Below are 576,716 nucleotides of genomic sequence, written 5' to 3'. Positions count from 1 at the left end.
TGAGCACAAGATTGATAATGGAGAGATGTTTTTGTTATGGCTGAGCAGGGCTCACACAGAGCCAAAACCTTTTCTGCTTTTTGCACTGCCACAATGGCAAGGAATTTGGGGGTGCATGGGAGGTTGGGAGGAGACACAGCCAGGACAGGTGACCCCAACTGACCCAAGGGATATTCCAGACCACATGGCATCCTGCCCACCATACAAAGTAGGGGAAAGAAGCAGGAAAGGGTGGGGGACACTTGTGGTGTTGTCATTTGTCTTCCTAAGTCATTGTTGTACATGATGCTCTCCTGGAGATTGCTGAACACCAACCTGCCCATTGGAAGGGGTGAGTTCATTTCTTGTTTTCATTTTCTTGCATATGTGGCTTTTCCTATATCTATTAAACTGCCTTTATCTCAACCCAAGAGTTTTCTGCCTTTTACCCTTCTGATTCTGTCCCTGATCCTACTGGTCTGGAAGTGTGCAAGTGGTTGTATGGGGCTTGGTTGCTGGCTGGGGTTAAACCATGACACATCTGCACTTCAATGACTGCACTAGGAGCCTTTGCACTAATTTTATATTTTCCTGCCATTTTAAAGTTTAATTTTCATGAGGTAGCCATACTTATGCCAGATGTTAAAAAATAGAGGTGCGTGATATATATCTTTTTATGAATAAACTGAGCAGATCTTGGGAAACTTTTGGGTATGTAATGAACTGAAAAAGAACATACTGATAATTTTTTTTGATTATGATTATTTTTATTATTATTATTATGATTGTTTTATGATTAGTAAGCTTCTGAGCAGCGAAAGGCATCTACAGATGCCATTGCATCTAGACATGCAATTTTTTGTGCCAAAATCAACCTGGCAAATCACAGAATCATAGAGAATTATAGAATGTCCTGGACTGGAAGGCACCTTAAAGGTCATTTAGTTCCAATCCCCCTGCTACGGAACACTTTTCACTAGACCATGTTGATCAGAGCCCCATCCAATCTGACCCTGAACACTTTGAGGAAAGGGGTATCCACAGCTTCAACCTCTTCCAGTGCCTCTCCATCCTCACAGTAAAGATTTTCTTCCTAATATTTACTGACCTTAATCACTAGAAGTCCACTAAGCACTCCTCCCATCATAATTTTCTGTAGCACTATATTTCTGCACCACAGTTGGAACACAGCTCTTTGACAGGACCAGGAATAATTTCATTGCACACTGTGTTTGTTGTTTTGAACTTTACTCCATAGCAGGAGTAACACATGGAATAAATTGAAGTCAGAAGATGCTGTTCACATCAGAGGTCTTCTTCTGTTTAAATTGTTACTTGAACCGGGCCTGGGCACCTCCTGCCCCATCCAGATTACTTCTCTAGAGCTACCCTGCATATATATGTGATTCTAATAGAATGGCTTAAAGTCTGACTAGTCTATTTAAAGCAGTCTATTTTTAACTGCATTCCTAGGTAATTTTTTTGAGCTTTTCTGACTCTGTTGCTGCCACTCAAATTTAACCTTGGACAACAGGATTTTTCAACTATACCAGTACTTGACTCCCACTGCTGAAGTTGTCTAATAACTATTCATGCAGTTGAAACCCTGAAAGTGTTAGCAGAGCTTTTTGCTTTCAGACCATTGGCAGATAGATGAAAAATATCCAGAACTATGTGAAAGTTGAGACTTTATTCTGTATTGATAAAGGCAAAAAAATCACAGTAAGCAAGGTGCTCTAAGCTGTAAATTAAAAAATGTCTAAAAAGCAAGTATAATTCCCTTTTTGCCTCCTTCTCTTCTGTTCTCATGGCTTAGATAGAGCTTAGTGGCTGCCAGGCCAGCCTTCCTACACTGGTGCTGGCAGAGCTGAAAACCTTTTAAACTCTTTTCAGTCAGTAGGCTGATGCTACTGCCAAACTTCAAATTCATAATTTGTATTGTGACTCGCAAGTCACTTTACAAACATGCATAGTGAGTTTGCTAGATACTTCCTGTATGCAGGGGACCAAAGATTTTAAGACTATTTCCAGTTAATGGAATTCTGTTTTTAAGATTCTGTTCTAGTTCTCATATGCAACATATAAGGGGTTGGTTTATACATCACTATCTTTGATTCATTTAATTTAATTTGGTTCATTGCACTTATTTATCTTACAATTTATACAATTTTTGTAAACCATTCTTCTTAACCAGTTGTGGAGGCCAGTGGGCCAATTAATAAAGAATGCACACATCTCCCTGGAGGGAGTCACCACCAGCACCAAATTTTATGTAGCCCATTGGTCCTTCACCTTTTGCTCCACCCCTCAACCCCCAGTTGATTGATCCTGATGTTCTGTCCTGCCCCCTGTTTTTCCTATATAAACCCCTGTTTCCCTCTGAACACCGGGAGTCTTTTGTCCCTGACCCCTTTGTGGTAGCTGGAGTTCTCCATGTCCCTGGATTGAGAATAAAGGCTCTTTGTGGAAAACCACAAGAGGCTCCTGTCCCTCCTTCCATGTCAGCCAGATGTCACCCGAAGAGCTGCACTCACTCAAGAGCCCTTTTCAGGGCTCAGAGCTGAGATCACTCTCGGCAGGGCAGGTAGTGCCTGTGTGCCCAAGAGTGTCCTTCCAGGGATGCTTCTCTGGGAAGGTTGTGGCACCCAGACCACCACCCAGCCCGTGACAATCTCACGATGTGACATGTCTCAATATTGTCTCAATGTGACAATATTTCAGATAAATTCTCTTTTTTAAACTAGACCGTCTTCACACAGAAATAGTCATAGTGACATGTTATTTTGTCTTTTGGACAGCTCATTACACAAGTCTTCTCTTGCACACAAATGTCTGCAATGGAAACAGCAAAAGCCCCATGTAGTGTAGCTAATACTATGTAATGCAAGAAGGCAGACAACAGGTGCTAACGTCTCAGAACTGTTCTAATATTATACCTATTCCCTACTTTCCTCAGACTCGTGTTTAATGCTTAAAGTGGGCTGGCAGTGACTGTGCTGTAATTATATTTTTAGTTCCCACTGTAGGTTCTTCAAGACACTGTCTTACAAGTTCTGTGTGTGCACAGCATTATTAAGACCTGTTTTCATTACACGTGACAGGTAGGATCCTGAAATGTTAAAGGCAATGTGCACACATGGAATAAACTTTCATGTTCTGGGATCCAGAGAAGCACCCAAAAGCTGTAGCTATGTGACTTAAGAAGACTCCAGGATGTGTTGCCAGGAAAGGGTATTCTTCCTCTGTTTCCATTTCCCACTCCTTCCTCAGGATCAAACTTTTTGCTGTGTGCCATGGCTAACATCGTGTGACTTTGTGGCCAGATTGATCAGTGACCTGAAGTGGCAGAAGTTATCATTTTAGAAAGGAGACAAGACAAAGTAATTGATCTGCCCTGATACTGAGCCTAATGAATCCTAGGGCTGATATTAGAGAGAAGAAAAGGATGTGTGGGCCAAAACAGTGGGAAAGGTAATAAACAGTAATCAGGAGAAGCTCATGAAAAATGATACTCTGATATGTGCTCTTCTCACTTTTGCAGACTAGATATCCTGGGCTGCTGTACAGGACAATTTCTGGGTTAGTAATTCCATTCACTTGTTACTGTTGTCTTGCCATAAAACTGACACGAAGTCAAACTGAGACAAGAAGCATCACCAAAGAAGCAATTAAGCCAAGGAGTAAAGACCACCTCCCAGACTCTCAGGGAGATTTCTCATGCAGTGTTTTTTCCAGGCATTACTATAGCAACTGATAGGAATATTGATTACAGCAAAATTCCCTTTCTTCTTCTAAATGCTGGAGGCAGATGATTTCTATTTTGGTTTGCGGGGTCTTTTCTCCTCTCTTGAGGGCAGTGCTATGTCACAAATAATGCTGCAGATTTATGTTAAGAGAAGCTGTTAACATTGTGCTCCTCTTCTGACTGTGAGTGCTAGTCCATTTAGGACATGCAGGAAATATGAAAACGAGACTGGTTTTCATTTGCTTTGTGATCAGCCAAAGTAAAGGAAAGATTATGTTAGTCAAGTAAAATATTTAGAAAACATAATACATAGAAATTTTGTGATAGTGATGGTAAACCACTGCGTGTTCTTAAGTATGCATGTTCTATGGATGCAACATGGCTATTTTGCCAAGGAAAAGCTTATTTTTGTGAAGAAATAAAGAGAAGTTTGTGGCAAGTTTATGGGTATGATGCAGTGAAATATTATGATCTATAAGCTTTTGTCTTTCTGATTTTTTCAGGTGTGCATTTAATACAGGTATGATCATGTCTTCATGGATTATTGATTTTGGTGTTCAGCATTTGTTGGTACTTGACCATGATTTAAAAAGTGGTGGAAATTTTGGAAGCTGTACTTGATAAATGTCAGACAGATAGTTTCTTTATCTGTGTAGCTTTATGTCTTTTGATATATGTGCCTTTTCCTGAGTATCTGATTTAACTTCACATTTGAAGGACATTCATTAACTCTAAGTTATATACCTTTTTAATGCTCTCTCCTGCCAAATCTTTCCTGAATCCTTGGCTTTAGTGGCTTTAACAGTAACAGGAAGACCAACATTACCAATCTTCTTCCCTGTTACCAGGGAAGCTGACATTGAAAGAGCTGATTTGAAATAGGAATATTGCCCCATAGATTTTCCCTACCTTTTCCTTTCTGGACATGATTAACACTGTTTTCCCTTGCTGGCATTGACACACTCCTGTGGTTATCACCTTGTTGTTTTGATTGTTTCCTGAGTGTTCTGGATGCTGGGGGTGATGTGTTTGAGAAAAAAAATTAAAATTCTGGCCGTAATTAGGAGCACTCTTGGATGTGGCTGCCTTGGAAATACGGGCACTGTGCCTCCTTTATGTTTTGAAAAAAAACCTGTCATAAATCTTGAATGAGACTAAGTGCTTTATGAATTAACAGGTACTTTTGCATCAGGAGGATATTTCTGTTTGAGCAGTGTTGTAGCAAAAAGGACAATGGACAGGAGGGAAATATCACTTTAAAAATATATGAAACTATTTCAGAAGGGTTTAGATAAGGACTCTAATATTTGATAACTAGGGAAAAAAACAAACAAATACCTTCTACTATCATCATTGAAATTGGTCTATCTATTGTCTGGGGTTAAAAAAAGGCTGATAGGATAAATAAAGAACAGAAAACTAATATTTTTGATAGGGGAAAAAAAAGTATAGGGTGTAGATTCAGGATTGTGCAAAGTTACTTTTTCTCATTTATATGCTGGTAGAACTTCAAACCAAACCCAAAGGGCATAAAAAAATATTTGTTCTTACTTTTTTGTTCTTACGGGAGCTTGTGTGGAAGTTAAAATTTTCCTTATGTTTTCCTGCTTTGCAATGGGATACATTTTTCCTCTCTCCATTCTATTATAAATTTTTTCACCAAGATATTTAACAACTTGATCCTTACCTTCAGTAAAGCCCTAAACTACTGCTATGTTTTAGATGTTTCTGATTTTTCCCTCAACAATCCCACTGCTACTCTGCTGAAGTAGCTTGATCTCATACAATAGAAGATTAGTATGGAGTGGAAAATGTGAAATACATACAGGTGGAATTAAAACTGAAAGGAAAAGCTGGAAGCTTGTGGCTTATTTATATCATAGGATCACTGTTGTAAGTAGCAAACGCTCTGCAACTGTTTTCATACAGAAGCAACCACAGTAATATGTGAGTAACCAGGCAATAGAAGGCACTTTCTGATTGTTTGATAAGTATACCAGAAAGAGCTCAGTAGAACAAGTTTTTAGGCAGTGATTCTTTTTCCCCCTTCCCCCTGCCCCAAGAGGGCCAATGTTATCTCTTGCTTTCAGTCTATCAGTCTATCAGTGTGTCTCAGTCTCTCTCTAATTATCTTTACAAGCTTAACAAGTATGAGATGAAACTTGCCAAGAAGATTAAAACAGAATATCAAGTTACAAAATTTACAGGTAATTTTCTTTGGTTTACATTAATCTATCTTGAAACTAGTACAAGTATTGCAATCAGTAGATGGGCTACTAGCAATCAGATGATGACCTTGTATAATTTCAGTCTCTTCTTGTGGAACTTCTTTGTTTGAAACAGAAGAAGTTCTTAACATTTTACAAATATATTTCAGGTGAAGCTACCATATATTTTACATCAGTGATTGGGGTTTTTTCCCCAAGAGAACTGATTTAATAAATAATTTGTTTAAATAGTGAAAATTATAATCACGCTTGGCATATAAGAAATGTACGGATTTAACAATTGCATGTTAATTGTTAATTGTGTAAATGACTCCTTCAAATTTTAAATAAATTATGTTCTGTGTTGTTCAATTTGGTTTATAAAAGGCAACATTTAATGACATTCAAATAAATAGTAAAGTGCTATTACAGTATGAACACTTGAATGTATACACTGCATATGACCACAGATACCTGCTCACTTGTACAACTGCTAAGTTGCTTCTGGTGACCAAATTTTAAATCTGATGTGCCTCCAACAGGTGTAAATAAAGGAAACTCAAATGAAAATCTAAGCCCAGACAAGTAAATAAAATTTTCCTATTGATTTTTAGTGGGGCAAGGACTAACTCTTAAGAATTTAGTGCAGATAAATGAAAACTGCATTTGACCTAAAAGGATTATGTAAGTATGTCAAGTGGTGTGAAAATCCCTAGGGAAAGGAATCATGACAGTGACATTAAAAGAATGTTGAACTTCGAAAAACTAGAATTCTTTCTACCATCCTTCTCTCATGTTTGTAAGAGATTTGCTTAAAGAATAAAGATCTAATTTTTAAAAAATTGAGATTGATTTATGTTCTTTAATAGCTAGCTAAACTTGTGATCTCATCTCCTAATCAGACATATCTTTGAAAATCTGGAAGATGCAGTTAAGTTTGTAAAATCTGTATGAACTAGAGGCTACTAGGAGGTGTCTAAATCTGCAGCTGTGCTGACTGATAATTAACTCTTCTGCATTTTATGTATTACCACTGCATTGTACGTTAGAACCCACTGTCAAAGCCTAGCTTTGTTTCAGATGCAAACATCTCTTCAACGTCGTGTGCCCTTTTTGTCTTGGGTATTAGCATGCCTACATGATTATTCAAAATTGTGTGAGTTTTGCTACTTAATACACTAAAATGAAGCATAAACATTGTAGAGCAATTAAGTTGTGTAAAAATTCTCCTACTATTTCCTGGATTTAATGAATCATATTGACATACTGTTAAATATTATTGACATGTGCCCATGTGAGTGGGCAGTGGGAGCTCTGTGGAAGCTCCTCTTGCATTCTCAAAATGTGCAGAAAAATGGTAGATAAATAGCAATCTCAAAGTAGTTGCTCTGTAGATATGTGACTTCAGCAGGTTCACAACAGTTAAATCTGTAATCCATGGAGCAAAACTACAACTAGTCTCTAGAAATTACTCCTCTAGCATACAGTATGGATGTCAGGCTACTAGCAATTTTTCTCTGAAATCCATTTCTGTTGGGTCTTATTGCTTCTCACTGTGGTTTAATCTCAAGTCATTTTTCTTTTCTGGGAAATATAAAGAACTTAAACACAACTTTGTTTTCTTGTTTTTCTAGAGGGGTGGCTTGTGTTTGGAAGTAGAGCTTGTGCTATTCATCTGCTTCTGACTTTGGCAGGAAACTAGACTCCTAGAATCATTGAATCATTGGGTAGGAAGGGACCTTAATAACAATGTAGTTCCACCCTGCCTGTCATGGTCAGGGACACCTTCTACAGGACCAGGCTGCTCAGAGCCACATCCAACCTGGCCTTGAACACTCTCAGGGACAGGGCATCCATAGCTTCTGTGGGCAGAGTTCCAGTGCCTCACCACCCTCACAGTAAAAAAAAAAAAAAATCTTCTTAATAGCTGATTTAAACCTACTCTTTGTCCAATTAAATATATTACCCTTTGTCCTGTCACTTCATGCTGTGATAAATAGCCCCTCCTTATCTCTCCTGTAGTCCCCCTATGAGCACTGGAAAGCTGCTCTGAGGTGTTCCTGGAGTCTTCTCTCCTGCATACTGAACAACCCCAACTCTCACAGCCTGTTCTCAATTGGGAGATGCTCTGATCTTATTCTTGACTCTGCTCTGGACCCACTAGAGCAGGTGGGTACATATTTTTTGTGCTGGAGACCCCAGAGCTGGACACAGTGGTCCAGGTGGATTCTCACCAGAGCCCTGCTGGCCACACTGTTTTGGATGCACCCCAGGACATGGTTTGCCTTCTGAGCTGTGAGAGCACATTACCACTCATTTTTGAATACACCAGTTATCTCAAATTCTTCTCCTCACAGCTGCTCTCAATTCATTCTCTGGCTAGCCTGTATCTGTGATAGGGGTTGCCCTGACCCAGGTGCAGGAGGACCTTGTGCTGACCTGGCTTAATGTCATGAGTTTCACACAGGCCCACCTCCCCAGCCCATCCAGGTCCTTCTGGATAGCATCCCGCCTCCCCAGCATGTCAGCTGTGCCATACAGCTTGGTGTCATCAGCAGACTTGCTGAGGGGGCCCTCGATCCCCTGTCCATGTCAATGGGAATGATATTAAATAATTTTGGTCTCAATGCAGGCCTCTGAGGGACAGCAGTTATCACATGTCTCCACCTGGACACAGAGCTATTAACCACACCTCTGTGAGTCAGATCAACCAGCCAATTCCTTATCCACTGAGTGGTCTACCTGTCAAATCCATGTTGAGACAATGATGTCATAAAGGACTGTGTGAAACGCTTTGCACAGTTCAAGGCTGATGACATCCATCACGCTTCCCTCATCCACAAATGCTCTAACCCCACTGTAGAAGGCCACCAAATTTGTCAGGCACATTTCCCCCTTAGTGGAGCCATGTTGGCTGTTAGCAATGACAAAATCTCACCAGGGCATGATCACTGCAGCCCAGGCTACCTACAGTCGTGACCTTTCATCTGCATAAGTGAGCAACAGCAATCACTGTTCTTTGGCTGGGGTCTCCATCACCCATTCTAGAAAGCTATCCTCAATGGAGCTGTTTCCTGGATTACTTGCAGTTTGTCGGGCCACTTTACCAGATGTTGTAGTTGGCTTAAGTCCCCTACCAGGCTCAGGGCCTGCAAGCAGGAGGATTCCCAAGGCTGACAAAGGGACTCCTCATCTGCTTCCTCTTTTGACCAGACGGTGTGTGGTAGACACTAACAACAAAATTTCCTTTGTTGACTTGTTCTCTAATTTTCACCCATGAGCTCTCAATCCTGAAGTTCAAAGAGCCCCATGTGATCAAACTCATTATTGACACAGCAGGCAACTTTCTCACTTCTCCTTCCTTAGATTCTTTCTCATGAGGAAGATATACAGTGATTTCTTTTGAAGTGTAGAAGCTAATAGTAAAGGAGACCTAGGCAAGGTGGTTGCTATTTTTAACCCACTTCGCAATCCTACATTCCCTCTTATTCCACAAGTTGCTGTTTCTCCTAAAGCTGTAGTATTACTCTGCCTACTCTTTTTAACTTAGTCTGATGGGACAAGAATGGACTTCAGACTCCACCAATGAGATGTTATCACTTTTGTAACATCAGATCTTGCACTGACTGTCCTGTTTTTATTAAGCTTAAAAAAAAGGGCAAAATATATTCCTGATTTTAAAAATCTGTAATTTGTTTGTTTAGTCAATGAGTAGTGTAATATGCTTGTTTTCTACAGCCTCACTGATAAGACAATCTATACTACCCTGCTCATGCCTTTCAACCAATCAACTGTATAAGGGGAGGAGAAATATGAAAAACAGAGATTTAAATGTATGAATAAGAAAATAATTTGCTAGTTAGCCCTTCATTAGACTTCATAGAACATTCTTCCACGAGGAATATTTTTATGTACTTCCTTTTTCCTAAGGAAGAAAGCCTATGGTCTTTACTGTTTTACACCTGGTTTTATGATATACCTTTCCCTATCCCAAATTAACCATACTTATGGTCTCTAGGGAGTTTATAAGCAAGTTCACATCATACTTTCATGTCATGCTATTACAGCAGTAGTTTATCTTTGTGAAGAAACCCTAGAATAATGTAATCAAGACAGCCTTTATGGCTAACAGCAGCAACTGCAACAAAGGAAGACTGGCTAAATAACCTGTTGCCATTCTGTGAAAAAGCACATGCTTGTAGTTGCAGTCAAAGGATATAACAGCAGACTAAAATAAGAATCACAAGGGTGTAAACACAGATTATTGAAAACTGAGGGTCATTTTCCTTTTTTTACTTTTTCCTCCTTTAAGCTGTATGATATGTGTGAACATACATTAAATATATATATAAATTATCACAGGGGAAAAGAATGTTAAACCTTTGAAAGCTGTATTTCTAATGGAGCCAGGAGTATCCATTAGAAGAGGATATTAAACATTATCAGAGAATAGCTGAAGGTATCTGAAACAGGTGGTAAGGTTATTTTATCATTATTCAACTTACTCTTCATTGCGATTTGCTCCATTTTATTGAAAAAATGCTTGCAATGGTAAATGCAGTTTAAAAAACTTTCTACAGTGACTGGTATGAAATTATAGTAGTTAACAAGACTCAAACTACCTATGTGAAGTCATCGGGAGGATATTCTTCTGACAAAATTGCTGGCCCTGAATAATGCTACTTGTACAATTTTCTTTTTCCCCACTTTCTAATAATGTGACATGGATGGACATAATTATACATTCATCCATCTGGGTTATTTTCTGCATAAGAAGTAATTTGTCTAGCAGTCATAAATTAGGTTCTTTCTGGTAGCTAAATTATATTTCCTTTCTCTCTTTTACCTAATAAACACTCCTTTAATGAAATGAGCCCACTAGTTTTGTTCCTGTTAGAACCTGTCCCTTTATTTTTTGTGCTTCTAGGATTATGATAAAGCTAAAAGCGCTGAAGCAGCTTTTTAGTAATATGTTTCCAGTCTTCAAGTGCAAAAAAATAGCCCAGTTTGGCTGATTGCCTTAACAAAAGGCTCATTTCAAATCTCTGAGCAGTTGTAGGGATTTTTTCTCTATCCCATTCTTCCCCAAATCAAAAGCTATTTAATAAGTGAGGTATTTTTGTCCCATTTCAGTCTGAGTGCTTTGAAAAATTGTGCACTGGCAGGAGCAATGAATCCATCAAGTTTTTTTCTCAGTATTTTGCATTGTTCATCACTGTGAATCCATATTGGTATTTCTAGCCTTGGGGTCTAAGAATCAATTCTCTTGTACTTCAGAAGTTTCCTAAGAAGGTATACTTGTTCTTTTCTCTTTTCTCAGTCTACTCACCTGCACTGAGATATGTTACTCCCTACCTTTCTCTTAAAAGGCACTTTTCCTGAATATACATTGCTAAAAGGACTGCTAGTCAATACCTTGCTGGTTATTTACCACAATAGATATTAATCAAACAATCCAACAGGAATCAGCTTTTATAATGATATGGCTGCAATATGTTACTTAAGAGTTGTAGTTCCCTCTTGTCATGTAACAGTTATTTGATTGCTGTTCATACACAACTGTTATTATATTAAGTGTTCATACATAGCTACCTTATCTATACGGATGCCTTCTTCATTCTGTACATTTCTGCAAATGTCTTCTAAGTCATACAGGCTAACGTACAGTCATTACAGGTAATGTAAGCCCTCATTGCATCTGCCGAGACCCAAAGTATGTGCAAAAAAGCCTATGGGACGAGGTGACATATGAGCAAGCTGCAGGCTGTGTTGATTATTGTGGGTGTAGATTTTAGGCTGGAGGCCAGATATTCTTGACTTGGTTGCAGAGAAATGTCAACTCAATTTCTTCCTGTAAATGCAGAGGACAAGAATTTCTAAGACTCTTCCATAAAGCTGTGACTGTTCAGCCTGGAGACGAGGAAGCTTGTGGCAGGGGTTTGTATATAAATCTCAGGAGGGAGGGTGAGAAGAAGATGCAGCCAAACACTTTCCAGCGCTGCCCAATGACAAGATCACAAGTGGGCTGATAGGCAAGAGGTTTTATATGAGCACTTTTTGTTGTCAGGGTTACTAAGCACTAGCACAGTTTGCCAGAGAGGTGTTGAAATCTGCATCCTTGAAGACACCCAGAAAGCTGACTAGACACAGTCCTAGGTAACCTGCTCTAGGTGCTCCTGCTTTAGCAGGAGCTGGTTCTCCGAAGACCTCTTTTAGCCTCAATCGTTTTGTGAGTTTTTGATTTCACTTTACAGTCCATGAAGCAGTAGGAAAATCCTCTTTTGTGAGCTATTCAACTTACACAATTATCTTTAAGTAATAACAGAGACAGTAATCAGGTTAGCTTATTATGATTGTCTTTTAACATGTGAATTATTAAGGCACCAAAATTATCTCTGATATTTCATGACAGCTGATCTCCCAAGTACTTCTGGAATACCAGCAAACAAGCTGGTAGACATATGTACCAATGAAGTGCTTACAGTGGTCACAAAGATTCTTTTGGGCTTTGAATGCAAGCCTTAGGATTGAATAAAAACCATGGCTGTGGTAAGTCTGCCTTCAGTGTTCCTTAGGATGTTACAGGGATGTGTTGAGTGAAAGAATGGAAAGAGCTGTGTCACAGATCTTCACTCTGTTTAACTGAGAGACTACCTGGGGCTGTTTACTCCACACCAATTTAAAACCCAAACAGTTTATGATGGGATGAATAATCATTGGTATTACTCTGAGAATTTTCAGAGTAAATTTATCGTTCCCCCATCCTTAACTTTGGTGACTATATAATCATGTCTCTTTAATATCTATGGAGTTGAACTCATGAAAATCATGAAAACCAGAGGTGACAGATGCTCTTAGAAGTTTCCAAACAAAAAGAACCAGAGTCAGGAGTAGTAAGGTAAAGCATTTATTGCTAGAAGTTGAATATATTCAAGACAATGAATAAATACCACATGCATTTGATTATAATTCTAGGTGAAAGATTTGATACAAATCCAGCATAAAAATGCACAGCAGGTGCAGCTATTTAATTTTGCCAGATCATTCACTACTTTGTCTCATGCTAAATGCTTTGCAAAAACATATAACACTAATTCTATTGTGATAGACCCTGAAATGTGCAGTTGTTAAAACAAATTCATCTAATTGGAGAAAGTATCAGTGCAAAGAATAAATAAATAAATTTGTTTTCTGTCTTGAAACTGTCAGCCTCTTTCTGCTGGTCAAGTCAGTTGATATAAATGTTGTTCTGACAGGTTGACTTTGATTGCTTGTACCGAATCTCCTGATCTTATTTTCAGGAAATCTTACTTGCAGGAAAGTACAAGGCTAAAAGGAATTAAAAATGAATACACTTTAGGCATAACATGCAACATTTGACGTTTAGGGTAGTACAGCTTAATTCTTTTTATTCCATGCTACTGGGATGCTAAGATGGGAAATGACATCACCAACAGCATGAAGAGTATTACCACTAAGAAGTTGTTCCAGGTCGGAGGATGGCCTTAGCAAGCTGAGCAGTGTGAACGTATTGGGCATTATATTGTTACATTATGCATTATTGGTACGTAATACATTGTCCCTCTTCTGAAGGGAGAAAAAAAGGTAAACATTCTCTTCCCTCAGTGGCATGTGACTATCCATTTCCTGAGGTCCACTTTGGAGAACTAGCTCCAAAAGGCACGCTTATTTTTGACTCACGCTGCAATGTGATTGATCCTTTGAGTATTGTTGTTAGTGGAGTTTGCTCCTATGCAGGTCTTTTTGGCATCTGAAACCTGTGGGGATTTGGAGAGGTGCCTAGCAACTGGAGAAGGGGTGTTTTTTCTCAAGTATCCAGCCATTTCTGCAGCTAACATTAGCCTAGTTGGGGCTTTCTCCTGTTACATTTCTGTGTAGTTGGCAGGAATAAACAACACTGTGTCTTTGAGACAGGAGTTGGAAATGGTTTACCTAATCCTTTTCAATACGTAACTTTTTTAAAAAAACCCTTTCCATGCCAATTTTAAAATACACTATTGCTTTAATCTAATCTCATCAAAGCAAACCTGCCTTCACAGTTGGAGCCTGACACCAGATCTTCCCTAAACCATACTTCCTTAAACCGCTTTCTGTAGTTTTTGTGAAGTTACAAAACCAACCATCTATAGTTCAAAGGTGGCAGGAAACACAAGAAATGCAGAGCTCTCAGACTTGACAGGAGGCAAGAAAAGTTAAATGATACAGGCTGGTCTCCTCTAATAGCCAGAGTAAATTGACAAGTGTTTCTGAATAAGAAGCTGCTGGTCACTTGGTTCAGCTCTGGCATGGGGCGGTATGACCTGACATAGGATTGCTCTGGCTGCTCTGTGCCAGGACCCCACTGCCAGGGGCTGACACTGCTCCTTGAGTGCATTTCTCTTTTCTTTGAAATGGTTTCTAAATCTAGAGAAACAATATTTTCTGAGGAAGGGAAGGTGCGAGAAGGTGCGGGAAGGTGCGGGAAGGTGTGGGAAGGTGCGGGAAGGGAAGGTGCGGGAAGGGAAGGTGCGGGAAGGGAAGGTGCGGGAAGGGAAGGTGCGGGAAGGGAAGGGAAGGGAAGGTGCGGGAAGGGAAGGGAAGGTGCGGGAAGGGAAGGTGCGGGAAGGGAAGGGAAGGTGCGGGAAGGGAAGGGAAGGGAAGGGAAGGGAAGGGAAGGGAAGGGAAGGGAAGGGAAGGGAAGGGAAGGGAAGGGAAGGGAAGGGAAGGGAAGGGAAGGGAAGGGAAGGGAAGGGAAGGGAAGGGAAGGGAAGGGAAGGGAAGGGAAGGGAAGGGAAGGTGCGGGAAGGGAAGGTGCGGGAAGGGAAGGGAAGGGAAGGGAAGGGAAGGGAAGGGAAGGGAAGGGAAGGGAAGGGAAGGGAAGGGAAGGGAAGGGAAGGGAAGGGAAGGGAAGGGAAGGGAAGGGAAGGGAAGGGAAGGTGCGGGAAGGGAAGGTGCGGGAAGGGAAGGTGCGGGAAGGGAAGGTGCGGGAAGGTGCGGGAAGGGAAGGTGCGGGAAGGGAAGGTGCGGGAAGGGAAGGTGCGGGAAGGGAAGGGAAGGGAAGGTGCGGGAAGGGAAGGTGCGGGAAGGGAAGGTGCGGGAAGGGAAGGTGCGGGAAGGGAAGGTGCGGGAAGGGAAGGTGCGGGAAGGGAAGGTGCGGGAAGGTGCGGGAAGGTGCGGGAAGGGAAGGTGCGGGAAGGGAAGGTGCGGGAAGGGAAGGTGCGGGAAGGTGCGGGAAGGTGCGGGAAGGTGCGGGAAGGTGCGAGAAGGGAAGGGAAGGGAAGGGAAGGGAAGGGAAGGGAAGGGAAGGGAAGGGAAGGGAAGGGAAGGGAAGGGAAGGGAAGGGAAGGGAAGGGAAGGGAAGGGAAGGGAAGGGAAGGGAAGGGAAGGGAAGGGAAGGGAAGGGAAGGGAAGGGAAGGGAAGGGAAGGGAAGGGAAGGGAAGGGAAGGGAAGGTGCGGGAAGGGAAGGGAAGGTGCGGGAAGGGAAGGTGCGGGAAGGTGCGGGAAGGGAAGGTGCGGGAAGGTGCGGGAAGGGAAGGTGCGGGAAGGGAAGGTGCGGGAAGGGAAGGTGCGGGAAGGGAAGGTGCGGGAAGGGAAGGTGCGGGAAGGTGCGGGAAGGTGCGGGAAGGGAAGGGAAGGGAAGGTGCGGGAAGGGAAGGGAAGGTGCGGGAAGGGAAGGGAAGGGAAGGGAAGGGAAGGGAAGGGAAGGGAAGGGAAGGGAAGGGAAGGGAAGGGAAGGGAAGGGAAGGGAAGGGAAGGGAAGGGAAGGGAAGGGAAGGGAAGGGAAGGGAAGGGAAGGGAAGGGAAGGGAAGGGAAGGGAAGGGAAGGGAAGGGAAGGGAAGGGAAAGGAAGGGAAGGTGCGGGAAGGGAAGGGAAGGTGCGGGAAGGGAAGGTGCGGGAAGGTGCGGGAAGGTGCGGGAAGGTGCGGGAAGGTGCGGGAAGGGAAGGGAAGGGAAGGGAAGGGAAGGGAAGGGAAGGGAAGGGAAGGGAAGGGAAGGGAAGGGAAGGGAAGGGAAGGGAAGGGAAGGGAAGGGAAGGGAAGGGAAGGGAAGGGAAGGTGCGGGAAGGGAAGGGAAGGGAAGGGAAGGGAAGGTGCGGGAAGGTGCGGGAAGGGAAGGGAAGGGAAGGGAAGGGAAGGGAAGGGAAGGGAAGGGAAGGGAAGGGAAGGGAAGGGAAGGGAAGGGAAGGGAAGGGAAGGGAAGGGAAGGGAAGGGAAGGGAAGGGAAGGGAAGGGAAGGGAAGGGAAGGGAAGGGAAGGGAAGGGAAGGGAAGGGAAGGGAAGGGAAGGTGCGGGAAGGGAAGGGAAGGGAAGGTGCGGGAAGGGAAGGTGCGGGAAGGGAAGGGAAGGGAAGGTGCGGGAAGGTGCGGGAAGGGAAGGGAAGGTGCGGGAAGGGAAGGTGCGGGAAGGGAAGGGAAGGGAAGGGAAGGGAAGGGAAGGGAAGGGAAGGGAAGGGAAGGGAAGGGAAGGGAAGGGAAGGGAAGGGAAGGGAAGGGAAGGGAAGGGAAGGGAAGGGAAGGGAAGGGAAGGGAAGGGAAGGGAAGGGAAGGGAAGGGAAGGGAAGGGAAGGGAAGGGAAGGGAAGGTGCGGGAAGGGAAGGTGCGGGAAGGTGCGGGAAGGGAAGGTGCGGGAAGGGAAGGTGCGGGAAGGGAAGGTGCGGGAAGGGAAGGTGCGGGAAGGGAAGGTGCGGGAAGGGAAGGTGCGGGAAGGGAAGGTGCGGGAAGGGAAGGGAAGGGAAGGGAAGGGAAGGGAAGGGAAGGGAAGGGAAGGGAAGGGAAGGGAAGGGAAGGGAAGGGAAGGGAAGGGAAGGGAAGGGAAGGGAAGGGAAGGGAAGGGAAGGTGCGGGAAGGGAAGGTGCGGGAAGGGAAGGTGCGGGAAGGGAAGGTGCGGGAAGGGAAGGTGCGGGAAGGGAAGGTGCGGGAAGGTGCGGGAAGGTGCGGGAAGGGAAGGGAAGGGAAGGGAAGGGAAGGGAAGGGAAGGGAAGGGAAGGGAAGGGAAGGGAAGGGAAGGGAAGGGAAGGGAAGGGAAGGGAAGGGAAGGGAAGGGAAGGGAAGGGAAGGGAAGGGAAGGGAAGGGAAGGGAAGGGAAGGGAAGGGAAGGGAAGGGAAGGTGCGGGAAGGGAAGGGAAGGGAAGGGAAGGTGCGGGAAGGTGCGGGAAGGGAAGGGAAGGGAAGGGAAGGGAAGGGAAGGGAAGGGAAGGGAAGGTGCGGGAAGGGAAGGGAAGGGAAGGGAAGGGAAGGGAAGGGAAGGGAAGGGAAGGGAAGGGAAGGGAAGGGAAGGGAAGGGAAGGGAAGGGAAGGGAAGGGAAGGGAAGGGAAGGGAAGGGAAGGGAAGGGAAGGGAAGGGAAGGGAAGGGAAGGGAAGGGAAGGGAAGGGAAGGGAAGGGAAGGTGCGGGAAGGGAAGGGAAGGGAAGGGAAGGGAAGGGAAGGGAAGGGAAGGGAAGGGAAGGGAAGGGAAGGGAAGGGAAGGGAAGGGAAGGGAAGGGAAGGGAAGGGAAGGGAAGGGAAGGGAAGGGAAGGGAAGGGAAGGGAAGGGAAGGTGCGGGAAGGGAAGGGAAGGGAAGGTGCGGGAAGGGAAGGGAAGGGAAGGTGCGGGAAGGGAAGGGAAGGGAAGGTGCGGGAAGGGAAGGTGCGGGAAGGGAAGGGAAGGTGCGGGAAGGTGCGGGAAGGTGCGGGAAGGGAAGGTGCGGGAAGGGAAGGTGCGGGAAGGGAAGGGAAGGTGCGGGAAGGGAAGGTGCGGGAAGGGAAGGGAAGGGAAGGGAAGGGAAGGGAAGGGAAGGGAAGGGAAGGGAAGGGAAGGGAAGGGAAGGAAGGGAAGGGAAGGGAAGGGAAGGGAAGGGAAGGGAAGGGAAGGGAAGGGAAGGGAAGGGAAGGGAAGGGAAGGGAAGGGAAGGGAAAGGAAGGGAAGGTGCGGGAAGGGAAGGGAAGGTGCGGGAAGGGAAGGTGCGGGAAGGTGCGGGAAGGTGCGGGAAGGGAAGGTGCGGGAAGGTGCGGGAAGGTGCGGGAAGGTGCGGGAAGGGAAGGGAAGGGAAGGTGCGGGAAGGGAAGGTGCGGGAAGGGAAGGGAAGGGAAGGGAAGGGAAGGGAAGGGAAGGGAAGGGAAGGGAAGGGAAGGGAAGGGAAGGGAAGGGAAGGGAAGGGAAGGGAAGGGAAGGGAAGGGAAGGGAAGGGAAGGAAGGGAAGGGAAGGGAAGGTGCGGGAAGGTGCGGGAAGGGAAGGGAAGGGAAGGGAAGGGAAGGGAAGGGAAGGGAAGGGAAGGAAGGGAAGGGAAGGGAAGGGAAGGGAAGGGAAGGGAAGGGAAGGGAAGGGAAGGGAAGGGAAGGGAAGGGAAGGGAAGGGAAGGGAAGGGAAGGGAAGGGAAGGGAAGGTGCGGGAAGGGAAGGTGCGGGAAGGGAAGGTGCGGGAAGGGAAGGTGCGGGAAGGTGCGGGAAGGGAAGGTGCGGGAAGGGAAGGTGCGGGAAGGGAAGGTGCGGGAAGGGAAGGGAAGGGAAGGTGCGGGAAGGGAAGGTGCGGGAAGGGAAGGTGCGGGAAGGGAAGGTGCGGGAAGGGAAGGTGCGGGAAGGGAAGGTGCGGGAAGGGAAGGTGCGGGAAGGTGCGGGAAGGTGCGGGAAGGGAAGGTGCGGGAAGGGAAGGTGCGGGAAGGGAAGGTGCGGGAAGGTGCGGGAAGGTGCGGGAAGGTGCGGGAAGGTGCGAGAAGGGAAGGGAAGGGAAGGGAAGGGAAGGGAAGGGAAGGGAAGGGAAGGGAAGGAAGGGAAGGGAAGGGAAGGGAAGGGAAGGGAAGGGAAGGGAAGGGAAGGGAAGGGAAGGGAAGGGAAGGGAAGGGAAGGGAAGGGAAGGGAAGGGAAGGGAAGGGAAGGGAAGGGAAGGTGCGGGAAGGGAAGGGAAGGTGCGGGAAGGGAAGGTGCGGGAAGGTGCGGGAAGGGAAGGTGCGGGAAGGTGCGGGAAGGGAAGGTGCGGGAAGGGAAGGTGCGGGAAGGGAAGGTGCGGGAAGGGAAGGTGCGGGAAGGTGCGGGAAGGTGCGGGAAGGGAAGGGAAGGGAAGGTGCGGGAAGGAAGGGGGAAGAGGGAAGGTGCGGGAAGGGAAGGGAAGGGAAGGGAAGGGAAGGGAAGGGAAGGGAAGGGAAGGGAAGGGAAGGGAAGGGAAGGGAAGGGAAGGGAAGGGAAGGGAAGGGAAGGGAAGGGAAGGGAAGGGAAGGGAAGGGAAGGGAAGGGAAGGGAAGGGAAGGGAAGGGAAGGGAAAGGAAGGGAAGGTGCGGGAAGGGAAGGGAAGGTGCGGGAAGGGAAGGTGCGGGAAGGTGCGGGAAGGGAAGGGAAGGGAAGGGAAGGGAAGGGAAGGGAAGGGAAGGGAAGGGAAGGGAAGGGAAGGGAAGGGAAGGGAAGGGAAGGGAAGGGAAGGGAAGGGAAGGGAAGGGAAGGGAAGGGAAGGGAAGGGAAGGGAAGGGAAGGAAGGGAAGGGAAGGTGCGGGAAGGGAAGGGAAGGGAAGGGAAGGTGCGGGAAGGTGCGGGAAGGGAAGGGAAGGGAAGGGAAGGGAAGGGAAGGGAAGGGAAGGGAAGGGAAGGGAAGGGAAGGGAAGGGAAGGGAAGGGAAGGGAAGGGAAGGGAAGGGAAGGGAAGGGAAGGGAAGGGAAGGGAAGGGAAGGGAAGGGAAGGGAAGGGAAGGGAAGGTGCGGGAAGGGAAGGGAAGGGAAGGTGCGGGAAGGGAAGGTGCGGGAAGGGAAGGGAAGGGAAGGTGCGGGAAGGTGCGGGAAGGGAAGGGAAGGTGCGGGAAGGGAAGGTGCGGGAAGGGAAGGGAAGGGAAGGGAAGGGAAGGGAAGGGAAGGGAAGGGAAGGGAAGGGAAGGGAAGGGAAGGGAAGGGAAGGGAAGGGAAGGGAAGGGAAGGGAAGGGAAGGGAAGGGAAGGAAGGGAAGGGAAGGGAAGGGAAGGGAAGGGAAGGGAAGGGAAGGGAAGGTGCGGGAAGGGAAGGTGCGGGAAGGTGCGGGAAGGGAAGGTGCGGGAAGGGAAGGTGCGGGAAGGGAAGGTGCGGGAAGGTGCGGGAAGGGAAGGTGCGGGAAGGGAAGGTGCGGGAAGGGAAGGTGCGGGAAGGGAAGGTGCGGGAAGGGAAGGGAAGGGAAGGGAAGGGAAGGGAAGGGAAGGGAAGGGAAGGGAAGGGAAGGGAAGGGAAGGGAAGGGAAGGGAAGGGAAGGGAAGGGAAGGGAAGGGAAGGGAAGGGAAGGTGCGGGAAGGGAAGGTGCGGGAAGGGAAGGTGCGGGAAGGGAAGGTGCGGGAAGGGAAGGTGCGGGAAGGTGCGGGAAGGGAAGGGAAGGGAAGGGAAGGGAAGGGAAGGGAAGGGAAGGGAAGGGAAGGGAAGGGAAGGGAAGGGAAGGGAAGGGAAGGGAAGGGAAGGGAAGGGAAGGAAGGGAAGGGAAGGGAAGGGAAGGGAAGGGAAGGGAAGGAAGGGAAGGGAAGGGAAGGGAAGGGAAGGGAAGGGAAGGTGCGGGAAGGGAAGGGAAGGGAAGGGAAGGTGCGGGAAGGTGCGGGAAGGGAAGGGAAGGGAAGGGAAGGGAAGGGAAGGGAAGGGAAGGGAAGGGAAGGGAAGGTGCGGGAAGGGAAGGGAAGGGAAGGGAAGGGAAGGGAAGGGAAGGGAAGGGAAGGGAAGGGAAGGGAAGGGAAGGGAAGGGAAGGGAAGGGAAGGGAAGGGAAGGGAAGGGAAGGGAAGGGAAGGGAAGGGAAGGGAAGGGAAGGGAAGGGAAGGGAAGGGAAGGTGCGGGAAGGGAAGGGAAGGGAAGGGAAGGGAAGGAAGGGAAGGGAAGGGAAGGGAAGGGAAGGGAAGGGAAGGGAAGGGAAGGAAGGGAAGGGAAGGGAAGGGAAGGGAAGGGAAGGGAAGGGAAGGGAAGGGAAGGGAAGGGAAGGTGCGGGAAGGGAAGGGAAGGGAAGGTGCGGGAAGGGAAGGGAAGGGAAGGTGCGGGAAGGGAAGGGAAGGGAAGGTGCGGGAAGGGAAGGTGCGGGAAGGGAAGGGAAGGTGCGGGAAGGTGCGGGAAGGTGCGGGAAGGGAAGGTGCGGGAAGGGAAGGTGCGGGAAGGGAAGGGAAGGTGCGGGAAGGGAAGGGAAGGGAAGGGAAGGGAAGGGAAGGGAAGGGAAGGAAGGGAAGGGAAGGGAAGGGAAGGGAAGGGAAGGGAAGGGAAGGGAAGGGAAGGGAAGGAAGGGAAGGGAAGGGAAGGGAAGGGAAGGGAAGGGAAGGGAAGGGAAGGGAAGGGAAGGGAAGGGAAGGGAAGGGAAGGGAAGGGAAGGGAAGGGAAGGGAAGGGAAGGGAAGGGAAAGGAAGGGAAGGTGCGGGAAGGGAAGGGAAGGTGCGGGAAGGGAAGGTGCGGGAAGGTGCGGGAAGGTGCGGGAAGGGAAGGTGCGGGAAGGTGCGGGAAGGTGCGGGAAGGTGCGGGAAGGGAAGGGAAGGGAAGGTGCGGGAAGGGAAGGTGCGGGAAGGGAAGGGAAGGGAAGGGAAGGGAAGGGAAGGGAAGGGAAGGGAAGGGAAGGGAAGGGAAGGGAAGGGAAGGGAAGGGAAGGGAAGGGAAGGGAAGGGAAGGGAAGGGAAGGGAAGGGAAGGGAAGGGAAGGGAAGGGAAGGTGCGGGAAGGTGCGGGAAGGTGCGGGAAGGTGCGGGAAGGTGCGGGAAGGGAAGGGAAGGGAAGGGAAGGGAAGGGAAGGGAAGGGAAGGGAAGGGAAGGGAAGGGAAGGGAAGGGAAGGGAAGGGAAGGGAAGGAAGGGAAGGGAAGGGAAGGGAAGGGAAGGAAGGGAAGGGAAGGGAAGGGAAGGGAAGGGAAGGGAAGGGAAGGAGGGGCGGGAAGGGAAGGGAAGGGGCGGGAAGGGAAGGGAAGGTGCGGGAAGGTGCGGGAAGGGAAGGTGCGGGAAGGGAAGGTGCGGGAAGGTGCGGGAAGGTGCGGGAAGGGAAGGGAAGGGAAGGGAAGGGAAGGAAGGGAAGGGAAGGGAAGGGAAGGGAAGGGAAGGGAAGGGAAGGGAAGGGAAGGGAAGGGAAGGGAAGGGAAGGGAAGGGAAGGGAAGGGAAGGGAAGGGAAGGGAAGGGAAGGTGCGGGAAGGGAAGGTGCGGGAAGGGAAGGTGCGGGAAGGTGCGGGAAGGTGCGGGAAGGGAAGGGAAGGTGCGGGAAGGGAAGGTGCGGGAAGGGAAGGGAAGGTGCGGGAAGGGAAGGGAAGGGAAGGTGCGGGAAGGGAAGGTGCGGGAAGGTGCGGGAAGGGAAGGTGCGGGAAGGGAAGGTGCGGGAAGGTGCGGGAAGGGAAGGTGCGGGAAGGGAAGGGAAGGGAAGGGAAGGGAAGGGAAGGGAAGGGAAGGGAAGGGAAGGGAAGGGAAGGGAAGGGAAGGGAAGGGAAGGGAAGGGAAGGGAAGGGAAGGGAAGGGAAGGGAAGGGAAGGTGCGGGAAGGGAAGGGAAGGGAAGGGAAGGGAAGGGAAGGGAAGGGAAGGGAAGGGAAGGGAAGGGAAGGGAAGGTGTGGGAAGGTGTGGGAAGGTGTGGGAAGGTGTGGGAAGGTGTGGGAAGGTGTGGGAAGGTGTGGGAAGGTGTGGGAAGGTGTGGGAAGGGAAGGGAAGGGAAGGGAAGGGAAGGGAAGGGAAGGGAAGGGAAGGGAAGGGAAGGGAAGGGAAGGGAAGGGAAGAAGGGAAGGGAAGGGAAAGGGAAGGGAAGGGAAGGGAAGGGAAGGGAAGGGAAGGGAAAGGGAAGGGAGTAGTAAATTTTCCAGTTCTCTGGTAGATGTGCCTGTGGTTATACATTGGTGCATCAGACAGAAAAATTGCAATGCTCCACCTTCTGTCTCTTTAAATAGAAAAAGCAAGTAAATGAGAAATAAGCCTAAAAAACCCCTTGTAACCTAATACTCCATCCACACACACTGCAAATTAATGAATGCATGGCTTCACAAGTTCAGCAGTTTGTATCTGACCGGATATGGGTGTGTGTTGAAAATAGTACTTCTTTCTGAATCTCTGTGCTTAAACTACAAATGTTGCAAGATGAGTGGTTTTCTTTTTCTGCAAGATACATATTTGTTCAATTGATGCAGTGAGACAGATAGAAGCAAGAGAAGATATGCAGCAACTTCTCTGCTATACCTGGCCTTTTGAATTTGTGGTACTGTGGTTTACAGAGCTAGTAATGGGAAACATGGACAAATGAATTTTAAACAATTTAGTGAAAAAAGTCATATGTGCATTAGAACTGTAAGGTTAATTTCCATATGCTTGCAGAGCTGCAAAGGAAAGTTAATACCTGTATCTATCTCTATCTTTATCTCACATGTGCTATAAAAAATGTCCCTAGCATTTTCTTGGCTTATCACTGCTGTTACTAAGCAGCTTTTTCTTTTCTGTTTGGCAGTATTTTCAAATGGGTTCATCATAAGACTGTTCAAATCAGATCCAGAGTCCTATCACAGGAATGCATTTTTGATACTACGAAAGTAATCCTAAACAACAGAAATAGTTCTGTTCCACTTCATATTCAAAATAACTCTACTGTTTAAAGCCATGCATAGATTCTGCACTGTCCTAGGACTAAAAAAATTGTTATAAGATATGAATTTAAAGCAATTCAAAACAGTCAAAGTGTTGAAATATTTACAGGGGTGGACAACCAGGATGAGAAGTCCTGAGTGCAAGACTTATGGGGAGTGGCTGAAGCCATTCGTTTTGTTTAGCTTGACAAAGAGAAAACTGAGAGATAACCCCATGGCAGCTTACAGCTTCCTAAGGGGAAAGGATGGAGGGGATAGCAGGGGAGGAGGAAATATTTATCTCCTCTCTGTGGTGACCAAAGGTAGAACACAAGGAAATAGAATAAAACTGCATCAGGGGAAGTTCAAAATTTATTTTAGGAAAGGTTCAGTGAGAGGGCTGTTGGTCCATGGATCAAGTTCCCCAGGGAAGTTGTTACGGCACCATAACAACTCAAAATGTCTTCAAGGAACATCTGGATGATGTTCTTAGCCACATAACTTAGTCTGAGGTAGTTCTACAAGGAGCATGGTGTCAGACTTGATCCTTATTGGTTCATTCCAGTTATAGATACTCTATGATTCTATGGTTCTATTTGTGGCAACTTCCACAGCTTATTTTGGAAGGGGAAACACCAGACCACACCAAGTGCTTTGTTATATCCCTGGTTCCCATTCACTCTCTCTTCTGTTCTGATTAAAATATGCACTCCTTCTAATGCTGACTATTCCTACTTATAATCAAGTTATTCACCTACACTTACTTGATAGATGTTATATTTTTCTGTTATTTCCTTTTCAGGCTGTATATAGGTAGACAACCAAGGTATGTGTGGTGTACATATGGCATTAGCCAGCCCTAGAAGAATGACTTGTACTGTGATTTTCATGCAGCCCCTGCCAACTATGCTGTTTCTACAGGGCATCTGGGCTTGGGCAGATACAAAACACACCTCTTTGTCTAGATGTAACCTGATATATTATGTTTAACATCATGATTGAAATGTAAGACTGTGGTTTAAGAAAGGTAAGTCCTAATGTAGTGCTCCCACCAGCACTCACTTCCACTCCCCATAACAGGAAGTTCTAAAGTCAAAGGTCACAGGAACAATTTATTGGAAACGCAATAAGAAAAGAAAATAACAGCAACAATATTAGTAACAACTTGTACAAAGAGAGGGTGATTTACATGTAAAGTGCTCACCAAGCCTGTGGCAATGAAAAACAATGGTGGCCAGGTTTCATTACCTTGCCAAACTTTTCTTTTGACTACAAGCTATGCACTTTAAGGGCTTTAAATCTATTTAAGACTTCTTCTTCACTCTTTGACTAATTTTTAATGACCCCTCCGATTTTTCTCCAGTTTTTCAGTATATCTTTGTTTTTTTTTTAAAAAAAGGCACCAAAATTCCCTGTGGGACTCCAAGCCTGACATCTTAATATCATATAAAGAAGTAAAAAGCCTTCTGCTACTTCCATTTCCTGTACCTATTAATATATCAAGGAACTTTGGCTTTTTTAGTCAAAACATTGCAAAAGAATCTTTTATTTTGTGAGATTCCCTTCCTTATTCTGAATTAATTTTATATTGTACCTCTAACCTTACACTTTGTCATACTATGAAACTTTTAATTTCAAATAGACCACCTTGAAAAAAGAAGTCGTATTGCTCTGTCTTCATGTCCACGTAACCATGTGTACAAGAATGCAAATATTCGTTGTGCCGGACCATCCCCTTTCTTACATCCTAATTACTGGCATGCCCCAAACACTTTTCTGTTACTAGAGATATTATTTTCAATGGTCCTATTGATCAGAATATTTTAGACAAAATTTGCAAAATGCACTTTTTTCCCCCCACTAGCATGTTAACAGAGAAAAACAGTTGTACAAAGCCTGAATGCTTCTCAGCATTTTTAATTCTCTCAACCTTCATTGGACAGTAAGTCAAAGCTTATATGCCTTCTTTGAGTGCTGCAAATGTTTAACTTTTTGTTGGAAAGTGAAACCACCCAGAACATAACATGAAACACAGCAACACAGTTGTAAGCTTTAGAGGGACTTAAAGACTTCCAGACTTAAATGCAAGTTTACACTTAGTGAACAATCTAGTATATTATTTTTTCACTAAGTTGATGTGCTACAGAAGGCAGTAGCAAATGTATTCCGCGTCATGCCAGGTCTCTATACCCCTTGTGAAAGCTCATGTTACTCCAGTGTCAAAAAACAATAACATTTACATTCATTGCTATCTGAGTTTTTCCTTCTATAACTTTATGAGTTTTATCTCAAGAATACCACTCCTTATGGACAGATTTCGAATTCTTATTCTCCTGGACATATTTCCAACGATCTGTTTTCATTAAAGTATTATGTTAGTCATATAATGAATGATTTTTATCATTTGAACAGGCTGATTTTCCTTGGTTGTAATTATTTTTCATTCTTAATTGACTGTTTCAGACAGTGTCTACTGTCAAGTTCACTGGCTTTGCTTTTATATAGGAGGACAGAGAGGAAGAGGATGAGTTAGCATACAGCTTTCCTTGACCATGGATGCTCACTCTACTGTGGAATTTATTATATAGACACAGCACAGTTATCTTCCTCCAGAAAAGCATTATATGTAAGTGATGAAACATTGTGTAAAAATCCCAGTTTCGTAGAATACTCTAATTCTCCTTCCAAAGAGTAACATAAATATTCATGATTCTTTTTAATCAAATCCTATGGCATCTTTTATAGATTAGCTGAAGGCAATTTGTGTATAGCCAGTTTGCACATCCCCTACAGCTTTGTGCTGAAAAAGTTTAAGTTAAGCTTAATTTTAGGAGACCGTGTTCAGTTGTGGTCAGTTATAAATTTTTCATTTCGTCTTTTGGTATTTAGAAGCCTTAGTTAATAATGTTAAACTGTGTTTATTTTATAGTTTTCTGTGACCCTACCACACTAAGCACAAGTTAATGGTTTTAAAGAAATAGAAAACTACTTAACCAAAGCCACATTTATTAAAGATACTAACAAGTTTACTTCTGAATTTTTTCTGGGTTGAAGCAAAAATCTCCACCAAAGTATGGGGGAAAACAAATAAGGAAGCTGAAAACACAGTGTTCTTAGCTAAATATTCCATAGGAATATTGATCTACTACAGAAGTCTTTAAACAAATATACTGTCAAAGTAGTGCCCAATATCTTGCGTGCCCAATAACCAGCTATGTATAGATTTAATTGAAAAACATCTCAGTGCCACAGCAGATTCTTGGTTTGAGGTCAGCACATTGAAGAGATTCAAAATGTTCTGGAAAAGTTCAATAAGACCCCATCACCTGATCTCCCCATGAACAATTAATGAACAGTCATCTGAGTAAGCCAAAACTGCTACACGGAGCATAGCTAACCAAGGACAGGTTGCTGGACAGATGAATGTGGATGATGAGCAAATCTTTCAAGGGTTATCAAAATAGATTATCTAAGTATTTTATTAAAATCTGCCCTAGCCTGCACTTCTTTGCTACTGGAATTTGCCTTGTAATGTTCCTCAGGAGGTAGGCTCTCAATGGATACTCTTTTTACTTATAGTCACAATATAATTAAGCTTTCATGTTTCTTTTGGGTTTTCATATACTTTATATGTAAGTAGTTACATATTAAATAAGCATTCTCAAACTTGGAATTATTTCTATTCTCTTCATGTAGGCTCTGTAGTTTTTCCTCTGAGATTCCATCTGAAAGAGATGACCAGATCATTTCTTTCTGCTTCTGTTTATTTCTGGTGAAAAAAACTCCAGTGATGGACTGATGGAACAATGGACTTTCTGTTCCTCATGAAGTGACACTGTGCCTTTTCAACTCAGTCGTGGAATTAAAATATAAGACTGTGGTGTAGATTCTTTATGATGGTCTGAGTTCAAGGGAGTGAAAGGAGTCAACACCCTCCAACAACCCCTGTTTCCAGAATTTCAAGTATGTTGAAGCTCAGAGAACAGCTGAATTATGATATAACAGGTTTCATCTGACTTAAGGTTTGTATAATTTAGTACTTCCAAGGGTAGGAAATCACATTTATTCACTTACAAGGGAAAGGTGAATTAGTTTTCATGTCTACCAGATTTTCCATGTGAATTGGCTTTAAAAATACACATGCATTTGATATCAAAAAACCACAGGCCAACATACTCTGTTTTCATCTACTGTAATCTAATACATGGATTGGATCAAAGCAATACTTAGTATTTACCAGAAACTCAGCTAAAGTAACGGGAGTCAATGTCTTGTCAATTTGCTCTGAAGAGCAAAAGGATCTTTTCAATGCTGTTGGAACAGTCCTAATACAGTTCATTTTTTCCCTACTTCCCATCGAAGGTGATGCTGAAACACAGACCAGAAATGCTTAGCACAGCCATTGCATCCTGTACCACAAGCTTGACTAACTTGCTAGCACACTATTTGACTAATCCCCTACAAACATATCCTCTGTGCACCTTCCCTTGTTTCATGAGAGAGCAATACTTTTCCCAGTGAAATGTTATACTTTGGAGGACGGTCCTAATCCCCAGGCATTATTTCTTGGCTGACTTTTCCCATGCAATATGAACCACCACTGCTGTACTCCCTCTCAGACACTCTCAGGCAGCTTTTTAAAGAAGACATTTCAAACAAACATGCTTATGTGGCCTAGCACAATTCCAGCTGCACATGAAAGCAGGGGCTATTCAACCTGACTAGTGTAAACTAGCTTTTGCCAGCTGAGAATCTATCCCATCACACATAAAATCCTTCTGTATCTTCCAACAAGCAGAAGGACCTTTTTTATCAAATTGAAAGTTTTTCTGCTGCACCACTAATAAAACCAAAAGAAGTGACACAATTTTGAGGAAGGAGCATCTATGAAAAGCATGATAGATGGGGGAATCAATGGGACATTAACATACAAATACAGAATTGTATGTTTACTTGATAAGTCATTATCTTCCATTTTTTGGGGAAAAACCCACAAACCAAACCATTTATTTATATTTTATTATTAGATTAAAATAATCTATGATAGTGCTCAGAATTTTCAGATTCCAGGTGAGCTCCATGTAATCTCTCCATGCATGCATGTACATTCCTAAGAACTATATATTTATATGATGAAACCAAAGTCTTTGGATTTGAATCTAGCAAAGAAAAATGGTCTGTTTGATGATTTTATACCCTCTGCTTACTATCAAACTTCCTGACTGGAACTGTTTTGACAACAGATTAACAACCTGAAGAACACAAGGAGGAGGCAGCAAAAAATCTTATTAATATTATAATTTTCAGATTACAGTTAGGTAATCGGTGTTAAAATAAATCCTGACATAAGGCACAGAATGCACAGCAATTTATCAAGTTATTAAAAAGAAAATACTAGATACTCATCTCCTAAATGAAAAATTAATCTCACGTCACTTAGATCAAGTACTACTTTCAGTATTTTTAAAGAGATAAAAAATAAAGTTAAGAGAAATCAAGAATACATGGGTCATTTACTAACTACACATAAAGCTAGGACACAGAACATGAAGGAATAGGTTAAATGAAAGCATCAGTCTGAAGGATTTCATTTCTATTTTTTATTTGTATCATACTCTTAATTGGTGTATTTTGCTTATCTTTTGTTAGATGGTTGTTGTGGTGGGATTTTCTCTATCTGTCATTCGTTTGTTATATAAAATATCTAGCATATTTCACTAGAAGAGATACTTTTGGAAAGGCAAAATAGCTGAGTAATTGCAGCTTCTTCAATTGCCTACCAGGGTGTAGCTGAAGCCTGGAAGGTTTCTTTAAAGTCTTTGTAGTGGGAATGTTGTTGAACACCCCCTTGAAGTAAAGAAATAATGATGGCTTGTTCTGTTTCTGTTCCAATATCAATGTCTTTTTTATAACAGACTATATTTTTATTATTTTTGTTATGACTTCATCATCATTAATAATGTAACATCTCAGAAAATCAAACAATATTTTAATTAAGAAAAAAATAAATACAATTTTCACAGATCCACAAAGAACACAACGCTTCCAATTTTTTGGGCAGGGGACAGTGAAAGTCTGATCTCACAGGAACAAAAAGACTGCAGAAACATATCTATAGTAGGTTTAGGTTGGAACATGGAAAAAAGTGTTTTTTTACATTGTATCATGCCTCCATGAATAGGACTGACACTAATGGCATTTAATAGTGACAACAGAGAAACAGGGAGTATAGCTTTTGTAGGAGCTATCTTAAATTTGCAGAGAATTTTCACAAAAATTTAGTTTCTTACAATGTACAGAGAAGGGAAGGGCAGTAAAAGTCTTCAAGCAGTTTGTTTTATGAAAATGACCTACTGGTACCAAACATTAATATTAACAAAGAAAAGTAACCCTTGGTACTGAATTCTGTTCACTTAAACAGCATTTAATTTTTTTTTTTTTTTTAAAGTGAGTGGAATTATTTCCATTTCACAAATCCAAGAAAAGAGACAAAACCTAAGCAACTGATTTGACCAAAATGCGTGAAGTCTACAGAACTTCAGAAAGGCACTGGCACATTCAAGGACTAGTGCCTTGAATATGGCTTTTGGGAGAGAGACAAGTTAAAATTTTGCCTCCAGGTATTGGATCCCTAGGACATATTCAAAAACAGGGCTTTTTTTCAAAAAAATATAATAATATCCATTCTTTTGAAACTTCTTCTCATTAGTAATATTTAACTTGTACTGAAACCATCTAGCTGAGTTGATAAGAACTGTCCAGATGGAAGGAGAAAGGAAACATAAATCTCCAGGTGAGAACAGAGAGTAAAGAACCCCCTCTTGGAGGTTCTTCTGCAAGGACCATGCCAAAACTGGTTATCTGCCTGCTAAAACAGCACACTCCTGGAACAGCTGGCAGCCCTCGGCTTGGACAGGAGCACTCTGTGCTGGCTTCAGAACTGGCTGGATGGCCGGGCCCAGAGAGTGGTGGTGAACGGTGCTGCATCCAGCTGGGGGCTGGGCACCAGTGGTTTCCCTCAGGGGTCTGTGCTGGGGCCAGTTCTGTTCAATATTTTTATTGATGATGTGGATGAGGGAATTGAATCTTTCATTAGTAAATTTGCAGAGGGCACTAAGTTGGGAGTGTGTGTTGATCTGTTGGAAGGGAGGAGGGCTCTGTAGAGAGACCTGGATAAGTTGGATGGATGGGCAGAGTCCAACAAGATGAAGTTTAATAAGTCCAAGTGCCAGGTCCTACATTTTGGCCACAATAACCCCCTGCAGCGTTACAGGCTGGGGACAGTGTGGCTGGACAGTGCCCAGGCAGAAAGGGACCTGGGGGTACTGGGGACAGCCAGCTGGACATGAGCCAGCAGTGTGTCCTGGTGGCCAAGGAGGCCAATGGCATCCTGGCCTGTACCAGGACTGGTGTGGCCAGCAGGAGCAGGGAGGTCATTCTCCCCCTGAACTCGGCACTGGTGAGGCTGTGTGGTGAGAACCTCGAGTGCTGTGTCCAGTTCTGGGCCCTCAGTTCAGGAGGGACGTTGAGACGCTTGAGCGCGTCCAGAGGAGGCAACGAGGCTGGTGAGGGGCTTGGAACACAAACCCTGTGGGGGATGGCTGAGGGAGCTGGGGTTGTTTAGCCTGGAGAAAATGAGACTCAGAGGTGACCTCATCACTCTCTACAACTTCCTGAAAGGTGGATGTGGTCAGGTGGGGTCTCTTTCTCCAGGCAGCAACTGACAGAACAAGAGGACACAGTCTCAAGCTGTGCCTGGGGAAATACAGGCTGGATATTAGGAAAAAGTTTTTTACAGAAGGAGTGACAAAGTACTGGAATGGTTTGCCCGGGGAGGTGGTGGAGTCACCATCCCTGGATGTGTTTAAAAACAGACTGGATGTGGCACTCGGTGCCATGATCTAGTTGACGTGTTAGGGCATGGGTTGGACTTGATGAAGGTCTTTCCAACCTAGTCATTCTGTGAATTCTGTGAGTTCTGTGAAAACCAGATCAGCAGCAGGCTAAATGTCTCACTGTTTTATGGGTTCTCTTTTATAGAGCTGTTGTTTCAGAAAGGATGGCATAACCTCTGAAAGTTTCCTGGTCATTGATTAACCCTTTCTTTGCCTCAAATAAATGCACAAAATGAACACGACACAAGCTTTGACAGAAAATATTTTTAGATGCTGGCTAGCAACCTCTAAAGGAAGTAATTATAAGACATGCAGAGAACAGTTAATTTGTGGGAGAGAGAGACACATGGTTTTAACTTCTAAACATGCAGTAATACCTCTTTTCTGTAACCTGAAGTGGCTGAACTGGAACCCAGGGCCTGGAATAATGAGTGTCTGCCCTCCCAGCAGGCATTAAGGATGGTAAGTCAAGGGCAAGCAGGTGCCAGTGCTCCTTTGCCCTTTTAAGTTTCAGTCCTGCCACTGAGCTCAGCTGAGGTCCCACCTCATGTCTTCCCCTTGAAATCACCTTTCAGAAAATTTGTTCATGCACACTTTCCCTGCCAGACAAAGTTAAAATTTTTACTTCATTGATCCACACAGAAAACACATTCTTTTTCAATTAAAAACTCTTCCTAACCAACATGGTTTCAATTCCAAACTAACAGCCTGTAGCATTCCCAGTAGCATTGGATTACTTTCAGCATTTGGAAGTGAAATCCACCTGGGAGGTCTAAGGGAGGTCTAAGGGAGTCTCTGAGATCTGATACCCAGACTTCAAGCTTTAGAAATTTTGATTGCCATTACCTCAGTAGTTAAGGACCAGATTATTGTAAGTGACTACTGGATTTGTAGCTTTCAGTCCTCAGTGAGTAAATTATGAATTTCTACACTTGGCAGGATGTTTTGGAATATTTCCATTTACTTTCATCAATTCTAAAATACCAATTTAAAATAATGTCTAAAAAGATGATTGCATTGCCTTCTTAAATATAGCCAGGTGTTAGCCTCCACAAAACATTTAACTTCAAATGGTGCTAAAAACCGAATTGACCTAGAAGGATATATTAGGACTTCTAAAGAAATATATTCTAAATTACTTCAGGGAACTGAATTTGTAGCTCAGCTCAAACAGTAATTTTCTCTATTGGCATTGGCATAAAGAGACATCCGCTTCTTTTATAACATATGCTCTTCTGGATGACCTTTGGCAAGTTTCACTGGATCATGTGAGTGCTGCAAAAGACAGTGACAGCCATAAATAAGCCAATAAATCCCTGAAGGGATTTTATTTTAAAATTGTCTTTCTGCAGATTAATAGAGTTGGAGATACTGATACACACATTGAATATTCCTTGAATAGTACATCAGTGCCATGATTATTTACATGCAGGAATCTATCAGAATTTCAATTAGTTCATTGTGAATGAAGAAAGCAAATACACCAATTATTTCTTGCTCAACCTGTGAGATATTTTTGGTGATCACTTCGTTTTCCAAAGAAGCAATTTCACAAGCTGGTCTGCTTTAGGGTTTGTATGGCTTCCAGACTATAGCAAAATATCAGCCTGCAGTTTTGCTGAACATTTATTGATATTTCTTGATCATCTGTAATGGTTCCAAATGCAGAAGCAGCTAACAATCTGAATGACAGGTACTGGTGGAAACCTCGAGAGCTATTTTGACCTTGCAATGATTTTTACTTTAATAAGTGAAAAATACCATTCTAACTAATGCTATGTTTTAAAAATGATGTTATATTTTTATTTTAAAATCTGCTTGCATGAGCTAAAAATAAATTGAAGCAAAATCATGCTCAATTTTGACTGAATTTAGCAACTTCTGTTCTGGAGCAGATGAGGTTATTTTAAATGACACTTCACAAAATCCCATGTCAAACTCTTACCATTTATAACTCTTTAGGTACAAATTTGCCTTATAATTCTGTTACAGAAAGACATCTACAGCGGGTTTGCAGATGTTTGCAAATTGTATTATGACAGATGGTACTGATGTTTATTTGGATTAGAGATTCACCTGGAGAATACAGAAATTCGTAGTTCCTTTGGAAGACTAGAACAGGCTCAATATTGCACAGAATTGCTACTGGGCTGAGAAACCCTGAGCAAACCTCATCCTTGTCCATTTACCCCTTGTAAGCAACAGAGCAGGATTTCTCTGTAGCTTTTGAAAGGATATAGTGACAGGACACAAGATAATGGCTTTAAAGTGGAAAAGGATGGATTATATATTAGGGAGAAATTAATTGCTGTGAGGGTGCTGAGGCACTGTAACAGGTTGTCTGGAGAAGTCGTGGATGTCCCATCACTGGAAGTGTTCAAGGACAGGCTGGACAGGGTTTTGAGTAACCTTGTCTAGTGGAAAGTGTCCCTGCCCAAGGCAGGGAAGTTGGGATGCAGTGCTCTTTAAGAGTCCTTCCAACCCAGGCCATTCTAGGATTCTAGAATTTATGCTAATAACCGTCTGAAGTTGTAGATTTGCAGCTGAGGAGATACAATACTAGGCTTCAGCTACATAGCAGGTGTGCTACATTCATAGCCAACACACTGGTGCTTGCTCCCGTCCTTCCCTAAATGTCTTCTGTATGAGAAAATTTTTATCTGCACAGTAGTATATTGATAACTTTCACCTGATCACAGTAAGTTCCAAAGTAAATAACAAAGCCATTTCAAATCTACCGTGCCCTCTCTGATCTCTCTCTCTCACAAGTAGTTTTCATCTCAAATTATATCAACAAAAAGTCTTTTTCTGCAAAGAAAACATATGTGTTCCCATTGTGGCGTTTTTAACTCAATTGATTTTTTTTAGATATAAATTAGAGGAACATTACAAAGCTTCCTAACATGATTTAAATACCTAGGAGAGAAGTAAATATTAGAAGGTGTAATGGTCAATCCTATGTTAAAAATCAATGCTGTGATTCCAAGGAGTACTTACTTGTAAAACCTTTCTAAGTGTAATAAACCATTCTAGGTCCCAAACTTCTAAAAGGAGTTAACTTTCAGATTACTATGATTTGTGCTTCCTATTCCCATCATTACCAGGGAGCAGAAGAAAAGCCTAAGAAAGGAGAATGCTGTAGTGGAATATCAGGCAATGTTTTCTGTGTTGTACAGCTTGGTTGTGAATTTCAAGCAAATCCATAAAGTGATTTATTTCATAATTTCATTGTAGCACAAAGGGTAAACATGCATTTTATTTGGGATGCAAGTGAACTAATAGATCCCTTTCACTCCTAATATCTATAGCCAACATTATATTCTGGTCTTCAGAGTGTATATGTATCACATAAAATTGTGGGTCACCCTCCACATCATGTACACTGGGCAAAGATCTTCTTGTAAAGACCCCCCAGAAGAGGTTTCAGATCAGATGCTAGTGAGGAGACCAAGAAAAGCAGTTTCTTTTTTAATAACTCAAGAAAATGAACACATTAGTGATGCAGGACCCCAAGTGACATCACTTTGCTAATTAACCCCAAATCTTCCCCAGCCACACAGTTTGGTGCAGGGACATCAAAGGCCAGAGCAATGGAGATTTGTGCCTGTTTTTCAACCCTTGGCTTGCACAAGGAAATTCTTGATAGGTAGATAGGTAGAATATCCCAAATACCTTATTTCTCCTTATAAAGGTCTGTCATTTGGAAGTCTAATTGTGCTGTGATTTGCAAAAATATAAGAACTTTGAGCTAATGTCCACATATTCAATTTTTTCAATTGTGTGAAGCACAGAATCAGCGCTCATTGAAAAAGAGTAGTAGCTGTCCCAAATCAGTTTAGGTTTTCTTGACATGTAAAGTCAAAGGTTGTATGTTTTGTTGCTGTTCTTTTAAATTTTAGCTGCTGAACAATCTTTTTTGATTTAGTGCACATGGAAAAATGTTTTTTTCCAGTAATTTTCCAGTAATTTTTCCAGTAATTTTGAATTATTGAATTACCTAATTCCGTTTTATTGCAACATTGTGTGAGAGACTAAAATAGGAAAAACAATGCTGTGTTTGCAAGACGGGATGAAATTTTTAAGATACATTAAAAGAATATCATCTTTATGCTTGAAAAAACTATATAAACCACACATTAAATTTGCAGCATATTTTGTTTTCTGAACATGTTATGGACATTTTAGCATACTTTAATTTGAGAGTCTTCAGCTACCTCTGAAACATCCTTTATAGCTAGAATCCTTGTGAAAGGCTCTTATTTACATAGCCAGAACCATATGAATATCCATATGTTCTGCCACAGAAGAGAAACAGTGAATCTAATACTAGCAAAAGTCAGTGAAAAGGATCTTTTTTGACTTCTGACTTGCAGTTTGTAAATCCATATTAAGAAGCTTATGAGGAGAAAGTAAAAAGCAACCATGGGTTGTGGCAGGATGTTTCCCCCCACCACTCAACCACAGAAAGCTCATCTGCTATGTCTATCAGCTGGTGCATATGGCCGAGATAACCCTGGCCAGACAGATGCCTGGAGTTATCTCTGACACCAAGAGGGCGAGATCCCCAGCTGAGAGATAAACATCTTTGCTTTGAGACCAAGATATAGAGAGAGACAAGTTAGGAATTATTGACTGAAAAACACTACTTTTACACTATAAAAGTGACACAAATTTTCATGGAGGCAGAGGTCTCCTACATAACCCCTGGAAACATGTAGGTTTCCCCTCCAACAATTGGATGCATCTTTGTGGTAACTTTTGCCGAAAAGTAGAGTCACCATGCCTAGAGGTGTTTAAAAAAAGACTGGATGTGGCACTCCATGCCATGGTTTAGTTGAGGTGTTAGGGCTGGGTTGGACTCGATGATCTTGAAGATCTCTTCCAACCTAGTGATTCTGTGATTCTGTGAAATTCAGAGCACAGGATTTTTTATGTATGCTCCACCAGAATTTGGATGATAAGATACATGGAATCCTAATCTATACTATTCCTTCACTAGCTGTAATATAAATACCTTATTACAATGCACTGAATTATTTATCTAATAGTAGTATTTCTTTTGTTTATCCTATGCAATATATAATCTTTTAAATTCTTAAATTAGTCTGTTAAATTTGTGTCTATTAAATAAATAATTCATTTTGTATTAGACCTAACTGGCCACTATTAAGAACTTTCAAACAAGAGTGGGTTTTGGGGTGCTAGCCACCTCAGTAAATTACTGTCTATTGTCAGAGGCCTGGGCAGAGGCAAAACTTGTTTAAGCTCCCATCTACATTCCGAACAAGGTTCGGAGATATTTTTCTTATAGGGTTTGTAAGTAGACTTTAGTTCTTGATAAATTTACATCATGATACATTTAAAATTTCAAATTTATTTTGTTACACATAGCCATGGAGTTAAGGGACATTCTTTTTGAGACATGAAGAGTAAGAGTAATGCCTTGTGGAATTGCAGATTTGATAAAAAAAAAACAAACAACAGGTTCCTTTTTGAAATAATTTCCTTGGTTTTAAGTTGGGTTTTTCTTTCCTATATCTATACATCAATATTCCTGCTAAATAAAGGAGCCTATGTCTGTAATATTCTGTGTTTTCCTCAATTCCAGCTATCTTGGAAAACATTGGGGCACTTTTCACTTGCTAAAAGATATGCATACAGAAATAAACTAAGGAAGGAAATCAGAGTTAACATAGATTTCATACATGGCAGCCAAAAAATACACGATGATCAAACATGTTCAGGAAAATTATGAGTGGGAGGAATGGAGGGAGACAGGGCATGAAATACTTCAGTTTTCATATGCTGCTACAAAAGGTAAACAAGCAAGCAAATGTGCTCTTCTGTCTGTAGAGGGATGTGTTACAGCTGGAGCACTCATCATCAGAATGCTTGTATGCTGAATGGTTTTGCCTCTGTGCATGTGAAATGTCATTATGCAGTGGAGGTACTGAGGATCTGGGATATTAATTCAGGCATCCAGAGAGAGAAAAAAACCACATTATAAATTCTATTAACTGACTAATGACTTTAATTTTGATTTTGAAGGGAAATAATGGTGACTGACAAACACTGTTAAGAAAAGCTGTACTGAGCCCTGATCCTACACAGGGAAAAACAGACAACATATTTCTGAAACACAGACAATTTGAAACTCCTGACCCACTTTTGTCCCTAAGGAAGGTCATGGAGAGCAGAACCAAATTTTATCTCGCTTACTTGCTACCCCACTCCAATTGCAATTTCCGCTTTTGTATTTCCTGATGGTCCTGCAGGATTAAGATGTATTTCAAGAAAAATAAGAGCTGTCTGTTCAAGTACTCATAGAGTGGCAAGGATCTCTGTAATCTTGACGAGAATGTTTGAACAGGGTAGATACATCTGTATTCATCTAGCCTGTAATTTTTTTTTTTTTTTTATTTTTTTTTCAATAAGATGACTAAGGAAGAGGGCAAGGACAGGTTGAACATACCAGAGTATTTCACACTGTCATCCATTGCTGTAAAGTTTGAGGTAGTCAGGGCAAGTCACTGGCTCTGCTTTGAGCTGAACTCAGCACATATGTTATACAAGACTCGAGCTGCCTAAGGGTCTGAGGAGCTCAGGCTGCTCCACACAAAACCAAATCTCAGGCACCACCCTGGTTACAGTGAAACAAGTAGACCACATGCTGATGTTCCCCAGAATCTTCCTGTCCAAAACTGACCTGCAAATTTACTTTACGATGCTTACAAGGACAGGCAATCTTTCACAGAAGTTGTTTGAAATGTCTTCTTGAACCTAAGAAATAAAAAGACATTACACTGACTTTGATAATCTATCTGCCTGCCTTAAAGAAAGACTGCAAATGTCACTCAGAAGTGCATTACCTATACTAATCTAATAAATTCAGAATTTAGAAAAGTGGGATTCAAGCTCTGTTTGTGTCCCCAGAACTTCCTGGTGAATGACTGCAATAGCTCCATACTGTTTGCAGTTCACCCTGAGCAACTCTGGACCCTTTTTGCCAGCTCTGTTATACACAGGGCTGAGATGCTGAATTCATCTCAGTACTAAAGAGTGCTGACCCTGGGCAGCCATCCCTAACCAGATAAATAATCACACTGGCAGGCAACATTTCTGAGATCTCTACTTACCAGCCAGCCTACCACCACATTCCAGTAGTGATTGCTTCCTCTAGCTACACTACATATTTGGGACACTCCAAAAACGTGAAGATGGGAATAAGTTGGACAGTTTGATAGCATACATACCTCATAGGAGTTCATTTTAAAGGGATGGGTGGGGGGGGGGGCATATGCCTTTCTCATCTTTTCAGGTTAAACTTGAGATAAAGAAACCCTGCGAAATACTTTCCACGTTCACCTCATAATCCAACCTTATCCCCCAGCTGAACAAGGCACCAGGCAGAGACAGGAGTCAGCTGTGGATTTTAAAGATCCTGCTTTGGTCCTCCCCCAAACCTTTTCATGATTTACTGTCCCAGATGGATCCTTATAACTTTGGGAGGCCTAGTGAGATTATTCCAAGGGTAAAGAGCTGGCTGATGTCATCATGAGTGTTTTTCCAGTGCATTTTCAAAGTTTTGGGGAGTCTAGTCCTAGTTTGGGGAGTGGGGTCCCAGGCAACCGCAAGTTGGCAAATGTGGTGATTTTCAAGACACACAAAAAGATGACCTTGGTAATGGCCGTGTCTTTAAATCACAGGAGTTCAGGAAAGTGGCCTAACTCAGGTCATAGTCCACATTCTAATATTCCATATCAGACATCTCCCTATTTACTGGCATGTAACTTTAGCAAACAATCATTACAAAATAAATTTTACATAAATTTACATTTCTACATCTTTTGAGCTTGTACTAAGTCCGCAGAATAAATTAATCTTTGACTATACTTGAAGAATCTCGATTTTGATCAAGTGAACACCATGGGAACTGAGGGACTTACCATTCTTTCGGAAATACATTTTTTTTGTTGTTTGGACTGCATGGAATTCATGCATTAAACTCTGGGATGCACCACCACTGGTGCTCTCAGCAACTCATTAGCTGTGGTATGGCATTAGAAATTAGGCAGAGGACCACTGACACAAAACAGGATTTAACAGTTTACTAACACCTTGATGAGGGCTTTAAGGATGTCAGTGGCATTTGAAACATGGCAGTGACAAATAGGAACATTTATCACTTACAAACTGTAGATCAGACACTTTGCTGGGTTGAGATGCAGATTAACACAGCAGAGAATGGGCAGAACAGGAAAGTCCATTAAAAAAATTAAAACTGATTTCTTTCAGAACATAGCTGACATTTACTGATCTTCAGAAGAGATTAGAGTGGGTTCTGGGCTGTTGTCATGGAGCTAGCCAGAGAGGGAGAGCTATGGTGCATAGTCCTTACCTACATTACCACAAATGTAAATCATGCCCTATATATGCAAGGTAAATTCTGTTTTCACCAAGAACATTAGGCGTTTAGGTGATAAACAGATATTTCAGACATTATATTGTTACTTTTTTTGCTGAGGATTACAGAGCTGCCAAGATGAGAGCAATCAAGAATCTGTCTACAGATGTTCAAATGTGAGTTAGGAATAGCTGTGTTTACCAAGGTCAAGGAAAGGACTGTGCTGAGGGACACTCAGTGCCTGATGTACCCAGGCTGCAGATACTCTTGCTATAAGAACACCACAGTACAGAAGCAAGTGGCTTAATAGATTTTGCTGAGTGTATCAAGGGGAAAATAACCAGTTGCCTGGATCACACATTTCTGGAACTCTAGTGCTTAGCTATTCAACTGAACAACAGAAACATGAAAATGGTGGTCTCCCTGGCAACAAACATAAGTGTGCTTTTGCCTGAAAAACCACCTCTAGGTTCAGGCATATCACTACTAATACTGAGCATTTCATTTTAATGTACCTGACATTCAGTGCTTTCTTTTAATAAGCAGCAGCCTCATAAATGATGAGATGACCGAGGCTCAGAATTCTGCAATAAACTTAAATAATAAGAGATCTAATGTAAAGTTCTAGGGACAGAATTGAAGTTTTAATAAGTATTTAAGGCCAGGTGATATGGGGCTATGATAGATTGGCATTTAAGAAACAAAGGGAAACACCTAAGGAAGTTAAGGCTGCTGGAGGCTGATGGGAGATTTATCTCCTGGCCAATAACTAACCATTTCTGAGAACTGACAGTGGTTTTGACCACTGAAAAGTGAGATCAACCTGTGAACACCACCTTAAGACCTAAGCCTGGGAATTTCTTGCTCTCTTTGGTTTCTGGCTTTTGAAGAGGTAACAGGGCTCCAGTTCAGCCTCCTCCCCCCGCCAGGCCGGACAAGGCCGCGGGGGGAAGCGGGGCTGGCCGGAGCTCTGGGGTTCCTGGGGAGGATGGAGACTGTGAAGTGTCAGGAGCCCCTTCTTGGAGGGCTCGCTGGGCCTTGTGCAGTGGGGCTGCTGGGCCAGGCCGGTTCCCTGGCTCAGCTGCAGGTTCTGCCGCTGCTGAGTTTCACCAGAGACTGCCGAGTAAAGAGAGAGAAAGCCACTGACCTGCAGCGGGCTGAGACAGTGACCACACTCCTCCAGAGCAGCCATGAAGAATCTTCCATCGCAGACAGCTCCAGCTGCTGCTCCGACTGAGATCACAGAACCAGCTACAAAGCCGGGGCAAGATTTTAACCCTTTCATTACCCAGATGAGACTTGCAGATTAATCCTTTTTTCCAGAGAGAGGGAAAGAGAGTGATCAGCATGTAGAGAGACAACATAAACTATCAAAGACAGTGAAGAAAGGAATTAAGCTTCAGGTGGGGAGAGAAATAAGGAGATGCCTTAATAAGCAGAAATATTCTTTTGTTAAAGCTATGGAGATGGACAATAAGTTCTGAAAAAACTAATTTAATTCATGAAAGAGTATTTTGAGGGGAATGGAGTATTTCAAAGTGTGGATCTGAGCAAAAGTAATTCATTGATAAAGCTGAGTAGAGGTGGAGTAGTTGTGATCTTATGAGATGCTGGAACAGAAACAGAGAAGTGAGAGTTGTTGAAGATTTGTGGCCCTTAAGAGGCAAAGAGAAAACTTCTGTTTCCAGAAATGATCACAGAGACAGAAGAAGAGGACTTTTGCCTTTGAATAATTCATCCTTAAAAATGACACCACTTGACTTGTGGCCTATAACACACCTCAGAGTGATGTGAAATGGGAGGAGAGAACTGATGGCAAAATTTTCTGGGCAGCTGGCATCAGAGAAATAGAAAGCCATGAGAAAATGGTTTTCTTGTGAAAAACTCCATAGACTGGCAGAAGAGAACTTCTTTTTCTCTACCAAGACTGATGAAAAGACTATATCAAAGTTGGGACTGTTGTAACCGCCAGGTTTTTTTTGTCTCTATGTTGTCATGTGAACAAGGGAATGGTTGGGTAGTGAGGAAAAAGGGTTTCTGGAGCTTTTATTCTGATTTCTTATTCTTGTAGTTTTGTTAATAAACTTTCTTTATTCCTTTTAAGTTTTAAGCCTGTTTTGCTCTTCTTCTAATCCGTATCTCACAACAAGAAATGAGTAAGTTTTCTAGTGATTTTTTTTAGCTAATGCTTTAAAACCACAACAGGAGCTCTGGTCCAGTGGAACAGGAGTTGCAATGAGATGAGCTTTAAGGTCCAGGCCATTCTATGATTCTATGAACATCTTCCTTCATTGATAAGAAATAAATACAGACACAATGACATCATTAACATCACCGGAAAACTCAGACCTTTACTCAAACACATTTAGTAACATTACATTTAGTTCTATTCATTGAAGATCTTTGTTCATGTTTCTAGGAGTTCTGTTTCTTTTCTTATCCAAAGGACATGATTGTCCTTCAGCTTCCTGTCTGAAGTTGAGTTTTTTGACTTTTGTGAATGTTACTGTGGTATAATGATAACTAAGAACAGTTGAAGCAACTGGTGTATTGTTAAATTACAATCTGTACTTCGCCTCCTATCCTAGCACAATCTATCCTATGACCTTTTTTAAACATCAAGCTTCAAGCAGCTACATTTTAAAAAATAGCAATGAAATTATGCTACATCTCATGAGTCTGGGTCTCAGTCTCACAGAAGACTCCTATTTTAATACATTCCAAATGCTGCTGCAAAAGCTTTCTTCCAGACACTGACACATGTACAAACTATCTGACAAGGTGTTGAGAGACATCCAACCACCACATTCAGGTGAATTAAGATGTTAATTTGCAACACCTCTTGTTGCTCTCCACAGTCTTGTTCTTCTAGTCTGGTCTGGAAATGACACTGCAGGCAGAAAGCTTTTGACAAATATTAGTAAGAGGTTGTCTTTGTTTTGCTCCCTCTGTATCTTCGGAGACTTCTCTGTTTCTTGCAACTGTTTTTTTCCCTAGTGCCCTGGCCATATGGCCATAGATGGCTGCACTGTATAAACAGTTTGAGGCACACAGCCAAAAGAAGGCATCCACATTTTAAAATGTCAAAAATGTTCCCATTGACAGTCTTCAGAGCGAGGTGTGCTGTACAGCAGTGTCCTTCCATTGGTGTAAACTGCAGTGAGTTTGCATAAACCGAGGTACAAAACCAAGAGTGGTGAACAAAACCAAACACAATCAAGTGTTTTCAGGCATTTGGGCTGACCCATTTGCAGAACAACAGAATATAAGCACACCATCAGACAGTCAGATTGTAAGACATTATATATTAATTGAAGGGCATTCAAGTCTACTTGGTTCCTGCATAACCTGTATACAATAAATGTATGATAGATGAAAGCTATTCAATAATTGCAATGCCATAATTACCTTCCCTGCAAACTGCCTGCTTGAGGAAAAATTTCCAAATCAGTTTGGCCTATTTAAGAAAAAAAAATATTTTTTTCCTATTTTTCTTAATTTTTTGTTTTCCATAGGAAAATGTCTTTCTACTTATCTATTTCCCTTTGAGTTTATTTGATAAGTTTGTCAATACAAGTGCACACAGCTGTAGTTGAAGAGCATCTGAGAGGCATGTCTGTGCCAATGCATGAAAAGGGGAATTAGATACATTCTGAAAAGGCAAAGTCATTGAAGCTGCCAAGGCTTTGACTGTACAAGCTTTGATTTTCAGCTCATAGTAGCAGACTAAGCTGACAGGATCACAGCGCTTCTCAAGTTTGCTTTTAGGGGGGAAAGCAGGGAGGAGAAGAGATCAAGCAATGTGGATTGGAGCTAAATGGCAATTTTCTTTAAGAATAAATGCGTATTTGCCACCAAACTATTTAAGTAATGGATTGTAAGTGCCTTTCAAATCATCTAGAATAGCAAAAGGTCTTCTAAAGGTTACATCATACTTAGAGCTGAAAACTTCTATTGTCACCTTCAATGCAAATTTCTTTCTAGTCGTGTGTGTAGTTCAGTGTGAACCACTCTCTCTTCCCTCTATGTATCCAGGATAAATTAAGAGGCACTGAACTGCAGAGATCTTAGATTTCCAAAACATATTTCCTCTGATGTAAAACTGAATTACAATACTTACCTGCCTACAAAAAGACAGCTTTGTGGAGTCTTCCAGGCGAGGTATGATGACTGTATGGCACTGCATGCAACACTGAACTGTTACATCTTGTCATAAAAAGTTCTTAGCTGGCACAGAGCATGAACTGAGTGTACTGAGTTATTTATAACCTTCCATCACCCTGAATAGTCATTTTTCATGTGAGACCATTCCCTCTCCAGTCAAACCCAGGCATCTGTCTATTTATTTAAGCTGCTTTCATGGGGATTGCATGCTGCAACTGGAAAAAGTCATTGCTGAAGGCTTTCACTGTTTCAGAGGGTTTCTTTCTGCCTAAGTTGAGGGTTGCAATTAGAAGAGAGAATAATTCTTAAACACCAAATAATTTTAAATGCACTCACAAAAGTGTCCACTGCACTAGAAACTGATGCCTTTCTGGTCTGTAATTTCCTTTCACATTGCTAGCATTGCTAGTGGAGTTATATGCTTATTAGTTATTGCATGAGCTTGCTTATCTGAAAGCAACTTAAAAATGTTCCAGCAGCTGAGCAAATTTGAAAGTTGACCTTTTAATGTTTTGCATATGGAATACAGCACTTTATTGTCATCCGCAACCTCAGGATCATGTCCAGGGAAGCCACAGGTTCTGAGGACCAGCATGAAACACCAACGAGACGGGCTTCTGTCCATGAAACCATTTATTCAGCATGGGAACAAACTCAGATCCAGAACAGAGAGCCCCAAACAGAAGCCAAGCAGGGGTTTTTGAGGGACAGAACTCTTGAGGGTCTCCACCTTTGAAGGTGGAGTTCAGGGTCAGGGACCCCTAGAAACACAGCAAGGGAGAAACCCCCAGGGACTCAAACCCAATCAGAACCCCTGGGCTGCCCTTCACAAGGGGTTTGGGCTGGGGTAACTTCATCCAGGGCTCACATACCCATCCCCCAACACAGGGGGTCAAAATTCACACACATGGCCTACAGCCATGCCTTTCCTTTCACAATGCTTATCTGAAACTAACTCTTGGACTCCCTGAGGCACCTGACAACACTTTATCAAGAACTTAGTAAATAGACAAGTACAAGAAGCCCCAAAAATGTGGTTATTACTCATTGTCGACCAGATCAAAGTTACAGAAATTATCCATTTACTGTTACTTGTCATATTCCATTGGCAGTACCAATAGGCCATAATGAGTATGACTGTCCGTTTAGGGGACTTTTAGATTTGGGTTCTTTTTCCCTTTGAACTGAAGATTGATGAGAGGGAGGCGGTTTTTTCTCTCGTTCGGTCTCAGTTGTTTATTTTTTCTTATCAGCATTACAAGGTACAAGGAGCTATGTGCACTATGATAGAAAAGGGGTAAAATGGCTAACAAAGATCCTCTTCAAGGTCTTTTATATGTCCATTTACCCAATTAACAGATGCCAACTAAATTATTTTTCTTAGTGACCCAATGACCCAACACCTGTGTGCTGCACTGTGACATTTTCTACCCAATCACCTACTACTACCCAAAAACCCCTAGGAGAAGAACATGAAGAAGGAAGAAGAAGGACAAGAGACAACACCCTAAATCCTCCATCTTGTCTCCTGTTCTCTAAACTACTTTTTCACCCAGTGATTTAAGAAACTTTCTAATCTACACATTTACACATTTCCTATCTAACTTTAACATTTGTTTTCATGTATCACCATGAAAACATGCACATGAATTTCATATTATATGAAATTCAGTGTTTCTTTGAATCTTGGAACTAAATATTAAAAGCAAGGGCACACAGTCTGTATCTCAGACTCCAACATATGACTATCAAAAAAAGTGGTGGTTAGAGAAAAATTGCTCATTTATTTGTTAAAATCACAACCCAGCACATGATTGAGATAATTGCTGTACTATCTCCTCCCAAATGTCAGGTTAAACCTAAGTTTTTTATTATTTCCCAAATACAAATTTGATCGCTCTTGCAATCCTAATACAAACCCTTTCCCTGTCAAATCTCCTGGAATAAAGGTTCAGAATTGTAAGTGCATTCAAGAATTTTAAGTGAATGATGTAATGCCTACAGTGTGGCCTAGAACTCTGCTATCGGTGCTACAGTCCATAAGTCTCTGTTTTTGCTACTCTGCATAAAAGAAGTCAGGTATCCAAGAGTACATATACTTGAGGCTGATCTCCCCCTGAATCTTTGCTGGACACCCTCCCTAAAGATTTCTACCCTTGACCAAACAGTCCTCTATCATCTGAACAACCAGAGCTAAGGAAGCTCCTAAAAAACCACTGACATATATAAATAGGTAGATAGGTAAGTAGCTATACAACAGAGACTTCAAAGCAATTGCTCAAATATTAACTGCATCTTCAGTTGGTGAAATAACTCCCCACCTCTTTTATCTTACAACAGTATTTGTAGGCACTACTTTCCTGCTATGACTAATACCTATAATGAAAAGTAGTTTGCAGACTAGAACTAGAACAGATCAGCTTAATTTTTTTTACCTTAACCCTATTGCTGAATTTGATAATATAATTTTGATTTATTTTACAGTGGGTTTTTTTCCTTTTTTTTTCTCTTTGTGGAGCTTCAGAGTTTTTAGTAATTGTTTAACCCGATTTTAGAGTATAAGATGTCCTAGTAATTTGTTGTCCTATAATTATGCTTTCAAAAACAATTTATACAAAAATAAAGTACTAAATAATCATAGTTGATCATAAGTCATTGTACCATAGACTTAAATTCTCGTGGTTTCTGGGTTTGAATTTTTTTTTTTTATACTGATTAAGATTCCTGGCTTAAATAAGGAGGTAGATTGTAAATACAGAGATCCCTAATTTAGTGTAAGGCATCTGGAAAGGTTTCCTGATATTGTCAATGTTGTTATTTCCTTTGTATATTCCTGTAGTTGCTAGTCAGACATGTTCTTACCTATCTATGCTTATTGCCTATATAATAATTCCAATCCTGCCTTGCATTTCCTATAAAATCCCATTCTCTTCTCTTTACCAAATGGGATTATCAAAATATCGCAGCCTTGGCATTGAACTCACATAATTTCAATCAGTTCAACTGATTGAAGGGGAAGTCCAAAAAGGTTTAATAGTTTAAAAAAATACCCTGTAAATCTTTACATTTGAATTCTGACAAAGATTTAGAGCTTACCAGACTCATTAAAGGCTGAAACATGGAGGATTCCTTTCACAGGCTACAAGGATCTGGCCTAAATATATGTCTGTAAATTTCCAGATAAATGAAATGTAATTTTTGTTGTGAAAATAAATAAACAAGTGAAAACAGGAAATGGGGTCTGGAGATCCACAGACAAACTGTTAAAGCTGTACTAAAACCTCTTAAGAATGGAAGAGTGATTTTATCTGCCCAATAAAAATTATGGCATTTATTTTAGCTGGCAATATAAAGAATTCTTTAAATAAAAATCTGCTGATTTTCTTTAGTAATATGTACTAATTCTGCATATATGACAATATTTTAAAAAAACAGTATTTTTAAACAATTTTCCAATTATTTTAGATTTTGGCAATTTTTTTCTTTTGTTCTTTTGAAATCAAATGCTATTTCTTAAATTCTTGCAGTTTAAAGTCACTCAGACATTTTCTCTTCAGTTTGATTGTGTTGCAAGCTTCCAACTGAATACCTTTCCATGAAGTTTGCTTTCAAAAATAATTTTTAAATGCATCAGTTGCCCATAAAGTGGCTTTGTAAACACTAGTAGATCAATAATCCTTAGAAGCAGGAAAATGTTCGGCATCCTAGATTAATTCAGGGAAGGTAGAAATGAGCAGTGTTTCTGTACCATGTTACATTCCCTCTTAGTGATGAATCATCTACTTTATATATCTATATAGATAGATCTATATATCTATATATCTGCTATGCACCTGCTCATGAAATACATAAGATATCCAGCACTTATCCCACCCACAAATTTAGATGCACACAGGTTATGCCTACATTATCTTCTGCTGCCAGAACTCACAGCTCTGTGATTGAAGTTATTGCAAGCCAAATTTTATTCTGGAAGTAGAACATAACCAAATTTCACAAGAGCTTGGCTCAAGATGAAGCTTTCAAACTTAACATCATCAAAAAATTTTTATGCCCAGATATTGCTAAAAAGTGATGCAGGAAAAAACCTGTTTCTGACTATTTTCTACACCTAATAAAAACTGATAGCTCTTGAAGCTCCTTTTTAACCCCATATAGAATTTGATGCCTTAAATTTTTTATTAGCAGGATTATTAACAAGATTATAAAAGACTTAGCTCCATGTGCATAATTGCAAAACATGTTAGTAACACTGTTTCTCACTACACTTTTTCCAAAAATAGCACTCTTTCAAGTGCTATGTAATTTTTTAAAATATTGCATTGCAGAATACTTTTCCTGAATGCAAGTTAATCTGAAAGATAATAAACACTTTCAAAATGTCAAAGTGGTTCCCCAATTATGAAACCTCATAATAAACTAATATAAGAAAAAGAGGAAATATTTTGTGCTATTTATCAGGCAGAAATTTTGTGAGGAATGTCTGATACCTTGCTAGATGTTCTGCTGGTAATTAGTAAGGGTAATTAGCAAAGCAGATCACAGCAGAGCAGATGTGCAGTCAAAAAAAAATCACTGTTCATTGGTGATTTGCTATTTGGACTAAATTCATCAGATACAGTGCTTCACTAGAATATTAAAAGAGCCAAAGATACTAGACTCGAAACTAGGAGCTCAAAAACAGAAATAAAGATGACAAGATACATTAAGTGCATCTCAAACTTCAAAACACATGACTACAGCCACAGTTAGAGAGGTAAGATATAGAAGGTGTTTCAGCTTTTGAAAGACCACGCTGCCATTTTGACTGTGTGCACCAACACATGAAGACTATTGGGAAGGGATAAAAAACAAGTGTGAGATTATCTTCTAAAAACAGGCTAAATGAAGTTGAAGATTTCAGTAAGAAAGGGGGGTTCAGACCTGAGTGCATGATACTGCAAGAAAGTTATTGGTGGTGCTATCCTAAAAAATTTGTGAAATTGTACTTTTCTATGTTACAGTACCGGTGAAAGTCTGACATCTGTACTTCTGAATAGTGGAAAATGGAGGGAGATGGTCTGTACCTACAGAGGTGAAGGGTTTTGTTTATTTGCTGTCTTTTTGCTTTTGCACACAAGAAGACAAGATTAGCCAAAATGAACATCTATCTTCAATGCTAAGCAGCAGCAAAATAATCTTCCTATATCCAGAACAAAGGTAGGTAAAAGCATCAGAGTTACAAACTCAATTAACACTTGAGTTCAAACCAATTTTTATAGTATTTGATAAACTCTTAAGGGAAGTAGAGAAAGTTCCTGAATTTTCACATAAACAAGCAGAGGAGAACATAAGCAAAAAGCCTGTGAATCATCAAGGGATATCAGAGATATTGCTAAAGATGAGCCTTATTAAAAGTCACTGGAACTCAGTATGTGACAAAAAGCATATGCCAACACTCTACAACCTGTTAAGAGTGGGTGGTCTCAACCAAGAGGAAATCTTGAGGGATATCAGCATGGCAATTCCTCAGCTTGACATGAAAGAAAGACTTTTTAATGCACACGAAAATCCTCTGAAATCCAAAAAATTAATACCAAAGTAAATTTTTCCCTAGGTTCAAATGAATAGAGGCACTGAAAATGCATACAACTGAAAATAAGCCAGGCAAGTAAAAAAGATGATATTCCCACCACTGTTAAAAATAGTCCTTGGAAGAGGAAACAGTTTACTGTTGCCAGAAAAAAACCAAACTCTTAACTTCCCTGAGACAGTCTTACCAAACATAAGTAAACAGGAGATTATGCTTATCAAGTGTTTAATTTTGAGATTAAGTATCTGTTATGAAATTACCTTGAAGACACATTTCATAACAAAATACAGGTGAAATCCTACTTCCCATTTTTGCCATGCAAAGTGTCTTAGTGGAAAATAATAAAATACCTGCTACCAAAATGATGGAGTCAGGCTTTGATACTTTTTCAGTTATGTCAAAAAGCAGAATACCAGTTGTGAAATACAGTTTACTACCACTGATGTTTTAATTTCTGCATTAGAAGTTTACAGCAGGGTATCTACTGACCTGCTGATATGTATTGACAAAGAAGGCAAAATATTATACTCAAAATATGAAGTTCCAGGAATTACCAATATTTTTTGAAAACCAGATTGTATCCACCTCTGTTGGGAAACCACTGCCACTAATAACAGAGGCAGGCAGTAGTCAAACATAAATGGGCACCTACAGCACCTAAGTGATGTCTGCAGATCCCAGCAGGCAGAGAATTTAGCTGTTGAGATGTTTGCTCAAGAAATCCTCATAGACACAATTATTACATTAGGCTGTAATAAAGAAGTCCCAGAACATACCACAGCTAAAAGTAATAGATTAAACAAAGCTGAACAGTGTGCTGAGATCCACAAAGCACGTCATGTAGAAGCACTTCAGGCTTGCTCACTGGCTATTTATCAAATTTTTTATATAGTGTTGATGTTTATTAGCTGTTTGTAACATTTGGCTGAGAAGAAGGTGACAAAGAGTGGTAATTTTTAAGAGCATGCAGCCTAAGCCATATTGATTAACAAAAACTCTTGATCAGCAAGATAGCTAATCATCCAAGTGTGCTTTGAATTTACAGATTTAGAGTGGCTTTTCATGCTGAGACAACCCTATTGTAAGGACATGACTTTCCCAAACTTTCTCTTTTCTTCCAGAAAAGTGCACAAATATCAGTGGGTTTGGTACCACTAGAGGAAAACCAGAAGGTCTGTCGATTCTCAACTTCACTGCTTTCGAAGTTTAATAAACTTTTGAAGGGATGGGGGAGAAGAATAAATAAAGTGGAGAAAGGTGTACCTCACTGTCTTTAGACCAATGCCAGTGCATGTTCATCAAAAGGCACATACTAAAAGATTCCTTGGTTGTAGTTAGACCATACTGTACAAAATACATATACAGGTCTCATGCCATATATGCCCTATTTATGTTTTGACACCAGGCTTCAGCCAGAGTCCTCTGAGAACAGGAATATTTAATTATCAGCCCACAACATAATGGTGAGTTTCATGGCTTTTCTTTAACACAGTAACACAAGACTTGTCAGACTCAGTGAAGCAGTTATGTTCCCATAACATAACTCTGCTCTATCTTCATGTTCTTGAAGTATGATTATTCTTCGTCTTTGCATGTTTCCTTGTCAAAGCCCTTCATTACTCTGACAGCAAGTTGCCTGTTCCAGAATAAGTGGGGACAACTGAAACCAAACTTAATTGTCATAACAGATTTCTCTCAGTGCTGCTTTCTACTGCATTTCACAAGCTCCACTATGGACAACAGAACATGGGCAGGACCCAGAATACCACAGCATTCAGGGTTTTCTGCAGGTGAGCCTAATTACTAATACATTTCCTGTCGGCATTAAAAAAAAAAAAAAAAAAAAGGATTGTGACCAATGAGCTTTCCATGTCTCTTCAGTAGCATTTCATACACCATGTCACACTATGTTTTTGCTTCCATTACTGGGAAATTAATAAAGCCTATGGCTTTATCTGAAGGGCTCTCACGAAAGTTATTGCACGGCACACTTTACCTTCCTGTCTTGTCTTTTACATGTTATTCTGTGTCATCTTAGAAACATTGTTGTACAAAGTTGTGATAAGGGTAAAGGGAATTGATTCAAGATGATTGATATTACATTGGACATGAGGAAAAATTTCTTCAACAAAAGAATTAACAAACATCAGAATAGCCGGGCTGACAAGGGATGCAGATGAGCCACCATCCCTGGAGGTATTTAAGAGACCTTCAGATATGGCGCTTCAGAACACCATAATGGTGGATGGATGAGTAATGGACTTGGAACTTAACCATGCTGGTAAGCTCTTGACCCTTCAGCAAACAACCATATTGATTTAATCTTCTACTGACCTTTTTTCCTGGAAAAACTTCCTTTCAAATCATTCCCATAGAATAATATGGTACAGGATCATGCATTTTGTATTTAGAACTGTAAGATGGTTGTGAGATATGGCAAGGAAGAAAAAATTCTGTTGTAGAATAATAATTTGAAGTATGATATTGACAAAAAAGCCCCTCATGCTCATGCACCATCTCTTTTAGTACCTTCAAGGTCTAAATCAGATGTCATCCTCTTGCTTTGCTTTTAGGTTCAGTGACTCAAGTGCATATTTGAGGAAGAAAAGAGGAAACTCTCACTCTACATTTTCTAGAGAATGCATTTTAGCTGCATAGGCTGCTGAAGTTCCCTCCCTCCCTGCTGTCCTCTCCTTCTCTCCCTGCTGTCCTCTCCTTCTCTCCCTGCTGTCCTCTCCTTCTCTCATTCTTCTTCATTCCCACAATGTAATGGGCTGTGTATTCTGAGGGCTGACAAAAGGAACATACTCTTTCTGAAGGGAAAGTAGAGCAGATCAAGCCGGAGTAAGAGACTACAGATCATGCCACCCTCGTCTGTCCAGGTTTTCACTTTCCTTAGATAATCTGCACCATGTTTGCTGTAGCTCACTTTGAAACTTCTCACTGTCCCACCCTTGAAACAGCTCAGTTTTCCAATGAAACAAACTCAGCTGTTATCTGTATGTCCTATTGAAAAATCTGTGGCCAAATAGATGATTAAGGCACATAAAGGTCTGAAGCAGCAAAGCCATCTGGGTATTTGTCAACAGAATAGGTATAGCAAGTATGCAGTAGAAAGTGTTCTCCCACTAAAATCAAAATTCACTCTGGAAGCACTTGGAAATCCAATTCATATTCTACACACAGTGTCAGACCTTAACGGTGCTGACGAGCCCCACTTTGGGCCATCTGTCCCAGGGCATGACCATTGTAAGCTCTAACTGGTTTTCTCTGGGTAGATGTTGAATTTATGCCATGGGATGCTGATCTTCAGATCCATCTCTTGGTGGACCCCTCAGATCCCCATCTCAGGGCCAACTCCTGCTTTGCCATTGCCTAACAAGACAGTGAATGCTGCAGACCCCAGCTCTGAGCCCTGCTAAGACCCATAAGTGTGGACATGACCCATGTGGACAGCCTCTGTCCCACTCCCTTAGGGGAGTGGGAGGTCATCTCGATGCTCTCTAATGCTGACTTTCCATGCCAGGATTCCTGGCATTAATACAGGGATTCAATTCTAATGATGGCTTGGGATTCATAGAAACATTAAAAATTTTACCCAGTACTCCAAATTTGGAATTATCATATGTCCAATGCCAATAATTAAACTATCTTTTTATAAATGCGTAATTAAAGTTCAGCCTCTAGGTGATTCTTCATTGCCTCAAGCCTTTTATGCCTTCCCTAACACAACAGTAGTTCCAGGAATATTTTCCTGGTTTATGACAATGAGATTATTATTAACATTGTAACACTTCTTTAAAATATCTTTTTAACTAAAAAATATATTAAGACATGTATTTCTTTACATCCTCACAGACATTAAGTGTTCCCTTTAATAATTTTGCTTACTTGTCTCAAAAATTGAGAGAATCTTTAGTAATAACCTTGAGTACTTTGATTGCTCAGCAAAAGATATATTTAGATCTAGTGAGCACTGTACATAGCCGACTCAGTCAGAAAAAAATGTTGGCAATACGAAATGGTTATCTCTTCCCTGTGGATGCATAAGTAATAAACACACAGTTGTAGTCAATGACAACACTGAGACTTCATTGGCAGGGGCACAGACACAGGAAAAGGAATGGCAATGAGACAATGTATTTATATTGAGAACTGTGATATCCCAAACCTGGATTCAGCAAATCAATAATGACATCATTAAATTCAAATAAATGTATTTACAGCAAAGAAATTTATGATCAAATGATCGCATGACTTTTCAGTCTCACCTAGGATTCCTAGTGACATGCAAGAAAGCCATTTTATGCGGCTCAACATTTTCAGGAAGTTTCTGCTTTCTTCCTATGGTTATACTTTTGCACCATTTACAAGTATTTCTCTTCCACAAATCTCTGTGTCTGCATAGATTCTGACTTAGTAAAGACAGTTCACCTATCTGAAATACTGACATGTATAAGAATTTTGGTTTTCCCTACAATTTATTTGTTTAGATTATATATTCTGACACATAGCAATTTTATACAACAAAGCCCCAGAGAGAATAATTATTATTAAAACATGAAAATAATGTATTTTCAACAAAACATTCTCATTTGACTTTACATTACATATCCAACACTGCTTTCTAGGTCGGGGAAAATGTTTCCTTATGAGCTATACAAATCCTGCCTTTCTTTCAAGAAGAGTACTGCTTTCTCTTTCTATGACTAAATCATCTTTTTATGTTTTGTGATTAAGTTCATTGCTCATATGAATAGCTCTGATAGAAGAGCATCACTACAGAGCAATTTTCTGAATAGGTACAGAATAAATGTTTGCTATCACATATTTGTACCCATGTTTCCCAAACAGAGTAATATTGTAGGACATCGAGTCCTTATGAGATAGTAAATAAATAGTGGCAATAGAAAATAGCTGTTAGCTATGTTATTCACTATTAAATAGCTTAGGATGGAGTTATACTTGTTGTCAAGTACCCAATGCCACCTTAATCCTCTGCTTAGCTGCAGGATGACAGTGGAAGGCGGACCTTGTCTGCAGAAATAACCCTGCTGACTTCTTCTGGCAAGCTGGCGTGACCAGCTGGAGAAAAGGCTGTGCAGAGCCAAACTGCCTGGAGAGTGGAGACCCAGTACTCAGACTCAGTACTTCTACACTGGATCCTGGTCAAGATGGGTCTGAGCCCAGCATCAGAACCTACAACAACACCAGCACCAGCCTACACCTCAACCCCCATGCAGACACCATGTACAAGACCAACCCAACCCTGTCCATTTTCTGGTGAGAAGTTGCTGCAATTCTTTAATCCGCTGCAGGAGCTCTTGCAGTTCCTAAGGGAAAAATGTCTTGAGCAGCAGGATGGATCAGCTCTGGTGCAGGCTGCAGTGTGGACCACAACCCTTTCCTCCTGGGCCAATGCATGCTGATCCAAAAGTAGCCTCAGTGCCAAAACCTGCTCTGTCCTTCCCCTCTCTGCATCCATGTAAATGCTGATATTGACTTAGTTGTTGTAACAAAGTTGCCTGTTTTCACAGCTAAGCTTATTTGCAGTCCTAGGCACTCTCCTGATAAAGTGTCATTTTGCGTAAGTCTGCATGTAACCGTGCACTATATAGTTTAGCAAATAATTTCTTTGAAAAGATATGAGTTTTCATGTTTCACATGAAATAGATCATGAATGGAAGGAAGAAAAAACAAAAATAAAAAAAATAGCTTTACAGTTACAGCATGCCTGTATGTGAATTATTCAACATGCTTTCAAGAAAACAACAACATTCTTCTTCTTCTGCACCACACCATCATGTTTTTTATTTCATGGTCAGCAATTACAATAATTTTTAGAAAACTGAGAGGTAAAACCATAAGCCATAAAGCTACTTTTGAAAAGGATAGCCTGAAAAACAAACTCTTCCAGATATTGCCCTCAGAGTTTATTACTGGGACACATATACCCAGGTATTCTTTGTGCAGTGGTAGTGACAGTTAATATTCTTCTTAGAAGAATGGGCTTTAATTCAAGGTAGATAATGATTTGGTAATTATTTACTTGCTCTGAAATTTGTGGAGATATTCTTCCAAAGAATCATATTGTTTCATGGGATGCATATGCTATTAGCAGTCTTAAACCATTCTAGTAAAAAGAATGTTTTCACAGGAAATACAGAAAACATACTCTCTGATCTGTTACTTTGAAACATGCCAGCTAAAGCCATTTTTATTTCTCGCATATTTCTTGTTTTAAACTTTTGTATCAATGCACAAAGAATAGGCACTCCCAAAGCTTGAGACTTTTACAGTTATCCATTAGCCAACATAATAGCTATAAAAGCTAAAAACTGACAGAGAAAAGATTTGACTATAGAATAGTCAATAATCAAATAGTGTTTATGCCATTTTGGACTGATTATCATAGTTCTGGTATGTGTATTCTTTATTCCCATGCTTAACTTTTCCACAACAATTCATCACTGATCATGTGTACCTTCCTTCAGCTGGTCCAACAACAGCCACATGTTTTGTTTGCAAAACCTAAGGGTTGAAATGCAATCAGTCCTGCAATCATAGCTGAAAAATTCTCAGGAGGAAATGAAATATCTTAGGATTTTTTCACTAAATCTTCTGACCAACAGTATATGCTACATTTGTTGAAGACAATGTTTTGAACTGCCTTATCGTTGACTGGGACACAGAAGAGAGAGAAGCTGTCATAGAACATAGAAAAGAACTGTGCTGGGGCTTTTCAGCTCCACAGAGGGGTGATCGTGGAGGTGGTGAATCAAGGATAAAAAGACCAGAGAATCAACATGAAGATGAACACCCATAGCAGAGCAATTCTTCAGAGTGTGCCTCCACTCCCTGACAGCACACAGGGCTTTTTGTAAACAGCACATACTGCAGAATCCCTCCTCCACACTATACAGACAAACTGTACAATTAATCCAAGCCAATCAGGACAAATGTTATTTTTTCCATTAATAGAATCCATATTCAAAAATCTTTCTGGATGAATTAATCTAATTTTGGAAAACTTGTTCCAGTCTAGCAAATGTTGCATCCCAGGAGCTGGTGGGAGATGCTGTTTGTGGGGTGCCCTGGGATGAGACCCCCATTTAAGGAATGTTCTCCCACAGTCCTTTGTTGTTTCATGTACCTCAGTTACATCATCCAAGTCACCTCAGCCCCATTATGCCATTCCTTGTCCCCACCCCAGAATTATGTCACCCCTCTTCTGTCCCAGCTCCAGAATGATCCCTGCAGTGTCTTCCCTATTGGTCCCCATTCCCTGTCACTCCACCCCTGGACCCTGGTTTGACCCCGTCTCTGCACCGCCCCTGTGCCTCAACCCATTGGCCCTCAGAGCCGATGCTCCGCCCTTCCCTGTTGGTATAAAACCCTGGGCCCTCCTTTGTTCTTTGTCCCTGGTTTCCATCTGTGTGAGCTCAGTAAACTCCACAGGAATAGCACACGTAGAGCCCCTCCTGTCACTCATCGACCCTGAGATACCACCACATTGTGTGAGTGTCTGGTGTGCAGAGCAACCCCTTTCCCTGGAGACAAAGCTCTCGGGAAGACGCTGGTTTCAGCAGCTGCTGCCATTCCACTGCAAACAAACATCTCTTTCATAAAGACCCTTTATAAGTCTTGGCTAAAATTATGCAATAATGAGTTTAGGTCCAGCAGCTAAGAGGACTAATTTTAACAATGAGGTCAGTAAGAGGGAGAAGATGATGACGTATGGCTTGGTGGCTCAAATCCAGTCCAAATAGTCAGTAAAGTAAAGTAAATACTTCTAGTCTGGCTTTGGTCTGCTCTTCCTTTGGTCTGCACTTGCTGAAAGACTTACTGGTGTACAGTATATGAAATTATTATGTCTGGTGTGCATTATTAACATGCTCAGCAGTCACAAGCAGTCATAAGATTATAACATTTTAATCTGTTTATTAAGAAATTAAGTATCTATTTTTCTTACAGGAGGTATTCAGGATGTTTCCATTCTGCAGGTTGCACATCAATACTTAACACTTGTGTGTTAAGTGTGTGATGTGCAGGTTGCCCATCAATGTCTTAAATAATAAAAACCTAACAGGATAGTCTCTAAATATTAGGACACAACTATGCAAAAAAAAAGGCAGCATTTACATGTATTGAACTATAGCCCTATTGTACTTTAAGTTCCTAAAGTGAGAAAGAGAGGTTAAAGAAAGAGAAATGAATGCTCCCACCGACTTTCACGTATCTTTATTGTAATAGTCAAATAGTTCAGTTGATGGTCCTTAAGAAAACTTAAGGAAGCTGCTGTTTTGAAGCAGTTTTTCCTGAAAATATAATAAACCCAAACAAATATACAGGTGGTATTAAAACTTCAAGTCTTATCTTTTAAGTACTTAGGAGAGAGAGCATTGCTATTTGCATTGAGTAGTTCCTTCAATTCAAAACTTTACTTTCCTAAACACAACGATTATACTGGCAGATAACATCATCAGGGCACCATGGAAGAAAAAGGACTTAATTACAAGTAGGGCTGAAATTCCAGAATAGGCAGACATAGTCAGAGATGATTTTGCATCCTAAAAATAAATTAGAAGAGGTGGTTTCCTTCTGAAATATCTCTTGGAACACTCCAATAAAGCTGTGGATGTATCTTTGACTATACCTAAATGTGCTCTGTCATGCAATGAAATAATGCAGAAATACTGCTCTTGCAGTGGTCTTGTACTGAAAAAAGAGCATTATCTTTTCCTGTGAAGCTCTTCTTCCACTAACATCATAATCTGGGTGCATCTTACCCACTATACAAAGTGATTGCAAGGTTGCAGAGGTAGGGAAGAACTTAAGTATTTCTCCAAGTCTACTGCAAATTGCAATTTTGCAAAGGAATGCTGAAAGATTGCCATCATTGTCTTTTCCACATGTTCTGATTGATGCTGCAGGACTACTGACTTTACATCACCAGACATTTGTTCTGAAGTGAGAAAGCGTGGAGAGTGGTCAAATACCTCTTTGAAATGTTTGGGGTTAAGTTTCATAAAGGCTGAAAAACTGATTTTTTAAGAAGCCAACAACGGTAAGGTTCTATTTGAAATTATTCTTGACATTTAAGGACTGTGGCACTTCCCACTAAATTCAGTGCTGGGAATCAGTTGCTGCCTGTGCATTTTTCTGATTAATGTCTCATAACTAATAAAATGGGCCTTGAGGGGCCACTGAAACTTTCAGCAACTAAGGTGACCTGGGTACTGGAGAAATGTCAAGGTATTTGCAATGCAATTCTCCATATCAATAACTGTATTACACATAAGGTTAGGCAGGAACTATTCTCTTAAAGAGTCTGTTATGAAGGAGAAAAACTCTTCAATAGATCTCAGTAAATCATTCCCTGTACTCTAGAACTGTAAATTTGATATATAGCAGAGTTGCTGGGCTGTTTCCCTCCACATTACAATGGACTAAAGACTGCATAATTCCTGTGTTAAAGGTGACCCATCTCTTTGTTTCCATGCTGTACCCAAGAGTTTGGCTAAGTTATATTTAGGTATTATGAAGCAGGGACCACCAGCTCACTCCTTAGTTACATAGTTATTGATAAGAAAATGCTCATCATGTCTTCAATCTCTAGCTCCAGACATGTTTATCTTGAATGTAATTTCCTAAGACATTGTCGTGAATTATCAATGCTTTTCAAGACTACTGGATTCCCTAAGGGAGCTGCTCTTTTATTCACTAAACGGCAGTTTTGTCCTTGTAATTTTTACATGCAAATGTAACTAAAGACCTCAGTTGTTCCAACATGAATTAAATTGAGCCATTATGTAATTCTCTATCTGACCAGACAAGAGAGAACAAGGAGAGAACAGTCGTTGATAGTTTATATTTAATCTTAAGATCTTTGGGTTCATCTCTTTCTATTCACTATTTGCTGCACTACCTAGCACCACAAACTTGGTCCAAACAAAGATTCCTAGGTATACTGAATGTTAGTATTGAATAGATCCTTTTTCCTAGTATTGTTTGGTTCTAATATCTTACTGAATAGGAAGCTTTAGAGGTAGCAATAAAACAGACAAACAAACAAAAATCTTCTGTCCAAGTTTTGTCGGGATTTGTAGTAAATTGCAAAATGAGGCACGTCTAAGTGGAATTGGCCTTTACGTTATTTTCTGTGGGTCATCCCTTTGTCATCTGAATAGCTTTTCAGGATCCAGAAAATGATTGGTCACAAAACTTTGCATGTTGTGAAATAAAGTACACTATTGGGACAATTGCAATAGGAAGATAAGGATGAAATTGGTTACACAGTGTTTACTCTCTAAATCAAACTGATCATCACAATGAGTTCTGAATCATACAGTTCTGATTCTGACAAACAAGACATGACACCAAACAATTTCTGTGATAGAAGAGCAGAACAAGCCCATTAAGTCATTTCACCACCAAGGTAAGTCAATCAAATGTTGAACAACAGACAAAGTCAGAAGATACAATGGACCTGCAGCCATGCAGCACTAGCAAATGTATCAGTCTTCTTTCTTTACACAGGAAGTTACATTCACATCTAATTCTTACAAGGAAATGCTCTATCAGCATCCAGAGACAAGCATCACCACTGTGGTGATACGGGTCTTTGTGATTGATTCACAAAGCTATCAATCTCCGAGTACAAAGATCATTAAAATGAACAGTCACTGCACTAAATCTCATTAGTTCACTAGACAAGAAATGAAAAACAGACCCTGCTGGACATCCCACAGAGTAAGTCTGATAAATTTAAAGCTATCTGATCTGGCAAGACATCTTAAAATAGCTTTTAAGCTTTGAATCCTCTTTCATTTGCACTAGGCTGAGCAAAATGGCTAGGAAGAATGAGTAGAGGAGGCCTCACACAGACATGGGTCCACAGGCCCCGAGGGTATTCAACTATCGTAATGTGTACTAGAAAAAGAATACAAGCAGTACATAAGCAATCCAGATGGTTCATGGAGGCATCAATGTCAGATTCCTGACTCATCTGTAAAGAAACCAACCATGACAGGTGCACAGCTGGATCTCATGTCCAAAACCAGAGAGGGTCTCTTTGGAAATGTGAGGGCTGAAGGCAGCCTTGCCTGCAGGGACATGGTGGGGTTCAGAACCAGGAGACAAGAGAAGGAACAGTACAAAAAGTAAGATCACACCCCTGAACTGCAGCAGGGCAGAATCTGACCTCTTTAAAAAAGTCCTTGGAAGAGTGCAACAGAGTGACACATCCTGGAGGGAATAGAAGTCCAGGAAATCTGGTCAATATTCAAGGATCCTTATGTCCAAGCTCACAAGTAAGCCCTCCCAAAGAGCAGGTATCCAGGCAGAAATGTCAGAAACCCTGTGTGAATGTACAGTATGCTCCATGTCCATGAAGGAAGAGAAGGTGATAAGGAGTAGATAGCATGGATTCACCAAGGAGGAATCTTGCTTAACCAACCCATGACCCTCTGTCTTGAGAGGAAAGCCTGGAGCAGTCAGGACTTGGGGAAATCTTATCAATGTTTTTATACATCCAAAGAGGATACAAAGAGGATGGAGCCAGACTTTACCCAGTGGTGCCCTGTGATAGGACAAGGGCAATGGGCACAAACTGAAAGACAAGAAGTTCTGTAGAGAAATTGAGAAACCTGTTTTTACTGAGAGGATGACTGAGCACTGACACAGGTTGCCCAGGGACATGACGGAGTCTTCTTTCTTGGAGATCTTCAAAAGCCAGGTGATCATGACCCTGTGTGAGCAATTCCAGGTCCATTTGGGTCAACACTCCTGCTCAGCTCAAGCAAGTTGGACCAGATGAGCTCCAAAATTCTCTTTCATTTTAGCCCTTCTAAGTTTGTGCACATATGTGGGTCTAAGAAATGGGCTTCTGTAGATGTAACAGTAAAGATAATAAGTAGGAATACAGTGGATTCTGATGAAATTACATTATTTTTTTGCAGGTCAGATGTTCCATAGGAGGGGGGGCCGATGTCCATTGATACTTTTTCGAAATATATTTTTCTAAGTATATCTCCACAGTCTTGTGTTCCTGCATATCAGTCCTCTATATGAGTTTTGCAGGCCATCCCCATGCTCAAGGGTGATTGTGTAGCAGTATGGGCTGAGCACAAAATAGATGTATAGAACATGTGAACATCAGGAAACCATTCTACTCTAAGCATGAAAAAAACACGGACACTTCCACGAGCAAGTAATACTTGATAATTATTGTATCCCTACAAAGTACTATTTTTTAATTTGGATTCTGTTTGCCTGTGGAGAAATGAAGACCACCAATAAAGCAAAGAGGTGGGCAAGAAAAAACAAGATGCAAAAAAAATCTTTTAAAGATTGATGTGACTGGAAGCAAAACCTAAAACCTTTCAGATGACAGCTCATAGCTGGGATGGAGAAAGCACAAGTCTCTTCTGTTTTCAGCATAATATATATTTATATATAATATATATTTGTAAGCAAAACAAAAGAAGTTTAGTTAGACTGTCTGATGATGTAGATTGACTGTCACGGAGTAGGCAGAGCATTCTTTTCATGACTTTTTGCTGTGCTAGTGAAAAATATCTTTACCTAAAGCTGGAAATTAAGCCGCCTCAACACAGAAAAAAGGTAGAAAACGGGAAAGGGACCTTTTGTCATTTGTCTGATATAGATTCTCATACATGACCTTACTTCCTGTGAATACTGGAAGTGCTGGTGCAGAATGACACCTAGTGCTCTGCAAGGTTGGCAGCAACAATGATTTGAAGTAGGAGATGGGCCTCTATAAACCATTCCAGCTTTCCTCACAATTCTGTTTCCATTACCTAGATAGCATTACAAACTGTAATGAATCTGTAGGAATGGTAATGCTTCATGGGTCTTTTTAAATTTAAGGATATGATGAATGATTTCAAAGCAAGACCTGACACCTGTGTGCTCTGAACAAATAAAAGATTCCAGCTCACTCAAGAATAGTAAATTCACCTAGAGAAGGCAGTATGAAAAATCAGCTTTGAGTAATAATGACTTTCTTGTTCACATTCGTCTAGCCTTCTCAATTTGCAATATGTTTTCAAAAATCCAACCAGGGGAAAAAATACTATAGTTATAAGTGATACAGTGTTTTATAAACTTGTACTACAGTAGAAAAACTATCTGCATATCAGTGTATTTTCCCTTACTTGTTAAACTGAGTAGGATACAAAAAAAAATATTTTCTACAAGAAGAAAATGCGGCATATTATACAATGAATGTAGAGCCCAAATAAAAGTTCTCTAAAATAAAAATTAAAATAAGTCATTTAAGTACCAAGGTGTTTGGTGTTATGGATAAAATTGTTGCACTTTCCAGGATGAAGATAAAGATTACTATGAAAAATACCTAATACTAAGGAAATATCTTCATCTGTTAGAAAGAACCTGTGCTTAGTGTTCCAGTCCCATTCTCCAATAAGTACATTTTTTCAATGTATGTACAATATTCTCATTTGTCTTTTAATTACCATTTTTGTCTCTTGCCTGTGCAGTAAGATGAAGTGACAAAGCTGTATTAATGAAGGATCCCTCTGGCATTCATTTAAAACAGGCATTTTTTGTTGTTTTTTTAAATGATAGAATTTTTGAAGGAAAGCTTGTTTTTTTCCCCTCTTTGTTCTGCAGAGAAGCATGCAAAATACACTGATGGAGTCCTCTTTTAGAGGTGCCATACACTGGTTTTAACCATTATCAGTTCTGCACTTGTGCAGAAAAGGACAGGAATACTTGGAAGAGCTAGCGCCATAATTATAGATACCACCATGCATAAACAGAAGGAGTATGAATGAAGACATACAGAGAGGGAGCAGGTCCTTTTGATTTAAGTCAACTTTAACTATTTCTTTGCCATCCTAGTTCTCAATTTGCAACAGGGAATGTTTAAATTTGGCCTCTGTTTAGATTGGGGTAAAGAGAAGGAAAACTGGAGACATAATTTTTGCACTTCTGTTCTTAAGTTCCTCAAAAAATTAATTTTAAATCCAACATTTGAAATAAGCTTACTATGGAGTTTTCTGAAGAGTTTTAGAAAAATGGATGGAAGCTCTGATCTTTGACCTAGAATGTGAATACTGAGTTTTATTTGGACTAGTTGAATTAAGTCTCTTATGCACATGTTCTCCACTTGCTATTAACAAAGGATCTTTTGCTGTCAAATAAGCTGTCTTCCATTCTCATTCAGAATACACCTTTTGGTTTGCATGTATTCATATTGTTTAGTTCACTAACCATTTCCAAAGTTCACCAATTAAAATCTGAGCTTATTCATTTAGTTTTTACCACTACATTGTCATCTCTAGAACAGGACACCTAACTAACATAATTAAATAAAATATCGTGCTTTGTTGCTTGGGAGTTTTATGAGGATGCTGTGGGATGTGTAATAATAAGGATACTCATCCTTAATGATACTCATCATTTTTTCTATCTTAATACTTTCCCATTATTACCCCTAGTAGGAACAAGAGCATATTACAGATGGCCAGACAGATAAGCTGTAATAAGAAGGCTGTTTCACCCATTTGTTAGTTCTACAACTGTAAACTTTCTGGCTGATATTTTCCATAAGTGTAACATTCCGAGCATCATTTTTATTGTTAAACTTACGAAGAGCAAATGCCACTTTTGTTATCGTTGAACAGTCTTTTCTTTGGGTTTAACAGCAGAGACATTAATGAATGTTTTGCTCATATTGGTGGCATGTATTTAGTTAGAGGCATTAATTATGTATAACTAAATGAAGAGCTATGTTAAGTCAGGTGAAACCTCATAAAATTTTAATGTTATGTTAAAAAGAAGTTCTAGACTTTGGATGGACCTCACTCCTTTCCTTTATTCTCATATTCATAAGTAGCTTTTGGAACTCCTTTGCTACAACTTTCAAAATAAAGTAATACTACATGCTATTAAGTGATTTATTTTTTCTTTTTTTTTTGTGTGTTTTTTTTTGTTTGGGTTTTTTTTTGGTTTGGTTTGGTTTGGTTTGGTTTGTTTTTTTTTTTTTGTAAAATAGTCTGCTTGGAGAAGTGACTTCCATTTCAATTTTTGGGTGTGCATGCTGTTCAAATTATACTGGGCTACCAAGACATCTAGATCCTAATTTAAAATAACCTGATTTAAGAATTTCTTCACCATTTCTTTGTAAGCTACACATCCAGTCCAGCTGAACCAGAGGCTTGAATGTGGAATAACAAATGCCTAGAAGAAACTTTACTGAGAAGTTTGCAAATGAAGATCCATCTATAGAATTCTTTTTCAGGAGATCGTTCTAATAATGACATGTATTATAAAAGTTAGAAACAATCCCCAGGAAAGCAGAAATAGAGGATGAATCTCATAGTAGAAGTTATTTACTTGAAATATGTGATACTCAGTAAGTGCAGTGTAAGTGCAGGAATAATATTAAAATCAAATATGTGTTCATCAGCCCTCACTGATACTTTATGTGCAGACTTGTTCCCCTAAGCAAGAACTGCACAGTGCTAGTTTGAAAACAACTGGCAAAATCTCTTCTATTCCGTTCCTTTTGAAGTACAGGACTTCCCTGGTAAATGTTTGGGGGAACAATTTGTGGAGCTTACAGTGTGAGTCTTTATAATTAGAATGATTTTGTGATACTGCTGACAGCATCATATCTGTTCTCTATCAAAGAGATTTCAGTAATCTCTGAAATAGATAGATTGAATAAAGTTGTTAGATACAAGTGTATGTCAGAGAAGTTATTCATCTGCCCTGAAATGCATGACTATATGTTCTAGTAATTTAGTTCTGTGGCCCCATTAATTTTATTGCAGGCAATTATATATTGTACCTTGTGGAGGTAGTTCCTTCAGATATCCCTTTATAACCATAATGGACTAAGTCTTCCCTGAGAGTTAATTTCTGGAATTATATTGATCCAGAAAAACAGTCATTTCTGGCTGTAATGGGAGTAGTCAGATTGTTCAGGCTGAAGCCTAAATTATGTAGGGATAGAAGAATTAAAGCTGTTTTGCTTGTTTTTTTTCAGAGAAATTATTTTTTTAAAATGTTATATATTTCTGACTTACTGACAAAATAACCAGGAAGTGATCTAGCAATCTAAAATGATTAATTTTATTTTTTTAAACAGATCTTCTTGATAACAGACAGAAATCTCCTTTAGTAGGTCACAGATTACTAAGAGTAGGGCTTAAAGATATTGACACCAATCTTATTGTGAAAGCTCTGAAGAACTGTGCACCTACAGGGGAAACTTTCATCCACATTTCTTTTCCATTCACCTGGGATAACTTAGCACTAAAAAAATGTCAGGAAAATTTATTAAATTATTTCCTGGGGGGCAGGTACAACAATAAAAATTTATGAATCATTCAACTCAGGTCATACCTATTATATTGAATTTAAGACTGCAGAGGTAATTAGCCTTTCTTGTGATCAATTCAGATTAATTCTTTTGTAACTTTTAACATAATTCTTACATATTTCAGTTCATATGTAAATGAAAGTTGGATGAATCAACAAGTCAAATGAATATGTCAAAGACTGAGTGACAGCAATTCTGGCAAATTTCTATCAGTTCTTCATTTCAGTCAAGAACTGATTGAAATCAAGAAGTCTCTCTGCCTTTGTCCTTTGTCATTGTGTTTGTTACTATATTTGGTTATTTCGATTTTTTTCTATTATGCTTTATAATATAACATTTAAATATTTTCTGTGACACAGTGTCATCACATTTTCTTTGGGAGATTTTATTCTACTCTTAATTGAATTTAAGTAGGTGTATTTGAGATAAGCAGTGGTATTTTTGGAGAGCTGCAGATGTAATGGCTTGGATCCAGCATCCTTTGAAGCAAATGGAAACACTTCAACTGATTTAATGGGCTCTGGATTTGATCCAAGGTGCACTTTGACTTAATTGGACTGTTCCTGGGAGTAAGTGCAGTATCCACTTGAGAACTCGTATACAATGAACATTTGTGAGATCTAATCCTTGTAAGTGAGTATCTGAGAGGCAAGAAGGATCGTTCTCATGATAAAAATAGTTTAAAAACAAAAGAAATAAGAACTGTGAAAATTTTGCAAAAGTGAAAATAACTTCATATAAATGTAGCAGAACAACACAGTAAGAATATACTTTTTCACAAATTAATACAAGCTAACTCCCAAGGGATTGAAAAAATAGATGCAGAACTGAGTCATATGATGTTGCTAATGACAGTAATTGATCTTATCATCAGGATATATAAAATATTGAAAATGTGCCTTCATATAATCTTAGTCATAATGTATTAGGCACTATTAATCTGAAGGTGTCTCTACAAAACTATGACACTGCTTTTCCCAATATCCTATCCACTGCAAATGTGAAATGGCCTCAAAGGGATACATTATGAGCCATCTGTCAACAGCTGACTGAACATGAGCCAGCAATGTGCCATGGTGGCCAAGAAGGCAAATGGCCCCTGGCCTGGATCAGGAGTGGTGTGGCCAGCAGGAGCAGGGAGGTCATTCTCCCCCTGAACTCGGCACTGGTGAGGCTGTGTGGTGAGAACCTCGAGTGCTGTGTCCAGTTCTGGGCCCTCAGTTCAGGAGGGACGTTGAGACGCTTGAGCGCGTCCAGAGGAGGCAACGAGGCTGGTGAGGGGCTTGGAACACAAACCCTGTGGGGAAGGGCTGAGGGAGCTGGGGTTGTTTAGCCTGGAGAAAATGAGACTCAGAGGTGACCTCATCACTCTCTACAACTTCCTGAAAGGTGGATGTGGTCAGGTGGGGTCTCTTTCTCCAGGCAGCAACTGACAGAACGAGATAACACAGTCTCAAGCTGCACCAAGGTTGGATATTAGGAAAAAGTTTTTTACAGAAAGGGTGATAAAGTATTGGTTTATTTAAAGTATTTTAGAAAGATAAAGTATTGGTTTAGAATGGTTTGCCCAGGGAGGTGGTGGACTTACCATCTCTGGTTGTGTTTAAAAACAGACTGGATGTGGCACTCGGTGCCATAGTCTAGTTGAGGTGTTAGGGTTGGGTTGGACTCGGTGATCTTGAAGGTCTCTTCTAACCTGATTCTGTGATTCTGTGATCTCCATTTGGTCTTGAAACAAAAGACTTTTAAAGAGTTTGGCAATCCCTGTACGAATTTCATTTATATATATGTATATACAATTTTTTTAGTTTTGAAACAATAGTGTTCTGCCCTCAAATATTAACTTGATTTCATAATAAACAAACAAAACCAAAACCCAACAAACCAACCAAAAACAAACAAACAAACCTACAATACAACAAAACCACAAAAATAACTGAAACCCAAAAAATCACCAAAGCAATCAACCAAAATCCCTCAACAAGATTGTAAGGTGTTCATAGTTAGTAGGATAATCAGTTTTCTATTTCCTTCTTTAAGGTATCACTTGTATTCATTGGTGTTTCTCAAAGATCTGAAAGTGCCACATTCTGTCCTGTGACAAAAAACAAGAAATTCAGTTCGCACCTACATTTGCTGAGAGCTAGTACTGAACTTTGATACCACTGCATTTCCAAACCATGAACCTGTTCTGCCTGAACCACGGTACACACTTCATTGCAATAGGAACTTTGCCTTTCTGAGAGCTGTGTCAGACAGCTCTGTTCCATGGTGTGACCCTCACATGCAGTCATGTGCTGTCCGACTGTGCTGCCGCCACTCTGCCCAGGTAACTCAGTCACTTCTGCTCAACGTTGTGCTGCTGCTAGCTCACCATGAGAGGGGCGGCTGTCACACACCAGCCATACAGATGTAGAAATTGTAGCAATCATGAACTCCCCAAAGGGCATCGCCTTCAAAAACCCACTGCATAACAAAACCTTACTGGATTGGGTTTGCATGGCAAGGTTTTGGTAGCAGGGGGGATGGGCTTCCAGTGGTGGCTTCTGTGGGAAGCTGCTAGGAACTTCCACCATGTCTGACATAGCCAATCCCTGTCAGCTCCAAGACAGACCCAAAGGCTGAGGCCATTTGCCATAGTGGTAGCACCTCTGGAATAACATATTCAAGAAGGAAAACAGTTATTGTATAGGAGTATTTGCTGCCAGGGAATAGAGGAGTGAGAACATGTGAAAGCAAGAGCCCTGCAAACACCAAGGGCAGTGAAGAAGGGGCAGGAGGAGCTCCAGGTGCTGGACCAGAGGTTCCCCTGCAGACTGTTGAGGACCATGGCTAGGCAGCTGTGCCCTTGCAGCCCATATAGGTGCACAGTGGAGCAGAGATCTATCTACAGCCCACAGAGTTCCGTATGCTGGAGAAGGTGGACGTCTGAAGGAGGTTTTGAGCCTGCAGTTTATGGTGAAGTAGGCTTCTGTCAGGATCTGTGAAGCTGTGGAGAGGATCTTGCACTGATGCAGGCTTAATGGCAGGACTTGTGACCTCACAGGGGGCACATGTTAGAACAGTCTGTTCCTGAAGGACTGTGTCCCATGAGATGGACCCACACTGGAGCAGTTCATGAAGCACTGCAGTCCAAGGGAAAAACACCTGTTGGAAAAATTTATGTAGGCCTGAACCCCTTGGGCAGGACTCCATGCTGGAGCAGAGGAAGGGTTGAGGAGTCCTGCCTCTGAGGAGTAAGGAGCAGCAGAGACAATGTGTGATAGCAGTCCCCATTCCCTATCCTGTCCTTATCGTGTCCTTGTCCTCAAACGTTTAATTTTATTTTCTCTCCCCTCTGCAGTCGAAGAGATGAGTAGCTTTGGTGGCCACCTGGCTTTTGGGCAGGGTCAGTTCACCAAATTTGTACATCCCAGAGGTTTCTAGAAACCCACCATTTAAAAGCCACTCTCCTCTGTGACAAACTCTTATAAGATGACTGTACCAGGCTGGTATGTAAAATCTGCTGCATGAGAGACAGAGACATCTGTTGGCTCCGGATATATTCAGCCAACTGTCCCGGCAAGTTACCATGAACACATGAATTGCAGCAAAACAGCAGAATTAGCAGTGCCAATGTGTGTGTTTTACTGGAAGGGTGGGGGGCTTGGGGGGGAAAGGAAGCTTCAAAAAGAGAAATTTTGAAATCTGTTTGAACTGCAAAGAAAAAAAATCAGTTCAGAGCAAAAGTACTCGTAAGATAAAGTTTAATTTTTTTCCATTTTCTTGTCTTCCCCTGCTTAATTCCTTTTTCTATATGGTCTGTCTTTCCTTCAGTCTTTTAAAATTTCCCAATTTGAGAGGATCTCCCAGTTCTCTTTACTATAAGTATTTTTCACAGTCTGTTTGTGGCTCTCCATTTATTTTACCTTGTCCGTTCTATCAGTTTGGACTTTGGAAAAAGCATGGTAAAATAAATCACTGAAGAGGCATGTTAAGTTGTTATTATCAATTAACTCAGCTCTGTGCAGCATTTAACCAAAGTAGTTAGGTCAGGAGAAATCTGCATGTGCTACCTATACAGCCAGTCATCCCTGCAGCACCCTCTGGCTCTAAGTCTTCTATACAAGCCAGCAGTATTTGGTATGTTTTAGGTACATTTCCTTCCATATATGCGAATTCAGAAGGAAAGCTTTTTTGACCAAAATCTAATATATAATATAACCTAGCAATGTTTTTCCATCCCTTTTCAACACATGCAGTGTTTTTTACAAGTGCTATAATTAAAAATTAATTGGTGTCCAGCTGTCCTCTGACAAAGATGCCAGTATTGTGTATTTCAAGGCAGTTAATATTTATATATTTTATCAAACAAAGGAATTAATGCTCATTGTCTCCACAGTTATCTTATTCTTATGTTAAATAATTGCCTCCCTTCTTAGGGTAATAAATGCACATGCCCAGTCTTTCTGTTTTCAGTTGGTGGATTTGTTGAGTCAGTGGTGTGATTCTGTGGTCATGGTCTCCCCTCCACAGAATTACATTTTACCCTGTGGGAGCTGATTTCAACACAGTTGCTGAGTTGGCTTTCCTTGTGGTGTGTAAATTCTGCATTCTTTTTTGTCTGTTATCAGTGATCCATTCTTCCCTCCAAATTTTTTAATCTCCCCCTAAGTCTGGGATAACACCTGGACAATAGTATTTGTTTTATCTCAGGTTCCAGTGTGGTGGCTTATTTTACAGCCCAAGTTCCAGCTATCCATGGAAGCATATTTGGGGGAGTAGGTGAGGGAGACAGTGGGCTTTGGTGGTCATTGGTGGTCACAGAGGGCATCTGTCCCATAAGTTAGGGTGATCTTTGACCAGTGGTATGTTTGTGTGTGAGCAGCTGCTCCTTTACACAGTTTGCCAAAGTGAGAATTTTTGTCTAGAAGAGTTACCCAGGAGGTACTAACCAGATCTTTACTCCACTAGGCCTGGAGGTAGCACCGTCCCTTCTGTGCTTATCTCATGGCAAAGTCCCTCTGTGGCCTTAGCAGTGTTCTGAGAGAAGCAGTTGTGCTCTTTATGTCCTTAAAAGGCCTTGACACACAAAATAGTAGGTAATATGACAAAGGTTAAATGTACAAAATTACAAAATCACCTAGCTCCTTAATACATGTCTTTTAATGCAATACAGTTATATGCATAACAGGCTGAGTGCTAGCACTCTTATCTCTATAGTTCTTTATGTAGCTAGAGAATACAGTATTTTGTTAGATGGTTGTATAGCAGCAACCAGACATTTAGGTTTTCTACCCATAGTTTATATGTTGACCTTGCATACATTAAGAATGCTGGTATTAACAAAAAATAACTTGGACAAGATTATTTAATGCCTCTGGAAACCTTGGTTTCTTCATTCTCATTCTTCATGTTATATTAAGAAGTACATGATATTGATGAAGTTTTAACTTTAGGAATGTGTAACACCCACAATCCCATCCTTGCTTTCAAAGTATCACATGAAAATACTACAGCTAAGACCATAAAGCATACAGACGAAAAGTCTGATGACACCATCAGGCTTGAGCTCCTGGATATATCAGCCAATAAACCAGACAGAGTACTTCAGTTATGCTACAGTGCTGTGCTGTAGCATGCCAAGCAGTATATGCATATCCATATACATATATATATACACATATACATATCTATATATATGTATATACATATGCATGTATATATCTCAAGTAATTTGGTGACTTAAAAACGCAAGTTGGAAGGAAATAACAGGCGATAGCAAGTGTCACAAATGCACAGCTGTGAAGGAACCTATTGGCAATGCCTATCCCCACAAGACCAGCAGCTGAGCTTCACTCAGAGCTCTAAAGGGAGCAAAACTCCTTAAGACCTCTGTCACTCTACATGGAAAGAAAGTCATTCCACATCTAGAGTACATCTACTAGCTTTACTCCAACAAGGCACACAGCCATGTAGTTAGAAAAGCAAGGTGCCTACAGTGTCACTAACTTCTTTTAGTTATGTAGCAGATGGACATCATAAATTTGCTATATGCAAATCTCTAGGTAAGAAACCTACAGAATTGATTTAAGTATCAAAATTTATTAAGAAAAACACATGCAAGTTCTACAGCTCTGGAGCAAAATTACTGCTTCTTTCTGGACCCTGATAAATATATTGCAGGCCCATGCACCACCTAAAATGAGAGTAATCTGGAGCATACTGAGGTTCACCACAAAGGCACAAGAGAACACAGGTATTATTTAATTCCACCATTGCCCAAGAGCCATTATTTCTCTATGAACATAGAGTAAACTAGCTCTTAAAATGCTAAATTGAGTGACTCAAAGGAATTGCAAGTCAATTCAAGTATCTTATCTTCTAATTAAACTCATCTAATTTCTCTGTTAAATTTGACTAAGCTGTAGGATTTTGAGTTGTCACATGAAAGAGGATGGAAATAACAAGTCTTTTCCATATCCAAGCATATTTGGTTGTAATAAACATTTGTACCAGCTTGTAATAAAATTCTGTAATTTGATACCATATCATCAGTGTCTAGTAATTGCTGATATTTAAGCTCTGATCTTGCAAATAGTTATGTCTATTAAGATAGTGCTGTAAATTTTAGAAACACCAAGCTTATTTAATTAAATTATACTATCCATATGACTGATTACAGAACTGGCATGTCAGCAACGGAAAGCCAATACAGCAAAACTGCATTAAGGAAAATTCATAATCCCTAAGTCCCTGTTAGAACAATCTGTCTTAACAAACAAGATTTTCCTTTTATGTTCTTTAGGGTTTATATGGGTAAGTTTAAGTAGATGATCACCTTATCTTCTGAAGTGCTATGTTGGCAGTGATACTTTTTCACATATATTTTTGTGATGAAAATAAAATCTTGAGTGAGCTAGGTGAACAATTAACTGTATTAGCTTGTAAAGATATGCAGCATTTTCCTTAAAGCTGTAAAATACTAATTTATGTGAAAAACATTTTCTATTCCAACAGTTGGACAGCCTGATTAAAGGCTCACTTGTACTTTGTTCTTGATATTAAAAAGTGCAATGTTTTATTTTTAAAAACTGAAAAAAGGTAAATTAATTCTTTCAGGCCAGATGGCTAATCACTCAAAACACTAGAAAAAAAAATGTCATTATCAGATAAGACTGGATAGTCTACTACTAAGGAAATGGTGCTTTCCTAAGAAAAATTAATTAAAAACATTCCAAAGACAATGTACTCCATTAATCTTGCATCCTGGGTTGCATCTAAAAAGGTGTGGACCCAGTAGTTCTAGGGAGGTGATTCTCCTCCTCTAGTCTGGATTCCACCTGGAACATTTCACACAGCTCTGGGGTCTTGGCACAAGAAAAGCTTGCACCTACTAGGGTGAGTCTGAAAGAGGCCACAAAGGCAATCCAAGGGCTGGAGCTCCTCCACTGTGATGGCAGGCTGAGACATTTCAGGTTTTTCAGCCTGGGGTATGAAGGCCCAAGGGAGACCTTAGCCCATCCCCAGGTATGAACAGGGCTTAGAGAAAAGAGCAAGAGCAAATTTTTTCATGAGAGCTGATGAGCCTGGGGGGAATATTTTAAACTAAAAGAGGAGAGGTTTAGATTAGATGTTAGAAAGAAATTCTTTCCTCATGGCATGGTGAGGCACTGGAACAGGTTGCCAGAGAAGTTGTGGATGCTCCAACCCTGGAAGTGTTCAAGTCCAGGTTGAATGGTGGTTCTGAGCAGCCTGGTCCACTGAGAGGTGTCCCTGGCATGAAAAGGGGCTGGAACTACGTGATCTTTAAAGCCCCTTCCAGCCCAAGGCTGAATTTTCAAGAAGGAAGCAATATCAGTACCTTAAAACATGCACAGAATTTAGTCTGAGCTAATACAGTCTGAAGTCAACACTGAACTCTGCAGCTCATTTTTTTCCATTTTGTTTCTTTTTTATTTCCTTTAGGTGGCAATTTGTATTCACTACACAAGGTTTTGTAAGAGCAGATCACTGTTAATAGTTTCTGCACTGGTCAAGAGATTCGCTGGTATAACACGTTTTCATTTCAGCTATTTCTTTATTACTTATAACTGTCCAGCTTTATTCGATAAAGAGAGTCTTCTTTTGGTTCTCCTGTGGGTAAAGACATAGCTTTCACACTAAACCTCTCAACTATTTTGAGAAAGCATTTAATTTGGCAATTTACACATCCATTTTCCCTTACCTTACCAAGCCAATCCACAATCTTATCACTTACTAGATACAGTAAAATCTGGCTTAAGTTTGTATAAATAAAGCGGTCACTGCTACATATACAGGTCAAATGTGTACTTAACTCTTTTCAGCCTTTTTACAATAGAAAGCTTATCTTTATCTAAAATCTAGCATTTTATTCTTGAGTTAAGAATACTTAAACCACTGAAACATGACAAGGGCTAATTTAATGCAATTCCTTAAGTGGAGTTCTAACCTTGATAGTATATTTCATTCTTTGTGCTTTAAATCCTTAGAGGTGAATTATATCACACTTACTGGAATAACTTGTTTTACCCTGCCATTCAGCTGCTGTCACTTTCAACAATGGACTTGAAATTTATCAAGTCTTATAAAGGCTACAGAGATTCAACATTCATTTAAAGACAAACAACCAACCAAGACTCCACAAAAGCCTACAACAGAAATCTCAAACCCCACAGCACCTTTGTTCCATACCATGGGCAGTAGTTGAATTTATTTCAGCAACACTTCTGCATTTACATTCCAGCATTTACTTTTACTAATTTTATTTTCTTTTTTTTTTTCTGGCAGGAAGCCATGATGTCACTGTTTTATATTTCTAGTCAATGCTAACTCAATCGTAAAATAAATTATTAGAGCTATTTTAGAAACACTGAAGCGGCAAAATGTTACAGTAGAAAATGTAGTAAAACGTCCCCTTTTTAATCATCCAAATCAGCCTTGCCAGAAAATGTAGCTGAAGCAAAATTACTGCTGCATATAAAAGCCATTTTCAGGAACAGAAGAGACAATATTTGGATTCTGAAGTGCTAAATAAGCTATAAAACTTTATTACTCTTTATTTAAACTTTTTATTCTCTCTAAGCAAACGTACTTGCTCTCTGAAAGAACGGAAAAACCTCTAAGAGGAAAAAGTTTCTGTAAGAGAAAGACAATTGCAGTTCACCAAAACTTTTCAGAACAAAAAAAGGTAATGTTCCTTTCTGTGCTCTCCTTTCCTACTCTCTGTTTCCAGGACAGAAAAAGACTGCCTCTGAAATAAACCAAGGAACTTCCCTGTAATAGATTTCAATTTTCAAACCTCCATTTTGCAATAAGGTTTTATAAGGTAACATACAGCCTGGTGTAGTGGAAAAATTGTTTTCTTTCTGGAGCTTCCAATCCACCTACATCATGCAGCAAGCCCTGTAAAAAGACAATAAGATAGAAAAGAGGTTTATTGTCATTGCCATGGTGAATTCAAAGCTATTACTTTTCAGCCATCTGAACCACATACCACAGGTAAAGTGAAATAGAAAAAAATAGCCAATGAAGTCACTACTTCATTCATTGTCACTGTGTGTATTTATTTTAAAGTTATATATGAGCAGAATTTACTCTGAAAGATAAACTCAGTAAACATAAAACTCAATAAAGATGGTGACAATTTCAAGAGTAATTCTAAAGTACCAAATTCACAGTAGTCATGTATATCACCTTACTAACATTCTGTGGAAAACTGACAGAATAAGAAAGCCTTTCTCCCCAGATGATGAAGAAAATTTTTATAGTGACCAAAAAAACGCCAGAAAACAAACAAATAAACAAAAAAGGTAGATATCCCATTTCATTCTTATTAACTGAAAATTTCACAACTTAAAAGAATCCACTTATGTATCCTCAGATTTTCTACTTGTTTAAACATTCCTTTTGTCCTGAAAAGAGTCTAAGCAAACATAACCCAACCAGCATTTTAACAGCTCTTTTTAAAATTTCCTATTACATTTCATAGGTTAATGATTTTGCTCCATCTTTATCAAAGGATGAAGTCAATTAAGTAAAGAACATTGGAAAACAAAAGACCAGATTTCTCATTCAACACAAAGGAATGCTTTGATCGTTGATTTGTAATCTAGCAGTGTGCATTAAGTATCTTACTGCACCACTGTTTACAAGAGATCAAGGCAAGCAGACATATTCTCCTTCTTTTCTAACTGCTAGAAAAAAAAAATCTGAGAAAATAAAGTAGTCTTTGATTTTGTGCCTGGCAACAGAACAACAGTAGGTATCTAACACTCCTTTTTGTAGGGAAGTTATTTAATTTCTCCTAGTTGCCAGCAAGAAACATATTACAGGTTGTACATATGCTGTTAGCTCTGGTTGTTTGTATATTCACTAGGATGAATGACACACCTGAATGTCCTCATGAGCAGATTCAGAGAGTTAGTGCCATTAGCCTGCAGGAATCATACTCCTGGATAGAAAAGAAATGTACAAAATCCACTGCACTGATAGGAGATCCTATGCTTCTATTCATGGTACACTCATCTGTATGCTGAGCAATTTATATTTCTGTAACTGGTATGACATTCCAGCTGTCACAAAAATCTGAATTTATTACTTCACTAGGCTACCAAGCTACAAGAACCAATAAATTAGAAACAATTTTCACTTGTTTAGCCATTTCATAAAAGACATCACTGCAAGATAAAAATTTATGCTCTAGGGAAAGCAGATAGAAACATAGCACTATTTTGAGTCAAAGTGCCTCAAGGTAATTTACAAAACACATCGCAATATTATGTTGAAGAAGCATAAAAATTCCACTGGGAGGCATTGTATAGTCTAATACACTTTTCACTGTAAGACAAAATATTACATAGAAACACCAGATTGGCAGGCCTAAGTAACTAGAAACAAAACTAATTCAGACACTGAAACAAAATTATATTTGCTTATAAGTCTTGTGAAAAGGAAAAGCAAAGGTGACGTTCTTCATACAGACTTCATACAGCTTTGAATAAGGGGTGAAGGACAGTTCTGCCTTTGTGTGATTTGTTCTTTGTTTTGAAATGACGATTACAATTTTTATATTGTAGTATCAACCTGCTGGATTGGAGAGGAAAAATTTCTCTTTAACATGGAGTAACCTAATTCTGAGGGTATGTTTGGTAAAACATACTGAAGGAGTAACTTAAGCTACCTTGGAGAGAACAGCATCCACACACGGAAAAACACAACAGAACACAAGAAAAACTCCGAGATGAAATTTCTGGTAAAGTACTTCTGGGGTTTCACATGGGAAATAAAATCTCAAGCCTAAATGAGGAACTTGCTTGGCCTGTCATGCTGCAGATCTCTTTGCAGGTTTCCAGCTCTGCCAGAACACTTGGCTCACTTGGGTGAGCTGTATTACCCTTTCAGACATAAGCAGTGTAGGCTGCTTAGTAACACTTCTTCCCACACTGGGAAGCTCTTGGGAACCAAGCCTACAATGCAGTTGATCAATAGTCTAGTTCTTTCAAAATGAGAAATGTCTGATAGCCTACTTTCAGATGCAGCTACGTCTTATCCTCAAAGCCATCTTTGAAGATCTAAAATTCTGGATTCCAGATTATTTATCTCTGTGAAGCAGAACAGAAACATAATCTCAGGATTTACCAGCAGCCCCTCCTGACTTCGAAGTAAACTTAGTTGTAACAATGTTTATACATTTCAGGCTCAGTTTTGCTGTCCTTTCCAATTAATATTTTATAATCATTTACTCACATTTACTGACTTGCTCTCCTACCACAAGATACTTCAATCATTATCATTATAGAGGATACACACAGCTGATACAGTTTCTGTCCAGAGGGAGGCATTTCTACAAACTGTCAAATCTACAGCTAGTATATTCTGTTGCTCTGAACCCTAACTCCATCATAAATTTTACTACTAATCGCAAACAGTCGGCTTAGATATACTACAAGACTTGTGTTGAAGCTTTGCTTAAACTAGCAGCTCCTTCAGAATATGGTTGTCCTGCAAATAACAGAAGATCCTAAACCAAAGGCATCAGCATCAGACCAAGCCATCTCTGTGGTCCAAGCCTTGTATTTATATACCAAAGACATACAAATAAGGGGATAATCTTTGTAGCATAATCTGTAAAAACACCCTTACTTAGGTTTAGTTAGAGTTTACTTTAGAGCCAGATTTAACCTGTCTCACTGACTCCTTACTAGACTACAGACAGGTCACTTACACCTGTGCCTCCTTTTTTAAATCTGGTATCAGCAGAAATACACTGTTGTAAATGAGTTGAGGTCCAGCTTGTTAACTGTGCAACTCATTTTCTGTAAGCACTGTGGAGTAAAAAGGAGCTTTAAAGAAAATACGGGAAAATAATTCCTATCATAGGATGCCTGGGTCTGTTGCATAAACAGTTAAAAAAAATGTAGCTATTTTTTATTTGGCTCTAATTAGGTGATGCAATGCTTAGAAGAAAGGAATATGAACTGAAATGCTCTTATGTTGCAGGAGTCTGGCCCCGACCCGGATAGTAAGGCTGGCTGCTACTATTGTCAGGATTTCCCACTCCTGGCGACTTTGATGAGAGAGACAAACCTGATCCAGTTACTCGAAATTGAACCTTTAATAAGCTAAAACCAACAAACCATACACGCAACAGGGGGTGAACTGGAAAAGGATCAAGGTCCAGGCTTGGGCACAGGCATTTATGCACTGGGGAACAGGGATCCAATAGGAACAAATGGTTAGGGATATTATAATTACTACAGCAAAATTTAACCAATGGGAACATGAAAAATAAGGAATCTTCTAGCAATAATCAACATATAACCAATGGAGGAGCTTTGGGGGTGGACTTAAAAGTTCTGTCATAGAAAAAGAGCTTTCCTATGGCTTAGAATCAAGCCCCTCTTTGGTTGTAACAAAGGGGGAGCTTCATGTACGACTTTCTCTTTTTGTCTAGATCTCTCCTTGGAATGTAAGCTACCCTCCTAAGGACCCAACTGCCCCAGCTGTGTAGGACCAGAAGCTTGTCTGTTGTACAGAAGGATTTGGATATGGCCACATTAAATGTCATACCTTCCACTTTTTGGCATGGTAAGATTTTGATTCCTTAATGCTAAGAGCTTAAAGATGAGCTGTGTTGTGCATAATGACAGACTATACCATGTAGAGCTGATAGGTCTGTAAGGAGACTAAGATGAAATATTCTGATGGTGGAGGACTGTGGTGGGTTGACCTTGGCTGGATTTCAGGTGCCCACCAAGCTGCTTTATCATTCCCCTGTCTCAGCTAGACAGGACAGAGAAAATAAGATGGAAAACAAATTGTAAGTGGAGATATTGCAATTTACTGAAGCAAAAGGTTACACATGCACAAGAAAAACGAAAAGAAATCACTCTTATCTTCATTATCATGCGATGTCCAGCCACTTCCTGGGAAGCAGGGCTTCAGCATGGGTAGTGGTTGCTCTAGAATGCCAGTGTTGGAACTAATGAATTCCACCCCTTATTTCTTCCTTTCTTAGCCTTTATATCCAAGTCAACATCATCTGCTATGGAGGACCCCTTTGTCAATTTGGATCAGCTGTCCTGGTTGTTTCTTCTCCCAAGGTCTTGCCCAACCCCAGATCACTGATTGGATTGAATGTTGGAGAAACAGCACTTTAGCTGTGCCAGCAGTTTTTAGCAGTAGTGAAAACACTGATGCATTATCAACACCCTTCTAGATACCAGTGCAAAGCACAGCACTGTGAGGATGGCCATGCAAAAAATTAACTCAATCCCAGCTAGACTCAGTACAATGACTACAGAAATATTTCCCTGTACTGAACTATAAAAGGGCATTTGTCAACAAAATGTGTTCATTCGTTTTGCTGGATTTCTGAGATAATTCAGAAGATGAAAATAGGACTGCAGTATCTCAGCAGCTGTTGCAGAAGTGTTACTGCTGGAATAGCAGTGAGGCAGCTCCTCTGGCATATGAACTACAGGCAGGAATTTTTCTGTACATCAGATCAAATCTGTATGTGTGCACTAGAAAATATCTCTCGAAGTTACACCTAGGCAACTCTTCTGACCTACTTATTCTAGACTCTGATCATCCAATGAGCCTACTCAAATATCTGGCCAGCAGTTGGCAAACATTGTCCAGTTGCTATACTTCACTGGGGTGCAATCAGGGGAACATTGGAAGGATGGTCTAACACCTTGACTGATGCCAGTTTTTCTGCACCTATCTTCAGTCTATTCTACATGTATTAGTTTGTATGCCTCCATGTAGCAGAGTGCCCAAGTTAATGAGAACTGTATAAAGCAATGTGACACAGAATCCCCAGGCAGGTGCAATGGAGAGCTGCTTTATTGCAAAAACCTGGCCTTTTTAAGCAGTTAGGCAGTTATCAGTTTTCATAGTTTAAAGGCACAACAAGCCCAAGTCAACCAACCACCTCACACCACGGTGTGGACATGTGGCAGTCACACACCATGTCTCTCACATCTCTCTACCCTTATTCCAGCTGAGTCACTCTACCATAGTTTCTTCTACTCAAACTAAGTATCAGGCCCGAGCCCTGATTTTACAAAGGTAAAAAGGCCCTTACTTTATAAGGCTTTACCTAGATGCAAAAGAGAACCATCCTTCTTCATATTATAACAAATAACAGTAAAAAAAACATTTATCAGGATGTAGTGGTATTTTGTACAAACCCAAATATCTGATCATTTTTTTGCGTCACTTGAGTTGACCATAGTGGAAGGCACCCTACTAAGTTCCAAAGAGTCCTCCAAATTTCAACAGGAGCTACGAGATTCTGGAAAAAGCAAAAGTTTTTTGGGAATGTTATGCATGTTGGATATGCATTCAAAGCCTTACATACAAAATGGTATATATTTGGAGGGATTTCAGAGATAATGATATAACAGCAAACTGGTAGACATTTTTTTAATCCATGATAAAGACAATAATGTAGGCTTTTTGGTAAACAACTGAGACGAATGTAGCTTATATTTTATCACCTGTGGAAATAGCCCTGGTTAATAGGCCTAATTATTTCTCTTTGTTTTCTTACAGTGTTATTCCACAGCCTTTTGAGTGCTATGTGGAAAAAGAACACAACACTATTTCTGGCATCCAGATAAAAGGTGAGGTACCAGGCTCTCCAGGATAGGAAAGCACAGCTAAAAATCCTTATCATTTAATTTCCCTATCCTTACAGAATCTTTCTTCCTCCCTTCCCCTGTCCTCCAAATCATCTCACTTCTCAGCAGTTTGGTTTCTGGAAGCTGTGGATACTTTGCTGATACCTGCTGCATCTGATAGTTTCTTCCTGACTTCTTCAATCAAAGTCAAAACTGAAAGCACAACAGCGTGTGCTCTCTTTGGGCATCCAATCAGTCTGAAATGGTACATTTGTGAAACAAGCAAAGCTCTTCAGCATGAGGCTTGGGAAGATAGGTACTGGGTGTCATCAATCAAGGAATTTTCCTGCAGGTCATTTGTCAGAGCATCCATTCTCCTGAAGGCAGTTCCAGAGTTTAAAAATTAAACCAAATGCATTCTGAAAGCAAGACTATGATGTCAATTATGTAAATTAGTCTCCCTTGTATGATATTAATATTTAAGATCTGCACCATTGTTTAAATAAAATAAATTGACTGAATATCTCTCTGTGAAGAGGGGAAAAGGCTACGCAGCTAAGCTATTCAAGGCCTCTTTTATTTCCAGAGTCCCACAACATGTATCAATGAAGAGAAAAGCTAGTATCATTGCTGCTTTTAAGAAGTCTTTTCCATTGTACACACAATTTGTCAAAGACCTGCTGCTTCTAGGAGATTCTCAGTTATGAATATAGTATGCAGAATATCCTGACCATTTAAGGGAGCCTCATCAGATCAGTTCTTGTTACTATTCATGTCTGCTTCAACTTACTTCAGGAGAAAACACATACAGATTGAAGGAAAGGCATTCAGCAGCGATCTGCACTGTCTGTCAGTCTCTAACTTTGAATCATTCCAGTGTGTGCATGTATGCCAGTAAGCGCATTTGTAGAGAGAAGCAATAAATTCTCTTATGGATCTCAAATTTTTTAGCAAAGTGTCACTGAGATCTGTTCAACCAAAAAGAAAATTAAGTATTCCTACTCTTTTACACGAAGGACCTACCACAAAGGTGGAAGGGAGAGCATTTTTTCTTATGAGACTTTCCTAACTCCTCTTTTTCTTTCTCTGGGTGAGAAGTGAAGTGCAGATTTTCCATCCTGGCTGCCTGTAGTGTTACTCTGAAGTAGAGTAACAACAAGAGAAGAGCAATTAGATCATGTCTACACAAAAAACTTTTAATTTAACTGAAACTGGGTCAAAAACAATAGCAGCACACTGCAGCAGTTCTCCTATTTCAAAGCTGAATTGGAAAATCGGGTTTTCTATGCATCTCATGCTGCAAAGTCAAATTTAAAAAAAAATAGCATGGGTTATGAGGTTAACCTGTGCACTGAAGAGACACTTTAGAGTGTGCACCATAGGTCAGCTGAGGAGAAGAAGATAATTTATTTTTTAATGTGTGTGTTTCTGAATTTCAAAATCAGAGGTAATGAGAAGGAAAGAGAAGTCTTTTTCATTGGGGAACTGCAGCATTTGGGGTTTGGCTTGGAACCTGGATACAGCACACAGACTTATTTTCAGATGCCTTGTTTTGCTTTAACCACCAGATGAAATTTGCTCTACTGAAGAAGTTTATAGGTTTAGTTTTGGCTCCTAATACATCTGATCAACAGCAATCTCTTTTTACAGCTTGGTGTGCTGACAGTGATAAGCCTGTTCAGGCTCTCACTGAGATATTCCCTCAGAATCCTAGCTCAGGCAACCCCACTCTGCTTTATTTATCACCAGAGGTTTCCTGCATCACTTTTGCTTGCAAGTTTAGTTAAATCTGTTTATTTTCTCCATTAAAACACATGGATCAATGCGGACAAACTTCTAGTGAAACACTTTAGATATGAAGGAATAAGCCCTGAGTGCAGGTCAGGTTTCTCTCTGTCACAACGGCAATTAGGAAAAGGCTTTATTAAGGGTTGATTAGGACCAAACCTTGATGCCAACTGAATTATTGTCCTTTTGTGAATATGAAACAAGAAGAAACTTTGGTTTTAGATCAAGTGAGAAAATGGCCTTCAGTGGGTTTTGAGCTGGGTGTATAGGGTTTGGTTTTTGGGGTCTGGGACAACCAGACAACCTGGTTGTCCTAAGGGAAAATCTTCTATTGTTGCTTACTCCTTGTAAAATGTTGAAGGTGTAGTAAGTCCTGCCAGCTTTAAAAATAAATTCTAACATGTAGAAGTGATTGAAATGTAAAACCGTTCTAAATTAGAGGCATTATGAAGTGATAAATGCAGTATTGCTCAAGTCTTTTATTATCTGTCACTTGCGTAAGCATCTAATTTTGGTCTTCTGCTCATTAATGACACAGTTGTCATGTCCGGCTCAGTTTCCTGCCCTCCATACAAAACCAGGGCAAGGAGGGGTCTTATTCTGAGCAATGACTTAGCACATCATGACAATTGGCTTCTCCACTGCTGTCCTTGAAGTACAGTTTCTCAGATAGCCAGCAAGAAAATAACAGCATTTCAGGCATGTGAAAGAAGATAAGAACTATGCTTTAATTAGGTGAGGTGTTTATGAATTTAACTTGTTCATGAATGACTCGCTACGCCTGATTCAATGCGGCTCTGATTCTTTAGTTGTTTCTCCGAGGCAAAAGATTTTCATAGCCACAAACCTTATCAGAGCTGGCTCTGAACAGACCATTGGGATGCTTGCCCTCTGTGTATGGATGCTCCATGCCAGGGCAGTACAAGTCACTTGCAGTATCAGGCACATGAAACTCTAGCTTTCTTCCACTAGTTATTGGAAGATGCTCCTTTTTTCACTGTTACCTAGTTTTTAAAGAGACCAGATCACTTCTACTTGTGGCAATATTGCCAAAACCAGAGTATCACATTCCTTCTGCTTACTTGTGGGTGTGGCTGGAAAATTCTTCCCACATAGCATTGCTGTCTCTGAAAAGAAACCTTCCTTCTAGCCCTCAGGATAGATCATTCCCTATTGCATCCCAGTGAGGGAAGTTAAATAATTTCATTTAGACATGGAAGAGAGCACAGTTTGGAAACACACCTTGCACTGCCATATCTACCATACACAGTGTGCTGAGGACTAGGGGCTGCCACAGGCCTGTCCATACAAAGGAAAAATATTAAAGAGGTCGATGGTTGTGTTCTTGACAGTGTAAAAACACCTTCTCATCTTAATACCAAAGACTCAGTGATCATACTGTAATGAAAATCAAAAAGAATGGTGTCTGAAAAACATGGGCTTTTTTCTCAAGCTCTTTCCTGCCATATCTAGTGGTATGGTTCAGAAAAATGCAGATAAACAGAAAAGCTACTGCAAACATTCCTTTACAGAATTCACCTCACCCATACACATGAAATAGGTGGCCCTTTTTCTGACCTAATTTATCATATGACATTGACTACTTTTTTTGGAATTTGTGGGTCCTGTGCTTTTGTGTTCTCCTCTCCTGAATATTGCCAGGTCAGGATAATTGGAGAACTATAAATCTCAGCCATCCACAGTATTATAGTGCTCTCTAGCAAAGAAAAGCAGAAACTAGTCAGTTAAGCCAAGTCCCATACAGACATTGAGATTTATTATAGCAAACCCCACCCACTGTGGTACCACACAGTTGAAGGTTGGAATACCCTTTTAAAAATGGATCTTATTCGGCACAACTGCTGATACTTTCAGGCCCATCAAATTCCAGTACAAGCTTACTTGCACACCATAGGAACCTGGATGACACAGTGTCCTTAGCATGAGAGGAATAGCTGGTTCAAGAACAATGCATCCTGGTGAGCAAGAAATCAAGCAAAGGGAGCAAGAGACCTGCATGGGTGAACAAAAAGCCTTGTCATTATTCTAGCATGAGCAGGAGATCCACAAGACAGCAAAGCAGGGTCAGGCCACTTGGGATGGATATAGAGAGGTTTTCAGAGTAAGTAGAAATGAGGCAAGGAGGGCCAAGGCCCATCTGCAATTAAATCTGTCCAAGGATGTCAAGGACAATGAAAAAGGTTTCTTTAAATATATTAATAACAAAAGGAAAACAAAAGATAATAAGGAACCATTAGTAAATGGAGGGGGAACCCTGATAACAGGATGCAGAGGAGGCAAAGTTCTGAATGCCTTCTTTGCACTGCCCTCAGGAATCTTTGACAGAGGAAACAAGTTAATAAAATGTTGGAAGGAAAAATTTCCCTTTCCCCAAGCCCAAGGAAGATTGGACTAGGGAACACCTAGGCAAACCTGATATCCCCAGGTCCATGGACCTTAATGAGATGCATTTCCAAGTGCTGAGAAAGCTCGTGAACACCATGGCAAGGTTGCCCTAATAATCCCTGAAAGGTCATGGCAATTCAGAGAGGTTCTTGAGGATTGGAAGAAAGAAAATGTCACTCCAGTCTTCAAGAAGGGCAAGAGGAACCCAGGGAACTACCAGCCATTCAGCCTTACCTCAATCCCTGGGAAGGATGGAGAGCCTCTGTCTAATGATGGAGGCCATTAATAACTACATGGATAACAAAAATGTGATCAGGAGCAGTCAGCACGGATTCACCAAAAGTAAATCTTGTTTTACCAACCCAGCTGGCTTCTAAATGAAAAAACTACCTGGGTGGACAAGGGGAGAGCAGTGGATATTGTCTACCTTGATTTCAGCAAGGCTTTCAACATGCTCTCACCAAACATCCTCATAGGCAAACTTGGGAAGCTTGGACTGGGTGAGGGGACAGTGAGGTGAATGAAAACCTGGCTGAACAGCTGTTCCCAGAGGGCTGTAGTCAGTAGCACAGGGTCAAGCTGAAGGCCTGTCACTAGTGATGTACCCCAAGGTTCCACACTGGGCCCAGTGTTGTTTAACTTGTACAAAGAGACAGGTGCCTCCTCAACAAGTGTCAGCAGTGCCCATGTAGCCAAGACAGCCAAAGGTATTCTGGGGTGCATTAGGAAGAGCTTTGCCAAGAGTTCAAGGGAGGTGATCCTGCCCTTCTACTCAGCCCTGGTGAGGCTACATCTGGACTGCTACATCTACGCTCCTCAGTGCAAGAAAGACGTGGAGTTTCTGGAGCAGGTCCAATTGAGAGCAACAAAGATGATGAGGAGATTCATGAGGAGATGTTGAGGGAGCTGGGCTTGTTCAGCTTTGAGAAGAGACAACTGAAAGGGGACCTCACCAATGTCTGTCAGTATCTGAAGGGAGGGTGTCAGAGGATGGAGCCAGGCTCTTCTCAATAGTGCCCAGCTACAGGACAAGAGATATTGGGCAGAAATTGATGCATAGGAAGTTCCACCTTAACATGCAGAAGAACTTCTTCACTGTGTGGGTTAGCAAACACTGGAACAGATTGCCCAAAGAAGGTGTGGAGTCTCTGTTACTGGAGATATTAAAGAACTATGCAGACACAGTCCTGCACTGTGTACTGTAGGATGGCCCTGCTTGAGCAGGGAGGTTGGACCGGATGACATGCTGTGGTACCTTACAACCTGACCCATTCTGTGATTCTGTGAAAACATGGCTTGGAGATAGCTAGAACAATGCTCTTGCATTGGTACTCCCAGAATACCAATCATTGTAACATCTAAGCACTGGTATTAAAAAGGCACAAAGAGATAAATCTCTTGTTTATCTGACATGTAATTTGTTACTCTGGTAGAGCAATAACTATATAGAAATTTATTGTAGCTTTTTTTTTTTTTAATAATCTTAACTCACCTGCCAAGCAGGTTTGGATTTTGACTGTAGTTTGTTTTATTAAAATAAAGTTAGATTGCTATGATTCAGTTTTTGCAGTACTTAAAAGACAGTTCCTAGGAAACAGTGAAAACAAAGTGCTGCATGTGATAGAAAAAACACCAGCAACATCTGAAAAAATTCTGGCTAGATAAGAAAGTAAATGTAGTGTAAATGAAACTGAAGTCTTTGTTCCTTAGTTAGAATTATCTCACAATTATCTCTAAATCCTACATGGCTTTAATTTGTAAAAGGAATTTTCTGTCCAGTTCAGAAGGAAAATAGTGAACATTTGGATGTTTCAAACTACAATCACTACACTCTTGGCTATATTGTTGAGTGCTGTAAGGTTGTATAGGACTCAAGAATATATCCAGGTGTAAAGTAGTTCCTCTCCTACAAAATATTTTTATTATTAATGCATTTAATGAATACATAGATGTATGAACCACTCTTACAGTACCAGGAATAATTGGCTTTGGAGATATTTTTTTAAAGACAGCATTCCAATGTTAACTTGCTGATTTCATTTAGTCAGTTTTGCAGTACAGACTTCTAACTTGGAGCATGCATTAACATCTGCAAATTTCTTCTGAACTCTAGCTGTGGGTTTACTTTTCATTTGCTTAATACTGATTGCCTTAAAAAGTCACTTCATTAATAAAATATGTTGCATCATTTTTAGCTGCAGAGATGTCAGGGTAGTGACAGTTACTGATTTTCTTAAGCAACACTGACTTGGTGATTCATTGAGTGACAGGAATAAATGAACAAGGTGAAAAAATGTGACACATAAGTTAGGAGGAATATTCCTGCATGCAAAACCAGAAATTTCAGTTTATAATTATGCTGGTTTATTTTACCAATTACTGGCACTTGAAAGCTCACCCATTTTAATGTGGTCTCCTTTTTTGAAGGATTTTTGAAGGGCACTGCAGTAGACACGGCATTTAATTTAAAATTTGTTTTCTGTATGTGACTCAAAAACTGCAGGGGATTCAGATGAATCTCTGAACAAAGATTGTTGCTGGATTTTATCATAATGATAATGACACTGACAGGAGGTAAATATTAGCTAGATAATGAAGAAATTGAGCTTATAAAAATTTATAGCTTGCCACCTGAGGAAGCATGCACGTTGCCTCTAAACAGATTCGTATCTGTCCATGGCTACACACTCTGTCCTGAAAAAAGAATGACCACAGAAATGGCCTTCAGCACTATGAAAAAAGTAAAGGGCTACTATTAGAACAAGAAATACAAAAGCAAAAATAAATTGAAAGGTAGCAAAGCAACAACAGAGAAAAAGAGCCTGGAAAAGGGGTGGAAATATAGATATAGACACACCACAAATAGTGATGTGACTTTGGGAAGAGGATACTGAGACACTGGGAAGTGAGCAGGTGTGAAAGCAAGAATTAAAATCAGGGTATGTGAGGAAACAAAGAATGGCAATAAGAAATATAAAGAGAAAAATGGAGAAAGTGATTAAAATGGGCCCAATAGTAAGCAATTCAATCCTAGAGACATACCAGTTATTCCATGGCAAGTACTTAATAATTTTGTAGTGATTTTATGTATCTATCAAAAGAGCATGAGCTACAGGTAGGTAAAGAAAAAAAGACTTGAAAGATCCGATTTAATATCAAACTTAAATTGATTACTGTCTCATATAAAATGCACCTGAAACTCAATGCAAGCACATCTCCTTGGAAACTTGAATCAGAAAGAACATCCTTCTACTCTCTAATATAATAATATATTTTATCACTATATTAGAATTGCATTAGTTTACACCCCAGAATCTTCGTAGAATATTTAGGTTTCATGAGTTCCTCTGAGTGGAGGTGGTCTATGCTTTTGAATTAGCAGATCTAGGAATGGAATGCAGACATCTTAGACTTCTATTTCTTCCATTTCCTAGGGGACAAAGGGATAAGACAGTTAACAATTCTTAAAAAATGCAGGCAAACAATCAACATCCAACAGACCAAGTTTAAAAAACCACAGCCTGGTACCCAGCTTTTTTCCTAGAATGAAACTAAATGCCATATTCATAAGATGATGCTTGGACCCTTCCAGCAAAGAGGTAGAATCTGGCCAGTAGTTTTCCTGTAGGACATTGACTGAATTACTTCAACTGGATTTATATTTTCATTCATATTCATTCATTCATTCATTCATTCATTCATTCATTCATTCATTTGTTCATTCAGTAAGTTATTTGTTAGAGTTGCTGTTTTCTGGTGACTGTCTTCTCTAAGACCTGTTTGTGTTTCCTCAACATTTCTTTATTATGACAGGAAAAGAATGACTTCTTTTTAAGTGCACTGCCCTGCCATATGGCTATAAAAAGTGTATGAAGAAAGCCATTGCAAACACAATGCTTTTGTACGTGACTCAAACTGGATTCTATTAGTCTCAAAAATGAGCAGTTTCCTAAAGAAAGTCAGAAGCTAATTATTTACCTTTTTGTATACTGAAGAACTGAGAAGAGCCAAAGGAGAAAGAATACTAGTTAATCGCTTTCATAATCCATAATAAGATCACAAGAGTGTAATAAAGGACTTACAATTGCTGTTAGTATTTGTAGGAATTTTATATAATCTTCTAAGTGAATAAAAAAATGCTCTTGATGACAAATACAGAAATAATTTTAAGTAACCAAAGTCCTACTAAATAAATTTTTAAAATCACCAATAAGCCCCATAAATTTCATTTGATACAGATTATTTTCAGAAGTGAGCTCTACTCCAGTGTGCCTCAAAATTTTGGGCACCAAAAATCAGACATTTTAAAGCATGTTATTCCTTTAAATATGGGTGTCAAACACACTTCTTGTGTAAGAAATAGAACTTTTAAAATCGTTCCAACTTCTTTGAAAATTATGGTCTCTGCAAAACTAAGTATTAGATATATCTAAAAATGTTAAATGTGTCCTCAGAAAAGAAATTCATGATGACACAGAAGGTAGGTTTCTGTGTTGATAAAGCGTGAAGGAAACAATAAAAGTAATTGGTTATTCCTAAACTAAGACTTGTGTCATCTGGAAATTATGAATCTGAGTAATAATCAAAAAGGGCTTTAATATGTTGGGAAACAAAGATTGAGGTGAAGAAGGCGCTTGTATCTACTTCACAGTAGTTCTGTCATCACATAAATCTACAGATAAAAAACACAAGGTGACATGTATGATCTACAAGATCCAGTTCACTTCTTTTAAAAAAAACTGGATTCTCTATAATTTCTATTTTTCTGATCCTGTTTACAAAAAGATGATAAGTGAACAGCCCAATTCTAGAATGGAAGGAAAACTTTATTATAAGCAGCTAAAACTTTTGAGAGACAATCGCACACAATCATTATGCCTGGGATTAAGTTATCACAATTTGATTGATTAACCATTGAATCAATTCCTTAGAATCAGCAATGCAAAAAATTCTTATCAATGAAGCATGGCTGTGTTCACAATCTGAAAAGCAGGAAGTCTAATAACTATTCTAGCTAGATCCAATCTTGATGCACAGTGTGACTCATTGCTGTCGTAGGGGTGCTCCAGCTGTTCAGCAGAGCTGCAAAACCTCATAACAGAAAGCCAGCATATACCTTCGTTCTCCAAAATATCTGTAATATTTATTGGCTGGGGGGGGGGGGGGGCTCAACAGAAAATTTTGTAGTACATGTGTGTCTCTGCATTCACGTGTATGAATAATTATTAAATATTTTATGAAGCAAAAATAGCATAGGCTCAAGGTTCATTTTCAAGATAAGAGAGGTATGAAATATTAGTTGTCATATGTGGGCAATTAAAAACTTCCTTTGCCTTACAAAAATCTTTGGAGATGCCTCCTCTACATATTTTATCATGTCACCCCATATTGGCATATATCCACCCCTGAGCATGGGAATAGCCAGAAATTCCCATGTAGAGGGCTATTATGCAGGGACAAAATAGCCCTGGAAAAAGCACAATACCCCACAATTCTTAATATTCAGGTTCATGGTTTAAATCACAACAGCAAGGAAGGCTGATGCAATTTGGCAGATCCCACATACCTGGAGAGCAATCGTTCTAGAACATTATTTTCCTCAGATGTTGTGCAGATCCACATTACGGCCATGAGTCCTTAAAAATCAAACAGTTCTGCCCCTGATGCAGTACACAAGTGTTTTCAAGGAGACTTAGATTGATAGGAGAGTTTTTAGAAAATTGAGATTTAATAAATTTGTTTCAGCCTTCCATCATGCCTTTGTAGCAAGATAAATACTACTTAGAAAAATTACCAATGAATACCTGTCTAATTTCATATGGAGCACCTGACCTAAAATGAAATAATGACATTTCATCAGAATCCATTACAGAGTATATTCCAACCTGTAATCTTTGTCTTAGTATCTACAGAACATCCTATCTATATCTTATAAGTCAAAGATTGGACTCGGTCATCTTGGACGTCTTTTCCAACATAAATGACTGTGATTCTGTGAACCTATTTCTTAAATTCACATGTTTGCATAAACTCAGAAGAGCTATGATTAAAGGACAATTTTGGAGCTCATCTGGTCCAACTTGCTTGAGCTAAGCAGGAGTGTTGAATCAGATGGACTCGCACAGGGTCATGATCACATGGCTTTTGAAGATCTCCAAGAAAGAAGACTCCGTCGTGTCCCTGGGCAACCTGTGTCAGTGCTCAGTCATCCTCTCAGTAAAAATGGTTTTCTCAATTTCTCTACAGAACTTCTTGTCTTTCAGTTTGTGCCCATTGCCCTTGTCCTGTCACAGGGCACCACTGGGTAGAGCCTGGCTCCATCCTCTTTGTATCCTCTTTGGATGTACAAAAACATTTATAAGCTTTCCCCAAGCCCTGACTGCTCCAGGCTTTAGTCGTAAAACAGAGGGTCATAGAAGGTTGTTGGGTTGGTAAAGCAAGATTCCTCTTTGGTGAATCCATGCTGACTGCTCCTTATCACCTTCTCTTCCTTCATGGACCTGGAAATGAGCACTCATCCAAGGACATTTCTGAAGAGGTCAAAATCTGCTCTGCTGCAGTACAGGAATGCGATCTTTTTGTAATGTTCCTTCTCTTGTCCCCGGTTCTGAACCCCACCATATCATGGTCCCTGTAGTCAAGGCTACCTTCAATCTTCACATTCCCAATGTGACCCTCACAGTTTCTGAATATGAGATCCAGCACTGCACCTGTCATTGCTGGCTTCTCTACAGGTGGTTCAGGAAATTGTCATGAATGCCTTCCATGGCAATCCTCTTCATTTGCTTATGTCCTCCTCATTTTTCTTTCTAGCACACATAAAGGTTGTTGAAGCCTCCAATGAGGATCAGATCCTGAGAATATGACTATTTTCTGTCTGTATAGTCTTCATCTTCTTTTTATTCCTCAGCAGGTGGCCTACAGCAGTGACACTGCATTGTCACTCTTACTTGCCTTCTCTTTGATTTTCATCCATAAATTCTTCAGACTCTCTTTTGAACTTCAGGCAATGTTCCATTCATCCCAGATGTCTTCTCACATAAAGGGCAACTTCCCCTCCTTATCGTGCTCATCTGTATTTCCTGGAAAGAGTGTAACCCTCCATTGAAACATTGCACTCAAAGAAGTCATCCCATCTCTGTGATCCCAGCAAGGTGTCCACAGATATGCAGCTCATTTGTTTATTACCCTTGCTCCATGCTTGTGTATACAGATACTTCAGAGAGGCACCCCAGCATACTGATATCCCAGAAATTTTTTGAGATTTCTCCATAATGGTATCTTGTAGGCACTTCCTTGCACACTAGCAAAGTGGTGGAGGCTACCCTGCTTAATTCCCATTGTTGATTTTGTGATTCTTTCCTATCATATCACTCTGTGATCCTTACTCATTAAGCCTGTCCATCATTACTTCTCCGGGTTGTTAGTAACTCTTTTGCACCACTATCATTCACAGTTTTAAGCCCTCCTTGCCAGCTCAGGAATTCTGCTGGAAAAAGTAATTCTGATCTTCTTAGTGAGGTGAAGTCCATTTCTCTTTATAAGGCAATGGTCTACATAAAGTGCCCAGTGCTTATAGAACCTAAAGCTTTGTCACCAGCCATAGATCCACAGTCAGTTATTGGCTTGTTATCAGTACGCTCCTCCTCACCACTTTATCCTCACTGTCAGGATTGAGGACAACCCACTTGGGCCCCACACCCTTAACTACCACCTCCAGCACTCTGAAATAACTTTTTGTACTGTCCAGGTTCTTCCTGGCAGCGTCAGTGGTATCCACACTGAAGAAAGAATGAGATAATATTTTGAGGGTCAGAAAATACTTGTCAGTCCCTCCAGAACATCTCAGATTTGGGCTCCCAGCAGGGAGAAAACCTGTAGATGATAGGTTAGTTTGGCAGATTGGTGGCTTTGTACTCTGCATCACAAAGTCAGCCATTTCAGCGACTTGCTAAGTTTTCATGATGGTCATGCATGGTTTAGTGTGAGGAAAGTCAGTTCATGGGCACATCTGGATCCTCTTCAATTCCAAAGGCAGTGAACCTATTTTGTAGCTGTAAGCCCTTAGGTAGGGCAGGAGCCTAGCCTGAAGTCACCAATGTTATCCCTCACCTTCTCCCACAGTCAGCACTTGTGCTAGAGATGGGCATTGCCTGTACCTCAACAGCAGTTATTCTTGTAAAAAATCTTTGTCTATCTCCCTTTCACCTACTGTGGTGCTGTGCAGACTGCCCACTGTCCCCTACAGCTCCTCCAGTTGGAGGCACTGTTCTGGCAAGATGGCACACCTCCCGCAGGTCAAGAGCCATCTTTTCTAGTGTCAGAGAGAGGCTCTAGGCACTCCCTGGGACGTGAGGCTCAAAGGAATGCTTCTGCCGTCTGAAGATCTGCCTGTTCCCAAGCCTCTGCCCTGACAGGCTCAGCCTCTCCAACATTTGCATGGAAAACTGCCCTGTAGCATGCAACCTCTGTACCCGACAGTTTACAGAGGTACAAATTTGGTTGAGGTTCCCTGCTTTATGCCTCTCTGCACAAACTGCTGTATCATTTGTCTGTCTGTCTTCATCTTCCATGCGCTAGGGCTGATTCCAATAGACTTCTCCTCAGCTTTGGCTAAAAGTTTCTGGACCCTCCCTAGTCAGGGGCTTTAGGGAACCTAGCTCAAAGGCAGCTGATTGCATTCAGTAAAGTCTGCTAGAACTGCTTCAGTCCCACACGTAACTGATGTGATTTTGGGGCACTAAATTAGGGGCCTGGTTAAAAGTGAGATTCCCATTAACTTCCCAGAGATCAAAAAATTTAAATCTTGATTATATTCTTCTTAGGGTCATGGGAAAGCGAGTACTGCATAATTTATCTTTTGTGGGAATTGATGCTCCTCAGGCACTTTGGTTTGAAGCAATGAATAGGGACGTAAATACTTGAGGAATGGCAAGACAATCCATGCTGTCTCTTTGCTAAGAATTCTCAGCATGTTTATCAGATTTCTTAACAAGGATTAAAAAAGTAAGAGGACATACTGAATTAAGGCACAGCTATATATTTTGAATGGTAATTTTTTTGTAGAATTATCTGAGAAATCAAGACCATTTAAGTCAATGGCAGAGATTGTGACAGTAGGAAGTACTGGGAGTGATTTCTAAATTTTCTAGCAGCAAAGCAAACCCAGACCCAGACTAAGACATACCAGTCACGGTTGCTTGGAGTTAATGGCAAATAAAGTGAAAATATGTCTAACTGTAGATCCTTAGGTCTATGGGCCACATATAAATACAAAAACTCCTGCTTGCAGAGGAGAAAATTTAATGGTAGGGAGAAACCTCTAATATGTGTTTGAAGAAATATCTTATCTCCATTCTGTAGAACTCTCTATTTAGCTGGTTCTGTATTTATTTATAACATCCAAACATAGGCAGTCCCAGGGAAAGGGCTGAATAAAAGTCTCTTTATATAAAAGTAGACACTTTGCCATTTATAGGGCAGCTGCAGAAATTCATCACACTAGTTATTCTATATAAAATACAGTGAAAATATTGACAGAAAAGTCTGTTCCATAAGGAGCATTAATAAAGCTAGAACATCCATAATAATTTCAGGCAGACTAGGGAATACTCAAATCCCATGAAGATCATCGATTTCCTTTTTTGCTGTGCATTCTTTCAGTTACAGATACACCAGCTTCTAGCTGATGTAAAAGAAAAGAAAGAAAACATTCTTTCTAGAAATCAAAAAATATGTAGCAAGTGAGATGTATTAAGAATAGGATACACAATTGGAGTACATGCAACATAGGAGCATATAAATACTATATATATATATATATAAATACATAGGATACAACATTGGAATATATAAATTTGAATGGTAACATCATGCAGAATTATATGCTGTGCTAATAGCCTTTAAATGGTGCAAATTATCATGTTACTATACAGAAAAAAAAAATTTTGATTAGCTTACAGAGTGTTCACTAATTTGGCCTGATTAGGAGGCTTTGCACTCTGCTGAATGAAAAGCAATTAGTAAAAACATTCCGTACACTGCTTGTTTTCTACAACCAACAAGAAAATTGATGTTATTAATCCTTTCAAATATAGCTGTATTTATCATAAACAAATTCTAGTTTTTAAAGGAATCTACTACATTTTCATATATACTCACCACATATCTTGTGATACTCTTGATACTACAATCCGTAGGATATATCTAGGCATTTTTGGCAGTTAATGTTTCTTGAACTGCAATTCTGTAATTCTGTGCTGTATGTCTTCATAGAGAAACTGTTAACAGAGCTACTCAAATATTAATTTTAGTTCATAAAAAAAGAAAAAATTCTATTTTTATCTTTGCTTAATTTCTTGTGTTCAAGTGGAAGAAGCACAAATGTAGTGAAAGCATCTGTATATTTTAAGGAGTAGATTCTTACAAGGGCTGTCCACCTCAAAAGTTTTAGTTAAGGCAGATCATTGCATTATAGAAGGAGCTCAATTGAAGACTTGTTTTGGCTGGTGTTTAATCTAAGACTGACTGTGAATGCTAGCATCAACACAGTCTTGTGCTATGCTAATTTTAAGTTTCATCAGCTTTTAAACAAGATGAAGAATTTTGTTTTTAAGATCGATATTTAATATTAATTCATATAACCCAAAATTGTTCTATGGCATGTATTATGTAAGATTTAGAATTAACTGATTTTGTTAAATATGCTAGAATTTCTTGAAAAATATCATTTTGATTCACATATGCAGTAAAGGAGAATGCAGATTAGCAGTAAAGCCATGAGGTAAGCACTGAAGCTCTAAAGTGCTGTAAAATGTGTGTAAATAACTGGATACTCACAGGTAAATAGCTGAGATTAAGCTAAGTGCTCATTTTAGACTTGCTATTTGAACCCCAGATTTCAAGGGTAAGCCTTTGTTCCCCAAAGGATTCTCTTCTTTTAAGTTCTCCTTCCGGGGAAACATTGCAATTACAATTTTTTTGCTGACTGCATTTAATTCTGGATTTTCTTTCTGAGAGGTGTGAAAAATCATTTAATTTCATGAGATCAAATTATCAAATTACGTAAATTTGTGCAATTCCCATCTTTGATTATAAAGAAAATAGGGTAATTTACACAACTCAAGAATCTTTTCTTTCCACTGAGCTGTAAGACTATCTCAAATGCTTTAATTCACCAGATGTCTGAAGCAGATCTTCAGTCATATACAATATATATTCCCAAGCCCCAAGTTTGCTAGTCTGCTAAATTAAGTTCAAAAACTCGTCTAAAATGTTTCACTAAATAATGTAAACAGCAAAGTTTTGGAATGTCAATGAAACCTTTAATGATATAACTGAAGAAGTTTTCATGTAAGAAGTAGAAACTTAGCTTGAAGTCATACTCAGATGTTCAAAATTGTTACCTGCTATTCAAGGAAAGAGTTAATTATGGTCTGTGTCTCCAAGCAGAGACTCTGGTTTGACACTGAATTTTTTTTATTCAGTTGTGGTGTTTAATTTTAATTGTGTTCACCTTACTCTTATTACTGCCCACTTGCTAAAACTTCACCACAAAATAATAAGAAAATATGGTCAGTTTATCTACAATATCTTCCCATTTCTTAGTCTTTCATTTTATCTCTAAAAAGTTACAGTTAGATTTTCTCCACCAGTTAAGCAGTTGACATCTGCAGTCAGAAGCAAACCTCACTGAATCAATATTCCCTCTCTGAGACAGGCACCATTTGATCTCCCATAGATGAATTTCTTCCCAGTCTTGTGAACTGAGAAGGTTGCTACAAGGTTGGTGATAGGAAAGGATTGTTAAGTGGAAGATGGAAGTTTACAACTCTATAATGCCAGTAGGATGATTTAGCAAAATCTAGTGACCTAGCCTCTGGAACAGAGAACAACTTCTCTGACAGAGAGAACTATAAACACACACAAAACACATATTTATTGGGAAGTCTGTCTTTCTGCCAACATGCATTTTGACACATGACAAAATTACCCGCTGATGGGGAAATAAGCACTTGTTCCACATACATTTTGAAAACTACATTTTGCTGCACGAAATATATTTTCAACATTATACACCACCTTTCTTTTGAGCATGAACTTACCTTTCAGTTCTTCAGTATGAGGAGGCTCTTTAAGATAAGGAAGTTTTGGGGATTTCAATATTTGACTTTCTTAAAATGATATGGATTTCTGCACTTGTTTTCTAGTATATTAGAGAAATTATCTCAAGTATTTTATATGACAGGAAAGCAATACACACCTATGTCATCCATGTTATTTATTGATCCTATTTGGTCAATAAATGTTGCAATATGAGATAATTATTCATGTGGATCCATACTAGCTGAAGTAGTTACGTTGTATGAATTTTTTTTTTTCACATATTTAGCAGTATAATACCTAATAATGCATCTGAAATAGAACATACTGGAAAATAAGGTGAAAAAATCCAAGAAATTGTGAAATTGTGAAATTTCTTAATGTTTCCATTGTTTTTATCATCTTTTTTTATTATCTTCCCCTTCAAAAAGAACTCGATTCCCACCATAAATATGTAAGAATTGCTTCTAAGCTGTCTATTATCACTGTGAATCAAAAAAATATCTGGACCTAGGGGGCTTTGAAAAGATCTACTTATTTCATTGTAGTAACCTAAGATGAATGGAAAGAACCGGGAGGAAAAGACTAGAGTGCCAAATAATTATAATACTGTACACTTTTCCCTTACACTTGCATTTTAAATTCTGCATGCGGATCTGACTATTTGGTGTCAACAGGATACAAGTACAATAAAATGAAAAGGTACAAAGTATTATTAGAGTTGTAGAAAAATTTCCATATAGCTAAACAGACAAAAGCTTCTTATCCTAGGAATATCCTTAGGAGTTGGGGAAGATTTTGACAGACTTGTACAAATTCCTGAAGGAAAGAAGAAACAATGATAGAAGTTCCTCTTCAGAAAGCACATATTGTAATCTTGTGAACTCACTGTTGCAAGATGCTTAAGATATCAAAATATAAGGAGGCTAATCATCAGTTAACTGATGATCAGACTGGATGGTAAAAAACCACAGAGATACTGAATTTTTAAGTGTTGTTCAAACTCACAGAGAGCTAAAAAACTGCTGGAAAGAAGAATTTAGCTCTAGAAATAAAGTGATGCCTCTCATTTTACACTTTTTTTTGTCTGTGGCCAATGAGAAGTATATCTTTCAGGTACTGATGCTCCTGTGGACTGACCTCACATGGTCTTAGTTTGGCTTTCTTAATGACAAACAACCAAACTCCTTTGATAAACCTGCTCCTCACAGTATGAAATCTGGACTGCTATGCCATGTGTTTATAATAAAAATAGAGGTTCATCTTGTTTAAAAGGGTAGTTTTATCCAGCAGTGCTTTAATCACTTTGTCAGTATTCTAAACCTTGATTTTTAATTTTTTTCATAGTGAAATCAAGGTAAGGCAAAAATTTAAATTACTGGAGTTTGATCAGTCTACATGAGGACAGAACACAGAAACATTCTTGAGTCTCAAACAGAGAAATATGATGTATATTCTGGTCAACAATTTAGAAAATTACTTAGAAAAGAAATATTGTCAGTTTATGCTAGTTGCTCAAAATTCAAAAATAAACAATTAAATTTGTAGAGAAGGTCCCTAATGTCTTCATAAGCAGTCAGAACCTGTTACAGGGTTCGATGGAAATCTCAAGTTACTTAGGAATTTCACAATGGTGAATGATACATCATTGTGTTAGACTCAGAAGCTTGTTTTTCAGGTCTCCCATGTAACTAGCAGTCTCACAAAAAGAAGAGGTTACAAAATGATATATCATAGAATAGAATCATAGAGTATCCTGAGTTGGACAGGACCCACTAGGATCATCAAGTCCAGCTCCTGGCCCTGCAAGAGTCACACCATGTGCCTGAGAGAGTTGTCTAAACATCCTGTTGGGCTTGCTGGGGAGCCTGTTCCAGTGGCCAGCCACTCTCTGGGCAAAGAACCTTTTTCTAATATCCAGCCCAAAGGTCCCCTCGCTGAGCTTCATGCCTTTTCCTTGAATCCTCCTCCAGACGGAAGAGACCAATAACCTCAGCCACTGCTAGTAACACTTCCTTACCAGACCCTTCACCATCCTTGTAGGCCTCCTTTGGACACTTACTAAGAACCTACGATCTATTTTATGTTGTGGTGCAAAACTGCACACATTACTCAAGCTGAGGCTGCACCAGCGCAGAGCAGAGCAGGACAATCACTTCCTTTGACCATCTGGTGATGCTATGAAATCATTTAGCTAGGAAACTGAAGGTTTTTATATTACCTCCTTGTTGAAACCAGCACTTAGAATTAAATTATTTCTTGTCTTATCATAGTTATGCAAAAGTGTAGAAAGAAGAAAACAGGAAGACTCTTGAATTTTGTTTTCCTCTGTAGGTAAGTTCTTCAGTGACAAATGACATGTCAGATGAGATTGGAAGAGATATCATTTTTGCAGTGATTGCTTCAATCCTCTGAGAGTCCAAACTTCTTATTAACGAACTGACTACATCCTGGAAATTAATAAGAGGTTGCAAAGCAGTTAGATAATTATAGCTATTTTAGCTCTATGACTCACAGGAAGATCAAGTAACAAACTGGCACTTCTTAAATTATTCCTTTACATAAGGGCAGGTAGTCTGGCTAATAAGCAATGTGCAGGAACCATAGACCTGTCCCTTATTTTCATGTCACTTGAAAATCAGAATGAGAAGTATGACATTAGAGAAGCTCTTTCTTTACAACTGAAAGTGAAAATAAAATTTTTAAAGACTGGCCAGCAGAAACAAAAAGAAACCCAAACAGAGAAAAAACCCTAAACAAACCCACAAAAAACCAACTAACCAACCAACCAACCAACCAACCAACCAACCAGCAACAACACCAAAAGATACAAAAAAAATAAACTGTAAGGCAGGCCTGTATGTTTACCTATGGAAAACTTTTGTAATTTGTTCTGCTTGGCTGCCCAACCTCAGCCTCTGTAGTCTTCTTATGTTATTTCAGATTCATCTTGACTATCATTCCTTTGTGTGTTATTTCTTGAAATCAAATCAAAATCTACAGTCTTTAGCTCTAATGCCTGTAAGCATCTCTGCAAAACTCCTACTCTACTTTGGCATTCTATAAATCAATACTTTTCCAACCAAAATAAACCAACCCAAAACCCAAAAATGCTTAGACCAGAGCAACAACTGTATTTATTGCAATGATCACAAATACCCAGCAACTGCAGAGCTTTTAATCTCATCTAATTGATTGGAAAGAAAGATAGTTACACTGCAATATGAGAAACCTCATAGATTTGGGCAATGTCTATGCCCAAGTGACAAAGAATTATTCAAGAGTATTTTTTAGAACTAAAGTTCTAAAACTATTTCTGTATCTAATATAAATCTATTTTTATAGCAACTAGGAGCTGGGACTATAACTCTCATATTCCACTTAATTTTTTTTTTTTGATTGCTACTAAAGATACAGCAATAAAAAGTCATTGAAAAGCTGGAGAAGCAAATCACTGAATGCTTTAACAACAAACTGATTATTACTGTGCTACATTTGGGAGTTGTCAATAAGAGGCTGATTTCTTTTGAAAAGCATACCTTTTTATTGCAGCTTTATAACTTCAGGGATTTTCAAAGATTATGCTTGTCAGCCGCTTTCCACACGTGAAGAATTGTACATCGAAAACAGGTTGTAATTAGTTTTGTATCAGAAGTGATTTTTGCAATATAGCTTTAAACTTGTGTATTAATTCCCTGTCTTACACCAAAGAGGGAGAAGTACCATTCCTAGAGGTCTTGAGTTTTGAGAGGGTTTGTGCTGCCTAGCAAGGTTCAGGTTCAGGAACAGCACGGTGGCCACGCTCAGGCCACTCGGTCCATCTGCGCACAAGCACCAATGTGATGGATGGCAGAAATGGTGTTTATTGCTGGAGAATCTGACACTTTATAACCTAGGTCCACTGTGTTACTCCCATCTGCTTTCATCACAGCCAGGTGCTATTGGCTAATTTTGGGGGTCATTACCATACACTGTAGAGGAGGGGGGGGTGACTATCTTTCTGTTACATCCCAATATCTTCCCAGCCACTGGGCCTTAGCTTCTACATTTCCCCCCTCTTTATGCTAGAAAAATTTGCTAGAATATAAGGTGCATTGGTCTTAAAAGTTCTAACGTTATTTTCTATATATCTATCTCTAAACATTTTATCTAACTTACCTATATTATGAAAAGTTTTAAAAGTAGATGTTATAAACTTGAATAAAATATAAGGTACACTATACTTAACTAAAAGGCTAAAGACATATAAAATAGATGCTGCAGTTTTTCATTAGTAAACATAAGGCACATATGGTGACCAAGTGTATTTTTAGAGCATCTGCTGTCTTTCTACAAACAGGATGTTGACTTTTTCTAGTTGGCTCTTAACAAAAGATACAAGCTTATTTAAAACACACAGTTTTTCAATTATCTGCAAGCCTTCATCAATTGTCATTTGTAGCTGAGACAGTCTCTGTTGTTGGGTCACAATGGCAGACACACCTGTGGCAGCACCAGTTGCTCCCAGGCTAAGCAGCATCGCTATGGTCACACCTGTCACCAGTTCTCTTTTCTGAAGCCGGGTGAGTCGCTCTGCTTGCAGCCTCAACTCTTCATCCAGGTGGTACAGGACCCTGGGAACAATCACAACTTGCACACAAAAATCATTAGAAACACTGAAGTTATAAACTGATAGGCATGTGGTAATCATTGTCCTGTCTGTGCTTATCAGCTGTTGCAGGCTGGAGCCTTGCAGTTTAGGGTTTATTGGTGAGTGGATCCTCTGTCTCCTCTGTCACCCATATTGGGAATGCTAGCACAGCTGAAGGGACCGAGCTGGCATATGCAGTTTTTATCTGTCCCCAGTCTGAGAGAGGAGTATCCTCTCTCAGTTCTTTTTTAATGTGGAGGGGGGTATTCTTGTTTATCTTTGTTGTTTCCTCGTCTAAGGACTCAGTCTCCGACCATTCATTTTCACTAGTATCTCAGTCAGAGTCGGAACTCGTCTGGCTAGTCATTTCCTGTTTCCCATGCCTTTTTTGTCAGGCTCCAGCCCCGCCTACCACCCCTGTGGGTGGGCTGTTCCCTCCCTCCTGGCTCTCCCCGCCCTTCACTCCGCCCTTCACTCCGCCCTTCACTCCGCCTTTCATTCCGCCCTTCACTCTGACCTTCACTCCGCCTTTCACTCTGCCCTTCACTCCGCCCTTCACTCTGTCCTCTGTTCCACCCTCGTCTCCTTTTCCCCACTCGGCTTCCTCTCTCTCCCCCCTCCCCCCCTCTCTTACATTCCTTTCCCCCTCTCTTACATTCTTTTCCTTCTCTCCTTGAACACCTCCTCTGCATCTTATCTCTTTCACTTCATTTTCTCTTTCTTCCTCACATACCTTATCTCTCCCATCCCCCCGACTATGTTCATCCATCAATGCCAGTGCTTGTTCTTTGATCTCACTAAGAACATTCCTTTCCCGCTCTGTGTCTTTTTGCTCAGCACCATCTTGGGGTACATGGGGCGGTGTTTCCCCCCGTGCTTTTTGTGCAGCACCCCTGGCTTCTTCTGTTAACTTTCTCTAAAAAACTTCTGCTCTCTGTTGTCCCTTTGAGAGCAGATCAGGATTCGGGGATTGAGGGGACATATCGCCCTCTTGGGCCCCTTTTGGCTCAGCCGAGCTACCATCGTTTGGGGGCCGTAATGTCTGGGTGGCCGCACCAACCCCCTGTTTCGGGGTGGCCAACAGAGAGTTTTTTGCCGCCCTCCAGGTCTCTTCGGCAAGGGTTTTAGTGCATCTGTCCCACACCTTAGGGTGGATAATGTTTACTAGCTGATTTATGACCCCAATATACAAAAGCCTTGCAATAGCAAGAGTAAAAGAATTAGATTTACAATCTCATTGAAATACAACCTTTATCAGTGCTTCCATCTTCCTTCTGGGCCCAGGAACATCTCTCATGCCAGGACTGGTCCAGCCATCCTGACCGCTGCTCCCGTTTTCCAGGCAATCCTCGCTTTCTGGATTTGAATCCTGCTTTTCGAATTTGATTCCCGGGTTTCGGCACCAAATGTTGCATTTAGCAAGGCAGACACCCTGGTTCAGGAACAGCACGGTGGCCGCGCTCAGGCCACTCAGTCCATTTGCACACACAAGCATCAATGTGATGGATGGCAGAAATGGCGTTTATTGCTGGAGAATTTGGCACTTTATGACCTAGGTTCACAGTGTTACTCCCATCTGCTTTCATCACAGCCAGGTGCTATTGGCTAATTACGGGGGTTATTACCATACACTGTAGAGGAGGGGGGTGACTATCTTTCTGTTACATCCCAATAACTTCCGAGCCACCGGACCTTAGCTTCTACAGGTTTGAACACTTAGACAGGGATAATGAAAAAATCTGTACTGTAATTCACGTGAAGGAGAGGAATCATGCTGTCTCTGGTGCAACGTCTAAAGTGTCTGTCTTTAGGAATGTTGCTGTTTCAGAGGGAAGAGATGGAAAAAGCTTTACTGGTGACTTACAGATGTTTTTGGGTGATAATTTTAAAGTCGTGTTAATAACTCTCTGACTTCTTCAGCAGTGTGGTTTCTAAATGTGCTCGGCCAAGAAAGCTATTTGATTGCTGTTTTCTTAATATTGAAAATCCTCTCAAGAGCTTATGGGAAGTTGTTATGAATTATTCTAGCATTCTATTTGAAGCCTCTATGACCTCCCTACAGAAGCTGTTAACCAAACTTTTGAATGTGAAAACATTGAACACCTCTGTGTCAGTAAGCCATTCCTTTCCAAGACTTGCACTTTTCTGGAAAGGAAAGGCCAGCCAGCCTGTTCACTCTACCCTCAGCAGAAAAAAGGTTTATTCCTTACTACATCACATTCCTTTTAGAGAAAGTGCATGCACAATTCACCATCCACTCCAAAGGTGCTGATATTATGCTTCAGTTGGGCATAACTAATTGATTTCTCTGCTGTGCTTCTCTGCCTGAATTATTTTTAGTCTCCCAAGCATTTATAATTTGTGATTTCACACTTTAAAAAAATGAGATCCTGGGACAGTTTAGATCTTATAATTTGGAATAAATGTCTTAATGTTCTAACATCTAGAGAAGTGAGACAGGACTTTTTGGGCAAAGACCAGCAGAGAAATTCACATAGTCCAATGGTACTGGCATCTGGTAGATAGATAACATATTTATATATCAGCTCTCCTACCCTAACTTGCCTAGGTCAGAGACAACACACCACACTCACTTGAAAAATAACGTCTTTCAGTAACTAGTCTTTCCCTAGTTACACGGGAGACCTGAAAAACAATATTTTCACTTGGTAAATCTTTCCTTGTTTTGGATGTAGCTATGACTATTCTTAGCCTTCAGAAGTGAAAAATACCTTGTATGATAAGAAAAATTAGGGGTAAGTAAGGGGAAGTTGCCTTCCAACAACTTAGTACTGTCAGATTCCTTAAGGATTTTGTGCTACCTAGACTTCATGGTAGGTGACTACTTAAATTATTGTAACAACTAACAGCAAAGAAATAATTTAGTGTGTCATATTCAATGAAGATTATTAGATAAAACGACCTAAGATTTTAAGTTTTCCAAAAATTTTCTAAACACCTTGAGGAAATCTACTTTGTCATGTGGCTTATCCAAGAAGTGTTGTCTTTTTGTATGCTTGTTTCATCTGAACATGTGAAATAATATGTACAAGATACAGTCTAACAGCCCCGCTTTGGGGCCATACTGGATTAATAATTAGTACGTGAAGATATACAGGTTGTGAGCTGACTAAGTTTTCTGAACATATTTCCACTTTGCCACCCTTTTAGTTTTGTTTGAGGCTAAAAACAGGCAAAAAATTAATCAGATTTGTTTTAGTTTTCTTTTATTTCTGGTTTGTTTTGTTCATTTGCTTGGTTTTCTGGTGGAAAGCAATTTTTGCTGACCTTTGCAGAGCAAAGTCAGCCAGGTTGCAATCACTTCCAATGGACTTGGACTTCTACAAGAATCTTAGAAAGGTTTATTCTTTCAACCCCTGGCTCTGCCTTCTCCTGCTGCTCAAATGCCACACAAAACAAGAAGTTTTAATTACTTCTTTTCAGTCTGGGATGTTAATTCATTTCTGACTGTATCACCACAGAACATTCTGTAAAAGCCTCTACATTATGTTTCAGCTCATTAAAATATGAGAGGCACAGATTAACTTTTTTTTTTTTTTTTTAATTTGGTCTAGTAGTTTAATTTATCAGTTTCATTATATTCACATTCCAGATAAAGAAATGATAGCAATCTCTGCAACTTGTGCTTTCCAACATTTACTGGTTTTTGTTGTGGTTCTTATTTTGTTACTGACAGTTTGTTTACATTAGTCTTGATACAGTTTGAGCATTCTGTATCATAGTTTTTTTAATTCAACTTAAGAGAGAATATTTCTCAAATGTACATAAGAGATGAAAACATTATTTTGAAAGTATTACACTTAGTTTTAAAAAGACATCCAAAAATATTTTAATATCTGGGTTATATAATCAAATGCAGGGGAAATTTTTATTCTGACCTCCAAACAAGCCTAACAGCTGACAAGCTCAGAGTAAGCATTACTTTTTTATATATGTTAATGAACAGACAATAAAAGTAATTTCTAGAGTGCTCACTGTTTCATTAATAGTCTATTCTTCATCTTATCTATTGCAATTCTTTTAGTTTTTTAAAATCACATTCAGATAGATGGATAGGAAGATTCCTATTGAAGCAAAGATCTTTAAATAAGCTGAGAAAGAGTTTAAAGCCCATCTATTTTAAGAATAAATTCAATAGTTGAATCAAGAAACACAAAATTTAGTTACTATTAGTAAAATGGCTGGAAAAACATAACATAAATCAGAAACTAACCAACCAAATCTATTACAGCTATTACAATTATCTCCAAGTGAATTGCAATCATTTGGAGATTTGATGTTTTTATGATTCATATAATTTGCACTGCCTGTTTTTCCAAGTACTTTGTCTGTAAAAATGACCACAGCAATGACCTCTCCCAGTAATTTAATGAGAAAAAGGAGGTTCTAATGCAAATTGCTACCACATATGTAAAATTATGAAGTCTCCTGGCTTGAGACATATGGTTGTCTGACTATCTGAAATAATAATGAGTCATCTGTTTATAATAATAAGCATCTGTTACTGCTTACATAGTATTGAGCTGTAATCAAAATTCTCCTATTGCTCTATCAATGTTAACTAATTAAATGCCAGGCTTCCTTCTGAGGAAGCACTACTCAATACACTGTGGTAGCAGGCCTGCTCAGAAAACAGTTTAAAGATACTAAACAAATACAGCTTCTGGTATGTGCAGAAAAAAGCCTCAGGTACATCCTGATTAGGCTGCACCCTTCAGCTAGGATAGCAGTTGGACCATTAGGACTTGATGAACATCACAAAAATGGATACAATGTCCCAGTAAAAACCAGATTGTTATAGTTATTTTGCTGAGTATAGGTTATCCCTTCTTACCTAGAAACCATGTTTTTTCAAGTGAAAGTAAAATCTTCTCTAATGTAGCAGGAGAATAAGAGCTTTGAGAAGGAAATGGAAAGAAACTGTAAGGACCAGAATTTCTAGGGTGGAGAACCTATTTGTTGTAAGAGAACCTGGGATCAGATCCCATGCATGAATACGAATAAATGCATGTTACGAATAAATATATTTATATATATTTATTACTGTAATGTTAATTGTTGACTTTATGATGTTTGTAGAGGAAACTAGAATGTTTCTTTGATGTCATATTCAGATAGCACTGACCCACGAAAGTGCAGATTAATTAGCTCTATGGAACTCCCACCTCAGCATTTGAAGGAGAAATCAATTTTGCATAAATGTGAAAGAGGGAGGTTAGATCAGGAACCTTTAAATGGGTATTACTAAGACCAAATTTAGGACTCTGAGAACGACTTCCCTCCTTTGTATGCAGTAGCAGCTCAGCAATGCAGTTCAGACTGAAAATGCAGAGGGGTTCATATCACAAAGAGATCAGTCCAACAAGGAGTGGTTATGTTTTTATATTTGATTTTTCAGGGTTCAGTTAAAATACCAATAAATATTCAAGTGATGAGAATTTTCAAACGTATGCATACAGGTACTAAAGCTACAATAAAACTAAATGTTAATTCCAACTGAGCCACTAGGCTGCTCTGCTGCAAATTAAACTTTATTAAATTTATGGAAAATTAATTTCTTTAATGTATTAGTTACAGTCTTTAAAATAGAATACAAATCTGGGGATAAAGCACTAAAAAGCCTACCCCCAGGACGTGGTCATGGCCCCAGGTCTCCCTGTGCTCAAGAAGCATCTGTACAGTGGATTTAGGTGTGAAGTCTAGCTTGTAGATTGCCTTGAATAGAGTCAGGAGTTGTAGTCAGTGATCCCCACAATTCCCTTCCATTTCAGGATATTCTGTGATTCTAAGTGGAAATTTTCTGCTTTTTAACATAAAGCACAACTGTTTATAATCAAGTTTTATTTTATATTAAAATATAAATAATTTCTTTCTCTCTCTGTGACTCCTAAATTTTATTAATTGCAAAAGATGATACTTCCTTGAATGTATCTTTTAAATTACTTTGTGAACTTTGGTTTAGCATCTTTATATAAATTTTAAAAATAAAGATGATTATAAGTAAAATACCATGATATTTAAAAGCAAACTATCCTAGAACACAGACTTGCCCAGTATTTCTCTGCACTTATTTCCCAGAAGTACTTCATATCAAAGTAAATATGAAATGTCTCTTTTGGTACCTTTTAATATATTTAATAAGAAAACAAGTTTTCACTAAATGCTGTAGTGAATTGATATTTATAGAAACAGAGATGTTATACCTTGGGAATATAGTTTCCTTGAATTTCTTTTGACATCAATAACAAGTAGTTATTTCTTTAGTCATCAGCAAGCACCTGACAAGTTTTAGAAAATCAGATGCTGACAACAGAAGAAGAAGCTGTAAGAATGCATCTCTCCTTTTATTGGAAAATTCCTATCTCAGTTAAGCTGCCTGTAAAGTAATTAAACAGTAAGGCATTCATCTAGAGGATAAATCATTCCTGCAAAATAGCAAGACGAGAGCAGAAGGAGAGAAAGGAGGGGGTGAATGCTAGATAAATTGTTTGAATTTTTTTTTTATTATGCATTAGGTGTTAAAAAGGATTATGGAAATGAGATGGAATAGAGATGAATGCTCTGTTGTGTTGAATGACTTTCAGGACAGGACTTTCAGCAGTTAATGGAGCTGTTTATCACATTGGAAGGTCACATGGAACATGGCTTTCAGAAGACTTCAGAATAAAGTGCACCATATAGGCTAAAAATAAAAACAGACTCCCACCTTCATTTATGTTTTTTTTAAAATTCTGTTCTCATTTAATGTCAAAGGAGAAATAATCATCATGATCATGGCAGCACTACTGAAATCAGAAAGTCATTTAATATCTGCTACATTTCTCTGCAACTTAATGAGATTTTTATATAAGATAGTCTTGGGGTAAAAATTAGATCAAGTGATTTTTGGAAGGGAGAAGAACGTACAGCAAAATAACAGTCTGTTTCAAGTAAATTTTCAAGATTATTTTTACACTATGACAACTAATACCAGTAGTATTTTTTCCAAAGCATTCGCCATAAGACTTCTACACACACAAAGATGGACTACTTGGTAACATGTGAGACAGATCAAAGTGGAATTCCTCTGTTTTTGCCATAAACAGGCACCACACACCTTTTGTAGCTTCTCTATACTGCACAACTACAATTTCCCTGCTGAGACAGATCTAAAGGTTAGGTTTTGTGCCCATTCTGATTTCAGTGTTGAAGCTTCCAACAGGGACAGCCCTGAAGCAGACAAGCTCTTACTGATAGGGTCACCTGGTCAGGAGTAACAGGGCAAAATCCATTTCACGCATCACCAAAAGTAACTTGGCACTGTGTGAATCACTCTGTGTAAATACAACAGAGCTAGAAACTTCATGGAGTACTCAAGAGAGATGATAGGGTCTTGCACCAAGTGCGTTGAGCTGATTACCAGCTCCCAAGATGGAAGGCTATCTCAGCATTTTTTAATGCTCTGGCGATACCTGCCAGTGCCAATTCCATGGCAAATATTCTGCAGGCAGGACATGCTGATTAAGTTGTGACACTTAAATTTTAGCAAAGAAAACACTAGGCCCTCCTTTGAGGCATAGAAGCATCTATCTCCTTATCCAAAAGGCCCTATACCCATATAGAAAAGCCAAAATAGATACAACATGTAGAATTTCTGCAAGGAAAGCACAAGAGATATCCACATTTTCATGAGATTTCCTGCTTTGAGGGGGCTGTTTCCCAGAGGAACAACTTCAGAAATTCTATACAAAGTTTAGGGTACATGAAGTATCATCTAACATTGAATGACTTGAACACTGCCAAGAAAATTTATTCATATATTTCAAAATGAAATTCATAGAGAGATAGAATTATTTGTGTTGAAAGGGACCTTCAAAATCTTATAGTTCCAATCCTCCCGTGATGGGCAGGGATGTGACCCATTAGATCATGTTGCTCAAAACCCCCTCCAACCTGGCCTTTAACCATTCCAGGAACATCCACAACTCCTCTGGGAAATGTCTCCCCATGTCTCACCACCTCACAGTAAAGAATTTCCTCCTAAGAGCTAATCTAAATCTCTCCTCTTTTAGTTTAAAATTGTCACTCTGCTGTTGTTGTGTCACTCCTCTTTTTTTAAAAAAGCGCCTTTTTGGTACTAGAAGGCCTCAGTGAGGTCTCCTTAGAGCTCTGTCTTCTCCAGGCTGAACAATCCCAATTCTCTCAACCTGTCTTTATAGGAGAGGTGCTCCAACCCTTGGGTCATCTTTGTGGGCCTCCTCTGTATTCATTCCAACAGTTACACATCTTTCTTATGTCAGAGACCCCAAAGTTGGATGCAGTACTAGAGAGGCAGAAATTACTCTGTCACCCTGCTAGTGACATTGATTTTGATGCAGATCAGGATCTGGTTGGTTTTGTGGTCTCTGAGCACAGACTGTTATTAAATTCCCACTACTTTTAAGAAAACAGTATTTCCTTCCTGTCACTCCTGTTACATATATTCCCCAGCTTATATTTCACACAATAAAATTTTAATTCCTTTTTCATCTTTAACTGCTACTATTGTGTGAAGAATTTCATGGGGAAATTATTTTCCTTTATTGTTTGGGCAATTAACTCTTAATCACAGAAAAGTTGTGGAAAATCAAAGGCAGAAACCCCAGAGGATTAAATTACACAAGAAATTATAGGTATGGTCATGCTGTACAGGCAAGTACTGTACATTCACTCAACACTTCTGGAAGACTTCCCAGTCCTTGTTGACCTCAGTTTGATTCCTGCCTTCTTCGATCTATAGCATAGCTGTCTCAGGGTGCAACTCTGACAGCTTTGTGTCTGACACTGAGCCAGCTGTGCTAGAAGCAGCCTCAGAGCCTCTCTCTTCTGAACCTGCCAAAACACCTTCAGCTTTTCCTCTCCATAGTGAAAAATCCAGGGTAGCTGCAGTGGCCTGATTTTGCAACCCCTGACTGAAATGAAAGCATAATAGGCTGAACTAGATAGGGAACAGTAAGTACTCAGTTTCTTTGTGCCTGTAGTAGTGCTGTATCAGGGCCATGATAGAATGGCTTTGCTAACAATGTTTCTTTGTAAATACCTAAAATTCATAAGTCTTTTTGACCTCAATAGAGCCCAATTCCTGTCAGAATTACAACTGTCTTATGAAAGCCTAACACCTTCATGCTATGATAGCTGGCTGAAAAGGATCTGTAGTAGTTTCCACATTTCTCAAAGAGAGGCTGGGCAGGGCCAGACTTCCATCTGAAACTTCATTATGTGCACAGTTTAATTTAACAAGTAGCAGTATTTCTGCTGCGTGTTTTCTGACCCTCACTGCTATGTTGTTTCCAGGCTGAATTGTTTTTATTGATTTTGTGTTGTTTTGTCTAATGAATTTTTTTGCACCCCACTGAATGTGACTTATCCCTTATTCCTCTGTCGTAAATTCAGTTGCAGGCTGCTTACTCTACCAATAGATCAATTATTTTAAACATTAGGTAAAAGGGTCTTCTCAGCAAATTTCTCCATCACACCTTAGAGGTGTCCTTCCTCTACCTTTTCTTCCTCCTGTCTCTGTCTATTCAACACCTTTATGTCTTGCTGTGCACACACTCCTCTTTGGAACATACTTTTTAGAAATGGACTTTGAGGATAAGATATCTGAGGGGACTCCACTAGGCTACTTCTACTTGCATTTACTGTGTAATTGACATAATTTACTTATATATAGCTCTCATAGTTACAAAAAACATCTGTGGATGGTTTAAGCCATTAAACTTCAGAAAGGGTTGTCAGTCTGGTTTGATTTACCCTCTACATACCTAGAAATAAAAGAACAATCAAAACACTGACAAAGTTATGGTTTGAGCTGTCATCTCCCTCATGAGCCCATTAAACTTAGGCTACAATGCAGTTTACATTGTTTCTGTCGTTTAAAACTACAGAGATTTTAAATCGTCTTGAAATCAGCAATCAAGTAATTCATCCCTTCATCTGCTCTTCCCAAGTTTTAGAGCTGAAATGTCAAAACAGTAATCTATGTTGAAGGCAAAAAGATTTTTGTTGCTTTAGTCCAGGGAAGCTCTCATCTGTGACTTTTGTGTTAAAAACTACAGCAAATAAAAGAATCCTGATGTTTCCTGGTAATGACATATGACTGCATAAGACAACAAACTTTATGGTACACTAAAATTTTATGACACACTAAAAATAATTTTGCCTCCCTTTTTTATTTTAGCAAGCCCTAAGAAGAAAATATAACATAAGGCAGAAAAAAACTGATAACTTATTGCTTTAGTTTAATCACCAACTCTAAGATGATTTTTGGTCTAAAACCTCTGCTAGGAATAAAATGTTGCATTTAAATCTACACAATAGAATTAACCAGGTATTTTCGTTATTCAGCTTCAAAGATTGTGTATTAAAAACTTACGATCAGTAAAAATATTAACCACAAGGTTTAATCAAGACTTATGTATTTTAATAGTATAGCTCATAGTGAAGGTTAAAGAGATTTTCAGAATGTATCAGAACAAAGACAGGTAAATCTTATTTCACATTTGTTTGATGAGGCAGGGGTGTTTAAGAACACTAGATAAAAAGTGTTGTGCTAAAATAGCCTGTCTTGACAAGACTTGCCTGCAATATGCTGCCTTTGTGACTGCCCATTTTCTGTAAACCTTTAACACTGACACTTGCCATGGTTTTCCACTGTTTATACCTGGGAAACAAATCAAGATAATGGACTCAGAAGCATGTAAGCAGTAATTTCCATGTAATTTGTAGAAGCAGGGCCTGGCGGCTCAGAAGATATCGGGATGTAACGGAAAGATAGTCACCCCCATTCTCTTTAGTGTATGGTAATGCCTCCTGCAATTAGCCAATAGCACCTGGCTGTGATGAAAGCAGATGGGAGTAACACTGCGAACCTAGGTTATAAAATGTCAAATTCTCCAGCAATAAACGCCATTTCTGCCATCCATCACATTGATGCTTGTGTGTGCAAATGGACCGAGTGGCCTGAGCGTGGCCACCGTGCTGTTCCTGAACCAGGGTGTCTGCCTTGCTAAAGGCAACATTTGGTGCCGAAACCTGGGAAGCCAAATTCGAAAAGCGGGATTCAAATCCAGAAAGTGAGGATTGCCTGGAAAATGGGAGCAGCGGCCAGGACGGCTGGAGTAGTCCTGGCAAGGGAGACGTCCCTGAGACCAGAAGGAAGATGGAAGCGCTGATAAAGGTCGGGTTGCAATTAGATTGTAAACCTAATTATTTTACTCTTGCTATTGCAAGGCTTTTGTATATTGGGGTCATAAATCAGCTAGTAAACATTATCCACCCTAAGGTGTGGGACAGATGTACTAAAACCCTTGCCAAAGAGACCTGGAGGGTGGCAAAAAACTGTCTGCTGGCCACCCCAAAATTTGGGGTCAGAGCGGCCACCCAGACATCAAAGCTCCCAGACGAGAGTGGCTCAGCTGAGCCAAAAGGGGCCCAAGAGGGCGATACGTCCCCTCAATCCCCAAATCCTGATCTGCTCTCAAAGGGACAACAGAGAGCAGAAGTTTACAGAAGAAGCCAGGGGTGCCATGGGAAAAGCCCAGGGGGAAACACCGCCCCAGGTGCCCCAAAATGGTGCTGAGCAAAAAGACATAAAGCAGGAAAGAAATGTCCTTAGTGAGAACAAAGAACAAGCACTGGCATTGATAGGTGAACATAGTCAGGGGGATGGAAAAGATAAGGAATGTGAGGAAGAAGTAGAAGCTGAAGCAAAAGAGATAAGATGCGGGGGAGGTGTACAGAGGGAGAGGGAAAGGAATGTAAGAGAGGGGGGAGAGAGGGGGAGCCAAGAGGGGAAAAGGAGAGGAGGGTGGAACAGAGGGTGGCGTGAAAGGCGGAGTGAAGGGCGGAATGAAAGGTGGAGTGGAGGGTGGACTGAAGGGTGGGGAGAGCCAGGAGGGAGGGAACAGCCCGCCCACAGGGGTGGTAGGCGGGGCTGGAGCCCGACACAAAGGCACGGGAAACAGGAAATGACTAGCCAGTCGAGTTCCGACTCTGACCGCGGTACTAGTGAAAATGAATGGTCGGAGACTGAGTCCTTAGACGAGGAAACAACAAAGATAAACAAGAATACCCCCCTCCACATTAAAAAAGAACTGAGAGAGGATACTCCTCTCACAGATTGGGGACAAATAAAAACTGCATATGCCAGCTGGGTCCCTTCAGCTGTGCTAGCATTCCCAGTCCGGGTGACAGAGGGGAGACAGAGGATCCACTCACCAATAAACCCTAAACTGCAAGGCTCCAGCCTGCAGTGGCTGATGGGCACAGACACGGCAATGATTACCACATGCCTATCAGTTTATAACTTCAGTGTTTCTAATGATTTTTGTGTGCAAGTTGTGATTGTTCCCAGGGTCCTGTACCACCTGGATGAAGAGTTGAGGCTGCAAGCAGAGCGACTCACCCGGCTTCAGAAAAGAGAACTGGTGACAGGTGTGACCATAGCGATGCTGCTTAGCCTGGGAGCAACTGGTGCTGCCACAGGTGTGTCTGCCATTGTGACCCAACAACAGAGACTGTCTCAGCTACAAATGACAATTTTAGAAGGCTTGCAGATAATTGAAAAACCGTGTGTTTTAAATAAGCTTGTATCTTTTGTTAAGAGCCAACTAGAAAAAGTCAACATCCTGTTTGTAGAAAGACAGCAGATGCTCTAAAAATACACTTGGTCACCATATGAGCCTTATGTTTGTTAATGAAAAACTGTGGTGTCCATTTTATAAGTTTTTAGCCTTTTAGTTAAGTATAGTGTACCTTATATTTTATTCAAGTTTATAATATCTACTTTTAAAACTTTTTATAATATAGATAAGTTAGACAAAATGTTTAGAGATAGATATATAGAAAATAACGTTAGAACTTTTAAGACCAATGCACCTTATATTCTAGCAAATTTAGTTAGGCATAAAAAGGGGGGGAAATGTAGAAGCAGGGCATGGTGGCTCAGAAGGTATCGGGATGTAACGGAAAGAAGTAACCCCCATTCTCTTTAGTGTATGGTAATGCCTCCTGCAATTAGCCAATAGCACCTGGCTGTGATGAAAGCAGATGGGAGTAACACTGCGAACCTAGGTTATAAAATGTCAAATTCTCCAGCAATAAACGCCATTTCTGCCATCCATCACATTGATGACTGTGTGTGCAAATGGACTGAGTGGCCTGAGCGCGGCCACCGTGCTGTTCCTGAACCAGGGTGTCTGCCTTGCATAGGGAACAGTAACTGCATCCAACTGACACAATTTCTGGTTGCAAAATTTATTTTGTCAGTCAGTTCTATATGCTGCATGGCACAAGTTCCAGAAGAAGATGTGGGCACAGTCATGAATTTGCTGTATTTCTTTGGCTTGGACATGGATGGATTTCTTGTCCTGTGTTCAATAACTTTGTTGCAAGTGGCTGGTGAAGAGTGCAGTGGCTGGAATGTGCCTACTTAGGTATCTTTCTTTCTGAAACAGGCACAACATAATGCTGCCCTTGGACTCCTTAGGAAGAACAACACGATAGACAACACCAAGGAGCCCACTGAACCTTAGCCTGATATGTCATTTTTAATTACATGAAAACTTTGCTTCCTGTTGCTTATAGAAGAATAAAGTATTTTGCTTGCATCTAGGTTTAAGCAGCTAATTAGTTCAGATACGTATTTTAGCTGTGTTGTCTGGTTCATGTTGGCAGACTCTGACAAGCTGAGGAACACACATACCATACAGTTCACTTTCATGGGAACATTTTTGCTACTCCTCATATTTCCTCAGGTCTTAACTCCAAAACAGTTATTTGATTTTGCTTTACTCTTTCTGCTGATAGATAACCTCACACACACAGATTCCACAAGGAAAAAAAAAGAAAAGTCAGCAGTTTAACTCCTGAGCAAACTCTATAAAGTGAATGATCCTTTCACAAGAAGTACCCGGTTGTTCACTACCTTCTCTGTGCAGTTGTATAGTATAGCTTCACACCCATCTTATCAAAAGGAAATTTTTGCTGATACAAAATGATTTCATGGGAGAATAGAGGAAGAAGAAATAAATATAAAAAAGTACATTCAAGATCCTGCATTCATTGCATTTAGGCAAAATATGGTTTTGATCAGTACATGATTTAATCCTAATCTCAGCAGTATTATATCAAACCATAGACTATAGAGAAAGGAATAAACTTCATAGACTGACAATGTAATCTGTGTTTACTGTGTCCTTAAGGAAAAGAGGGCTTAATGCTAATGTATAACTTAATTAAACCTAGTAAGTGTTAATAAAACTATATCTGTGTAATTTTACAGAATTATTTTAGGTCTTAAATAAAAAAGATTGGATAAATTTCTCATAATCTCCCTGAACTAATTGAAGAGTCTTATCTCTCATTCAAAATCCAAGTACAGAGGATGAATTTTGCTCATATCATGTTCCTTTCTGCAATCCTCAGCGATGATGGTTAAAAAAATACAACAGCATTGGTTGCATCACATGAGTAATATCTCTAGAAGGTTAATTATTTTTGAGTCATTTATTCATCATTTGGGTCAAACAAAGGTGTCTTCAAGAGTAGGGAAGCAAAGGGCTTTTCCCAACTATAATCTTTTGCATAATGTTTCTGCGTGCACAGCAGACAGAGGCATGTGCCTGGTTCTTTTGAAGAACTGATGCACCATTCTGTAAGATAGCTTCCCCTGGAAGCTGACCAGCTGCATCTCATAGAGTAGGCAAGAGTGTCTGTCTACTGGTGTCTGTCTTACTCCCACCTCACCTCACTATTTATATCAGGCTTCACCAAAAGATTATACAGAGCAATTTGACTGAGGAGGTGCTTGCATGTAGCAGAAGTGCACTAAACCTGTGTCCCCAGGAGAGCAAGTCCTACAAACACTACCACTATAGACTTCTGTAAAAGACATGTACCCAGAAAAGTGCATTAGCCTATCCCTCATTCTGGCCACACACTTGTGCCACCAGGCTCACACATTAGCTCTAGGAGAATACCACACAGCCATGCAGCCCTCACTGGAGGCATACTTCACATTTCTGGCAGGCTGCAGCCTGAGAATCACAGAAATTCCAGTGCTAAAATTTGGCATCTCACTTCACAGTGATGCAAGATATTAGAAAGTTATCCATCAATACCTGATCCATCAAGAAGATGCATAAACTGAGTAATCTTACGTGAGGTAAATCTTCAGCATGACAAGAGACTGATACAAGAAGCAAATACAAAAAAGAGACATGTTTTGAGAGCCAAGTACCCAAAATGATACAGTTGTGAAATCCCTGAGCGTTAAGTACTAAAAGAAAACCCTTTCTCTTCAGAGACTATGTCTTTCTAACCCACAGTAACACAAAAATAAATTACCACTACTAAGTTCATGTGTTTATAATAGAGGAATTATCACCTCACCTGCAACTACGACTCCCTACAGTATTCCAGTACAATGGTTATTACAGATTTGCTATGTGATACATCAGTTTAAAACATTAATCTGCTAATACCCTTGAAGCATCCCCATCTCTGCTGAGTATAGCATGACCAGTTCAGGAGAGACAGCATGCATCACTGCAAGATTACAAGCACTTTTAATTCAGTCATGCTGATTTTCCAACAGTGATCTTAAAAACAGCTGGAAAATGAACTTTCCAGTGACTAGATTGGTTGCAATTGAAATTTAATTGTCCCTGGTGTTTGTGTGACTAAGAACCTCACCTTGTCAATGCAATGATTTTCATAGCACCCATAAATAGAAAGATTTTTCAGCTTTGACAGTTACACCTGAGAGCAAGGATTGAAAATGAGCTAATTAAAGAATCAAATATATTATCTTCTGTTTTGAAAATGAGAAGTATTTGATATTTATTGCACGGGTGTATCTTCCAGGATGTGCAGTTTATTTGTTTCCAGTACTTTAAGGATATTGAAAATACGGTAACTAATTAATGAACCAAACTAGCATTAAATTTGCATTAAATGCTGCGGTGCCAACTCTCTTTTGCCTTGCCCCCTAAAAAACCAGTAACTGTTGGTGTACACTTTTCTGCACTGACAGACAGGGCGGGGAGGGGAGGGAAGGGGAGGTAAGACAACAGACACTGAATCAAAATTAATGAGAAAGCTGATGATCATGTCTGTTCATTAAGCAGTGTTATTTGGCAAAATTTTGCCTTATTGTGAATATTTCCCACTAACCTCCATATGTAGAACAATGCCCATTATCTATTATAGATATGATATGATATATGATATGATTTGATAATTATTACAAATAAGTAATATTTGATGCTAAATTTTATTTCTTACTGATGATATAAAAGAATTGTTATCTCCATACAGTCACCAGCTTGATCCAAATTTACATACTGTTTTCATTTATAATGACTATTATTTTTTCTTTCCTTCTTTCTTTTTTTCCTATTTTTTTTTCAATTTCAAGAGTTGTGATCCACTGCTCTGTAAAAATATTTTTTAAGTTTGCAAAATTGGATAGACATAATTTTCAACTTCAGAGCTTGGCCCTTGCTGCTGTTAATCACTTTAGAAACTGGCATTTTCATAATTATTTTTCTTAGGCCAAAGATAGGTGCTGTGTAAAAGACATGAAATATCAGAGTGAAGATTTCTTAAAAACATTGTTTCAGCATTACCTTTCTGTTAGACCTGAGAACTACAGCCTAATGATACATGGATTTACCTTCTTCATGTTTATCAAGACACCGTTGTAATACTATTTCAGTGTATTAATTTGAGGGATTTGTTCTCTGCCTGGTGCAATTACAAGTAAGTAGTGATACATTCAAGTCTGGATTACTTGTGCTTAAACTCCTTGCAGAGTGGAGCATGCCACTTCTACTTATGCCAAATGCACTCCTCTTGGATGACAGATTTATTTGTTGCTTCGTGACCGCAGGAACAAACAAGGCCAAAATGAAACAGAACAAATGTCCTTTGTGCCAGATGTCTCTCTCATGTCTTTTAAACTAAAAACTTGTAAAATAAAAACAGTTTTCTTTTTGTAATCCTGTTCTCTTCATTCTCTTTTGCATCTCTCTATTGAAATGGAGCTGCACTGCATCACTTGCTGGAAGACATCTTATCTGAAATAATGAACAACCTTTCCAGTAAGTGTCCCCTTCAACTGATTTAAGTGGGAAGTATCTCTCAGAAGCACAGCTCATAGCAGAGCATCGAATGTGTAGATGCATTCAGGTAAGCACTTCAACTTTAAATGAAGATGTTTAGAGTTAAGTCCTGAGCAGGTACCTTTAGGAAAAGCTAGCTTTATCAGAGATAACAACCAGACTTTGTCTAAAGGAAGTGATATTACTGGTCGCTAATCCTTGATGATGCAAGATGCTTGGTCCACCTTTCTCACAATGAACCACAAGTGCAAGAAAACCACATTATATGTGTTGAAAGAGAAAATTAAGCTTGTTCCTTGCTGTTCTCCCATATCACTGCAACTGAATGGTCAGATTTTGCCTGTGGAATGCAGAAAACACCCACAATACAATTTATTATATCTTCTAGCTGTCTGGAGCTAGCAATGTGATGATTCAGTATAATTCTGACACCTAATACTCTGTTTATCAAAGTAACAGATGTGCAGGCATACCAACAAGGATGTCATTGCTTATTCCATTTAAAAGTTTCCTTTTTGCAAATGGGGCCTTCTGATTGTATTCTGGCCTTCTGTTCTCTTGCTATTTCATTGGGAAAAGAACTGTTTGCACTGGAAAAATACACAGGATTGAAATTGGAAAGATACTCTAATTCTCCTTAAAATCAAAGGTGTCTTAACATTCAGGATATTCTATTGCTACTAAGCTGTTAGATTTAGGTCACTGTGCTATTCCTTTTGAGATTATATAACCGTTCTGACCTGGATTTTGATAATACAGGGATTTTCCAGAGCAGTTCCTGTAGCTGGCAAGCTGCAAGGTGTTAACATGAACATGCCTCAAAGCTTTGTTTTAGATATTAGATGGAGCTTGGGGAAGTTAGGAGGAAGTCATTCACAACATGCTTTCAGACAATATACTGTCATCCTCAACATACACAGCAGTTTACCCTAGATGCTTCCTGTAGGAATGGGAAGACAGAATGTCTCCAGCAATTAATTATTTGAGTCTCTTTTACTATATGCATATACAAATAAGAAGAAATTTAACATAGTAGTAAGGACAAAACCAATATTGTATTATTTTAGATTAGATGCTTAACTGGTGAAGACATCATTACTATAATACACAACAGCTATTCTTTGATTTCATGTAGACCCCAAACTGTTCAAGTTCTTTCTTAAACAGAACAAAATACTTGGTCGTGGGTTTTGACCAGCTCCACTGAGCCAGGAAAGAATCTGCTTTCCTATACTATGGTGTGGAAGCTTTTTGATACACAAAGATTTATGAGCCAAAAATGAGAATAAGAAGGAAAGGACAAAGTTATCAAGGTTATTTGCTAGATAAGGAAGACTGCATCTGTTTATGCATCTATGTTTACCAAATGTGAGCTGAATATTAGAGCAGGATCTTGCTCTAATAATACGTTTCTTATGGAACATTGAACACATGACTTAGGAAGAAGCAGAAGGAAAAATGGTGCAACACCCTGCGCTAAGGAGGACAGGAAAAGAAAAAAAACCCTTCACATGCGTTCACTTTTCTCATTTCACCAGGAGAAAATTTTACTGAAAACTGGTGTTACAGAAAAATATCTGACCCAGCATTAGAACGCAGGATTGTCAAACCCAGCATTTCATATATTTGTGGTTCTTTTTGTTGGCTGCAAACCTAAGCTCCTATTAATTCATTGACAAGACTCTCATCTTCATGAATCCATGAATGGCAGCTGGAGGAAGAAAACCCATCAAATGTCATGATGGCATTTGGCCCAGGCTGTCATTATCCTAGGAAGCTTAAAACAATTGCTGTAAGAATTTACATATGTTAAAAGTTGAATATTTCACTAGGAAGCCAGGCAGAGGTGATACACTGCATTTGTATGTATTTTACGTACATTTGGTAAAATTACAGAAGGGAACTGCTACTGTACTTGAGCACCTAAATATTTATGACACTGTACATAACTGTACAGTGTCATAATTATAAACATAATTATACATAATCTGTATAATTTTGTTGTCCAAATCAATTGTAAGATTAGATCTGAAGAATCTGTTCCATTTTGAAACCAAAGACATTTTTCACTGAAGAGAGATGGCATCTACCTGAAACTTTTTCACAGTTAAATTTTATTTATTCATATGTAACACTAACCACAGCACTTCAGGCAATTTTACTTTATTTCCAGCTTGATACATTACAATATCTCTGTTACCAGACTGTTAATACAGCCAAGTCTAACTTCAGGTATGGAAAATGACCTGGTTTCATGTGCGGAAAGCAATCTCTTTTTCAACTGTGTGAAACTGTGCTGCTCACACTAGATGCTAAGATTCTTGAGAGTGAGTGCACTGTCTGTCTGGGTATATTAGTGTCCTGTTGCTAAACCATGGCAACAGCAGGAGGAAAGCTGCTTGTTTCAGAGCGTTATTGCTAAACGGACACCAAACTGTTATATATGGGAGGCAACTCATCACAGGACAGAACGTGATATAAACTGGATTTCTAAAGGGTTCAAGACTCAAAAAATCTGTACTGAATGTATCCTTAGCACATCTTTTGTTTTCACTAGGCACTACCTTTAAAATGCTCAGGGTGTACTCATGTGGAATCTCTTGGTGCAGATGCCCCAGATACTTGGGGGGTGTAAAGGAGTAATATACATGTTAACTTAGTGTGACATTACTTTTCAGAGAAGAATGACAGTTGCCTGGGGACACAATTTTACTCTAAGTGGTATCCATATGCAATGCATGACTTTGCAGTAAAAAGAGTAACAGTGAAACAGAAATTGAGTGCTTTGTCAAAGAAATATTTTTTAAAATAATTTCAGAGTGTAAAGAATTTTGGTAGCAGTGTTTGGAGGCTTTATCTGTCCTTTATGTATAGCAACAGCTATTTATCATAAATTTGTTTTTCATTTCCCAGGACTGTTTGTTACAAAATAGGAATAAAATATCAAAATGTCAGAGGGTAAATCACAGAAATAGTGAACAGCAATTATTTTATTTATTTTCACTATATTCCTGCTCTAAGTTACTAAGAAGTTATATAGGATACTAAGTATCCTTCTTGATATAACACAGCCAATTCTGCACTTTAAAGAATTCTAAAAAATCATTCCCTATGTAGCTGCTGCATTTGAAGAGATATTTCACCATTTCCTTTGCAGAATAAACCCTTAGGTGTAGTATTAAGGACTCTAATGTGATCACACAGCTTCTTTTTTTTCTTTTTTTTTTTTTTTTTTCAGGTGATCAGGTCAGAAAAATTGTTCCTTTAATCACAGTTCTAAAATCTTCACTGCAGTGGATCATGTCTTCATTTGTTGTATGGCACTTAATCCATACAATTTTAATACAGATCTGTATTGCAGAGCATTGCAGGCATGGTATTATATTCAAAACACCAATAATTTCCATAGACATCATTAGCAGTCAAACATGCTTACAAAGATCCTTTTTTTAAAATTTATTTCCATGGTTTTACCCTGTGACTAACAAAATTATGCAAAATCCCAGTACATCAAAAGATGCAATTACCTTAAATGAAGTACTCTACCATAATACATAAAAAAACCAACCAGACAATGTTTCACATCAAAGGCACTTCAGAAATAAATGTGACATTTTGGGAAAGGAATTTGTAAACTAACAGCTTGGAAGCCACAGAGGAAAATGGCCTTCCCAAATAAAGATCCTTGAAATCTCATGGTTTTGGCATCAGCATTGTAAGAACATACTACAGTGTTAAAAAACGTTTTCCTCATATGCTCTTCATGATATATAATTTATATACTGGTTTATGTTTTGCTGTGCTTTCTAAATATATCATCTTTGCTTTTGTTTTGCAGAAAAGATGAGGTATTCACAGGTACAATTCTAGACCTTCACCTCATTTTTGAAAAAAATGAAGAGGGCAAGTAGGGCTCTCCCTCTAGACCTTTATTCTCATTAGAGAAGAAAATACAAGTTGATGATATGGCACCTTTCCTTCTCTTGACTGAGTAGATAATACTGAATTTCTCATTTCAGTATATGACATAAAATAGTTCTGGAGATATGGTGAGTAGAAATACATGAAATTTTTTTTGGCCTTGTGCTGCTGACAACCATGACTTTAAGGAAAAAGCCTGAAAGAATATGGGTTAATGGAGATTAACATCTCTAACACTTAGAAAATTACAAATACATCCAGACACTTGATAATTATCATAGCTGTCTTCCATTACTTTGCCTAATTGCTATTCCAAATGCTCTGTCCCTCCATAACCTGATAACTAAAGGTTTTGTCCTAGGCTTATTAGACCCATAGGTGTATATACACCACATCATTCTTCACTTAGTTTTGCTCTTCTTGTTTCACAGGAAAGTTCTGCACTCTCTTCATCCTTTTAACCAACTCTGTGACTGGTCCTAAGAGAACAGTTATAATGGACCCATGTGTTTTTCTTAAAGGTAACAAGAAACTAGAATACCTTATGAAGTGAAGATTAGTTTTTCTTTAGTGCATTTCTTTGCAGTTATGGATACTTATGAATGAGATTTGCCCTCTCATTTGCAGTCATGGAGCATAAACCAAATTTTCTTTAGCTCTTCCTGAGAGCCTTAAATGCAGCTATTTGGGTAATTTTGTACTATCACTAAAGAACTAGTGCAGAAGGTATCTAGTTGTGTTTCCCTAATCTCAAGTTTCTCTACAAATCTCAAGTTTCTAGTCAAAAGCCTAGACCCTGTTAGACACTGAATTTGATCAAAAAACCATATTTAATTGCAAGGGAATAAAAGGCCTGAAAATGATATCTCTGAGGAATTTGTAAATCTGTGTCTGTTCTGTTCCTACTTATGCTGAAATTATGGTGGTTTTGTCTCTTAATTCATATTTTCATTTCAAAGACATATCTTATGTCTTTTGTATCATACAACTTATTCTTACATTTTTTTATTTTCTTTAAAGCTTTATTCATAGTAAATTCCAGTTAGATACATAAATTTTGTAACCATTTGTTAACAAATATGTTTTGTATTTGTGTGGTTTGCTTTAGCTTCCAATCTTCTGGATGAAAAGAATTGATAGATGAAGGATTTTCATAAATCTGAAGGAACTTCTATAGAAGTCACTGGAAAAATCACTCCTTGTTTCATTTTTTTACTGCCTAGGCTTTTTTATGTCCTCTTTATTCATCAGCGAGTCATGGTATACTTTCCATTCCTGTAACAAAGAAGGACTGAGGAAAAATCAGAGACACAAGTTAAGTAAATCAGCAGTCGGCTGATGTTTCAGGTAAATCACTTAATACAAAGATACTGTTTCTGTTTCTATTAATGTCCTAATAATTTTTCTCCCTAATGTTGCAGATTTTCTGTAGAACAAAAAATTTTCATCATCACATGTTCAAGTGTTTTCATACCCCACCACTTTTCTTCTCCAATTTAAGGTGCATTATTGATGTAAGCAGCTTTGTCAGAAGCTAGAAGATATATAAACACCTCTATGTGCCTCTCACTTCCCGTGCTTAAATGGGTGATTGGAGCAGATGATCTCCAGAGGTTCCTTCCAACCTCAAACATTCTGTGATTCTGTAACATGTGTGTGTTTTAAGTGAAAAAACATAGATATAACAAACACATGTATTTATCAGATTTAGTTTCCTTTGACGGCTGTCAGGCAGGCACAGTTACCTCACTTAGGTTTTATTGAATGTCTTCTATACAGACATGAGAAAGATTAACTAATTTACATGAAGCAACTTACAGGACTTTCAAAGCATCCTTTGCAATAATGCAAATAAGTAAAATCCAAGAGTCTTGTCTAGACAAAATGAAAAACAAACCCATTTTTAATCTGTTTCACTGCTTTTTCAGTAACTGGGGAGCATTGTGTGGGAAGCTCTAACAGTTTATCTGAGAAATCACCATGGTCTCTCTGCAGTGCCTGCATATTAATGCAGGCAGAAGGAGGAAGAGCAGAAGTGACTGGAGATCTGTGTGCCACATCTGGGTTGCACTCTTGCTTGGATCACAGAAACACCATGGAAAACTCACATGGCTGGAGTGCTGCGATGGATGGACACAGGCCCTTTGCAAAGGACAGGCTGGCTCTGAGAGAAGAGGTTCTCATGAATGGGAAAGAGCAGCAGGAACACGCAGAGCTCCGCCTAGGACAGGTAGTCAACTGTCTGGAGTTTATGGGTCAGAATTAAAGGGCAAACCAATGTGGGCAGCACACTGGAGGATGTCTGCTACAAACCCTCTGATCAGTGAGAAGTGGATAAGGCTTCTTCAGCCAGCTGAGGAGGCCCTGGTCCTCATGGGGGGCTGGAAACACCCAGATGATCTACTGCAGGAACAACACAGCCGAACACAAGCAGTCATAGAGGTATCTGAAGTTAATGGACTTCCTAAAACAGGTGACTGAGGAGTGGATGATGAAGTAAGGTGCTCTGTTGGATCTGATTCTTACAAACAAGGACAACAGGGACATTGGGGCAGTATGGACTGAAGCAGCCAAGGGAGCCTGGAGTTCAGGAGCCTGAGAGGAGGAAACATTGTAAATACCAGGATCACAACCCCTTGCTACAAGAAAACAATCTTGGACCTGTTCAGGGACTGGCTTGGAGGAATCCCATGGAAGCTGGTCATAGAAAACACAGGGTTCAGAAGAAGTAGTCGACTTTCAAAGAGATTTTCCAGGCCCAAGAAATCAAGCAAGAGTGACAGGATGAATGAATTCCTGACTAGAATCAAACAAAACAAGGAAGCATACTGGAGCTAGAAGCAGGGATGTGATGCAGAAGATGTATCTAGACACTGTCCAAGGGTATAGGGATGGTGCCAGAAAAACTAACACTAAAGCCACTTGCATTGATCTTACTTTTAGCAGGGAGTTGGACTAAATGATCTCCAAAGATTCCTTCCAACTTCTACCACACCGTTGTTTCTATGATGGCTGTTTTCAAGCAGTCACTTTTAAATCATCATTTTCACTTCATTTAAGTATTTTGAATAAGAACAATGTCAAGAGCTGTTCTTCAAGTACAGCACATAAGGCAAGAAATTTTAATAAAGACAAAGACAATGCACATAGCAGCCCTTGACAGAAGAAGAAAACACATATGTCAGAATGCGTTTTAGTCCTATAACAAAAACTGAGCCACAGAACATGAATTTTCGCAATATTAAACATAATACCTGTCCTTAGTCCTGGGAGTCTGATGCTATTCCAGTTTCTGCTTTTTAGAGGTGTAAACACCACTGTCACTTCATGATTAAGACCATCATTTCATTGGTCCTGTTCATATTTTACACTATGTATGATTCTGTGACAGCAGCAGTTATTGTTGTTTTTACACTGTAAAATGTATTGACATAAGGCCAATACTGCTGAAGAGTAACTCTTCAGAAAATTCATGAAAAATATGCATTTACTGTTCTTTTGGGTAGATCACTATATTGGACTAAAGCAGATCACAACAACCAAGGCTTAAGTTATAATTTCATTCAAGCTGTGTCTTTTCATTTATTTTCTCATGCCTTAATGAATACTTGTCTTTGGGACCAACATTTCCTGTATTTGGTCTCTGTTTAAAACTTGAATGTATATAACAGTATAGCAAACATTGTTGCTTTCTGAGTATATAAAGGTGAAAATATTTCTTTGCTCATATATTCCAAACAGAAATGCCATGTTCAGACAAACCCATAACTCAAAATCTGGAAAATGCAGTGAAAACAAAAGTTATTTATTTCTTAGAGAGAACTTATTTCATAGAGACAATCAAGGATGTAGTATTTTCAGCATAACAGTTGTTCAAATTATCTGCTTCACCATTGACAAAGGTTTTCTGTGATTCAAGCCATTTTCAGGTCCAATGCTCACTGTTTGGGGAAGTAGGACATGATCAGCCTCATGCAGCTTAACAAACCTAACACAATATATCTGAAAATTCACAGTTTTATTGGAAGTGGAAAGTTGTAAGTCTTCCAAGGTCTGAGAGTCTCTAGCTTTTATAAATTCCTCCAGTAGAACTATGAAATCAATGAGCCATCAGCATACAGGTTTACTGAAAAAAAACTCCACAAATTAATTTCAAAACAAGGCATAGCAAAACAATTTCCTCACACACTGTTTTTATCCCTCTCCACTTAATTTTAAAAACTTCAGAAATGTGAAGCCCATGAAGAATTCAAGTATTACTAGTAATGTAATGTAAAGCAGTAGCTTTGACTACAGTTTTCAGGAAATTTGTATTGGAGAAGTAGAGTGATGAGGTGGGTAAAACAAATTACTGTGCAGTCAGGTATTTGGCTTCCAAAGCACTGTAGGGAAAGAAACACCTCCAAAACAATGGAATAATATTTAGGGAAGGAACAGTCAGACCAGTAACTTGTAGCTGATTGCTATAGCCTCAGAATTAAGTTGTGGGAGCCACAGAGGAGGGAGATTTGTAGATATCATTCTCTGAGCAGGATTAATCCAACACTTTGAAACTGGTTGAAGTACTAAATGGAAAGAGAAAGGTATTTTCTTCCTCTCTTGAGCTAGATGTGTTCAGCCAAGGCTTTCAGATGGACAAGGATTCCTCATTTAGAAAGTGCCTGGTGAATGTACAAGGATGTTCTGAAGAAGTGTCAAAATGGGATTTATGATTTTTAATGCTCCAACTTCCTTGCTTGGCCTGATTTTTAGTTTATTGTTATTAGCTTAGTTCATACCTCACAGGTATGTGAGATGTTCTCAGATATGCTTTCTGACACACATATGGGAAACCTGTGTAAATATCTGTCATGCAAAACTAGCAACCACAATCTGAAAGGTTAGATTTGTTTCTTAAGAGTTTGTTTACAACAAAATACCAATGTGACATCAAGGGAAGGAAATGATAGGCTACAAAGAAAAACAGGGCCAAACAATTGATTATCTGACTCACTGGGTCTTAGGGGACTCAGTGGAATTTCTGAAAAGGTTCTATTAGTAAAGAAAAAAATTGAAATGCCTTTTTTAACATTTTGAAAATGATTTTGATTAAAAGCAGACCGCATATTACTTGGCTCTGTGCACTAATAGTTTTTCAGCCAGCCTCTCTTTTTTGATGAGGACTGCAAAATCTGTCTTTTCAAAGGAAAAAGGGAAAAAAACCGCTTTGAAGAGCAATTTGAAGGAATAATTATGTCACTGCATCAATTAAATCTCACCTCTGCTATTTCCAGCAAATTTGACAAGCAGAGAAAGCAAGGCGAGCTGCACCAAATTTCCAATGAAAGCCTATGTTTACTTTTGGAGCAGGTATTTTCAGCACATTTGGTTTAACTCATTGTCACAGCCCCACAGAAAAACAGGCTGACAACAAGGAGAAGTGGACCAAAAGCTAACAAAAAAACAAGAAAAAAACCCCCAAACCCCTAAAAACAACAAAACCCAGGATGATTTAAGACATTTTTCAAAGCAGACATAAGTATTCAATTGTTATGCAGGGTTCAGTTTTGTGTTTTAAGTCTTCTGCCACATATGAGGGTGTAAAACCAAAACTCATTCAGGTTCTAATTTACAAATTTAAGAATATTGTAAGGTAATAATCTAAGCAGAGTCATGCTGAAATCAAATATGTTAGTGTGCAAACCTAAAGGCAATTTTCACAGCTAAAGCTGAGTCACTAAGGCAACTCAGCCATTCAGTGAAATTAAATATAATAAACTAAAGGTACATGTAATTGGCTGTCTGTATTTATCACTCTTTTGCTTTTCACTGCATCTGCATATGCTCAGGGTTGATTTAATAAAATCTCCTTTGTCAGAATTTCTCTCCTTCCTTTACTTTCCTGTAAAAAGGATCTTTGTAAACATAAAAAAACCCCCAGATTACGACTACTATTAAATGAAGTATAGACACAAAAGGGTTGTTTGGGGATTTTCAAGTCTCTGTACTATCTGTTTGCTTTATTCTACAGGGGTCTCAGAGGATAAGAAACTGATGATTATGACCTGAACTGAGTTTGTATATGCCTTCTCATTCATTTGAAGCACTAACTTTTTAATTTTTTTTACTGCCTTAGTAGAAGTCGGCAATGAAAACAAATATATACCATTTAAGGCTATCCTTCCTGTAAACAGGCATTTTTTTTATGTCAATAACCTGCTAAAATCTGCCATCAGTGCCATAATTACAATGGCATTAAAACTGCTCCTCTTCCATTACCTTCCATCTGACACATCTGTTACCAGTACAATCAATGCTCCCTTGCACTGCCCAGGCATCTCCTAAGTGGCGAGGTGAATCTTGGCATATTAACTGGTTGTTGTTGCAGCAAGAGTCCAGGGAAAAAAGGTACTGTTTTCATCATTAGAATTTTCACAACTGTGGGTGATCAAGTGCAACTACAGCCAGCCTGCCATCACAGGAATGGCTATGCCACAATGCTCCTCTCCTTCCACTCTTTCTCAGCCAACATCAACCATTTAGAAGTGAACTTGGACACAAACAAAGGTCCCCAAAACGACCAGTTCCAGAGATGCCCCCACCATCACTTGTGCTGTCCTGGCAGTGCTCTGTTGGTTTGACAAGTGGGGCAGACAAAGGACTGGCAATGCAGTATTAGTCTACTATGACATATTTACTGCAGGGAGGAAAGCTTCCTTTAGAATTCAGGTTTGCAAGGAGCTGTTTTGAGCTGCAGTGGACACCAGCTAACAGACCTGTGTGCAGTGAGGTGGTGCGGACTCCTTCCCTGCAGCTCAGCTCCTTCCTCAGTAGATGATCAGAGATGGCAAAGGGAAAGTACTCTAAGAGCATTTAATGTCATGATGTGCATGTCTCTGAAAGCAGACACAGCTGTAACAGGGTGGTGTAAATAAAAACAAACAACCAAACAAAACAACAAAACAAAACAAAAACCCACACCCAGCAAAATAAATAAATAAATAATCAGACAAATGAATGCCCTCCCACTCTTTTTTTTTTTTTGTACCCTGCATTCTCCCACATTTCAAGTTGTTCTGTGGTAACTCTTGAAGAAACTCAAAACACAAGGACTGAAAAACTGGTGTGTTTATTCCTATGCTGAGTAGCAGGCAGGTGGATGCTTCAGTTCCTTCAAGAAGAAGCATTTGTGAAACTCAAGAAAAAGTAATTCAGTGATATGTCCATAAAATCACGTGAGTCTGTCAACTGCAACATAGCCTGAGGGGGAATATATCCTGGACTTTATCACTCATCATTATAAGGACAAGGCAGGACATCAAAACTTTCACTACATGGAAGTTAAGGGACAACAGCACCATATCCTCATCCCTGAACATCCTTGGTTGTGGACAAGTACAGAGCCTTCTCTTTCTCACCAGTTTTTAGTAGGAATGCTAAAATACATTAGTCATTCCATATAACCCTGCTGGATGGCCCCAAAAGGCATAACCTCCCTGCTGCAGAGCTCAAGACTTTATATGGCCAGCTATGAATACAAAATCTACCATGCTCCTTCTTGCTAATGCTGCCTGGCACTGCAGCAGTTCTTTGCATTTCAAGGAGAAAAGAAGACCTCACCTCATTAACATTGGGCTAATTGCTCCAAGCAGCCTTAACACTCTTCACAAAGAAAGGAAGCTCTTGCAATTTATAAAATAGATAGATTGAGCTGATACCAAAGCAAATCAATCAACACTTAAGAAGCATGAAGAAAGTAAAAAGCACATATCTAACAGGTCTAAAAGTCCCTTTATAAACAGAAGAACCTTAATTATCTTCAACTTATTGGAATACCAAGTTTTACTAAAAACACAGTGTCTGACAGATTCAAAATATTTCTCCAGTATGTGTAGAAGTAGCTATTTCAAAAGCAATTAGCTACTATATATATATATATATATATATATATATATATATATAAATATGCAATTCAAAGCAAGTAAGACCCTATCTTTTTTTATATCAGGTGGGGAAAACAGGATAACTTCTTTTGCTTCCTATTCAAATTGAACTGCAGATGTGTCAAAAATTTCTGAGAACCATGGTAGGTTTCAGCAAAACTGAAACTTTTACAACAACAAAAAAAGCAAAATGAATTTTTAAAAAGGCAATAATATAATTTATATATCACAAATGTGTTGTTAGATTATTCGTAACCCTACAGTCCAGCAACGTCTTTAAAGTGGTCTGCTTGACATAAATTGGTCTAAACCACCTGGTGCAAGCCAGGTTAGGTGCTGAGGCTCTTGCTGAAAGTTAACTCAACCTAGCAACAATGGGTTCGCCCATGGGAAAATAAGGGAAACACTGCACAGAACCTCCTAAGAATCAGTGTGCCCACCTGTCCAAGTACTGGAATTGTAGACCTGGATATAAGTAATTAGTTTTCTGTTCAGAGCAGATGAACCCACCAAGTCGGGGAAACAGGCTTCTAGGACAGGAATAGGTAGCTCACTAACACTTTCAATCCAACTTTCTAAATATTTTGCTTCAACTTACTGTATTAATGTACAACTTTTCGCCTCTTTCTATTTTTGCACATGCAGATTTCTCCTGCCACCTGCTTCTTCTTTTTTAAGTAGAAAAAGTGAAAGAATATGCTTTAAGAATTACTGAAAATGCATGGGGAAATGTGGGGGGAAAAGTTGCATAACAGTGGCAGGAAGACAGCATTTCAAAGTAAGGCAGAATTGCTGAGTCAATTGTATTGCCAGCTTCAATTCTCATGGTTCATAATTTCCAAGAGACTGATTTAGCAGCCTTTCCAGTATTTGGAAATATAATGACGCAATATTACATTTCTTATGTTGCCCTTATTATTTCTTATGTTTCTGTTGCACAGAATGCAAAATGCTCCCTGGGCACCCCTGGCTGACCATCCGATTGGGGTCCTGCACAAATGTGCCATGATGTGTTTCTCTTGGAAGGATAACCATCTAGCTTCAGGCACCTGAGCTGCCAGAGAGATGGAAACCTTGAATTATCAATGACTTCCCTCTCTCTTTCTTTCTCCCCCCGGTCCTCTATTCTTCAGGAGCTGCTCAGTTGACCTGACAAGATATTTCCCTTAATTCTAAAGGAATGAGTATCTGTTTTATCTTCATATGAATCTGCCAGTCTCAATTCATCTGCTTACTATAGTACAAGCAAATTGGTGCACTTGCTTCGAAGAAAGATATTAAGCTCACTTAAGTAACACATTTCCCCAGAAGGGGACAAAAGAGAAGCAGAGAAAAAGCCCTCTCCCCTGTCATTCTCTCACAGAAGGCTTGACTGGAGACAGGGGAGATCGTGTTAGGTTTGAGGCAGGGGCTAGATCTGCATGAGCGATTTTCCAATTCACTTGATCCTGAGCTGGGCCAAAGCATTCAAGTCTCCTCTTCATGTGGGACCATGCCTAGACCTGAAGAGGATGGTTCCAGATCTACTCGCAGATCAAAGCTATCTCAACACACCAAAGTTATTGCAAAGTTACTGAAAAGAGTCACATCTCATAAACCAGCTGTTGTGACCTGTTGAAGTAAATATATTAAAGAAGTCTATTTAAGATTTCTGCCATCTTAACTGCCTCATTCAGGGGCAAAATGCAATAAATCTTGTCTGTATTTCAGACATTCTAGACTTGTATTTCAGATGTGGAATTTACATATATCATGATATAAATATAATGTATTTATACTTACTTTCAAGTATTTAGGGAGAGTATAGAAAGAAAATGTAGAAATTGGCGAGGAACACAGATTTGGGGAACTATGGACTGCAATGAGTATTATTTTAGGGAAAATCTTATACTAGAAAACCTTTAACAGTTTAAAACCTTTATCATCAATTGATGCATATACTATGAACCGTACAGTCAGTAATTTGAGGAAAATTATTCTGACAAAAATAACCATCATGCCTTTGAAATATGAACAGTTTTGAATAAGCCTACATCTGCTGTAATTAAAAGAAAAAAAGTGGGCTTAGCTGATGAATGAAAGAGAGTGAGTATTTGTAATGAACAAAGAGAAATATTTTTTTCTTTTTTTAATCTGGACACTCTCAGTATATACCTACGATAAATGGTTATTCTTTACTTCAGGAGATGATGATGATGGTGATGTCACCACACTTTCAGGATAATTTACCAAATGTTCATACTAAAAAAGTCAAACAGCCATGGAAATTGCATTTTAGGATATCAAAAGCAACTACTACAGCGTATGAAAGATAACATTTTGTCACTTGGTGCCAAGGACTGACCTGTGAATGTAAATAGTGAGGGATAATTTTGACACATGTTTTGTAACCCCACTTTGGTTTCACAGGCCCCAAAAGTACACTCATTGGGTTTGGTTTTTCATATGGACACAGTTTTTTGGGATGCCACCAGATTTCAGAAGTTGATATTTAAGAATCTTTCTCTCCAAGATCAAAAATGGTCCATCACATCAAGGAGGAAATTAAGCAAAGGTAGCAGGAGGTCTACATGGATGAGCAAAGAGCTTGTGATTGAACTTGGACATAAAAAATTGCACAATAGGTGGAAGCACCAACAGGAGGAGTATAAAGTTGCTGTCACATCTCGTAGAGATGAGGATAGGAAAGTCAAGGTCAGTGTAAAATGAGCATGGGATGAGAAGGGAAAGAAGAATGTTGTTCACAAGTACATGAACAGCAAAAGGAAGACTAGGGAAAACATGGACCTGCTGCTGAATGGGTCAGGGGAACTGGTGATAAAGAACAAAAAATAAGCTAGCATATTAATCTTCTCTGACTCGTGCCAGTAAGGAACCCTGATCTGACCATGTGAGTGTGGGGTGTGTGCAGAGGGTGTGCTTCAGTGCCAGCTCAGGTGGTGCAAGTGTGGAAGTGGCTCCTGGTTGGTTCAACAGGGAAGTTTCCTTAACACTGGTATTGGTGATCAAGGACTGGAATAAAGCAAATGTCACGCTCAGCTAAAAAAATATTAAATTTTATTCATTTATTTTATCCATTTGATATTTACTGTCAGCATCCCTTATGCCAACCAAACAAAATAAATCCGGGATCTTAAATCATTAAAAAAGGAAGTTCCAGTTTATTTATTCTCACATTATAACAAAAAAATTGAAATAAACTGTGATAAAAGATCAAATTACAGCAGGAACACATTTTTCTCCATAAAATGAATTAGACTTTGGATTTTCATTTCAACACCTACCATGTGTGTGTAGTGATAGTGAATAATGTCAAACACTGCCAGAATCTTCATGGAACATACAGAGGTGTTGCTTCAAGATAGACTGGCACACTTTCTGTGAATTTTATTTCTTGCCTTTCTAAAATGGAAGTGTTAATCCACTTGGGAGTTGTTGCAATATTGTTTTGTTTGTTTGTTTGGTTTATATGGATAATTTAGTGGCAGTAGCTCTAATTGTAACAATTAGCAAGGTCATATTTTTCCTCTTTGAAAAAATATTCCAGCTGAGAGTACAGAAAGACATTATAAAAGAAATTAAAATACTGAAGACTTCCCATCATAGTGTATTTCATTTATGTTATCACTGAACAGAGATCAGGATGACATTCATGTTTGAGCTTAGCATGCAATTTTGAGGGAAAAACCCCCATGACCACATGAAGGAAGCACATGGGTCACAAAGTATTCTTTCTTGCCTAGCAGATCATCTGTTGCACACCAGAACAAAACCTTGATTTTCCATTTCATGCTTGCCTTTGTCCTGATGTGCTGCTTATCCAGAGGCAGGTGAGTGACAACAGAAGCTTAAAGTTTAGGCAACTAAAAATCTCCTAACATCTGTGCTACACATTTTTCATCCTTTCTCTTCTTGTGCCCTTACTCTATATTGGTAAAGTAACTGGGAAAAGAAATAAAAAGTAATTTACATTTTAACAGAGTGTCCTGAATTTCTTCTAGGAATGTGTTACGTGCCCAGCCTATCCCAGTTTCACAAGGTAAATGACATCAACTGCTTCATCCTCTGAGGAGGCAGGTAATGACAGAGATCTATAGAGCCTTCTCTTGACCCGTCCTCCACCTCCATAAAACAAGCACTAGTAGCGATCTGTAAGGCGAGCCCGGATGGTGATAGTCTACCTCCTCTGCCTCAGTGAATTGCCATGGACAGGCCGTAAATCACTTCCACAAGAACGTCACTGGTCAGAGGCAGAGCACAATGGCATGGACATTAGCATGTTTCCTGCAAATCCATTTCAAAATATTACTGATCAATTACAGGAGCATTTTTCACTGATTCTAGGCATGCAACTGAAACTGAGTTGTGCCAGCTGTATCTGCTAAGGTAAAAGAGGAATATATTTTTAAAGGAAGGATTAAAGACACTAGTAATCTGGGTGGCTTTTAGAGGAATTGCTATGGTAGTCATGATACCATTCAGAGGCTCAGTATCAGATGTAATTAATATTTTAACCAGCTGCATATTTAAGCCACTTCTGTTGGACATACAGGCTGTACCTCTCTAGCAGTCTAAGTGCAATTTCTTCTTTTCAGCTAGCATGTAGCATATTTAATAGTCTATTATATATCCTGAGGTAGTCCAAAGTTATATACAGCATAATTTGTGAAATCCTGATTTGCAGCTCAGTATCTCATTCTGGCACATCACATATTCACTCAGGATGGCTGTTGACTGCATGTCTTTTGAGAAGAATAGTGCCAAAAGACAGAAATATGTAACTACTTGAGTTTACTGCATTAGAATGCAGCGAGTTTCACTACATTTGTACTTTTTCCCTTTATGCTCCAGCAAGTAGGACACAAAAAGTGAAATTAATTCTGGGTAGTTTTTCATGTACTTGTGGCAGTACTTTGTGGAAGGAAAGAAAGGAATAGTGAAGAAGTTAGGTCTCACTGTTACAAGTAGATAGAAATATTTTCTTTGCAATAAAACAGAAAGTCAGTGGCTGGAGGCCAAATCACTGTCTGGAGAAAAGACAAAAGGAGGAAGGAAAGATGGAAGGAAAGAAAGAAGCAATGAGAAATAGGAAATTGGTACACAATTGACAGAATTTGATCAGGAAAAAGAGCAAATAAAATACACCTCTTCAAAAAAAGTATAAATGAAGATAAGAAAAGTTTGAATATATATCTGCTTGATATCATCTCTGAGTATTTTATATTTTTCTCCCCCTTTAGAAAAGGCCAATTATCATCAGCCTTTCACGTGAGAAGGTGTAGATGTAAATTAAATCCCGTGATAAGCTAGAACGTAGAAAAACTTCTGCTGAAATTGAATTTTGGCTGTGAAATGCACACAGGATCAGGATGTGATTCAGTTAGCAGAATTTTTTTCTTAACCATTTGTTCCATGTCTTGAATTAATTTTAGAATCTTCCCTGAAGAGGGTTTTGGAGTCTTATATATTTCTGCTTCAAGAAAACAGCCAGAACATTGATCAGTTGGGACTGTCCCTGACCAACATGAGTGATGTCCAAAAACCACTGCTGGGATAGAAGCAGTAGAAGCACCCAACCATATGCCTAGGGAAGTAAAACAAGTTATTATTGTCTTCTGATACCACAGCAAAGGTAAAAAAGGAGCAGGGGAGCAGCGGGGGATAGAGAAACACATTCGTTTTAATGGCTTTTTCTAGCAAATAAGTTGTTGTTATTATTGTCATAGAAAAAATTTAACTAGATGACAAAATATAATTTATTCTTTTCAATTTTTATTATTATTATTTTTTTATTATTTTTATTTTGGATCTTTTCAAAGCAAATAATTTTAATCAAGATAACTTGGGTCAGAGTCTCCTTCTCTAGAGACATTCAAAACCCACCTGCTCACAATCCTGCTCACTCTGGCCTATGTGAACCTGCTTTGTCAGGGGGTTTGGATTAGATGGATCTCCACAGGTCCCTTCCAATCTCAATTATCCTGTGATTCTGTAAATCCATCTGAATTAAATTATCTAGCAACTGAGTTCAGTTTCCTTTATATATAATTATTGTAATTAAAGAGCAAAACATCTAATACATTTGTGCTATCTAAATATATCTTAATTCCAGTCAGGTCTGGATTATTATTATTTGCAATAATCAGGAAGGGGCACATCTAGGACCCAGAGGTTATGTCTCGGTTCTAGAAGACAGGTGTCTGCTAGGGAGAGCAGGAGCCTCCCTTGGGATGAAAGAATGTAGACCCCCTCCCTCCGAATTATTATAATTTTGAAATCTCTGGCTTTCAGGCAGAGATCTGGGGATAGGAATAACAGTTCTTTACTAGTATAACCAGGCAAACAAACAACAATAACTACAGCAATAACAAGAAAACAGAACCAGGGACCCCATGACAGCTTTCTCGGCTGAGACAGGAAGGGATGGAGGAGAGACTTTGTTTCACCCAGGAGCACTCGGGCGGGCAGTCCCGGTGCTCCTGCAGGGCTGAGGAACAGTCGGCTGGAAACAGCAGGGATGAGCTGAGATCCTGGGCTGGTGGATGAGGTGGATCAGCAGCTCCACGGTGGTGGCTGGCACTGCCACACGTCCCGGCAGGACAGGGGGTGCGAGGCCACCAGCAAAGAGGGAAGAAGGAGAAGAAGCAGCAGCTCCATCTGGGTGATGGCAAAAATTCCCTTCTCCCCACCGCAGCAGCTCCACGACCCAGCAAACGAATGTCTTTTCCTGAAGCCGAAGAAAGCCAGCCAAAAAACTGTCCCCACCCTCCTTTCCTACCCCCTTCCCCCCCTGAGCCCGGCCACTCTTTGTCCTTTATCAATCACTCACTAAATACTCACAGTTAGGTTGTCTCCGCAGCTAATGGGTAAAAATTCCACGGGCAGGCCAGAACAACAAAACAAAAAAAAAGGACACCTAACCCTCAGCAGGTTATTATATACCACCTCACCTCATTGCTGGGGGCAAGAGGAAAGGAATCTCTTCTGGAGAGAAGAGGGTCCTGCTCCTTGACTAAATGTGGTGGAGGGAGCATTTATTTGGGTGATGCTGGTTCTCAACAATCTTGTGTGATTTGTTCCCCTCTCTTGTGCTTTTATTATTAGTATTGCTGCTGTTACTGTTCACTTTCTTTTCTCATTGCTGTTTCCAGCAAATTACTCTTTTCTCAACCCATGATTTTCCCCTTTGGTGCCTCTCCAGCCACCTTCAGGGGCAGAAGGGAGGAGGATGGGGAGAGAGGGGAGTAAGCAAGTGGCACACAGTTTGGAGAGTCTCAGTGGGAGCACTAAACTAGGGAGTACCTTTTCTAAATCCAAGATACTAATACAAGTTCTTATTTTCATTAACGATTCCATGTCATACATTTAACTTGTAAAAGATCAGCCATTCATTTCTGTGCATAACATCCCCCAGAGAGCTCCTCTTTGCTATGACCTTCTCGTTACACTCCAAGAGGTCTCAGTCATTAGTTAAGCCCTGGCCACTGTATCCTGATAGAAACCATAGAAGCATAGCCTGGAGTATACCTCAGCTATGAATTTCAGTGTACAGAAACTCAGTGCCAACTTCAAGAATATTGAAGAGGTCCACAACCATTACCCCCTGTGGCAGTAACCAGGGGTTTTCCCTTCATTAGAGAAGAGATATTATACTAGTGAGGCCCACATGGTGACATTTCCCTCCCTCATGGGAGTTTCAGTCCGCCCTAAATTTTGTAAAGGTTCCTGGAGCTCTGAAGAATGATGTGAAGATAGACAGCTATGGCATCATTTTCTTCTGGAGGTTTTTCATCATATCTTGGCATTTTATTAAATGTTAGGTGAATGAATACTGTGAATACCTGACATATTTTCTTTTTACATTTAATGATCAACTATAACATCTTTCCTCTGCTTCACTTTATCTTAACAATGTGTTTGCCTCTGTAAGCTCATTCCTTTTATATTTAATTTTCTCAATTGTTTTTCAGGGTCATTCTTGCCTAGCAGAGAACATTAGGAACTGTTGATGGCTTAAAAGTTAGGCCTGTTAATGTTCACAGGATGCTGACTTCAGTTGGATTTTAGCTCTTTTGCAACCCAAGAGTCTTTAAGCTGCTAATGTTCACAAAATGAGACTACAGTGGTAATGAGGATGTGCTGGACTTAGGTACTGAACTGATGTGAAACCACCAATAGTTTGATTTAGATTTAGATTCGTCTTATTTCCATTTGTCGATATTGTACATTTGGATTTTGTTTCTAACACTTCTTAAAAGGTAGAATTGAAATTTTAACTAAGGACACTTAGGAAAGTTTGGGATTCATTGCATATCTTTCAGTTGGTCTAAGCTTTAATATTAGACTGATTTACCTTACTGTAGCCCTACAGGAGAGAATATTACAAGCAAAGAGTTCCTGGAGACCTAAGCCAAAATTTTGTTACAATATGAATCTCTTCCAGTAATTTTTATTCTCTCTCTTCCTTATTATTACACAGTAAATTAAACCAATAACGTGGAAATAATTAATTGACCTACAAATCATGTGACAGATCTCTGGAAAGAGCAGCTGAAAAACAACATAAAATGTATTCATCTCAGCTTGGAATCAATTTTGACAGATTTTGAGAGCTTGTGAATATAATATCATCAATCATAAGAATATTGTATTATCAGTGGTACTGACAAACAACCTCTTATGTGAACCCAGAAAAATACATGACTGAATTTGCTGAGATTCTATATTCAGGAGTATGGAATACTTCTCCTCCAGCATATGCTGCTCATCCTCATCGGCCTCTGATTTTAATAACTAGCCCTACAGAGCATTGGGGGCACAAAGGCTTAAGCCACTTGTGCTCCCAAGAAATATTCCTGAAGAGTAACTGGAAACACCACTTTGCAGAGATCTGTCAGATATCTTAATAATCTTTTCTAGCACACTTCTCACACTGAGGAGATAAAATAAAGGGATATTACAGAATTCTTACCATCCTAATTTGATGTGTATTCAGTGAATTTCGTAAGTTTGTCTTTATAAACCATTAGATTATTCAGTTCCCTTGCCATTGAACTGAATTATTTAAACTGAGGAAGAAAAATATTTTAAAGCATGACAAATTACAATTTAAAAAAAGTCACATGAAAAGTCACATACATGATCTTTTTCATTATTCGGAGGAAGTACAAGATCTTAACTAAGCCTCAGTTAGCTTAAATACTTTATTATGAAGATTCTCCTGGAATTCTGAATGAATGTTACTCTTCCTCCCCACACTCACAGTGGTCATTTCAGAGCTATTGAGCTACAGAAGACCTGATATGTGTCAACTTGCTTCAGCAGCAAGTGCTGACTGATGGAGTGCTTCATGGCAGTGAAATCTAGAGACTGCACAGCTTTATCTTACTGAACATTGTTTCTGACTGGGAATTTAGGGTATTGTAAGAGAATAATAAATATTTCAGGGTTTTCTTAACAAATGGACGGGACCGAAAAACATCCACATGATATTTTGGATTAAAAGGTCTCATGTATGATCCCATGCATAGCAGAGAATGATGGTTATTGAAAGGTCTAGAAAGTACTTCTGATATATAGAATTAGGCCTCTGAGGAAACAGTGTTATTATTTTTAACCTGCTCTTTTTACTTAAAAAGTGATATGTGGCGATTAATTCTTTAAGGGAAAGTATTAACAGGCTGTATTCAAAGGGCCTGACATTTGCTAGCATGCTAACTGATTTCCCATTAAAAAAAAGAAGTTTTTAATTTTTTTATTGTTGCAATATTCAAATCAAGATTCTTCTAGGAAAAGTGGTTAGGATGAATGGGTGACTTCTCTTTCAAAAACAATTAGCAGTTGCCCAGAAATACCATACTTTTTTTGCTTTCTGTGTAGTTAAAGTAGAGATGCTTTCCCTTCAATTATTTTAAAGACTCAAGCTGGTCTTTTACAAACACAAAGCTTTTAAACCTTGTCTGCAGACTTCACGAATGTTATTTATAAAGCAGTACACAGTTTAATCATGGGAAGTTATGCAATTTTTGAGGAGTGAAATTAACTGCAAATTACAATAAATGTCTCCTTTTAAATAATATACTGCTTTGGGATTATGATAGTGTTTCTTAACTGTAAAGACAGAGTCAGTAGCCAAGACATAGCCTTTACAAATGAGCTTATACTGGATAGAGAACTCAATCAAGAGATATAGTTTTAAAATAATTGTCATCACAATATTGTCATAATTTTATGTGGTACATCTTTTATCTGTGGCTTTAATTTGCTATATTTAATTTATTTTTTTTCCAAAACTTAACTTTAAAATAGTTGATACATGATACAGTGTATTCTAGTATTTACAAAGGAGTTTGACACTTTAAACAATGCCCATGATAACTACAAAGGAAAAACAGAGGAAGCATTGCTTCAGGTTGACCTTTCTTGTAAACTGTCTTCTTTTTCCCATTTCCATTTATCTTAATATCCTTTATTCTTAATAGCACAAGAAAATCTCCATGCAAGGAAAACCAATCTGTTCCATATCTTAAAGAAAACTCGGCAATCAGGCAACGCATTTCTGGGCAAATATAACAAGCCTGCAGTGGCAGTGAAAGGCAGGGGAGCATAAGACAAATGGCTCAGAAATGTGCTGCTGCAGACCCTCAGGAAAGGACTTTATACATACAAAGATAAGAAGCACTCAGACTTGCCTGTGAGCTCAGTAGATGTAATTATGAGATGAGCATCAGCCAATGCAAAAGCTTCATGCCTATCACACACCTCATGCCTATAACATATTTTACTGTATTTCCCTACGGAGAAGTAATTTTAAACTAAGCGATGTAAAGAATTGGAAGGACAGCAAAGACTTTTTCCACTAAAAAACATCAAAGAGTTTTGTCATGAGGGGAAGCACAGATTAGTGCCACCTTGGTGTTGGGACCCCAGCTACCCCCGGTGCTGAGAAATCTAGAGTATCCCATACTTCATCTGTGGCTGGTGAGAGTTTGTGTATGAAAATCCACCATGAATATTTACTCTTCAAATAAACTTCAAATAAGCTTCACAAACACAGGTTTTAGCATTCTTTTTTGTAATTTCTACACATTCAGGGAAATCAGGATCTGTTATTTGCCAAACAATAATCTTAGTAGTTTCCTACTTGAGACAGCGTATGGAAGTTACTTTACAGCATAAGTATGAAGGCATTTGGGCTTGCCCTTGTTTCCATTTGTATAATTGATGCAATGCTTGAGAGGGATCACAAACTTTTTTCTCAATGCAAAAGAATGAACATGCATTTCTCCTGTGTAATCTGAGTTCACTGCGAAAGCAATGGGTACTCATCTGTGGTTTCTACAGTCATGTCCAATTTTCCTGGAATTTGCAATAGAAGTAGTTTCAAACAATACAAACACATTTAGAAAGTCACTTCCTGTTTTTTTGTCACCTTTTAATGAGTCTACTGATGAATATTAGTGATAAAAGTAATTTAGGATCTTCTCAGCTGGTGATATAAGATGTAGTTACAGGATATTCTGATTGCAGATGATTTTTGCCATGAATTATCTTCATTTTCTGGTGGTGATTCAAAATAATTTCTTTCAGACTGTGGGAATTATATCAATTTTCATATATATGATTTCAGAGAAATTAAGATAATTAAATACAGCATCACACCGTGCTGTCATAATTCTTGCCCAGAAATTTTAAGTGTTTTGGGATAAACTTCTTTCTTGGGGAGATTTTCTGACCAGTTTCCCAACAAAACAGCCTTGATAAGAATCTGAACGTCAGAGCAACTCACATAAACTAGTAATCCTTTTGAGGTGTGTGGGAACCGAATTAGCTAGGGATGGATGATACCTTTGACTGGGTTCCTGACAAGGAGGGAATACAACTGAAGCTTTGGGAGGAGGTGTGCTGGGGGGATGCTGATGGAGTCATTCCATAATAGGTCGTGTCCCTGGCCCATGTTCATGATTGGACCTCTGCCCTCAAGGTACCCCTTTACATTGTGAAGTTCTCCACACCCCTGGGTCTTTGGAAGCAGCCCCTTGGACCGTGCAATCTCTGTGAATATTAAAATCCATCTTTGGGCACTACATTGTACACATCCAACTTTATTCTGCCACGCTCAACCCAGCAGAACCGGAAAAGAGAGGTCACAGAACCCCACCTCAACAGAGTTTCACTAATTCAAAATTCACTAATTTTTCTAAGTAATTCTTACATGTAATTTGACCAGGACTATCACTTATAAGGGCTGGGGTCCATTTGGCTTTTGGTGGTTTTTTGGGTTTTTTTTTGGTTTGATTTAGTTTGGTTTGTTTTGGCAGGTTTTTTGTTTTTGTTTTTTGTTTTTTTGGTTGTTGTTGTTGTTTAGTGGTGTTGTGGGGTTTTTTTTTTTGTTTTGTTTTTTTTATTTGATTGGTTGGTGGTTTTTTTGTTGTTTTGGTCTTTTTTTTTTGCTTTTGTCAATGGAATTGAAAATAAATATAACAAATATAGCAAATATAACTAATGTATCATGCTGATTTATCTAATTTTTGACCCTGTTTATTTTTCCCTAGAATTATTCAAGCGGTGGTTTCAAGTATTAAAAGAATGAGTATTAATTTTGACTCACATTATCTAGATACTTTAATGTCAGAAAAATTAGCCCAATGTTGTTCAGAAATGTGATCTCCATTTAATTCACTAAGATTGTACTGCATGTAGGCCAGAACAAAAGTAATTTTTGTTGTGTTTTATCTTCAGGAAATCTAGTATTCTGGCAGTGCAGTATAGCGAAAAGTGAGAGAACTGAGCCATGAACGTTATTGTAGTCACAAAAAGAAGTATCCTGATGAGTGGTTAAACCTCTTCAAGCTATTGTTCTTAAAAGGGAGAGTGTGGATCCTAGTAACATGGGCAACTCCGGAAGCACATGCTTCTGTCATCCTTTGTGCTCCTCACTTTAAGCTGTATGTTTTCACCCTTCGTGTGGAAATTCTGCATTTTTGCCAGACCCTCTTGTATGTGGTGGCTGTCTAGCGCATTGCTCCATGACAAAGCAGTTTCCCAGGTTTCCTAACTGCATTCCTGCCAAGGAAAAGGAGAGCAGAGATATATCAATCTGGTTTGCAAATGAATGCTCTTGACACATGCTGTTGTGTTCTTAAGTAGAAAATTGCATATGGAAAGGGTCTAATAAAACTACACTTGGATTTCTAAAATGGAAAAAAATAACTTTTAATTTGTCAGACTGTAAGAAGTTGTCAGGACTTCCTGAAATTCAAGAAGACAATTACATCTCTATTTTTTCCATAGTTTCCATTTCAAGGACTTCTGAACCCTCTCATCAAGCAGGTTAATCAGGGTGCCACACTGGAAATGCTACATGCCTACCTCTGTATGGAAATTTCTGTTCACTTTGTAAGCAAATTATGTTGCAGCACTACCACCTAGGACTAGGACCAGCACCAGCACAAATAAGTTCAGAATTAGCTACAAAGGGGTCACAAAGTATGCTGAAGGTTTCCCCTGCTCTCTTGCCCTTCCAGGGTCCTGTCTTGCAAGTATAGCTAATTCTATCAGGCACTACCAGCCAGCTGACACTGTGATGTTGTAACTACTTTTCTTTTCAAAACTCATTTCTTGTAGATACAGAGGCTGTCATATTGAAGGGGAATAGCCAAAGACTAAAAACATCAGCACTAACTACTATTGCAACTCTAAAAATTCTGATGTTAAAAATAAACACTTTTGTTTACATTTGCCCTTTTCTCTGAATGGAAAACAAAACAACATCACTTGTTACATCTAACTTATGGAGAGCATACTTTTACACATGTACTTTTTTTTCCATGGAAAACCTTTAAATCCAAATAGGAATGCAAAAAAATCTGACTGTCATTTGAAGTCTGTGAAAGGTTATAAATATGAAGTAAAAATATTGCAAATATAAGTTTTGTACATAGAACTGAACAATACAGTTTGGAAAGTAGATAGAAATTGCCTTCAACTCCAGCTTATCTCAGCAGTTTTTAAAGTGCTTAATTTACAAAATAGCAATTAGCAATGATCTATGTGGAGAAGTAAAATCTTGTAAAATATCACCCATTGAAACAATCAAAGGAAAGTCAATGGTGCACTTGAGAGGCACAGAACATGTTCTTTGATGGCTCAGAAATGAAAAATTGATTTTAAGACAGATTTATCAGGGGAAGCTGGAATAAAAATTTATAATAAAATCAAAGAACATACACTGAGATTCCCACCTTGCTATCAAGACTTCAGCTGAATCTAGCATGGTTTCAGCTAAAACCCTGGGTTATTTTAGTATGTAAGAGAGAATTTAAAAATAAAATTAAAGAAACTCACAGATTTCAATTTGTACAGACTTTTGAATAGCCTTTCCTACTGCTTTAAATTAGTGTGGAAATGAAGGCTGTAAAGCCTCAAGTCATGCAGGATAGAGCAGAGGACACCAGTAATGCTGCCAGCTCAGTGGAAAGGGCAGTCCTGCAGTGCTTGTTTTTTCTCACACATATAATGGCCTGAGCTGGTCACCACAAGGAACCCTCTAAGACTGACCCATGGCTCCCTCCAGTCATTGGTAGGTGAGGGTGGAAGGAGAATGACTGCATGCATAAATCTTGCTTGCACTGAGTTCTGGGAGAGGGCTTGAATGTCTTCCAAGAGCCTACAGATGCACCAAAGGCTTAGGGTGTAAGCTGTATGAGAATCAAATATAAAATAAATATTGATGACCACATGCTTCAATAGAAATTAGGTCTGGTTCACCTGGTTTAAATATCCGACTCAAGTCTCAAAACTATAGTTTTAGCTATGAGACATAATCCTCCCATAATTGAATGTGTCTTTAATAGGGTCAAAGTATACAAATCTCTCAACAGACAGAGGAAATAAATGAGTTACAAGAAAATAGTTTTCTCATTTTTATGTAATCAGGTACTGTTCAATGAACAGCTAAAATCAGTGCTGAAATGGTGAATTTTTGCCTTTATTCTGTTGGAAGTAGCAGCAATCAAAGCACCTACATTTTTACTGGCTTCAGAAGCCCCGGCAACAGCAGTGAGAAAGCTAGGGGGAAGCCACTGGTTCATGGGATGAAAGAAAGACACTGTATGCATCACTTTTCATAATGGAAACCCATCAGAGTTTGTGATCGCTTACTGGCTCAGAACTACAACACAACAATGATATGCTATGCTGCTTATAGATGCAGTCTCTCACTTCACAGCACATGGAAAATGTGTGGGAGGTAAGAGAAAGTTGGGACTTTAAGCAGAGCAGGGAGCTGTGCTCATTAACAGCCTTCCCTCTTTCACTTGGGCACTGTTGTCAGCTCATCTGAAATTATGCAAATGCTTTCAATATGTATTTCTGCATAAGCCTGTCATTAGTTTCACACTTGTTTCTTTCATGAGTGGCTCTTAATTACTGCAATTTTGTTCTGTGGTCTTTGATAAACACACACAAACTCTCTTTTCCACTCTTTCGTCCTACTGAATTGAAGGTGGTGATGACTCCAGCAGTTGCAAATGAAGTTAATGCAGGACAAAAATAACCCACCACAGAGATGATTAGGATGGTTAAATGATCATAGATCCCACTTTTAAAAAGTTATTTCAGGAGATAAGGGTTTGATATGAGTTAAAGAAAGGTAAACGTCCAGCATAAAATCACAGAATATGCTGAGCTAGAATGGACCCACAAGGATTATCAAGTACAAATCTTTGCCTTGTGTAGGACATATCAAGAATCAGTACATGTTGAGGGAAAGGAAAACAAAACAGACTTCACAGCATTTTATTTGGAGTGAGTTGTGGCTTCAGTCCAGTTTCCTGGACAGTTCTGTGCTGCCTGAGTGGGTTATCAGGTATCATCATGCAGGAATAGATGTAGCTTGTAACACAGAGATGGACAAGGGGTAATACATTTTGCTAATTTTCAATGGACAAAACCAAAATGCTGAACAGAGTTACAAACACAAATAATTGTTCTGAGGATAACTTCCATTTGACAGCTTCAGAACAAGTTCAAAGTCAGAGTGACCCTAACTAAAGATGATCCCCACAACACAACTGTATTTCCAGGGTTTTTTATTTTGTGGTTTTTTTGTTTGTGCTTTTGTTGTTGTTGTTGTTGTGTTTTGTTGGAATTTTTTTAACTGATACATGAAGATAAATTCCCTCTGCTGGTGTGGTATGTCTCACTTCTATTTCAGGCAGAAGTCATGAAAGTCAAAAGCATGCAAAAAAAGTCAAAAGCATGACCAAATTAATTGCACCCTTAAGCCTGTCACAGGGACACTTATAGTGTGAGATCTACACAGCGTTAGGGGTAAGCCTCTGTAAGTATACACAGAGAACTGTTTTCTGGAATTTATACATTTTGCTACTGAATTCTCAGCTGCAGACTCCTAGACCTAGAGCCATTTGATTGCACTTCAAATTGCAAGGGGACTGAGCTGCAGAGCTCATTGATCTTACATCCTTTCATTGCATGGTAGGAAAGGATATATTTCTCTACAAATGTATATATGCTTGTCCAGTCATTTCCCTTTTGTTTTTCTGTATTCCTACTTACTGAAGTATTTTTTTGTAAATTGAAACAATTGGAAATTTCTATAACAGAAATTTTGCTATTGTTCATATTTCTATTATTAAGGTTTCCATAACTTGCAAGAAATTGGGTGCTATCATACTATACAAAAAAGCTTTGTCTCTGCAAACCTGGCCTCCTGATATCCTGAATTAGTATTTAATTCTACTGAAGGGTAGACAAAAATCACACTAGGCTTTCTTTTTACTAGGGTTCATTGAAACCCACAAACAGATTTGGCAGCCCATTGTACATGGTGTTAACATAGGCTGAGAAGTAGAATGGGTCTCAGAGACCTATTACCCATGTGCCAACTAAGAGAAAGGAATAAAAGGAAGATTAAATAGGCAGCAATGGCAAGCAGAATCCATTCACAACTGTATAACATTCTTGTTTAAAAGTGTAACAATGGAGTTTCCCAGTAGTATCTTAGGTTGATGGTGGAAGAGGTGTGATGTGTATGGGGGTGAGGTGTGCTCCAGAAGAGCAGAGAAGCAGTATCACGTTAGGAAATAGAGAAAACTTTTGGCTAGCATGGTGCTGAGTTCCTAATTTTGTTTACTGAAAGTACATAATTAAAACAAAAACCCCACAAACTCTGCTTTAGATTTGCCTAGTTTTCTAATGGCTTTCTCAACAGTCTTCTACCATGGCTTTCACTGAATTCATTAAGCTTCTCAAGTCAAAAATAAGGACATTCCCAAATTCTACCTCACACTTTAGATATAATCACCTTTGTCAAAAATGTGCATTTCATGTGAGTTACAATCTCTGTGATAAAAGTATAGGAAACTGCATTATATGAAATGGAGCATGTGCTTCAATGAGTCAAAGATTACTCAAGACAGACAGGTACCTTCTATAAACTATTACTGTTAATTGAAAGTGACATTGCTGAAACTGGGAGGATTTCTGAAGGGTCAGTGAATGGTGATGGTGATGATGATATTTAATGGCATCCTGTTTCCAGGAAAGGCATCTTGATCTCATAGGTTTTAGCAGTTTGTCAAATTCCATTGCTTTGATTAAACTTTGAGTAGCAAATCAATTGTTCCCATGATCAAAAATATACTAGTTGACAAAGCAAGCCACGTTTGATTCCTTTGACGTTTGTTCAAAAACAAATCCTGTGACTGGAAACATTTTGCACCAGCTTCTGCCACTAAGGTGCTCTGAACAATTTTGACTCTTGACAGCATGGGTTTCCGCAAAAACAGTTCCCTAGCTTCAGTGATATTTTTATCCTCACCTTTTCTCATTAACAAATTGATAACCTATTTTCCAGGGTAAGTATTAAATTTCTTCCTGATTTTTAATACTTACCTGTCACCTGAAAACTCAGCTTCTGAGCTTGCTGACATGGTTTTCTAAAGACTTTCCCAGGACAGTAACTATAAACATAGATATGTGTACATTCTTTCTGTTACACGTCTTGTGATGGGCATCTCTCATGGCCAGTGCAGTGTGAAAGTGTTATCCTGACCATCCAATCCCTAGCCGTGGTAAGAAGCCTATAAATCCTGGGAAGAAAAATAAACTTTCTCTTTTTCTTTCACCACACCTCGACCTGTGTCCGTGTGATCTATTCATCTTCAGCGGCAACACTTACCTGCATAACCACAGCATGCAGCGGGACTGGGCATGGACCCCACAGAGATAGTCACCTGTGCACCCTCTCATTATGCTTCTCTACCCTATCTTTGTGTGACATTTGGCCATATCAAATAATCTTTTTCTTCTCTAGGTAAAGGAAGATGCCTAAAATCTTTACAGCAGTTATTTCTCTCTATCACCCTGTGTTTCTTCCAGATTGCCTCTATTTCTTGCTAGGCTTGGAAGCACCACTTGCCTATTTGCAAATGCAGCGCCATGGTTGCCTGTGGGGTATCAGCAGTGCAAGAAGTATCTGTTAGGTAATCTTCTGTGACCCACGTGCTGGCATAAATTAGAGGAGCTATAGGACAGCTGCCACATGTATTCACCAGCTGTGTGAGACTAGCATAGAAATTCTCTTGTCAGTGTCTCCATAGAGTTTTGCTAGCTCAGTGCCATTCAGAAGAAGTGAAAATATGTTCTAACAACCTCTCACAGCCCCACTGTGGCCTGGTAGGAGCCATTGTTCCTATTCTCTTGCTCTACAGGCACTGTTGAGGCAAGGCACTGTCAATCTTGCTGCCCTCTCTAAGCCTTTTAGATGCGGATAGTAGTCCCAGTAACAAAGCTTACCTAAGTGGATAGCTCACAGTTCTCCTCTTACAAAAGCTGCAGAAATTCTGCTGCCTGCAAACCTGTTCAGTTCAAGCAACCTGACAGCCTTCCCCTGAAGCTGGGAGCAGCCTTTTAAAACCTCAACAATCAGCACTCCCTTACCAGGGATGAAGTTTTATAAAGAGCTCATAAAATCATGTAAAAAAATTTGCTTTAAGATTTTTAAGTTTTCAATATAATTATGTCCAGTAAGCCAAATCCTTTGCATTCATAATCTCCTACATGATGATTTTTACACCACTTTTCCAAAAGTTAGTCTTACCTATTCCACAGCAGCAAAAACTTTTGAGAAAATTTAGGCATTTCAAATGGTCTCTAGTGTACCTTTAATTGTCCAAATAATGTAATCCAAATGACATTCATCCCTTACTCTATTCCACTTTCCTGCAGATTTCCATTTTAATAAAAAACCTCCCTACAGAAAATCTTAAAAATCCTCCATTTATAGCCTTCTGTAAAGATGAGTTCATCTATAAATGGCCCATGAAATAATAGAAATTCCTTTAGTCTTACTCTCAAAATGAGGGCAGATGAAGAGGCAACTGTGACTCACTTATATGTCTGAATGACATTGATACAGATTTCAAAAACTCTTTCTAAAAGTTAGGTTTTTGTTTTTCTTTTTATATTGTATCACAAAGGTAGGGTTTAGGTAGAGTATGGCCTAATGCAGTCTATTTTATCAGTCTGATTTATGAATCCTATCTTACAGCAATTAGCACTTTTTGAATCACTATATTTTGATAGAGACCTTCTTCAATATAGAAGTGAGCTTGTGTATCAAAATAACATAAACATATCCTGCTTTGAAGGACTTCTTTTCAGTTTCTCAGAAACTGATTGAAATTTAAGAAAGGCAATTTTCCACAATTTTCTCTTTGTGCCCAGTGAATCTCATCCATTCAAGGTGTGCAAGAAAGAACAGGAAACTCTGGTTCATATCAAATTTTGTTGGAGGACAAGATGGAAAATACTAAACAATCACACTAATATCGTGATACCCTTTAGGCTTTTATTTCATGTAGCAGAAATTTTATGCCACACTGATGCTGCACTTTGGTCAGGAATTGTATTAGCATTGTGCTGCTTCTTTAGTCCTGAAGTGCTCTCAAAGACTGGAAGTTAGGTTATGGCTTTATGTGGTCTGACTCATGTCAAAATTTGGCAAGTGAACACAGAAAGATGGTGTGAATATGCTACTGGTGGTGATATGGAAAATCTCTCTAATTCCAGGGACATGTAAAACACAATCTTAATTACTGATACTACTGTGTTAGCTCTGAAATTGCTACAGTAATCTGTATTGTAAAGCTTGTCATTATAAGATTGCTTGTTTTTTAGATATAAGAAACATTAGAGAATATTTTATACGGAGTTCTAAGAAATTCTTCAGTCTTATAGATATTCCTTAATAGCTTCATAAGACTGTTATTTTTTTCTCGTCCCAATTGTCAAATGCCACCAACAATAATTTAATTGGTCACTTGCTGCTTTCCAGAGTTTCTATCTTTACTGATCTGATTTGACAGCCTTATAATGACAAAAATTTGGCATATGTTTGTTGCCTCTACTATTGACCACCCTATTCAGCCAATTTAAGTTACCCATAGTAGAAAAAAAAGTAAGATTATATAGAGCAGAAACAGAAGGAGCCATTTGTTCCCTTTCATAGGGAAATGTCACTGCCTAAAAAAACACTCTCAAGAACTGACAAAACCCAGGTTCTCTTGTTTCTATCCTAATAGATATCAATACATACAGAACATTTTCTGTCAGAGTCAGTGAGATTTGCCTTAGTATATTTTCTTTAGTCATCAAGAAATTATAAATGTTCTTCGGTGCTTTAGAAAAGGTTTGCAGGAACTGAAGTTCATCCAAAGTTTTGTCTACAGTTACCTGATGTTTTTAAAAAAACACACGAAAAGGGAAAATAAATTCACTGTTCAATAGCAGTCTGATCACAATCTCAGGTTTTTAAATCCCAAATATACAATAGCTCAGTTTATCAATACAAGTATCCCAGCACCTAACAGAAAGCTCAGGGCACACTGGTGATTAACTCAGTTAACAGTCTCAGTTCAGTCCTCAGCACTAACTGGCTTCTTAACAACAGCAGCACAGCAGTTCATCTTAGGAATATCAATAAAAAGCTTCTCTGAGACGCTCCACTTCTGCCTGCCTGCTCATTGTTGAGTCTTGCCCCTGTGGCATATTTGTATCACTGAGTATCCTAGTGACTGCTGAAGGACAAGGCAGATCCTGGACAGAAGCTTTTTTTTAGCACCTTTATTTGCTCCACAGATGTTTTTTAATCCAGCAGAGGTTTTAGGCATACAAATTACATGTGAAAGCAAATTCACACTACTAAGGGAAAGAGAAATCAGTGGATTCTACCCATCTTTGAGCAGTGTTTGGGGAAGAAAATAATTGAAGAGCCAACTTGGCATCACTTCCTGCCTGACCAACCCACTGGCCTTCTACAATGGAGAGACTCCATACTGGACAAGGGAAGACCTATGGATATAATCTACCTGGACTTCTGTAAAGACTTTTACATGGTCCACTACAACATCCTTCGTTGTAAATTGGATTGGATGGGTGGACAGTTTTGTGGCTGAGAAATTGGTTATATGGTGCCATCCAGAGGATAGCGGTCAATGGCTCAGTGTCCTGAGGGAGATCAGCAACAAGTGGTGTCTCTCAGGGATCCATACTGGGACCAGTGCTATTTATTGTCTTCATTAATGACACAGATGGAGGGATCAAGTGCACCCTCAGCAAGTCTGCAGATGACACTAAGCTGAGTGGTGGTGTTAACACACCTGAAGAATGGGATTCCATCCAGAGGAACTGGGACAAGCTCAAGAAGTGGGCCCATGGGAATCTTCTGAGGTTTAACAAGACTGAGTGAAAGGCGCTGCAACTGAGTTGGGGAAAATCGCAGTACTAACACAGGCTGGGGATGAACAGGTCAAAAGCTGCCCTGTGAGAAGGCCCTGGGGCTGCTGGTGGGTGAGAGGCTGGACATGACCCAGCCATGGGCACCCCCAGCACAGAGAGCCAAATGTGTCCTGGGCTGCATCCAAAGCAGCGTGGGCAGCAGGGGAGGGAGGGGATTCTGCCCCTCTGCTCTGCTCTGGTGAGACCCCACCTGGAACCCTGAATCCAGCTCTGGGGGCTCAGCACAGGAAGAACATGGAACTGTTGGAGTGGGAGGTGGTCCAGAAATGTTCAGAGGGCTGGAGCACCTCCTCTATGAGGACAGCCTCTTTATGAGAGTTGGGGTTGTTCATCCTGCAGGAGAAGGCCCCAGCTCCATGAAGTATTTCAGTACCTCAAGGGGGACTAGAAGAAAGCCAGGGACAATTATTTTTGCCAGTTCTGTTGCAACAGAATAAGGGATAATGGTTATAAACAATTAGAAAGTTGACTTACATTAGACATAGGGATGAAGATTTTGTTCCAATGAAATTGGTAAATTACTGAAACTGGTAATTTCCTTGGTTGCCCAGGGAGGTGAGAGATGCCCCATCCCTGAGAACATTCAAGGTCAGGTTGAATGGGGTTCTGATCTAGTTCATGATGTCCCTGGTCATTGCAGAGAGTTGGACTAGATGACCTTTAAAGCTCACTTTCAAGATAGATTGTTCCATGATTCTATGATCTTCAGAGCTCCCTCTCCATCTCAGCCATTCTGTGTCTGTGCACGATTCCATAAAATGGAATGGCTATGGAGCTAAGTACCCTTCCGCTTCTTCAGTGTTTTCTCTCTCAGTTTCCAAGACTTTTGCCTTCTAGTGTCACTGAGCCCTTTAATATCTGCTGAATCAGTGAGTCCTGTATACTTCAGACCTAATTTTGGAGATGCATTTTAAATCTGGTAAGGTTTTGTGTTTCTGTTCCTGATAATAAACTCAAGATGTCATAAGAAGGGGCTGAGGGAAGTGGTAATAAAATTCAGGATTTAAAGAGAGTGACAGGCAAATGGCTTGCAGCAGAGCTGGGAACTAATGCAACAAAACAGTGTAGTCCAGCAATTTTACACATCAGCGATATCTTTACAGTGCCTAACTCTAATTCATATTTGTATGAATAAACTAGAAAGATTGTGAAAGGAGATAAATTTCCTTAGTTCTCTAAATTTGTCATCAATATTGTCGTGGTTTTAGAGCAGCAACTAAAAAATAACTAGAAAACTTAGTTATTTCTTGCTGTGAGATATGGATTAGAACAAGAGCAAAACAGGCTTAGAACTTAAAAGGAAATAAAGAAAATTTATTAACAAAACTACAAGAATAAGAACACCAGAATAAACTTCCAGAAAACTGTTGCCGCCTGTTTGCTCAAGTTTATTAAGTTCAAGTTGGTATATCCCAGTTACTCCCCAGTTGTCCCAAAAATGGTTTGTCCCCAGTTATCAGTCATTGTGAACCCCTCCCCTTTTTCCAGAGTATTCCCTATCCGTCACCCACATCCTGCCCCCTATCCCTGTCTATCTGAGTAAACCCAACCCTTTGCTCTAGATCCTTCCCTGCCCATCACCCCTTCCTCGACGCCCCATTGATTGTATAGCTGCCGTCCCTCCCCTGCGTCCTTACCATTGACCCTTAATATTGTAATCCACTCCCCCAACTCCTCCTTAGCAGCATTCCCATTGGTTCATGTTCTGACCGCCCCTTGACCTTAAAACCTGAGGCACAGAGGTGCTCGTGGAGTCTCGGCTCAGCTCTCTTCTCGTTGTCCCAGCCCTCACCCTTGTTCCAGTTCCCTTTATCCTACATTAAACTTGTTCCTGGGAAGTCGAAGAGACTGAGTCCTCTCTGATCCTTCCGTCACGACCTCTGACACCCTGAGATTCACAGAGCCTGGGTGCATGGAGCTCTGGAGGTTCCGTGCTGGGAGATACTGTCCCCACACGGTTCCCCACTCTTGGCACTGCCATCGGCCAAGAACCTAAGAGCTAGCCGGAACGCCAGTGGGCCGAAGAGCGGGCAGTGTCAGCTGGCGCCCAACATGGGGCCTCTCTCGCAAGGACTAGAGACCCCCGAAGTGGTCGTGTAAGCCTCTTGTGTGGATTTACAAAAGACTGTGGGCGGCAGCTACCCCGGTGCAGAGCAGACCCACTTTTGTCGGGTGGCGCTCCCGGGGAGCAAGGCGGCAGTCCTCGGCGTGCAGAGGATCACCTTGAGGGTCGCAAACATCCCCTGCAGCCAATGTCAGGACTGGGTAAGTGTTCCCCAGTGGAGGAGAGGGGGTGTGAGTGTCCCCCTGTGTGTGTATAGCTCCCCCAGGTGGGGGGAGAGTGTTGTGTGAGAGCCTGGTCCTGACCCTTATTTTTGGTTCTTTAAGTTTGCCTATTGCTGATAGGGGGTGGTAGGACTGTTGAGCCGGGGGTAGCAGAACGGGGGCACGCATGTCAGCTCAACAGATGAGAGTCTATTACCAAGTTGCGGGAATCCTTGAGGGGGGGATAAAAGGTTTTCAAAAGGGAGGGTTAAAAGATTAGTGAGATGGCTGTTCTTGCACTTTCCGAATGTAACCCCCGATAATGTAAATTTGATTGAATTTTGGAATTCTGTTGGAGTTAAATTGACCAAGCTAGTAAATGAGGGGGACAAATCAGCGTCTAAATTAGTTACACTTTTCATTTTAATTCGGTCCGCACTAATTGCAGAGAAGAAAGTGCAGGAGCAGCCGTCACAATCTTCCCCAGTTTCCCCATCCCCGTGTTCCTTTCCCCTGGTCCTAAGTTGGGGGAGACCTGTGGAGCAAGCCATGCTGCTCAGGGCTCCCAAAGTGGCAGTAGTCTCCCTGGCTCCCCACGTCTCCCTCAGAACCCTCGCCCTGGCAGCCCTGGCCAAGCTGTCAGAGCACCTACCCATTCCCCTGCTTCCCCAGTTGCAAACACCCAGTTAAGTGCTTCCCAGGTTCAACATCCCTCGTTAAATAATGCTGTAAATCCCCAGTCTCTGACCCCGGATCAGTGTTCCCCAGTTTCCCCTCATTCCCATTATTCTCCTATGTTCCCCTATCCTACCTATGATCCTCAAAATGGCCCCTGAAGGGCACAAGATAGCGGGAACCACATGGCTGGAACCTTCCCTTGTGCTCCTTCTTCCCATAATCCTTTCCGTTCCTCCAAGTACAACCCCTTCCTCCCTAGCTCCTCCCCTTCTCCTTACCCTGACTCCTCCCACTTCCCCTCAAGGGTTTCCTCCTCCTTAGGGGCATACCTCAACAATGCCACGCCCCAAAACCCCACCTTTTCCTGTTGCCGCTCCTCCCCCTCGCCTTCCTCCTCAGTTGATCCTCCAGTCCCGCCCCTTCCGGCTCCTGATTCCCACGCCTTGACATCCGGTTCCCACGCCTCAACATCCGGTTCCCACGCTTTGGGAATCGGGGGGGGCAGGCCTGGGAGCCAGAACCCGGAACTGGTAGAAATTCCCCTTGCCGCACCAGTCACTTTTCGTGGAAGGGGAGGGCAATCCCGGGAATGGGAAGCCTTCTCTTTCCAAACAAAGAGGGAGCTGTGCAAGGCACAGAAGGAGTTCAGGAGAAGTAGTGAGTATTTTAAAGGATTGTTAAAAGCAACCTTCTCCGCGAACGAAATGGTTCCCCATGATCTTAAAGAATTGTTTTCCTGCCTCCTTTCCTCAGCCGATTTTAGGCTGTGGAAACAGGGGTGGAAGAGATCATTAGAAACCATCCTTCCAGGGCTTCTGCACAGTAATGAAACTGGTTGACGCAGATGGAGTCCCTCTAACCTTAGAACACTTGTGCGGTGAAGGGGATTGGGATAAACCAGAAGAGCAGGCCAGGGTGTTGCCCCGGCCTGTGATAATAAAAATCATGGAGACCGCTGAGAAGGTATTTAATACCTTACCTGAGGAGGGACCCCAAGTCAACCTAATGAACATCTATCAGCTCCCAGATGAACCCTTTACTAAGTTTATAAATAGATTGCAGACGCAGGTTGAAAGATAAGTTGAAAAGGCAGAGCTCCAGGAACAACTGGTGCTGGAAGCCGCCAAAGCAAATGTAAATGAGCTCCGCAAACAAATCATCTTCAGCCTGCCACTCTACCCTACCCTGACGCTGGACACCCTGATCGAGGCATGCACTAAGAAGGCTCCGATGGCAGGGATGTCCAGGGCCGCAGCACCGCCGCCGTCGAGGAAGATGCCGACCGCAGCAGTGACGCAGCAACTGCCATCAACACCAGCGCGTCCACTGCATTGCTACCGCTGCGGACAACCAGGGCATGTGGCTAGGGATTGTCCAGCCACACACCCTAGTCAAGGGAGCAACTTGGGGGCGAGACCAAGAGAGGGTTTAATAAAAGAAAAAAAAAACTAGGGGAGCTGCACAAACCTGCCCCGCGCTATGCGATAAATGGGGCAGGTCTCGTGGGGGAGGGGGGCTCAAATTCACAGGCTTGGACAATTCACCGGACATGACATTTGATGACTGCAAAAGACATCCTCTTTCGGTCCCAGCACTGGACAGTGGTTGCTGTGGACCCACTGGAGGGAAACCGGATGGACGATAGACACGTATGTAAGTACGTTGCCATCGGGGACACAAAGCATACACCCCCAGAGATAGAGATCTCCCCAATCACCTTCCCGGGTGGTCTGGAAGATCTCATTCTTTTAGTGCGTTGCAATCACCCACCATTCTTTCTCCCCAAAGGCCATATCATCACACAGTACATCCCTGTCCCTGAGAATATCCCAGTAGACGACCATGCCCCCGGCGTCTACTGGGCAGAGGTGGTGGGGGAAAATAAACCAATCATAGATTGCAGTGTCAAGCAGGGGGTAGAATTAGTGAACATGAAGGGTCTGCTTGACACAGGGGCGGATGTGACAATCATCCCCGAAAGGAGATGGCCGTCACATTGGGAATTGCAACCCGTGGCTGGAAAAATACAGGGTATAGGGGGTACCCAATTGGCACAAATTTCAAAGAGCGTAGTGCAAATTATGAGGCCGGATGGGCAATTAGCAAATTTACGCCCATTCATTGCAGACTTTCAAGTTCCCTTGTTGGGGAGGGACCTAATGTCACAATGGGGGGTAAAAATAGAGATCCCGAAAACCCCTCGGGATTTTTGATAGTGGCCACTGTGGAGCGCCCTTTCCAAAAATTAGATTGGACCACTAATGAAGCGATTTGGATTGATCAGTGGCCACTTCGGAAAGATAAATTAAAGGCGCTCAATGAGCTTGTGGAGGAGCAACTAGCAAAGGGTAACATAGTCGAAACCACGAGCCCTTGGAATTCCCCGGTCTTTGTTATTCAAAAGCCGGGGAAAAACAAGTGGCGGCTCCTCCACGACCTTTGGGCTATCAATAAAGTCATTGTGGACATGGGGCCCCTTCAACCAGGGATGCCTACCCCGACTATGCTCCCCCGAAATTGGAATTTGGCTATCATTGATATCAAAGATTGTTTTTTCCAAATTCCTCTACACCCTGATGATGCCCCGTGATTTGCCTTCTCGGTTCCAACCCTTAACCGAGAAGCCCCAATGAGGAGGTTCCACTGGCGGGTATTGCCTCAGGGCATGAAAAACTCACCTACCATTTGCCAGTGGTACGTCTCCTCATTGCTGTCCCCTCTGCGCGCCGAACTGGGGGAGGTCATCATCCATCATTATATGGATGATGTCCTGGTGTGCGCCCCCCATGACAATCTACTTAAGCAATCTCTTGGCCGAGTGGTTAACGTTCTAACATCTGCAGGTTTTCAACTCCAGGAGGATAAGGTTCAGAGGATGCTGCCCTGGAAGTTTCTGGGTCTGCGGATTGCTGAGAGGACCGCTGTGCCTCAAAAATTGGCCATTAACAGCAATCTGAAGACTTTGGCGGACCTCCATTCGCTGTGTGGGACCTTGAACTGGGTCAGGCCTTGGCTGGGCCTCACTACTGAGGACCTAGCCCCCCTCTTTGTACTTTTGAAGGGGGAGAAGGAGCTAAGTTCTCCCAGGACCCTGACCCCAGAAGCAAGGAAAGCCCTGGAGAAAGTAGAAGATGCCCTGGTTGAGAGACAGACGCATCGGTATGAACCGACCCTACCATTTGAGTTTATTATGTTGGGAAAATTGCCACACTTGTGCGGGCTAATTTATCAATGGGACCAAGGCTCTAAAGATCCCCTCTTGATGATAGAGTGGGTATTCTTGAGCCACCAAAGGTCCAAAAGTGTCACCTGGCCACAGGAACTGATGGCTCAGCTTATCGGGAGAGCTCGAGCTAGGCTTAGGGAGATGGCCGGGTGTGATTTCGCATGCATTCGAGTGCCGGTCAGCTTGTCTCGGGACAAGGCGTCCCCGGATAAGCTGACAAAAGAGATGTTCAATCAACTGCTTCAGGAAAACGAGATCCTCCAAATTGCATTTGATAGTTATGAAGGACAAGTTTCAGTCCATGCCCCTGTGCACAAATTTTTCAACGCCAAATTTAATGTGATCCCTAAAGAGGTGCGGAGCAGGAAGCCCCTCAAAGTCTTAACTGTTTTCACTGACGCATCCGGGGCATCTCACAAGTCTGTGGTGACTTGGCGAGATCCCGAGACTCAGCAATGGGAGACAGACATTAAATATGTGGAAGGATCTCCACAAGTTGCTGAGTTGGATGCAGTCGTTAGGGCCTTTGAGAGGTTTTCTGAACCTTTCAATTTGGTAACAGATTCGGCATATGTAGCAGGGCTGGTTGCAAGGGCTGAGCATGCAGCCCTAAAGGAGGTCTTGAACCCGAAGCTGTTTGAGTTGCTTTCTGCATTAATCTACACTGTTTCCCACAGAAAGCAACCTTTCTTTGTGATGCATGTGAGGTCACACACGGACCTCCCTGGCCCGGTAGCCGAAGGAAATAGAATAGCTGATTCCCTCGCTACCCCTGTTTCAAGAGCTCAGCTCCCTGATCTGTTCCAACAAGCCAAGCTGAGCCACCAAATGTTCCATCAGAATGTACCTGGTCTAGTCCGCCAATTCCATCTGCAGCGAGATCAGGCCAGAGCCATTGTGGCCACATGCCCACATTGCCAGACCACCGCCATGCCCTCCCTGGGGTCGGGGGTTAACCCTCGGGGCCTGGGGAGCTGCAAGGTGTGGCAGATGGATGTGACGCACATCCCTGAGTTTGGGAGGTTTCGGTTTGTACATGTTTCCATCGACACTTTCTCAGGCACGGTCTTTGCTTCTGCCCACACAGGGGAGAAAGCCGAGCAGATCTGTAAACACCTCATGAAGGCTTTCTCTGTACTGGGGGTCACCAAAGAGCTCAAAATGAACAACGGCCCAGCATATAGCTCCAGGAAACTGGAGGAATTCCTGCAAGAGTGGGGAGTAGAACACAAAAGAGGCATCCTGCACTCCCCCACCGGCCAAGCGATTGTCAAGCGAGCCCACCAATCACTCAGGCGTGTCCTAGTCCATCAAAAAGGGACCATGAGGGGCTGCACACCTCAGGAGAAGTTGTGCAAGGCCTTGTTCACCATTAATTTTCTGAATTGCAGTGATGAAGATCCCAACCCTCCAGTAGTCCAGCACTTCCAGTCCACCAGCAACTATAGGCTCCAACATCACCCTCCAGTGCTGGTCCGAGACCCAGAGACCCAAAAGGTCCTGGGTCTGTTCGATTTGGTGACCTGGGGGTGAGGATACGCTTGTGTTTCCTCGCCCCAAGGACTAAGGTGGATCCCGCAGAAGTGGGTGAAGCCTTATGTCCCAAAACACCCTACCAGGCCGCCAGACAAACAAGAGGATAATGTCGTGTCCGTACAAGCCACCCTCATAACCCCTGAAAGAGAAGAGGAGGAGGAAAACCTTGAATCCCCTTTCCCTTTCGATGCATTATCCCCCTTGTTATGATGAGTAAGATATCTATTTATTTATTTCAGAGAGCCATCCAAAGATGATGACATCGAGCATCACCCTGGGCTTCACACTCCTGATCCTGCTGGTGACCCAAGTAGTCATGTGGATCGTGCCCCAACCCAAACAAAACGTTTGGGTAATGTTAGCGAGGTCTCTGCAGCAGATGAGTTATGTCTGTCCACCGGAGCAGCGGGAAACCCGATGACCACTTGCCTGGTGGGGATCCCATTGAAGCCAGAAGAGTACCCAGAATCCTTAATGGAATTAAAAAAGGAGGCCAACAAAGGTAGGCCAGCTCAGTGAGTAGTCCGCTCTATTCCATCTTATAAAGTAAAAAGGCCTGTCCAGAATTCCCTCCTCCTTTGGAGAGACTGGCAGGCCTACCTAGAGCGGGCAATTGCTGAACCTCAAGAATTTGATTTATTAAATTCCTCTCCGGCTCCCTTTTGTGTTCAGTTCTGTTACTACCCGGAAAACCCTGCCCTATATCTACAAATGATACAAGATAATAAGCAGTTTCAAGCAGCTGCATGGTGCAAAAACATCGCACACGTAAGGATGCCTTCCACCTTAGATTCTCGTCCCCTTAAATTACCAAAAGGCATGTTTTTAATTTGTGGAGACTGGGCATGGGCTGGCATCCCCTCCCGCCTTCTCGGAGGGCCGTGTACCTTAGGCCGGTTGTCCCTGTTTTCCCCCAATACGACCCAAATTGAGAACTGGACTCCAAAGAATGATTCCGTCATTAAGAAGTGCAGTCTAGAAGATCTAGATCCAGACTGTGATTCCGAAATTTTTCATTGGAGCAAACCAAAACGGGTGGCAGTGTCCATGTTTTTGCCATGGTTGGCCGCTGCTCAGGCCCTAGGTGAATTAGGCCAGTTTGAGTGCTGGGTGGTCAAACAGGCCAATTTGACGTCAACTGCGCTGAGTGACCTCCTCGAAGACGAGGAGATAACCAGGCGAGCCACTCTTCAAAACCGAGCGGCCATCGATTTCCTACTGCTCCTACATAACCATGACTGCGGAGACTTTGAGGGGCTCTGCTGCCTAAACCTTACTAGCAGGAGCCCTGACATCCGGAAGACCATCTCCGAGATGAAGGGCATGATCCACCAGATCCATCAAGAAACCGGCGACTGGGTCACCAAACTATTCTCAGGATGGGGTGTATCCGGATGGCTGTCCTCCATTATTCGAACTGTGTTATGGGTTATTTTTGTTATTTTTATAATTTTAGCCGCGTTCGCTATATTACGAAGATGTTCAGTCCGTTTTACACCTTATATCTCCCCCACCTCAAGTTAATTACGTTGATTCCCACCCTCCTCCTCCTCCACCCTCTCCCTCATTAGAATGGTTTTCTGTACACTTTCCTCCCCTAAACTCTACATCTCCCTCTTCTTGAAAAAGAAAGGGGGAGATGTTGCCGCCTGTTTGCTCAAGTTGGTATATCCCAGTTACTCCCCGGTTGTCCCGAAAATGGTTTGTCCCCAGTTATCAGTCATTGTGAACCCCTCCCCTTTTTCCAGAGTATTCCCTATCCGTCACCCACATCCTGCCCCCTATCCCTGTCTATCTGAGTAAACCCAACCCTTTGCTCTAGATCCTTCCCTGCCCATCACCCCTTCCTCGACGCCCCATTGATTGTATAGCTGCCGTCCCTCCCCTGCGTCCTTACCATTGGCCCTTAATATTGTAATCCACTCCCCCAACTCCTCCTTAGCAGCATTCCCATTGGTTCATGTTCTGACCGCCCCTTGACCTTAAAACCTGAGGCACAGAGGTGCTCATGGAGTCTCGGCTCAGCTCTCTTCTCGTTGTCCCAGCCCTCACCCTTGTTCCAGTTCCCTTTATCCTACATTAAACTTGTTCCTGGGAAGTCGAAGAGACTGAGTCCTCTCTGATCCTTCCGTCACGACCTCTGACACCCTGAGATTCACAGAGCCTGGGTGCATGGAGCTCTGGAGGTTCCATGCTGGGAGATACTGTCCCCACACGGTTCCCCACTCTTGGCACTGCCATCGGCCAAGAACCTAAGAGCTAGCCGGAACGCCAGTGGGCCGAAGAGCGGGCAGTGTCAGAAAACCCTTTTATCCCCCACTACCCAACAATTCCCTTGATCACATGACAACAGAGACAAAAAAACTTTGGAACGCTGGTGTTTAAAACAGTCTCAATTCCTGCTAGAGTCTTTTTCATCAGCCTTTGTAGAGAAACAGAAGTCTTCTTCTGCTAATGTATGGAGTTTCTCACGAGAAAACTATTTCTGTTATAGTTTCCTATTTCTCTGATGCTAGCTGCCCGGAAATCTGCCATCAGTTCACTCCTCCCATTTCACATCACTCTGAGGTGTGTATGGGCCAATGAGTCTAGGGATATCATTTTTTAAGGATGAGTTATTCAAAGGCAAAAGTCCTCTTCATCTGTCTCTTTGAGCTCCGCTGGAAAACAGTTTTCTCATTGCCCTCAAGGCCTCAAATCTTCGATTCACTCTTTTCCAGCACATCCCTGTATCACAATTACTCCACCTTTTGCTCAAAATCCACACATTGAACACTCCATTCCTCCCAATATACTCTGTCATGAATTAAAGGAGTTTTTCAAAACACTATTGTCCATCTCTATAGCTTTAACAAAAAAATATTTCAGCTTATAAAGCATCTCCTTATTCTCTCTTCCCCATCTAAAACTTAACTCTTTTCTTCACTGTCTTTGATGATGTCTTCACTGGTTTTATGATGTCTTCTTCATGTTGATTGTCTCTCTCTCTCTCTGTCTCTCTGGGAAAAAGGAGTAATCTGTATGTTTTATCCAAGTAGGAAAAAAATCAACGTCTTGGAAAAGCTGCAAGTGTTCATGGTGTCAGGTTTCAGTTCAGCAGCAGAAACTACAAACTCAACGAGGTTGGCTGGCTCTGTTTCTCCCCCCACCCTGCCCTCTGTGGCCTTGTCTGGCCTGGAGGGGGGCGGGGGGGAGGGAAGGTCAAGACAGAGTCTTGTTACCTTGTCAGAGGCTGGAAACCAAAAAGAGAGCAAGAGAACTCTGGCTTTACATCTTAAGGTGGTGTTCACAAGTTGATCTCACTTTTCAATGGTCAAAACTGCTGTCAATTCTTAGAAATGAATGATAATTGGTCAGGAGAAAAGACTCCCATCAGCCACCAGCAGCTTCAACTTCCTTAGCTCCCAAAGCTATCTTAAAGGTAAAGTCACCCTATGACAAATATGTAAGTACAGCAGAAGTTAGACATTGAAAGTGTGAGGGAACGAAAGATGGAGCAAGATTGCAGAAGTTCCTGCTGAATGCCAACTTTTTGTAATTGGAGGGCATTTTAACAACAAAAAGATTATATTCAGATGTGTGATAGCATTGGTACTGCCATTTTGTTTATTAAAGACATCCCCCATGTTTTTTACTGAATTCAAAACCACAAAATTTCAGTAACACAGTATATGACTAGATATTTACCACACAGGGTGGGGAAAAAACAAGAGGAAAACAAATGTAGGTATTTTGGGCTCTGATAAAAAGCAAACAAAAGAATATTTTAGTATTAGCTTGGCATTTGGTCCCACAGCTGCACCCAGGTAAAGCAGTGGGATACAGTGCTACAGAAATACTTTTCATAACATATATCCCTTGTTTCTTGAATGGCACTATGAATTATCCTGTATCTAGGGCATAAATTGCATCTATGCTAGCTCTTCAATTGCTTTTCATTAAATCTTTTTCAATTCTTCCTTTTTTCCTGCAGTTTCTTTCCTTCTATTTCTTGTGCTATTCTTTCACATATATTTTAATGTCTACAGTAATTAAATCTTATGTTTAGACATGTACTCTGTTTCCTGCACTTTATATACACTATACACTATAGTGTATCTTCTCCTTCTTTTCAAATCTATGTGCTTTAATTACTCCCTTTTGCCTCTACATATAAGGGCTAGTAAAATTGCTTACAAACACACTATGTTTCTTCTTCACATGAAAAAATAATTAATTTTCGTGATTCCTTATATGTTTTCCCACACACTTTCTTTCCCATCACCCACCAGTATCTGGTCCTGTCATATAAAGAACATTCATACTTCCTTTTTAGTGCTTCTTTTGCCTAGTGCCAAGATCAATCCAGGAACATGTGGTGGCTCCCTGATGAGCACAGCACCATGTCAAGCCTAAAAGAAAAGGAAGAAAGAGAATCTTCTCTTTGGTTTCTTGTATGCTCCCTTCTTTGTCCACATTCATGTTTCTTTCAGAGTGGACTCTCTTCTAAATGTGTTCTAGGTAAAATCTTGATCTCCCTGGTCACTTCCACACACGAGGGAATGATCAAGGGATCTGCCCTTGTGTCTGTCCCTTAAACATTGGTTGACTGTGGCAGAAATTATGACTGATCTATTTTTACAGGCATAAATCTTCTGTTACCAGCTGTTCTGAAGTGCAAAACAGTGTTTACCACTCAGTTTTACTGGAGACATTTCCATATAACCTTTTTAATTAAATACACCTGTTGTTTCTGGATGTCCTCCAGTAAAAGCACATGTTGGAGGAATGGCTCATTGCTTGCCCCCAGTTAAACAGATTGTCTCAACTTTGTCAATAAAACATTTAATTGTAACTCATATTCGATCTGAATTTTCTTCCAAACATAACCATTGTATGAAAACAACAAATAAATTACCATATGTGAATGTACTTTATTTCAGCCACACAGCTGAAAGGTTGCAAGGTTACAGCTGCTGAAAACTACTGTCCAGAAGCCTTTTTTTAAAGGAACTTCATAATTTAAAGCAGTGATGTGCCATGTAACAATGCAATATATGGAGATGCAATGGAAAAATAAAGCATCTTAGGCACAAAGCTGTCAAAGGTCCTACTTAGTTAAATAATAATAAAGCGTGTCATATCTAAAAAGAGTACAGGAGAAACTAAAAACTGCCAGCTCAGCTGTCACTTCAAAAAACGTGGGCTTGCTGTTCAGAACAAATCAGGTGTGGGAGGTATAGAGTTTTGATATTGCTCCAGACTGTCCCAGCACTGGTCTCTGCATGTTCAAGAGGAATGTACAAGGGGAAAATCTATCAGGAAGAAAGTAAAGCAGAGCTCTTCTTTAAAAGATGTTTTATCTTTCTTTATACACACCCCTCTGGATCTACATCCTTACTATCTATCCTGTCACCTGTGAAACATTTTTTACTGCATTCCTCACTTTTTTCTTCAAGTGCTGGTAGCACTGTATTCAGACTGCACAATGTCTGCTCCTAGCAATCACTCACTAAGCATTAAGGTCGATCTCCAGATACCATGCACAAACTCAAACTTCTACTTACGGTGAAATTTTCCTTACCTGGTAGCAGGTCTCAGTTTTGGTTTCAAAGTTGAACTACACCAAACAGTGTAGTTCACTCTGGTAACTCGTGGTTCGACCACCATCTTCAGAGCAGATAGTCAGTTTTTCTGTTCTTGAGCCAAAAGTGTATGAACAGATGTGAAAAATAAGCATCGTTTATTGCTCCATTTTACCTTAATTAAGAATGAGATCAAGTCATGAAGGCTTCCCAAATAACCAGTAGTAACAATGTTAATAATTTCAAGCGCAAGCATTTTTTAAATTTTTTTTTTTTACAGAAATCACCTAAAGGCAATTTACCTGCTCTAATGGCACCAACGTTAGCTAGAGTACGTGTTTTTTAGCAATATCTTCATTGAACCTACTACATTCCTGAGTCATCCTTTTTATAGGGGTGCTTACAGTGGGTGTGCCCAAATGTTGCAGCAGCAGATGTATTTAATGCACTTGTCTGACACCTGACTATGTCACCAGCCTCTGAATCTGAATATCAGTCTCTCACAGGTTTAGATAAATCCAGTAAATCTTGCCTGCTTTTTGAAGCTTTGCAGTCACTTAAAATCATTGCTAGACGTGGCTGATTTGTGAAGAATACTATCACACTGCAGGCATGTGATCCAGAGCTGGGGAGATTTTCCCTCCAGCCCTACAAAAGAAACAAAAACCAGCAGCCTACAGTATATAGTACATCTTTCAATCTCTGCCTACATGATTAAACTCTCTACTAAGACTAGGTAAACACTGAACTAGCAAGGATGCTTTTAATTGATTTATAATGTTTTTCATTTTAATTAAAATTTTTAAAATTTCTATAAATAGCAAACATCTGTTTAATAATAAGGTGACTAGAAAATATAGATGTAAAATGACAGTTTGTAGGGTGAAGCTAATATATGTGCTGCCTTACATCTTAATAACCATTTCTTTTATTGAAATTATAGAACTAGTAAGGTTCTGAAATTTGAGACAAAAGACCTGAAAGAAAAAAAATATCCTAGATGTAAGCATTACAAAGTTTTTGCACTTCCTTGCTTTGGTGTGATTCTGGTATGAAAGAGACCAGAGGAAGAAATGAAGTAATATTATTCAGAGCACTTTTAACTTACAGTGACAGGCAAATGGAAACAATTTGAAGTAGGCTGGAAACTCATTCACTAAAATATTCTAGTTCAGCAGTTTTGTATGGCAGTGAAATCATAAAAATGTAACAGAAATATCATGCTAGCTCAAAATGTTTCATTTCTGTAGTACTGGTTTCCCCTTTGTAGTCCATACTGCAAACGGGAAGACCCAAGAAAAAGAAAAATAGGAAATTGAGACTTAGTCATGACATGTAATCTTATTAATCAAGTGAATAAATGCTGATGGAAGAAACTAAAAATTATTCTAAGAAATTAATGAATTAAAAATGGATTACACATGTTACTTAAAGATGTACAACAGATGATAACCTTCACTGACATTCAGGTGTCACAAATAGTTAAAACTTAGTGAAACATCTTATTCTGATGCAGTTTAGGACCACAATTATCACTGCTACTAAACATCATGGTTTGTCTGTATCTTACTCAGCATTTTTTTTTTCTCCTGATTTGATCCTCTTTTAAAAATACAGCAGAAACATAAACCTTTCCCCCAGTCAGCGACTCGCCAATTTCTAGTCCCTGTTTATTTCTGTAAATTTTAACTGATTTCAAGTTGCAGGAAAATGAGATAGAGACTACACATGTAGGGTTTTTTTGCATCTTAAAGCTGGCATCATTCTTTGGAGCAAAATGTTTGATGTAGCAAACTACATCTTAAGAATTGTAGTGATTATTTAAGACATCAAAAGGAGTTTAAATTGTTTATTTGCCCGTTTAAAAAAATGGTTTTTTAACTCATGCTGTTTGCAAGTACCCACAGTTACTGAGGATGTGCAGTACACTCCTAGGAGTCATTTTACCATCACTGTAATTTTTTGCAAGAAATCTGAGGTACTATCAAAGCTCCAGAAGGCAGTTTTGTGCAGACCTGGTCTTTGGTGAGTGCAGATGGCGCCTCTCTTTTTACTGCTCTGTACTGCTTTTTAGGAAGACCATGTGGCACCTTTTCCCCTCTTTTCCCATGATACAGTAGGACCCAAGTACATGATGCAAGCCCACGAGCCCCATGGAATTTTTCCCCTTCCTTCAATGTCCTTTGAGAGCAAACAGGGAAGAGTTGTGGGACCAGGCTCTCTATTCCCCTGGGGCCAGTGAGAAATGTGATCTGAACAAGACAAGCTGCCACCCCACTCAATGAATCCTCAGTTTGGGACCCTCCTTTCATTGCTCCCCTGATTAAAATGGCCTTTTGGCTTCTCAAGAGCAGCTGGTGGCAGCAAGCACAGCTCCTCTGTGCTGGCTGGAGCTGCCAAATCATAAGCAGCAGGCAGCACAGAGGGCAATACAGGGATGAGAAGGTGCCAACTCCCGTGGCTGAGCCCCACATCTCCCCCTGGCCTTCTGCCTTTCTTCAGTTTGAGAACCTTGATGTTCGCTCATCAAATCTTAGAAAGCCCAACATGATGTTTTCCTTCATCCAGGAGATGCAAAAGCTCTGTTAAATTAAGCACTGTGACTGGAAAAACCAGCCATGATGCAGTGGTTTGGGGATTTCTGAGTCTTCTGAGTAGTGAATGATGAGATTTTTTTTTTTTTTTAAAGAATGGCTGTGTCTAAAAAGCCAAAGTGCAAGCTGTTCACAACCCACTTCCCAGCAATGAAGCCAGGAAAACTATTCCCAGGGGAAGGAGGTTTGGGGAAAAATTGGTATTTATGTTCTATTGTGAATTAATTTGTCACACATTTACAAAGGGACATGATACGCATAGAAATTTCTTTTTACAATAAAGATTATGATTCAGACAAAAGCAAACAGTTGATTAACACAGATATTCCCATCTTAATCTATACATACATAACATTAACACTTTTGTGCTTTTTTTTTTTTCCTTTTAATATGATCTCCTTAGAAGGCATATTATTCCTCAGACAAACTAACACAATTTCTCAAGTTATCTCAGGATAGTTATTTCAAAAGAAAATGCAATAGTTCATAATAAACATTTATAATCAGGTTTTTAACAAAGTAATTCATCATATAAACAAATGAATCAGTCAAGACACTAAATAAATATTTTACTGGTAAATACTAGCATTTTGCTTATATCATGTAGGACCTGATCCTGCAAGCCCTCTGTATACATCTTTATCCCCACTGAATGATTGGTTTCATTGCTTGTTCTAATCTACTATTTTACTTAGAGCTGAGCAAATACTTTCTGGTCACTAAGTGATTGAAATAACCACTGGAATAATCCCAGTAGACAATGATTTCCTTAGATGTCTTTGTAAGTCATTACGTTTTTTCTTGTTTACTAAATCATCACAACCATTTATCAACAGGCAATCAGCATTTGATATTTACAGTCATATTGGTTAATTGAGATTTTTTAAATATATCACATTCCTTGTTCTTGGCATTTTTAATGAACAAAGTGTTATTTTATCATTCAATTTGAAGAGCAATTTCCAAGAATTATATTATAAGTGATACTGAATTTTTCTTTTATCAGACATTTGAGCTAACAATACTGGGCTAGGAAGGCAGGAGCCTCCAGTAAAATAATAAGACAAGAGCTCTGCTTGAGGAGGGCTAATACAAACAGGAATTACACTCTCTGTTGTCATCTACCACAATTACTACCTTATCCACGGCAAGGGAATGGCCTTTTTTAAAGCACACAACAAACTATGGCCAGCCCTTTAATTCTGAGTTAACTCAATCCTTGTCAGGGTTTCCTTTTTCTTTGCATGGTAAGTCCAGAACAGAGAACCACAGATAAGAGACATTAACTGACCTACATATTCTCTTCATGACTTAGGAAATTATCTGGCTGTCCTCACACAAACAGATGTGCCAGTGAATTCCAATCTCTTAGTTGTTTTGGGGGGTTTTGGTTAGGTTTGTTTTTTGGATTTTTTTTTTAAGGAAACACAGAAGCTGTCAGTTACAGCTGAAAAACAAAACTTTTTCTTGCCCAGCTCTATTTGAAATATTATTTGAAATCAAGGGTACTGAGGTTGCTAGATGTACCCACTGAAATAAGTTTAGCTGAATTCTGATGGTTTCCTGAATGTCTCTAAGCTCTTACCACAGTATAACATGAAATGTTCCAAGCATGTGGCAAAAAATAATGACCATTGTAACAAATCACTGCCTGAACTGAAAAGTGGAATATACTTTGAAATTACTCTCTCTATATATCTATATATATATAGGGATATACACACACGCACACACACACACATATATATCCCTATATAAATGTTTTTTTCAAATACAGAAATTTATTTTATTATTTCTCCTGTTTGTATTACTTTAAATACTTCATGAATCCACAATATGACAGCTTCAGGCTGTTTGGAGAGATAAATCTGAACACAGTCTTATAACCTCCACTATAAATATATTGGCAAGGAACTTTGACCAGCAATAGTAAATTTTGAAACTTAAATAACTATTCTACAGTTACTTTAATTTTAACGACAAGCTGCTACCAAGTACCAATATTCATGAAAAATGTAAAACAAAAAATAAAGCTTTAACTTTTAACACTGAAGTGCAGCCTTATGAAAGGAATGTAAGAGAAAATTATGCATTAGAGACTCATTCTAAAAAGAGAAAGAGCAACTTATAATATGTGTTTCAAAGTAAGAACACTGTATGCTTGCACTTTACATTAAATGACCATGTTGAGTCATAGTTTCTTCTTGCCTGCAAATGAAGGATGTTGGCTCAAAAATCTTCAAAGTGTACATGAGCATTTGATTAAATCCTTTTTGTTGTGAAAATAAAGTTCATTTACACTTTGACTGAATAACAGTGAGGAGTTTGTTTTAATAAGACATTTAAGGACCTTGGTAGCCAGTACCAGTTGTATTTGCAAGGAGCTCCTCAGCTTTACTCTTATTTTAAAAAATAAAGGTACAATTATAGTTATTCATTTACTTTAAAAATTCTAAAGATGAAGAAAAGTAGCGTTTATACATATAAGTCGTCATATAAATTATAAAACTCAAGTTTATCTTAGAGAGTTCCATCCCCAGAAGAAGCATAAAGCACTTTTGTGGTACCTTCACCAGTAAATATTTGTATCACATCAAATCTGAGAAATGCAACAAAGATGATACTGAATCCAAAAGCTGAAAGACAACATTCTTCTAATACAGTCTCTTGTGATGAATATGCTCCATGGGCTTGTATGATTTCCATGACTAGACTGAATTTCAAATAAAGGAAGTATGAAGAAATTCACCTCACCAGTTCAGTAGGTATAAGAAACATCAGTGAACAGCAGAGTCCTCCCATTTGAGGTCAACAGTCTTTGGAAGACTACGAGGAGGGAGTTTAAAACTACAACAGCAAAATCAAATAATAGCAATGAGGTAAACTCCCCTAAAAAGGCCAAATAGGCTGAGTTGTCAGGAGAGAGTCCAATTGTATCTGACACCCAAATGTTTCTGTAGCCAGAGTCCAGCGAGCTGCATGGTAGAGGCAAATGTACTTGCTTTGGACCCTAAGCACATTTTATATTGTTTTGGATCTAAGTTGGGGTCACACTGAACAGGATGAAAAATATGGACAACTCCTACTTCCTGACTTCTGAAAGCCTTCAAGCCAGATGTTATCACTTTAGTAAAGAGATCTACATCCTCAAGTCCCCAGCCTTGAATCGAGGTATCAAATCCACCAGCAGTAAGTAGATCACTTTTGTAAATACAGGTAATTCCAAAGCCATACTCCCTCCAAAATCCAGTTCTTTTGGTGAAAACAAAACTGCTGTCAGGGGGAGGGTTGCCTCCATATATTACTTTTGGATCATACTGGCTGAATATGATAGGGTAGTAAACCTGTTCTCCCTGAATAGTGTTATCTCTGCATCGCTGGAGGAAGTCTGATGTGAACACCAGATCAACATCACAGAACAGCAGCAAAGTGTCATTGTCAAACTGAGACGAGGCCTTCTCAAGACCTAAACCTCTAGAAAACTTTCCTGACATTGGAATCAGGGTCATATCTGCCTTGGGATACTTAATGCTGTATTCTTTCATTAGTTCTATGTGTTTGCTAGAGTCTTGGCCTGATTCAGAACTGAAGAGAATTATTGCCAACTTTACATTCTGCTTGGGAATCAGACAAGTCTTCTCAAAATTATCCATGAATCTTGAGAAAGTATCAAATCTTCCCGTGATAGGGACAAGAATATGTATTTTCTTGTCACTGTGTCCCCCAATGTCTTTGGTGCCTTGGAATGATGAGGAAAAAATCTTTAAAGAATTTGAAAGGAAAGAGAAAGATTGAGTGTCAGTGTTGGCGTCCTCCAGCAAGCTTTTTACATCCAGCTCCTCTGCTTCTTTGAAGAAAGGTTTGCTAAACAATTGCTGAAGGTAAGCATGGCGTCTCACTGGAACTGTAACTTTCCTTCCTTTGTGCCTTTTGTACAAAAGCAGTAAATCCAGGATGTACTCTACTCCATGCAGAGGGTCTACCCTGCGGTACCCATACTGTATTTCCTTGAAATCAATGAGCCTTCCTCTAGATCTGGAGTTCTCATTTATCATTTCCATGACCTGCATCACAGTATCATCCAGCGCAGCCCGCAGGACGCTGCTCAGGCTCTGCCGGGGTGGCTGGTTGTCCACCATTGAGTAAAGAAACTTTCCTGTCAGGAACTCCCACTCGATGACTTCATCCCTTTCACGTGGCTGGAAATTATTGAAAGACGGCACCACTCCCAGTTGCTGATCTTCCTTATTTACTTCAGTGTTACTGAGCTTGCTCATCAGAACACTTTCTCGATGGAGCTGGATGGTCCGATGGCGCAGTTCGGAAATTTTGCGACTCAGTATGTAATTGTGCAGCCTGTATTGGTAGGCTGGTCTTTTGTTTGGATGAAGTGTTATGGCTGTGTGGATCTTGCTGTTGTGAAGATCTTGAATGTAACCCTTGCGATTGTGTTCATAGTTTTCATGGAATAATTGCTGCATCTAGAAAAAGAGAGAGAGAGAGGTATAGGGGGAAAGAGACATTAAGTTGAAATTCTTCTACACAAAAAAAAGGACGCACATTGTTACTTGTATAATTTCCAATTCTTATAGATCATGTTATTTTTAGGCATAGAATTTTAAGGCATTCAGTAGAAAATAGTTACATTTCTTTGGTCTGAGTTTCAGTAAAATACTGAACAGCAAATACTGTCCTCTGTCTAAAGAGAAAGTCAGCTATCTTGGGTTTATCTTCACTTCATCCAACTGCAGAACTAAGGGAAATGCTTAGGCATAGATCTGTGGGCAATATTTCTGATTTCGTAGGTGCTATTCATGACCTACTGACTTCACTTCAATCTAAACCCCAATTAGCACAGATCCTTAATGAAAAGTTAGCAAAATTCACATTTTTTTAAAAAGCACCCTGTATTTGTGTTTATGGAGCACAAAGCTGATTGTACTGATATATAAAAATAGCGCTGCTTGATATTCAAAAACTGAATGGCCTTAATAAAACTTTTCTTTTCATGTTGACAGAGGATTCCATAATTGAAAGGAAATAATTTGAATATACATTTTGAAAGGTACACATATAATAGAGTATGTCAATTAAGCAATTGATTGTGATAGTGATTTCTGGTTTATTTCAGTAGCAAGAAAAGACATTCTACTTCTGTCAAATTAGTAACTGTGATATAGTGACGTGGTACATTTTATGGCTGAAAGGTCTAGGATCCAAACTATCTGGCCTTTATACTTTCTGTGCTGACAGCTGAACTATAAGCAAATCATAAAACTATCTTTGACTCAATTTCCACCCTAGAAGACAACCCATTATTAATGAGATGCATATTTATTCTTAAATGGGAAATTATATGGAATAGCAAAATACTGACACCATAAATATATTTAAAACCTGCTGTTCTTTGCTAACACCTACTAACGCCAGAGAATTATTTCCCATGACTAGCAGATAAAGGAGAAAAGACTGGGCTTTTTTAATCTGCAGAGAGATTGGTCTGTAATTAATACATAAGGAAAATATGCTAATTAGATAAAAAATGTTGCTCAAGAATGTGCTGTAAACTTAAGCTGTAACCAGATCCTGAGATGGGTATTGAAGTTTGTCTTTTATACACTGAAGAAATCAAGTTCTGATTGCACAGTATATCAGACTCAAAACATTTAGCTCATTTTACTTCAATTCTTTCAAGAACAGAAGTTTTGCTACTGGAAGTAGCATTAAGAATAGGACAATAAATATAAAATAACACCTAACAAAGCTAAGAGTAATGAAAGCTATGTAAAATTCATTAGTATGTACATGTTCATTAGCATGTACAAGACTATTAACATATAACTCTATAACATTGTCGCATTTAGAAAAACAGAATTTTAATATAAAACTTTTAGAGTGCCCCTCCCATCTCATTCAGACTCTAAATGCCTCTGCTTGAGCAAATATGATTGCTGCTATTACTCAGATTAAAATGTTTGAGGTTAGTCACGTTTAGAAAAGCAACAGACCCATTCTGAGAAATACCTTAAACTATGTTAAATTATCCTCTAATAAAACAGGTACCTCTATTACATTAAAGTGAAGATGAATGTGAAAAAACATACAAGGTTACAACATGACTCATATACCCCTTATTCACAGAATTCCTTCCTACAGCTGTCTGAGAACATTTGTTCTGTCTTTAAATGTGGGTGTTTTGCTTGTTGCATGAGATGAGATGAACCAGGGATAAGAGGGTTTCAGTGATTTCTTTGTAATCACAGATAACAGGAACCAACATCATCAGGCCTCTTAGTATTTTAATTAGCAGTCCTGGGAAAACTGAAATATCGCTTTCTTGTGGACTAGATATGGTCGCTGGCAGGACAGATGGATTAGAGACTGAAAGGGAAAACAGTGTCTAGGAAAGAGCTGGGTGATATTTGCTCTTTGGAAAAACAGCTTTCTCTTCTCTCTCTACAATTTACATTTTGAATAATGGAAAAAGAACAGCTGATCTGGCTAGATTTCCAGCTCTCCACTTAAAAGTTACACTTCCTTCCTGGTTTGTTTTACTTAAAGTTGTATGCTGTGAACTTTGCAAGGTGACTATGCTTTTGTATTGTCCACCTTTTCTGCAAAAAGCTGAAGGCATGATTTTTACATCTAGAATTTCATAGTAAAGTCTCCTTAAAGGAAAATAAAATGTATAATGTTGAAAATTAAAGAAGAGGAGATGGTTTGGCTGGCTTTCTTTTCTAAGTTTTCTAATGAAGAATGCTATATGAGTATAAATTAAATTATGAGTATAAATGAAACAACCATTAATTTTATACATTTACAACCATTAATACCTTACACATTACATTTAAAGTACATGATTTTTCATAGTTAAGTACATAAAAGTTTTATGTAAAGTAGCAAAATGTGTTTTACTTAAAAGATTTGAAACAAATGACATATTATTGCTGCAAAGCTAAATGCTGTCCTCCAACTGTGCAAATTCTTCTGTAACCCTTGACTTATTAGAAAATAAGCTTTACAGAAGATTCATTAGCAGTACTTATTTAACAGAAATATTCTGTTGACATAAATACTGCATTTTTTGCACATTCCAATTTCAGATGCCTGGGTTTATTTGATATGCTCCACTGAAAACACTCCATTATAATAAGGATTTTGCTTTTGATAATCAACAACAGATTAAAAGTAGCAATGAAAAAAATTCAATCAACTCAGTAATGCAGTACTATCACATATATGCAAAACTCTACTTATCCATTTTCAGTTATGTTACTGAAAACTTTTAATAGATCCCAGTTTGGAGAAAACAGGACAAATGTGACACTGAAAGCATCAATAATTCCTGAAGATAGCCTGTTTTAATCTTGGTGCAGAAATTTGTTCTCAATGTTGCAAGAAAAAAAAAACTATTTTTACAATTCAGCTTATTAACATCTAAATGAAAGCAATTCAATTTGATCCTAAATATGCTTTGAAATTTCTCAGCAAGGTGGTCAAACCCAGGAGGCAAAGGGAAGGATGATTAAATTTCCTGGAAAATAGATTTGTGTGAGAGTCTAAATTGAAAAATGCAGTCATAAATTATCTTGCAAAGGAGGTGGGTTTGGGAAGTGGTAAGATTTATTGGCTATAAATTAAAATTATTCCGCATAGTAAGAGTAAACCTTCATACAAAAGTTTTCATGATTTTGAATGGCAAGGTAATAAAATGCCAGATTAAATTCTGTGTAGATAAATGCAAAGTACATGTAAGGAACACAATCCTAACCCTATCTGAAGAATGGCAGACTGTGCAAGTTATTTGGACTCTGGAAAGAGAACCTAGTGCACACAATATGCAATTCTGTGTAGGTGTCACATGGAGGTTCAGTAGTGATGAAAAGAAAAGCAAATAACATGAGGACAAGTCTAGAGAGAATCAGAAGCCTCATTACATGGTTGTGTCCATAGCACACGAGCATCTTGAAGACTGTGGCCAAGCACCTTGTCAGTATCCTCCCATCTGAAACTGATAACATAGAATTATAGAATGTTAAGAGTTGGTAGGGACCTTAAATATCTAGTTCCAACAACTCTGCCATGGGCAGGGATACCTTCCACTAGATCAAGTTGCTCAAAGTATTACCCAACCCCACCCTTAACAGTGTAAGGGCTAGGATAACCACAATCTCCCTGGACAACAAGTTCCAGTATTTCACCACCCTCACAGGAAAGAATTTCTTTGTAACACCTAGCCTAAGTGTTTCCTCTTTCAGTTTGTACTCATTACTTCTTGTTCTATCAATACAATCCCTGAGGAGTTCCTCTCTTGCTTCCCTGTAGGTCTCCAGATTGTGGAAGGCTGCTATGAGGTCTCCATGCAGCATTCCCTTCTCTAGAGTGAGTAGCCCCAACTTTCACAGCCTGTCTTTGTACCTCTTACCAACTTTGCGTCCTCCTCTGGACTTGCTCCAACAGTTCCATGTCCTTCCCATGTTGGGGGCACCAGAACTGGCACTCTAGATGGGATGTCACCAGAGTGGAGCACAGGGGCAGGATCCCCTCCCTGGCCCTGCTGGCCACACTGCTTTGGATGCAGCTCAGGTTCCCACTGGCTTTCTGGGCTGGGAGTACATGTGGCCAGGTCATGTTGTTTGTCATCAACCATCATGTGGTACAAAGGTACTAACCAAGGCTAGCCAATGATTATACATCTGGATCATTAAACAAACAGATAACCAGGGAAAAAGGGACTAATACAAAGATGGCCAACCCCAAGATCAGTGGAGTCAGAGTAAGTGAGCACCTAAGAAAAATTGATAGGAATGGTACCACTTCTCACATAAAGAACTATGACACTTACAAGGTTGCACTCAAGACACAGAAACAGAAATAATCACTTAGCTGAAGCACAGCTCTTACAATTACAGCAAGGTGCTGACGGTAAAATTTTGGATCACTCTAGACAGGGAGGCAACAGCTTAGTGGGAAACTTCAATTATTGCTAGCTAGAATTCCTGGAGCCGCAGAAGATATACCACAATATTTCCTTATTATCCTGTACCCCTGCCTCAGCTTCTCCTACTGATTACTGCAGAGAGAGATGATTTTGCCAAATGAACATTTAGTTTGACATGATACATCCGATTCACATTCACTGAAAGCAGTGAATGGGAGAATTTGTCTTCAGTATAATTCATGGAGGCCCAGCATTTTACCTTTTCATATTGCCTGACTTTGTGATTTTTCTGGGTAGTTTTCTGAATGATTCTTACAGCACAACTAATGTGAGAGTTGGCATGGACTTCTGCTTGCTTTTTCCATGCCAGCTGAAACTAGAAGTTGGCAAGAAATACTAATGACCTAATCATGCTCTGAGGAACTCTGAACTGCAAGCAGGAAATAAAAAAATTATAAGAAAGAGATCAGAATAAAGACAATGTTTTATTATTGTGGCAGAAAAATACAATAGCTAATACACAAGCACAAAGTAATTTGCATTGTAAGTCTGAAATCATTGTAATTGCTGTGATTAACTGATGTAATAAAATAGGAAAGTTCTTATTACATATACACAAAAGCCCAAACCAACCAACTTTATTATTGCAAGACTATCACATATTAAAAAAGTGAATGCCAATGATGCTTTTTAAATTAACACAGTTTTTCTTTGAGCATTAAGAACAGTTTTATCCATTTAACAGGGAAGACATAAAACTTAATCCTCCATCCAGTCAAGCTCTTCTTAAATCCACAGTAGTGCTAAACTGTTGACCATTTAATTTCAATTAGACTTTTAATAAATGTAGAAATAACATGAATAGAAAGTATTCCTGATCATTCTTCCATCTGCTCTTTAGAGTTTTGCTCTGCTAAAGATAAAGATTTATTTAGTACTTTCAGTGAGTTCAAGGGATATTTCATCCATATGAAGTACACATGTAAATCTGAAGTGTTTGAGATAATACTGTTTTGCTGACCAGCAGGAAGCTGAATGCTTAAAAACTATTTCAGATGACTATAGGCACATTAGGATGGTCTCAGTAATACATATTATAATAAAATACAGCATTAAGCTACAGGTCCTCTAAGTTTCTGGACAAAAAGTCAGATTTGAGCAAGTCAGTTTTGGCACTCTGAGAAATACTATCAGCCTGGAGAAGATAAATATTAAGTCTGAAATTATGAAATGCATATGAACTAGGTAACAGAGAAGCAACAACAAGCTATATACAGGTGGGGAATTAAAAGTTTGGAGGGAAGTTACTACAGAAGCTTCTAAGGAACAATATTGTACCTACTGATGCTGGCACAAAATCTTGGACACTGCTCATGACACACAGCCAAGGACATTATGACTAAATGAGAGGAGAAGACAACCCATAAGAGCCAGAGAACTTGGAAATTAAGAAGTTGCAGAAATTAGGTTGTTATAATAAAACAACACATGTAGTGCTATACTCATGGTTGTAAGAGGTAAGTGACTAAATATCTTAGGAAAGTTGACTTTTTAAACTGGAAGTAATTGACATACAAAGAAAACATAAGAATATTAGGAGACAGTAAGGTGACATAAAGAGATTATGAAAATTCAGTGTGAATCCTCTACAGAAAGGGAACACAAAACTTAGTGTTGCATCAGTCAGAATATTTCATAAAGATGCAGCAAACAATTTCAGACAATTCTGGACCTGGATTCTTATCAAATGCATGGGACCAAATCAGTGCAAAAGAAACTTGTCAGAACTTTTCTGATTTAGCTTGCAAATAGACAGATTAAACAGCATTGGTGCACAAGGACAGCAGGATGCATGGAAGGAAAGAGACAAATGTCTTAAATTACGCTGGGCATTATCTAAGTGAAACAATTGTGGAAAAGACTGCATTTTGGTAGTCAGCAGATTTAAGGAAGATAGGCTAACAGTCTTTTGGCTGTCTCAGGTTTGGATTGCCTGGTGTCACTAATCCCTTTTTTTGGAGCAAACCAGCCTTCAGAAGAGAAACACCAGAGTAATGTTGAATGGATGATAAGTTAAGAAACTGATAATAATATATAATATAACTGATAATAAGAGTTCCAGTTACAATGAACAACAGCCCCCTACACACTGCCAGTCTTTCCACTAGGATGTGAAATGGACATGGCTGACTCTGCAGTTCTGATGATGCCAAAGATGATGCATTTCCCATTCTGGCTGATAAAGGATGAGTGATCACAGAGAAGGTATAACTAATTTTCCTATCACAGCTTAAGCTGCATGTAAATCAGTGAGGGTCAGATTTGTGGTTGCTCCTATATACTCATTCACTGAGAGAGCTCAGCAGAGAAAAGCAGGTTCTCATTGTTAGGGAGTTACACAGTGAGACACCAGCGTGCACTGGGACCAGCTATATGTTTACACCTTGAGTCTTAGGAGCTGAACATGTCCTCTATGGCATTCAACTAGTACCCCTGCAGTCCAGCAGGTAGAGCCATCTGCAGTTTTGCCATTGTGTACCTCATTACAGAGGGTAATTTACCACAGTAGCATTGCCATTATCACATCCAGGTGACAACCTCAGCATGGACATACTCATATCCTTTTGAACATCTTGGTGGGGCATGTGTGCTTCCTTAGGTAAATGCTAAAAATGTTTCCAAGTGCTAAAATTGTTCTCTGGCTCCTACATGTCAAGCAAGGGAGCAATCCACCCTCCTTGAAGCCAAATCTCCCATGACCTCAGGGCCATGTCCCTTTCTCACTATGTGACACATTTTGCCATATAGAGGCAAAAATATCAAATCTGTCCAATACTAGCCTTCTATGTATACAAGAGAAAAAAAAATGGGAAAAATCTTTAATATTTTATATTTAAACAGAAATATCAAGTTCTACCCTCTAGGTTAAGGAAAAAAAAAAAGAGGAAAAAGTGATTTGACGACTAATCATAGCTTCTAAATTGTTTCTATGTGTTGTGACATAAAGTAGTGTATTTGTTTAATGATAAATTTTTCTAAAACATGGACTCATGCATTTATGTATCTGACCAAAGATTTGAATACTCTAATTATTCTCTGAAGTGCATAAACACCACAAATGCTGATTCCACATATAAAAATTATATAGAAACTGGAAATTTTGCTTTTTTTGGATACCTTGTGGGTAGTATCACAGTTGAACTACCAACACACCCCACTTTACAGGATTACCCTACAAGGAATTTACTGGGAAATTTCCCTTTTGTTACACCAACAAAGGTCATGTCCTTTTCACTCCTACTCAACAGTGTTCATATGTTTACATTTAGCTTATCCCCAAAACTTTCCCTCCTACAAAAAACCCCACACTTCTAAAGAAATATCCAAATACTGACAGCTAGTGTGCGGAACACTTTTTAGCATGGATATATATACTCAGCAGTCTTTACCGTGTTACAGAAGGGAGTAGTTTGGTTTATGATAGTATGAAGATGCCTGGGACAGTATCTTATTCACACTTGGCTAAAGCCATTCCTAAAAAAAGCCAGTTGGTAATGTATCCTTTCTGGTTTTGGCTTTTTGAGACCAATCTCCTTGTACATGTTTAAGAATCTTTGTCTATCCATACCCATTTCATGCTAACTAAGCAAAGTTAAAGCCACAGAATTAACACCCTGTAATGGCCTGAGGCTGTGCTGCCTGCTTCATGTGATGACTTCACTCCTATCATACCAGCTGATACCACCAGTTCAGATGCTCAGCACACCATCTGCACTCCTGTCATGTCACCTGACATGGGAAAGTAACCTGCTCCACTCAGATACCTGCCCTGTTCAATGCATGAAACCTCTTCTGCTGAATGAAGAATTGAGGAGACTTGTGCAGTGCAATATGAAAAAATTAAAGTTTCTTTAATTTCTTTAATTCTTAAAAGTCTTTATGCTTCAAGCACTCTGGGTGTGTAATCTTAAAACACTGGGAAAGGGCAATTTCACATAGAAAGACAAAGCAGCCCTCTGCATGCCCCTGCCCCAGTAACAACACTTGCTATAAAAAGTATGAGACTCCTGTCTCATGAAAAATCCTTATACAGTTGTAATATTTTACAAGGCATAATTCTTCCTACTGGAGCGTCCTGCAAACTACAACAGTCTGACACAAAGGGTTCCCTGGTATTTATTACTTCCCTTAGAAGAATCAATCTTCCTGAACAATATGCATGCCTGTGCCTTACTAAACCTGTTATCCACTACAGAAAACATATATCTTACTTTGTTCATCAGGAGCTTAAAAGGACTTTCTTGACTGAGTCCTAAGTATCCTTACATTTGAAGTAGCTCACCAATTCAAATGTTGAATAAAACTTTGAGAAAAAATAATTTTAATTCCTAATTCTTCTGAAAAAGCTATTAAAAAAAAAAATAAAATCAAGCTTCAGGGCTACAAATAAGTGCTGAGTTAAACTGCAATATTTCTCTACTTCACATTTTTCTCTAAATAAAAAATTCTACGTGAAAACAATAATTTGAGCTTACTATTCACAGTATATATATCATTATAATCTACAAAAAGGAAATGCTGTGAGCTACTATCCATCAGTGAAATCAATTATTGGGACACAAAAGGTTTCCCCATTGTTTCAGGAGTCTTTAATAGTACTACTGTTTGAGACTAAAATTTGGGGCTAAAATGAAAGCAATGAATATTTTTCTCAAGCTGTTTTTGTTGCTTTTTACCCTCAGTTTTACCTAAGTTTCCATAAAATCCCCTTTGATACAAGACAGCAAAACCAAACAGCCCTATCCTTCCAAAAGTCCACAGTTATTTGGAAACAGAACTTCACTTTCAATAAATAAATACTGAAAGAAATAATAGAATTGTCTTTATTGTAACTAGAGGATTTATCTACGTAAGCCATGTACCAAAAAAGTTCTCCCTTTAAGCTTATATCTCAAATATTTATAAAAAGCTACTTAATATAAACTACTTTTGCACAGTGTTAGGCATTCTACCATCTGTGTGTCATCCCCTGACACTCTTGCTTGCAAAAACATGAGGTTTTTGAACTGATTAACTGTCCTGGGTTGATTATGATGTTAAATTGTATCCCCATTCGTCCACCTAACCCAGACACAGGTTTTGTATTCTTAAAATTTCATCTAAGAGTAAAAGTGAGTAGAAAAGAAGCACCGAGCCTGTTATCAGAAGCTGTACTTGCTTCCCCCCCCCGCATCCGGAGTTTTGACTACAGCACAGACAGACAACAAGACACAGATCGCCTTGGCTTTCCAGCTAGCCGGAGCAGAGAGGTCTTCCTGGACTGTTTTCTTTCCCTTTTTCTGAAACGAATCGAACCTGCTCTGGGCTGGGGACTCGGGGGAGCACTGGGAGCTTGCACCCGTGGACTACCGGGAGCCCAGCCTGGGCAGCGGCATTTTCCAGCGCCAGAGGGACTGATAACAGAGCGAACACCCACAGGAAAGAGACTCTCTGAAGTTTGTCATCTTTTCTGAAGGGCGAGAAGTTTTGTAATTTGATATCATTCATTTTTGTGCTGAGTAGTGCTGTACCTGTGAAATAAACAAGTTTTTTCCACTTCTCTCAGAAAAATCTCTTCCCGAACCGGTTGGGGGGTGGGAGAAAAGGGCCACGTGAGTTTGCTTCCCGGGGGAAGCCCCACTGGAGGTCTTCTGCCAAATTTGCCCTAAACCAGGACAAATACATTCATTGGCACCCAACGTGGGGCACGAGAGAGTGGAAAAACCCTGTACTGATTGTACTGAAGTGGCAATTACTTTGTACTGAGATAAGATAAAGCAGTCCCTAGCCATCCAGCCATGCTGCTTGAATTAACCAAGACATTAACTAATGTTAATTCAGTGCAAACTAATGGAACTTTGATTTCCAGTCTTGAAACAGATCCTCCTTGAAGACCAAGGGACTGGACCAGATGATCTCTGTGACCTGTTTAACTTATATTACTTCACAGCCTTACAATTCCATATTAATTTGTAAGCTTATAATACAAAAAGTAATTTGATAGGGAACAAAATGGTAGCAATGTCTAGTGTAGAACCAATATTAGGGAATCTGTACCTAACTTCCTCCAAAAATTTTTCACAAAAATATAAACTTTGGGAGATTAGAAACACTGACAATTCAGCATATTTTTTAATTTGTAAAATATGATCTATATTATACAGCATGTGTGCAGAGGCAAATACATGGCATGATTCAAAATTATTTTTAGTAACTCAGCCTTAAAAAGATGCTACTTTCTCTGTCCGTTTAACCTCTTTTCCCATTATTTTACAGTTGCGTTTTTCACCTACCTCTTTTCTTGGGACTGTCTTACTCTTCTGCACATTTGTGCGAAGTACTTAGACAGAGTAAAAAAAAAAAAAAAAAATACATTCTTCTGGTTTTATTTGATACCCTTCCATTTATTCACATACCTTTTTTCCCCCCTTGTGTTCTATATATGCCCAAAATTATGCACTGGGAGCCCAACAACATGAGTACAACATACCTGAAGACGAAACACATGGTCTCAACAACTGTACTGTACACATCTGGTTAAACAAAATGACACCAGCAGCAGTTTCTTTAGCTGAACTTTCATGCAGTTAAAAAAGCTGACTGATTTGTTAGTATCACACAAGTAATGCCATAAACAGTGCAGTATAACATCTTGTGGAGAATATAGTATTTCTTTTTGGCTAAGAATGAATGCATACCTACCAGACAAATGGCAAATGAGATTACTCAATGCTTATTTCTTGGGCAAAGCAGAGGTGTTAAAGAACCACCTGAAGAGAAACATCAGTTTGCTAAATTAACATTGTCTGAAAAGCCCATGAAGGTGGAGAATAGAAGTTGGTAAGAAAGAGTAATTTCAAAAAGTCAAAATAGAAGGATGGGATGCCAGCCTATCCTGGTGAGTGATGAGGATCAATTAACTTATAGGACTGTGCAGAAGTAGGAAAGGTCAGATAAACTGGAAGGAACTTCTTGATCAGGAAATCTATCTTGCCACATATAGAAGAATGCAGTTCACCAGCAGATCTCTTCTTTAACAATAAAATAGTTCTGAACAGTAAGGACAATAAGGCAGGGTACTGCTGCATATAGGGCTTGCTTTGCCAGAAACTGTATTTATGCCAGCAAGTGAATAGTGATGGTGTGCTGTTACCACCACTGCGACTTAAGCCTTACCTACACCCACCTCCTCCCACTGGGAAATTAACAGATCAGGAATGTTCACATGGTTGGAATAGGGGTATTTAGCTACAGGGGACCATAATAAAAAGGCACTAGGTTAATAAAAATGGCAATTTTCTAGAACAGAACAGATCAGTGCAAAAGTGGACAAGGACCCCTAGCCAGCTCAACATCAATCCCAGGAAGAACTGCCAGGAGACTGAAGTCCCCTGCAGACTGGAACAAAATAGGAAGGAGTTTGGTGAGTTTCTCAATACAGAGTTTGTTCAGATCTCTCATCTGAACAAATCTGCAGAGCAGAAAAAACAGAATGTTGCACCTGCCTTCTCTGTCACTTGTCTGATATTTCTAGAGATATTTTCTCCTCAGTATAGGCAGCTCTGAAAGGAAGTCTTTTCATGTCTGAAATAACTGTAACTCCTATCAGTAAATCATATTACTAATAAAAATTACCTCAAGCATTGAAATGAGAAAAACTCTTTAAAATGTCAAGAAGTAGAGAAAAAGAAAGACTGGTTGAAAAAAAATACCAAAACTCATTATATATTTCAACACAACCCATAATTATGCATCAAAAAATAATTTCTTTTGAAGCACAGGCATGCAGATTATTTTCCTTTCTACTGTTTACCAGCTATAATTTTCTTTCTTCTTTTAATCTCAAGAAGTTACCATTCCACTGCAAATACACTTCAGAAAACTGCTGGGTTTACCCTTTAAAGAAGCTTTTGGATCCTTTAATTATTCAGAGAAAAAATCAATAAGTGCTTGCATAGCCAATTATGTACAGATTTATATTCCAGCACTATAGATAACACTGACATAATGTATAAAAAACGGCATCCATAACTTCCAGTAAGTAATACCATGAATTCTGTTTAAATACTTCATCAATCAAACAAATTAACTGTCTCCATAGTTTACAATTTCTTTTTTAATATTAATGCATAAGTATCAACAACAAAAACAGTGTAGGAAAACACCTGGTCTTGGATGCCTCTGTGTATTCATAATAAGCAATATTTCACTATTAGTTTATGTATTCCTTAATACATAATTCCATTCCTTAATCCCTTAATTCCATTGGCCTTACTTGGATAAATTTTTCCACACAAAATAAAGAAAGGATAGGCATAATCAAGAGATATACATGACTGGAAAACAAAGAAGCTTAGCATAGGAGTGATACTTGATTATACCTTTAAAGATGGAGAACAGGAATTCAAGCTGCAACATTCATTTTAAACTACATTCATCCAGGTAACCTCAGATAAAAACTCAGCACCACCATTTAGCAGTGCTGGTCTGAGGATGGAGCCAAGAATGTGAGACAGAGGTAATATATGTTTCTAAAACTACCAACAAAATGGACAATATAAACATGCTTATAGGTTAGAAACCTAAAGCTACCTGGAAGCCTTTTGGAGACCTTAAATAGCTGACTAGTCTGCTTGTTTCAAGCTGAGGCCAAGTTGTTTAATTTCCTGTTTTCTGATGATAAATCCAACATACTGACAAAATCTGAGGTATCAAAAGAGGTAAAGGGTAATGGAAATCAGCAGACAAAAAAGAGAAAAAGATCAGGACTAGTGCCTATCTAGGATTTACAAGGAAGAACATATTAAGATAAAAACTGGCAATCTCATAAGATAAACACTTGTAGCAGAGCACCAACTTCTTGTTTAGAACTCTAAGAGTCTTAAAGTTACCTGATTTGCTTTGAAGTCTGCATATTTATTCAAATGGTCATACAAATCTGTTTTTTTATAAAAGCTGTTGGGCAGATTAGGTGTTAAGATATGGATGTGTTGGAGCACAGAACTCCTGAAAGACAGCATCCAAGGGGGTGAAAAAAGTGTGATTTCATATTAGCTAGGATAGACAGACAAACTGGGTAGCAAGGCCGGTGAAGGAAGGGCCTGAAACACAAGTCCTGTGAGGAGTGGCTGAAGGAGCTGGGGGTGTTTATCCTGGAAAAAAGGAGGCTCAGGGTGAACCTTATCACTCTCTACAACTCTTTGAAAGGAGGGTATGACCAGGTGGGAGTCAGCCTTTTCTCCCAGGCAGCCAGAAAGAGGACAAGAGGACACAGACTTAAGATGTGCCATGGGAGGTTTAGGCTGGACATCAGGAAGAAGATCTTTGCAGAAAGGGTGATTGGAATGGGCTGCCCAGGGAAGTGGAGTCACTGTCTCTGGAAGTGTTTAAGGAAAAACTGGATGTGGCACTGGATGTGGCAACCATGGTCTGGTTGACAAGGTGTTGCTAGGCTACAAGTTGGACGTGATGATCTCAAAGATGTTTTCCAACCTGACTGATTCTGTGCAATTCTCTGAAATAGATTACATAAGCACACTGAAGTGTGTTTAAACCCTCAGCCATGACTTTATTTATTTATATTTATAAGGAAATTGTCTGGGAGACTTAGAGCTATGACAAGGGGCTGCCCACAGCAGGAAATACTGATGAGTGGTAATCTTAAATCATTAAAGCAATGATCCAGTGAGAAATTCCCCTCTCTGGGTGCCATATCTTTATAGGAGGTAAGAGGGAATTATAAAATTATAGAATAGGTTAAATTGCAACGGAGCTTTAAAGGCCATCTAGTCCAACTCCCATTGCAATGATCAGGGATATCTTCAAGTAGAACAGGTTGCACAGAGCGTCATCTTCACTGCCTTTGAATATTCACAGGGATTGAGAATCTCCCAACATCCTGGGCAATCGATGTTCCATCGTTCTCATTGTAAGAAATTTCTTTCTTATATCTAATCTAAATTGACCATCCTTCAGTTTCAAAGCCATTCCCCCTTCTCCTCACACTCCATGCCCTGGTACCTCTCCAGATTTCTCATAAGCTTCCTTCAGGTACTGGGAGGCTGCTCTAAAGTCTCTCCGGAGCCTTTTCTTTTCCAGGCTGAACAACCCTAACTTTCTCAGTCTTATTAGGACACATGCTCCATCACTTTGATCATCTTCATGGCTGTCCTCTGTTCTTGATCCAAAAGGTCCATGACATCTTTTTGGGACCTCCAGAGCTGGATGCAGGGTTCCAGGTGAGGTCTCACCAGAGCAGAGGAAAGGGACAGAATCCCCTCCTTCCCCTGCTGCTCACACTGCCTTGGATGCAGGCCAGGACACGTTTGGCTCTCTGTGCTGGGAGTGCCCATGGCTGGGTCATGTCCAGCCTCTCACCCACCAGCACCCCCAGGGCCTTCTCACAGGGCTGCTTTTGACCTGTTCAGCCCCAGCCTGTGCTGATACCGAGGGTTGCTCTGACCCAGGTGCAGCACCTTGCACTTGGTCTTGTTAAACCTCATGAGGTTTCCAAGGGCCTGTCTTGAGCTTGTCCAGCTCCCTCTGGATGGAATCCCATCTTTGGGTGTGTCAACCACACCACTCAGCTTGATGTTATCTGCAGACTTGCTGAGGGTTCACTTAATCCTGATGTCATTGATGAAGAAATTAAATGGCACAGGTCCCAACACAAACACCTGAAGGGCACCACTTGTTACAGACCTCCCTCCATCCTGAACTGTTGACTGAGACTCTTTGGATGTCACCACTCAGCCCATTCATTACTCATTGATCCATCTACCCATCTAATCCATCTCTCTCTGGAGAAATGGTATCTGACCGTTGTGACTTTTCAAAAATCATGAGGAGTAGCTTGGCAGCTGTATTAGCCAATTCCCTCTATGTTCCCCTCTTTGCTCACTCATACAGTGGTGAAGCTGTGTGTTCCTGCTATGCACAGGTCTTGCCCGCCTGGGTGGAGGGTCTATCCTTCCCAGACAGAAGTAGATGACCAAGTTGGATACTGGGAGAAAAGCCTCTAAGAATTGCCCCCAGTGAGGTTTTTTTAGTGCTAGGAATATTAACTTTATGGAGGAAACATACAGTCATGCAGTAACAATAAAACATGAATAATTTATAAATAATAATTAACATAAATCAGACATATACTTTTTACTAGGACAAAGAACTAGAAAGTAAGCAGACACAAAATGGAGAAACAGAAAATGTGTGTGAAAAAATACTTAAGGGAGATCAAAATTATTGAATTTTAAAATTATTGAAGATCAGATCTTAGCATGAAGATAAAAGGATTAAACACACAGATAATAAGAATATCCAAGATGATATTATAAGAAACAAGAGCAATGAGAATCCTTACTGATTCAGGGTAAAAGCAATTTGGTAGCTCATAATGGCCCACTGGAAGGTGTCAGCACAAGCTCACCACAAAGATCAAGCCTACGGAATGTAATAATTATAACTTCTCCAAGGGAAATAAATTTAGCAAAAAATGTATCACATGACGTATCACATCACATTAACATTCTTAAAACAGGATTTTCAACATCTTTGGACCACAAAACAATAAATATGGACTGGTGAAAAATGAACTATTCTCTTTTTTGGTAAACATATCTTGAGAACACTAAAATGCATTGCCAAGTCACATTTCAAGCACTCATATTAAGTAAGAAAGCAGAAGTGCCAGCAGATCTACCTAATACAGACCAAGGTTCTGTAATCTATCCCCATTAATTAAATACTCCATCATTCTTAAAAGAAGGTTAACCATAAAATTTCTAACAACTTCAAAATATTGGAATGACTGCAACCGGATTCTGGTGGCTAGTAGACCTAAAAGTAATTTCTCAGAACTTACCACTGGGGAACTAATAACTGGACTAGTGGACCCAAGACGTCCAAGTTCTTCCAAAAAAAAAAAATAAAAGCCAAAATCAGTACAGTAAGACTTTGTGTAATACTTCATCATCCCCTTGACATAAAAGCTTTCCGTCAGTCTGCATAGTGTCCAGATTTCTGCATGATAGGCCAGATTCAATCTGCTTTTTTATCTAGTTTTTCTTACGTAGAGTCATTACCCAGCTGAGACACTGAACAGCATGACCTCCTTGTCAACCAAGTCTTCACTTCTTGCCATGTCAGTAAAAGAACATTAAAACAAGGATGTTCAAATTAGGATTTCCTTTCTTATGGTGTAATCAAGGAGGTAACTATGGCTTCCTTCCAGCTGATTGTATTACCATTAAAGTTTATGATAAATTATGAACGCCCTTGAGCTAAATATCCAATTAAAATAACAAAAGCATGGCAGGATGTCTGTTACAATGTTTTCATTAGAAGAAATCCTAATTATATTGCCATTATACTTTTCCACAGGCATAGATAGCTGTGCTTTCAGACTGGATGGTATGAAAATACAACATTAATTAACATGACTGTGTTCTTATAACATCACTGAGAACTGCTCTTACATTGAAAATAAAAATATCAAAGTCTGCTGAGTTATATGATTCATGGTGACAGGAGATCTAAGATTGAGCAGTGATTCTTCATCCTCCCAGTATTATAAAATATCCTTAACAAGATACTTCATTGTTGGACTTCTGAATTGGGAAGTGTGGTTGATTAGTAAAAAGAAAGAATATTTCAGCTAGACAGTGATAATTTGAAACCCATTTTATATGGCCTCATGTCTTTTCATGGCTGAAAATATTAATGGTTTTAATGGAGACTTGAAGGGTTATGTTATGAAAAAAGTGGTATTACCCTCCTATTTAAGTCATAGATTTGAAACTAATTTTTTTTCTAGGCAGTAAAGGACCTGCACATTCACTGATAGTTTCTTCAGTAATAATGATTTTCTTCCATATCACTGAAGTATGTCTAGCTTAGTGATTTCACTCATTAAGGAATTTGTAATTTATATGCACTATGTCTTCTTTTACATTATGTCACTGTTTTCACACAGTATTCTGTCACAGCATAATCAAATATATAGAAAGCAGTTCTATCTTTATTATAGATTTTCAAATCAAACAAAGCAAAAAAAACTTCCAAAAGATAACAAATAGGGAGGTGCAATGGAGTACAGAAAATAGATGGGATTTATATATTTGGAGAATTGTGGGTGAAAATAATTCTGAAAAATATTAAGAACCTCAGATTTCACCAATCCAATTGACCTAGTAATTCAGAAATTAGTTTCTCTAGTTTTTATTACATTGTTGATTGGCTTGAGTGTTTTGGATGGAATAGATAAAACGGAAGAGAGCAGTGAAAGAGGAAAAATTGAAACAAAGGGCAATAATCCATTTTACTGTTCTCTTGTCTTTTACTGTAAGAGGTTATAATACCCTGAAGGAATGAGAACAGAACTATACATAGCTGAGGCTATTTCTGTAGGATAATATTGTATTTTTTTAAATAGGATGAATATTAAGCAAATAACTGCTCTGTCAAGGTGGCAAATAGCTCTATTTCATAAGAATGGTGACACCATATATTAAGAGAAACACTTTCTTACACAATTTTCATTTATGATCAAGTTGAAATAACATTTGAGAGCTGCTTGAAACCCACCTAATGCGTTTATTACATTTATCTGCTTGGATGTGTGCCTACAGAGAGCTGTTACTACTGTTATTATACATACTAAATTCTGTAAAAAAGTAAAATTAGGCAGTCATAGAATCATACAATGGCTTGGGTTGGAAGGACCTTCTAGTTCTAAATTTCCCCATGGGAAGGAATATCTTTCACTAGACTAGGTTGCTCCAAGTCTCATCCAATCTGGCCCTGAACACTTCAAGGGATGATGCATGCACAGCTGCTGTGGACAACCTGCTCTAGTGCCTCACCAACCTCTGAGTGAAGAACTTCTGTATAATATCTAATCTAAATCTCTCTTTTTTTAGTTTAAAACCCTTCCCCCTTATCATATCATTATCTATTCATATTAAAATTTGTTCACCCTCCTTTTGTAAGTCCCCTTCATGTACTGGAAAGTGAAATGAGGTCTCCCTAGAGACTTCTCTTCCCCAGACTGAACAAACCTCCCTCAGCCTATCATCATAAAATAGGAGCCACAGTCATTGGATCATTTTTGTGGCCCTTCTCTGGACTCCCTCCAGCAGGTTGACGTCTTTCTTCATGAAAGACAGAAGTGCTGAAGACTCCAGAGGCGGATGCAGTACACCAAATGAGACTCAAAATGGCAGAGTAGGGGGTGAATCACCTCCCTCAACCTGCTGCTGAGGTTAACAACACTTGTTTAGAATACTGAACAAAACGGGGAAAGCAGCAAAACACTTTCCAGAGAGATGATAACAGAAATAATTCAATTTAAATATGTGGCAACAAAATAATTTGTCCCTTATTATGACTGAAGACAGATTTAGAATGTACGCAGTAGTTAAGTCACAAAGGATATGGACATTCAAGCAGTAGTTAAGTCACAGAGGTACTGACACAAGTTTTAGGAAGATGGTTTGAAATATCAAGTGTATCTGCCTCAGAACAAGGTACCCTTTACCTTCTGAGAACTATATACTAAAACTTGCAAATGACCTAATTCATGTATAAGTTTCACTAACCTTATCAAAAAAGGAAGAAAGAATAATGTATTGGAACTTCCTCCTAGTAAGCCAAATGCACTAAAATTAGAAATGACAGATATAATCATTAGTGTTCTTACCACTATTGTGAATATGCTGATCTGATCAGTTGTCTCCTGAGTTTCAGCAAGCACGAAAAAGAATGAGCTATCTTTTATTGGGCAATTAAATTTGGTCTTTTTCTCTTGAGTGTCAGCTGATTTCGTTAATGTTTAAAGCATCTATCAGTTGTGACATTTAGAGGTTGATGGTCAGTGGCTGTGTGTTGTGATGGAGATCAGTGACATTAAACAGAATTGTTTAATGTCTTCATCAATGACACAGGCATCAGGATCAAGTGAACCCTTAGCAAATCTGCAAGCGACACCAAGCTGAGTGGTGTAGTTGAGTTGACACACCTGACGGACAGGATGTCATCCAAATGGATCAGGACAAGCTCAAGACATGGGAGCCTCATGAGGTTTAACAAAGGCCAAGTGCAAGTCTGAAAATTAAGATTCAAAAGTTAGGAAACACAGGGTCCTTTAGAAAAATACTACATTATTGTATTTTGGAAGTATAAAACATAATTCAATTCTCATCCTCATTAAACAAGACCACCCATAGCATAAGGTCCCATTGGAATAAGTGACTATCATATTTCCACTCCTGTCACACTCCCTCCCACTCACTGAAGTTGTTCTTCAGATAGTCTAAGTGATTTCATCTAATGAAAGTGCCAAATGATTGTTTTCAAATTGTATTTAATTAGAAATTAATGTTGTGCTGCAGACTTGAAGGGGGTTTCTATGGCCAAATTTTCTCACCTATTGAGTAGGTCTAACAAAAACATTATATCTCTCTTCATACACACATTTTCTCTTATAAAGACTCAAAAACATTGATACAGTGAAAGAATAAAGCTTGACTTTCCCCAGTTTGTAAATGTAGGAAATTTCAAAGCTTCTATTCTTTACTACTAAATTCTGCATGTAATTTTATGTTCCTTGCCAAAAACCAAAAATTAAAAGCAAGTACCCATTATTATATCCATCTCACAGAAGTAGTTGCTCTTATCCAATTTTGCTCTTTACAATACAGTTAAGGATCAAAGGAAGGGGACATGGCAACCCAGGGTTGGAAGATTAGAAAGTTCAAAGCACAGAGGCTGAAGCCCGGGTCAGAAATAGTCAGGTAGGGCCATTTTTACTCCTAGCTTCTACTATTAATTCAATTAAATTCCAAATCCTCTGCACATGCTTAATTTTTGAATTAATGAATGCAAATTAGAAAAAACCCTTTCAGTTTGGTTTGAGTTGCAGATGAACAGAAAGAAGCGTAGGACTGAAAATTCCAACTGTCTGCTCCAGAAGGGGAATGCTCTAAACCCTACATATATTTTGTCCCTGTTCCTGTTGGTACTTGTGATCACTACTGCTGTATTTTCTGCTTAAAGCCCTGGCTAGTGCTCCTCTGCCAATTGCAGTGCCCACTTTGTCAGACATCCTCTTCCTATCTGCACTCTTGTGTGATTTTTTTCTCTTCTCCAGTCCCTTCCACTTCCCACCCTCAAGTCACTGCACTCAAGTAGTGAGTAAAGTTACCCCAAGTATAAATGTGAAGCAATTTGTCTGTTAGGAAGCATTTCAGTTTTCAGATCAGCAATATAGTTCCCCTAATCTTGTTCCTCAAAGGACAATGAGAGTTTTTACAAAATTTAAACAAGTCTGTTCTTGGCATAAAAAATTTAAATGTAATGGTTCAAATCTAGCAGAATTTTAAGCTAAGAAAATAAAGCCTTTTCATAGGAAGATTTATGCAGCCCATAATTAACAGCAAGAAAATTAGTGCAGCCTGTAATAAATAATAGCATATGTCTGCGAAAGAGCAGAGAAACCTTGAGATTCTTATACAGAATTAAGTTTTCTTTCTGCTCACTAAAGCAAAAGACAAATAAATGTCTGATCAAAAGTCCAAGCATGACTGAGGCATTCTGTTTACCAAAATTTCCTAGCAACTTTGTCACTATAGACTCCTCAGGGTTTGTTACTAGATTTGTGGCTGTTCTAGTACACAATTAAATTGTGTAAAGATTTTAAATATTTTGTTTAACTTTAAAAAATTTGCTTAATATTTAAAATACTGTAATTTTTCATACATTTTAATAATTTTTTTTTTTTTTTTTTTTTTTTACTTTATTTTACTTACTTTACTTCTCTCTTTTAAATTTTCTATTATCTTTAAACTGCAATGGCAGGAGGTTTTTTACCCCAGTAAGAGAAAAATTCTGTGGCATCAGCCAAACTTTGAATCTATCTAATGTTCATTTCACATCAGAGAGTTTCATGGTTTAGAAAGGAAAACACATAATTTATTTCCCTCTATTATAAAAGGAAGACAGTTAGACATTTTACTTCAGATAACAGTTAACTTAAAAATTTAGTTGTCCTCAGTTTTGGCCATTCATATTCTGAGAGGAACCTTTTGGGTACCGGCTGTGTTCCTAAGTATCCAAAAATACATTGGGTACTTCAGGCACTACAGGTACAAGATACAAAAGTTCATGGATTTTTCTTTCAATGTATTACCACAGACTTGAACTATGATGAAAATGTAGAAGAAAACACCATAATCTGACAAATGAGGAAAACAAAATGGAAAACAGCTTCTCTGGATTATGGACATATTCTCTGGATAAATGTAAGTCCTGAAAGGCAAAATAATTCCAAGAAAGGGAGAAGGCAATGGTCATTATAGTGTTTCTCTCAAATATATACAAAATTTGGAAGGAAAAGAAATGCAATGCACAAAACTAATTCCTACATACTATTTTCTTCAGAAGGCAGGCTTTTGCAGATGATGTCTGTTCCTATGACCTTCAGGCAGGATATGAGATGAAGACAGGAGCCCATACTAATAAAACCCTCAAAGCAGAACAGCAGCACCCCTGTAACAAACTTTCAATGGAAGCAATCCAAGTTAGACTTGTGGGCTCAGCAGTGTTTGTATTGCATTTATAGCCTTCTACTCCTGTAAATGATATCTTTGCTGATAAAAGCAAACCCATCATTACTTACACTAGTAAAGTGCTTTGCACAGATGTTCAAGAGCTATGAAAAAAAATACAAGTCAAGCTGATTTTATACTTGATTGTATTTTCTTTTAAACAGATGGGTTTCTTTTCATGGCTTGTAAAGCAAATTTTTATATATATTTTAATTATCTCTATCCCATCTGTGCAGTTTAATTACTGATTTATTTCCCTTTTTAGTAAGATATCCATCCATACTTATTTCATTCATGTCTATATTGAGGAATGCAAATAACTTCATTTTCCTTATGAGAGTGGTAATGCATCTCTTAAAGACAGATAGGACATGTCACAAATAAGTAAACAAACTGCAGAGAGTAAGAACTGTAACTGCACTTCCCTTTACTAGCCTCTATATTTTATCAGCTAATTAAAATCAGTTTTGTTGATGAGACAAAATAGTACATATACACATTAATACTTATACATTAAGTCAACATCTGATTCCACCTCATTTTGCATAAAACTTGCCAAGAAATGCATTACACTTGTCTGGGTTTTTGAAAAAGTTTGTCACTTTTTAATATAAACACTATGATATTAGTAAAATTCCCAGTTCCAATGTGGAGAGACTCATTCTCATTTTTATGTAATTCTGCAGATACAGAGAAAGTGGAAGCACTTCCCATTGAGAATGTGTGGGTTTTTAGTAATGCCATAAATCCTATAGGGTCTTGATATGAACTTTCCAAGATTTCAACATAACCCTATCTAAATTACATAGGTGCTTTAACAGTCATAAATAAACCCAGAAATAGTAAAGAAATAGTACAATGGATTCACAATTCACTGTTGGAAAGTTACCTATGTGAATATATATAAAATTTAGGAAAATTGTATAGTTAACTCCTTATAACTGCTCACCAAGATTAGTAAAAATCAGATAAAATATTTCTGGTGGGTTTTTTTTTAATCCTATCCTTTCTACATAAGTAAGTTACGTCCTACTAAATGGAGTATGAAATGTCATAAGCACTTACCACTATGCTCACAAATTATATCCTTCTCCAAGAACAATTGTTGAGAAATAACTACAATTAAATACTGACATTCCTGGTATAAGCAAAACAATGTACAAAGCTGCAGCCAGGCAGTAACATTGCCACAAACTAATGTGTGTATCAATCCAAATTCTGAAAGGCCTTCAAGAATGCATATACCTTTTTAACTGGCAGATACAAAAGGAACTGAATTTTACTCAAAAAATGGCATTTTTGCAATTGACCAACCAAATCTAAAAGAAAGCAAGAACCCTGATACCATTGTTTGCAAACAATGGCTCCATTTAATTCGTGTCAGAGTTGTTGTGGAAGATAAGAACTCATAAGCCACTTTATGACAGCTGAAGTGTTCCAATGGAAAGAGAAACAACTTGAGAAGATCCTTTGGAGGAACTGACAGATGCACATGATGAACTGCATCACTGATCAAGAACACAGGGTTTATTGTAATTAAATTATTATCTTTTTCACTGATACTATCACCAAGTAAAAGCTGCAAGCCTGCAGATTGTTGTGCTGCATTGGTTTTATGCAGCATGATTTTGGTAGTGAGGGGACTACAGGGATGGCTTTTGTGAGAGGATGTCAGAAACTTCCCACAATGTCAGAGCCGGTGCCATCCAGCTGCAAGACAAGGCTGAGACAATCAATAATGGTTGCAGTGCCTCTGGGATAGCATCTAAGAAGGGAGGAAAAAACTGCACAACTGCAGCCAGAGGGGAAGAATGAGAACATGTGAGAAAAAAAGCTCTGCAGACACCAAGGTCACTGGAGAAGGAAGGGAAGAAGGGGATCCAGGTGCTGGAGAAGAGCACTTCCCCTGCAGGCTGTGGGGAAGACCATGGTGAGCCAGGCTGTGCTCCTGCAGCCCATGGAGGACCCCACATCAGAGCAGATGGATGTGTCCAGCAGAGGCTGTGACCCCATGGGAAGCCCATACTCCTGGCAGGGCATGTGGAGCCATGGAGAGAAGAACCCACACTGGAGCAGGCTTGCTGGCTGGACTTGTGACCCTGTGGGGGACCCACACTGGAGCAGCCTATGTCTGAAGGACTGCACCCCTTGGGAAGGGCCCATATTGCAGCAGCTAGAGGAGAACTGCAGCCTGTGGGAAGGACTTATGGAAGAGTGTGAGGAGACCTAGCCCTGAGAAGGAAGGATAGGCAGAGTCAACATGTGATTAATTGATCACAATCCCCATTGCCTGTCCTGCTGCATTACAGTGTGACAAGATGTAGGGAATTTGGGAGTGAAGGTGAGCCTGAAAAGAATGGAGGGGTTGGGGGCAAGATTTTTTTTAAATTTGGCATCTATTTCTCATTATTCTGACCAGATTTGATTGGTAAGAAATTCAAATTAATGTCCCTGAACTGACACTTTTGTAAACATGTCAGTGATTGCTCCCTGCACTTCTGCTGATCCAGGAACCTTTAGCCATATTTTCCCTACCATGTCTAGCAGAGGGGAGGGATAGAGAGGCTTTGGGCACCTGGCACCCAGCCAGGGTCAACCCACCACTCATCTTGATCTTTATTTTAGATTAAGAACTTTCATAACAGTTATCATATAGCATTAGGAAGTCTTCCAAAAATAAAAAGATTTACCAAGCAAACTTACCTAATTTGGCCTTGTTAAGTAATGGTAGACTACTTCACTGGAGCAGCTAGCTCAGGTTATTATACCTCAGTTACTCTCCTTACTTTAGCCCAAATGAAAGCAGTTATCCTATGAATAGATACTGAATCAATAAGGATTGATTGAGACCTCAAGAACTTCTCTAGCTAAAGCTCCCACAACTTCTTTTAATTACTGTTAAGCTACCAGTGTCCAGTGGGTTTTAGGGCTCCCTTTCACTTGTTGACCTGCGCTGCCTGACATTAATTTAACCAATCGCTTAACTTAAATCAAGATTTTTTGTACAGAAAAATCTGTAAAAGGCAAGACCAAAGAGTACCTTGAGTAATGGGATGAAAGAGGATTTCTGCAACAAAAGGACAAAGCAGATCACACAGGATTAGACAGCAGCAGGAATGGGTGTGTGTGCATATGCAGTGGTGTTGTGTGGGCGTGCTTCTGCATGGGCCTGTGTGCTGGTAGCTGTGGGTTTATCAACCCAAGCACCACACTGCCTTGAAGCAGCTGCTCCACTTCACCTGGAAGCCACAGGGATGTATTTGTGAAGGCACTGGAGCAAGTAAACTCTGCCTGCCCTTGAGCCAGCTTGGCAGAGGATCAGCTCTGTGCCCTATTAGTTTACAGCTTAGTAATTGTCTTGATTAACTAAAGTGAGAACCCTGCCCAAGGGCTGGAGCACTGAGAAAACGCTAAACCAGCTCAAAACCAGCTACACCACCTACCACAGTTGTGTCTCCTGTTGTTTGCAAAATCACCATTTATTGCATCGAACATTTCAAATCTGATTTCCGAAGGACTTCTTTTTTTTCCAAGAAGTTCTCATTCTACTTATTTTAGTTACTAAAACCATAAGTTTTCCCTTTTTTTCAGACATTTTAGCTACTTAAAGCAATATGGTTTGGTTTCCTGTGTTACCTAATGAAAAAGGTTCTCATTTATCTTAAAGTATCTCAAAGTATCTTAAAAGGTATTTATCTTAAAGTTCTTATTTCCCTAGACAAGTTCTTCTTTTCCTAGGTCTTCTAGACCTAAACAAGAGATCATAGCTCTTACTTAAATAGCAGTAAAACACAATGCTTGTCTGTGAAATTCTTTAGAAACCTCAATACTGAAGTAAAAAAAAAATAGAAAAAAAATACCAAGGAAAGACAAATACATAACAGATAAAGTATAGCACTTTGCAGAAAACAAAGGTGCTCAACGTGACAGACTCACTGACTAAGAGACAAACAGATAAACAGAAAAACAGTAAATTCCAGCATGGAAAAAACATACAAGAGTGTTTAAAAATCCAGTATTTTTAAATAAAGAATTTCTCAAAATAAGAAACTGAATTAGTTTAGGTGACCTCCCTGGTCTCAGATGATAAGATTTAAGAAACACCCATATATAAACATTGCCTATGACCATTGCTGCAGTTGTGATGTCTCACATTGCTCTCAGTTGTGACAGGGCAAAGTACAATGTACAATGGTGAGCTACATACAAGACCAAGTTTAAAAAAAAAAAGGAAGTTCCAGAAGGTGACTGAATAAAATTATTCCAGAGCTGAGACTGTTTCAGTAACTAGTCACAAAGAAACACTGATTCTATAATGATATCCTGGTAAACCAAATATCCAACCCCCTTTTCAACCCCTAAGCCAGAAAATCAAATATGCCCTATATAGTCCACACAGAGAGCAAGTAACACAGGACTTACTTTCACCTAAATGTGGGACCAGATTTTCAAATAATGCAGATGAAGCTAAAATACATTACAAAGACACAAATTAAGTCTATACCAGGAGCTAATTTTTTAAGATGATGTCGAGCAGCCTGAAGCTAATGACATCTTCACAGACTATTACATAGAAACATGGACCTCCTTCTTTCCCTACATGCCTCAAGTCAGAACCTTAGAAAATTTCTTGAATATTCTGCAATTACCATAGCAAGTTCAGAGGTAAAACTTTCAAGAGAGAAATTAGAAACAAGGAGGAGTATTCAAGTATGCATAAAATGATGAAATTAAATCCTAAACAAGGAAAGAGGAAATAAATTGTAACCAGGCCGAATTTTTGTAGGAGATTTTTTTTTGTTGTTGTTTGGTGTGTGCCAGGAAATAAAGATATTCAAAGAATTTGAAAGTGTTGCAGTCAGACTAGAAGATTAATATGACAAGAACTAATTAAGGTAAACTTTAACATCACATCTGAAAATACTAGCTAGCTATGAATCTCATAATTGGTCATCACTTCCCTTGACCACTACTTCCCCCTTCACCTTTTCTTGGGCTGGCTACTGTAACTGAGCTGCCTTTTAGACACCCATTCCTATTTTCATCTGTCAAAAACATTTAAAATGATAATTGCGACTTAAGACATCATTAAATTGAAGAGGGGTTATTCTTGTGTGCAAGACCAGAATTATTTTGATTTGTTTTATAGACTCTGATAACCTTAAGGAGTGACACCAGAGCTGGCAATCTGCTGAAATGGTTGTTCAATATAAAATATAAACACCTGGCAGTGCTGTAGCACACAGTTAAGCCCATCAGTCCATGTTTATAAGTCTCTCTTTAAGCAACTGATTCCTTGAAGGAATATCTCAAATAAATAATACAGGAAGTATAAGTTACTGATTACTTTTATTATGGAGCAGATGGATAAACTTAAAAAAATAAGCACTCCAGCACTTTAAAGGAAATAGGCCTATCATGAGTGTAGACCATGCTAATTTGAACACAAACGAACACACACACACACAAAAAAGGTCAAGAACACTGGCCTATAAAAAGAGCTAAATTTTAAGCAAAATAAAGCTGTCCATTTCAGTCAGACACCTTCAGATATTATTAGATGTTATGGTTAAAACACAGTGTTGAATTTCACTTAGTTCCCTTGTTATAAACACAACCAACAATGTTACTGATAAACAAGGTTTATTACAAAACCTTTTTGCAATAACTTTACAGGAGCTGTTATCCCTAATCTGATCAAAGCATGATTTTATCATCATATTTTTTCACCTCCTTATGCCTTTTCCTAGCTTTTGCTTCTCATATGCAAAACACTGTAAGAAAAATAACCCAAACCACCAAAATTTTCTGGAAACGGAATTTTTCTTTTCAGCTTAAAGATGGCTGAGAGCAAGAAACAGTCTTCCAACAATATAGCAATCGTTATTATTGTGTTGCAAATGTAAATTGAAATACAACAATCTTGTAGATTGTATTCACAATTGTTCTTTAATATCATTATCTACAAGCAAAATAATGCAACAAAATAATAACATAACAAATAATAACAAAATAATTGTGTAGAACTGTTTCCCTTGTGTTCTGCAGACTTTTGCCCCTCAAAAATGTATGGTTTTTAAAAGCAAAAAATGAAATGCATTTGCATCGTAACTACATTTCTGAATATTTGCATTGTTACTAAAAAAAAAAAAAAAAATTAATGCTGACAGAAGACTGGAATTCATGTGCTGTATCAAACTGATGCAAGGAATTATGCTGAAAATTAATATTAGTTATATCTGCATTAAGTGTAGGAGTTTTCTATCTTCACTAAAGGATAAGGATTATTTAGGAAGAAATTGCTGGTTTCAGATTTGAAGATCATCCAATGGTGCACCTCATACTATGTTTCAATATTGAGATACACCTAATGGAGGTACTTAATCTAACATAAATTGTACTCCAAGCCTTACAAAAAATATCACAGCACAATAAACATCTGGTTTTAACCCAGCCAAGGACAGTGGGTTATGGATATTCACAAAATCTCATCAGAAAACATGAGAGGGCTTGGTTCTTTCAAATCATAAAATCATTCAAGAACCACCTAAGAAAACTCCCATGTTGGTCTTATGTCTTCACAGCCAGACAATGTATTTTCCTCTGTTAAACAGGTTGAATTTGTGCAGCAGAAGCTTTAGGGATGAAATCACAGCCCACTCTACCTAAATGATTTTGCAGAGAGTCTGCGCCATTTACGCAGCAAAAAGGTCCCAGTTATGTGTGAGCAACCAGAGGCACACAGAAAACTGTGGTCTATTACCTTCTATCTTATCATCTGCTTTCATTATGAAAGTGTAATTGTAAAGTTACTGTGCTTCAATTAATCACCTCCACATATGTGTTAAAAAGGAAGAAAAAGATAGGTAATGCTTTTTGTTGCTTTTTCTGATTACAACATTTCTTATGCCATCTGACCGAAATAAAGGTATCAGAAGTGATCTGACTTTTCTCTTGAAACTCAAACTCCGGTTTTCAAGACAAAAAACAATTTCTAAATGAAGCATGGGTAGTTAGAGGACAACCCAATTAAAAAGAAAAGGGAATCAGGGAAAAATCATACACACTGCTCCTTATGTCCACTGCCCAATTCACAGTTATATTCATGCTGGAGAGGGAGTCCACTCAGCTTTTCTGGCTAGTTTGCTGCACTAACTTGCCTGTCTGATACCATCTAAGTATGTCACTGAAGCAACCTAACAATGGGCAAATATATTTTTCAGTATATTTTGAAATCCTTTCCAGACTTCACAGTGCAGAAATACAGTTTGGAATAGTTCCCATTATCACTCTTCTCTCCAAAAGTGTTAAAAACCACTTTGTAAATACTAACTCACCCCAGCACAAGTATGCCTTACTGGACTCCCATCCGTGGGCAAGGTAAGGGGCTAATGGCTCTCCATTACAGCTGCTGTATTGAAAATAGCTCTTTTACAACTAAAAATGCAGAATACATAAAACCAAACCCCTCATGAGTATATCAATTTTAGGTGTCATATTCCATTAGAGATCACAAGGTTTTTTTCAACACAGAGTACAACACAAAGTTCTTTCCCCAGAAAACAAGAATATCTATGGAATTTATGTGAAAACTTACTTCTCTTACAGATAGCCACACACTTTCAGTACTGTAAATAACATTATTTTTTTCCAGCAACATTTGCAGCAGGAAAAGACACATAAACACTCTGTACCTCCCAAGAGATTTAGTCATCCACCTCCTGTTTTTTCAGCCTACAGGACTCTAACACTAGGTTCCACAAAGGAAATTTGGAAAAAAAAAATTAATTGTTCAACACTAACTTCTATTCTAACATACCAAAAACATATAGAGAAAAACATCTTCAGTGATTCTTCAAGTCGAAAAGAAAAACCAAGAAAGCCGTCATCACATTACATTCACAAATTTTTCACTGGAAGGAGAACACTTCAGGTTTTCTTTTGAACTTCCTAACACAAATCATCAACTATGAGTTAACTTTTTCTGCAGTCACTCTCCAGCATGTCAGACTTGTGTGACAAATGTGTTTATGAATTAATAACCTCAAGTTTCCATTAGGGAACCCCTCTCATGTACAGAATGCTTACCAAAATATGATACCTCGCTGCTATGCTAAAACATTTTATCACACTCCCTACTGGTTCCCTGCTTCCTTCACAGAGAGATCAGTCATGTCTTTCATTTGCTTTAGGCAGAGATCTGATGGTAAAACCTTTCTGGCTTCACAGAAATATATTACTGCAAAATCTGTTGTTAGAGATCGTTTAATGGGTGTCTTGGGGGCATAGGGGTGTGAGTGTGTGCTTGTTTGTCTGTTCTAGAACAGAAAAAAGTGTCTTCATAGTTTTAAAAACTATATATATTCATGCCAGAAGTGGACTGACATAATACTTGCAAAAATGCTGATCTTCTTCTCCATTGTAGCTGAAATATTCATTAAGAAGAGAGTAAGAGCAGATAACAAAAAGTGAAAGTAACCTCCATTCCACGAGTCAGTCACTGCAGTTTGAGTAACACCTACACAGTTCCTTATGTCAGCACAAATCTACTGGTGACACTTGACACTGGTCATTTTCCATTATGATGACAAAACTGAAGGACAAAGCAAGAAGGCACTAAACAGAGATTTGGGCCTCCAAAATATCTCTGAAATTAGTTTCAGAATTTATGCTAATGCTTGTGAATAAGGCAATACTTGCAGGCACTCATCCCAGCCTTGTTCTGCTTGCATAGAGCAGTGCCAACTGCAAAAAGATATTTAATAAATAACATCAGCAGCCACAAGCACTGTGTGCAAATACAACTACACCCCTAGATGCATCATGATGCTATCTGGTCATCACTGCACTGGCTCCCAAAGATCTGATGAGCTCAAGCTCATGCAAGGATTTCTTCTAAATTCAAACTACCTTCAGGAATGTGAGACTTCTGGGTTTGTTTTTTCCCCTGTCTTTCCTTGTTCCTCTCTTCACTTTGTGTAGTGGCTCTTTTTCTTTCTTGCTTCTTGTCTGGAAGTGAGAGGAAAGTGATATTCACAGAAATAAGATTATAGCACAACTCAGGTCAAGTTCCTCCCTCCATGTCCAAGATTTTCCAAAAGAATGCTAAGAGCAGTCTCTCTCATTAAAAACAAAACAAAAAACTCTTTGAACTTAAGAAAAGAAAATGCAGGAGGCAGTAAAAAAGGCAAACCTTCCTTAAAACTTTCAAATACTGCAGCAGTTTCCCTCATTTCTGCATTTTAATGAAGTAATGGAAAGGTTTAAGAAGCAATTATTTGACAGATGCAAGTATCTGAAAACCTAAACACTCTATGACTGCTTAGTACTTTTCAGTAAGAGGCTGGCACTAATACAATTGCATTTCAGAGCTCATTTAGTTTACTGGAATTAAGACACTTAGAAAATAAAAATTAGACATTTGCACAGTATTAAAGAAAGAGTTGTTTAAATCCACAACAAATGTGTCAGTTACCACCAGAAATTAATTGTACTTGTCCAAAATAGCAGAAAGCTCTGCAATGGTTTGTAGTGTATTAACCATTGGATATACTTTCACAGTACCTTTACAGCAGCTGGCATAAGCCAAACTCATACATTCTCTCTCAGTCAGCTTGTCTGACGATATTTAACAAAACAATGGATTTGACATTTTCATACGCACCCTTCTAGGTTTTCCTCCCCATGGTTTAATATGCACTTCCAAGGCTAGCTCTAATGATGCCCCTGACCATCACATTATTATGATTGCCACCAGCAGTTTTGGAACTGGATTGAGAACAAAGCAATGCCACTAGTTTTCAAATCAGATGCTGAAGAACTCAGAGATGCAGCCACAGGACAACTCAAAGTACAGATGAGATTATAGAACACTATCAATTGTGGAAATGGATTCAGGAACCACTTTTCTGATAGTTGTTAAGATGATATCTTGAATAGCCTAATAGAAGAGTCTTCATCAGCCTCTCCTTGTTCCTCCTTCCAATAGGATCTCAGATATTGAAGCTACCCAGCACCATTGTTACAATTTGGCTTCACTTTCTTATATATTTGACAACACTTTATGTGGAAATTCCTGAAAAAACACAATAAACACTATTTCAGTCACATCTTTTGAAAATACTGTAAACCTTAAAAGATATGGAGAAATAAAGCTTACAAACACATACCAAGTGTTCAACAGATCTGTTTCAACAGATACTCGCCTTAATTACTAACCACTGTGCTTTGCTTCCAGTCTAAATTAGTCTTGTTTCAACTGCTGTTTGCTTTTGTAACTTGTGATGTTTTTTGGGATTGAAGAGTGTTCACCAAACAAAAATACCCATGCACAGTTTGCAGTATTCACAGAAAAGGAATCAGGAATGCCTGAAGAATGTAAGATGGAGTAATTCTTGTATCCTGTGCTTCCACCCACAACAACTTAAAATTTGTGTCTTTTAACATGTTATTTATACATACATAAAACAATGCTGGACATTCTGAAAGTAGGAAGAACCAGTGAGTGGTTAAATGGCTTATGTATTTCTAATTCTCTTGTGAGTACACAACTGACAGTTATTTTGAGGAGACCTGAGTATACATTATGTTATCATTTAACTGCTCCTTTCTTTACTATAGTCTTCTTTACTAGTCAGAACAGTAATGTAAAAAACAGAATCTGTCTCACTTGAATGCTCCAGGAGCCTACTAATACAGCTCTAAAGAGGGCTCAGAACCAGTAAAACTTGTAAAGGGATTACTTGGAGAAAGTGCAACACATATCCAGTTTTCTAAGACCAAGATTGATACTTGATTCACACAATGTTTTGGCCTGTGTCTTACCATCTTCTGAAGTAATATAAAGAAACAAATCTCCATGTTTTAAAACTAGAGAAAAAAAATAAAAATTGATGACTGTAAAACCCCCACAGCTGTCTCTGGGGTTCACAAGATCTTTAATGATACTCTATACACTGCTGTTGTAGTCTAGGGCATTGCGCTGCGGAAGAATTCGGGATGTTAACGGGAAGCTGCTAGACCCCCTCTCTGTTAGGATAGTAAAACCTCCTGCAATTAGCCAATAGCACCCAGGTGTGACGTATGTAGATGGGAGTAACACAGTGACCCTAGGTTATAAATTGTCAAATTCCCCTGCAATAAACGCCATTGCTTCGCCATCCATCATATTGATGTCTTGTGGGTAGATTGGCCAGGGTGGCCCAGGAGAGAGGCCATGGGGCTGGCTCCTGGACTAGGGTGTTTGCCTTGCTTGGAAAACCCACACAGTGCTAAACATAAAAGTTGTATATAAAATGTTGCCTGACATCCAAATCTATTGGTTAACCAACGGAGCCCAAATGACAGGAGACTACAATGAAAGTGTATCACCAGTTACTCAAATTGGCATTATTTGCTGAAGCTTTGACAGCAAAACTCAAGACTGGGTATCTGGTAGCAATCTGAAGTCAAGAAAGGCTTGAAGTCAACAAGAAGGGCACAAGCAGCATTCTACACAAGGAAAAAAAAACAGAAAGAAGGTGGGGGAGAGGGGAAGTAAAGACAGATCTGTAGCAGAAATTGAAAAAACAAAATGTTTTCTATTCTCAGCTGAGCAGAGGAATTACACTCAGGGGAAGCGGAAAGAAGTGCAGGAAAACAACAACAACAACAAGTGAATCTGGAAATATGTTTCAGGGCATTCAGAAGAATTCATTATCTCCTTCCCAGAACACAGAACAAGAGATAAAGAAATGAAGACTCTCTTTGGCTTTGCAAGATAAGGTGACAGGTGTTTTGTTTTTAGAATATAGCTGGGCCTGATATCTCTTTCTTTTTAAACTTTGCATCTGGATTTAAAACATGGAATGCAAAATTTTTAGATTATCTCAATGTGTAAAGAGTATAGACATTCTAAACAGAGGAACAACAAAATCTCTGTATATAAACAGTATATTTAATCTGTTAGTTCCTATACATCTCTCTTAAAATTTTGATGTGTTGTTAGTTGTATCTTAATAGCTGTAACATGTACTCTCTTCATAGCATACAATGAAAATAAGAAAAATTATACCAAGCAGTATTAAGCAGTTAATAAAAGTCTTTAGTTCTACACAATTTACCTTTATTAATCAAATCTGAGTCTCATCAAGGGATGCAAATGAATCTGGCTGAAAGTTTTTATTTTCCATGTCACAGTTCTGATGAATTTTAACTACATTCTTCAGTTTCAACTCTAATGAGTTTTTCTTCCAAAAATTAAATCTAATAGTGGACTATTGAATGAAAAATACTAGTGTGGTTCTCAATAGAATACATTAACAGAAACAACTTATGGAAGAAATGTAAGCCACATCAAAAGAGCAAGCAGGGACTGAAAGCTGCCAATGTGTGAACTTGCAGAACCCCTCAGAAACAGCCCACAGAACAAGCTATACTCAAGACATTTTACTGATGTTACCAAACTTTGAAATGAGTTTGAAATGAGAAGATTGCAGGCAACATGATTGCCTAATGTCATCCCAAAACAAAAGGACAAGACAACCTCTCCATGGGTATGTGAGAGGAAATGACCAGCAATATATGAGAAAGATACCTGACAACTGCAAAAAACAGCGGTCCCAGCCCACAACAGACATGGACAGGATCTAATACAGAAAATATTTCATAAAGTTACTAATTAAAAAAAAATTAAAGTCTTATCAAATCACTAATGAAAGTCCTTAAAAGTTCAAATGAAAATCTTTTCTTGTTGCCTGAGCCAAAGCTTCTTGCTCTCTGTAGCCCCCTTAAGTACAAGACCAACCTTCAAGGTTACATGCATGAAATGCTGAGAAAATTGTGCTACTCTCAAACACAGTAATGTCTCACTTTTTGCTGCAGACCAGTCACAAAATATCTAGACTATAAAGACAAGAACATACAGAATGGCCACAATCTGTGAGCAGATTCAATGCAGATGAACTGCAACCATGAAAACTCCAGGGTGAACAAAGTTTCTTCTGTTTGGATATAACTGACTAAGGCCAGAAGCCAAAATAAGCAAATAGTCTATGCTTTTACAGTAAATTACGTTATTTCACATTTGTAGATCCTATTACCAGATGACATCATATATTTGAGTTAGTGCTTGAAAATTCTGGCTGAAATCTACTATTGTGAACTTACTGTCAAAAAGTCCTGAAGTCTAACTGTCCTGAAATCTTAGACTGTGTTTTACAATGTATCAGAAAATGCACAGGCCGCTATAAAATGGTAAATACAGCCATATAAAGGCTCATTTTTACTCAGAAAGTTAAGTATTAATGTCAGGTATATGCTACCTAGGAAATAAAAACTAGTAAACCACCATAAGCACAGTGCTTGCTGCATATGTTAGTTAGAAAAATGTGCATGTTAGACAGAAAAAAACTGCTTTTAAAAAAATAAACTGCAATATAATTACAACAAGATAGGACTACACTAATGAAATGCATGGAATATATTCATCAGATAACATCTCACAAGGAAAGTGTGAATCAAAAGATAACCCTCAGTCATCATACCAGCAGACTACCAGGGGTCACACAAAGTGACAATAAGAACAAACTCTAACAGAGTAGCCTCTGAAAGCTCCCTTTAAAGGAGGATTTTTAAGTAAGTATTTGTGCAACTCGTGTTATATCAGAGGAATAGTTTCTGTTCATAAGTACACTATGTATAATATTCACCGGGAGTCACAGATATTAAACATACCATAAACTTTCACCAGTGGCTGTAAAGCAGGGATCATAACTGACTGAATTCAGGAAAACAGCATAATACAGGGGGCTATTTGTGTCCACATGTTTAAGAGGATACAACTGACTCATTTAAAAAGTATATTTTATAAGTTTTTGCCTGTGACTTGACTCTTAAACATGGTGGTGGAGAACACTAAAATTTATGAGAGCTTAAAATGAGAAAAGATTGGAAGAATTGAAAAAGACAAAGACAAAGAAATAAAGCATTAAGAAAAAGATAGTAAGAGCATATGATACAACTTAGCCGGATTCATGTTTGTGGCAGGTTATATAAACATCTGTGAATGATATAAACCCATACATATTACAGTAAAGAAGATATTAAGATCTTAAGCTTGTATAAGAAACTGTCCACACAAAAACCGAAGGACAGTCAAATAAACAGGCTCATTAAAAATATATTCTGGAAAGGGGTGAAAGCACTGTCAAATTATTCAGTTTATTTCAATTTCTAAGGCAGATTGCAATATTGAAGGCAAATCTATCATTCTTGGTTACACTGTTTATAAACAGAGTAACAGTATTTAGGGCAACATCTGCCTGAATTTACCACCAAATGTTCTTTCTAGCCCCAATTTTTAAATAAATCTCCTTAGGTTTAAAAATTAAGATAATTGACCTCTTCCATATCTAACTTTCAATGGTGTCAGTATCAAACAAGTACAAAAGCATAAATAGCATACGCTTCAAAGCATTTTGTTTCTTTTTCAGAATCTGTGTCAATCAATAAACAAACACTGTGCTCCCTCTTCTCAATTCTTACTTTTCTGCAGTGATTACTTCTCAGTCCTATTAAAAACCATCACTAGTTTGACTCTTTCATCCAGATTTTCTGCAATGCAATCTAAGCTTTGTGTAATCTTTTCCTGTGTTGGTTAGATTTCAGACTCTAAAAGACTAGGCTATATTCTAATATTTTATCTTCCTAACCTTTAGACCTTACCACACAGTTGCAGTCTACCATAAGTGATAGACTATAGCAATTCAGCTAGTGTGCTAAGAAGGCAAAGAGAAAGGGCTGCAAATTTTATGGCAGTATCATGAGACACCAGAGTTTCAAATCTCAAAGGAGGAAAAAAAATGCATATAACCACTCTTTTACATTACTCCTTTTCCAGAAACAAGAGCTCCCAGAATACATAAACATACATAACAGCATAACAGCCTTTTTCAATTACAGTACTTTAGCTATAAGATTACAGTACAATTGCGATTTTGTGTATGTGTATATATATATATATATATACATATATGTATATATATGTGTATATATATATACACATATGTATAGACACACCTATGTATTATATATAGCATCACTGTAAGAGGAAACAGATTGATTCTGCTGTTCTTTTTTGTCAGATCCATGGATAATCACATCTGCTTTGCTATCAAATGCACATGATGAGCACAATAACAGCCAGATACAAAAATCCATTACTTTACAAGTAGATGATCTAGGTGAACAGCAGTTTCATAAAAACAGAAGCACTCAACATCTGAGACATATACAGTTCCCCTAGATAATTCCCCATGCAGCTTATCCCAGGTGTTTTTCATTTCTTCACTCCGAGGTACAAAGTAGTTGGTTTCAGAGTTTGGACCAGAAATTCATACAGATCACTGGCGTGATTTAAAGAGCGCATAACATCCTCTCACCCTACACACTCTGTATCGATGCCATTACACACATCTGCCAACAGTATGTCTCAGGATAGGACCTGCTCAGATGGACTCCCACAATCCTACTGTTACTCTGCTTTTTCAAACATCTGCCACTCACCATTTTATTCATCCTGGCAGGCAGCTCTGCAGGAATGACCAGAAGCTGCTGTCTGCAGATCCTGACAGTAGATGACAATGTGCTCAAACAATACATGCTGGAGATGCAAGTGCTGCCTATTTCAGTATGCTTTTTACAGGATTCCAAGCAAAATCATGGAAGTTTCAATTATTTAAAGGAGCTAAAATAACAAGCTAGACAAATGAAGTCTCACTCTGCCTTGCAGAAGACCTTCCAGTGCAAAGCAGAGGTCTAACTCTTTAAGAGCAGCAAGCTTGATAAATCATGTTGCACTAATGAACAATTAACTTCAGATATTAAAAACACCTCAAAACTATAATAAAAATAGGCTTACAGAGGGCCTTATAGATATTAATGAGCTCTGATAGGATTATTTGCAATTATATTGGTGGAGAAAGTCATAATACTACTAATTCCAAAGCCAGTACTATGGTGATAACTGCAAACATATTTACTTAAGAAAGCATGAAGCCCTATAATCTCTGTGTTGTGGAAAAACAAGTTGATCAGTTTTTAAGCACAGGATAAGACATATCTTCATAAACAGAAAAGGATTTCCCTTCTCCCATGTAAGAGCTGCACAAACTTGCATTGTGTTGTTAAAAAAATACCAAAACAACAAACAACAAAATCAAAAAGCACCTAAAAGGAAATTCCATATGGCTTACATTCTTCTCTCCGCCATAAAATCATAGTGTGTTGGCTCCAAAGCTGGGTTCTTATGCCACATAGTAGGATCTGTGTTCTGGGATTATGTGAAGTCTGTGTCTCAGTGTTGGTGGCAGTGGGCTGTGCTGTGCCATGTGCCTGTGGTGGCCTGTACTGGCTGGTGGTGACTCTGTGGAAGCACGCTTAAGGACAGGAAAAATCACTGGACAGAGAGAGGAAAAAGGTAACCAAAAAAGTTAGAAGCAGCAAGGGAGAACATGAAGGTCAGAGAAGGAGGTGCCTTTTTAATTGGCAGTAAATCAAATTAATTTCCCCCAAGCTGAGTTTACTTTGTTCATGATGACAACTGGTAAGTGATCTCACACTCTTGGTCTTTTTTCCCCCCACTCACTGAGGGAGCAATGTGAGTAAGCAGCTGGGTGGGATTTTGGTCCTCAGCCAAGGCTAACACACTACTTTATCAAATGCTAGCAAAGATGGTTCTGGTTTTACAAGAGCAGCTACCAGAACAATAGTGTCCAAGCACTTTTTTTGGCATGAAAAGATTCTGCATTCCAGACTCAACAACATATTTAATCACAAAACCTATTCATGACCTAATTTTCTAATTTTGTCTCTAGAGAGCTGCCAGGGTACGTATCCCCAAGAAATTTGAGCCAGTTAGCTAAGTGTAAGCTTGACTCTAAAACTGCATTTTGCACAAGCACAGTACTCATTGTGAACATACTGGGTTTACTAAGCTATGTCAGACTGTAGTCAATAGGTATATCTGAACAAAGATTTAAATTTCTCCTGGTGTAATTAAACCAAAGTGCAATCCACTATGTGTCTGGTTGAAACAACAGGCTTAGTGAACAAATGATGGTGCAACACTCATTTCAGATGCAAGAATAAATTTAATCTAAGTTAGTAAAAAAAAATATAACTGATATATGCAGTCTTTTTCAATATACCTTGAGTGATGGCTGACTTCTTATCTTGAAAACATTTAAATCTATAAGGCATTCAGACACAGAATTCAGCAACAAAAAAGGAATGGATAAAAAATGAATAGTTGTTCCTTAATTCTTTAAAAAATTCTTTAAAAATCTGATTTTCACTCAGCCACTCAGCTTTGGAAGTATTGGTATTTTAACATATCAAAGACAGATGAAAGCAAAAATCCTTTACAGTTATTTGCATTTAGTGCTCTAGACCCAGTAAAGCAACTGCTGTATAATGGCCATCAATAGTCTTTTAAATAACAAAACCAAAACCAACACCAAACTACCCTTAAAACATGCCCTACTCTTTCCCTTCCAACACAAGGTAGCTGTATGTTGTCTGTAGCTAATTTGACTATAGAGTATGTGAGGATATCAAGAAGAAATGCAGATTTTGGGAGCAATGAGGTGTACACAGATTTAATTTATATATATTTTTTTTCTCTATATGAGCCTAAATCAGGGAGCAGCTATAGCCAAAAATCAGGTTTCAACTTTATTCTTATGATGTTGTAGTTAAAGTACATCAGAAAGCATTAACAAAGTCACTTAGGCCAGTGGAAACAGAATGATAACAATGGCCCTTGTATCTGTTGAAAACTGAAAGCTCTAACAAGAATGCAAATAGGAAAAATAGTAGACATTGACCAGAACAGCGGAAGGAGAAATGGAACAGAATACATAGACATGGCATCAAAAGAAGAAATGCCAATATATAACATGGGCTCTATAGAACATCATGATTCTTTCTCACTACTAAAACTCAGTGTTTAATCTTTCATAGAGTGGTAAGGAAAAAAGAAAGCAGCAAGCAGTTTGGTAATCTAGGTGTAATCAATTACTCTGCATAATACTGATCATTCTGTTTTCCCACAAATCTTTCAAAACTCTAAATGAGAGAGAAAATAATTTCTACAGAAACCACCATCAGAAATCCTATTTAAGACACAATAATTCAATCCTTTTCACTACTTCAGAAAAGATTGAGGAGAAACATGCTGTTGGATGCAAAGTGATATTCCTTGTCTCCACAGTGGATTGGGTATTAATATTAAACTGTAGCATGAGAGAGGCAGGGAGAAAAAAAGCAGGCAAAGGAACTTGGGTTAATACTGAAATAGAATTCATAATGAGGTTATGGGATGTCCCTCACAGGAGGTTTCTAAAAAGAACTTAAGCAAAAATTTATCTGGAATAACATAGGTATTTATCCTGAAAGTGTGAACTAAGTGACCTTTTGGGGCTTGTACAGGTCTGATTTTTCTAAGCATTAATGTTGAGAGCTTTCACTATCAAGGCCAATCAGCCAATAGCAGTCAATATGCCTCCAGCATTCAGGAAAGCCACTATGAGGAACATGGCTGTGAGCTTTTCCTCATATTTACTGGGCCTCCTGGGAAAGACTATGAGGAATGATATTCAACCTGCAGCAAGGCTACTTTTCTCGCACATTAGAAACAGGCCTTTCAGCTATATGTACAGTGGAAAAATTTTATGATGTCATTAAATAGGATATGCTAACACTGTTCTAATCAGGAGATTTTTAAGAACGTGTTCTTAAATTTACAGAAGAGGTGGTCCAAGTAGACTTAAGAAGGCCTCAGCAAACTGAATCCTTTAAGGTCAGAAGACCTTCACACAGCTGTATTTCTGTGTCTTAAATTCAGCAATTTAAGATTTATGTAGCCATATTAAAAGTAGAACAACAAAAAATAAATACATTTTAACAGTGAACTAGGTTAAAATATCATCCTTCTAAAAATGTATGAGGGTTTATTTAACTTTTACATAGAAATGTCTACCTTTATACAGATACAGTTTAATAAAAACTTCGGAATTTTAAGTGGTATCAACAACAAACAAAACAAAATTTAAAAAATAAATCAATGATCAAACCAAACCAAACCCTCTCAAATAAGTGGTATAAAACCTTTAGTATCAGGAAAAAATTCCATATTCCTTCTGGAGAACTTCCAGTAACCTTGGAGTTTTTTAAACTACTCAAACCAAAAAGTCAGCAATAAAAAACTGGTTCTAACTCAAAGGCTATATTTGTTTGACTCTAAAATACAAAGATAAGTCCAAAAATTCATGGTTTCCCAGAGGAATGCCTTTCATGTATTAAGAAGTTCTGAATCTACTCTTGAAGTAATCAAAGCTTTTACACATCAGACAGAAAAAAGTGTCTCTCTCTCTTAAATTTGTCCTCCTGAAGACCACTACAGAACTCTTGCTCAGAGGCACTAAACTTTGTTTCCTAACTCCCATCACTTTTTTGGTCCTGTTTACTGACTCATTTTAAAGGGGAGAAATCCAAGGTTTCTTCTTGAAAATGATCCCAAGGACAGGCAACATGTGACAGCTCGTTCGTAATGAAATGGTAAATGGTAATTACCAAATGGTAATACTACATCGCCGACAAGAGCTCAAGCTCTCCAGCATGTGGGCAGCAGCTGTACGATCCAACACATTCTGCCAGTAAGACATGGGAGGTTTAAGGTGAACCAATACGATATCAAGGGCAAGCAGCAGCCTTCCAGGTGCTGAGATAACACCAGTCAGAGCTCTTCTTGCAGCTCACGTTCAGAGAGGGACTACTGAATTCAGCTCAAGGGGGCGTAGGGGGGGTGGAAAACATACACTTTCAGCAGGGGTACCTGGCAATTGCATTTATGAACTCATCAATATAATCTCCCCATTTCACCAATTTTTCTACTCTTTTCAGGTGCTAATGGCACTCTCACTCAGGGTTCATAATGACACACTATTCTGAGTTTCTTCCATTCAGTTCTTTTATAAACAGACTGTCAGTGAATAAAAGTTTGAGCCATTTTATCCACATTTTCAAGGTGATATAAAAATGTCACAATGTGACTTTCATCATGGAACACAGAGCACTCAAATCATACAGAAAAGAGCCTTCAGGCACTTTGGCATGTTCCAAATCAATGACCAACAATTGCAGGTAAGGTCTGTGGACATTTAATAGATGCTCTAGTAAATCATATAGCTCAGGTAGGTAGAATCCGGATTTTTAGTTAACTAATACGTTTATTTTGCTGGGATGGTTATTGTTGGAGGGCACGTTTCTTGGCTCATTCTTCTGACACAGGAATAGATTCAGACACATTATATACATTCCACTTTGTTAAAAAAAGCAGATGCTTTTTGTGAAAGTCAATTTTAACAGTTTAGTGAAAGTGCTAAAAATACTAGCAGGAATCCAGCCTATCCAAACACATTCCTTATTAACAGAGGCTATTGAAACTGAACTTCATGGCAACCAAAATAAACATTCAGAAAGAAACTTCCACAGGCTTAACTCAACTTAAACCATTTTAATTATGAACACCAATAGGCTTCAGATTTCTTACCCTCTCATCATTTCAGCACATTCTGAATGTATACAAACACTGAACTTTGACAGCAAATCAGGTCTGCGCTGTGCAAGTAGAAGTCATAGCTACAGAAAAGGGTGACATTCTAGAAAGAAACCAGACCTTGCCTTCTTTAGGACTAAGAGAACCTTTGTGAAACAGCATTAATAGATTTTGCAGTATTGCCATATTTTTCTAATATAGTATGGCTGGAACAGCAGTTAAAGGGCGACCTCTGTACTGTGAATTTAGACCAAGTTACAAAAGTCTGTATAGATCCCATTCATAGGATTGCACTACACCATTAATCATCCTGATTTATTTGGCCCTTCAATATTGTCTTACTTTTAAACTTTCCTGATAAGATACATGAATAGACAAATATTTGAATACTAATATGTAGCTTGCATGTAATAGTTAAAGATACCATATTTAAATGTCATCCCTTGAAAGGAAAAGCTATCATAGAGACCTCAAATATTGAAAGCAATTAAATGTTGATACAAAAATTAGTTGAAATGGAAAGCTATTAATGAAGATTACATTCTCAAGGTCACATGTGAAGACACAAAATTATTCTGGAATTGCTCACATCATAGTCTGATGAGGCACCATATTTTGTGTGTCCTTGGAACATTTTTTTTTGCTTACAGAGAACAGCAAATTAAACACACCAATGAATCAGATAAAACTGAGAACCACTGGGATAAAATAAGTATCACTTTAAAAGAGCGTTTTATTTTCTGTGTTCCATTTTGCATCACAAATAGAAAGAATTTTTACTGTTCTCCATGGATCTTAAAATGCAAAATATAAAATATTCATGATTTCTTTAAAAATTGAGTATTTTAACATGAGAGATGGTATTCAAAGAAGGGCTACTATAAACCAGTCTGACTCTAGAACATTTTGCTGAAGAAAAGTATAGACTATGCATTGTGTATTACAACAATTTATGGTTTTAAAGTCCTTTGAAACACTTCCCAGCACATAATCTCAAGCTTCCTCCCAGCCTTCTCCCCCTGCCCCACTGCCATTATAGGAAACACTTAAATATGCTATTAATAGACTAGCAGTGAATATTTAGGAGTTCCACCCAAACTCACGAAGCCTGAAATGCAGTTTTTACTTGGGGCAATATAGTTAAGGTTGTAACTATTGTGTTGTCTTAGAATCATTTTGCAAGCAATTGCTCCCTGAACTTTGAGAGGAATTAATTAAAAAATATTTTTGATCCTTTGAACTTCATTTGGTAGCTCTGTTTTTCTTCATATGTTGCTATGAGCTGCAGAAATAGTGAACTTGCTTGACCTGAGTGCAAAAATAGCATTTCCTGCTTTCCATATTTACGATCAAACAAAGCTAAAATGAAATCAATGGCCATCACTCTGATGTCACCAGTAACTTCACACAAGGTGAGAATTTGTTTCAAGGATAAACAGCTCCCATCAAGGTCAATTAATAAAAGAGCTACTTAGCAAACAATATTAGGAAAAGTGTTCAGCTTAGGTAAGAGTGAGAACTGGTCAAAATTCAGATAGGCTGTTTGGTCATAGAAACCTGTTCCTAACTCTTTATTACCTACAACAGGCTTGCTTGCTCCTCTGGGGACATCAGTCCTCTATGTGCCTTAATAATGAAGGCTGAGGGTATTGTTCCTTCTTTTTCATGCTGTTCAACATACAAATCTCTAATCCAGCAAGAAAGATACCTACAACAGTATCTCATGCAAGACTTTGCCAAAGGAGATGTACACACATAGTGAATATACAGAATATAACCCATTTTCTGTTTCCTGCCATGCTGAATATTGCCCTGCAGAGTTTTACATTAGGCAGAAAACAGGCAGATGGAGGCAAACAACTTCTTTCACACTCTCCTGCTGATAAACTTTGCGGTTTTTTATTCTTTTTTCATATTCTCCCTGATGAGCGTCTTGCAAAGAAGTTCTTCCACAGCTTTGGCATTTCAGCTCAAAATTTGTACAAGTCTTTCTTATGGAGGACGATGTGTTAGGGTTTTGGTTTGGTTTTGTTTTTGAGGTTTTTTTTGTTCTGTTTTGTTGTTATGAAAGAACATCTGTAGTGAACCACTGGGACCTTGCAGCTAAATTTTACCTTAAACAAGCTGGTTTTGAGCTAAAGCAGAAGCTGCCATCAAGCAATAGATCCTGCAAAGCAGGGTGAGTGTTCCTTTTAATGCCTACTGTGAGCCACCACTGCACAGCCACAAAATTCAGGGTTTCTTCAAAAGTCTGTTCAAGCAAGTACACCCAGACAGACACACACATTCATCCCCTCCTCTCAACACCACCAGACTTCCAGAATCTTCTCCTATCTTACTCTCTGTTTTTCTCCTGGCTATTATCTTCTCATAGGTGATCATATACCACAGAATATCTATATTTACCCTTTCCCAGATCATTATGTTTTTTTCCAGTTAAGTTTTCAAAGCAGTTGTTCTAATAAAGTTTGTTGCTTTATTGGTTATTTAGCATCAATTTGCTTTAATCCACCCAAAAGGACCTGTGAACAACAAAACTGCCTGAGAGGCAGGTCAAAACATCTAACTTACATGTAACTTATTTATTTGAAATAAATGGAGCACATGACACCACCTTGTTTATATGTCACCAGAATTCCACAATCACATTTCAATATCACAAAATTTGAGTGTGGAAAAAAAATCTCTACACAAAAGATTAACTAATTAAAGGAAGAAAAAAGCTTCTATGTCAAGAATACAAAGTGCCCAGGCATTCTGTGCATGGTCACACCTTCTAAAACATAACAGTATATTTGAGAAATTAGAAATATTTTTTTGTAGATGAAAAGCGACAGGAATAAAGATAGTTGTAGAGTAATATGCTGAAATTTTGACTAGATATTTTAGTTACTCATTTTTTCCCCAGTAAAAATTAACTGTAAATACCTAAATCTACAAATTGCTGTACTTGTTATTGCACAGATCAACAGAACTTATTTCTGAGAATGACAACAAAAATTGAAACTATTTTCATTTCCAATCCACAGTCCTGTTACTCAAAGAGCTGCACTCTCATGTTTCTAGATGCTGAGGTAGGCATGAAGAGGGTCACACTTCTCTGACCTGCTGCTACTTCTGCATAGCTGAAGAAGGAGGCTCAGAGCTGTGCTCAAGACACTGAAGCAATTCTGCTGACAGCTTCTGTCAGCTCTCTGGTTCTGCACCACAGCTACACCCACCTGCTGTTGATGTGCTTTGCTTCTGGCTGCAGCACTACACCAGCTAAAATCCAGACAGGTATCTTAGCAGGGAAACTCACACCATGGAGCCTCTAAGCATAATCTAACTCCTTTTTTTCAAGCTTTCAGTCGGCTGAAAGAGAAGCCTGCGGCAATGGCACAGACCTATCCAGCGGAAAATTAATCAACATAAAGCTCTGTATTTGCTGTGCATGTATATTGCCAAATATATTAGATTTAAAGCTTTTCAGACCAAAAAAATAATATGCCATGATTTGGCATGATAGTTATAATATATTAAGTCAGGAAGGCAATGATGCTGTGGCTGGAAGACTCAGTTTAAAAGCACACTCTTTCCACAGTTAAAATGCAGACTGGAAGGGAAAGGGGATATGTTTTTAAATGCTAAATATCAGTGGTTTGTTATTAATTATAGACATGTAATCAAGACTTTTGACCATAGAAAGGGTTTTCTTGTTAAGGAAACTTCCCAGTGTGACCATTGATGAGTCTCTGGCATTACAGTCCCAGTGTCAGAGTCTGTCACTGTTGGGACCACAGCCCCTTCTCGTGTGGGGGCCACACTGAGCCCACGGCTGCCCCACGTGAGTCACCCCACTCTCTGCCACAGGAGGCTTCCCAGGGCAGAGTCTCAGGTGTCTCATTCCACAGAACGATTTACTGCAGTAGCACAGCAGTAACAATTTATTGCAGTAACCCAGAAAAGAGCCGAGCTGCTGCCTCTGAGGAGGATCCCGAGCAAAGGAACCCTGGTGCTTTTACACCCTCCCAGGCCAAGCCACGAGCAAGTGTCAGGCCTCACACACCTCACTGGGTGCTGCTCTGTCTCGCAGTGCCCCTTCCCCAGCTGGCGGCTCGCACTTTGCTGTGCAAAGGGTCGGCAGCTCACGGCCTCTTGTCTCTGTGGACTCTCACCCAGAACAAAGCCTGCATCTCAGTCTGGGTCCTGAACTGCAGCTCTCAAAGCCAGCTACCTGCACCAGCTGTACTGCTCAGCATAACCCACAGTTTTAGGCTTGATGTAGGCCTTCCAGGCTTCCAGGTCTCACAGACAGAACACATGTATTAAAATCACAGTGACTCCTTATGGCTATTGCAGATACTAAATAAATCGAGATCTATTTAACTAGAACTTCTTTATTGTTATATAATACTATTTCCATCGTATTAAACACAAAATATGATAAAAAAATCAAGACGAGTTGCGTATGCTTTTTGAAAGCTCCGATGAATTACTTTTAATCTCTAAATGCAATGAAGACAATTCCCTCAAAGGGCAAAAAAATTCTATTATTTTAGTAAATATTTACAGTTTAATCAGTTGTTTTTGCTTTTTTTTTTTTTTTTTTTAATAGAGCTGGTGTTACTGCCTGATATAGAATTAGTAGCTGGAAAACATGAGTTACATATTGCATTTTAAAAAGCCCATTGTTTTAATTGGAAATGACAATAAACTTCCCTAGTAACCACTTCATTTTTAAAGTTATTTCTTATATAAATATCTCACTGGCAAGCCCCCAAAACAATAATCTAGAGACAGGAGGAGCCTTTCAATAATATGATAATATGCCAACTGCATGGATATCCCAAATTACAGGGTATAACGAAGTGCAAAACATGATGAGGGGAAAACTGTGTCTTTGCTTCCATGCACAGAAAGCTGATTTGGTCCCATGGTGGCTTCTAGAGGTGTAGAGCTCAGCTGAAAGTTCTGAGGCTGGTACAGGGGCAGATGCCCACCCTCATGCACAGGCACACGTTGGCAGCAGGAGAGAGCACTACTGCCCTAGAGCAGTTAGAGGGTTAGCTGTTATCAAGACTGTGCTGTGTGGTGCCCAGGTGTATGAATTTTAAGATCTAGGCTAGGCCATGTTTTCACAGCAAACAGCACTCAGCACCTCAGAAGTATTTCTCAGGAATAACTTTGTCAATCCCAAGCTTGCAGAGATGGGCTGTGTCAGCTCAGGCTGAACCCCAAGAGCCGTGGAGGAGATAGAGACAACATGCTTCACACAGAATCTTACCAGTTTGGTGTGTAATGCAAGTTAGCCATGACTCCATCAGAATCTATCAAATTTTCTATTCTAAAACATGTAACAGCTATTTCCATGTTGTTGCTGGTTTTTGACACTGAATAAATCACATCATTCCTGTTTTATGTAAGAGCACTCCTTCAAACCACCCCTGCACCATGGTGTCACTGGATGTCACTACTCAGGCAAAATAAAAATTAATGATTTTAACAAGCTGTGTAAGGTCCTGCTGTAGATGGGCCCTATACCTAATGTCAGAGCTTTGCACTGCTACAGTTAAAGCACACTTCCAGTGTCCTGTGAGGCTGTACCAAGCATACGCCACCAATTATTTTTTTAGCAAATCAAATCAAATCAAGTTTAATACCAAAGCATCCACACAAAATCCAAACATTTTCTGGAATATTCCAACCAATCTCCAGACCAGGTGTCCTCCCACTAAAATCATCCACAGATATAATCCAGCTCTATGAGGGTCATTTGGGCTGATGCTGCATGAAAGTGCCAGTTTAAAAACAAAATTGAGCAAACAAAATTTCTATATGAAAAAGCTGAAGAGTTTCTAACAGCCTGTTGGGTGGTGTAATGTAAAGATGTAATGTCATTTAAAAGAAAAAATACTTAATTCCATTCAGAAAATATGTATTACATTGATTTTTTTAAAAAACGCAGTTGTTTTTTTCAAAAAATGCAAACCCATACTCTCAAGAGTGTGACAATTGTTTGAACTAAAGCAATAGTAAAATATTACAGTATTCAGTTTAGATAGCTGTAAAGTCATCTTATAGGAAAATGAAAGGACAAAGGTATAAATAGGAATATCTCTATTTGATAATGAACATGGACTTACTGGACTGGCATGTTTATGTTGATAGACAAGGTAGATGTCAGCAGCAGACATGTATTTATCCATCACCAAATGTTTACACATACGAATGTAACTATTTCACCCTAGTTAATTCCATTTAAATACATCTAAAGATATTAACTTCAGAAATTAATTGAAGTTTCATCTTGCACTAGTTCCTGTTATATTCATTAGAAGTGCTCTCAGTTAATTGGATTCTCTCTACACTCACCAGTTGTCTTTCCTGTCCTGAGGCTACTCTCTCAGTTCCAAATTTTTGCTCCAGATTACTGCCTGCTCTCTGCTTCCTTGACTATTTTCACTGTTATTTCTACCTGGTCAGATTCTGTTGCTGATATTTAACTTTACCAGATTTTACTCTATTAAGACAAATACCTGACAAACCATTACCTCTTCCATTTATTTCTACCCACTCACATTTTTGATTCTTTATATGAATAGTCCTTTTTTCCTTCTCTGTTAATAGTACAGATATAATTAAAACTGAAATATCGTGGCAAAAAAAATTAAAAAAATGAAAGAGGGAATTGAATAGTGTTGCTGAAAACACCAGTCATGTCTCTGCCCAACACCCATCAGTTACAGGCAAGTCACCCACATGGAACTGGGAGAGAACATTGTTTGGCATCAGAATTATAATGAAGAAATTGTGTTAGATGGACCATATCCTATCAATTCCCATCACAAATCTGAAAATCTGAAAGTGTACCTACTGCATGCAGCACTGTCCTCAGCTGCCCCTAAAACAGAGAATTCGTTGTTGTTTGTTTGATCCCCAGTCTTTTCATGGTGTGCTGAGCCAGTGTGTATTTTGGCCAGCACAATGGCTTCAAGCATCACTGCAGCTGCTGCAAATCCCCTAAAATTTAGCAACTGCATTTACGGTGGAGAAAGAGAAAATAAATTTTCATATATGAGCATAGATTTTATTAAGGTAATGAGAAGTATTCAAACTAAAATTCTTTTTTTCTTAATTCAGATTTGACACTTGATAGCTTTACCAGCTGAAAGTATTTTTAAATCACATATAAGGGTTTTTAGCAATGTATTATTTTTAATATATAGTTCCAGTATTCCCACAGACTGAAGTTGATTTTTGAAAGTTTGTTACATTCATTTACAGTGAATTTGCTCTCATAAAATGTTTTCGACACAGAAGACAATCACATTGGACTGGCCTGCAGAAAAAATAAATAGCAACACCTTATTACAATTGTGACATCTACATAACACAGAAGTGTAAAGAAGGATTCACTGAGAGTTATTCCACTTGCCTGATGTCTACATTCCTGAGACTGTACAATTTTACACCATTAAAGAACTTGTAATTAAACACCATGTATTTTGGAAGCTTTATTTCACTATGTCTTCTGCTTAACAGGTAGATGAGCCCAGAAAACAAAACATCTAAAATAATGAAGACTGTTTATCCAAAAAGTTTATTTTGAATGCAGCTAAATTCAGAAATCTTAAACATATATAAGTGCATCATTGCCTAATCTAGATCTACATTAGAATAAAGCAATAATGACAAAAAACCCTGATTCTCAGTCATGAAGAATAAGCTCTTTCAAATATATACCCTAAAAATATTACAGCAAGTTTTGCTTAAAGCAACACATTGGCTGTCCTAGATGAGTGTGAAAAGCACAATCAATTGAAAAGCAATTGGGAAAGTCTAACATTTAGATTTAGGGTTTGTGGGTTATTAGTTAATTGAGTTTGGTTTCATCTGAAGTTCTAAAATAACTAAAATAAACAGAGATAAAAAAATTACAGAAGTGTTTCTAATTAACTGTCACATGTTAATAATCAAGTGACTAAAAATTAAGTACTATGTCTTCATGTCTGTTACCATGTAATACAGCAGTCCATGACATGTGCTTCCCAAAAGTATAGTTCCATCTATAAATTTCTTCTGTATTTTTTTCTGAAATACTTCACCAATCAAAAAGAGGAGAAAAAAAAAAAAAACCCACAAAAATTTTTTTCATGTCTTCAACTAAAAAGTGTTAAAAGTCAAATTCTCACTACTTTTTTTTTTTTTTTTTAACAAGAAAAGTACTTCATCTTAATCTGGTAGTTTTGCACTTAAAATTTCATACTGTTCTAGCATGAAGTCACTAAACAGACAAATGTTAGTAAATATCTAAAATGAGTTGGGTGTAATGCAGGGAAAGAGAGCACTGACCTAGGCTGTAAAATTGGTACATGTATATTTAAATGTCTAATTGACAGAACTTGTGCAGAAGTAGGTCACTGAAGAAAAAAAAGATAAAAACTAAAGAAATATATGAGTTTTAAGAGAATTTATTTTTGTACTGCAAATCAGATTAAAGAATTTTATGTCTTTTTCCTCAATGAATACAGAGTTTACAGGTGTCTTAGAACTATTACAAGTGATCAAAATGTACCGAAGATTAAAATATCACAATACTCCTAGGAGCTGGGGACACAAGAGGGAATTAAAGGGATAGATTGCAATCCTGAAGTATAAAAATACTTATTCTTTTATCATCATCTTTTATTATAACTTTTAAAAATAGAACAGTTCCCAAATTCATATTTCCTTTCATATCTGACTTTACAGAAGGTTTATCTTTACATAACCTTTTGCGAGCAACTTTCTCTGGTTTTGCATTTCTTTCTCATCTGGCAATTGAGAATTCCTTCCAACAGCACACAAGCAGGTGTGTTTCAGCGTTTCCCAGCTCCTCCAATACATCACAGTCTCAAAAAAAGAAGGGCATGAAGATGAGATCCACTATTTGACTAAGTTTCACAACAAGGATAATACACATAAGGTACATACAGGGAAATATATTTTCCTCACTATGTGCAGAAAGTGAGACAGTACTAATAGGAGATAGCTACTAAAAATAAAATTCCTATGTATTGTATGCATTGAAATAACTTGGGAAATATAACATAAAATGAATTTTTTATACTAAATTGGAATATAAAAATTATAAATTATATAAAAACTAGTTCTTAGGTAGTCATATGAAATCAACATGAAAATTACTGGATCTGACTAACCTTAGAAAGTGTTTTCTCTTTCACATATAGCCGCAAGGTCTTGCACAGCACAGCATCATCTACTTGCCTTACAAGGAAACAGAACTTGTCTGTAGACATATAATTTAGCTTTAATTAATATATGTAATAAGGTTTAACAGTTAGTAATATTAAGATATAAGTAGATACTTACTACTATATAACTTGAAAGCTTTCTGGGTGCTTTCTTGTGAAGAAAGCAGGCTAAGATATGAGATACTGAATAAATATTAAATTTTCAACCCCAGCTGTAATCAGTCCCAGTCTTCTGTTGATGCTTACTGACAAAAATGTTCAAGATAACATAATTCATAGACTATATCAAAATTAATAACATAATCCTTATAACAATATAAGTATTAAAATATAAGATTAACCCTAGTAGCTGAATATAGGAGAGCAAAGAAAAGAATACACAGGGAAGTAACTGGAGAGGTTACAGATTATGGTAACGGAGAAAACACAAAATGCCATATAAAACAACTGAATAATTCCAGAACATCAATGGAAAGCACAAAGAGAATGACACTGATCTGAGTTTCCAGAATGCTGTGAAAGTAAGTTTACAGGTAAACAATTTCACAGAATCATAGTATAGTTAGAGATCATCTAGTCTGGAGATTATCTAGTCCAACACAACTGGCAAGGCAGGGTTACCTAGAATAGGTGATGCAGGAAATGTCCAGATGGGTTTTGAATGTCTCCAGAGAGGGAGACTCCATGACCTCCCCAGGAAGTGCTCTGACCCTTAGTGCAAATATGAGGTGGAACTTCTTGTGGTTTGGTTATGTTATTGCTCCTCATCCTGTCACTGGGATCCACTGAAAAGAGTCTGCCACCATCCTCTTGGCACCCACCTTTGAGATATTTATATTCACTAATGATATTAGTCTTGAGTCTTCTCTCCTCTGAACTAAACAACTCAAAAGCCAGCTCCTGCCTCCACCAAACCTGTCCCACAAGCAAACAGACAACGACCAAAACAAACCCCCACCAATATTCATGTTTCATGTTCCTGTTCATGCTCCAAACTCATAATTTATCTTCTGGTAAAATGTCAATTTCAAGTAGTAATAATAAATAAGTAATAATAAGTAAGCCAATTCCACTCAAATGTTGATAACCTAGAAACTAGGGTTGCCATCCTTTAAAATATATCAGTAATGTTTGTGCATTTTACGTACTGAGGGACATCTTACCTTTGTAAGATGAATACTGGTTGAGTGCTCAAAGTTACATTCAGGGTCTATCTATGTTACTGTACACCTTACAAATGAAACTAAAATCATATCTCACACATATGCCAAATAATAGTGAGATTTTGAAGAAAAACCAATAAAATCAGATTAAAAGAGCCACAAACCAAAAATCAACAATAGACAGTAAAGTCCCAGTGTAGGTTAGGTGCAAGAGGCCTGAGATATTGTCAAACCCATAGTTTACCCTGTGAGCAAATCTGTGACAAATATTTTTCCCTTCTCTTGTCTGGGAATATGCAGCAACAGCTCTATTTCCTGTGCTATGTAGCTCATGCAGCTCCTTCATGGAGGGCTCTTACCTTCCTTCACAACCTACTCCAGCTCACAAATTTCCTTTTTCTTCTCTGAATTCAGTCATCAGTTTCCTCTGAGGCACTACAGCCTTGTTGTCTGGCTTGAATTATCAAGCAATCTGCTATTAGTAAAACAAGGGGAAGAGAGGGATTGTACTGAGGGAAGAAGAGCTGTGATATCTATTTTTATGTACAAAGGAGTCATCTGGAGATAGAGAAATCTAGCCCCTTTGCAAGGCAACAACACTGTTGAAGGGATTTAGCCTGTGAGTGATAAGAGCCAGAGGATAGAAATTAATTTTGTTTATCAAAATGGGAATGGACTCTTGATATATCATATTCAGTATCTATAATCATATTCAGCAGATTATTTAAAATTACTTTTTTAAACACCATGTTTATTAATCTATACCACATTATTTCCAGCTATGGAGAAATTCACAATGTTTTAGTATGCACTATAAGAATAAGTTGATAATTGTCTCCCTTATAAGGAAAGACCTATGGCATAGAAATTAAGTTTCACATTGCAAACACTTAGGTCCTCTCTGGTGGATTCAGAGGCTAGGGTTAAATCACTGTAGTCACTCATTATGTGTTATCCTTTGTTCCATCTACACATTCATAAGCACTATACATTTCCATTATCCAGTTTAAAAAAAACCCAAAAAACTTGGATATAACACTGGAAATTGCATGACATGCACAGGCTGAGGTGATCAAATTAAAAGTAGTATGGTCAATCTTCACACTGACACATTTTTAAATATGAGTATACTTCACTGTATTACCAACAAATACTGTCAGAAGATTGGGCCCTGCTTTTAAAACCATAGTAGCAACAATAAGAAAAAAACCAACCATCAAACAATTAAAAGCTTAAAATAGCTTTCTGATTTGCAGTAAGTGTTGGAGACGATCATCTCCACTCACATTTAAAACTTAGACAAAAGTGGAGAATGCTCTTTCAGTAAGTTCTACTAAATCTTTACTAACTGGAGCTCACTGTTGTTGTCTGCTTCATATTTCCTGTATTAGTGGTAGTTAAAGAAAAATGTGCACAAATAAATGCGTATGTTCCACTTAAAACCATAGAGCATTCAACTCAGTGAGGACAAATTTAGTTGCATTTGTTATTTTCCTGCTCATTCTGCATTCTCTTCATAAGAATGGAAATTTCTATTAAATGTAGGTTTAAAGTAAAAAGGAATCATTTTCTGTTACAAAACTGCACTCTTTCTAGATCTAAGCCTAGTTGTACAGTATCTCTGTACTACTGGTTAAAGTGATCTGAAGTTAATATGATCATTTCAGATGACACAGAAATGTCACCATATAACAATTAGTGATGAATGCCTTCTCTTCTTACTGTTTATATTTCAAAGAAAAATAAATAGATAAGGAAACAGTTTCCATTAACGGAGATTCCACTTGGCTCCTATTGATTAATGTTGAAGCCAGCAGAGCAAACCTTCTGCAGCTTTATCTAGTGAAAATGTTCCTCTCTCTGTTTTCTCAACAGAGGATAAGGCATTAATTTAAAGATTACAGGATTTATAACTATATTGAATGACAAATGGCATAAGTTAAGGCCAAAATTTGAAATAGCATCTACAACTTTCTTAATGTTTTTCTGTAAATTGTAGCAGCATCATAAGATCACTTTCTCCTAAAGTGATAATATTGTCAGGTTGTGAGTAACTAATTTGAAATGGAGGGAAGCTGAAAATTCAAAACTATATTCTAGTAACTGGGGGGACATTAGAAGTGAGATTCCTTTCCCATTTCCTAAGGATACATTTGCAACTACAAATATCACTAGGGTGTGCAGTGGATATGCAATTGACAGCTAAGATAGATTTTTCTGGGGAGATTTCTTATTTTAAGGCTGTTAGAATTCATGCAAAACAGCAGGGTTTCTCAGGCATACATTTCAATAAATCTTAAAATATACTAAAGTGTTTTTTTTAATTTGTTAACAATAAAAAATTAGGCTAGAGGGAAGACTTACTCGAAAGAATATAGCATTCCAAAGAAACAAATACTTTTAAAAATTAATCATCTTGTTAACATCACAATTTAAGCACTAATATTACGGCTTCCTTATTGTCACATCTACATGATCCTCTCTGTGGATGACAAGCTTAATTCTACATTGATAAAAGCCTATATTTAAAGTAGGAAAACCAGAAAGTGTTATTCAGCCTCATAGACTTCTATTTTGTAGAGGTCTCCATATTTACTTTATCCAATTTGAAACTTAAATAAAATCATTCAGAATGAAAACTAGCAAATGATTGAGCAATTAAATTATGTCTTCTTTGGAAGACAGAAAAATAGTTATTGTATAAAGCAAGAACTTACGTTGTTTTAGTGCAGCATGTTTGAAATAGAGTTCTTTCATTATTCCTGCAGACCAACTGATAAATGAAAGAAGTTATTTAAGCAAATTTAAGCACATACTTTCCATGAAGGAGGAAAAAAAAATCAGCTTTTTCGCATGAGGTTTCCACAATCATACATTTTAACAGATGATACAAGGAATTTTAGCAGGTAGCACTAAAAAAAGTCTGTTGAATGGTCTTCTACTGAATTCATGAAAGGTGACTATGTATCATACATTTGATGTCTTTAGTCTTTTGACAAACATTTTTAGCTGCACTTCTATCTCCACTTTTCCATCTGATTTTCCACAGCACTGGAAGAATTAGGAGATATTCGTAGTGTGTGTAAATATAGAGCTGTCTAGCTAAATAGTTTTTCATTTTCACTGTACTATTTGGTGGTAAACAAACCCAGCCTTTTAGATAATAGCACTAAAATTACCAATACATTTATTTTTACTCTTCACACTGAAGCAAGCTCTCTAATTGAACTTCAGATGCCAGGAGGTTATATACAGAAATAGCTACAAGGCTGATTCCAGAAGCATGACCTGTGATGTAAGATATGTTCCTTGAACATCAGATGCAACAGAGGTACATGCAAGATGAGAATTTGGAAAAGCCTGGAATCCCGTCCATGGCACGTTGAGGCCAGCACCCAAAAAATAGGATTTGCCCCTTTCTGTCATACATTTAGTCTTAAGCACAGACTGCATTGTAAATTTCAGTGTCCCTTTAAAGGTAAGCCAGAAAAACTGTTCAGCTTAAAATATAAGATCAGTATTTTTTTCTGCTTTATTTACTTTAAATTGATTTCTGCACCTCAAACAGCTTTAAGTGGGATGAGTATTAAAACCACAGGTTAGCAAAGATGCAGCAGGAATACTAACTAATTTAAAAGGTTTTGAAAATTTCCAGTAACAGTTTGAAGTTCATGACATAATTTCAGAGAACTTTATTAGATTCCTCTACTCAACTCTGTTTTTATTTTACCCAACTCTCCCTGTCAAAATTCTTACAGCTTTTTAATCAGGCACAATTATACTCTGCACAACAGAGGCCTCTACAGTAATGCTGGAAGCATACAGATGGATGACTTTGAGAACAAATCAGACTGTACTGTCCTCACAAATACAGTATTACCATAGAAAATTGCATTTAACAATTCTACTTTCTAAAATATTATGCATTTACATTGATTGTAGATGACAAATCCTGACAACACAATTCTACAGTAAGTAGCACAATCTCCTCCTGACTGTTCTTTACAGATGTAGTAAAGAAGAGCTAGCTGAGATTTGTTACAGGGCTCTGAAATATGCTGAAGGACTTTCTTCTGTTAGGTGTGTTTGCATAGATTGATCTGGAATATAAAAGCCATAAGGATCACTTCATGTTGTTCTTTTCATAAAAATCTTTAACAAATGTCTTTGAAACCCGGATACAACAGGTACTCTAAATATACTACCCGACACTGAGGAAATTAACAGGTACTGTTCTACTATTCAAAATACTTTGTGTTAGAGTACCCTCAAGGAAAATTGCCAACTCTAAAAAGAAGTAAGTTTAAACAGAGGATCAACACAATCCCTTTCAAAAATTAATTTTAAGATTTTCTTCTTCCTTGTATTGGCAAGTTTAAAAATCTGTTGACATCAAACTCTAACACTTTTAGAAGACTCCTGAAAATAGTGGCAAATAAAGACAGATCTGGTATTTCTCGTAAGTGAAAACCAAATGAACTCTCCCTACTACAATCATCTCTCACTACACAGACATGAAGACAACTACAGTATTTTTAAATTAACATTTCAGATTTTCTAACCAGTGCTAACACTGAAAAACAAAGTAATGCTATACTTATTCCACATGGTACTTCTAATGTTGAAAACTCTAGGCATTAAGCATTTTTATGAGCCAGTATACTGAAGAAACTATCTCACTCCAACAGCTTTAAAGAAAGTCAATTAAAAAAACATAAAAAAAGAGAAAAAATAATGGACATCCTACAGATACGTTTTTATCTGACATACATAACACAAAATAATAGGAAGAATCATGTTTCTCGGCTTTCCTTCTATGAGGTGTCTTAAGATCAAATATTGGCAGACTTGCACAGAAAAGCAGAGTAGCAAAATTTTTGCAAAAGACTGTCAGTATTGGTCTGCAAAAGAATGGTCAGTATTTCATATACTTCTCTGCCATGAAGTGTGAAAGGCTACACATAAATTCTTAAAGTAACAAATAATGAATAAAACCTTGCATCTGATTTTAAGAAAGGATGTAATTTTTTTTCCTACCACACTGCAGATTCTAAAAGCTGACAAGATATTTGATGTCTAGGCTGACTCTATAAGGTGATGCTTTCAAGTTAACAGAGAGCAGCACAAATGAACTTATATGTAAGGGCTTATGGGGTGAGATAATTTTTTTGAGAGCTGATAATAAAAGCATATGTCCAATTTAAAGCAGAGTCAGGTAGGCAACATTATCTCTTTTTGATTTGAAAAAGTGACAATTTCTTCTTAAAAACCTATTTAGTCAAAATGCCATTTGTTTTAAAGCTTTAAGAGTGAACAAAATACTTACTTTTAAGTCAGCTGATTAATTCAGTGTCAGTGTTCTCTCTGTGCTCTAACATTGTCAATGGGATGGGATAAACTGGCACTTATTCATGGAAGGAGCAAGCAACACAAAACACTCTGTGCTACAGAACAGCCTAACAGCCCAAGGTCCAGACCTCCTGAGGATGGAGATGCACTGGACCTCCACCCGCCCAGAAGTGGGGAAAAAATGTTCCTGTACTGAATGGCACTGCTTTGTAACAGACATTGTGAGGGCAATAAGCCTTCACACTTGTTTTCCAAAACCAAGGTGCAGTTTATTTTTTGTAGCAGTTAACACTATTCATTATTTCTCACTACTACCAAGCAAGAATTTAAATAAGAATTCTTATTAACAGAATTTACAGTTTTCATTTTAAAAAGCTACCAGAAAAATTAAGTCCTTTGGAGAGTATATTCTTCTAGAATGGAAATATATTAAGGATAATTTCTACTGTATTAAGTGCTATGGGTTTCTACTATTTACCAGTAATCCTCAAAAAACTTCAGTTCAACAATATATGATGCATTCTCTGCCTGATGGCAATTTACTTTTATCACTGTCTTAAGAACAAGAAGCTCCCAGTGCCTTCCCACAAGAAATAGTCATCATTCAAATCTGCAAAGAGAACAGACATGAAGGGCTGCATTTGCTGCCTAAAATATGACAGCTGCTGGAGTGCTTTGCCTGTACAGAGAAATTTGCATATACCACAGAGCAGACAATTATCCAAACTCTATTTCTGCAGAAATAGCTAATCCATAAGAATTGAAATTATATATAAATTGCAAAAATGGCCCTTAAGATTCATTACAAGTTTCAGAATCCCTTAAAAAAGACTGTCGTAAAACTTTCTCCTCTAACACTCCAGACAGAATTCCTCAGAGTTTCTACCCACCAAAGACTCTTCCCAGGGTTGTAGGACAGTAGCTGCATCATGACTATTGAAACCTTTACGGCTCTGAACTTTCTGCTCTAATCTGCTTTGGCTTTGGAAGAATCTTATCCTTACTCTTTCCCTATGTGTCTTTCTGTCATTGTTTTGCCTTTAGGAATTTTAAGGCATACCTTGTCTCTCCTTAGCCTACATGATTTTTGATAAAAGATATGCTTGTTCATAGTGACAGTCATGTATTTAAGAAGTAACAGCAAGATGAGTATTCCACAGGTCTTCACTACCAAGAACTGCTGCTGTAACATAAAACTTTAATTGCCTTTAAGGTTGGTGAGATGGAGGATGGAGAAGAAAGCACAAAGAAGTTCCCCACTAATACAAAACATCTTCAAGTAGCAGAAAAAAAAATATATCAGAAGATACCTTTTAAACCTCCTTCCCTAGGTCCATGTTTTTCCTTTAACACCGAACTTACCTAATATAATCAAGGTAAGTTTTTGCCAAATACATATGAAATAGGGGTGATATAATATTACATAACAATTTTGGCAAAGAATTTTAAGTTACTTTATAGCCAATAGCCAAACTTTACAACATCCATTTCCCGAAGTTAAGATTTAGGCAGTCCTTCCATGGAGTAATAATACAATGAAAGCTAAAAAAACATCAAGAATATTTGCATTCCCTATTAAGCAGCAATGTAAATGAGATATTCTTTACTCATCTCTTTATAAACAATCATATCTTATGGAAATTAATTCTGCAACAAAAGGCAAGTAATTAAGCAAGAAAGAATTCTATGTGAAGGCTAAAAGCAAAGATACCTAAATTTGATATCTGAAGCATTATTATCCCATGTGTGATGATGTGGCATGGTTGGGATGTAAAGTTCAGGCAATATACATCATGTTATAAGCCTAAAGACAAAATGGTTGAGGAAACAATGACTGGAATGAACGGCCCTGCAACTGAGAAATATAAATAACCTTCTTTACATATACTAGCACAGAAGACAGGTGGAAGACTTATCCCACTTTGGAAATAAATAAAATCTTTTCCACTAACTTCCACTACATACATACCAATATGAGAGTAAAAAAAGGCATGCATGAAAGATTTTTTTCTTCCTCAATTTTCCCCAAGAATTGACCTGGTAATTTTCAATTTGAATCATAAACTCTTTTAAAAAAGGGGAAAAAAAAAAAAAAAGCAAGGATAAAAAAAGCAAGGAAGCAAACTTAAATGCAGCTATGACATTGTTACTGTCTCTTTCATCCTAACAGAACAAAAGAAAGAATAAGTAATGAAGCTGCCATGTGACTGACCCTCATCTTTTTCACTCTTTCTTTTTACTGTGAAACCAGCTCAAAACTGACTTGAAGAACAAGAAGTACCACCTTTAAAACTGCCTATCATTATCCATAATATTCCTATAAAAATGTGGCAAAACATGAAAGGTTTTGGTTGATAAAAGGTGCTACTCCTTAATACTTTCTAATAAAAAAGAAGAAAAAATTTAACCCATTAAAGCCAGATTTTTGTTTTACCTGTAGTTGACTATTACTTCAGTCTTTGAGAAAGAAGTTCTAGGTAAAAAAAAACAACCCTAATTTCCCTATCTGGTCTCACAGGAAAGGCACTTGATTCAGCAAATATCTTCTCAACAGAGAATAAAAGTACAACCTTAATTTAATGCTACAAGATTACCAGGGCCACAGTGATGAACTATGTATCCAAAATAGAAATTAATTATGCTAGGAAGTTCTAAAAATAGTCTAAGATTAATCATCCTCTTCATTCACCCAGAGAGGTCAATCTACTCAGCTTTTGCTCTTTATGTTCCAAATGTGCAGTTTACACATCAAGGGGATAAACCAGCTGTTAGAGTCAAGATGGCAAGAAACTGATTTGTGTCAGACTATTTGTCAATTGTGTAACTTAACAAGTTTAAAAAACCAGCAAGGATGTCATACTTATGAAGACAGTAAAAACCAAGCAGTTTGTGAAGACACTGGTTGAAAATTATTTTCATTATTTCTTTAAATGCTTTGCTATTTTAAAATTTAAAAATATGTTTTGGTATATAATTTATGTACTGAATCCTTTATAATTCTACAGTTACATACACAGCCTTCTTCTAATTGCACCTCTTAAGATCATATCAACTTTTTTATCTTATAATTCATGGCAACTATGAAAGCATTTATGAAAATTACGCAGTTTGTAAAGTCATTTCCTAGAAGCGAACCATCTCATCAGAGCACTGTCTGTTGGAGTAAGTGCAGCCTCTGTGCTGTAGCAGCCATGCATTTTTAATGAATTAGGCTATTGATTAGACTTAAAATGCAGAAATAAAATGTCCTTGAGAAGGATCTGGCCATTCTGCACAAACATACAGAGGAAGGCAACAGAAAATACTATATTTTGAGATATACCTTTTTCATAACTGCAGTTTTACAAACCACATTCAAAACTTGTTCCAGGGTTGTTGCTTTTTGAGGATGAATGCAATATATCCTATGCTCAATAAAGCAGAAGAGGAATACCATAAAACGCAAAAATATTTTTGTACTTCTTATAAATGCTGCACTGTTAAGAAAAATAGTTAAATAGAAATGGGATATTGCTGAGACTAACCAGCTCCTCCTCAATGAAGAACTGATTCTCAGTTTATGACTGTGTATCAAAGCCTGGCTATACAAGTCTACTGAATAAAGTAGTATTCAAAATCACTGTCCTAATTTAATTTTTGTATAAAGCATAAACACGCACACACAAATATACACATGCTTATATATATAAATACGCGTCTTCTAAAGGAAATGCTTTGAAACTAGATTAAAATAAATAGACATCCACAAACAGCAGGAGTTAATTAAGAGATTTCCCCCCTACATATAAACTCCTAAGGAATATTTTACATTCTTATCTCAGAATCCAGACATTCATGATCAAAATTACTGTTCAAAATATTTGTCAAATACAGAGATTTTGCAATTACAAACAATATTTTTATCATAAATAATGCATTGAATTTACATCCAAGTGGTAAACAACTAAGAGTTGTTAATCATTAAATTACATAGAGATTTAAATGAATTATTTGAGAGCTAAACAAGAAGATGCTTAAGTGCCTTCTTAATATCAACAAACAAATATTAATCTGTACCTATGGAAAAAATAATCATGTGTGTACCTACTACTCAAAGAAAACTCACTTTGCTGAACATTTTACCAAATGTTCTCCCATTATTTTTAACTTTCCATGATTATTTTTCAGGCTGCCTTCCAGAAAAAAAACCAAAACCAAAACACTGCAGTTGCATCTACATTGAAGATATTTATCTAGGTAGCCCCAAAAGCCCAGCTTTCCTAGAAACCTATTTCTAAATGAGACACATGAGTCTTGTTCCCTGTAATGTCTCTCTACACATATATTCATAAATGTTTACAGGCTAATGAGTTGCTCTAACCTGAAGAAATTAGCAGCTTTGATATTACTAGTTTCTAAGAAGAACAAACTTTTAATGTTTACATGCAGACTAGCAAAAGGAAAATGACTATCTACTAAGCAGCTTCATCCTGTAAGGCAGTATAATCAAATGTATCAGTTTCTCGTGCTATGTATATCAAGTGTGACTGGAAAATCTAACAGCCAGCTTAGAGTTGGACCTCCCTTTAGGACTGGCTAATCCAGTTGACATGACTGCCAGTTCAGTGTGTCCACCACTGCCAGAGACTTCTGGACCCTTGATTTATCAGTCAGGCTGCTTACCTAAATTTAAGTGTACCCAGTTAATTTTAATTAAAACAGGACAGGGTACAATTCCACTGACAGCAGTCTCACACAGAGAAGCAACCTTACCTGAAATAACAACAGCAATAGGAAGTGATGGCCTTCATCCTACACATTTATAAAAATCTCTACTTTTCAGCATGTTTCAATCTCAAACTGATCAAGTAAAACATTGAAATGTGTAAGAACCACAAAAGTGCTACATGCAGACAAGGAGTGAAGGTGTGGCATGGCACTGTAAAGCCTCTGCCATGTCATAATTTTTATTAATATTTTAAACAATTGTGGGTACTTAATTCATGATTAAAAACATAAGCATTGTAGGACGATAAATAGATATTAAACAGCTGAAATAAAAGTAAAAAATGGAAGTGTATTCCACAAATGTGTGCTTAGTTCAATTGAACTTCCTGGAGAGAATGCTTTTCTGCAGAGTGAATATATTGCCATCAAGCACTAGATAGTAAATAATTAATATACAGTGTAATAAATGACATGAGCTCAAGTGCCTGAAAGATGGGTCTTCCACAGAAGTGTATTTCAGGCTTCTAATCCTGATCCAGTAAAATTAATTTCCACATGCAAGCAAAAAGATAGCAAACATACACTTTTCTGCAATGTGTATTTTGTTGCTGCATGGTTATTTAATGATTTAGAAAGTTATTAAGCACAGATACCTATCAGTCTGCGTGCTTTACAAGCACAATGTCTACTGTCAAAAATTCACATTCATCAAGTAGTTCCTTAGAAGAGCACTTGTTTTTATTATGCTAATAGCCTAAGCCAAACACATAAGTAAAAACAGCTGTGGGAAAAGAGGCAGGAAAGAAGCCTTTGGCACAGAAAGCAATACGCTACTATCTTTTATCATTTATCTTTGCATGAACAACATACTGTCAGCTTTTTTTCCCTCATCCTTCATAGGGCACAGCTTTAATTGGTGGCAGTTTGCTTCAAGTACCCAGTAGCTGCCATCAAAGGCTTTCTGGGTCAATGAACTGTATTCACTGCTGTGAATATAGGATGTGCTCAGAAATGAAGCAAAAGCACATGATTTTCAAGACATCTTGCCACAAAAATCTTGATCAGTAAGATCTTGAAAAGCCTGAAGTAAAGTTTTCAAAAGACAGCTTTTGACCTATTGCAAGTTAACTATAAACTAAATTACTACTTGGGTCTTCTAGACCATGAGTAGAGCAAAGTAACTTCAACGCAGCTGCAGCCCAGACACAAGTCTTTTGATGGCTCATGAATAAAGGAACGGCTACCCTGTAGCAGTTATCTAAATAGAATAGCCTCATCTCAAAATATCCCATGGTCCAGTCTTAACCTCAAAAAAACAAGTGTACTTTTAATTGGGTAATTCCAAGTGCTAATACTCTAGACTGCAAAACAAAACTGCCAAGCCACTTGGGCAAAGTTTCTTCCATGAACTGATTAACATGTCAAGAAACACACTTAATGAAGAGGTAATATACTGAAGAATACTGACTCTTACAAGCCCTCTATTAACCAGACTGTTTAATTAGGCTGAAAAGCAACAATTTAAGAAATAAAATGGAATGGTTTTGTATGGTTTATATCACTTTCAAGTGTAGGCTACACTGATTCTATTTCACTGCCTTTTGCGCTTTCACACTGTCTTTCTTAGCATAAATAATATTTATTTTTTTTCTGGCTAGGAAGCAAAGATGAATTATAATGAGAACCTTTTGCTTAATTCACTGATGTCTGATGTTTAGACTTCACTTAAGAAGAGGTGGGGAATGGAGTAATATGGTAAGGCCAGCTCTGGTGTAAGTCTTGTCAAAGGGCCAGTTTCCTCTTCTTTATTAGTCCGACCACAGGGATGGTACTTCACAAATATGTGACAATGGTTAAGTTTTAGGAGAAGATCTTTAAATTATTTGGTGTGCTTCTATGAAGAAAAATTTTACATACACTAACTAAGAAAAAAAAGGGACAAAAAAATAGAAATTGTTGCAACCTGCATTGTACTTACTATCAGTGATTGCTATTGGATACACAACAGCAGTTGACACCAAAATACATTTAAAATGTTAACCCTCCATAATATCTCTTTCTGTCATTCTAAAAAAAAAAATCAAAGCTTTTAGATAATTAAAATGTCCAGACCTGCCAGCACTGTTCCTGTGGTCATGCCCAAGAGTATTTTAAAAGCCTGATGAGTGCATATCTTCGGCATTTACAATTAAATTCTGCCTTGGAATGAACTAAGTTTTGCTCCCAGCTTCACAACTTGACTAGAATTCCACCCTGCAATCCTAGATAAGAATTTTAGGCATGTGCTCTGAGTAAATTAAAAAAAAAAACCAACAAAACAAAACACAACAAAAAAACCCCAACAAACCAAACCAGCAAACTACATTCCACATTAAAACAATGTGAAGTGTTAAGCATGATGTGAAGATATGAAGATAATTATTCAAAGTCTCAGTGCCAGTACACGTTTGCCTCTAGGATGTTGAACTCTATTTCTTATCTATAATGGAAAAGCTTCAAACTGCACATATTCTTAACCTCTAAACAATTTTTACTGAAACATTCTTTTGATGTTAGGGTATTCTACCTGTATTTGCAGAACAAAATCGAATTTCTAAGACTTGACAGTCACCATGAAATGAATTCTAATCCTCCTGATATGTCATCAAATACCTTCACCTCTGCTGAGAATATGCAGGCTATTCCAGAGATAAAAATAAATGTAATTCAGAAGTTAGAGCCATGCACTCTCACAAAGTGCACTCAAGAAAAGTGACTCAGAAAAAATAGTGAACTAAAATCAACATTTCAGTTTAGCTCACTCACAAAGTATGGGCTTTACACTGACTTTGGAATTGATCCTTGACCAAGATTTGACTAGATTTTAAGACTGGTTTCTTCAGACTGGAAACACAGACACACTCTATAATTTCACAGTTCTCCATGCAGAAAATACCCAGGAATTTTTTATCACTTCCCTCTGAGATTTCTTAGTAACAGTTAGGAACATAGACTACACGTTTCAGCATTTCAAGGGTGACTTGAAGAATCAGCAGCACACTCATGACAGCTATTTCAACATAATGCCTAGGATAGCAGACAGGTTTTTTCAGTCATCTCTGGGGCAATGCACTCAGCCCAAAACAATAAAGCACAAAGGGGCTTATGCAGCATGACTGCTAAAATGGGTCCTATTTAATAAAAAATGTGGGATTCAGCTGACAGAATAGATGCTACCACTCATCTGAAGTAGGTGGTTTGGGGCTTACTTTGGTGCCATTACTTGAAGATAGAGGCACAGTATTCTGCTGCCTGGGCTAGAAACCTCAGTTCTTGTGGCAAAGTTTCTGTAGCTCTCTCGTAACTGCTGAGGGGCCAACAGCACCAACCCAGACCTGCATCCCATGGAGAGCAACTTGCAGGGCATTGACCACAGTGAAGGGCACAGACAGGCACTTATTTTTCTGGAAAAGCAGCAGAGACCAATCACAGTTCTTGAGAAGGCCAGAAAAGCAGTAACTGTTTTAGTATTGTACAGCAGATTGCCAGGTACTTTTATCACAGGCTAACATATAAGCAATGACGATTTTACACACTCACAGCCCTGTGCACTAGCTTTCAAAGGAAAAATCCAGCAGGTTTTTCTCTGAAATGCACAGTCAGCTTCACCCTAGATTTTATGCAAACTGCTTTTCCTTACAGTATATTCATATTTCATTAAATAGGAAACTGCAGGGTTTCCACAAAGTTCTGTAAATACCAAAAAAATTTAATGAAAGTTTCTATACTTTGAATTTATACAAAATGGCTCAACAGAAATGATGAAGAAGTGTGCTACTATTGTCTTCCTTGAACCTTTGAACTTCATGGGAATTGCTCAACTATTCTGTTCACCAGACTCACAATGTCAGTCTCACAGTCAGATCTGTGCTGAAGCTGTGTAACAGGGATGCATGCAAAAATCCTCCACTTGCCCTTACAGACAACAACCTAATAGCTGAATTCTCCATGCTAATGGTCCTTTACCATTGACATCTGTTGGGTACAAGTTTGACAAAGAAGCAACTACTTCAGTTTTTCATTCCAGAAAGAGTGAAGCCTGAGATTTAGGCTCATTGTACACAGTCTCTTGCATCCCTAATGAGCTGCTCCATATGCTCTTTCTATACCAGTAAATGCTTGTCACTTCAGTGCTAAATATATCATATCTAAGCACTATATCTTCATGTAGATATATGATATATCATGTAGAAATGATATTAAAAGGTAATAACTACATATTTGATTCATTGAAGCAAGTATCCAACAAGGAATCAAAGAGTTTTAAGATGCATGATGACATGGTATAAAAAATTGTTGATCTTAATTAAAAATATGTAATACACAGAGATACAGGTATAGTATGTGCAATAGTTCTTTAGGGAAGACCACTTTGCTACTTCCCTTACTGTTCTTCTCTTACTAGCCATGAACCTGTATCTGAATATTGAAAATCTTATTTTCCAATAGAAATTTCAAAGCACTTTTAGTGAGATGATAAGTATTTAGATGCATCCACAGTGCAACAATTTCTTCTCATCTTCAAGTCCCATTTAGTCAATGCTTACGTGGCAAAAACCAGCTGCAGGAGAAAAATCATATAGCTTGAAAATCATATCACTTCTAGAAACAGTTGTCAAAGTCAGGAATTAAGGATCAAGTATGCCACTAAAGCCTCGCTAAGCTGTACCAGCAGTAAACATCATTTGAGATTATGTTCAGATTGAATTTCAACATTCAATTTCTACATTGGTATCCGCGCATTTACAGTGCATCTAATCCAGCTACACAGCAGATTTAATTAAAAGGCAGATTCATTCCTTTCATGCCCTCTCCCTTTTAAATCTAGTTAAATCAGTACCCCAGTCCCAATTTCAAGCCCAATCAATGCATGCTGTAGCAAAAAAACAGCCTTTCCCTCATAACTGTAAAGTTGTTTTCCCATTTTCTGCACTAAATTGCTGTGTGGTACACCAGTAACCAACTTCATTATAGAAACCGCCAAACTAGTATACTTATACACATATACATATGCACAGTATTTATACAGAATTCTTACAAGTTGTTCACTGAATCAGCTTAGTGCTAAAAATAAAACTTCTACCACAAATCAGAAAATAAAGATTTTTAAATGTTAATTAACAATTAACAATTAACAATGATATTCCTAAAAAACAGGAGGAAATACTAACTTCTGGGTATCAAATTGCAGGAGATTAAAGGTTAGTGAAATCTTTACCTGCTGATAATATGAATTGCTGAGGTCAATATAATGCACATGCACAGTCATGCAAAAAAGAAAGGACTGAAAATATTTTATGCTGAAATTGGTAGTCTGTTGAATGAACATTAACAACACAACATGGAATTACAAAAATTTTCAGGTTTGACTGCTAGTTTTTGCAACTTTATTATTCTGACGTAGTGTCACAACTAAATGTGAATTCTGCCCTTGCCTGACAGACTCCTCTAATTGAACTTTAAGATGTCCCTAGGCTTCTTAAATATCTGACTCTAACAATTCTCCTCATACCAAAACTCTTACCATCTTACTTTGGTCAATCCCACAATAAAGAATACAGTTGAAAGCTGTATTTCCTGGTCGGGCTGCTGACGGTTAAAACAGAGGAGCTTTGCTCCTTCTGCAGCTAACCAGAATTTCCAAAATAAGGTTATAAAATATCTGTTCCTTGGATTTTCTTATCCCTACTGAAGGACTGCACTCTTTAAAATGTATGCAGGCTAACAGATGCTTCTCTGCAGCCACTGGCAGCCAGCAGTTGTGCCAAGCAGCTTCATGTCCTCTGAAACTACACCTGTGACTGCACAATTTTGTTAACATCTAGAGATCTTCAACAGATAAAAATTAGGTATATCTTCCCAAGCTTGCTTCCAAACAAATATAGACTATTACAGAAGAAGATAATCTAGGAACTGACAAGAAACCTAGCAACTGTCAGCGAAAAGCATATAAAATGCAAATATATATAAAATTGGAAAAAAAAGTTAGTGTTTCTGAGCTTGAAAATAAAAGGAGGTATAACTGCACAAGTTAGGTGATCTTCAAATCAAAGTTATGAAGAGAGGCAGATTAAAATGCAAAGTTGAGTCTGGAGACACTTATACTGTATTGCTAAACTTGATTTTCCTATGACTCTTTTCATTATTATAACACCTTTCTTGAAGGGTTGGTTGTCATTGGCCATAAGGAAACACAGAATCTGATTCTTAATTTCAGCATTAAACCAGAAATATCTGCTAAATGCCTTTAAAACCCTATGGTTACAAATACTTTTTATTAAAAAAAAACCCTCCATTTGAATTTTATGACTGAGTTTTTAAAGGTTCCGCAATTTTTCTGGGAAGTCTCAACATAGGGACTGAAATTTACCATCAATACTTAGAGAAGTAAAGTGCAGATTTTCTATTATCCTGAGGTAGCTAGGTTATTGCAGACAATCAAACTGAAATAAATAATCCTAATAAGAAAGGTATTTTTTGCCTTTACACTAAGAAAAAAAAATATATTTGTTCCTGTCACAGCTGCTATGGACAAATCATGTGTTGATAATATTTGTAATTGACACTCAAGTTACTATTTTCTCCTTAGCAGAATACTGGCTTTGGGTGTGACTTTTTTTACCTTTTATTTTTCCTGAAATATCTTAATGTTTTGGCTTCTTTTAATTTTCTGAAATTTTCTTTGACTCCTCAAAGGATTCATTTCCACGGAGCTATGAATATTTTTAAGGAGACTCCATTCAGACTCCACATTTAGCTAGTCTGTGAGGGAGAAAAGTGTGACCAGATCAGATTAAATTGAAAAAAATGCATTCTTAAAAATAAAGTTAGATTTGAATAAAAATAACTGTTATTAATATTAAGACACTTTTAATTAAAACTGCTGAAAACAGAAAATATCTAAAACCCCACAGATTATCCCTAAAAAAGCACATACTCCAGACTTTTCTAAAACTGTGAACCAATACACCTGAATGCCTGTTGTGCATCTACTGGGTACCTTGGAATTATTTAATATAGACAACTTTTTTGTTTCTCATTTGGCTTATGGGACAAATAATTTACATTCTTAATGCTATTTTGTGTATGGGTCTCAACCATATAAATGAATTTGTGTACTTCAAAAGAGCTAAGAGTAATAAACTATTTCATTAAAAGTTATTATAGTATTTGCTGACCATTTCTTTTCCTTATCTCACTTCAAGAATGTATGTTTTGCTGGGGAATAAGTATTAACATCAATTACTTAGGTTTTTTCTTTCTAAAAAAGGAGTTATATTCCCTTAAGATTTTTAGAAAATCCAGGCAAAAAGTGGTGAGTTGCTGATGTTCTGAGATGTCCTGCAATGCAATTGAGGGAGAAAAACAGTGCCCAGCCCAGTCAAGACATCAACTAGTGGTTTGTTTTTCCTTCTGCTCACTTTTGTTAGGGCTTTGCACTGCCACAGCAAGAGGGTGTGGAGTACTGGAGGTTTAAACTGCCCAAGCAATTCCAGAGATAATGGGCTGCTTACAGTCTCAGCAGTCACAAATTCCACATATATCGAGACAAGAAAGAAAATAAAAAACCAGACAGTGACCATCGTGTCACTGCTCAGACAACCTGCAATGTGCATGGATAACGTATATCCATGATCTTTTCTCAAAGACAACTCTATACAATCAACATCACCTGACCCACCATTCCTACACAAATATTTTTGACTTGAAGGAAGCTCTTAAATATTTTTGATAAAGGTCACAAATATGTAAGAAGACCTGGGTTTTAGTTTCAGACATATGAGTCAGAGAAGAGGAGTCTCTACTCCTAAGAGGAAAAAATAATAGTTTGCATTTATTTAAAACTCTGTGAAATTCAAGTCAGAATTATAAAATGTAATGCCTACTATCTGTTAGCCTGATGGTCAAGACTAATGAGTTGCATTAAAAAATAGATACAGAAATCTTAATGCAAATTTTAACATTAATTTCACACAATGATATGAAGAAAGGGTTTCATGTTTCACCTCTGCCAAAACCAGCAGAAGTAACAGTGGAAACTGGAAGGAAGTTGACTGTACTAAAATTAAACAGTCTGATAAGAATGAGAATGGGAAAATATTTTGTTATTGGGATAGCTATTAACCTGGGGTAGATTATAAATTAATATCAATAAAAATACAAACATATTAATTCAAATTATTTTAAAAGAAAATTTATTTATTTTTTTTAGTTCATAGGAGTTTTCAGAACCATAGCATGAAACAACAAGCAACAGATCTCCTCTGGTGCACAATCAAATTAATATACTTGTGCCTGTTTTTCTTCAAAATACATGAACCAAGCAATAGTAGAGGTATGACTGCTTTATAAATTGCTTTCTATTTAACATACCAGGTAAACTAACAGATAATATTGAAAAAAAAATAATTATAATGGCATTTCCTTTTTTTTTTTTTTCTAATATTGCTAATTTAATTTGGAACCTTCAGATGCAAGATGTATCAATGTAATTTATTCACATTATTGAATTTTCCATCTGCTTCTAAATATTTTTTTTCTGAAATCAATCTCTGCATATGTGCCACTTTATACTGCCTGTATGGAAATAAGGACTAGTGGAAACAAGCAATACTTATGCAGCCTGTCATAGCTAACCAAAGGCCCATGTGCTAGAGACTGTACAGAGAGCACCAAAACTACAATGGTAGAAGTATTTAATACTTTAAATGAATATAGAAACAAAAGAGGACAGTTTTTTAATAGCATCAATAGTCATCCAACTGTTAGAAAAATGTTGATTTCCAGGAAAAGAGTTTATTTCTCCAAAGTAATTATAAATAAAATATATGTCCTTTTGAAACATCAATACAGAGCAGAAATACGTCTATTACTAACCATCAACAAGTAAAGCAATGTTGTACTATGTAGTGGAAAGCTATGAAATGCAAATTGTTTGTGAATCTATTCAGGGTACAGCTCACTAGCAAAGAACAAGGAAATAAACTATTTGGCAAAATGCATCCTCTTCTGTAATCTCTGTGAACATAACCTTCAGTGTATCTGATTCAAAGATTTTGTTGTTGTTTTCATTGCTCATATATATATAAGCCAGTTTTTGGCTGGTTTTGTTTTTGCAGGATTTTTGATTGCACAAGTTTTTGCAGGGTTGGGTTTTAGAAACTGATTGATTGATATTATTGGTTTAGTACTAGTAATAGTGTTAGAAGCTGAATCATAAAGAATGATAAAAATAACAAACTCAGTTTGCCCGTGAACACTTCCATTTAACACCAACTGCCAGCAACAACATTGGCTCTAGCTTCAAAGCTCTTTTATTGAAGAGTTTAACTGCATAAGTATATTCTTACTCAGATCTTACCATCAGCCTTGTAGGAAGTTTCACTTAGCCCAGCTGTCATATCCTGTCGCTACAAGAGGGTTGGGCAGTTGTGCAGTACCACACATTAGCCGTAGTGCATTCCGTTCCAAATGTCAGTATTTTCTTATGAGTGACATCACACACGTTTTCAGAAACTGTGAACTAAAAATACACTCTTCCTGAAAAACTACATTTTCAATGCTTTTGAAACTAAAATACTGAATAAAGAAGAAAATGATATTTTAATTTTTATATAACATAAAATTTTAATGGAAATTTAAAGACCAAACAGAATGCTGCAAGGAGATAAAGTTCACAGTACACAGTTCATACATCATGTTTTGCTTTGATACAGACACTTTTATATCCACTCTAATATAAAATCACTCTTCAAGTAAGGATATTTGAATATAATAGTAAAATGACTCTTAGAAAGTAAAGAGTAATAAAATTTTAATGTATGATAATTCTGTCTTAGAATAAATTAAGGACAACCGCACTCTTTCTAAGAGGCAATTCTACAGAAAAGTAATAAAAATGTTGTTCTGAATAAATTGTGTTCTAAAATTCTTCAACCACAATACCCAGAGAAACAAATTAGAAAGCAAAATACAAAAATATTCCATTTCAGCTAACAAAAAGGGATGCCTTTTTTCTATTTTTTCAGGGACAATGTTTACAAGTGTGGGATTATTTTTTTCAATATGAGAAGGGAAAAAAAAACAAACAACAGAAAACCCCAAGATGAAGGGAAAGAAAATTGAGAGGGAAGAAGAACTAAAAGGACATAAATTTAGAAAATATGAAACCAGCTTGAAAAAACTTTAAAACAGAAACCTTAAGTTCTTCCTTTACTTTGTTTTAAAATTCAGTCCATGAGCCAGATGAATGAATTATTCTCCTTCTCCAGCATTTAATTCTGTTACTTTTATATTCTTTTTATTGGTAGAATGTTATAGTAATACAGCTGCCATAAAATCTCAAGTGTGTCTTCTGTGTGCTAATACAGTCTTAAAAAAGACATGAAAATCTCAATTGTTTTATTTTTTAAAATATTTACCAAACATCAAACTAGCCACAAGAAGTTTCCCTCTACATTTGATAGGGGTTGACACGTATTTATGAAACAACTCAATCTACAGACTGCATTTAAGAATAAATACATAATAGATGAAATCCCATGCCACTTTGAGAATCCAAAAAAAGAGAGCTGTAAAACAAAGTTGTCATATCCTGTAGCAAACTTAGTAGTGAGGAGAAAATGGATAGATAAACCTTATCTCTGCAATAAATATAGATAGACCAAGCAAAGAGGGCAGAAAGAGTAAATAATAAAGTAGTAATGAAATAGTAAGTAATAAAATATTCATTCTTAAATGTTTTACTTAGAGAGAAAATCTGAAACACTATACAATGAAACAGAATTCTCCAGGGAGGAAATACTTAAATTAGAAGAACTGACATGTACTGACTAAAGCAGTATGCTAGCTAAAAGGAGGTATAGAACACAGTCTAGACATCAACCTCATAAAATTTTGAGCAGGCATCTACTTTGACAGTGTTTACGTACCTGAACAATGTGGTGGTTGTTTCAGTACTGACCCTCATGCCTGCCATTTCACACCTCACAGCCACCAACTAAGCTCCTTTACAATAATCATACAAAATAATCTACCAAATATGGTGGGAAGAAAGAACAAATCTAGGTGCATCTTAACACTCAGTTAAAAAAAGTAAGTAAAAACCTGACCTCCACTCGACAGAGCATTCAAAGCTAACATCTGCATAAAACACATGAACAAAGTAAGTTTTTTTAAAAAAATTCTCTTAAATATATTCCGTGAGTATTTTTTACATTCAATAAAAGCCTCAGTAGAAATCATTTTGCTACTAAAACTTGGGGATAATAGCAATAAACCCTTTTATTTAAAAAAAACCTTCAAAAAAAGTTACAAAATTATTAGAAAACTGTTCAATCCCTATGTCATTATAAAGGTTTCCCTAAATTCTGTCAAGTCAAATTCAAAACCTTTCAGTGGAATATGCGCATTTTTGATACATTAATTTCTAATTAAAGAGATTTCAAGTACATTTGTCAAATTCTGATTAATTTTTTTTTTCTAAACAGTATCCGAGCAATATAATACTGTATTGTGTACTGCATTAAGTATCAAAATATTTCAGCAATACAAATATCTTGGAAGGAATAGGAGATGAAACAGTAGGAGACTTTTGCTTTCTGCTTACATCCACAAAATTTTAAGCATTTCTGACTTTCTACAATTCTCAATAAACCACATATCGTTAGCAAAACATTCAGTTTGTATACTCATATATTTTTAGTTTTCTCTGGCTTAGTCACAGATATGATATCTTGCACAGGATAATAAACTAGATCAGGTATGACAGAAACTGCATTAAGACAATGCCTCTAGAGTCAAAGATAAACTTCTTCAGTGCTCCTTTAAAATCCTCAGGAATGGCCCTTTTCAGATAGTATCTGGAAAAAAAACTTGAGTCTGATCTTTATTATTTCTTGACTTGTTCCTAGTTGGAAAGAACATGCCCCTGATTAAGCCATTGGAAGAAAACATGCCAATATTTTTGTGCTTCTGTTCCGACAAGTGTGCTGGAGCTGATTAAAGAGACAGCTCAGAAAAAGGGGTGGAATGAAATGCTTAATGAGGCAGCCAAAAAAACAAATCCCTCTCTGTCTCTCACATAAGCACAGCACTGTGAATACTCTCATACCCACACTTTCAAAGAAACAACCAGCCAGAAAATATTTTTTGATGAGTCAGAGCTAGGATTAAAAAAAAAAAAAAGTAACACTAACCCGAACCACCTGAATAGCTACTAATGTGAACTGAAGGGGTTTTTCTTATATATCAAAATATATTTTAATGGTAAAAGTACCATTTCACTGTTATTTACACTGCGCAGTAAATAAACATTTTACAGATGATGAGACAGTGTTTGCAACCTACACTGATAATCACTACAAGGCAGGCAGCACGAATTAAAACATTTAACACTTGGAACTATTGTTGTGTATGGCAAGCAGTCAAAAAAGTAAATAAAAAAATAAATCAGCCCCCCAGAGAAGCAGCCCTGCAACAACCTACTACAGAACCTTGCTGAAATTCCTGTTGAAACAAGCAGATGAATAAACAACCAGTGACTAGAATTTAGGTTTAATATATTATCAAATCTCAATGTTACATAATATGTAAAGTGCCAGAGATACACAAAAGATGTGCAAAAAATCTACAATCATTTCCTGATGGGAGAAATATTAGTAGAGTGGAAAAAACACAGAAGCAGATTTAGCTAAAATGTTATTCTCCCAGGAAACAACAAGGAAAAACCCAACAAAACCCCCCAAACAACAACAAAACAGACATGAAAAAAAAATAAGGTCTACTATCTTTCTAAAGCTAATAACTCAGAAAAGCACTTAAATACACATATTAAAGAACAGTTCTCAAAAGGAAATGCGTATTTTTCAGGACATTACAGAGGGAAGACCAAATAGCCCCTGATTCCAGAAAAGGCTTCAATGTCTTCATTCTCTTCAATGAGAGGAATTGCAGGTAGAAATAAAGAACTTGATAAAAGGATAAAAAGCACAATTAGAATAGATCTTGACAAAGAATACAAAATTAAATGAAAGGAGATTGTTGAGTACACAGAATTTGTGCAAAAATTGAAGAAAAAAACAACCTAAGAATATAGGTGAAGTCAGCATGGAGAATGAGAAACTGTTAAATGTTTAATAGCTACAGGAAAACTTCCTCCCCTTATATGAAATGGGAGGGAAAAAAGACAGGAAGATTGTTGATAGAAAGAACTTTACTGCACAAGATAAAGAAGAGAAATCAGAAGGCATTGAACATTGACATGGTCCTAAAGACTGGCAGTAATATGTAAGAATAAGTAAAACAAAACCACAGAAAAAAGAATGGTGAAAGATCAGAATAAACACTGAGTAACAGGGGAAGTAATACCTAGTTTAAATATGAAAATGAATGGAGAAGGGGAACGTGAAAAAATACTTTATAGAGGTCTTCCCAGACATCAGCCTGTGATAGAAGAAATAGTGTCACAATTCCATCACCAAATGCACTTGAAGTATTGCACACTGCAATAAAGAATCACCTTAAAAAGAACAAGGTCCAGGGAAAAAAAAAAAAAAAAAGGCTTTCTTTTTATATAGGGGAAAGCAGAGACAAATAAAAAAAAACAAGTGCCAAAAACCAATAAAGTAAACAATAAGGATAATTTAGAGATGGATAGGAAGTATGACCAGACTGAGAGCAAAAAGAGAGAGGGGTATACAGTCCCAAAGCAGCCCACAAAATTAGAACATAAAGGAGGATACATGGAAGACATAAAGACTTCAAAATATGTTATGTCAAAGAACAGAATTGGAAGTCAGTGTAGACATAGTTATTATACAGCACCTGAACACAGACAGAAAAAAGTAAAGGATTAGAAAATGTTATTAGGTGTGAGAAATGCTCTACATTTGTATGAGAGAATGGATAAAGAGACCACATAGTCTATAGAAACAAGAGTTAACAGCCCCTCTCTTTGACAGAAATATAATAAATTTGCAGATTGAAATAAAAAGCAGCAAAAAATGAGAACATTAGCATTATCAGTTGGATCAGATCACCTACCATTTTAAATACATCTGATCACCTACAATCTCCGAATTATGAAACTGCAAACGTACCAGAATTATTTCTATGTCTTAAAAATATGATTATTCTTAAGTACCACTTGTAAGACCAAAACACAATAGAAATTACTTAAATTAAAAGGTCTGCTTTTTTCTTTCCTTGTGGAAATGCCATCCCATGGTGGTGAAATATAAGGTATAATATATACTTCTACAGATGGTATGAAAACAGCACTACCAAGAAACTTGATACTGAAAATGAAGTTCAATATAACTGCCATAATTATTTAATACACAAATGTATTTTTCTCTGAGGGAAGGTACAATACCTTGTTTTCAAAATACAATGCTGCTTCTCGGACTAAAACCATATCTGTTTGCCATATCATGGAGAAGGAGCTCCCTGTGTTAGTGATTACTATACTCTGAGACTAAAGCGGTTCATGAATTCCTTTCTAATGGAATGGCTGGGAGCATGGATCAAGCAAGTCACCATAATCTGATGTTTAAAACTCCCTACAGTTTTGGTTCGGAGAAATTGGGAAAAAAAGCACACCATTGTTTTAATAATTTTAGCTGTTCTGTTTATTTCCTCATCTACTGCCAGATCCTTTTGACAATATACACAAAAGAATCCAAATGTGCCTAGCATAATCAAAGCATTAAAATAATTTACAAATAAAATTTTACTGAGTAACACACGATTTAGGAAGTAAATGCACTTGGTCAGATAACCTAAAGGACTGGAAGATAAGGTTCATTGGAATTAATGCTTATTCACACTGACCTCTATATATTCATCCAATGCTTGCATTTACTTTACTAATACAAAGTTCTGGTTTTGATACTAATTTATATAAAAAATTCATTATGTGATAAAGCAGTATTAAAATGTTATGTTTCCTTAAAATTGGCAAAGTTTCAAGTATCACAGTAGATTTAGCTACCAATCTCACTGATTTACAATGTCCTCCCCAGCAATATTACAAAACACGAAAGTATGAAATCTGCATGACTACCAACCAATACAAAGATTTTGAATTGCTAGTACCAAGAATTCCTGGGATTTTGTATGTGCTCTGTGACATCTAAAACTTGCCTGAAATATTGTCTGAAGTGACAGTGCTTGGATAAAATTTCTACTCTTCTTCAAAACAGAGTTGCACAGGTGTGGTAAAATGGAGAATTTCTTAAACATTACCTGCATCTAACTAAGTAGCCAAAGAAAGCCTTCTGTACCAATACACTCTATCTTGCCATGAAGCAGACAAAAGAAAACAGGCACCCTGGCAGCAGTTAGTGATAATCAATTTGGAAAGCATATTTGTTTTGCAGTATTCAAGTGCTTCTGTTCTTCAAAAGGAAAACTGGAACTCATCAGGATCTTCTTGGCAGGCAAGGGACTAAACTGCTGAATGAACAAAGTATGGCTCTGTAGAGCTGAATTACAACAAAGTGAGCCAATGCCTCATTACAAAATGAGAATACTTGCAAGAGAGCTGCTACTTCAAATTCTGGTGTAAATCCAAGAACAGCCATTAAGATTTACCCATCCGGAATATGTAAAATTTTATGTTACACTGTGTACACAGAGGACAAGATGCTTTTAAAGCAGTATTCCTGAAAAAATGGGTTAATGGTAACTTGTTTTCTTTAGTTTTTATTCTTATTATTATTCTTTATATTAGTCTTTATTCCTTTTAAGTTTTAAGCCTGTTTTACTCTTGTTCTAATCCATATCTCCCAGCAAGAAATAAGTAAGTTTTCTAGTGATTTTTTAGTTGCTGCTTTAAAACCACAACATTTATTTGGTACATTGTCTGGGAAACGAAATTAGCAAATCTAAACCACTACATTAATAAAAAAATAAAAAAAAAATCGACAATTTAATTTTCATTCAGAAGTAAATTATGCTGTCATAATATATCTCAGTAATATTGAAACACTGTTAGAATTGCAGACTTACCAGCAAAACTAACTGCAATGTAGCTGAAACTGTAACTACATTTAAATACTCACATATTTGCCTTATATTTTATTAGGACATAAATCACTTACAAGATATCCAATAAACTGACATTGTAATTTGCTTCCTCATTTTAAAACTTGCATTTCTTCTCTAACCATTACATAATCTTCTTCTTCCTAAATCTAACTGTTTTGATTCTGTCATTGTTCAGAATCATTTACCAAAGATTAACTTTTCTATCCTACTTAACTGAATTAACAGTTTCAGACATAAAGATTCTTTGCCTCCTTTCCCCTCCACAACTCATTCACCTCTGACTGTGTACCCACTGCTTCCCTTGGCCTAATTCTGATGTCTTTCCAAGCAGAAGGTAAGCCAACTGAACTCCACTAAGCCATTTCATAATACTAATGTTTCAATGACATTACTTTGATGCTTCCAGTGAGCAGAAGTAGCTTCTGACTCAGAGGAACATAAGCTGGACCGGGACAGGATGGGACTGCTGTCCTTTTACAGTGACATTGGCTGACCACGTGACTCAATCGATGCAAATGTGCAACTACACTATGTAATGGCATAAAGCCATTTTTAATGCAAATACCTTCACTACCATTCCTTTGCAATAATGCAAAGGGATGATGGTGTAGGTATACCTGAAATGATTGGGTAATAAAAAATATGACCAGGTCTTTTCACTGATGCCCAGTCAGAGGACCAGAGGCAGTGGGTCCAAACTGAAATACAGGAGATGCTGTATGAACTTTGGAAAACACTCTTTGCTGTGGGAGTGACTTATGTACCCAAGGAGGTGGTGAAGTCTTCAGCCTTGAAGATCTACAAAGCAGTCTCAATGTGGTCCTAGGAAAAAGCTCTCCTATTTAAACAGGGTGGTTGTATCAGATACATCAGCCTTTCTGGCATTCTGAGTTCAAGTCATTCTTCTGTGCTGTCTGGCTGTGAAACAAAAATCACTCACAGAGCACACTAATAATCCTGGAGGCAATTCTTTTTCAAGTTCCTCTTGAGTATTTATTTATTCAATATTCACTGTTTTGTTCCTTTTTACCAGACTGAGCTTTCCACATTCTAGTTTTTATTTCCCAGGCAAAAAAGCCCATCTGGTAGCTACAGTCTACCAATTCTCTCAATAGCCTACCATGACAGTGACTCTCATACTCTTGATGCCTTGAGAAGGCCTAGAACAGAGGCTAGAAAGAGTTAAGAATAGATTAGGTATTTATTGAAGGGCCTTAAAGGATACACCTTGGGCAGTACAAGAGTCTGACCATGCATACATCTAAGAGGGACCTAAAAATGGTCACAAAATTGGCGACTGGTCACAAGGTCTCACATTTTTATAACTTTTGGTCTATCTGCGTATCAGGGTTAATTGTCCAATCACAGCTTCAGGTTATGAAGTCCCACGCTTCTTGTTTTCTCTCTTCAGTCCACCTTCAGTTGTTTATGCTTTTGGAACTGAAACTTGTAACGATTGTCCTTGGTATCAAGCTAGAAAAGGAATTGTTTTGTCTACCTACTCTGTGAAGAGAGCTCACTAACACTTAATATGAAGCTCAAAACTATACACCTAGGCAGCACAGAATATGAAAAATATGAAAGGTAAAACTTAAGGCATCACTATAATTTCTCACTTTGAATTATTTTCAAAAAATACTGACAGAAGTTCTTCTGTTCCAAAGAAGCAGCTACCATTGATAGTGCCAGACAGCAGAAGAGTAATTGAATTGCCTGTCTTGACATTAAAAAAGCTTTTGACTCTGTCTCATTGAAGATCCTCAGAGAAAAGCTAATGAAGTATGGGCTGCATAAGCAGATAGTGAGTGGATGGAGGAGATGCTGAATCACCAGATGTCTTGCAAGAGGCTTTGTTACATGTCTTAAATACTTCTGCATCACTCATCATCAATATAGTTGTTGCTTTCACCTTATACATTTAAGCAATCCAACTAAGAGCTGAGATAAAAGAAGCAGTTTGAACACACACCAATCCCTGACAGGAAATTGTAGTAATAAGCAGACATTTCTCAGTTTCTCATGTAGAAAAGGTAATTCTTTATTTACATAGGTTATATTTATTGGAAATATTAGAGGACAGATCTAACTGGTTAACAATACACTGAAACTTAGTTTACTCATTGGTAAATGGCTTGTCTGCATGTTTATCGAAGTCTTCTATTCTTGGATAGTTTACATATTTGTTTGCTGGTGCTCATGGGACAGATTTTCTGTTGTTACAGGTGCAACTTATTTTTCTTTACAAGAATAGATTGTTATGTAAATTGATTCTCACTCTTCTGATTCTTTTTTATGGGAATTAACATGCTAACTGCACTTAGCTCAAATAGTAGGCTTAGACTCTGATTTTATAAGGCCTTTCGTTTATAATATCTCTGCCTGTATGAAACAGGAAAGCTGCTAATTATAGGTTTTTTAAAAAAGAACTTTAAGGAAGTGTACTCATTTAAATACTTACAGAATAATTTACTGTAAAACTATTATTAAAAATGGCAGAATTTTAATCTTATTTCTTCAATATAAAATTTAAAGAGAAATGTCGTATTAATAGCAATGTGCAGGAAACCAAAGTCAAGTGAAAAGTAAAATATCTCAGTGTAGTAGCTACTAAATATATCACTTATATTTGCTCTATTGATAAGAAAAAAATGTAAACCAAATACTTTATAGATAACATTATGTTTACTATCTTAGATCTTATATGCCGATACACCATTTTCCTCTGCTCTTTAGTTTTTAAAAGACTACTTAATCTAGTGTAAAGAATCACACAGTCAACTTGATTTTGTTTGGTATACTGATCACTTTCATTTCCAACATCTTATTAACTGGATAGAAAAACCTGGAAAGAAAAGTGTACAAAAATACATACCATGGATGTTTTCTGTATGCTCAGGCCACACAGTACTTCAGAAATCCATCTGTGATTTGCACATTGGGATTGATGCTGTTTTGCTGTGGATAAAAGGCCAATACAGCCACCTGGCTGCTGTCACGCCACTTGCACAGTGGTGTGTATTATCATAAAACACTAATAAGGAACCCTTAGCTCACCCCTTCCTCCCTCACAATATAACTTTAGCAAACTCTTAATCCCTAACTTTCAGCACAGAATTTTGTCAATGTCTTCCTAGAAGAAATGTTGTTTTCTGCAGAATGAGGGAAGCCAGACAAGGGAAAGGTCATGCCATCTAAACTAAACACTGTTTGATCATATCAAAATGCTCGAGAACTGTTTTAGCAAAGCTGAAAGCAGAAAACAGATACTTGAAATCTGGCAGAAAAACTGAGTGAAAGAGCTGTTGCTTTCTGCTATCCTCTAGGAAAAATTACTGTGCAAAACAGACCTCTAAAAAGACAAGGTCTTTTATACAACATTTTAAGGACTGTAGTTGTGAAGTCCAACATTCCATAAGATCACTCAGAAATAACAGTACGCAGGTTCCTTAATTTGGGTCACAGGTATTCACAGAATACAGTCTTGGGTATACATTTCTCCAAAATGGCTGACACTTTAATGAAGGCACAAAATGTACTGCAGTTGTTGAAAAAATACAATGAAAAAACATCCACTACCTTTTCTTTTAGCCATTCGTTTTACTGTGCATCCCATAAGTTATGTTCTAAATTAACAATCATTAGTGTTTCCTATGCACTTCTGCAATGATCATAGCTAAAAGAACATCTCACACACATTAATACCTTTCTCCCTCTCACAACAGACCCATACATTTTTCTACTTTAATAAATAAGTGAAGGAATAAAAACAGATTAAGATCCTAAGGATGCACTAACTCTGAAATTCTAGTTTGAGAAATGTAGACTTAATGTACAAATTAAATATAATATGGTACTAAAGCTAAAGCAATGTTAAATTAAAAAGCCACAACTAACGTTCTAGAGTTCTGTTGATTTTGCATTTCACTAATTTTTGTTTTAGATAAATAGATTGTGTATTAGTTAGACATAATGTTAAAGACAGGCTGGCCTTTTCACACCAAGAAAATCCCATTTTTGCCTAAAAAACCAAAAAATGGCCAGGTATTTGTAATGGCAGAATCTGTGATAAAAGAGTATGTATTTTTACAGTAACCAATTACACACAAGATGCTAGGTTTAGACAATGCCAAGGCACCAGAAATACTCCATTTTTTAATCCACAAATTAAATTTATGCACAAGCCTAGCTTAAAAAAATTACAGAACTATTTCATTCAAATAATTTTCATGAATTTGTAGTTATGACTTATGTCATTTATCTCAATCATGGAGCAATCTTTTTCTAAGTTTTACAAATACCTAAATATTAAATTTAGAAATTACACCCTGAAACATGAGCATCTAGTAGAAATCCTAGCTTTTAATTTTCACTTTTCTTCACCTCTTCATATACGATGAGCTCATTAGAGTGCTTAAGGCTGGAGCAGTCTGGGCTGTGGTGACCACACCCTTGCTGAGTTTCTGATCCTGAGGAACACAGGCCAAGCAAAGAGCAGTCAAGACCTTGAATTCTGGAAGAGTAGAATTCCAGCTGCTCAAAGAATTAGTGGGCAAGATCCCCTGACAAATTATCCTTGGGGACAAAGCAGCTGATAAGAGCTGGCAGCTCTTTAAGGACACTTTGCTTACAGCACAAGAACCCTCCATCCTGATGTTTAGGATACCAAGCAAGGCAAACTGGAAACCTCTAATGTTTGAAGAACAAGCTCTGCTCCTCAAACAGAGGAACAAGAAAGAAATGCACAGCCAATAGAAACAGGTACATGTGGCCTAAAAAGGTAGAGGGATATGGTTCAGATGTTTAGGGATGGGATGACAAAAGCTAAAACATGGATATAATGGGACTTGGCAAGAGATGTGAAGAATACCAAGTGGAGATTCTGTAAGTGCATTGGTCAGAAAAGCAAAGCCAAGGAGAATATACAATCTATATAAATGTGAAGGTGGAACAGTGATATGGATGTGGATATGGATATATCACATATATGTGATATAACAGTGGATATGGAGAAGGTTGAGGTTTTCCTCAGTCTTCAGTAAAGCACTTCGGGCTTCTTACTTCTCTTCAATCCATGAACCTCTAAGTGGGTGTTGAGAGAGTGAATTCTCTCTCACTGTGAAAAAAGAGCAGGTTTGGGACCACATGATGAAACTTAACAGCCACAAGTCTGTGAGGCCTGATGAGATGCATACCAGGGTCCTGGCTAAGGTTGTTGCCAAGCCTGCAACACCTCTTGATCATATCTGAAAAGTCATGGCAGTCAAAGTCCATAGTGGCAGGATAAAAGGAAGCATCACTTCTACTTTTAAAAAACATAAAGAGAGACCAAAAACTACGGACTGGTGAGCCTTATCTCTCTGAGCCTGGAAAGATCATAGGGTAGATTCTCAGAGAAGCTGAAGAAGCAAAAGTTAAGGTACCTGCAAGATAAGGAAGTGATCCAAGACAGAAAAAAAGGGTTTACTAAGTCCAAACTTTGCCTGACCAGCCTCTGATGTGGTGGCATTCAGTGCCTGAGGGACTGCAACAATCAACAAAGGGAAGACCAACTAACATAACCTACCTAGATTTCTTTAAATTCTTTGACATATATTTGTAAACTATTAAGAGTAAACGATTAGGGTAAACTATTTGGGGGATAAGGAATTGGCTGGATGGACACAGCCAGACAGCTATAGTATAAGGCTCCAGATGCAGGCCAGTGGAAGTGATGTCGCTCAGGGCTCTCTCTTGGGACGGATGCTCTACAATATCTTCATCAATGAAACAGACAGTGGAATTGAGTGCACACTTACTAGGCTTGTAGATGACACAAAACTGAGTGGTAATGCTGACATAACAGAATGATAGAATGTCATCCAGAGGGACCTGAAAAAATTTGAGAAATGGGCCCATGACAACCTCATGAAATTCAACAAATCCAAGTTCAAGGTTCTCTGCCTGGTCCAGGGCAATCAGAGACATGACTACAGACTGGAAGTAGAGCTGAGAGCAGTCCTGTGGAGAAGGACTTGAGGTTATTCTGGATGAAACCATGAAGATGAGCCAATGAGCACTTACAGCCTGGAGAAGTGATGCTTCCCCTCTACTCTGCCCTTGTGAACCTCACCTGGAGTGCTGTGCTTAGCACAGAGGCCCCAGCACAAGAAAGACATGGACCTCTTAGAGGGGGTCAAGAGGAGGCTATGAAGACGACCATGGGGCTGGAGCACCTATCCTGCAAACACAGGCTGAGACAGATGTGGTGGTTAAGCCTGAAGAGAAGCCTCAAGGGAGACCTTACTGCAACATCCGTCCAGTATTTAAAGTATTCCCCTTTCTTTATAAAGAAGAAGGGAGAGCAACTTTTTACACAGGCAGAGAGTGTGTTAGGACAAGAGGGAATGGTTTTAAACTAAAGGGGGAGAGATTTAGATTAGATATTAGGAAGATATCCCTTACTGTGAGGGTGGTGAGGCACTAGAACAAGTTGCCCTGAGAAGCTGGGGATGCCCCATCCCTGGCAGTGTTCTAGGCTAGATTGCATTCACCTCTGAGCAACCTGGCCCAGTGATCCAGGGTAGTTAGAACTAGAAGATCTTTAAGGTCCTTTCCATCTCAAACTATTCTGTGATTCTGTACTGGATGACTAGATGCCATGGCAATAGTAACATGAAGATTTTAGATCATGCCACAGGTACTCAAGTGTATTTTACCCTTAACTTTTCAACAATTTTCAACAGTTTCTCTAGAATGAAATTAAGAATTTTTTAGTAATTTACATTACTAAAGAAATAATAAAATTCTTTAGCCTCTCTTTCAGTAAGGGCAGCTGTAAAGATACATTTATCTTCCAATCCTTTTCCACAAAAAAAGTTTGTGCCACAAAGAGGTACACTAAAAATACTAATAATGTCTCTGCCAAAGTTCCCTGTCAAACATGAGAATACTCTGAAGTGCTGCACACTTATAACAGTGAAATGGTCCCTTTCAAATGCTTCTGCAAACTGGTTTTCCTTCCCTTGACCACTAAAGGTCCTGCAGGAGATTGCTGAAAAGAGCACCCTTACGTATCTGCTATGAACTACGTTTCATGGTACGCCTGCAGACACACGATCAATTTATTGGTTCCAAAAGCTGTTTGTTAAAAAAAGCACCTGCACAGGCAAACAATTTAAAAGTAATTTGAACAAAAAAAAATTGCATCAAGGTAATGTACTGAACAGAACAAAATTTTCTAGATTTATCATATTAAAAAAAAAATTAAAATAACTTCAGCTCCAGGGGAAAAAACATGACTCTTACTACCTCTGCTCTCAAATAGTAAATCAGCATCTGGCAGGCTACATTACATCTCATGAAGGATACAAGAGGTGTAAAATCTAATTTCACCGGCATATACTTCACATATCTTTGTACATGAATGTATACACAAATATATATATATACACAACGTATACATGAATGTATACACAAATACATATAAATTTTCACACAGTGAATTAAGGACAGAACTACAAAACAAGAAACCATTTAATTTACTTTGAAGTATATTCAGTCTCCAAAGTCAATACAAATTTATATGACCAAGTAAAAATATACTAATGAACTTGCTGGAAAAGGCTGAACAATATTGTTCACAGTGCTGTGCTTGACTAAAAGCCTTTTCTGGTCTTGGTTTTCATGTTACATGTTACTTAGCTGCCACCTCTTTTCCCATCAATTCCTTTCTCCTTAAACACACCTTCAAAGCCATGAATCTTTTACTTTTTTCTCTCCAGACCTGGAGCTCAGCTCATTTCAGGAGCCTGATTTTGTACATGTTGTGCTCAGGACTTGTAACTGATTCCTGACAGCACAGTGTAACTTCTTGAGTAAGTAAAATGTGTCATTGCGTGGTCATTAGAGTAGATGGGTGCCTGTAGCAGTAGATCTCCTTCCACTACCACAGAACTGTTACTGCTGATAGAGACATGCTTGTGATGACATGTGACAGAACACAGCCCAAAAACACTGTTACTTGAAAAGGCACATAATTCCTAATTTAAATGTGTCTATGAACAGATTGTGTGGTCTCAGGGAAAACAACATGGGTGCTTGGATGGAAAATGAGACTGACTACCATAAAATAATAGTAAAGATAACAGCCATAAAAAGTTAAGATGTTTTCAGAAAGTTTATGTTTATCCTGGAAGAAGATACTCCTTATTTCCTTTAATTTGGGACTTGGACACAAAAGGGGGCAAAGTAATATTACTAAATTTTTTTCACTTCTGAATGCAACACTTTTAGAATACATACAGACAACTTAAAGGATCAGCAGAGAAATGTATCATAGAAAAACTCAAGTTCTGTGATACGAATGTGAAACTTCCAGTTAGTCATGTTTAATATTATATTGTTTATATAATCATGAGTAAAGCTCCAAGTGCCAATTGTTACAAAATCTAAGTAGAAAATACTGTTGGGCTGTACTGATAGTACATACTTAAAATTATTAAATTCCAGGCGGTCAGTAAAATGCACTGAAGAAGACACTCATAGCCTGCAGTTTTAAACTTTACCTTTTCAACAATTACAGGAGTGATGGATCTAATCATCAGTTTCAGATACAGAAGCTCTAGGCCATGACATGCACTTTTTAGAGGAAGAAGAAATAGATCAGACTGTCAGTTATTAAGGCTTCTCTGAATTCTTCTGCTTCCAAAAACATTACATTGAACTGAGGCTTTTGGAAATGACAGATGAGTTCACTGAGGAAAAAAACCTCTAAAAATCACCAAGGAAAAAGGAAACATAGAGTGCTACTAAAACATGCCTCACTTTGGCCAATCTTGAAAGGAAAATGCCTGCATGATGCAATACCCCCTTTCCAATGTGATGCTTTTGAGAAAGAGGTTTAGCACAGTTTAGAGACCACCAGTATCAGCGTATTTTAGAGGACAAAAGGACTTAAGTGATTAAAGATGAACTTAAACATTATGCTTGTGCTCTGAACAATAAAATCAAATCTCAGGAACCTGCTACCAACATTAAAACGTCTTGTTCATGTAGTAACCGAATGAAGTCTAATCTTGCCCTGGATCTAACACAGTTGTGTAGAGACATGACTGTGGACCTCTCTGCAGCTGCAACAGGGTGCCCTGAAGCAAAAGGAAGATTTGAGTGGATCATCTGATAGTTCATAAGATTTACTAGGACTGCTATTAAGCTGGATGTAAGCACATTGATTTTCATGCCTTCATTATAGATGGATCAGGATAATTACAGACACATCTGCTTGTAAAGCAGTCTCCTACACCTTTCACTAGTGCTGGCAACAAAGGGGAAAGAAGGATCTGAGGTTCTTCCCCCTGTGCTGAAATTAATTGTGAAAGAAGATGGTAGGAATTAATTACTATACATCACAGAAATTAAGAATGTAAATGCTAAAGTTCTTGACCTACTTTACTATAATTCTGTTTTTATATTGAACCAGCCCCAAACATAACTGGATATTTTTGGCTTAAAATTACAGTGTGCTATATGATACCCTCCAATGACTTATCAAAACCCATGTGATGCAGGCTACATTACTGCACACAAACTCCATGCTGCCATGCCTCCTGCACCTCTGTTATCCTAGCTCCTTCATGGAGCTCTCTACTATCCTGAAGTCTACAGTATAGAAGAACTCATATACCAAGGTATTTGAATGGAATTGGAATGTCATTATAGTTAGATGCATATATTTTATTGCTCTGCAAGAAACAGAGTTTTGCTCTGATCTAAATCCTCAGAAAGAATTGCTCAAAAACTAGCAATTATACAATCATGTCAGAAGGGAATTCTACCTCATAGTTAAGCTGCAGCAAGATTAGATAAGAGGATTACTAAGTTATACTTAACAATGTTTTCACATATTTTTCTACAAAATCTTCTCCTTACTGAGGAGTTAGCCAAATAGGAATTAAGCCATTAATATTCAAGAAACAGTATTTGAAAATTATGAAACATCATTAAGATTAAATTAATTTCTAGTTCAGCTAAAATAATCAGATTCTTTAATACATTCAGAGAGAATTCAAAAAGAAACTTTAAGAAAAGGGAAAACCCCAACTGAGAAACAACATATAATAGCTACTATAGTAATCATGCAACATCTATATCCTTAATTATCTAGAAAACACAAGAGACACCAGCTTACCTTAAAATTATTTAAAGTGGAATAACTCTGAAGACACAAGGAAGGAAACACAGAGAGATTACAGGGAAAGGAAAATACCATTCTAGCAGCAGAAAAAGATGCTCACATCTCAGAATGTGTGTAAGATTCCTGAAAATGAAGCTGTCAGTGTTTGCAAAGCCCAAGTATCTGTACCAACTACACACCACGGAGCCACAGAAGAAACATCATGTATGCATGTAATCAAGTAGGCATGAACACTATTCACATAACACTCTCTCACACTCTCAGTCCCAAAAGACATCTCACTAAATTTTAGAGAGTCAAATCAGGCACTCCAGGTGCTGGGCTAGTCACTGGGATTAAAAAAAAGGGAGGAAAGACTGAAAAATGAGAGACCTTTCAAAAGGAATGGAAAAAAAAATCTTATTGCTCTATTAGAAAAGACTACTCTTCTGCAGTACCATTTAATCCATGGGACAACTGAAAATCAAAAGCCAGTGTCCAATTGGCAACATTAAGATTCTAGAAAGGAATTAATTTTGATTAGTCTTCAGTCCCATCAATTTACAGTTTTCCTTTTCAATTGCAGAAATGCTAAGTAAGCTTATATCTAGTAAAAAAAAAATCAGCACCGTAAAGGTGTTATTGATATATATCAGTTAAATCAAATAATGGAAACCATTAGTAACATGATTTATGCTTTATAAAAATGATGCAATTTTCCACATTTATAATAAATAGTGCAGTCATTCTCAAAACTTTTAGTAATAAAATTCGTTACAAATGCTACTAGCACTTGTTTAACTTAAAGCAATCCCTTGATGAATGTAATGACTAATTACAATAAAAGGAAAATTATTCCAAGCAAGAAAATGCCTAATAAAAATTAACCTCTTTATTTCTAGAGAAGTATCTCTGTAAGAGTGAAGTAAGGACAATTTGTCATTGGACAGAAGTCACTGACACACTGTTCCATGAAAAATGCCATAGGCATAGCTGTTGCATAATTGTTGATGCAACAGCAGCAGCAGGCCAGATTATAATTAAGGTTTAACTTTTTATTTTACTGAGTTGAATGAAAGATTAACTTTCCATCTGCTTTTACAATATAGTAATTTGCCAACGTCCTCAGCTGGATTTAAAATTTGCATGCTCTAATATCTCACTCTCTAGCCTGGGCTAAAATTAAAAGTGATAGAAAAACCCACATTTCTAAATAGAATTCCATGGTGAAACTAAAAAAAAAAAAATTCGATCAAATTAAATTAATAGGAGTATCTATGCACTATGTTGCACTTCTGTGATTATGTAGTCACATTGGAAATATTTGTACTTTAACATCAAGGCAAATGTTACTTAATAGAAGACAAAATATACTACTTTCCAATTTGTAGTGTCTCCTCTAGTTGAAAGTGCCTTCAGTTTTCAAGATGGGAATGATTTTGGCTGATGTGAGCTTCCTGTTTTTTATGCAAAAATGTCACAGACTTTTGGAAAACAGCCTGCTTTGGATCTGTGGTTTTTGGACAAAATTCATGGTATTTTCCTGGCAGAAGCTCTGCACTATTTAGGGGTATCCAATGCCATTCAGTAAGTGAAAGTGCAAGACACGTTAACAAGAGATTTATCCTCTACAAACATGATGTTTCAAGGTTAAAAAATCACACAGCAGTTCAAAAACTCAATTGTGTAAAAGGTATTTTTTTCTCATTTAATAAAATAACTTTTAATATTTCGGAGTAAAATCAAGAAATCACATCCAGGAAATTGCTATTCACCTAGAGAAAATTGCTTCCATTTGATCCTCCTTTTCCCTGAGTTAGTATTTTTACACTTACAATTTCAGAACAATTCAAATTTGTTACTTTTCAGTCACTGTTACTCAATTACTGCCATCATGCATAATGAATTAAATTCAGTGTTTTTTCTCTTTCTTTTTCACCAGTTTTTCTTGCACTTCAGATGTACACATGTCACTTTTCTAGTATCACCAAAATAATTAACAGACACATGGGCCACAAGACACAGCTGTAAGGCTGCCACTTAAAAAGTCATTGCTTTGTAGTCTGCTTATCTAAAAAGCTGTAACTGGTTGATAGAGACAGATATTAAGAACTTAAATAAAATAATAATAATAATAATAATAATAATAATAATAATAATAATAATAATAATAATAATAATAATAATAATAATAATAATAATAATAATAATAATAATAATAATAAAAAGCACCATGTAAGAGATTCAAATGAGGAATGTAAATCTTCCCAACAAAATGCAGGAGTGATTGTTTAAATAGCAACAGGAGTAGCTGTAAATATAGAAGACCTAAAGTATGCTTCACACTCTTGAGAGAAATTTCATATTCAAAAAGCTTTTAAAAACTATAACCTAGGTCATAAGCAACAGGAAAACACCCCTCTAGAAGAGCAACAAAATTGAGTTTTGCAAGAAAAACAAGTATGTTACAAATAAATGTTACTTCTGGAAGACTTAATGAAAGGTATCAAAGGTTGGGTTTAAAAGTCCTTTACGTCATGCTGAAATTACACACTCATCCTGTTATTTTGAATATAAATACTTCCTTCTCTACCTTAACATACTGGAAAAATTTCTCAAGTCTTCTGCCTTATACCTTGCAGAAAATTGTTTCCTACCTTTCTTCTTCCTCTTTTCTGTACTTTAGGACTTGTATTCCAATGCCAAAAGTTATCACCTTTGATCTTAGTGACTACTTACTCTCGGACACCATAACTATATAAAGATCCATGCCAACTAATAACATACTCAAGAAAGATGAGGGACATACTTGGAGCTATTGTTTTCACATCAAACTTATGTCACAAGGTTTCCAGAAAGACATTTTCACAATCCCATTAAAAAAACCCAACCAAACAAACAAACTAAAAAACCAAACCAAACTAAAACAAAACAAAAACCCCAATGACACTGGCCATTGAAATGACTCTCTGTGACTCTCTCAGGCTTCTACCATGCTAAAGCACAAGTTTTCCCAAACTACACTGTTAAGTTCACTGCACAATTCATCCAAAGGACAAAGAGCTTAAATAAAATAAAAACTACATCAACAACTTCCCTGCTCTCTCTCTGCCTCAGTATGCTAAGTCAGTCAGATAAAATATCTAAGAGAGTAATATGCCCGAAATCTTACTGTGACAGGTTTGGCATTAAAAGTAATGCAAAATTTGCAGCATTAAAACATACCATTAAATCCAAATAGCCTCAAATATGAATGACAGGTGCTAAGGTCTGCCAGTGTAAATGCCTTCAGACATGAACAGTAATAAAGCAAGCACTCAACATCAGGTGATTAGGGTATTTTGCTGACTTAGAAGCATAGGTGAGAATTCACATCTTGGCCTTCAGCATTTAAGTTCATCCCACAGAGAATTTTGACCTTAGTTTTATGTGCTGAACATCAGGGAGTTGGTGTTTAGCGTTGAGGTCTCTGAGAAAGAACCGACAGCTGTGAAGTATCTGTTGTCAGACAAGCCTTGAGGCTTGTCTGCAGAAGGCCACAGATTAAAAAACATTGTTTTGTTTCTCCTGGGCAGAGATCACCAGAAAAAAAATCTCTACAACATGTCTGGAGATTCTGAATATTTCTATAAAAAGCTGTAATGTAACAAAGTAGAATATACCACAGTTTCACTCTGCTTATATACAAGTAAAGCATAAAATTCAAAACTAGGCTATAAATAAACAAATATGAACATTCTGAAATTACACTTGAAGAGCTATTGTGGTTTGACAAGATATCAATAATCACGACTACCTGACTATTTATTTTTTCCATTTTTTAGGTCATAGATTTGCTTTAATCAGGTCTTAGTGTTTCAAAATACTAACCTCTTATTAACCCATGTCATAATATCAAAGCTAAATATTGCAGCTGAAACATTCAAGTTGTGTTCTGATTGCTATACTCCATGTTCTTCTTTCAGTACACTGACTTGTGACGTGGCTTGAACAAGAGGGAAGAGCATATGCTGACTCAAACTTCTGGATTAAAGTACAGTGACTTCCAATTTTCCATTTAACTTGGCCAGCCTTTTGTTTTAAGGTGCATATTGTCAGGAAACTACAGAATAATTCCACCAAAGCCCACAGAAACTACTAGGATGCCATTCCCAAAATACTGATGGTGAAGCAATAATTTTTAAACTTGTCTTTGAGTGACAAATTTTTCTAGTACATCTACATTTATAAGTGCTCTATGATGATTCACACAAGACTGCATTGCTCTGAGATCCCTGAAGGATTAAAGACCTTTCCTTGAAGCCTTTCCTGAATATACCCAAATTACTTACTAAGTGATAACTCTACTCAGATTACAATGGATTTTCAATTGATTTAGGGAGCAGTGAGCACGGATCATTCCAGATAGAGAATGGAGAGGCTGTGCCTGACTGGGGAAAGCCCACAAGCTTTTAAGAGCTGAAAGTAAGCTTGAAACCTAATCGTACTACAATCAAGCTAAAAATTCTACAACATACCTGCTTCCATCTCTCTCTGTATAATCCTGAGGTTTTACTAATCCTATCTGTGGCAAGCACTCTTTCTCTTCCTGCCAAGACAGAGTCAGTTATCAAAATGTGGAGCTGCTTCATAGAAGTAATCATAAAACTCAGTTCTCAAGTGCACAGAAACAAACCATTAACAATAAGTAGGAGTAAAGTTAGGTGCTGCACGTGCAGTTGCTCATTTTTCCAATGATTGCTATTATCACCTCAAGGCTGTCAGAGCAGAATTCTAGTATTACAAACACTTGCAGTGTTTCAAAGTATGTTACAGTAGCTGGATTTTTTAACGTCCAAATACTATTGCTTCCACGCTGTCTCCTCATCAAAGTGAGGAGACTAAAGACAATTTACAATACTTTACATATAAATGGCTACATAAAATTATAATAGTTCTTCAAAATCTTACAAATGTAGTTGTTTTAATCTATCTTATTTTCATGCACAAAAACGGAATAATTTCCTGCCACCTCAGTTAAAGTAACCAGATCCTCTGGCATCTAACACTGCTACATCTTCTTGAAAGATGTTGCAATATTGGACTAAGCTTCAACCTTTGAAGGACACTGCTAGTGACACACCTCGAACTGTGCCCCTGATCATTACTCTCTGTGCTCTGCCATTCAGTGATTTATCAAGCCACTTCACCATCCACTGATCCAGCCTGCATTTCCTGGGTTTGCTTATGAGGGCATCATGGGAGACAGCGCCAAAAGCTTTGCTGAAGCCAAGGAAGACAACAACCATCGTTCTCCCCACCTTCTATCACTTGTCCCACCATAGAAGGCAATCAAGCTCCTTTAACAAATCCATGCTGACTACTCCTGATTGCTTTCTTGTCTTCCACATGCTTAGAGATGGCTGCCAGGATGAGCCATCCATGGTGAAAGCCATTCCATCAGCTTTCCAGGATCTGAGGTGAGGGCATTTTTTTCATTTTCCCCACAGGAAAAAGTCAAATGCAGACCATGGCCATATTTAGTTTCAGACTGAATGATACACCTTGTTTGACTGGAAGCTTATTTTGGCACACTACATATTTTTACATAAAGCTGAAATTAGTCTCCAAATGCCAATTCATTTGGGAACTCATGAAACAAAAATGTCACAACTTTCTGATTTTGGAGCAGAAGATGTCTCTACCACTAGCTCAATTAACTTAGTGAAAATGATGTGAACTCACCTAAAAAAGAAAATCACACACTACATACCAGAATCTGCATAACCATGGCTAAGCTACTTGACTGGAAAAAAACCACAACACATGCCCTGTTCTGGCCCACTAAATATATTTAAGTACTTTTCAGTTCTTCAGAGTATGCTGTGCACTCTTTTTAAATACGGCAGGAGAGATCTACTGAAGCTTCTGTATCATAATGATCCAAGTTGATCAGTTCCTGCAATTTGATTTTTATTCGTGAGTCTAAAATACAAACCTCCAAAGACCCACTACTGAAACATGACCTTTGCATTAGATACTTTGCCTTAAATCCCATCACTATGGTTTAATATAAAATATGAAAACTGTCCCCACCAAGAGCTAAGGAAATACCAGTTGATCAGTGTTGCTGAAAAAAGCACTGTCTAGTCAGCCGACAATCACCGTGACTCTAGACAACAGAAGTATGCTACTCTCAATTCCCCACATGCACTTCCAGCTGACCAAATTGAGACTTGCTCAAAATAGACACATATTGGACCGAAGCATTCCAACTGCAGAATTGTACTTGGTTTGTTTTTTTTTTAAAAAAAAAAAAAAGGCTTTCCCAACACTATTCACATGCCAGTTCACAGGGGGGGTGAATTTTTCTGATCACTTTTTCTGTTAAGAAACTTCATTGATTCAAGAATCACAATTTCCAAAACTCAAAGAGAGGGAAAACCTTGGGAGGAGTCCAAGGCTGGAAAATGGCAATGTCTCCTTAAGCAATATAAGCCTCTCTGTGGCTTACATCTCAGCTGCAAGTGGTTAAAATGCTTGTGTTTCCTTATTCTAAGCATGATATTAGAATTTATTTTGAATCTGAGTTCATACAGCTGTTGTTTTCAGATTGTGACTGTGATTCAATGCTGTGTTTCTTTGTTTTCATCAGTTATACTTCCCATGTGTTCACGCTTCAGTTGTAAAGAGATCACTTTTTTTTTTCTTTCTATTCATGGATATGAATGAGCTACACACAAGAACTGAAACCTCAAACATTACAAAATTTAGCTCACTGAAACAATTTTTGCAGTATTTCAGATGCAATTTTTAAACCCAGTATTGACTTTCCCAACTGAAGACCATGTGGATCAGGATTATAATGACTATATTAAGAAATTACTTTAGAGACACATGCATCAGAAAGAAATTACCTTTAAGTATGACTCAAAAGCACTTGGTGCTTTGATTTGGTGCTTGGGTTATGTGACTCAGAAAAAGCATTTGGGTGTTCACTTTATCTTTTCTCACAGATTCCGTGCAGAAGCTGCCCAGGTGACAGACCAAAAGCTTTCCCAGCTGAAAGTATTGCAAATTTAATCTAGGCTGAGAGCCAAGATAGGCACTATCCATCTCAGGAATTACCCTGAAAAATAAAATTATCTCCACTCAGCAGCATTTATTAAATTCTCTCAAATCTGTTATGTCAATTTTTTTTTTTCAACAAAGGCCCATAAAATCAGGTTCCCATTTTTCAATCCTGACATTGTTTTCAGAGTTTTCCACTACATTTCCAAGCCACATTCTTTGTCCTTTCAGGCAAACAGAGTTTCTCCATTACTGAGAGTGCCAGTGCTGGTGGATGCAGTTCCCATACCTTACCCCATCACCTCTGAGCTTCTGTCCTGATTCAGAGCAGAAAAACAGAGCAGAGTCATGTGCAAACCAAAAATAACACATGTTCACAACAGTATTCATCAGAAATGGAATTGGGAGGCTATTTGCAAATCTAAGTTTTGAGTGATATTTGTTCTGCAGAACTTTAGGATCACTGCCAAATAAAAACATGTCTGATCATATACACAGAGCCATGATGCTCTGCAGATTAAAATAAAAGAAGATTTTTTGAAGAGAACTTTACATAAGAGTATCACCAGTATTTCTTTTCTTCCAACATCCTATTTCCTTTTTTTTTTTTTTAAGGCAATAGAAATCATTATGTTATTACTACTGATTTATAATATGGAAATGAAAATGGATCAAGATGGTCCACCCAATACACATCTCACTTTAAAAAACAAAAGGAAGGAGAAGAAGGAGCGTCCTGTCTTTTAATGCCACTTTTTGGTTCTTTACTTTTTCCTTTTTTTCCATATGCAACAGCAGATTTAAAAAGAATATTAGCAAATGTTGTTTGAAGCTCAAAGGCACCATATCACCCACACTTTAGTTCCTGCAGTTCTTCTGTTATAAAATAATACAATCTAACTCACTAGGATTTTATTCCCCTGTAGCAGACCACACTGCTATTTCATTTGTCTTCACAACACAATTAATTTGCCTAAAATTCAAAGTAATTAATTAGTAACTCCGAAGCCTACTTTATATCATATCTGCAGTATTTCACAGAATCATAGAATTTAGTTGGAAAAGACATTTCAGATCATCAAATTAAACTGTTACTCTCACATGGCCAAGTCCACTCAAACACATCAAGTGGTATAGAATGGTCATATCAAGATCTTAGTAAGTATATTTTTTAGGACTTCCAACAAGTAACAAGTTATCTTCACCCTTGCTTTAAACTTTCCACCTAACTCTGCTTATGCTGTGCCACCTGAAGTCTTGAGCCTTCCAAGAGATTTGTAGAGTGTGATGATTCTATCAGTCAGTACATCCTCATGCAAAGAAAACACTGCCTTTAATACATGGTTCCTTGAAATTTCAGTTGAATATCACTTGATTTAATTTTTAAATTATTTATTATTGGGTCATTCAAAATATACCCGTTTCCTTTTAAAAGCATGCAGCATAACCAAGTTTTAATATATAGCTATGGCAAGTACAAAACATAAAATTTCTCACAAATGATGTGGCTAACCAGGCACAGCATACTCTTTGACATATCTTTATAAAATGTGTAATTATATCCTGAACTGCATGCCTTTAAAACACAGTAAAATATTACAGTATAACTCACCGTGGCAATTTTTAACAGCCCTTCAGCATCACTTACAGCTTGGGTAGGATTTAATATTAAGAGGCATCTCTCTTTTTGTCAGGTTTTATACATCTTAAGCTCTTATTTGCTGTTCTTCATCTATCAGAAGCCTATGCAAAGATTTTGAGATGACTTTTCAACAGACTAAATTAAAAGGATTCCAAATACAAATGATAATTTTGGCTGTGACCCTTCAGGCCTTTATCACAGCAAAATTTAAACTTTCTGTTTAATTAAGACCTGTCAGTGAAAAGGTGCAATACTTAAGGACAAAAACAGCTGTCTAGACAATGTGTCTTTGTATTACCTTTTATACATTCACCCAGTGTCTAGTGTATGATTAATAGCCACTCCACAAGAATTAGAAGCCCATTAAAGATATGCAGATAAAGGCTTAAAAATGCCTACTGTAACTCTGTCTTTTTGACATCTAACACCCTTTTGCTAAGGAACTCCTGACACATTTGGTTTGTCCTAATAAATAGGATTTTGCATCAACTAGCAGGCGGAAGAAAGTAAACATCATAAAATGGCATCCGTTTATAAATTCAAGACAAAATCTTTCAAGAGTGAGTTTATATCTTATTTATTTATTATCAGCAGCATTGAAGGAATGATGGATATGGGTACAGCATGAAGATTTTCTTTGAAAATATACAGGACTGTAGTAATGCCAACAATACTGATACACTGCAGAAAATATTCCACTGTGAATCGCAGAAATGAACAAAAGTCTAACGCTGGGAAGGGGCAAAATTTATTTTTTAAATTTTAATGCACTAAGAACTTCTATCTCCAATCTGTTATTGGATATCACATCAAAAATGTGTTAACATCTTTATAACATTTTTGCAACCTTCCACCAAATCAGGCTTCAAAAGCTGGCAGCGCTGCTACAGACAAAGACTGTGCAGAACTGAGGTGTTCAGCAGTATGAAGTAATGTTACTTATCCCAAATCCAGGAACAAAAGTAGTTTGTATCCAAGCAGATCTGAAAGAAGTTAAAGGATAAAGCTAGCTCATAAAATTTAATAGGGGGCAAGAGAAGTAGTGGAATGGAGAGAAACAAAAAAAAATGAAAAGGATTTGCATCCTGAATCAATCCAGTTTACCAGATGCTAACCAAGCAGAGTAGGGAGGAGGAAGAAGGGAAAAAGAAGAAAACAGGATGCTGCAAATACAGAGTAAGAGCCTCTGTTTTCTTTGGCAGGTACTCCTCCCACAGTCTCAAGTCCCCAAAGCTCAAGGCAGGGACTGGGGGAATTATTCCTTCCCAACATTGTAAGATCACTGGAGGAACTCAAATGTACAGAAGACTACAGGATCCAGTAAGATGCATGTCAAGTTCTTGAAGGAAATGGCTGATGCAGTTGCCTAGCAATTCTCAAGCATATTTGAGCACTCCTGGCACCAGATGAAGTGCCCTGTAACTGAAAAGCAGAGCAACATTGCACTCATTTTTAAAAGGGGAAACATGGAGGTCCTCACAAACATCCTAAGACAAGCAAGATCATGGAACAGATCCTCTTGGAAACTGTGCCAAGGCATATGGTAGACAGGGAGGTGATAAGAGTTAGCCAGCTTGGCTTCAACAGTGGATAACTGTGCCAGACTAATCTGGTTGCCTTCTGCAACAGAGTGACTAGTGCTGCTGGATAAGGCAAGAGGAATAGTATTCCCTAGACTTCTGCAGACCTTTGATATAGTTACACACAACATCCTTGCCAATAAACTGGAGAGATACAGATTTTCTGTATGAACTGTTCCATGGACAAGGAATTGGCTGGACAGCTGCAGACAAAGAGCATACACTGCAGTCAATGGCTCAATACCCAAATGGAGGTAAGTAACACATTGTGTCCCAGCAGGCAAAGCCTCTGCCCCATGCAATTTGTTCATGGTTCTCCAAGAGGAGGCACCAAGAGGACTTTAGGCTTGCTCTACAAAGTCTGTCATGGGGGAGAAAAGCAAGTCTGAACACTGCAAAGTGCTTCTTGGTAGCCAGCTACATCAAGCACAGTCAAGGGCCTAGATGGTCCTGCTGCTGCTACATTTCCTGTCTACACTCTTTCCTCTTACTGGTAAAGAGAGGAGCAGCTAACCTGAGCACTAATCTGCTTCAATCATACACACAGAACTTTGCCATAGTGTTTGATTCTGCACAAGTCCTGATTTGCTGTGTCATTCATGCCTACATGAGAGAATAACAAGGTATAATAATCCCTGTTTCTACTAGGTTGTGGACTCTGACATCCCAAGCCATAGTACCTGGAAAGCAGCAAACGTCAGGTGAATCCCTGTCAGGCTGACAAATAGGTCAGTACTCAGAGATACTCACAATGAGCACTCATCACTTCTTTTTGTGGTTTCTGATTTGTGCCGTGGGTGTGGTTTCTCCCTCCAGAGCTTGTTCATTGGTGTCTTCAAGTGTTAGGATATGGGGAATAAAACAGAGAGCACAATGGAACTGGTAAAGGATCTTAGGCCTAATCAAACAGAAACCACTGGGAAGACAGACGCAGATAAGTGCTCCCTGGGGTAGAAGCGACCAAGAGATATGTTGCGAAACTTTGTAATGATTAACAGGTACTGATGTCATGAAGAATGCATAACCAATGGGAAATTGTTACCAAAAATAGAACCCTATATAAGTGCCATACAAGTAAAACCCTATATAAATGCCTTGTATATTCAATACAATTGGTTTCTCATCTCAACTTGGATGTCCCTGTCTCTCAGTCACCAATATTAGGATATCCCAGAATCAAAGAATGTTTTGGATTGTACCTTGAAGATACAATCCCCCTGCCATGGTCAAGGAATCCCTTGCCATGGTCAGTAACAGTTTCCACTAGACCAGGTTGCTCAAAGCCCCATCCAGCTTGGCTGTGAATATTGCCAGGGATGAGACTTCTTCAGCCTCTCTGGGCCACCTGGGCCAATGCCCCACCACCCCTACAGTAAAAAATTAATATCTAACTAATACCTAATCTAAACCTGCCCTCTCTTTCAGTCTAGAACTACTCTCTTTTGTCCTATTACTATATGTCTTTGCAAACAGTCTCTTTCCATCTTTCTTTTAGACTCCCTTGATTTACTTGTAGTCTACATCTTGAAACCTTATCTTCTCCAGGCCAAACAATCCAAATTCCTACAGCTTTTATTTGTAGTAAAGGAACTCCATCCCTCTAATCATCTTGGTGGCCTCCTCTGGACTCACTCCAACAAGTTGTTGGGGGTTAGGTGTCCTTTTTTTTAGTTCTGGCCTGCCCGTGGAATTTTTACCCATTAGTTGCAGGGACAACCTAACTGTGGGTACTTGGTGGGTGCTTGACAAAAGACAAAGAGTGGCCGGGCCCAGGGGGGGAAGGGGGCAAGAAAAAGGAGGGTGGAGACAGTTTGGCGGGCTTTCTTCAGCTTCGGAGGACACTTTGGGAGCAGAGCTGTTTTGGTGGGGAGAAGGCAATTTTGCCATCACCCAGACAGAGCAGCTGCTGCTTCTCCTTCTTCCCTCTTGGTTGGTGACCTCGCACCCCCTGTCCTGCCGGGATGTGTGGCAGTCACCGCCGCGGAGCTGCTGATCCACCTCACCCACCAGCCCAGGATCTCAGCTCATCCCTGCTGTCCCAGCTGAGTGTTCCTCAGAGCCCTGCAGGAGCACCGGGACTGCCCGCCTGAGGGGTTTGTGAAACAAAGCCTCTCCTCCATCCTGTCTCAGCCGAGAAAGCTGTCACGGGGTCCCTGGTTCTGTTTTCTTTTTAATGCTGCAGTTATTGTTGTTTGTTTGCCTGGTTATACTAGTAAAGAACTGTTATTCCTATCCCCAGATCTCTGCCTGAAAGCCCCTTGATTTCAGAATTATAGTAATTCGGAGGGAGGGGCTCTACATTCTTTCATTCCAAGGGAGGCTCCTGACCTCCCTAGAAAACACCTGTCTTCTAAAACCGAGACACAAGTCCATATCCTTTCTGTGCTGGGACCCCACAGTTGGATGCAGGGCTCCAGGTGGGGTCTCACCAGAGAATCACCTCCCTTGACCACACTGCTTTTCTTCTCATCTCATCCTGGTTTCTCTGCAGGACAGTGGAGAGGGCACCAGAACTATGCTCTTGTGGATCACTAGGATCTGTGGCACATTACTCAGAGTAGCATCAGCCATCAAGGACTGGTTACAAAAGCCCTTCTCTGTTTCTTCTTCAGACTGTCGAGTACCACACAGGCTTCCCCCCTCGCTTCTGTAACTCAGATGCTCCTGGCCTCAGCCTGCACCTTTCACAGATACTTGCTTGTGCCTCAGGAGCAAAGCCTGGACACTCATCACAACCTCAGGATCACACTGCACTCCTCCCCTAGCACTTCTGCCTGGGAGACAGGCCCCCAGACATCTCAGGGGTTCTCCGGGTTTTTGCTCGGAGATGAGCACCTGTCCTCATGCACTGCTGGCAGCATGTTTATTAGGGACTTATTTAGAACTTATCATAGAAATAAATTCTTAAAAGGTGAGGTGAAAAGAGAAAGTGCTTCCACATATGACCAGTTTTTGCCCCATGAGCCTGTCATACCTATCTTCAAATACAGTGATGGGTTATCAGCTACTCGTATTGGCTGAAATACCAGTATTCACACTTCCCACAACACAAATGGAGGCCTGATTTGATTAAGGAGGAAGAAAGTGAAAACAATATTCTGTTGTTATAAATATCAATTTTCACTGCTTGAGAAATTGTCTGTCCTATTTGGGAAGACTACTTCTCAAAGTAGATATCTCACCAAAACTGTCACCATGTTTGCCTCAGCTGAACACAAAAAAATCTGAAGCATGATCTTTGCTGATGATGAATAACTCGAGGATTTCCAGCATGAAAACCAACAGAACTTCAGTTCTGAGAACACTGTTATATTGTTACCACATAATTCTTAAAATCACTGAAGGCAATTATGCACCCACCAAAAAGGATTTCTGTATCAGAAAAAAAAAAAAAGCCCTAGGACTATGCTGAGACTGCTTAAATTAGATGCTACAGACAGTTTAGTTATCTCCACAGTCCAGGAAGTAATTGCCAAAGTAGCTCAATGGTTCAGCCATCATCCAAAATAAACTGGTTGGGATACTCTTTTCAGCTCAAGGAATATCCAGCTGTAAGGATTTTTGCCCTCTATTAAAAACGAAGTATATCTGAACACACTTTTCAGCATACAGTATAAAAGCCAGCATGTTACTAACTTGCACTGCATTGACATGAATATTCATCTTCCATAATTCTTCTAAAAATATTGTTTAAAAAAATTAGATGCCCAGAAAGTTCCAATGCAAGCAATGTTTGTGGAAGAATTGAAAGAATTCCACAGTGTTCATACCAAGACATAACATTTTCAAACAGGACAGCTATAAGAAGTTTTGCAAATGGGATATCAGGTATCATCTTTCCAATTTAACATAATGATGTTTGTCTTGCCAAAAATGTAGGTGAGTCAGAATGTGCCAGCAGAAGAACCCAATCATTGTAATGCATCGTTGTCAGCTTTCTGAAATAACAGGGTGACATAAAGAAATCTTAGAAGAGATTTGCCTCAGAGAAAAAAAAAATCATCTTCTCTGCAGAACAGAAGCTGGATTTTTTTTTTTTAGGGTTTTGTTGTTGTTGTTGCCTTTGGGGGGCTTTCTTGGCTTTTTTTAGTTTTTTTGTAGTTTGTTGTCTTTGTTGTGTTTTGGGGTTTTTTTGTTGTTTGTTTGTTTTTGGTTTTTAGGTTGGGGATTTTTTTTGTCACTTTTTTCAAAGAAATTCCCTAAGAAAAAGTTAGACAAATATTACGGGTGTCTTGACTTCACTAAAGCTAAGAAATACTGACATAGGAGAAAATGTATATTATCTGTTGTACAGGCATCAACAGATAATATATATGTAAAAGATATTATGCCTATCTTTAGATACCTAAGTACTTCTAATCACAATTTAAAAATATATTCTTCTCCATAAAAGTCTAGAAAAATTAGGAACAAATATTATAGTATCTGTTTTAAGATTTGGAGATATACTTAAAAGAAGTATTTTCTTTTCTTTATAGCAGAGGCTCTTAGGAGTTTTATTTGTGATAAGAGCCACTGTACATACACACACACACACACACACACACACACACACACACACAGATAGATAGATAGATAGATACAGATACCTAAGATGGTTAAATACTTGGGTCATAGGAAGAAGGCATTTATTGTCTCGTATTTTCCTGCTAAAATTGCTTGGTTTAAGGCTATTTTATCCTTCAGATTTCACAGTCTGTTTCCTTGATTCCTTCATTTCAAAATGGCGGTAAGAGTGTGCTAAATACTTACAAAATGGTTGCCTCATGTTTCCAACATTCAGATTCCCAAACAGAACATACATGTGCTGCCACAAAAGTATTTGGATGGTTTTCTCAAGACTGCACACGTCAATCAATTTTAGCCATGCTTTTAACAGAAGATAAGTCAATGAAATCTGCAAGTTCCCTATCACTTTTTGGTTTGTTTTTTTTATTAAAGAACGGTTTCATTTGAACATCCAAGATAGACATCAAGTAACAGAGAACAATGAAAAGGTAGAGCTGAGCATAAGGCATAATCAGTTACTTCAAATGTCAAAAAATCTAGGCTTGTTGCCTTGATTAGTAACATTATGTTAGTAATAAATCAACACATTACTTCTAGATTGCAATCTAATTTTAAAGGAGTCAATAATTAATGTGGAAATAAATCTAAATCAAGAGCTTGCAGGCTGTGGTATTTCAACCACTCTGACATCTACTGTAGAGTTTGCATGGTGAGCAACCCAGGAGATTCCTGCATGGAAGAATGCACGGAGGATGGCCTCTTAAGACATGCAATAGATCCCTCTCCCAGAGGTCATGAAAGGCTGGACCTAGTGGTCACCAAATCAAGTGAGCCATTTGGGAACACCAAGATTGGAGACAAGTCTGAAGTGGAGATGCACTGGTGGAGTTTGCAGACCTGAGGTCGAGGTGAAGAGAAAAGGAAGTCTTGAACTCCACAAAAGCAAATTTCCATTGCCTGAAAGAGCAAGTCGTAGGACCCCAGGGAATCTGCCCTTGGGGACAAGAAAGCAGAAGAGACCTAGCAGATCTTAAAGAACACATAGAGCACAATCCCCAGGAGCAAGAAATCAGGCAAACAAGGCCAGAGACCAGCATGGATGAGCCTAGACCAGCTGGTCAAACTAAAGGGCACAAAGAAAATGCAGACATGGCGAAAGCAGGGACAAGTGTCCAATAGGACAAAGCATAGGAAAGGTGTCCAATTATGTAAGGAGAGTGGACTTGACAGGGCTGGGGTTTATGGTTGAACTCAAAGATCTCACAGGTCTTTTCCAGCCTAAACAATTCTATGATTCCACACAGTTGCCAAGCCCCTCTCCATGATATCTGAAAAGCCATGGCTGTCAGGTGAAGACTGGTGAACAAAAATAGAGAAAAACTGCACCCATTTTTAGAAAAGGTAGCAGGGAGGATCCTGGGAACTACCAACCTGTCAGCTTTCTCTCTGTGTCTGGGATGATCCTTCTAGAGGCTGTGTTAAGGCACATGGAGGACAGGAAGGTGACTCAAGACAGCCAACACAGCTTTAGCAAGGGCATATCCTGCCTGACCCACTCGTGGGTGAGAGGCTGGACATGACCCAGCCATGGGCACTCCCAGCCCAGAGAGCCAAACGTGTCCTGGGCTGCATCCAAAGCAGTGTGGGCAGCAGGCGAGGGAGGGGATTCTACCCCTCTGCTCTGCTCTGGTGAGACCCCACCTGGAACCCTGAATCCAGCTCTGGGGTCCCAGCACAGGAAGGACATGGAACTGTTGGAGTGAGTCCAGAGAAGAGCCACAGAAACAATCAGAGGGAGCACCTTTCCAATGACTAAAGGCTGAGACAGCTGGGGTTGTTCAGCCTGGAGAAGAGAGGGCTCTGGGATTACCTCACTGTGGCCTTTCGGTACCTAAAGGAGGTTTACAAGAAAAATAGGCACAGATTTTTAAGCAGGGCTTCCTGAGATAGCACAAAGAGTAATGGCTCTAAACTAAAAGAAGGTAAATTTAGGCTACATGTAAGGAAGATATTTGTCACAACAAATGTCACAACAAATGGTGAAATACTGGAGGATGTTGCCCAGAGAGGCGTTAGATGCCCCCTCCCTGGAAACCTTCCAGGTTAGTCTGGATCAGGCTCCTGACCAAGTTGAAGATGTCCATTGTCATTGCAGGGAAGTTAGAGTAGATGGCCTTTAAAGCTCCTTTCCAATATTAAGTATTCTGTGATTCTATAATAAAGTAGCTTGCATTTGTGCAAGACTTAGAAAAATTGAATTCTTAACTGTAGCCAAAACAATCCTTTTAAAAGCTGCATCACTGTGAGATCATGAAGGAAAATGAGTATGTGAAGTAATAAAACAGACACACAACCAAAAGAACATGGAAGTATTCCCAAGGTGATTACTGTTCACTGGTTTAGCAAGCAAAAGATTAGGGAACTGTAATACTGAAATTTGATGCTTAGACACAGAGGTGCATGTCTTAAATATTGTACTGCTAAAACAAACAGCTTTAAAATGCATTGATTCCAGTTCAGCACATAGATTTTTTTTTTTTTTACAGGTGTAACTTATACACTGAAAGCTATAAAACCATAAAAAATATGCATTCCTTTCACTTTTCACTTGTTTGGCAGTAGTGTTCGTCTGCAATACCTTCTTAACTCATTTTTACTAATGCAGCCAAAAGCAAGTTCAGCTATACCGAACATTACACCTATTTAAATGAAACATCCATACCTAAATTTTAGCCCAGTAACACAGAAACTGTGAATTCATCAAAAATAACTGGCTATCACTGGCTCTCTATTCTAACTTGTTCTAACAGTGCAACACACGTCACATCATCCAGATGGGAAAGCTATTGCACAGTCCTCCACAGAACAGTGTGAATAAGAATAATTTTCTCCTTTAGCAGTGCATGTTCTTAAAGGTTGCTGGGATTATTTCTTAAAAGCAAGACAAAAGAAAACCTCTAGTTTGGCCAACTATTTTAAAATTTTTCTCCCATGCAAAGAAACAGGAGAATGTATTTTCAACCTGTTGAACACTTTTCTTATAACAACACCCCAAAATTTTATTGTTTTACTGTTTTAGGTTGGACAGAGGCAAAGCCCTGAAATGAAACAAAATAAATTAATACATATTTGAAGATACTGTTTTATGAAGTAATAGTTCCAGCCATTTGAGAATACTCTACTGTTATAACCAATACTCAATTTCCTCTAACTTGTAAAGCATTATCCGAAGGGCAACTCAGTAGAACTGAATGCAAACAGAAGTGACAAAGCAGACTGTAGTCAGTTATCTTTGAGATGCAGAGACCTGCAGCACTTCTGTTTGACACTGTCTGCAAAGACTGCCTCTCATACTTCTGTAGAAGTAATTTTACATTTATGAGCTGTCAAAGCTATAATGTGTTCAAAAGTTGAAAGTCAATAAATATAAAATAATTCACCACATGACACATGAAGTGAAGAGGCAATTAAGAAAACAACTTCAGATGATGCTACACAAATTGTCTATTTTATTCAAAGGTGCAGCTGACTACAAAATAACCAATGGTCCACAAACCACGATAGGTCTAAATTTCTTCATCTCAAATATCATTAAATGTTAGACAATTAGTCCACAAATGAATTTTTAAATTACCTAAACCTATTCAGAAGGTATGTTATAAAAGCTTGCTTTTATAGTCTCCATAATATAGTATTAAGGAAGAGAAATATACTTTAGAAAGAAGAATTCATTATTCATTTTATTATCCCATTTACAAGATTGTTGTCATTTGTGATGAAATGTCTAATAGAGACAGAAGAAATCATGATCTGCTGCCTTACCAAGGTCACTACATGTTTCTTTTCAGCAGTGAATGCTCTACCAGCTTGTGATGATATGAAAATCCCTTAAAGCCAAATTTTACATTTTTCCACTGAAGCAATACCTACATGCAAGTCTATTATTAGAAATTATATTTTAAACACAAGCAAGATGCATTTAAATTACATCCTGTTGCTTCAGGTTTAAAGTGCTTGACAAAGCAACCGTAATTGTTTTTAATAGATAGGTTTCATTTGCTTTGTATATACACTTTTAATTCACTGCCAGATGAAGAATCATTTTAGAAAGCAAACTAATTCAGCAGCTTCCATAATCAAGTTTCAAAGAACACTTGAAGAAGGATTTCTAATTAAGTACACCAAGTTGCTCTCTTTTGCTCTTCTGACAGTAATTTAGTAACACACCATGGTAACTGAATCTAGTGCAGGGCCTAAAAATGCCCAGAACACAACACAAGCCTTGTCACACTAATTTGTCCCAGAATTTGGCAGACACCTATGATTGCCACTAGGGAGAAAAATCCCATATTGGAAGTAATCTCTAGACTGAGCAGCAGACGATGTATATACGTAGCCTTGAGCAGAATCATGGTGGTAAGACATCACAAATTTAATTATGATTTCCTGTAATAACATATTGCACAGTCTCTTCATGACTCTTCCAGTCACTTTGATTAATAGCAAATGACAGTTTTTTAAAAAAGCATACTTGAGGATGCAGCTTTCCTAAAAATGTTCCAGATTTTATTATATAATACACAGAAGCAAAAATCAGCTACATTTTTACATTCTCTTTATGTTTTCATATCAGACATTTATTGTAAGCCGTATTACCTGATCACATTTCACTAAATGGTCTTTTTATGCTGAAGGATTGTTTTAACTGACTTATATACAAGGAGAAGCAATCTGTAAAAAGAGAGATAAATCTCCTAAGTTTTATACTGATATCAGGAGTGCATTGTTTCATAGCAGTGTCTCCATTTCATTCTTCTGTCTCAACACAATCTAGAGGGAGGTGTCTGCTACAGCCACAGTAACTTGTACAGCTATTGTAGCATCTGCTTTATTTCAAGACATGACGTATATCCCAGTTGTATAGAAGATCTAACAAAAATAGAATTAACCCAAGTAATCCTCAGTAACTAGGCTATATATAATCAACAGGGGGCTTGTAACAGATCACTTCATCCATTTTGAAACGACTAAAAATACTATTCTTTGTAATATATTTTTTATTTTCTTATCAGAAAGTGCTTAGAATGGATATAACACCTTTCAATAACTTTCAAATAACTTCCAATTTGCAAAAAGCTTAAAAAAACTACTGTATTAAATAACATTAAGTAACATTAAGTAAACTGCTTCAGTAGGGTCAAATCTTCAAACATTTGTGTGTTCAGCATTTGTGTGATTTAAATGTAAGTCTGAAATACATGGCAGCACTTAGTACAAAAATCACATTCTTGCTTCTTTGTATCTATGCAGTTAAGGAAGCTTATTTACTGTGAGTTTCATACAGGCAGTAATTTATAATCAATACATATACAGACATTTGCTGTCTCTAACAGTTAACCAGTCACCAAAAGACAACAGAGGACAATATGGAAAAAAAACAACTAGAGAATTTATTACTCAAAGCATTCAGTAATGATGAAGTTGGATCAGCCATCTGTACTTAAAAATGCAACAGCTGGCATTTACAATATCCACCTGGGACATATACTGATGTCAATAACAGATAAGCCCCTTTAAACAATTTAAGAGGGGTTCAGCTCTGAAAAAAGAAACCTCACTTGATGTGCTCACTGAAAGAGCTTCAAACATAAGCTTTTGTGGTAACTTGATTTCAACTAATTAATACTTTCTAGCAACATATTAAATGCACACAACTTATATTTTGAGCAAAATTGCTGTTTTCAGTATTTAAAGCCTTTCTTAGTCTTCACTTCCTCAGACTAATTTGTAAAATGCATACATAAATTTAAGTAACACAAAAATTTCCATAAAGAGGCGATCTGACTCATCTACAGAGTCAGCTTTCTTGCTCACTTACTCTTCACCAGGCTCGTAAGTGTCTGAAATCAAGCTGTAACAGATTTCAGCCTGTACAGTACATTAGCGTAGTAAATTATGCCTGAAAATTTGTTTCCTGGCAGTCTAGTGGGTTTTTTTCTTCTCATTCAGAGAGGAAACAGAACTACCTTTGGAGCACCACACTAGTCAAGTGAGGTTTCTCTGTGTGTATCATAAATCAAAGTACACACACTATTTGATGCTTGGAGATTTTGCTTCTGTAGCAAGAAAAGTGTTCTTATGAACTGTCCAATTAATTTGTTTTCATTGTGCTCACTAAATATGATTATATAAAAATGCAGTCATCTTTCTTAAATCTTTTATCATTTATATAAACAACACTATTTCTGAGTAATAAGGTATGAAGCTTTGATAGAGGCAAGTGGCATAGATGCTTGTGAGACAAGGAAATATTAATACAGAAATCATGCACTTGGGATCCTGTAAAGAGAATTTAAGAATGTAACTTGAGTGCTGTAAAATGTCCTGTGGTTTTTCTTTTCTCAGGGTTGGGATTAATGAGTGAGAGACGGTATTTTTTTCGGACTCAGAGATGTTTATTATTTCTTATTTATGTTACATTCTCACAGTAAGTTCTTCAGCTAATGAACTAAAAATGGAGCCCCAGATCTCCCTCTACAAGGTTTTTAAGTGTCAACTATCTAATTAAAAGATGCCAACTAATTTATTTTTACTTTTAACCTAATAACTAAACACCCGTGTTCTGCAATGCAGACTTTTCTACCCAATCACACAATATCACCCAAACCTATGAAGAAGAAGGTGAAAAAGCAAGACAAGCCTATGCCTTAAAACTTCTATCTCGTACATAGGTATTACTAGATCTCAAAACCTTAAACTCTATATTTTCTATCATGTGATATAATACACTTTTCTTCACACTACACATTTATGTTCTCAGTTCTATAATTGAATTTTGGAAGCCTTTTCCAGGGCATCAGGTAGAATATGGGGAGGAAGGAAGGGAGGGAAGAGTGAGGGAAGAGGGAGGGAAGAGGGAGGGAAGAGGGAGGGAAGAGGGAGGGAAGAGGGAGGGAAGAGGGAGGGAAGAGGGAGGGAAGAGGGAGGGAAGAGGGAGGGAAGGAGGGAGGGAGGGAGGGAGGGAGGGAGGGAGGGAGGGAGGGAGGGAGGGAGGGAGGGAGGGAGGGAGGGAGGGAGGGAGGGAGGGAGGGAGGGAGGGAGGGAGGGAGGGAAAGGGAGGGAAAGGGAGGGAAAGGGAGGGAAAGGGAGGGAAAGGGAGGGAAGAGGGAGGGAAAGGGAAGGAAAGTGAGGGAGGGAGGGAGGAACTGTAGTGTAACCAGCAAGAAAGATAAGTTCACATCTTCAAAACAGCAAGAACAGTCACTATTCTGATTTCTGATCATCAATACTCCATAACCATACTGTAAGACCATTAACTGTCAATATATGTTACTGACAGGTAATATATGGTTCTGACAGGAAGTCTTTCATTCTGATGACACCTGTGGATTGTCATATTTTAAAACACTTGAATTTCCTGCATATAGTGAAAATCATTTTTGCTAGCTGTACATTCCAATAGTCTCATGAATTCAGTAAGTGTTTTCTCTACTATGGGCAGAAAAACACACTATGAAAGGGACAGAAAATAGCCCTGAGTCCATGATTTAAGTCAAATCTGACAAAGAGAAGTCTGACCAACTTCTTAAAGACAAAAGATTGCTTCAATTTGATAACAGTAAAAAGTGCCAATTCAAAGAGTTTATACAAATGACACTACTTTTTATTTAGAGAACAGATGAAAATATGAAACAGTGAGTCTGTCAGGCATAAGAGCACTGGAAAAATATAGATATTAGATATAATCTGATTAGATGTAATCCTGTCTTATGCTTGAATGAAGTTTATGAAAACTATAATGAAATAGCCAATGAATACAACCAAATGTACGTCTTTAAAACCATTACAGAAAATCAGACACTTTCATGTACTTTTCACAAGACTCCAGTCTGACAAAAAACAGCATTTAAGCTACTGAGTTATATCCTTCTGCCTTTTTCAAACTTAAATTGCATTTATTTTCTCTCTGTTTATGGTTTAAGAATGCTGAAATTTCAATTTTTCTAAATATCTTGGGAAATTCTAATGCAATAACTTTAATGCTATGAATAGATGAAATGATGAAGATAACCCATTTATCTACTTTTTGTTCTTCAAATTAATTCGTTCCCTGGTCCATAGCTACCTTTAGCAAGGGTAAATGTACTTTAAAAAACATGCCTATTAATGTACAAATTTTTGTATACCATAGTACATTTGTACAGCAGACTCATCTAAACTTTCAAAGATGGAATTGGTGTCATGACATTTCAATCACACAAGATATAATATGTACAGATCTCCCTAGCATCAGGTAGCATTATTGATTAGTTACTGACAGTTCAGCATCTTAGTGTCTTTTGTGTACAAATCAAAATTAGTTCCTAAGTACTACCTACTGTCCAGTCACCATAACCCAACAAATTTAAAAACTGAAAACTAACATGACATCAAATTTTTAAAGTGTGCATTTTATTATATACTTCTTATTAAAGAATTTACATTACTAAATAGGATTAGTATCAAATTGCTACAGGTAAAAATATAAAATATTTTCATTCCCTTTTCTTGCTAAATAGTAAAAAACAGGCCTGTACTTGTAACTGACAGAATAGACCCTGATTAGTTTGTATTTTCTGGAAAGGGGAAAAAATAGTACATATTTTTCTCCACTTTTTCCACATATTCCTTAACCCTGAGTATTTCCATTCACACTCAATGGAGAAGGATCCAAGCCTTCTCCATTTTTATTTTTTCTTTTACTATTTTATTATACATATATATACATATATATATATTTATTTAAAATAAATATATATAATAATATTTATATATTTTATACTCCCATTCATCTACCACAGGCAGACAAAGCAAGTCTGCTTTCAGGTACAGATAAAACCACTTTTTACCAGATTAATTTACTCCCTACAGTCACATCACTACTCATGATACAAGCTGATAAGCATAACACTTATTTTTCCCTTTGCAACATTTTACCTCTGTAGACCAACCAGACCTGCAGGACTCTTACCAAGCCATGGTCCTCTGACTAACCCCAGCAGTATTTTACATCAAAATAAATTTTGTATCAGGGATTTTGTGGTCAAGGAAACTGACAGAGAGTTCATTGGACTAATTGCCTTCTGCATATAGACTTAAACTGAAATCCCTGGACAAATAAATCCATCTTCCTTTAGATATTTGTTGGAAATTGGAAATTTCATATTTTTAAAAGAGATGTCAGAAGAAATATGCTTCCTGGGACTGTAAAAAAAAAAAAAATGGCACTGCATTATGATTATCAAATATAAACATTACAATTCTTATTCAAGGACTGTAAACTAATAATTACCATCATGCCTCCATGAGAACTATATGTAGCTAATGAAGTATATGACAGCTAATGAAGTACAAATCCAGCATAATAATAACAACACAAAAACATATTCTAAAGATACTTACAATTAATTAGGTAGTTTGAACCTTGGAGAAAATATCAAACATCTAATATCAAGTATTTTTTTACATAAGTGGAATAATATTAATAAAAAAAACCCTTCGAAATTTCTTAGAACCTAAAAATTATCATTAACAGTTTACATTCTGTTGTCATATTTCCACACATATTATGAACCTCAAGGTTAATTTCAAACTGGTATTAACAGCATTTTAATACTGAGAGGAATGCCGAATAAGAAGGGGTTTATTCAAAAACTTTGTTAGCACAAATAAATATTGACAAAATATTGATAAAAATGATAAGAGCTCTTCATGATTGATGACAGGCATAATGGAAGTGTTGCAGATTACGACAGTAGGGAAAAATCACAACATTCACAACTCATTTGTCTCCACTTGGCTTTATAGGCTTTTTTTTTATGAGATGGTCATTTGCTTTCATGTTGTATTGCTATCTCCATTATAATGCTCTTGAAACACTGAGACGGAAGACAGACAAATTAACATCATCTGTCTAGCAAGCATTTAAAAGAAATTACATTTTATTAACTATAAGCAAAAAAGAATTACTAAAATTGATTTTGACAAATCACTGCACAATTGACATTATTTAAAGCTACCATCTTTAGGCAAACTACTAAAAACCCTGGAAGTCTGTAAAATATAGAGTTCTAATCAACAGCTGTTCTGAAGCTGGTTTGCTTTTCTACCTCTGTACTGCATACAATAGTTTCAGAAACCACATCTGCCAAGCATCAAAATTTTACCTTAAGCTCACGCTTGCAGAACTTGTTCTAGAATGTAGAATAATAAAAAATGAGCTGCTTTCCACTAAGTTTACTGAAGATAACTGTTGATAGAAATAAAGTACAATTTTCAGCTGAAAGCCTGTATGAAATGACAGTATGAAGCATAATATATCCGCTGGCTTAAAAATAAAATATGTCCAAAAAATCACCACGTAGAATCAAAAGGTAACTGAAATTTGATGATGAGATTGCCACAGGGGCAAAACAGTAAATCTGACAGAATAAACAGGAACATATTTTTCAGTCCTTTCATTTTTCCTTATTGACATTCTTCATAGGAAGAGAAAACAACAAAAAAAAATATTTCATGCAATAAGTAGAGAGTTAAAAAAAAAATCCTATGAATTGGAAAATCCTGGCTTCAAACACCATATTGCTCCCCAAGGTCTGAGAAGCCTGCTTGAAATGGTAAGTACCAGAGCCTCTCCACAGAGATGCTCTTGACTTGGACTATGCATTTGGACTGTGGAAGAAGAGGTCCAGTTTTATCCAGTTCCTGAAAAGCAACCCCTGAAGGAAAACATGAGCCTGACAGGTATTTAATATGAGCTAACTTCCACGTATAAATGATTACCCTAAGTTGATAGGGAGTCACAAAAGCTGCAGTTTTATACTTTTTTCCCCCTGCTGCCCACTTAGACTGGAACCATACCAAACATTTCACAGGAAATTGACATAACCAGGCGTAGACCTAGCCGGATGGATATTGTCCTGTCTGACTTAGCTCATGAGGCAACCAGGTGCTAGAACTGAGTGTTTCAGTCCAGCACTCAACTAGGAAGCAAGATACACATGCACATTCTGAAAGAGAAGGTGATGAACAACATCATCAGCCTAGTGATCAGCCTGACTCTGATTTAACTTCTTGTTGGTAGTGCAGATAACAGTGAAAGGCTGCAGATTTCTTGTCCCAAGAAAGTACAGACCAAGAATGCCTGAGCACTGGCAGTAATCCATTAAACTGGGGAAGAACAAAAAAAATCACAAAAAAACCCCCAATAAAAGCCAGCAAACAAACAAACAAAAAAACACCAAAAAAACCCCAAAACTAACAACAAAAACCAAAAGAACAATTGTAGCAAATCCCTATAATACAGCTTCATACATTTAAACTTACTCTCACTCTTGCATGCATTAAGCTTTGTAAATCTTTGTGAATTTTGTGTTGATTTGAGTACCTATCACATAAACTATAAATATAAAAATTAATTCTATAATAAATATAATAATAAATATTATTATATAATATTTATATATTATTATACATTATATAATAAATACAATAATAAATATTATTTAATTAAGATGATTTAATTATTTAATTAAATGTTAATTATATAATTAATATTATTTAATAATTTAATTAAGATTAAAATTAACTTACCAGGAGAGCCATTAAAAAAAAAAACAAAACAAAAAAACCCCCAAAAAAATAACCCAACTGCTTAAGGAGAGAATAACATTTTGTTATTAAAACTACAGTTGATTCAAGTTCCTTTATGTTAGGTATAAGCCCTTAGTGAATTGGCTCTTTTAAAGAATAAGAGCATATTAGCTTCTTCTATCAAATATATATCACGTCTTAACTAGTGCAACTTCAATTTTGCCTGCAACATCCCATCTTCATTAGCACTATATTTTGACATTATTATAATTTAGTAATTCTTCCAGTTTATCCTTTCTTCACTTACCTACAAGAGCCCCATACAGATCTCCTTAGCTGGAAACAAATCATTCACTACCACGGGTAGCCTCCCTCTGTTTTCAACTCTTAACAGCACTTGGTTCAAAGTCCTCAATTTCAAGGCCCTATCTCAAGTCTATATATGTTACCCCATTCTGGAGATACTTGGTTTTAGCCCTTCCTAGATGAGCACATTTTTTTCCTTTCTTTCCACTTTTCTCTTTCACACTCATTTTGTCACATCCATCTCCCCCTACACAGGAGACAATGGTGAGACTGTTGCATGCTTTTTGTCTCTTCAGAGCTCATAGAAAAGTTTTCAGTTGAGCATCTGTTCAGGTATCCTCATTTTGCCTAATAAAAACATCTCTCAATCTTGCCTTCCATCTTCAGTGGTGATCTTGCAGATGTCCAAGCCACGCATGTGATGCTCCCATCCCTTCCAACACTTCAGCACTGCAGAGCTTTGCTAGCACCTGGCCTTGAGAGCATATGCCCTCTTAAAGGACATATTTTTTTCTGTACCTGCATTTCAGAAACACTGCACAATCCTGTTACAGAAACTCTGCAACCAAACTAACAGCATGCACTAGCAGTTCTCAATCCAAACAACCAATTTGGTTTTGCCTACCACCAATTACTTACAATGCACACACACAGTAAAAAGTCACCTCAATGAAGATCACAAACCATTTGAAACTGGCATATTTTCTAATCATTTGAGCAGAAATCCAAATAGTTCAGCTCTTGAGCAGGACAAGAATCCACCTAGCTAAAAAATTAATATTGTTGAGCTGGCTAATAACGCATGGCAATACCATAACAATTTTCAAAGAGATTTATGTGGGCTGTCCATAAAACAGAAAAAGCTAGACGAAGGTTGTCAAGTAGATTAACCTGGGATTTCTTTGGGTCACTAGTTGCCAGAACTACAATTGATATTTCTTCTAGAGGAAGTACCTCAGCAAGCAGTACCTGAAGAGCTCCACTTTTCACTCTGGTCTGCAGGCATTCCCTGAGTATGGATTAGGAAAAGTCAGAAACGCACCAGGTACTGCCAAGACAATTTCTTTCAATCACCTAATGTCTTCCATAAGTCTCCCATCCAACTAACTTTGGAAACTAACCACATTTAACTGATTACATCTGAAAGCTTTAGAACAGAAAAAATGGCTTCAGGCATCCAGGGAGACACACACATTACTGGGGTGAAAGCATTTTTCTTGCTCTGTGATTTCACCATCTGGAGAACATTATGCTATTAATGTGTATAAAATTATTAAACATTAAAAATGCTTTCTAAAAGCTATTACTGTCCTCTTATTAGGCAAAACCTTGAAGATGTGTCCCATGAAGATTATTGTTCAGGTTTTGAAAATTTGTAATGAAGATTGCTACATGTCATTAATATTTAAGAGCTGAAAAACTACGGATCATGAGTGAACAAAAAGGGTATGTATAAAAAATGGCGGTCTTATGCATTCAGTAGCAGTTTATATGACCTTTTGCCACTGAAAAGAGGTATTGAAGATAAATAACAAATAATAATAAAAACAATAAAAAATACTCAGGACACACACAGGAAGCCCCAAGAAAATTGAGTTTATCTTATAATGTCTAGTGTCAAAGCAACACTTCAGGCAGTGGCATTTAGCTGCTCAGCACAATGGGGTTACACAGAAGGAAGAAGGCAGAGCACCATCTTCAATGCCATTATCGCTGTGTGAGAAAAAAACAGCCTGGTGTCTCACACCCTTTCATTTCAGGATGGAGTGCACCATAGATTGACACAACAGTAGCCTATACTGCACCCAACCTTCCAGTTGTCATCTTCCTACAAAACTAAAAAACCATTTAAAAAATTGTAGGACTTTCTCTGGAAACATAAGAGACAGTATTCTTAAGAAAATACATATATTAATTTTAAAATCTGAAGATTTGAGGTAGAAAATATAGTTAAGAAGTGTCTGTGGACATATTTCTTGATTGAAGTAAGCAGCATACTTAAAAGCTATTTTCCTGGGACCTTGGTGCAAAAAAAAAGCTCATAAACTACTAGAAAAAAAATACCTCCTCCTTAATAACCTCCAAAAGTGATTAATGTTTCATGCACTGAAAATGACATCTCTCCTTTCTATGTGTGTTCAAACCACTGAAGGATATATTAACAGCCCATATCATTCCTTTAATATGTTTGCCTTGCACATCTACTTCATTAGCAGGATTTTTTTTCTTTTTATAGACAGATCACAGCTTTTATTGAAACAGTTTCACTTCCACAGTAACACGAAGCAATTTTGTATGGTTTTATAGGCTTTCATGTCACTTCAAAAGCAGAGGCAATAGTCAGAGGAAAAAAATTTACTGCAAACGAGACCAAATGGCAACAGAATACAAAGGGCAAAGTCATAGAAAAGAGACAGAGGATGAAGGGAATGTAAGTTCTGAGCAAGGAGGAAATTTTACGGCAGAAAATAAGTCACTATATTCAGTATGTGACATACATTTAATTGAACTTTAAATTAAAGAGACTTCCCACAAAGTAGGCTAAAGAGATGTACACAAAGAGCAAATGCAGCATGATAGGAGAGGAAAAAAATTTTCTGTAGGGGAGAAATGACTCCTGGTGAACCAAACACTTTGGTGAGTTTCCAGCTCCCACACACATGGTTTTGTGTCACCCAAAAGCAGAACACAAAAAAGATGCTGCAGACTATGACAAATCCAAGTGCCACATCTTTCCTACAAGCCACAGGTTCCCTGCTACAGCTCTAAAGACATAAAAGGATAGTGATTTTTATCAGAGCAAAGAGAGAAGGTGGACTGATTTCATCTTGGCTCAGAACACCCTTCACAAGGCAGTGGCTTTAACACCTGCACGTACTAAGGGCCCTCAGAGCATCCTCAAGAGCTTTATGGCTCTTCTCATCTTTTGAATGCCAAAAAGGCACTGAAAACATATCTTTTCATACCAAAGGATGTATCAGCACGTAACATAGATCACTGCAAGCAGACTCCAAGGCAGTTTTAGGTCTACAGCTTGCAATAATTTATTTACTTAGGAAAAGCTAAGTTCTGCAAAAGTTGACATCTCTCTTCCAAGAAAGCTGCCAGAGCTGGCAGGAGCAGACTGCTTCTGCACTGCAATGACTGAGCCATTTGTTTGGTATCAGTTGCAGGACTGTTGCCAACCTGAACACACAGGCATGAACTAAACTGCCTAAGAAATATAGACATGCATAAGATTTAACACACATATATTTACTACTTATTACTGAAGTTTAAAAGCTCTGAAGAAGCGTCAACACTGGAAAAAAACCATGCATTTATGCAAGTCTTGTTTTCACAAGAACATGATTGCCAAACTAGCCAAAAACCTCTTTTAAAATTTCATATATTATTTTAGATATTTCAAGGAAATTGCCTCCAACTGTCACACTGAAAAGTAGAGGCACTCTCTGCTAGCGTTTGTCACATATATATACATATGTACATGCACACGTGTGTGCACACATATACTGACACACTTCTTCAACCTTTATTTCCAGAAACAATTAATTGGAATCTTCCACTTCAATTTTTCATAAATTAAAGCATTCATGAACACTACACAGTAGATTTTTTTTTCTAAATTAGGTGTGAATTCATAGCACAAAAGGACCTGTATTACACAGTCAACATACTTTAACCAGAAACATCAACTCTGCCAGCAGACTTCAGTATTCAAGCTGCCAGCAAGTATTTGCCCTTGCTACAAAGGATGCAAAGCAAAATGGGAAACTACTGTATGTTTGTCTTCCATAGATGTTCAGCTTTAGAGTCACATTACAGATTTGTAAAAGGAATTCCAGTGTTCAAAGATAATCCTCTGGGAGTTTCTGGTCATCTACATGTTTATGTGGAGTTATTTAACTAACAATGAACAGCAGAAAAGAAAATGGCAAATGGCAGAGGATAAAGGTGAAAAACCAAAAGGTGATTTCCTTCTAAGATGCACTGAATTGCTTCCTCTATTTGAAATTAAAGCCCCCAACAAGTACCATAATGTGACTTAGCTCTTTGTGAAACAAAACCTTTATTATTCACTAACCATTTGCCTGCCAGGATGTACAAGCAGACTGGACACAATGGCTGGCATTTTCCACATGGGACATGATCACACAATACTACACATTCCCTCTCATTCTACCATAGCATCTGCCTTTGCTGTGGAGGTCACAGTGGGAACCAGGAACATTCCCTTTACACAAGAAAAGGCCATTTTTGGCTGATATTGCAACATTATGTTTAGAATGGCACAGTTTTCCAATAGCAACAGGATTAAACAGTGCAACTACTATACTAGTAAATTTTAACTCAACTGGAATGTTCTGTAGTCAGAAGTTCACTGGGTAAAAACAGCCAAAGATGACACTGACCTGGCAGTATGAACCAACTGAAAAATAGTGATGAATTTACAGAGTGACAAAGCCTTAAAAATGATAAATGGAATCCTGAGGCACAGTAGCTGAAGTTCCAGGCTGAACATTGAGCATCACAGTAGAAGTTACATGTTACATTCCCACACAATAGTACCATACATAATCCTGATCATTCATTTAAAAAAAAACAACAAAAAACAAAAAAAGAGACTGAGGCAAGTTAAAGGAAAGGTGATTAAGGGAACAGTAGGATTGTGAATCCTGATAAGTCACCAAATGAAACCTCCATAGTATCTTATCAATATAAATACAAGAGCTCTTCAAAGTAAATAAAAACAGCTCATAGAAGAAAAAATGGCTGCATACTTGCCTCAAATAAGTTTAAAGCACTACTTATTGAAGAAACTGCATTTATACAACAATATTCCAGAGGCACAAGACAAGTAAAATGGAAAATCCTACTATTTTAGACAGAGCTCAGTGTGTTTATAAAAAACTAATGATGGGATGTGTGGAAGATATCTTAAATACCTCCTCAGAGTCTGTGAATGAATGGAAATTTCAACCTGTTAAATACAAGAGCATTGCTGTCTTATTATCTGTATTGATTAACAGATGCCAAAAACTATTTAACATTTCTCATTATTATCTATTTTTCCACAGTGACCAAAGAGTAATAATTATACCACAAAACAAACAAACAAAAAAATTCTTTAAACTGCTTATAAAAAAGTAACAGAGCAATTATTTATGATTCCGTTTTTATACTACTCACTGCAGTTTCTTTTCCCATATAACTGAAAGACTTAACCCAGCAACTAGCATAAATTTTTTCTAATATCTAATCTGATTCTCCTGTCTCAGATGAAAGCCATTTCCTCTGGTCCTATCACTGCAGGCACAGTAGAAGAGACTGACCCCCACCTCACTTCAGCTTCCTTTCAGGGAGATTCAGAGAGTGATGAGCCTCCTCTTCTAGTGACGAAACAAACACAACTCCCTCAGCCACTCCTCATAAGACATGTTTTCTAGTCCTTTCATAAGCCTTGTTGACTTTCACTGGACAAGCTCCAGCACCTCAATGTCCTGGAGATGTGAGGGGGCCAAAACTGGACCTGAGGTGCAGCCTCAGCAGCTCCAAGTACAGGAGGATGATCACCTCCCTTGTCCTGCTGGCCACACTATTCTTGGTTCAGGCCAAGAATGATGCCATTTACCTTCTTGGCCTTCTTGGCCACCTGGGCACATGCTGGTTCACTCTGAGCTGGCTCTCAGTGAGCACCCCCAAGTCCCTTTTTGCCGAGCATCTCTCTCCCCCAGCCTGTAGGGCTGCATGGGTTTGCTGAGACTAAAATGCAGAAGCTGGCACCTTGTCTTACTGAGCCTCATGCAGTTTGTACTTGGCCCACTGATCGAGTCTGTCCAGGCCTCTGTAGCGCCTTCCTACCCTCCAGCAGATCAACACTCCTCCCCAGCTTTGTGATGTCTAACAAATCTACTGATTTGATTGCCAATTTTATTGATTGCCCTCAATCCCCATGTCCAGACCATCAATAAAGATGTTACACAGAACTGGCACCAAAGTCAAGCCCAGGGGTAGCAATCAGCCACCAAGTGGATTTACCTCTATTAACTACAACAGTCTGGGCCCAGCCATCCAGTGTTTTACCCATTAAAGAGTCCACCCATCCAAGACATGGGCAGTCAGTTTTTCTAGGAGGAGTACAGATAAAATAATAAAGCCACTGCTGTTCAAAACATTTTTCCAGCCATGAGTTAGGAAGCTCAGGCTGGGCAAGTTGATAAGCATACTGCAAAAAGGTCAATCTTAGCTCTCTCAGGGCTCTCGGCCCCACAAAGACTATACATCATTTATATCTCCCTACTATGATAGCGTTGCCACATTTAAGTATACGTGCCAGCACCACAGCATGGCTAGGAATTTAAGAATGGAAAGGTGGACTTTATAGACTAAAAGCTAAGGTTAACAGATTTGGAAGAGGTGACATGAGCACCAACTTCCTATGGCAATAGGAATACCAAACCATAGTTTTGGTACAGAATTCTTTCTTGAAAGTAAAAACAATAATCCATTTTTGCAAGGATGTAACAGATACACTCTATAACTCTAAGTAAGCCTCAAGCATTAAATCCCACAAAAGAAATGGAAATACACTTACATGGCCCTCTTGGACCCTCAGTATTATGTTGTTCAAAATTACTTTGTACCATTTGACAATATTTTATATTGTATTCAACTACCCTCAGTTAGGTGCAGGTTTTCCTTCTACCAAATGAAGAAAAAAATAAACCACAAAAATATAGCACAGAAAAAAAGCATGCAGAATACTAGCACCTGCTTTCATTCCTTCTTGCAGGCCAGATTCACACCTAACAGATCATTTCAAAACAACAATTAAATACATCAAAAGCACATAACAAAACTCTTTCATTTGCTCAGATAAGCACTTTCCTAGAAGCTTAGTCATTAGCTACGTTTGTTGTAGCTAAATTCCCTGACTGCTGGAACTCACTGCACTTCAGAAAATTTTGCCCCAAATTGACAAAAAAAATTACATAAAAAGTCATTGTGTTTTGTCACGATCAACAATAGGAACTTGTGCAATTCTAGTAGGATAAGAGCTGGTCCATTGGATGGGTCCTTTCTGTGACGAAAAGTCATTATGATAATAGGTGTACTACAGTCTTCAGCAGTAAAGAAAAAGCTTACAAGGAAGGCTAAAAAAAGCTATGTTAAATTGAAGTCAAAAAAATACATATATGCAGAATCAAAGGACATAGATCCAACTGGAAAGATAAATTTAAAACAAACTGAAAGCTAAATTCTTAAGCTTTACAGTGGAGAGACTGCAGTAACTACTTAGAAGCACATCTTATTCTCCAAAGGACTTCCACTGATGCCCCTGAAGGTTTGGTTATCACCTAGGCACACACTTCAAACATATGCATATGTACACATGCACATTTTCCTGCATGATGAATTACAGTGTATGTCTCATGCAGCAGCAAAAGCCACATATATTTCTACAGCATTGCAGCCACATATACTGGTGAAGAAATGCTGCATTTCTTCAATGCATTTGTTTGTACAGCATGAGGAGCTCATTCACAGATGCTACACTCAGAAAGGACCCCATGAACAAGCACTTCTCTTATACCAGCAAATCCTGGGTCAAAAGAAGCAGTGTCCCTGGTGATGAGATTTTTTGCCCTTCAGATGTTAACTTGTTCTTGAATATTTGCAAAAAAATAATAATTTAAAAAAAAAAAAAAAGTAAAACCACTTTTGGGACTCAAATGTTTTAAAAGCACTGCAAAGCACTTTTAAGCACTCCTGAAAGTATAAATTCCTTCAAAGCCAAAGTCACACACACACACAAAAGCGCCAAACCAACCAAACAAAAAGCTTACCATTATTTTAAACTTATTAAAATGAACAGTTTCAAGTTTCTAAATAAAATATCACAAACTAAAAATTAAAACCAAATAGACAGTCTGTCCAGTCAGAACCTCAGGTTTCAGCTTTCAGTATTCAACTGTATGGTTAAACCAACATATTCCAGAAGACTTGTTTTAAGACTTTTTTAAAAAGATTTTTTAGCTTTCATTTCACTAAAGGTAAAACTTCAACCGATGTGTTGAAAGTGCGTCTCAAGAGTACTACATAAAAGATAATGGAAACATATCTCAACATCCCTACATTTAAAAATAAACAAACAACTAACTCTTTTCCTAGGTTCATCTTAAGACTAAATCATACATAAAACAGCATTCAAGAAGACTGTATCAGTTACCAGACTGCTTATCCTCCTCCAGAATTTCCTAAAATTATATCTCTAGTTCAAGATGTTCTTTATTTCTGAAAGTATATGAATACTTTAAAAGATTTCTTACAGGCAAACCAAAAAATCTTTGCTTAGAGAAATACCCAGAAGCTAAAAATATTGCAGTGAGGGTGGAACTACACATTTATTTGCTCCCCAGTTCCAAATATGTACTAAAAAGTGACCAACCTGGCACTCATCTTGAGATTAAATCAGTACCTAGCACTGGTCTGATGGAATAAACTCTTCAAAGCTAGCAATTTTTGCTACAGTTTTAATATGTGAGGTATTCTTCAAGTATTTTGTGTTATGCTATGCAGTGGAAGTGACTAAATAAAAACATATTGCAGAGAATATGGTACAGCCACATATGCTGATGATGAGTTAATATATGCCTTCTCACATAAGAACTGAAAAGAGCTGGCAAGCACTTTGGTAATGAGAACTGTAAAATAGAGCAAGAAGACTTCAAATGATCCAGCTACATTTTATGCCTCGTTGTCTACCTGAAGAAAACCCCAAGAAAGATACAAACTGAAAGAGTAGCTAGAAAGCTTACTCTTCTGAAAAAAGACATATCCTACTGTAGTATTCCATTAGGTTTCAAGAATACATTTAATAGCTTTTATTTCAAATAATTTTTGTAACTCCCTCTGTTTACAACTTCCAGCCTCTCTCTTTTGTGAGTATTTTCTATTTCAGTAGAAGCATGTCTTTTGATCTCAAAAGATGTGAAGTTGGAAAGTCCAAGTCAGGAAAAAGTTATCTCTGTGAGATTTTTCTAAATTGAGATGAGAAGAGAAACAAAGAATAGCCCAGAACCAGTAACAAAACTCATCTACACTGGGGGTCAGGAGGGAGCAGGAAGAAAAAACCTGTGGGATCTCTGGTCTTTGAGAAGACTAAACACACTTTCAGTAACTCTCTACTATTTCATTTCAACTAACCATTCATCTTCAGAAAGGCTGAAGTAGGACAATCAAAAAATGTTAGTCAAAACATGATTAATTACCACAATCAGGTCTGCATATGTCATATATATATATATATATATATATATATATATGTGAAGCAGTTATTTTAGAACTTCTAAGAAAGACAAAACTTCAAAAGCATAATTCTGGAAATATCTACAGAAACTAATGCCTCCTGTGTGGTTAGGTTTACTTGATTTTAAGGTAAACTATAAAGACTATTTCAGAGAAAAAAATAAACATAAGGATTTCATCTTGCTTTGTTTCATGAATTCACTTAAAGCTGACACTAATGCAGTTATTCATCTGTTTCTGTCATTTTAAAAATGAAGCTTATTCCTTGTAGAGTAATTGAACACTGTAAAGACTGATGATCTGATGGGTTTACATGAGCTATCTCTTACAACACTTGTGCCACAATTGCATAAGCTCATGACAAACACTATTTTAAACATTTGAACACCTAGACTTCTGCACTAGACATCTGTGGAAGTACCACCTAGATATATTCAGTATCACAAAAGTCTTGAGAAAATATTTCCAATAAAATGACGGCAAACTTGAGGGAAAAAATCTAACATGGTTAGCTTTAAACATCCAGAGACACTGAGACATGGTTCAGGATATGCATAAGCAGAACTGAAGACACATTTCTAATAATTTAGGAACTTTTTTTCTTCTTGTCTGTGGGATCCATTGGTAAGTCAAAAAAGAGCTTACTCTTAAAAAGGAAAAACATTAGAATACTTGCTTTAAGAATATTCAAACATTTGCAACTGACTCTAAAGCTCTTAGCTAGTCCACTTAGTCCTCCACACAAAGGGCTGCTGTTAGATAAAAACACATTAGAAGGAAGGTGTAGCCATGCATTCTTTATACCAGGGACATGAAAACATGCCCCAGAGTCTTTCCATGTCTTGGTAACCCAGCACCAGGTGTCACAATTACCCAGGTGTAAAACTCCAAAAAGGCACGAGTAATACTTCCTCTTGGGGCAAAGCAGAAAACACAGGACAATAAACCTAAAACCAGGACAGAAATGTGAGAGACCTTAGCACTCAACCAGGTGAGAAATGGCCCTCTTAGCCCTTGGCTCCACAGATCAGATACCCTCATAGAGTGGAGCATAGCCATAGGCTTGTGTGTTCTTCTGCACATCTCCATGGTAGCTATGGGAATGCCATCTGTCACAATAAAGACGCCAAACAATGGTAACTCCAGCTCTTGCAGTTGTACTGAGCCACATGAGGAAACACTAATGACTCAGGAACATGCAATTCCCAGGGATGACTCTGCTTTCTCACCATGACATTCCTCAACTTCCCAGACAAGCTGATCATGACAGAATCAAGGACTAAGGAGGCCCAGGGTTCATGCACCCAAGGGAAGCAGTGGTCTCGGGCAGTCTCCCCAAATTCCCCATGTAAAAGAGTAAATGAATGACAGGAGGTTATGTAGAAAGCCAGAGAAAGAGAAGGAAGCCTGCACAGCACAGTCAGAGCTGGCAGCTCAAGTGAGGACCAGACAGAGCCACACAGGGCAAGAGTAATGACCTGGTTTACCACCATGCTTACAGCAATAGGATATGAATTTAAGGATTTACAGTTATTTGTATCATGTACACACAGAAACATTATACTACAATAGCATGAAAATATAACTCATTTTTCTAACCAGGTAAAAAATTTTATAAGTACAGTTAATATCACTAATCAGATAGATATTGGTAACAAATAGTTACCAATTAACAACAGCACACAAGCAATCCTGTATCAGAAAATGTCCATTTATGCAAAAAGGTCAAAGGCCTCTGGGATCATCTGATTTTTCTTCATATACTCTCAGAGACCCCTACTGCAAGAGTCGACTCTTCAAAGCATTTTTATTCTAGGATCACTGATAGCTGACTTTATGTTTTCATTAGTTTTTTTTAAAGTATTGGCTGCGTTTATGTAACTACCTAATGACGCTGTCCAAATTCAACAGCTTAAGTGGGGGTGGGGACTGCTGCTTCAAGACTGATCATTCCAATACCCAAAATGAGCAAAATACCATCCTATCATCAAAGGCACACACACTTCTAATGCTTCTGTTTGGTGCTGTTTGAACCTAAAGCTTAGTACTGATCTTCACCAAAGAGAGAGATAAAGCCTCAAATGAGATATTAAAACACATCAAGAAGGAAACCCTAAATTAAAACAGAATACATAAAGTATTTTTAGAGGAAGAGATATAAAATGGTTTACAAAGTTCCAGTGCCACCAGAGACAGTCAAAATACCAATGTACTATAAAAGAAAAGTTTCTGAACACACAGCTTGATCCAAAGAGGCATTTTCCCATGAAATGTACGGCAGTATTTACTGTAACTACTGAGAATCAACAACGAATAGGATATTAGGGAGCTGTTTTAATAAAAGAGTGTTGTAGTAATGAAACTGTATTCTATGGTTGTCCTTGAACTTTGGAAACAAATAGGGAAAAAAAACTGGGAAAAATAGATATATCATTTAAGTGAACTACTTGTATGTACGAAGTACCATTATTTTCTTTCAGCATCAACCTACACAGTACCAAAGGATCAATACTGTATAGGATGTTTTGAAGGAATGTAGTTTTTAACTCTAAAGTGAACATACCAAGCACTGGACTTGATAATCCTTATGGGTCTCTTCTACCTTAAAACATTAGATATGATTTTCATCCATAAAAAGGGAAAAACGACTACAAAAAGAAAAGCTTTGCAAGCATTTGAATATATGTTACAAATACACCAATGAATTGTCTTTAGACATTTTATGCTGCATTTTTCATTTTCTAAAAAAACACATTTTCTGGTAATATTTATACCCTGACAGTGCCCCCTTCAATTGTTATAGTCACTTATTTCATACATAGCATTTTATTTCACCATTTTATGGAGCTACACTATTTAATCTGTTCAAATCTCAGGTTATAAATTACAAAATGGTCTTCTGAAACCCCAAATATATTTAGAAAAAAAGGTGGAGGGAAGGGAAGAGAGCTAAAGCAATCAGCTCTTTATTTCAAATCATCCTTTATACTCAAGTTCCTCTTAAACAGAAAATTGAGGGAGTACACAGCATCTCAGTTTTAAAACTATACTTTTGTTTTCAAAAGAATGGAAAACACATTACTCACTAAAAGCAAGCTAATTTCTTCATTCCTTTAAAATAAAAACATTTGAAGGCTTCAAAATCAGTGGAAGAGAGTGACAGCTTGAAATATGCATTCTGAAAACAAATCAAAAGGCCCTTTTAATCTTTAGTTTCTTGTTTGGGGAAACAGAAGATGCTATGACCTTACAAAAACTAGAAGACTATTTACAGAGATACTTTGGACAAATTTTTCAGTTTTATTTTACCTCAATCATTGAGGTATAATCACTGCAATGCTCAATCATTGCAGCATCATCAAAACTAAGGATAAAATAAAACATAATCGAAAAAATATAGCAGAAGAAAGGTGGATCTTCTGTAGAAAGAAAATGATCCATCCAAAATACACTTCTAGCAGACTCCTCCTCATGAAGGAAGGAAATGGACTAGATTTAGGCTACAGTTCAACTGTTGCTTCCAGACAATTTGAATCCAAGCTGCTCTCAAGAAGCAGTTTGACACTTTTCCAGCTGTGACCACCTACTTTTCTCCTGATGCTCATGCTCAGCAAAGTGGATCCTGCCCCTGTTCCAGCTCACACAGGGCTGCACAAGTCCATCAGAGGACAGCAATCAAAAAGAGACACTAACCTGAGTGTCCTTTCTGTCCTCCATTTTTCACAAGGACCCTACAACCACTGTCATTAGATTTACTCTGTCAGCAATCTAATGACTACTTCTTTATTTAGAGTGGAGGAGCTCCATCAGCAGAGACAGAGAGAGGCTCATCACCTCAGCTGTGAGTCACTTGGTATGTGGGAGACCCAATCTTTAGCCCTGGCTTCAAATCTGGCAGAATTAGAATTTAACTCTAGAAAGCTCAACATAAGAATGGCTCACTGCAGGCTCATAAACCTTTTCTCATTCATTCTTACAACAAAAAAATGTAAAAAAATTCTTAAAAGAATGCCAAATTGTTACCCTCTCCTTGTCAGCAAGCATATTATGCATATAAGCTACCATATGCTTGCTGGCTAACCCTAAGTAGCAGCAGAACAAACTCTCACAGACAACCAGTCAACTACACCAGCTGAGCCATCCAGCAAAGATTATGCATTTCAGGTTTTCTTAGCAAGTCTTTGACTTTCCAATCCAGTTCTTAAAAAAGAAATCTAGTGAAAAATAAGGCAACAGTGATTCAACTCTTCTGGAGCTAAAAAGCTCCTATGAATTTTAATTGTTTCCAGCTTACATTGATCTTTACCAATACATACAAACAAAATCAACTAAGTTCATAATAATCTTGCAGTTCAACAGGACTGTTTAATACCTATACAGAACAAGAGGACTTCAGGACAAAAGTGCAACTGGCTATACAGGAAGTCCTGGCCCCAATCTTAGATTTTGTGCACATGTATCTGAAGGAATATTCCCCCTCTAGCACAGAGAGAGTTTTTCTGATCTAACACAGGAATGAAAAAGCACACAGAAACAGTTTCAGTGCCCCAGGGAAAAAAAAAAAAAAAAAATCACTCTTTTCACCAAATAATCTAGCAATCTGTGACACACAGATCTGCTCAGGTAGAGTATCATTCTGTTGCACAGCACAAACTATGCCAAAGCACAAATGCAGCTTCTCTTTCCATACACCTCATTTCACTCCCTCCAATCTAAATAGGTTTAATGCTGGGATAACATCCTAAGCAGCTTTGTCTTAATCATCTGCATTTTCCCAAGCAGCTTCTGCACTGGCAACAAAGATTCTTCAGAATCAGACAGAAATACTGGTCAGAAATTAGTAGGGACTGTTGCAATGCCCAATATATTTTTTCTTCTTGTATTTTTTATTACATAGACCCACGTCCTTCAAGAGCAACACACAATCAAGACTGTTGTCACTCTATTCCAGATCCCCATACAAGCATGAGGTTTTTTTCAGAAAGTTTGTTTCCAGGTCTCAATCCTACCATGAAAAGTTGAGCTTCTGGACTTTCATATAAGTCAGTCTCCAAAACTGTATATTTTTGTTCCATCCCCCTTAAGATCAGTGCCTGGAGTGAACATTTCCCGACATTCAGCATCAAAATAAATTATAAGCATGATGACAATACTATTGGTTCCCTTTTTCCCCAGGTCAAGCCATAAGAACAAAGGCAAAACCATGATACAACTGTCAAGGCAGAATCTTAATACTGTCACCTGATGCTAATCAGCAAGCACCACATGCCCACAAGGACTGGAAATATCCTTGTACAGACACAGCCCAAACACATCAGAGCATAACACTAGGCTGTGGATGTACCATGCCATCTTGATGTCTGACAAGGAACCACTGCTCCTACATACTTCTTCTACATAGACTTCCATCAACACCATAAATGCCTTCCCCACTCTGCCAGAGCAACAGGAGTATTACTTCACAGTGACTTTTACAGCACATAATGAAAAAGTCTCCAAAAGCATCTTTCTACTGTGAAGCAAAGAAGATGTTTCCTAATTAGTACTAAGTGTGTAGTATTTTCTTTCATTTACCTGTTTAGATACACTGTAGCCTACCAAAGCTATTTATAAATGGTCACCCTTCCCTGGGCCATTCAGAAAAAAAATGGTATTACACAAAATTAATTATTTTTTCTGACTTTTTGACACTAAATACCACATAACCTCTTTCTGCAGCCTGAATTTTTTCCTGATTAATGAGGGAGTGCCACCAGAGCAAGCACATATTAATATTACAGAATTGGTCAAAATAAGTGAAATAATATTAATCATGTTAGGTTTCACCCCTTACCCTTTCTTATAGTTGTATACTGAGCCTATTTTCATCAATGAAGATACTCTTGCAAATTACTACAATAATTCCAGAGAAATCATCATGAATTTTAGTTATGGCATTGCAGATAAACTTTTTGCAACAAACCCCTATTACTTTAGAAAATGCTACTAGTGAACGAAGTAATTTGTAACTAAAATTAGTTCAGGGTAGGAAAATATGTTACACTGTGTAACTGTGTTCTTAATCCATTTTAACACTGTTCTATGCTAAGAAAAACACTATTACTAAACACTATTATAGAAGGGCAGTGTAACAAATTTCATTTCTGTTAAAAAAAAAAAACAACAACCCAATCAAACAACACCTATTTCTGCTTTTGTCAATAACAAACTTAAATAAAATACATCTGAGTAATCAAGAAGATACAGGCAATTCTTCAAACACCACAATATATTTTAAGAGACTGTGATGCAGAGCAAGCAGATATGCCTCATGCTTAACCAAACTTGAAAAGACTGCTTGAAAAAATCTGTTCTGAACCTAATATATATCAAATACAACAGCTTCCTGTCAAGGATTGTTTTGAAATCCTCTAGGTAATGCTCTAGCAACTTACAGCATAGCAACATGGCTGCAGTAATTGTGACCAACAAAAGCTGTAAGACACAAGTAGAAATAAATATGATTGCAGCAAAATGCTGTGATAGTTTTCTTCTCTTTTTTCCTTACAGTCTGCAGTTCACATTCTGATGCAAACACTGGAAGATAATTAAGGTGGAAAGACATTGCAGATACAGCTACTTACCTTGTAAGATGGAAAACTCTGTAAACAAATAGCACACTGCAATTTACACTGTCACTTACCTCATAGGACCAAACGCACTGAGTTCCTCCAAACCTCCGGACACACCTGCCCACTTCTACATCCTCATGAGTGGTGTACATTTCTCGTAGGCATTCACCTATATGTGGCACCATCCTCCGGAGAACTTCCCGGCTGAAGATCATTCCTGGCCCTCCCATGCAGAAATTTTCTCCAGGCTCCAGCCCCAGCTTTCCGAGTTCTTCAATATTACCCAGACCAGTCTGCCCCAAATACAGAGGTTTACTGCTGTTCAGTGAGCGAAGAAACTCCTCCAATTTTTCACCTGATAGAAAGACAAGATTGCTGTTATTTCTCCGGCTACTCTGCCAGCCATCTCTTTTCCTGTACTTCAAGCTTTCATAAAAATATAACAGGTACCTGAGACTGTCAGAGGAAATAACTTCCAAAGCAATATTCTACACCTTATGGAAAACATTTTTGGACAAGTTAACAGTTTTTTTAAAATTAACATTACAATGAAATTTTCCTTCCAGCCAAAAGTTGGAATATGGTCAAAACTTAATTTTTAACAGTGAACTTTGTTCTGTTCAAACAATACTGATGGAAAGCACTTGCTAGTATGAAAGTCCCTAAAGTTGGACAATTTGGACAATACAGTTCCAGGTGGAGGAGGAAAGAGAGTGGATGGGAAATACCAAGTAAGATTTTAATATGATTGTTTTTTGAAAATACCAGAGCAAATCTAAATCAATGAAGAAAAACATGTTTAATCCTTGGAAGGAGAGTAAAACTCTTGTTAGTTTCAAATAGTTCCAGTGCCACAATGTTTATACAGTTTTCCTCCAAATCCCTTAGGTAGTTATTTTAGGAAACTTTGTTCAATATTTATTTGAAATTAAGTTTCCAGATAGGTTTAATTTGGTACTACGAAATCTATTAAAGACAAGCTCAGTACAACTTCGAAATGAGCTCAGAGTAAACACAACTTGACGTCTGCAACAGAATGCGTGTGTATATATATTTATACACATGTGTACATCTGCAGCTATTTGAAAGGTGAATGACAGCTGATAAGCAAGCAGCCTATTAAAAGACTCAAAATTAACTGACAAACAGGGAAGGGTACAGCCACCACCTATGAACTTACTACAGTGTAAGCAACTGAGCTCACAACCTGGGCTTATGCTTTCAACTTCGGCTTCCCTTTCCTAAGTGCGGGAATGCCAGCCTCAAGCACAGACCAAAAGGAAGCAGGCTGCAGAACAACACGTCCTAACGCTGCTATGAAACTCGCACGGGAGCAGGGCTGGCGCTGCCCGGAGGCACCCGCTGCACCGAGCAGCAGCTCCACTCCGCTCGCCCAGCCCAGGGTGGAGGCAGGCGGGGAGCTGGTACTGGTGACAGCAGCACCGCTCCCGAGGAGTCCTGCACCGACCCCACCGGGGGCCGGGGCGAGGCGCGACCGCCAGACACCCTGCGGTCGGGTCGTGGGTCCTGCATTGCCTCGCAGCCCGCCGCGCCCTGAGGACCAGACCCTCTCCGCCGGACCACGGCAGAGGCTCGTCCGGAGGATCGCCACGGAAGGGAGGGCGGGGACGGCAGCACCGGGACCACATGCCCATCCAAGGGACCGCTCACTGTGCCCGGCGTGGTACAGCCCGCAGTTTTGGCTCTCCAGTGAGTCGCGGCCTCCACAGAGACGGCCCGGCCCGGGCACGTCGGGATTCCCCCAGGGATGAGGCGGGTCCCCATGCCCCACACACTGGGGCTGGAAGAGAACGCCGGCGGGGCCGTGGCAGGTCGAGGCACCCCATGCACTCCCCGCCCCAGGCTGGAACCGAGTCTCTCCCAGACGCACCGTGGGACTCCGCCGGGCTCCCAGCCATCGCTCCCCTTCCTCCCTGCCTCCCGCCGGCGGGATGCGCCCCGGTCACCTTTTATGTAGACGTCGTCGTCCGCCCGCATGAACCACTCGTACTTGTCCAGGTAGTGGTCGTGCATGTACTTGATCATCATGAAGGACTTCTTCTGCGGCGGATAAGAGTCGTCCACTCCTGGCAGGGCGACGACGGGCAGCGGGGGCATCCCGGGGGGCGCGGCGGAGCCCTGGCTGGAGAAGAACTCCACGCGGCCCGGCACCGAGGGCGCCCACGTCCGCTGAGCCGCCACCGCCCGACTGCCCAGGTACTTCTGGGCCGTCATCACCCCCACGTAGAGGAAGTTGCGGGGCTTGGTGCAGCCCTGGGCTCCCCCCCAGTCCCCGCTCCCGTTGTGGCTGCCGCCAGGCCGGCCGCTCCGCTTCTCGCCGCCCTCGTCCTCCTCCTCCGGCTCCCCTTCCCCGCCGGCAGCGGGGCTGGAGACCGTGCCCTCCGCCGCCGCCGGCGGCAGCTCCCAGGGGCTGCTCCTGAAACTCGTGCCGCCCAGCACCGCCGCTGCCCCCGGTGGCGCCTGCTGCCCGCCCGCCGCCGCCGCGCCCCGGGCCGCCCCCGGCCCCGCTGCGCGGCCGTAGTAGGAGCAGAGGCTGGCGCCGCGCCGCTTCTTCTCGCTGAGCTCGGCCACTCTAGGGGCGATGAGCCAGGAGGCGGCGGTGAAACCCAGCACCAGCCCCAGCAGCACGCTCAGCCAGGGTCTCCGGGATCGCGCTGCCATGTCGCGGGCGGGGCGGCTCCCGGAGCAGCAGCAGTCCCGCTGGAGGCGACCCCCGTCCCGCGGCGGCCTCAGGCGCGGCGTCTCCCGCCGCGGGTCCCTGCCCCGCCGCGGCGGCCCGGGCGGCTGCGCTGCTCCCGAGTCAAACTTCTGCGGGCGGGAGGGCGGCGGAGCGAGAGCGGCGGCGCCTCCGCTCCGCTGGCACCTTGTCCCCGCCGCGGCTGGTCCCTCCCTGCCCCTCCCACCGCTCAGCCTCCTCCGCCCCGGCCCCCGCGCAGCGCCCGCCGCCTTCCTCCGCGGCTGCCGAGCGCCTCACCCCGGAGGGCGCCTCCGGCTCCCGAGCTGCGCCGGAGAAGTGGCGGCCGCCGCCGCTCCGGAAGGAAACGATTTTTTTAGATGCCTCTCGCGGATGCCCCGCGCCGCGGCCTCGGCACCCGGACGGGCCCCTCCGGCGACCCTCCTGCCCGCTGGGGCGGGGGCAGGCCGGGGTTGTCCCCCGGGCGGTGCGGAGGGGTGGGGCTCTCCCCGACAGCCTCCCTTAGCTCTGATCCTGCGGTGCGTCCCGGACCCGCTGTCTCAGCGGGCGAGGCCGGGGTCTCATCATCGTCATCATCCGAGGGCGACCACGGGGCTCCGGATAGGACCGTTCCGCCCGGTCATCTTCTTCAGACGGGTGGTCATGGAAGGGAGGTCCGGTATCTCGTGTCGGGAGGAGAGAAGCCCTCTCCGCTGCCCCCACTCTGGCCTCTGCTTTCTGCCCCTGACAGTTCACAACTCCCCAGCTAAGAGTGTCTTTTCCTGTGGCGTGGATTCCCACGGCCTGAGTACATCATTAGTATAAGTATTGTTAGCATTATTGGTACTGTTAACATTTATTCTCATGAGCTCCAAGATCCCGGAGCATTACTTCCTCATCCTCCTGACCTCTGGGTAACGACACTGTCCACAGTCCAGGATGACTGACAGCAGGAATTAAATGTTCAGGACACTGTGCCTACAGGGACCGTTTTAATTCTGAAGTTTAAGGTTGCTAGCATATGCTCCACATTTATATACATCCCTTATTTAATTGTGCAAGATGTCTATCTCAAACAAAAAGCCATAAATTGCTCTTCACATCCATTGGTCTTTTCACTGAAATGCATCGATACGACAGATCCAATACCATATAATAGTTTTCAGCAAACCCACCCATTTTCGTGGCTAATCTGTGGCAATGTCTATCACGTCACTTTATCAACTGTCAGACACATGTCAGTGTGAGAAGCTGGTGTTCTGTGATGTTAGCAGAAGTACACAAAGAGTGAGAGAAAAATTTCAAGCCTTTTCGGAAAAAGACAGATACTGCTTTACCCACCAAACAAAGCAAGTCTACTCTGCATAGTCTTTAGCAGCAAAGAGGTCACTTGTTGAAGTAATTTGCAGTTTTTCCATGTGACTCCACCACATGCAGTGAGCAGGCTGTGTGCTTTTGTGTTTTTGAGATGTGGAAGCATCAGACTCAGGAAGCATACCCTATGGCTTCTGCAGGACTGAGTGTCCTTTTCAAGCAGCCCGTCATTAATTTCCTCTCCATGTGCACACAGGCTGGCACATTCATAACACCAATCAGTAAGGCACTAGGCATTCACTCCAGCTGTTACCGCTAGAAACAACAGCCCAAGTGTTGTGTTTGGATGTAGGAACGCACCAAGATGTTCTATGATACGAGCAACAAGGTAGCAAATCCTGGGTCTGTCTTCCCCAAGCTACTAACAGACGAGCTAAGTGGAATGGATGTCCTCCAGAAAGGCTTTACAATGGCATTAGGAATAACCAGTGTTATGAGCATCTCAGCTTTCTTTAGGAGCCTTGTGTTTCAAAGTACTACCTCCCATCCCTTCCCTCCAGCTCCTTGCAAACAGCTGGGAGTTCCTGGGCTGTGGTGAGTCATGTGCAGTACAGCCTCCTGTGGTAAAGGCTCCTTGAGACCTACGCAACCCCGTCATCATGGTGTCCTAAGTTTTCAGTCAACTTACTGCTCTGGGGTTGCAGAGGTACAAAATGCGACACTAAGCCACTTCCCTTGCTTATGCATATACTGAAATTACTCCAGTCAGTGTCAGCTGCACCGGCTCCTCAGATCTAACAGCTCTTATTTTGGTCACAAAACAAGGTGTAATCACCATGAGAGTGGATTATAAAGCCCTTCACACACTTCTGAGTTGAAAATGGACCTCAAAATGTTGTGTATTATCAAAATAATTTATATAGAAATTGAATATAAGATGTGTACCTATGTGCATCTGTATTTTTAGTTCAATATTATTCCACTGTTTTGATACACTGCAGAGAAATCTGTTGAAGGTTTGTAGGATTTAATGGACACAAACATAGACTGGACCACTTTTATAGGAGCAATGGTGGCATCTAGTGGTTAACAGTAACAGTCCTGTACCTGTGTCCAGAATGCCTTTAAAAATCATATTAAAGGCATCTAAAACATCATATATATTAACTTCATAGGATCCATAGGAGGAAAGCACTGACTAAATCTAACTGCCCTTTAAGAGTTCCATTAGGAAGAAAGAATAATAATGGTGAATGTCATTTCCAAAACCAAAAATAAAAATAAAAGCCTTAAAAAAGTGGTGGCAAGTGGATATGCCTAGAAAGGAGAAGTTTAAGGCTGGAACATATTAATTTGAGCTATTAATATATTAATATTAATATATTATATATTAACATTAATCCTATATTAATATATTAATATAGGAATATAGGAATTAACGGAGTTATTTCTTTCACGAATCAGACAAATCTGAAAAATTTGCAGGTGGATGGCAGAGTTCAAATCCAAACCAAAACTTTTTTCACTGCTTTTTCACTTTCATTCTTTGAAATCAGCAAATAACACCCTTTTAAGTGTGTGAGATTTTAAAACAAAATAGAGCATTTGACTCAAAGTGACAGAAAATAATGTGTCCACTCCACAAAAACAGCTCATATCAGAGCTAGCACACACACCTGCAAAAGATAAAGAAATATCAATTGTCTTTGAAGAGGAAACTGATATGTGGAAAGAAAACTCTATAACCCACAGGTGTATTTTTTCAGCACTGAGGTGCATGGGGGGATATCTCCTCCAAAGACATGCACACCCTGGAGACTTGCCCTTCTCTTTTTATTTTCTACAAACTAGGGTTACACAATATGCGTAATACTTACTAATTTCCTAACCCTTCTTGTCCCCACTTCATATTAAAATTAGCTCCACGCCTCTTTGCAGCTGTGCACTGCTCCTTGTTGGTCACTCTGGTGGTCATCTGGGGGTCTTTGGGGCTGAAGTAAGTGATCTTCCTCTCAGCTGAACTTTTCACCTTGTCTCCTTGGACGTGCTCCTTTTAGTCCTTTGACCATCTTTCAGACTTTGGTACCATTTTTTCCCAGCTTAGGGGTCCAAAGAATCCCCTCATCCCGTGGTGCCTTTGTCCTTGCATCCTGCTTACACATTCTACCTCTTTATCTTATCTTGTAGCCTTGGTCTCTTCCTGCTCTTGTGGGAGCAGTAAACATTTCATAATGTTTTGTCAGCCCTCCTTTTTTAGTTAAAGCATTTCTTGATTCTTGATTCCTAATTCTTAATTTCTCTGTTTCTAAACTTACAGGAGCTCTAAACTTGAAATTCCCCTTGGGCATTTGGTTTCACTAGGGAGGCATACAGACATCATTTACAGAGAAGTAGTTGTAACTGCCAAGCATTCTATAACATTTTTGTAGGCGCATTCATTGATACACCTGGGTAATCATATTCATTAATAGCATCTTAACAAATAAATTATCTTTGGTCTTCATTCTTATGTTTCAAAACTCCTCAGGGTTTATGGCTGAGTTTGGTATTTTTACATTGTGTTTGCGTTATTGCAACATCTGTCTCTATAACCATTTGCATTTCTATGTACTGTTTCATTCTGGAAGGTAACTATATGTCCAAAATATTAACCCTCACAGACATCCAGCTGCATATGGTTAAAGCCTTTCCTATTGATTTTGCTAGTCACCAGATCCAGACAAATCTTGGATAAATATACCCCTTTTTTTCAAGAGAGGTCAGCTCCTTATGCCCTTATGGTCCATCTTGGTTTGAAAAATAGGTGTCTGTGAAGGAAGGTGGGAACCTCCCTTGGAACAGAAAAAAAAAAAGACCCCCTTTCCTCTGAATAATTATAACTTTGAAATTAAGGGGGTTTCAGGCAGATATGGGAAAAGGAATAAAAGTTCTTTACTTGTATGTGTATTTGTAAGAAGGCAAACAAACAACAACAACGGCAGAGACAACAAAAAGAGGCAGAGAACAAAGCACGTCTGAGGAAATTGGTTGACTTTTTTCCCTTTTTTTCCGTGGCAGGAGGTGGGTTTTGCTGGGACCAGGGAAGGTGACTTCCAGTTGGCAGCGCCTTCCCTGTACCTGTGGAAACCCTTGATCGTCATAGCTCACTATCTCGGTTTACACAAAGCAGGCACAGTTTGTTTAAAGAATATCAAAACTTCCTGGGTTTTCGCACTGAAATTGGTAGGGTGGAGTTAAGGTTAAATATCCCATGCAAACCCTTTTCCTGCCTCCTGCTTGGGAAGTGAATCCTACCTTGCCAACGCCACCCTTCCCCTTCAGTGGGGAGGGGCCCGGGAATCCCGGGGTTTCCCCTGAGGCACCCGAGCAGATGGTGAAAAGGTCTTTTTTTTCTTAGCGGGGCAGGGTATTAATGAGACCCCAGTGCCTGTGGTGTCGCTCCCACGAGCAGAGCTCACCCACGGTAGAGGAAGGCAGCGGGAGACGGAGCCTCGCAGTGCCGGCGAATTCTCCCTGCGGCCACCACAGCCTCTCTCCCCTTCGATGCCGACATCGAGAGAGGGAGAGGAGCTGAGCCTAGCCGCTCTCTGTGGTATCTTTGCCCTTCCAAAGAGAAAACCACACAGGTAAAGAGAGCAGCCAGCTGCACCCTTGCCCCTCCTCCTCCTCCTCCTCCCAGACACATCTTTTTTTCCCTAAAGTATCGATAGTTACTGTTTCTTAGCAACAGATGGGATAAAATTCCATGAGAAAGAAACAAAAGGAATAATCCTAACGCCCAACACAGTTTTATCAGAATTTCCTTGAAGAGAAATTAAAGCTTGTGCTGCAGGAAGCCAACTGCAATATCTTGCTCCTTCACTATTGTCCACAGAGCCAATTCTGATGCTCATACACACAGTCCTGTTCCAGACCTAAATCAGTGAAGTGCAACAGGTACCACTAAAAATAAAACCTTTGTGCCTTCTAGAATTATTTGCACTTCTGAAAATCCGTCAGTAATTACAATTTTAGATTCAAGATGATTTCCCAGCATCAGCTATTACTAAACCCATCTTTTATTTGGGGAAAATTAACAAATTAGACGATCTGCAATTTAAAGAAAAATGTGCAGTTTCATACACAAATAAAAACAAAATTTAAATAATATGATAGACTATGCTGGGAAATCTGTACTTCTGAATATCTGTTTAGATTTAACATTTTGTCCATTATTAATGAAAACATATTATTACAGAAAAGTTTACATGGACAATTTATATGTACATTTTTTTGACCTGCTTTATTTTTACTGCTATTTCAGACTGTTTATCTTGTCTGTACTTTGTAGTTGTTTTCCCTCTATTCATAGAAGAGAAATAAATGAGACAAAATATTTTACAAATAGAAGACCTCCATACATATCTCCCACCTCTATATGGGATACACTGAAAGGTTTAAAGTGGTGGACAGCAGTGTTTACTCTCTTCCTTGTCAGGTACCCCTACAGCCATGGACTAGAATGGAAGATAGTCTCAAGTTTAAACAGGTTTGTCTTAACACTTTTGTCCCACATTATTGCCTACTACTCTAATGAGAGATGAAAGATTAAAAGAAAGTCAGCAAAGTTGCTATTTGAAAGAAGGTCAGCAAAGTGTGCCTCCAAATGCTTAGGACAGATAGAAAGCCAGTGCACGTCAATCCTGGTGGAGAGGTAGCTGTAGCTATAAGGAGCACAACTGAAAATTTCTCTTTTAAAGACTTCAGCAAACAAATTCTCCATGCACTCTGAGAACAGCCTGGAAGGAGGAAGATCAAGATTCAAGCTGAAAGCCATTCTTGTTTAACACAACTTCCCTGCAATATCTGCAGCAGGAAAATGAAAAACACTGTGTAGTGCTTTCTTTAAAAATTGTAAAATATGTTCATAAGACTAAAAAAGTTTTTGTTTTGATAGCTTTAACTAATTGTTTTACTATCAAAGTTAATAGAACCATGTGCTTAACCTGGCCACAAGAGGTCTTTTTTTCTTTTTCTGTCTTGGAAACAAAAGAAGATAAAATAGAAGATTAATTTCTAATAGAATAGCAGTATCTTATGTGCACAAATACGTTACTGGTTAATCTGCAGACCGCAGAAATGCATGTGAGGAAATGGTGTGACATACTTTGTTGTGTGGTGTGGGAAAGGTAGAAGTCACTGCTTTAAGGCTGCTCAAGCAGTTTGAAAAGAAAAATCTGGCAAAGTAAACAAAAATCTAAACTAAGTTAAAAAAAAAATCCACTCAGAAGAAAATTCTGGAAAGGAAATAACAGTATGTCTACAGACATGAGTAACTATTGCTCCCAGAGAAAGAACTGAATAGTTATCTTTCATTATAAACCAACAGAAACAAAATAATTAATAACAATAAACACATATGCATCTTCCAACATCCAGTGTCAATTAACCATGTGACATCTTACAGTGAAAAACTAGAAGGAGAGAACTGTATGGTCATTAGTCTGATCCTAGGTGCGTTGGTTTTGTGCATTTATGTAATCCTTTTTTAAAGACCTGTTGAAGAGGTAATAAATTGATAGCAAACAACATTTTTTCCAAGTTTGTTAGGAATTTTACTCAAATATGACTTCTATTCAGATTTGACATCAAGGTCACCTAAAAGAATAGCCTTGTAGTTTGTGACTTTAAATGTCTGGATGAAGGACAAATAAGGATAGTTACAAGATTGACCCTCTTCATTAAACATTGCAATGACATTATTTTGCAATTGTTATGTAAAGCCTTAAAAAAATTTCTTCTGTATGTCACTTTTCCCTCTTGAACCTAGAGACATATTTCCAAAGTCTGAATTAAGAATACAAAGAATTATACTTAAGAGAGCAAAATAAGAATTATGATTAGACTCCACTCTTTCAGTGTGTCAGTACTCTGAACTTAAGTAGAAGCCATCCCATTGAATTTGTTAGGATTTTGGATGTGTCAGCTTCTTGTTCTTATTATTAGATGAATGTATTAGTAATCATACTAAGATTTCTAAAAAAGCCAGACAAGAGCTAAGCATTATGAGATTATTTTCCTTGAGAAGTTTAATATGTTGTCTGCTGTAGCTAATCACACACGGGATTAGAAAGCCTGGCAGGAGAATTTAAACATGCCATGGATAAACTATTCAATTCCTATCAAAGACATTGGAAAGGTGCTTATAGGTTTCAACAAACCTTGGAATGGGCCTGAAATCCTGTTTAGGCCTGAGACCTTTCTTATGCTTTCTGGGTTTCAACACAGGTAGGTTCTTTCACAGCTGCACTGGGAGCCTGATTAGATGTTGGTTGAGGAACATATACATGCACAATATGAAGAGTAGCTGTGCCACCTTGTGAAACAACACTGTGGTTGCAGTCAGATGGTTCACTATGGCTTCCAGACAGAGTAATTTGAAGAGAGTAATTTCCAGAGAGAGAATTTGAAGCAAATCCACCAATTTCCTGGCAGCATTTCATTATAAGTCAAACAATCACATAGTGTCTTCAAGACCAAGTTACTATTACACTGTTTTATTTTATATCTTTTATTAGAAAAATACCTTAAAAGAAACAGCTTCTCTACTTGTTTTCTGATTTATTTGCTGAAAATTCTTTCTCAATTTTGAAAAAAAATTTTCTTTTAGCTGCTCATTCCTGCCCTGTGTAGCTGCAATACATTGTGTGAAGCGTAGATATCTCTTGATAGCAGAAGCTTTTAAAAAATAATTATTTCTTTGTCAAAAGTAATCATTAATTTATATGAAGTATTTTGTTCAGAGAATCTAGAATTTTGAGGGGAAACACAAACAAACAAACAAATCTTCTAAGAGGCATAAAGGATTTCCCAAGGGAAAAGGTTGGATTTTTTATCTTTCTATGACTGCGTTCAAAAATTAAGAATAAATAAATAAATAAATGAAGTTAAAGCAATTGAAAGAAAACACTTTTTAGGTTTAAAATATATTATATTTCTGTCAGTAAAATTATGTGTGAGAAATATCAGCCTCAAAATATATTCAACTAATTTCTCCAATAAAATGGTTTCTCTGATTTAAAAATACATCACATAAAATACATAATAATTTTTAACTAGCATTGTTTACTTATAATACAAATAGGAGATTTGATTATTAATGGTGGAAACCTCCACTTGGCTGAAGAGAACCCCACAATTGAAAAATGAATAATCTCTGATTTCCATTCTATCATTTCACTGATTCAATGAGCAGTTTGTGGCATATTTTCTCTACTCAGTTACCCAGTACATGGTGGCCCAAGTTCAGCAGAATTTATTCTTTTTAGCATGGAAGTTATCCTAATGGGATTAGGACAATTAAACTAGAAGTCTCAAAACAAAAATTATGAAAGGTTAACTTTGTGCATAAAATAAAGACACCACAATATTTTGCTTTAGAATGACTATATTTTTTGAGATGCTACAACGTACAGGTTTGAATATAAATGAACTGTCTCCAAATCACTAATGTGGGAATTAAGCTTGTTGTGATTATGGAAATAAAGTGCTTGAAATTATGTCCATTTAAACTTTTTTTTTCTTTAATAAGAAAATTAATAATTTTGTGCCTGAACACATTTAAATGTAGCTCAAAATACAGTTTCCTAGTTGAATGTATTTTTACACTTAAAAGTGGCTAGAGTGAAGAGAGAAATTATTAAATTCAATTTGTGACTTATATGCATTTAGCAGCTTAACATTCTCAGAGCAATGGCATCAAGCGTGAAGTCTGACAAATTTGCTTTGCAAAATCCTGCTGCTTACATAGCTACTTGTATTTCATGCAACATTTGCAAAGCAAAAGTTTACTTGCTGGGGAACTGGCATTCACAACACTGATGAGCATCAATGTATAACAAATTGCAGAAAATATCCAGGACTCAGAATTTTTTATCAATTTAGATTGTGGCCTTGAGGTAAGAGTTCAGAAAATGTACAGATTTACTGTCTCATGCCACAAGTTTCTAAGAGAAATTTTCTCGTGGGTAAGTTTCTGAAATTTCAGATAATCATAAGACAAATATGTATAAATCTCTCTGATGATAAAATAAGCATATATGTCTTGCTTTCTTTTGCATTATCCTGACTATGGTTGTCTCCAAGAACTGCATCTATGTAAAATCTAGCTAAAGTGAAACAGGCTTCGGATTTTGAAGGTAGGCTAGTTAGTCAGGCTCCTGTTCCACATGGGAGCCCATCCTTCCAGGCTGGAAGATGCAAGATTGATGGCAGCAGGATGATTCTGAAGAATTTTCATTTCATCTATATAAGGGAACAATTTTATATGCCTTGTGCCTCCGAGCTACTAAGGCTTATGTGGCAGCCATAGAAGAAGGGGCTGTTAAGATCTGCTGAGTGCTCTGTGGACAAAGACATGAAAGTTCCCCCGAGGCAAGGAGGATAAATTGCCAATTATTCTTAGTTAGTAGATGAAGGACCTAGCAATTCCTCAAGTAGTATATTCCAGCACTTCCATTACGTATAGTTCTTTTCACATGTCTGAGACAAGCAGGACTGATATGGAAAGATATCATCATCATTGTATCACCCAAAGAAAACAGCCACAAAGTATTTAGCATGGAGGGCATGCACTGCTCGTTTTGGCTGGACTGGTAAGACTGACTGCTGTGGCCATCAAAACTTACGCTCTATCATTTTCCTCACTATAATATTTTATAAAGCAGAAGGGAAGGAAAGGAGAAGCCAGCAACCAACTAAACAAAACTTTGAAAGGCTGGAGATAGACCTGAAGGTACAGCTGAACAGCACAATATAAAAACATTTGTGGGGAGACCACCCCATTCCTCCCTATTCCTGAAACATGGACAGTAAACAACATTTGATCTCATTATCTGAAGATATTTTTATATTAAATTAGTGGTTGAAGTCTATTACTAGCTATATTTGTCCTTATTTCACCAGTAATTGTAAATGAGAAAGCAAGAAATCAGCATTTCTTTGTTCTTGCTCTGTGTATGTCACTAATCCTTGTCTCTGGCTCCTTTTATTCAAGTAATCACCACTAGAAATTTTTATACTAGAACTTAGATTTTTCAGCTAACTAATTATTTTATCTCAATATTACTTTAAACAGATTTCAGCTATTAAGCAGCTAGTACAATATGCAAGAGCATATCCAATAAAACCATGCTGTGTTAATTTGCAGCATTTCTCTTCTGCTATGGTCCAAAAGATGATTAATATACTAAACCAGGGATATTTGGTAAATACAGCCTATAAGTATTTTTCTCTATCAAGTACACATCAAGATCCCTGCTACTACTACCCCGAAAGTAGCATTTCCCAAGCAGCATAAGGCTGCAGAATTTATTTGCAGGAGAACACTTGCTATGGATTGACCTCCCTATTCTGATGTAAAGGTTCAGACTTCAACTCTTCTCATATTCTTTCCTTTTCGCAAAGTGTGATTTCCTGAGCAGAGGGGAGTCAGAATATTCCTTTTCTGTCTCTTGCAGTGTCAGGCAGGAAATTATAGATTTCATTGAAGATCTAAAATTTGGCATTCTCTTCCATTTATTTAGCTTCACTCTTTGAAACCAGGGACATGGGGAAAAAAGTCTTATCTTCACCTTCAATACACTCAGTGATTCATCTCTTCTGTTTTCAGAGTTGTATTTGAAAGCCTTTTCACACTGAAGAGTGCTCAGCATGCTGCTTTATGCTTAAACAGTAGCTGACAGATCCTACACAAGAAAAGAGTCTCCTTTTCAATACCTCATTTTCAATGAAGCTGAGGTTAGCATTGGGGCATATTCTTAGAAGGGAGCTCACCACTGACACAAGTTTTCAGCAGAATGATATATTACATAATGGGAAGGCATGAATAAGTTTAGAGCACTGCCATGCAAAAATCCCTTGGGTTCTAAAGGAAACAAATAAGTGGTTTCTCAAAGAAACAGTGCCAGCACTAAGAAAAAGAAATTTCCATTGTATGCATTTACTGTGCACCCATCAGTAAGTACAACTGAACCAACCTGACTTAACTTTACATTTTTTTATGCCTTAAATAAAATAAAGAATTATGCAAAATGTGAAAAAGAAGTACTGAAAACAAGGCTAAAAATTTAATAAAGTATCCAGGGAGTAAAATTACTCAGGATAACAGTAGGATCAGAGGTAACAAGGACTTCTTGTGTAGGTACAGAAAAAGCAGTGATGTTGAGCAGACCAGAGGGCAGATATGTGAGCACTCATTATATATTTCCTTCCTTTAAAATACCATCATAATTTTCAGTAATTTTAACTGAGGAGGCTATTTTTGAACTGGTTGATAACAGAGTCAGTACCAAAGACATAATAATTCAGTACAGAATAGGGCAGAAAGACACCAATGAGAACCTTTAGGGAATTTAGATATTACAAAGGTGAAGTCTAGGAAGTTTGGAGAACTGGGTTACTGCTGTAAAACGAGAAGCTGCCTCTCATAATAGTGAGTTTGGTGAGGTTCTACAAAAACAAAACAGGACCAATGTTAAACTGGCCTAAATTTTAAACATCAGTGTTGAAAAATCTCATAATTTAAAATTATTATGTGTTATGAGTTTTAAAATCTCATAACTACTTAACAATGGCTTCCAGAGAGAATAACCTGAAGCAAATCTATCAATTTCCCATCATGTAAAAGCCTAACAAGAGCTGAGAGTAGAAAGTTCTCCTGAACTTGGAGCTTTCTTGAGCACAGGAGGCTGTGCTTGGTCCATTTCTATTTTTGACAACAAAAACATGTCCTGAGGCTTCAACATGCTTTGCAGAATCAAATCTGCATTTCTTGAAGATGGCTCAGGTTCAGTCACTCAAAAATTCTATATTTTTGAGCATGGTGCTCAAAATTAGAGCAGGGAAATTTGATATGTTATTCTTAGTACCAATTCTTTAATTTGTTCCAGATTTTTCAGATCCTCTGCTGAGATTGACATTGGAAATTAGGAGTCTGCACAGATGCCTTTACTTTAAAAGCCTTCTACCATAGTTCTGATCAGAGCTCCCATCTGCTCTGTGTTAAAGTTCAAGTGACTTCAGTTTCTCCTTCTAGTTCCACTGGACACCTCCACAGTGGTTCTAAACTCTCCTAACATTAATTAATTTTTCCAAATATTTCTGTTGAGGTTTGCAGGCTCTATTGCCCTGACAGACCATGGGATTTTGTGCCATGTCAATGCCGTACACACCACTCTCCAAGCTTGTGCAATAAAATGTCCCAGCTGTGATTTCTTAATGAGCATTTGCTGGTACACTTCCAACACTGAATTCTTTATAAAAAGTTATCTTCCTTGTCTGCCATTTGGCTATCTAGGTCACAAGTGTGATAACTGTAATAATGCATCTTAACAGGAATCTCCTGAAGGAAAGCCACCAAAAAACTTGGAGTTTTTTGAAAATTTTATTTCAGAGATGCAATGTTATGATTTCTCCAGAGAAAAATATAGGGTTTGTATCTTACTGGTTTGCAGCTTACTGTACTAGCAGTGTGTTTTGCCAGGGTGCATTTCATACCAAAACATTGTTCAATTCACAATAGCATAGTTAATAATATAAATAATAGCATAGTCTCTCTTTCTCTCTTTCTTCTCATTTCACTTGAAACTCCAAAACAAGAGACCTTAGAAGACAGGTTAAAAGTCAAAGCCATCTGCTTCTACTTGCTGGGGAAAAAAAAAAATGAAGGAAATACCTAGGGTTTGGGCATATTCTGTCAGCATAATTAAAATAGAACAAAATCCTTGATTATGAGCAACATTTACTGAGAACTTTCTTCACTTTATTTTTCTGGAATAGATAAAAACTCATTTTGTGTTTTAACATAACCACATTGAACAAATGATGTGCAGGATGAGTCAAAATTATTCACCTCTTTACAAAGAGTAAGGATTTTTTTTTTTTTTTAATAAAAACTAGCTACTGCTTTTTTTTATCAGAAGTAGCATGGTGATAATTTAGGCAGTGTATCTGCACTCGGCAGCTCTCAGCTGTTTTCCTCAGGAACAGGATCTGCTCACCCAGGAACTGGGTGATGGTTTGGTGACAGCCACCAACTTCCCAGGATCTCTCAGCTTACCATTTCTTAAAGCAGCCTGGGACTGTTTCTTAACAGAACCTGGTCATCTGTATCCTACCTCTGAGAGCATCGTATTTCAGAGTCTACCTGTTTTCATCAGTCTTTACTCAGTCATTTTGAAGTCTGTTTCTTTCAATGTATAATGGCCATTTTTTTGAGGGCCCTGGCCCTAATGCAGAGCATGATTCTGCTGTAGGTGCTGGTGCAGCTTCCTGCAGATGGTATGTCACTGGCTGAGACAGCTCAATGTGGCATGCCAGTCTCCAGAGAACATTACATGGCCTGTGGTGTAAATATGGTGCACTTAAAAATATGTCAGAAGAAACTGCAAAAAGATACTGATTTATTTTGAAGCTTAAATGTGCTTGCCAAGCTTGCATACTGTCAATGTGCAGCATGAACAGAAACTGGCTAGAAGCAAGCTGTGGATGTAATTGGCTCCATAAACTTGAACTGTGTCAGATAACCAAATGTGATGTTGGTATATACAGATACAACCAGGATGGATCAGCAGGAGATAACTTTGTGTCAGAAAAGAAATTTGAGAAGAAACTCAAGTATATATACTGTATTTATACTGTAAAAGGAGGATTTGTCTAACAACACTGCTGATGTTACAAAGAACATCTTCCAGGGCATCCTGACATCCTCTCTGAATGCCATGCATGAAAGGAAGATATCAGAAAATCCTAAGCCATTGAACTTTTTTTTGAGGAGAATATTATTCAGATTCATTAGAATGAATACTTAAGACATGCCCCTTATTTTTCTCAAGTTTTAAAGGTATAGCTAGAAGCACATCTTCCAATATAAAGCTGTCAGGAAAAGCCTCCTGTACTTCAGTATTTGTCAATCAAGTGTAGTATATCACTGTACTACTAGTGACAGGATTTAGCTCTTTAGTTTGCTGAGCTTTGTAATGGATGACTTCCTCATCAACTCATTGATCAACAGGTTTCTCCCATAGATTCTGCTGAAATCATCAGTAACAGCTTATTTTTTAATACTTCATAAACATGCAGCAGTTTACTTAATTACTAGGTTTGAAACTGATTTTGGAAACTGAGCAACTCCTGATAATTGACAGAAATACCTATAATTATGGTTTTGGTGAGCTGTCACTGTATCTCATATTTATGGTCCACATCACCATGCTGAGTAATAAAGTTAAAATGGATTAAGAAAACAACAGCAAAAAAGAAGTTTTATTTCCAGCAAGCGTTCAGCCACCAGTCGTAGCATGTTAAAACATTTGCAGGGGAGAAAGTGTGGAGGATCTTTTCCATTAAAAGAAAGGGACATTTCTCCAGAGTGAACTGATCCCACAAGAAGCTTCAGTGGGAGCCAGCAGAGATGACCAGTGTTCCCTGCCTGGTTTGCCCCAGTTGCAGGGCTGCCCCACACCCCAGGTAGGCAGTGCAGCCTGCTGAGCTGCTTCAGTGTCCAGCTGCTTGTCTAAACTGACTGTCTGACAGGCAGGCTGCCCACACCCCTACATGCCCTTGACAGCCCCAGCTCAGCTGTGTGAGAAATGCAGCTCTGTAATTCAGTACATCTGTGTAATTCAGGATGAAAATACGCTGAAAAGCATGTCGGGAGCACGAGGTGTATGACTGAGAATCCAAGAGATGTTACAGGTGTCAAACAAACGGAAAGGTCAATGATAGCTGCCTGCTGCCAGGATGCAGGGAGAGGAAGTCAAGGCACTTTGGCAGCATTTGACTGAGCCATCATCACAATTGTGATGAACTCAGGGGTGCAGGCAATAATTTACCATATGGAAGGAGATTTTACTTGGAACGGAATCAGATTTTCTGATGATAGAATTGCCTTCTGAAAACAAGGTCACTGACTCCTTGCTTGTCATGGGGGTATGGACACACCACTGGGGAAAGTGTCTGACCAAGGCACATACACAATGTGATACAAGACACAATCTAGTCACTAAGGTAAAATCCAGTGGATTTCACTATAAAGATCCTACCATCAAATTCCTTTATTTTTGTCAAAAAACACCCCAAAGAAGCTGATTCCTCACTTCAAGGTCAGATATACATTTAGGCCCTTAGTGAATTCTTCTCTCCCTCGGCAGTTTGCAGTGTGTTGCAACATTCATTCCCACACAACATTACTGCTATAAACCCTTTTACTCACTTGTTTTCTACTGCCTCGGGATTTGAAAACTTGCCAATTTAACACGCTGCCTTCCAGGCTGCAAGCAATATCTCTACTCCATTCACCTGGAGGACCCATCTTTCTCTAGCTTTGATCTTTGCATAAACTTACACTTCCTACTTAATTACTTTTCATATTTAATATTTTAACCCATATGTAAAAAGGCAGAGATACTGCTGAATAGACTCATTCAATTCTAAATGCCTTGCCCAGGATCTATTCTTGTCCTAAGTATACTTTCCATGTCACATTTCAATCAGGGACAAAGCCTGATTTAATGTCATAGCTTTCTCTTTATCCTCAGCTTAATCTTCACGAATTAGGAGGTTTTCCATTCAATTTCTTGGGTTTTTTTAATTTTTAAACAGTCTCTATAAACTATGCTCTATGGTAACTCAATATTGCAGGCATTTCAGAAGTGTTTATGGGGTGCAATAACTTGTCAGACCCTTAGAGCAATACAGATCATTTCAGACAAAATAGAGCTTCCAGATTCCTTACTTGAACTTTTTTCCCCACAAATGATTCTGAAACTTGATGCAGTTAACATTAAGAAGCAGACTTTTAAAAAATGAAAGTAAAAATAAAAATTTAGGCCCTCAACTATGCAAATTACCTACATGCCAGTTTACTAACAGTTGGCTCAGCTCACATCTCAACGAGCTGAGACAAAATTTATGGCATTGCTCATTAAAAAGCCAGAGAGCTAATGCAAATTTAAAGATTGAATGCCCTGTGCTCATTTTAGCCTAAGAACTACTTTTATGAGGCACACAGTCTCTCCTTTAGCAATTCACCAGCAGGGCTAATCATACACAGAACATTATTCACTAATGGCTTCTGTATTCAGATTATTTTATACCCCAAGCAGTTTCAAAACATCATTCTTACAGTTCAGAAAATAAAAGAAAGTATATGTGGGAGTCAAAAAGAGGAATCAGACTTTGAACAAAAGCAAGCATCTCCCACAACAAAGCCATCCCCTGTTATTTCCACTATCTTTATCTCTTCTATTTCTGAGAAAGGACCAAGATATTAAAAAGAGAGACCCAAACAGCTGAACAAAAAACCCCTGCTTCAGCATGCATGGTTGTATGTGTGTTTTCAGTATGAAGTTGTGTCTAGAGAAAAGCAGCTTCAAAGACTGAACAGGCACACACCCCCACAGGTACTAAAAACAGCAGTCTTCCAAATTTGAAGCAAATAAGCCCAATACTCAGTAGATTTGTGCTGTGTGTTGAACAATAACCATACTGCCATAAAACTTTCTGCTTTCCACCTTAACTCCACAGCACTTCCTCCAAGAAGACTAACCTTACCACAGGCACTAAGAATTCCCACAGATGAACCCACTTACAGTTACAAGAGTTCCAATTTACTACAGCAGCTGCAGCAAATTGATTTCTGAGCTGAGAGTGGCCTATTGGAGAATTTCCAAAAAGAGCACAATCAGCACAGAGGAAACCCCAGAGAGAAACAAGCCCTCTTCAGGAAGGCTGGTTCATATACTGGGTTGTCTGTGAAGCTAAATACATGGATAGAAAAAATAATGCACACTTTTCTGTGTGTTTTCAGAAAATGACATAGCAAGTCATGCTGCTATGAATTAAACTCTTCTCTTTCACCCTAAAAATTGCCTGCCAACTGGTTACAATAATGCATTGAAAATATAATTGTGTGCAGGATTTTTGTTGCTGGGTTGCCTTAATAGAATGTAATATATCAGAGGAGAGAGTGTCCAGCATTTTTTCCACAACCAGATGATTACAATAGGTCTGGTGAGGAAAAAGAATCATTAATGATATGTAATTTGTAACTGGATATTCTGACTCTCAGATTTAGTGCCTCATGATCAGCATTTAGCCGTATCAGGATCATTGCAAGAAGTTTCCAGTTCCAAAGATTAACCAATTAGCCAATTAACCAATTAACCAAGATTATCTTCCATTATTAGAAAATCCTGGCAAGCAATTCTGTCAGGAAGAGGGTTGCCTGTCAGAATGCACTACCACCAGTGACCAGACTGGCTGCTCCCAAGGAAAGCTCACTTACAAACAGCTGCAAAAGGAAGAAATCAAGAGGGATAGAGGGATCTGGTCAAAAGCTGCTTACCTAAAGAACATGATCATTCAAACTCCACCTCAGCTCAAACTTGAACTACAGATTTCAGCAGAAATCTGCCTGGAATATGTTTTTGTTTGGAGAGGAGAGGAGGGAACAATGCTCCCAAAAATCCCAAATCTCGCAAGTTAAATCTTTTAGAGATTGAGATTCATGGACTTACAGATAAATATTACATGAAGAATTTTACTTTTCTTTACCATTGTTCTGTTGTCCTCCTTTCAGACAATGGGCTATAAGTGGGCACAGGTCTATTAAACTTGACTTACAACTCTGAGTCTGTAGTGCCACCAGGTTGCTGAGAAATAAATTGAACCATGGCAGATGTCATGTTCCTACCTATGAATCCAGGTACCTGAAGAGGGATGTAGCAGTGTCTTCAGTCCAAACCAGTATCATGGGAAATAAGAGCTGGAACAGAGAAAGCCTTTCAACGTAAGTAGGATCTCTCTGACACAAGAGTCTTTCCTGCATCCAGCAATGCATTCCTCCAGAATGCAAATAATCAGGTTCACAAATAAACAGGTTATGGCCATGCAGGTAAGGCCCCAGGAGAACTGTCAATACACAAAAATTTGTATGCTTCTTCATCTACAAATTAAGGTTAATTAAGGCAATAAACTAAAAAACTAAAAATAAAAAAAAAAAGTAGATAATTCTGAAGGCACTTTTCAAAAAGGAAGACATACAGGAAGAAGTGTTGTTAAATCAAGAAGTATATTCTGCTTAAAATACTAGGTGTTAAAAACTTTTAAAATTTACCTCATGCAATGAAGTGATACACTATCTTACATCTGTCACTTGTTACAGCAGGTAACTGCTACTCTAATTTTTGAAATCTAGATGCATCTTCTAACCACTAGAACTACATGAGAAAACAGTTGACAGAGGCATTGCATTTGTTGTGCTGGGTGGCTGTCTGATGGCTGGCTAGATCCCTCATAAATTTGTATTTCAGTGAATTACTCAACTTACATGAGCGTAACCACATAGAATAGATCCTTGGCGTGTGTTCAGCAGTCTGATCTACTTCAAATATCTCTGAGCTAATCAGTGGGACTTGGGTAGGGAAGTTTGTGGCAGACCTTCCTGATCTTTCAGTGATGGATAGCAGAGAGTCACAGCGTCCACACAGGTTCTGCTGTTATGGTTATTAATTCACCATTCACACACCAAAATACTAAAAATTAAAGGAGTAACTTCTGCCTTATCCTGAGATATTTGTAGTATATTGCAATTTACAACTCAAATTGCTTCTTTCTTTTTCAAATCCTGATGTGACCAGCTAATTCTACTCATAGCAAACTCAAAAATGTCTCCTTCAATCCCCTTTTTCTGTTATTTACCTTGCCTTCTGTAATAGGTTGACAGGAAGAAAAAAAAAATTAGGCTGAAAGATGAAAACATTACCCTGCTAAAACAACAAGCCCTGTGAGATCCTTTTCATGGATCAGGTCTGTGCTTTACTGAAGGGGAGTGGTAGCTATAATTTTCCCAAATTGTGCCTATTGAACTGCCAGAGCCAAGCCGGACTCTGTTTTCAGCAACTTTACAGGCCAAAACCAAATAAAGTGAGAACATAGTTGCATATTTATTGACGCTTTTGGGATGAGAATAATGAAGCAAAGGAAGAGAAAGGCTGAGAATTTTCTCAACAGAATCCTCCAATACATTTGGAATAGCAATTTGGGGGAGCAGTTGTACTGAAAGCCAGTAAAAAATTTCAATCAATTACATAGTTTTAAAAGCTAATCCTTTTTTACTGGAGAAAAGGTAATTTCTCTAAAATCACTTGTGAAATATAGTAATTGCCAGGGCAATTATAAGTGGGCATAATCTGCAGAACTCGTACTTGCTTACAGGTTGCTGCTGTGCAGTTTATAAGAGCAAATTCCTGCAGTTACCGCATGTTATTGCAAGTGTCAGTTTCCCCAGTAAAAGGTAGTATTCTACTGCAGTTATACCATTGTTGTACATCTTTTTAGAGATGCTGGTAAGATATTGATGTATCAGCTTGGTGTGGTATGTTAAGTTTCACTGACTACATAGGAGTTTTTGTTGCTGTTTGAGCTGATTCCTATTGGAATAAAAATTTTAAAATCATGCCAAGATTTTTTTATGTTCTAATACAGACTTGACTTCTTTCTTATCTTTAAACACCTCTTTAAAGTCTTACTGAAGTTTTCTGCAGGGCTGTAGGATAGGGACCTGGGAGTCCTTGTTGAGGCCAAGTTGGACACATGCCAGCAGCGCCCTGGCAGCCAGGAGGGCCAGGCATGTCCTGGGGTTCAACAGGCACAGCATCACCAGCCAAGAAAGGAAGGGGATTGTCCCCTCTGCCCTGAGCTGGGCCAGCCTCACCTCCTGTGCTGGGGGCAGTTTTGGGTGCCACAATCTAAAAAAGACATTAAGCTATTAGAGAGAATCCATAGGAGGACTGTAAGGATGGTGAAGGGTCTGGAGGGGAAGACTTATGAGGAGTGACTGAGGTGTTACTTGGTCTGTTCAGCCTGGAGGAGCCTGTGGGGAGACCTCACTGAGGTCTTCAACATTCACACAGAGTGAAAGAGGAACAGGCACCAATGCTTTCATTTTTGTGACCAGTGACAGGACTTGAAGAAACAGAATGAAGCAGAGTGAGGGGAGGTTTAGTTTGGATATCAGCAAAAGGTTCTTCAGCCAGAGGGTGGCTGGGCACTGGAACAGGCTCCCTGGGGAACTGGTCACAGCACCAAGCCTGACAGAGCTCATAAAGCATTTGGACAATGCTCTCAGGCAGATGGTGAAATTCTTGGGATGTCCTGTGCAGAGCCAGGAGTGGGACTAAATGATCCTGATGGGACAATTCAGCATATTCTATTATTCTGTGAAAATATGAAATTTTATGTGTAAGTGTGTTCTCAGGGTAGGAAGAGACCAATGAATGTAGGTCACAAAGATAACCTTCTGGAAACTTACCTAATGGAGTTGTTTCATTCATGGAATCATATAATGATTAACGCTGGCAAACACCTCTAAGATAGTCAGTGCCAACTCTTAAACCAGCACCACTGTAATGGACACTAAACCTTGTCCAATACAAACCATGTTCATACTTTTCTGTAACACTCCCATAGGTGGCAACTCCATCACTTCCCCGGGCATGACAACCATTTCAGTGAAGAATTTTTGATAACATCCGTTTCAAACCTTTCCTGGCACAAATTGAGGCCATTTCCTCTTGTTCTGTCACTTGGTCCCTGGGAAAAGGGGCTGACACCCACGTGTCTACAACCTCTTTTCAGTAGCTGTAGAGAGCAACAAGGTCCCCCTGAGCCTCCTTTTCTTATCATTTTTTTAAGCACTTTTGGAATACACTAAATGTTCTGCTCTCCAGCAACCAACACTGATGCTAGCTTATTATCAGTGTTGTGTGATGACTTGTCTTCTTTCATCTCTGTCATTAATTAATTGAAAGTACCCCAAACTACCCAAACCAACAAAAGCAAAAATCTGACATGACAAAAGAAACAGCACACAGCAATGTCTATCAACCAAAAATTTAATTTTTTTTCTACAAGATATGTAAAGTAATACTTCATCAAATGGTTAAAGAAGAGGTGTCTAATTTATTGTTTTCAGAGTTAGCACATGGTACAAAGGATCCCGAGGCTCCCCCCTGAAGAAAAGTCTTTGTCTCTCGGTCTGTTGAACCGGTTGGTTCCCCTCGAAGTATTCTGTTTATTTTTCCATTACCAAGAGCCCGGTTTGCACAGACAGTGGGCTCAACCCACGCGAGTGCTCTCCGAGGGGGGCAGCAGAAAGCCCCATCCTCCACGGGCGGGCAGGGAGGAGCCTTCGCTTCCCTGCCGGGGCTCCACCCGCTGCGCATCTTCCCGGGAGCGCGCTGGGGCCGCTCCGCCGCGAGGGGTCACCAAAGGAGCCCGCATCCCGAGCGGCGGCTCCCGAGCAGCGCCCAGCACCCAGCAGCCCTTCCCCGCGCCCAACAGAACCATGACATTATTTTAAAAAATAATAAATTTTTTTTAGGAAAAAAAAATAAATAAAAAAACCCCAAAATTAGTCCAAACCGGCATCTTCGCGCCTGACACGTTTTTTCTCTTTACTGGCTCTCCGCTAGGTGACAGCAGTGAAATCGGACTGAAACAGCCCGTAGTGAACTTGGGGCGAAAACGGCTTTACCCTTTCAGCTAAGCCCTCACGGAGTAATGCAGTTGAGAAACTCGCATTATTGGCTGTTTTCCTGGAAATTACAGAGCTCTTTGCTTTTAGGCTTCCAGCCTGCAGGCCTCAATAATTTACAAGAGTACGTCTCTGCATTATATGCAATGCACTTAAAGCAAATGTACTCGGGCTGGAAAAAAGTCAAGTATTGTTGGTTTAATGTGAGTAGTTACTTCATAATGTCAGCTATTAGTCTTGTAAAATACTCCCAAGCTATTGCTTTTGCAAACTGAATGGGCCTGATCTTTCAGACAAGAACCCTCGTCTGCACTGAAATTGCAGCAAGGCAGGAGACGGAGTTCCCTTGTATATTTGCAGCAACGTCCAATTTGTAACAGGGATACTAATTTTATGCAAATGCATTTAAATGCTACTACTCTTTTGCACACCAGATTAAAGCTCTAAGCTTTTCTAGCTTGAAATTTTTTTAGGTTGATTCTTCAGACTAGTTACAGTACAAGCCTAGAGTAGGGTCCAAGAAGTTACAGCGCACACAATAATCAACCATGGACCAGATGAGAAGGAAGGAATGAGATACACTTGTCTGAAGATTAATTCACCTTGATATGAATTGAAGCACTGTGTACCTGCTGTAAGTAGGGCACATTCTAGAATTCAGAGGGGACAGTATAAGTCTTCTGTCTTAGCTCTATTCCTGACTAATCCAAAGCACCTTTCCTTGGGACAAGAAGCAGACCTGGTATAACCTCAACTTTCCAGCTTCTGTCTATCTGTGAGATTCTCTTTCAAATGGGAAATCCCTATCTCAATAGTATTCATAGGTCATTAAATACCAAATACAGAGGTAAAAGGGCTTGCAGCACCCAGAGTAACTTTTCAGAAAGGAAATAATTACTTGAAGTTCTTGTCTCCCTGTTCATTCACTTTTTATTTTGTCATTTTACCTCATGTTTTGATTTTTCTGAATTATTCTGAGGTGTATTAATTTAACTCTCTGTGTGCTCTAAACATTTCATTTTGTTCCTTTAATTTACAAAGACCTTTTTCACAGCCTGGTTATATAACTTTAATATTTTTAAGGTGCATTAATTCCAGTTTATACTCTAGTAATTCACAGATTTTGTAAAAAAAAAAAAATATTGTCATTCCATCTTTTGGGATGTCATGTTGATGACATATGTTGAAAAAAGATGACCTAGTGATGAAAGAACTTTGTCACAGGTCTCAGGGATTTTTTTTTTAATAGAAACTCAGTGACCTATTTTCTGTTTTTCTTCTTTGAAAAAGTAAGTAAGAAAATATTTATGCATTTAGGCTGGATTTTACTACATGCTGCATCATTGCAGCAATGCATTCAGTCACTAAGTAATGTGTTAGTTTTTGTTTTATAATTCTTTGTGACACCTTGAATGATGCTTTATAATGCTTTGCTATATTCTAAAAATAGCTATCATAAAAAAGACAAAGAGGATGGTAGATATTTATTAGAAAAAATAGTCAGCTGGTTCTCTATACACACTATATATAACGTACCATACATACTGACTTAAATCACTAATCCAAAGAAGGCACTAAAAAGATACATTATAGTTTTCTTTTTAAATTATACCTGTGGGACATTCAGCTGTGCTCAGAATATTTGCCTCTTTTCATGGTCAATTTCTTGTGCTGTACAGGAACGTTTTAAAGAAGTAATGTCAAATAAATTGTGTTTGTGATAAAAAAAAAATGGAATTCAAATAAAACCAGAGAAGGGAACAGTTAAGTAAAAATATTTATTGAAAAAATTTTCGTCATCATTTGGCTATATTAAGTAAGTAAAATACTAAGTGTGATTACGGTAATTAGGATGCAAATGGCTAGTACCATGAGCAGAATGATTCGGCAATATTTTGAATGCTCTTTTTCTCTCTCCTTTTTTAACAAGGTATCATATCCAGGAGTATAAATATCCCCCATCCAGAACTGTAGATCATTAGGATTTTCCTAGAAGAAAAATCAGAAAATGAAATCAGTTTCTCTTTTACACACAAAGTCATTAGAACATACCCAGAAGTATTTTGGCTATCATCAGATACTGATTAATGAATTTAAGACATCACAACACATATACAAGACACTTTCACTTGAATGTAGGTTGTGCTACTTTCCAGATGCTGCAAATGTTCCACTGGGGAAAATTAAAACCACACTTTTCATCCAGGAACCAAAAGTAGGACACCAGCCATTGAAATGTATTTGAAACCCAAGAACAAACCATATTGCCTTTTCAAGATGAGATGTCATTGTATAAACACAGCTCTGACTCCCTTTACAAAAAATGAAACAGTGGAAGAAAACAAAAACAAAAGTAATCCTAAAAGTGATTTGTGCCCACACAGAAGGGGGCAGAATCCTGTATAGTGTGGACGAGGCTAAGAAAAATATATGCTATTTGATAACAGAATTTTGCTATTAAAAATTATTAAAGTGACTATATAGTATTTAAGTGCCACATCTGTAGTTCTTCACTATGCAAACAGGGAAGCTGAGTTGTAAAGTATTGTGGTTTAAGAATTTCTCTAATCAGAGAAAATGATAGAAACCAATCTATTTAAAATTTAAATTCCGGGAGTCTCACCCGATATCTAGATTTCTTTCCTGATCAAATTCATGTTAATGTCATGTTTGTACCAGAAAATACATCCATATTTACTTCTGTAATCCCACATGAAGATCCAAGTGGGCTGCACAGTGCTTTATGCATACATCACAGAGCTCGCAGCAATGTACCTGCTCAAACACAGCACGACAGCTGATTACCTTTATGTGGCTGGCCAAGTTAGAGTGCAGTGACTGTCTGTCATAGTCTTGCACAGTCCAGGAAGGGGTCTTTTTCTTCTCCTCCCAGTCATCATCCACATGGCTATCACTATACAATGGGTTGCTCTTGATTGTGGATTTCAGGGTGATGGGAGTAATGTGTTTCCCCAGGGATTTATCTATTATTTCTTGACTATCCCTGTTCAAGTCTAAGCCTGGCAGCTCAGTGACAGTTGTCTTTTCTCTCTGTAAGACACAAGTTAGATCAGAATATGGCTTTCATTTGCATTACCTACAATATAGGCCCCCTTCCTGAGTTATCACTTGTAATGCAACAGAGTCATTTTAAAACTACGCATGCAACCATTTTTCTCCTTCTGGCAAACTTCTACAGTGAGGGAGCCTGACTGCTCACTCTGGGTAGATTTCTTCCTTCTGGGGAAAACAGGTGGGTACATTAAGTTCTTTTGCAAATGTGAACTGACATTATAATGCCTGCTGGAAGAAAGCCTCTGCTTCAGTGAAACAGTGCTATGGAGAGCTGCAGTAGAACATTACAGTTCTGGTGAAAGCATGGATGTGTGACGCAAAAGCAAAGATGTAAGGACAAAGCAGAAAGATCACAGGGTCAAAGGTGTTGCAAATGACGACTTCAACTGGAAATGCATCTCTGATAACACAGGTATGACTCACAGCTCTGTTCACACTCTTGAATGCTAGACCCACGCCAGGATGTCGAAGAGGCTCCTCATTCAACTGAGGGCACTGTCAGAATTCACAGGTAATATCTGAGCAGTCTCCCAATAACAAAAGCTGTTAAATAGAACATGTGAGTGTCAGGGGAGGAAGGGAGAAGAGGAGCAGTCCTGCTGGGATCATATTTTTTGAGAAATCATAAGCTGCTTCTTAAAACAGCAGTAAGAGCCTCTCTAGGGGTCTGTAAAGTCCTAGTTAAAATACTTTTCAATCTGTAATTGCATGGAGGAATACAATCAGACTCTGTAGTCCAAGATATTCAATATTTGTCACAACCTTCTGTCCCCAAGACTTTCCATGAACCTATCACTGATCTGTGGTACCACAGTGTGTCAGCTACCTGAGAGACCTGCTTTTTGCAGAGCCTTTGTCTTACACTAACACCTCTCCCATCTTTCTGGATTTTAGAACCAACATAGAGCCATCTATAATTCATCCCTCCTCATACTTTTGTATTTAGGATCTTTATGTTGAGTCAAGGGGAGCCTTGGCCTGATTCAGTGGTCCTGTGTTAGGTATGCTGGGAGGGGGAAATCTCCACCCCTCTCCTGCTCTCAGAAATCAAAAAGATATGGGCAGCACCTGCTGCAAGATGCACTTAAGGTAAAGGGCACATAATAAACAGCCAGTGAAGAATCTGGGCCCTGAGAAACTTAATTCTGTATAAGGATGACTTTCCCTGAATTTTTCACTTTTACTGAGATGTCCAGATGTTAAGGTACCACAGGCTGAATAGACTTCAGCTGCAAAAGGGGTAGGAGAATGTCCTGCTTCTCCTTCCACCTTTCTGGTGGGAGCTCAGGCCATCTGACCTGCTGCACCGTGGCTTTGGAAACGGCTTGGACACTTAATCCAGTCAGTGAACGTCCCTAAGATGATAGCAAACTGTTGGTTTCTTCTGCTTGAGTAATTTTCCATCCACTTTGTGGGCTGGTGAATCCTCTTTCAGTGGAAGTCAGCAGCTGTGGGCTACCACCTGCTTCATGACTGCAGTGTCTGTGCACATGTATAGGCTTGTATACATTGGTCTGAGGCAGGCAGGTATAGAAGGAAGCATAAGGACAGATTTCCTTCACAAAGTGAAGGTGGAGAAGAGAAAACAACAGACTTTGTCTAAGAAACTCTAGGAGGAGGCATCACGCTGGTATTCCTACCACTAAATCCTGCATAAATGACTAAGCATGTTTCCCATCAATAATTGCCATTAGTAGGTGGGTGGTTCCTCAGTGACCTCCCATCCTTCTGCTAGTTCATAATTTCCACATGTCGTTCCTTAGCCTTCACATGTCCCCTGATAATATTACTCTCTGCATTGCAGTTACAGCTGGCACTGAAGCCCTCTGGGCTGTGCTGGCCAGATTTCAGCTGAGCTGGTGTTTTGAACTGCCTTTTCTTTCTGACTGCATTTTATTTTATTTACTTTATTTCTTATTTAAGATTTGTCATTGACCTTAATGACTCTTCCCTCAGGCTTGCTAAATAGTTGAACTTGGAGAGCATTTTGTTGAAGAACGCGAACTGTCTCACCAGGGGATGATTGGTCTCCCTAGGCTAAAATGTTGTGAAAAGAATGTGACTTGACAGTAATTTTTAAAGCTGTTTTAGATAAAATTCTGCAAAACTTGGAATAGGTGGCATGATGCAAAAATTTGTTTGTAAAAACAGTGCTTTGTGGCAAAACTTTTTTCTCTACTGTCTGAAGTACCTTTCTTTTCATGGGCATGAGGAAAGTGTGGTGGCTTGGAGCAGAAGCAGAGAGGAAACAGATTGGGAGAGGCAACTGGATTTTATCATGAGAACTGGACTGGAATTTGGGTAGGATATAGTTTGCAGAAATTTTAGAGCACAGACATTGAAGTGACAAACTTCAGAGAGTACACTTGAGTACTGCAGATGCTTGATTATAAAATTTTTGTGGTAGATATGTCCTACAGACTAGTTAGGGAAAAAGAAGGACAGAAGCTGGAATCACATGCAAACCCCAAAAGTTTTAGGCCTAAGAAATCATAAGAAGAAATAGGAACACTATTGCATTAAACATATGCATTTCTAGAAGGAGAGAAACATAAGATTAAGTTAAATATTCTTGCTAGTATTAATTCTTGCAAAAGCAACTTTTTAACATTTTCTTTTAAGATTCAAAGGGCATCCCAATCTTTGTCACAGACTGACTCATGCAGCAAATGTTCAAAGGAAGAGAAAAGTACTGTAAATTTAGATATCAATATCCATTACAAAATTCATACAATACACACTGAATATAAGAAGACAGTGTGAATGAGGGTGGAACAGAGCAAATCAAAGGCAATTTATGTTATTATTCACTGAATGGAAGGAGTGAGCAGTGAATACTCAAGGAAGCAGTAGTTAAAGAACACTGAAAACTGTAGATTAAATACATTTGTGAAATACTTATTTAACAAAACTAAAAATGCTCAACTCTGAAAACACATAACTGTGTTTGATATACATATAACTCATCAGCAAGAACACTGTTATAGCTGGTTAAAAACTCATTTTTCACTGAGAAAACTACGTCCATCTTTGACAGACCTAGAGAGCTGTCATGTACAAAGCCCAAAGATCTATAGACAGCCAATGTTAGTTCCATTACTGAGTCAACATGTACCTGCTCCATGTTTTCTTCTAACTGATTGTTTTATAAAGCAAATTATGCATACCTTACAATACATACAACTAAAATTATAATTTAGTCTTCATTACTAGGAAGAATTTTTATCTCATTTTTATCCTGACTTCATCCTTCTGTTTCTGCTGCTATTGCTGTTGACAGCACTGAAACAACCCAAGAGCCTAACCATTCTTTTCTCAGCCTGTGATATGAGGTATCACCCATCAAACCAAGGACATCAGTGGTTAAACCTAGACCTTGGTTTCAAGCACATCTAATTGAAAGAAGAGATTAAGTTAAACAATTAAGGAAATTTATTTCCTGGAACTCAAGCTTTTCTTTCCTTTCCCCCCAGATAGAACCAGTTTCTCTGCTCCCATGGCGAGCCCTGGTTTCCACCTGATGTTGGCAGTGATGCTCAGGGAAAGTAAGAAATGCTGTTGATGAGCAACTACACCTAGACATTTTAACCAAGGCAGTCCTACAGAAGACTACAGCCATTAGATACAACAGGATTTATTTCGTAACAGCCTTCTCAATCCTAATGATAGTGACTAACAGGGTGGTCATTTTATTTGGTAGTAGTTTGTTTAATACTATAACCCTCTGTTGTGCAAAAACCTTGCAACAGATTGTGGAGGACCCTCCCTGCACTTGTAAGGACATTTCTCTGATGTGTGGAACTATTTTGAAGGCAGACAAAAGGTCAGACAGACAAAAACCTCCTAGGGTGTGAATCCCTGTGGTAGGTGTATCAATTGTATAGTTATTGCTAGACATTTGGAAAATAAGAAAGCTCTTTTGTTATGAAGAATATTAGCACTTGAGAGCTTTGTTCAACAAATCTCGTCCCATAGGAGGTGTTATGGAAAAGCAATTGGGAAGGCAAGGATTAACCAAAGGTTAAGGAGATAGGAAAGACAGTAGTAGACAGAAAGATAGGCAGACAGCTCACATCAAGGATTCCTGAGAAGCCTGAGCAGGTCCAGATGAAGCTGCAAAGACTAACAGAGGGTTGGAGCACCTCTGCTATGAAGATAGTTTTGGTGAGCAGATAGTTTTGGTGAGCTGGGTTTGCTCAGCCTGGGGAAGAGAAGGCTACAGGGAGACCATGTAGCCTTCTAGAACATACAGATGTCTGACAAGAAAGCTGAAGAGAAGATTTTTGCAAAAATAGGACAAGGGAAATGGCTTTGAACTGAAAAAGGGCAGGTTTAGATTAGCTGTAAGGACGACATTCATCCCTGCGAGGATAGTGAGACACTTGAACAGGTTGCCCAGAGAATTTGTGAATGCCCCATCCCTGACACTGTTCAAAGCCAGGCTGACTGGGGCTTTGAAGACACCTTCTCAAGTGGAAGACATCTCTGCCTATGGCTGGGGAGCTGGAACCAGATGATCTGTAAGGTCCCTTCCAAATCAAATCTCTCAGTGATCCTAGGAATAAAAATTCTCTTAAGGAAGGAAATGAAGAGGATCTGGATTACTTGTGAGAGACATTAAGGCAGCCTCAGGTACTGCAAAACTGAAAAGCTAGCTGATATGGACAGGGAAGAGATCAGTAGATGGTTATAAACACTTCAGCCAAAGTGACGGGAATATTTAGAGCAAAGTGAATATTCATATGGACAATATTAATTGTGCATCATTGAGACTACTTGTTATAATGAATTGTTTAGTTAAAAAAGTGTTTTATCTGTCACTGGTAATGCAGTTCTGCAGGGCTGTGAGTGCATTATATAAGAACTTTTGTACGGTCTCAAACCAAATCTCCTGCCAACCTTGCAGCTGGGTCCTATTGTGGCCAGTTGCAGATGTCTAGGGAAGAATAAGGAAGAGAGTGGAAATACGTCATGCACGTATGAGCCAGGGGACAAAGAAGTGACTCTGGCACCTAACTTACAGACTTTAAAAAATCTCTTGTCCTGGTATACTGAGAAACAAGGAAAGACAGGACACAGGTGTTAATTCATATGTAAGGCTGAAAAAACACCATGCCAAGAAGTAGCACGCTGCTAAGACTGAATGCTCTCTGCTGTCTTCCAGAAATAGGGAGGGAAAAGGGAAATATAAACAAGACAGAGAAGTCTGAGAATTGCAGAAAACTACCAGGTTGACTACGGGGGAGACATGCATGAGAAGCAGATATAGAGGATTAATCATCTGGTGTATGCTGGGCATTAAAACATATTGTGGGGCAGAGAGTCCAGTAGGACTGGAGATTGTCAGGATGAGCAGAATGCAGTCAGCAGTGATCCATTTGCAAGAGAAAGTCTGGGCTTTTTATGCTGCTTTTCACAAGGAAGGGCCAAAATTCCTGGACTGCTTTATGGTTTGTTTTAGTCAAAGTAGACGATGAAAGTACATGCTAAGCAGAGAAGCTGTTTAGTTTGCCTGATATCAAAGAGTAAAGTGAGGAGAAAGACCAGCAGCTTTTTGTCATTACATGAAGCTGCTTTTTTAAATGGAAACAAATTTTAAAACTTATAGGTGGAGAAAATGCATAAGCACTTCAGTGCATTTGAATTAAAGTGATATCATAAGGGTCTGGGAGAGACCACAAACATATCACTGAGAAGTCACTTTGCATAGGGAGCCCTGAGTAGCATTAGTTTCTTAAAAGAATATTAACTTCTAAAGAGGGAATTTAGGCTACTCTCAAGGTTTAATCTGAAATGAATTCTCTCTCCCCCTCCTGCCCCCCTTCCTCCATCTCCGAATTAACTAACCCTTAACCCCATTATCTCTCTCATATGAAAGCGAAATATGTTATTCCTGCACCATTAGCTCTGCACTGTGCCATCGTGTTTCTTCTAATGTCTGGAACTCATCAGTACTTTTCACTTTATTTGATTGTCAGCAAAAGGGGAAAAAGAAGGCGAGCTCCTAAGGGAGAAAGAATGGGACAACGAATTTTATCTGGACAGCTTGAATTCACTAATGACTACACTTAAAAGTATAGATTGTGTCCTAGGTTTAACACTTATAAAATACACCACTTTGCAAACTCAGTTTTTGGAGGCATGGTGAATACAGACATTTCCTTTGAAACAGCCATCCCGGGGCTGGGACACAGAGTTCCAGGAAAACCTTCTCGCTGGTGGCAAAAAGCAGAGCACAAGTCAAAAAGCACAGGGCTCCCTACACATTTTTAATCCTCCCGCAGCTCTGCAGCCCTGGCTCGGTGACAGTGCGTCCTGATTGACAACAATGGGGAGAAGGATCCCCGCTGCGGAGGAGGCTCTGTGTGTGGCTGCCTCCCTCCTGCACAAAAGAGGGGAGGGGGTGAGGCCGGCATTGCACCATACCCTGCAGTTTGGGTTCCTTCAGGCTCCGTCCCTCGGTTCGGGCTGCTTGCAAGGGACACTAGGGGCGAGCGCGTGCTCCCCGCCCCAGCTCCGCTTGGGGAGTCGCCAGCAAAGATTATACAACACGAACAGAGTGGCTGGAGGCAGCGGAGAAGGCAGACGGAAGGGTGTCTGGGGTCGGGAAGAAGCTGGGCAAAGTATGGGGGGAGCATTGAAGCGGGTGTCACGGGGGGAGGACTTTTGCAAATGGAGGAGGGCCGGAATAGACTCTGGTAGGGAGCAAAAGGGTTCGGAGAGCTGATGGGGAGAAATGTCTGAAAGGGAGCAGTGCAACGGGAAGTAGCTGTGGGAGACTTTCAGCATCATTCTCCTCCCTTCCCCCAGGTTCAACTTTGGCTCTTACTCCTCATTCCCCCGGGAAATCAGACCCCCACCCTAAGGATCCTGAGAATGTAGACCCTTCTCCATCACCCCCCTCACCCCAACCACTTACGTCTCCATCCCTTGACAAGAACCAGACCTTGGAGCATTTGCTCATGCTAGGGGTGGGGAAAGGCGAGGGGCTCCCTGGGCAGCAGGGAAGGAGCACTGTGGAGCAGCAAGTGGGGCCCAGAGGGGTGTGAGCTGATGCAGCTGTACTGCTGCTGATCCAGACATGAACTTCTCCTCCGCCAGCTCCAGGGCCTCTGCTAGGCAGTGCATATTTACATTTTTACCAAGAAACTGCTGCTACCTCTATTTAATAACCTGGATTAATGCAGTCGGCATGTTTCACACTTTCAACAGTTGTATTTCAGTATAACAAGGCCAAAGTTGAATGAGAAAAGAAAGAATAGGGAAAATAAAAAGGGAAAATAAAAAGGAAGTTATGGTGAGCTATGTAGATATATATGCTTGTAGCAAGAATCTCAAATGTCCCTCTAATGTGCCTTTTCACCAAATTTAAGGGATATGACTTCAATTTCAGTTTTAAATCTGGGGCTTATGTCTTCAGAGAGCACTTCCTTGCACACCTTTAGTACAATTAAGTGGCATTTGACTTCAGTAGACTTTCTGGAAAATACAATGAAGATGTTATAGAGAGCAGTAGAAAGCCCAATACATGGAAATAAAGTCAGTGGACTCCCCTGAAGAGAGTAACTCTTCTCATGGAGCCTGATCCTTGCTGATGTCAGTGGGAAAATATACAGGAATAATAACGATGCCGATTAAGAGATGCAGGAAGCTGAGACTACAGCTGATGTGTCACCATCACGTAATTATTCCCCTGATCCTTAAAACAAGGTAGAAAAATCAGGAAAATGCCAGCCTCTTTTAGACCTTACCTGTAAATAGATCCTGTTGTGCCACCGCTGCACTCCAGGTAAAGCTGCTTCTGGGAATTTTGCCCATTTGGCTGGCAGAAAGGCAGAGTTTTTCACTAAAGATTTAACCTCCAGTTGCAGGAATTTATCGGGATGGTTGTTGTTTGGCAAAACGGAGAGGTCCATGTTTCTGTGCTGTAGTGTAATAATGAAAACAGCCCCAGCTTCTGCTTCCTGACTGTGCATGCTCTTTCTATTATTAATGACGTGAAGAAGGATACGACAGTTTCCTGAAACTGTATCTGACCCCTGTTTGGTATCAGGCTCACTTATATCATCTACCAATGATAAAAGATTGTTTAGAAGTGGCACAGCAGACAGGACAAGTTTTTGTAAGTGCCTGGCTTAAGTTTTCAGGTTCAAGGTCTATTTTGATAGATACATATGCCCTCATTAAAACTAACTGAGTACCAGTGAGTAGATGCATAAGACACTCAAATGCATACCAGCACTTCCTCAAGTTATCTGCCAAAATGTCAAGCCTACAATACTTCAAAGTAATATTTTTTTTCCCCCCGAGAAAATTAGAAGCAGCTTCCAGTCAAAGCAAGTCCTCCTTTTCTGCAGCAGTACCAAGAGGCTCCATTGTGCTATGTGGGTTGGTACCATTTACCACAACAGCTATGACATGCACTTTTTTAGGGTCAGGGATTTCTTTCACAGTAAATTCTTCTTGACCCTGGGAAATAGTAGATTGTTTCAAGTAATTGATAACAGAAGTTTTCAGGGAATTGATTCTGCTCCCATTCAAATGAGTGGAAAAATTCACTGTTACTGACTTGAATGGTATGGTCTCAGTCCCATCACTTTTATTATTTTGAGATTTGATATTTTCATTATAATTTTCAAGTCCTAAGTCCTTTTGACTTTCAGCTAATGAAATTCCCCTTCTCACTATGGCCTCTATGTACGACTAGCAAAAGTAGCCTCCGTATTCTTATTTTAACCTTTTCTTAAAATATATATGTTTTTCTAGGATATGTTTCCTTTTCGTGAAACTGCTACAGAGGATCTTGAAATCCAGGAAAAACCTTTCTTGAATCAAATTTATGCTGAGAACTAGAGCATCACAAAAAAAATAGCTCTGTACTTAGACTGCAGAATCAAACCAATCTATTTACCACACAGAAAATAGCTGAAATATAGAAACTAAATAAAAATAGGAAAACATTTTTTAAATCCCAAAGTAAAAAATTAATAGTTGGATATACATATAAATTAAACCCCTTATTTACTTAAAAGTTCATGATGTTCCTTGCATGTAATTATTGGAGGCTATTTTAGACCATATCTGTTTAAAATTATTAACATGGCACCTTTCAAGTAGATGCTCAAATAAGTATCTGTGAACAGCCACAAAAGAGACAGTAGTGACTGTGTTTCTGAGTGGATGTGCATGCTTTGGGGGAATCTGGTGCTACATTTACAGCTATGTCTCCCCAGTCTAATGAAGCTCTGAAACACTAATACACCTTTCTAGTGTGCCCTAGGGATTACCATCAGGCTGCTGCCTTAGACTTAAAACCATGACACATAGTTCTCACTTTTTCCTTGTGCAGTAGTAACTAAGGGAGCGATAATTTGTGTTCTAAAATTCATGGGTATAATGCAACCATGACTTCTTAAATATAGACTTTCCAGCATCTCTTGAAACACAGGGCTTTTCATTACTACTGTAGCATAAGATGTGTGTGCCTGTGTGAGTTTACGTACCAAGGCATCTACTCCATTAGACATAAGAACATAAAAGACATCTTACTAATTCAGACCTCTCCCAGTCCCAGGATCTATCACTTTGTTTGAGATGGGCAAGAACAAAATGCTCTTTTGGGAGACAGTGTATACCTGGATACTTTCTGCAGTTCATTCTTTTACTCCCTCAGAAGCCACATAAATTTTTTTTGTGCTGAAGTATCTCTTTCCCAGCCTTTTCATTATCTATTTATAAATAGTTTATAAAGTTAACAGCTTTTCAATTCTTCTAATAGTACCTCCTCCAGAAGTAAGCTTCAGAACCTCATGACCATCTGCCTAAATTGCTTACTTTTATGTCTTTTAAATTAATTTCCGTATTAGCCATATCAAGGATGCCCTCTTTGAAGTAATGCAGGGTTTTAAGAAGAGCTCCCCATGCAGCTTATCCATCACCTTCAGGATTTTTTATAGTTTTTCAGTCTCTTTCTTTTCAATCTAATTATCAACCTTTTTAATCTCATCTTGTAAACCACCTAGTCTGTCGTCTTGCTTCTTTTTTTTCCACTTTCAATGTGTTAAACTGTAATTCCACTACACTCTTCATAAGAATACAACAACCATAAATGAATACAATGTTCATGTTGTGGTTACACCTGTTCCAAAAATAGGAAAAATTATGTCTGCTCTTCTGACAACACCCATCAGTTTTTGGTGCTTTTTCCCCTGCTATTCTCATGGAAGCTAGTAATTCTCATAGGGTTAGAAACTTCACTTCTGTGACTGCCAGTTGTAAATTCAGTACCTCATAGGAATGGTTCAGGCTATTTTCATAGCTATAATACTTGACATTTACCTACATCAAAGTTTTTCAGTTAATGTCTTGTCTAATCAATCAGTTTTGTGTTTTTTGCCAGCTGAGGCAGAAGTTATCCAGAAGAGCTTAATGTCACCTACATAGATGGAGAACTCAGTTTTCACTGTTCCTCATGCCATAGATGAAAATGCCAAAAAACCCAAACCCTTACGGAACCATACTGCTGACTTCTCTCCATCCTGAAAGATGACTATTTTGCTTCCAATCCTTTAATCACATTTCAAGCCATAAAGATTGCTCCTGTAGTCCTGTGTGAATGCAGCTTCTTGAATATCCTGTAATACTGAACTTTGTCAGAGATTTCTACGTCCAGCAGATCCTCTTTTCTCTGTTCACAACTGAAGCCATGCTCACACCCAAGAGCACATGCTTATCCAGCTGCTTAGGAGTCTTTTCTCTCATCGGCTTTATGGCAAGACTCCCTAATCTGTAGTGCAAGGGGCTGACTTTTCCATAGCAGGAGTTATACTGCAGTCTGTCAGTCCTCTTGCAACGACAGCTTGGGCACCATAAGTGGCTCTGATACCAATTTCCCAGTTGTGTTCTTCCAATATTCTCAGGTGACTGCAACCTTAGAGACTGGCTGCATCTAACATACTTACTTACTCTTACTTTCCTGTACATTTTCTTCACCTTGATGCAACTTCTCTGACATCTCTGCTATAAGGAACCCTGCAACACATCATTTGGAAAAGCCAACACAAGTAATGCACTGAACTTCTGTTTCCTTGCTCTATCACTCCTGAATGTCCCTTTCACACTTGTGCTATCAGATGGTCTCACCATCTCCCCATTTGGCTTCCTGGTTTGAATATATTTCACATTCACTTTCTATTAATTTGCACATCTTTTTTACAGACATTTGTAAATTCTTTCTGAGTGCTTCTGCGTTTCTTTTTATAATTGATCTGTTGGGTTTTAGGGCCCCCATTGGTGTCATGATGCAGGGAAGCTTTCTATTTTTAGTGTATTTTTCAGATGGCTGCTTTTCTGTCACTGAATGAAAACTGAATGGAAAAAACCTGAAACAACCCAATATGTAACCCACTTCCTCCAGAACAAAGCAGCAATTTCCCCTCAGAATAAATGACAATGCAATTAAAATTCAGGTATTTCTTCAAGAGAGTTATGAGAAGCGGTAGCTGTTGTAACTTTAGGTAACTACTCTAGCTGGCCAGCACATATGTGGGAGGAGGAAGTAAACCTGCTGTGCCCCAGCCTAGCACAATCCCTGTGTACCACGCAAATCCCACTTAATCCAACAAAATAGAGTCTAAGTGGTATGTAATTAGCAGAGAGGCCTACTCTAGCCCTCAGGAGCTAAGAGTGAATTTCACCTTTACATGACAGCTGAATTTCCCTGATTTGACACTCATTTGTTGAAACTTTACATATTCATCAGGCTGGAAGGAAACATATTAATGCAGAGGGATTGTTCTTGAAGAAGAAAGAACAAATTAAAAAAACCCAAAAACAAACAAACAAAAAAAACCAAACAAAAACAAAAAGGAAACTCTGGACTGTCTATGCATCTATGCCTTCATAAGCCTGTGACTTCCCTGAACACAGCTGGAAAGGGCTGCCTGCTGCACCCAGGTCTATAGAAAACTCTGCAGGGCTGGAACATGCCAGCGCTCCCCACAGTATGCTGCAGCTCAAGCCATAGCCTTTGCACATTTTCAGAACATTCTGATGATTTTCTGACCAGAGGGGTATTTCAGTATCTCTGAATGATGAGAGAATATGCTGAAGTGGTAAAATTAACTTGCTTTCAAAATCAGAGTTGTATCTGCTATTCAGACATAAAGGCATTTCAAAATGATTCACAGACATTTAACTAATAATTTCATACTACATATGCTAAATCAGAACTAGAACTAGTCTTATCAGCACTATAACACCCTCATATCACTCATAAAATTTTCAAAAAAATGTCAAAATTTTCCATCCTTGTCCCCTAATGAAAAGTACTTCCTTTTTCTGATCTTCTTATAGAGGTGATGGGAGGATGATTTCAGCAGCAGTCATTGATTTGTTTTTGACAGATACAAGCAGAGTTAAAACACACTTTTTAAATTTTGTGATTAAGATGACATTCTTGTTAGTGAAATGTTTGAAATCAGCAGGGCATAAACATTTAGAACTGTGAGGATGATATCACTAGCTGATAAAAAGTTTTCCTCTGGCCCCTAGTCTGGAGGCATCTTTTCTTTTGCTTGATTTTCAGTTGTGATTCAAGTGAGTGCAGGAATATTACCAAGATCTGGTGCTAAGTAAAAAGAAAATTTAAAATAATAATTGCTTCTTTTGCCTGCCAACCACAATAATTCTATTAGACTTTCAAATGTGCATCTGTGACATTAAGGAGTTATGCCCCAGAACAACTGAATTTTCTGTGCATGAAACTTTTTAATTATACAAAATATAACGTTTCATGATGTCAACTATTTTTCTTTTTTTTACTTTTCAAAACCAGAAGGTATTTCTTTTTAAACCCTACACCAGCACCTCATTAAAGTTGCAGTTTTCAAATGCAGACCAGTAAGATGCCAAACCAAAGATTTTGATGCTACAGCTATTTGAAACACAGATGTTGATTGCAATTGGAATTAAGACTCCATCTAAGTATTTTTCCTGGACAGAATCATAGTCTGAGACTGGGGGACTCAGTTTATTGTCTGTGGATATCTGTGGTTATCCATCAGTGGACACTGTGTGGATACCTACATCACATCTATACACTAGACTTTTGCAAAGCAGGAAAAGCAACAATCAAAAAAAGCTGCATTCCCTTTTTTGCTTTGAGTAGAAAATATGCCTTTCTGGCTTATTTCTCCAGCTGTCTTGCCTTCAGGTTTTGTTCTCCTACATGTTTTCAGAACATACTTAAAGACTTGCATCACTAATGAGGGCAGAAGACCTGCTGCTGTCCACTTGCCAAGTTCGGTGGTTACAGGACTCACCTGAGATAAATACCTGCCTCTTCACAGAATGTTTTTATTTGTTATTCTCAACTTTCCATATATATTAAGGCTCACAGAGTGACATGTCTGTCTGCAGCTGCAGAGTGGTGCCTAAGCAGAGAGGCAGAAGGCACTCTTATTCTAGCAGTATCTGCTGCAATGCAGGGCTTGATGGATTAATCTCCCAGGCACAGATACGCAACGAAAGAAAAATTCAAATGAGAAAATGAGATTTACTTTTTATTGAAAATGTAAAAATCATGTGACTCATGTACAATATTTTCTCATAAGGAAAATCTTAGCTGTTTCATAATGTTTCACAAAACTGTAAAACATTTAATTTTTATAAAGACTTTTTCATTAGACAAAGATAAAACTGAAGTAGTATTACAAAGCTATTTTCTAAATTATCAACAGAGAACTGAGAATGTTTAACAGATTAGTTAATAAAAGTGGCAGGAGAAAGGACTCTTTCATTTGTAAATCTGCAAAAGGACACACAAAGGTATAGAGGGGCATGGGTATTTTGTTTCAAAACTTTAAAAATTAAGTGACATGTTAAAACACTACAGACGTAGATTCATAGGATGGTACAAGTTCTAGGACTGCATTTCTCTACACTACCTCAAACAGTGCAACAGTGATTCAGTGTAAATCTCTACAGTGTTTCATTGATTTAATACTTGTGTTCAAGTATGTGTCCATGAGAATGATCAAAATCTCTACTTAGCTATTTTAATTTTCTTGTTTATAATATGTTATAAGTTACAGTAGAATATCCCCTTCAGTATGTTTCTAAATCAAATGAACTAATTTCACAATACATTCTGTAATAACCTTTTTAATAATGTTAGCTTGTTCACTTTGACATCTGTTGCAAAAAACCCAAGATCATTCTGACTCCAAATGCCAAAAATATAATAAAATTAAAAAGGACTTTATTTCCATATACAACAAAACTATTCAGCTAAATTAAAATAAATTCAAGATAACATGACTTTTTTTTTTTTTTGCAACAGATGACCTTACTGAAAATAAACATTTAAAATACTAGTTACTATTTTTTTAAAATTCTGATAAATGTATCCAAAAGTGTTCATATAAAAATTAATTATGAAAATGTCAGAAGATAAAACATGTTGGCTGTCTAACCAAAACCATTAAGGATGTCTGGCAGGCAAAAATAAATTAATTTGATTAAATTATATGTCATCTGATAATATTTGGTCTGAAAAAAGCCTGTGTGGGTGTGGGTATGTTCATAAATAAAAAGATTGCAAAGAGCTGAGAGCTAGCCAGCCTGACAGAGGTCAACTCTTTTGTTGCATTTTTTGCGCATAAAAGTCCCTGCACGTCTCACAGCATCGTTGATACCACCTCATGTCTTGACAGAGGTTCTTCTCTCTTATCACTCTGCAGTAAACAGGCCATTGGTCTCCTAGGCACTTGAATGTTAAAGCAGCTGTGAAACAATAACAGCAAAATCAAATCTACATTACTGACTTTATTAGCGAAGAATAATGAAGCAAAAGAGACAAGGACATATGAAGAGTATCTGGGGAAGAGAAAGGTTAGAGATGTAGATATTGAACAAAAGAAGGAATTCCCTCATCCTCCTGTTGTCAATGTATTCAACATCAAAAATTTTTCAGGCCAGCTTTATTTACAAATTGGATTAAGTTGCAATGAACTTAATTAGTTTAATGTTATGCAGCTGTATTCTCATGAGTGTGTGGAGCTCATCTTTCTGCCTTGTTTCACTTATGAAAGCCGCTTTGCACATCTTATCATAGAAGGACCATGGTACTAAAATTGGAACTTTTCACATTTAGTTATACATATCAAGCATAATTAAATACTTGTGTATGTAGTATGTAGTGCAGACATGGAATTGTCAAAAGCAGTGAAAAACAAGGCACAAGAACAAGACATTGTCCAAAACCCAGCACAAACACTGAAAAAAAAAAAAGTCAGTCTCAGATTTGAGTTAATCTCCTGTGCTAACAGAAATTTGTAAAAGAGTTGGTGGCACAATCCCCATCAGCTTTCACTAGCCCTATCCCAAAATCAAAAGATTAAAAGACCAAAATTATCAATATATTAAGAGAAGCATTTCGTTATGTATTTTGGAGATGTTAACATTTCTACTGGATTTGATTCTTACTCTGACAACACTGATTTGTGGATTACTAATATCAGTGCTATATAATCCATGCTATGAGGACAACACAGCCCAATGTTTTTGGTGGTTTTTTTGCGCTTCACATTGAGTCAAATTTTAATTGACACTGTGTTTTTTGTGTGATTCTTTCTGATTCACTTGACTATGACGCAAAGCTGCTTATGCAACTTCCCTCACCAGAGAAAAATCATCAACAGTGGGGAGATGGCATCTTGCTTCTGAAAGACCAGCTGAACAAGGAAAGAAAAAGTACAAAGCGAAGGAACCTTCAAACAGTGAAATAGCAAGGAGAGGACCACAAGTAGAGCAAATTGAAACAACGACTACTACACAGAAATGTTCAAAGGTCAAAAACCTCAAAGAGAAATACCCTTCACTGTCTTACAGGAATTGTTGCACACAGTCTGAATTGCCAGTCTCGTTTTCCATGCAGAAGGAATCTACTGGGCAGGAAGGTTTATCTTAACACGGGCTCTGGAAAATCAGCTGGACATGGTGTGCTGTCTTACAGCAAGCCTTTGAATATTCCTCTCATGCTCAAGATGCAGATGAATGATTAGGGAAACTAATGGTAATCATCTCCAACAATGCACTGGGAAACAAAAACTATCAGAATTAACTGTTCTGTAGTGATGTAATAATGGAATTTCTGTAAGAACAGAAGAGACCTGAGTTCTGCCAGGTACAGCAAATCTCTTCATTCAAAGTAATTTTCCTTCACACATCCTAATACATCGGTCATGGATGTAGATGTAAATGGAAAGATCTGTTTGTATTTAAAGAACAAAGAACAAATCAGGGCCTCCTTGATCTCACAAATAGCAAAAGAACAGAGTTTGCAGAATTTGTGAACAGAAATTAATGTCTTTTCTTACTTTAGAAAGGTTTGATAAAATTGACTGGGTGAATATATATGAAAACATATATGTTTATAGTGTCTCTAATATAAATATATTTTCATATGGGATGTTTTGTTTCCTTAATACCATACAGTCTTATGATAATGTCCTTCCTTGGATAATAAAACCCTTCACCATTCTTAGTTACAGTCTCTGATGTACATACTCAAAACCTAATGCAGGAAGATCAGTCTCTGCCTAGAATTTAAATCTCCTGAATACCTCCTGAGTCCTAGACTTCTTTTTCTAAACTGGGATCATCATTAATGTATGGAGAGAAAGAACTGAAAAGAGATTTGTCATTTTTGATTGCTTACCTAACCTGGGTGATGTTATTGTGTTAACATTGATTTTCTCATTGCAGGGATGAAGATGACAGGGTCTATAGGCTGCAGGCTTTTCTGAGGAAAAGCATTCATTGCCATGCCTTCCCGTAATCTTGTGCATGCACTGGATGACTCGAGACTGCATTCCTTTGCCACAGGTGACGGAGCACTGGAACACACAGAAGACATGTTCATTGGAAAGGTATTTTTGCTGGTAATCATGAACATGAAATTGCCATGTGAAATCAGTGGCTGCTTCTTCAGATGTCAGCATTTCAAGATTTCTGAATTTTATTCCATTAGCTAAATGAAAATCAATTTTAAAAGCACAAATTAATTAGCAGTATTGAAGGACTCACTCCAACATCCTATTGCTGTCTGAGTCCATTTTGTTGAGCCTGTGATGAAACTCAAATACAGCAATATGCCTGAAGGAAGCAAAGGTTACTCTCTTGTATCAAATATTAATTTACTCTTATTAGAGGTTAAAGTGATGGAAAAAACATTCACAGGTACTAGCAGAGAGAAGAGTTTTTAATAAAGCCATTAATTAACCACAGCAAAAGAGCTCTTTCTGCTGAGCAGAGTGTATGCCTCCTGTTTCTGCATCACATCTTTGTATTTTCACGTCTCACAAATAAAACACATGCTGTGAGATATGATGCCTGGTCTTTAATTAATCTTGCCATCTTGCTACAGAGAATGAGGTAAGAAAATAAAACAATTGAGCACTGTAACAAAGGTAACATTCCCTTCCATCACAGTAACATAATATATTAGAGTGAAAACTTGGACAGTGCCGTATAGTTCCTTACAAAAGCTATTTCAAACAAAACACATTTTTACCTTTTCTGGCATTTTGTGAACAAAATTTCATAGGACATGAATTACTTTCCTGTTCATTTGACACACATGCTATTGCTTTAACTCCAAGTCTATAATAAATTGCAGATTGGATTTTTCTCCTAGCCTCTAATAGTTTTGACTCAAGTACCCAGAAATTTCACCAAGTTTTACAGAAATGTTCTATACTTCAATTCTAACTCTATACATCAATTACTAATCAGTTTCTTGTAATGAATAACGTAAGAGCTCAGGCTGCAAATTTTGCCACATAATCCTGAAAATGTTTTTCTAACTAATTATTATCGCATAAATATATTCAGAATATATTTCCTTGGGAGGCCTCAAGAAGCAGCTGAAAAAAAAAACAAACCAAAAAACCTGAAATGAGAAAGACAAGGAGAAGGTGCTGTAACAAAAAGTGTTTCCCAGCCTTCCTGTCTCAAGATGGAGATGGAGAAGTACAGTTTTCTGCAAAGGCTGAATAAACTTTTGACTATAGGAAACACTAAAAAAGATTTTAACCTTTGGTTATCTATGTGCATTTGAGTGACATTTTAAACACTTACCTGGAAGAAAGATTTACATGTGCTAAATGGGAAATTGAGGGCTTGCACCCCAATATGTGCATCAAGAGAAGCCTCTTGACTCCTGTCTCTTGGATTTATAAGACTCAGAGGTACAAGACTAGGATATACACTTGGATGTTCTCACAAGGGACTGAACTTGTAACCACATGAAATCAAACACTTACATTTTACAAAGGCAGCAAGTGGACTTGATTTTGCTCCTGTTCTCAGTGAGTCAATATAGAACTGTAACTTGCTGAGTTAATCAGACACAGGCTCCATGAGCCAGGGCATGTAAAGATACTAAATTACAACACATGGTTGTCTATTCAGTATCAACCACAGTTTAACACAGGAACAAGTGCATGGTTTACAGGAGAGAAATCAGTCAGTACTGAAGTATTTTCAAAGTATGCTATCAACTTTAAATCTGGTATACTGCTGTAAAATTGCATGAGAAAAGGCCCTCAACTAAACTCCTTTTCTTGAATTCTCTGCCTTTTCTCTGTACAGCTAAAAATAATCTGAGTTCCTACAACAGCCAACATTATGCACATAGTCAACACGTAAAATCACATATTTTTATACAAAAATACGCAAATTTTATCCCCAATAGAAGATAGAACATAGATTTTAATTTTGCCAAATTATGACCACTCCTTAAATTCCTCATCATAGTTTCAAAGATATTTCTCTTTGGAATATTTTAATGAAATAAAAATTGTGACAATGGAATAGAAAAATTAAAAAAGGCAAAAAAAAAGAAGACAAAACTAAAACTACAGCAGAAAGAGAAAACAAATGTGAGAGTAAAGGGAAAATGAAGGTGATATGATGAAGCTAATATGTTGAAGATGTCAAATAAGGAAAGATAATCTCTAAATGTTATCATGGTGATCTTAATTTAAAGTTATATTGCATGCAGTATTACATTTTTTTTTTCCTTCAAATATTTGCATGTTTATCAACTGAATTTAGAGTATGTGTGAGCATGTGGTATTACTTTTGTCAGCTACAAAGAAGGAGGACATGAGCAGGTGGACCTGGTACATAGTATTTCCAAAAAAAATTTATCTGCTCTTAGGTTAACCTAGAGTGAATAGGTGCAATCCAGACACCTGGAATACTGAATATTATTCTTGTTTGACCTACTTATTGATATCACAACTTTAGAAAATGACATCAAGGGATGATAAAATGAAATGTCTCAGTTCATATAGGAATTATGTGGCAAAGCAGGAAATAAAGAGTTTTGTGTTCTACGTTCTTTTATTTTCACAGAAATGTACTAAATTTTAATAGTGCATTTATTCTTATTTTCTAAAAAATGGGAACTGAGTAAGTCTTGCAAGATGTTTGGGGAACACTGAGAAGAAGCAGGGCTACCTCACTGATTTGCAATTCAAAACTTTTAAACCCAAGTATGCAAGTAAAGCAACATTTTTCCAAATGCCTGGGGTTTTAAAATCAATGAGAGGTCTGATGAGGGGCATGCTGTGCTCTTCTGTGTCCACATAGCAGCAGCAGCAGTGGTGTCTGACTTCAAAATTAAGAATTCTACTGTCTGGAAGCCAGAAAAAGAAAAATATTCTTACCATAAAATCTCATATTAGTTATTAGCTATATTAGCTCATATTCAAAGTAATATGAAATAGTATGCAATAGTGAAAGCATTTAGCAGTGCACTTGCTAGCTACACAAACAGTGAGGCTTCTGTGTCCATGAAGTAGTCTTAAACATGAGTTTGTCCCGCAAACACATCAGCCAACTGCTGCTATAACTGAGAGCACACTGAATACTGGAGAATAAAAGTAATTTGTATTCTTCTTCTTTATCTTAAAAAGATACGGACTTGTTCTGACTTCACTAGGAGACATCTGAACTTCTGCAGATCAGCTAGATGCAACTTCAGAGCAATAGCTCTGACCCTCATTTTGACACTCATTTTAATGTACATCCATGTGTACATTCAAGCTGAAGCAGAGCCTTCCAAAACTTCCCTCCAAACTTGCCTCACCTTTTGATTTCTCTCACTGAACATATTCAATCTGAGATAAATACCTTATACTGGATGTGCAGCTGTCATGTTTTAGGTAGTGCTCGTTGTATGTAGTTGAAGATGTATAGGTTCTGCATATTTCTGGACTTTCCATGTTTAAAACCATAACAAAGCTTTCAGTTTCAAAGGAATTAAAAATACTTTCACTTTTACACACTAATCAGTGGATTTAATCAGACATAAATTTATCTGTCAAAACTGCTTGTATTTTTTGTGTTTATATGCATATATATAAGAATTACAGAAAATGTCCACTCCCAACCAATATGTAATATTTTCATTAATTCAGCAGGTTTCATGTTAATTTAAACGCACAGTTTTTATTATTAGTGAATGAAGAATACATTTCTATAGTTCTTCCCACCCGCTCTATCTCCCACATGTCAGTCATTTGCAATACTTTATTTTTGTGGAGGTTAATTGTATTTTACTTCTCACTATTCAGATGACCTACACTTTAAGGCCATGTAGCTGATTAGCAAAAATTCCTGTAGGACAACTGTATTTCTAGGTTTAGACTAAATGTTCTAGTACACAGCCAGAGGGGGTTTTTTATGTGGCTGTTAATCTGTGCATCTTGGACACATTCCTAAAGGTACTGTAAAACCATTCAAGCAGCAAGACATGTAAAACATTCCCATTAAAGATTACAAAAAATTCCTGTGTAAAGATAGTTAACAGGTTTTTTTTATTTTTTATTTTTTTAAAATCTTACCACCTTGTTTGAATTTTGTCCTACTTTTGAACTTCTTTTAGACATAATTTCAAGGACAGAAACATAGGCGTTAAATATAACAATCCTTACACTTGGCATGCACACCCACTACCCAAGATTCCTTCTTTCTGTTCCCTGCCAAAGATATATATTCTGGAGAGAATACATATTCCCAAGGCCAACAGCTGAGGAAGTTGCTGTAATGTGTTAGCTGCTTCCAGCTGGCCTTCTTGAGAAGTAGAAATTCCTAAATTAAGGGAAAAATTGTCACTGGCAGACAGTAATGGTCAAAATCCATCTTTCTGCCAACACAACAGGCAATCACTGACGAGACTGATACAATCCACAATGAAAAAGCCAATCTGTGACAGTATTGACAGAATTGACTTGGACAATTTATTTTCGAGAATAAGTGGCTCAATAAAAGGTTTCACAAGTCTAAGTAGCATTCAAAGCAGAGGCTGATGTGCTCCTAAGGAAACTCAGTGATGAGTTTTACTGGAAATTATTAGCAGAGCATTCCTAATCATTTATGTATAGGTTCATCAGTTCCAGCTTTTAAGCAGTTTCAACCTTTTCATGAAGTGAGCATAAAACAAGAATAGCAAGCAGATTATAGGAGCAGGATTCATATTTGCTAACATGCTTGCAAAATCTTTTTCTGTTTTATCTTCTTATGAAGTTTGCTTTTGAAGGCAGGTAGTAGATAATGTCTTGCAATTTTTTTCAGCAAAGGCTTTTTAATGAGTTTGGCAACGTTCTTAAAAATTACCTAAATCAAGAAAATAATCTGCAGTTTATTTAAGTTTTTTTGGTTTTGGTTTGGTTTGGGGTTTTTTTTTGCTATAAAAGCATTTCTAAATAGTGTAGCAAAAAGAGGGACTGATGGATACAAGCATAAGATGGAGTCTGAGTTCTCACATGCATCATTTCCAGGAAGGTCTTTCTGCCTCTCTCATTTCTGACACACCCAACACCTCAGTATGCCAAATTTAAAATTCAGAACTTGTGCTAAGTTTAGCTAAAAAAAAAAAAAAAATCTGCTGTTGGTCTCTTCTAAGTTTAGCAAGTTTGAGTTGTGCCATTTTATTTTTATTTATTTTATTTTATTTTATTTTATTTTATTTTATTTTATTTTATTTTATTTTATTTTATTTTATTTTATTTTATTTTATTTTATTTTATTTTATTTTAGTTCCTTCTTCTGCCCCCTGCCCCTCAATTTTTTCTTTCTAGCTCTTCTTTCCAGGGTAAGAAGAGGTAAGATTCAAAAAGAGATGAGATTTAAAATTAAGATAGACAGAGCCCCAGTTCCCTTGACAAACTAGAGATAGGGTTTCCATGGAGGAAACCCTCATCACCTCATCTCAAGAATTTGAACTTGTTTTGTTTTGTTTTATTTTTTCCTTTTTTCTCTTTTTCCTTTCCTTTCCTTTCCTTTCCTTTCCTTTCCTTTCCTTTCCTTTCCTTTCCTTTCCTTTCCTTTCCTTTCCTTTCCTTTCCTTTCCTTTCCTTTCCTTTCCTTTCCTTTCCTTTCCTTTCCTTTCCTTTCCTTTCCTTTCCTTTCCTTTCCTTTCCTTTCCTTTCCTTTCCTTTCCTTTCCTTTCCTTTCCTTTCCTTTCCTCCCCTCCCCTCCCCTCCCCTCCCCTCCCCTCCCCTCCCCTCCCCTCCCCTCCCCTCCCCTCCCCTCCCCTCCCCTCCCCTCCCCTCCCCTCCCCTCCCCTCCTCTAGATCCATAACAGATCTAAAAAGCCAAGTTCCTTTATGTGCTCCAGATGTATGTACACATCATTTTAAATTTTGTATTTATACTTTCTATAGATCTATATTTAATACAGAAACACATTCAAGTTTTAAGGCAATTAAAGTATACCTCCACCTGCAATAGTTATTTATTCTTATTTAGTACTTTAGACACACTGCTAAATAGTATTTGACATCATAAGACTGGTGGATTTTACAAATTTTATCTGTGTTTGTGCACCTCTGCCTAGGCACTGTTGCAGGGATCCTCTGTTATTGAGGAAACAGAAATAAATTTTAGCCATGGATTTGTTGTTGCCAGATGACTGCCTGTGCTGACTCACATATGGACTTATTATTGCCACTAGTGCTTAGCAATGAACAAGACATTATCACATTTCCAACTTTCATATCTGAGATATCATTGCATGGTGTTTTGGCAGGAGATGACAATCCATTCATTACAACTATCACACATCCAAACAAGAATCTGGAAACAGTTAGATTTCATTACATAATTACCTTTATCTTTCTGACTAATTTAGTTGAGTACGCTATTCTGAACTGATGAAAACAAATTCTTAAAACTAATTTGAAATATTAGCCTTTGAGTATATAATTATATTAGCATACGTGACAATGCTAGCCTGATGCTCAGCAGAAAACTTTACACGGAAAAGCATAGCTCAACAGCACAAAGAAGTAATTAAAGGATTGTGGTATTTCTAATGAAAATACGGGTCACAGAACCCACTAAGGACACAAAGGAAATTTCAAAGGAGGGAAAATGAAACCTCCAAGAAAATCCTTTCTTTTAAAAAATTGTATTTTATCTATTTACTTTTCAGAAATCAAAGAAACATATGTCAAAAGGCTATTCTGCACAACATAGAATTAAGCACCAGCCTTTAAATATCATCACACTATGTAGCACTTTCAAGCTTTTCCAGTAGGTTGAATAAATGGAAGAGTACTTTTCTGATAATGACTTTACTTCCAGTCAGTGTATCTACCAAATTTTAAATAATGAACATCTGAAATAGCAGGTGACTTAATTAAATGGCTATGAAAGATAATAACACCCAAAACATAAAAAATCTGAGCTTACAAGGAAACTGAACTCATAGGACTTTTATTTAGCTGAAATAAAGTAATAAAACCATAGAATCAGTTAACCTGGAAAAGACCTCTAAGACCACTGAGGCAAACCATTAACTCAGCACTTCCAAGTCCATACTAAACCACGTCCCTAAGTAATGCAACTACATTGTATGTCTTTAATTATCTCTAGGGATGGAAACTCCTTAATTTGCCTGGGCAGTCTGTTCTAATGCTTGATAACCCTTTTGCTGAGGAACTTTTCCCTAATATTCAATCTAAGCCTCTGCTGGCTCAACTTAAGGCCATTTCCTCCCATTCCATCACTTTTTACCTGGGAGAGGAGACCAACTCCCACCTCCCTACAAACTCCTTTGAGGGAGTTGTAGAGAGAAAGAGAAGGTCTACCCTGTGTCTCCTCCAGGCCAAACAGCCCCAGCTTCCTCAGTCACCCTTCACAGGATTTGTACTCCAGGCCAATCACCTCTGTTGTCCTTCTCTAGACATGCTCCAACACTTAAATATCTTTCTTACAGTAAGAGGTTCAAAATTGAACAGCCTCACCAGTGCCGAGTACGAGGGGACAATCCCTGCCCTGTTCCTGCTGGCCACACTATTGCTGCCATAGACCAGGATGCCATTTGCCTTCTTGGCCACCTGGGCACAGATGTTCAGTTGCTGTTGACCAGGACCTTTTCTGCCAGTCAGTCTTCCAAACAGTCTGTCCCCAGCCTGTAGCAGTGCCTGGGGCAGCTGTGATACAAGAACATGATCCACCTCTTGGCCTTGTGGAACCTCTTACCACTGGCCTCAGCCAACGAATTCATCATGGCCTGATCTATCTTCACAGCTTTTCTACCTTCATTCTACATTCCCATGCAAGTTGTCTGTGAACTTACTAAGGGTGCACTTGATCCCTCTGTCCAGATTGCCAATAAAGATATCAAACATGACTGGCCCCACACTAAGACCTAGGGAACACCTCTTAGTGGCCAATTGCCAACTGGATGTAACTCCATTCACCGCTCTTCTCTGGGTCCAGCCATACAGATAGTTCTTAACTCAGCAAAGACAGCACCTGTCCAAGCCATGGGCTGTCAGCTTTTCCAGGAGAATGCTGTGGGAAACAGTGTCAAATGCTTTAATAAGGACCAGGTAGACAACAAGCACAGTCTTTTCATCATCCAGCAGGCAAATAACACTGCATTAGAAGGAGATCAGGTTAGTCAAGAACTGCCTTTAATAAACTGACTGGGCCTGATCATGCAGGTTCAGCACTTGCCATATGATGTCACTCAGGATGATCAACTCTTGACCTTCCTGACAGCACTGACCTTCCTAACCAGCACTGAGGTCAAGCTGACAGGCTGTAGTTCCCTGGATCCTCCTTCCAGCTTCCTCAATATCCTCATGTGGATCCCATCCACTCTCACAGAGTTGTCTGTACCTAAATGATGGAGTAGGTCACTGACCATTTTTCATTTCCATTACAAGGGTTTGGCTCTATTTCCCATCCCTGTCTTTCAGCTCAGAGGGCTGGGCAACTTCAGAACAACTGGTCTTAATATTAAAGACTGATGTAAAGAACATAAAAAGCACCTCATCTTTTTCTTCACCCTTTGTCACTATGTTTCCCTTTGCATTCAATAAAGGACTGATATTCTCCTCAGCCCTCCTTTTTTGTTGGCCATGTATTTATAGACACATTTTTTTGTTGTTTTATGGCAGTACGAAGATTAAATTCTAGCTGGGCCTTGACCCTTCTAATTTTCTTCCTGCGTAACCTCACAACATCCTTGTGCTGCTCCTGAATTGCCTGCCCCTTTTTCCAAAGGTCATAAATATTTTTTTGTCCCCCAAGTTGCAGCCAAACCTCTCCATTCAAAAAAGACAGTCAGGTCATCTTTGAGCACAAGGGGACAGGAAACTTTTGCACCTTTAAGATTTCTTTCTTGAAGAATGTCTATCCTTCCTGGACTCCTTTGCCATTCAGGACAGCCTCTCAAGGGACTCAGTCTATCAGTCTTCTGAAGAGGCCAAAATCTGCCCTCTGGAAGTACACGGCGGCAGTTCTGTTGCCCCGTCTCCTAACTGCTTGAAAACTGAAAGCTCTACCATTTCATGGTTGCTGTGCTCAAGACAGCCTCTGAAACAATTATTTCAAAATAATTTTTCAAGATTCAGTTATTTCTTACATTTTTAAAGTATTTTTATTGTGTCCCTAGTTATAAACTGTCAGAAAACAGAAAAAAAAGTGACAACCCCATAGATTAAAACAAAATAATGAAAACCAAACAATAAATACTTTTGAGACAAAATAAGAATTTCATAGAAGTTTATCACAAGAATGAATAACATTCATCCCACAAGAAAAATGGATTACATAAATTTTAACAGAATCCAAGTGAATCAGCTCTAAGAGTTATGTGTTGGCAGATGGCAGAGTCAGAGACACTGAGGAAAAATTTGGAAAGTGAGAGAAGACTGTAGAGATGGAGATACACCGGGCGAAAGAATGTCTAAATCTCACCACCAGACCACTTATCTACTTGCTGAAAAGTAGATAAGTCAGCCTTCCAGAATATCCACTCTTTAAAGATCCCAGCACCCTCAACAAAAATTTCTGGGAAAGCACACAGTAGATACAGGATGTTACTTCTCTTCAGCAATTCCCAAGAATGCCTTCCTTCACTTATTATCTATGTTACATGCACATGTGTGCATATGCAAATCCCCTGCAGCAGTAATGCATGGCCTAGCACTCTAGAACTCACAAGCAGAAAAGTTTGGAAATTTGTATCTGCTTGGATATAGACTGCACTTGAATGGCTTGGAAGACGTTAGCAGTGGCAAAGGAGGTGATAAAAAGCTGCCAATGCTACTCTCTGTAACTTCTTCATTTGTAGTTGCATGACATAGCTTTTCTCCTTCGTCTGGCCTTCTGAAGGATCACTAGACCCAGCCAATCATACTTCTTAATTTCAAAGACCGCAAACAGCTAGTAAAAGAAATAGCAGCCCCACTGCTTTGCTTGTAGCAAATGTTTCAGTCTGTAGTTACGACCACAGAATATTTGGTGGGAAGGAGCATGCAGAAAATTTACAGAGCTGCCTAAAGGTTCAAAGTCAATGACTGTACACATTGTACAGCAAGACTGTGGTTGTACAGACACATTTAAGCATGGGCTGCAATTGCCTTCATAAAATGCTGCCATCTTCCAGGTACTCTCTTCTAGCTATGAAGGTTGGTTTTCTGCACATGCAACCTTCCTTCTGCACTATACCATCTCTTGTACTCCATGTTAAGGTCATTTTGGGTACAAACTTGTTCACTTCTTGATGGAAATGTAAAAGATAATGTATAAAGGTAGAAACTTCTGTTTAAGACCTACTCCTAGGACATACAAGGAAAAATAGAGTAGGTATTATGAGGTGAATTTAAGTTTTTTTCCTCCTTTCTTTTCCTTTTCATTATTTATTTCATTATATAGTTCTCCCATTACCATGTCACTTGTCAAGTAAGACAGCAAGCATCTTTCAGCAGGAGCTGTTTGTTTCTTTTGTTCTTGTTTATTTGTGCTTTGTTTTTCTCCAAGGTTAGGAAGGTTCAGTCGTGATGGGAACTACTGAGATATACCACAGCTTACTTATTTTCTAATACAACCACACTTACAGATAATGCAACTTGAGAGACAACACAGCACTCATAATTACCTTTTCATTCCAACTTGGTATTCCCCAAAACCTTCTTACCCTAAAGATGCTTGAAGAAGAAAATCATCAAGGATATCTTAGTAGATCTAAGTGTCATACAGATACTAGAATTTCCCATTTATGTGTGATTTTCTGTGTGTGCAAAATAAGTGATATCTACTTTTAAAATCCTTCAGTGCTTTCTTCTGTTATGAAGGGTGATCTCATTCTGTTCCTCTAGAAACTAACATGACACTATATTTATTCCAACTGAAATTCTACAGTATATTGATCTAAAAAAACCCTTTATATGAAACAAAGGATGTTAATATTGTTAATATTAAAGGACTGGTTAGTAATGCATAAAATCTCCCAATGTCATTTCATTACATTGACATCTTCTGTATTATTTGCTCATGCTTTATTTCTGAAGCAAAGACATACCTCATTTGCTGCAAATTAACTATATTTAAGTCAGTATGGAAGTTATTGACTTGGATTACAGTATTATTTTAACTTCTATTATTTCACATAACATAATTTCTTTGTCTATAACTCTACTAATAGTGTTATATTTTGACTCATGGCCAGGAGTATTCCATTCCAAGAATCTAAAAGAGCTTAATAATTTTGGATGGGGATGCAAGGAAAAAAAACAAATATAATTCCCTTGTCAATAAAATCATAACATTAAAATCATTCTTTTTTTATTTTAAATTGGAGATCAGTTGAGTTTGTTTGCTGTGGAATTTTAGAGGCTGTTTAAATATTTAAGCACACAATTTAAAGGTTGAACATCTCATGCTCTTGAATAGTTAGTAAAAAATGTTCATGGGAATTTACCTTCTCTACCTTTACACATGTTCTTTGACTGGGGCAGAAGGCAAACAGTCCTTATCACTGACATCTGCTTTCTGTACCCCTCAGTAGATCTCTCTGCAACTGTCTCCCCCTAACATCTGGAGACTTGATTTCCTCCATCTACACACACACACACACACACACACACACACACACACACACACACACACAAAACTTTCTAGGGAGCACTGCATGTACTGTCTGAAAAAAGTTATTTGGAATAGACCACAAATTCTGTGATTCATTGCTGTAAAAACTAAGCAGTTGCCTCAGATGCCCTTTCAGACTCAGTGGAAAAATAAGTAGGAGATTAACCTTTGCTTCAGTTTTTGCTTTTGCTTCTTCAGGCTACAGCCAAAGTGAACTGCATCCCAACCATTGGGACCACTACCCCAGATGTCATATTTGACTCCTCAGAACCTCTGGTCAAACACACAGATACCATTTAGAAATTCTGCTGGTGCTCCAACTTTAGTTTCTAGAGAATACATTCTTTTTCCAATCTTCTTTACAATTTATGCCACGTTATCTTCTCTGGTCTCTTATACACATATACTGTATATCTCTTAATCTGAAAAATTGCTGCTCCTGAATTCTAGCTTGTTGTTTGGACTTCTGATCCTATTTTTCCTTGCTGAATGATATAATATACTATCAAAGTTTTTGATTACCATTTTCACTACCCACTTTCCAAATTATTCTGTTCCAAAATTCATCCTGCTTCTCACGTTTCATTTATTCTGACAATGGTCCGAAGAGCCTGATAATATCAGAAAAAATACACACGGTTTCCTACATCAAGTAAAGTACCTTAGATACGCCCTTTGAACACCCTATGCTGCTGAAATGTGTTTTTTGGAGAACGACTTCTACAGTGATGTGTTCTTTAGTAAGCTGTGCAGATGTGTAAACATGCAGTTCACATGCATTTTATTTCACCTCTTCTCTGCCTATTTGTTTATACTGAGCTGATGAATGCCTCTGAGCATGATCCTGTCCTTGTATGGCTCTGAAATGGGTAGCCAGTGGACAGCTTAGCAAGGGACACTGCTGCTAACAACACCTTGCCCTAGCTGGTGCTAGAATAGCTATGATCTGTAAGCATTCCTCATTTGAAGGTAACACACACATTCTTAGGTAGGATATTCCATGGGTGGCATTTGCTAGGAAAATACGATGTCATTGGTAACGTTGCCAGGTACTGGCTCTAGAATCTCAGTTTGAGCTTTTACTCTTTTCTTTCTCATATTCCTCACAAAGGTGGGCACAGAGCCTGAGTGATTGCTGAAGAACAGCAATGTTTAGCATATTGACCCACTGTACTGACTTAAACACCATTACAGAGTTAAATGTTGCACACAGGCCAGTTTGTACAGACTTCTTTTAGATTAAGTTTGAGTTTTAGAAGGACTACTGTGTTTATTGATCTACTGGAGCTTGGAATTTTGGTCATATTTTCTCTGATCTTGGTATTGTTAAAACATAGAGCTCAAAAACTATTTGATCTTTATACCAATGAAAAATTTAACTCCATTACAGCACTCCATAATTATTAATCATGTTATCTTTTCAGTAATAGTGCAATTTAAGCTTGATTTAAAATTATGTCTTAGGAGTTCAAGGGAAACAACAAAGTGAGTAAAGATATTAGGCCTCTTGTTTCAACATGTAAGAAGCATCATTTAAATTTTTCAAGTCAAGTCTTGGCATTAGCTAGAGAGAACTTGGCTCTGCTCTAAGGAACAGACTTCTGTCAATGACAAGAACAATCCTAAAGAGTAAATACAGTGAACACAGAAGGCTGCACTGCACCTCTGGGTTCAAAACAGACAGAGCAAAGATTAACATTTATCTGAGCTTTTAAGTTGTTCTCACCATTGCAGACATATTAACATGTATACCATGACTTCATGTTGCTATGTACTCCTTCAGTGGAACAAAAGAATAACAAAGAAAAGAAATGGGCAATCAAATTGAACTCATGTCTGTAGAGAAATCAAGGTATCTATTTTTTAGTATAAATATTGGAAAAACTTTGCTGCACAAGTCACAGTCAGACTGTATGTTAAGCGTTCAAAAGATTTTGCCAGTTCCATAATTCCCTATGTCCTAATTTTGAAGTTCAAAGTACACCTTAGGTGAGAGTGTTACAGCTTTGACACTAGGAGGAGAGAGGAAAATACGAAATTGTCAATACATTTTAAACAGGAAGATGTAAGTTTTTGCACACTCATCTATGACATGGCTGTTTGTGAGAAGTACCAAGAGGATAAAGTTCTTCTCTCCTGGGCACTGGGAACACTGTATAACTATCTCAGCATAGCCACATAGCCTCAGCAACCCCAATCTGAAAGACTGCTTCAATTAACAAAGCAGATGGTCATTTCTCCATGGCATACTTTCTACTGGTGCTAGTGCTAAATGAGGCCAGTTTTAACTGCACTTATGTAGTAGGCAAATGGAAATATTAAATGTTATTGCCAAACATATCTTCTTGTAAAAGTAATACTGCTACTGAAAGTTAGTTGCTTCTGTTGTTTAAAAATAATGGTTATGCTATGTGCTTTTGAAGTAGCTAGTTACTCACAGAGTACTTGCAGCTAATTCTTGGAAGGGTGGCTAGTCATACACTGCTGGCTTTAGTCCTTGTTTCCAGCTCCTACATCACATGCAAGACAACTAAAAATACATTAAATACTTCTCCATACAAGCAAGTAAAAATGCTGCAATAATGTTAGGTGCTGAAAGTAGAAGTGTTATGCACAAAGTTATCAAGAGAAGCAAAGGAAACAAAAAGGATTAAAATCTTTCTGCAGAAGTGTGGTCTGTGATACAGCAAGAGAAAACCTCGACAAGGTTCAATTTCAGCATGTTTTGGATATTCCAAAACTGTATCAGATATTCAAGGTCTATCACAGATTTAACCAATGTTGTTTGTTACTGTTTAGCCTATGCTTATCCACTTCTCAAAACACATATGCCAAGGAAATAAGGTAATGCCAATTATGTTGAGTGTTCATAATAATAAAAAAATAATAATAGAATAACAATAATAGATGCTTCCCAGATGCTAAATGGTTTATGTGGAAGTTGATAGGCCAAAGGTGTTACTTTGAAAGGCTGGAGGGTGTACTTTACTGGAAGCACAAATAAAATGTTCAAACACAAATTAAGAATATATGTAAGTGGTAAGGTTGGAGCTGGCTACAGTTTCTGAAGTTGCCTGCCTGCCTGCCTGACAACACAGTAAGTTTGTACAGATTTGCATTATATTGAAGATTTAACTCATACTTCATATTCCTTGTTTTTATTTATACTGTAGGCTCACTGTGACTACCAGCCTAGGGTTGTTTTTTTTCTGTTTATAGCCTTATTTCTCCCTCAGCTGGGACATCTGTACACTTTTGATAAGAGTAATTCTTATTAAGAACTCAACTTGCAAAATGTATAATGCTGGGAGGCACTAGAATCAAGGATTACTCACCTTAGACCAGTCTCCCATTCTCCAGATGTAGCATTTGGAATAGTCCTCACAGTCCTCTGCCTCTTTAGGTCTTGTGGACAAAACACATTTCTTGCGTGGATTGGTGCACCTCACAGTCCGATGCCGTACTCCCTTACCACACTTTACAGAGCACTGTTGAAGAAATTGTTTTTCAGATTTCTACAAAATTCACTTACCCCATTTCATCCCCTTCTATATAACTTCTGCCAAGCCAGCATAAATATTTCACAGCTTCAGTGATCTCCTAACTTCCAACCTTCAATTGCAGCAACACTAGATTTATTAAAAGAAAAACTAAACAAAAATTCCTTATGGGATAGAATGAAAATTGATTTATTTTTAGCTAAAATTAGATAAAAACTTACTTGCTTAAGGAAAAAATAGGCTTTTAGATAAGAAAGTATCTGAAGAGTTATGATTAAATAAATGCAAAATGTTATACTAAAGATACTAGGCAGTCTTTCTTCTTTGAATGAAAGGAAATACAATGAAAGAAAATCAAAATAACGTTCATAGGAATAAGATATGAATCAGCTTCAGAAAAGCTCTGTTAGTGTCCAACAGCCTTTTTGGGAGCAGTAAAAAAATTTAGAATGGAAAAGCAGGTATTCCAAAACCATGCAAGAATCCAGCCTGAACCTGAAAATTCAAAGTCACTATGTAGACAGAATGTGAAAGCTCTTTTCAAGTTGCTCAGAAGGCCCTAATCTATGGGTTTTTTCCACCATTCCCACTTACACAGCCAAAAATGATGCCATTTCCTTCTCAAAACATTATCACTGCTTTTGATCATCCCACTGCTTGCAGTTCAAAACTCTCCTCTGCCAAGCTGATTATAACCGCAGGAAGCAGTAATGGCTAGCTTCCTACATAATGGTGATAGTAGGAATGGCCACGGGAAATATCTCGCTCTCCAAAATATATTTATCACTTCCAACAAAAACATGCTCTCTCATTTCTCATCTCTGAAGTAAAACAAACTGAGTGAACAATCTGTATATTTCTTTTTCTCACCTCTGTAAATGGATGCCTTTCCTCTCACAACCAGCCCTCGCATCATAAAATCGTGTATCACATCAGAAACTGCTGGTACTTGCATCTCCTATCTCCATCTTGGCATCTGCTTTTCATCTTTGAAAACATTCCCTATTTGTTAGCTCTTTCTTGCTTGGGGATCAAGGTGTTCTGCTGAGTAGAGCAATTCAAAGAAGGGACTGCACCCACATTCTGAAACTGCTATTTGTATTTTGATCACGGAGGGCTCCCTAGCACAGCTTCTGGTATGGGAGGCAATCAGAATTCCCTTTACTCTTTCAATTAAGGGAGAAGTTCCAAATAACCCTTTCATCTTGTCCAGATGGCAATGAGAGCAATGCTCTTCTTCCTCCCGTCAGTTAGTTTTAGAAGAAATTAAAGATGAAGAAAGCCAAATGGACAAGTACATTCAAAGATCTTAAATCAATAAAGCTTTTTGAACAAAAATTATATTTTACAGCAATCCTTCAGGATGAAACCTATGTGAAATGGTGTTACTTACAAGTCCATTTGCCTCTTGCTTCTGCTTTTGGAAAAAGAGCAGAGAAGAAAGAGGAAGGGTAGAAAACATCCTTCTTTGCCAGAGGTTCCCCTCAAAGCCTCTCTGAAGCAGGATAGCATCAGCAATCTGCTGCTCAACATCCCTTGGTACAAAAGAACATCCCAGATGTTCCCACTCTGAAACCAAGGTCTTGTAGCTGATAATTGTTATCAGCTTCGTTCTATTTGCCCCTGGTTACCCATTACTACAGACAAGACATACTTGATTATATGTGCCTGAGATCTGGCCAGAAGAGACTGTTCCACATTAACTAGGTAAAATACAGTAGTTCTACACAGATGGTTTTCCTAGACCCTAAAGCCCAAACCTTTGCCAAAACATTGCATGAGGACCATGAAAATCATTACGATGAGCTGTGCTACTTGATGCTGAAAAAAATCTTATTTCCAAAAAATAATAAGGTACAAATAACAACTGTGGAGTATTTGTATAAATAAATGCAGTACCTCAGACCAGACGCCTGCCTCCCACACCGTCATGCAGTCCTGGCCTTCACAGCGCTGTGCAGAAGCAGGCTTTGGCCCCAGACAATCCCTCTCCCTAGCTCTGATCAGGGTCCCATTTCTGAGCTGCTGTGTGCAGGCTACTTGTCTGTTCTGGGTTCCTTTTCCGCATGTCCTTGAACATGGTGTCCATTCTGTCATCATCCATCTGCAAAGAAACACAGGCAGTGTAGTAATATGAAATCAGGAAGGGAAAAATACCATCACAACTTACTCTCTTGCTCACCAGTGTATACACCCATGACACACTTGCATATTTTCAGTCTCATTTTACTGTCATTTTGCTAACAGAGTATTTATTAATCTAACATATATTACATTACATGTGGTATTAATGTAGCTATAAATTCCTTCCCCAGTCCACTACCCCTATGTTTTCAAAGTACTTTCCTCTAATTATAATCCCAAATTTCCAAAATATATGTACATTTTTAAAGAAGACAGATCCCTGATCAGCCTGCCTATTGTTCTCTGTATGTCTGTCTATGTCAAGTATATGCCAAGCATGTAAAGTCCAGCATTCCTTCAAAATGCTCTGTTGCAATAAAAAATCACTCAAGTGTGAAAGAGTCATTGCCCTGGAAAAAGCATAAAAGCCTATAATTCTTCATGTTCTTCAGAGTAAGGCCTAACAGGGTGCATGGTTTAAATCACAACAGCAAGGAAGGCTGATGCAGTTTGGCAGAGCCCACATACCTGGAGAGCAATCGTTCTAGAACATTATTTTCCTCAGATGTTGTGTAGATCCAGATTTCGGCCATGTGCCCTTAAAAATCAAACAGTTCTGCCCCTGATGCAGTACACAAGTGTTTTCAATGAGACTTAATTTGCTAGGACAGTTTTTAGGAAACTGAGATTTAATGAATTTGTGTCAGCCTTCTATCATGCATTTGTAGCAAGAAAATAAAACATTCAACTATGGGGTTTTTTGTTATCTGTCCAGACCCACAATTTACAAATCACAACCTGTCAAGATAATGAAATAGACTTTAAGGTATTTCTTCATGTGCCAATAGCAAATAAGTACTTATGCAAGTGTATGCTTTAGTTTCAACATTTCTGTTGAAAGCTAATAATATTTTGTAATGATCACTTACAGTTTATCAAAATTGGATCATTGAATCTTTCTATATTTCTCAGTACAGCATCTCTGAATATCAATTAGCAAAGTTTTAAAATTTTCTCCTAATAAGCTGGAAAAAATACAGAATGTTGTGGTATGTTATGGTAGATAACGCCTCAGAAAAAGATCAGATTATTCCATTTCTATCTATTAAATGAACAGAGATGTTAATAAAATAAAATAAAAGTCTACTCAAATATGCATATAATTAAGTACAAATAATCCCTCCAAGGATAATGGCCTAGCTTGGGGAAGACCAAATGTCAGTGGTTTTGTCTTAAAATGTATCCTATTTTGCATTCTATCAATTTCAGTACTTACCCTTTCCACAAAAGCTATGTTTTCTAGTTCACTTTACATACTTCTTTCAGCAGTATTTGCATTTCATTTATTTTGCATTATTTTGTTTAAAAATGCCATCTACCTGTCCTCCAGATGACTGCAGCAGACTGATCCCAGTGCTTACTCCTGGGGATTCTAGCCAGTTCTTGCTAGCTGCTCTCCCCTGCCTTGAAAGGTGTGGACTTGCTCTAACTTGCTTTAAACAAGTACAGGCAATTATTGAGGACCTCCTCAAGTCATAATTCTTAGCTGCCAAGTGGCACCACTCTGAAATGTGCCAGCCTGGTCAGCCAATGCAAGGAGCAGGCTCAGCTGCAGAGACACCAATAGGTGGTGAGTGGGCTTTGCTTGGCACAGGCTGCTCGTGGAGCTGCCTCCTGCCTCTTGCAATATTCAATCGTCAGAGTCTAGCTCAGCCTATTTACTGATAAGGACTTTCCTCTCATAGGGGAGAGGAAATAGAGGAGCAAGGGGCAGACTCACTATACTTCAAGTTGCATAAACATAGAAAGAGTGATTAGCAGGGGTTTATTTAATTATTTACTATTTAGGGTACCCAGAGTTCATTGAGAATTTGAGAGACGCGAAGCCTTATTTGGAAAAAAGACATTAAAACATATCATTAATTAAGACTATGAGACTAAATCCCACATATTTCTTTATATAAACAGCATTTACATTTCAGTTTTGTAGCATAGATCAGTCTGTGAAAATACTTCCTGAGGAAAGGAATTAAACGCTTTATTGAATAAGAATTGATTTAGTCCTGGTGCTTAAGGACTCTCTTTCGTTAAAATTCAAGTGAAACAATTTCCAACCTTTCTATTTTCCCTACATTTTACATTATAACATTTTGGATTAATTGCCCATTCATTGACAGAAGCAGTCCACTGTAGGGTTTTTACATCTAGATATTACCATTTAAATTAAACAAATCACTATTACCTTGTCTGGCATGGCTGTTCGTTGCACTTACGGATCTGTGGTTCAGGTTTTGTTAAATATTTGCACTTCTTGTTGTCCACAAGACTGATATTCTTGTTCATAATCTTCGTGCAAGAGACTGTTGTCTTTCTTTCACCTAGTAAAAAAAGAAGCACGTTTGTGAGGAAACCAAAAATATGCAAATTGTTAAGGACACAGATACAGTTATCTCATGTATAGTCTGGCTAAAAGAGTTGCAAAATCGGTCTAAGATATTCAAATCTAGCAGGGATCTTAAAAGAAATCCTACAGTTTGCAGGGAAGACTGTGAATTTTAACATAGCCTTTGTATACCACCATCAAGAGTTTTTCTGCTTTACTCCTGCAACTAGTTAGAGACCAAACCCTTACTCTTACTGGAATAATTTTCTTTCCCAGCTACTAAAATCCCAGCACTGACCAAAACTTGCAGAAATTTACAAAGAGAAGCATGCTTGTTTATTACTATATAAAATGAGGAAAGAAATGACGAATTGTCACTGGCACTCTGACAAAGGGAATCGGCACATGCATCCTTCAGCAGGGAGCCTGCACCATTTCCATGAACTAAAGAGGCCAGATGACCTGATCTGCAGGGTCAGAAAACCATTTAGGAAGCTGGGTACTGCTGCAGAGATCCAGTGCATGCTCTGTACAGAATCCTTGTCCTGATGGGTGGCCTGGAGCCTGCTGTCTCTTGAACATGGAAGCATTAGAAATTACCAACCACAAGCATTAAGTTGCAATTAGAGTAGAGCCTAAATACTAGAAAACTAGCAATCCTTGAATTCAGAATTTCAGAGAGAAGAAAACAGGCTCATAACCCTTTGTTCTTATAGTTACTTTTACTCTGCCTGGAATTTTACTGGCAAACGGGCTCTGTGCATAAGCCGGGCAGGCTTAAGAATGAACGTTCACCAGAGGTCAAAAACGAGCCTGTGGACGGAGCAGTTAAGTTATAAATGAACGTTATGTGCATGCCCACTGCTGACTTTTTACACAGCGCTTGTGTACATGAGAGCACACGCATCTAATCTATCATATCACAGTGTTTGAATTGTTTGACAATTCTCTCTGCACTTACATATACATCTATGTGTTCATATTCTCTCCCACAAAAAGAAAGCTTTTTTGCAACACAGGAGGTCGCAGACCAGTTACATATATACACATACACAAAACCACATGGCTTCATCACTAGTTTTATCCTGACACATGCTTTGAGCATTTAAGCAGAATTATTGATAATTGTTGTATTATTTTTTCAGATTAATCAAAATATTGATGTTAAATTTTAATCACAAATAGATACGGCAAAAGCTGCAGAATTTTAGTTTTATTTTTGCTTGATATTTAAGCCAGAAAGTAAAAGAAAAGTGAAATAGTTTTGTCTAAAGTAAGAAAAATCTTTCAGTACTATTTCAGAATATTTACTTTCTAGGGAACTTTGTAATAACTCGCCTATTTTAGACAATAACATAAAATGAAGGCCAGTTACAACAGAAAAAACTTATAAACATTAGAGTAAAACATTTAAATATTTATTTAAGCATTAATGTAGAATAAATTACTGACATACTGCATTTTAAGATTTCTGTAGATAATAGAAATATTTAGAAATATCTGGGGCAATATCGACAGATTGTAGTAGCATTAAAATTATTCTAAAAATACATCAGGAAACTATAAAAACTGTGAATTCACAAGTCAAGAGGGATGCACTACTAAGAATCAGAGGATGCTACTAGCACCATGAGCAAAATACCTTCTAGGGAAGACGCTTTCTTACCAAGCCACAAAAAGCAAGTTTATGTAAACTACAGCAGTCTTTCATGACACCAGGATTGTTCACACAGTCAGAAGAGCTAGAACACTGTGTTCTTTATGCTGATGTTATGAGAAAGAAAAGCATTTCTTTCTCATAGCCTGGAGGCTTTTCTATTCAATCACAAAGTACATAGCAGTTTTCAGAACTGTTGATCAGAGCAACCATGACTGTCAAGATTGTCAGCATGAAAGACAGGTATTAAAAATCAATATGGTGCTCACAGGCTGACTAACTGCACAAGGTATGAAAAGATCACTGTACACTGCAGTAATTAAAAAAAAACCAACCCTCTCTGAAGTGTTTTTTAAGTACAATTATAATTTTATGGAAAATTTTATAGAAAACAGCTTGAAAGTTTTCCTTATATCAATACTGTTCATATTCCAATATTTATGTTCATAATCATATTTTGTTCTTCCAAAATCACATTTTTTATGGTTAATAAACATAGGAAAAATATCACATCAGCATGCTAATATCTGCTGTTGTAATATTTGTTCCATATGTTTCTGGATCATCTTCAACTCATGTTACTAACTGTACTTATTTGATCTGAGACTGGGATTCAGCTTTTCTGTGGTTTGAAATGTCTCTTACAGATCATTTATCTTCAGTAGTTCCAAATACAGAGTGGAATGCACTTTCTATTCTTGTTCTAGTTCTTGCACTTCTATTTCTTCTTGGAAACTGTGTCCTGAATTTACTTGTTAGCCTAAATTTTGTTCCTTCATTACCATCTTTTACTACTTTTTATATTTAGTCTGAATGTTTTCCTAGAGCTATCACAGTATTTTTAATGCAATCAGAAAGCATGAATCTGACGTATGTCTACATTTTCTGGAAACATACAAGAAACAACGAGGATATTAGTATTAAATATACAACACTGACCATCAGAATCATAATTATATATAAACAAAAAGTGTTAATACATGCATATAGGTGCACATTGTATAGACACATTTGCACTGTGTATATACATGCATATAGTATGCACATATTCATTTTTTATATATGTGTGTGTGTGTGTGTTTGTACATTTTTCTTATATTTTACCTCCTCCACATACGGCATCACAGTCTTCCCAGGTGGAATGTGTCCACATGAAAAGGGGCTCTGGTACTTTAGAGCTCTGATTTTCAGGGAGAGGATCCAGCGGGATTGTGTATTCATAGTGTAAACCATAGCTCTGGTCATGGAAAAGCAGCACCTGCAAGATACAAAGGAAAACCTTCCTACATACACGGACACTACAGAAGACAAACTCCAAACTGCAAGTAGATTGTCTTGAAAAGCACAACAGAATGACTTGATGCTCTACTGCCTTTCAGCCCTCCTAATGGCTTTGCTAGAAGAGTATCCAAGTCAAGCCAATGGGAAAAGTATTTTGCTTCATTAAGAAAATTCCTTTAATTTAAAGGGTTTGAATTGTGAAGTACTTCCCCATCATCTCTCCCTCTTTCTTTATGGTAGCTATTAACTTTTCCTCTGCTACACTGAAATGCATCAAAACTTGACTTCTTCATGGAGAATTTGGTGATTCCAATTCTGAAATGATGATGCTGTTCTACATTCAGCCAGGATTAAAACCACCAGAAATTAATTTGAATCTCTCTCCTTACTTGGCACATCAGCTATTTGTGATGTTGGCAGGAATGCTGAGACCTTTAATCCGGCCCCAACAACATAAAGATTGCTTATGGATTTAAATGCATTTTTTCACAAGCAGGCTGACAGACCCCTCTCCCCTCACCCCCTCCTTCCTACTTTTGTAGATATATACGTAAACATAAAAGCAGGTATATCTTACATCGATCTCATTCTCTTGAGGAGTCCGGAAAAAATATTTTTTACTACGCTATATCATAGGAATCAAGTAAAAAAAAAAAAACCAACTGTCATACCAATAAATGTAAAGGTGATGTTGTGGGACCTTTGGCTGATATCTTCTCCCAGAGACCTCTCCGAACATAATGGACTGTGGTCCCAGCAATGTTGAAGGTTCCAGAATGTTCTATCTTCCAATCACTATTGATTGACTGTTTTCCAGCATCCCTAAGAGCTGTAAAATACATGAAAAAAGCCCAATATAAAAGATGCCTGTGCCAGTAGTGATTTTTTTCCCCCTCTCACTTCCTGTTTAGATAATTAAAAAAATAGTTGAAATTAACCTAACTCTGATTGCAAACATATTTATGGATCCTACTGTACATGAACTTCGGTTGGTATGTACTTCAGAAACACCTTCCAGAGGGAATGCCTGGCAAAATCATGTACATTTAACATTACTTGAAGTTAATAGCAGTGTTTTAATGCCTGAGAAGATTGTCAAGCTCTAGCATAATTCATAATTTGAACACTGAATTACTTTAAGGCAAAGGGAACTATTCTCTGTTTCCAGGTTGGCCCTTTCTATAATCCATAAAAGCATGGGAAACACAATTTTCACAAGACTCTTCAAGATTTGTGGAACTAGGCTAAAACTTTAAAAAAAAAAAAATTCTAGTTCAGAATTCTTTCCTCTCTAATAACTACACTTGCCCTTTCTGCACCTTAGAATGTGATAAGATTTTATACACTTTCACCATGTGATTGCACTCTTCTAACAAATAGGAAAAGCTTGTTCTTTTTGGCTGAATCATTTCTCATGCTGACTTAATTTATATTTAAAAATATGATCAAGCCAGGTAAGATATATTCCATACACTGAGAACAAAGGATTTGTATCTATAGCAAATGAAACAGATTCTTCTGTGAATGATTTGTAATTTTACTTTGTTTTAATTTATTTTATTTTGTTCCAATCAGTTCTGAATAATCATGTGAAGTAGATTTGAAGACACCTTCTGTACAAGAAGTTTTACACGTTTGACTTCATTGAAATTGCATGTTTGGCATCAGATTGTTGTAAGAGAACCTCTACATGTTCCAAAATTTCCCTTTTTAAAGTTGTAAGTTAATGTGAGTCACTCCTGTAATCATGTCCTCTCCTCTTCATATTTATACTGTTATGTTTTGTTTCTATGGGAAACAATGGCAACAGGCCTATGGACTGGCAGGAATCCAATTGAATAAGACACCACTGATGTGTACCACTACGGCACTGTGTAATAGATGTTAAGACCATAAAATCCATTAACACTGTATAACAGTCTTGTACTGAAAAGAAACAGTGATTCTACAAAATTTAAAAACGTGTATTTTAAGTTTAAGCATTCAATTGTTAATGGTAATTAATTTCTATTTAGTGTTCAAACTGTTGGAGCTAATCCTCTTCACGGTGGAAAAATTAAAAAAATACACTCGAACTTGCCAAGGTCCAGCCGGGTCACGCTGCTCAGATGGAGCAGCATCCTCTCCCCAGAGAGAGGATTCTCTCTCTTCATTCTGTCTGGTCTTTAAAATGAACGTGTGTGCCACAGCATGCAGACATGTGCAGGAAACTGAAATCCCAGCTCAGAATACAGAAATATGCCAGATCCTGCATTTTCTGCTTTCGGATTCCTCATATGAGTCACTGGTCTTAGACAAAGTCAGAAAGTGTGTCCTCAAGCCTTAAATTTGGACTTGGACTCAGGCAGTGCAGCTTCTGTTCTTGACTCTGTCACACCCCATTTTGTAAGCCAGTTCACTGAGTTTTATTCTATACTGCACACATATTCCTATTCTTCTTACTTTGGACAGAGGAGGTTGCTCTGTACAAAGTAACCCAAAATAGGAAGAACTTTGAGAACACAAGATATCCTCTATCAGGTAGTTCAAGCAATACACCTACAATTGAAAGGACAACCAAAGAAAACTTGAACTGGGAAAGCCTACCACAACCGTAACCACAACCACAATTTCAGTGCTAAACCAAGGGGACTAATTAAAACTGCATCTCTGTAGAGCATAAAACAGCCGTCATAACAATGGCATTTAAGTGATGGTGATGAGTGCAATGAATTTTTTAATTACTGTGTCAGGACTATACACCCTTCTAATTTTAATGAGGTGTGAGAGGCTACACAGCCAGAAAGATAAAACAATCACAATTCAGCTATTGTATCTCTGATTTCTCAGTGGGGAATAACAGTGTTGTTGTTCTAGTCCTCCACTTGGTAAATCAGTACCTACTAATAATTTTTTTAATATGGAAATATCACTCTACTGTATTAACTCAGTGATCTTTTTTCTACTTTGTCCAAAATACAGTTATATTTCCAGAAAAGTATCAAAGTAATGCCATTTTGACTGATCCTTCCTTTTCTATAGAAAATGTAAGATATCTGAAATTCAATTCTAAATGAAAGTACATACACTGATATTTTTTGTCACTGAAGTAATTGCTTCACTTTCATTCAGGTTATTAGGTGTCCCTTCATCTTAAGAACATTAGGACTTAATATTCAAATAATTTTTGAAAACAGCAGTGCTAAGGCTGACTGATTGCTAGTTCCCAGTGTTCTCTTTATTATCCTAGCCTCTTCAAAAATCGTGCAACAGTCCCTTTCCTTTGACCACCAGGAGCTTCACTGGGCTGCCATGATTTTTCAAAAATACTTGAGAGTATATAGCTATATTTCATATAGATATAGGTATATAGATATGTAGGTATATAGATATATAAATATATATCTTGAGAGTATATATATAAAATACTACATTAGCATGTTCCCTCAGGACCAACTCATATATTTGTGTACATTCACATTGCTTGCATTGTCTTAAACCTGATCTATGATGGGAGGAACTTCATTCCACTGTTCCCTGCCCTGATGTTGAGGAACTTGAAAGATGTGGAAAAACTGTTCACCACTTAAGTTGAGGCAAAACCTGCAAAGCATCACAGCCTTCTGCAGGATCATCATAACTTTTCCTGTCTTATTTTTCAGTGTGTATTGTGGGTGTGTATATATTCTTTACTATTCCCTTTCTGACTAAAAACCTGTAGAAACCCTTATTAACTTCCCCATTCTTTGCCAAAAACCAGCACTACTTGCACCCTAGTTTTCCTGAACATATCCCCACATATATGAGCAGCATCCCTATAATAATTCCCAGGACATATGTCCCTGGTTCCACTGCCTGTGCATACCTTACAATTAAGGATTTAGTGCAATTTCTTACACTTTAGTTTGACCAGGAGGTCCTTACTCACCTATGCTATTCTCCTGCCTTCTTTGCCTGATTTCTTAGATGTTGGAATGATCAAGAGCTTTTGCATTCAAGGAAAAATTATTATCCTTAAGTGTTATTAAAAACTATTATCCTAAATCTTTAAAGAACTGTCAGCCCTTTTGCTTCTGTATACGCATGGGCAGTTTCCCATGTGGTACCATTTATCAATTCCTTAGACAACTGAAAGTTTGCTCTCAAAAAGTCCTGGCTTTAGTCTTCACCTGGCCCATATTCCTGAAAATCCTGAATTCCAGCAGGGCATGATCATTGCAGTCTAGGCGGCCACTAAACTCTCTAAATAGTTCATCTGTGCTGGGAAGGAACCAACAAGGTCCAGGAGCACTATTACTCTGGTCTATAATTTCAATTAAGAAATTATCCTCAATACACTCCAAGAGTCTCCTGGATTGTTTACAGCTTGGTGTGCTGTTTTTCCAGTAGATATCAGGTTACTCAAATTCCCAAGCCAGATCGGAGACTGCAAGCATGATGATTCCTGTAGCTGAAGTAAGAGCACTTACTCTGCTTGGTTAGGCAGCCTGTTGTAACACCCAACAAAGAAGTTTCCTTTGTTAGTCTGTCCCTTAATTTTTACCTATAGGCTCTCAACCATTTCCTATGGTCCTTTATACATGAAAGGAAAACATGTTAAGTCTCAGTGGACTCTGGTTTCTGCATTGCTCTGGCGGGTGAGGGGGGAGATGGGACGCGTTCTCAACTGGCTTCCCTTGAGATCTGAAATTACACTCTGCAAAGATTGCACAGATTTGGTTCTAGGTATTTTTAAACTATTAACATTGTCAGAAATGAGGGATTCAAAACTTCTCAGACACCATCTGCTTTCCAACACACTCCTGTCCCGAAATGTGGCCCAACATGCTTTTTTTTTAACTGGGAAGCATTTAATGAAAGAAATCACATGGAACACAACACACCTATAGGCTGGATGCCAATAAGACTGTTGGCAATTGCAATGTCATGCTGTGCTACACTGCAGATCTGAATGGTCTATAGCCCTGAAGTAGCCTGATCACATATCTGAGAATAGTGACACAGCTAATCCACTTTAGTTCAGCTGAAAATGAACAGTTTCTCTCATTTCTGATCAGCACAAAAGAATTTCAGGTTTAGGACTGTAAGTAATTTCCATAGTTATATTCCACTAATCCATCACATTAATTCATTATAAAGCCTGGACCTGTCAAGGCCATTATTCAAGTATCTCATGAATGAGCTCTCTAATTTTAATGCCCAGGTCTTCTAAGAAGCATATTTTAATTTTCCTTTTTGTATTCTGTATTAAAAATGTGTTCTGAAAACTTGCAACACTTGCCAAATATGAATGAAAATTTAGTAACAGAGAAGGTATTATCTCATACCATAGGAATCTAGATAATGCTTGAAACAACTTTTAACAGTTGTTCTTATAATATTTTTTTATGTAACTGATAGTGAACCAAGTATCAAAAATGGTTATAAACAGTGTTACCACTGCTAGTTCATTCTTTAAAAATACAATAAATATAATAATAAATATATAATATATAAATATATAATAAATATATAATAAAATATATATTAATTATATATAATATATATTATATCTATATATAATAAAATATATATATAATAAAATATACAACAAAGTTCTATCTGAAAATAATAATTTTCAGTTCCAAAATAAGTAAGCGTATGCTTTAGGAAATATTCTTTACTTAAATAAATACTCCCCACCCACTATACTGCTACATGTAATTCCCACTCCTGAATACTGTACTGATAAAAGAAGGATCACAAACTCTTGTGCTATTTCCAATGTAATTTCAGCAGGGAGGCATACCTAGTTTGGCTGTATCAGTCCTCCTGCTTCTCCACAGGTGAGGAGAGACAGACAGTTATCAATGGGTCAATTGGTTCAGTAAACACAGTTTCAAGTTTTACCTTGCCTTTTGCTCTGCGATGCCAGAGCTCCTGTTTCTATGGTGTATGTTGACATACTTCACACAAAGAAGACAACTGTTCTGAATACTTGCTTCAACACCACAATTATCCAATGATGCTGCGAGCGTGGGCTGTAGTTCTACTAATCAATTTAGCAAAATCACCGCCATTTCCAGATAGTAATGACTCTGTTTCCTGACTATCAAGTAAATCCAAAGAAGGGCAGTATATTTTGACTCCTTTTGTATTTGACCTCTCAACTGACTACTTCCTTCAGTTAAAATTGCTTTCTGAGCAACAGCTACTGGAGTGTGCTGAAATACATTGTGTTTACACTTTATTTCCATTTACATAATTATTAGCAGTACAGTGAGCTATATTATCTCCAAATTACTTTTCAGATTTTTAATCACAGTATAGTGAAGAATCTTATTCCTAAAATTAAAGACTTAAACTCTCACCCCAAAACTTTCATTATGCTACGCCTATTCAAAAACTATTCCTTTGCAATTCAGATTCTGATGCTTTCAAAATAACCTATAACTGAAGAAAGTTTAAATACCCTGTGCCATTAAAAAAAAGGGTGCAACAACACAGTTTTAATTCAATATATGGCAATGGGCCTATTACTGGGTCCCCACAAAGGATTAAAAAAAAAAAAAAAAAAGAAAAAAAGAAAAGGTGTAGGGCTCAATGAAATATATTGCACAGAAATACTGGCTGATCTTCCTTCAAACAAAAACCAGTAAAATTAATTAAAATAAAATTAAGGTATTAAGGTAACAAGCAACTAGGAGCTTATCGGCAGCTTTCCCAAATGAACATTATGACTGACATTATTTCATGGGCATAAAAACCATTTCATTCTTTAGCCTTTTGTGGACTAAAGGTTAAATCAGTTTGCTACTCATGAAGAAGGAATAAATTTCCCTAAACACAATGCCAGCATTTATTTATTTATTTATTTATTTTTGCCTTAGTCAAAAAATAGAAAATAGTAATGTCAATAGAAAGACAAACTTCAGATATTGTTTTAACACTCTTACATTTCCATGTCTGTGGTTCATTGGGGAACAATTAAATATTCCAGATCTCTAAACCTCCTGGGAAGGTGCAGGCCTCAAGGCAAGCCAGCAGTCACCCACTGATAACCTAAACTGTCATAATTAAGATTCACCATCTTCACCATTCTCTCAACTGAAGTACTGAGAATACTCTAACACTTCTTAAAATGTAAATATTACTTATGAACATAACTAAGAACCAGGGCATTTCTCGTATCATTGTCCTATTTCTCATACTATGTCTCTCTCAATTTAAATTTAAGCACTGCACAAAACAATAGCAATTATGATATTTCATATATTTGCTTAAACCCTGTAACAATAATGGTAATAAAGTTTACTCTCCCACATAACTTCTTTAGACCTCATTAAAAGATAAACACTTTTTTTTTAATCAATGAAAGACAATTTCACTTACATGGAAAAAAGAAAATAATCACTGTGATTAAGTTAATCTATTGGAAGATTCAGACAATTCAAAATAGTGCAAAGAAATACTTTTCTGCTTTTTCAGTCTATTTTTACCACTTCTGTTTGAAGTTTGTTTTACCACTGTTCTGTTAACAGTGTGTCTTCTTGTTGTCTGAGCACAAATTATTTTATGTTTGAACATAAAATTCTTTTCAGTAGTTTCAATATGCTTTCCATGCAAAAAATTGAAAATGTGCAAGTATGCATAGACATTTTTTTACATGATTTAAATACAGTGTTTGAAATATTCTCTAAAAAAGATGAGACAAAAGTCCAAAGGAAGAACAATATTAAAAATGATTCTGTAATAATTTGTTCTGTTCCTTAGACAAGTTTTTCACAAATCTTTTGTTCTACTCAGTGCTTTGTTCAATGTCAAAAGCATGTTTAGCTGACACTCTTCAGTGCTGAGCAAAACAGGACATTAACACTAAAATGTGTGTAATATTTACCTAAGTAACTGTGAGCTGGTTTTTCTTCCACAACTTTGATTCTCCTTGCTCCTGCAGGTATCACCAAAGCTTCCACATAACCTAAACATGAGACCAGATGTCCCAAGTTAAACATAAAAACAGAAGAGCATAGAAAAGTACATCGTGTATGTTTTCTCATTTCTTCTCCCTATTTTGCTTTTAAAATGTAGCAAGTTATAATTTATTTAGCAATATTTTGAAGATTCTTGCAAAATTGAAGAAAAGCTATGGAACTGTGCATTATATCTAATATATATACAATGCTACATAATTAAAAGAGTACACAGTAAAACACATCAAGAACTAGTGAGGCTTGGAGATTGGAACTGGAGCAGGTGATGTTATTTCTGGCTAAGTAATTTAGTGTCATCATGACCACCAGATGACTATAAAAGAATTCCAGCTTCACTCAGCATGAAAAGACAAATGGTATGGCACTAAAATCTAAGCATCTGCCCACTGCTTGGTTTTTAGGTTTTTTTAATGTATTTTTTGCTCCATCTCCTTCTTAGTTTAATATATGCAAACCCTGCTATGACAGGCTTTGGTTTTGCAATTTACTTATTCATTACTTGCTTCAAATTGAGATTGTCTCTTGATAGTGTGGGATTAAGAGAGGATGCTGAACAATTTGCTTTAAGTAAAGCACAGTGAAAAGGCAATGCAGATGGAAATCACTGTGCAGGCAGGAATGTCATTAATTCAAAACACGTATTTTTGTTTATCCAGGTAAACTTCACAAAGGGAAAAAAACCACCCATCTTCTATTATGTGTAGCTATGTGATATTATACAACAAAATACTAAGTATTTACAACACTTTTTCAATAATCCTCAAACATGAAAATTAAAGCAGCATCTTTCATTTCTGTAAGAGTTAATCACACTTTCTAAATATCGCTTACGGCTTCCTGAGAAGGAAAATAATTTACACAGGTGTTTAGATGGCAATACTACAATATTGAGGATTGACACAGCACCCTGAAAAAACTCGAGTGTGTGTGAATATTCACATCAGCAACAGAAGAGGGCTGACACAATGTGATTTTATAATCAAGAACCTTTTTTGCTGTTTTTTATATCTTGTGGTTCTCCAGAATCATCTGGGGTTTGGGATCTTTGCTTTGCCTTACATTCCACTCAAGAGGGCCAGACATAAACATTCCTAGACTATGCCTAACTTTCCCTTCTTGCCTTAAGTACTACAGTCAAAAATCCACTGAAGTCCTTTATTTTTCAAAGATTTGCTGTCTGCTTCTCATTACAGTATTTTTGATGTGATTTACTTACCACGTCTAAATTCTGCATATTTTCTACTCAAGAAACTGAAAGTATAATGGCCAGCAAATGCTGACAGTTGGTCAAATGCTGCTTCAAGGAGAAGACTTGTATACATGGCGCAAGATTCAATTCTCTACTCTGTCAACATTATTGTGCTGGAACCAGTAAGTTATTTCCAATCACATGACAGATCACAGCAACATTTGTATATTTCATGTTCATTTTGCATTAGAAAACCTATTGGCTTGTGATGGTATGCTATAATTAGTATAAAATAATGAGTAATGAAGAGGTATCATACTTCTTCGTGCATTTGGCTCCATGATTTTTCACTGCCTGTCCTAGTTTAGTAGACAAAAAAATCATAATTTGGATATTTATTTTGAAGAACACTACATTAATCTAGACACTAAAAGAATTTACAACACTATATTCTAAAAATATAAGAAACCTAATTTCTCATATTCCTTAAAAATCAGTCTCTTCTGTGAAACAGAGTATATCTTAATGATAAAGATATTGATGATAAAGATATTTCCTTAATTTTGCAATTGAAATAATGTGCAATAATTTTTCAACAAATTTTAAAATATTTATGCATTCTTATCCTCAATGTCTTAACATCTTTAAAAAGCTAGATCTGAAGTTCTTTTGAGGATCTGAATAATTTTAAGAAATATAACTTTTTTAATTTCCCACTGTTCCAAGTAATCAGAAAGCCACTGGTTTCCTTAGTATTTGAAACAAACAAAATAGACATTACCTGCTCCTCTGGTATGGTTAAAATCACCTTTAATAACTTTGCATGACTTTCCATTACCATTGCATATACCACAGTGATCTTCACGAGCTAGAGATCCTAATATACCATCACAGCCAAATTTCTGTGGGAGAAGAAAATAAAGGCTGTTGAGACACACGCCACGTTTTTCATAAAGTTGCTGTTAGTGTCAGGTACCTCACCCTTCTGCAAGATGCCTAACCAGCATGACCCAGCCCTGCTGAGAATGAGAATTGCACTAGCTCATGGCAGAGATCTATCCCATAGAGAAGTCCCCTGTGACTTTACATAGTTTGCTGCATTCACTCTTCCTATGTAGCTGGCTAACTCTACCAGCTGCTCTCCAAGAGAAACACAACATTCCCATCTCCTGGTGGGACCTGTGGCACATCAGGTCCACTGTGCAACACACACCCCACAGGCTTTCCCACTAAGAGAATGCAATGTGCCTCTCCTGCTTTCTACTCTAAGTATGGATGGTTCTTTACTATGCCCACAACGGCAATGTGTTAATGTCAGCCCAAGGACTTATTCTGAATAGGGCATAAACAGGTCTGAAATATGTAAATACAAATTATACCTGTATTTTGCTAAGAAGCATTCAGTTTAAAACAAATGAAGTTTACTCAAGCATCTCCACATTCTGTCAGACACATTTCTATGAATTAATATCAGGGGTAGCTTGACAACAGCAATAAGGTTACTATATGCTAGCTTGATATGAAATAAAAATCTTTTAAAGTTTTAACATATATATGTGCTTGGCATGTGCCTGTATATCCAGGTTCAAAACAAGTAATTCATACCTGGCATCTACCATCTGCACAGACATCTAGCCCATGCTGGCCACAGGAAGTCCCATCCATCACCTTATCTGTTAGAAGAACAGGTTGATCCTTTCCAGACGGCGAACAGAATAAAGCACACGGCTTTTCTGTAGCAGCAATAGATGGAAAAACACACATTATTGGAAAAAGAACTTTCAAAACATGGAATTATCATCAACACTATTGCTAAAACTGATACTTGCTTATGTGTGGCATGTATCTACACTAGTATAAGAAGTTACCACACAGGGAAAACAAAAAATTTTTTGATCCATTTCTTAGCTGTTTGTTAAGTTTCAGATTTTTTCTTCCTACAGCATGCTGTTGCTATAAACTTGGCCTACACAGTACTCATGTCATGCTCATTGTTGCAATTAAGTGTATACACATTACAGCTGTTGGAATATTTTGGTAGTAATCTATACTTTCATTCTCCTGTATTTTTGGCAGATCATAAATATTGGTTAAAAAAGAAACTTAACACTTTCCATACTTCCTAACTGTGCAGGTCAAGGAGAAAAAAATGAAGTAATTGGCACACCCTGGGAAGAAAAATATATGAATTTATAAAGTTCACATTAAAAAAAACCCCATGAAACACTTTTCCATGAAAAGTGGTAACAGTATTCCTAACATTTTTACAAAGTTTAAGCAATTTTCTACTAATTTGTAAAACATTCTGTAAATAATTTCTAATCATGACAGAGCATAAAAATGTAGTAATATCCTATGTATCCATGTATTCTTAATGGCCACATTTATAAACGAAGAAGTCTGTTTCACCAGTGTGAAAGTAACAGCGAATAAAAGAAACTAAGTCTCTTCTCAGTGGTCAACTAAGTACAAAATGACAGGACTTCTTCATATCTTTGTTCACAAATGTACTGACTCAGAACTTCTTCTTAAATCTGTTGCAGATTTTTAAAAGGATAAAAGTCAATCCTGAACCTGAAACTGATTTCACTTGGACACAATCTATGCCACTCTGACTTCATACTGACTTCTAGATTCCTGGAGTGCATTTTTATTAGTAAATTAAACAGTTCCAGGAAACATTCAGGGGCACTGGAATTCTACTGTCTATACAGCTGAACTGTAAAGCAGTCTATGCCACATTTTTTTGCATGTGCTAACTAGCACCAGCTCAGTCTAGACTGGAAATTGCCATCTGTAAAGGACTGTTTTCAAAAAAGTAGTTTTAGCATGCAAAGGAGTAAAAAGTACAGACAGAGGAGTTTTGCGCCAGCTGACTTACACAACAGAGGTCTGGGCACATTTATATTACTGAAATTGACAGAGCCTCAGGGTATCACTAGAGGACTGGTAGAAACAGATGTGATGTCTTCTGCCAACATGTGAAGCTAGTCAGACACAAGCCATCTCCAGCTAAAAAGCTGCCTGAGTTTGTGCCCTCTGCATTCCAGTTATACTCTTTAAATAGTAACCTCAAAGTTCCCTGGGGGCTTTAAGCATGTATCAGCATTTTTTAAAGGAATGCACAATTGATGACCTAAACATCATTTTAAAGACACTGAACTCAAAAAGGCAGCAACTAAACAACACCAGACAACTTCAGCAGAGTACAGGAGATCTCATACAGCAACTATTTTGGACAAGGTGCAGAGTTAGTGTTCACTAAGAGAGCCAACTATTCAGGATTTGAGAATAATGTATACTGGGATACTGGCACTCTCTGGCTGGTCCACTTTTGCTTCTCCTGAGGGACACCTCAAGACAACAGAATCATTCAGAACAAAGTCAGATGAAAGCAACCATGTGTACTCATTAACATGGCACAGGAGAGCGTCAAGTTTTTTTCATCTGAATGAAATCATATTATTCAAAGCCAGACTTAAACATTTAGATCCTTTAAGATATAAATCATGTCTTCCTGTGCTAAAATGAAATTCAGTAAAACAAAACAAAACTAATTGACTTGATAAGAACCTATGTAATAGCTGGAGAGAGTTCTCTTTACAATGAAATGAGCTAACATACAAGCCTAAAGAAAATAGTTTTCCATGAAACAAGTTTTCCCTTTAGCACCTTGAGAAAAGGGTTAGAAGAAAAGAAATCCATCTTCTTGACTTAGGCATAATATGTGGATAGAAAAACAGTCTTCTATGCTTTCTAATGTTTTCTGATAAATTGATTCATGAGTAAAACCAATTCACATAATGAACACCTTAAAATTTGGTAACACGCACTTCCAGTATTCCTGTGTCATTCTAGGGTTTTCTTTATTATGGCTTGCTAGGATTTTGTGAAATTCTCAAGTCAATCATTTTCATAACTGATGTGGTTTTGTTGTGCTTTTCCTTGGTTTGTTTTTAATTTAAGTAAATTAAAGGACAAAAATTTACAGAAAATTGAGTGGGGTGGAAATTACTGTTCACTTTTCTAGCAAGAAGGAATTTATTTTCTAGTCACTGATGTTTCACACCAACATTACTGTTGCAGATAATATAAGTCTGATCTTACTATACTCTCACTTGAGCGTTTTCCTGCTGATATGGTATGTAAGCAAGTTTGTTGCATGGAAGCATGCATACAGTATGCCAGGACTTTGCATGCAAGTTATTAGGATTTATAGAATTTTTACTGAAGTTTACAGCATACATTATCTACACATTGTTGCCAAATCCGTGATATGTGAAATACTCACAATGTTAAGCTAGGAGTTATCTCCTTCCTCAAAAACAAAGGCTCATAACATCTGCATTGTCTTTTTGGCTTTGTAGGTAAAAAATATAACTGATACATGTTTAATGATGGAGCATTACACTAGAAAGCTGTATTTCTGAGTCACTTCATACTACAATTCTGATTATAAAAGTAAAAGCTGACTGGATTTTCATTCAAATGTAGTTATTACCTATTAAGAAGGACAAATAGGACAAATTCATTAGGAATAAAGGAAAAAATATTCTAGAGCATACAAAAGTACCACTAGCTCTTGTCTATGAAATTAAAATAACTTACCAAAAATACTGGGCTTGAGGTTTGTTTGTTTGCTTTAGTTTTAACTATATCTTTCTTGATTAACAACATCAACAAGCTATAAGCCATATAAGCAGATTATAAGAACAAGGGAAATAGTTTATACTTACCATCATCAATGACAGCTTGCCATTGGTGCACATGCTTCTGATTTGAAGATCTGACACTGAAAGCTTGGCACTGCCAGTCCCTAAAGGCAGGCACACCAGCAGGGCAAGAAGGATTTTCACATACCCTATACTGCATTGTGGGCCCATGACACTCTCCTTCAAGGCCTGAACTAGAAAAGATGGTATAAATACAACCCTTTACTGTTGGCAACATTTTGTCAAACTTTGTTTTACTCCAAAATCTGCTATACAGTCTTCCATAATTATTCACCTCCTCTTTGTATTATTATTTTTTTAAATCATTGACTCAACTCTTACACACCGTGGATTAGTTTTATCTATACTTGCCTTTATTATTCTACTCTGTTCCCACTCATATGACTATATTTTCTTTTCTCTTTCACTTGGTGCATAAACGGCCCACAAAAATCAAATTGGCACGGAGTAATTAAAAGGAAAACACCTTTTACCTGGTCACTGAGATACAGTGAAACAAACTTCATTCAAGTCAAAAGTAAAAATCCCTTTATCCCCAAAGGCAAAAGGTTTTAATTTTCACAAGATAGGGAATCTAAATTCTGTTTCCAGATAGTCTATTTAAATGTCTGAGAAACTGGTAGACAGATCTCTTTGTAAAACTTTCAGTTCCTTGGCTCTTCAGATGAGATGCAGAAGTCAATATCCTCTAGTTAAAAAATTTAAAGACTAGAATTACACACTGATAATCTGCATATCAGAAATTGTGAATTTAAGTTTCTGTTGCTTCTTCATGTGAATCTTAAGAAGGAAGTTTTATTCTTCTGTTAATTTTATCCAGGGTCTTGACAGAAGTAGAAAAGATGAAAAATAGTGTTGCCATGCAGTAAAATACCTGAAATACCTATTCTTCTAAGTGTTTTTCAGTATTCATAAAGTATTAATTGCTCAGGTAAAGACCTGTATCTTCACAGTTTCCTGTACTCATATAAATTTTGTTCAGAAATTATGACGAGTTGCAATGAAAACCTGAACTCATTTTTACCCAGGGCATTTGCGCTGTCGACTGCTGATTCCAGTGTTGCAAGTACGGCTACAAGTGCTCCATGCGCTCCACTCCCCCTCCATGTGCTCCGCGAAAGAGGTCCGATTGATACAATCTCCAGCCTTACACCACTAGGTGAAAATTCAGCTCTTAGGTAAATAAATTAAGGCATATGCAAAACAATTCACTTCTCCACTAGCACACAGGAAGCACAAGATAAACATTTGGTTCAATACACAGTTTTTATGTCAGTCAGGTATATTTTTGCCTAGCACTCTCTGAAGCTTTTTCATCTGTCCTAGTAAATGCAACAGCTAGAGGCCCTTCTCTGTTTCAGTGGCCAAGGAGAAGGTTCAATTCTTGTCCACAACCTCAAAAGCAAGTTATTTTCCAATGAAGGATACCTCCTAGAAATGGTATCCATACTATGCTGTCTCCCTTAATTTTAGATTGTGCACTGCCTAAGAAAGCATTTTAGTGTCCAGCCCAAACCTGGCTGGTTTGGATCCTATTTCAGGGATCATTGTCCAGCTTAACTGTACCGATGATCATAGGATAGTGTCCAGAGCTGTTCTCAGGACTTGCTTGCTTCAGCATGACAGTTCCCACCAGCAGGAACTTCATTGTCTCTCATTATCAGTGACAATTTCAATAGAAAGATATATTACAAGTAATAGAGAAAATTTTATTCACCATTTGTATTCAAAGATAAAATGGAAGCTTCAAACAGCTGGTGTTGAGAAAGTCCAGAGAATTTCTGGCATTTATTAAAATAGTAATAATAAATTCAATGATCTTGCATGCATGTACCATTTCCCAGGAAAACTGATTTCTCACTCAAAAGCTATCCAACCACTATTATTATGCTCTGTAAGCTATGTCCATATCTTGTTCAAGTCATCATAAACTCTGCAGAAATTAGTGCTTTATTGAATGATACTAACTTAATATCTGTCCCATGTATTAGGAAGCAGAGGTATTTTCTAGCGTTAACAATTTCATGATTCAATGATTCAGGAATTACAAAGAAGACAATGATCACTTAATTACATTAAATCAGTAGCTTAACTAATTTCTTTTTACACTTTTAACTATTGGTAAATCACTGTTATCAATGGATAACAGACTTCATAAACAGGTCTCGTACTTATAGCAAAACAAAAGGTGTCACTAATGCAGCCAATAAAGACTTCTGTTTCTTTTAGAACACACTTCTGTAGCTTTCAGCATCCTTATCTGGTAACCTTTTCACCTACAGTCTGAAACCAGTCCTTACTGATCAACTGATCTTCATTTTCTCTCAAAAAAAATCACATTACAATGAAAGCATAATAACTCCACCTTTAAAAAGTCTTCAAGTAGGGTGGCTCTATCTCTGTATTAGATTTACAACCAGAAACTATAAATTTTGTAATGCTCTTGGAGGTTTCAAACCAGAAACGCTCATCTACATTTAAAGTTATTGCTTCAGATAAAATACGGATTTTTCTACTGAGATAGCATCTGCCCTCTGTGAAGTCTAAGGGATGTTTATAAATCATTCCCTTAAACCTCAACCAAGTAATACAAGCTATGCAAATGACATTTCCACCACTTCCTAAGATCCTAAGAGGAGCACCAGGCAACAATACTTCATCTCCACAATACCAATAAAAAAACCCCAAAGCCAGTGATTTGTATAACCTAAACATCATCTTGGACAGATAATAAAGCAAACAAGAATAATTCTTTCTTAACCCCTGCAATGTTTTGGTGATGTTTGCTTAGTTTTTTACTGCTATACATAAATAAGTTATCTATGCAGCCTGACTCAATGAGCCGTTTTAATTACAATTAGTTAGTCTGGGCAATTGTTGTAAGCGGTTCTGCTTTTGTATTCCATAGCATGGGCAGGCCAGTCTCAATGTGAAAAACGTGATATCCAACAAAACACGTCCCTTACTTTCCAGATATTGACTTCAGATAGTATCAACTACAAGCCTTATCAGAATTAAAATTTTGAAGCAATTGTAATTATTTCAGAGATATTAACAGAAATACAACCTGGTTTTCCTTTAGCATGTAAAATTATATTATCTGAACATTTTATGTTAATTGATTGATTTGATTTTAGGAGAATGATGACAGTCTTGGTGAATGTAATATGACTCAAAGAGTAAATCACTCCTGTGGGAAATGGCTGTCTTCACACTATCTTAAAAATCCCAAGACACACATATGCTCTTTTTCTATTTTCTGTTTGAGGTTATTTATATTAATTCACAAATATATACAAAGGTTACAAATCATTTTAACTGGAAAACTCTTGAAGGACAATTTATGGACGTCTGTCTTGGGTGATCATTTAATTTGTCTGTGATGGCATACTTTTAATGGGATTTGTCACTCTTCTATATATAGTGACACTATAGGTATTTCTTGATAAAATTTATCCTGAAAAATTTTAACAACAATTGGCATCAATTCCTTCAAAGAGACTATTCCTAAATCTTAAATCATAGGTGAGAGCTCTGTATCTTTGAAAGCTTAAGTTTCTTTTACATTTGGAAGAGCAACAATTGCATTCTACTCATAAATATGATACAGAGTGAGAAAGAATTTAAAATAAAACAGTGTAAATATTAAAACATCTGTCTCTTTGGCTAACCTTTTAACTCACTGGTCTTAGGGAAACATTCTTTTTTCATATCTATATTATAATATGTATCATATATATATAAATATAGCTATAGCTATAGATATTATATATATGTTCATAGTTTATTTTCCTTATAATTGAGGTAAGCAGGAACTTTGAAGAAGTACAAAGACCTATTCAGTTTGTTTCCTTAAATGTTAGATGTTCAGTATAATTGATATTGCTTTTCCACCAGAGGCATACCTTTCCAGTGTCACAGTCTGTTCCATCCATTGGTGGATCCAGTTTAGTTTTGCATTCCTTCTCACTTTCCACCTTACACCACAACCCAGTGCAAATGACATGCTGAAAGCCAAACAAAGAGTAAACACAAAATCTATCTTGTGCAAAACTACTTTCTGCATGCAGTCCACTAATGTCTAAATTCACCAGTTTGATGACAACAATACTTTTAAAGACACAAAAAACATGCTAAAAACCCCAAGTGGCCAGAATCTGCTTAGATTTCTTCTAATAGTGCTTCTCTAGGACTTCCAGATCTCTCTTGTTTGTGCTATCCCAATGATTGCTGCTGTCATGCTCTTCAACGATTCATAATTGCTCTATAATTCATTTATTGCTCTAGAAAAAAATTCCAAAAGCCATCAAACCTGAACTTCACGAAGAAGACACAAAGTTACCTGACAAATGAAATATTTTTGCTGGAAAGAAGAGAGATGACAGGGGTGCAAGGCAGTAAAGAATTTTAGAGATGGAAAGAAAAGCCATCTGAAGTATCAGAACAAAAGAGTTTTTACTTTACTCAAAAGAAAGCCCAGCCTTGCAGAATGCTGGCTCACATTTCCCATATTTCCCTGGCAGCTTTCCCTATTTTTCCCTAAAAAGTCCTCCTTCTCCCACGGTTTTCTGTCAGGACTGCATTCTCCTTGCTCTCTGCTCCCCTTAACAATAAACAATAAAGTAAAGAGAGGTCACGTGGGGCTGAATTGTGGCCTGAGTATTACTGCACATGCAGAGTGATCCTCCACAATGTATATTGACCAAAGAGGGGCGAGAAGGATCAGGAGAGGGGGAGGCGTTGCAAGCAGGATAAAAGATAAAGAACAGCTGGGTTTTTTAAACCAGGGCTGCCAGAAGACCTGCTTTTTCTGAGTGAAATGATTTGTTATATTGGTACACCCAGTAAGAGTCTCTGTGCCTTTTATACTATGCATGAAAAACATGTCATAAATCTTATGCGACCTTGAAAAAAGACTGAAAGCAGACAAAACATAACTCAACGAAAGATTGTGTCTGAACCAAGGAACAGGGCAGTTCCATTGGGAGCCTAACATGTAAAAATGTCTGTAACATCAGCTGTGAAAAAAAGAAATAGTCAAAGATTGCAGAAGTCTGAAGCATTGTACAGAAACAAGAGACAGGATGGCAGCAGTCAGACTCACTCCTGATTCATCCTTTTTTTTGCTGAAGCAACGACACAAGAATCAGCTTATGTCTGTCGCCAAAAAACACCTACACAAGTTCTATCCTGCTCCTTGGATAATTTTAGCAATCATTTTTCAAGTAACAAACTCTAATTTCTGTTCCTGTTCATTGTTTTTAAACAATGTAGATGATGACAATAGTAGATGAGACAGAGTACCAGGTGTTCATGAAAAAGTGCTTCCATACCAAGTAGGAAATGAGAGACATACTGTTGGAGACATACTCCACAAAAAGTATGTTAATTTAATTATCATAATTAATTATTTTTCATATATTTAAATCCTCATTTGTGAGTGAATACAATGGTGGAAAAGCCATCGAGATTTACCTAAGTTTTCAAAATATACAGGCAGATTTTCTCTTGCATTATCAGGTTTTTAAGTATATGATCCTTATTTTTTTTTTCCCTAAACATTTGGATTGTACACTTAATTTCACTTTTATATTATTGCAAAATGGCTTAAAGCAAACAGTTTTTTACAAATCTAGAAACAATTCTTCAAAATATAGAGAGGCATTAAGTCAGATTTTTGGGTATTTTTGGTACCTAATCACAGAGACGTACTTGAACCATGTGTGATAACTAAAGATAATCAAATCAACGCCCTTTGTTTGCTAATGTGCATTTTATACATCTGCATGTTTCTACAAATGCTTGTATACCATCTCCCTACAAACCATGACCTAACCTCCCCAGCTAGAAACTACTTTAGGCTAGAAGTTAACTGTATTCTAAAAACACTTATTTAACCAACTACTAAAATAAGTACTCTGTATTAGCAGACTTTAATATTCCCCAAACCCAGGAAAAAGGAGGTCTGGAATTACTAAAATTGCTGGTTTACTTATATGGGTTTTTTTCTGGGCTTTTAATTTCAATCAAATCACAAATAGAATCTTCAGTTTAGACTATTTATGTTGGAGAGGTATGAAATATGAATATTACTGTCAGCACCTAAGTTTTGACATTTAAGGATTTCTGTATAGGGCCAGGGAAAGACCATAATACACATTATGGGTTTTTCATTAGCAACTAGCAGTGAAGCAGATCCAGACTGATTTGAAAGCAAACAGAAATCTGGAGGCCAGTGTCAATTTTACAGTCACTCCAAAATCAGGGCACAGATTTCTACACCAGGATTTTACTCCTCTGAAGAGAAACTTTCTTCAGTCAAAATAAGGATAGCTAAGCCAACATTCACAAAGGTTATCTATGATAAGTATAGCTCAGCAGGCATCACAGCTTTCTAGACGAGACAAGGGAAGGAACAGATATTGGAGATTAATAACTTTTTAATTGTGACATTAGAATATTCACAATCTGTAAAACATTTTTTGCGTGTACACTGAAAAACAAAATATTGCCAAGCCACACAAAGGACATTTTTTTTTTGAAAGAATGTGTTAGTCATGAGTTTTTAACACCAAAAGCTCATAAAACAAAACATGGAAGTCACAATGTATTACAGAGATCACTCTAGCTTTGGAGTTTTGTGGGGGTTTTGTGCCTATTTCTGTCTATTTCATTAAAATAGTGAGACAGGTCTGTGGGAATCAGAAAGATACATTTTCAATCATGTAAGTATATGGAAAGAAAGCTCACTTGAGAGTAATGACCCGAGACTAAAAGGCAATTTTACAACAGTATTTGTGCAAAGTCAAGATGGTTTAAAATGTGGTGGTTGAGATGAGGACAGATATTTCACTAGGAATATAATATTTCCATTACTTTTGTTCTTTTCATTTTGATATTTCCCTGAAATGCCTTAAAAATCACCATGAAATATAACCAGTCTCCCACTTTTTTGCAAAGATCACAGCTGTGTTATGACAAGGAACGGTTTTAGTGGAACTGACCAGATAGCATTCACATCCTGGACTTTAATCTTAAAAACCAATATTTAATAGTTCCACAATTGCATTAAATTGTCAAGTTTTACAATCCTGTTTAATCATCAAGAACTACTTCTGGGTCATGATCTCACTATCTTTTATGTGAAACAATGTTAGGACCTAATTGATTCTTGCATGAGACATCATGGGCATAAAAGCAAACTTGGCTCTCTTACAAGGTAAGCATGGAGACACAGTATAAATCTTGAACCTGGAGATCCACTCATGCTTTTCTAGGGTCTAAAAATTTTGCCTAGGATATGAAAAAAGTCTTTGAAATAAAGATGAAAAGGAAAAAAATAAAGTCACCATTTATTAAAGGGAAGTGGGAGAACCTCACTTTGGAAAATACAGGAGTAGAACATCAGTGGTTCCTTCAGTTCTTTGCTTCAGTCATTAAATAATGAAGAGGAATTCTTGATTGCAAGGCAATATCATTTGTATCAGTAGTATTTTTCAGAGGTTGCTATGTAATGTGACTGTAAAGTGCAGTCCTGAAGTACTCCTCAGTAATAACAACTGTAGAAAATTACATCTCTAGAAATGAATTATTGATTGTACCACTGATATTTGTAGAATTAAGATTATTTTTCATCATTACTCAATTGTTTTCTTAGTTAAATAGCTGTTATATATGAAACACAACTGCTTAACATAGAAGACTGTATGGAACTCTGTTCATTAAATAATCTTCCAGTCTCAAAAGATGTAAGATTGTGACATAGTTCATAATTTATCTTTTATACAGTTTTACTGAAGTGCATGAGCTGTTCAGCAAGTAGAACATGTCCAAAACATCCTGGGCTATAAATTGTTGGATTTACTGACATTTAAATGAACCTTCGAGGAGTATGTTTCTCTCATTTCCTGGCTTGTGGACAACAACTATAACCATAATAAACTTCCAATTACTGGCAGAATAGGGCAGACTATACAGAGATTAAAGGAAGCAGTCTGGGTATCATGGAATATTCAGTGGTTACCTGTATTGTAATTGCAATTATTGTAATAAATTAATACCATAACTAATGAAATACTGCAATCACTTTAGAAAGATCTTCTCAATGTTGATTTCTCCAATGGCAGCCACAATAATTTGTACAATCAACACAGAGAAATTTGAGTCATCTTCACAGTAAGTGAAATGCAATTATTTGCAAAGGTAGAGTCAACATATTTGTTACTTGTATCTAGTATATTTTTATTTCTGAAGAAGATGATAAAATTAGCTACTGAGTATCAGTGCTTCACAGTTAGATGATGGTGTTGCACAGTGCATGTGCTAGAACTCATTAAAGATTTCTGGAAAGTTTTAATGGTTTGATTCTAACCGGTTTCCAATGGTAACTTTTTTTTCCCCCCTTTTCTTTTCATACATAGGAAAAAAACACGTAAAAGGACAACTTTCTTATCGTCTGGACTTTGCTCTATCCATTGCTCTGAGTTTACCCCTCCACCATAGAAATGTTATTTCTATTATTTAGAAATTCTATATCTAATTGGACTATCAGTAAACTTCCCTAACAGAAGAGATAAATTTAAGACCCACAGCAGGGAACAAAAGAGGGAGATCTGAATGTAGTGCCTAAGCTTGCTGTAAGTAGCTCTTCACGTCTAGAAACTGAGGATTGTTTCTTTTTTTTTTTTTTTTTTTTTTTTTTTTTGTTGGGAGGGAGTTAAGAATGTTATTTTTGCTTCCAGATAGAACACGGAAGAAAACCAACAAGGTGACTTTACTGAGGTTGGGAAGGAAGTATTGGAAAAAGCTTTGGGAAAACTTTTTCTTCCACCTCACTACTGTAACCGTGTTTTCTCAATTTTGTCCTCAGTGTCTTTTATTAATTTCTAATAGATCCAAAGTTCTTAAAATTCACAACAATAATGTCTTGGTTCAATATTTCATTATACAATTTCCAGCTTAAGGTTACCAGTTTTGCAGAGGATTTTGGAAAAACTGCAGAAGGTTCTTCCCATTGCTCTCTTCTCAGAAACTGCTATTGGGCTCTCTTTTTCTAACTGCTAAGACCATAAGGTCATCAAGTAACACATTTTGCGTTATAACAAGAACTAAAATTAAATTGCAGTTTGTCAGGAAAAAAGAATAGTTGAAACAAACATAGGCTTTTCGTCTTGTATCATTACTATATTCTTTCTTCACAGCAAACCCACATTATACCTGGATTTAAATCACAATGGTATCTTAATACTAATATTTAATAATATTAAATGGTATATTAATACTAATATTTAATGTTACAGTAAAATTGTCAGAAATGTCTGTAAATTTTACTGTAAATATAAATATTTAATATAAATATAAAGCAATGATACCATAGGTAGGAAAAAACAGACATATTTATTTAGCTGAAAATAAGTGATTTAAGTGAAATGTGTCCTCTTACATGCAGAATCTCAGAAGAGGGGAACAGAACTGAATATTCTAGATATGGACAATCAGTTATATGCACCTAGATTGTAAGTGCACCTCCGTACAAATAGTTGAACACTACCTCGGTAATATTCATTGAATTTTATTTCCTAATATTTCTAAAATAATAATGTAAACATAGAAACTTCAGAGTTAGGATCTTGAAAGAAGAATATTCACTGCATCGATAAAAAAAACACAACACGCATAGGATGACTTGACTATCTGAATTTAAATATATGAATAAGAACAAAACACAAAAGTAATATGAAGGAGATTTTTCCAAAGAAATGAAAAGCATATAAAGGTATTATGCAACAGAAAATATTGATGTTTGTCTCTTTCTTCAATTAGTTTTGAGAATCTGTAATTGTTAAAGAAGAGCTATAAGAAATATTAAACACGCTACCATTTTGTTGTTCAAAATAGGCTTCTAGAGAATGAAAACCAGAAATTTACGTCCTTCAATTGAAAGCAATGTACCGAAAATCATGAAACAGGCTGAAATTCATAAAAAAAAACACTTGGAAGTAATAAAGAATATTAGCAGAATTGTGACATTGAGATTTACTGCTCATATCCAGAGTGAAAATGTTTTCAATAAGACAACTAATATAAAATCCATTAAACTGTGGCTTTTTTTTTTCCTTTTCTCTTCAACAATACCACTCTCAGCATGCCTTAGTCATACATGTACTGCAATGTTTCCTTTGAGAATTTTTAGCTAAAGACTAGTTTAAGTGGAAGTCTCTGAAGAAACAGGACCATCTCCAAACTGAAAACAGGAAGAGAGCTGAAGAATTAATTGAGAAAGGTATTATATTTTCCTATGTAGTACTCCTAAGTTTTTCAGGCTATCTGCCCACTGATTGTGATGAGATTTTATTTCACAGTTCCTCTAGTCCCTGCTTTATCAATCCATACTCCATGCTTTTTATATATCTGTATATTGTCTTCCCATTTTGTCTTGGTTAGTGTCCTAAGGGCATCCAATATGTTTAGTCTCTCCTCTTGATGTTAAAAAAGGTTGACTTCTCTCAGTAAAAATCATTCTTAAACTGCTTCTTTAATCAGATATCTACTAGTATTAGTTCATGAAATTATGAAGACATGTTCAATTTTGCTAATCTGTCTTTTTAAGCCTAATTAATATACAGTGACACTGCTTCACGCTGGCGTGAAGCAAGGTCAATAAACTGAGGTGCTGGAACTCTTTATGTCATGGCACTGTACAGCTTTGCCCAGGCTCAGGGGTGTCTCCTGGGAGATGCAGAGAGCTCAGTTAACACCACTATTACTTCTCAGAGCATGCACAGGCACAGCATAATCTTCTGAAGGTCAGAAATGGACATTCAGTACCCAAATCATAATAAAATGGAACCTAAATAATAAATTGTAAACATTCTACTTGCTGTAACAAGGTGTCATAACACTATGACATATTCTGTTTGTAAAGTACAAGGGATTTTCAGTGTTTCAGGAAATGCAAAGACCTAAAGCAAGACTTACAGGATAAACCAATGACTATGTGCGTATTAATTTTTGGAAAGCAAGTGTAAAATTCTTACTTCAAAGTAAGATATTCTCTTTCCATCTCTCTATTTCCTTCTATATTCTCCTTCTATCAAACGAATGTATAAAAGCTACTCTCACAGAAAAAGTAGGTGGTAGAAGCATTTTGTGAAGTACAGACACAGTCTTACCTGCATTTCTTGGCAAAATGAAGCAGTTGGTCCAAAAAGAATCTGACACTGCTCATCTGCAGTGTACGTCATTCCTGGGAGTTTAGAGGGAATAATCACAGAATTGAGGCTCTGAGGATTCGTCTGTACCAGACAGTTACTGGCCTTCGACCTGCAGAGATTCATATGCTGAGCAATCCGAGGGTCTGATTGCCATACCAACTTGCATACAACATTCAAAAGATGTGGACAATTACAGTTTTTTTATTCATCAGCACTGGGCTGCTGCTCAGGTTTAAACTGATATGGCCTGCTTTTTATAAGCTAGTACGTTCTGCTATTGTACAATTGCAGAAAGACAATATAATTGACTAGCCTTTCAGAAAAGTGCTGGACAATATTTTAGCATAAAACTTACTTAATGGATTAAGGTTTTGGTGGCCAAACATTTCAGTACACAGCATATTAATATATAGTAAACATATTGACATATATAAAATATCTATAGAAATACATAAAGACATGAAAACATAAAAAATCCATGTAATTGCTGAGACCAGATTTTAATAAATCTAATATTAGATTATGGTGATTTATAATATGTTGATGGATTTTGCAAAACAAATCTCCCGCATTTTTTATTATTTCAGCACATTAATTGCATCTTTTTCTAAATGACATACAGTAGGAGTTCTTTCCTTGAATTACATACCGGAGAAATCTTTCTAGGTCTTCCCTGCTGCACTGAGACCAGGAAACATCCCCAAGATTCTGTCCTTTAATCCATTCCCCAGACATGATATGGACACCATCCGCACAGGATGGGTGGTCATTGTCGTGGTTTATCCCCATGCTGAATTTTGAAGTTATTAAAAATAAAACAAAGTAAAACAAAATAACAGGTTGTTTTCAGAATTTTTGTAAGTTAAAACTCTTGCAAAGGGCTGTAAATAGCTCATACATAATGCATGTAGGAAATGATGATTTTGATTATTTTTTCCATGGTATTTTCATAGCAGTACATGAAAAAAAAATGTGTAGAGTTCTATAATTAAAGATGGAAGTGGAGCTGCATTTATTTAATGAGAAATACTGCATTCTAATGAGTCCAATACACATTTTGGACAATGTTTTGAATTTTCAGAACTGCACAATTATTGCAAGTTTAATGAATGCAATTTCTCTTGTAAATGGGCAACATAATCTTTTTTTTTAAGATGAGTGAATATTTTGGCAGTGATTCTATCTTCATTTTATATGGAACAGATTGGTTGAAATTTTATAAAATTGTAAAATGATCACTACTTTAATATGCAATTATTATCTCTAAAGAAAAGAACACCTAAATGCGTTTTCAATCTCTTTTTAAAAATAACACTGATAAATAAATAAATACACTAAACTCTTTTTGGAGATCTACAAACGGGTATGAGACTACTCTTTACAGTATTGGATTCATAGTGCTGGAATTTTGCTGCATTACTCTGCCTGCAGAAAAGCAAAACTTCATATTTAGTAAAACTCTATGCCTTGTATTGATTCCTTCACTTACAGACTGCAAAGACGGAAGAAGTTTGTCTACAAAAACTGGAGTACATCATGCTTCTTCTTATTTCACCACCACACAGTGGCAAATGGCAAAAAAGGCCTATCTCCCAACACTTTTGTTCTCCACTCTATCCCAAAACCCATTCAAAACTAGACCAAATTATACATAAATTTGCAACTTGCTTTACCTTGTGTTTAGTAATGAAATTAATGGAAATATCATGTTGGGCTTTATCTTGCCTATGGAAGTGCTCTCTTACGCTGATGTGTACACCCCACAGTCTGGAGCACTGAACAGTGGCTTCTACATAAATTGGATAATTTTGTTATCTACAACTGCAGCAAGCAAATGTGTGTGACTCTCATCTTAGCCTCTGTCTTTTCCTCACCCGCCTGAATGGCACAAAACAACCACACAGAAGTGCCTCTACACCTGCCTTACATTCTTCTTGCATGTCTCACATGCAGAATTTGAGATACCTCTATCTCCAGTTATTTACACCCACAGGAGCTGCAGAGGAAGACCCGGGAAACCTAATGGTATTTAACCTAGTGGACTACATCTAGAAAACATTTTGTTCATAGCTCTTTGAGTTATATGTTTCCCTAGCGCATCCCATGCATGAAGAGTGGAATTAACACATTGATATGTCATTTAATTTTTTTTAAATGAAAATTTAAGATACAAAACCCCTGTAATTTCGATTATTTCCCTTCACTCTGAAGAGCAATTCTTGAAGCCAGACTATATTCTGTAAAGTCAGCCAGAAAACTGTGTGCTGATCTGAACCATGATCTTGACTGTTTCAAAAAACAACCACACTAGCCACCATTGCATATATATATATATATTTCTATATATCAGTGTACCCCTCTTTTTCCAATCTACTACCACGGAAGCATTTTGTAAAGTTTACTAGCAAAAGAATTCTGTGGAAATACTGTAGTTGAAAGCATGAAGTGGTTAAAACTGTTGTACTTAACTAACAGCTGTGTACATCAGCTACATTAAGCACTAATAAAAATCTAATTCTAATAATCTTTCAATACTTTGGCTGCCCATACTTTTGTAACACTTCTCATATCCTGCTTTGACCTTAACTGTAGTTCAAAATATCTATACTAATCCAATGGAATTCATTCCTCAATTCTCTTCCACCTCCAAATTAAGTACCTGTAAAAAAATCCAGGAAACAGTAAACACAAGTATTAAATCTTTTGCCTACCTGAATGAATAGGTATTCAAAAATGCCAGTTCAAAAGGCAAAGGATTCAAAAGGATGTATGTTAACATCAATTAATCAAATTACAAGACAATATCTGAGAAGTAAGCTAAGGAAGCAACAGAACCTCTCTTAAAGATTCTCAGCAATATTTTATTCAGTGAGTGCTTTTGATCTCTTCTGTAGAATGGTAATGGCTGCACATTTTTATCTGACCTAGTATCAATTACAAGACCACATAAAAGTCAATGTGCAGCAGAACTGACTTCTGATTTCATTCCTCACATCACATTATGTGTGTGGTGAAAAAAAGAGACTGAACAGTCATTGCTACCTTCTTATTTAATACAAGAGTAAATACTGTAAGCATATACACCTAATTCTCCAATAGCAATCAAAGAAATAACATTTTTCAGTGCTTGCAGTGGTGGTCATGATATTTTCTAGCCCCCCATGCACATGAAAGACCTAACTACATCCTTTCAGTGGTGCAAAGGTACCACAGAAACTGTGCATGTACAAGGTGCTGTTCTGTCTCTTCCTATGGAATGACTGTATTATAGTAGCACGCAGCACAGCCCTCTCCTCCCTCCCACAGCTGTGATCATTCAACTTCAGTCAAGAGTAAAGCAACACCATGTATATGTGGGAGGAAGACAAAGGAGATGGGAATTATAGAATAATTTTGTAATAGCCTGAAAAAACACAATTAACAAAGACGTCAGTGCTGTACTTTAACAAGTACTACTTCATGTCTATATATAGAAATAAATTATATTTTTAAGAAGTGTTATTAATTCAGGGTTATATAAAAATGCTCTACCTCTTATGGTTAAAGCCTATATACAGCAGATAAAATGTGCAAGTAGTAAGAATTCTATAGAATGCCTTCCCTAAATAAAATATTAGCAACATTTAAATTCACACTATGTAATTAAACTATATTTTAATAATCTCAGTCTTAAAGTATTTTGACAAAAAGACTTGATCCAATAAACTCCTCTAACAGTATAAGTCAAGTTCATTGAAATAATTATTTTTATCTAGAAAACCCTCTAAGACTTGTTTAAAAGAATTTTTTTTTACATTTTTAGTGATACCATGCATAAATTTGGAATCATTTTTGCTAAATCTTTAATATGCAAGTAGAAATAGTACAAAGAAACATCATTAACTTCTCTGTATTTGAAGGTAATAACTCAGCCCACTGAAAGCAGAAGAAAAATATTAGCTCAATATTTCAGTTAAAAAGCATTTCTTTAACAACTAACTACTGCTGCAATTACATGTATATAGCTGGCATCAAACAGACAACAGCATCTCTCCTGTCATCTTAGGGAATGGCTTATATTCTTGCATACAAAATGCATTCCCAGTGTCAACATATTGAACAAGTACCAAGAATTACAATTTAACTTGACCTTCTTATTATAGTGGAATATTACAGAACCAAAGCTCTTCTAAGCCTTAAAAGAGGATCCTCGGTCATTATTCTATATTTAAACAAGCTAAATAAGGTTATGCACCTATTGAAATAATTAGGTCTTAATTGATATTTTACATTTCTTCTCACCACAGGATATCGAAATTCTTTGATATGTGCTACTTTCATAACAATATTCAATTGCTCAGTGACCCCACATGCTTCCAGGTAAAAGCTTTTTATTATTTATTCATTATTTTGTTTGTGCTTTGCAAATAGTAGATGATACTAGTCACCATCCCATCACACTTAAAATATAAGTAGTGCATGAACAAGAATGATGTTATTAAACCAGAAACAGGAAAAGAAGGGACAAAGACTAAATAGTATCAAAAACTTAATGAAGGAGCAATTCATTAGGTTAGTTCAGATAGATGTGGAGAATTACTTTAGGCTTATCTGTAAACAAAAAACCAAGAGAATAAAAAAATTAAAAGAGAACAACTACCAATCAGATTGTCACAGTCACTAACAGTGAGACAGATCAGGAAATAAGAAACAGATTAAGAAAAGCACAAGAGCAAGTGCTGGGTCAAAGAACAAGCACTAGAATGTTCAGTATAATAAACAGATTGCCAAATACTAAAGGATCCATTTATTCCAGGTCATATCTAGAACAACAGAATGATGAGTGTGAATTGCAGATCAAGTATCATACTACTAGTATGAGCTCAGGACAGACTGAAAATTACTAGAAAACGTTCCCCTTGTCAAGGAGAAAGTAAACTTCTGAATGCAGTTGCCAGTTTATATCTGTGACGTGTGATGGGATTAGGTTCCATTTGACTTGTTAAAAATTCATATTAATATAAGTGATTACTACATAATATTTGTAAATTCACTGCAACTATTATCCTATATATTTTTCCATTTTGTCAAATAAATCACTAACACAATAAATTATATTGCCTTAAAAATAAAAATTACTTTAAAAATAATTATTAATAACAAAGTATTATCTTCCTTATTATTTCCACTGGGTCTTTTCATAATTTTGTGCAATAGCAAGCTAGAATGACCAAAACTTTTTAAACTGTGGACCCAGAAATTACAAAGTTTAAACTGATATGGTGTTTCATAGTACAATGACTTTCACAACTTGTCTTATCTAAAATTTTGCAGTATCATGAGGATGTATTTGATAAGTGAAAATAACACCCCTTTTGTGACTATTACAGAGAGACAGAAGCTATACTACTTTCTTAGTACTTTTATTGCACTTTTTTCAGTAAAATGTTTTATCACACCGCTATCTTTATAGAGAAAAATATATAAAAAGACCAGACTAGTAGCAGGATTTTATAAGCTGTTTTATGTTGGCTTTTTGCTTTTTTTTACAATCCCAGTTAGTGAAACATTAATTGTTGTATGATTTTTATATGTCCTTTAAAATATATGAGGGCTTCACAGATCATTGAATAAATGGGATAAGACAAAATTCAACTTGTAAATTAATTATTTAGCTGAAAGTAAAAGGCAATTGACCAGCTACAGAAAAATTAAGAAGTTAAAACAAGATTTCTTTTGGAAAGAATTTATCTTCAAAGGAAAATTTACCAAACAAGGAAATCTCAATCTCCTTGTTAAAAATCAGATGATCAGAAAAAGTTTAAATAAATAACTTTATGCACTTATTATTTCCCTTTTGTGAATCATTACTCATTGTCCACAATGCTGGAAATTTAAATTACATTTTCAGTCTTAAAACAACTGGGTAAAAGTACAACATGCATATTAGTATAGGGATATTAACATACACTGGACACTGCTGTCTATTTGACTGCAGCTTTTGCTGAACAGCTGCTTTCTTCTCTGTAACTCAAATACTTCTACCACCATGCTTCATGGTGCTGGATCTAGACAAACCACTGAGCCACAGTTCTTTAACTGAAGTATATAAACAATTTAAAGTTTTTCTGTGACAGATGTATTTAGCATCATAACATGAAAATATACATTGCCCCTTCCTGAAGTTTTACAGAGATTAGATGACACAGGAAAAGTACTGCCTTGTGGTAAATGTGTCACATGCCACATCCTTGAGCTATCATAAACTCAGCAAAGAGCTACCAAAATATAGTTTCTGTATTAACAAAAAGCATTGACATTGTTATGATCTTTTGCCATTTTTTTTCACGGATATTTTAAATGTATCAGATTCTCAATTAAGCCTTTGCATCCTGTAGGATGTTTTTCAGTTACTAACTTGCACACATGATTTCTGAACCTGAGAGAATTTCAAGCTCTCAGGAGCTGATTGTTCCCAAGGGAAAGTCTTTGAGAACTGTCTTTCTCAAGGACTATTTGTGTAAATTAAGTTTTACTTTCCCAAAACAAGACACAGATGTTCTGGGAGTGTTTTCTCTCTTGTCCCACCAATGGGATGAGAGAGGTCTTCCTTCTACCAATCAGGGTGACCTGATCAGAACAACTTATAAAAAAGTTAACAAAACCCCAAAATAAAAGCTTCTTTGCCTCATGAAAAAAACCTCTGTGGCTGTGCATAATTTCTTGGAACGCTCGCTATACTTAGTGTCCTCCAACGACACTGTTTAGTTTACAAATGTTATCTTAAGGAAAATCTAACAAATCCATCCTGGAAAAGTATAGCCTGGCAGAAACACAACTCTTAATACCTTGCCAGAGAAAGAGTTGACTAATCTAAATTTCTTTTAAAAATTCATATCTTTTTTAGTTACTAAAATGCTTCTTCCCTGCCTCAGTGCTTCATTTCTTCCTGAGCTGTTTCTTCAGCTGTCCTCCTATCAGCAAAAGGTTGGTGATGCTTTATCTCTGCCTGGCATCACAGTGATGTGTTGTGAAAAACAAAGATCTTTCCGTGATTAGAACTGGACCAGAAGAACTATTTTTTTCATCCATAGTTTTTAATACCAGAAACATTTTGAGTGCAAGTAAACAGAAATGCGAAGTATGTAACAGACTTCATTATTTTCCGTCATCTTTAATCTTAAATGTATTTTGTTGTACAATTTTCAGGCCACCGAAGTTTGGAATGATACACCCATGTGCCCAGTAAGATCCTATGCTGATTCAAGTCAGTGTAAGTATACAACTGTGGAACAAAGACGTCTACTTTGATATGGATGCAGGCAAGAAAGAAACTATAAATTTTTAAAGAATTTACCCACTAAAGCATGAAAAATTAATGTAAGATATCTCAAGGACTTGCATGGTTGAGCATCTAATATCTATACTTTGAACTTCATTAAAGCAGTAAAAAAAATAAATAAATAGAAAGACTACTCAGTGCACTGCTAGTTTAACTACAGCAGTTTAGAACAGTTACCTTATGGATATTTTTCCTGACTTATCGGGCAAACAGAAAGACGGCAATGAAAATACTAGGGTGATTTTGTATAAAGCATATTTGAAATAGAGAAAATGTAATGCTGAAATGCAAGACAAAGCTAAAGCCTCCTACTAATTTTCATGAAATAAATAAGTATCAAGGAAAAAGAAAAACGTATTACCTTCTTTCTTAAGAACAAATATTAAAAAGCACTTTCTTATTAAACAAATACTATGCTTTATAGATACATTTCCCTGTAAAGTTTCCATTTTGTTTTAAAAATAGGATAGGAAATGTCACAGATAGTAAAACAATACAAAAATAATATAAAAATAAGATAGCCACAGAATCATAGAATGGCTTGAGTTGGAAAAGACATTAAAAATCATCTAGTTCCAAATCCACTGCCATGGACAGGGAACCATCCACTAGACCACGTTGTGCTCAGAATTCCACCCAACCTGGTCTTGATCAGCTCAACATGGGGAGTGCACAACCTCTCTGGACAACCTGTTTAGTGCTTCGCTACACTAACAGTAAAAAATTTCTTCCTAATATCTAATCTAAATTTACTCTCATTTAGTTTAAAGCCATTTCCCCTTGTCCTGTCACTACATGCCCTTGTAAAAGGCCCCTCCCCAGCTGTACTGCAGGTCTTCTTTAGGTACTGAAAGGTGCCATAGGCTCCCCCCAGAGCCTCCTTTTCTCCAGGCATATCTATGTTTTATGTAGCTATGCACAAAAAGCAGGGAATTATAATAATTTTTAATTATTATAAAAGGAATTATAATACAAATATGTGTATGGGAAAGATGATTGCCTGTATCTGTTGTGCATGTATTTTTAAAATCACTACAAAGCTCAGTTTTTCAAAGAGTAGCTGTACTTTTCAAACTGTTTTACTCAAAGTTAGGCTTCCGTCTCTACATTTCAGTAAACTTTGATTTGAACAGAGAACTCAGTAATGACAAAAACCAGCCAAAACAGTCAAAGCTCAACATCTCTGATAGTACCTACAGGTAGATTAATATCCATATCTATGTATCTTGGACTGAGAAATGCAGCTTTAGACCATTAGTCAAAAAGGACAGAAAAAATTAAGAAAGAAACAACTGGAGGGAAATTACAAACTCTCCAGTTGGAATACAGCCACAATGACAAGGATTTCCCCTGCACCTTCTATCCAATACCCTAATAGCCTAGGGAGTTATATGGGAGAGAGAAGGAAAGAGAGAAGGAAGCAAGGTTATTTGGGGAAAGCTTACCAGCACAGCCTTCACTGACACTGTGGGACCCTTGATAACCTAAGTGAGGATGCTGGGAAGCAGAAGCTCCAGGAGAAAGGGACCCCAGAGCAATATTATGGCCACTACTGAATAAAGCTTAATTATCAATGGAATAATTATCCTAACATGTCATCCCAATACATGTCACTTTTTTGCTTTCTGATTTATTCTTAAAAAAAAAACAAACAACAAAATCATCTTGCTTTCCAGAATGTAAAATAAATATCATTAAATAATTATTCAAGAGCAGTACAATGTGCTGCATGGCTAGAAGGTAACTAATGCACATAAGAGAAAGCTCCTATGGAAGCAAGAAATTTCACCAGTAGGATTTAAATAATGGCTTGGTCATCCAAATTCTGTTTTCAGGAATGAAAAGTCTATTCTGTTAATACAGATACCACCAGTTACATTCCTAATATTGATACTTTTCAAAAGCAAGCTAGTCTTGTCATGAGTTAGTAGGGATTACAAACTGTCTTCGTGATCTGTCCCAGAAAAGGGGAAGGCATATGGAAGGGGAGGAACTCTCATTGTTCATAAGAAATTATTCATGAGCTGCTGTCACTGACCAAATACACGAAGAGTTTTCTTCCTCTATTTTTTTCCAAATGAATCCCCCAGTCCCTCTCCTGGTGAAAGTAACCTTTGAGAAGTTCCTGGTAACAAGTAAGAAACTCAAAATTCTAACTTAGTTTACTCCACAGGTAAGTATTCAGGAAAGAGAAAAACAATGCACTAACCTGTTAAACCTCACTACCCTTCTTTCTTAAGATAGAAAAATTATTAAAGTGTGAACAGAGGGTGGTTTATCTGCATATTCATTCAGTTATGAAGCAAGGTTTCATCTTTTGGTAAGGCAGTTGAACAATAAGGGAACAAAATAAATGCTAAACAAATACTTTGAACATCCAAGACCAAAAGTCACATATCAAATGCTTTAATTTACTGATCCTCATTAAAATTAAACTTACTGTCCACGGTTTCATCAGAAGCATCATGCTTCTTAAATTTTCATTATATTAAGTGATTTTCATGTTATAAGGAGCTATTCTACCAAATCTAATTAATATCTTTTCTTTCCATGTGCTAATCTTGTTCCTCCTTGAAAACAAGTTCAGTTGTATTATTCTACTTTAACCTTATAAAGATCCAAACAGCTCTTTTTTTCCCAGTTACTTTAATGATATTCCTTATTTCACATTACTAACCCATTTTCAAAAATTGGTAGACCCTTGCTTTTATAACTCTTATGGATTTTATAGTGTTTTGTGATCATACTTTGGACAGCAATAAGAAAAATGTGGGGAGTAACTCATTCTCCATTAGCATTTCCTTATCTTCCATTTAAAGCTCTTATCAAGTTCCACAGGATTTCATACAACTTTTTAATATATTCACAAATAATAAATGCTTTTTGCTTATAAACTACTAAATAGGTGATTTACAAATTCCACAGACTCCCTATTCAGCTCTACAAAATATGTGGTAGAATATCCTGAATTTTAGTAACATATTTCACAAAATGCTTGTCAGAAAAAGAAAGCAGATGCACATAAAATTAATTCTGAAAAATTCCACCAGTCTCTCTTTTACGTGTCTAAGACAACTTCTAAACTACATTTAGAGCACTCAATAATTGTTGAGTTAATAATTGTTAAAAATAATGTATTTTGAGATGCAAAAAATTTATTTCCATTCCTTATTTTTCCATTTTTAAAAGAAATCATAACCCACAGAGAGCCATCATTTAAGTAAAATCACATGTAGCTTTTATTTAACCTCAGTATCAGCAATTCTCACTCTTCTCTCTGTTCTTCACACAGAGATAATGCACTAACTCTTGTTAGTTTTTACTTCATAATGTGACCTCATTCTGTAATTACCTAACTGCTTAGTAAGTGTATTTTAATAAATAGGATATGTTTAAGAAAACCAAATGTATTAATTTTTAATGACTGATTAAACAGTGCTCAAAAATCAACTGTTGACATACATTAATTCTCAATGTCATTAAATATCACCTGCATTCAGATACACAAGGCTAGAAGACATTTCATATTGCAAAGTAAGGTTTAGTCTGACATTGTATTTCATAGAGAATATTTCCCTTTTAATTGGAAAAACAAAAAAAAAAAAAACAACAACACAACACTTAATAAATATCCATGTATCAGAATGTATTCAATATAAGGGTCTCTTCTCCCATGCAACATGGCCTCAAGCTGCGCCAGGGGAGGTTCAAGTTGGATATCAGGAAAAATTTCTTCAATGAAAGGAACATATCAGAACGTTATATTCATCAATACAATGACAACTGGTAATGTCTTTGTTTGCATATGCTTTCAGGAAACAAAAATCAACAGCATCTACATTGCATAAGTTTTGAATCTATTTGTATGATAATTTAGGCAAGAATAATATTTGTTGTACAGAAGGGAAAAAAATTGTTTTTTCTTTATATTTCAAGAAGCAAAGTCTTTGAGAAAGCTTTTGATCCTACGCTGCTGAACAACTCTTCACAAGAGCAACTAGAATGGTTACAGATATCACACACAAAAAAACCCAAGGTAGTAGTTAAATAACCTCAAGATTCAAAAAGATTTAGTGAATTTTTTTTAGAAAAGATGATGTGTTGAAAGAACTATTTATGACTGATCTGTATGGTGACCATTTAATCTCTGCTTCTGAGACAGTTAAGAATGAGCAAGACAAATTTCTATGAGATACTCCAGATACATTTGCATCTGCTCAAGTCCTTTCCAATAGGATCTACATTCAAATGTTTGTCTTCAAACATTTTTATATTGTCTCTTCACAAAGGTTCAACTACTTCTAAGGTCTTCTGTGCAGTTGCCAAGGCCTGGCTGGCAAACTGAGACATGCAGAAAAAACAAATGTCTCTAAAATGTCACCTTATGCTCCTTGGTGCAAGACTACTCCATTTCAGATTGTGAAAGCTAAGGACTCTGAATCCATCATGAAGCAGGGATCTTTGCCCCTATGCCTCTGCACCTTTTGCACTGGGGGATTGTTTTTTTTGTTTTTTGATTGTTTGGTTGGTTTGGGATTTTTGTGGGGTTTTTTGTTTGTTTTGTTTTTGGGTTTTTTTTTTTTGGAGTTTGGTTGGGGTTTTTTTGGTTTTGTTTTGGTTTTTTTTTTTGTTTGTGTGGGTTTTCTTTTTGACAGCTGCTCATATATCTTTGGCTACCTATTCCGTCATTTTTGTGGTAGTCCTTCTATATACTATATGGTTTGTTACAAGCCTTCATTAGTTTGGATTTCTTGAAGAAATATCTGGTTCAATCAATCAATCTTTTTCCATTGACACAAGATTTGATTTATTCTTCATTTCCACTTTTAAAAAGAATCTATTACATTACCCACAGAGAATTATGAGGATGTCTCTCAGGACATCCAAATGCCATTACTACTGTGAGAATATGATGGTTAGGATACCATCATGATTTGTTTTTCCAAGTTTATTTGAGTTAATATGAAAGGATTTGAAACCTCAGAAATTTCATATGTAGCCTTGTAACTTCTTTTCCCCCAATATTTATATATAAGTAATATAAGTTTCATATTCCTGTAGGAAGATCATGCAAATTCATTTCTCTTCCAAAGTCCAACAGCAATGCAAAGCCATGAAAATATTCCAAGTTCACAAAAAATGTAACACAGGTTATAGTGCCTGACCTGTGCTGCAGTCTTGGAAGAACTGCTAGCAGCAACAGTGAGCTTCTCTGTCTACCTTGTTTCGTGTACTGCTTGGCATCTAGAAGACCTTAGGAAGTCAAAAATAGGTTTGATAGTCTGCTGCAAGACCAAAATCTTACCACTATAACCCAACCACATAAACTTTTTAAGATCAGTATCCCATCTTTGCAAATTTGCTATTGCACAACCAACACACCACCCATAACTTTGCAAGAATTTTACATATCACCATTTTTCAGGGAGCATAAGATGTTATATTTCTTGTTGATTGAGATGTCTCTTTTTTCAAATACAGTAATTTTGCAGCAGAGGCTTCTATTCTCTAAAAATACTTTTATTGTGTTGGGCATAAAATAGTACTTACATCTGTTACTATCATACCTGTCTCAAACAGTTTTGCAATATACCAGTGAATTTATCTGCAGATCACATTCAGTGATTGTTTCTTTCCCCTTATACTTGGTTTACTGTCATAGGAATAAGTTTACAGAAAATAATTCATCCTCTACCTATTCCCTCTTCCAATACCAGAAAAAACTACAGCAAAAAATAGAAATAGAATGATATGTAGCTACAAAACAGAAATTCCTTCTTACATCTTTCCTGTATCACAACCATCATGTAAGCAGGCTGGCTTATATTAACCTGGATTTTTTTTTCTGCAGTTATGAAATGGCAAAAAAAAAGAAAAAACAGAAAAGATCCATTTCATGCTGCAACTTATACCTGTGTCAATCTTTAAATAATTGCTCTGTATTTGCTTATTTTGCATCTAGAAAAAAAAAAAATCAATACAAGTCTTTTAATTTCCTGCTTTTTCTTGCAAATTACTTCATGTTTCAATATTAGATGCTGGAATCTCCATTCTCAGAAAGCTCTGACCAAATTTAAACCAAGCCACTTTTAATTAAAAGTGCTTGTCCTAAGATACCTAACTACACATTTAGCAAAACACTCCTCTCTGTTGTCACTCTGAAATTAACATTATAATACAAATACACAAATACCTGGCACAGACGCTGCAGAAAAAAATGACACAGTAATACATACCTCTCTTCTATTTCAGTTAAAAGTAAGACTTCTTTATTTCTTTTTCTTTACAAGTAGTAAAGCCAAGAATGAAGTTCAACTCTTATTAACAGATTTTATTATTGCAAAATAAGAATTTTTCACTTTGGGTTAAAATATTTGACACTGAGTAAGTAAAAACATCCAGCCCAATTGTGAAGGACAGTTACCTTCATCTTCATTTCACTACCCTTTTCTTCTTCTAAGATGAAAAACAGTATTAATGTGGCAATGACCAATGACTATTCTACACTTTCATGGAATCTATCCTGAGAAAGCCAAATTAAATAAGGGCTCTTCCAACTTATGATCTCATTAAAATGTTTGTTGGCAACAAATATTAGAGTTGGATCTCTTACACAATACCACAGTCAGCAAAGAAAAAACATCTTGGGGCACCTGTTTTTCCCTAGACAATGGCAGTCTTTCCAGTTAATACATTTATTTTGTAGCTATAAAGACTTTTTGTATTATTTCAAGTCATAAACATTTTCTTAAGCTACATACCATATATCAATACATGTTACTATTATTATTATTATTGTTATTATTATTATGAGAAACAGTATTTTCTGAATTTTTCATTTAATTTAAATCCCCACCTTATAGAAAGAAAAACTGAAGTATAAAATCAAATTAGTCAAATCATAGTAGCATTACATGCAAATGAATACTAGGTTTTAATATCCACATACTTACTTGTGACCCATTTCATGAGCAATTGTAAAAGCCAGATTCAGACCATTGTCCTCTGCAATTATACATTTTCGTTTCTCACTGCACATTCCACTCAGGTATGCTATACCTAGGAAACACAACCATCACATTCAATTATTTTTTGCTATTACTAAATTTATATAAGACGGCAGAATTAGACCCAAACAAGACAGAAACCTTGTTGTGGTCAGAGCCATCCAAGTATATAAACAGATATCTGACAAATGTTTACTTACTCAATTTGCAACCAGTGGTAGTATTAACTCACAGTAGTGATTACATGGACTACAATGCACAGGAAATGCATTCTTTAAAAGCATTGCTTGGTACCTTAATGAGATGTGATAGAACACATATATGACTGTCAGTACTGCTGTGAAGGAAAATAAATGTCTACAACAACAGGGCACAAGTTTCAACAGGTATTTCCTCTGACAGACTTAGAATAGAGTGCAAAGCACAGAGTAGTGCCCCTACACTTATCACTACTAAGTACTCATAAAGCATTCAGCATGTTAAAGGTTTTAAAAATGTTTAGAGGAGCCAGATGTCCCGGAATAGTTCATAGGAGACTGCAGCCTGTCAAACATATTTATTGTAGAGGCTACAACGCTTTTACTACATAATACCTTAGTTTTCAAAAAACCTGATGAAGCCTTAATGTCAGGGTTTTGAGTTCAAATTCAGCTTCTTAAAAGTAGAGTGTCTGTAACTGTAAAAACTTAAGGAATGTGAAGCTTAATTTGGGTAATGGTAAATTTTTCAGACCACGAACACATTTAGCAGGGACAACTGTCGTCGCTCGTCATTTGAAAATTTGGAGTAAGCAATCAAAACACCTTTTCGTGTCTTTGGCCTTCTTCCCAGGAGCTTCCTTTTAATGGAATGGTGCCCTCCGGTTCAGCATGTTTGCTGGATATTTGCATGTAAAGGTCAAGTTTGAAATATTTGACAGTATTTGAAATTTAGTCATAATTATCATTCCAAGTTAATAAGATAAGTCATTTTTCTTACAGTCCAAGTATCTGGCAGTCTGTGAGCAGAACGCTTCATCCACAAGTAGTAGTAACCCCATCACTATTCTGCCAGCTTTTGAGTGTTTCCCTCAAAAGAACTGGCTGAAAGCTTTTGTACACTGAACTCTTGTCAAAAAATGTTGTCCAGACTGAACAAAATAACAAAAAATTAAATTAGAATAAGGCAGAGTATTTCAACTTTTACTATATGTTTCCTAAACAGGGAATAGCCTCTGGGAAATAAAAGAAAAAGCAAAATCAGGTCAAGGCAAAATAAACCCAGTCCTTCGAATGAGACCTGATGCTAAACGTAGGTATCACTTCTATTTATGTGAATAAAAATCAGAGAAGAAATGCTCTGTAATGTGATGTTTTATTTCAAAAATGTTATGCTACAATGGCTGAAATAAAATCAGGAATATTTCTAAAATAATTTTGTGCCTTGTAGTTCCACAATTATATGCATCTTCTTTTAAGATTTGAGAATGAAACTGAGAAAGATAGAAAGGCTTTCAGTGCTGGAGTTTGAAGAAATACAGTTGGTAACAATACCAGAAGAAGCAAATATCAGGGTCCTGTCTTCAGCTATCATCACTGAACTTCATAATTGGTTCAACTAAATAGAAAAAGCACTCTTGCCACAGATAAAACCCATTACTATATTTTGAAGTGTTGGGAGTCATCATTTGTTATAATGCAAAACATTCAGAAATACTTTTCTTGCTGTGCTGGTTCTGGCTGTGATAGAGTTAATTGCCCTCACAGTAGCTGGTAAGGAACTATGTTTGGGATATGTGTGTATGGTAGTTTGGCATTTAGAGAAAAAAGTACAAAACACCCACGGAAGTGATTTCTCTGAGAGAGGCTGCTGGGAGTTTCATCTCTGCTTGAGATCAGGCCAATAGCTGGCCAGTTCTGAGAACTGACAGCAAGCATTTGGCACCACTGAAAAGTAAGATCACCTTTGTGAATACCACCTTTTAAAAATCCAAGCCTGGGAACTTTGTTCTTTTTCCTTCCAGCCTTGAAAGTTAGCAGAGCTCTGGTGTGGCTGGCCATACTCCCCCGCGGCCTGTAGGAGCGGATGGGCCAGCCGCTGGTAGCGGCTCCCTGGTGGGGGCTGTGCTGCAGCACGGCCTTCTCCTGGGAAACCCTCGGGGTCCCATCCCAGCGGGGTGGCCAAAGCCCTTCCCAGGGGGCCCCCAGCCCTAGGCTGGGCCAGTCCACCCCTGCTGACCTCTCGCCAATACCGCCCCCACTCCCATGGCCTGCACAGACGGCTCCAGACCAAGGACCATCCACTCTTTCCCAGCGGCTGCCAAGCTGAAATCCGACACCATGAATACCTGCTGTGGCTCGGGCCAGATTTAACCCTTTCACTACACAGGTGAGACCTGCAGACTTTAATCTCTCCAAGAAGACAAAAGTATGGGAGTGATCAACACGTAAGGAAACAACATGAAACATCAAGGTCAGTAAAAGAGTCATGCCTCAGGTAGAAGGAGAATGAGGAGATGCTCTAATAAGCTGAAATATTCTTTCGGCAGGGCCATAGAGATGGACAATAATGTTCTGAAAAATAGCTCCTTTAATGAATGAAAAAAGTACTAGGGGAGTGAAGTATTCAAGCTGTAGATCTGAGCAAAGGCATCCATTGATGGAGCTAAGCAAATGGTGGAGTAGCTGTGATCCCATGAGATGCTTGAACAGAGAGATGAGAGCTGATGAAGACCCTTTGCCCCCAGGGAGAGAAGAAGAAAACCTCTGTTCTCAGAGATGATCACAGAGACAGATGGAGAGAACCTTTGCCTTTGAATAACTCATCCTTAAGATAATACCCCATAAATTCATGGCCCATGAACATACCTCTGAGTAGTGTACAAATGGGAGGAAAACATGATGGCAGAGTTTGTGCCCTGGTTACTGACATTCGTAGAAATTAAAAACCATGAGAGAACTGTTTCTTTTGGAGAAGTCTCCATGGCACAACAAGAAAAAACTCCTCTCCCTACATAGACTGATGAAAAAGCTATTTTATAGTTGGCACTGCTTTACCATCCCAGCTTTTGTTTCTAAGTTGTCAGTTGAGAAAGGAAAAAGTTTGGGTGGGGGTAGAAAAAGTTTCTGAGGTTTTATTCTAGTTTCTTAGTCTTGCAGTCCTGTTAATAAAATTTCTTTATTTCTTTTAAGCCTGTTTTGCCCCTCTCGTAATCCGTATCTCACATCAAAAAATAAGTACCCTGGTGATTTTAGCTAGTCCTAAAAACCATCACAGTGTGAAACAGCGAGGGTAACATGGGGAGGTGCCACTTGTTGGTGAGCAGTGGTTGCACAGATTCAAGGCCTCTACTCCTCCTGGCACCACCTCACCACCAAGAAAGCTGGGGCTGGGCTTAACAGTGGCAGAGGAACAGCCAGTACAAATGACCCCAGCTGAACAGGACACCCCGCACCCTGTAGCCTGTGCTCTCCCTAGCAAGAAGACTAGAGAAGATGCTGCCAGGTGGCTGATGCTCAGGAACTGGCCAGGCTTTGGTTGTTTGGTGGTGAACAATTGTTTTCAGCAGCAACATTTCTCTTACTTGACTTTTATTTATCTCTGTTTTTTTTTTCTTTTCATTATTAATATTATTGTTATTACTGGTTTTTTTTATTTCAGTAGGAAACTACTTTATCTGAATCCATTGCTTTTCTCACTCTAATCCTTGCAATTCTCTCCTCCCATTTCACTGTGTGAGGAGAGAGCAAGCAGCTGTGTGATGTTTAGTTGCCATCTTGAGCTCAGTCATGACACTGTTGATGGCTGTTCTCAGTTGGATAAAACTTACTTGCTGGGATCCACAGAAAGAGTTTCCAAATCTCTCTCTTCCTGACGATGCTCGGTACTTTAAACTGTATGATAATCTCTGGTTTATGTATGATAATCTCAAGGGATGATCTGTATGATAATCTCAAGGGAAAAGCAGTTCCCTAACCTTCTGACCTATAAAATGGCAGGTTTTTCCATACAACGTGAGCACTACTAGTTGCTGGTAAGAATTATGAACGTTTCAATTTTCATACCTGTTCTGCAAAAGAAGTGGTCAAGATTATTAAGAATTTTCAATAATACTCATATATTGATCATAAAATGCTCATATAATACTCAAGTAATGCTCATATAAATCTTCACATATCACCAAAACTGTTTTCATACTTGAAATTCTTTGAAGAAAATAGATTATGTTTGAACTTTTTAAGTTTGGCAGACAAAACATAAGATTTAAATTTCATTGAGATTAAATTAGGTTGCTGATTCTAGAAATGTGCAAAAGCATCAAAAGCAATTAATGCTTTATGACTTCTCCCCTATTCAACAAATTCAACCTCATATGTGCAAGCCACATTGAACAGCAACTGCTGGCTGTAAATCAGCCAGCTACTAGCTGTGAACTAGTCTCATGTCTTTGATTATGAATTTCACATGTAGTGGAAAAGAAACTGACTTCAGTAACCAGCTGCTTTTGCTTAGTTTTCTGTGCGTTAGGTAAGAGACAGAATTTCTTCTTTAAATATATTTACGTTCACTACAGCTTCCTGTGGTTTATTAACACAGCTGGAACTGCTCCAAGGTTAAATCCACATTAAGAAAAAAAAAAAAAACCAAAAAAAAAAAAACCAAACCAAAAAAACCTACCAAGAAAAAAACAAGCCCAAAATAAAAAAAGTCAATGAACAATTGCTCACCTGTTTTGCTTAACATATTCCTAGTGAACCCCAGTCTCAACACACTGTTTCAAATTAAAACACTTAGTATCTAGTAAGTATTGACTAGAAATCAGTAACCTCATCTCACTGACAACGTAAGGAAGGATCCAATTATTTATCTATAAAAAGCTATGTTTTAAAACAAAACAAAACAAACAAAAAAATTAAAAAAGAAATCTTGATTGAATACATGTCAAATGTAATATATGCAAATTACTTCTCTCTGTGGATAACTTTTTTTCAAGTTAATTCAGAAGAAAATACATGCCACATCAACTAAAAGAATAAAGCTGTAGGTTTGTGCCTGAGAAGAACCATATAAGTGACTACATTTTGTTATCAAACATGTAAACATCCAAATTAAATAAATGCTGTTTCAAAAAAAGTGGAACTTTTCCCCAAGTCATAGCAGTAGTTTGTTACTCCTGCTATTAGTAATACCCATAGACACGGGTGTTTCATTCTACAAACTATGACAAAGTTCATTGTTTGTTAATGAACATCTTCATCAAATCACCAAACTACTTATTCTTTCAAATTAGGTGCACATCTACACCCTTTCTGTTGAAAAGTGCTAGTTAGGCTGACAGAGATGTTACACTTAACGCCTCACCAGCTAAAGCATCTGAACAAGTCTGCTAGCTTTACCTACTCATTCATGACCAGCTGCCTGTAACATAAATCCACTACCTATGTTAAAAAGGCTATTGTCAGCATTGCCCCTGGGAACAAAAACTCCACAGTAAAAAAGCCCCCAAAGAGAATCACACTAAGAGACATGCATTCAAACTTACAAACACTGGTTTTCCTCACAGTGCCCATAAAATATGTAGGTACGACTGTAATACTGCATTTCTAAAAGAAAATGTTTCTTTTATTTTTACAATGAGCACTGTAAAAATAGAATTAATATTCTGGAAATCTAATCAGCCAAATTACTTACTTATCCTGCTTAAATTTCTTTTCCTCTGAACTTTCTGGTTTCAAAACACATCAAAGATTTTTGTCATGGTATTAGCTATGTGTTTATTCAGATCTTCCAATAGCATGATCTTCCTTCACATTATCAGTGGTGCACAAAGCTCACAAGCCACTACAATAGAAATATAATTTAAAGCCCAAGTACATCTAGCTTTTGATTCACAAATAAAAATTTTACAGTAAAAAGTACTTTTAAAAATATTTAAAATTAACTGGTAAAGCAATGGGCTTCTCAGCATAAAAAACATTACTTAACTGCACTTGATTACTAATCTAACAAATGATTTCTTTAGCAGACCAGATACTTTTCTTAAAAAGCAGGAGAAAAAAGTTTTCCACAGAGCCGACACTTCAAAGTCTAATTAGCACAAGCTGTTCTGAAGAGAGTCACAGATGACTTCCAGGAAAAACAAGTTCTGTCAGTTGTCTGTGAATCAGTAGCTCTTAACCACGGCAGTAATCAAAACAAGACAGTTAACAATCAGAAATCTCAAATACAAAATGCAATGCCCAGGAATATTTGTTTTTCTCGTTTAAAGTGAGAGAAAGAACACTGAGGACAAATATACCTATACATGTGTGTGTTGTATCTTCACAAACACACATCACCGCAAGACATTAGAGAAAATAACAGGGTACATTCAAATCATCTTCTGTTGCATTATTCCCAAATGTAACTTACATTTTATTAATGTCTTCTTTTGTTTTATGATTTATGTACATCTCAGAAAAGCCATGCTTTCAGGAGAACATAAAAAACTACACTAATTTATATGTAGTAATAAGTATGTGATTTTATGTTTCAGAATGGACTATTAAGCTTACTCTTATGCCTTGAAACAAACTGCTGCACTTTAATCCTTAGAGCAGGGGAAAAAGACTAAAAATAGAGAGTATGTATGCATGCAATTGCATTGCAATTGCAAATTGCAATAGCAAATTGCAATTGCAATGTAATTGCAAAAGTATATTTTGAATGTGTGTTTATACAGTTTTAGGTTCTTAGTTTTGTAATGTCTGAAGAGTCCACAAGCCTCTAAGATGCTATGATAAGGATGGGATGGCAAAAGTACTGCAAAATCCTAGTTTTCTTATAAAATGCAGCCCACATGGAAAACATTTCTTCCAAGATGGAATACACAGAGGACACAATAAGCAGATTTTCCCAGCTGCCCATTCCTGGCCTTTGCTGACAAGGGATGTAAGGGTGACCTGAGCTGTCTACATCAGTACTGTCAACTTTAACAGTCAACAAAGTACTTATTCTCTGAATTTGGGTATTCCTTCCTACCTGCATCTACCTGGGCCCATAATCTGTCAAGGCAAATAACTCCAGAGTGTAGTTGCCTGCAACAGTACATATTTTGCTTTTTATGAAGATTGCAGAGGGGGTATTCTAACATAAATACAAAATTCTATTCATCTATTCAGTCATTTATGCCTTCCTACACCTCTGTCACCAAATGCAATGATCAACTGAGAAGATCTAGTGAATTTATCACTAGATAACTCCAACAGAGGCTGTTTACATGTATTTGAAATCTTATGTCCCACTGCATACCTTACCTACTCTTGTCCTGCTACAGTCTTTCGGACAGAAGTGGTTATAGTCAGAAGGACTATTGTACCATGGGTTAATAGAAGACCAATGTAATGACTTTTCTGTGGATTTCTGTTCTTTCCTAGTCGGTCCTAATGTTCAGTTTACTCAGCTGATCACGAAGACCAATGGTATCATGGGTACATTGCATAGCACTGCCAGCAGGCTGAGTGAAGTGATCCTGCCCCTCTGCTCGGCTCTAGTGAGGCCATGTTTAGAGAGCCATATGCAGTTCTGGGCCCCAAAGAAGACAAGGAGCTACTGCAGAGGGTTCAGTGGAGGAAAAAGATGTGACTTGTGATCTGGAGCATCCCTCTTATGAGGAGAGACTGAAGGAGTTGGTCCTGTTTAGTCTGGAGAAGAGAAGACTGAGAGGGGATATCATTAGTGAATATAAATATCTCAAAGGCAGGTGCCAAGAGGATGGTGCCACACTCTTTCCAAGGTGCCCAGTAGCAGGATAAGGAGCAATGACCATAACCAAAATATAAGAAATTCCACCTCAACATGAGGAAAATCTTCTTTACATTGAGGATGAGTGGTAGTTTGACATTAATTGTCATTAAGGGAAAGAAGCAAGACTACTCACAGAAGTGATTTTTTTGAGATAAGCTGCTGGGATCTTCCCTTGTGCCTGAGACAGGCCAATAGCTGTCTCATTCTGAGAACTGACAAAGTTTTACACCATTGAAAAGCAGATCTGCCCCTGTGAATACCACCTTTTAAAAACCCAAGCCCAGGAACCTCTTTCTCTTTTGCTTCTGGTCTCAAAAGGTATCGGAGCTCTGATGTGGCCGGCCCCACCCCCCATAGCCTGTGCACCCTGTGGTGGGGCACCAGGCTGAACCCCAGTGGCTCCCGGGCAGGGGATGGAGGCTGTGGGGCCCTGGCCCCAGCCTGGGCCAGGCCACAGCTGCTGACACTTGCTGACACCAAAAAAAAACCACCCCCCCTCCCCGCTGGCCTGCACCAATGGCTCCAGGCTGAGGACTGCCCGCTTCTCCCAGCGGCTGCCAGGCTGAGGGAAGCACTACTGTGACTGCCACGGATTGGGCAAGATTTAAGCCTTTCACTACACAGGTGAGACCTGCAGACCTTGGTCCTCTCTTCAGGGAGAGAAAAGGACAGAGCGACATGTAAAAGACAACATGAAAACATCAAGGTCAGAAAAAGAAGGAGCCAAGCCTCAGATAGAAGGAGAATGAGGAGATGCTGAACAGGGCTGAAATATTCTTTCGGCAGGGCCATGGAGATGGACAATGACATACTGAAATATGTCCTTTAATTCATGAAAAAGTATTGGGGGAATGAAGTATTCAAGCTGTAGATCTGAGCAAAGGTACCCATTCATGAAGCCAAGCAGATGTTGGAGTAGCAATGATCCCATAAGACGCTTGAACAGAGAGATGAGAGCTGATGAAGACTCTTTCCCCCCAGGGAGAGAAGAAGAAAACCTCTGTTCTCAGAGATGGTCAGAGACAGATGGAGAGAACCTTTGCCTTTGAACAACTCATCCTTAAGATAATAGCCCATGAGTTCATGGCTCATGAACACACCTCTGAGTGGTGTGAAGATGGGAGAAAATGTCAAAATGGCAGAATTTTTTCCTGGGCAGCTCCTACTCGTAGAAATTAAAAGCCACAAGAGAACTGTTTCTTTTGGAGAAGTCTCCATGGCATGATGAGAGAAAACTCCTCTCCCTACAAGGACTGATGAAAAGTCTATTGTATATATAGTTGGTCCTGCTTTACCATCCCAGGTTTTGTCTCTGAGTGGTCAGTTGGGAAAGGAAAAAGTTGGGGAGGAGTAGGAAAGGTTTCTGGAGGTTTTATTCTGATATTTCTTATTCTTGTAGTCCTGTTAATAAAGTTTATTTATTCTTTTTAAGTTTTAAGCCTGTTTTGCCCATCTCCTAATCCATATCTCACAGTAAAGAATGAGTACATGCCCTGGTAATTTTAGCTAGCACTAAAACATTATTTAGTGCGTTGGCTGGGAAACTCAAATTAGTGGATCTAAATCATTACAGGATGTCAGAGCACTGGAACAGGCTGCCCAGGAAGGTTGTGGAGTCTCCCTCTCTGGAGACATTCAAACCCACCTGGACGTGTTTATTTTTCACCTACTCTAGGTGAACTTGCTTCTGAAGGGGGATTGGACTGGATGATCTGCAGAAGTCCCTTCCAACCCCAACAATTTGGGATTTTTGGAGAACTGTCCCTTACCATTCTCCGACCTCTTCCCTCAGTGGCAGCAAAGTCCATAACTTCACACATATAGGCTAAAGACTATTAGTATTTTCCTTAATATGCATTATTTTGTCTATACTTCCGTCTTCTCTTTCACTTCCTTTTCAGTACCTTGATATCTGAAAAATTCTTATTGTCAGTTTTATACGAAACTATCCAGAATGCTTCCAACCGTATGAAAGCATATGCAGGCTACCACTATTTGAAAGAGTTTAGGAAGCAAGGCAGCTCTGAACTAAAGGATACTTTCTTCTAGTGTAAAAATTGACAAATAATTCCCATGTCTTCTTTCCTAAATTTTAAGCCACATATAAAAAATTCTTTCAAACGTAAAGGAAAATATTTAATGCCATAACACACTATAACATGGTCACAAAGTACAGTCAGCATACTTTTAAAATCTTTTAATTGCTTCTTTTTTTTTTTTTAAGGCATCACCAAGTGGAAAACTTGTCCATAAAAATATGCATGAATAGGAAAAAACACAGATGGAAAAGAAAACTGCATAGAGTTAAATGAAAAGCAGAAAGTAATAAATTTGAGAAAGTCAGAATTTCCTTTTCTCCTCATTTAACCTTCTTTCTGTAATCTAGAAGGAGAAAAAAACACCCAACCTGAATAGCTTTATATGATTACTGTTGATGAGGTCTTTAATGATTCTATTCAGAAGAAAATATGAAAAATTGGATATGAAGTTCTATGCAATGAAAATTTTCTTTGCTTCATATTTTCTTATGCTACTAATATGAAAGAAAAACCAAATGCAACCTTTCTAAGAAGTAACTCAATCTTCTAAGAAATTTAAATAGTTTACTTTAACTTCCTCATGGCATGTTCCTCACGAGCAACTTTTCTGATGTTTGTTTTATGGTACAGAAAATTAATAAGAATCCTGAGCTAAATTTATAAAATAAACATTTGGACAGAAGTAGAAATGTCTATTTTTAGGACTTGCACAATAAAGACTTTCAGTCCTTAAAGTACCTGGGTAAATTATAAGAGTGCCTTATGAAGGCTTCATGGAACTGTTCTATACAATCAAAAAAGATGCGACTTTGAAGACACCTCACTTATTTGGCAACAAAACTGAATGATGCTCACCTAGTAAAGGGAAAGTATGGATGCTAACTGTGAAGCAGGGAGCAAGGTGCCTGTGGAAATTGCAGGCCACATAGCTTTCTCAGTCTTGCCTGGGAAAGTGGCCTGGGAATTCATAAGGAGGAATTAAAACAACCCTCAGAGGCAGAAAACAGCCTTGCAGGTGCTGTTTGTCTGTTCCTTGTTTTCTTGCAAGAGAAAGTCGAGGGGTGGTGTACCCCACTGACCAATGATGGTAATGTGTTAGTTTACTAACCAATAAGTTTTACTTTTCTGTACTTTTCACGTATTGGTCTATAAAAAAGACCTGAAGTAATAAACCGAGAGAAAATTCTCCAGTTCAACTCCACGAGAGAGTCTGTGTTGTTCTTTATGCCGTTCCCAACAAAATGACAGGAAAGTTTGTTACTTAAAGAACCAGCAACAGGTTTCAAGCTTAGCATGAGAACAGCTCTTACCAAATACATGCATAAGTAAATTAATCTTGAGGATATGCTTTTCACTGATGCATTGGACAGACATGACAGATAGGCAGCTTCCTTTGAATGATTATCACATGCCCCAGATCATTTGTTTAGGCCTACTTCCTACCATAAAACTGTTTATATACATCAACAAAAGCCTTTGTTATTCCACAAAATGGTGAAATGATGACAGTGAACACTGCAGTACACCATAGGAAGTAATTTTAACAATTCAAACTTGCTTTCTGTTTTATAACTTGTTCTACAATTACATTTTCTTTAAAGGTGGGCAATGTGACAATGTTTCTTGGCAGTCAGGCTTTCCCACACAGCACCTAAGGAAAGACTGCTATGAATGCATCATCATAATGTCTGGGAAACACATAAGCCAAAGCATACACTTCCCATTTCTTCTTTGCTCTTGAGACCACATGCACCACTACTCCAGACTGACACCTACACTTGTCATAGTGCTACAAGGTGTACATGGTATGAAGGCTGTAATTTATTCATTTGACTGTCTCTACACTTCTGCACACTCACATATATTCACTTTTCTTTTTCTTCTCTTTTGATCTTTATTTAGTCCTTCTTCTATTTTTCTTTTCCAAACCTACCTATCTTAAATATACCTGTTTATTAAAAAAAAAAAATTACCTTTTGATTTCTGATCAATAGACCCCTAAAAGAGGTGTGGTGGGCAAGGGTGATGTACTTACGAAGCTGAGCAAAGATTGTAGTGAATGACTGACCACAGCTGTTGCAAAGAAAACTGAACCCAAAATGGACAGGAGTGCCAGTTTTAGATAAATGCCTTTATGAGTTCAATGGATTAACTGCTTACGGAAATATTTATCCCTGAGTTAATCAAAAGAGTGTGAATGGCTTCCTGAGTTAGCCAGCCCAGCAAGGGGTAAGTGCATTTGTAGCTCTGCCCAAAACAGAGAATAAAAACTGAATAACTGACAAAATGAACTTTGAACAGAGCAACGGGCTTGAGCAGGCTTTAACATGCATATTCCTTCCCAGCACCGGGGGATGCTCAGCATCATGACAATGACCATATGAGGGCCAATAGTGAGAGTGAAATTTGCACTGTGATCCCACAGTACACTGCAACAGGTACACTATGGCTTACACTGATTACAGTATATTGCCACATCATTCTGCTAAAATCAAAATCCCACATAACATCAACTGTCTTCAGGTAAGTATATTTTGTTTTAAACATTAAACCCTCCCCATATGGAATACCTGGTTATAGAATTCTCACCCTCATGCATTTTCATTGCTCCCCACAAAGGATATTTTTTCAAATATAGAAGAAAAAGTAATACTGTTCTATACAGCATCCACACAGAACTAGTCTTTTCTAAAACATATTCTCTTCCTTGTTGTTTTCAGTTTGAGCCAAGTTCCGTTCAGTTGCTAATCAGAAACTAATCTCATATCAGAGCACGTAGTAGCTCTTGAAACTATCAGGAAGCAAGTGGGACCACTGTGAACACAACATGGGAATATGCAGGTGGCTATCTGTATTTATTAGCGCCACACAAAAGCTTATTAGAGGAGTTCTTGAAAGTCAAAATTCTCCGCGAAGCTCTTTTAAGACACAAATTATTCCTCAGATCATTTAAAAATAGATGTCCCATTGCAAAAACAGATAACAGGAAAAAAAAGTATTATGAGACCTGCATTTTTCCTTCTAGAACACTTTTTTAGAAACACCTGATACATGGAACAAATCTTTCATGCTTAAACAGCCTCATTAGTGTTGGATGACTTATATCTGGTATTTGTCCATTCAGAAGTCTGTAAGAAATAGAAGGCATAGATTTCTTAGGACTAGTATTTTAAAAGAGTTAACTTTAACAAAAAGAGAGAACAAGTTCATATTCTAGCCCAGTATAATTGTGCAAAATGTTTTAGAGGCTTGTAAACTGAAGTTTCTCCTACAGTATGACTTTCAAAGGGAAAGTAGGAACAACAGCTTCTAGTCTGAGTTCAAAGGCAGGCACCTTTGCCAAAAAGGCAAGTGAAATTTTAGTTTGCCAAGAATACCAGAGTACAAGAAAACACAGTATAAATACCTGCTACCAAGAAGAAAGACAAACTACCATATTTGATGAAGACAACCCTTTCTAATAATTTCTTACATTTTTGTTCTCAGGTGCTTTCTTGCTGCTGCCAGTCATTTAAATTACCTTTTTATTTTTTAATTTAATCACTATTTAAGCATATTTTTATAAAAATAATGTACATAAAGGTTTGGTCAATTAAAAAATACATTAAATGTCTGGAAGACATTAAAACACCCTAACACTTTCTTTTTAAGTATTTTTAAAATAAGTCTTATACTTTGATGTCATGGGCCCTAGCATAAGGCAATAGGAAGCACAGTGCACAGAAACAGCATGTTGATGAAAATGCTGACATAAGTGTAGGTTTTAGACTTCCAGGGGGACTATCCAGGGGCTTTAAAACCCTAGTTTTCAAGATCAATTCTGAGGCAGTCTCTATTTTCCAAATGGAAATTTGACTTCACTTCTGTGAAACAAAAGATTGTGCTGGCCTTAAAACTTGAGTGCATCTATAATTTCAAGATTTAACATCCTCTGTTATTTGTAAATAGAAAGAAAAAAAAAGTAGAAAATACTTATTGCACTCCTATTTTAATGCAAATGCTGTATGTTTACAACTCTCTCTTGTCTCTGATTCTGCCTCTGAAAAAATTTGACTCTCCCCATAAAAAATGTAGTCCTGGAACACAAGATGGTACAATTAGCTTTCAGAACTGCTTCTACTGCTGCGCAGTGTGAGTTCACTTTAACATATTTTAGAATACTTCAAGCCTACAACTCTATACACTTGGATCAAAATATATTAGCATCACAGAGTAAAATATACACTGGAAATAATTAAGTATTATGTCACTCCATCCAACTAGTGAAAATATTCACCCAGGTGCTCATCTCTCTTCTTGCCTTCCTGACATCTGGGTTTCAGTTCTCACATTTACAAAATGTGCAGCTGCTAAAGCTGCCCCCATGTTCTGTGTATCTACACACATTGCAACGCCTTTCAATTCACCTCCTGTCTCATTCCATCAAATCATTTTTTTCCTGAATACGTTTCCCAGGCTTGTGTAACATCAATTCCCCTTACCAATTTGATCTACTGATAATATATCACCAATGCTTTTCCTGGTCTTAAAAGATTTACAGCCTTGATACCCTATTAAGCTGATTTTCCTGTAACTTAGTTTGGGTGCCTTCTTCCTGGAAGATGGCTGGTACCATCCCCTATGCAAAAAAACAGTGTGAAATTGCTCATGTTATTTTCACACTACAATACATTATTCAGACCTATTTTGCTTCTTGCAACAAACTATGAAGAAAACAAGACTGTCTTGCTTTCTTTTGCAGCTTATTTTATTATACCAATCTTGGTGCGGAAATGACACTCTGTTACAGAAACATAAAATTGTTCCTTGATACACAGGGCTTCAGCACAGTAAAATATTCCCTCATTTTCTGCAACCTGAGTGATTCCTGTAAAACATTTCTCATGTTTTTATGATACACTCAACAGTGATATGGAAGTGATTATTTTACTGTTGCTGAGATCACACTTATAGAAAATATTCAGGATTTTTTTTTTTTAATATTTAATGTGGTGTTCTCTCTTTTATGTGAGACAAGGGGCAGCTAGTAGGATTGAAAGGGAATAGTAGTCTGGTTTTCCTTTGATTTTTAGCATAATGTACTACTCTATGGCCAAAGCTTGTGAAGTTTGTACCATTTAAGATTTTTGTGTGAAACTGTACTTTGTTTCACGAAGAGAGAGATGCACTATAAGAAAGTGACTGATATTGGGGCTGCTGATAGCAGAAGCACATCTTACAGGAAATGTGAATTGAATAGCCAGTTGTTCCTTTATACAGAAAACAAGGACCAGATATTGATGCATAGCTTAGCTAGTATCTTTTGATAAATGAGAATAAGGGAAAAGCTATCTTGAGAAGAGTTTTCCACCATGCCTCTTCTCAGCTAAAATAATTTGATTTCAAATTGCTATTGCTATCTGCAGATATTAATCCTGTATTTTGTCTACATTGATATAACTAAGACTATTTTGTTCCATACTGTATTATCACCCGTAATGAAAGTGTTTGTGCTGCCCCAGTAAGAGTCAGTGTTAACTGATCAATGGAGCAATCTGATGAGTTTCTTCAAGTCCACGTCTCAATGCTCTTGCAAACTTCACAAATTCCTGGAGTTTGTTGGTATGATGAGTTCAACGAAAGCAAGCTGAATAGACTGAGAGTACCAGGTCTTTCTTCTTCCAAGGTACCCATTATTTAAAATTACCTTTGAAAAGTCTGCAAGATGATGATGAGAACTAGACTGCAGCATTAATCTCTGCTTGAGCAATCAGAGTAAAGGAAGACTCGATGGTTTATTCAGTGTAGGGGTACTATCATCCCGAGAACATAAAAACTTCAGTATAGACTCAAAACAACTTACCAAAAAACCCCTTGTTGCCACTTAAATGTCACAAAAAGGAGCTATGAAACAGATTCAAACTGAAAGTCTTCCCAAAGATATTTAAATGAAGAGTGAGACTTGGCCCTGTTCTATTCTGCTACCATTTGTGGAGCACTTTTCCTTGTGTTTTGACAAGTTAGATGCAGTTGAATACATCATCCGCAGTTCTCTCCATAAATATGGAGCTCTTTTTGTCTCCTCCTCAGTTAAAGGATTCATGTATCACTGACTTCCAATCCCACTCTTAAAAAAAAATGCTATCTAATTCCATTACACTGCTTTTCTGCCTGCCATTATACAGTTACAGGACAAAGAAACCGATGCATTAATTTCAAGGAGCTGTGTGGTCTCCAAAAATATTGTTCTGAAAACATTTCCACTAAAAAACACCAGGATTTTTTAGTGCACAACACTGTATAAAGTTGACTATTCATGCATAACTTTGCAAAATTTTCTTTTGAAGGGATAAAGATACTACACACAAGCATATCTATGAAGACCTGAACACAAGACTAATATTAGCAAAATGGTTGGCTAGGCAGAAAACAGGTATTTTACAGCCACGTATCTTAATGCCTTTAATTTTAATGTGTGACAGCACATTTTACTTTTTTATTTTTAAAACTTACTTGTATGGATGATACATTAAGTGAAGAACAACTCTTTATACAAACTAATCCAGAGATTTATGGCAAATAGAGAAGCTTATTATTGATGCATGATTATTTACAGCTCCAACCTACATGATTTTATATCTTTCATATAAAAAAAACATAAAAGATGAGTACTGAAGTTGTGAAATCCAGGAGACAATGAAAGGTATTTTTAAGTCCTCAAACCTGCTTGGATCTGATTCAGTTTTTCAAAAATTTCAATGAACAGAGTGACACAAAACTTAATTCACTGTTTAATGCATTGAGAGGGTCATTACATCGCTCCTGCTTTTTTTTATATTTTGCAATCTGATTAGCAAAAATAGTAAATTCTCTCCTAGAGAAACCATTTTACCTAATCTTAACTAAGCCATGTCCACTTCTGTCTTCTGCTTTGTGTCTCACCACCCTGCCCCAACCTTGGCATGAGCACCTCTAAGAAATGTGCTATGTGCACCATGGCAGTATTGCTTTGAGGCCTCACTGATTTTTCACTTCTGCATCTGGCATGCTTAAGTGAAGGATTCCCACATGAGTTACAAAGTACACACTATTCACAAGACAAACACAAATTACTGTCATAATTAGCTTGTAATTTCCTTCTTTTTTCTTTAACACATAGTAAACATGCACTAATAGATGAGATTCATTTTTCTCCTTACTTTGGAGTGTTTTTTTCTGATAGACATGGCAGTTTTGTCTATGGACAAAATTATGAACTGAAGTTCCAGACTGAAACATAAATATTTTAAATGCTATTCAGTGTAATGTTAAATTCTTACTTATAGTACATGTCTCTATATTTCAAATTCCTTTGAAAAATGATTTTAAATAGTTCAGATAAGTTGAAACTAAACACAGAAAACAAGAGATATAAATAAAAGATGTACCTAGAGATGAACCAGCATTACCTGTAGAAAAATGACAAAGTTTTACTGCATTTTCACAGAAAGAATATGAAATTATGAGGTCCTGTGGTTGGTACTGAGGCATCTTACACCACCCCTTACTCAAGTCAAGAACCAAATTCAGAGCTTGATCTTGTAGCTGAATCCACTGGGGCTTAAACATATGTGGAGAACAAGGATCACATATTAACTAAATGAGAAAGAGCACAACTAAATCTGAACTGGAATGTGCAACAGGAATTAGACACAGGTCTAATCCAATAGTTATGATTTCAATATAAGAAAAAATCACATCTAACCTCAGAGATATTTCAAGACAGACACTATCTGAAAAAGTTTATTTCTTTAGTAACCGAGGAATGATTGATCCTTTAATACTATCTTAACAATAGTGCATATATTTTTTTATTTAGAACTACTACACAGATAAATAGCTATTGTACAAATAAATAGTATCAAAGGCAACCATGCACACCATCAACAAATACACAAAATTATCCCACATATCAAATGAGCAACATGTTTCAGCCTCAAAATTTCCTTGAACTAGAACATCCAGAGGTTAATGGAAATTCAATACAGAATATCATAGATTTTCTCAGCTCTATCTAGCATTTACATAGACTTCATTGTAAACATCTGAAACTATATTTAGACATGAAAATTAACCTTCCCATCCTCCGAAACACACTCAAAGGCCCTACTGCTTCCTTAGACAGACTTTTTACACACACCTAGCAAGAAATCAGCACGTGACCTCTGTAGTACAATCTGAAAAACTAAACAGAAAATACCTTTTTTCCATTACTTTCAGCTCTCTAAATACATTGGCTAAAGACTTCAAAGTAAAATAACATAAAATAAGAAAACAAAGGAATTGCCTGCATCAAGTTCTTGATCAATTGTTTAATGAAGAGAAGACTTGTTTTTTAAGTATGGTAAAGGTCACTAATTAAAGCCTCAGTGATTATGAAATTGCCATCAAGAGTCCATTCAGACAGATTCATTCTCTGTCACCCTACTACTGTTGAGATTAATTAAGCTTTAAACACTTCAAATAAAGCACTGGAAAATGAAACAATCTGATGTGTTGTAACCCAGCAATTTTCTGTCTGAGTTACAACATCGCTTGAAAACAAAGGTTTGCATATCTCGATGTGAAAACTTCTGTCTCTGGTCTCACTAGAGTCTTGTCATTTATTGGAACTCATTAAAATAGCAGCTAAGGTATCTGCATCTTAAGAGTTTTGCTGGAAACATGAAGCTAAATAATTTTTAGAGCTGAATTTAGTATGAGAAGAATAAAGTTGAGGTTTGTAATAACAATGTCTGGATTTGATGACTGACTACACGTAGTCAGCATTCTGCGCTTCTGAGAAACTGCACCAGAAATGCATAATTCATTTGATGTTTTATGACATATGAGGAAAACTAAATTCTATTTACTTATTTTGCTTTGTTTTTTCATATTTATTGAATTTGCAATTAATTAGGATCTGTTTTGCTGTGCTTATATAACTCAGTGACAAAACCAAATTTTATTCTGTAGGCTGTAGAAGTCAAAATATTCCAATTATTTTTAAAAAGCTTGTGTATTAAAGGTATTTGTGTACTAGATACACTGGACTATCATATGGCTATCACTTCCCAGGGAACTTTTCCATTTCTACAAAAAAAATCAATGTTCATAAGTCACATGTGAATAATGGAGCTACTCAGGCATTTCCAGCTACACATTTGACCTAGAGTGCTTTTCTTTTAGAAGAAACAAATGTCCAGGAATTAAAATTGAGTGAGATTTCTTCAGCTAGCTTTCTATAAAAGCACTTAAAAGATGGTCCTGCTCTCATTGTATGAGGTGTTTACTTTCTATGTAAGTCTGTGAATTATTACTGTCATGATTCTGCTGTAAAAGAATGTTGTATGAATGCAAAATTGCATGTATTGTAAAGGTTATGTGAATAACTTAGGTTAAGTTAGACATTGGAAATCTCCACAGGAAATCTTCTGCAAATTAACTAGTGAGCGCAGTTGTGTGAATGTCAGAATATCCTTCACATAGATTACAATTTTTAGAGTGTCTCTTGTTCAGTGGGACAAATCAATTCACAGAACAAAATGCAGAGCTTAAAATGCTTTTGCTGTTTTTGAAAATTTTGTCTAGCATCAGTATGTCAGGGAACATTTAAGACCTAGGAAAATTAACAGACTGTAGTTATGCCTTTGCTGGGAGAAACCTGCTGTAATTGTTTCTCATCATCCAATCTGTCATTCAACTGCCCTCCTCCCACTCTGAATTCCCCATGGCACCAAGAGCAGTAACACTCACAACAAAACCAAGCAAATTAATTACACTAGTGATGAATATGTAAGAAAATGATGCATCTCTATGTACAGGTAACCTTGTTCAACAGAATTTTAAAATGGTATATACTCTAAGAGTATTCAATTACTTGAAACGTAACACTTTTCACCAATATCAAACTAGACTGTGGGCAGTCCTGAACTATTAAAAATCCTAGATGTTGCAAAAAATGTTATGAGATTCATTTAAGCATGCTTCCTGCACTTCTATCTGCAAGACTGACTGTACTTGGCTATGTACAGAGCAGAACCTATACACAGGTTCTATATTCTGTCCTATGTGGCAGTCATCCTGGCCCACACCCTAGTTTCAGCTTTACCTGTCTTTACCTGTTTCCAAAAATGCATGTCAACTTCAGGACATACCATAAATGACAGGCTCTGGGATTTTTCAGGTTCCTGTTTGTCTTGACTGATGAGAAACCTTCCTATATCCCACAAGTTGCAACACCTGAATAACTCACCGTGCTGATTTGGAACTGCTGGAAGTGCATTTCTTTGATAACTTTGACTCAACAGAGAAGATAAAAAGCAGGACTTCTAAAGTTTCCTTCTGCTATACTGCTGCCTGTGCTCAGTTCAACTTCTTTGCCCGCTTGTTCATTGGTAACTGGTCCTAAGCATCCAGCTTTAGCATTTCCATCATTTACCCTCATTGGACATGGATAGTCTGCCCAATTCCCCATTTCTATCATATCTGTTAATGCAGACAGCTGGTCTAAAACTTTGTCCCCAGAATATAAGGACAAACTCCAAGATCTTTGTATTAAAGATTGATAGCTTTCATATTAGTAAAGAGAAGTAAGTAAATCTATATTTGATATTTTTCTAAGTTGGATGGAAAATATGTTCTTTCACTTCATTTTGGTTTGTGGTATTTATTGTGTAGATGTTTGTCTGATCCCTTATCGATTATGATTTGTATCCACACCATTGAGTTCCTTTGCAACACTACGAAGATCTGATGTCGCCTTAATTTTCTGCTCGTCTTTTTTGTATCTACAACACTAGGTGTTACCAAATTTAGAAATTTTTAATATACTGTATTTATGTCCAAAACCAATCTGACAAGTTTTTAGAGGAATTCTATTGAGAGATTGCATTTCATTGGAAAATATTCTTTAGCAAACAGTTTAGATAGAATCACATGTTCTTATAGCTGTTGTTTTAATTGACAATGTTATCTAAAAATATGCAAACAAAAAAGAAGTCACTGTCTGAGTTTCAGCAGATTAACAGGGCTCCAAACTGATGCAAACACAAGACAAGCATCATTTTAGAATCTTTCCATGCCTGTAACACTGCACTCTGAGAACCTTCTAGTACAGTGTTTCCACAGAAGACATTAGCTAGCAACAAGTCTAATCCAAAAGAAGTATGCCTCAGAGAGTCATAATCTTGATTGCCATGTTTCTTGAAGTGGAAATGTAGACAAGAGGAAGGGAAATTATAATGTGCCTAAACTTGCTTCAAGAAATAGTCTTTCTGTGTTTACGCGTAGGCCTATTTGTTGAGAAAATACCTGTTGATTTCTGAGCATGTGCAATCCCCAGTTGTGATGATTCCATTGCAATGGACTTCACCCTCTGAAAATCAACTATTTAATTACTTTTAAAATTTTTCAGAAATTCAGTAGGATGCCTACACTCATAATTTTACCTGTCATGAGCCCAAGAAAAAGAACATTCCAAATCAACACAAATTGAAAAAGTAGCTTCCTCTAAGTTAACAAAGCTTGTCTGGAGGAGAAACATGCTATGATCCCAAAACAGTTATCTTCTGGGGGAAAAAAAACTCTGGACAATTACATACCTAAACCAGTCTTCTCATTAGCTAAATTAAATTTAATTTGTATAAAAACACCTTCTTATTTTTCCACCCACAGAGAGATCCTCTGTTGTTCCTCACAACCATACTGAAATATAAAGGTCTGAAACCTCTCTTTAAGCTATAGATGAACTGTGAGAATCAAGGGAGCAGCATCATATCACTTCTGTGCATGAAAAAAGGACAGAAGGCATACACATGAGTAAAACAGGAGGGGCCAAAAAGAATATAGAATGCTGCAGTCAACCAGCCAACCAACCAACCAATCAATCAATCCACCAGAGGAAGCTCAAGAACACTCAGATCTGGTCACTTTTCAGCCTAATTGCTTTGTGGTTCTCCACCCAAAATGAATTTCACAGCGGCTGCAACAATTGGCAATGCTGAAATCAGAATAGCTTTGCAGAAATCCATTGATCTAGGCTGACTGATAGAACAAGAGAGTCTTGCTTAACATTTTACAGAAACAAGGGATTAGATAAGGAAGGCAATTATATGAGTTACTCTGGATTTAAGTTATGAAGTAAGAAAGCAGAACCTCAACTCCCTGCATACAGCAGAGATTTCCAAATATTTCTAGCAATAAGGAAATACTTAATATTGAAAGGCATAAAAGAACTATATTTGTAGTGGTTTAGATTTGCTAATTTTGTTTTCCTGGCCAATGCACCAAATGTATGTCGTGGTTTTAAGGCAGTAACTAAAAAATTACTTACTTCTTGCTGTGAGATATGGATTAGAACAAGAGCAAAACAGGCTTAAAACTTAAAAGGAAATAAAGAAAATTTATTAACAAAACTACAAGAATAAGAACACTAGAATAAACTTCCAGAAAACCCCTTTATCCCCTATTACCCAACCATTCCCTTGTACACGTGACAACATAGAGACAAAAAACTTTGGAACTTTGGTGTTTAAAACAGTCCCAATTCCTGCTAGAGTCTTTTCATCAGCCTTTGTAGAGAAACAGAAGTCTTCTTCTGCTAATCTATGGAGTTTCTCACAAGAAAACTATTTCTGTTATAGTTTCCTATTTCTCTGATGCCAGCTGCCCAGAAATCTGTCATCAGTTCACTCCTCCCATTTCACATCACTCTGAGGTGTGTATGGGCCATGAGTCTAGAGATATCATTTTTTAAGGATGAGTTATTCAAAGGCAAAACTCCTCTTCATCTGTCTCTGTGAGCTTCGCTGGAAACAGTTTTCTCATTGCCTCAAGAGGCCTCAAGTCTTCGCTTCACTCTGTTCCAGCACCTCTCTGCATTACAATTACTCTACCTTTTGCTCAAAATCCACACTTTGAACACTCCATTCCTCCCAATATACTCTGTCATGAATTAAAGGAGTCTTTTCAAAACACTATTGTCTATCTCCATAGCTTTAGCAGAAAAATATTTCAGCTTATAAAGCATCTCCTTATTCTCTCTTCCCCATCTAAAACTTCACTCTTTTCCTCACTGTCTTTGGTGGTTTTATGATGTCTTCTGCATGTTGATTGTCTCTGTCTGTCTCTCTGGGAAAAAAGAGTAATCTGTTTTATCCAGGTAGTAAAAGAATTAAAGTCTTGGAAAAACTGCAGATGTTCATGGTGTCAGGTTTCAGTCCAGCAGCAGAAACTACAAACTAAGCCAAGCCGGCCGGCTCCATTTCTCTTCCCTGCCCCCCCCGCCCCCCCTCTTCTGCGGCCTTGTCCAGCCTGGAGGGGCAGGGGGGGAAGGCCAAGACAGAGCCTTGTTACCTTTTCAGAAGCCGGACAAAAAGGGAGCAAGAGAACTCTGGGTTTACATCTTAAGGCGGTGTTCACAAGTTGATCTCACTTTTCAATGGTCAAAACTGCTGTCAATTCTTAGAAATGAATGATAATTGGTCAGGAGAAAAGACTCCCATCAGCCACCAGCAGCTTCAACTTCCTTAGCTCCCAGAGCTACCTTAAAGATAAAGTCACCCCATGACAATATTCTACTTCCAAAATTTCAAGAAACTTTGGGGAAATCAAAGTAATCCCTTAAATAATTCTTCTCTTTCTGTTTACTTTGCAAAACTATAAAATATGAAGTACTAATGAGTTTTGGAGTCACAGAATGATTTGATGGGACCTTAAAGATCATCTAGTTCCAAACCCTCCTGCCAGGAGCTGGGACACCTTTCAAGTTGTTCAGTGGCCCATTCAACCTTGCCTTGAAAACTTCTCTGGGCAACCAATTCCAGCACTTCACCACTCTCTGAGTTAAAGAATTTCGTACCTATATCTAATCTACACATGCCCTCTTTTGGTTTATTGGTTTAAAACCATTTCCCCTTGTCCTGCCTCTATCTGCCGGCATAAAAAACCTTCCCTTCTTTTTCAGAGATCCCTCCAGGTACTGGAGGGCCACAATGAGGTTTCCCCAAAGCCTTCTCTTCTCCACAATGCTTGGTCTCCCAGATAGAGGGATCTTTTTTTCCTAAGAAAGTAATATTTGACAATCAACGCAAATCATATTTTCATCCTTGCAGAAAAAAAAAATCTTGCATTTTTCCACCTTAAATGCTTTTCTGAAAGAATATTTAGAAGATTATCATCACACACTTTGTTCAAAATCATTAACAAAATATAATCCAGTATATATCCAGGGAGGTTTGCCATATGGTTTTGATTTAGAGCAAACATTTTTTTTTTTTGTTAATAGAGTTCTTGGTTAATTATATCTTAAACCATCAAATCTTCATATAAATCACTGTTATTTTAAGAGACAATGAAAAAATACTTTTTGAAGACTGCATAAGTTCTGTACTTTTTGTAGAACAAGACTGGAAGTACAGAAAAGTGTGTTATTTGCCACCTAAATACATGAAAACTTTGTCTACATAACAGAATACTGGCACTTTTTCTCTTTGGCTTAAAAGGATACTCATGTCCAGTCTGAAAACTGTGAGTCTTGGCATGTAATGAGTAAACAATAAATCCAGTATTTGTCTGCATAGCATTCATCTCTGCAAAGAATTATTCCAACATCCAACATGACAATCCTTTCCAATAATGAGGTCTGTCCTGTACATGTTCCTTTTTCATAACTTTCATTTCTAAATGCCTAAAGTGCTACAAGATCATCTCGACTGCCTCACATTCCTGTACAGTTATATTAATATTTCAGAGAGAATTGCTTTATTCCTTTTTTTATGGTAGAGAAGAGTCTGTATTGTGCATTCTTCTGGATTTTTGGAGAGGCGGGGAAGGTGAGGCAAGATCTGGACATTGGGGAATCATAGCATTAGCATTAACATTAGCATTTCTCATTTACTGTCTTTGGCAAATTCTGCAATTTACAGCATGTGATACATCCCTGGAATGTACTGTCACTTTTTGCCTATAAACTTTTTGCATGAATATAGGAAGATCAAACTACCCTTCATTTCCTTTCACCAAACTTTTACTCATCATTTAATATAAAATTTTCCTTTTGGTTTTCCTAGGGGAAAAATAATTCAGAGTAAAGATACCAAAATGAAACCACCTTCTACATGTACTATCAACAATTTGTCATTATAGACCTGTTAGCCTCAAAATAATTGACAGAATATATCTGTGACAGTAAGATAACTTAAAAATTTTCTTCAAGAGAAATGTGCAAAGTTTTTCAACACTCCTCTTTAGATGAGCTCCAGAATTATGGTGGACAAGAATCTCAGGAAATTATCTTCTAAATAGTGAGCATGGACCCACAGTACTATAAGTATTCATGGAAAAAATTATACACTACATTTACGGAAAGGCGCTATATTCATCTGGGAAAATAATGATTGAAATTCATTAAATAAATGATGAAACGTAAGAAAAACAATGACCTTTGCTTATGCTGCACAATTGTACCTATATGGAAAGAATTACACATACAAACTGCGGTTCAGTTCCTAAAGAAACCTCCAAACACAGAGAACAGGGAAGTCCACAGCAGCCAATCCACAATAAGCCAGGTCATTCAGCCAAGGTATCTACTTAATTTTGCTTATCACAGTATTAGGACTGCAAATCCTTTACTCCCTGTGCTCTTAACAATTAATAGACTGCCACATTTTCAAGTTTCATCCCAGCTTGTTCACCACTGAACTGCTCATTACTGATACTTGAGTCAGTTTAATCTTACTCAATTTAAAATTCTATGGACAAATTCAGAAATAAATAATTTTCCTACTACCTCCAAGCTTCAGCCAAAGAGAAAACATTGTTCAGAGAAAACTCTTGAATATATTCACTTCAATTCTGAAATTCAGGAAGCAGCCTATCCTAATTTAGACAAACTGGAAGTACTCCAAATTTAAGTTTTATGAAGACTTCTTGTCACATTGCTTCCTCTTTCCGCTGGAAGTATTTTTGCACTACTAAGTCAAAAATAAATGCCTCCAAACAAGAAACACTCATACAAAATTCACCTAAGACCAATACACCAATTAGTGAAAGAACACCACGAACTCGTAATAATTTACTTCTGTGAAACACATAACATTCTTATTTATAAGGCTTTTTTATTGATACCCATCCCACAGACATACTCATATACACTTGGGATACAGCAGTACAAGAAAAAAGACTAGCAAGTGGTGAGGTAATACAGTTCACATAAGAATTCTCCTCAAATCTTTGCAACTGAAATGGAACAGGAAAAAAAGCTACTCCTTCTCCACCTAGGAGGGAGCACAAGTATGACAATAGTACATTATTATCATCCTAATCTTACTGGAAAAAAATTTTGTTCTGAAAATTTGTATTCACATACAGAACTCTTTAAGACTTCTATTAGCAAACTGAAATTCTAGGTTAAGAACATGCTATGACATCCTTCAGTTAAGGTCATGGCGTATTTTTACCCAGAATTACAATTACAATTAAACATAACAACTGCTACTTTTTGCTACCTTTTCCACCAGACTGAGCACTGTCTTCCAAAAAGTGTGTGAACTAAATAAATATTTAGAGAAAAACTCAGTACAGTCTGCATTTACTTTAAATGAAGATGTCAGAAGATGCCTTTCACACTAGCTCACATCCTGTATTCTTTTGAAGGAGTTCATAAACTTCTTACATAAATAGCTCATAAACACTGTACCATGCATTAGATTCTTATGGAAATTTCTTTTATATATCATAAACATATTCACACCAAAGATAAATCCATTGCATAAAAAATAATCAGAAACACATTTTCTTAGCTTCATATTCAAAATTAGAAAGAATAAAACAATTTTTAGTCAGTGAGACTAAAAATAAAAAAGGTTTAAAGTTTGCTCTATGAAAGAGATGGAAATATTGTGCTAAAACACAGTACTTTGCTAGAAGCATACACACCGATCTAACAGTATTATTAGCATTTAAGATGTATTTTGAATTTTAGCTAGGTATTGCTTTCCATCACTGACTTTGCTTTCATCTTTTAGCTTCTCATTTCTATTTACATAAAACTGATTTTATTACGTAGTTTATGCAGTCTCTTACGTTTATTTACTTACCAACAGTATCACATGGTTCATCCTTATGTACACAGAAATCCTTCCTAGAATTGGGGGTGAAAGAAAAAATGTTAAGCAAGTCAAGCTGTTAGACGTTAACAACTGTGTAACCTATTTAAAAACATTTTTTACGGCTCAATGAATAAATACAGAACACCATTATCTCAAAAAAGAACAAGCGGAAGCAAAGGCTGGGATTGCACAGAGCACTTACATTCCATCTTATTCTCAGAGCAGATTTAAGAACAGTCAGGTGACAAAACATGTACTGTGTATTCAAATTGCATTGCACCTAATTTCTATGTTCTTTTGGGCTTTATGAGGTTTGTTTTTCCTTTTTCTTTAATTCTGTAAAAGCTAGTCCTCCTATCATTTAAAATGAAAGTATTTCCAGTGCTTTACATGATATTCAAATGCAGCATTTATATCAGTAATAGAGCCAGACAGTTTTTATTCTAGCAAGTCAGTGGTTAAAATCATTAATAGGAATATTTCAAGAAGCATTTCTGCATCCCCTTAGAGTAGTGGAAGACTTATAAAAATTAGCTACCCTATCTCCAACACTTCCTTTAGTCCAGTCCAGTCATAGGTCTATAAATAAGACCTGTCTATTGCATAAACGAGAATAAATATTTCAACTGTGTCTTAAACATCTGCTTGGGATTCATTTTGATTTCACATGTATTTTACTTCTCAGAGACACACAAGTTACTAAAAGAGCGAAGGGAAAACTGCTTTTTACTGGAGTGTTTATAAGTAATGTTGATTTGTTATTTTAAGTTTAAAGGGCTGCTGAGGTATGCATGAATTGTGGGAGGGAACCAATGGGGAAAGAAACAACTAAAAAACCTCAGGTACAGCAACCCCATAAACAAAGAATTCTGTTTTTCTGCTCTGCCACAAAGTAAGGGTCTCTGTTTTTAGGGAGAGACTATATGAGTCAGAGAAATTTAGTTCTTATATTGTGTCTATGAAGGTATACTGATAGACATATAGATTGATAATGATAAAGATATACATATAGAGAAACACCCATTTTCCAGGAACAGAATGCAACAACTGTTTGGTGCCTGAAATGAAAGATACTGACACTTTTTTTTTTTTTTGCAAAGTGTAAAAACTCCAAGAGATGTTTGTTTCCCACAGACTCTTTCTACATAGGGATTTAGACCCAAATGCAATTTCTAAAGGTTGACAAATTTCTAACAGTTGTTAAGGGACATACAGATAGATGCATGGGCTTATATAGCTTTTAATTAACCATTCACCACTGCCAGATAATTTCAAAATTTCTCTTTTTTCATAGGAAAAATAATCGTAGTGCTATAAATTGATAAAGTTGTGAGTAAACTGATAAGGACAGTCTGGGAATACACTCAAAAGAGCCCTCGAAATTGAGAAAAAGGTGGTGAACAAGAAACTACAAACAGACACAGAGGAAAGTTATTTTATTTTTTCAAACCTGCAAGAAATTGCATTAATGCACTTGGTTGTAACACAATTCTTTGTTTTGTGCTATGTGACACAAGGGACTTATTGTCTTGTTAAGCAACATGACAGAATGATTAGAAATATGGGACTTGAAGTGAAGCAAGAGAACATGTGTAAAGACAGTCTAAGGACACTGATTTCTTTCCACGCACACCCACTCAATCACCATAAAAATCAACTGATGCAATAGTAAGTAAAAAAAAAAAAAGAAAAAAGGAAAAGAGAAAAGAAATAGATCATACCTTCAATTGTAAAAGAATACTACATTACATTTTAAAACTGTCAATATCCAAGAGGTTTCTGCTCATGTAATAGCTTTCCTCTCATATACTTACTGAGCTGTTTTTTGGTTTTTTTTGTTTTCACTTCTTGGCTGGATCTGACTATGATTATGTTGTGCATTCAGGGTTTCATTATGGGACGTGGGGGAAATGGTACTGCTATGATTTGGCAAGAGGGAAATACAGTAAACCATTTTTAGTTCCCGACTTACATTGAAAGAATGTAATACCGCCTTTAATTTCCAGGAATATGAACGCATTACATACAATTGAGACTAGGCTCCTTAGTAAAGATTTACAGGTCTAGCTACACCTACCAGTGACTCTCATAAAAATAAAGCACACTACTAAGTTCTCAGACAGATTATTTGCCTTCGTCCTTCTCATCCTTTCTCTCAGCAAAACAGAGCAAAGATATTAAAACCACTGTTACAGCACATAGAAGCTTTAGTGGCGCCAGATGGTAACTGAGTCTGTCAATGAAAACAAGAAATGGTTAAAGCCCACCCACTCCAAGCATTACCCAGCACATAATGTCCATTATTCTAAATGGTTACTTTGCATGCACACAGAAGAGAAAGCATTTCCTTATTCAAGTGAAGGAAAGGAGGAGATTTCACACTACTTACACCTGAATTCTGCACTTGAATGAATTGGCTAACCCCAGGAAAGGATTCTAAGCAAGGATAGGTAACCACTAATGCATTGTTTCATAAAATTATGTTTAGATAGTAGATTTTAGTTGACTGCATATATCATTATGAAAGACCTTTACAGCACACAAAGGCTACTTAATTTCTAAATACAAAATTGTACAAAATACATTGTCTTTGTCAAAATAAATCCTGATGTGTAGGTGGGATGTACAACAGAAGACAAAAAGAACAGCAAAGGAAAGCTAAATTAAGATCCGGACTTTTTTTTTTTGTGAATGATTTCCAGCAATTTGTCATTTTAGATAAATTTAATTATTGTTTTGGCAAGTCAAAAGAGTCAAAAGATCTATTTTTTACTCAGGCTGGTTTATCATTTCCTTCTATATGCTAGATTGGAGAAAAGAAGAAAAAGGACAGATATTAGATTTCACCTGTCTACCAGATCTTCATTCTAGCTTCACTCTACTCCAATTTCTCTAATGCTTGCAATTTTGAAACATGTTACTTGAATAACAGCAGAAGTTTGACTGCTTGAAACTGCAGTCTAACTTCTGCTGTTACTGATTCCAGGGCTTACAACATTTTTGAGGCTTATTGCTCAAGTAGTAAATTTCATCAAATCATACGATTTTTATAAGGAATAGCTGCAATTAATGGCCCTTGTGGCAAGTGACATTATCATCAAGTTGCAAATGCCTTCACTTGCATTGTGCAAAGTGAATAACTACAAAGCTGAAGATGTTCTTGTCTCTTCACATAACAGGACATTCTGAAATAATTTTCACGTAATAAACCAAGCACATAAATACTGATTAATAAATGCACTTTTAATGACAATAATTAAATTTAAAATTATTTTGGTTCTAATGAACCACAAGAAAAAATACTTATTTACTATTTCTTTGGGAATTTATAAATGGACAATTGTATAATAGTGTAGATTGTATTTTGGAAACTGTTTATTATTTTTATCTCAGATGCAACAGTATGTACTGTATTTTAGGAAAACCAGGAAATAATATATTTAATTATTTCAAATGGTTAACGCATCACTTAGGCTCTCTAAAGCTGAACTGAGATTTAAAAGGATGATATAAATAGTCCATATAAAGCTCACATTTCAGTCAGACTGAAAAACAACAGTTTGGAAGTACGGTGAATTAACTAATAGCTGAATTGAACACATTGTTAACATATCAAAACAGATACAGAGTAATTAGGAATCCAAGGAAGCATTTTGAGTGGAGTCAAATAGAGCCTAGACTCAGTATTAGCAATAAACAATGATGCAGAAGAAGATATGATGACATTCCTGGTAAAGTTTAAAAATTAAATGAGTCCTAATAGATGCACATTGGAATCAAGACAGATCAAATTTTAAAGATAACTCATCTGAGTAAATTTTCTTCTAAAACAGCCAAAAGTGGCCTCCCAACTTGATTACACAAAACAACAAAAAAAATGAGCATTTGGAAACAGGCAGTAGGAGGGAACAGCATCCTTGGATAAAGATACAGGAAAATATCAAAATGACACTACTACCTCTCTTCACGCAATATTGTGTCCAGTCTTTGTGCTTATGCTTGAAAAAATAATTTTGTAAAGTGGAAAAGATCTGGAAAGAAGTGAGAGAACAGTTAAAGTAACTTCTGAAAATTACTCTGAGACAAAGAAGAGCTGTGACTTGAGCACAGCCTACAAGTATTTTCATAGGGAAGTTTCCCAACAGATTTTAGCAGTGAAGGGTACAAAGAGATCCATGGTTGAAAGCTGAAGAAAAACTAGAAATAAATCCAACTGTCCATTCAGAAAGGAAACTAACTGTGCCAATAATCTACTGCTGAACAGTTAATCTTCCTTTCCTTCAAATTTTTGTCCAAGCCTTGACTACCTTTCTTAATCACCAGGAAAATTAAAACATAAAAATTACTGTCTAAATTTTATGTTTGGGTCTCACACTAGATACTCAAGAGATTTTAAATTCAGTTTAAGTCCATGTACTCCTATGGAACAGATCTATACTAGTGAATGGAACATATGCAGCCTAATTATTAGAGCTTGAAAAAGTAAGCTGACAGCAACAGATAAATTCATGCAAATTTTCCCCACACACATTATTAAAAGCATTACCACTTCACACACTCAAATACCTTAAACTTAAGCATATGATAACCTAAAGTTAGTGTGATTTTTTAAAATACACAAGGTAAAAATACAGGACTTCAATTTTACAGGAGATTCTGGCTTAAAAAAAACCAAAAAACAACAAAGGACAAAACTTTTCATTTAAATATGCTCTTTTCAGATTTCCCTGCTTTCTTCTGCATCTACAATCCTATTACTAAATAATTAACAGACAGGCCATGTGCAATTCTCACAAACTTCCTTGAAGCCTGCTGGTATTGTCAAATAAATCAAATTATCAAGAGAGTTGATAAATTGAGTATAAAACAATTAAGACAGTTGGCAGTATTGAAGTTATAGTGATGAAGACAAAATGAAGAATAATCTCATTTCTCATTTGTGCACATGCATTTGTGAGAATTCACTTTTCCAAGGCTGAAATTCACTAGGAGTTTAAGGACAGCAATAGAAGCTTAATAATCCAATCTCTATCTCAATACATTTCAGCAATTTTGACTGCCAAACACTTCAGGCTTTTGCAGTGACCCTGTAATATTAGTTTCATTCATGCAGGGATCTTTCATAGTCTTCCTCCTTTGACTTTCTTGAGGATTTCTTTTTGGTTCAGAAAGGTAATAAAAAGCAAAGTCAGAAAAATAACTGTATTTCTTCTGCGCATTGTAAGGTAATAGCAACACTTGAAAAAATCTTGTCCAAGCTCTGGGGAGAGCTCTGGATGGTTGAAACTATTAGAAGTAAAACAGTATTTATGAAATACAAGTGCTATTTATGCCACTAGGTACTTTTATAGAACAAGGCTCTTTCTTGCAGTGAAAGTGCCTAACAGCACTGCATCAATTATGTGCTGCCTGGAGCAAGGAGATCTCAGACAATGAAGATCAATATGAATAAATGGCTGATGCACACTATCAACATGGAATTCCTGATGAATATTAGGAGAATCAGAGGTCTACTTTCTGTCATAAGAACAGGTGAAGGTATCAGTTCTGAGAAGGAGAATAAATAACTTGGTCTTTTTCTGTATTACTCTTTTCACACTTGTTCTACAAACCACTGTGGAACAACAGATTGACTGATGCACCGAAAAGGCAGCAAAACGCACAATTTTTAACTGAAGGTAAATTCTACCTCATTCTTGTAACCCCATTTATACACTTCAAAGCTTTCATTACCTAATTTGCAATAGAGGCTATAAAAGAACTTAAGCACCATCACAGAAAAAGTGGGAATTCCACAGGCCTTCTCCTGCCTTATTTTCAGTTACCTCATTCAGGTCAAGCAAATTGTGCAGATAGAAACTGGTAATGTCATCTCAGGGGCTACCAAAATCAGGGCTTGCCTCTGCAAACGCAGACTCTGTAACTTAAAAGGCAAGGAGGATGTTGATGCAACATGCTGCAATTTTTTCTTCAGAGAAAAGTCGTGATACAGTCTATTTCTAAAGTAACTGTACTAATTTATATCTGTGAACACAATAAAACAGGTAGTTTTATCAAGACAGTCCTTAAAACAATTTTTGATTATCACATTCTGTTTATATCCAACCTCCCTAGTAGTCTCTTCTAAATACATTACAAACTCTTTCTGCCTTTCTTCTACTTCATGGCACCATATTTTAAACAGGATATTATTTCACCAAAATAAGCCAATTTAAAGGGAAACTAAACAAACTGACATAATGAAATAGGACCAAGTAAATTGAAATGAATTGGTAGCAGATATGCACCATTACAGCCTATCTGGGCAGCAGAGAAAGCCATGGGGAGAAGCTGGCTTTGCTTTCATCTTTACAGAAAAAATGTGAAAATAAGCTTGGAAAAGTACCTTTTTCCTGAAAAGGCTATGATGTCCCTTTGGCTGCTGAATAAGAGTCTCCATAACATCCACATTACACTCTGTATTTTGGCATTAAAAATTAGCTCTGCAGAACACCCAATACTTCACTTCTAACTCTTTTCGTAACTACACAAAACTGTGAAAGCACAGGAAAGCTTTTACAAAGAACTCTTGCTGTTCTATTATCATGTGAGACAACAGAGAAGATGTGGCAACTTTTAGGAGGGCTGCCACAGAATGTGATGGATACCCAAAACTTTACACCTTTACTCGAAAAACACCAAACAGTTGGTGTTCATCTGTACAAACAAAATCATTTCTCTAAATAAAGCAGACCTGCTGTCCAAAGCTCTTCGGAAGCTGTGACAAACGAGCTTGCTCCAAGCTCACAAAACAGAATGAGACTGAATTAACAAAATACATGTGTAGAGCCACACATGGTGTCAACTATATCATAAACCGGATTATGTGTAGAGGTATCCTGGATAAGCAAATCATTTGAAGTAAGAAAACTGCTCTGGTATGATTAATTAGCAGCTAAAGCAGCTCTCAGATGGGAGGCAGTACAGTCTAGAGACTAATACCACTATTAAAAATGTCAAAAGAACAGATATTTCATTTCTGGCTCTAGTACAAACCTACTGTCTGATATCTAACCAATCACTTCCCTTCTCTCTACTTCAAATTCCTTAAAACTGACCAGAGATTTAAACAAAAAAAATGTATTTAAACTGACAGATAAAATGTTGTAGATAACCCTGGAGCAAGTCCAAATAAGAGGCATGAAAACAATCTGAGGGCTGGAGCCCCTCTCCTGCAGAAACAGGCTAAGACAGTTTGGGTTGGTCTGCCTGGAGAAGAGAGGAGCCCTTATTACAACTTTTCAGTACGTAAAGTGGGCCTACAAGAGGACTGGAGAGGAACATGTAACTGAAGAGGAACATTTTTACAGGGACATGTAGCGACAGGACAAAGAGGAATGGAATTAAACTGAAATTGGCTTGGCTTATATTAGATATAGGGAAAAAATTCTTTACTGTACAGGTTTGAGACATTGGCCCAGGTTATCCAGAGAAGCTGCAAATTCCTGGAAATTCTAAAGGCCAGGCTGGATGGGGCTTTGAACAATCTACCCTAATACAAAGTATCCCTGCCCATGTGGTAGGGGGTTTGGAACTAGATGATCTTTAAGGTCCATCCCAACCCAAACAATTTGGGATTCTGTGAAATCAGAATATCATTATTACAAAGCAGAAAAGCATCTTAACATGTGATCAGACTTTTGCAAAGGTTTTTTACCACTTAGAATCACAGAATCCCAAAATTTTTAGGGTTAGAAGATCATCCAACGCCTTCTGAAGATCATCCAGTCCAATCCTCCTGTCAAGGCAGAGTCACCTGGAGCAGGTGACACAGGAACATGTCCTGGTGGGGTGTAAATGTCCAGAGAGAGAGATTCCATGACCTCCCTGTGTAGCGTGTTCCAGTGCTCTGAAAAATCTCAATGTAAAGAAGTTATTCCTCATGTTGAGGTGGAATTTCTTGTATTTTGGCTTATGGCCATTGGCCCTTGTCTGGTTGTTGGGCACCACTGAAAAGAGTCTGGCACCATCCTCTTGGCACCTGCCTTTGAGGTATTTATATTTACTAATGAGATCCCCTCTCAGTCTTCTCTGGACAAAACAGGCCCAGCTCTTTCAGTCTCTCCTCGTAGGAGAGATGCTCCAGATCCCAAATAATCTCTCTGGCCTCTGCTGGACCCTCTTCAGTAGCTGTTTGTCTTTCTTATACTGAGGAGCCCAGAATTGAACACAATACCACAGATGGGGGGCAAATAGAGGGGCAGGATCCCCTGCCTCAATCTGTTGGCCACATCCTTCCCAATGCACCCCAGTATCCCATGGTCCTCCTGACCACAAGAATACACTATCAGTTCACGGTCAACTTGTCATCCACCAAGACTTCCAGAAATGCTGCATTAAATCCAAAAAGCTGTGTGGCAAAAAGCACTGACAGTTGAAGATATTTCCAGACCACTGGAAATCCAGACCTGTCAACTAATGTCTCACTTGCATCTGTTCAGAATGCCTCTGCCTCTCCCCATAAAGGCTCATTAAGCTGAAGATGAAGCAATGACAGGAAAAAGGTGTCATATGCTTTATTTATTTTATAGCATCTTACTACTCATGAGATACACCTTACAAGCTAAAAATGCAGCCCTAGGTTCACTCTCCTGGCCTATGGAGTGCTTGAAGCATTTGATACTTGCTCAGACTGCTGCTGCTATTGCAGATACTGCTGGCTACCTCAGCTGTCTCAAATAAGAGAGCCCAGGGATAACGTTTCTAGCAAACAAGCAGAATGCTATTGCTCATTATCCTTGAACAGTCACAAGGAACATATACATGCAAGGAAGTCTATTCCCCTTTAGGCACCCTGATTAACCCACTGCCATGTATGATACTCAGGCATCCTTTATGCCTTGGCCCAAGTTTACTCTTTATTACTGCTTGCTTCTCTTCTTCCTTCTTTCTTTCCAGATCTTTCCCTGCCACCCGCCCTAGCCCCACAGTGCATCCACTACTCTTAAAATCAGTTTTGGGTCTTAATCTACAAAATTTACTTCTAGTCTGTCACTCTGAGTATGTTTCTTGATGAGCTAATGAAAAGTCGCTGAAGAGAACATTATTTCTTTTGTCTTCCATCAGACTTGAAAGGAGCTAGTGATAAGAACTACTGCTTAGCTAATGTATAAATGTGTAACAGAGAATAATCTGTCCCCTCAAAGCCCCAACCATCCATAAAACCAATATACACATCAAATAGAGGAGGATGACACAGAGCAAGAAGTGTGAGCTGTTCTAAGAAAAGATAATAGATTGAACAGCAAAAGTAGCAAAAAAGCTCTCGCCACAGACAGTTTGGACTTCTAAATTTCCTGCTTCATGTAAGTGACCGGCTCTCCAAGGCAGGAAAATTTAGTGAAGAATTTTTCTGCTTCAAAAGATTGAAATACACTCTATATATTGGAGTAATCAGAATGAAACTAATTTAAGGAAAAATGCATTATTTTTATTTTATATATGTTCCCAGTGAGAGTGCTCTGAATAAATGGCAAAAGACTGGATGTGTAAAGATTACACATGATTTTAGGATACCATATCACTGACCAGCATGGGACTGGAACAGCGCTATTCTGCACAGCCAATCACAGGAATATTCTTTGGAAGACAGCTCTGAAGATTATCCAGTCCAAGCTCCATCTCAAAAGGGGCGCCAAGTCCAACCCTAGGCTGGCTGAATCATCATTCTCTCCTTTCCTCTGGATCATGCCTGTATGCTGACTGAATACCAACAAGCATCCCCCCTGTGCACCACTTACAGACAAAACCATAACAGTACCTGCATGGAAGGAAAGAGGTGAACTGGAGGGCTGTTTCCTTCTCAGTGTGTGAAATGCCTGACACTTAAGAGTTACAAGGAACTGCAGATCTGGAATCATACCCTGGTGGCCACAGGGCACATACTGAAGATGTACATGACGTACCTTCAGCACACAGTGAATTGTACCCGTTCTAGGCCAGTAAGAGGGAAGCATAACTCAGTAACATGCCTAGTGCTGATCTAGCTCTGAATGGTTTAAATATGCTTTTCATGTTTTGACTGAAAGTATTTACAGGTCTGGGGTGCTGCCTCTTTAAAGGCACATGGATGAAGGATTCCAGCCTTTGCTATATAGATAGGGCCTCAGCTATATAGCCAAAGAAGAAACAAGAGAGTAACCTGTTCATCATTTCAAATGTTTACCATTTGGGAAATACCACTTTCTGCACCACCTTTTCCAACACTTTACTATCACCTTTTGAAATCCAGATGCCTCAAAATGCTCCCTTCTTCACTGTAAACTAAGTTCTTACTGTGTTGGCCATCTACTCTGATCTGTGTTCACACTGGCCTTCTGCCTATTTTTTAATGCTCATCTTTCACTACTTTACCTTGTGATCAGTATGGCTGCATCAACTGAAGTCATGTCTTCTCCCCAGCTTGTCGACATTTCTAAGTGTATATCATTCTTCTTGCCAAATTCTTCATGTTGCCATTTACAAAAGCTTTCCAGCATTTTTTCACCATGATGTCCAATGTACATATCTGCCTGGAAATAATAATGTTATTAAAATTAGAATTCTATAAATAGAATTTGTAACCTTTTTTACTGAGCTAGCAAAAATATTCTGCTTTTTATGGCATATTATGTTCATGGCAAAACAACTCAAACTTCAGGTGCAAAGACCATCTTCCTCACATGTTAAAGATACAAATGAAGACAGTGCATTTAGAGTGTGCATGCATATGTTCACCAAAACTCTAGTCTTATTTATTTGCTGATTTCTCATTATCCATGGTGAGAAAAACTATAATGATGTTAAGATTCAGAATTTGAACATGAAATGAGATTACTCCAACTGCTGAAAGGAGCTCAAGAAATAAATACTTACTTATTGCCTGGAAAATCAAAATATTTTAGATTAGAACTGTTGGTAAGGGAATCCCATCTCCTTATGAACTAAGTGCTATATCACTTTTTGTTTGTCTAGGTATTAAACAACAAAGAACATCAGTTGTCCTACAATCCAGCGGACGTAAAGGAGATTATTTTTCTGTTGAGATATGTGAATGCAGAAAAAGCAGAGCAGAAGCAGATTTTGCTAAGATCTACCTGATTTCCACATGGAACCTTTAATGGACTTTTAATTGCAAGCACAGAAAAGTCTCAATACATGCAGCACATAAATTAGGAGAAGGTCGATCTTTATTGAGGCTGCTCATCAGTGCAAAAAAATAAATAATATACAAAAGCTAACCAAGGGAATTTTTTGGTCAATAAAGTTCATGAGTATTGCAAGCTTTTGAAGAGGAACAAGCTAAGTAGCATTACTCTCTATGGGCTAAGACAAATGTCATAAATACCTACTGGAGTCTCATGAAGAAGAACAAGTTTAGTCACCCGAAGATTTACTTGTAATCCTAGACTCTTGTGCTGGAAAAGATTAAAAACCTAAAAGACAAAAAGAAAAACAACAAATAAAAATATGAACTTCTATTGCACCTATGCTAAAACTAAGAGAACCCCAAAGAACCACAATAGCTCTCATAATCAACTGTGACTACTTTTATTTTCTATAATCTGAACAGAACATTAAGATAACGTACTGTGTTGGACTTCTGAAGTGAAAACAAAGCTTAGGCAACATTCATTTTGGGAACATGAAAAAAGACCTTTTCCTCTCAATGGCCATGATTACTTTATAAGCTGTGGCCTGTTTCTCCAAAAATTTATACACACATTTAATACTCTTCACATGAAAATTTCTATTCAGTTAAATCAATGATCTTGGACCAAGTGATCTGAATCAACATCTAACGCTCTAATTATGCTCCTTCTTTAGAACAACCTTTCTTGTTGTTGTTCCTAACCTGTATATTACAGATGCTATTTTTCACTGCTTTAGGAGCTAAATGAGTGCACTACAGCTCCAGATAGAGCTAGAGAGGAATGTAATTGTCCAAGTTCTTTCTTTTTTCCCACCACCACTGATCACATAATCCTTTTCCATAACAATATCATGTCTTCATAACAAGCACAGGTCACCAGAAACCATTCAATATCCCAACCCTTCCAACAACACTATGGGCTCCTAGCCAAAAAGTTATTTTGTTCTCTCACTTCCAGACTTCCCTGAGATGTATGATCAGACAGCACAAACTGCAGCACGGGGTTTTCTGCTGCAAAGCATATGGATTAAGTCTTGATAGCGTGCTGATGGCCCTGCTCTGACTGTGCCTTATAGGTGTGTTCAGTCAGAATCAACAGAAGGAGCAATGAAATCAGCCCACAGTGCATGCATTGTTGGCAAAACATCAAAATTACCTTAAAATTTCCTACCATGTTTAAGATGGTCAGAATAAATCTTCTGGCAGCATCTGTTCCATGATACGAAACCATAGCTGGATCTGCCACCACAACAGTTTCTATGTTGTATTCCTGAGGTAACTTGTAAGAGTATCGTTTTCCTCTTCCACTTTCTGACATTTTTTGAGTCTTGGATTTTCTTTTATCTGTAAACCAAAACAGTACTTGAGAAACTCATCCTTCAAACTACCCCTGCAGTACTTTTTAGGATATTTTACCCTTGGTTATGTTATAACTCTCATTATGTGGAAGGCTGTGGACTTTAATATACTATGCTTATTTGCCACTGCCTAAACTATGGGTCACACTGAAGGTCTCTACTATGCATAAGTATTAGCTTATACCTAGAAAACAAAAATTTTGTCCATCTTTTCAAATAAAGTCAGAAAGATTATCTGCATCCTTTCAACTAACATTTATAAAAAGTGTCTTACTTTATAAAATGTGTCTTACTTTGGTTTGTGGGAGAAAACTCAACTCATGTTGGCTCTGAGGAAAAGTAGTCTCACTGATATTGCAGAATTTTTGTCTATCTTCATAAATCGCAGAGAAAATATCTTGATGTAATTATATCTTAGCATACAAGAAAACAAATAGAGATTTGCCACAAAAATCATGTATTTGGTAAATGCATGCAACAATTCTGTGATTTGCAAAGAGGAAAGAATATTTCAGATGAATGTCAGAGAATGACACAGGTTTACTAGAAACAAAAAAGTGAATTTTGACTGACATGACTTCAAAATCAGTGCTGAAGCAAAGTAACTAAACCAAACCTGGGAAAGAGGCCTCCAAATCTACAGAAAGCTAGAAATTGAAAATATGTTATGTTTATGGTAAGGTTGAAGTTATTAATGTCATTAATTTTCAGTTTCCCCTCCTGTCATAGGGTGACTTTACCTTTAAGATAGCTTTGGGAGCTAAGGAAGTTGAAGCTTCTGGAGGCTGATGGGAGTCTTTTCTCCTGACCAATTATCAGTCATTTCTAAGAATTGACAGCAGTTTTGACCATTGAAAAGTGAGATCAACTTGTGAACACCACCTTAAGATGTAAAGACAGAGTTCTCTTGTTCTCTTTGGTTTCCGGCTTCTGACAAGGTGACAAGGCTCTGTCTCGGCCTCCTCCCCCTCCTCTCCAGGCTGGACAAGGCCGCGGGGAGGGGGGGAGAAACAAGAAATGGAGCCGGCCGGCCTGACTTGGTTTGTAGTTTCTGCTGCTGGACTGAAACCTGACACCATGAACATCTGCAGCTTTCCAAGACTTTAATTCTTTTACTACCTGGATAAAACATACAGATTACTCTTTTTTCCCAGAGAGACACAGAGAGAGAGAGAGACAATCAACATGAAGAAGACATCATAAAACCATCAAAGATAGTGACGAAAAGAGTGAAGTTTTAGATGGGGAAGAGAGAATAAGGAGATGCTTTATAAGCTGAAATATTTTTCTGCTAAAGCTATGGAGAGAGACAATAGTGTTCTGAAAAAAACTCCTTTAATTCATGACAAAGTATATTGGGAGGAATGGAGTGTTCAAAGTGTGGAGTTTGAGCAAAAGGTAGAGTAATTGTGATACAGTGAGGTGCTGGAACAGAGGGGAAGAAGTAATAGTTGAAGATTTGGGGCCATTGTAGAGACAAAGAGAAGACTTCTGGTTCCAGGGAGGCTCACAGAGACAAATGAAGAGAGCTTTTGCCTTTGAATAACTCATCCTTAAAAATGACATCCCTAGACTCATTGACCCATACACACCCCAGAGTGATGTGAAATGGGAGGAGTGAACTGATGGCAGATTTCTGGGCAGCTGGCATCAGAAAAATAGAAAGCTGTAACAGAAATAGTTTTCTTGTGAGAAACTCCATAGATTAGCAGAAGAAGACTTCTGTTTCTCTACAAAGGCTGATGAAAAGACTCTAGCAGGAATTGGGACTGTTTTAAACACCAAAGTTCCAAAGTTTTTTTGTCTCTATGTTGTCATGTGAACAAGGGAATGGTTGGGTAATAGGGGATAAAGGGGTTTTCTGGAGGTTTATTCTGGTGTTCTTATTCTTGTAGTTTTGTTAATAAACTTTCTTTATTCCTTTTAAGTTTTAAGCCTGTTTTGCTCTTGTTCTAATCCATATCTCACAGCAAGAAATAAGTAAGTTTTCTAGTCATTTTTTAGTTTCTGCTTTAAAACCACAACACCTCCAAAAACCCAACAAAATCCCCATTACTATTACGATACATATGAAACCCCAGCACCCAATTACACAGAAACAGTTCGAGCCAGAAGGTGATCTACATACATCAGTTAGTATTTTAAATAATCTAATTTAAACCAAAATGCAAAATTAAACTCCTTGTTGTAATAGCCATATTTTGTTAGATCCTCTTGGGAGGATGTAAAACATGTGGGACTGATCTCGTTGAAACCAAGTGAAGTTTTTTCCAACACCCACAGTGGAATATCAGGCTCTCTGTTTACCAAAATAAGTGATGTTTGAGATGACAGTTATGTTTTGGAAACAAATAATCAGAAATTTTGAGGAAATGTTTTGCAATTAACCAATCTATTTTTAATAGGAAAGTTCCTGCAGTGTATTTTATAACACATGACTACTCTCCAAAAAAATAAGTCACTCTTCAGAACAGTGCTAAAAATGAACTGACAAAATCAATTGCCTCAAAAATTAAATTTAAAATGCAAAATACCAGTGGAAGAGGGGTCTGTGATTTAAATATATGTGTAATATAGACTTTTGTAAATATAATGTAGATACATATTTTTCATGCAACATGTATAAATTAGGCACACTTTAAAAATGTTGTCTTTCTCTGTATCATTCATAAAAGATTATATATGTGAATGATTCAGTCCATCCTGATTTAGTCTTACTGAGCCCTCTACAACAGGTGACAGTGTAAGACTTACTAACACATTTAGTAAAAGAAAAAAGTATGTATTCTCCAGAAATAAATCTTTGGTGTTTGATGACCTAGAAGTAGAAACAGCTTATACATTCAGGCCATCTAAAATGAAAGTCTCTTATTTAATCCTTCAGACACGTGCTTAGCCTTATAACCTCTGCTACACTCTAGCCTTCCTCATGTTTTCTAACTGTGAATCTACAGCCTAGTTTATAAAACATTATGTGTGTTCTCATCTTGCTCTTTGGAGGATAAATTCTAATGAAACCTCACTTAGTATTTGTGCCAAAAAAAACACGTCCCATAAGCTATACAACTATGGCTTACCATACAAACATCTAATGCTGCAAGGGTAAGCTATAGGTCTGAGTTTAAAAAGTGAACTCATGTGGGTTAAAAAACATCTCTTACAACCCACCTGGTAAATCTGCCTTCCTTGTAGACACAGTGCAGTTTCCAGCAACAGTTCATTCACTGTTCAGTTCTTTCTAAAAGACAGCAGCTACTGATTGAAAGCTTTAATCTTAGCATGTACAGAGAATTCTCTTAACATATCTCTCTATAGTTAGCAGTGCATTTCTATTCAGAACTGACAGTCCACAATGAAATACATCATTGTGCTAAACACTAAGTACACTGTCGTCCTACAAGCTGTTGTCCCTCTGTCTTTTGAGACTGTAGTGGATGACAAAACTATACAGCTCTGTAGACAAGCTGTCTGCCCATCATTCTCCCATTAACAAACCAATGGACAATCTGTTCTTGGCCAGCCAACCTTTCAATTTGCTGGCAGAAATCCCCATCACGAGATCTCATTTATCTGAAAATTGTAGCTCTTTCCTAAGAACTTTAAATTAATGGAATTAGTAATTTTGGTACTAGTGGTATTCAAATAACTGCCACAACTGCTGCCAGATAACAAGTGAAACAGGCTTTAGGCAAAAACTCTTGTTTCTTTAAATACTCATAAATAAGTAAAAATTACAAAGAACTGGTTGTTATTGAAGGCAAAGTATGTAAGAGATAACAAGTGCTGCAGAAAACCCAGCTACATCAATAATGGCTGCGCTAACAAGATAAAAGATAGATTAATCTCAAGTCAAATCAAATTCATCTCAAAAATTTAATTACATTGCCAAAACAAAAAGTAAATTCTATAGGAGGGTTCTCTGCAATAAGGCTTCTGTTTGTGCAACTATGGAAAATAAGAAGATTCCATATCCATGTGTTACTTAAATTCAGTTGACTGAAAGGAAAGCTAGGAATACTGCTTGACTTCAGCAAGAAGGCTAAAAATACTGCATCAAGTACATTTGACAAAAAATAGGCAATTAAGAAAAAACAAGCAGAAATATTAACAAATAACCTCACCCTAAAAAAATTTAGAGAAATTAAAATCCAGCTACTATAATTACAGGTTGCATGAAGTATCTGAGCCAACATTAAGAAGAGGCTGTGACTGCAGGACTCCTTGACACCTTCAAGTCCTCAGGCACAAAAGCATTTCCTGAGCATATGCACATGCAGCCAAGACTACAGAGGAATCACCTTGCTCCCCAGGGGGTAACCTAGTCATATGGAAATTGCAGTATTCTGCCTGCACAGGGAATATTCAGGAGCTTAAGAAGTCATGAGCTATACCTCCACTACAATTTGAATGGGGATTTAAGTACTTTCCTACAGAGTGACAACTTTTTTCTGACCCAAGGAGTAGAAACAAACCTCAAGTAGCACCACTCTCCATCTTATACAATCTCATAGATCCATGACCAAGATTGTTTGCACATTTTATTGCCTGACTATCACATAGAAACAGGCTGTAGAACAAGAATCAACACAGCTCTCCCAGCTGACTGCCCAGCCTATATTCCTTAAAGTAAAACTTCTGCTTTTGATTCAGTGAAACTTAGCAGGCTTTTTCCTGCAATATTACATCATTCTAAGAGGAAAAGCACACTTGTATCTCATGACAATATATTGTTTATTGCCAGAGCTAGGAAGTAGAAGAGGACTCTTCCAATGTCACAAATTCAGAGGGGATTCAAATTTCACATTTACTGTATCCTCGGTAAGAGATTTCTTTTTTCTCAACATGCCCCATGCCTTCCTTGACCATGAGTTCAATTCATTGCACAAACAACTTTAATTTGGAACAAGTGCTTCAGAGCAGGTAGAAGAAAAAAACCTTAGCTTCCCAAGGTGGCCCTTTGATCTAATTACAACTGCTTCTCTCACATCTTTTTTCTGTAACACATTTCTGCACTGGTTTCTTCTAAAGGTTTCATGAGCCATGTGCTAAAGAAAGGTGTGGAGCGTAAGGTCTGTGTATGTGCAATAGGCTCACATACTTTAATAGATCATGCACATTCTCAACAAAAGGATACACATGCACACTGTCAACAATCAAGAAAGCATCTGCCTCTGTCAGTATGATTCTCTTCCTCGCCTAATTAATAAGAAAACCACCCCATTCACAAAAACAAGTTCTTTGTTCTCCCCAAACAAGTTTGGCTGCGTAGCAACTTTCAATCCAGTCCTCAATGGTAACAGACAACAAACAATACCTTCTTTGATTGCCTCTGCTAGCTCTCCATGAAAAGCTATTATTCCCAATAGTGATCCTTCAACACCTCCAGCACAGACATTCATTCCTTCTGGTATTTATAATTCATCACTGGCAATATACATTTGCTTGATAGGTAGCCAGCCTTTGAGATCAATTTGGATCAAAGCCAGCAACAGAAATACCTGTCTCTATTCCAACACACAAGCACTCTAGAACCATATCTAGAGATATGGTTGTAAGATAGGACCATGTTGCTGAGAAGTTGCTGTGTTACCAAGGTTGTAGTTGCTTTATGTCACAAGGTTACATCTCTACCAAATGCAGCTGAGACTATCTCAGTGCCCCACTTACTCATTGGCATTATTTTTGTTTAATTGATCTACTTAGCTTATTATTTGACTTAGAATTCTCAGATACTTATGTAAAGGGTAATTTTTGATGCTTCTATTCACCTTTAAGGCTGTACAATGTGTGTAAGCATGCATGTGTATAGCATGTGTCTGTAGCATGAATATTTTGGTGATATTAACTAAATTCATGTCACACCCACACATTTCTCTCAGCACAGGCAGAGCTTTTAAGCATATAACTTACTGCAGTCCCTCTTAGTAAAATGACCTGTAGCAGTGGAGTGAGGGACTGGTCTTGCTAGAACAATAGGATTGATTAGAAAGTGCCGCTATTTTCACTCCCTGGCAATAATGCCGTGTCAGAAGATGCTACTCAGTTATGCACAGCTTGAACCATTTCAAAATTTTAAAGCTGGTGAATATAATGAAACTTTCTTCAAGCAGATATTTGATTGTCTGTTGACAGATTATTTATAACAAATAAGAGCTTTGAGTGTAAGATTATTATAAAAGAATAAACTGACTTTACCATTTTAGAGCATAAGAGAAAGGGTATTTGATAATGAACTTCAGAGAAGAATAATATCCTCCATGGACAAGTTTGCATCTTTAATCATTTTCATACCCATCACGGTTTGCTACTTTGTCAGATACTCCTCCCCAGTTTTGCAGAGCATACATCATGCATACTTTTCATTTTTTCTTTCTCATTCCCATATACATGCAGGCATACATACTGTGACTCACCTTTCTCTATTAGGGAGGAAAAAACAGCTTTACTTAATGTGAAGAAGTCGTGAAAATTTAACTTTCAGAAAAGCAGTGTCAATGTAACACAATGCCAGAAGAGTAATATAGAGCTAGCTGGAGGAAGTTACATGTGATTTATTTCATCCCACTGCAAAAAGAGCCTTTATTTGCTAACTTATCTTAGATTTCAAACTCTGGATGGATGGCTAACTACAAAAATAATATTTCCAAAATGGAAAAAAAACCCACCACAAAACCTGTCACATTTGTTCTGTAACTATATAAAGTGGACAGAGCAGTATAAATGTTCAGGAAGGATCAGACAGCCATGAAAAAGTTTAGGCTGAAAATGATGTCCAGAAGGCAGCTCTCTGCTCAAGTCAGGCCAAGTGTCAAGAGTGTGATCAGCTCTCTTAGAGCCATTTCTAGACATGCTTTACAAATACCTGAGACTTGACAGCCTCTCTACGTAACATCTTCCAGTGCTAAGCATTATTGTAGAGATTTTATTTTCCTCATGGAAACTGAAATTTCCTTGAACACAAGTTACAACTGTTGTCTGTCACAGCATACCTCTAAGGAATGTCTGGTTTCATCTTCTCTCTGCAGACCCTTAGGCACCAGACAACTGCAGCTGCATCCTTCTTTTATCTTTCCTTACCTGCTTGAAATAACTTAGCTTCTTCAGCCTCATCCCAAATGTCATATAATCCAGCCTCCTAACCATTTCGGTGCACTTCTACCATTTTCTTTGCATTTTGCCAGGATCTCACACATTAAAAACAAGCCTAAAAATATGCACTTTTTCTGGTTTATTTTCTAGGGGAAAAATAATTTCTCACAACAACATTAGAAATACCCTCAGCTTATGCTGAGGTCAAAGGACCGAGATGTCCTCCATCCTTTGAAGAATGACAGCTGATGATGAAGCAAAAAAACCAAGACACCATCCTTCATAAAAGTCATTTTTCCTTTCTCCATTGAAAACTATGAAGTCATCACTGTGTGCCAAACTTCTGTTGAAACCCCTCTACTTCAACAACTTGTTCTACCTGCCATTGAGGAAAATGCATTAGGATTGTTTCATAAACATTTTCTAAGTATCACTCATAGAACAAGAACACTTATAAATATCACTTCAATTCAGACAAATTTGGAAATCCAAGACTAAGAAAGCCAGGAAGAATGCTTTAACTTCGTTTTAAACAGAAAATTAAGTACAAGCAGTACAAGCATTGCACATAGTGAGTGATTAAGCAGCTCTGTTGACTGAGAGAGACAATAAATAGATTTTAATTATTAACTTGGAAAAAAAAAATTCCCCGAAGATTTCTAATTCCAAATACAAATGCATATTAAGAAGCAGTGCTATTCCTAATGGACAGTTTCCTCTCCCAACAAGTGAGACTGCAGTCTTAGCATCCCACCTCAGAGTCTACTGTAGGGTACTGCTACAGGAATAATCACTTATATTTCTGTCAAGGTTCATTTGTAACAATTATCTACTTTTCTAAAAAAATTATTTGCTACATTACAACTTTCCAGTGCAATTTTTATATTACCTGTAACAACACCACAGTAGGGATTCTGAGAAGGTGGCTTTTCAGAAATTCTCTCCTCTACGGACCTTTTTCGTCTGTACACTCTGTGTGCATGTCCTGTCACAGCCAAAGTGCGATTGAGTGGCTCAATAAATATGAAGTCCTCATTAATCTGTATAAACCCCATCTGCAAAGGAAAACAAAAGGAAAATGTAAGGTAAGAATTTATTACACTGAGCACAGTCCTGCAGGAGAAAAAAATAAACAACCCACAACACTTCATTTAAGAAAACACTTTGTTTTAGTAACTTTATGAGCAAAGTGAGTACCTTTTTATTTTACAAGTTTTCTACTTAAATGAACTAGAATAAATTTCATTTATTTGAGCTAAATCTGGGTGGGTGGGTGGCTACATGCCAGTAGTATATGCACAGTAAAAGATATGGAATGTTAAAAGTTTACTTTGGAAGACCCAGGGGGTCATTTATGTATGTACAGCATGTACAGAAAAGTCTATACACTGGTTTTAGTATTTATTATTGCCACATTTTTAGATAATGGAATAACAGGAACAATGTAAGGCATATGAATACATCCTGAACAAATGTGAAGATGGGAAAGAAATCTTGTGACACTCTTTTTACTCTCTTTCTAATTAAAAGAACCTGAAACTATTCTAAAAAGGCAGAAATTCCTCCCTGGTTTCCAGCAGTTACACCAGAAAAATATTTGAATGCCATTTAGTTGGTTAACTCTTCCCCTGTCCCAGCATACTTATACACACAAACACACATGAAAAGTGCACATCAGATGCACATCTAGTATTACAAGAGCGTAGTCAAAACTAAAAAAAATACTATAAAACATACTTATATAAATACCACATAAATAAAACCCAGCTCAAACTGTTAAGCTGCCAATACACACAAGTTCCTATCAAGAGTAAAGCTGAAGACAGCAAGGTTTTGTGGGTTTTTTTCCCCCACATCAGCAAGACTGACAGTTAATTTCTTCATTCTATAAACTTAAAAAATCTATTTTACTGTTTTGCTACAGAAACAAAAAAATGTGATAGATCTGGCTAAGAGAAGCAGAGAGCTCTTCTGTAAGCTTCTATGTAGCATCAATGGACAGAAATAGAAAATAATTTTGTTTCTTCTGGAATCGTGTAGGTGCCAATATCACATTGGATATCCTGTCTGGCAGATGAATAAACCATCCAAAAATATCCTGACCCAAGGAAGAAAACAAAATCAAAATCTTTGAATGGCACAAAAGACAATTTAATTTAAACACAATACTTTTAAAAGAAAAAAATCCAATGATCTTTTGGCACAATCACATGAAATAAATATGAATACACATATTTAATTTTTCAATCAGTTGCAATAGCTAAGGAAAGCTGAACAGATATCAAAAGGTCATCATTAAGATGGCACACAAACACGAAAGTATCTGGGGGTTTGGCTGTTCCTTTTCCTTTCTGCACTTACTTTTTAGGTTCAGTTCAGCAGGAGTTTTAAATGCCACACACTAGAAGATTATCTAGTTATATATTGCTAAGTACTTTCTGTATACCTACAAGATATCACTTCTTGAAAAGCGTATCTTTAAAAATGCTACTTTTACATAACAATTAACTTGTCTTACATAAACAACAAATGATGTGTTGTTGTGAAATGGAATTTTTATTTAAAAGCATAGTTCTCAAATACTAGCAAAATGCATAAATTAATTTTAATTTGATTTTTATGTCTAATGCTGAATTACACTCAGACATAGATTATTTTACTTTTAAAGAATTATTTAGCATATGAAAGATGTTGATAAATTGAATGTAGAACAGGAATAGCAGCCCATTAGGTGGTGCTGCAAGTATCCCCTGTCCACCAACAGGCTTTAGTCCCCCCATGAATAGACCTGACCATAGAATATTTGTCACATTTCCTCCATCTCCATTCTCTTTGTTGCAAAATGAAACCAGGGCCTTAAGATGATGCTCTTCAGACTGCCACCATTCACCAGACTTTCTGAAAAGTTCCGCTAGGACCAACATTTAATGTTTTCTTTCAACTCCTAGCATAAACTGAAGTCTAATTAATTGGTAGAAAATTCCAGATCTATTGCCTATTTCCTGAGTCAGAAGTTAAAGAACTGAACAGTGAAGTGAAGTTATATACATCCAGACGGGTAATTCTCAGACAAACCTGGATAACAAAATAATCTCTGCTGCCATTTTGACTGCTGACGGGGAAGGGGGGGGGGGGGGGGGGGGAACTGTCTCTCCAATTTTTGGATAATTTCACAGGTAGAAAGTGGTAGATGAAACATTAGCTTTTTCAACCATGCCCTTGTATTTTCATAATCATTACAAATGGAGTTATGAAGATCCTTTAACAAAGTAAATACTGAAAGCAGAGAAGTCAAAGCATGCATTAAAGCTTTTCAGTTTCAACACATTTTCAGATATTGAATGCCAGGGTAAATTACAGCCTTTAGACAGCTCAAATGGCAAAACTTACATGTTACAAAAATGCACAGCAAAACAAATATTAAAAAGATGGAAAAGCAAACATCTGCTTAATATCCATCTGGGATAGGACTATGAGTTCTGACTAACTGACACATCTTTCACCAGTTTCATATGAAGAAATGCTGCTGCTCACAACTACATTTGAAAAGCCTACCAGGATGCTGGACTTATCTCATGCAAAGGTAACATAGCATGCCATTCTTTCCTCAGCTTTTTCAGATTTCTTACACACAAAAAACCAAAAAAAACCAAAAAAAACCAACAAATTTAAATGTAGCACACATATCTCAGTAGACTTCAAGCTCAGCCCAATCTCATTTGGCAAAAAAAATCCTCAAATTTTGTAACTACTGATGAACTCACTTGCTCTGTATTTTATTTACTTTTATGCAGTAAAGACAGACCTTAAGTATAGGGCAAACTTCAGCAGATGGGCTGCAGAACTTACTTGCAGAAAACTAACTTTTTTACCAAATTTGGATAGTGGTAAACCAGACAAATGGAAACAACACCTTTTCCCAGCACCGTGTGTGGCACAAGGCAGGTGGGGCACAGAGGGTGTGGTCAGCATGTTACAGTTTCTCCCTGCTGCAGCCAACTCTCCGCCATCTTCTGAAGCCAAAGCACACAGTGAGCAAAGACAGGCTATACTCTAGACTCTACTTCTTCCTGCTCCCAACATACCTCCCAAGGCAAGTATCAACAGTAAAAACGTATTCCCATCAGACGCTGATAATGTACATGTTACTTAGTACCCATCAGAGACAAAATATGGTCACATTTGCAGTATAAAAATGAAAGGTTCTCTTCATTGTACCATGCAAAAAACCAAATCATCTTTACAAGTTCAATATTTACTTGTTTTGAAACATAATTTGGTAATAGGCTTTGTGCTATTTGTCAAATGTTCCAAAACAGTGCATCAATTCTTGAGTAAACAGGAAAAATCTTTAATTTGTGTATCAGTATCCCCTCTGAAGGTTTTTCTCCATGATTTTAACAATCCAGATTTAATTTAGTATCTTGATTCTAACAATTCTATCAGGACCTGATCTGAGCTGAAATACAACAAAAAGTCTCCAGCTCTTACTAATGCAAATAATAAAGCAAGCGCAAATAACCTTTCACACTGAGTAAACAACAGTGTAAGAACTTTGTAAGCTGTTGTTATTCAAATGCATTACCACTTTCCATCTATAAGAACCTTCATTGCTGAAGGCTGAAGAAACTTAAGTGCCAGCAACTTCTGTCTTCGATTAACTGTGTTTCACAGCCGTGCACATCATATACATCACGCCTCTCCTGGAGGTTTTCTCTACCTGTCTGCTCACTTCACTCTGCTACATGGACTTAGGAGATATCACAGAGGGGAAAGTCAGTATTATCACTGTTGACTGGCTTTCAGCTGCTGACATAGTGATCAATCTTTTCTGGGATATTTTTTAATCATAGGGCTGTGCCTTACTGAAGTACATATACATGCACAATGCTGTACCTTATAGCCCCCATAGAGGAAAAAACATTTAGACTGTTGTGCAGAGATCACTGGGTTCAAAGCATGCATTCAGGTACTACCTCCAAATCTGAGGTCTGTAGAAACAATTTTTACATGGCTTTTAAATCCTTCCAAACTCCTGTGCTGCCAGTCTGGTTTAAGATACCTACAACTCTGGATTCTTAAGAAAATCATTCTCTACAGGAGGCTGCTCTCATGTTTAAGACAATGGCTACTTTTTTCAAAACAACCTGATGTTGCACAAGGATGCAGGAAAATATTTATGTAGTTACTCTGCAGTACTTGCTATGCTACCCATACTTAAACAGGTATTCACAACACTAAGCCATAGGCTGGACTTGATAATCTCAAAAGTCTTTTCCAACTAAATTGATTCTATGATACACACAAAATGTAACCGCAAACAAAATATAGAAAATTTGTCAATTTTAAATGCTCTAATTTTTTTAAGCATCTTTTTTAGTAAAAGCAAAATGTGCTTCCATGGTAGTGCTTAAAGTCAGATATTTGGTCACTGCTATCAGCAGTGAAACTCATGAACCAGACAGGAGTCCCTCCAAATGCCAGAGCTCTCTGTGCAATGCTGGTCATCAGGTGCAAATGACCACTTCTCTTGGCCAACTACTCTATTCTTGTTACAAATTTCAGCCAGCTGTAGACTCTTGGAACTTACACTGTCACAAAGCTCTCTGGTTCAGCGTGTACCACTATTTTCAGAAAAGTCAGTGCAGTCTCAAATACTGCATGTTTGACCTTTGACCATCAGAAGACCTTAGTAGAACAGACAAACCAATCAAAAAATGCTGAAATTATGTGCTTGTGATGGTTTTTAGCACTAGCTAAAAATCACCAAGGTACTTACTCATTTCCTGCTGTGAGATATGGATTAGGAGAAGGACAAAATAGGCTTAAAAGGAATAAAGAAAGTTTATTAACAGGTCTACAAGAAACCAGAATAAAACCTCCAGAAACCTTTTCTTCCCCTACCCAACCACTCTTTTCCCAACTTTACATGTACAGAAAAAAACTGGGATGTTAATGCAGTACCAACTATACAACAGTCTTTTCATAAGTCTGTGTACGGAGAGTTTTCTCTTGTCATTCCATGGAGAGTTCTCCACAACAGTTTTCTCGTGGCTTTTCATTTCTATGAATGGCAGCTGCCCGGGCACAAACCCTGCCATCATGCCTTCCTCCCATTTTCACACTACTCAGAGGTGTGTTCATGGGCCATGAACTTATGGGGTATTATCTTAAGGATGAGTTATTCAAAGGCAAAGTTTCTCTCCATCTGTCTCTGTGATCATCTCTGAGAACAGAGGTTTTCTTCTTCTCTCCCTGGGGGCAAAGGGTCTTCATCAGCTCTCATCTCTCTGTTCAAGCGTCTCATGGGATCACAGCTACTCCAGCATCTGCTTAGCTTCACCAATGGATACCTTTGCTCAGATTTGCAGTTTGAGTACTCATTCCCCCCAATATTCTTTCATGAATTAAAGGAGATAATTTCAGAACATTATTGTCAATCTCCATGGCCCTAGCAAAAGAATATTTAAGCTTATTAGAGCATCTCCTCATTCTCCTTCCATCTGAGGCATGACTCTTTCTCTTACTGACCTTGATGTTTTATGCTGTCCTTTACATGTCAATCACTCCCACTTTTGTCGATCCTTCCCTCTCTGGGGAGGGGATTAACCCTGCAGGTCTCACCTGTGTAGTGAAAGGCTTAAATCTGGCCGAAGCCACAGCAGGTATTCATGGTATCAGATTTCAGCAGGCCGGGGCGGGGTGGAGAGGTGTCTGCAAGTGTCAGCAGCTGTGGCCTGGCCCAGCCTAGGGCTGGGGGTCCCCCTGGGAAGGGCTTTGGCCGCCCCGCTGGGATGGGACCCCGAGGGTTTCCCGGGAGGGGCCACAGCAGAGCCGGGCCCAGCCTGGGGGAGGCTCCGCAGTCTCCATCCCCAGCCCGGGAGCCGCTGAGATCCGAGCCCAGGCCGCACAGGCTGCGGGGGAGCGGGGCCAGCAGCACCAGAGCTCTGATACCTTTCAAGGCCAGACAGAAAGGGACAAGAAGTTCCTGGGCTAGGGTTTTTAAAAGGTGGTATTCACAAAGGTGGTCTTACTATTCAGTGCTGCAAAATGCTGTCAGTTCTCAGAACTGGCCAGCTATTGGCCTGATCTTAAGCAGAGAAGAAACTCCCAGCAGCCTCTCTCAGAAAAATCACTTTCATGGGTGTTTTCCACTTTTCTTCCTAAATGCCACAGTGTTCCGTCCCCCTTTCTCTTCCCTTGCCTAGGAATCTCTTGCCCACTTTCTGGTTGACTAATCTGTGGCTTAAAAGATCAAAAGCCTGAACTTAAGAAACACCTGTGACAAAGGAAAGCACACCCCAACACATGAAAAGACTGAAAGACCATGTATTCTATGAAAAAAATAAAAAAACTTCAGAAAAGACCACTTGCTACCATCTGGACTTCTCCAACATTGATTCCATCACCCAGTACTAACACAGCCCATGCACATTATTCAGAATAAAGGACACTGTCTTGAGGGATGGACCAGCTCAGAGAACAATTGGCTGATTCCTCTAGCAACTTACCTAGAGCAATGGAAGCTCAGCTTTCTCTCAAAGTCATAAAAAGCCATTTACTCTTCTTATTCTAGCCAGAAAATCAAACATTTTAAAATATATCTTTTATGAGCTGTAGCTTTGCTTATAAATTTCACTTGACTACTGAAACAAACACAGCTAAACTCAAACCAAATTTTCTCTTAACATCATATGCAGCATGCATTATTTTATTATTTTCATTATACAACTTCAATTGTCACTGCTTAAGTCAAATAGTATAGGAAAAATAAAGACACAATGTAGATTATACAGTGCAAATTACCTCTGTATTTTAATGTCTTAGATCCATCCACTCAAGTCCATCCCCCTATGCATTTGAGGTTTTGTAAAATAGAGATTTTCTTACACTTACTCTTACAACACAAATGTGTTTTTCACACATTTTTGTCACACAACATTTCTTTCCACATTTCCTTGCTGCTACTGTTAAATAAAATAGTTTCAATAGAACTGCTGCTCTATTATCTTACTATACTTATTTGAAATGTCATCTTTTAACATTTAGAAATCTTTTCAATATTACAACTTTATTGATTCATGGGCATTATTTTAGATCCATCTTATCCAGTGTCTTCACTGTTTTCCTTCTGGGCCAGCTCTCCAGGCCAACTTTCCAAAGTCCCTTGATACTCACTCCGAAGTTTTATAAAAGGTAATCATACTGCATATTGCAGTTTCTACTGTATGATGACAAATACACCAGCCTTTGACTGTTGCTTGATGAAAGAGGCTTTACTATAACTCTGAGATTAGCTTAGCTCTTCAGAGCCATGTGCTAAGAGCATCAAGATTTGTGGTTTCAATCCCTGTATGGGCCACTCACTTAAGAGCTGGACTTGATCCTTGTCGGTCCTTTCTGACTTGGAATATTCTGATTATGTAATTATTCCTGTAACCACAAATTAATTCCTCTCTCTGAACATCAGCAAACAGAACTGCAAGCTACATTTCATTTCACATTTTCATTTCATTGCAAATTTGTGAAATTAAAATAAAGTTTCTATAACTTCACTTAACGTCCTTCACATTGATGGCTCACTTAACGTCCTTCACATTGATGGCTCATAATGATCCTCTGATCAGCAAATACACAATTATTTTTTTTTCTCCTGTCACTGTTAGCTAATTCACTAGTCTATAAAGCAAATCTATAAATGTATAAAACTAGTAAGTCACAAACAGAAGCAACTTACCTTTGGCTTGGCTACAGCCTTTTGTCTGTCTAATTCTTCTGTACTTCCCAGCTCTGAATGTGCTACTACAGGAGGATCAAGTCTCCAGGGATTGTTACTGATCTTACCTTTGGCTCATATAAAGCATCTGAACTAGTTTTTTCATGACTACATCTCACAGGGACCAGCCCTTCCAGCAACAGAGGGGTTTGCCTTCCTTTGAAAATACTTCATCATCTAAAACACTGCCCTCTCTCCACATTAATATGAACAACAGACACACTGAAGACCAAGCAAAATTTACTGGAAGTCTTTCTCTCAGTCTGCAAGTTATATTTGTGAGAGTTGAACTTTACAGCAATCATAGGAAGTTACACCAAAGGTACTTCCACTGAAAGTCTGACACCTCACATAGAGAATGAACTCTTTAAAAAATGGGAAAGCACAGAACAACAGAAAAAAATATAATAGGATGACTATAGGTAACACAATTCCTACAATTTGCTATTTCCAATTTATTATTTATGGTTATGGTTACAACTGACATTCAGTTTTTATAAAAATACCTTTTTGCATCTCAATTTTCTAGCTCTACCTGGTTTTATTTGTCAGTCTTTGGAGCTACTTACTTTTCCTAAGGCATAAAGCAAGTAGCATGATAGGGTTATGAAAATTGTTTCACCTAAGTAATGTGCCCACAAGTTCATTACAATATCATGTATGTTTTCACAAGTTTTTCCTTAAAAAAGGGCAAATTTAAAGAAGTTTACTGAAATCAAATATATGTTGTTGTTTTCACAGATTTATTGCTTCAATAGCACATTGTAAATGGAGTCCACTGTACACTCCTATTTTGGCAACAGTTATCCTGAATTATAGTTTAGCTGCAGTTTGTTTCAGTCAAATTAGTTGTGTAAAAACTGGAATGACCTCAATGTTTTAAAACACAGAATTCATCTCAAACCCTTTAGAATATTGCAATGAGAAGGCACAGAACAGTTTAAGCATATATAAAAATTTTCAAAATCACTAAGGCACCATAACTCAAATTTCACAAAACTAAATTAAGATAAATAGACACTGATGTTAAATGAAATCGGATAGTTCTTATGATGACTCATTCTGGAACAACTATAGAAACCTTATAAATAATTACTACCCTACACAGAGTGTCCCATGAACTGTATTTGTGTGTGCTGCTCATTCTCACCATTCTCACCGTAGATACAAGATTAGTCTTGTCCAGTTTGAGGTAACTGAAGTATCTTCAATAACACTTTATTGAAAACTACTTCCACAAGGCAATTCTAAGTTCTATTTTAAAATGCTTATAACAAAAAAGTAACAAATATGAAACACAAACTCCTAAAGCTAAAAGTACCATTTCTGTTGTATAGCCTTTTTTTCTAAAAAAAAGATGGCAACCAAACCAGCTGCATCTAGCTACAGATAACTTTATCACAAGGTGTCACAGGAAGACAATACTGTTATGCATGATAGGTGCATATATGATATGCAACAGTAACCTCCAGAGAATTTAAAATTTTGGGACTTGAACAGGTGTGACCAGACAAAGAATGTTATCTGTGAGCCAGATAAAAGCACAGAGAACAGCAAAAGACAACAAGAACCCCATTACTGATTCCATAATGGACAAAAACAATTTGAACAAAAGCCAACAAAAATCCCATAATGAATTTAAACTCATTAAAGTCACAGAATGACAGAAACATGAGAAACGTGGGTCTCATGGAGACACCAATTCATGTGACCTCATTTAAGTACCATCAAAAAAAAAAAAAAAATACATATATACATATATACATATATGTGTGTGTGTGTGTGTGTGTGTGTGTGTGTGTGTGTGTGTGATATATGTATAAGAATGTATGTATGAAAAGTTATCAGAAGGAACATCATGAAATTCATCTAGGATGAATCCCAAGCCAAACTCCAGCCCCTGGGATAGATCCACACCTAGCACTACATAGATGGAAGGCGAGAAGATCTGCTAAAATGGTCCCGGTGGTCCTTGAGGGCAGTGGGTATACAACATAGAATCACAGAATCATACTTGTCTGTAATGTTTTACCAAGTTCTTTATCAGTGGTCCTGATCTCTAAATCCTAGTCCAAGTCCATTATTTATCTTTATTCTGTCCTTGCTTTAAGTTTTGAATTCTCATCATTTTCTGTCATTGACTTGCAATATAAATATTGTCAAGATACTTATGTATTCTTAATTACCCTTCATTTTGAGGATTATATATATAAACTGAATACTGAAAATTTGAGACATTCACAGCTAGTGGCTACATTTTTAAAATTTGACATAAATTACACTTTAAAGCCTACTTTTCAATTGCAACATCCACAAAACGAAGAACTGCAATTGCCTGGTAAAAAAATATTTGAAAGCAATTTGACAGAAGCACAAATACCCTAAATGTCTTTTTCCTGTTACCATGTTGCATAGCTGAAATTAGTGTTTAAATAAATACTTTTTTTTTACTAAGTTGCAGGTATCAAGATTCTAGATACACAGCTATACATCTTTATATCTAGCAATCTTATTAAGTGTTTAGGTTCTACAACCTTTCAAAGAGAAGGAAAAAGAAACGGGAGAGAGACTACAGAATATAGAGATGGTCTGGAAATTTGTGTTTGCAGTACATGAGCTTCCACTTTCCTTCACCTAAACAGTTTCATGTTCACTCAAGAAAAGCATTCCACAATTATATCTTTAAAATCATAAATCCAAAATTATTAATACCTGAAGATTTGCACTTAGCAACTACAAACTAAGAAGTGCAGACTTAGCACATGCATGTTCTTATTTATTTTCTTTATGGCATGTTCTTATTTCTTTTCTTTATGCAGGATTCTAGAAGTTTATCAGGTACAGAAAGCCTATGACTTCCAGCACAGGTAACTTAATTTATAAAATTTTAAAACCAAATTTGCATTTCAGATCCAACTGCTACAAGGTATCATTGAAATGAAATATATGTCAATTAAAAACCTGTTTTCAAGACACATAGGATTAATGACACACTGAAAATACCCTTGATTTTTAAACTAACTTAAATTGAAAAACAATGTCATTCATTTCCCACAGGCAACTATGCAATGATTGACTAATATTATTAAGAAAGGAGACAGCTATTGGCAAATCCGACCTCCTCATCAGCACTGTAGCTATTTAATGTTCAGAATATCCACAATTGCACACAAGGCACACTCTGTAATCCTTAAGAAAAAAATACAATACTTTCATCCTAAGATGCCTAAAACAATGCAGATTTTATGGCAACTATGACTATGTCACAAAAGACAGCAATATGTAATGTGCCAATCCATCATGTTCTAAGTTTATGGTCTCTTTCTCATCATTTCTTCCTTCACTCAGTAGCTTCTATCCTTTACCTTAGAAGGTTGAACTGATCTGTAACACTAACTAGAAGTTGGAATTATTCCTCTCTCTCATGTACTTTTGGCTTCTATTACAGAAGAAACAGAAGCTCCATGGAAGGGCTAGAAAGCCTTAAAGGCTGACTGTTTAGGTCAGTAACGTAAGATGAATAACTAAAATCATAGAATGATTTGGGTTGGGAAGGACCTTAAAGATCATCTCATTCCAACCCTTCTGTCATGGGCAGCGACACCTTGCACTATGCATACCCCTTGCATATGGGGCATCCACAGCTTCCCTGGGCAACCTGTTTCAACACCTCACCACTTTATGAGTAAAGAATTTAGTCCTAATTTCTGATCTAAGCTTTTATTCAGTTTTTAAGGCATTTCCCTTACCCTGTCACTCCAAGACCTTGCAAAAAATCCCTCTCCAGCTTTTTTCTACACCTACAGTCAGATCAGAAGAGACTTTCTCAATTACAGAATGTTAAAAGGGAAGACAAATTAGGGTGTTGTTCTGGCCACAATGATGACTCTCAGTCAGTTCTGGGAAATACATGCTTAATAAAGAATAGAGACAAGATACAGTATTCCATTCTAGCTGTCTAAACACTAAGATTTAGATCTGATTTCATACTGATTTAGATCAATGGTAGTGTTTTGATAGTAAATATAAAGTTATTTTAGATAATTAAGATTCTGAATTTATGCTATGTCACAAAATCCATTGCCTATAGCCTTAAGTTACAAAAATAATTTTTTCTAAAGTAATAAAGAATGCATGGAGTTAGAGCCACTAAAGAGAAGACAACTAGAAGGCAATGTCTGCATAAAAATAAAAAATTGGCCACCTAACTTATTCCGCTTCCCTTGCATTAAAAAATCACTATAATAATTACAATTATATTAAAAGAACAGAGAAAATTTCCTTACAGCTCTAAATGATCATCTACAGATAGAAGCGTTTTTTAAAAAAAAAAGAAAGTTCTTTCAGTGGTCTCCTAGCATCTTGGTTTTCAGGTTTCATTTTTTGATCTGTCCTTATGAGAGCTACAGAATTAGTTTTTTCATTTTTCTCAGTTCTCATTTTCATGTAGGCATATATTCCAAGAAGCTGGAATTAATAAAAGGGCCATGTCTTCAGTTTGGTTCATTAAAAACACAATGATCAGAGCTGACTGTGGTTCCAGCACAGCTTCCACATGAATAAAAAAAAAATAACCACCAGTACAAAAGGAAGCATTAACCAACTACCAAGGCTGCTAAACATAGGCAAAAAACTAAAAAGTATCAAATGCTTGCATACTATGGACAAAGGTCTTCATTTTGCCCCTTGTACAATCTTGTATTAAATATACATTTTATGTGGTTGCATGACTGCAACTCCATTGCTGGTGCATATACCAACTGACAAATGAATAAAAATGCTTCCTGTCTCTTGCCTGAAATGTTCTGAAAAGCCTTACTTTATTTTCCTTCAAGAAATATGCTGGGGCAGTATGTTCAAGCAACCACAGATGACTAATACAGGCCAATAAAATAAACTACAATCAAAATGAAAAGCAAAGTACAATTATATTTGAGCAAGTCTGACACAGCCTTTACTTGCAGAATCCAAAGAAGAACTGAAATAAAAATCCATTTATAAAACAGTCATCTAACCTGTAAATTTTGTCTATCATGTTGTCCTAACTAAGTAAGGCATGATGTTAACAACCATCTGCTTTTATTCATCAAGTACATGCTATATAAAATGGAACACAACCACTGACTTACTGTTAAAAAAAATAAAACTCACAAACCCAGCCATAACTCCTTTCCAGAATAAATACAAGAGCTTCTATATAGTGAGCCAGGATTTAAAAAACTTTATTCCATAAAACTTAAGTTAAAAATTCTTTACAATGAGCTGGTTTAGTGATATTTCAGATTACTTATTTCACAGCAATATTTGAATAGTTATTAATACTGTCCAAAAAAGACTGTTTGTGGAGCTAAACATGACTAGTTATAGAAAAAGCAACACCTATGAAAACATATCACCTAAGGAAAAAATCCTTGCAATTAAAGACTCAGTGCTCATAAAGATGTTCCTTTAGAACATTTTGGTGTAATAGGAGTAACTTCAGCAATTCTTGTGGTAAGACTGAAAACCACTCTCTTGGAGTATGAATCAGAGCTGTACCTTTAGCTAATGAAGCAGCTATTAAATCCATTTCTTCAGAGCAAGCCCAGATTTCATCCCATCAAAATCTGAAATGGTATTTTATGGATGAGCACTAAGCATTCTACACCTAGTTGCATGCAGGAGGTTAAATAGGAAATAACAACTGTAATCTGCATTAGACAAAACACCTAGACTAGTACCAAGAAGACCAATACAAGGATCCAAGTTTAAATTGATTCATCCTTGCAAAACACTTAAATAGTGCGCACCAATGAGTTATCATCATTCAAACCCATGTGCTTTCATGGTAGCCACAGAAGGATATGGCACAGTTCCAAAACCCACCATGATTGTCCATAGAGAAATTTAATCTCTGCTAATCCTTACTGAAATATCTATCCACTACTCCATTATCTTGTTTTGTTTTTTTTTCTGACAGGAGCTGAACTGCTCCTATTATTCCTACTATTAAACATTATTTAATTCAAGGCAACACTCCATGAAACTCAGTTTCGCTCAAATCTGCAATCTGCCAAAATTACTAACTGTGGAAAGCAGTAATTCAAGAAAGGAAAATAAAATATATTTATAGGTATAGAACTACAATTCAACAAATAAAGTTAGTCCTTCTATAAAATAAGGTTATGCTTAGGGTTTTTATATCTCTATCTAGAATTACATTAATCCAAACCAGACAGCTTTAAGAGAAATAAGCAAGACTGCCACAACATTGTTTTAAAAAGTTGAAAATATATAAAAGTCATATTCTTCTATGACTCCTAACTGGTTTTTTTTCTAAACTATGCAATTTTTTGCTTTTAACTTCCAAATCTAGACCCTTTTTCCCTTTTCGAGGGGAAAAAATATCAATTTATCTTTTCTTGCACAAAAAATCTAAAGCTCTGCTATCCTTAGGAAAGAAGGTACCGTACCGTAGCTGATTATTTTTCAAGAATTATTATTGAAACTAAAAGAAGAAATATAAATTTTGATCATGTTTTTTTTCCTTTTAAGGAAAAAAAAACCCTTGATTTTATGTGCATAAGAACACAAATTATGATCAGAATGGAGCTTTGACATTAGCATCTTGGACAAAGTACCACCAGTCTGACTGGCCACTTTTAAACAAAGTCAGTTATATGAAATAAGCAAAGGATTTATTACCCAACATAAAGCAAAAAGGAAAGGAATTATTTCCTCCCATCATTTCCAATGCAAATGATTTCATATTGGAAGCAAAAAAAAACCAAAAAAAAAACCTAAAGAGACATCCAAGAAATGTATTATTATGCTTCCTTAGACAGGTTACTACAGAAAAAACAGGTAATCAGACAGAAAAAGGGAAACATGCTATAACTATCAGCCAGAAGCTGGAAAACTAAGCTTTTTATATGCCTAATTGCATCCATTTTACTCTATAAACCCTCTTCCACTTAAAACTCACTCACTACCCTCATCTGTTTCTAAATAAATACTTGAGGTGTGGTCCACTGGTGTCACAAAGAAACAAAAAAGACTGGCAATCTCTTATTTAGACACAAAATCACCTACACAATTTCCTGTCTCCTAACTTACAAGATTGTCAATTCTCAGAAAGTTTCAAAAGTTGTGCAAATTAGAAGAGTTTCACACAAAGCTTGCAACAAAAACACATACAGACAGCTTCATGTTTAAGAGAAGAATTTTCAAAATAAAATTGAGTAAGAACATAAATACTAAGAGAATGTGAGTCCCTTATGACGTCCCTTTTATCTCCTGTCTCTCACTTCCAGAGGAAAACCAAAGTACTTCATACATACCTTGAAGCACAGTTACATCTGAGTTTTCAAGTTTATAATCCAATTTCCAGGCTATTCAGACAAAAACAAATAAATTCAACTAACTACCCAACCAACCAAAAACAACAACAAAAAAACCAAACAAGCAAAAAAAAAAAAAATACCCAAAAAAAAACCCAAAGAAAAAAAAGAGTACTCCAAATTGTAAGCACAATTTAATTTAAAACAGTTTAATGTTTTATATAAAAGATGGCATTACTGCAATGGCTGTAGCCATCACCTGGGCACTTCTACCACCCAGCATCCCCTGAATCCCAGAGGGACATAAAAGGACATTTACTTTGTACTGAAGCATGAAAAGTTGTCCCCAGATGAATTAAATCACAGGCAGAAGTATCTGTATTTTCCTTAACTTGCTGCTATCTAAATAAGCTTGCCCTGACTTGACCCAGTTAAACTTCTGACATCTAATGAGAACTTAAGGTAGCACAGCTGAGATCATAAAACAAGCATATGCAATTGTTGGAAGATAATCACACAGAAACTAAATCACTTCACAAGTCAGTTTTGGGCACATTTCTACATTTTTGGATGCAAAACTCATTCAGAAAATAATTCTGAGTGAAGTACTGGTAGACCCAAGAAAAACATTCAACAGCACAGGCTTCCAAAAAAATTTTATTTCTATTCACTTACGTGCAGATGTATGTATTATTAGCAGCTAATGTTAGGAGATTGATTTCTCATTCTAAATCAACTGTTCTAAAATTAACACTAGAAATATTCTTCATTCTTTTACTACCAAATAATACTTATTGCTTATTTATGATGGCATATGAGAAGCAATAAAAATAAACAAGAAGACCAGATTGTCCAGGCAATGACATGTTAACAGCAAAAGTTTAACTGAATAATGCACTGCAGATGCACATCTGATCTTAAAACTAATATAGATGTTTTGGGCTGTTGGTTTATAAAAATTTGACCAACTACTGTCTGGATCTGCAATATAACACAGATGCTCATACACATGCTCAGTATACTTCACACTATTTCTACTACACTGTTGATTCGCAAGGAGAAACCAACCAGCGCTCCTGCTATATCCCGAAATCACCTGAGAGATCTGAATAAACTAAGGAAAGACACACATAACCCACAGAAAAACTTCTGCAAACACCTCATTCTGCCACAAATCCAAATTGCTTTGTCTCACTTCTTTCTACTGAGGTAGCTCTCCTCATCACATAGCAAAGAGGCATGTATGTTCACCATCTGAATACTACTTCTACATGACCATTGGTTTTCACAGACTCCCCCTTGAATATTCTCACCTTCCATCAATCCCACAGCTCGCACACCTAATGCTTTCTCTTGTTTTTTCCCCCTCTTTCCCAGCTCCTCCTATTTTTATCTTATTTAGCATGGAGATCATGGATGCTGGTCATTTTTTCCCCTGTGACAATCCACCATTAACAACCAAAATAATCTTCACTCCTGCAAGAAAACATTTTACAAAGAAAGACAAAGAACAGTCCTTTTAACATAATATTACAAGGGTTGCAACATGGAGAACATTTGGTTCTTTTAAAAATCCTGGTTCATTTGCTAGTGAAGAAACAATTGGCAGATACATGAGGTATAGGAGCCAGGGATACATGTTCTGAAGAAAATGTTGGTTTCACTAATGTTAGCAGTAGTACCTGGAAGACACTCAGTGCTCTGCCTTTTCTTTTGAAAGCTACTAAATGCTTTTTAAAGGCCAAAATGCTACTAATTTACTAATTTAATTAATGGATTTACCCAGATTTTCTGATTTACCATCTCACTTCTCTATCTTGAAAAATATCCTTGATATTTCTGTATGTTAATTACAATAGGCAAAGATCCCAAGTGATGCACAGCAATCTCTTTTTTTTTTTTTAAATAAAGCCACTCTAGAGATAGTGTATTTCTCATTTCTAATTATCACTCAGAAATATGTTTCAAAGGAAGTATTTCTACTGAAACCAAGCACTTTAGGAAGAAAGCAGGCAATTATAAGCAGGGTTGGAATCACAAATCAAACTTGTCTCAGGATACAGCACCTGCATGAGTGTAGGATAGCTCTTAGAAGAAAGGAATCATTACCATATGGTCTGAGGCATGGTGTCCCGAAATCTCACATACTATGCAACAGTGTTCAATATTAAAGGAAACAGAGATCATTACAGTTCAAAGGTAGTCTTGGCCTAAGTCAAACCTGATTTTCTAAACCTTTCAGTTTTATATTAACAATACTGTTCCTATGTTTAGAAGACTTATCCTTCTTATGAATTAGGAAGAGTTCTCAGATACACAAAACAAAAATCTAACCAAAAAATGTTTCATCCAGAAAGATAAAGGGGAATAGCAACAGACTGCAGCACCAAAACCCAGGAGGGAAAACAGAAACAAAGAGGGTTCATTCCTTTATCGTTAAGCAGATCTTTGTTGGTTTATGGCACTTAATGACAGTAATAAAACTTTTAAAGGGATGCCATCTCCAGTACTCATTTTCTTTATTAAAAAGAAAGAAAACAAAACAAACCCCACCCCACAACCTAGATTTAATAGTTCTGTTTGTAATTAACTCCCTGTTCAGCAAGTTTGTTACTAGCGTTACTAGTGTTTTGCTTGTACATATATGCTAGTTATTTCAGCTGGCCACAGTCACTTCCTCCATTTTAATTTTCTTGGGTTTCTCTACTGTGTGTTTCATTAGATTGCCAACGTGATATTTTAATAAAGAGATTAAAATATAACAGAGAGAATACAAACACAGCAGCTAAGCTTTCGCTGGAGGCAAAAATGTGGCAGATGTGCCTCTCCCTAAGCATGCAGTAAACAGTAACTTCACGTAAACAGCTTGTTTTGTCCTGTTGGAAACCAGACTTCCTACAGGACTGGCTGCCCTCCTCTTTCCCACCTTCCGTTTTCATGTAAATGAAGGAGGAACAACCTAGGTGTGTTTCAACACAGACATTGAAAGACTTGTTCATCAAGGACCACTACCACATCTCAGTGATTCTTATGAGGAGATAGCACTAATTTTTTGTCCAATGCTTTATTTTCCCAGGGACATTTGTTTTTTGGTTGGGTTTTGGTTTTTTTTCCCCCAAGAAAAAAAATCTCAAAACACTTTTATAACAGAGCAAAGCTGCTTTCAGTTCTAACATTTCCACTCATGCCCTACCTTGCTCACCAATTTATACTGATTATAAATTTTATATAGCCCATTTAAACATGTTTAAAACACAAATAAAGCACACTTTAAAGTCAACAAAGCAAACCTTGTTGAACCTGGGAATTCTCAGTATGGGATACTCATAGAGTACCCTCATTCTCACATTTATTTCTGTCCCTTTCCGTAAAGTTTCCTTTCTCTAACAAACTCATAACAAAACAGTTGGCAGACTGCTTCTATGTGTTCTCCCTTCATTTAAGGATCCCAGGAAGGAGGGTGAATAGGAAAGAGTGTGTACATAATTTTATCCTGGCAGCCTGTAAGGATAATCCTTATTAATTTTGTAACCCTCCTTCTGCAATATCAAGCTTTAGCAGGTATGGATCATACAGACCATAAAGACTGTTAGCATTCTCTTTTCTATACCATTTTATGAAAAATTGTTGGTGATCTCTGTTTTCTAATGCTTACCACCAGCATAAAAGAAGCTGTAATTGTCTCAAATTACTTTTGGAAACATCTGGTGTGGAAGTTACTCAATATGGATGTGTAACTACAAGGGTCACTGAGGTGGGGAGGAAGGGGCACTATATTTGGTTGACAAAAGGCTGGGTATTTAACCCATTTCAACTTGCATGTTGGGTCTGTATGATTCAGGATGTGTAATGGGGTAGTTGCATTCGAGCCTGATAGAAGCAAAAAGTCCATTGAAGACTCAGAGCCTTACAGCAGCAGCTTACATCCTGTAATAGTACAGCCTCCCAGGGTGATGTATGAAGCCGAAATGTATGAGTTGTTCTGACCACCTGCTCCCAGAAGCTGACAAAAGCAGGGATACTCACAAAAGCAAGATTTTAGCTTGCATGTTCACTGCACAGCAAAGAGACTCATTACTCACACCACATGCAAACAGCGTATTTACCCTCAATCTATCAGAGCCTATGCCAGGAAAGGAGTTCCAGCAGGTTAGTATTTTGGTTGCACACTGAAAGCTGTGCAACCAAAAGGAAGAAGTTCAGTACAGCTCTACGAAACTGTTTGAGTTGCCCAAAAATTCAACTATACTTGCCATATCAGGCACTACTCTCATTGCAGGAATCACAAGGAAGTGTAACTAAAAACTATATTCACTGGGATTTTCCCACATAAAAATGTTGGAACACTGCGCTGAAAAACCCCATGTAGGAAGGAAGATGTCAAAACACAGATTCTGCCTTTTCTTAGGCTGAATCCTACCCGCAAAAGTGACTGTATGCAGAGTTCTAGGAAGGTATAAACTTCTCAATTGATTTTACTACTATTGCTCATTCCAATTTTATTGTGCTTGCTCTGAGACAAGCTACCAAGTTAGGTCTTCAATGGAGGGGTACCAAATAATAATTCCAGTGTTCTAGAAGTTCTAGTGTCCTGAATGTAAGGGACATGAGAAATTAGAATATCTTAAGAAATCTAAAATATTTTTAATTGATCATGTGTCATTCAATTACTAGTAGTTAATAACAATAATCTTCAAAACTAATCTTCACAAACTTTGTGTCAGAAGTAAAAAAAGCTATGCATTTCCTGTAGAGTTGTTTCAGGTTTTTTTTTAATCTTACTGAAGTGTTATACAACACTTCTGTGAGCCAGTAAAGGCACATACGTTTTTCACATCCTTATTTACTAGTTTTATTGTAAAAGTAGGACATTACAATCAGAAATACTCATTGAAATGTTGTTCTCCAATGATACTTGTCACATTTCTGCATGGCACAGAACAACTGTCATCCACTCTTTTGCTGATGTTGGCAGCATTGCTTTGGATAGAGCTATTTAGGTGAAGCACTGGTCTATAAACTATTGATCAGACATTTAAATATTTGCTTGTTACTGGCAATAAGGCCTAATAAAAGCACCACATGTTTCCACAGAGAGAGCTCTTCCCTGGACTGGAGATATGCTAAGATTTGTTCCAATTCAAGCAACTGTGAAAATGCACATTACTTTTAATTGCAAATAATATTTTTTACACAGATTCATCAGAACTATAAATATGCTATTTCTATATTCACTTTCTTAAGATCCAGTGAAAATCAGATGAATTTTAAAACTTCTCTCCAGAAAAGTAATGCAAATGTCAATGTTGTCTTCTTAGGTAGAGTTCCAGAGATGTTCTGTTAGTCAACCTGCAAAAAGCTGAGATGAACAGCATAGCAGCAAGCAGCTGCATTATTCTGTCCATTCTCTCCGTATACATTTGCTCCTGTTTGCACTTCCTGAAAGTCTAAACATACTCCATTGCTTTAGAAATAAAAAGCCATTCAGATATTTTGTCAGCCTAAACAGAAATAGCTGCTCTCTATTTATTGCAGACTGCTTCAGTGAAAAGAAGAAGAAACATTAAGGCAATCCCTGCCTGTCAGTACACAGCCACAGAGTACTACCTAAGGAATTCATTACTAAGAAATAATTGTAGCAACACCTCTCTTTTTGAAATGAAATGAGTAGGGGATAAAGCACATATTTGCTATGTTTACAGCACACTGTGGAAAAAGCAGTGAGACTACTTCAACTTTCATTCTAGCAGTAGATAAAGAATCAGCAGTCCTATTTCTTCATTCTAAGTCCACAGTAAATTTCTCCTACAACATGCTATAAAAAATTACCATGTATATATTAATATATATATATAACCAGCCACAAATAAAACTGTTCAGTAACTTTTGACATGATTTCTTTCTTATTTCAAATATTATGTGGGAACACAAGCAAACAGAAGAAACAATCATTTAAATAATTAATGGTCCAGCTCTGCAATTCATCACTTTCAGATGAACAATCTCACTGGCACCAGCAGGACTGTTTACATCCTGGTATTTGGCTAACCATGAACAAGAAGTAGGGAGTCAGCATACAGATGGGAGAATCCTTGGAAACCTCTCCTCATTCATCTTCCCAGAGCACCAGTGCAGAATCCCAAAACGTACTCAGAGTAAATCCCACTGAGATCCAAACAGATGTAAGCATCCACAAGTGTTTTCACCAAGGAGTTGGAGACGACTGTCACCACTGATCATGTGAGCTATGAGATTGCACCAAGGTCACCACAATGAAGTTGCTAGATAGTCCATGCATTATCTTCAATCTTTAGACACATTAGAAGATAACCATTGAATTATATTTCATTTGTCAAGATTAAGTGGCTGAATGAAGACACTTCTGAATGCTTGCAGTCAGAATTTGGTTAATTATTTTCTAGCAGTACAGCTTTCATTTCTCACTTGTATTTTGGCATGATGTGTTAGGAGCCCCTCTATTATTACCCCTCCATACTGGTTCTTGATAAGCACCTTGAGAAAAAACATACTACTGAAGCTCTCAAGACCTGTGAAATGATATGGGGAAGCTTTAACATTGTTCTGTATGTTAGATGCTTTACACAAATGCAACCAGTGAAATATTCAAAATCTAAATTTCAGCTTCAGAGGGATAAGATCCCTAACATCTTCAGCAATTGTTCTTTCAGTGTACAGAAGTTGATAACTACACAGACTTTTTTTTTCCCTATTTCCTGAATATCACTGGCACATGAGGTCTCTGTGTGCTTTGAGAAACTGAAACCGATACCAGCATCCTATGAGGATGGTACAACAATTTCACTTAAGGCCTCTCTTTAATTTATTGAAGATGCAGTACCTTTTGACAAAACTAGTCCCACAGCAACAGCCATACCGCACTGCCAGGTATAACCTTTCCCTGCAGATGATGGCCAAACTACACTCCTTCACCCTTTCTCCTGCGTAGCATAATCACTGCTATCTGTCAGACTACACCTTATTTCCTTGGTCAGTAAAAAGACTCACTAAAAAGCTATTTCTGAAGAGCAGAATGGTGTAATCTAGTCTGCATATCAGCCCACATTTGACTTTCCAAAGTGTATGCAGCTTACTAAACCTAACCCAACGTCTGCAAAGCTTGGAAATGAGAGTATATCTAAGACATTTGTATTTTCTCTGAAATGTCTTTATATTTAAAACAAAAAAATAAATTCTAATTACGGCAACTACCATAAAATATTTGTGGGGACAAGTTTCAATGTTAGTTTACACATTAAAAAAGAGAATGTAGTTTGAAATACGGCTTGGCTCTATTTGCAGGCTCAGGCCTAGATGAAACAGGATGGAATATCCAATGCATGTTAGGAATTTTTTTTTTTCAATACTCTTGGAAACTCAGCAACTTATGTACATAATATGAGCAATGACTGAATAAAGAATGAAAAATTATTTAGGATTTGTTAAGACAACTTTGACATAATAGCACTGTGCCATTTTTTTTTAACTATGCCTAACACAGCAATACTCTCAGGAAGAACACCTGCTTAACTATATCACCACAAACAAGACAGTGCAGTTGAGGATCATGACAACATCAGTTGCCAATTTTATTTGAGATACACAAAATACTTTGTGTTTCAGCTGCAGTTTTCTAGATGGGGAACATGATCTGAGCACATGCATGCTTAGATGGCCAAAGGCTTTGGAGTAAGGAGGTCTTCCTAGTAAAGTCTAACAGAATCAAAAATCTGTTCTTATAAAACTGGGATCTATCCAAAAAGTGAATTTCAATTTATATAATAAATCAGAGGTGTTACAGACATGCAATTATGTGCATCACTTTTGAGTAGACATAATAAAAAGGTAATCATTATTTCCACCAATTTCTTTAAAAATATTTTCTAATCTAATTTTACCCAAACACAATGTAGAAGGAAGTAAAACCCTCAAACTAAGAAGGAGTGCAGAAGTCAAATGCTTTTCATGAGCACAAAACTCTTCTACCCAATTGTGTTCAAACTACCATCAATTAACTTTCAATATCTTTCTCCACAATTCTACTACCATGCTTCGGAAAATATGACAAACTATCAATACTTAGATGCCAACCACTTAGAGCTGTGTGAAACTTGGCGTTTTCACTTTGCAGGAGTGCAGGCAAATATTTTATTTGGTGTCAATCCACCATTTTCAGTCTGTGCTGATTTTTAAATAAGTTCAAATAGGCAAATGAATGAGCAGTCAAAATTTCCACATTTTACCTGGTTTCACTTCATGGCCATACAAATAAAAAGGCATACCCTCATGAACCAACAATGGAACAAGTTAGATGTTCAAATTCAGAAATACAAGAAAATATCTATCATGCGGTTATGGTGATTTACACCCAAATGTCAGGATCATGGAGGATGTTAACCCTCTCTAGCACCATTACTCTCTGTATTTTAATTCTGTAAAGTGCTGCAAGCATGTGCATTTATGATGCTATAGAAAGGCCCCAAATGAGAATAATAGTAGCAATAATTGGGGTTTTTTTAGATCCCGCCAGCACTCTATACCATCACAGGTAAACTTTTTTGCTTTCTACACTTTCCATCCACCTGCAAGTACCTTAGGATTGCAGCTCCTTGGATCATCACTGCTCCTGTCAGTGTACCAAATTCTGCTCTTTATCTGGCAAAAATCATGAGTGATTCGCAACAGAAATAATAGCAGGGGAAGCTTGTTTTAAACAACAGAAGTCTACCACAGAAGTAGTAACAATTGAAAAGGTCTGACTGTGTTAAGATTTCTGCTGGGAACATGCTCATTGCATTCTTCTATGGAGGAGTTAAAAGGAAAGAAGCCCCAAATTCAAATAACAATAGGTACCACATGTGGAAAGCTGTGAGGTAGAGAAAAAAGGCCAAAGAGATGAAAGCAAAGAAATAATGAAAAGGAGAAACGAGACACTGGTAAAATACTGGTAGAAATAGAAAAGACGGAACAGTTTGAAAACTGAGATGTAGAAGGAAGATAATACAAATAATGGAAATAGCTTCAGAATACAGGATGAGAATGAAGAACAAATGGATTACAGGTGGACTGAAGGAGAGATGATGAGACAGAGAAAAGAAAGGAGAGGGAACATGGAGGTATCTAATTACAGAACTCACTGGAGGCAAGATAAAATTACAGATGGAGATGAGAAAAGTTTAAGAAAGGATGGTATGAGAAGATGGAAATCCACAACCCGAGATGTATGTATCTGGAAATGGAATAAATAAAATCACTATTGTACAGGCTAAAGGCAGAATTAGGATTTGAGAAATGTTATGAGAAGAGTATGAATAGGAAAATGGATTAAAAAAAAGGTTATGTACAGAGGTAGGACACAAGATGCTATGAAAGAAACAAGACCTTAGGAAAGGAATGGGAATGAAAAGCAATAGGTGAAGCAGGGACTTGGATGGAGAGCTAGCTGCTAGCCCAGGTGCATGCAAGGTCATCTTACCAGTCCACCACAGGTACTGAAGGAGGCGAAGGAGCCCGGGTAGCGGAGGACAGCACCACTGTAGTAACAAGCTCTCTCAGGTTGCGACTGTGCGGCACTGGGTGGACTTTTGCCATCACCCCTGAGCCGCTCTTCCACAGCAAAGCCAGGAGCCAGGAAGCGGCTGTCCCTCTTGAGCAGCAGGTAGAGTTCCCGAGCAAAAGCTGGGATCCTCAACAGCACTTCATCTGCATCCTCTACTGGAGGTGGTGGAGGGGGGGATGGTGGTGTTGGCAACTGAGAGGCAGCACCAGACCCCTGGGGCAGGGGGGACCAGTGGTAAAACTCCTGAGACTCATACTCATCCTCAGTGTCCTCTTCCTCTGCTGCCTCCCCTACAGCCTGTGCCTGCCCATCCACCGAGGAGGAGACTGAGCGCACCTCTCGGGAACTGCCAGCCACTGGACTAGGTGTGACTGGGGCACTGAAAGTGCTGCTTCGGTTCCCACTACTAGGGTCGACACTGCAACCCCCACCACCACCACTGCCACCTGTCGGCTCCTGCTGGCCCGGGCTCCATAGGGCAGGGAAGACGATCTCCCATTCTTCAGTTTCTTCTGAAGCATGGAGACCTGCGGGAAATCCGGCAGATGCTTTAAATGAGTGGAGCACTGAGGCATCCAGTGCATGCCAAAAACCTACCCTTTACCCAACACAAGATGGTCCTTCTTACTCTTAGACCAACAAGCATGCCACAAAATATACTGTAGGGCTCATCTGTCCCTTTCATCTTGTCCTCACACACAATAGGGAGGGCTAGATGGGTCTGTGCCTATTGATGTGTCTGGAACACACCAAGGTCCTGCATAACACTAAGAAAAAGTTGTACTCCAAGCTGGCAGAAATTGTGTTCGTACCAGTAGCTGGAGGTGTTCTTCCTTTTGATCACCAGCTCCAAGCAAGGGAAGTGGCATAAACCCTTCACCATTTAGACAAAGTAACAACTTTTTCATATTAGAAAAAAAAAAAAAAAAATTGCTGAAGAACCTAAAAAAATTTTAAAATTGCAACCTTCTCAGCATGCTGTGCTAGACCCATTATGCCTCCCAAAGTTCGGCCAAACACACACACACACACACACACACACACACACACACACACACACACACACACACCATGGCTGCACATACAAGTGGGAGTTGCGTGCACATGCTGTCTCATGATCATTCTTATAATGAAACTGAAGTAAAGTCACTAACTACTCATGTCCGCATATCCCACACACTCTACATCACAATACAACCAAAGTCCGGTATGCCAGCATTATGTTTACAAAGATCTGAGTACACACAACCTCCACCAGCCTGACACAGGAAACAGTTTTATTTACACATTCATCTCACTCTAGGAACTGCTCAGCCGGGAGAGATGACAGGGCTGCTTGTGGAAATCAGGTCTCGTACAGAGGAGCGCTGCACAGTGCACCCTCACAGCCGAGGTGCGCACTATCTGATCACCCATCAGTTACGGGGGGCGGCGCGGTTAACAATGGCCAGGTACCGCCACCGGCAGCCGGCGGGGCGCGGAGGCCACCCCGGGCTCGGCCCGTCCCGCGAAAGGCGCGCACTTACCTGCGCCGAGCCCGCTTGACAGCACGCACAGCTGGTAGAACACGCAGCACACGCGGCTCAGGCGCATCCTCCCTCCCAGCGCCATCGGCTCCGCGCCCGCGGGACGCCGGCCGGCAAGACACGCAGGGCTGTGCCGAGTCGAGCAGGGAGTGCCGCGGGACGCAGCCACCTGGGCGCCCGCGGAGAAACTGCGGGAGAGCGCGAGTAGCGCGTCCCGCCGGGGCGGGAGGGCGGGCGGACACAACCGGCGGCGCGGGATGCGCGGCGCACGGCGGCCGGGCGTGCGTGTGCGTGTGTGTGCGTGTGTGTGTGTGTGTGTGTGCGCGTGTCTCTGTCTGTCTGTCCGTGTGTGTCCGTGTCCGTGTGTGCGCGTCTCTGCGTGTGTGGGGGCGCGGGCAGGCGGGAGCGCGGCCCGTGCGCGCACACAGCGCCCGGCGGCGGGCGGGCAGCTGCGCCCCGGCGGCAGCGACCGCGCTGCCCCCGCCCGCCGCTCGCCCCCACGGGGCGGGACGCGCCGGGCCCCGTCCCGTCCGGCCCCGCCCCGCCCCGCCCGGGCGGGCACCCGGCGCGGCCCCCCTTCCCTCGCCTCGCCACAACCCCGCCGCCGGGCCGCGGGCAGTCGCCCGGGCGGGTCCAGGAGCGGCCGAGCCGCGGCCGCGGTCCCGGGAGACGGCGCTTCGCACCCCGCCCGTGAGGGGCGCGCACCGCGTGCGGCCCGGCGGCAGGAAGGGTTCCCCTCATCCCCGTCTCCAGCAAGGCGCTCAAAGGAGCCTTTGCCTAAATTCAGGGGGCAGCAGACACTGACCGCTTTTGCCTAGTCTCGTGTAATATGATTCTAAGCTCCTTTTGCCCCTACCACGCAGCTCCATGGAAACCCATCACTTTCCACGCCGGCCCTTGTCAGCAGAGGAATGAGTAAATGAGGAGTGAGCAAAAAGCTTTTGCTGCACATCTAGCATCAGCATGAACTGAAAAAGCAACAGGTAAAGACGTCCCTCTAAAACTCGGATTTTGTCATAACTTCTGCTGCTTTACCTACTGTTGTTGGTGTCAAAGGTGATTGCTGTGCCTTAGGGGAAGGCAGAACAATCCAGTGGGGTGAGGAAAGCCATCTGTGCCGTTAATGGGAAGTTGAGAAGTTGAAAGAATTCTTTCTAGAAGTTAGCTGTAAAGTTAGAAGTTAGCTGTAAAATGAAAAGCAAAACATACAAACAAACAAAAATCACGTGTTACAGCTCCAAATAAAAAACACGTTTGGACTCCACAGAAGCCAAATGCAGCTGGCTTTTGGTCTCTGCTCTGTTCAGCAGCTACTTGAAAAGTATGCTGCATGGGTAGGTATTCTCAGCTGACTCCAAAATAGTATTTTTGATTACTTGTTTCATTTATAGGGAGAAAAGGTTATCGTACGCTGGTCTTTTTCTCTTTTATTTTTTTTTTTTTTTTCCTACTCTTTTTGGCATTTGAACTGACTTACAGTAAGCAAAATTGAAGGGACTCGGTTAAAACAAGATGAATTGATTAAGAAGAGGGGAGTTTTTCAGGGCTCCAAATTGGTATTTGCCTGATAATTAGGTGACCTTAAAATGAATTTCAAGGGAAGCTTTGTTTTCCAAATAAATAACAACGTATGCACTAATTTACAGAGGAATTAGTTGATAGGCCAAATCCTGCAGCCTTTTCATAACCACAAGTCTCCTTACAACTGATCAGGAAGTGCTGCAAAATGTGGTTTATAAGCTCCTGTGAAAATATTAGATACAAATTCTGATTTTATTTTTGTCATGACAAATCAGAATGTACAGGCAAGATGCGAAAATACACAGAACCTTTACTCTGCATACAGTTACATCACAAAACACCTAAATGAATAGCAAGCAGGAATAAGGTAAAAAGATATGGCATGTGAATTTGCTAACTTTAAAACTATGAATTGTTGTAACTGTTTCCAATCTGCTGTAGCTGTTGGTCCCTTTGGACAAAATTCTGCTTCTCTCATTCACAGATATAATCTTAATAAAAAGACAAAAACACTGTTTTTGACAGTAAAATAGGGAGAATTTGGCCATTTCAACACAAACTGCAAAGGATAAAGACACTTTTTAAAATGCGAATTGGGAAAGACTTAAATATGTTTGATTTTATCACCAGCCAAAGAAAAAAGAACATTTCTAATAATTCTCCACATATTAATACAGAGCAAGCTAAAATCAACATGGAGCTTCAACAAACTTCTTTAATTCATTTTATGTTTTCTTTTTATCATTTCAGTAGTTAAAGTAAAAATATAGGAGGAAGTTCTCTATGTTTAAGTCTGGGGAAAGTGCACTATAAAATAGAGCCCCTACTGGTGTTCATTAGTTTTAACAAAGAGTCTGGTCATAGGTTAATGCTGGTAGATGATATTGTAGCCCACCATATGCTAACTGTTGTCTCTGTCAGACTAGTGCAGGGAAGCCTATGTCTAAGAATAAGAATGAGAGAATAAGAATTAAAGGAACAAAACAAAGTTCTGCAGTTAGTTTGCAGAGACAATAATATTATATCCATGTGTACTCTACAAAAGACTATTTTCTTAATTGCAAAGCCATTCAAACTCTGGAAAATTGTTTTTACTTTACTGAAGATATGGTTCAGGAGGTGTTATTAACTATGTATTTGTAAAATTGGAAGAAATAGTATCTTCAGACAAAATGAAAAGAAACGTTGTTTATTTACTCCAGTGAATTCTTAAAACTGCTTTATCTATCTGAAAGGTTGAAGCCTTTTGGCAATTCAAGGGATTTGTGCAGAATCACGAATGTAAAGTATGTGTTAATTTGTAAAATAGAACAATGATTCAGACCATCTTACTGACATAAGGAAAAAATAACAGAAGGTGAAGTAAAGAATATATCCTTATCAGTTTTTCCTGACTGGGATAAATCAGCCTGATTTTATTGAAATCAATAGAAATTCAGTAATTTCCTTTTGTTTAGTCCTCCCTGATGTTAAATTTACACAACTGTGCCATCCCTCCCTTGAGGACTGTCAGGGCAAGGGTTCTCCCAGGCCCAACCACAGGCTGACTTTCCATTTCTTCAGTATGCCAAGATCACTCATGATCACTGGTAACAAAATGCAGACATCTCAAGCCGTCTTCTGAAGGCATCAGATGATTCCCCAACTTCTGCACCCCTCACCCTATGGTTTTATTTAAATCTGTGCTGCAGTTGCTGTCTTACCTTACGTAAGCAAAGACCAAATCCCTGCTTCTCTCAGACCCTCATTGCGTTCACTATCTGTTCAGACTGATTTATTTCTGAGGATTGAGGTAAGTATCAGCTTCTAGCAATATAAACACCACCAACAGTCAGAGACTTTTTCTCCTACCTAATAATTTAACTGTAAAAGCTTATACCAGTTTATACATAGAAAGTGTTTTAAGAGTACCTCAGCTTTGCATTCTATACAATATTTCCTCCAGAAATTGTTACCAGAAAACCGGAAACCTTTAATCCTCTTCACAAGGATATAGCTCTTAATTATTTTTTGCATATGCTTTAAATGTAACTATTGATGATACCATTGATTTAAAAAAAAAATCCTTAAGTATATTTGTTTCATATTTTTACAACTTAAGAAAATATTCTGGATGATTATAAAAAATCTATTCTCTTTTGAATGGGGCTTACTACATTAAGGCCTCATATCATATGTCCCTGAGATTAGAAACAGAAACTCACATCTTCCTGTTTCTGGGGTGCTTTTGCAAATGTTATCTCAGTCTAAATAAACTTGTTTCAAAGAAGATTGAACAAAATATCTTCTAATGCATAGGATACATGTGAAACAATGCTGCAAATTTTCTCCACCTCAGCATGAATGAAAGAAAGCATTTTCTCTTTTAGAAAATGTTGTATTTGCTATCTCTTCAACTGAACAGTGAATTTCCACTGTCTGTTAGCTCACAAACTCTGAACATTTAGTCTGTAATTCTATACTGTTATTTACATGCTCAACATGAGGAGTTTATTTAAAAGGTATGTATTTAAGACCGCTTCAAACAACTTCTCTTTTGCAGCTCTTACTACAGAGCAAATCTTACAGTTACATCTGAACTCAGTAGTACAATCAGATGACCTGCTGAGTAAGATATGTGTCAAACTGCTGTGAGCTTAATACCTCTACTGGTTTAAAGTGTATCAACTTTAAAAAGGCAAAGCTAAGCCCATAGCAGCTCAATGTCACTATGCCACACCACTACTTATGACTCAGTAGAATTTAGCAAGCTCAATTGAATTTACTAAATTCAGCAAAATTTACTCCCAAGTTGTTGCCTTGTGAGTTACTTCTCAAAGTCATATTGATCAATTTGTGGACCGTATTAGCTAAAAATATGCTGTCAATACACAATTTACCCTATTTATTTGGAATGCTTGGCCAAGTTACCACTTCATTAGAATAGACTTTTGTAGTTCTTTTATTATACCCTTTACATTTATTGATTCCTTTTTCAGAAAAAAAAAAAAAGAAAAAAAGCTTGGCAATTGTTTACATTTTGACAGAAAGCTCAACCTGTACAATGGAAGGACTAAAGTGCTCTACTCAAGCTGAAACCACTTTAAAAACAGCAAAGATAAAAATAGCAAAGCATTCTGTGTGAACGTGAGTTGCACACAACTTCCCAAGCTAAAATTTCCCTCAAAGTGGAGCTTCCTTGGATTTCTTAATTGAATCATCTCACAAGCTAATATGTCACCTGATCAATTATGGGGGCAGGCTACTACAGAACGATCAACAAATAGGTCCCATTTTTGGAACATCTTAAAAGAGAAAGGCTTCAAATTTAAAACCTGTAAGTCATCTCTTGGAGAGAACAAAAAAAAAAAGTAAATTTCCAAGAATCACAGAGTCATTCAGGTTAAAAAAGACCTCAGATCATCAAGTCAAAGATTTGCCCTTGGAGAGTATAGAAAAGCAGAGGCTACTTATGGAGAATAATTCACATTGTTGATTCAAATTGTGTGGTTCTTGACAATTACATCTTAAAGTAATACAATAATCCTCTTTTAGAATGCACCTTCAAAATAAAAATAGTTTAGAACTGTAGTATAACTTAAAAATGTATATGAGCACATGGAAACATTAACTACTGAAAAAAAGTAATGAGAGAATACCCTTAAAAAGGACTTAGTGGACACAAAATTCCAAAATAGAGGGAAGTTTTTCCCCAAAATAAAGGTAATGAAACTTAATTCCTCCTTCAAACTGTAAGAATAGGTTAGAAGAGCAAAGAAATTTTTCATCACCGAAAATAGTAGAAATGCTTTCTATAGGAGAATTACTTTATTTGTAGCACTGGTATTATTAAAAAAACCAAAATAAAACACAAGACATCTTCTAATTCATATCAAAAACAAAATCATGGCGTTTGACTAGGTGATTTCATGCTCTCTATGCTCACATATCCGCCTACACTTAAAGGAGGTGGGGACAGCAGGCAGAAATATAAGGAAAAGTTTTGGTAGGAACTGCAAGCATCTGGGACTGAGTACAAAACCGAGCATTTATGATAAAACCAGAATTATTGGCAACTACATTAGTTTATTAGTGAATGTTACGTAGATGTCCGCTATGTTTAAATTAGTAAGTTTAAAATATTCGATAAGCCAGTTATCCCAGCCCTACTAGTCAGCCAGTCTGTTTCAGAATTTATTCAGGTTTTATGCAGGAAAATGGACTAATTATTTCAAGTGAGTTAAAAATACTTTCCATTGCTTCCCTACACAGTTTAGATGCTAAGTTGTATTACCATCACAATCTATTTACAGCATTCTTGCTTCTGAAAAAAAATCAAACCCACTACTTTTAAAGTCAAGGGATCAATATAACACATAAGCCTATAAATGTGAAAAAAGAGTGAAGAATATAGGACAGAGAATGATAATATGAAAGGCAATGCAGGAAAATATGGTATGACATGAAATGCGACTCCAAGAGATGTTTAAAAAACTGATTGAGTTCTAGAGTTTCAAACTGTTAAACTGCAGTTTATCAGTATAGATGCATTATCATTTTTATTATGTAACAATATCTTTATTATTCTACTAATTCACACTGGAAAAAAGGAAGACAACAGGGGGAAAATGGATCCAGGATCAGGAGAAGCAATTGTAGAAGTGATTGAAAACTGATTAAGGAAATGAAGTCAAGTAAAACAAGTGAGGGTACAGAGAAGATCGTGGGATTTTACTTCAAAAATTGTAAGTAAATCAAAGGAAGCAGTCCATGCAAGGTAATTTCCATTCTGTTTTGTGAGGTGAGGCGTACAAATAGCCTTGCTTTCTGAAATACCTTTATATTCCCATGTGGGTTTAAAGAAAGCACTCAATAACAGAGCTAAACAAAGACAATCACTGATTTCTAGATATCATCCTTCTTACCTCTCTGCAACCACTGAAGATGTCACAAAATCTTAGAAATGAAGTTAACTAGTCTCCCAGTCATTATTCATTTAGATGACAGTGTGAATATCCTATTTGCACTTCCCTTTGCCACAGGAGAGAAAGACTTCATTATAGCTACCAGATAAAAAGCAAACATTGTAGAAATGATTTATTTTCTCCTATCTAAAGGATTTATTCATAAGAACTGCTGTGTGGTAGGCTGCAGAACAGGCTGCCTTGCTCTTTTAGCCTCTGTAACTGGGAAACCCATTAAGACCACATGAGTTGTCAAAGCATATGGTATGTTACATACTGTATGAGTACTGTCCACAGGCACTTGCTTTGAAGGCAGGCCAATGGCAAACAGTGGCACCAGGAGACCAGCTAAAATATAGAGGAATCAAGGTGACAGCACATAAAACACAAGTTGTGCAAGACCTCTGTTAAACAGGCAAAAAGCCAAGAACACATGGCTAAAGGGTTTCCAAACTCCTCTCTAGAAGTCTTTTGCTTGAACAGAGGTGGAAAAAAAAATACTGGCATCATATGAGATGTTCTAAGTTTTGCTTAATAATTTTCAACCTCTGCTTCACTCTCTGTCCCATTATACTGAGACAGATAATAATAAAAGTGCAAAAATTGGTGTATTTAAACAAGGTTGGGCAGTAGAAATAAACAAATTGACAAGCCACACAGTGGTGATCATATCCCTGGCCAAAACCAGGAAATGTCAGTCAACAGAGAGTTCAAAGATCTCTACTGTGGAAGAGAGATCAGTCTCTGTTTCCCGAGCTCCCTGAAGATTAAATGTGCTATACATCATCACTGTCTAAAATGTTCAATCATCCAGTAATAGCTATGTATTGTCAGAAAACTTTGGGATTACTTATAAATACATTTTCTGAACCAGCTGATGTAAATCTGGTCCATGATTGCTCCTGAATTTTCTCCCAGTGTAAAAACCTTGTAGACCAAGGATTTTACCTTCATGACTAAATAGCCATGTAAGCCTCATTCATGTCCAATAAGAAGGAAATGGGTTTCCATGTATTCAAAGTGTATATTACAGTATGACAACAGAGGGTGGATACTGTATCACTGGAAACACCAGAAGGAATGGTTATCCTGCTAAAAAAGACTAGCAGTTGTTCTGATAGTAAATGAAATACTTTTCCTATGAGTAGAAATATTTCTGATAGAACATCAAAGTGTTCTATTACTAATCCACTTATGTTGTACATAACCCTACTTTTAAAGATCCTAGTATTATAGGCTTTTTACAGTTTTAGTTTTCTTGCATGACTATAAGATACAAAAGCATATTTTCATGTTAATTTTTGGTGAAAAAAACACATAGACACAAACTAGTGATCTGTTGAAAGTTACACAAGTTGAGTTTAAAGTTACATCCATGATTCTATGATCTCTCACTTCCAAGGTGGCGTTCTAGATAACAGAACCCGTTATTTTAATATTTATAATAGGTGTGATAATATCAACCCAAGATATTATAAATTTAGTCATTTCATAAACAAGTAAGATCACGTGCACTTTTCCCCTCTCATCTCTTACCTTAATTTTGATGCAAAGGAAAGGAGAGGAGCAGGCTCTGGAAACATATTGTTAAGGATGGCTGATTTAACAAGATCAATGTCAATGTGACAGTTGTTCAAAGAAAATGAAACTGGGTTAATATTTTGCACAGACCTTTTGTATAAATTTTTCATAAATACACTCAGAAGATAGGCTTAAAGGGAAAACAGCGCATTTTAAACAAAACCTATCTGGTCTGTGCTGCCACCAAAAAAAAAAAAAAAAAGAATATATTTTAGCACATAGCAGTTACCCAGAAAAGGTAAATAGTTGCAGAATACAGATCAGAGAATGTTGGTGGGTTTGTTTTTTGCTTCAGGAAACCTGTGTTTGGTATTTGCACATTGGTGCCAAAACAGCACCTCCTGTTTCATTCTAAATGTTGCAGGGTTTCTTTGTACTTTACTTATCCCCTCATTCATCAGTCTGCACATATTAGAAGAAAGTCTTCCTTTGATCTTTGGAAATAAAGACATCTCTTCTGGAAAACTATTTCAAATGCAAAAAGGAGCCAAAGAAATAATTTTTGCAAAGCAGTGAAGAAAGCTGGATGTGGGTGGAGAGATGGAGGCTTTAAAATACAATCTGTGAGGTGCCAGATTCAAAGAGTGGGGTCTTTTCCCTGGTTAAATAGCTACCTGCTTTGTAACCAGGTGTTCTAGCACAGAAAGCCTCTTACTTATTCAGGCTGGGGGCTGTGAAGACAAAAAACTTACACAGGTGGGACTCTTCCCATTTAATCAAAATCCTAAATTCAGCTTTAAACCACTGGATGTTCAGAGAAAAACTGAGCATTTAGATTTAACTTAGTTCTGACGAGGAAGATAAATACAGTTATACTGCATTTACCCCATGATAGCTATTGCTTATATTTCACAATCCATATAAAGCATCATTATTATTGCCTATTTTCCACTAGATATTTTTAAGAAGGTGGATCAGTTCCAATTCCTTCATGACTTGAGGTGATGAAGGTTAGAGTGCCTTAAGGAACATATGTACTTTCACAAGCTAGGATCACGATATAGTTTACATTCTCTTTTAATATGACATCTAGAGAACAAGAGATGAAGGCACAGTAAAAGCAAACAAGGAAATAATTTGATTGGAAAAAGTTACATGATAAACCAGCCAAATAATAAGCTCCGGCTACAACTGTCCCTCCTGATCTGTGAAAGGGCTAGCTCAGCAGTGGAAATGCCCCAAATGAGCAAGTGGCTCCTTCTCTTCTCCAGTTAGGCCAATGAAAGAGCTAGTGAGAGTGACCACTGCTTCATTCAAAAAATGGAATTACTTGGAGGGCAAAGTCTTCCCCTATTTTTAGGCACTACAAAACATACCGCACTAAACTGTTTAGTACTTAGTCCACAGAGGGTCGGCTGCACTTCTTGGACAAACAAAGCACAAATGTGCAGTTCAGATGTGGCTGGCAGTGGAATGTCATCTTGCCCATCTTAACACATCATAATTTTTCTCGACTTACTCTTCTTCTCTTTTTAAATAGTTTCCACTATACAAAATTAAGTGGCTATTCTGAGAAGAAGCGTGATTCACAAATACAAGCAAAAGTGATAAATGAATGAGGAGACAACTAAAAATATAAAGAAAGCAAAAAAAGGAAGGAGAAAAAAAAAGTGAGACACATCCTTTTCCCTTTAATAGTTATGAGTACTGCAAGGTTTCTGTGGTGGCTCTCTAGCATACCAGCTTTCAGCTTGAGGGCTGCTGAAGTTTTGCTCCTGCTGTAGTAAACTGCAGAGTTTTGCAAAAGGCATACTATTTTATGGCATTTAGAACATTATGTCAAACTTCTGCATGTTCTTTTCTAAAGAAAAGTTTCTCTTCAGAGAAATTATTTTCACTTCCAACTTTCAAATTATTAATTGAAAATTCCTAACATGAATCAGTAGGTTGCATTGTTTACATTCCTAATATCCATCAGTAGTTTGTCTAATTTAAGAATAATAATTGCTGTCATTATTTCTAGACAAATAGATATGCCCATCATAGAAGAGCAGCAGGAGATAATAAAGTTCTAGGTGTCTTTGGGCTTGACCTTGAAAACAAATACCTCTTTTTGTTTTGCTGAGTATTCAAATATAAATTGTGTGTTTATCAGTGGAGACAGTCATACATTAAAGAGATTGCTCATTTTCTGTTTCTCCAGGATGACACTGGTTGAAAGTAATTTTGATATCTTTCATTATCCTGTTAATTTTTGCTTGATTTTTCCTATGTCTTTATGAAAAGATTTTGTTAAAAAATTTATTTATTTGATTAAGAAAAATGAGTAAAATGAGTAAAGCAGAAAAAAATGGTGATTGGAAGAAAATATGTTGCATCATATAACATATATTTTTATCAATACAAATCATGAAGGGCATATGTATAATGAAGATAAGTAAAAGCCCCTTTAAGAAAATAAATGCCATAAGTTAAGGAGTGTTGCAGTCAAGTTTCCCAGTAAAATAAATGTATGTTGAATTTATTAAAAAGTGAAAGTGCAATTAAATCTATTTTGTACAAAGTTTCACAGAAATACTAAACTTGGTTGTCTTTAGTTGAGACACCTCAATTTATCAATTACAAAATTCTTAAGAAACATTTCCAATTTTATATACAGTGAAAAAGAATTATCTGTATTGTCTAGTGATAACATAGTTGTCTCTTTTAAGCACACTTAACATGTTCACAGGAGGGTACAAGTGACTGCATATTTCAAAGTTCTTTTCAGATATCTTTTCAAGATAAGAGTTTTTTCTTTACCATTATGTCTGGAATGAAAATAATGTTTTTGCATTGTATAAATGTCTATTCTCTGACCTCCAGAGTATCTCGCCTTAACTTTGAAAAACCATCTATGTGAAGCAATGTATTTTAAGAAAACAGGGAGAAAAACAGTCATAGAGCCACTTCAGAGGACAAGCTGGATAAAAAAAACTGAGAATAACTGAACTCTGCTAGAGGGAGCTCTGCAGCTGTATATCTACTCAAGTGAACTTTTAAAGAATCTGCAGCCTACCTACTGTTGAAGACAAAATTAGTCAAAACTTGGAGCTAACAGCCTAAGCAGTAGTAATAGCTAGGGCAGACAGAGCCTGAGGATCATGGTATATGATCCACAGCAGCCAAATTTCAACATGCCAAACAGCCAACCACAGGATCAGCTGAAGCCCATTTAACAGGATATGGTATCGTATAAGATGAGCACTTAACAACCTCTTAGTAATAACCTCCCCCCCCCCCCAAAAAAAAAACAACCAGTAAATCACACCAGTAGAAAACCAAGGAGATCCTGGATCCTAATATTAATATGGGTTCAAGCTGTCCCTTGAGGATGGGACGAGGAACTTAGATACTAAGAGCATAATTGCCCAGCAATTATGACAATTCTGTCATCAGAAGCACACAGCTTATGCTTCTACAACTCCTTAATAAAAACAACTTTCAGCTTATTGATTCAGTGGAAACCTGGTGTTTAACCCTGTTACGATGGCTGGCATGTGTTATTCCCATATCACTACACTTTGGTGTAAGTTACTATGGTAAGTTACCTTGAATTTGAAATACCATCATATGCTGCATGTTGTCCTGAGCACAATATCTAGGTTGCTAATGATCTGTAAAATCATTAGGTTTTGCTTTGAAAATTATCTTTTCAATCAAATTAGAGTCTACTCTTTTAAGATACTCAATTGTAACTTAAAATGGTAGTTCTTCATGGTTTCAAGAATGCAGATAATGTTTTAGAAAAAGATAAAACTTTATTTTATATTTTTAAGCCTAATGTAAATAGAGACTGCTTTCACACAACAAATGCAGTGAAAAGGCTGTTACTGTGTTAGGCAAAACATTCATTACTTTTAGGGTAGAACCAGACAAAGCATATGAGTTCTGATAAAGTTGCAATTTTTACTTGAGTGGTTTAAGCTAGTCAAGAATTCAACTCCTTGTCTTGTATAGGCCCATAAATTGAAGTCCAATCGTCTTGGTACATTTCTTCTGTTCATTCCTTGGAAAGTCTACTTTTTATCCACTGTTCGATTTGCTGCCTCCATACAGCTGTACTGCCGCAACTTCTCGGCGTCTGCTTTGCATTAGCAGGCCCTGGCTTTGCTAACAGTCAAGGCAGCACTAAATGCTCTTGTGTGAAACAGCCTTACTGCAAAACCTGTGTGAGGCAAGAAAATGTTCTGACATTTTACCATGTTAAATGTTCTAGCCGCTAAACTGTGCTGCTAGCAGAGCTTGTCTCAGAGGACTGAATGCTACACTGCAGTGCTATACATGAGGTGACCCCTAAATGAAAGTACAAACTAAAAAAGTGCCTAAAGACATCTTTTTTCTCACAAATGGAGAGAAAAAAGAAGCTGCTTTGTCAGTTCTTTTGCTTTTAGTTTATCTCATTACTCACTACTGTCTCTGAATCTCCTTCCCATATTACTGGGCAGAAGATAGAGCTAAGTGTTAAAAATCAGAGGAACAAACCTTTGAATATATTAGTGGCAGGATTCAGCTTCCTATGCTGTACTTAGCAGTAAACTTTACTGTAAAGCTTCACTGAATACAATATATCAAATGGTTCCGGAAAGAGCTTACTCTGATGAATAGGAGAACATATAAGCAGTTAAAGGTAAATGAAAGGATGGCATGATCAAATTTTCCCCCCCTTAAAAATGGGAAAATACAGACATTCTAATTTAGAAATTATTTAAATAGAGTATTTTTGTTGTTAAAAATATCACAGAAAAAGATCAAAATAACCAGCTGAAACAATGGCCTCTTGAGTCTAAGCATCTTAACAGATGGTTTCCATTAAACTTCTATTGCTTCTTCAAGAAGAACGGCTTTAATGTCTACTACAGTTTTATTATTATTATTATTATTTTGAGAACATACCTACAGTATTTTAGACATATAATATAAAGGCAAAACTATGCCAAAAATCTGACAGAAGCATTTCTTACAGTCTTAATGTCTATGCTTTTTTTTGTGCTGCTGATTTAGGTCACGTTTTCATTTACTTTCTACTACTGTTGGACTTGATGAACGATTTTGTTCAACAGGAGGCTCTTTCACCACAGTTCAGTTTCTTTTCAGTGTTTTCTCATGCTTTTCTTCAACACTACATTTGAAGGAAAATTGTTTTAAAATATTTTGTTTCCTTGGATTTTAAAAAGTACAAGTATTTAGGATGTACAAGAAGGCATCCAGCAACCCTTATGGAAACTTGTTGACGTAGAGTTTGGTCCTGATCCCAGACAAGAAAACTCTCATGACTTTAAATCCTTTGTAAGCATAAGAAAAAAATATGTAATGTACTTATCTTGTATTATTTCATAGGAAATGTGTTCCAAAATGACTAAGTGATGTAAGTCAGTATCGGTACATTGTATTCCAGGACAATATACCATTTCTTCTTCTAGAATAAATACTATACAAAAGCAAAGATACATAGAAATATGGTAGATTTTAATATATTCAAAAGACTGGTGGAAACAAGACAGTGAGAAGAGGAGGAGAAGGAATGTAGCACACAAAGCACTCTTCGATTTCCCCTGTTTTGCTGCTACAGTCAAAATAAGAACCATAATTAGGGCTTCCTAATAGTAGCTGGAATTAATTGTATATAAACTTCCACAATTTCTATTTCAGAGTCTTCTCTGCCTCTGTATGGTTTTCCATAGTTTTCAGATTCATTAGGAAACATAGTGAATCTCCTCAGCAGATTCTGTAGTCATAAGTGAGTGATGGCTATCTACATGGGCCTTTTATTGCCCTCTTGAAATCCTGATTCTTTCAAATGGCCTTCAATTTCAATGGGTCACAGAAATGGTAGATACTATATTTTTAGTAAATCTCTCTGTTAATAGGGAACAAATAAACAGAATGAGTTTCTAAAAAGATGAGACAATAGACTAAAATATTTAAATGAAGAGAGTGTAATAGTTACACAGAGACCACAAAATTTAGTCCCCAAAAAATTATTTACCTAATAATCTTTTTCTCTAATGATCTTACCTTATCTAGTCTAACTGCAAGCAAGTATAATGATCTCACCAAATATCCACCTGCAAAAATATCATGGTTACTACTAGCATTACCTTTTTTGGGAATAGTTGATGACACTCATGTGAAAGGAGCTCAAATTGAATTTCATTGGCATCTATTATTCTGGTTCTCCTAGCCTCAGGATTATGCAGTCAAGAATAGAAAATAAATGTACCAACAGCATGCAGGCATATTTTCATGAGCCACAGTCTGGAGGGAAGTGTTTGCTGGAGGGGTCAGGTTCTCAGGATCTCTAGAGGTGGTTATAAAACTTATCATCATCACCACCCTTTTGTTTTCTTACACTTTCCTCTGTGTCCTTCTAACTTCCTGCCTCTTCCCCTCACAGTGAAAGGAGGTGGGACTGGTCTCAGCCATGGCTTAGTTAAGTTACTGAGCAATTTTGTTTCTCCTTTTGTGTTTCTCCACAGAAACTACTCAGAACAACCTTCCTGCTCTCCGTTGCAGTGTCCATCACCAGAGGGATTAAGTTAAGTACTTAAGACAGAATTCGATATTGCTGTCCTTCAAACTCTTTGGTTTATGGGTAGAGGAGGCTACATTTGGAAACTACAGCCTCCAAAACACATGGATATATCATGGGTATGTACTGAATAGCAAAAATAAATTGTGTAGCCTTAGTGTGAAAAATCTAGGAACAGATGCAAACTTACAGCTCTATGTGAAAGTGAAAGCGCTGGAGCAGGTGACAGAAGCAATTCATTGTTTTTATGGTAGATATATATCTGAATTAATTGAATGGGAACATGGCACTAAATGATGACAGAGTAACTTCACAGTAATTCTCTCTTACTCTCCAAAATATGGACAAGTACAACAGTCTGGAGAAAAGAAAAAATACAAAAGAAAACAATAAATCTAGCCTCGTACCGATAGGCTACTTACAAGAGAGAGATAAAGGCCCCACAATACAATATCAAAACTACTAATTAGAGTCACTCAGCTCCACATGGGAGTTTCTAAAAAATTTGGTGAGAGAATGCATAATGTTAAGCATAAAGACAAAGTAGCCAAAGGGTATCTTAAAAAACTGTGGAAAATCAATGCATTAGAAAAAACAATAGAATGTTTGTTCTTTTGGGGACAGTACAACTTATGGAACTTGAGGAAGCTGTCAAGTCTAATGGAATTTTTAAAGATTAAACCACAGCAATAACACAAAGGCAAATGCAAAATCAAAACTAATTTAAGAGTCTGGAAGCCATAGAACTAAAATAGAAAATTAGATTCTTAGTAATAGCTAGAAATAAAATAGTAGGTAGCATGAAAACTGTCACTAGCCCTGTAACAGTAAAGATTACTTTATTTAGCCATGCAGATGGTAGACTTTTTCATTAGCTTCAGTATCTGTGGAGCTGTGGGATCAAGCACTGATTTTCATTATCCAAAAGCCCAGACAATTAATGGGACAAAAATTAGGAAAGTGGTACTGAGTGGAAGAGGGGAAAAAAAGTTTGATTAAACAAACAAAAAAAAGAGGTCTGGGACTGAAACTCTGACAAGATTGGTTATATGCCTACATTGTGTTTCCAAACTTTAATGTACTTGGACATCTGGGAAGACTACTAGTATCTTCTGAGCTATTTATTTATTTGCTTATTTGCTTTTTTTATATAGAATGGGTCAACTGTAGTCAAACCTGGTCTAGTCCCTTTCCATGGCAGGGGGTTGAGAATGGGTAATTGGAATGGCCCTTCCAATCCATACCATTCTGTGGTTCTATGCCTATGATTCTATGACACTATGATTTTATGAAACAGGCTATATATGTTATCTCAGTGACCAAGTAATTGTATTTCTGTCCTGGAAAACCTTCTGTATCCCATCATATGCAGGTATCATTCTTTTCATTTACTGTTGTCACCTGGAAGCTAATATTGCATTATATTTCTCCACAATTTTCTGAAATTAAAAGCTTGGTTTTACAAACAGCAAATGACAAGAATGAGTTGCACATAGATCAACCATTTTTATATACCAATGTATACCTGAATTCTGGCATTTTCTGATATCTTTATAGAACTGATTCATGTAGGAGAAAGTCAGATTTGAAGTTACTTTATCTTGGAGATTTATAATCCTGATTTTCTATACCAAAGTTGTTTTTCTTCATGCAGTGGTTTTGCTTTCTGTTTGGTGATAATGAAAGCTCATGTTTTTCAACTTCAGGTGACAAGAAATAGTGTTTAGAAAGATTCAGTTTTCATTTAATCAGCAATACCAAATATGTAGTATGCATAATATGTTTGTTCATAGTCTGAGAAGAGACATGCAAAAAATTCAGTTTTTTTCTCAGTACAAATGGAGGTTTCCAGCTCTGAGGTCCCAGGGACAATCTAGAGGCATGGTTTAATTGCTCAGAAAGATATTCGCCTGAGTTACCATTTTTTCCCTTCAATATAAACAACTTTTTTAATTGTGCCATGAAAGTTAGAGAGAACTCAATATCCAGTTTTGTTCTAGATATATATTTGAAGCTTGTGTTAGATCATGTTCAGCAAAAACAAGGACACCAGGAACAGCTTAAAATCCACTGAGAACATGAATATTTTCCCCCAGGGACATCCCCAAATACAATACTTCTGGTAGGTCTTAGTAAGTGATTGTGAAAGGCATCTGGACCAGACAGACATATGAAGGGAAACTGGATCTAACTATTCAATCCAGAGGAAGAAATAGGATCTTTACTTTTGAGTTTGTAGGGAAATTTGCCTACCTGGACATTATGGGAAGAGAATATGGGAACAGGAAATAAAACAAAGAAATAGTCATTAAAGTAAAAAAAGAGAGAAATTGTAGTAATGGCTGGGGCAAGAAGACATAATACTACAAGTGTCAAATAACTGAAAGTTGAGTAAACCACACAGGAACGACAGAATTTGCTCCAAAACCAGGTATGTACAGTGGCAAAATATACTTAGTGAGAAACCTGCTCATGCGGCATTAGGTTTGCATGCAGGTAGTCCTGTATATTCCCTAGGGAAAGGACTGGAAAGTCCTTCAGTATTATACCTGAAAATTTTGTCAGAAGACTAGGCCCTTTGGTTTCATTATAGCACAGCAAAAACAGGATAGTGATCATTTGTAATCTGAATACAAGGCGTGTCAGGGATCAGAGGGAAGGAAGTATGTCAGTCTTCATTAGTTCTGCCAGGATTATCCTAGTAATGATTACAGTTTAGCACAATTGAATTGGAGACCATATTGTGAAAAAGATACATTTCTTAAGGATATACTGATAAGCATCCTCACAAAAGACTACTATAGCCCCATCTGTAGGGAACCTTTCATTAAAAAGGACTTTGGTTCCCATTTCTCATTAATAAATACTCTATTCTAAGTGGAATGCTGAAGATATTCTTACCTACCATGGTAGCTGTCTTCAGAGAGTAGCTCTCTTTGAGTCACATGGGACCCAATGAAATTAAGGAGATAAATGCTCAAAACCAAAATAACAAAATTTAAATGAAAACAGAATCTTTGCACTACATAGGGAAATTAAATGAAAACTAAGCATTACAGATCTTCCTTTTTGAGAAACTTCTCCTAAAAGTCCATGTAATCCTCTCAGTTGAAAGCTCTGGGTCAGAATCCCCAGTTACAATTCCCTAATAGAGTAGAAGCTAGGAAAAAGCCATTAGCTCTTTTGATGAGTTTTGCAAGGCTAATTCTGCTTGTTTTTATTCCCCACAAACTTGTTTGCAGACGTGCCCTTACCATGCTGACCATTTTTGTCAAGCTGACCATTTTACAAGGTGACTATTTTTGTTATACCTACTAAATTACAATACAAAGCTGAGTAGTAGATACAGATTCTTTATTGCCATCACAAACTGTCTTGAAAACAGGAGTATAAGACACAGAAGATTGTTCTTAGTCTATAAATAATTTAAATAAATTAATCCAAGATAAATTTATCTTTGCATGTTAGGCTATGATTATAATCCTTTTTGTTTGATTAGAATCAATGACTACAGTCTGCATTCCCATTTTTTGTGAGGTAGCAAGCAATCATTGGCACAGAAACAGTATTTTCCCATAAAACATGAGAAAAAAGGTTTGTTTTTTTTTTTTTTGTTCTATGTGTTTTCATAAAATGAATGTTTGATAGCAAGTTGGTAAACAAAAAAATTGTCAGTGCACAAAGAATTGAGAACAAATGAAGTGATATCTTGCCTTCTCCTTGTAATCTCATTGATCAAAAGCAACTTGTGTGTTTGGCTTATTTATCAGTTTGGAACCCCCCTAGCACTACTAGAGTCTCACCAAGGGATACTGTTGACCAAAACTCAAGCCAAAAACACATTTCTCCTTTCTGAAGCCAGATTTTAGTTTGCAAGCCAAAAGTCAATTCTGAGTTTTAGTGTGTTTATCCAAGTATAACAAAAACCCCTCATCATGAAACATTCAACCAGCCCCAAGAGCAGACAATTACTTGGAACTAGTCACTGACTGACATGTTACAGATGTCATGGAAAAGAAAACTAATACAATTTTTCTTGAGCAGTCATGGCATTGGACAGTCTTTGCTAGCATCTTTGTCACTGACACTCTAGTTATCTCCTGTGATACTTCAGGACATTGCTATGCTAAATTTTGGAAAGGACTGTTAGGTAGTGTTAGTATTAGTAGCACCTACCACTGTGATAACAGTGGTTTACCAGTCTCTTATAGGCAGGAAAATTTTTCTTTTCCTGAGCTATTTATAGGCAGTCTGGATCAGGAAGTGGTCAAGAGAATAATGAAATACTCAATCATTATGTATTTTAGTGATTTCTAGTTGGAGTTTATAGATAATATGGATTCTATATACTACACTGTTGTTATCACCAGTGCTGTATGAAAAGCAAGATCCTGAGAAAGGCATGATAAAAAGCACAGGCCATAACAAACTTAATTATTACCTTCATTGCTTGTTACAGAAAGTATGAATTTTTTAACCTGTACAGAGGATTAGGTGTTCATAATGATACTACAATTTCCCAGAGCAGTAAGTTTATTCACATTTTATCTGTTCAAGTAGAAGTATTTTACTCAGCTGAATAAATTATTTAGGTATTTAATTTAAAATAAAATTTGGATATTTAATTAAGTAGGCAATGGAAAAATTCTAAAATAAATATGTCCAGTAATCTTCTGGAGTGAGGAAGTCCATCTGTCACTTAATTTCTCTGGGATTTCACCCGTGGTATATGTCATACATGGAGGTAAATTGCACTATAGATCAACAGCAGAATGCTGTAAATGTCCTCAGAAAGGCTGAGGATATCTCATGGTTAATAATTTAGGTAAGGTCTGTAATTCACTAGTGAGGTTAGTGCACTTATAATGTACCACTAGTTAACAAGTGATGTCTGTGTCTAAAATTAAAGTGAACGTTAATGGTCGTAACTGTACCTGAAAATTTGTTACATTAACTTCCAGCTTATCCAACCCCTATTATTCATTAAGAAACAGTACGAGCAGAGAGGAACCAGATTTAATAGACATTGTTGGGCCTAGCAGTTTGGGCTTGGCATCAGAAATGCTAGAAAAGCCCAGCAGAAAAAGAAGCCACAGCACCAGCAGCTGCTTAAAGGTATCAGATTAATAGATTAATAGATTAATGCAATCTATGTTTATTGAATCCTAATGCAGCCTGATAAGCAGGAGAAGGTGACCCAGCTGGACATTAACAAGGGCAAATTTTAATTTTGCTTTTGTAAGAGTACAACAAAGGTACATTACTTCTGCCATGTCTATGCAAAAAATATGTCTGTGCTAGTGTTGGCTGGGGTAGAGTTAATTTTCTTCATGGTATCTGGTATGGAGATTGTGTTGGTTTTGTACTGAACACAGGGTTGATAATGGAGAGATGTTTTTGTTATTGCTGAGCAGGGCTCACACAGATCCAAGGCTTTTTCTGCTTTTCTGTCTTTTTAGTACCACCATTCTGGTGAGGACATTGGGGATGCATGGGAGGTTATGAGGAGCTGAATATATAAAAGGGATACAAGTCCCTGAATATATAAAAGGGATATTCCAGACCACATGGCATCATGCTTTATCTATAAAATGGGGGGAAGAAGGGGAAAGAAGGGGGACGTTTGGAGTGATGGTGTTTGTCTTCCCAAATGACTTGCATGTGATGTGGCCCTGCTCTCCTGGGGAAGGCTGCACACCTCTCTGCCCATGGGAAGTGGTGATTAATTCCTTGTTTTGCTTTGCTTGTGTGCATGGCTTTTGCTTTCCCCATCAAACTTCCTTTATCTCAAAATCTTCCTTTTAGCCTTCCAATTCTCCTCCTGATCCAGCTTACGGGGGAGTGAGTAAGTGGCTGTGAGGGGCTTGCTTGCTGGATGGGGATAAACCGCGACAATGTTAATTTTCTTCATACAGTTTGTTTGGTGCTGTTTTGGATTTGTGATGAAAACAGTGTTGGTAACAATCAGATGCTTTAGTTATTGATGAAAAGTGCTTATTATAAGTCAGATGCTTATTATTGATGAAAGTATAAAGGCCTTTTTCACTCCTCATACTGCCCTGCCAGAAAGTAGGCTGGGGTGCACAAGAGTTTGCAAGGGTACTCTGTTGGGAAAACTAACTCCAACTGACCAAAGGGATGTCCCATACTGCCAACAGGTTAAACCATGAAATAAGGCCAGGAAAGATGCAAGCACCTGCAGGTATCTTTAAATATACAGTTTTTAGGGTTATGCTAGTAAGAGAGCCCTGTTCAAGATTGCTGTACCTCAGGGAAAAATATTAGCACTAGAAAAATATGTACTATGTTTAACATGGTAGGTAATTTCTCCATGTTTTTTCTCTACAGCTGATGAAAGTGTTCCTTTTTAGTGTTCCTTTTCTGCTCACTACTGACATCCCTTGAATAACATTCAATGGCATTACATTAAAAAAAGAAAAAAACCAGCGGATAACATAATGCCAGTTACAAGTCATTTTTACAGTGAGGCTGAGACTTTTTGGAAGAAACATCCAGTGCTTGTGCTAGGAGAACGGCTGGACATGAAATTCAGACAAACTCATTAATAGCATCAGTAGAAGTGAAAGAAAGACCCTACTATCTTCAGTAACTGAATTTTAATAAGTTATTTTTAAGCAGGCACTCAAGTTTAAGACAACCACAAAACAAAAGACACAGTGATATAAAAGATCATAGTGATAGAAATCTGAATGCTGAGTTTTCTGTGGCTTTGTTTTTGGGGCAGTAATAGTCATGCTACTTACAGACATTTCATATCTCAAGAAAACCTGATGTTATATCCACCGATTCTAACAATATACAAAAGTATCTCACAAAAAATTGAAGAGCTTACACGACTTATTATTAATATATTGGTACTGTTCTCTTACGTCAAATAAATGCTTTGTATGAGCTGTGAACAGCTATAGCTTTATAATTACTGCTTAGCCTACATTTTAACAGTTGAAATTACATTGAAATACATTTTCAATCACATCTGATATATTTTAAAAGCTATTTGAAATATTATATATAGATTTAGCAGAACAATTACATTTATTTATTCAATTTTACAAATTTATTCAGGAATTCATCCCTAGAGGTCTGAAAATTGTAACTAATTTGCTAACATTTCCAAGCTCTCATGCATATATTTTGGATGAGAATAATTTCATTGAAGTTTAACAGCTTGATTCTTTCTACATAGTATTCTTCATTATAAACCAATTAATTTGAGATGGTACAGAACAAGTAAAATAGATCACAAATAAAAAATAATTCTAATACCCTTTTCAATCCACTCTTTAGTCACAGACTTTTCTTTTTTTTCTTTTTTTTTTTTTTTTTTTTTTTTTTTGTAGAGTACCTATAACTGACAGTGGTTCTTTAGAATTTCCTCTAGAGATTCAGCCTGGAGACAAGACCACCAGAAGGATGACAATGCCTTTTGGAAAAACAAAACCAGTAGACATTGGTATTTACTTGAACAGTCATCCCCTTAACGTTGATAGCAATTTAAAATAGCAATTTAAATCAAGTAAGTATCATAGCATTTGCCTCAGTATATCTTACTAGTTTCCTTTATTTTTTTAATAGAAACTGAGACTGAGACTGGTAGCTGGGGATTCACACATCTTGCATACACTGCACTTCTATACAGGTATAGGATTTTCAGGGAATATTGATGGGGTCTTTACACTGTCCAGGAAAGATAATATTCCCTTGGCCAACCATGAGGAAAAGGTAAGTAATCCAAAAAGATTCCAAAAGGGAGAAGCTGGCAATAGGAATGATCTAATAGAAGAGTACATTGTGGTGGCTCAGGCAGTTGTTTTCTAAACCAACACCCTTTTTCAGCTTGGACACTAGCAGTAATGGATATCTTCAAAGTTTACTGTTAGCATCTAAAGCTGTGTGGGCTAAAGTACAGCTTACAACGTTTGTCAAAGCCAAGGTCAGCAGACGCTCCCAAAAAAACTAAATGAAGTTTTGAGTTTGGTTCCCAGTAGGTTTACAAGGTTAGAAAGGGAGTTTTGTATTGCCCTTTTTTTTTTTTTTTTCCCTTAGAAGCTAATGAACTCTTCAAAGACAAAAATCTGTTTATTCCCATTGGCAACCAATAACCCAAATGAAATAGATATAGTGTGTTCCACTGGGATTTATACCATTTGCTCTAGCATTTGTATTACTGGCTTGTACAAAGGAAAGAAATAGTAGTTTGAGGTCATAATATGTTGGGCAAAATATCAAGAAGATTAGGCCACATGGTAAAGCAAGGTCTGATGAAAAACATACACTTACTGCAGAGAAATTTTTATGCCAAAGTCTAAGAAATCCTACTGCAAAACAGTGTCTGCCTTGTATCATGGTCTTTTACCCCCTCTCCCTCCATAAGATTTTCTTAGGAGAAAACTGGGCCTTAGCAAAAAGGATCTCAGTAGCAGATTATTTCAAAATGATTAGGAGAATTAATGTAGCCATGGAGAAAAGAAAAGATAGAAACTGAGAAAATTGAAACCATTTTTTTATTAGCAAAAATATTAATCTTTTCCCATTCCACAAAGTGATAGCTGCCACAAATACTACAGATGTTGAAACTACAGATGTCAAAGGAGACCATCAAATGCACTTTAAGATGTTTATGATATTTATTATTATGACCTAATTTGAGATTCAGTCTAATATTAATTATGCACTGCAGCTGGTAGTCCAGCATTTCCATAGGGAATAAGGAAAATGCTTCCAATACATCACATCCATAAAAAAAAAGCTACATTTTAGACAAACTGTTCCTTCACACATTTCGAGGCTGCAACCTTTCTCTCCACTGCTCAGCAAGGAGCTTTAACCCAAAACACAGCTGCTCTCTACAAGGATGAACAGCCCCACATCTGGCTCCTCCTGACTAGCTAGAACAATGTTGATGGCACCCCTTTTTTCACAGTTGTCACCCCATGAAGAAGGTTGCCAAGAAGGCTGAATAGATGTCAGAACACAGCTTTTACTTTCAACCTTTGCTAAGCTGAGCTCAGTACTTCTATGCTGCTGAACTCACCCTCACAAGTGCTGCTTCATCCAATGCACTCTTTTCTTCTCGAATACATTTTGGCACACTGGGTAATAGTCTGTTTCCTACTGACATAGAAGCATACTGAGGACAGTTAAGTCTGTCAAATCTATATGGTTTGAACATTCACTTTGATTCTTATTAGTTCAGATCCTTCAGCTCTGAAAGAAGCATTTGGTTATGATTCTTTCACTGGCTTGTTTTCCATTTTTGTTGTACCAAGATGTAGATAGAAGTGCCAGAACTATGTTGATGGCAGCCCTTTTTTCACAGTTGGTTGTGTCTCATAAAAGAGCCACACAGAAGGGAAAAAACTGAGAAGACAACTGTTAAGAGGGAAATAAAATAACATTTCTTAATAAAGAAGTTCCCATTCTGGGAATAGTCATGTCTCAGGAGGAAAAAACATGAGGACATTTCCCCAGCTGTCAGGGAAGATGAACACAAAACAAGAAAAAACTATTTTAGTTTCTTATATTACAAGAAAGAGCATATCAAAGCCCTGTAGTAGCACAATGGGATTTTAAAATGCATATTTTTATGAGGCACAACACTGCTGTTAGTTGCAGGAAAGCTACAAGGTGAGAAACCACATTTACCAGCAGTTTATGGGGATTATTATGGACACAGCTCTATTAGTGATTCTGTGCTGATTTAGTAGAGTTTCAACCTCTGCTAAGTACAAATAATATGACATATTACATGTAGTTAAAGGCAAGTACTCTTTTTGAAAGCAAAGCGCTCCATAAAATGTATCAGATACTTTTAATGTATGAGATATATGATGTCTCAGTGACTTGGATCTATAGATTCCCCCTCATGCACAGACATCACTTTTGCTAAAGGTGTTTATGGGATCTCTGATTTAGTAGGGGTGCTAGTTCTAGTGTTAACACTTTAGGTATTCTTGCACAAATTAGCAGGTTCTTAACACCGCTTCTCTTCATTTTTGCAGGATGCTAGGATGAACCTTGCCTCAGTTTGTGTCCACCAAATTTTCAGGCCTGCATTATAGGCTATTACTGTTGTTTTTCCCTTCTAGATATAAAGCACGTTTTTTCTGAATGGGAAGATACTTCAGATACTGTACCATATTGATTATTCTGTTTGTCATAGTTTATGCAATTCCCTTTTTTCTCCAGCATCAGTTTTAAATATCACAGGCTCACTGCATCCAGGTTTCTATTATATGTGACAGCTTAGTTCTTGGCTGATGCCAAAATATAATTTGATTGAGCAAAGTATAAATGACACACCATATAATTTCTCTAATGATGTTATGCTACTGAGGTAGTTTTCCTTTTGGACTAGCATGAATGATTTTATATCTCACCCCGGACTTCAGTACCTGAAGTCACTGTCGTTGGTCTGTGCATTATACGTTGCTGCTATGTTAGATATATAACATCTTGAAAAATAGAGTTTCAAATCATCTGTTTTCTAGAAAAGTTACATTTGTAAAAACACGTTTTGGGGCTCTTGGGGAAGTTCTGAAATCTGTAGCTTTATTGTAGGTGTTGACTGTCAAATTGCCTAGGGTATGGTCCCACGTATCCTCAGTCATTATACCAGTTTTTGCCTGTTTAGCTTTGGGGATTGACAACCTTTTTTCAGACTACAAAACATTATTGTTTTGGGGGGCCAAGGAGAATGTCCCTTTATTTTTGGCACATGCAGGAAAATACGACAGCTTCTACTAAATATTTTGCCAAATAGTATTGGTTATTCTAAAACTCCTTCTCTGCTCCTCTTTTCTGTGGCCTTACAAAGGTCCAGGACAGACCAAAATTACAGTCTGTAACTGAATTGCACATGAAGAATCAGATTCTTCCAAAATTTTACTTGCCTTGTTTTTTTCAAACACATTATTTTCCTTTACTTTAGAAGTCAATCCTAGCTCGTAATGTGAGCTGGGACTGCCTTACTATTATACTATTACTTTCTGTTTCACTTACTAAACACAATAAATGTTTTAGTCCAAGACACTCTTTAAAAATAAAATCACTGTCTGAACATCTTAATTTGTACTGGTACCCATTTATTTGTAAGTACAGAGTGAGAGACTCCCCATAGAACCTGATTTTTCAGTTCTGCATCCTCCAGCATCAGTTCCTTGCACCTACATATGAGATGGTGCCACATCAATGATATTATCCTCCAAAGAAACCTTTTAACAGTCATGATAATGTCTCTGAGAATAGGATGTATACGGAGTGTTGTGTCCAGTTCTGGGCTCCTCAGTACGAGAGACATGGAGCGCCTGAAGCAGGCCCAGCAGAAGATAATATGGATTATTTAAGAACTGGAGCATCCCTCATATAAGGAAAGGCTGAGGAAGCTGGGCCTTTTCAGGCTTCAGAAGAGACAAGTGAGAGCAGACCTCAGGAATGTGTATAAGTATCTAAAGGGACAGTGTCAGAGGATGGAGCCAGGCTCTTCTTGGTATAAGCAATAAGACAAGAGGCAATGGGCAGAAACTGATACACAAGAAGTTCCATCTGAATATTGTCCAGAGAGGTGGTATAGTCTTCCTCACTGGAGATATTCAAAAACCATCTGGACGCAATCCTGTGCCATGTGCTCTAGGATGATCCTGCTTGAGCAGGGAGGTTGGACCAGATAACACAGTGTGGTCTCTTCCAACCTCACCCATTTGGTGATTCTTTGATTCTTTATTATCCATTAATGGCAAATCTATCTTAAAACATACAATTCTAGTAAAGTAGCATTTTTTTGTAATTTTGTGGGGATCTCAATTATTTCCAAAGAGGGAGAAAGAGCAGTTAAACCTATTTGCAATCTCACTTTTCCCCAGTTTCCAGCATTATGTTTAATGATAGCTAAAAAGCAATGAAACTCAGATTTCATGAGTTTAATTACAAATTATTACATAGCAGATACCATAATGTCTGTATGAAAACACAGTAATTCATCTCGTTCTTACGTGGGGCTCTGGCTTTTCTTGTATAAAATATTCAATTTAGAAATACACAACTGAACTACCTGAGCAACCTAAGCTCTGCTAAAATTGTGGCAATGTTTTCATAGATTTTAGCTAGCAAATAATTTTGGTCTTTTGTGCTCTCAACCAACACAATCCATGCCACTTTAGCGTGGCATCATTCCTAAAATAATATACCATGATTCAGGACAAGGCTTATTAGCTTGGGCTCTGCGATACTCTAGTTGCAGTTAAATGGCTCTTGTTGGTTTAGGCTCTCAGAAGAGCATGTTCATGCCTGTTGTAGCATATCATTTAGTAAGACCTCAGCAAGTAAACATTTTAATTAATAATCCCAGTATAATTACTGTGTGTATCTTTGCAATTGCAATTGTTGTCCCTGGAGCTCCTGTTACTGCCTCTGAGATTGGATTCCTGGGGGATCCAAGCTGAAGTGGTCCAATCAGTTTAATTCTGCACTGAAGGAATGTGTATAACATCGGTTATATTACGGTAGGTGGAAAGCCTACAGACAAAGCTCAGCAACTGCTTAAACAGTAATCAATACCTCCTCATTGAGCTAGTGGTTCTTAAGCCTTCCCAAGCTGTATTGTCATCACATTCATAAGTTTCTCTCAAACTGTTTTTTCAGGTCTATCAGAAAACCTTATGCTTCTGTTCATCAGTTTTCAATTTTATCTCTTTTTTCTGTCTTCAGTGTTATAAAAAATAAATCTTTGTTTTGGTCTGTTTGGCTTTGCCTTTTCACATTACACAATCTAGAAATTGTGGTAGTCTATACCAAAAAGGAGTGAAAAAAGAGCATTTTTCCGTATCAGATTTTTATATGGGAAAAGACTGGCCTGTTTCCCCATTAGTAATTCTGAAATTATGAAATAGTAATTACAGATTGAATTCACCTGCATCCAAAGAACCTTATCCTTTTTAACTCTAACAGATGAGCTTAAATGATGCAAAGTATGGTTACCCAGGTCTCTGCATTGGCATTTGATGGAAATGTATACAGAAATTATGTAACAACCTCCAGAAAAAATATGAATATATAATACTTTTTTTTTTCCTTTTTTAAACCTACATCAAGCCCAGTTTTCTGACTTCTAGTTGGAATAAAAAAAGAAGTAGTGATTATGCAGCTACTGACATGCCAATTGTTGATTTGAATACAAGAAGTTGTGGTGACCTAGCCATTATATTGAAAGAAAACACAAAGTTGTTTATCTGTCAACCTAACTAGAGTTGAAGATTGTCCACCAGATAGGTACTCAGTACTCATATTCTAATTATAAAGTATGTTTCCAGGAATCTATTCCTCGATACCTCTATCACACACATCTGTCATTTGTTCCATCTCTGAAATATTCCAGACTTGACCTTGTCCCTGTTTTCTGTTTCTGTTTCTCTCTACTACTCTTCTACTGGCAGCTTTCATGTACCACATGATGTTTTGTACCTCACTGAAAAGTCAGGGTGTTTCATAAGTACAGTTTTCTGGACTGTAGCATCCTTATTACTTTAAATTAGATCTTACAGATCTGTTCTTCAAGTTTAAACAAAAAAAAAAATAAAAAAAGAATTCTTTCAATTATCCTGGTAAAAGGACAGATTCTCCTATAGTGCAATTACTTCCTACTTCAGTTTGAAAGTCAACACATCAAAAAAAGAAAGAAAACAGAGCTCATATGCTATAGATTAGCCAGGACATGACAGGGATGAGAATTTATTTGAAAAAAATTCTATACTTGAATTTTTGTATTTTTTTTATATAGTATCAAAGGGTACTCCCCAATATACATTTGCTTAAAAGTGACTACTAGGATAAATTTAAGGCTTCCCGTATGAGGAGCAATATGAGGTAGTTTTGACTGTCATATATCTGTTTTTTTGGTCAGAAAATGCAACATCCCCATAGCCTTCCAAATGTTTGATGCACTTATGAACAGAGAAATTGTCTTTACTCAGCTTGGAAGGGACTTAGGCACGAAGTCCATTGCACTAGAAAAATCTAATGTGGGTTTTCTTTGATTTCTTTATTTAAATTTTTTTGCCTTCTATAAAGAATTTCTCACAGTTTTTATGATGCTTCATGCCAGAGACTTTTCGTCAATTTTGTTTCATATCTTGATTTAAAGATTTTTAAAAATCATTTAAAAAATCAAGTATTATTTTTGCTTAAATTTTGGTTAAGAAGAATGGTTTATAAAATTAAAACCTTTCAAATTCTTCATGTAGCTATAGATTTTATTTTTTTACATATGTGCATTTAATGTACACACCTTTTTTAATTTAGGAGATTAATTAGATATTCTGGGCTGTTTTGGAGGACTCATGTAAACAAAAGCTGCACTGAAATTGCATGTCAGTTTAAGTCATCCAGTATAAACTGAAAAAGACTTTTAAGTCATCTAGTGTTAAATGAAAAAAACTAGATAATTACATGACATTATCTTCCTGTTTTATTCTGCAGTCTTGTATGGCAAATTCTGAGATACAGTTCCATATAAAGCATTATCATACATGGATTTACACAAAATCCAACAACTTATCTTTAAATAAAGAGAGAGATTTAAATGTGAGATTTAAATTTGCTTTGTCACAGAGACACCACAAAGACCGAGAATTTCATTTGGCTCAAATGAGACATTAGTAATTTGCTCAAATGATACTGCAGACATGGAGGAGGTATCAAGAGGAAAGTTAGGTGTAGCTAGACAGGAAGTTAATATAGTGAATTAGAATAATTTATCAACATTTTGAAAAACACTATTTTGAAGTTGATTAGGAGATCAATTTAAGTAGAAAGCTAGGGTAGAATCTGATGTAGCAATATTTACTGGATAGGAGGGACTCTATGGCTATGATACTTAGTCTTGCTGAAGCTAAGGATTTATGAGGACTGCGAAGACAGAATAGCAATAGTTCAGATAAGAAGTGATTAATGACTGATTGAGGATTTCAGCAAAATAAAGGTCATCATCAGACAATGCAGACAATATTCCAGAGGAGGAAAACTTGGAGTTAAAAGAGAGGATTAAAGAAAAACAGAAACAAGTTTCTTGAGACTTAAATTAGGCACAAGGCTTTCTTAATATGAAAACTAAGAAGACTAAACGCTCAGGTATCTTTGGACTATGTTGTTTAAGCAGGACAGTTTGAAAAAAGGTCTTTATGGAATGCTCAGGTTTCTCCTGTGACAGATGAACTTGCTTTTACCGTCCTACCTCATGACAAATGCTCATTAAGTTTTCCTTAACAAGCAGCATCATGTCAGATTGTTCATCCATAAAAGTTTCAACACGAGAAAATTGGTGCTTTTACACCGGTATTCTTATGAAGAGTTTGTGTTTAAAGGACATAACATGCAGCACTCTCAAACTGTGACAGACAAGATTACATGATTTGCAGAAACCCTTACCATTAACCTGAAAATCAATATTCAAAAATTTAAGGTTTGACTGCTCTACCAATTTTAGATTTTCTTTTGAAAATGTAAGCAAACATTCTAACAGCCTCATACATACCTGGGAAACAGAGTGCTAAAGAAGAAATAGCCTTAGTTAGATCGAATTCCTTTTACAGAATTACCTGGACTTCTTTGAAATTGTACAAAAATGAGAGGAGTGATTTTAAAATGCTGGAAGGCTATACTTTCTCTGATGAATAAATATATTTTATGCAGGCCTAGTTAGCCCACAGAGCAAAAACAAGACAAACAAACAAAAACCCCGTTCCCAAGTAAATAACAATCAAACCTGTGCAATCTTCACGGTTTTGTATAATAAGGTAAGATTAAAAGTTAACAACTGACTTGGTGTACAGCTGATCCCTTGTTTTAGTAGGGCTTTAGAGGGAAAATTATCCAGTGGCAGACAAGTGACATTGGAAAAAAGGTAGAAAACATGTGACAAGATCTAAATGCAGAATGAATGTTAACAAATCAACAAAACCAAGTGATTTAGGGAAAAAGAAAACAAAATCAACATTATCTGAATAGTTGAAATAAGTAGTTGCTGTAGAACTACTTTAAAATTTTATTTTTATTTTATTAGACAGATGTCCAAACATCTGATTTGATGTAGGTCAATATTCTTGCCAGTCAGTTCACATGGATTTTTTAAACAGATACTAGTACTATTAAATACTCACAGGCAGCATACCTTAATTATTCAGTCAGAATTGCATTTGATATGGATGGAAGTTTTCCTTGAATAAACTGCAATTTTCAGCATCTTAGTCCGTCAACAAACAGAAAATATATTCAATGTTGGTACATATATACCTGTGTACAGTCACATAAAGCAGCAAGCAAGAACAGGTCTGTAAGACAGTAAGTCCTTTGGGCATATAACTTATTTTCCTGTTCATATTGGCAGCATATAACCAGTAACACCCTTAACAATAAAAGGAATGGAGAGGGTAGTTTATAGCTTCCCCATGTAGTTTCATTATTTTTCTCTTTAATCTACTGTGCTGCATCTCATTCCAATTATCATGATTATAGTCAGAGAATAATAAGATTTCTGGACTAGTGTATCTTTCTAAAAATGAAGATAGAGAATCTAAAGTTCTGTTGGTGGGACCCCATGCAAGTCACACTGCCTTGGCTCAGGATGAGCTGCTGCTGTAGGGAAGCTGGACAGAGTTTTCTAAATGTGGCACTTAACAGAAGACCCAAGAGCACTCAGAGTTGTAGAGCAATGTTTCAAATCCTAACGAAAAAAGTTTATTTTATTTTCTCTTTCTTTATTTAATGAAATAATTATGTGGTGAAAAGGAAACAAAATACAAAATGCAACTTAGTGGTGAATTGTAACCACTGCTGCTCTAATTCCATCCAGCCAATTTTTCATCATTTTTCAAAAACCAGTATTAACCCTGCATATCAGTTCTTGTATAAACCACCATGTGGACTCTGACAACATGTGGTTTTATCTTTACTTGGTATCTCAATTGGCGGTATCATTCAGCTATCATATTCAATGAGGTAAAATTTGTCTTTGACACTAAATCCTAAACACATACGGTACTATATATAATATTATATATACATACTATATATTTCATATTTGAAAACAAGAGAAAAAAATCCTGAAGTTATCAAATTACATTAAACCCTTTGTTTGTTGTAACATGATTGTCCTTTAATCAGATGAATTAACCGACACTGTTCAGGGAAAGATATATCCCAGAAACCTCGGTTCAAGGCATGATATCCTACCATAGTACGGTGAAAGATAGAATGACTGCAGCATTTAGTAGCCTTTATGTAAGGATTATGCTAATGGTAGGAACAAATCAGATTAAGACATTCTTATCATTGTACATAAACCAGGCAGACCTTAAAACAAATACTCATTCATCATCTGATTCAGCATTCAGCTCCAGAGTAACTCTCACTGGGCTGTGAGTAAAGACTACTGCAGGAGGTGTTTTCAGCATTCTCAGCAGTCCCACACCAATCATGGAGCCAGCTCCTCTGACACTGGCTGCATGTTGAAGAAATAACTGCACTCTCCCTGATCGATACCAACCAGTACGATTTCACCTGTGAGTGAATTCAGCAAGGCTGTTCAGCACTGGGGTTCTTGCAGAATATGATCCCATGTCTGTTTAAATCAGCATGGTTTCAATCAAAACACTTGATGACAACTCTCCAGGGAGTTTTTGCTTCAATGGGCTGAGTGGCTACTTAAAGCAGAAGTTTTCAGTACAAAACATACTATATTTTATTAATGAATAAAAACTAGGGGAACAGCCAATTTTCAAAAAAGTGTGAGTGAAGCTCCCTCTCCCCTCTCCTCTCCTTTCTGCCATCCTTTCTGTGTCACTGTCATTAGTCTAGCATGTGCCCAGCTGTTTTTAACATCTGTGATAAACATGAAAACAAGTTTGGGCTCTGCCCAGTCCATCTTGGCTCATGATCACACAAAACCTCCATGAAGGGGGAAAAAATTACTTCCAAAGATTAGTGTTACCATTTTACTGAGCAAAACCATGAGCCAGGACCACAGGCCATTGAAAGGCATTGCAAAGTGAAAATTTGGGTGATTGTCTTCTGAGTGATTTTAAGTAAAACACTCATTTCCTCTGACATGGTTGCTGAGCTGAGTTTTGTTTACATAAGATTCTTTGAAATGCTCCCTGCTACCCTCTTTATTTTTTTAATCTTAGTCTAGTTTCAACTTTGTTCATTAAAAACCCATCAGTGAACTATTATGTTTGAATTCTGACTTAAACAGGCCACTTGGGGGTACTGTGCTGTAAAGCCAAGAGAGCAAGCAACGTAAAAAGGCAGACATAATCTCATTCACAGCTTAAATTTGCAGAAGAACACCTGGAATATAAATGTGTCTGGATAAGACCACATGTTTTGTGATAAATTGCCAGCTGTTGTCCACAGAAGATAGAACGATGCTGTGAAACAAAGCAAGAGTGTTCCCTGCAGCTTCTACTTCTTTCGTTCAAATGTATGGACTGGGAAGGAGCACAGTGAAACTCACAAGAAGAAATAGATCTTTCCAGAGTTAAAAAGAGCCAAATATTGATACACTATTTATTTATGGCCTAATTAAGGCTACACCACATTAAGTGTTTATGGAAGGCTGCAACCTGGCTCAATTACCTGTATTTTCCCATGGTTTCCTGGTAGAAGACATACCTTGCCTAACCGTTAATTCAATTAAGAATCAAGAGTTGTACTATTTAAGCATATAAATGTGACAAATGTCTGCTGAGCTGCAACTTGTGGAATATTGTCAGGGAAAAAAAAAAAAAATTAGGTCAAAATTTCACTTCAAAACTTGCCTAGAAAATAACAGATAGCAACCTGCAATGTTAGAACAGTAATAAATTTTGATATGTTGCTTTGATTAATTGAAGAAATATAGAAATAGCAAAATTTCCCATTATTTCACAAATTTATTCTGGTCTTCATTCAAATGTAGCAATTTTATACCACAAATAGATTTATAGCAAAATAGATTACTGATATTTCAGAATTACCCAATTTAATTAGATTTATTAAGTTAAGCTGAAATATTGTATCAAGTAATATGCTGAATCACAAACCCCACAAAGTCTTTATAATTTCCTGCTAACCTTCAATTTTTTTTTTTAATTTGTTTCTCTGATCATGCTATAGAGAAGCTAATGAGTACAGATTTCTAAAGCAACCAGATGATTTAAGAAAATAAGTTTTATTTCTAGTAGCATATTACTTATCTGAGAGAGTGGAATGTAATGATTTCTTTAAAATGAGTATTTAACTTTGATACTTCTATGTATTTTAGACACTAGCTCCAACTATATAATGTGCTGAGTACTATTCCTCTCAGAATCAAACTCAGACTCCCTTGGGTTAAGGATTTAAAACTTTTTCATGTGTGGACCTTCAGCAACTGCCTAATAAAAATCATGCACTCCAATAGCTTGCAGTTTAATGTAAGAACATAAAACTGGAAGGACCCTTTTGGAATATTAAGTCTAGACCCTTTCTATTGCAAATCATCTTCTTCTGTCTTGTCCTCTATAAGTATGTAAACTTACACTTAAAAATAACTTGTTCCTTTTTATCCCTGTAGGAAAATTCCTCCAAAATCCTATTCCTTGAATTCTTAGAAGTACAATTTCCAGTCTGTATTTACTAATAAAAAGTTTGCACTCATTTGTTTTTCCTTCTTGTATAAATTATCCTCATCAGTTTTTCTGATGTTTAAAGTCTTAATGTTCTTAAAAGGTCAAAATATGGGGTTTTTAAAATCATGTTAGATGTATGAAAAATATTCTAGAAACAGCTTCAGAATTATGTTCACTTTCAAAAAGATTTTTAAAGGTCAGCTATTGCAGATACTGAAGCTCTGAAAACTAGTTTAGTTTCAGCTGTGTGAACCTTACCTAATTAGAATCAACATTATGTGCAAGTGCAGGCAAAAAAAGATGAGACTTTGCTGCTCAGTCACTGAATAGATCATTCATTAATCCCTGTAATCTAATAAACTCAAAAGGGCAAGCTTTTTTCAAAGATTTTCAATAAGTAGTGTTCTGTTTAGTTTACAAGTTATTGGTAGATTTTGTGATTTGGAGCAAATTTTTCTTCAATGAATTACTTCTTCTTAAAGAAGAGCTACTACTACTTTATTGCCTACAAATGTATGTGTACTCTGGATTCTACTCTATTTTCTCTACACACAGCCAGAATTTCTCACACAGCTCCTTTACTGTGTTCATTTCATCATGAATTTCTACTTTTACTCTCAGATTATGAATACATTAAAATCTTACTTTTCTCTTTTTGCAAAAGGAGAGTTTTATCCTATATCACTTTAAAAATATAATTTTTTTGTTTGTTTCACTCCTTGATTGCTTAGACAAATGGCTTCCAGTAGTCATGAGGGGAAAAATCCCATGTCTACAGAACATCTCAGAATGGATTGTTCTTACTTTCTAAATCCAGGGAACACACAGATGTTTAATTGGTTTTGTTGTTTTTGTTGTTTTGGGTTCTTTCTTTGGGGTTTATTTTTGTCCTTTTCACATGAAAGCCTCTTTTTTTTTTTTTCTTCCTTCCAAAAAAAATGAACCCATCCATTCTGTCAATTCAATGTCATTCAATAACCCTCTCTATCTGAATTAGAAGTGTTTCAAGAATCATTACAGTAACTTCTTCATCTAGTCTCACATACCCTGGGGTAAAAGAAACAGAATTGTTCAGGGCAAGTTCATCACCAAACTTTTAAAAACTATTTGCAAAAAGAAGATTCAAAAAGCACTCAACAATTTCATTGATTGCGATTAATATTTACAGACAGTAGATGCTGAAAAAAAAACACCTCACAAAAGTTCTCATGACTCAGGTCATGAATCTGAGTGAATACATGACTTTGTTATGCTTCCTTGGAAATCAATTAATGCCCTTTAAAAGAAAATAAAGGCAACCAATCATTGTCTTCTCCATCTGCAAAATTTTGCATATGGTACAGTATTGTTTAATATTTGTTTGACTGAAATACTTTGTAAGAAGAGAACAAGAAATGTGTGGAACACCAGGCAACCTATACTGAAATTATTTTCTAGGTATTTCACAGGGATGGCTGAAGAAAGGAGAGTTTTCCACAGAAACTGGTAAATCTGACTAAGGATATGTAAAATCTATGGGCCAGAGGACTGGGCAGGGTTGACATATTGGCAATTTTACAAATTATTGTACTGAGCAGTTTATGATTATGAAAATACACAAATATTTTAGAGCTTTTTCCAAGCAGAAATAAGCCTTGCATCTATGCTGTGAGTCACGCTTGTCCTGAAGTCATAGATAGCAGATTGGCCTTGTGCTGTACAGGAGTAACAGACATAAAAGTATTGGACATAAGTACAGTGTTTCAAGGGGAGTTTGTTGATGGCCTCTCTTGTTTCCACAGTCCACAAAACTGTCTTTAACAGGAAAGCAAGAAATTATTTTGAAAGCAGACTGAGATTTGTTATTTAGAAATTGTGTCCCATTAAAAAAGGCTGGTGTAGAAAGGGGAAGAGCAGAAGGAATTAAAAGTAGAGAAAGACTGAATTGTGAGAGACTTCTTGGGCATTTTTGGCAGCAAAGACAGATATTTAAGAGATTAAAAGTTAGAGATGGGTAAAACATATGCAAGAAACGGACAAATGCACGTGCTTGAATTTTTTTTAAACTATCATTCTGTGAACATTTTATACATATATTTATCAATATTTTATATATATATATATAATTTATTCATTATTTTTCCAAAAAGCAAGTTGATATATACATACACTATATGCAAATGGTGTGAAAAAAGAAAGCAAAATATTTTGATGATTTGACATATGCTTTCTAAATAAGCAAATCTAACATGCAGGGCCAGAGCTCTGCAATAAAGTCTCCATTTGTAGCTAACATAAAGTCTTGCTCTTACTTCATACCTCACATTGCCCACTATTCAACAAAGCAGAATGTTTGCAGGGTTATGCTTAACTAGTATTACAGATGGTGGAGACCTTTTGAGGTTCAAAAGATCCATCTTACAGTCCAAATGCCAACTCTCCTGAAGACTGGAAGATTATTAGGAGCCGAAACTGTGGTCTGTCCTGCGCTTCACAATTTATTTCCCATTCCAGAGCCACACGCAGTGTAAGACAGAGTTTGTCCCTCAAATTCATTTTTGGGGCACAGGAAGGGAAAGTATTTGAGTAAATTGTGCCACATAAGTTTGCTGTCTTTCAGATACTGTGTTTTCCAGTTGTCTATATCGGAAACAGTGCATTTCCATACAGTTTCTGGTGGTCTATACAGAATATAATGTTGATTTGTTTGCATTCGGTGTCAACATGATGTTCTGAATAGTAAATATACTTTTTCCATAACTTTACAGTAAACTTGTGCCACCTTGTCAAAAGGCAGTTCCCTAGGAACAATTAGTTTTTATATATATTTCATAGTACTTTTTTGACTGTTTTACACCAGGAATACAAATAGCAGTGACCAGGGATGTAAAACAAACTTTGAAAAATGCTGAGCAGCAGCAGCTACATTTGCATCTTTATTACATATAGACACTTCTCTAATTAACTTCATATGTCCTGGATTGAACCCCAACACTATTGAAGTGTTCTTAGCTCTAATGAAGAGAATGTGTTAATTCATCTTTCCTTTCTCAGTTTATAGTTCTCTTTGCTCCTTCACTTTTTTTTGTCAGTTCTCAGGCAGTTTGAAGATTTACATCTACTTACATCTATTGTTTTACTATTCCTATCTCCATATATAGTATTTGATTCAAAACAAAGAAACATGTCCAACTTCCATACCACAGAACCACCAAAAATAGATTCTTCAGAGTGTTTGGAGTAATACAGAGACTTCTACAATGCTCAAGTTCCCACAGTTTAGCAGGCCATTTAAGGTAGTTTTCTTCACTTATATTCCTCAAAATTTTTCAAAGGTTTGCTAAAAATTGATTTAAACATTGAAACTAAGAAATGGAAAATGCATTACAGCCTTCTCCCTCCCACCCCTAAAAAGATCTGGTGATCTCTGATGTCAGATATTGCACTGCTTGATAATTAGCTAATGTAAACTGAATCTGGAGTAGGTGTATTTTGAATTAATTAGCTGGAGCGTGTAACTAGGCATTTATGTAGCATTTGCCACAAAATTTTCACCTATGGCCGTAGTTGCTTGTGTTCTTTCTCTCCTGGCATGGTGGTGGTGGTCTGTGATGCTGAGTTTATCATATTTGTCCATGATGCTGAGTCTATCACCATCAGTATGGTCACCCTCCTGGCTTGTTGATTTGTCTTGGTTTTCACTGGCGGATCTGGGAACAGACTTTGTTTTTAACATCAGTCACTGGTGTCAGTAAAACCTGAAAGAAAATTACAAATCTCTATACCAAGATGGGTAGCAGAGGACTGTGCCACAAATACCAGAGTTTGAGGAAAATGTCACGTTAAAGAAACTTTTTTTCCATGAACATCACTGTTTAAGTTCTACCTTGGCAGATCAACTAGTCAACAGGATATTTCAGCTAGGAAAATAAATGCCAGGATTGTTTGAATGCATTCAGTCACAGACATTTTGTGCTGTTTCTAGTGTCTCACTGTGATTCAGAGGGCAATTTCTGTCATTCAGAAGGCCTTATTGTCCTGCTAATTGTAGACAGTGCACCAACAGAAGAGTGCAGCAAGGTTTTATGGACATGGCTTTCCTTATCCATATCAGACCAACCAGTTTGATGTATTATTATGTATACTTATGTCCTCTTCTTGCCAATCCTGTTTCCTGTGTAAACACAGGAATATGTACTTCTCCATTGCATTTTGGCTGAGTCATTGTGTGATAGTGAATGCTTTACTATCATGTCTGTACATTCCAACGTCAGGAGGTACGAGTTCCAGGCAGAGGGCTTCCCCTAGTGCAAACAGCAGCAAGATGCCAGAATGTCCCTGATGCTGAATCTCTCACCACCACCATAGTTATGCTTGCTAATTGACAACTCCTTCAAATTTACCTATTGCACTTCTGACAGAGATAATTTAATTTATTTGATATACTACCCCACAGAGAACTGGAGAGGTACAAAGAGTTGGTATACTGGGGCAGAGAATCAGAAGTACTATTTGGAGGTTAAGGAAAGAGAAGGGTACACCTTGTTCAGCTTAGTTCCCTGAAGAAAGTAGCAATGTATTTGTTTGCCAAATGCTTCCAGAAAATTGCAAACAAAATAAATTTTGATTCAAAAAAGTTAACTCTCCATCTAAATAGTGAAGTTTGAGCTTAAGCAATGTAATGATCTAATTTGCAGAGTAAATCTACATGTAATTTAAATTACTGATCCCAAGGACGGAAGTTTAGTCTAAATATCAGATTAATGCTACTACTGCACAATCAAGCCTGTAGTGTAGTGCGAATTATTCCCTTAATTCATATTAATAATTAAATATTAGTGAAAGTTATTTTTATTTACACAATGTGGAAGCCATGCTAAGGAACATGAAGGACAGGGATGAGACACTGCCAGCATGACTTTGCCAAGATCAAGTCCTGCCTGACCAACCCAGTGGCCTTGAATAACTGCACCAGTGGACAAGGGAAGGACTACAGATTGTGTCACTCTGCTCTGCTCTGGTGAGACCTCACCTGCAGTGCTGCATCCAGCCCTAGGGTCCTCAGCAAAGGAAGGACATGGACCTCTTGGGGTGAGTTCAGAGGAGGGACACAGAGCTAATCAGAGAGAACTAGTCCTATGAGGAAAGGCAGAGAGAAGTTTGTCCAGCCTGGAAAATTAAAGACTTCAGGTTGTCCCACCTGTTTTTTAAACTCCAGTTTGAAAAGATGAGAACTGTGAGAAGTAATTTTGAATCTGATTGTACTAAGACTAACAGCAACCACTAGTTTTCCCCATTCTTTTAATCTTTTTTGTTTATGATTAAGATAGTTTAAGATTCATGTATGACATCTGTTTTCTTTTCTTTACGCTTGAAATAACATGATTGAATCTCCATGGACTCAATGTTTATATAGCCTTTTACAATTTCAAAATCTATGTAACATATATGTTATTTGTTTTAGGCATACTATTTTAGTAAAGATTATACAACAGCTATGCTGAGTGGGGACAAAGATCCTAGGAAAGTGGCAAAGCTATTAGAGATAATTCTAAATGTCAAACAGTAGGATTTAACTAGATGACAAATAAGACATTAAACAGAGCACAGTCTTTGCAGAGATCTTGACATTACTTTGTAATGGAAGGAGGATTGCAGACATGAATTGAGTTCAAAGTCTTTTAATGTATGCAGGGAAGCATGGGGGAGACTCCATAGTCAATGTCTGTGTGGTTTCTGATTTAACCCTTGAATGGCAAAAATCTGCATAAATAAAATCAAATAATTTTGAAATAATTAACTAAACACCAGTAACTAAAACATTTTCAAAAATCAACAGCCAAAAATCAAAAAAACAAAAACCAATACACATATAGAACTGGCCGCTCGGCTTTTTTATGATAGCTCATCCAGCTCCATTGCCTAAAATATTTATACCGGTATCTTTCCACAGTGTGATGCTCTTCATAAGCTAAATACAAACACGCAGACCTCCAAACTCACAGCTTGAAACAATAATCTTTAGAAGAGGAGACTGCATGCCATTTGGATCAGAACAACCAAGAAAAAAACAAATGTTAGAAACAATACACCAACTACCTAGTGCAATTGAGTGTGAAGTTCCATTTTATTTATTGTATGGTCTCTGTATTGAATTTTTCATCCCCAGTACTTTAATTACTGTGAAACAGGCTGCATTGAACCCAAAGTGAGATAATTATTAAAAATCCAGAATTACATCCACAATGTTTTTCACCCAGAGAAAACACAGCTGTAAAATTTCATGTCTCGGGAGCTTTTTGTGTTGAGATTTTAATACTGACTCTTCAAGGATGAAAAAGAGTTATCATTTTTCATCTCCTATTTCTAGACTGACAAGTGGCTAAAGGGCAAGTATTTCTTACTGTGAAAAACGAATCATCTAATTCTGCTACTGAGCTCTATGTAGAAGCATGGCAATATAGAGAAGCTATTTGAATTATAAATAATGACATTATCATTCTACTGACAGGAAATAAATTACACAAAAATGGTAAAAAGGAAAAAAAATAAAGCATTTGAACTTCTTTGGGAGAAAAGCAATTTCTAATTTGCTTTCTTCTCAACTCAGAACTATAAAAAGTGGATAAAAGCTGGAGTTGAACCAGTTTTGATTTGCTTACCCTTGAAAGCATCCTAAATGAGATTAATTAGCAGTTGCAATATGGCTGAGGAAGGAAAGGCACCCAACTTAACTGGGCTTTGCACATTATCATATAGATGTTATTATGGAGGATCACAGAGTGGTTGAGGCTGGAAGGGGCATGTGAAGATCAACTAGTCCAACACCCCTGCTCAAAACACAGGTAGCTGGAAAAAATCTTTCGAGGCTGTGTCCAGACAGGCTTTAGCTATCTCTAAGGGTGGAAATATTAATAAATCCTTAAATTGGTGCACATTTACATAACAGACCCCCTCCTTGCAGCATACAAGCAGAAGGTATTTAGTCTTACATGTATCTCATCTGATTCAAGAGCATGTTAAGCTGTCATTATGAATTGTCTTTCGCCTGTTTCCTTTTATGCACAGTAAGCTACATCACAGGAACTGCTGCTATTGAATACCTGTTTTGCAGCTGAGCAGACAGCTGCTGTCCTTTGACATCTGTAATAGCTTTGTAATCTTCACTTAAAAGAAGTCATGTCTTTATGAATATAGTATAAAACACTTCTGATTTTGACACATGCAAGCTCCAAACAAATTTCTGAATCCAACACCTATGGATGGCAAGAAACACACATACCTTTGAGGGTGTTTCTATTAATGGCAGAAAGCTTCCAAAATAAATAGTTACTCCAAAGAAATCCTACTACATAGCAAGTGTACTGACAGCTCACGCAGTCCTGCCTTGCCACAGAGTGCAGTGGGTAAAGCAAAAAAATGGCTAAATTCTCTGTAGGCATTAGCTGAAGTTCCATTTGGCAGCTTCAAGGCTGAAATAATCGAATGAGACAATTAAGTGTTGGAGGGAGCTCCCAGTGAGTGTCCTCTTATGAGATTTTTGCTAAAGTCTTGCAGAGCAACCTCTCCCTGCAGATGCACTCATATAATCCATGCCAGAGATAATGAATCCACTGACACTTCAGAGTAAATGTTGCACTTTTGGAAAAGTAAAGACAATAGGAGGTATGAAATATTTTCTTATAGTCTTTAGAGTGAGTATTTGGGTATACCACAGGAAACCCAAGACCTTTAACTGTTCCCCTTTATCTCAACCACCTCTTTCTTGCTTGGAGTCAGGAGAATTATAACAAATACATAGCTCCAGACTGCTGGGCTGCAAGGGCAAAATGTGATATCCACTGAAATGAAGTACAAATCACCCCCACAAGGAATGGCTCTTCTGAGTCATATGAAGAAGAAAACAATGTTATGATCTTTATTCCCATCTGTTTCTTACTCCTATTTTGTGTAGGTTGGTGCACTGTTGTCAGCAACTTTCCACTCCAAGAAGTGGAAGAGTGATGACTTCTTCCATCTTCTTCCCTGAGTACTTTCAGTTTAAAACTTGTACGCATACTTTTAAATTTAGGCCAGAATAGGAAAGAAAAATAAAAAGCCAGGAAAACAAGATTTCCTCCATAAAAATAAAAAGTGGCAGGAGACATCATCATGTTTACTTTATGCAGGAAAAAAGTAAAGAAGGAAGGAACTCTTCATCTTCTTTCTAAATTTTACACCTGAATACCGTGTGGTAGTAATAAATATTTTTTTTCTTGACATTATATACAATAATTCAAAATAGGAAAAGAAAGTTTGGAAAAATCTGCAACTTCAAATTAGAGTCTCTGTACCCTATTAAACAGAAAAGCTGGACTTCACATCTTTAGAACTCTTTATTACCCATGGTATTATCTACATCTCTTTACAAAAGAAGAATCTCTTATAAGACAAGTGATGGACAATTACTACATGGGTAACAGGTGGTGTCAAAGGTCAAGTCATCACAGTGACTTCTGAGTTGGTCGTTAAATTTAACAAAACTTAAAAAGAGGGAGGGGATGGGGGGACCTTAAAGCTCTTAATATTATGACACTGAGTGTTGTAGTATTGACCTCAGTGGAAGAAATTTCGAAGGTGTTAAATAATCATCATAATCGTCACCACCATTATAATTTTGTCTCCTAAGTATTTATTAAACAGCATTATCTTTCTGATTTGAGATTTCATTGAATACTTGTTAGAGCTTATGTTTGCTATCCTAAACATTCTTTAATGATAATTTAAGCACTGTTATTAATTTCATTGGACATTGTCATAATTGTGAGGTGGTAATTTTATTTCGTTGAACAATAAATATAATTATGAATGAAAAGAAAACTCCTTACATCTGAGAAAGAAAGAAGTGTCTAAACTCCATAATATCTTCAGAGGTAAAAAGTCTTCTTAGCAAAAACCTTTTAACTTGACCTAGCTGGTTTGCATTGTGCCAAAGAAAACCAAATCACCTCATGCTGAGTTAGACCAGAACATTTCAGATGTTCAAGCTTCACAGAATGTGTAATGATACCCTATTACTATTACTCATTGTGACCACTTATTAAATTCCTCCCTCTTCACCAAACTTTGTCAGGCAACGATTCTTATTTCAGGTAGGTGTCTGGTAGTGAAATACATGCATATAAAGCCCAAAAGCACTGAAATCTGGAGAAAATTAATTAAGAAAAATAAATCATTTTCATGGTGGGAAATCTTCAAATTATACAGATATATTACTGATGTTTAATACACAGATACCAGGCTTACATAGAAGTGTTCAGTTTATCCATCTCCTGAACTGAACAAAAAAAATCTCCACCTCCATTTCTATAATTTTGCTGAAGAGGTCAGAGTTTGTCACACCTAAGTTTTAAATATCCCTGTCAAATGCCAGACAGAAACCAATGACACTTGAGAAATCTAGAGTTATTCATGTACTGTCATCACTTGGAAAGATTTTGCTCAGATCATGAAGTTTTGATTAAAACATTTTATACTTTTATACTAAAAATATTTATACTTATAGCCCAAAGGATCATTTTACCTGTTTTGAAATATTTAGAAAATAAACCATAATTGTAATCTTATTACAAGGAACACGCTGGGAGTTAAAAGTCTTCTATTGTTTGACTATAGAATCAGGCTCTCAGCGGTCAACTGGGTTTACACCTGTAACTAAACAAATCCTGAAACTAAAATTCCTGTGCGTACAAAGTAGTAAGGATTTGAAGAATATATAATGGAAAGAATGAATAATAATATAAAAGCTAAAAAAAGTGAGAGACAGTAAAATTCACAGATCTTTTCCTCTCAAGTTCACAAAATAAAAATATGATTCAAATATTCATTTCAAAATCAATTTTGTCCTGAAATATATATATATATACAAATGATCCAAATGGCTTTTGTATGAGGAAACACTTCCAGTAATTAACATTGGCACTGTTGGCCTGATGTTTTGTGTACCAGTTTTAATTAAAAATCCATTTTCCATGGACAGGAGCCCTGAAAACAATGATTTGCCATGGAAATATTGACACAATGCAAAACACAAATAGGACCAGTTCTGCCTCTAGACACAAGTGATTCATTCTGCAGTGAATCACTGTTCCACACAGGCAACTTGATTTCCTGGCTCTATCACTCCTCTCTTTATATCCTAAAACATTATGCTGGAATGTTGGCCATAATATTAACTTACACAACTACTTTATTAATAAAGACTACCAAATTATCTACAGAGCTACACAAATTGTTCTTCTGTGTCACAGAATTAGATAGCAATGCCATGCTTCATCTAAAGCCTCCCATTCTTGTACCTTTGAAGATTAGGTCAGTATGCCATATGGTTAACCTCAAGTTCCTTCAAGGAAAACACTTCTTTATAGTCAACATGTCTAAGAAGCTGTAATTACTTGGCCTTAATTCTTTGGGATTATTTCAACTGTACTCTCTTGTGCTTATTTGTTATTTCTTATGGTTTATTGAGAGCTAGTTGTTTGCTTGATGCTGTGCAGGCATAAAGAAATAGATTGAATAATGCACTTTTTTATTTCTGATGTTCTTTTTTTTCTTTTTTTCTTTTTTTTTTTGTGCAATAGAGTATTGTCATTTTGAGGCTTCACATAACACTTCTAACTCAAATCTGAACTGGAAATTTACGTACGATTTTCCAGGATGACTGCATCATATACATGCAGATGTACAAAAGACATTTACTTCAAGTAGAAAAATAGTTTGTACCTTTACAAGCTTAAAACCATATAACAAAAATACAAAGCATTTAAATTCCATAATGCCATGTTTTCCTGTTGTTACGAAGAAAGACAGCTTGTAACAAAACTCCACTTCCAGCTTAGGGGCTTTTGAAAATTTTGATTCACATTTTGAGACTATGACCCTTTCCTATCCTGTTATCCAAATTCTTCCTGATTTTAAGCCAAAATTCAACAGAATTAAATGAAGGTTGAGATCTGGCCAGATAATTTTTGGTGTAAAATGAATCTTGTAAAAACATTTTGGAGTAGCACGATGCTAACCAGGTGGTGCTTTATCTAATCAGACTGAATATCTATTTGTTTGCTGATATATTGCTGTCTTTGGTTCAGGGCTTTCCAGGTGCAACAGCAAGAAGTTAGCATTTCTTCAAGCTCATAACTGGGCATCTTTCTGAAAAAGGAAAACCACAAGCATGTGATGGAACTACAGCCATACCTTGCTAAATAATGTGAAGCATGGCAGTCATAGCTGTTCAGTTCTTCCTGCTCAGCATTGCAACAGTAGGAAAAACCTGATGAGGAGAGAAGCTGCCACGTGGTGAATTATCTGTTCCGTGAAATTCCGAAATAAATGAATTACACTTTTCCTAGCAGTTAGACCATTCCTTAAGAAAAGAAAAAAAAACGAAGTATCAGACACAGCCAAATGCGTCAGGCAGATGTGGCTGGAGAAGCTACCTGAGGTGCCAGCTGGATTTATACTAGCATTCTTGGAGAGACTGAAGACACGAATGGCTGCTTTGAGCTTAATCTCTGTTATTTCCTGCCTGCTGGCATTGCTTGCAGGACATTTGCTGTCCACTCTGTTAGCCCTTCAAATGTTGTTTTTGAGTTTTTTCCTTCAATTTTCCTTCAATTTTATTAATTTTTAATACACATTTTTTATTAGATGATACAAAAATATTAAATTTTTGCCTTATTCATTTGGCTCCAATCACTTTGTTCTTAACCAAAGACAGACAGCAATTCATGGTAAAGAGCAAAGGCAAATGGTTAACACATTTTGAAATAGATTTTTGGCAATAAAATAAATTTGTGAAATAGTTTCTGACTTTTTTCTGAAACAAAGCTGCTTTCTAGAACTACTACAAAGTTTCTGTGATACCATTGCCCTTGTGAAGCTTATTTGCAGCTCATATTGTAATTATGTAATACTGTAATTATGAAATTATGAAATATGAGCCCTGCTAGTGACAAATTACTTCGTTTTCCCAGAACTTTTATTTGAAAAGCTGAATCAGTAAACTTGATTAAAATTGGTAGAGTTGACCCTAATCTTACTGGCCAAATACTGTGCTCCACCATTTAGTAGAGTAGCAAGTAGGTGTCATGAGGCCAAAATGCGCTGGAAATACCAAGGGCACAGAATGTAAAGGTTTTTTATATGGACTATGTTCATCAGCTTATGAAGATGCAAGGATTAGTGCATTTATGTGCAAGTGTGCATATGTATACATCCACATACATGCTGACATGCGTTCTGGATGTGCACGTCTTTTCTGTAGCTTTCAGATACTGGATGCTTCCTAACAGATGTGTTATGCACATATTTGGATGGTGGCAAGTCTTGAACCCTGTGTTTTGTTTCATCACTTAAGTAGTTCTGTGACAAATAAAATTCTAGAGGTTTTTTTATTGGATTTCTTTGGGGTTTGGGACTTTCTATTTCATATTTATTTTATAGAATGGTTAAGTGTTTTGCATTTCTGTGCAGCTATGTCCATACTCCTGCAAGAGTCTGCCAATGTCAGGTCCCTATCAATTTTTTCTTGACCTATCAGCTCAGCAAGAAGTATCACACACTGTGGCGTTGTGAAAATGCAGCCGTGCCAACTGACCAGCAACTCTCTGTGAGCTTACTGCCTGCCTAGTTACTATTTCTTGGCTGCTGGGTGAGGCTAAACAGAACAACTCAACTCTGATGGATCAAACAAACAGCTCTGGAGCCTGAATGAGGCCCCAGGGCAATATTTTGTGCAGGCTGGTTGAAAGAGCTAAATATCTTTGAAAACTCCATGTCTGTCAAATTTTGTTGAAACTGTCCAAGGGACTCCAGGGTACCAGTGAGAGAAACACAGACACACAGACAGCATGACTGCCTAAGCCTTGTTTCCTCAGGAAATCAGGCTAAAAATGTGCCTAGAGATAGTTTTAGTGTCGCAACTGTTAAGCAGTCCTTAAGATGAGGAAAAGAAATACCTACAGTACATATTATTTGGAGGAAGATTTCAGTGCGCAAAATGAGAATTATAAAAATCCATTCAAAGTTTTATAAACCAATGATTTTGGAGTGAAAAGAAGTGCCTTTGCTTTCCACAAGTTACACTTAAATTAAATCAGCACCAATTACTACAACACTAATAAATGTTTTTTCTTTATATATGCTTACAAACCAGTTCACTGCAATAGCATGTCTCTTGTTGAAGGAAGGTAAATTTTATTAGATCTGCTCAGAATGTTGTCACATATAAATTCTCTGTTGCATGTTGTGGTTTTGGTCTCTGCAAGAAATATTTACAGATGCCTTCCGCTTTTGCAAAAATATCTGTACAGCACTCACTGCTTATCTGGTCTGATATTTTGTGAGTTTTGCTCATGGCTTTCACATCACATCCCATTTCCTAATTGAAGAGAAGTCTCATGTATCTTGAACATGGAATACAAATTAACAAGCCTGGATGAAAGAATACTCTTTTTCTTTTTATGAGCTTGGCTATCTGGACATACAGTGTCAAGAACCTGTAATGCAAATATGGACCTGTCCTGAGTACAGAGACAGGGGGTTGCAGCTTTTAATGCTGCGTATTTGGTACCACACATGTCACTACTGGGGAAGCAAACTTTCCATGGGAAAAAAAAAAAAACAAAACAGGCCTGGAAATTAAAAGTTGGCCATTTTTGCCTGGTTTTCTATAGGAAAAGGCGCTGGGTCACCCCTGCAGGCCTAGCCCCTCTCTGCCACTAGTGGTTCCTTTTCCTGTTCCTCTGAACCACAGCTTTTGTGGTTTTGTGCTGAAAGACAACGATGGCAAGCCTGAGATGCCACTCTGAGAAAGAAAAGAGAGTAGCAGTGGCACTGTGTGGAGCTGTGTGGAGCCCAAGCCCCAGCAGAGCCAAGTGGAGTGGTGCTGGTGCTGGAGGCAGCTGCACAGAGTCAAATTGATGGAGTGGACTCATCTGAGGAGAGCACCTGAGGCAACAGGGATGATCTCACTTCAGAGGGGATTTGTTTGATGCAGATCATTGTTTCCCTGGCCTGAAGGGGTGTAAAGGGAGATGGATGCAGGCATTAAGCCACAAAAACTCTTGTTTATTCAGTGGTGAATACCCTTTGGTGGTTAAAACAGCCTCTTTCTTTTGTACACTCTTTTTTATTACAACTGTTGTGATTACTGTGATTTTCAGTAAATTTTGATTCCGGTTTATAATCTCTTCTAGTGCTCCTCCCTTATTGAAAGGAGCAGGGCAAAATGGGGGCATTTTGAGTGGGTTTAATTTTCCAGCTCTGTTTTAAATAACAGAGCACCTGCTAGCAAGTACAGCTGATAATGTCAAAAGATGGCAAGAGCAGAGGTATATGTGGAAGATACTGAGTAGTATCATATCAGTAGTGCTCATAACTTTGCAAATATGAATAGTCCCATTAATGGTAATGAAATTTTCTACAAATTTTAAGTTACGGACCTGCTAAAGAAATAGAATTGAGGCCTATTTCATGAGATTTACCCAGGAAAATATCCCTAACATCAACTGGTGACTAGGTAACTCCTAGAACTGACACATAAGGTATAGAAACTTATTCAAATTTTCTTTTTCCACTGGAAAATATTTTATTGTCTTTCATTATATATCTACATTTCAGTAGGTACAAATTACTTTTCTTTATAAGAAGATCATCATTCAAATTGAGGTCCAAACTGCTCTTAATCATCTTATTGCAAACTAACAGATCCTGCCCTTTCCACAATGGCCAACTTGTCAGGACCTCACAAGCTTTCAGAGATCCCAAAGGCAAAAAGAAGGGTGTGAGTTTTCTCCATTGCTTGCCTGCCTGGACTGCTTTGTCATTAGGACATTCCCTGGCACTGTTTTATCTGAGACCAGCCTGTGCTTTCCCAAACATAATTTGGGGGATACCAAACTCCAGAAACTACTCCTGTTGGGAGGACTCTAGAGTGACTGTCCTCTTTCAGGGGACCTACCTGCAGGCAGGAAAAGTCAAGATGTGTGTACTCAACCCAGACTTTCCTACTTGGCTTTGGAGCCAGGATGTAGGCCTGGCCTCTCTTATTTAGCAATCCAGATTGGGCCTCAGTGTCGACACTTGGGTACGTAATAGTGCTTGATAGCACTGAAGCCTGCTGTGGACAAACTGGTGTAGCAAAAAGCAGTATTTCTTCAGAGAGAGACAATTTCAAATATTGCAGGATTTACAGGAGCAGATGAGAGTGTGCAGAACAACCCAGTAATTCACCTGGGCCCCAAAAGTGCTTCACCCTTGTCCACAGACCCCATGGACTGATAAAAACAGTGTGCCACAGGCGCTGAATCTGTAAATGCAGGGTACAGGGTAAAATATTGACACCTTATTTTGGAGCTGGTAGCTATGCCTTTGGAAGTCTCACAACTCTGCTTGGGAAAAGAGATGAGAGTTCACTCAAATTTGCAAGGATAACTGTATTACCTTATACGACTAGGAAAGGTGGTAGAAATGGAAATTTTGTCCCATCCCAAGTTTCTTGTAAGGAAATTCATGAATTTTTTTCTTTCCTTTAATATGTTAGAGTACTGACATTTGATAAGAAGGCTCACTTTCACAAATTATTTCATTTTACTTCAAAATGCATTTACTTGCATATAAATTCAGTTGTATTTCTCGTGTGCCTTCATGAGAATGCATAAGCAAAGAGGTGAACATATTAAATTATTTAGTCAGCTGGTCTGTTGGGATATAGAATCACACATTTCTCTGACACTCCACTGTGTCTTTTTTGGGTACACTTTAGCTACATTAAAACTTTCTCCTGTGTATTTTTTATCTACTGCTTTATGTTAGATATCCATAAGTCCTATTCCCCTGTGATTTTAACATACACATTGCCTCTGGATTACTGGATAAAATTACATAATTTTATTATGTATGTAGTGAATTTTAACAATTCTTTTAAATTGATTCTATACCTGAAAAAGAATAGGTTTGTTTTTTTATTTTACCACAAGTGTGCCTATCTTCATACAGTTGAAATCCCAGTTATTTGAAAATATACAGGTGCAGAAATATGCAGTTCTAAGGAATTCAGAAAACATTGGTCATCAACGCTTCCCTACCATGTCCAACTGAACTTAATTTATATCTGCAGGTTTTGAAAACTGTGAGTAAAAACAAAGAATAAAAAGTAATAACTGTTTTTCAAACAGAAGTTATCTATAAACCTTTTACTGTGATTTTTTTCTTGTATAAAGCACTGCTGAAATTGAATTTGACAACATACATAGACCACAATTAGTGTGTAAATTCCTAAGTTTAAAAATGTTTAAACTATATGTTAATATACACAGAATCACAAAAACAACTGCATTTTAAAAGACCTTTGAGATCATCAAGTCCAGCCTATGAGCCAACACCACTGTCAACCAGACCATGGCACTGAGTGCTGCATCCAGTCTTTTCTTAAACACCTCCGGGGACAGTGATTCCACCACCTCCCTGGGGAGCCCATTCCAATGTCCAGTCACTCTTCCTGTGAAGAACTTCTGAAAGTCCAACCTAAACTTTCCCTGGCACAGAAGGCTAGTGAGAAAGGCTGTGTCCTCTTGTCCTGCCACCGGTTACCTGGGAGAAGAGATTGACCTCACCCAGCTACAGCCTCTTCTCAGGCCATTGAGGAGAGTGATAAGGTCACCCCTGAGCCTCCTCTTCTGCAGGCTAAACAACCCCAGATCCCTCAGCCACTCCCCACAGGAGTTGTGTTCTAAACCCTTCACCAGCCCTGTTGTCCTTCTCTGGACCTGCTCCAGTGTCTCAGCATCCTTCCTAAATTGGGGGGCCCAGAACTGAACACAGAGCTTGAGGTGCAGCCTCACCAGTGCCGAGCACAGGAGGACAATCCCTGCCCTGGTTCTGCTGGCCACACTATTGCTGATACAGGCCAGGATGCCATTGGCCTTCCTGGCCACCTGGGCACAGCTGGCTTGTCTTCAGCTGTTGTCAATCAGTAGCCCCAGATCCCTTCCTGCCTGGCTGCTGTCCAGCACCAATGCCCAAAGCCTAATGTTCTTATGCCCTGTATATTTGTTATTTCACTTTGAATAATTTAAAAATAGAAATATGTAAATTCTTGGGTACTCAGTAATTACACCTTCAGAGGATATGTTTGTAAGTACCGGTCCTTTGAAGTAGCACTCTATCTATTGAATCAATAATTCCCACACTGAATACTTCCCAGCTACTTCCCATTCAGACCTCTCTTGTACATAAAATGGGTATAAGTAGCCCTGTAGCACTGTTTTCCAATGGTTCTGTAACTTAAATAAGCAAATAAGAAAATAAGCAGCGTTTTACAGCTGCTTATGGGTATCTGTCGCTTGTTCTCCTCTTCTTGCTGTGGCTGGCATCTCTTTCTCATCCTCACCTGTTTATTTAGTGATATGGTGCAGCTGCAGCAGAGAGTGCATTAATAGATTGAACTTGGCCCATGTGCCTCTGGCTCCTGGAGTTGTTTCTGCACTGAGCTCCTGCTGTAGGGAATGTACAACAGGGACACTGAAGTTAGTTGAAGGGAGGGCATACTTGCTTGAACTCCCCAACCTACCTCAGTATTGCCAGGGTTAACCTTATCTATCTGGAAAGGTGCATACATTTTTATATTTCTATGCTTTCAAAGTATTTTTTTTTTCTGTTTTTATCTTCAGGCATTAAACTTTCTATTAAATATAATGTCAAAGCAAATGAAGTAATTTTGTTCTAAAGTGTACAATATCTACAACTTTTAGTCAAATACAGAATCACTAATGAATGTTTTAAAATACATTCATAAGCCAAATTGTTTAAAATAATTTCCTTCTTCATTTAAATATCAAAATCTAAAAGTCTGTTTGCTGTTTTCTGTTCTGCTGGTTCTTGCTTGATTTTTTTATGGTTTGGTTTTGATGGCATCTCTAACATCCAAAGCAAATACAAAGAGCAAACTTGTGCTGCTGCTTTCGTTGTTTGTGGTGTCTTCTGTAATAAAAAAAGATAATTGCTCTGAACTCATTTTGGCAGATAAAAGAGTTGTTTACAATGTTTTGTCTCTTGCTTCAATTGTGCTAAGAAGACATGGCTATTAGAAACATATTTTTATTTCCATTTGTTTGTTATGAATACCAGTTTAGGATTTGCCTAGTTATTTACAAAATAATTTTTCCTTGACCAATAACAATTTCTGAAGACAGTAAAGTTCACCTAAGTTTTGTATGTATAAATGATACTGCAATTAACAGTTCCTTTCACAACAAAAGGGGAGTTTTTTCTCAATTAAGTTGTGAGATACTAGCAGTAGGAGCCAGGTAACAAGCAGCTGCATTTACATTTAAGATTCTTAATTCATATAAATGATTTGATAATAATAGTTCAGACTGGTAGCATAAAAATATTATTAATAGTAATTTCCTGATTACATTTTTTAAGAACAGTACTGAATATTTACTGATACTTTTTGCTGTATTTCAATGATACAGGAAGATAGCCAAGTTACAATGAATCTAGTTAAAAGATCTAAGAACTGTTAGTTATAAATCAGCAGTACTATATAATATACTTTACTGAGCCAGAGATGGAAGACACAGATTTCCTTTGAAATTCCCTGATGTAATGGGTACAGTGCCTTTGATAGTGAGATTTCTTTTTTCAACATCAACCTACTAAATTCAAAGAGGACAATATAAAACTGATGAAGTTTTTTTTCAGACCTGTTAAAAGACTGATTTAAAAATTACAGTTTACATAGGTGAATAATTTGAGATTAATTAGTTGCATCATGAAAAAAACAATGAAAATAGCTTATCGCCTTTTTTGTCTGTTCAGTTCATGTGAGACTATCAACAAGCAAATAGAATAATAGGATTTTTTTTTCAGCATTGTATTTCAGTATCACAAAATTTTTAAATGTGCACGTACACTATTATGTCACTAAGAACATTGTTATGGACACAGAGTCAAGCATATAAAGAACTTGGACTTCCAAGAGCACAAAGACATCTGACAATATCAGGGAAGATTTCTTGACTTTAAAGCCAGTATATAATATAGAAATATATAAACAGTGTGAGATGCCTCATTTCAAAACAGTGTTTCATAAAGAGAAGGATAAGTTGCTAAGTCCCTTCTTTTTCAGAAAGAAAGGTAATCTCAGAATTTATGAAGTTTTGCAGGAGAAAAGTTTCATCAAGAAGAACTAAAACTGAATAGTTACTAAGAAAAAAAAAAACCAAACAGAAAAAGGAGGACAGAACTTGAGTGTATTTTATTCAGGTTCATTGCTAATTATTCACTCATGAGTATAAAACCATATGAGTGAGAAGTTTACCATAATAAAGACTTAACACAGGGACATAAAAGAGCTGGAATACTAAGGAATGCTATTAGCACGAGATTGATAAACATGACTGATCTTCTACCCTAAAACTCTTATGTAAACTTGATTAATCATTGTCATGAATGTTAGTATGCGCATACTTTTAAAATAGCAAATTAATTTGTACAAAAAATATAACATTTGTGTATTGTTTGAAGAACAATTTTACTCCAAATACATGTTCTTCAACTGGCTTTAGAGCCATCTGTTACAAAACAATTCAACACAATGTTAAAAAAAGGTATGTTCAGAATTCCACATGAAATGGTGTTCAACAAAAAATATGTTTGCTCCCTCCATTGCTTTATTGAAGGAATAATGAATGATGCATATAAAAATCTGAAAAATGTGGATAATGGAAATATGTTTATTGTTAAGAATGATCCGTAAATGTTAATCCAGGTTATGTATTGCTATGTGTTTTACATCATTATAGTCACATACTTGGAATAAATGTGGACCTGGAACAAAAATAATGGTTGTCCTCATGCAAACTTTCTGTCTCAAGTAGAAAAATAGATAATTTCTTTAAAAATAAGAATAACAATCAGGAAAATATAAGCTAGTTTTCTCACTCTGTTCAAGCTAGAAGACAAATGAACTTGAATTGTTTAATGATGTTTTTTAAATATTAATTAAGTTTAACAAATCAATTTTTTACTTTCTACTCTTGGAAGCTAAAGAACATTAATATTTTAGGCCTATTTTCATTCTACTTTATAGGACAGCATATCTATTATCTTATTGTCTAGATTTGCATTAACAGGAATAATTAGAGAGGGAATAATTAGAAAGAGATATGTCTTGGAAAACCAGCTGCTTTTGATATACTTTATCTCAAGAAATCTTTTTATTGGCTATAAGCCTGTCTTGATGGTTTATGTCATTGTATCCAAATGTTTATTAAAAAGCTAAGTCATTAGGTCACCAAGTTAATTCACTCTCTAGAAGTTAAAATGGGGGCAAAGACAGAGATTTTAGGAGATGATGAAGAGTGTCTCAGTCAAGTGTTAGACTGAAATGTATGTGCTTAATTCCTTGAGGACATATTCCTCATAACAGTTTAAATATAAAGATCATCTTTAAAACTCTTGCCAGGACTTACAACTGAGCTCAACAGAATCAAACAACTCAAAATAGAAGAGATGGAAAATGCTGAAAACTGTTACAGTATGTAAGAGTTTGGCCCCAGTGGGCTGAATAAACAAAGTTCAAGAAGAGAGAGAAGTTGATCGATGCTTACACAGGAGAAAAGCCTCTTCTTTCCCCTGTGTTGCCATAGTTGTGTGAAAATTCTACCAAGTCTATACCAAAATCCATCTGAAAACAGTTCATACTGTTCATACAGTTCATACAGACTTTGAAAACCTCACATGGAGTATTTTTAATAAGTATAAATTTTATGTTAACAAGTGATCCTATCAGCTTCTAAACACCCCTGCAGTAAAACAACTCTTTCTTAATAACTGAATGGGAAATTCACTCATTTCTCCACTGAAGTTATAAGTTATATTCAAATGATCCCCTTCAGCCTACATGTTTTCCTTCATCTGGACAAAAGGAAATTATGATATGCCTCACTCCAGTTCTTCCTACCCTTAAGGCAAAATAAAAAGGAAAAACGTAAAACTCTTACCTTCCTAAATGTGAAAAGTAAAAAAAAAAATAATAATTATAGAAGTTACATCTGTTTCCTAAACAAAACCCAGAGTCTCTCTCATTTGCAACTTATCTCTAAAAATAATAGCGTTTACTTTGTGTATACGCACAAGCATTCACAGACTCTTACCAAAGAAATCGGGATAATAAAATTGATTCATTTTCACCTCCTATTTTAGCTAGATAAATCCTTTATCATGTTCCTTTGAAAGGAACTGACATCACACATAGTCATTCCTCCAGACTGGATCTTTCCTCAAAGACGTAGACACCTTTTAAGTTTTTGTGAGTTTCAGTCAGTTTCAAATGAGTTTCATATCTGTAAGGAAAAATAACAAGCATGAAAAATACATATGAAGTTGCTTAGTCATGTAATTAGTTAATCCTACTGCTTCATTTTACCACTCTAATAAATCATTACACTAATAAATCATTAAAATAAACCCCAAACTCTAAACTGTGTTTGACAAGAGGAACAGATTTTTTAAGGGTCCACAAGAAAATCAGAACAGAAGATGGAAAGGAATCTCCATCTTTATCATTATGTATAAAGACTCATAGATATAGATAAAATACCTCATCAACAAACATATCTGAAATGTCTATCTATGTAGAATAATCTGGTAATAGCAAAGTAGACCATGTTCTGAAAGATGTTAAGCTTGTTTTAAGGCATACAGCCTTTCATATTACAAGAAAGACTTCTTGTGACCTCTGCAAGCCCATGGAGAGCAAACCTCCAGCTGCCACATAACGAGCAAAACAAGATCACAATGATAAACTGACATTAGCAGCTGCATAGTGTATGAATAAACAACTCCTTAATAAAACAAATCCCTTTATTATTATAAATGACAGAACACGTATTTCATGCTGATATGACCTGGTGAAAAAAGGGTATTTTTACCATTTGTTTCAGCCATATGTTCACATTCACAGTATTGCTTACAGAACTAAAAAATATTTATCTTACAGATCAGAATGCTGGTTTCTAGAAGATTCCACAGCTTTACATGATGCTAATGAGGGGAATTCATAACACCAAATATCAGAGCCTCTTTACTAAAAACTTTGATCAAACCTAGAAGTAAAATATTTTTGAAGTACTATTTACCTGAAGTTTTCTGATTACAGTAATATATTTCTCACTTTAGAAAAGGGGTCAGAGAGAGAGAGTAAAAGGACAACACAAAAAGAAAGAAAATAATTTTTAAAAAAAAGGAATTGGGTATATTCTTTGTCTCTCACATAACTTTTTGCTGTTTTGATTTTCCCTACTCTCACAATTACCCAGTGTTTTGTCAATAACAGAACTCTGTTCTGAAGCCTAAAGGGTCATGTAAGAAGTGGCAGCTGATTTCTATCCTTTTCTAGGAACTGACCATTCACTTCACAGGGATTTTAAGGTTATTACTAAATTACAGTCAGCTGAAGAGCTGAAAGAAAATAGCAAACTTGTTAGCAACTTTGAAAGACTTTGGAGCGGTGAAGAGGTTCATTGTTCTCTTCCAAAATACTTTTATTATTAGATATAAGAAGAGAAAGAAATTTATCAAGATCTGATGGAAAGATTTATCAGTTCTGCTGGAAAGAAAAAAAAAAAAGGAAAAAAAGAGTAGCCAACAAATGCAAAAAACTTCAAACTAAGAACCCGTAAGACTGAAAATTTTCATTCTACTGAACATTCAAGAATCATTCTAGGATGTGACAAGTAAGACAAGTCCTACAGTAATTTAGCATTCAACATTCAATTCAACCAATTGTTCTAAACTTGGCAAAACACCTTCATCCCTTCCTTCCTTCTCCCTAAAGAAAGTCTACAGAAACAAAATTAAGTCTTACGTTTCCCACTTTATTACCACTTCCAAAACTTCACTGGCAAACACCAGGTGCATAGTCTGTAAACCCTAGAGATCAAAGAGCTTCTCTGATCTGACAGAGATTCAAGAAACTGTGTACAAATTAAGAGACTAAGAAGAAAGAAAATAAAACCAACTATGTCTATTAGAAATAATTCCTTTGAAATCTGAAGTCCAGACTCATACCAAGGCATTTCTAAATTTTCCAAGATGGCCTTGATTTTCTAAAATGTACTCTACATTTTTCTACAGATTAACTGTCAATATACCCTATGAAATTCTGAAGTTCTGCACCTACAGCTGCAATAGTGAAGGAATTAGGAGTTTGATAGGAAAAAATCTTTCTCTAAAGCCTATGATTTTAGTGAAAGTAGCTATGGGATGAAGCACTGTATGAAGTACAGCTATTATGCAAACTCTGCATCTGAAGGAATTCCAGTTGTTTTCCCAGTCTATATCAAATCCATGCTTATGAAGATATTAAAAGGATTTATTAAACATTATAAATTAAATTGAATAAAATTATCAGCTTTCTCAGTTCATTATATAAAATGCCATTACAATGACTTGTTGCTTGCCTAATCTTCTACCTGAAGAAAATATGAACTGAAAATATTGATGCAAACAATATCATTTACATCCCTCTGATTCAAGTCCCTCATCTTTTCATGGAATAGCCATTAACTAGATTAAATACCCATGGGCAATGAGAACATATTTTTTCAGTCTATAATATATTTAAAAATCTAAGATTATAGAAACGTTCATGAAAAAGGTCTAAAAATATGTACTAAAATAAATAATATTTTGCTATCAGCTAAGGCAGGGTTTTGAAAAATTGCTCTTGAAATACTATTTTCTTATTACACCCTACAGAGCTTCCAACCTTGGAGTGAGTTCTAGGAGGCTGGGGAGAAGACTTGGATAAGTAGTGTAAAACAGAGGTTAGAAATTTATATTCTGAGTTGAAATTTTCATTCAGTCACAGGTATTCAGTAGTTAGGATTTTAAGAAACATGAACAAACAAGTGCTGCAATGTAAGGATCATGTGAGCTGGTAGCTCTGCTGGGTCATCAAGATTTGGTTTATAAGCTGTTACAGATACAGTGATTTCACTACATGTCAAATCTTATCCTGAAGGCTGTGGCCAACATGTGAGGTGTCAGGAGCAGCTATCACCTCTTTCTGCTACATCAAGCCCTCTCCTTAGTGCCCTACTCAGAAATAAGCCAGCTGAGAAAGTGCTCAGCAGCACTGAATAATGAAATAAAAATAAAAAGTATATATCAAAAAAGACCAGTGGAAAACCAATAAAAATCATGAACAAACTCAACACCCACAAAGCTGAGCTGTAAGACTAGAGCTATCTTACACTGGATTAAATTTTAATTACTTTTTAACAATACTATTTGGAGTGAATTTCTAGATGTAGTAGAAATATAGAAATCTAGACATACATACTACACCATTTTAGTGATTTAATACTTATAACTGTTTGCACACTTGCAATGCCAGTATGTAGAAGAATGGGTAGGATGAGGGGTGTCTTTTATTACTTAAAGAATCAGCTGCCAGCTAAAGTGTCAAAGAGCCCTCAGCATAGTGCCATACACCATATAGTGTATATGCACCTTATGTGTGCATCCATTACACAGGAAATATCAAAATCATGCAAAAGTTATAAAATAAATGCATGTCATTAAAAAATTAGATCCTTATGTACATTATATGTACTTCCTTGCAATGACTGTACCAAACCTTACAAGTAAGCAAGTCTTCAGCAATTATGTCATAATCTATTTTTTTCTTCAAATGTGAATGTTGTAAACATAAAGATGGACTAGCAGGAAGGAAAGAAGGGAAGAACACAGAAAGGAATTTGACCAAAATACCCAAATGCAAAGTATCACCCATTAGGAGCTTTTACATGCTAAGAGCTTTGTCCTGCAAAAACAGTACTAACTCTACATCAATAAAACTGTCTGCATGAATACTCACAGCTGGATGATAAAAAGGAAAAACCAGAGGAGCTGGAGAGCAGCTCAGGCTTTCTTCAGTTGTTTATGAACGTCATGCAGCAGCTGGGGGCTGTTGTACCCTACGGGTGCGGGATGTCAGGCTGCGCTCTGTGCAGGAGTGCTGCACCCCAAACAGCTGGCTTTGCTATCAAGCTTGTGTGCTTCACTGACTCCATTTCTGTCTCCCTCCCACAGAGCTCAATATATGGGGGGCAGAAGATGTGTTCACAGTGCTTTTACAAGGTAGTTAATAAATGAATGTGTAGTTGTTAAACCACAACTAGTTTTTCACATGTGATATTCTGAGTCACTCACAGCGTGACAGGCATCACAATATCACTGCTTTTCTCCAGGTTTTTCCAGAAAAGCAAAATGACTACTCAGTTAATTCTTGAAGAATCTCAGCAAGGACAGCACTAAGTAGAGTGAAACTAAAAGCTTCATCTAAGAGTCCTTGCAAGCACTGAATGTATTTAAGCAATATTAATTCAAGATTGTTTTCTTTACTAAATAAAAAATATCACTTAGTACCAGAGAACGTTCTGATATTAAAGATATGATTTGTCCTCTTACACATGACTTGTCCTCTAACAGAGTGCATAGGTGACCCCCCATGTGAAAGCACTCAGTATATTTCTTCACTCAGTACACAACATGTGTACACCTTTGCAGATATTTAGGTGTACCCTGTCTAACCAGAAGACAGAAAACTGGTTGCACTACATCAATCACAAGACAAACCTTTTGGGGTCAGCCATGAGGAATACTATAAAAAGGAACCAGGAACAGCTAAACAGAGAGAAAATAGTGTACCACTTACAGAAGCAGAGGAATATGACTAATTGGAAAGACTGTGCATTCATGAACAACTATGCACATTGGACAGGAGGGTCAAATCTAGACACAGCAAGTCAAGAACCAAAACTCACGAGAGGTTCTCTCCTGCAAAGGGTATCTGAGATTTTCTGCACTCCCAATCTGTATTTGTATTGGCCTGGGAAGCCTGCTTTCAGGCATCAGGCATCCTTTCTGAAATCAAGCAATGTCTGTCAGTGCAGAAAATTAGTCTTCCACTGCAGACTCCTCAGGTAGCGCACCCTTTTTTAACCAATGGCAAAGATGTTCACTGGCATGCCTTATTCTTTTTTTCAATTAAAATAAATGTATTTAAGCACATGCAGTACTTAGCAAGTTTACAGTTGCAGAGCAGATTTCGTCTTGAGTGGGTTAAATAGTTGTTATGCAAGGAACTTGGATGGCAGCTTTAAGCAAATGGTATCCTCTAATCTGAATGCAGTGATGAACATACTTTTTCACAATAAGAAAACAAGAGAAGGGGGATGCAGACATACTGTTTTGAAATTCCCCCAGGAATAAGACTGATTTAAAATATTTACAGTAAAATTGTTTAAATGACAGCAGAACAAATTAAAAATAAATATTAAAATCCAAATTAAAACAAACAACGCATACAAAAAAAGAAGAAAACTACAAGAAACCATAATCTCCTTGAGATGTTTCCAGAATTTAAGTGGGCACAAGTTGCAAAAGCAGGCTTCATGATTCTACAGTGACATAAGAAGTAAAGGCTGGAAAGAGACCAGTCTTAATCTAATCATAAGCAGCTACAGAAACGCTGTGTCCCAGCTGTGATCTCTGGAGAACCATATTAACATAGGGGTGTTGCTAAATGTATGTGTCCCAAATAGTTGGGACCCATGGAGACCAGCTTCAGATAATGAACGAAAAGGAGGTTAGCAATTGCTGAATACAAGCAGAAAGTAGCAGAGCTCTACATGTATCTATCCCCATACCACCTATAAAACTTGAAGTGCATTGAGCATAACATTTAACTTTGGCTGAACTTGATAAACAACTCGAACAGGGTAAGTAATGCTTTAGTAACCCCTCCTGCTTTCTGTGCTAACCCACTAATAATTCAAACATATTTAGGCAGCTTCAACTGCAAAGATATTCCTAGTATATCCTTAACCATTCCAGTGCTAAATACTACATCTTCACTCCACAACAGTGTTTATGCACACAAATCCTGCTGGAGTCAGTACTGTACTTCTCTGGGTGTCTAGCTGTCTAGATGCTTGTATCAATTCTTGGAAAATAATTTCTTTTTAGAATAGGTTTTTGCAAAAAAGAGGAATCGAGTATAATACAGTGGTAAAATCACAAAAGAGTCACTGTAGTTTGCTTTTTGGTTAATGACACATGAATATTTTATATATATGTATGTAAGCTGTTTCATTATAGACTCTAGGTCTTCTTTCACCCATCTACCATTTTGTCTGATCCTTCACATCTGTGTATTTTACCATGGGAAACTCATTATCTTCTTCAAGAAGAAGAAAGAATGTAATGCAATAGCTGTGATCTTTACAGTGAATGAGAACATGGAAGGTAGCAGAACCCTATGCAGAACTGTATCTCAGATCTAAGGAGCTTTGTGCACTGCTGAAGTGCTTTCCCAGGATATAGTGTAACAGAGGTATGCCTCTAAATTTTCAATTCAGATTTGTTAATAAATTTCCTGTTCACACTATTCTGACTTGCTAGCATATGCTTAAGCCCATTCACAAAAGTGTCTGGGATGAAATAAAGGACAGTGAATGAAAAGCGTCGGATAGTTGCTCCTAACACACTTTTTCCAGTATTTCTAACTTTCAATACTTCTGGTTCTTTCTCATCAGGCAGATAAAATTAAGCAGATTTAAGATACTTTGCTTGGATTTGTTCTAGAAAGTTGGGAAGGAGATAAGAGCAGATAAAAAGTCATTTCACATGGTGCCAGGCATCCTCTGCACTAGCTGCAAGCAGGCAACGTGCAGCTAAAATTCATGCCCAAACTCTATTTGTCACAGCTGATGAAAGTGAGTAATCTTGATTTTTTCCCCCAAAAGAAAACTGCAAAGGCGGTCTTATCTGTCTTCCCATTCAGTAAAGTGGCACTTTTTGTCTCCCTAGAACTGAGCTTTCAATGAGGATGTGAAAAATTACTGTAACTTGCAGACACTTCAAAAAATATCAAACAGATCTATCTTGGCCAGAAGCCCAAGAGGCATTTTTAGTAAACTGAAAAAAATGTAAAATTATTTTTAAAACTAGTTATCTTTGTTGCATCATTATTTAAAATATTAACGAAGTTTGGTTTCACAAAGTAAGAGTGGCTTCTTTCGTAGTTCCCACAGGTCCAGGTGTACATAAATTCAGTGACACAGTGGCATAATGTTTCGGGTTGGTAGTGGATTTTGTTTCATGGCATCACTGAGAAGACGGGAAGAGAGTTTAGAAATAAAATAATAAGGAACCACATGACTTGAACCTTTATGCCAGATCTCTCATGCCAGATCAAACTCTCTTGCAGCATTAGAAATGTTTGTCTAAGTGTTTTGTTGCCATTATTTCTCATATTGTTGCATATTTCTGCACTTGTGTAAGGAGACCTTAGTGACAGTTGAAACACAAGAAACTGTGAACTGCAATAAATATGTATTTCAAAGTTTTCCAGTGGGAAGAAAAGTGCCAGCAAGTGAGGTAAGCTTTAGTGATAAGCAAAAATCCCTTAAAATATAGCAATTCTAAGACACACGCACAAAAAAAAAAAAAATTTTAAGAAAATCGTTCTTTTAAGAAAACAATGTTAGATGTTTAAAATACAGGACAAAAATGCTTCTGTTCACTGCAGAAGCTCCTAAGTAATGACTATTAAAGAGATCTCTTCAGCATAAACTTAATTTAATGGTTTCATTTGTTTTGATCTAGTTAAAAGACAAGAAAGAAATTAAATCCTTGAGAGGTGCAAATTAGTTTTATGGAATTATTTATTAAACATTGTCATTTTTGCTCAAAATTCCTTACAGAGCATCACAATATTTTAAAATTTCCTAATATCTAAAATAGTTTCAGTTTTTACCCATGAAAAATGGGTGAAATTATCTACTCACAGGATGCCTTTTCCCAATATCAGAAATTTTTTTTCTCCACTGATTTTATGTGTTATTCTAGATGGGGAATTTTTCTTTTCTTCTGAGACCAGTTTTCCATAACAGAGCACACACTGCAGGATGTAGTATGTTATAGAAAAGTTGTATGTATTAAAAATGTCCAACACTTGGCTTTCTTTCTCAGAAAAATCCTTTTAAGAAGGTTCAGTTGCATAATTAGCAATAATTAATGAATACAAGTGGTGTTCACAGTTTATCAAAGCCACTTTTTTGCAAGTTTATTTCAATACTTCAAGTTTTTCTTTCACAAAGAAAACTCAGCCGGCTCTAATTACTAAAACATTCAAGCTTGACTGCAGATTGGACAACTTGTGAGTCGTGGTGATGACAGTAGCAGTGAAACAGAAGGCTGAGCTGGTGGTTCAAGGACTGGGCAAGGTTGTAGGAAATGCACATTCTGTTCTTTTTCTGCCCCAAACCCCCTCTGTGGTCTTTGGCAAGTCATTCTAGCACTGTATACAAGTGAGCCCACTTATAAAATATAATTTAGCCTTTGGAGCGCCTGCATGCATTGTGATAAAAACGCGACTTTCACAAGTAACCAAAATAAAAGGAGTACCTGGACCAAGAGGAGCTGCTTTTCAGACCATCTGTAAGGACAAAAGCCACATAATTTTTGGATTCCAATCCCATTATTAGACTCATGTGAATAAGACTCTGAGCTTTCATAGAGTTCTATTGTCATCTTCTATTGTTATTTATCTTCAAAGTAGCCATCTACAAGCTTGGGACGCCATTTGTGCTTTTCCAGACTGAGAATCAGAATCATCAATGTACTTTTTATTGCAATACAATGTGAATAAACAGTTAAGACATGGACTAAATTACATTAACTGAGAAAATAACTTTTGGCAGTGTAACAAGCCTATTGCAGAAGGCCCACCAACTATTAACTGCAAGACAGAACCAAAAAATACAGTGCTAGTGATAAAAAGAAGATAGTAGTGGTGAAAGACTTCACCTCAGATAGGAGGATGAGGTCAAGTGTAGTGTTGTAAGTTGAATGCAGAAATACCAGTGAATAGGACAGAATAACAAAAGCCCAGACAGTATTGTCTATCCTCTGGCTCACTGGTTAAACCCAAACTCCAAAGCGGCCATTCTCCCAAAACGAACTTTTTTTCTGAAATGACAGTAATTTTTATGTCTGTGTGAAATCTGGATGAAAAGATGGAAAAAATCATGATGTAACAGTAAGTTCATTTTACTGAACAAAAGGGCATACACACACACACACACACACAGAGCCCTGTATTTTATACAGGCATAATTACTGTGTTTGTATCTTGTTCCAATATACAGGCCATTTGCTGAAATGAAACACCTAGGGGAAAGACTTCAATTGTTTTCATTGCTTAGTCTTGGTTATATCTTTCTGCATTCATATCTCAAGCTGAAGCCCACAGATCAGACTGAAGAGTGAAGAGATACTTAAACTCTTAAATAACGTCTCTTATTTTCTGTTATCTTATAATTCTTAAATTTCTTGGCAATTATCAGGATGTTAGCAAGAGAAGTCCTTGTTTGTGCATTGTACTTATGTTTATGGCAAAAATAGCAGCCTTTAAATGCAGTTAAATAGGACAAGAAATAGGATTCCCATCTGCCGAAGCTTATCAGGTCCTGTACTGTCAATTCTTTCAACACATTGCATGATTTGTACATTTCACATTCAAATCTCAGTGTTGCTCACTAAATGCTGGGTCTTACAGGAATTACTGAGTTCAGAATGTCCTTATACTTGATTTTAAAGTATATATATATATATATATATACACATATATAATATATATCTATATATATCTATATATATCTATATATATCTATATATATATATATATATATATCTACTTTAAACTTTTAAAGTATATATACCTTAACTTTTAAAGTTATATAGAAACACTCTGGTGTCTCATTAACAAAAATATTATATCCAGTGGGATGTGATAATGCCAGAACAGGGTTTCCTTCCACCCAAGTATTAGAACCAAATGTAATGTTGTATTTACCTCCATCTTCAGTTTCTGTTCTTTTTCTGCACCTTTACAGATCTTCCTAGATATAAACATGGATTTAGGTTATGTTGTAAAGAGTTTACACACAAGTACAAGAAACATGCCAAGAAGTAGGAATACTTTCCTATTAGAAATGTGATCCCTCAAAAGTATTGCAAAAATTATAAAGCCACCTTAGAGAACTTCCATCAAATGCATTTTTAAGAGCAACTGACATTTTAAAAAGCAAACAAAACAAAACACAAACAAATAAACTAACAAGCACACAACAAGAACAACAACCAAAAAAACCAAAACAACCCTACAACAAATCTGAAGGACAGAAATTGGAAAAATACAGACATCTTTCTGATGAGAATTGAGACTAGAGAACTGTACTACTTATTTGAAATTATGTTTACTTTTGGAAAGCTAAAAATTTTTAAATAATATGTTTGTATCTAGGAAAAAATTGTGGATTTTCATGAACTTACTACTAGGTTTACCCTCAAAATTTTGTCATTCTAATTTTTTAGGATTTACCTGAGAGAAGTTATGTAGTACCTCAAAATTAATAGTGAAAGAAAACTATTCTTTCATCTTCAAAAAGAGTAACTCATGGACTCCAAAATGTTTTTCTTTATTATTGAAAAATTTATTTATTTCACAGGGCACATAATAACTGTGAAGCCAAACAGCTGGAAGCCAGACTAAGTGTATATGTTACACTCCCTACACTATTATGACCACCCCTGTTAACAATGCACACTCTTTAACTAAATCCTTCTTGTCAAAGTGGTATTTCTTTAGTCTTTGACACAATGTGATTAATGTTCTGCCACCAAAAGAAAAACAAATGCTGAGGGTTTGGGAGATAGTGGCTAGAGAATAAATTTTTTTAAAGCATTAATCCAAGTTATCTACTGTATAGTTGATCTTTGTTATCATTTTATTTGGTGCTAGAAAAGCCTCACAGTAATTGACACTAATGATACAATAACATAATATATGCTTAAAATAGACCTGAAGTGTATCCCAGGAAATAAATTGTATACAATGTTTCCCTTCAATTTTCTAATTACATCATTGTAGGCAGGATGAGGATGAGCATACACATTTTTTCAACTAGTTATATAGAAAGCAACTCCTGCTACTTTCAGGCAGAGCAAACAGTACCAAATTCCTACAAAAATCTCAGAGGTTTACATTGAATTTGGATGCCTACCTAGAAAGCAAAAACTTGTTGAAAGTCATCTAATAGAATGTACCTCTAGAGTCTGTAAGGACTTCTCACTTCTGGATGGGGCACAAGCTACTGTGGGATTTTTTGGGATTTTTTGGGAACTTTAGATGAGCCAAGAGTGCAGGGCAATGAAAAGAGATGTCCAAGACAACCCCCTCACCTCTTATTTTGAATGCTAAGCTCACTTACTGTCAGCATAAAGACAATAACATTTCAGTGAGCAATTCTTCTTACTGGATTACATATTTTGAGGGTCTTTTTTTATTTGTCAATTATATGAATATTTATTTATATATTATATATTTATATGTTTTATATATGCCTCTAATATAAATATACAATTGTGAAATGATGATTCCTTTCATCCTACTGACTTGTCTTCCTCAATGTTCTTAAAAATGCAGCAATAAAAAGGAAGAGGACTGGAGATGTTTCCAGTTCCTTGATCCTTTTATTTCATTTCAGCTTGCACTATTTGCACATTTTATATATAAAATAAATATTTTTTATAATATATATATTTGTGTGCCTCAACATGTGCTACTAAATTTTACAGCCTTGTCAGTCAGTGTCAGCTTTTTTTCTTTGAAAGAGTAATTCCTGACCTACTGACCTAAATCTCCAGCCACAGCATGTTTGCTTGAAATCTGCTAGTCTGGTATGAACACAGCTCATTAGAAGACTACCATATTCATGCTTTCTTCCTCACTTCATCAGTAACAGAATAACACAGCACAGCTCATTAAATAAATGTGAAGAAAAAGATGAACTGCTTGCATTATGATCTAAGGCTTACACTATTTTAAATGGTTCATGTCCAGGTAAATTACAAGCTAAATTTTGAATACAGAAAATGCAAAAATTTCAGCTGTTTTCATGCTGTCTGGCTACAGCTATCTGGCAGAGGAACCCAAAAAATGGCCATGAAGAGAAATTTGAGCTAGAGAGTGCACATAATTTCTAATTCTGGATACCAAGATCAAAGTAGGAGTCCACTTTCAACAACTGTCCTTACAGAAGTAGTTTATATTATAATCTGGTATGGCTTTTATTTTTAAAAAATAGGAAAAAAAAGTTTACTATTTTCAGTACAATAGGATGCTGCTAATATTATTTACAGATTCAGTGACAACAGATTTTATATCTCTTTTGAATTTTAGTCTTGCTGTGTTTACAATTTCTTATCTTTGGACAGGGGATCTTGTCTCCACTTAAGGATTTCTGCATAAAATAGGAGCTGAACAGTGTTCATGTGTTGAGGCATAATTTATTTAACAAGTTTCATTTTGTTTGTAAGCTCCCACATTCTCAGTGCAGTTCAGTTACAGCATTTTCCTCTGTATTTTCACCTCACTACACAATCAAGAGTGTTATAGGGAAGATCTGTGTATGAGATTGATATGGTTATATTAAAAAAAATGCTTAATTCAACATTGACAACTTCACCACATGAGGTCAAGAAGTGCTGACATAATATCCCCACAGGGTTTTTAGAAATAATAACAGCGAAGACAAGAGAATGGAAACAGTATGTAAGACAGATAGACTGAACAAAAAGAACAAGAGACTATTTTGTAGAAATTATTTCCAGGGTTCAAAAAATTACTGCACATCTAACTAAAATCCAATTGTTCTCATCCATGGTCTTCAGAGCATTTCTGCTTCTCACCAAAAGTTACACAGAATATTTTTGTTTTCTGTTTTATAATATTTTAAATGAAAAACATATGAATGAGGTTTATGCAATAACATATGGAAGTCATTAATGTTGCTTTCGTTCTCAACTAAGTACTCAGTTCTGTACTCCTTAAGTAAGAAAAACTCTTACTGAAGTCACTGTGAGTTTTTCTTGCATAAAAGGAAAAAAAAAAAGAGTAATAAATGTAAAGATCTGTAGGCTACTAAAATTGCTCAGTGACCCTTATGTCAGTCCCTTTTAATAATGTATACTTTTTTGCAGGATATAAATTCTCACTATACAGTGAGTGATTGTTTTCTATTCAACTGGGGACCAATTTGGTTTCCACAAAATCAAATGCAAAACTCCAGCCGACCTCTACAGGAAGAAGGATTAAGACTTTTACATAGTTTCTTTATAAGAAATCTTCTGTCTCAACAGTCTGCCACCTTCTCAGTTAACTACAGATATGTGTGGGCTGCTGTATCAGTGTCAGTCACACATTTCTGGACAAAGAGAGTGCAGAAAACTTTACCTGAATATTGCAAGCTGAAAATTGCAAAAATAAGATACACTCAAACCTCTATATATTGTCTAAAGAAAGACCCCTATTAGCCATTTACAGAGATGAATAAACAAACAAACAAAAAAAGAATCAGATTGTTTTTCAATTAACAATGTTTTGAAGTACTGTTTATCTTGATCTCAAGCTCATGGGAGTCAATAGCAAAAGAAACCTCTCACAGCAGTAAATGGAGTAGATTCAGAAATACTTTTGCCTTTGTGAAGTGAAATATATAGATAAGAAATTTCATTATCAAAATAAAGAAATGTTGTTATGTCAAGTCTCAGAATTCAATTCTGCTCACATTCCCTGTTATTCTGTCTTTCTATCGTTGTGTATTATTCTTCCACAAATTGCTCACATTGGTCATTTCTTCAAGCTATAACATCTTTGTCACTGGAAAATAAAGATGAAAAATGAAGACTGGAAATAATTTTCAGTAAAAAGTATTAAATAGAAATATAAAATGGCCTGATCTTTATGTAATCCCTGGTATTTTGTATAAATGCATGTATGTATCTGTGATATAACACTACATTTCTGAAAATACATGTTCAAAGGACAAATTCATATAGACTTACATAGTATCCATAGTACATTAGAGTAAAATCTTTTCTTAGAAATTGGAAAGAAAAATTCAGATAACACTGCAGTACAATGATTACTTGTTCCAATGTTTCTCTTGGAACTGGCTGATTATTCAAATCTCTGTACATTCATTATCAGCTTCTTATTCGTTAGAAATTCATTGCAAGATTCGATATAAAGCAAGAGAGACAAGAAAGAGGGAGAGGGAGAGGGAGAGGGAGAGGGAGAGGGAGAGGGAGAGGGAGAGGGAGAGGGAGAGGGGGAGGGGGAGGGAGAGGGAGAGGGAGAGGGAGAGGGAGAGGGAGAGGGAGAGGGAGAGGGAGAGGGAGAGGATTGCCATCTAGGTGTCTTTTAAACTGAGTAACAGGAATTCAATCTGGTGTCATACTGCATATCACTCACACTGTAAGTGTTGCCAAAAGCAAGTTTATAATAATTATTTCTCTAGAACTTCATATATAATCTGGCTGGCAGTGGAAGAAAACTGTTGAGGTTGGTGCAAAGTTTTATTCTATGTGGAAGGTAATAAATTATCACCAAAACTGAAATGTGTTTTGACTTAATGGAATGTGACTTTGTAGGTTGCTTCATAATATGCTGAATTGATTCTTAGTAAAATATGTGTGAAATGTCAGAATTTCATGGACAATAAAATTTTCTGCATTTACTGGTACAGATGCACTCCACAAATTAAAGGAATTCCAATGTGCATTTCCTTTGAAATTTTCTTTTACTGTATTCCTCATAGTTGTTTCTCTCACAGGTCATTCAGTGTGGTGTTCCTATATTTGTACTTGTTTTATGAGAATCAGATTTCATCTAGGCAATATTTTGGAGGCTTCTGAGAATGAGAATGGATTGTTCCTCTTTTTTGCCCCCTCAAATAACTCTCAACTGTACAAAGGCAAGGCTATGAAAGTCTCCAAATACTTTACTATTCTAGAGTCAGATCTTAACATAATTCTATGCTGTTGTGATTACATATTTACTTAGATGTGGATTACACAGAAATCACTGGACGGGAAAAGGCCAAGTCAAACACTTTTCCAGCAACTTTTCCAAGTTAAATCAAAGGAAATGTTCAGGCAACAAAGAGTTCTTTACTTTAGCAACCAATGCTTAACTACCTTAGGGACTACTGACAGATTCTCTGTTTCCTGGTAGGTTTCTCATAGATGTTGGAAAGATGTTTCTGGAAGGTCAGGAGGATAATCATTAATTTGTATGTGGCTTTCTCACATGAAATGTCTGTGACTCCTATCCTCTTCCTACTTTAATGAAAGGTTTGGTTGTGCTTGCTTTAGGAACATGACTAATTATAAATTTAGTTACCAATTAACTTATTGATTGTCACTAGCATCTAAGCATCTTATCTGCAACTAGAAGTGACAGAAAAAAATCTGTCTTTTCTGACACTGACATTGCAAAATTCATGGAGATAACATTTCCTTTCTTTTCATTTTACTAGATGTGAAACATTTCACTTCTGTGAAAAACAGAAGAGGGTATCCTGTCTCAGTGGATAGAACAGGTAAATCTCTGCTGATTCAAGTGGTGCCAGAATTTTACCCATGAGGTTCAATCAGAGGGACAAGGATTGCTCCATGTATACACTCCCTGTGACATTTCTGAAGAAAATGCTATTTCCCAAAGCTTAAGTTCGGTTTACTGAAGATTTTCTAACACACTGGAACATTAAGCTATGTTGAAAGTAAATAGCAGGTATAAAAATTATGAGTGCTGTGCCACTATTTTGTTTGCCTCACATTTAAGTAAACCACTTTGCAAAAGTAAGCAAGAATAAACACTGAAAGAGAAGGTCTGGAGGTATCAGAGTGGATGTCCTGTTGTAGCTTAGGAGAAGAAGCAGACTTGCTTATTAACACAGGATGAAGTTTATCACATCATTTGTTCTTTTGTACCTCTAAAACTGTTGCAGATGAGCCTTATTAACCCATTGTGGAAACAAAATTAAGTCCCATGGTTATTATCCAGATGCAGTTGGAGGATCCCTGTGTGATGCAACTAATAGTCAAAACACCTCAGAAGGAGGCGGTCCTCAGTGCTTCAGTTTATTTACATATATATGTATAAAAATATGTGAAACATACACATACCTATATATGTACATATATGCACACACGCTCCCTCAAGTCCTAAGAACTTGAATCGCTCTTCTTAATAATTTGGCACTTTTTCCCACACTTCCAGTACAAAGAACATAATTGTGTTTTGTTCTCCTAGAGACTAGAGTGCTGAGATCAGGTTTTCCATTGCCCACTTAAGAGGATTAGAACAATTTAGCTAGTACCCAGAAAGTGTATAACTATCATTGTATCCCATGCTTCATGTCTCTTCCTTCAACTTTTTCAATTAACCTATGTCCAATGTCATTCATCAGATTCCTTTTTCCTAGAAAAAGAAAGAATCACAGTCACGGAAATACTAGCTTGTACTACAAACATGGGAAAATCCTACTTCTCACAATTAAATAAGAATTTTTAATGAGCTTTATAGATTAAAAATTATAACAGCTAAAGATAGCATGTTATATATACTAGAAAGAACACATGGTGAATATCTGAAGGTGAATGAGTTTATTTGTCCAGCTCAGATATAGATATGTCATTGTGGTAGCTTATCCCAAGTCCTATGTGATGCACAGAAGGAAAGAACTGACAGAAACCTTTCTATGATTTTCATTAAATACAAAAACATGCTTTATACCATTCTTTAGCATCCTGAACATAAGCATCTGTGCTGTAGCAAAGAAACTACATAGATTATGGCAGACAGTTATGAGACATATGTTTTAAATTGCTTTCAATTCTTACTGTAAATGACTGGAATTATTCTGTATGAATTAAATATAATGTAATACAGATGTTGGATGTGTTAAAATTACTGGTTTAGGGACAGCAGTTTCTGAGCACATTCTATCAATGAGCCTAATTCACACTCTAGAGTTTCTACTGCTTGTCAAAAGTAATGGCATGAAATGTAACATAGCTATTCAGCAAGAGATAATTTAATGTGTAACTAGTCAACATTTTACACCTGATCAGTCATTTTTCGAAAAGTTTAGGCTTAAAATCAGAATGTAGTTTAATGTTTGACATTCCTCTTTGTCAATAACACTGATATAAAATATGTTGTCCACCAGAATATCTTTTGTTTGTTGAATTAATCAGTTCAACATTACCTTACTTACCTTTCTTAATTACCTTTCCCTGTAAGTAATACAAGCTACTATACTTAATTCTGAGCCTTAGATCCATTGAAGATTTCCTCTTCTGCATTGCAGTACACCCTTCCTCTCTATTAGGCCTTATCACAGGCCTTATCTGGGGAGCATTATCTGCCAAGCACCTGCAGAATTGAGCAATAATCCTTCATTAAATCTCTATAAAGGAAGAAAGGCTGTTAAACAAGCTGAACAAAAGGATTTACACTCTTTTATTTAAATTGGAAGTCAATTAAAAAATGTATGCTCCTTCAATGAACTGAAAGCTCCTGACACTACTTCTGGGATCAGCATTCCGAAAGTTTAACTTTTTAGTTTTGCTTAGCATAGAAACAAAATCATCCTACTATGAAAAAAATTCACCCTTTACACCAGCTCTAAGTTTGGGCAAGCTAGCATAAATGCCCATTTTACTAAGTCTTGCATAGTAACCATGTTTTATATAAACTCTAAGCTTAAAGAAATCCATTTCTTCATATTATGTTTAATATTTAAAGAGCTGAAGACAAAGTTTACTAAATTCCCTCCATTAAACTAAGCACCAGAAAGCCAAGTAGCCCAAATATTAACTTAATTTCCACTTGCCTTAGCCCTGTGTCACATTAACCTATTGTTAGTTTCAAGTTCGTTTGCTTTGTCATAGGAGTATTCATTCACAGTTTTCTGCCCTACTGAGTGATCCTATTAAAGATGATCCCATTTATTTAATCTCCTTCCTGAGCAACTATTTTATCCATAGCTCTCACTGCCATAGTTCTAGAAGTCTTGCCCTGCCTAGCAGGGCTTGCACTGTAGGGTCAGAGCTTTCCAGGTGTGCTACTGCTAGGAAAAATAAGATTAGTTGTTCTTTCCTCTTTTCCTCTGTTCTTTCCTGAGGGAAATAACAATTTTCCCGGGCATAGAAGAAAAGTGTATATAATTTTTATAGACCTGGTTACCTTTGCCCTTATTTTGACAGTGTAATGAGAAACAACTAAACCGTGAAGCATTTTAAATGAGTCCAATAATTGAAAAGTACAGGATCCATGCTGCACTTGCCAATTCAAAAATTACACACTCAGAGGAAAAACTGACCTGCTCTCAAGGTCATATCTTGTTAAAGTCTCAGATCCATTTAAATTTGTGGATATATGTTCAACAGTCTAAAGGTACATCCCAACATTGATAAGTGCTGGCAAAAGAAACCATTAGAATTCCTACAAATTATTCTGTAAAATCCTACAGCCTTGTACCATAGCAAAGTAAACTTCTGAATTAATTGATGTCTGCTGGCAAGTGCAGCCAGATGCCTTCCCACCACATAACAGGAAGTCTCCTGGTACTCCTGGTGGTGGGAGCCCCTTGGTGCATTATTTCAGTACCCTGATGTGGCGGGGTTTAGCGCTAGCTAAAATTACCAGGCCACTTACCCATTATTTGCTGTGAGATATGGATTAGGAGAGGGGAAAAACACTAAAAAAAAACTAAAAAGGAATAAAGAAACTTCATTAACAGAACTACAAGAATAAGAAACCAGAATAAAACCTCTAGAAACCTTTCTTCCCCCTGCCCAACATTTCCTTCCTAACTGATAACATAAAATTTGGGCTCTTAAAACAGTACCAACTATACCATAGTCTTTTTATCAGTCTGTGTAGGGAGATGAGTTTTCTCTTGTTACGCCATGGAGACTTCTCCACAAGAAAGAGTTGTCTCGTGGCTTTTCGTTCCTATGAATAGCAGCCGCCCAGGCATAAATTCTGCCCTTGTGCCGTCCTCCCGTTTTCACAGCCCTCCTACAGGTGTGTCCATGGGCCATGAACTCATGGGGTATTATTTTAAGGATGAGTTATTCAAAGGCAAAGGTTCTCTCCATCTGTCTCTGTGATCATCTTTGGGAACAGAGGTTTTCTTCTTCTCTCTGTGGGACAGAGGGTCTTCATCAGCTCTCATCTCTCTCTCTCTGTTCAAGCGTCTCATGGGATCACAGCTACTCCAACATCTGCTTGGCTTCACCAATGGATGCCTCTGCCCAGATCTACAGCTTGAATACATCATTCCCCCAATACTCTTTCATGAATTAAAGGAGATTCATTGTCCATTTCCATGGCCCTGCCAAAAGAGTATTTCAGCCCCATTCAGCATCTCCTCATCCTTCTTTCATCTGAGGATTGACTCTTTCTTTTACTGACCTTGGTGTTTCCATGTTGTCTTTCTACATGTCATCACTCTTTTGCTCTCCCTGGAGAGAGAATCGAGGTCTGCAGGTCTCATCTGTGTAGTGAAAGGGTTAAATCTTGCCCAGGCTGCGGCAGGGAGTCCCGGTGTTGGATTACAGCCTGCACTGGTGCCTCCTGGGTGGCGGGGCAGGGGTTTGGGTATTGGAGAGGTGTTGAGAGGTCAGCAGCTGTGGCCTGGCCCAGCCTAGGGCTGGAGGTCCCCCTGGGAAGGGCTTTGGCCGCCCCGCTGGGATGGGACCCCGAGGGTTTCCCGGGAGGGGCCACAGCAGAGCCGGGCCCAGCCTGGGGGAGGCTCCGCAGTCTCCATCCCCAGCCCGGGAGCCGCTGAGATCCGAGCCCAGGCCGCACAGGCTGCGGGGGAGCGGGGCCAGCAGCACCAGAGCTCTGATACCTTTCAAGGCCAGACAGAAAAAATGAAAGAAGTTCCCGGGCTTGGGTTTTAGAAGGTGGTATTCACAAAGGTGGTCTTACTATTCAGTGGTGCAAAATGCTGTCAGTTCTCAGAACTGGCCAGCTATTGGCCTGATCTTAAGCAGAGAAGAAACTCCCAGCAGCCTCTCTCAGAAAAATCACTTTCATGGGTGTTTTCCACTTTTCTTCCTAAATGCCACAGTGTTCCGTCCCCCTTTCTCTTCCTTTGCCTAGGAATCTCTTGCCCACTTTCTGGTTGACTAATCTGTGGCTTAAAAGATCAAAAGCCTGAACTTAAGAAACACCTGTGACAAAGGAAAGCACACCCCAACACATGAAAAGACTGAAAGACCATGTATTCTATGAAAAAAATAAAAAAACTTCAGAAAAGACCACTTGCTACCATCTGGACTTCTCCAACATTGATTCCATCACCCAGTACTAACACAGCCCATGCACATTATTCAGAATAAAGGACACTGTCTTGAGGGATGGACCAGCTCAGAGAACAATTGGCTGATTCCTCTAGCAACTTACCTAGAGCAATGGAAGCTCAGCTTTCTCTCAAAGTCATAAAAAGCCATTTACTCTTCTTATTCTAGCCAGAAAATCAAACATTTTAAAATATATTATACATCTTTTATGAGCTGTAGCTTTGCTTGTAAATTTCACTTGACTACTGAAACAAACACAGCTAAACTCAAACCAAATTTTCTCTTAACATCATATGCAGCATGCATTATTTTATTATTTTCATTATACAACTTCAATTGTCACTGCTTAAGTCAAATAGTATAGGAAAAATAAAGACACAATGTAGATTATACAGTGCAAATTACCTCTGTATTTTAATGTCTTAGATCCATCCACTCAAGTCCATCCCCCTATGCATTTGAGGTTTTGTAAAATAGAGATTTTCTTACACTTACTCTTACAACACAAATGTGTTTTTCACACATTTTTGTCACACAACATTTCTTTCCACATTTCCTTGCTGCTACTGTTAAATAAAATAGTTTCAATAGAACTGCTCCGCAGTCTCCATCCCCAGCCCGGGAGCCGCTGAGATCCGAGCCCAGGCCGCACAGGCTGCGGGGGAGCGGGGCCAGCAGCACCAGAGCTCTGATACCTTTCAAGGCCAGACAGAAAAAATGAAAGAAGTTCCCGGGCTTGGGTTTTAGAAGGTGGTATTCACAGACGTGGACTTAATTTTCAGTGGTACAGAATATTGTCAGTTCCCAGAACTGGACGGCTATTGGCATATCACAGGCACAGAAGAAGCTCTCAGCAGTTTCTCCCAGAGAAACCACTTCCGTGTGTGTTTCCCACTTATTTTCCTAAATGCCAAACCACCACACCTGGCCTGCTGGCTCTCTCCTTTTCTGGGAGCTGTGATCTATCAGCTGTGAAGCTAATAGTTTTGTTATTAATTGTGTTTCCCGCAAAGCTGTGAGCCATACAACAGGATTCACATGTTCTCCATCTAAGACTCTGATCCTTGCAAATAAATCTTTGCTGGATAGTTGGATTTGTGTCTCCCTGAGCTCTCATGGTATCAGTGGGATTCTGCATGGGTCCAACACAGCAAGCTCATGAACAGGACTGAGCTTGATGGACTGAGCTTGATGCAGCCTGTCCCTAACACAAATCTCTCTGTGACACCAAAAGAAGTCCACATGCTCAGAAAGATATCTTGCAAGCATAACTCTTGGGCCAAAATATTTTTTTTTAACTGATACTTGTGTTCCTTAGACTGAAACAAGTATTTGTGAAAGACTTTTTTGATTATCTTCCAAAAGAAAGGCTTTTAGGTAGTATTTTAGTTTGCTTTGATATTTTTGTGGCACAAAGTAATGAATGAAGATCATTCCTATATATTTTCACATTCAGTGAGCTTTAGAAGCTAGAGACTCTAGAATTAATCTAACTCTAGAATTCTTCTAGCCCAGAAGACTATCTAGTGTCTTAATTATATTTAAATACCAACAGATAAAGAACCAAATGCTAACAAAAATCAGAAAGTATGAAATAGAAGCAATATGGAAATACAACTGTCAAAGAGACTACAGTTTCAGAGATATCACTATCCATTTATCTGAATTCTATAATTAATAGGCAGGTATTTTTGATCTATTTTAAAGGCATTACAAGACTCAGTTTCAGAACAAAAATTCAGACATTCTGATAGGAGTTAGGAGCATCAGAGATTTTGTACCACTGAAGAACACAGTGCAATGATATTTTTCGTATCTATCCAATGGATTGAGCTTTCAAATTTGTCAAAGCATTTCAATAAAGCATGTTAAATACCTAAATACTTTTGGTGTTGTAATTGAACATACCGTGCCAAAGAGCTTTTAGCGAAAACAAGGAAAGAAGCAACAAAAGTATTACAGGGATTTAACATGTATTTCCTAATGAGCAAAGGGTACTAGAAACTGGCCAAAGATATACAGGAATAATTAATTTGAAATCATTGAAGTTTGTCCCTTTTGCACTAAGATTATCTTTAATCCTAAATTCACAGCCACTTTGACACTGTAACAAGTAGAGCATTAGTATGGTCACTTTGAAATGACACAATAGCTCAAATGAATCTTGCTTTGTTATGGGATGCCATTATTAGAATAGATTATCTCTTACATTTCCACATTTAATTACAGCAAAACAAAAGATTAAAGAATCCATTTATGATTACTTAGAAAATTAAATAGAGTTGTATTTATCATTAAAGTACCTTTAGTTGTCACAGGGAAGTAATAGGGTAGTTCAATACAAATTAAGCATTTCTGACATCTTAATTAACAAATAATTTGTTAATACAGAACCTGATGTTACAATATCTTCACCTCTCAAATACCCCTAATTCATTATTTTAAAGGAAATTAATTTGTTCAGCATTCCAGTTAATATTCTAGGCTAATTATATGGTAATGATTTTGTTATTGAAAGCTGAATCTTTTAAATCTCTGCTGAAATTTAAAGGTAAGGCAGAAGAAGAACCATGTTACATAGATGGGAGGCTAATTTTTTTTGTCAACAAAGGGCTTTTTCATAGAAATCCTTATGACAGCTTTAGAGTTACATTTACTATCTCCTATAAAGAAAATATCAGAAATAATTTCTTTGGCTCCCTTTTTCCAGTTTTCTTAATATTTATTTAGCTTTCCCTACATAAATAACTTCATCTTTTACCAGATCCAGAAATTGTGATAACATCTCCTGCATAGGCCAATTTTGAAGTTTTAAAATTAATCACATAAGAAGTTGATCATTCCCTGTAACTTAATTGTGTTTTGCCAAGGTTTTCTGGTGGGACCACTCTAATTAATCATCTACTTCTGCTCTCTAGTTCTGCCAGACCTTCTTCCTGGCTAAAAGCAAAATTTATAGTGATAGAAAAAAATGAAAATAACTCTGAATGCTAGTTTCTGGGTTTTGTCAACACACCAAATTTGACCAGCCGTGCTTTCTGCACACAATCTGGGGGGAAGACACAGACCCACATGTCACCTGAAAAGCAGAAGACTGAAGGATCCTGGGACTCCACAGGGAGTTTAAGATGAAAAGTGCATCACTTCTGTATTAATATGAAGATCCCATTTCTGTTCTGGGTCAGGTAAAATAAACCAAATTACTCCTTCTATATATTGTGTTATTTTAATCAAGAGTGTTGTCCCAGCCTCATATCTCAAAAAGACTCTATGTTTAAGCCTTCAGCTTTGCAACACTTGTAATCAAATGGGCCTATTACCTCAGCAGTGGATACTCCAATGAGGCTGAAGGGTCACACTGCAGTTGTCTTGCCCTCATTTAGACAGTTATATTCCAGTAAAATAAACTTCTCAGGCAGTGCAGAGCAAGCAGTGTGTGGCCTCTAGGGCTGCATTGGAAACTAAGTATTTTTATCTCAGTACTTTCAAGACTGATACCACAGAATTCCCTTCTAGGTAATTCAAAGACAAGGACTTGTAATTTATTACCTTTGGAAAATCTTATTTCTGAAAGCAAGAAAACAACTTTATAGGGACAATTATTCTCAGAGTTTTAGCGTATTTGACTATATTTATCTATAAATAGATTTTTAAAAATGGATGTTGACATTACGTTTGTGTTTTATACTCTGAAGTTACTTAATGATGCTATTTCAATTTTATCTATTATGTTTTTTTCTTAACATTTATCCATTTAGTCCATCTTACATCCATGTAGTCTTTAATATAATCTGAATAGAATGTGTCTGTCTGTAACACTATAAATGTGAGAGCTAACATCATAGAAAAAACAAGATACTATGCTGTATTCCTGTATTTCAAATCATCTAATTAAAGGAGTAACATTCACCTGACACTTCCTGACAGAACTGATACATGAACAATGCTCAGTGTTTCCTAATTTTTGCAACTGCCATGATATTGAACTCCTATAAGTTCAATGAAAGGCAACAAGACCAGAGCTAATGAAAATCAGGGATGGGAACCCAGCATGTGAAATAATACGAACATTTTCCAGATAATATTTTTTTAAAGGCAACTTTCACTCCTTAATCTTGGAACTACAGTGGAATTTCCACTGACACAAAATTCCATGCCAAAGACAAAGTGAAGAAGTCATCATGGCTATCTACTCCAATTAAAGTAATTAATTGCTTCTTTTATTATAGTACCAGATTTAAGAAAATGTAAATATACAATATTATTTATAAAAGATAAGTTTCAATACAGCTATGTTTGGATTTGCATCTGAACCTTTTCATATCTAGAAGAAGTTTTCATTACTTCTAATACTGCTTGTTCAATGATATAAAATAGTTTTACAAGTATCACTATTATATTCTGAAAAGTAGTTAAAAGTTGTGGCATGTGTTTTGAAAGATGAGAAAGTGATTTACCTAGAATAATGCAACAAATAATTTCAAGAACTGGGGACAAATGTTAACAATCGCAATTGTTAATCATGTACTATACCCAGGCAAAGATACTTTTGACTGAAATAAAAAGGCCATTACTTCTTGTAACAAGTCCACCTCTTATGATTTTATGTTTAAATGAATCAGCTTAGTGCAGCAACCAAAGGTCTTCAAGTTTATAGCTGAAATGGTCTTGTTTGTTGTCTGCATACAGTAGATGAAGAGCTAATAGGTCACTTTCCAGACTAGAAAAGCAAATACCGTTAGTATTTTTGAAATCTATCCAAGCTGCAAGTGGTTATAGAGTAGTTGGTGTACTGTAATAGCTGGCCTGCTGCTGAACTGAACAGGATACCTGGTCTAGACATTTAGGCACACATGACAGAATCCTAAATTATGCTCTGCTTGTATGTATGCTGCATATTTCATACACTTAAACTGCCTAAGTAGACTTCAGTGAGAAAAATGCTAGGACAATTAATATATTTTTTTCAAGGAAATTAGTTTTTATAACACTTTCTTTTTAAATTTAATTCCAAAATTACTTTTTTTCATGTTATTTTTGAAGGAGTAAGGTTTAAATGCCACAGCAATAAACTTCAGAAGGCAAGTTGTTTTTATTTTCTACTAGCATCTCTACTAAATCCACTTTTTCCTTCTCACAGCACAAAACATGTGATCTTCAGCTGAAGATTTTCACTGGAGTCAGGGACCCCTAACTGCTAATCTGACCCCTCCAGCAGAGGCAAAGGAGAAAGAGCAACTTGGGATGCCTTTCCTCATAAGGAATTTAATTTGTGCATCATAGGAGATTATAACATTCCTGCAGTTAGTTTGATGATACCAAATATTTTATCAGATATTCGTTATAAACAATAGCTGAGTAACAACTTCTGAGTAGTTGTTGTTCAGGGCATTTATTCATGACTGGATACCCAAAATGATCTAATGAAAATAGAATTAGAGACAAAACACTCTGTTTAGAAACATCCTAAGGCTTGATGATCAGAACACCATTCCTGAGGACATATGATAAACCTTATTTTCTACATAAAAAGGAGGAAAAGGTGTTGCCCTTCATGTACTCCACTAACCACAGATGGAGTGCTTGGCAGCAGATAGACAAAACACTGGAGATGCTGGCAGCAACAGTAGCACGAATTTGGGGATTCTAAATATGATCCTAACATACTTTCTTCCAGCTAGAATTATGACCTAAAGTTAACTCAGCTTCATTATTTTAGCTCAGCTTTTCATAGCCATAAAAACTCCAGTTGCAAGCTAAACCTGGAAAGAAAAAAGAGGACTAAAAAGGAGACAGGTAGAATTGGTATCTCATACAGCTTTTGTTTGCCAGGTGAACAATGAGATCATTCTCATTCACTTTATTTTTGCCAAGTAAATATTTCCCTCAACAGGCTTAACAATTGCAAAGGGAATAGGTTTACTGGGGATGTTGTGGAGTCTCCCTCCTCAGAGATACTAAAAATCTGTCAGGATACCACAGCAATTGACTGTGGTCTCACTGAATTAGGGAGTAACCTTGATGAGCTGTTGAGAGGTCCTTCATATACTGGGTGAATTAGGAGGCTTGAATCAGATGACCTCTGGAGATACGTACACAGCCCTGAGTTTAACATCCATGAGGCCAAAGGGAAAAGTGAGTAAACATGAAGCAGGTAAATAAATGTCAACCCTTCAAATAAGACAAGACAAGAACAAGCCAAATTGCAAACTCAATCAAAAACCATTGCAAGCCATCAAAAACCATGCCAAGGCAATCTCCTTTCTTCCTCAAACAGCCCAATTTCCCCCTGAGCAAAAGAAAGCACATGTATTGGGTTTGTCCAGAAAAGCTCTTGATAAAGTTGCATATGACATTGTACAGAAGCATGAGCCAGAAGAAAACAGTACTGGGTAATGCCAAAATGCCAGTTGTCATTACTAGCACACTGTCAACACAGCTGCCTTGAGCATAGTTTCACATATGTTTTTTAAATCTTTACTCCACCATTACTCAGATTATGAGGGGGAAAAATTGGGGAAAACCCCATATATGTTTATTAGACATAAACCAAAATTAAAGAGAGAATAAGCATGCTGGAGAACAGTATCTGAAAATAGTGATAAATTTCAAATCAAGGTCTGAAAGACACTACTTTGATATATGAGTCTATTACCCTTGTAAAATCATCATTTCTTACAAGTAGAAGAGTTTCATGTGTTTAGATAGAGATATATTTATTTGCATAAATTTGTGTGTATATAGATACCCATATGTGTATATGTGCACATATGTTTATGTGCATAAATACATATTTATATGCTGTGTTTATTTGTGTATGTGTACTTAAACATCAGCCAAGGCAGATGAAAAATAATGTCATGGACAAGATGACAGAAATTATCCCGTTCCATGGGATCTTCTGAACAGGAGTCAAATCAAGACTTCAGGAAGTTTTGACAATCTGCAAAGTCCCTTAATTGAGTTATTAGCAGTGTCTCACTGGAAGGGGGAAAAGCTATGATATATCTGGTAGGCATTTGACCTTTCTGCTGAACAGATCATTACTATCAAGTAAGATTAAGAGTGGTTTCCTGTTCTAGTCTGACTTGAAGCTTAACCACACTGGGGAAGATCACATGCTGCAGGAATTGATTTACTGTTGGAAACAAAAACATACTGGAAACAGTAATGTAGAACAAAATTAAATCCCCCAGCCCTCCACCCAGAACAAAAGAATAGAAAGAAACACTTGTGAACATGCCTGCAGAATTTTCATTGCCTTAAACTAATTAAATAAAACGCATTTTTCAAACAGTATACTGAAATAGTTTGTCATCTACATCCACAGATAATTTAAAATCATTTTTCCTAATTTTCATTCTAATGAAAATCTTGGCCCAGTAATCCTTCCATACCACTGTTTTGCAACAAGTATGTAGATATTCCCTAGACATAAGCTCTGACAGGGGAAAAAACCCCAAGCATCAAAAACAAATTAAAAAAATCAGGGAGTCAACCAAAGTATTGCTAAGCCAAAATATAGTATGTATTCCTCAATTCTTGTTTCTAGTTTGTAAAATTTTCTTTGTTGGTATTTCCCATTGCTTTGGAATTATCAATTACCTTCTTCAATAGAGAAAAGTCTGTGCATTTCCAAATGTCAGCAATAAGCAGCAGCAGATGTATGGAAAAACAGGGCAAGTTTACTGATTAATGCTGATTTGTACTTCACGTTACAGTCACTGCAAGTAATCTAACCAAGAAAGTAGAGAGGTTATCCAGAATGACAGAGTTAAATTACTGAAAAAGATTTTGCCAATTTACACATGTAAATCATATTTAGATGGTGATACCAGTAAAAGGAAGTGAAGTAACAGGTCATGATAGCACAGAGCTTGAGGGACAGTGTGGGTGGTTACTGGAGAGATTGATCCTTTTCCAGAGTTCTCAGTTTTATACTCTGGAAAGTAAATAAGCAACTTGTGAGATTCATTTTGAAAGTGTTTCAAGTGCTTGAATTTTACTCAATAATTTGTACTGCTCTGAGTTATGAAATTATGAAATATTTTTTTAAGTCTGATTCATCCACAAATCAATCCTAAAAACACCAAATGACATACACAGACTGACAGTACCACCTGCAGCATCTGATAGGCTTCCTTAGGCTGTCTGTAAACATGACATCCCTTCCTTAGACAAATCCAGGTGTTACATCACAGAAGCAAGGCACTTGATTATTCACAGCTTGTTTTTCTTTGGGTAATCAGTGCCTGGTGAGAAGTCAGGTCAATTGGACAAACGCTGCAATTTTTTCATGTTACTGAATGTCCTTGGATTCCTTTCCTATGGACCAATACAATAAACAGGTCATGTTATCTTCCTTGACTCTTGGCATCTAGATATCCCATTTGCCCAGGATGGTAATCATCTCTTACATACATGAAAATGGTTTAAAAAAAAAAGTATTTTTCAATATTCAAAATGTCAAGTCCTAACTTTTATCTTAGTAAGACAGCTATCATAGGGACTAAATGGTTTGGCATACCTGGAATGTTTACTGCATAGAAATGCACTCAGCCTTTCAGGAAGAAGAAGCTATGGCAGGAATGTAAAAGAAAACTTCAAACAAGATGGTCTTATTGTGCTTGAGAGGGAATGTCAGTATGGCCTTTCTGACTTTGCTTAGTCACTGCAGAGCATGCTGCTGAGAGGAGTGCTCGCAGTGGGGGCTGCTGATAGGTAAAAAAATGTAGAGAGGGATTAAGTATTTTCACAGAAGTACAGAAATATAGTGAATTAGCCAAACATTAAGACAGCTGTTGCAAATGTCTGTCCTCTGGGAAGAAGTTTTTTCAACAATACCTAAACTACAAGACTGTTACACAAGATGAAAACAAGAGTGCTCAGAATTGCTTACCAGCTGCCGGTGCACCATATTTATGAGTACATATGAGGCACAACTGAAACAGATAAAAACCATCATGGTCAAGTATTGAAGACTTCTAGTAATTTGTATGATTCTTTCTGCAAACTCAATGTGAAAATGATTTATGAATAGTGTAATACATTACTTGTTAGGTAATATCAGGTAATACCAGCAAGTTAAAGAGTTTCATGAAGCAAGTATTGATATGAAAGACATCCATAAATTATGAAAGAATTCTAGCTAAAATAAATGGAAATGAAAGACCACATGTCAAAGCCTACTTCTTATTCCAGAAATTTGCAACCTGAAAATCAGAAAGCATCAATTGACTAAATATTTCAAGAAATAAATGTGAAAAAGCCCACTTGAGGACTATATTAAGGAACTTAAAAATGCAGTCTATAAAAAAAAATTGTGTTTCTTTTTGCACTTGTGGAAAAGCCAATGAAATACAGCATGGTGTACTGATGCAACCCTGTAACTCTAGGCAAACTGAATTGCATCCACTTACTGAGGAAAAATCAGCAAAGGTTTTCTTGTCTACTTGCCACTGAATTCTTAACAAGTTAGCACAGGTAACATAGGGTAATTTATGAATGACTTAGTTCAGCAACTGCCTACATTTGCAAGTTTAAGGACAGCCTACTTGTATATGAAAGCAAATATTAAAATAAAATCTACCCTAATTATTAGGTTTTGATTTTCTCTTTTTAAACAACTGGATTTTTCTATTTTTTATACTGTTAATGGATACAAGACAGTGAAATAAGTTTTAGTAGCATCGCCCATAACTAAATGCACTCAAGAAAAAGAAAACATTATTGGCAACATACATCTAGGCAATTTCTTGAAACAAAATAAATTGATTACCAAGCATTTATTGAAGAGAAATAGAAAAGAACACAACCTGAACAAATACAATATTTCACATAAATTACCAGCAGTAAACGGTAGAGAGGAAGTTGGATTCCCAAAAATGTGGTTAACCCTGCCAAGAGGAACAGCTCTTAGCACCTGTATCAGGTTTATACATTGCAACTACCTCTGAAGTACCAAGGACACAAGATCTCTTGTAGCATGTCACTGCACTAAGAGAAGCCACACGTCCCTGGAAAGGAATTGTAATATGCTTCTATACCAGCATAGCTTTCTAACAGGTACGACACTAAATGTACATTATATGTGCATTCTGTTCTGGAATATTTAAGGTTTATCTCTAGAACCATATGGTGGATTTATTTTAATGCCAGAATAATTGCAGATAGTTTATAATGAACTATTCTATATGCAATTGCTGTGCAGGGCAGCTGTATCAATGTTGTTGAAGCAGCGTCTATTTGTACAAGTGAATATGTCACACAGATAGAACTCAGTAACTGAAAAAAGAGATCACTAGGTACATCACTACAGATCAAAAGACCTCAGCCAAATCCTGGTGGGACAGCCATGGCCTGGAGTGCATCAGGCACAGCATCACCAGCCGTGCAAGGGAGGAGATTGTCCTGCTCTGCTCTGCCTTGTAGCAGCCTCACCTCCAGTGCTGGGGGCCATTTTGGTGCCACAATATTAAAAAAACCCATTAAGTTATTGAGCAACATCCAAAAGAGGGCCATGAAAAAGGTGAAGGACCTTGAGGGGAAGCCATATGAGAAGCAGCTGAGGTCACTTGGTCTGTTCAGCCTGGAGAAGAGGAGACTGAGTGGAGACCCCATTCCAGTTACAACCTCCTTGTGAGGAGGAGGGGCAGGCACTGACCTCTTCTCCCTGGCACCCAGTGACAGGAACTGAGGGAATGGCCTGAAGTCGTGTCAGGGGAGGTTTAGGTTGGATATTAGAAAATGTTTTTTACTCAGAAAAACTACTGGGCACTGGAACAGGCTCCCCAGGGAAGTGATCACAGCACAGTCTGACAGAGTTCAAGGCTTGTGCTGTGATTCGTGGGGATGGTCCTGTGCAAGGCTGAGAGATGACCTCTGTGATCCTTGAGGATCTTTCCAATTAAGTATATTCTGTGATTCTCTTATTCTGTAATTGTTTCAAGGCCCTTTTGCCTGCTGACCTATTTCAGTACTCTACCATGTCTGTATTTAGATGGTATGTTATGATTAAATAATTCTCTGTATCAAACTTGCGACTCAGATACATGCTTTCTTCTTTCTTGCTGCTTAACTCTCTATTTTATTTTCTCCCCTCTAAAATCGAAGTGTGTATGGAGTACAAAATAGGTTACTGAAACTATTTTACAGTATAGGTTGTTTTCCATTTCTGTCATAATTGTATCTTATTAGTCATGCTTTCCCTTCTCATTTTATGACATTTTGGGTTGCCTGTTATAGAAAAGAGCAGTAAATATGCCTTAAATACAAAAGACCTGATATATCACCCATGCCTGGTATATTTTACTTCTTGTTAGTATTTACATGAATGTGGGCAGTTGTTGAAAGGCCCCTAAGTATGGCTTGAACACATTAATTGTAACCACTTAAAACAGGTCTGGGGAGATATGTTTTTTTCCCCTCTATTTATCAGCTGATTATATGCATCAGTAATTTTAACACAACCATGCTGCTCTTAGTGATTGTCTAGTATGGATCAAAATTTACTACTTAATTAGGGTTACTTACTCAAGAACAGGTAACTTACTACAGTGTTGATATCACAAAATTTTCATCAACAGGCACCTTCCTCAGGCATTTTTCTGAAAATTTTCAGGCATTACTAGAGACTGTATATATCATGACCCAAAATTATCCTATTACAGAAAATATCTCCTGTTATAAAAATTGTGTGTGTTACAACAACCAGAGTTCTCATATTACTTGAAATTATTTATGCTAGATAGCAAAAGGAACTGCAAAGACATGATTGCATGGGGTGCATTTTTTCCACTCACTTTAATGACTGCAATAAAAGAAGCCAAACAAAATAAAAGGATAAAGCTGAAATGTACTGGAATCGGAGTCAATATGAAATAAAAAATACAACCTCTGATGTGAACACTGTCAAAACCTTTCTGTGTTTTACACACGCAGAGGAAATGGCGATGAAATGAGTGAAGTTGAAGCACTAGGCTAATACTTCATCTCCTGCCAAAAAGCCCAAACCAAACCAGAGAAACAACCAAAACAACAAAAACCCACAAAAACAAAATATATAGAACCCCCCCACAACCTATGATTCTCATCTATTGCCCTGCACATAAAATAATCTTTGAAATGTCTTTAAGATGTCAACTAAATCTCCATACCTCATTAATAAAGATGGAAGAGCCTTGCCATGAACTTGCAGAGACATTGACTGTGTGGTCTGCACTCTGAAATATTTTCTCTCTCAAATATTTGAATGATTTATATACCAGTTCTAGAAATCTTAAACACTGCTACCACCTGCTGGTTAGTTTACAATTGAATCTACCAGCTCATCAGCAAAGTAAGAAAGGAGAAAAGGAGGAAAAGCATGTTCTGAAATGCTTTTCAAAAATAATTTTCTTTGCTATTCCATCAACATTCTCTAATTAATCTCTTTCTTTTGTTTTAGATGAAAAAAATTAGCATCATAAGTTGAAAAATCTTGTTATTTACAGAAAGAGTCACTTATGGTAAGAGTGGCCTGTAATATTACCTTCCTCCATTTTTGCTTTTGTTTCCTGTAATACATCTTGAAACTAGGTCACTGTTGTCTACTATGGAGTCTTCCATGTTACAAGAGACAAATATGTCAGTACACTGTATATCTTTTACCAGCTGAGACAACGTTGAATTCATTGTAATGGTGTCTGTGGTTTGGAAAAGAAAAGAAAATAAAAAAAGTCTCTTGAAAAAATGGAAATAACCAGCAGCAGCATTTCCTTTGCATTAAAAAGACAGACACACAGTAGTTATCATTCCAACTGAACCTTGCAGGAAAAGTTCTTATCTCTTAATGTTAATTAAAGTTAATGATTGCAATATAATTCTATGTTTAAAATCTTACTGCAACTGCCTTAGCAATAAACAATTAATACAAAAAAGAAGACACTGCCATCACTGAAAAGTATACTGTTTCACTAGAAAAATGGCAAAAATCTCTCCTAAAATGATTTCTAACAAAGCTGTGTATCAAGAAGTTCCATTAAATATCCAAAGAGGAACAGAAGTCCCTGACTATATGCTTGGGAAGAAACCCAGCCAATAGCGTCCAGCAGTGAAATCCACAGGCAAAACAGCCATGAAGAGTCTAAGACAAAATGCTGGGATCAGGATCTACACTTCATCACATTTCCTTTATTTTCAAATCTATGAATATGTTCCAACCCAGATTACAGGTTCAGATCAGAATATCCCTAGAGTTCAGGTGCTCTTTCCTGACTCCAGTCATTTTTAAATGAGGTAATTGGTCAAAAACTGGGAAAACAATGGCCAGGAATGGTGATGCATGTTTGTCTATTTTGTCTCTGAAGAGCTGTACTGCTGCATATTGTAATTCCTTGGTAGTATTAAATTCTTCTGTAACTTTTTTCAAGATTCTAGATTATCTAGTGCTCGTGTACGATAAAACTGAAAATTCACTAATTAATACCAACCAAGTCTTGATGTGGTATAGCCAAGAACAGAATCCAGGCCTTCAGTTTTAGATCAAAGGGGGGAATTTTGCCATTCTTTCTTGATTTATCATCCCATCAAAAAACCCCAGACCTGAGCTTACAGAAAAAGGTGCATTTAAACTTTGCATTTGCAAAACATTTAAGTGCCTCTTCTATTTTACCCTTTTAAGTATTAGTTTTGGTGAGAAGAGAAGCAATCAGACAACCAAAAATGAAAAGAAAAAAAAAATATTATTTTTGCTGTCAGCTGTGTTGAAAGCAAGATATGCTAGCCACCTCATAAATATGCCTCACTGCATTTGTAAGATTTCTAGGCCCCTTCATGTATTAGATGGCTCTGACCAATCAACCCCTCTTTAATGCTCATGTTAAAAAACTCATGTATTTTTGTTGTACTAGTCAGTATGATGCCATGATGTTCAGATAGCTTCTAAAATTGAATACATTTATCCTACATTTCCTTAAATCATCCATTCTTTAGTGATGAAGTAACAAAAGTGGCTTTAGCCACTGAATATTCCTGGCTAACCAGTTTGGAGAGTAGTTGAATTAGAATGTACTACCAAACAGAAGAAAAGAGGAATAATAAGGGGTCATATGAGGTGTATGTTCTGCTACAAAACATGTTAAGAATAGCATTACCTGCATTGGCTTATTTCTGCTCCTGCTGGTGTCGGAGGGGCAAAGAAAGGCCGTGGCTAGGCACTTTCAAGGAGTCTACCCTAAAGATTCATAACCCTAAGGATTCATATACACCTATAACATGGTGACCAGGCCAGGCCTTTCCTCTTTCATCAATGCTAGATCCAGAGCTACAGAAACAAGAAACTAGTTTGTGTATGCTGTTACCATGCTAAAAATATTTTTGTTATAATTTGATGCTATGTGGCAGTGGCTGAACCTAAAACTGGAATTTCCTGTCTTGCATCCTACGTCCTACCATGGATCTAGTCACATGTGGTGTACATGGGAACACCAATCACTCTGTTGTTTTGTGTGCTGAACAGAACAAGCTCCAGGAAGCAAACCCTTAAAAGTTTGGAAAAGGTTGTTCCATTGCATCAGTTATTCCACATTTGGCTCATTCTAAATATTTCCTGAGATTGCCACTATGCATACTAAGTAAACAACTTCTCAGATGACCCTGTTTAAGGTAGTTTTCGTATTCTATATCTGGAAAAGAACCCAAACCCCAGCGCTTTAACAAGAGTTAGATTGTTTAGATTTGCATGTCAAAACTACTTTAGAAATAAATTCAGCATATAAATGGTTCTATTTTATCTCTAACAACATCTCAACATCTAATGCATTTCTTCAAGTAAAATTCTTTTTGGCACAATTTGCACGTATATGAAAACCACCATGTAATTCGGCACAAGGCTACACATTTGGCAGCCTCTGCTCAAGAAAGGTCCAGAACAAGAACCATGAGGGATATCACAAGCCAGCACTGAGATGCTTTGGGTGAGTTGCATGGGGAGGTTTTCAGAGTGGTTGCTTGCACCATGTGGAATCAAAGCCATTGGTGTTATTTTCTTGCTTTCAGGAACATTAAAGTCATGTAGAAAAAATGCATGTATGTATCTAAGACTTTCTCACTCCATTCAGAGTGCCCCTCCCTACCTCAAGCTCACTTAAGACCTAGAATTTTCCATTTCCCAGCAGACATTTTCAGAGTTGTAACCTTCAGCATATAGAACTATAAAAGTATTTTTATTTAGAAGTAGTTAATACAATGATTTTGGAAATTCAGGCATTTGACATTTTGTTTGGGCATCCATCACAGCCTTTATATACTCTGAATAAAGTCCTGTCTCACAGTTATTTCTGAAGTTATGTCCAGCAAAAGTATGCATGATGTAAAATAAATTCCATTTCAATTGGGAAAAAATTATCTCTTCTGTGTATTTATTACCTTAGTATGCAGAAGGAAAAAAGTAAAAAAAGAAAAACCAAACCTAAAGAACCCCCCCACCAAAACACAAACAACCAAACAAAAGAACAACTGAAACCTAGAAACAACAACCTGGCATGCATTTAAATTCTATAAATTATTAAAAGCTCTAGAATTACAACTAATTAACTTCATATTCTTATTTGAGAAAGGAGTAATGTTGTGATCCAGTTGTTTGGCTCTAACCTGCTTATTCCCAAGGAAAGCACAAAGAAGTTGGTAGAAATGACACAACTCCAACACCAGTGCTGGACCACCATGTACGGCCAATGCCTGGTGACACAGAGGCATGAACCCAGCTTTGACTTATGCATAAAGCAGCACCACAGTTGTAGCAAGAGCATTTTTATTACAAAAATTGTACTCCAAATGATAAACAGATTTTGCTGAAGTTTGGTTCTCAATAAAATGTTGCTTAACTGCTTTACAATAATTAGAGGGGGGAGGAAGGACAAAATTTCACGTGTT

General features: G+C 37.7%; 3 protein-coding genes across 3 annotated transcripts; all 3 read right to left on the bottom strand.

The window, feature by feature from the left end:
* Positions 1-170,341: 170,341 nt before the first annotated feature.
* CHSY3 (chondroitin sulfate synthase 3) lies at positions 170,342-307,893 on the bottom strand. Its single transcript, XM_058828193.1, has 3 exons — positions 307,033-307,893; positions 305,137-305,420; positions 170,342-173,038 (listed from the first exon to the last, which is right to left on the bottom strand). Exons 1-3 carry the CDS (start codon positions 307,745-307,747, stop codon positions 171,473-171,475), a joined length of 2,565 nt encoding a protein of 854 aa, XP_058684176.1. The 5' UTR covers positions 307,748-307,893; the 3' UTR covers positions 170,342-171,472.
* A 21,690-nt stretch (positions 307,894-329,583) lies between these two features.
* On the bottom strand, positions 329,584-340,640 carry MINAR2 (membrane integral NOTCH2 associated receptor 2). The gene is made up of 4 exons (XM_058825884.1): positions 340,476-340,640; positions 332,455-332,700; positions 331,479-331,638; positions 329,584-329,756 (listed from the first exon to the last, which is right to left on the bottom strand). Exons 1-4 carry the CDS (start codon positions 340,638-340,640, stop codon positions 329,584-329,586), a joined length of 744 nt encoding a protein of 247 aa, XP_058681867.1.
* A 5,709-nt stretch (positions 340,641-346,349) lies between these two features.
* On the bottom strand, positions 346,350-485,451 carry ADAMTS19 (ADAM metallopeptidase with thrombospondin type 1 motif 19). The gene is made up of 23 exons (XM_058826247.1): positions 485,269-485,451; positions 483,659-484,269; positions 458,960-459,125; positions 450,795-450,967; positions 449,823-449,906; positions 448,846-449,003; positions 438,442-438,485; positions 411,486-411,591; positions 397,861-398,001; positions 397,170-397,320; positions 389,904-390,005; positions 387,023-387,153; positions 386,002-386,171; positions 382,871-382,998; positions 382,047-382,167; positions 379,983-380,063; positions 372,799-372,956; positions 371,951-372,104; positions 369,049-369,184; positions 366,582-366,786; positions 364,518-364,670; positions 349,445-349,622; positions 346,350-347,508 (listed from the first exon to the last, which is right to left on the bottom strand). The coding sequence occupies exons 1-23, from the start codon at positions 485,351-485,353 to the stop codon at positions 347,357-347,359; spliced, it is 3,588 nt and encodes a 1,195-aa protein (XP_058682230.1). The 5' UTR covers positions 485,354-485,451; the 3' UTR covers positions 346,350-347,356.
* Between the last annotated feature and the right edge of the window lie 91,265 nt (positions 485,452-576,716).

This window comes from Poecile atricapillus, chromosome Z, assembly GCF_030490865.1.
Source record: "Poecile atricapillus isolate bPoeAtr1 chromosome Z, bPoeAtr1.hap1, whole genome shotgun sequence".
NCBI classification, from domain to species: domain Eukaryota; kingdom Metazoa; phylum Chordata; class Aves; order Passeriformes; family Paridae; genus Poecile; species Poecile atricapillus.
Note: the sequence above shows the minus strand (reverse complement) of the source record. Positions and strands in the feature narration are given on the sequence as shown.

Excerpts from the sequence above, each read along its gene's own strand:
- CHSY3 (XM_058828193.1), bottom strand. The coding sequence starts at position 307,747 with ATGGCAGCGCGATCCCGGAGACCCTGGCTGAGCGTGCTGCTGGGGCTG. Across the intron at positions 305,421-307,032 it reads CGACGACGTCTACATAAAAG|GTGAAAAATTGGAGGAGTTT; the intron begins GTGACCGGGGCG and ends TCTTTCTATCAG. Across the intron at positions 173,039-305,136 it reads AGTGCGTTTGGTCCTATGAG|ATGCAGCAATTATTCCATGA; the intron begins GTAAGTGACAGT and ends CTCTTTTTCTAG.
- MINAR2 (XM_058825884.1), bottom strand. The coding sequence starts at position 340,640 with ATGGACCTCTCCGTTTTGCCAAACAACAACCATCCCGATAAATTCCTG. Across the intron at positions 331,639-332,454 it reads ACTTGGCCAGCCACATAAAG|GAAAATCCTAATGATCTACA; the intron begins GTAATCAGCTGT and ends TTTTTCTTCTAG. Across the intron at positions 329,757-331,478 it reads AATTACCGTAATCACACTTA|GCCTGCAGGCTGGAAGCCTA; the intron begins GTATTTTACTTA and ends TAAATTATTGAG.
- ADAMTS19 (XM_058826247.1), bottom strand. The coding sequence starts at position 485,353 with ATGGCGCTGGGAGGGAGGATGCGCCTGAGCCGCGTGTGCTGCGTGTTC. Across the intron at positions 387,154-389,903 it reads CAGACTGTGACACTGGAAAG|TGGTGTAAGGCTGGAGATTG; the intron begins GTATGCCTCTGG and ends ATTTTCACCTAG. Across the intron at positions 382,168-382,870 it reads GTGCAGATGGTAGATGCCAG|AAATTTGGCTGTGATGGTAT; the intron begins GTATGAATTACT and ends CTTCTCCCACAG.